At 37.9% G+C, this 576,716-nt stretch overlaps 2 protein-coding genes, 1 long non-coding RNA gene and 1 other non-coding gene across 4 annotated transcripts; 3 read left to right on the forward strand and 1 right to left on the reverse strand.

Annotated features, from left to right (window-relative positions):
- Positions 1-3,239: 3,239 nt before the first annotated feature.
- LOC125237067 (irregular chiasm C-roughest protein-like) lies at positions 3,240-248,685 on the forward strand. Its single transcript, XM_048144010.1, has 22 exons — positions 3,240-3,337; positions 113,241-113,528; positions 119,237-119,387; positions 120,364-120,444; positions 175,773-175,924; positions 176,353-176,444; positions 176,969-177,077; positions 201,058-201,142; positions 201,706-201,794; positions 213,227-213,329; positions 227,520-227,653; positions 230,255-230,378; positions 233,109-233,254; positions 233,825-233,978; positions 234,373-234,596; positions 235,138-235,314; positions 235,966-236,137; positions 237,189-237,287; positions 237,946-238,035; positions 241,383-241,483; positions 244,472-244,559; positions 247,833-248,685. Exons 2-22 carry the CDS (start codon positions 113,277-113,279, stop codon positions 247,862-247,864), a joined length of 2,655 nt encoding a protein of 884 aa, XP_047999967.1. The 5' UTR covers positions 3,240-3,337; positions 113,241-113,276; the 3' UTR covers positions 247,865-248,685.
- Trnan-auu lies at positions 200,512-200,584 on the reverse strand. Its single transcript has one exon. It is a non-coding gene; the product is annotated as a tRNA-Asn (tRNA).
- Positions 248,686-316,797: 68,112 nt separating the features above from the next.
- LOC125237251 lies at positions 316,798-319,250 on the forward strand. The gene is made up of 4 exons (XR_007178314.1): positions 316,798-317,092; positions 317,293-317,411; positions 317,914-318,250; positions 319,073-319,250. It is a non-coding gene; the product is annotated as an uncharacterized LOC125237251 (long non-coding RNA).
- A 205,650-nt stretch (positions 319,251-524,900) lies between these two features.
- Positions 524,901-526,605, forward strand: LOC125237214. Its single transcript, XM_048144210.1, has one exon. The coding sequence runs from the start codon at positions 524,935-524,937 to the stop codon at positions 526,102-526,104; it is 1,170 nt and encodes a 389-aa protein (XP_048000167.1). The 5' UTR covers positions 524,901-524,934; the 3' UTR covers positions 526,105-526,605.
- The last annotated feature ends 50,111 nt before the right edge of the window (positions 526,606-576,716 follow it).

The raw sequence follows: 576,716 nt of genomic DNA on the forward strand, positions 1-576,716 counted from the left end.
AAACTTTCGAAAAGTTACCAAAAAGTGTGAAATCTCATTAGGAATGATTTATTAAAGCGGCTCCATTTATCCAGGTCTTATCAAAAGTCTATTTCCAAATTGGACGGTGTTATGGAATAGCGAACTAAGCGCCAAAATCCGAAAAAAAAGTTATGAATGCAGTTCGGATATAAATGTGATAATCTATAGTATTGATTATTTCTTTGTTGAAAAATCATGCTTACAGCCTTATTTTAAGGGGTAGAATCAAGCGACACGTTAAAATTTGTATGGCCCTGTGTACTAAGTCGTTACGTAAAAACGAATTGAACGCCAAATTTACTTTTACAAATTATAATAAGCGTATATTCTAAATCGCAAAATCGAGTTAAACGCCGTAAAGATGTTATTAATTCGTTTTCGTTTAAAGTTTTGATGATTTATAAACGCAATATCGATTTAACCGCCCTATTGGTGTCGTTTAATTCGTTGTTACATATTTGAAATTGCAGGATATTTCGCTTAATGAGAACTAAGTATCAAGAGGTTTTGTTATATCATCAATATCTTATGTGTGTAATCCTGGCTAGTACTAATGAATTATTATTAGTTACAATGCCAATTTTGCCATATATGCTGATTTTTTTGACATTTATTAAAAAAAGTTGATTGCAGAACAAAACTAAATTGTTAGACGGATTAGTCCTAATCATTGTGGAGGAAAACATTGTTGTTAATTTATTTACAATAGCACTATTTACTCAAATACATATATGGAATTTTATTTTATTCCAGTATTCACTTTACCTCTAACAATTTGCATTAAAGAATCAAGCGACAAAATATGTCTCATAGTACGCTACGGCGAAATAAATTAACGTCATCGCAGTATTAGTTCAATAAAGAATCAAGCGGAAAAACGTTAATAACTTCGAAACTTGAATAGGTATGGTGTTATTTTTTTTATCAATTTAAATTATGAACACTTTTATAGGTTCAATGTCAAAATTAACTTTTTTGCTTTATAAATGAACTTACAACAACTGATTCAAATTTCAAATCTTTCTAGCTCATTTTCTCGATTTCAACTAACTGTCGCTTGATCGCTTATTCCATAACACTGTCCAATTGTTCAGCGGCCATTTTGTGAAAGGGAATTATTTAGACAATGGATGTCGGACTTATCGTGTCATTTACGAAGACTCGTAAATCATCATCATCCTCCTTGCGTTTGCCACATGACGGCTCATGGGAGCCTGGGGTTCGCTTTAATAACTAGCCCCAAGATTTGGCGTAGACACTAGTTTTACGCGGCTGCCATCCGACCTTCCAACTCGAGGGGTAACTAGGTCTTATTTCGATTAGTCCGGTTTCCTTACGATGCATATTTATTTATTTTCATTAGAAAAAACATGTTTACATGACATTACAGTAAAACCAATGCGTCACGAAAGTTAGATAACATAAAAGAGAGAAAATAAAGAGAACAAATTATAATAGGGAAAACAATAAAAATAGAATTAAACAATTGATTTGGGCGATGACGTCACAGCGTGGCTCCGTTGTATCGTTTGCCCCGGTGTTGGATTCGACAGGTTGCCCCGGAACCGCCGAAAAACCACACTTTTCGGCCAGAAGTCTGCGCTTGATCCTACACTGAGAGAAAAAACAAACAGTTTTCATGTTCGTTCAACAAGTTTTTTGGTTAAAATACTTGTCATTTGAATCGGAAATATATTTGAATCAACAAGTCGATTTTATAAAAACAACCAGACACAATGTCATATTGTTTTAAACATACGTTTGGCTGATTCAAACGGATAAACCGCAACAAGTCGAACTTGTTAAATTCACAATGCAAATTTCTCTCAGTGTAGATATTTGATCATATTTGATCGCCATTGACCGAGGTGTGATTGCACGAACTTTACATATATAAAAAGCGCCATCTTTGATTTCTGCTTTTAACATCCTTCCTACATCCGATATCGGATCGGATAATGTGAAAACGCCCTAATAGTTCATGACTGTGTGCCAGGTCGAACTAAGTTATAAACCTTGCACAGAATGTAAATTATTTCGCTAAGATCAAAGAGTTAATTTAACGGCGAAGATTAAAATTTGCTCAAAGTAATTACTCGTAAATATGTATAGTATGAGCTTATTTATTTATTTAAACTTTATTGCACAGTAAAAATATACAGTTACAAAAGGCGAACTTAATGCTACATGGCATTCTCTACCAGTCAACCTTTTGGCCAAACAGAGAAGACCAAAAAAGGTGCGGGATATGTAAAGAACACTAAAGACTTGATTTTATTGGACTACGTTATAGAAAAAAAAAATAGGGACTTATATAAGCTTCAATAATATCTCACACGGATGAGCGCCAAAATATCTGATAGAAAAGGCTCACTATAAGAAAATATCTTATTTTTTATTTGCAATAAATAACTAAGTATTCTGTTATCCATACTAATATTATAAATGGGAAATGCGTGTGTGTCTGTTTGTTTGTCCGTCTTTCATGTCAAAATGGACACACGGATTGACGTGATTTTTTAAGTGGAGATAGTTGAAGGGATGGAGAGTGACACAGGCTACTGTCTCTTTATAACGCGAGCGAAGCCGCTGGAAAAAGCTAGTAAGTTGTTTTGGCTCTATAGGACGTGGAACATGAAAGCAAAATAATATATTTTATTTAATAAAAAAATAATATATTTACAAAATACATAATATATAATTAGGTTCTGAAAGAAGATATTCATCATGTTATTTATTTGTTTTAAAAGTTAGTATTTTTTTTTATTTACCTCTAGTAATTTTGTTCCAAGATGTTCTAAATCTCAAGAAAAGAACCGACTTCTTAAAGAGGTTGGACTTTTTAATGTCTTTAACCAAACTTTATTTCGTTGCAAAATTCAGACTTTTGACTAAGTTCCAAATAAAATGTATTACTTATGTACCCGATGTTACTAGAAAATCCTCTGATATTAAATCACCTATAGCTCAACTCACAATTTACTCATAAACAATTCACATATCACCCATGTACCAACATGTAACTCAAAAAACCTTTTAAAACCTTTGGCACTAAGCGCCACAGTCAAAGCCCAATTTCACGCACCACCGAAATTAAAATTAAAAATAATTTATTCATAGACCGTCTGTAATACTCTATGACAAAGGGCGGGAAATCTCCCGGCTGCCAGTACCTAGCTACGCTTCGAGCGCGGAGTACGTGCGTGTGAATTCAAATTTGGAACGCCGATTCGAATCGCGATCTGTGTTTGACGTTTATTTTTTTTATTTGGAACTGTTGGCCAGTGTTGTGATTTGGATTGTATTTCGTTTTACGGTAAGTTTTTTTTAAATTTAATATGGTATATGAATTGTGCCAGTGATGTTTATCTTTGAGTAGAGTTAATTTATGGTGTTATAAATATAACACTTGACAGGTCTTTAGTGCAACATTGTAATAAAAGTGCATTACTTTTATTAGTTTTACTCGTATAATAAGTACACGGTTTTCAGTAAGGTTAAAGATTTCGAGTAACTTTGTATATTAAATAAAAACAATATATAATTATTATCTAAGTAATTGAATCGGATAGGTATAATTTTGTTTTTGGACTTAAGTTTAAATAAAATGAATGCGATATTGTTATCGCTGGAAGGTAATTAAGAAAGCTTTGATATACTGCCATGTAGTACGTAAGTCAAAATTTAATGTTTTTATTGAGGTTTCAGTTTAATTTTAACATAATTATGGCCAGTTAGTCTTAGGCGCGTTATTATTTATCGCGATAAATGCATGCCATAGCGAAATGTATGAAATATATTTTCATCAAGTATTTTTTCTTACATTTTAATGATATTATGCATTCAATGCTGCGTTGATAGCAAAAAACAATGTTTTAACCCTTAAATGCATAATGTATATAGATATGCATCATATGCATCAACATTTTTATTCTCCAAAAATTACAAAAGTCATATACTATTTTCTTTTGTTTTTACATCAAAAATGCGTGGTTGAAATCGTATTCTTCAGGAAAAAGTAGGTTATTCTTTGTAAGATTCGACCGACGCTTGTATATTTTTTTGCGAAAAAAAATTTTTCTCTACATCCTGATAAGAATACGATACTGTCTTAAAATTCAAATTTGAGTAGAGGCAAAAAATCATTGAATAACCCGAAAGATTTCATGCATTTAAGGGTTAAGAATAAAAATGTTGTATGTAGGCGTTTTATAATTATGCATTTAAGGGTTAAAACATTGTTTTTTGCTGTCAACGCAGTACCATGTTGTCACATGTCAAAATTCAAATTTGAGTAAATCATTGCAAAGGTCATGCATTTAAGGGTTAAGTTAGTATGTAGGCGTTTTATAACTTAACCGTCCCTTTGCTCCAATGAAAAAGGGTTTCCATTTTCGTTTACCGCATTTTGTTGTTTCACATATTTTTTATATTTTCATGATTTCCGGAGCTTTTTCCCGGTTTTTTGCCACTGATCATGACACCCTTGGGTTCAGTAGGTCCACGAATTGGCGTTAGCTAGAGTTTTTAAGCGTCTTCTTCAAATCCTATGGATAAACTAGACCTTAATAGGAAAATCTGTTTCCTTCACCGAAAAGCGATTAGCAAATATGAAATGACATTGCACATAAGTTCCGAAAAACTTCGTGCGAGCCGGGGTTCGAACCCGCGACCTCCGGATTGAAAGTACCTACCTTTATCGTAAATCGACTGGTCAATGTATGTATACAGTCACTTTCTTATATTATCGAAAAGGCCAAAGTGCTCGCAAATAACTAAACACGCCTATATTGTCAAAGCGTTAGATGTGTCATTGTCAGTGACATTGACACTTGACACACAATTCTGTGACTATTTCTAGGTTGATAAGTAACATTGTTACTCAGCGTCAATATTTCGTCACTACTTTTAAAACAACTTGTATCTTCGTCTGTCAATGAAAAGAAAATTGTAGTAAGTATGTATGGAATGCATATAGACTTACTGCGTTTTAACTTTGAGGAGCAGCGTGAGATACGAGATTTTTTCAAAATAGTGAGGATTTCCTTGTGGAACAGGCAATGAACGGAAGCGCTGGTGGCCTAGCGGTAAGAGCGTGCGACTTACGATCCGGAGGTCGCGGGTTCGAACCCGGGCTCGTACCAATGAGTTTTTCGAAACTTATGTGTGAAATGTCATTTGATATTTGCCAGTCGCTTTTCGGCGAAGGAAAAACATCGTGAGTAAACCGGACTAATTCCAATAAGGCCTAGTTACCCTTCGGGTTGGAAGGTCAGATGGCAGTCGTTTTTGCAAAACTAGTGCCTACGCCTAATCTTGGGATTAGTTGTCAAAGCGGACCCCAGGCTCTCATGAACCGTGGTAAATGCCGGGATAATGCAAGGAGGATGATGAACAGGCAATCAACGGAAAAATTTGCAGTAACTATTGGGCGACAATTGTTGTGAAATAGGCCACAGATATCTTTAAAAAAATTCATATAATAGCTATAGCGCACGTACAAAAATTCCGAAAAACTTTTTTTACTTGCTCACACATACCTATGATTTTTTCAACAGGAATATTAAATTAAACATAGGGTAGATAATTTTTGTCGCGTGACAAGAACTGTTTAGACCTAGCTTAGCCTGTTAGACTAGATCTGGCTAGAACCTGAGTGATTGGCATAACCGGTCAGTAAGTTACGCAAAAGAGACGATAGTTTTCGATATTTTTGCATTCTTTACTCCGCACTGAGAGAAATTTGCATTGTGAATTTAACAAGTTCGACTTGTTTTTTCTTTTGTTTATCTGTTTGAATCAGCCAAACGTATGTTTAAAACAATATGTGTCAGGTTGTTTTATAAAATCGACTTGTTGATTCAAATATATTGCCGATTCAAATGACAAGTAGCTTGTTGTTTGAACCTGTTAACACGTTTCAGGCGCTATTTCAACCAAAAAACTTGTTGAACGAACATGAAAACTGGTTGTATTTTCTCTCAGTGCGGTTACCCCCTCTTGTAATACTGGAAACAAATAAGTAATAATAACTTTTGCAAAAATTTCATTTTTGGCACAAGCTTTTATCACCGACTGTACCTTTCTTTCAACAGTCATCTACTGCTCTCCGAGACGTTTCTAAAACCCCTTACTCGATGGGGATACGACATTCCATAACAGAGTTCCTATGCCACCTTTCTGCTCCATCATCAGATCAGCTCCATGATACCATAATATTGCATTGTCACGTGATTTACATTTGTGTCCAAAATTTCAGCTCAATCGGAAATCAGGAAGTGGGTCAAATTTAGCTTCTACGTTTTGATCCAAACTACCATACTAACAAGGAAAGTTAAATAAAAGCTTGTAAAAACATACATACATACAATCACACCTGTATTCCATAAAGGGGTAGGCAGAGCACATGAAACTACTCAAGTTTCAGTGCCACTCTTGGTAATTAAGGGGGTTGAAAGAAAACAAAGTTCTGATAGTGACAGATTGCCAGCCCATCGCCACGCCAACATCACAAGGGAACCAATATACCACAGTCGACTTCTACGCGCCCACGGGAAGAAAGGGGGTGGTGAAATTCTCAACCCGTCACCACACGGGACTATTTTATTATTGATAATTTGATTTACAACATTCTTAACCCTTTGCACACCAAAGACACAGTATAATAAAGAGTACTATCGTACAGTATGGCCACTCCCGCTCCCCGCTGAAAGTGCCACTCACCCCCTCTCGGTTACCTCACAGTGACCGCCTGACAAATACGCGAACAGTCGACCTGTCATATCTAACTCATACAAGCATGGTACGCGTTCACCTACACGAACTTAGACTGTGTGCTAGGAACGCGCCTCTTTCATATATTATATTATATTTCATCGCCAGTGTCCGAGATGTGCCAAAGATGTCAACTGACTCGCGTGGCTTTGTCTACAGCCTAATATCCACTTAAGCGTGTTTTGAAAAGGTCTACATTGGAGCACCGCATAGATAGGCATCAGATTTTGGACACAAAACTCCGTGCCAAAAGTTTCTTTTAACCCAGTTTCTGCTACAATAACACTAACAGGCCACGCATCCTGTGCCCTAAACAAACACTAAAAAACTTAACCCTTCACAACGAATAATAAAACTAATACCGTATTTAACCCGGGATTCACCACGGCGAGAAGCCAATTCCGCAAGAGCGGTAGAGATAGATATCTACGAGCGTTTTGTGAGCGTTTGTGCCATTCGGCTATGTACCCAGTGCATCTCTCGATTACTATTTTTAACCACTGACGGAAAAACGACGGGTGTTGTATGTTTGACGTGTCTGTCTGTATGTGTGATTGTCTATCTGTGGCATCGTAGTAGCTCCCGAAATGAGGAACCGATTTAGATTTAGTTTTTTTTTGTTTGAAAGCTGAATTAGTCTGGACAGTTCTTAGCCATGTTTGGTGGAAATCGGTCCACTATGTAAGGAGTTTTTTCAAAATTAAAATTTTGTGGTTATTTAACAGACGTGAATGGTAAACAAGCACACGGTCCTTGATTATAAACACAGTAGCTTTAGTCTATATATATAACCCAAGAAAAGTTGCGCATATTTTTTAAACGCATTTTTTAGCAAAAAGGTTTTTTTTTTCATTTTATTTAACTTTTAAATTACCTAATGCATCTAATATAACACATCATTTGTACATTTAGCATGAATCAATCATTGTGAGCGACCATCAGAAAAGTTATAAAATAAAATTCGGCTAATTTTGATTATACAGTTTTATAAGAATCCTTTACAAATTGTAAACTCAAAATCGGCTCCGATCCCGGATCCCGTCGCTAACCAATTTCGTAATTTTAGTCACAGTCCTGGACCCAAAAACAAAACCGATGTTGTTACGATCACAATGACTTTCGACTCGAGTAAAGCGCTGGATAATGATAACCAGTGAAATGTGGCCTTCACATTTTTCAGAAACGAACGATAATAACTGATAATAAAATAAAATAGAAATATGCTTGTCATTATTGTGATGTTGCCATTTTCACTCCACTAATTAAAACTAAAGCTAAAGTTAAGGACCTGACCTATGCAATAAACATATTTTTTTATAACGTACCTACCGAATATATGACAATAAATGAGAGATATTTTAATTTTTAATTAAAATTAAGCTGACAGTTTCTCCTCTCAAAAACAATCTCAAGGTCAAGTGACTCACAATCTCTTAGCAATGGCAATATAGCCAGTAGCCAACACCTGTCGTAGGCCCGTTCCCATGGTTCCACGAAACCCGTTCTTGGCGTAAAAAAAAAAACAAAAAACTAACCAGCGGCCGGGATTCTTATTTCAAAAACAGGTGTTTTCTCAAAGCGCTGGCGTTTTTTTCTTAAATTTATGGATGCGAGGTTAAAAGTGGCCAGTGTTAAAGATTTTGGGTTATTTATGGTTCAATAGTGTTAATAATGTTAATAGAGTGATAGAGTAAGTATGCTCTGGCATATCCAGTTTGTCAGTAAAATCAGATGACAATTTTTATAAGCATTTTATTAGTAATATTTTCTGGTGACTAAGTCAGAGCGTATTATTTATGTTTTTTTCGGTGGCAAGTAGTACTAAGTCAGTCATATGGTGAGCGGCTAACATAGCCTATAGACGCTTGCAGTTTATGAGTTCACATACGTATTTCATAAAATGAAATAAATAAATAAATCATTTATTCAGAAAAAATAACCTAAGTGTTTACGCGATTAAGTCCCGTTTTGTTCTAAAATTATAAAAATACGTATTTCAGTTTGTTGGCGGAAATGCTCTCATATAACTAAGCCTATTTATAAGCTATAATGGGACTTCCGGGAGATAATATTTCATTTGCGATAAGTGTTTAATAATAAAGTAATAACTTCACAAATACATACATATGTTAAAAATATCAACCATTCAATATAAATACACTCTCATGTGAGGTACAAAAGCAAACGGATACCAGGAAATGACAATGTCGCAAAAATACAGATAACACAAATCATGTTTCAATCGGTTCGGATTCCGCTTAGTAGTCATACAAAAGATATATCGTGCATCGTGTGAACAATAAAAGTTACATAAAATTAAATGGAAGCGATTGAAACGTAAGATGTTTTAATAAAGTGAAAATAAATAAATAGTACTTGTAAATAAATAAATATAATATGTAGGACATTATTTCTTACACACATTGACTGAGTCCCACGGTAAGCTCAAGAAGGCTTGTGTTGTGGACATACAGAATACAGATCTTTATTGGTAAAATATACATTTTACATATCATAATTATTTTTTAACTAACTGTTTCTGTTTAGCCCGATGGTTGACTAGTAGAGAATGCCTCAAGGCATTAAGTCCGCCATTTGTACTCTTTTTTGTACATTTGTGAAATGCAGTTTAAATAAATAAATATTTATACACAATGTTTAGAAAATAAACAATTAACATAACAAAAATAGTTATCACACAAATAAATGCTCTTACTAGGATTCGAACCCAGGACCGCGGCTTAGCAGGCAGGGTCACTATGCGATAGGCCAGACCGGTCGTCAAACAATACAATTCAGTGCAAATAATAATTATTGCACAACTTGATAAAAAGAAACAATACAAAATATAGAAACAACACGAATAAAGGTAAACAACAGGCGATCTTATCGCTTAAAGAACGATTTCTTCCAGATAGAGATGGGCCGAATATTCGGTAAATATTCGGTATTCGGCATATTCTCAATGTTCGGATTCGGCCGAATAATTCGGTTGCATTGCTGAATATTTACCGAATAAACAAAGTAAATAACTAATGAAGATATTACGTATTCCATAGGATAATAAGCTCCTATTTTAGTAGCATTCTAAGGAACTACTAAAAAGACACAATTTTATTATACTATTATATATTCTGTGATATTCGTCAAAACATAAATAGGTACAGGTACAATTGTATTGTTTTCTAAAAAAGTAAAAAAAACCGTAACTGAGAAGATTTCAGTGTTGTTTTAGCTAAGTTTTATAGCCATCCGCTAAATCATAAAAACTTAGTTTTAGTTATGTAATCAATAATCATTAAGTCAATCTTTTCACAGTTTTAATCTTAACATCCGCCTTAAGAATATGGCGTAACCGAATATTCGGCCGAATGTTCGGTTCGGTAAGAAATTATCGTATTCGGCAAAGTCCATATTCGGCCCATCTCTACTTCCAGACAACCTTAAGGTCAAACCATAGCCAAGTAATCTTTTTGTATCCTATACAATTTGACCAACATCACACAGCGTACAAACTTAATTTGTAGTTTATCATAATATTATTATAAACTCATCTTCAAAAAGGTAGCGTACCTTTAGGCGACGCTTACCAAAAATATATTATCAATTTAACTTTCAAAATGTCTTAAATTTACTGAAATATTCAACACAATTTAATCTTTATTTCATTCGTAATAGGTTACTAAGTAGTTTGAAAAATTAAATAGAATTAAGACATTTATTTTTAATAACTTACTTTGCTACTATTATATTATTATTCGAATAGATTTATGATTTGAAAATGTTATTAAATTATTGTTTCCTGCTTTTGTAATAAAGATAAATGATTTGTACAATTTTATTCCACTTCAATAAGTATTAGAAAAGCGAACGATTTCCAATCGAAATAGTACATCCATACTAATATTATAATTAAGAAAGTGTGTGTGTCTATTTGTTTATCCGTCTTTCACGGCAAAACGGAGCATGAATATATCAATATATCAATATATTTTTCATCACACTCGCTCGTAAACGGTGTTATTACATGCCTGCATACTGATACTTAATATTCAGCTATTTTACCGCCCTAGGGCAGTAAAGTGAATACCTGAGTGGGGCCTTCCACGACCTGTCAAAAATTACAAGATGGCGGACGAATGTTCGAAATGTCAGCGTAGGTATTTCAATGCATTTTGTTAAAAATTTGCCCATTAGCATTACTTCGAGAGTGTGATGCTTATGAAAAATATTGAGTATATCACGGGCGCTGGAGGATTACAAACTCGTGTTATTAAAGCCCTCCGCCTTCGGCGTCGAGCTTATAACAGCCTCTCGTTCGTAATCCATCACTTTCCGCCCTTTACACACAACTAGCTTTAAATTCGAAAATTACGGAACGCTCCATACAAACGCCCCCCCCCCCTCTGTTTTAGGGAAGTGGGGGGTTAGAAAGAGACAAAAAGTAGCCTATGTCACTCTCCATCCCTTCAATTATCTCCACTTAAATAATCACGTCAATTCGTCGCTCCGTTTTGCCGCGAAAGACGGACAAACAAACAGACACACACTTTCCCATTTATTAGTAATATGGAAGTATGGATTTTTAACTTGAGATCATTACCTTGCTAAATCATTATCAAATGTCAAAGTAGGTGGTCCGTAAGTTGTCAATATCGTATTCTTAGAACAGTACAGTCAGCAGCTAAGCATAAGCAGGCCAGATGTCTTGCAATCGCCTTTCTTTTTAAAAAAAAACATGAAAAAAAACCGAGCACCATGGTTTCTTTTCTAAATATGTGTTTTTTTCAGATGAACAAATAATACGACAATGACGGTTTTTCGTGAGTTGTAACGTGTTTCGATAACAATAACGTACATTTTAATACAATTAACATTCAGTATACAAACGTTTATTGGGGAATCCCCGATGCTGCGTGCAGCGTGGAGAGGCGGCGGTGTTGCCAACAGTAAATAGTGATAACTACCAACTACAGATTTCGTAAATGATACTTTTATAAGACCAGAAATTAAAGTTATTTGACTAAATTCGTTTAATAGTTAACATTAAGTCTAAAAAACCGTATAAAAGTATTAACTACTTTGCAAATTTTGAGATTTCATACTTTAAGAAAAAAAAATACTCCAGAAAAAAAACTGTTTTTTTCATTTTTTTTTTTCAAGCCAGAAATAAAACCGTTTTTTTGCAACCCTAACCACAGCCCCCCCTTTTGGTTCTTGTCAGTAACCATTTGAGGCGCTGTGCACGTTCTCCATACAATGCCAGTTTTTGAAATAAGGGATACAGTCAACCAATTGGAACCCTAGGCCACTCTACAACCATGACAAGCAGTAAGAGATTTCTTACAATCTGATTTATAACGTCACTATGACATAGTTCTACAGTGGCCTAGGGTTCCAATTTATTGACTGTACATTACCACAGTATAATAAAGAGTACTATCGCACAGTACGACCATTCCCGCTCCCCGCTAAAAGTGTTGCCCACCCCCTCTCGGTTACCTCACAGTTACCGCCTGTCAAAAATGCTAACAGTCGACCTGCCATATCTCACTCATACAAGCACGGTACGCGTTCACCTACACGAGCTTAGACTGTGTGCTAGGAACGCGCCTCTTTCATATATTTGATCGCCAGAGTCCGAGATGTGACCTTACCCTTATGGTTTGGAGGTCAGATGGCAGTCGCTTTTGTAAAACTAGTGTCTACACCGAATCTTGGGATTAGGTGTCAAAATCTAGGCTCCCATGCGAATGCCGGGATAACGCAAGGAGGATGATGGTGTCAAAAATGGACCTTCTATTTTCCTTTTTTCAAAGACATATCGTCACTACTTGTAAAAAATCTCGTATCTCACTAATTGTCTGTAAATCTTTATGTTAAATAAATATTTCATTTCATTTCATTTCATTTCACGCTGCTCCTCAAAGTTAAAACGCAGTAAGTCTATATGCATTCCATACATACTTGCTACAGTTTTCTTTTCATTGACAGACGAAGATACATGTTTTTTTTAAAGTAGTGACGATATAATATATAACTCCCTATAGACAGATAAAGTCTAAGAAAAAAACTTACCTCAGTACCATACAGAAAAAGGTACGGTGGCCTAGATGGCATTACACCTTTGGGTACGCTCAGATGTAGCGATCAAAATTATTTTAACAACAGTATAACTTTGAAATTTTAGTATAAATTGTTAGCTATCCAAATAAAACTTATGCGTAGGTAATTAACAGCCTAATACCTTATCAAAACAAGCAAAAAGTTTTATCTTGCTAAGCCTTAATCAAACTGGCCACAAAAAAAAGCAATTCAACAAGCTCAAAATTATTTTGACAATACTTTTCGTTCCATTGTAATTACAAACGGGCCAACGTAGGATCACTATTTTATTTATAAATAAATTAGCAGAGGTGCTCTAATAATATGCCAAAACGAAAAGAATATTCGAAGGATTTAAAGGAAGCTGTTGCAGCAGCACTCAAGAAGGGTACATCGCAAGCTGAAGTTGCAAGAAGGTTTGGACTATCACGGCAGCTTATTAGTATATGGAATAAATTATTCAAGGCTCGAAACAGTGTCGAAAATAAGCCTAGAAGCGGTCGTCCTCGAAAAACAACTTTAACAACTGATCGCGTGATTAAAAAGTTGTCCGCTGAAGACCCACGGAAATCCGCGATAACGATCAACGATGAATTAAAAGAACACTACAATGTAAATGTTCATGTTTCCACTGTTAAACGACGTCTGATAGAGCAAGGATTACACGGTAGACGTCCATCTAAAAAGCCGCATATCTCGGCGAAGAACAAAGCTTCGAGATTGGCGTTCGCAGTTCGTCACAAATCGTGGACAAGTGCCGAATGGTCAAAAATTTTATGGAGTGACGAAAGCAAATTCAATCTGATGTCTTCGGATGGTATTAAGTATGTACGTCGTCCACACAATAAACGTCACGATGTGCGATACCAGGTACCCACAGTAAAACACGGTGGTGGTAGTGTGATGGTTTGGGGATGTTTCTCACGCCACGGTGTCGGCCCTCTCGTAAGGATTGACGGGGTAATGGATCGTTTCGTGTATGAAAACATACTTAATACACACATGATACCATATGCCAGAGAGAATATGCCACCTCGTTGGATTTTTCAGCACGATAACGACCCTAAGCACAAATCCAAGCACATCCAGGCTTTCCTGAAAAGGAAAAAAGTGAAGGTTTTTGAGTGGCCTAGCCAAAGTGCTGATCTAAATCCTATAGAGCATTTATGGGAAGAACTGGACCGCAGAGTAAGGTGCAGAAACTACTCTAACAAAGAGGCTTTTTCGAAGCACTTAAGATGGAGTGGGCAAAGATCCCTTACGAACGTATCACGAAGTTAGTAGATTCCATGCCGGCTCGATGCGTTGCTGTTCGTAAGGCTAAAGGATTTGCAACCAAATATTGAAGAAGTTTTTCATATAACTATCTTTCCACTTTGACTAGGACATTTTATACTAGTGTCAAAGTACTTTTGAGCGACTCGAAGTGTGAATTTATTTTTTTTCTTTTATGTTTGTGGATACTTTCTGGAATAAAATATAAAATAACTAAGTCTAGCCTTATTTAATAAATATATAAATAAGTAATTAGTGAATTCAAAGCTTTCATAAAGTTACAAAAAGATTTATATTTGTCAAAATACTTATGATCGCTACTGGATGGCGCTAATATTAATATTTGACATTTTAACGCATATCAAGCTAAGAATATGGGCCAAATTGTCAAAACTGAGGTTCAAAAGTTCTAAGCCTGTATCAAGAGATGGCAGTCTATGCACTGTGATTACACATTTTACTTCGACAGTACCTCTCTATAATACTCGATCCTCTTTGCTTTCTTGTAATCGGGTAAAAGCTAAATATTTGTGTACCGTGAACAAAAGTCAATAAAAACCTTTCTTTGTTAACATATAAATACATTTTAAACCGTAGCCATACTATTTTCGAACGCCAGATCATTTCAAGTAAACAGTTAACTTATTCTCGAAGCATCTGTTTGTGCTTAGCACAGACATACATGTGAGTAGAAGTCGCATGTGCATCATTTTATTTTAAATGTCAAAGATTATATTTTAGTATTGAAATGTCTTGTGCTTAGCAGACATATACAGCGTGTGGATTCCATACGGGCGAATAATGTATCCAGTTATAGTATCTGATGATACGAATCGTATAGGACAATCATTTTGTTAAAAAGTGTTATTAATTAAGAGTAATTATTTTTTGATTTTTTTTTTATTTTTTTTAAGAGTAATTATTTTTTACACCGTGTGGTGACGTGTTAAGAATTTCACCACCCCCTTTCTTCCCGTGGGTGTCGTAGACGTCGACTGTGGGGTATGGGTTAAATTGTGGCGTGTAGGCGAGATTCTGGCAACCTGTCACTGCAATGTCACAATTTTGGATTTCTTTCAACCCCTTTTTGCCAAGAGTGACACTGAAACTTAGTTCATGTGTTCTGCCTACCCCTTTATGGGATACAGGCGTGATTATATGTATGTATGTATTTTTTGAAATATGGCCAAACAGCAACGTACCTACATTATCCAATTAATTTGACATGACATAAACGTCATGTCATAATGACGTTTAGGTCGGTACGCTAATTGATGTCGACATAATACATTGCGTGCTGAATTATTATGTATGAAAAAAAAATATCTCATCTATTTAAAAAAAAACATGTAGTTAGGCTCCTTAGGTCCGATACTAATCGAAATTAAGACATTCGACCGTATGGAACACACACGCTGAATGTGTGTAAGAGTCGCGTGTGCTTTTTTTAAATGCTTGTCAAAAAGTCAAATATAATATCAAACAGATCATTAAAAGTTAAAGTTAATTTGTTTTCTGGTAAATTATGATAAATACACGGTGTAACACAATGAAACCGAATTTTAAAAACGTATTCCTAAAATGTCATGTACACTTTTCTGAATTCTCCTTCTCTATTCTCCTATTTCCTTTAATAATTTTAGTTTTCCTTATTTTAGCCTCAGGAACGCGTTGTAAAAATTTTTCGGTTCCTCATGTTAAATATTAATATATACACCGTGTATCGATTCATCTCAGGAATGCCAATCTCTTCTTAAAGCGTCTTAACGCCTAAGCGATAATGTGGTACCTTTTGCTTGAGAATTACACATTTACTCAGCTACAATGATGCATGTTTATCTATTTCTCCGCTCGCAGCTCGTAAAGTAAGAATCGAAGTTTCTTTGTATTAAAACGGAAGTTCGATTGTTGTATATATACAGAAAGACGTATTTCACTTTAAGAGGAAGAGACGATAAGATCATTTCAAGTTTGTGGAATAGAGATACAGACTGGTAAGAAAATAGACTGGTAACGGTGGTTGGTCGAGAAAGTAATATACTCTGTCAAACAAGTTTTTTTTTTTATTCAGAACAACATGTACACTTTTACAAATTTTATATATCTCGCCAAACTATGACGTTTGATGGCGAGTTAGCGCTCATTTTTATGCTTATAACTTAACCTATTTACTTAATTCTAACAACTTGTTAATAGTTTTACTTAATCTGTCTTAAGTCTGTCAGTAAATAAGAACGAAGAAAACTATAGGTATCCGTTTCTATAGCACCCTAAAGAATAGGATGCATATAGTTTTCTTTGTTCTTATTTACTGACAGACTTGTCTGACAAAGTCTATTTATAATTTGTTAAGACATAATAAATAATAAAGGAAACCTAACTTAAATTATAAATATTTCAAAAGTACTTACACACTGAAAAAAAAAACTACAGCAACTCAATCATAAAATAAAACATCAGTATATTTGTTAAGAATCATCAAGCCAAAATCTTAACAAATACTTATTGCACTGGGTTGCAAAAAACTGATTTTTTATGGCTTAAAAAACAAAAAAACATGAAAAAAAAACAGTTTTTTTTCCTGGGCTGTGTTTTCTTCTAAAGTACATAATCTCAATATTGCAAAGCGGTTAATACTTATATACGATTTTTTGGACTTTATGTCAACTATTAAACGAATTTCATTTAATTTATCACGAAAAACCGTTATTGTCGTATTATATGCTCATCTAAAAAAAAACAGACATATTCAGAAAAAACACAATGATGCTCGGTTGTTTTCATGTTTTTTTTTTTATAATATTTTTTTAAGAACTCGATAACTGTAAGAGTTAAGACGCTAGTTTCTTAGAGAAATTAATTGTATTTGATCTAAAAAACCTTCCCTTAAAGTTAACGGAATTCAATGAAAACAGGGTGTATTGTCAGTCTCTACTTTGAACTAGTCTCTACTCTAGATAGTAAGGCTAACGTCTCTCCTTTATATTCTGTCTGGATAGAAAACAAAGTTTATCTCTACAGTTTATTCATTGCTGGTATATATCTAAATCTAAACAAGTATTCGATATTCGCAGAACAAAGAGATGTGATTTTCTTTGATACTAAAGATAGTCTTGAAACATTGTATATGTAAGTAAATTATTAGTCCTTCCTTATATAAAATCTTCGTTCTTGCTTCAAATATTTGAAATGCTTCCGTACTTAATAAATGCAAAAATAATTATACTTACTTGGTATTTTATACATATTTCATTGCATTGTTAAAAGCGCTGGTTCGGACCCCGGCTCGTACCAATGAGTTTTTCGGAATTTATGTGTGAAATGTCATTTGATATTTTCCAGTCGCTTTTCGGTGAAGGAAAACTTAAAAACTAGTGCCTACGCCAAATCTTGGGGTTAGTTGTCAAATCGGACCCCAGGCTCCCATGAGCCGTGGCAAATGCCGGAATAACGCAAGGAGGATGATGACTTGGTATTTTATTTCATTATAGAGGTAGTATTTTGTAAAATAGTCAAATCAAATGTAACAAACAATTTTAAATATTTTACATAATTTTCAAAATAATCTTTTTTTTTTTTTTTATACTACGTCGGTGGCAAACAAGTATACGGCCCGCCTGATGTAAAGTGGTCACCGTAACCTATGGACGCCTGCAACTCAAACAGTGTCACATGCGCGTTGCCACCCCATTAGAAACTTGTACATTCCCTTTTGCTGTGTTAAGTACACAGCAAAAAGGAGTGTACAAGTTCCAAGGAGGGTTCGGGTTGCCGACGACTCAAATAGACGGAGAGCTGGCAGGATTTTGGAGTAGGTCCTTGAGGCAACCTGGAAAGGTGCTCAGATGCTTCTCTGATCATAGCCAACATCAGGTCTGCAAGTCTGGCAGCTGGGGAGCGGGGCTTTATCGAGCTATGAATTTTTAAAGATTTAATTTTTTGAGGCCCAAAAAAGGTGTTTGAGGCAACCTGGAATTATTAAAAAGTGAAAATAGAGTTCCTCAGAAGTCGCATAGTATTTATGCCAGATCATTTGGCCGGGTCCTTCACCGTGCCAGAACGGTACAAAGTGGTAAAAAAAAAAATTCCAAAAAAGGTTCTTGAGGCAGTCTGTCATTTTTACCAGTGAAAGATGAGGGTCTAAATAGCCATGGAAAAATAATGCCATGACATGAGGTGGGGTCCGTACCCTGCCATTCGATCTTGAAAGTCAATTTTTTAGTTTTTCGTAAATAACTCGTAAACGGTGGCCCACAGCAAAAAAATATGTTAAACAGAAAATATCTACATAAAATTTCCTACAAGAAAGGTTATGTACGTTTTTTCGATAGGATCAATATATAAATGGATAATTTAGTAAGAAAGTTTTTTTTAATCGATTACATGCTCCGTTTTTCGTCAATACCTCGTAAACGGTGGCCCACAGCAAAAAATTATGTTAAACAGAAAATATCTACATAAAATTTCCTATAAGAAAGGTTATATAACTTTTTTCGCTAGGATCAATTTTTTAGTTGGAAAGTATTTTTAAATAGATATTTGGGCCGTTTTTTGTTGATAACTCAAAAACGGTGGCTCACAGCCAAAAATAATGTTAGACAGAATTAATCTACATAATATTTCCTACAAGAAAGGTTCTATACGTTTTTTCGCTAGAATCAATATTTTAGTTGGAAAGTATTTTTAAATACATTTCATGGGCAATTTTTTGTTAATAACTCGAATTCGGTGGCTCACAGCCAAAAATAATGTTAAACAGAATTAATCTACATAATATTTCCCACAAGAAAGGTTCTATAACATTTTTCGCTAGAATCAATATTTTAGTTGGAAAGTATTTTTAAATAGATTACATGGGCCGTTTTTGTTAATAACTCGAAATCGGTGGCTCACAGCCAAAACTAATGTTACACAAAATTAATCTACATAATATTTCCTACAAGAAGGGTTCTATAACATTTTTCGCTAGAATCAATATTTTAGTTGGATATTATTTTTAAATAGATTTCATGGGCCGTTTTTTGTTAATAACTCGAAATCGGTGGCTCACAGCCAAAACTAATGTTACACAGAATTAATCTTCATAATATTTCCTACAAGAAAGGTTCTATAATATTTTTCGCTAGGATCAATTTTTTAGTTGGAAAGTATTTTTAAATAGATATTTGAGCCGTTTCTTGTTGATAACTCAAAAACGGTGGCTCACAGCCAAAAATAATGTTAGACAGAATTAATCTACATAATATTTTCTACAAGAAAGGTTCTATAAGATTTTTCGCTAGGATCAATATTTTAGTTATACAATACTTTTAGCCCCAAAGCGTTAAAAAGGGAATGTACAAGTTTCTAATGGGGTGGCAACGCGCATGTGACACTGTTTGAGTTGCAGGCGTCCATAGGTTACGGTGACCGCTTTACATCAGGCGGGCCGTATGCTTGTTTGCCACCGACGTAGTATATAAAAAAAAATCGTGAATATTTATACTGTTTATCGTCCCATACAACATTTTAATTTCGCGCCATTTTCTATAAATTTATCCTTAGTTTCAAAATCATTGAACATAGTATGACGTTGGTAAGAGAGACCGGCCCCCTATTAAATCAAGGTCGCGGTATAAAAACAAGGTTTTCCTAGCCGATTAGACATTACACGCGATTTATAAACTAACTAGATTTTCCTGACAGTGCAATAATTAAAAACAAGCAATAGTTATTTGTTATACAAGGGAGCAAAGTTGTATTTTAACCGAGTGTGGAATTGCAACACGAACTAGCGAATGGATTCTAGGGTTAAAATAAAAGAGTCGATATTTCCTACAAGAAAGGTTCTATAAGATTTTTCGCTAGGATCAATATTTTAGTTGGAAAGTATTTTTAAATAGATTTCATGGGCAGTTTTTTGTTAATAACTCGAAATCGGTGGCTCACAGCCAAAAATAATGTTATACAGAATTAATCTAAATAATATTTCCTACAAGAAAGGTTCTATAACATTTTTCGCTAGAATCAATATTTTAGTTGGAAAGTATTTTTGAATAGATTTCATGGGCCGTTTTTTGTTAATAACTCGAAATCGGTGGCTCACAGCCAAAACTAATGTTTCACAGAATTAATCTTCATAATATTTCCTACAAGAAAGGTTCTTTAATATTTTTCGCTGGGATCAATATTTTAGTTGGAAAGTATTTTTCCAACTTCCCGGACCGCCGGCGAGTCCATCAGGGACGCTCCGGGCCTTAGGCCCTACGCGGAGCTCGGCCTTCGGCCTTCGCTCGGCTCCGAAGCTCTACCGTTGGGCCTTCGGCCCGCCGGTTACGCTTGTTTAAGACACTTTTGTAAGGAAATTGTATGGGAGCACTTTATGCCCGCAGTGAAATTACTTTGATTTGGCCCGGGTGGGAGCCTAAAGGTGAGCCCCGTTCCTGCGGCCCTCCGCGGGGTCGGCCTTCGGCCTCCCACCCTGAAGCTCGCTCTTTGGGCTCGCGAAAATACTTGAAAAAATTATTTTGCCATAACGGCGGCCATCTTGGATTTTCGAAAAAATTTTTTTGACATTTGTATTCTAAGGGCCCATACCTCTCCGCATGCAAAATTTCAGCGCGCTCGGACCAACTTGAAAAAAAAAGTCGGCCATTTTGAATTTTTTTGATGCAACTTTTTTCTACTCGGGCTCCTGTATGACATTTGATCGAGCACCCCCCGGCTATCTCTTACGGTTTAAAAGTTGCCATACAAAAAAAGTGGAATTTTTTTTCCCATTTGTAGCATTTTTCAATTTTTTTTTATATCATTCTAATCTAGACCCTAGAGAGATTCTATGACCAAAATTTGAGCACTCTAGGATAAACTTGAAAAATCGACAAAAAACAAGTCGGCCATTTTGAAAAAAAAAATGGCGGCCTCAAAAACTGCCCAGGGTCCTCTATGACATTTGGTCGAGCACCCCCCCAATATCTCCCCCCGTTTAGCCAGGCCGTCCAACATTTTTTGACCCAAGAGTCGCAGACCAGATTCCATATTTTTCCCACACGTCTCTCCGCTCCCTCTATACAAAGACACTTCGACCGTCGAAATCGGTTTAGCCGTTCTCCAGATATAGGGAGAGGTTAGAAATCAGTGGGGTTGCAGCTATAGACCGTCAACCAAATCTTGTCACTAGAAAAAGGCGGCAAATTTGAAAATTCGCGGGCTAGCAACACTACGCGAACTTCCACCGTTTTGAAAAACGGTGGAAGTTCGCGTGTCATTTGTATCTTATCTGTGGAAATCTCCGACCTACCAAAAAGAGAAATAACTAGCACATATCCGTCCCTTTTCAATACATTATCTAATTCGTAAGGAAGGAGCGAGCCCCCTGAAAAAAAAAATCTGTTGCTGTTCGACGTACATTGCTGGTTTTTGTTCGTTTCATAGGGATACCATACTTTAGTTTGATGTACATTGCTACTGCCAAAATTTGGTTGACAGGCTATATATATAAGACCGTATGCCTGTTTGCCACCCACGGGATCAAGATTTGTTAAGTCGCAGTATACAGCATTTCTCGGAACTATCTAGCTACTTACGAAAGCAAGGAGCGCCGGACGATCGAACGCAAGTCCGTTGTCTACGACCTACGAGCGCTCGGCGCAGACTGAGCGGGCCCGTATCAACACAGTGTATTTTATTCGAATTTTAGGTGCTTTAAAAAAATGTCTGTCGACAGAAAGGTATGTCCTATATGTATAATTTTTTTCTTATATGTCAACAAGAAGTTCTAGTTTAGGATAATATTATTTAAGAGTTACAATAAATGCAGGAATCCCAGGAAAAATACATAATGTAAACCTCTTTTTATCGAAAAAATGGGGAAGATACGGAAGGTTATTTATTAAATCCACCATTTCAAATAAATCTTAAAATGTCAAACTATGATTACCTCGTACAGCACGGGGAGCATGGTCGCGCGATAGACGATAAAATAGCAGGCCGTCCCTATCGCACTATTTGTAAGTGCGATATCCGGACGGCCTGATATTTTATCGTCTATCGCGCGACCATGCTTCCCGTGCTGGATATAACAAATAGGATTGTGATCATTTATTACCCCAAATAACATATTTAACAGCACAATCACGATTCTAAACGAGTGATCCCACTACGAAATTTGAAAACGTCTACCGAAAAAACTGATTTGTTTTAAGTATAAAAAGACATATTTTAAAATATTATATTATGATTAACTAGCTTAAGATATGTTCTTTTAGGAACATTATCAGTTTTTTAATAATCACTTAAGTATAGTTTCTTTATAGTTTTGAATGAAAAATGTTACATTTTGCAAAAAACGCTCTTCTTTAGGAATAAGGCCTCTTAACCTTGGTTGATTCCGTTTCGCGCTACTTAGATAGAGGGATGCAGGTGGACGTGCTGTACTTTGATTTAAAAAAAGCCTTTGATCGCGTAGATAACGACGTACTCTTAAGCAAATTATGCAGCATTGGTTTCTCGCCTAAACTGTTTTGCCTTTTTGCTAGTTATCTACGTGATAGACGGCAATATGTGCAGCACGGATGCTATGTGTCGAGTGCCTACCCCACCCGTTCCGGGGTCAGTCAGGGCTCTATTCTGGGTCCTCTGCTCTTTGGTGTTATGGTCAATGATCTGGCCAATTGTAAGTGTCCTATAATATTTATTTATTATTTATTTATTTATTTAAGCATGCGCAATGCCTACTCTATGCTGACGACCTGAAACTAATTTACAGGGTCCAGGAAGATTCTGACTTACAATCTTTACAAAGTGATATTGATCGGGTTTATGAATTGAGTCTTGTAAACAAACTTCTGAAACTTCAGTTCAATGTTGACAACTGTGCGGTTATTACTTTTTGTAAAGCGCGTAGTCCCCTGTGTAGGCAGTATCTCCTGGGGTGGAAACCCATCGCCCGTGTCACATTGATACGGGACTTGGGGGTTGTTTTAGATTCCCACCTTAACTTTCATGAGCACATGACAATGCTTGCTGCAGACTGTTACCGCAGGCTTGGGTTTGTTGTCCGCAACGCCAAAGAATTTGACAATCCCAGGGACATAAAGCTTATTTATACTGCCCTCATGAGAAGTAAGCTTGAGACAGCCTCAGCCGTTTGGAATCCACATGAAGCGCCCTACATCCTGCTGCTCGAAAAGGTCCAAAAAAACATTTTTGCGTTTCTTTTATAAAAAAATGTACGGGTATTACCGATTCTTGTACCCAACAAAATTCCTTTTGGGGACGTTGGGTTTCTTCTCGTTAGAAGTTAGGCGTAATGTCGTGCTGATGTCTGTTGCATGTGGTATTTTGAAGGGGAGTCAGATTGCCCGGTTTTAGTATCCCAGCTGGTCCGTCTATTTGTTCCCTCTGTGACGAAATATGCTTTTCGTGATGCCTACATTCACGAAAAGCATATAACCCCTACTGGCGGTGCCGGCCGCTCGAACCGTGTTTTGCCGCAAGTAACCGCTAGTTCGTGCACTGCAAATAGTGAATGAGTTTTTAGACGTGGCACCTAATGTTGATATTCTTGCGAGCAGATGGGCGTTTATACGTGACGAATGCATGAGGTTTTGTGTGGGATTGGATGCTAGGCCTTCATCTGTTATTTATTAGTTATGTTATGGTATGTAATGTTTTGATTTTGCTGTTTATTTAATATTTAATTTTGTGTTACTTGTTGTAATGTTTATTTAAAATTCACGGTGCTTTAGTTTTGTATACTGTCATACTGTGTAATTTTCTTTGTGTTAATAAATAAATAAATCTATTTAAATATAATAATATTTTTTAACGTTATTATTATTATAATTATTATTTATGTTATCATTATCAATTTTAGGATCAATAGATCCTAGCGAAAAAACGTACAAAACTTTTATTGTAGCAAATTTTATGTTTGTTATTCCCGTTGAAGATTGATTTAGCTGTGGACCACCGTTTTCGAGTTATTTGCAAAAAACGGCTCGTGTAATCTATTTAAAATACTGTCCTACTAAAATATTGATCCTAACGAAAAATCATACATAACGTTTCTTGTAGCAAATATTATATAGATTATTTCTGTTTAATATTATTTCTGGTAATGGGGCACCGTTTTTGATGTTATTAACAAAAAGCGGCCCATGTAATCTATTTCAAAATACTTTCCAACTAAAATATTGATCCTAGCGAAAAAACGTATAGAACCTTTCTTATAGGAAATTTTATGTAGATTTTATTCTCGTGAACATTTTATTTAGCTGTGGGCCACCGTTTACGAGGTATTTACAAAAAACGGCCCATGAAATCTATTTAAAAATATTTTCCAACTAAAATATTGATCCTAGCGAAAAATCTTATAGAACCTTTCTTGTAGGAAATATTATGACGATTAATTCTGTATACCATTATTTTTGCTGTGAGCCACCGTTTTTGAGTTATCAACAAAAAGCGGCCCATTTAAAAATACTTTCCAACTAAAATATTGATTCTAGCGAAAAAACGTATAGAACCTTTCTTGTAGGAAATCTTATGTAGATTTTTTTCTCGTAAACATTTTATTTAGCTGTAGGCCACCGTTTACGAGGTATTTACAAAAAACGGCCCATGAAATCTATTTAAAAATACTTCCCAACTAAAATATTGATCCTAGCGAAAAATATTATAGAACCTTTCTTGTAGGAAATATTATGAAGATTAATTCTGTGTAACATTAGTTTTGGCTGTGAGCCACCGATTTCGAGTTATTAACAAAAAACGGCCCATGAAATCTATTTAAAAATAATTTCCAACTAAAATATTGATTCTAGCGAAAAATGTTATAGAACCCTTCTTGTAGGAAATATTATGTAGATTAATTTTGTGTAACATTAGTTTTGGCTGTGAGCCACCGATTTCGAGTTATTAACAAAAAACGGCCCATGTAATCTATTTAAAAATACTTTCCAACTAAAATATTGATTCTAGCGAAAAATGTTATAGAACCTTTCTTGTGGGAAATATTATGTAGATTAATTATGCTTAACATTATTTTTGGCTGTGAGCCACCGAATTCGAGTTATTAACAAAAAACTGCCCATGAAATGTATTTAAAAATACTTTCCAACTAAAATATTGATTCTAGCGAAAAAACGTATAGAACCTTTCTTGTAGGAAATATTATGTAGATTAATTCTGTCTAACATTATTTTTGGCTGTGAGCCACCGTTTTTGAGTTATCAACAAAAAACGGCCCAAATATCTATTTAAAAATACTTTCCAACTAAAAAATTGATCCTAGCGAAAAAAGTTATATAACCTTTCTTATAGGAAATTTTATGTAGATATTTTCTGTTTAACATAATTTTTTGCTGTGGGCCACCGTTTACGAGGTATTGACGAAAAACGGAGCATGTAATCGATTAAAAAAAACTTTCTTACTAAATTATCCATTTATATATTGATCCTATCGAAAAAACGTACATAACCTTTCTTGTAGGAAATTTTATGTAGATATTTTCTGTTTAACATATTTTTTTGCTGTGGGCCACCGTTTACGAGTTATTTACGAAAAACTAAAAAATTGACTTTCAAGATCGAATGGCAGGGTACGGACCCCACCTCATGTCATGGCATTATTTTTCCATGGCTATTTAGACCCTCATCTTTCACTGGTAAAAATGACAGACTGCCTCAAGAACCTTTTTTGGAATTTTTTTTTTTACCACTTTGTACCGTTCTGGCACGGTGAAGGACCCGGCCAAATGATCTGGCATAAATACTATGCGACTTCTGAGGAACTCTATTTTCACTTTTTAATAATTCCAGGTTGCCTCAAACACCTTTTTTGGGCCTCAAAAAATTAAATCTTTAAAAATTCATAGCTCGATAAAGCCCCGCTCCCCAGCTGCCAGACTTGCAGACCTGATGTTGGCTATGATCAGAGAAGCATCTGAGCACCTTTCCAGGTTGCCTCAAGGACCTACTCCAAAATCCTGCCAGCTCTTGGACCAGTAGGGTCTAGTGCTATTTGGCTGCGGTCTTCTATTCGGAAGTTTTAAAATAATATCGTTAAAAACAACATAAATTTATTCAATAAATAAAAAGTGACTAGTATGTACAATCTTAAACAATTAAAATATAAAAATTAAAACTAAAGTACTTTAAAAATTTAAATAAAACTAAATTAAAATATAATTATAAACTAATAAAAAAGACCTCCGCGAGCTGTACCGGGTGCAAAGGTGCCCATTAAACTTGCCGCATTGCCGCGTTGGATGGCAATGGACAACCTTTGCACCAGGCACGAGCCCGCACGAGCATCGGAGGTCCTTTCCCTCAGCTCAAGACCCAACTCCCGTATGAATGCTATGGCCTCTGACAATATATTAAAATATATTACCTACACTTCATATATTATTCGAGTTTAAGTAATAATTGTAGTTTTACATATGTTGCCTAAAAAGATTATGATGGTGTTCCGAAAAACGCTAAAGTTTTGTGCCCATAACCATTTAACTTCCACGTCAAACAAAGGCATTCAATCACTGAACTGTCGCGGCACTAGTTTATCCAAATGGTATCCTATCAGATTTGGAACTGTGCGTTTTTACGATATGATTTTAGTGTAGTAAAGCGGATAAAATGAATGAATGTAATCATAGAAATATAATATTAAAGCGAATAAAATATGGAAATATTGGGAATATGGAATTATCTATAGAATTTTTGTTAATCTATTAAAATAGGTACTTAAACGGTTGGCACGATTTAACTATATTATTTGGTTAGAAATATAATATCACGCTCAGCAGGGTGAGCGGCAGCCGCCACAGTCTCCTAGCCGTCGTTGCAGGTAGGTGGGACAGTGGTTTAATTAAACACTGCTCTCAGCTACATTTATGTCTAGGTTCTAAGTTAGTAATTTAAGATATTAACATTAGTTTATAAGGTTTATCTCTGTAAAATTTATTAACAAACTTATGGACTCAAATAGTCTGAAATAAATGCATTTCATTTCATTTCATTTCATTTCAAATATGGTTCTGATTGGTGCTGATTATTTTATCGAATTTAAAATGTTAAGTGGCAACCCCCTAAAAATGTTCTCAGCCACTACAAAAACGTTTTAATTTGTTTTTTCAGAATTTTCCGTTACATTTTAGGGGTTAGTATCACACATTAAATATTTTGATTCCTCATAAAAACTGTTTTTTTTTCGATATGACGAATCAAAAATGATGATGTTTTTTTTAGGAATTATCATTTTTAACTCTGATAGATCGGAATTATATTGGAAACATTTATAATACATACCTTCCAACCGAAGTTCAAATAACTGCGACGGAATGTGGTCAAAAATACTTATAGGTAGTTTCATAAAATATTTTCTTTAATGCATTCTGTTAAAAAGTAACCAATGAGCTATCCTAATGTCCTTAAAAATCTATTAAGATCAATTTATGATAAGTATCTAATAATTTTAGAGCCTTTCTAAGAAGGACCAAACGTTAAAGATACTTCAAAGCTAAGAATAGACAAACAAAATAATTCCAAATTTCGGATGATCTTGTTTTGATTGTGTTGAAGTACATTCCTTCCAATATCAGAATGATCTCCATTAGGGACTGAGGTAAAAAGTAACCAGTAGCAAGTGATGCGGGACTGAGAAAAGGAAAAATGGCTTGTTTATTGTTGGAGGGTTCCGTAGTAATGGCAGGAACGATTTAATACCGGCGACCGGCGACCGGTCTGGCGCAGTCGGTAGTGACCCTGCCTGCTGCGCCGCGGTCCCGGGTTCGAATCCCGGTAAGGGCATTTATTAGTGTGATGATATTTGTTCCTTAGTCATGGATGTTTTCTATGTATATAAGTATTTATATATTATATATATCGTTGTCTGAGTACCCACAACACAAGCCTTCTTGAGCTTACCGTAGACCTCAGTCAATCTGTGTAAGAATGTCCTATAATATTTATATTTATTTATTTAATACGGGACTGATAAAGCCCATACAAAAAGTGTAAAATGTATGGACCTTTTAGGCTTAAAACTAGATGGCGCTGTTTCGCATCCTGGAAATGGCCAAAATCATATTTTCCCCAAATATTTTTGCGTGTTTTTATTTTTTATAAGAACAAATGACATATTTCTTTATTTTAATATAATAATTTGTAGGCATCATCAGTGTACGAGTAGTTATGATAGAATTTAATAGGTGGCGCTAAAAAAATCGAGCCACGATTCTTAGTGTGAAGAACAAATTCTTAGTGTGTACAAATGAACATGATTTACAATGGAATAAATGAATATGAATATGAATAAGATTGTAAGTCCTTTATAAATTATCTTTTCTAAATTTAGGTATACATATTATTGTAGGTATGATGCAGTATATGAATATTAAAAACCGTCACCGAGTTTAACGCCGTGTCTTGTAATATGGGCGACGGTCGCATTAGACTCTTCGTTCGCCGTCGCGTCTCATACTTCCATATCGATAAGATTTGATTTCGTATGCGTCGCATCGCCGTCGCGCGACCATCACGCGACTGTCGCCAACGCAAGCCACGGCGTAACTGTGAAAGTCTACACAATTTCCCATATATTTGTACTAGAATACCCATAATACCCAGTCAACAAAAAGTCCCGAGTAATCCCACCAATAACATACCTGTATGACGCACTTATGAATATCAAAAACTGTCGCCGATTTTAACTCTAAAAGTCAACACAACTTCTCCGAAAAGATAGAAATGAAAACAAGCCAAAAAACATTTGCTGAACGATTATCGCAGATATAACTTAAATCATTTAAGAATAAGTAGGTAAATGTAATAGAAAAACAATATGTTGTATTATTATTGAAACAAAATAACTTGAGACTAAAAAGATATACTCGTAGTCTTAATAATTATGAGATAAATAGCACACTCATGTACGTTTTTATTCGACCATAGTATAAACATATCATGTTAATGTTGTACATACAATTTTTTAAAACCCCAATAGCATAGCGACATACCATCATACGGGCTTGGTTGTTTGTCACCATTTTTTTTTTTTTTAATTATGGATAGGTAGACGTTTGACCACGATCACACCTGATGGTAAGTGATGAAAGTCTACGGTGGAGTAAGGGTTGCATATGCCATCACGTGAGTGTACCTATTTACTCTTGCTTTAAAGAGACCTGGATTGTACTCGTATCATATATACTCGTATATATACTGTATCTTTGTACTAGAATACCCAGAATACCCAGTGGGAAGTAAGGGTTGCATATGCCATCACGTGAGTGACATATGCATCTACCCTTTCTAATATTTGTTGTTTTGTACTTAAACAGTAATGGAGTGATTTGGTGATGTTTTTGTCAGCTAGGGAATGTTTTGAGGGTAATTTTTTTTTTATTTTAATGCACGTGGTCTATTGAAAATTGTTTTATTTAGATAAGTTTTACGAATTCAAACTCAAACTAAAAAAAAAATATATTTATTCATGTAGGCCTAATTACAAGCTCTTGTGAATAGTTCATTACATGCATTATAATCTTAATCTAATTATCAAAGCAATTTTATTTATTGTTGTAATTATTGTTCATAATAATATTGAGTCGATATAAATTTCAAATACAAATAATCGTTAAACTTAGGAGTGCAAAGAAGGTAGGTTTATTTTAGAAAACAATGAGCAAATCTCTTTTTGTCGCGTTTTTATCGCGTCCGACTCGCGTGCGACGTGCGACTGTAAAATCCTTTTCCCCTCACTAGCTCGGAAACACGTGTTTTATCCTTTGATACCAGCGAGTAAAAACACATTTTATCCACTAGTGGGTAAAGTAATTTGACCTTGAATAAAGTCAAATTAACTGCTTTAAAATTGATAAAAGTAGGTGAATCTCATAGGTAAAAGCGTGCTCCACCGTAGACCGCATCATCACTTACCATCAGGTGTGATCGTGGTCAAACGTCTACCTATCCATACTAAAAAAAAGTAATATAGATGATTTAACTGTGGAACTACTGGAAGCAGTGATAAACGCATTTTTAAATTGCGTTGTAGTTTCCTGGCTATAGTGAGGGGAAAAGTTTTGTGTTACACTCGGGTGCAAATGTATTTTACTTCTCGTGTGTCAAAAAACTCGCAAGTTCAGGATTCTATTCTCGAACCACTCGCTTCGCTCGTGAATAGAATCCTTTCACTTGCTCGTTTTTCAATTCCACACTCGGCGTTAAAATACAACTTTACCCCCTTGTTAACAAATAACTATTGTTTACTTTTTAATCAAACCAGACATTGGTCATTTTTGAATGGTTTCAATTTTACCTTCAATTGACCTTACGGAACCCTATTCGGCTCGCGGTAAAAACCCAATCCCATGATTATTGCGGTGGCTTCCTATCATAAACTCATCTGTGGATACTTTTGTTCTTAGAAACTGGAAAAAAATGAGATTAATGTAAGTATTACAGGCTTGGAAAATAATCTAATTCTTCAAATTCAATATTAGAGATTTTATCATCTGTATTGAAAATGAAATATTTACTTTTTAAGTAGGCATATTACAATACGCACATGAACGTCAAATAAAGCTACGCCGGCTCTAACCCTACGCTTCAGCCTCGAGAAGATTTCAGTCCCCCCTCAGTGTTGGAGGGGGTATTCACTATGGGACCACCGGCAAGAAACTATGTGGACTAATTTTTTTCAAAACATTACATCTTATAATTAGTATGCATTAAATAACAAGATACAATTTAACGTGCAAAAGTATTTATCATAAAATATTAACAGACTAGGTACTCTATGGAAATTAATCTCAATAAATTATTTATTATAGCTTAATAATACGTCGTTATTCTTCAGAGAAAACATATCAGATTGCCACGGAAGAAAAAGATAATATAAATCTCAATGTCATTAAATATGTACTTCAAACAACATAAAATATTTTTCCCCTAACTATAGCGAGGAAAGTACAACGCAAAAAACGCGTTTATCACTGCTTCCAGTAGTTCCACAGGTGGTAAAATATCGTCATCACTAGATTCACTCACTTTTATATATTTTAAAGCAGAAAAAAATACTATATTCAAGGTCTAATTAGGTGTATTCTGGTAATGCCGTTAATCGGATAATTCCGAAATTCAAATGATAATCACCCGTGATTCCATAGTAATAAGGGTCCCTTTTCGGAATTTACCGACGGTTTTGACGTTCGGAATTACCCGAGTACACCTTACTTTATCCACTAGTGGATAAAATGCGTTTTTACCCGCTGGTATTAAAGGACAAAACACGTGTTTCCGAGCTAGTGAGGGAAAAAATATTTGATGTGCTTTTTTATTTGAACTGTGAAATATGTTTCCGCTTTAGTTCTTCATGTCTGATATGAAAATTAATTAATTATGTACCTAAATCAATTGTGACGTGTAATATGTAACAATATTATAAATAAATGAGTATGAGTATGAGTATGAAAGTAGTCTCTCATATACAACAACAATCATCAACTATAACTAAGCTTCATTTGCGCATTTATTTTAAAGAAAATTATGTTTTACACCAGTTTGTAAAGCTTCCCTTTAGACTTCAAAAACTGGTGCCGAATGTTTTATTTTAACCACAAGACTGGCAATAGTTATTTATTTCGTGCTCATGTCACCACAGCTGCGATAAATATTTACCGAAGATAAGTAAACGTTATTTTAAATGATCACGTATCTAATAAAATAATAATAGCGAAGAATCTCGATCAACATCTTAAGAGACTCTCGCTAGGTGGCTGGATCAGGGGTCAGACGCAGAAGGCGGTGATTTTGGACACGGCGCGGATAGTCCGACGGTTCCTCTCTCTGCTGCCCTAACCACCGGCAGCTTGGGCCCTGCTCCGCTGCTGGCAGCACCCTAGGATAGCTTTTTTATAATGTGTTGATATGTTTTATATTGTTTTGTAAATATTGTTTTTTTTTTTTTACTTTTATACTCATATTGTAAAAAACCTAGTCTAAGAGAAAAGAGAAAATAAATGTTCTTACTAATAACACTATATATTATTGTATCACATCAACGCATAGAAACCTAATACTAATGCCAGGTGCTTATCTCCCTTGCTAAACTGCCTTCTATGCAAAGTAATTCTATCCCATCTGAAAAGTTATAACTATAATTAATAATCATGATTTATCCTACTGGTAATGCAAAACTGGCCTTTACCCGACGAGGGGTCCATAAATAAAGAAAAATATAAAGTGTTCTAAAAAATAAAATAAAAGTTAGAGTTATAACTTAGTCTTACACCAATAATTATAATTTATCTTATTTTAATGTAATTCGAATATTTCTCTATGAAAAAATGTAATGTAATTAATTAATATATAATTTAAAACAATAATAAACAATAATACACATACTTAATATAAATAAGAACACAACAATGTATATATGCATGCAAATAATAATAAAGCACGAAGAACAAAACATGTCACAAAACATGTCACTAAACTAAATGAATAATAGCATGTAGTTCATAGATGGAATAATAAAGGCTTTTTTATTTTTATTTTATTTTTATAATGCAAAACTGTGTAAGAGTGATTACCTACTGTTCGGTGTACTCCTCAATGTAAGATCTTCTTATGAAGAATGAAGAACTCCAGGATAGTACTATTTTTCTTTTAATTAACTTAATAACGAGGTACAAGTAGTTTAGGTATTTTAATGAATCTATACAGATATATGGGTAGCCGCTTCGGCTGTAAGGTGCAGTCTAATGTAGGTACGCGGCGCGGGGAGCCGTGACGTATGTGTGTGACGTCATGTGTCGTCAACCGGTCTTCATACGAGTACTTGGGTAAACGTATATATATTGTGTTGTGTGAACACCTACAAGTTTAACTTACTTGTTATTATTTGTGAGTGTGCACGGGAAAACGATCCACTTCCTCGATTGCTATAAATAAAAATAAATAAATAAATATTGGGTGACACCTTACACAGAATCAACCTAGCTGTCATAACCTTTGAGTGTGCCTTCTCACTGTCATTAATTATTAACGAAGGGGTGTTATATGCTGTCTGTCTGTCGGTAAGTCTGTGTCTGTCTGTCTGTCTGTCTATTTGTCTATCTGTCTGTCTGGCTCCCGACCGGATTAACCGAGTTAGATTTAGTTTCTTTTGTTTGAAAGCTGAGTTAGTCGGGAGTGTTCTTAGCCATGTTTTATGACAATCGGTCCACTATGTCGCGGTCGAGGGTTTTTTCAAAATTTTAATTTTGTAGTTAGATCAGTTAGATTGTGAAATAGCCCACTAAGCGTGCACTCTACTATAATAGCATTGCATCTCATTAAAGAAACCAATCATCCCCCAGGATCCATTGTTCTTCAATTGGAGTTGGTAACTAATTCCATCGATTTTGAGTCGAGTTGAGCGTCGTCTCAATCGGATCTGTTATTATAGGGGTCGCTGATGAAGTGGTTAGTACAATAGCTCAAGTTAGTAAGATTATAAAGAGAAATTACTGTTCTATAGGCTTATTATATTATAGTATTTTATACAATCGTGATATAATAAAAAGCATTTCAGTCGAGTACCGTGTTTAGGCCACGATGCTTGCTGAGTGGCCTAATAGTACGGTACGAGAGTGAAAAGCTTAATTATATCACTATTGTATACAATACTTTTTCTATGAGTCATCATTTTCATCATCAATGGACGAAAAATATCACCATTCAAGTAAAAATTAATGTTAATAGCGTCGTTTATTCGCTATTTTAGGCAATAGTAAGAGTTCCTCCATTAAAGTCAAAAAGTCCGTAAAAACTGGCTCTAATAAACTCTAGTAATTATAGCCTAATTTTCATCCCGTAATCTCCTTGCAAAACTATCCCAAATAGTCCCAAAGATCTATTTTATAAGTACCTTGATTTACTTAATACTTACATACATACATACAATCACGCCTGTGTCCCATGAAGGGGTAGGCAGAGCACATGAAACTACTCAGGTTTCAGTGCCACTCTTGGCAAATAAGGGGTTGAAAGAAAACGAAACTGTGACATTGCAGTGACAGGTTGCCAGCCTCTCGCCTACGCCACAATTTAACCCATATCCCACAGTCGCCTTCTACGACACCCACGGGAAGAAAGGGGGTGGTGAAATTCTTAACCCGTCACCACACGTAATACTTCTTTGGTCATTTTTGAACATGGCGATATACGCTACAGTTGTAGTGCGAAAAGGGTTTCCTTAGTATTTTCCGGAAACGTTCGTATTTTTGTCATGCTAGTTCAGTCAATGTCAGTACATCTTGTACTGAAACTGACTGAAATATCATGACACGTTCGCACGTTTCTGTAACAATAGGAAGGCAAATCTTTTCGTACCACATCAGTACTCTATGTACCTATGCAGCTTATCAATGTATTGAAACGAATACATGCAAAAACTTACTCGAATGTATAAAATACTTTTAAACGAACAATTCTTGTATATTTATTTATTTATTTATTTATTTATACATATATATCGACGATCTCGGAAACAGCTCTGACGATTTCGCTGAAATTTGTTATGTGGGGGTTTCCGGGGGGGAAAAATCGATCTAGCGTAGCCTTAGATCCCGGAAAACGCGAATTTTCATGAGTTTTTCATTCGCATTAGTAAACGTAAAATATGGTCGTTAATTTCGCCGCGCGCGCATCGATTCCGCTTAGCTCAGTCGTATCGTACGAGGTCGGTCTAATGTACGCAGATAGATCGTAGGTGTCAGGGTTTCGAATCCCGGCCAAAAATTAAGTTTTTGTTTTTTGTATTTATACGAGTTTTTTTATCTAAAGTTGTGATATATTAAAATAGAACCGAGCGAAGCTCGGTAGCCCAGATACCCCAGATATTGTATAACTATGTTTGGTAACATAAGATCCGTCTTCGACTGTTGACAGTTGAAAGCATTTTCTAAGCAAAAAGACACCTGCAATAGTTATCTAGAAGTATCGAGTGACAGTAGGATCAGGTTTACTTTGTTCAAGTTGCCTACGCTCTCAGAATGCGCTGTGGCCGAGCTTTTAAGACGATACGATACAGGTCAATTCTCCATACAAAGGCAATCGACGATTTCCTCCCTGGTTTTTGAAGATAGAGCAATGATTTTTTCAACACCGATTATTATTATTTTTATCTGTGTCGGACCGTTTTGATTTTTTTGCTATTTTTATTTCAAAAGACGCTAGAGCCAATCAAAAATTTCTAAAAACGGCCTTTCTCAATATGGCTCAAAATGTGATACTCAAGATCGGTAACAATTGGCCAAAAAATCTAAACGGTCCGATACAGATTATTTCATTGTTATTCAGATTCTCAAATTTCGTTCCGGTTAAATAACTTTTGAAGGAGAAAACAGTCGAGAGCGGAAACTCGATTTTAAAGATTTTTTCGCAATATCTTTTAACTGAGTTGTTCTTAATGGACATTTTTTTTTTCGATAAATCTAGTTAATAACAATAGTATTCCTTTCCATTTTAGCATCATTTTAGCATTTTGACGACCGGTCTGGCGCAGTCGGTAGTGACCCTGCCTGCTACGCCGCGGTCCCGGGTTCGAATCCCGGTAAGGGCATTTATTAGTGTGATGAGCACAGATATTTGTTCCTGAGTCATGGATGTATGTATATAAGTATTTATATATTATATATATCGTTGTCTGAGTACACAACACAAGCCTTCTTGAGCTTACCGTGGGCCTCAGTCAATTTGTGTAAGAATGTCCTATAATATTTAATATTTATTTATTTATTTTATTTATTTATTTATTTTCGCTCCCGTAGCGTCTTAACCTTCTTCGTAACACAAAACAAAGTTACCAAGATTGCACCTACACTTAAAGTTTACTTAAACCGTTCTACCATAAAGCACCCTGTAAACACATTAACTCAGCCGTTCGTATCCATTAGTACTAAACCAGGTCTTACGTCAGTAGACCTAGATGCAATGTGCACGTGTATTCTTTGTAAAGCGTTGTTTACGACCTTGCACACACGCTCGCGATAATATCTCTTTCGTAGCTATCTAATCTATCTATCTCTATCGCTCTTGCGTATTGGCGAGACAGAGCTAATTCTATTGCCCCGCTACAAGGATTGCGGTTCGTTACAACCAAATTGTATGTTCTTAGAATGTCGCAATGTTAAAACGGATTAGTGGTAAAACGTCTAAAATCACGAAAACACCAATTTTCAGTACATCAAAATGCCAAAATGACATTGGCCTATTACATCCAATACCCGAAATGACTTGGTGGAGGAAATTGGACACAGAAAGTGGAGATGGGCTGGGCACATTGCCAGGATGGTCCATAGTCGCTGGGTGAGACGAACTATGGTGTGGAAGCCCGCTAACACCCGCGGTCGCGGCAAGCCCCCCCTTAGATGGAGAGACGACATCTGCCAACTAGCTGGCGATAACTGGATGCGGATACTGGGGACGCTATTGCTATGTCTTGTATGGGAACCCTGCATTTTATGATTAAGCACTGAGACTTGGCACAGTTGTTCATTGGGTGGCCCTGAGTAGATAAAGATCGGGAGGCATCGAGAGCCCCCCTTAATTTAGAAGGGAGGAGGGGGGGAAGGCTGGCGCCTCCGCGCTTCCTTTGAAACCATATTTCTCTAAAACTATACAAAATAGGGCATGCGATATATCATTTTCGGATAAATGAAGGACGAGGAATTCATTTTTGGAACAAAAAAAATGTATTTTAGAATAAAAATACGAAATAAAATGGGAAAATCTGAAAACGATTTTTTTTTTATACATATTATTGCACATTTTATGAAAACTGTAATGGTTTTTTCTAAATAAAAAATATGATTTAATAGCTACATTTATCTAGTTTTAGAAAATGTATAATTTGTTATAGAAATATATTATACGACGAGTGATAAAAAATAATTTACATCGCCCGATAGGGTGATTTGAATGCTCATTTCAATAAGTTTTGTCAATGATTTCAGGTATAATCACTATTTTTAACACACGAAAGCCGTTATCATTGTATTTTATGGCTATTTTAGTGATTAATGTACTTAAAATAAAAAAAATACAAAAAAAAATGTGATAACTTTTTTATAACATTATCCTATTTTGTTCTTTCTATACAATATATATTTAAAAGCAATAAATATGAATGAAAAGCCACATTTATGTAATTTATAAAAATATATAGTTTGTTACATAAATATATTACGAAACGCGAGATAAAAAATAATGAAAGTGAAGTGGCAGGGCGATCTTGATGTACGGTACGGGTCAGCTTGTATGATTCGATGAGGTGAGGTAAAGGTACTCAAAGCTTTCAAAAAGTGTAGTTATTTATACTTCAAATTATACAACATACTCCTATATAGTCTGAATTTAACTATTTATATTACATGAAATGATCAATTAATATGATAGGTCAGATATATACATCTGATCTTAATACATCTTGTGAAATAGTAGTTATCTATATGATTTGCCTAATTTATGGATAATTCTTACTTGACATATTTATTATTCCAGATCTGCGTCCTGTACTTTGGTTAACGAGTGCCGAAAATAGTTATTAACCAAAAAAGACCGCCAAATTAACAGCATTTCACCGACAAAAGCTGCCTTGCACCATTTTTGTAAGGGTTATAGGTATATCAAGTATTTATGGGGTCAACTAAACCCAATTCAAAATTTGCCATTATTTGCGACTTGTGGCTGGACGAAAGTCTGTAACAATTGGTATTTGGGAGCCTACTTGCCCGCAACGTTGCCTGTTGCTGCAGAAACATGCCTCGAAATTGTCGGATGCAGGTGTAAAAAACAGTGCCGCGTAAGGTGCAATCGTAAAAAAAGACTTTTTAAATTAAATGTTCGGAGCTGATGTGCTTATGCAGTGGATGTTGTGATATATACATAATTAAATTCAGACTATTCATGTTGTTTTATTTGAATAACTCAAAATAGCTACACTTTTTGAGAGCCTTGAGTACTAGCCCCGATACACATGTTTTCGTCTAGTCAGACCATTTTTTGAGGTTCTCCTTCGTACAAAAGCAATGTCTTAGTTCAAAAATCATTAATATTTAATGCTAATACGAATCTAGTTTATTTTTTATGGCACTATTGCGCAATAACTAACTATCATTGATACTGAAAGGAAGAATATGACGATTTTTATTTTAACTTTTATGGATGGGTAAAACCGATTTAATTTAAGGAGGCCCAAAGGAAGTAACTAAATTCTGCTAGTAAACTAAAAAATCTTCAAGCCTATGCATGCAGAACTGCTTCAGGAGAGGAGAACGTGATTAAGACATTTTTTTTGCAATATAAGTCACATGCAATTTTATTTTACAATCAAAATAAACTATATTATAGGACTTTTACAATTTTCTGTACTGGGTCGTGATATACCTACATGTGTAAACGTTATTAGAATAAGTATATTTCTGTATTACTAGACGAACTCCACTGCATACTTAGCGGGTACCTTTACCTCACCTCATCGAATAATGCAAGCTGACCCGTACATTAAAATTTTCATTTTCATTATTTTTTATCTCGCGTTTCGTAATATATTTATATAACAAACTATATATTTTTATAAACTGCATAAATGTGGCTTTTTATTGATATTTATTGCTTTTAGATATATATTGTGTGGAAAGAACAAAATAGGATAATGTTAAAAAAAATTATCACATTTTTAATATTTTTTAAAATTTTTGTATTTTTTTTTATTTTAAGTACATTAATCACTAAAATAGCCATAAACTACAATGATTACGGCTTTCGTGTGTTAAAAATAGTGATTATACCTGAAATCATTGACAAAACTTATTGAAATGAGCATTCAAATCACCCTATCGGGCGATGTAAATTATTTTTTATCATTCGTCGTATAATATATTTCTATAATAAATTATACATTTTCTAAAACTAGTTAAATGTAGCTATTAAATAATATTTTTTATTAAGAAAAAACCATTACAGTTTTCATAAAATGTGCAATAATACGTATAAAAAAAAATCTCGTTTTCAGATTTTCCCATTTTATTTTGTATTTTTATTCTAAAATACATTTTTTTTGTTCCAAAAATGAATTCCTCGTCCTTCATTTATCCGAAAATGATATATCGCATGCCCTATTTTGTATAGTTTTAGAGAAATATGGTTTCAAAGGAAGCGCGGCGGCGCCAGCCTTCCCCCCCTCTTCCCTCCTAAATTAAGGGGGGCTCTCAATGCCTCCCGATCTTTATCTACTCAGGGTCACCCAAGGAACAACCTGTGCCAAGTCTCAGTGCTTAATCATAAAATGCAGGGTGTTGTGCAATAGCGTCCCCAGTAGGATGGCAATGGACCGACAAGCGTGGAGGAATGGAGAGGAAGCCTATGTCCGAAGACGGGCGCTTTAGAGGTTGCTATAGATAGATCCGAAATGTATTCGTTTCATAATAACCAAGATTCAAAATCACAATTTTTGAGAATACCTAAAATTGAGTTTACAGTGAGCATTATAATGTGTTTTATTATTAACTTTAAGTAGTATTAATTTAATTGCTAACTATTTATGAAAAACTGTAAAAATACAATTTTTATGGATACTGCATTTTAGGCATTTTGAGAAAGTGAAGTTTTGATTTTAAGTTAATTTGACTTTTAGACATTTTGGGAATACGGCAAGTTGAGAAGTAGGTTTAAGTCATTTCAAGTTTAACGCTCCGTCTTGCGTGAGCGACGGGCGACGCGACGCGTCGCGACGCGATGCGACGCGATGCGACGGCGATGGCTCAAGGTCATCGCGTATCCATCGCGCAAAACTTCGGCACTAGCATTTTGGTGATTAGAATCACAAGATTCGCCGTCTTTCACAATGTGCATATGGTCTAGCGGGTTTGACTTCTAGGTGGAATCGTTTGCGCCATGGGTGTCGTGAGTTCGAATCTCGGCTCACGCAATCTTTTTGCATTTTTATTTACTTTTTTCTTTTATGTTTTACTAGCTTTTGCCCGCGGCTTCTCTTGAAAGACGGACAAACAAACAGACACACACACACTTTCCAGTTTAATCAGTATGGATTATTTGATTTTGTTTACCTGCTTATTTTTTTCTCTAAGATTCTACTTTCTTATTTTTTTTTTAAGAACTCCGGGTTTTATACTAACAAGGAAAGTTTTAAGTAGCACACAATAATACTGCGTTTTGTTTTTATTAACTTAATGTTTATTTTAATCCATACTAATATCAAGGACGATTATAAAGGACCAGCAGAGTCCATACTAAATACCGTACCCCGTTGGCAGCCGTAAATCTATGTCGCTAGATGTCACTAAGAGTGTCATTTGAATAAAAATGTCGTTTTTTTTTTAAATACGCACGCGGTAGTTCAACGGCATTACAAGTGATACAGTGAAAAGTATATAGATGACGCTAGGGGCTCGTGTCATGTTTCAGTCCCTGTTTACAACGCAAGCCATTGTTCTTATTTTGAATTATGACAATCATGCAAAAGAGTACCACACTGTCAAATTTTCTATCTCTTTCATTTTGAGCGTGACGTCAATGATTAGTAATATTACTTTCAATATATTTAAAATTTAGATTTTAATGAGGCCATTTCGAACGGTGTTTATGATAGATATCATGTTGACAATCAATCTCCTGACCGTCTCGCTCACACTAATCCTATCCTATATTTAAACGAGTGCGACCGAAACAGTTGAGTATTATTGAAGATTTTTGAATGTCTGAAATCTTATTGGTAGTTGTCGAAAACCCGCTTTTTCCATAAAGTGTTGGCGCGACGTCAAGTGGGTGATAGGCGTACGAGCAAGTACGCGTTGGATGGTCGACTACTATACGCGGCGGTTTTTACGCGTACTTAGACCGTTTTCACATTATCCGATCCGATATCGGATGTCGGAAGGATTTCAATAGAAACAATTCAAGATGGCGCCTGTAATGTATGGATTATCGGTCCGATATCCAATATCGGATCGGATAATGTGAAAACGCACTTACGGTGGCACAGTCGAAAAAGGTCGTCGAGCCATAAGTACGCATACTTGCTCGTATCGTACTCGGCTTCATGGCTTTACGAACCTTAGCTCGGACCATCGAATATGAAACTTATAAATTTCTTTATACGCATGCAAGGGTATAAAGAAGTTTATAACCAGGTGCTCCATGACACCATTGCACCAATCTGTCGCCAGCACCGCTACACTTCAACGGCCAAGTCACACAACATCCATACTAATATTATAAATGGGAAAGTGTGTGTGTCTGTTTGTTTGTCCATCTTTCACGGCAAAACGGAGCGACGTATTGACGTGATTTTTTAAGTGGAGATAGTTGAAGGGATGGTAAGTGACATAGGCTACTTTTTGTCTCTTTTTATATCCCCCCACTTCCTTAGAATGGAGGATGGAAGTTTGTGGAGAGATTTTCGAATTTAACGCGAGCGAAGCCGCGGGCAAAGGCTAGTTAACTATAATAATAAAGAAATCGCAGTAAGGAACTTTATGTAGATTTCATTACTTTTTAGAGATAAACAAGCAGCTCCATCGAGACGGCTATTTTTTACAGAATGTTTTTGGCGGGATATACATAGGCATAGGTATATAACACTAACAAGGTATCTATTGTCTTAGTCCGTTTTCACATTATCCGATCCGATTTCGGATGTCGGAAGGATTTAAATGGAAAAAATCCAAGATAGCGTCTGTAATGTATGGGGTATCAGTCCTACATCCGATATCGGATCGGATAATGTGAAAACGCATTTAGTCTCATTAATTATTACTTATGTCAGAGTTTCACTAATTATTTCTTTTTATTAATTTATTATCTCAGTTTAGGTTTATACGAGTACCAAACGAGTAGTATACGAGTAGAAAATATATTACCAAAACAATACAAACTATCATTAATTTATTATAAATACGTAATCCAAAGTGCCACACCTAGTCGGCCAGTGCATGGCCTACGCTGCCGATGGTTAAGGGTGCTCGGAGTGACATACAAGAAACGCTGAACTATCCGCGTTGTGTCCAAGACGAAGCCTGACCGATGAAGCTAGCAAGTCTCTCTACTTGTTAGCTGAAATACTGTCAAACCGTTCACTGTGATTACTCAGATTATTATAAGCAAAATGATCTTCGAATGAACTTTCTGGACAATTGAGATGCATGGGCGCAGTCGAAACCAGCTCGCCCCTTCAGCCGTGTCCCGTTGAAAATCGGAAAGATTATTTTCCTTAGCACATTTAATGTTTACAAATTGGATTCGCCTTCTGTCACCTAAACTGGTAAATTTATGTATGAGGTTATTGGTCATACAATTATTAATTTATACCGTTATTAATTCTGTATCTCTACTCGCATTGCTGCTGCGATTCTAAAATATTTAATATCCATATTATGAATATTCAATAAATCATACAATGACATTTGTGATGTGACATGGATGTCAGGATGTCACATCTGTTGGCAAAATGATTGCGTTTTGTTGAACGTATTTGAGTTCAACATATCGTCGCCGTAGAGCGAAAAGTCACCAAATCGTTCATTGGTCATTTTGAGTTATGAGAGTTTAAAGAAAAAAATAATTAAAATAATTTTTACTGAAATTATCTTCAGATGAAATTGTGGTTTTATATCTGCTTATTAATTGGAAACTGCTATTCTTTGGGCTCAAAATGGATTTATATTATTCACACTTACGATTTAGGAGCTATAGGCGATAATTAATTTTTGCCCTTAAATATTACACCTTAATTATGACTTAGTGATTTTTTGAACGAAGTTAATGATTATTTGCACACATTTTAGTGTGTTTAGACTTAACTAAGTAGAGTTAGTTGAATTATGACTGCTGTGATAGAGTGAAAATACGTGTTAGTTAAAAACTAGGGCAAACCTTGGCTTATTGGTGATACGTAGTTATTCGGTGATATCTGGTTATTATCTCGATTTGTGGGCACAGTGAGGAGATAAAACCTATAAAATCATTACGAATTAAATCGGAACATCCGACAGCAGTTGATGGTGGTGATTTTATAGGTTTTATCTCCTCACTGTGCTCACAAATCGAGATAATAACCAGATATCACCGAATAACTATGTATCACCAATAAGCCAAGGTTTGCCCTACTTACTATATATATTTTTTTGGATTCTGCTTAATATTTTAGGAACAAATTAAATCACGTCATTTCAAATTTTGCAAACACTTTATTAAAATAAAATAAACATCATCACAAAATCATCATTATAAAATCCATAAAAATTAACATGGTCTTCCTAAAATAGCTTTCTTTACGCATCACAGTCACTCTTCGTCCTCGTCATCTGTTTCTGTGACATCAGGCTCACACAATCTGTCAATAACTGTCTTATTGGTCGGCAGACTTTGGTACCATGAATGAAGCTCTCGAGGAATAACTCCCTTAGTGCATAAATTTAAGAGATCTTTTTTTTTTCGCCTCAGATATAGGCAATGCCTGTGGATATGCCTTTGGAATGGGATAGTCTTTTATCTTATTGATCCAGTCCTCGGCGTCGTCATGGTTGTCTGGTTCATCAGGTACACGCCCCTTGAGCCTCTTTGTGCGTCTCAGCGGCTTTGGCGGGCCACCGTAAATCTGTTGGACATTAAATTCAGAGTAGGGGCCCTCATGGCTGTAGCGAAATTTGACTACACGAGGACGCTGCTTCTCAAATCTGAGACACTTAAAATTTAAGCCACGCCAATTTGTTGCCATCAGTGTCGTGTGTCGTATTTCTAACGAAAGCTTCATTCAACGCCCTGACATCGAGCATTTCGTCGTGAAGTAACTCTTTTACGACGTATGGTGGAGCATTCGTACCTTTATCAAAATGACAACACTGACAACCAATAATGAAAGCCGCTAGAAATTTCATGTCGTTCTCACTATGACTAGGTACCTACAGTCACCGGCAGTAGTATCTTCCGACAATAAGGCCGCAAAAATATGTGACGCGCTCTTATTTGTAGGGTTAGAAGAGCGAGTCACATATTTTTGCCGCCTTCATGTAGGAAGATACTATTGCCGGTGACTGTACGAAGTGTAGAAGGAATTGAATTTCGTAACCGTATATTACTTGAATGCACAATTAACTTAGCACGTTTCATACTTAATCTCGGTACACGCAATTGTTATGAAGCAAATTATTATGCTTTTTTACATACTATAAGTACAACAACCATTACATGTTTATTCAATTATTTACTCAAATATATGTAATAGTCCGCATTCAAGTAACATACGGTTACGAAATTCAATTCCTTCCACACTTCATACAGTCACCGGCAATAGTATCTTCCTACATGAAGGCGGCAAAAATATGTGACTCGCTCTTCTAACCCTACAAATAAGAGCGCCGGTGACTGTAGGTACCTAGTCATAGTGAGAACGACATGAAATTTCTAGCGGCTTTCATTATTGGTTGTCAGTGTTGTCATTTTGATAAAGGTACGAATGTAAAAGAGTTACTTCACGACGAAATGCTCGATGTCAGGGCGTTGAATGAAGCTTTCGTTGAATGAAGGTGGCAAAAATATGTGACTCGCTCTTCTAACCCTACAAATAAGAGCGCGTCACATATTTATGCGGCCTTATTGTCGGAAGATACTAACTGCCGGTGACTGTAGGTACCTGGTCATAGTGAGAACGACATGAAATTTCTAGCGGCTTTCATTATTGGTTGTCAGTGTTGTCATTTTGATAAAGGTACGAATGTAAAAGAGTTACTTCACGACGAAATGCTCGATGTCAGGGCGTTGAATGAAGCTTTCGTTAGAAATACGACACACGACACTGATGGCAAGAAATTGGCGTGGCTTAAATTTAAGTGTCTCAGATTTGAGAAGCAGCGTCCTCGTGTAGTCAAATTTCGCTACAGCCATGAGGGTCCCTACTCTGAATTTAATGTCCAACAGATTTACGGTGGCCCGCGAAAGCCGCTGAGACGCACAAAGAGGCACAAGGGGCGTGTACCTGATGAACCAGACAACCATGACGACGCCGAGGACTGGATCAATAAGATAAAAGACTATCCCATTCGAAAGGCATATCCACAGGCATTGCCTATATCTGAGGCGAAAAAAAAAGATCTCTTAAATTTATGCACTAAGGGAGTTATTCCTCGAGAGCTTCATTCATGGTACCAAAGTCTGCTGACCAACAAGACAGTTATTGACAGATTGTGTGAGCCTGATGTCACAGAAACAGATGACGAGGACGAAGAGTGACTGTGATGCGTAAAGAAAGCTATTTTAGGAAAACCATGTTAATTTTTATGGATTTTCTAATGATGATTTTAATATAATTAGAGGCCATTTTAATTTGATTTGATGTTTATTTTATTTTAATAAAGTGTTTGCAAAATTTGAAATGACGTGATTTAATTTGTTCCTAAAATATTAAGCAGAATCCAAAAAAATATATATAGTAAGTAGGGCAAACCTTGGCTTATTGGTGATACGTAGTTATTCGGTGATATCTGGTTATTATCTCGATTTGTGAGCACAGTGAGGAGATAAAACCTATAAAATCACCACCATCAACTGCTGTCGGATGTTCCGAATTAATTCGTAATGATTTTATAGGTTTTATCTCCTCACTGTGCCCACAAATCGAGATAATAACCAGATATCACCGAATAACTACGTATCACCAATAAGCTAAGGTTTGCCCTAGTTTGCTCATGCGCAACGACTGGCCGGAGGACGCGGCGGGGGGAGTCGCGTCGGTGCGGTATCGGTGCGGGGGCCCGCGGCACTGGCCGAAAAGTCACTAATTTGCGAGCGAAATTCAATCAAATCACGTCGGAGTACAGTACAGTCTTTATTGTAAAATTAATTAAATATGATTAGTTATTGTATTCTACATTTTTTTGTAGGGTTAAACTCATTAAAACTGTTTAATTAATTATCGTTTTGGTTAAATGATGTACATTGCCTTAAAACTATAAATAAAAAATAACTAAACAGAGTTAGTTAATTTTCGCTTTCACACTTTTGACATACCAGGTATTCTAAAAGTAACTAAGTATATTAAGTGACTTTTTGAATGAGGTTCTTCGTGGTTAAATCGTTTAGTAATAGTTTGGGAAAAATAACTAAAATGACTTAGGTACGCTCATAAATAAGTTCAAAGAAGTATAAATAAATTAATAGTTTAAAAAACACTATAAAACACGCTTTTATAAATGCACGTAAAAGCCAAAAATAAATTATGGATCGTTCAAGTTGTCTCTATTTGTGAGCTGAAGTTTAAAAACTATGTGCTTTTAATTATAATATTTGATTGTAAAAGCGTGGGGCGCTGGAACAGGAAAGACTTTTTGTATAACCACAGAATATATAACTATAACTTGCTGATAAATCAAATTATGCTATGTTACGGGAAGGAGGTTACACAGATTGACGCGCTAACTGGAGTTGCAGCATGACTAGTAGGTTCTACATTAAACAGTCAAATCAATTAAAAGTCAGTGTTCAAAGTAGGTACCAGTTTGTCGAACTCAGACAAAATATGCGCTAGTAGCGAGGAGAGTCGACAGTCACCGACACTTAGAACGCCGCTTTTTTCCGGTAATCAAAGTACAAAAGGGGAAAGTGTCTACAGTGACAGGATGCAGAGTTCTTGTTCGTGGACGAGATATCTTTGGTTCTCTTTGGTAACCCTTAGGCGGCATATGTAAACGTTATGTTCTTATGCAACTTCATTCGCCAGGAAGTTCGAATTAGTATTTGTTTACAAGAAAGTCTTTCCTGTTCCAGCGCCCCACGCTTTTACAATCAAATATTATAATTAAAAGCACATAGTTTTTAAACTTCAGCTCACAAATAGAGACAACTTGAACGATCCATAATTTATTTTTGGCTTTTACGTGCATTTATAAAAGCGTGTTTTATAGTGTTTTTTAAACTATTAATTTATTTTATACTTTTTAGTCATTAATAATGAAATAAATACCTTTTAACATTTATACATAAAATTATTTCAAGTAGGTAAATATTCTTCTTCTTCAACCTAGCGTTTTCCCGGCCTAGCGCCAGGGTCCGCTTTCCTGCTCAGCCTTCTCCACTTTGCCCGGTCTTCGGCATCCTGAGGTGAAAGATTGTTCTCTTCCATGTCCGCTGTCACGACGTCCAGCCAGCGCTTCTTAGGCCTACCGCGGCCGCGTGACCTAGGGCCTTGGACGATGAGGTTGAGGCATCTGTTTCCGACGTAGTCTACCGGTCTGCGGCGTATGTGGCCATACCATCGGAGGCGACTTTCCTGCAGCTTATCCGCCACGTCACGGATTCCGAGGCTGCCACGGATGTGTTCGTTACGTATGCGATCTAGTCGCGTAACGCCACACATCCACCGCAACATCTTCATCTCTGTGACGTGAAGCTGCTGGACATGCCTTCCGAGAGCAGGCCAGGTCTCGCTACCATACAGTAAGACTGGTCGGATGATGCTCTTGTACACAAGACCCTTAAGCTTCACCGGTATCCTGGGGTCGCAGAGGACACCGGTTACTTCTCGCCATTTTGCCCAAGCAGCGCTAATTCGGGCCTGGACGTCGTGATCGATTTCGCCTGATTCGTGCAGCACAGACCCAAGGTATTTGAATTTATCTGTTTTCAGAACAGATTCGCCTCCTACCGTTATGGGGTCGGGGTCTGTGCCGCCACATGCCATGTACTCGGTCTTCGCAACATTTAGTTTCAGACCGCCGTCCTCTAGCGCACCCTTCCATTGGTTCACTTTGTGCTCCAGTTTCTGTTTGTCCTCATCTGTCAGTGCAATGTCGTCAGCGTACATCATAAGCCATGGAGATGGTTCATGGACTTTTGCTGAAACTACGTCTAGCACTACACTGAACAGAAAAGGACTCAGGGCTGAGCCTTGGTGAACACCAACTGTGATCGGGAATGGGTGAGTGTCGCCAACGGCGGTCCTCACTATGGATTCCGAGTTGTGGTACATGTCTCGGATAATGTCAATATAGGTTTGTGGCACATTCTTCTCCTTCAAAGCCCACCAGATTACCTGTCGAGGTACGCAGTCAAAAGCCTTCTGTAGGTCCAGAAAAGCCATATGCAATGGCGTTTTCTTTTCCCTGTAGGCCTCGACTAGCATTCTTAGGGCAAAGATGGGATCTATAGTACCACAGCCAGGACGAAACCCATACTGACACTCCGAGACTGTGCACTCTTGCCGGAGCCTAGAATCGATGACGCGTTCGAAGAGTTTCATGGTGTGACTCATGACCTTAATACCTCGGTAGCTTCCACAGTCCTGTACACTACCTTTGCCTTTATAAATTGGTGTTATAATGCTCAATCTCCATGAGTTGGGCATTTTGCGGCTGGTGAGGATGCGGTTAAAAAGGTCAGTAAGTATGATCACACCATGAGGACCCATCGATTTCCACGCTTCAATCGGTATGTCGTCAGGACCCACGGCTTTTCTGTTCTTCATGTTGCGAAGGCAATTTCGCACCTCGTCTGGTGTAATAGGGGCAACAAGTCCAAGATTGGGGGCAGTTCTGGAGGAGACACATTTGCGTGTTGCGTATTCAGCAACTCGTTAAAGTAGCTACGCCACCTCTCCTTAACCCGGAATGCGTCGCAAACCAAAGTACCGTGGGTGTCAGTGATACACAAACATTTGGTTATGTCTTGTGTAGACTTCTCCCGAGCCTTTGCCAGGCGAAAGATGGACTTTTGGCCCTCTTTGGTCTCCAATGTGTCATACAATGGTGACAATTGGTCTTGCCGGGCTTTGGCAACGGCTCGCTTTGCGGCAGATTTAGCTGCTTTATATGATTCGAGGTCTTCAGGAGACTCAGTCTCTTGCCACTTTTTAAAAAGTGTCTTCTTATCCCGAACCGCCTTCTGCACTGAGTCATTCCACCACCACGTCTCCTTGTCGATGACGCGGCCTCCCTTGGACGTGCCGAGCACCCGTTTACCCAGGGCGCCGACTGCTGACTGAATCTCAGAGTACTGACTATCAGCGGACTTTTCCTCACTTGAGCGTAAGTCTAAACTTAAAGAAGCTTCGTGGAAGTCATCCCCTTTTGGTCCAGTCAGCATCCACCACCTAGTTCTGGGTCTACGTCGCTCGGGTACTTTCTTCTTTGGCATTACCAGCATGTCCATGACAAGGATGCGGTGTTGCGATGTGAGGCTTTCGCCTGGAATAACCTTGCAGTTAGACACTTTGCCGATTTGGCTCCTTCTTATGAGCAGGTAGTCTATCTGGGTGGAATGTGACCCACTCTTGTAGGTTACGAGATGCTCAGGTTTCTTTTGGAAGAAAGTGTTCACGACAGCCAGATCTGATACGAGGCAGGTGCTGAGAATTGAATCTCCCTCTGCGTTCGTACGACCGTAGCCGTAGCCTCCGTGGACACGTTCAAACCCCCTTGAGTCCTCACCTACATGCCCGTTCAAGTCTCCACCCACGATTATGCTCTCTGAGTTCGGAATGCAACGCAGAACGTCCTCTAACTTATCCCAGAAGGCCTCTTTCTCTGATTGCTGGCAACCGACCTGGGGGGTATAGGCACTGATAAGATGTGTAACAACACCTTCTATCAGTAGCTTCACCCGAATGAGTCGATCACTCAACCTATCGACTTCAAGGAGACCTTTCTGAAACTCTTCAGACAGTACTACCGCTACGCCATTCCTCCCTGAAGGAGACCCGGTGTAAATCAGCTTATAACCTTGGCCGATTTCACGTGACTTGTTCCCCTTCCAACGAGTCTCTTGCAGAAATGCTGCATGCACCCTGCGTTTCATCAGGACATCTGCTAGTTCTCGACAGCGGCCTGTTAGAGAACCTATGTTCCACGTGGCAAAGCGGAGTTTCACTTTAGGTACTAGCGTCTTTAACCGTGCCCGTACTTGACACGGTAGCCCTAGTCCACTTGTCGCAGGTATAGGGCGATGTGCCTGCGCGTCGTTATGCGGCGACGCCCTAGCCATAGTACCCAAAACTTTATCCGACCTTTCCATAATAATTGACAGGTTTGTAGTATTACATGAATCGACTGCCGTCTGACCTCCAAAAACCCCGAAAGGAACTACTTTTGCCAGAGCCTCGTTTGTTGTCCAGCAGGGTGCACCACGAGCAGGAGAGGTTGGCTTGGATTCACAAGATGTTATTCGAACCCCTTACACCCCAACTTATCTTAAATACTACGTTGATCTTTCTTTCATGCGGGGGCTTCGCCCCCGAGCCCCCTTTGTTTGCTCTTAAAGGTCACAAGAAAACCCTAACCCAACTTATTTTAAATACTACGTTGATCTTTCTTTTATGCGGGGGCTTCGCCCCCGAGCCCCCTTTTCGTTACTCTTAAGGGTCACAAGAAAACCCTAAACCAACTTATTTAAAATACAACGTTGATCTTTCTTTCATGCGGGGGCTTCGCCTCCCGAGCCCCCTTTGTTTGCTCTTAAAGGTCACAAGAAAACGCTAACCCAACTTATTTTAAAAACAACGTTGATCTTTCTTTTATGCGGGGGGCTTCGCCCCCCGAGCCCCCCTTTGTTTGCTCTTAAAGGTCACAAGAAAACGCTAACCCAACTTATTTTAAATACTACGTTAATCTTTCTTTTATGCTGGGGCTTCGCCCCCGAGCCCCCTTTTCGTTACTCTTAAGAATCACAAGAAAACCCTAACCCAACTTATTTTAAATACTACGTTGATCTTTCTTTCATGCGGGGGCTTCGCCCCCGAGCCCCCTTTGTTTGCTCTTAAAGGTCACAAGAAAACGCTAACCCAACTTATTTTAAAAACAACGTTGGTCTTTCTTTTATGCGGGGGCTTCGCCCCCGAGCCCCCTTTGTTTGCTCTTAAAGGTCACAAGAAAACGCAAACCCAACTTATCTTAAATACTACGTTGATCTTTCTTTCCTGCGGGGGCTTCGCCCCGAGCCCCCTTTGTTTGCTCTTAAAGGTCACAAGAAAACGCTAACCCAACTTATTCTAAATACAACGTTGATCTTTCTTTCATGCGGGGGCTTCGCCCCCGAGCCCCCTTTGTTTGCTCTTAAAGGTCACAAGAAAATGCTAACCCAACTTATCTTAAATACTACGTTGATCTTTCTTTCATGCGGGGGGCTTCGCCCCCCGAGCCCCCCCTTTGTTTGCTCTTAAAGGTCACAAGAAAACGCTAACCCAACTTATTCTAAATACTACGTTGATCTTTCTTTCATGCGGGGGCTTCGCCCCCGAGCCCCCCTTTGTTTGCTCTTAAAGGTCACAAGAAAACGCTAACCCAACTTATTCTAAATACTACGTTGATCTTTCTTTCATGCGGGGGCCTTTTCTTTACTCTTAAGGATCACAAGAAAACCTTAACCCAACTTATTCTAAATACAACGTTGATCTTTCTTTCATGGGGGGGCTTCGCCCCCCGAGCCCCCCTTTGTTTGCTCTTAAAGGTCACAAGAAAATGCTAACCCAACTTATCTTAAATACTACGTTGATCTTTCTTTCATGCGGGGGCTTCGCCCCCCGAGCCCCCCTTTGTTTGCTCTTAAAGGTCACAAGAAAACGCTAACCCAACTTATTCTAAATACTACGTTGATCTTTCTTTCATGCGGGGGGCTTCGCCCCCCGAGCCCCCCTTTGTTTGCTCTTAAAGGTCACAAGAAAACGCTAACCCAACTTATTCTAAATACTACGTTGATCTTTCTTTCATGCGGGGGCCTTTTCTTTACTCTTAAGGATCACAAGAAAACCTTAACCCAACTTATTTTAAATACAACGTTGATCTTTCTTTTATGCGGGGGCTTCGCCCCCGAGCCCCCCTTTGTTTGCTCTGAAAGGTCACAAGAAAACGCTAACCCAACTTATTTTAAATACTACGTTAATCTTTCTTTTATGCGGGGGCGAAGCCCCGAGCCCCCTTTGTTTACTCTTAAAGGTCACAAGAAAACGCTAACCCAACTTATCTTAAATACTACGTTGATCTTTCTTTCATGCGGGGGCTTCGCCCCCGAGCCCCCTTTTCTTTACTCTTAAGGATCACAAGAAAACCCTAAACCAACTTATTTTAAATACAACGTTGATCTTTCTTTCATGCGGGGGCTTCGCCCCCGAGCCCCCCTTTGTTTGCTCTTAAATGTCACAAGAAAACGCTAACCAAACTTATCTTAAATACTACGTTGATCTTTCTTTCATGCGGGGGCTTCGCCCCGAGCCCCCATTTGTTTGCTCTGAAATGTCACAAGAAAACGCTAACCCAACTTATCTTAAATACTACGTTGATCTTTCTTTCATGCGGGGGCTTCGCCCCCGAGCCCCCCTTTGTTTGCTCTTAAGGATCACAAGAAAACCCTAAACCAACTTATTTTAAATACAACGTTGATCTTTCTTTTCATGGGGGGCTTCGCCCCCGAGCCCCCCCTTTGTTTGCTCTTAAATGTCACAAGAAAACGCTAACCCAACTTATCTTAAATACTACGTTGATCTTTCTTTCATGCGGGGGGCTTCGCCCACGAGCCCCCCTTTGTTTGCTCTTAAAGGTCACAAGAAAACGCTAACCCAACTTATTTTAAAAACAACGTTGGTCTTTCTTTCATGCGGGGGCTTCGCCCCCCGAGCCCCCCTTTGTTTGCTCTTAAAGGTCACAAGAAAACGCTAACCCAACTTATTATAAATACTACGTTGATCTTTCTTTCATGCGGGGGGCTTCGCCCCCCGAGCCCCCCTTTGTTTGCTCTTAAAGGTCACAAGAAAACGCTAACCCAACTTATTCTAAATACTACGTTGATCTTTCTTTCATGCGGGGGCCTTTTCTTTACTCTTAAGGATCACAAGAAAACCTTAACCCAACTTATTTTAAATACAACGTTGATCTTTCTTTTATGAGGGGCTTCGCCCCCGAGCCCCCCTTTGTTTGCTCTGAAAGGTCACAAGAAAACGCTAACCCAACTTATTTTAAATACTACGTTAATCTTTCTTTTATGCGGGGGCTTCGCCCCCGAGCCCCCTTTGTTTGCTCTTAAAGGTCACAAGAAAACGCTAACCCAACTTATCTTAAATACTACGTTGATCTTTCTTTCATGCGGGGGGGGCTTCGCCCCCCGAGCCCCCCTTTTTTTTGCTCTTAAGGATCACAAGAAAACCCTAAACCAACTTATTTTAAATACAACGTTGATCTTTCTTTCATGCGGGGGCTTCGCCCCCCGAGCCCCCTTTGTTTGCTCTTAAATGTCACAAGAAAACGCTAACCCAACTTATCTTAAATACTACGTTGATCTTTCTTTCATGCGGGGGGCTTCGCCCCCCGAGCCCCCCTTTGTTTGCTCTTAAAGGTCACAAGAAAACGCTAACCCAACTTATTCTAAATACTACGTTGATCTTTCTTTCATGCGGGGGCTTCGCCCCCTAGCCCCCTTTTCTTTACTCTTGAGGATCACAAGAAAACCTTAACCAAACTTATTTTAAATACAACGTTGATCTTTCTTTTATGCGGGGGCTTCGCCCCCGAGCCCCCTTTGTTTGCTCTGAAAGGTCACAAGAAAACGCTAACCCAACTTATTTTAAATACTACGTTGATCTTTCTTTCATGCTTCCCCCCTCGAGCCCCCCCCCCCCCTTTTTTCTGTTCTTATCTTCCGGCACCTTCATCATCAGGCCTTGAAACCTAATCGTAGTCATAGTTCATTACAAGACTTTTCTAAGAAGCCCAAAAACAGCTATGTTACGATGTTCCATCATGTAGTTCCAGTTCATATCTTCCGGCTCCATCATCAGACCTTGAAACCTAATCGTAGTCAAAGTTCATTACAAGACTTTTCTAAGAAGCCCAAAAACAGCTATGATACGATGTTCCATCATGTAGTTCCAGCTCATATCTTCCGGCTCCATCATCAGACCTTGAAACCTAATTGTAGTCAAAGTTCATTACAAGACTTTCCTAAGAAGCCCAAAAACAGCTATGATACGATGTTCCATGATGTAGTTCCAGTTCATATCTTCCGGCTCCATCATCAGACCTTGAAACCTAATCGTAGTCAAAGTTCATTACAAGACTTTTCTAAGAAACCCAAAAACAGCTATGATACGATGTTCCATCATGTAGTTCCAGTTCATATCTTTCGGCTTCATCATCAGACCTTGAAACCTAATTGTAGTCAAAGTTCATTACAAGACTTTTCTAAGAAACCCAAAAACGGCTATGATACGAGGTTCCATCATGTAGTTCCAGTTCATATCTTCCGACTCCATCATCAGATCAGCTCAACAGTACCATATTATTGTATTGTCATCGGAACTACATATAGCTGCCAATTTTCATTACGCTAAGACTCCTGGAAGATGGTTAAATTAGCCTCCGCAGATTCCATTACATACATAGTTACATACACGACGACCTAATAAAAGCGTGTTAAAAAGTATAAAAGAATTAGGTATTTTTCGACTAAAATATTGAATCCGAGGTGGGTTTTTAGTTAGTTCTTTAACTTTGTAAAATTAGAACTATGATCTCTATTGCTACCGCAATAAGACTCAAATTTGGAGAAAAAAAATGCGATTTTGATGACATATACAAGTAAATTTTGGCCATTTTGTGATTTGGTGACTTTTCGCTCTACGGCGACGATATAGGTTTATTATCACTAAGTATATTATATTAATGAACAACGAAACGGATGTGACATTTTCCTAGTCCACCAACGTCATCTAGTCATTTTATTTGGCAATAATTAGACAACTTGCGAACAAACTTAGCCAGCGAAGCGATCACAACTACGTCGAGGACGACCAAAAAATATAATTTGTAAAAATTGTGTTTTGAACCAATATTTTGATATTAAAATAAAGTTTTTTGATAGTTATTCATAATATAATATAAAAACAAGTAAAAATATGGGTGAAAATATGTTTTTTTCCACTCCCGGGTTACGAAACAACGCCATCTAGTTTTAAAGCAAAAACTAAGCTTTTTTCAGGGGTACGCTTTTTTGTATGGGCTATATCAGTCTAGTATTAAATGGTCCTTGCTAATATTATAAACGGGAAAGTGTGTGTGTGTCTATTTATTTGTCCGTCCTTCACGGCAAAACTGAGCGACGAATTAACGTATACTATTTACTTATAACGAATGCTATTTACTTAATGTTGAAATGAAAAAATGTCATACAGTGTAACCCAGTGTTTTTTAATGCTGCCATCTAGTGTCGACTGGCATAACCACTACACTAAGAGCCCTTATTCCTTAGAGCGTTCATCAATTTCGTGAAATAGCCATTGATAGATGGCGCTGGCGCTCGGTACGCGAGCCACCGGTAACGCAACACACAGGCAAGAATGATCTTGATAGTTTTGAATTTAATTGCTAGTAATAATTCTTTTGGTTTCATGTGTTAACTTTTTTGTAAAGTTTACAAGAGATAAGAATATATTATTATTATATGGTACCTACTAATTGTAAGTAACTTAAAATAAACAGTTTCAAAGAGCTGAGCTGTGTGCAAAAAATTACATGTGTTATTGGCCCGGCTAATGAGATCAAACATGGTCGAGTTACGATAAGTAGAATAGCAGTTCTGTTATTCATTTCCTGACTCGATCATGTGACCTTGGACATCATCGAGATCGACGCTGCTCATCAGCCCAAATGTAATAAGCCCAAACATAGTGGAGTTATTATGAGTAAAATAGCAGTTTTGTTGACCATATCCTGACTCCACCATGAAAACCAGAACCTCATCCTGGGGGCCGGTTTTTGAATCTCACATATGGGATTTGTCACTAAAATACCGGTTGAAAACAGTGAATTGATTAGTATTTTCAGTGACAATTTTCTGAATTCGAACGCGTGAGACTCAAAAATCGGTCCCCTGGTCCCGAAATATAATAATAATTCAAACTCTCATCAGATTTCAAGTAAAGTTTCTTGGATAAAATTGCATGTGTAAAAATCAGGCGGACCGTATGCCTGTTTTCCACCAACAGGATCAAGATTTGTTTAGTCGCAGTACCTATACAGCACTTCTCAGAACTATCTAGCTGCTTACGCTTACGAGAGCACGGTGCGCCGGACTATCGAACGTAGGTCCACTGTCTATGAGCGCTGGGCGCAGACTGAACTGAGCAGTGAGCGGGCCCGTGTCAGCAGTGTATTTTATTCGAATTTTATGTGCTTTAAAATAGTACATTACGATACAAGTGCGTAAAAAAGGAAGTTCGAAACGAGTGGCGATAAATTAAAACACGACCGAAGGGAGTGTTTTAAATCGACACGAGTTACGAATTTCCTTTTCGCACGTGTATCGTACGACGTTTTTCAGTACAGATGAGCCTCCGAAGTTTCGACCTGTTATATAATGAACCACTTCTCGAACTAGTGCGTAAAAAAACGACCATCTGTACTGAAAAATATCTATCGACACAAAGGTATGTCTTATATGTATTTTTTTTTTATATGGCAACAAGAAGTTCTGGTTTAGGATAATATTATTATTTAAGAGTTACAATAAATGCAGGAATCGCAGGAATTACAATGAACGCCCCTTAAAGAGTAGTCTAATTATATTTTTTTTGTATGGGTACCTTTCCTTGTTAGTATAAAAGCCGGAATTATTAAAAATAAAATAAAAATAAGAATGAAGATTCTTACAGAAAGAAAAAAGTAAACAATCAAATAATAGAAAATAAAAGAAACAAAAATAAAACTGCAAAAGCACGCCTCAGCCGAGGTTCGAACTCTCATCGCTGGCGCGGCGTCCAGACGTCGAAACCGCTAGGCTACGAGCCCGTTGTAATAACTAGTTAATTTTGTGATCCTATTCACCAAAGTCAAGTGCTAGTACATATATCGTAAGGTCATCGCACTAGTGTTTCATATTTTTAGTTCACACTTAAATTTTAATATTTTACGCAGACAATCTCGTATCACCGTGCACATAATCAAAGGCTGTCAATACAAGTTACAAAAGTTGTCATTTCCTTACTTTTTAGACACATTACTCCTTTGGTCAAGTTATGTTAAGAGCGCTTTCAAAAAATCTGCTTGCTCGCATTTCGACGCCGGCGGCGCTGGCGTGCGCCTGTGTGCAGACGCACACTATAACCAGAAGCATAACGATTGTAGCCTGCGGTACAGACATAGCGTGCGATCCTCTTCGAACAAACCTTACGTGCGGCTAGAGCGAAAGGGATAGCATTCATGGTCGGTACCGCCACGCCGTCAGTGGCGTTGCGGACTAACCATTATTGATACTTGCGTAAAAACACCACCATATATATTACATATTTGCATACATGATTTCGTGCATAAATACTTGACCTTTTAGTTTAATTATTAAACTTATCACAGTTTTTTTTATTAAAACGTGTGTAGCCTTGGAAGAAATAAATTAAAAAACTTTTATAATATAATAAATTGTGTATATAATATTGTCTTCTGTCACCGCGATAGTTACTCATGAAATAAATTTATGGAATCAGATTATATCGCGTATAATGAATATAATCCGTTTTCTTAGTTTTATTTCATTTTGTATATGATATGTTTTCTAGGTTCTTTTCGGTGAAGGAAAACATCGTGAGGAAACCGGACTTATTCCAATAAGGTCTAGTTTACCCTTTGGGTTGAAAGGTCAGATGGCAGTCGCTTTCGTAAAAACGAGTGCCTACGCCAAATCTTGGGATTATCTAGTTGTCAAAGTGGACCGCAGGCTCCCATGAGCCGTGGCAAATGCCGGGATAACGCAAGGAAGATGATGATGTTTTCTAGGTACATATATGTATATAATGGAACTAAGATCGGTTTTCTTTAATTTTAAGTAGTTTTTTTTAATATTTAAAATGTGTTTTTAGGGTTTCGTAGTCAACTAGGAACCCTTATAGTTTCGCCATGTCTGTCTGTCTGTCCCTCCGTCCGTCCGTCCGTCCGCGGATAATCTCAGTGACCGTTAGAACTAGAGAGCTGAAATTTGGTACCAATATGTATATCAGTCACGCCGACAAAGTGCAAAAATAAAAAGTGGAAAAAATGTTTTATTAGGGTACCCCCCTACACGTACCTAAAGTAGGGAGTGATTTTTTTTTCATTTCAACCCTAACGTATGATTTATTGTTGGATAGGTATTTAAAAATGAATTACTGAAATCGTTTTTTGATAATATTAATATTTTCGGGAATAATCGCTCCTAAAGAAAAAAAAGTGTGTCCCCCCCCCACTCTAACTTTTTAACCATATATTTAAAAAATATTTAAAAATCACAAAAGTAGAACTTTATAAACTTTCTAGGAAAACTGTTTTGAACTTGATAGGTTCTGTAGTTTTTGAAAAATATGGAAAACTACGGAAGAGCCGAGCGGCTATTTACCAACGTGGCTTTAAAAACCGGCCGAGAGCGTGTCGGGCCACGCTCAGTGTAGGCACTGAGCGTGACCCGACACGCTCTCGGCCGGTTTTTAAATATTATGTTGTTTTAATTGCATGGAGCACAGGAAGGTCCACATCTATGTATTGGTTTTTTGTAAGGAAATACAACTCTACGCTACGCCTACCTGCTTTAGTTGACTGTTGACACACTGAGACAGTGGATGCGCCAGAGTATAAAAGAGTGATTACCATCTCTTGGCAAAGATCTTGTTGAGACGAATCAAACGAACCCAAACACGAAGTGGTTTCAAGACCTGGTCGTGGAATACTCTTGACTACCTTCCAGCTTCATCATCAGATCCTGGGTACCATCTCTTGTCAAAGATCTTGTTGAGACGAATCAAACGAGCCCAAACACAGAAGAGTTTCAAGACCTGGTTGTTGAATACTCTTGACTACCTTCCGGCTTCACCATCAGATCCTGGGTACCATCTCTTGTCAAAGATCTTGTTGAGACGAACCAAACGAGCCCAAACACGGAGTGGTTTCAAGACCTGGTTGATGAATTCTCTTGACTACCTTCCAGCTTCATCATCAGATCCTGGGTACCATCTCTTGTCAAAGATCTTGTTGAGACGAACCAAACGAGCCCAAACACGAAATGGTTTCAAGACCTGGTTGATGAGAACTCATGACTACCTTCCGGCTTCATCATCAGATCCTGGGTACCATCACCTCTTGTCAAAGATCTTGTTGAGGCAAATCAAACGAGCCCAAACACGAAATGGTTTCAAGACCTGGTTGATGAGAACTCATGACTACCTTCCGGCTTCATCATCAGATCCTGGGTACCATCACCTCTTGTCAAAGATCTTGTTGAGGCGAATCAAACGAGCCCAAACACGAAATGGTTTCAAGACCTGGTTGATGAGAACTCATGACTACCATCTGACTTCATCATCAGATCCTGAGTACCATCTATTGTCAAAGATTTTGTTGAGACGAGTCAGTAACCTCAAATGATATTCAATAATAAATAATACTTACTAAAAATATTAGTCAAGTTAATTAGTTAGTTACCAAAGTCGTCAACCCAAGGATCAAAGTTTTCGGTCGCAGTATACATGCAACAGTACAGCCAAACACGCACACAAGTGCGGTTTTGGACACGGCGGTGCCGCACACAATGACAAAATAACTTCGCGATCGTCGAGCCGCGTGCGGAGCGGACTAACATACGTCCTGCCTCTACAAGCTCTGCCGCGGTACTGACATCGCAAGCGCGCGTAACCGGTAATAAGGAGGCATTTTTAAAAAATCGTCAAAAATATTAAATTACAATTAATAGAATACTTTTGCATAAAATCTGTTTGAGTAAGCGTTGCAGATTATTTTTATATTAAAACTACTTCAAAAACACGTACGTTTTCGAAGAAATTGACACTTATTCTGAGGTGATTTCTGAAACAAATTGGATTCATCATATCCTCATTTACTCTATTCTAAAGCCTTATAACAAAGAAGTAGTCTCAGATGATTGTAGTACAGGATATACATAATACAAATTTACCACTTGAAGCATTCAAAACTATCCAAATTTTACAAATTAGACGGACTAAGTCAGCACTTTTCGCGGGTTTTCCTAAACATGCACCAGAAAAAAAATCATAATTAATTAAGTGAGTTAGTTTTTAAAAATCCAGTCTCACATCATGTAAGTTAAGAAGATGTCCTAATCGAATCCTGAACTTAATAAGTCTTTTAGATGACGGAAAGTGTAGTATTTTGCCGACTAAAACTATCAATTTTACATTATTACGACGTTTTCGTTGAATGCCCTCTTAATTTGAATATTTTGAATTTTTATTATAAGAAAATATAAAGAATGAAATGTGAGACTAGTAATCAATCGTTATTTCTCTAGTCCGACCTCTCTACGTATTGAATTTGCTTCTAAAAATCAAATAGCTTGATCGCGCGCCCATCGCCATCGCATCGCGTCGCATCGCCGTCGCGGGCCGTCGCGGGCCGTCGCTTACGCAAGACACTCCCATATGAACACAGCGGTTTGATCGCATCGCGTCGCATCGCGTCGCTTAACATTCGCATGTTCATCGCTAGTTCGTCGCGTCGCATCGCCGTCGCGTTCCGTCGCCCACCTAAGACAAGTCCATAGAGATAGAAGGTTTGATTTCGTCGCATCGCATCGCATCGCGTCGCCGTCGCGGGTTCGTCGCTCACGCAAGACGCGGCGTTAGACATTATGAAACTAATCTGTTTTGGAATTGCGACGTTTTAGGAATATGGTATTATAAAATTTGGTTGTAACGAACCGTAATCGCTAAAAGTACATGCCGGCGGCCGCGAGTTCGCGGCCCATTCAGTGGTGACGACCTTCGCGCGGCGCAATAGAATTCAATGTCGGCTGCTCGCGTGCGGTCCGTTTGTTAATGTAGGTAAGAAGAATGGCGGCATTTTGTGAACATCAAAGGAGTGAGCCTTCTGTATTTGTTCAAAACTATTATATATTCTGTGACTAAACTGTATTAAATTTCTGTCGGCGTCTGGCGTCGAAGAAGTTCCATTCGGGTATTCAGTTTTTAACTTTGGATTATCAAAAACGTCCAATCGATGCCACTAGGCTTGTAATAAATTTAAAGTGGAAATTGTGTTAGATTTGAACTCCAGAAGCAGTGAGTTCAAGTCTCGCCCAAGGCAGATATTTGCCACTTTTAAATTGTTACTAAAACCAAGTACCATACGAATTGTCCTTTTTTTCCCACGAACATATTAAACCTTTAATAAAGTATGATATTAATGCTCGCGCTTCATAAAAAGATATTTTCTGCTCAATTCAAAATTCAATTCAATATTGTTTTATTTTAAATTGTGTACTTTTTTGCAACTTTTTATCCTGTTTGTGATGTGTGTGTGCTTTCCGTGTTTTCACTCGCAATGGCCCCGACGGAAGATCAGCGTTGGCCCTCCCAGGCTAACACCATGCTGAGTCGGGACCATTTCGTGGCAATTATTATGTATGTACCTATATTTTTGTGTTGTGTAAATAATTCCTGTTTTCACTTGTCACGAATAAATGATTTCTATTTCTATTTCTATTTTAATTCCGAGAATGCCTGCCAAAGATACCTCCTTATGTTACATCCTCAATATACATGACTTGCGAAATATGCTTATAAGGGGGAGTGGGGTTATTTTGATCATTTATTTTGGCAAAATAAATGCACTCATTTTAACCCCCGACGCAAAAACGACGGGGTGTTATAAGTTTGACGTACCTGTAGCATCGTAGCTCCTGAACGGATGAATCGATTTGGATTTAGTTTTTTTGTCTGAAAGCTGAGTTAGTCGGGAGTGTTCTTAGCCATGTTTCATGAAAATCGGTCTACTATGTCGCGGTCGGGGTTTTTTTCAAAAATTTAATTTTTATTGTTTGTAATTATAGATTTTCGTTGACTTTATTCATATTCATTCATTTATTGCGTTCATGTTCGCTCTCTTGTTAGCTCAGTAATGTCAGTTTTCTGCCCTAGTGCGTAAATATACAGTTAGCCTGGGGCTAGTCACCTAATTGGGTATCGATAAACCTGTTGTCATTTGTATGTATGTATGTAATGTTAGGGTCTGACTATAGTTTCAAGTCGCTTCCGCTTATGAGGGAATATCGATTGGCGCGGTTTTCCCTTAAAAAAAATGTCATAAATAAGCCACTTATTACTACTATCAGACGAAACAAATAATAATGAGTAAGCCAACTATTACAACCTCATCATCATCATCATCGTTCCCTTGCCATTTTCCCATTATTTGGGGTCGGCGCAGTAGATCATCTTCCTCCATTCCTCTCTATCAGCCTTCATTTCCATACTAATACCTTCCTTACAACGTACCGTCACATAATTATATCAAGTAATAACTAATAGTTTTTCAAAGATTCAAAGATTTTATTTGTTCAAGTTTGTAATTTATAATATGTTCAATAATCATTTTTAATACGATGGATTGGATTTGTCAATGTAAGAAATGATGTCTTGTTTAAATAAATATTTAACATAATATATCTTAAGATTATCTTACAACAAACAAGAGTGAATAATCAAGATCCAGTGCGATTATTCGCGTTGTTTTGATTGGCCTACCCGCCAGTCTGCCTGTGATTTCGTACGTACTTAATGTCATATCCGAAACGTCGAGCAAATATAAACCCTTGTTTTACGCGATTATGCTCCGTTTAAATTTAACAATACAATTGAAATCGAGTTAGTTTAAATCAATAATTATAAATAGTGTCCCTTAGGTACGTATCCCGCACCTTTTTTGGTCTTCTCTATTTGGCCTAAATGTTGACTGGTAGACATCGCCATGTAGCATTAAGTCCGCCTTTTATAACTGTATATGTTTACTGTGCAATAAAGTTGAAATAAATAAGTTTTTTTTTTAAGAATTAATTAATTACCTACATTGATTTGTATAAATAGATAGTCCTACTATAAACTTATAAATAAAACTATAGCTAAACTAAAACTACCTATAAAATAAAACCCTACAAATAAAAAAATGTTTCTAAATCTGAATAAGTAAATTATTCATAAGCGACAGCGGGCAACAATGTGGTCAGACCATCTATTTGCGGTCAGTTCAAGTTTTTAATTATTTATAGCTCAACCATCTCTATCGAAACTAGTTCTGTAAGATAAGTCCATAATTATCTACTTACTTACACAAAGAGGATATAGTATTATAGAGAGTTACTGTCGAAGTAAAATGTGTAATCACAGTGCATAGACTGCCATCTCTCGACACAAGCTTAAAACTTTTGAACCTCATTTTTCACAATTTGGCCCAAATTCTTAGCTTGATATGTTTTAAAATGTCAAATATTAATATTAGCGCCATCTAGCCGAGCGTTCCCCAAAGGAGTAACGCCATCTTGGCCACCGTACCTTTTTCTCTATGGCTTTGAGGTACGTTTTTTTGAGGTACGTCTATGGCTTTGAGGTACGTCTATACGGAGTTACATATTTATTTATTTAAACTTTATTGCACAAATTATCAATAAAAAGTACAAATGGCGGACTTAACGCCTTAAGGCATTCTCTACCAGTCAACCATTGGGCAAAACAGAGATAGTTAGTTTGGTGCACAATATTATAAAGCCAGTATGAGATTGTAACGATTAAATACAAGTCGATACCTACTATTATAAAATACACATACACAAATACAATGAGTAAACCTACATATATATTAGAATAATACATATATATATGAATAAAATACACATATACATAAATAAATAAATGTACCTAGTGCGAGACATCAAGTAGACTTTAATCTCGAATGTTTGCAAATAAGTGCATACGCAACTTACTTTTTTTTTACTCTGAGCTTGCCTGATAGGCAGAGGGAGGGCATTCCATAGACGAATTGCTTACATATGTCTTTGCTTACAGTAGAAGTCGGATATATTGGAGCGGGCAAGGTGACCACAAATATGTATACGCCTGTTTTAACCCCCGACGCACGCAAAAACGACCGGGTGTTATAAGTTTGACATGTCTATCTGTTTGTGTGTGTCTGTCTATGGCATCGTAGCTTTAGAGTGAACCGATTTAGATTTTTTTTTCGTTTGAAAGCTGAATTAATTAGTCGGGAGTATTCTTAGTCTTGTTTGATGAAAATCGGTCCTCTATCGGGGGTGTTATCCATTTTTTTATGGTACAAGAAAACATGGTACAACAAAAGAGAAGATGCATCAGTTACAGATCAACAAAAAGAGGAGTATTTAAGTTAAAAACATTGGTACTGGCGCTGGTGTAGTCGCTACAAAGGGACGCCACTCAGCATATGCTCTGGTATAAGTACCACAGCGCTGGTCTTCCGTCGCGCTTTATGGCGTAAGAGTGCTTGCTTAGACATTTTAGGGCAACTCGAGTGCATCTATATTTATACATTATATAAAGATTGTACAAAGAGTGCACTACACGGTGAAATAAAAAGGCCGTTCCGTTCAAACTTTGCATAGTGACTTTTGAGGTCATGATGAACAACATGTAGGGGGTAGGGCATAGCGAATGATATTCCGCTTTGTGTGGTAGGGCACAGCACAGCGGATATCGTCTCGCTCAAATCTAGAGCAGACCCAACTGGGGTAGTACCTCCGCCTTACAGAAGACCGCAGCCAAATAGCACTAGACCCTACTCATAGTGTTGTGTTCCTGCCGGTGAGTAAGGCTGCCAGAGCTCAACGAGGGTGCGGTGTGCTGATGACGGGAGGACTTACGGAACTAACTTGTTCTGTCTATTGTCCTTTGAGTCGTCGGCAACCCGAACCCTCCTTAGAACTTGTGCACTCCTTTTTGCTGCGTACTTAACACAGCAAAAGGGAATGTACAAGTTTCTAATGGGGTGGCAACGCACATGTGACACTGTTGAGTTGCAGGCGTCCATATGTTACGGTGACCGCTTTACATCAGGCGGGCCGTATGCTTGTTTGCCACCGACGTAGTATTTAAAAAAAAGTTTTATTATAAGACCAATGCTGAAATCGCAAAAAAAAAATTTGGCCGTTTCATACATTTCGATTGTCATGATGTCGCGCATTTCTATGGAACAGCCCATTTTTCATTCGAGATTTCAGAATTGAAAAGCAGTGTACCTACAGTCAATCAATCTGAATCCTAGGCCACTGAAGAACCCTTTCACAGTAAAAGCACAAACCACATAAATGTGGCGAAATATTAACTAACTTTCAATCTGATACATGCATGGCGTTACGAGTCCTAAAATTCATTATATTCTTTTAAAGATTTATGTCTCGAAAGTGACACTTAACGCCATCTAACAGTGATCTCAAGGCAACAAGAAATTTGTAGTAAGATATATCTACTAAATCTATAATCTCTGGTAAAAGTCAGTGACTGCTATAGCAAATAAAGCACGGTGTCAATACGGCAGGGTTCTAGAGTGGCCTAGATTCTAATCGGTTGACTGTACTTTGTAACGAACATTGGACCTTATGACCAAAACAATGTTCCTATTCAAGGTCTTTCTCTATCTATGGGTACACTAACACACATGAACATTTATTGTATTCTCAAAAGGTTTGCATATGACAGATATCATTAGTTATAACATCGTATTCGTAGAAATGACATCATTATGAGAAAAGGGAAAAGTTAATATCTTCTCATCAAATACGTAAAGTATGTCATGCTCCGTAAGGAATATAAGTAAAAAGCAATTTATAGGGATTTGTAAGAAATACTTCTAGATTGCAACTATGAAATATATAGAGAAGCTTCAATACGATTATTTTTAAAAACGACGGGATGTTATAAGTTTGACGTGTCTGTCTGTTTGTCTGTAGCATCGTAGCTCCCGAACGGATGAACCGATTTAGATCTAGTTTTCATTGTTTGAAAGCTGAAGTAGTCAGGAGTGTTTTTTAGTTTGTTTAGCCATGTTTTATGAAAATCGGTCCATTATCACGGGACTTTTTTTTTCAAATTTTAATTTTGTGGTTATTATAGGTATTTACTCGTATAGCCAGCGGGTAGTGACTGCCTGATAAGCCGCGGTCCTGGTTTCCAATCCCAGCAAGCCCATGTGTGATGAGCACAGATATTTATTTGTTTTAAGTCATGGACATTTTCAGGGTTCCGTAGTCAACTAGGAAGTTTCGCCATGTCTGTCTGTCTGTCTGTCCGTCCGTCCGTCCGTCCGTCCGTCCGCGGATAATCTCAGTAACCGTTAGCACTAGACAGCTGAAATTTGGTACCAATATGTATATCAATCACGCCAACAAAGTGCAAAAATAAAAAGGGGAAAAAAATGTTTTTATAGGGTACCCCCCCTACATGTAAAGTGAGGGCTGATATTTTTTTTCATTCCAACCCCAACGTGTGATATATTGTTGGATAGGTATTTAAAAGTGAATAAGGGTTTACTAAAATCGTTTTTTGATAATATTAATATTTTCGGAAATAATCGCTCCTAAAGGAAAAAAATGTGCCCCCCCCCTCTAACTTTTGAACCATATGTTTAAAAAATATGAAAAAAATCACAAGAGTAGAACTTTATAAAGACTTTCTAGGAATATTGTTTTGAACACGATAGGTTCAGTAGTTTTTGACAAAAATACGGAAAACTACGGAACCCTACACTGAGCGTGACCCGACACGCTCTTGGCCGGTTTTTTATGTATATTATTTATATAATATTGTTGTTTACCCACGACACAAGCATTATTGAGCTGACCAGTAGGATTCAGTCAATCTGTGTGAAATCTACTCATCATATTATCAATATCTTATAAATAAATATTACCATTAAATTTTAAAACTAACTTCTTACATTCGTAACGATTTGAAACTTTGCAACAACTAAGAACTTAACAATACAATAATATTCTTGCATTGTAGTGCTAACGCCAAGTTGTTCCACATGTCTTATTAACTATAATTTTAGCTTATTACCAATATTTTTCTCCTCAACTGAACCAGTAATTTGCGCATAACTGTCATTATTGTACTTAAGGCTGGTTGGGCACTTTTCTACATTTTTACTTGACATATTGTGTTTTTGCAGGTTTTTGCAAACGGGGAAGGGCCTAGTAATTGTCTGTTGCGTAAGTCTCACGCACTGTAAAAATACATATGGCATTTGAAAGAAACTTTTATCCATACTAATATTATAAATGGGAAACTGTGTGCCTGTTTGTATGTCCGTCTTTCACGGCAAAACAACAGGGCGACGAATTGACGTGATTTTTGAAGTGCAGATAGTTGAAGGGATTGAGAGTCAAATAGGCTACTTTTTGTCTCTTTCTAACGCGAGCGAAAAAGCTACTAACTAATAAATAAATAAATAAATAAATATTACAGGACATTCTTACACAGATTGACTGAGTCCCACGGTAAGCTCAAGAAGGCTTGTTGCAGGTACTCAGACAACGATATATATAATATACAAATACTTATATACATTGCAACATCCATGTCCGAACAAATATCTGTGCTCATCACACAAGCTTCATCGCGGGACCGCGGCGTAGAAGTATTTAAAATACTACGTTCTAGGCCAGAAGTTCGTTAAAACATATTATAAAAATATTGCTGAAAGAAGCCCAAGTACAGTGTTCTGCCTATAATGCCTACCGGATTTTTCGTTTGTAGATTATGCTCCATGTCAACATATATATTTACATTAATAAAAAAAAATATCGACAAAACAGACGTGTGATTTTTAGCTTCATCGCAATAGGAGAAGTATTTAACACGATCCTGACAAATCACTTTCGCTTACATCAAAGTTTAACGTTTATAAACATATTATATATTGACCTGGCCTTTTTGCAATATTTCATTTGAACAAAAAACAAATTATCGACAAAACCAAGACAAATACTTACATGGGAATTAATATAACAATTATTTTAAAGCAAAACACCATTCGTTTTGGTTTTTTATCGTCTAAAATAAACTTTAAATGGTAACGGTTTTTGACTTGAATCAATTGTTACAGCAATAAGTTCCGCATATTATTTCGGAATAACAAATTTATAATGCAAGTAAGCTAAAACCAGTTTTTTCGCAATTTCTTTAATATTATGTACGTGTATGTAATACTTTAACATTTTACGACGTTTTTTAAAAAAAAGTTTCAAAGTAACATTATTCATTAATATATCTGAACGAACTTGGATTATTATATTTGTAATAAATACATACTTCTATGTACATGCGATTATTTTTCTCTTTCTTAACATAATCTTAAATCTTATAATACCATACAATTTACATGGTACCATACAAATTACTCTTTTTTAACATAATCTTAAATCTTATAATACCATACAATTTACATGGTTTTACTAAACATTAAAAGTTAAATTGACCGTTACTATTAAATTTTTAGTTTAATTGCCGAAAAATTGATTCAGATTGGAAGTTTACCATTTTGATACGGTATTTTTAAAAATAACTTATCGTTTTAAGTTTTAATAGTAAAATTGATGTTTCAACATGTTTTGAGCGAGTTTACTGTATGCATTCCGGCTGTTATAGGCACGGGTAATTCGTAAATAAAAAAAAACTAAAGATAATCACTCCCGCGTAAATAAAGATGACACGGCGATGTTTATAGTTACTCGCCCAGCGGTGAGCTATCAAAATCGGCGTGTCTCTTTTATTTGCACGGTGAGTGCTTATCTTTTGTTCGTTTTTATAGCCGATAGCTCATAGTTTACTAGCTCGCGGTGGGACCAGTGCCTAAAACCGTGACGTTTAACGCTGGTAGAGGTTCTGATTCGCTTTTAAAAGTAACCTAAACTAGTTACTAAAATAACAAGTTATTTCAAAAGACAGGACTGAAACAGGGGACTATTATTAGGTAAGTACCATCAAAGACATAATTATGTAACTCCGTATAGACAGCTACAGTGTAAGAAAAAAACGTACCTCAGAACCATATAGAAAAAGGTACGGTAGCCTAGATGGCGTTAAACCTTTGGGGAACGCTCGGCTAGATGGCGCTAATATTAATATTTGACATTTTAATACATATCAAGCTAAGAATATGTGCCAAATTGTCAAAACTGAGGTTTAAAAGTTTTAAGCCTGTGTCGAGAGATGGCAGTCTATGCAGTGTGATTACATATTTTACTTTGACAGTAACTCTCTATAATACTTGATCCTCTTTGTTACCATCAAATTTACCAAGTTTAAATTTACCAGTTAATCACATGTTTCACATTTTGGCAACGTCACGATTTTAGAACAAAAGCCTGAACTAGAAGCGCAACTTTTGAACTTAAACTAGAACTAAACTAATCTAACTACATCCTTACCGTTTAATTTAGAGATTGTTTGGTTAGTTTAAAAGTTTTTTTAGTAAATTGTGGCTTAGCCTGGTTACTGGTACTAAGTTGTATTTAAGGGGTACTTATTTAAATACAACTACTTTTTTCAGTTGAAAAAAAGTTAATTTGTGTCTGTAAATGGACAGTATTATACAATTAATGAACCTAATTAGAATTATCATGGTTGTATACCATTTTTAGTTCCAATATCGACGACCGGTCTGGCGCAGTCGGTAGTGACCCTGCCTGCTGCGCCGCGGTCCCGGGTTCGAATCCCGGTAAGGGCATTTATTTATGTGATGAGCACAGATATTTGTTCCTGAGTCATGGATGTTTTCTATGTATATAAGTATTTATATATTATATATATCGTTGTCTGAGTACCCACAACACAAGCCTTCTTGAGCTTACCGTGGGTCTCAGCCAATCTGTGTAAGAATGTCCTACAATATTTATTTATTTATTTATAATATACTTTATTGATTACTTTTAAGGTCCCATTAAAGTATCCTACTACAAATCGCCATCACCACTACCAAATAGGATCGAGTATTATAGAGAGTTACTGTCGATGTAAAATGTGTAATCACAGTGCATAGACTGCCATCTCTTGACACAGGCTTAAAACTTTTGAACCTCAGTTTTGACAATTTGGCCCATATTCTTAGCTTGATATGTGTTAAAATGTCAAATATTAATATTAGCGCTATCTAGCTGAGCGTACCCAAAAGGTGTAACGCCATCTAGGCCAACGTATTTTCTGTATGGTACTGAGGTACGTTTTTTTCTTAGACTTTATCTTAAAATAAAAAATTAAATTTCTAACTTTCGTACCTGACTGTACACAGACATAGAAAAACCGCCAACAAATTAAAATTACGCATAATAAAGTAACTCTAGAAAAAATATTCTATTACCTACACAAAACATTTATAAAAATATATCAAACACCTAACTCTAACACTAATCCGCCCTCTTAATAGGATAATTTGACAGGGATAAATCCTTCAAAAAAACCTTTTAACTTAGGGCCAGAAACACTCTTAGTTAAGATGTCCGCTATCATTTTATCCGTTGGCATGTACCTAATTTCAACTTTATTAGCCAGTACACACTCACGGACAAAATGAAATTTGATATCGATATGCTTTGTCCTATTATGCATCATCTTGTTAGCTGCAATTTTATGCGCCGACTGATTGTCATTATAAATGACTACAGGTTTACCCTCTACAGTCGTCAAACTGTTCAGTAAGCTACGCAAATACAATGCTTCCTTGGAAGCCTGGCTAAGCCCTAAGTATTCAGCTTCTGTCGAGCTCAAGCTTACTGTCGGTTGTTTTTTACTCTCCCAACAGACAATATTTTGGCCTAGCTTAAAAATTAGCCCAGTGAAAGATCTACGATCTAGCGCGCCACCCCAATCTGCATCTACATAGCCACGTAAGTCTAAATCACCCGTTTTTCGAAAGGCGAGGCACATATTAGACGTACCCTTTAAATACCGTAAGACCCGTTTAGCGCACTTAAAGTGTATTTCACCAAAACACGAATTAAATTGAGAAAGTACACTTACCGCGTGTGCAATGTCTGGACGCGTATTGCAGGCTAAATAATTTAGACAACCTATCAAATTTTGATACGGTAGGTGGCAGTGGGAATCGTTCGATCTCTCTAATTTCATTCCAACTTCCAAAGGAGTCGTTACTGGCTTAGCATCTGTCATGTTGAAGTCACTCAAGCAGTCCAAAATAAACTGTTCCTGATCAAGATGAATAAGTCCCTTCTCTCGTCTCAGTCTCATACCTAAAACATGTCTAGCCGCGCCTAAATCTTTCACTTTAAACTTGTCAAGCAAACCTGATTTTAATTTTTGCTTTTCCTGTTCACAATTACCGAATATAAATAAATCATCAACATAAATCACGACAATTAACTTCTTGTTACCTTTAAGCTGTTTTTGATACAAACACGGTTCTATTTTGGATTGTACAAAGCCTAAATTTAACATTTCATTATCTAACTCTTTGAACCAAGCATTCGAGGCTTGTTTCAAACCATACAGTGATCGCTGCAGCTTACATACCTTGGTTTCTTGACCTTTGGTGACTGCTCCTTTCGGTTGAAGCATGTAAATATCCTCTTTGATCTTCCCGTATAAAAACGCAGTCGTGACATCCCATTGGTCAATAAACCAATCGTATTCAACAGCTAGCGAGAACAATAATCGTAGAGTAGAGCTTCTAACTACCGGAGAGTAGGTCTCCGTATAATCTACACCACATACCTGTGTAAACCCTTTCGCTACGAGTCTAGCCTTGTACTTCGTTACCTTGCCGTCGCTATCTTTCTTGATCTTGAACACCCATTTGCACTGGATTGGTTTCTTGTCAGCTGGTAGATCCACTAACGTCCACGTCTGGTTCTCCTTCAACGACGTAAGTTCATCATCTATAGCTTTCTGCCATAACTCGCTGTCTGGTCTCGCCAATGCATCCTCTATGGTTACAGGATCTCCATCAAGATTGCTCTCTTTGGCATACATAACGTTGCAACCGTACCGATCAACTTGTCTGCGTTCTCTCTGAGGATACCTCCTTTCTGTCAGGTCAGGTATTATCACTTCGTCATTAGTGACCACCTCATAGGGTACGTGCTCATGTTCATGTACATCGGGTTCAGGTACTATGTTTTCATCTACAGTATCAAGAAATCCATTCTCGTTTACTTCTGATACTTCAGGTACACTCGTGGATCCATTTGGTAAACAGTACTGATCATCAGAGTCCGTACTCAGGCTGATAATAACTTCCGACGACTTCTCGACATCATCCTTTTTAAGAAACACATTCTCTAAAAATTTGACATCTCTAGCAGTTGTCACTTCACCCGTCTTTGGATTCATCAAACGATAACCTTTCTGATTATCTGGATAACCTATGAAAATCATTGGTTCCGTCTTCATGTCCAATTTACGTCTCTTTTGTTTTGGTATCAGTCTATAAGCCACACAACCAAATATTCTCAGATGACTGACATCCATTTCCTTTCCAGTCCAAAGCTTTTCAGGCACTGTATCGTTCAAAGCTTTCGTGGGACTTCTATTCTTCAAATATACAACAGTATTAACGGCCTCCGCCCAATACTTTTTGCTCAAATTCGATTCTGACAGTAGTGTTCTTGCCTTGTCCATAATCGTGCGATTCGCCCTCTCAACAACTGAATTCTGCTCGGGCGTGTAGGGTACAGTAGTCTGGTGCTTTATTCCTGCGGACTTCAAAAAAGCATTAAATTTCGCATTACAGTACTCTCCACCTCCATCCGATCTTAAGACTTTAATAGATTTACTCGTTTCCTTCTCTACTTCCGCCTTATATTCACGGAACTTATCAAAAGTTTGACTTTTATTTTTCAAAAAATAAACATGAGTCTTCCGAGTATAATCGTCAATGAAAAGCAAGAAATACCTTGAACCTCCAACTGACGGCTCTTCCATGGGTCCACATAAATCACTATGAACGATTTGTAGAACTTCCGTGGCTCTCGTACCTTTGTTTTTAAAGGGACTCTTGCACATCTTTCCTTCAATACAGGGAATACACGGTTCGCACAAATCAGTGCTCTTAAAATTCAATCCGGTGACGAAGTTTTTCATTTTCAACATATAATTTCGGGATAAATGGGCCAAACGTTTATGTAAAAGATTCGAAATGTTTTTATTTTCTGTTGACAGTGTCAAATTGACGACATTGTTTTTCTTTTCTGTCAACTCATAAATGCCATCGACTTCTTGACAGCTAGCAATAATTCGGTTCTTCTTTTGAATTACGCAACCTTTTTCGTCGAAAATAATAGTACATTTCTTCTTAGTTAAATCGCTTACCGAAATTAAATTCATGGACAAATCGGGAACATGCATGACGTTTTCTAAACTCAATTTTTCATTCTCGCTGACTTGTGGCTCAGCATTCCCTCGTCCTGTTACTGACAACTTCTCACCATTTGCTACAGATATCTTCATGCTGCCTCTTTCAGGTTTATAGGACAACAACTTACTTTTGTCGTGCGTAAGGTGGTTCGAGCATCCGCTGTCAAGATACCACTTATCTTTGTCGATCGCCTCTTTGGTATTCAGGCAGACATTCGCGGTTTTGCTTCGCACCTTGCACTCGGACGCCTTATGTCCTTGTTCATGGCACTTGTAACACTTATAGACAAACTTTTGCTTACGATCGTTAGCTTTAGGAGTAGATCTGGCATCGTTTCGTGTTCTTCGTGTCACTAACGCTTGCTCGTAGTCTGTGTTGAACTTGCTCTGCCGACCTCCTTCTTGAAGCAATTTTGTCTTGATTTGCTCTAACGTGATCTTTTGGCCACTATTATCTACAGCCATAATGAGAGGGCTGTACTCAGGCGTCAGACCACCGAGCAAAATCGATATCAGCCAATCGTCCTGTATTTTGGCGTCGATATCATCCAATTGCTGTGCAAGGAATGTGACTTTGGCAATGTAGCTCTCCATAGAATTAAATTGTTCTAACTTACAGTTAAAGAGCTCTCGCTGTATGTGGATACGTCTGCCCCAACCTTTATCTTCATAGGCGCTCTTCAGGTTGTTCCAGGCTTCTTTAGCAGTCTTGGCGTTGTAGACATGGGTAAAGCACTCTGGCTCCAACAACAAACAAATAGTTGTTCGTGCTTTCCTGTCTGAATCGGCATTAACTGTGTCTTTTGAAATTACCTCCCACCAGTTTTTATTTTCAAGGTAATTACGTACCAGGAACTTCCAATTGGGGTAGTCTATCTCAAACTGCTGTCTATACGGAGTTATGTGTCTTTGACCACTACGGACCCTTTACTAAGCATAACCATTATAATATACTTTTGCTTAGAAAATAATTACAAGAGATTCTTTGGCTAACTAAAGATTTTTAATATTTTTCTACACGTTGTAACATGTGAAAACTGGATAATTTTAACAGCGTATTCCCCATCATATTATAAGAGTATAATGTCATATAAACTTTTCTGGATTTCGACTACTTTCAGAGTTATAACTGTTATAAGCATTTAAAAAAATACTACTACTACTACTTATTGGCGCAGCGACCCAAAATGAGTCTTGACCTCCGACACGAGTGCACGCCAATCATCCCGATCCTTAGCGAAGTCCCTCCAATTGTATGCTTGGAGATCGTGCAGATCCGCTACAACGGCATCACCCCAACGATATCTAGGTCGTCCACTTGGCCTCCGTCCTACTGAGAGACCTAGGTATGCCCTTTTCGCGCCACGATCATCCCCCATTCTTAAAACGTGGCCGAGCTAACGGAGACGATGGGCCTTAGTCTTGCCGATGATGTAACGGCCCAGCCACGACATTGGTCTAAGCGCGACAGCGGTGAGCGGCAGCCATACGTGCGAATGAAAAGTCCCATAGCTGTGTCTCGCTCCAATGTACGGCCGCCGCTCACCGCTGCCGCGCTTAGACCAATGTCGTGGCTGAGCCGTAAGGTGCAGCCACAAGGTCTTCAATTTCGTCATTTTTGAGGAGCCTAAAACTACCATCCGCTCTCCTCACAGGACCCAAGATCTTCTTTGCACTTTCCTTTCTGCCACCAGTAACTTATTTTCTTCTTTAAGGGTCAGTGTCCAAGTCTCGCAATAGCAATTACTTATTATTTCTGAGAACAAAACGCTATTTTGATGGCGATGATGGCTGTTATCGGACATAATCTAACTATCCTCGTTGATAGATGTCAAAAAATAACTAGTATCTTAACAGGCATCTTCTGGGCGAGCTCACTCCATCGTAGGCCACGTCTTTGCCTTTGGCTAGTCTGTGGTCAAGAGTAAGCCCATTTATAAAAAAAAAAGTAACTCATTGCAAAAAAGCATTTGTCAGTACTGTGCGCAAAGTGCATACCTAGGTACCCACTTTCTAATTCCATTTAATTATTTACACAAAGTCATATTTAAATTAACTTCCTGCGCTAAAGATTTAAAAAGAAGATAACTCCGCCATTTTTGACCCACTGGATATGGGTATGTAACTCTTTTGTTTTAATATAAAAGGTTTACTGGGTCAAAGATATTATCTTAATTGTTTGATTAGGCATGGTGTAGGTTTTTAAAGTAATATAGTATTTTAATTATAGCTCTTTTAGGAGTTTGGGTGTGAAAATAACGTATGATCTGCGATAAAATAAATTTAAACTAAAAAATTAGCACAGTCGATCAATTTGGTAACTTCATTTCATTAATAATTTCCTACTAAAAACGTATTGAAGCAAAAGTTGTTACCAATTCAGCAGTTCTCGAAAAGTTTGTACAAAAATTAAGGAAAAAATTAAATTTGTTTTTATTATTCCTATTTTGTTACCAAGATTTTTTTGATGAATTGAGATTTTAGTAAGTTTTATTTCGTTATTGTTACCTATATTTTCTTAATTATAACAATTATCCTGTATATATCTTACGAAAGTCGACTTATATTACTAAATATTGGTAACAAAATAGGATCAATTAAAATTTGCTGATGTGGCTTTGTACAAAGTATTCGGGAACTGCTCAATTTAGGTATTAGTAAGTATGGATAAATCATTTTACATGTTTTGAAACTAAGACTAATTATACAACTTTATTTGGATGTTGTATTAAAATTATAAATTAGAATACCTACTGGCGACATTTCCATGCTATATCGCTATGCTCGTACGTTGTACGAAGAAGTTGCCAGCTCTTCGGTTCGCCATATGGTCTTCATTAATTTGCTTCGTACAGAACAAATAAAAACTCAGTCCATATAAACATCGTTGTTGTAGGATGATTCTATCACGGGTTTGACATTTCTATTGATATAAGGAAAAAATTATTGAATACCCTACATTTCAATTTCAATTTATTTCTTCATAACGAAAGTTACATGTTAATACATATTTACAAAAATTACAATTACGTCCATCTTAGTAGCTATAGGTATAACAATTTTATAACAACCATATACAATTATTCTTATTCAAATTTTTTTCTATTGAATAGAAGGCTTCATTTAATAAATATTCCTTGAGATTATTGATAAAAATATTATATGCAAGTTCAGTAGATTTAAGATTATTGGGCAAACAATTATATAGTCTCGGACCAATTTACCACACACATTGTTCGGACTTTTTAAGTCTGTGTCTGCTAGGGAGGAGATTACTTCCATTTCGGTATTATATCATGACCTATACAAATACACTACAATATAAATTAACAATTTCAATATACGCTAAAAAATACCATGTTATAATAAAACTAACTTAAAAACTATAACTAGAAAAAAATATAGAATGATTGCAAAAAAAAATTAGTCTAAATCGAAAGCAACTTTTTTTGCAATGTTTATTTATTTAAAGTTAATGCACAATATAATAAATAAAGTACAAATGGCGGACTTAATGCCTAAAGACATTCTCTACCAGTCAACCAACAGGCTAAACAGAAAGAATAGTGGGTGCAGGCTTAAAAAAATAGGTAACTGAAAATGAAACATAATTGTAGCAAATAATACATATTGTGTTGTTGTTTATGTATTTGATATTTTATTATGTTATTGTTTTACGTTTACCTACATAGATCTAATTCAGAAAAGATGATTCAATCTACAAAAATAAAAAAATATCAATACAATTTGAACTTCTCAGGGGGCACGGTAGTGCGGGCCAAGTCGTGTATACTTAATTAAAATAACTTCATTGAATTACATATTTTCAAACATGACCAACGCCTTTTAGTGTCATAAACTAGAACATTCCTTTGCTAATCCGCGAATTGACAACGTGCAAGTCCTTTAGTGTCCACTGCTGGGCAAAGGCGTTTTCCCACCATCTTGGGTAGAATGCGTCCAGGTCATCCCGCCATTTTCTTTTTGGTCTGCCCGAATTCCGGCCTGCCCCGTCGTCTCTACGGTATTTCGCGGGTTTATTAATTAAAGAAATAAAACTAACTTCTATCGTGGAATAGCCCTGAATATCCCAAGTTACTAAACCCAAAGGAAATCAACTACTAATCAACGTTCAACATACCAGTCCTGTAAAAAAGTTGTCTCTCCTTCCTATCCAATCGTGCCATTCACTATGTCGCCCCGATTCCTCCAATCTAACCTTAAACAGTATGAAAATAAGAGCTATCGCAGGCGACTTAATGAATGAAACTATCAATTTGAAAGATTTCTAAGACCTTAACATAACTATGTTATCTATTAAATCAAGGATCTATCTATTTTGGTCTGGTTTTCAACAAATCTAATATAACTTGAGCTATACTCTCTAACAAAATATTTGAAATAAAGGGTCAACGGAACATAGTCATTGTGTTTAGAATGTAAGGTCTATCAAAACTGGTCTACTGATGTCCAGACTAACATGAGCTGTAGTGAGAAGGAAAATGGTAGGAGGGAGAGGTCAGGGGAAAATGGGATTTTTTGTAGGGGTCAATAAACTAGTGGGAGCGAGACGACCTTATCAATTATCGATGGGGTATGGCGCTACTTGAGGTACAGGGTGTTCTAAGGTTGATTAAAGTTATGTGACAATGTGTAAGTACTGTGACACAGTGGGTCTAGTGAAGAGGGTCTCAAATTGACTCGGTGAAAAGGTCACGTGGCCTGTGTGGTGACGGGTTAAGAATTTCACCACCCCCTTTCTTCCCGTGGGTGTCGTAGAAGGCGACTATGGGATATGGGTTAAATTGTGGCGTAGGCGAGAGGCTGGCAACCTGTCACTGCAATGTCACAGTTTCGTTTTCTTTCAACCCCTTATTTGCCAAGAGTGGCACAGTAGCTTTAGTAGTTTCATATGTTCTGCCTACCCCTTTATGGTATACAGGCGTGATTGTATGTATGTATGTAAAAAGGTCACAAGTACGAGGTGGGACTTGTGCCCTCTTTCACCGAGTCAATTTGAGTTATACCCTTTTTCACTAGACCTACAGATATTTTGTAGACTGAACTTGTAAAGGGATATAGTTACTTTTATTTTATTTATGGGCCATTTTTTTCAAAGTTGTCCACCCCACTTTTTTTATAACATGGGTATTTTTTACGCGATTCATACTCAGAATCGAGAGCTCTTTCGATCCTGATAGGAGAAAAAAATTTTTCGAACCTTCCATTCCGTTACCGCCATACAAAATGTATGAAAAAGTGGTAACGGAATGGGAAAAAAACCTTGGGACACTTTTTTTCTCCTATTAGGATTGAAAGAGCTCGCGATTCTGAGTGGAAAACGAAACCCCACCCACCTTATTCTCCAGACCTCGCATCATCAGACTTTCATTTGTTTAGAGCCCTGAAACGACATTTGCGGGGTAAACAATTCAATGATTTCCATGATGTACAGGTGGAGTTGAACAACTTTTTCGAGGCACAGCCATCAGAGTTCTGGGCGAAAGGCATCCAAACTTTGCCGGATCGTTGGCAAGAAGTCATATATTATGCTAATGGTGATTACATCATCGACCAAGCTTTTTGTATTGTAATATTATTACAAAATATAAAACGTAAAACAAGTGTCTCATTACTTTTGTGCCAACCCAATATAAATATGAAAAGGTGAACACCTTTTAAAAATAGAATGAATGTAAAAAAAAATTGTTTTCTCTTATAATTACGAAGAAAGTTATAATTAACCTAACCACAAAATTTAAATTTTGAAAAAAACCCCGACATAGGGGACCGATTTTCATGAAACATGGCTAAGGAACTCCTGACTAACTCAGCTTTCAAACAAAAAAAAACTAAATCTAAATCGGTTTATCCATTCGGGAGCTATGTTGCCACAGACAGACACACACACAGACAGACTGACACGTCAAACTTATAACACTCCGTCACAAATATAAGTACGTAACAAAATATAAGTCAATTCGAATCATCCTGTATGCGCAGCGGTCCATATCCGCACACGCACCTGCCGCAGCCACCAATCAGATGCTCCTATTTATTTATACCTTTTTCATTCCTTTAATTTTTGTTGCGGCTACTCTTTGAGAACATTATTACGATGCGAGTAAGAATAGGTAGCTCGCAGCGAAATGACAAAAAAAAATCCATTTTGTAACTACTATAATTTCAACGAATTTATAAGCCAAGATATTATGGTCATCCAAAATCCACCACCAAACCAAATGTCTTCGATTTGCAGTTCTAATCTCTAAGTCAAAAGGTCGTAAGTACATTAAGATTTGATATGACTTATAACGTTTTGTAATGGAAGAGAAATGTACTAACTCTATGAATAGTTTGGGCAATTGAAATTAATATAGGATAAGATGGTCTGATGCACTTTGGGGATGTTGAAATCAATAATTTAGAGGTTTAGTGTTGCCAGCATCGGAATATAATAATAGGCAAAACCTTGTTAGTATCTACTAGTAGAGTAGAGTAAAAAAGAGTAACAAAGTTTGAAAACCATCAAAGTTTTAATAACAACCACAAAATTTAAATTTTGAAAAATGTAGCCTTATGACATTAAAGTGAAATAAAATCTACATCACAAACTTTAAGTATATTACTTCGGAAAGTATACATTTAAGACATAAATTCTTGTTGTAAACCATTTAAAGCTTTCGACAGAAGTTTACAAGACAATTAGTGCTTAAAATAATGTTTTACTCGACTAAGCGTCTGTCGACTTTTCACCCGCGTACAAATAAATGTTTAAATTTAGATTTTAGCGACTTGCTTACAATAAGTAACTAGAATACGAGTATGTAATATCTTACAGAATGAGCTTGCTATAATGACATTCAACACTTCGTTTTCTATACCAAACATGTAAAATAAATAGCTGTCTGGCTGTCAGATAAAATGAAGGACTGGTCATACAGAGTGGGGCCTGTAACAAAGGCGAAGAATTGAACTCTAGGCTATTTAATTCTCCTCATACTGATCAACATTTGTTCGGCGACTTTTAAAAATAACTTGTATTTTGATTTTTATCACCCTTGAAAGTTTTTTCTAAGAGGTAATGTATTGCGAATTCTGTTAAGTCTAAAGTGTGACAGACAACGTCAATGACAACAATAATGGCGTACATTGAAGCTAATATTTATTTTGTATGAAAAATAAAAAATTTAAAGACTTCATAATTTTTAAAAGTCACTGAACAAATGTTGATCAGTATAAGGAGAATAGCCTACAGTTCAATTCTTCGCCTTTGTTACAGGCCCCACTCTGTATAATCAGCAACTTTCTTGGGCTGACTAGACATAGAATAGCCTAGGCGAAGACGTAGCCTACGATGATGCTCGCTCAGAAGGTGCCTGTTCACCCTTACGCCGTGGCTTGCGTGGGCGACGGTCGCGCGATGGTCGCGCGACGGCGATGCGACGCATACGAAATCAAACCTTATCGATATGGAAGTAGACGATGCGATGAGACGCGACGGCGACCGTCGCCCACGCAAGACACGGCGTTAATTTGAAGGCTTATCGGGTATCGATCTGAACTACGTAGGTAGGGTAGTTTGGATCGATGTTGCCAGGTTATACTTATTATCTTGGAAATATAGACGCCGGCAAGGAATTCTACTCCTTGGCACTGTGCGTCGCGTGCGAGACAGCTCCAACAGCCTTGTGCGCCTAGTGTTGGAATCGCCTGCTTGTGCTATCTGGAGACACTGGGATGGTGTACATATGGGATCCAGAGGGCAAGTGTATAATTTATTATAGTTTTTTTTTTTTTTTTTTAGATGTAATAAATAATATGTAAATGGAACTATGCTATGGATTTTTTCCGAAATAAAAATTATTGAATTGAATAAGAGGCCTGAGTAGTGGACGCTCGGATAGGAGCGTTCGGCGGGGCATGCAGCGGGGTGGGCGAGCGAGCGTCCACCCAACGCAGCGTCGACTCAGGACACTTGTATGAGCTTCAATTGTTTACCCCCCCCCCCCCCCCCGCTGTACGCCCAATATGAGCGTTCACTCAGGCCTCACTCTTAAGAAAAGCAAAGTGCTTCGAGAATATCTAACTTTAATAATAGAACTGTACTTACTCTTTATTTTACTATACTTTTTGCTTTTTCTCTAATTAGTTCCCCTGCAATATAAACTTTAACATCCTGCCAAAAAAGTTTATTTTCTTTTGTTTAACAACCCAGTTTCCTATATAGCTAAGTTTTAACTTTATCCTCTTGCGTTTAAAGTTCTTTTTTTGGCTGCAGGTTTAGTTTGAGCGTTTGGCAGAGATCCAGGATTCATTCACTTGCAATAATTCCATCAAAGGCTGAATTAGGAGATTATCTTTTCAATTTGCTCCGTGCATTTAGTTTCACACTGTTTTTGTACTCATTTGAAACTCACCACCGATTTTTTTTACAGTACACGGAGCTATATAACCGCACTTGCTAGGTACCTAATAAGGTCATTACGCGTAATACGTTGAACGATACATGTGCGAATAAGTCATTCGTAACTCTTGTCGATTTATAACATAACCACAAAATTAAAATTTTGACGAAACTCCCCACCGCGACATAGTGGTCCGATTTTCATGAAACATGGCTAAAAACACTCCCGACTAACTCAGCTTTCAAACAAGAAAATCTCAATCTAAATCGGTTCATCCGTTCGGGAGCTACGATGGATGCCATAGACAGACACACACACAGACAGACAGATAGACAGACAGACAGACAGACAGACAAACAGACAAACAGACAGACAGACAGACACGTCAAACTTATAACACCCCGTCGTCTTTGCGTCGAGGGTTAAAAACACTCTATAACGTTAATCATTTCGATATCTCCACGTTCGCTTTCAAACTATAAAGCTTCTAAATAATGTCCATAGATGGCGCTATACCATATAAAGCGACGTCTTTGTCGCGCTTTCAATATTTTTATAGCGTTTGTATAAAAAGGGTTGGAAAATTTAATATTTAATGAGACTGAATTTATCTTTACGTAACGATAATAAAATAAAGCGCCTTTTTTGGGACGTATGCACCTATGTTTGTAACGAGAAAACCTGTCAATGTATGTAAATACAGATATAAAACTGCTATTCTTGAATTATGGTATTCTAAAGAGTATTACTTATTCAAATCTAGAATGAACAGGCATCTTCTGGGCGAGCTCACACCATCGTAGGCCACGTTTTTGCCTTTGGCTAATCTTTTTTTTTTTTTAAGTTTTTGCATTTATAATAAAAAGAAAGAAATGATTGCAGTTTATATGAATGCTACAAAGGTAATAGTAAATTACGATACAAGTACGATAAATAATAAATTCAAAACAAGTGTAAATCGATAGGACGCTCATGTATCGTACAATGTTTTAACTAAAAGTATCATCTACAGGGCCCGTAACTTTCATGCCGATGACATCAATTTGACGTCCCGCTACATATAGAATGATTCAAATAGTTATATTGTAATAATTAGTCATTATTGATTAATCAATTTAATCCTTTACAAATTACTTCAAAAGTAAGCTATTCATACGGAGAATAATTAATATGACAAAACTGTTTAATAAAATGTATGTATAAAAAATAAAGAAATAACTTTATTTTTATTTATTTTTATTTTTTATTACATACATGGAAAACCAACAGCTGAAGTTATCAATACAATCCAAAATAAAATTAAAAAGCCAATTACAGGTTCTCACTTATAAAAAACAGATTAAACTTAATTTACTTTTCAAGTATCAAGTAGGTATTAAGTATTTCACATATGAATAGATTAGTTTTGAAGTCATGGTTAAAATGATTTATGAATAATGATTAGTTATTAAATAAAACTCTTGAAACACCTACACAGTGGCGTGACTTCAAATTTATGTCATCGGCATGAAAGTTACCGGCCCTGGTTATAACTTATATTATGATGTTCACAAAACTATTAGTGTATTCGTCGTAAAAATAACCATAAAAGTTTCATTTAAAGCAAAGCGGAGTGATATAATATCTATATTATAGGTTATAGTGTCTGTAAATGTTTTACGGGCGTTAAAAGTTATTTAGTCGGTAATCAATTTTGTAAAATGTTTGCGTTATCCGGTTATTATCTTTTTTTGGGCGTTGATGTAAATTTAGCAATATCAGGATATGGGATTGTCGATATTTTTAAATACTGATGTAATAACACTAATAACCTAACCAAACCACAAAATTAAAATTTTGGAAAAATCCCCGACCGCGACATAGTAGACTGATTTTCATGAAACATGGCTAAGAACACTCCCTACTAACTCAGCTTTCAGACAAAAAAAACTAAATCTAAATCGTTTCATCCTTTCGGGAGCTACGATGCCACAGACAGACACACACACAGACGGACAGACAGACAGACATACCGTCGTTTTTGCGCCGGGGGTTATAAAGGGGTATTATAATAACATTGACTATCTTTGTCTGTGTGGTCGTAGCTCTCAAACGGATGGACACATTGTGATGCTATTTTGTAACTTGAAAGTGAATTATACACGTTAAACTTCCGTGAGACATATTCAAATAACATAATAACATGTCGCAGCAATAGCGATATAATAACGTGAGTACAACCACAAACTACATATATACAGACTATGCCACCCCGTACCACAAAATGCGACTGTCAAAACGAAACTATTGTTTGCAGCGGAAATGGATAGATGTCGCTCATAGTCCCATTTGGCACATATCTATATTTAATAAATTTGCAAGCCTTGTCATCCGATACATCCGTCTCAGGTTTTTCTCTTCAATAATTTGACAGGTGGAACTGACTAACTATTTATTTTTATGCAGGAACATCGAAATGCCTGACACGTAGCGAAAGCTAGATGATACCGAATTTCGGGCAAATTGTCATGGCACGTTATGGTCTCATCAGAAGTTCGTTCGCTTTTCAATCCAGAGGTCACTGGTTCAAGCCTCGGTGGAGACACACGTAAAGATATCCAGTTTTTTGGGTTTTATTATTAATTTATGGTTTTTTATTTGTTTAGATTTTTTTTGCGTAAGTTTTCACGATAATTCTTAATTATTTTGAACGTATATTCCAGAATAGGCAAAATATTACAACCTTAAGTGCGTTTTCACATTATACCCGATCCGCGATATCGGATGTAGGAAGGATTTCAAAGGCGAAAATCAAAGATGGCGACTTAAACATAATATATGCGATATCGGTCAATGAATAAAGGCAAGAAATTGGTTCTAGCTGGGAATTTTCTAGAGATTGAAGACATTATTCCACCATTTGAACTTATGTGCAATAAAGTATAAATAAATCATTGGTTTTTGAAATTGTTGATATGTCATTTTCATAGGCTAACTGTAGGTACTATTGTATATCATTCAGGGACAGGGTAGGGTTTATAGTAAAATAAAAAGAAACTAGCTATAATAACTTTTAATTATAATATACATTATAAAAACTTGTTTCATTTACTTGAAAATATTAGAGGTTTACCATATCACAACAAATATATAGTCATCAATGCGATGAAATAAGTTCTCAGGAAATTTATTTAAAATGTAATAAGCCTTTAGTGGATGGCCTGCTTCTGCTTTTCCTGTTTTCGTGCTCCTTCATCCCATTGAAACTTCGATGTTTACGCATTTTTGTCAATCCGTTTCGATGTGTACACAGGAGCAGACATGAGGGAACAACTCAAATGATTTTGGAACATACTCGTAACTGGGATTGGCTTCCACATCGGCTTTTCTACCTCCAATAAAGTTTGCATTATAAATTCACCGTAAATTCAATACTTGTATCAAATGATTATGCACTTTAAATAATCAGAGGTTAGATGACACTTTTCTTCTTACGGCAATTATCCACTTAAACGGTGGTTTCGTTTCCACCACAGTCTTGGAAATAGCTAGAATTTAGTCGCTATTTTTCTTGGTGTTATTACAATTCACTATAACAAATTTTACTAGGCCCATATTAAATTTATCTCGAAAATGTTTACTGCAATATGGATTTGACAGCGTAAGTCAGTGACAGGAATGTCAATTTTGGCCATAGTGAGCGCTGGTGAGCGCTGTCATCCTTTTAGTTACCCCCTCCAGGCCTCCACCCGCTTTGCACCCTGCACCTTGCCAATACAGTACAGACTTGTCATCCCATACATCCGTCTCACGTTTTTCTCTTCAATCATTTGACAGGTGCAACTTAATAACTTAAGTATTTACTTTTCAGCAGGAACATCGAAACGCTTGACACATTAGTGAAAGCTAGATGATGGCGAATTTCGGGCCAATTGTCAAGACACGTTATGGTCACGGTTGAAGTTGGTTTGGTTTTCAATCCAGAGATCACGGGTTCGAATCCCAGCGGCGAGACACAAAGTGAAGATAACAGTTTTTTTGTGTTTTATTTTAATTTTATGGTTTTTGATTTTTTTTTGCATAAGTTTTAACGATAATTCTGAATTATCTTGAACGTACATTCCAGTAAAACCAAAATATGCTAGGTAAAATATTACAACTCTAAGTGCGTTTTCACATTATCCTATCCGCGATATCGGATGAAGGAAGAATTTTAAAGGCAAAAATCAAAGATCCTACATCTGATACCGGATCGGATAATGTGATAACGCACTAAGACGGAAGTATTACTTTCTGATTATTTCATTTTAGTAGTATAAAAATATTTTTCTCAAACATGCAATGAAATATTGTCTTTACGTTCCTTAAAATGGGCTGGGAAGTATCGCTTTTTGGGCGCAACAACTCGAGAGGACTGTAAAGGGATTTCATATTATTTTTTAGGCCTAGGCCTGCAAAGTAACTTTTTTTTATAAAATATTGTCCTTTAGAGCATTTTTTTTTTATTTCATTGTATGTTTGAGAAAAGCACTATACATGCCTCGGCGTGAAAACGGATTCCCGGCCTCGTATCCCTATCCGGCCTCGCTCGCACGCTCGCTCGGCCGTATATACCCACTTGGCCGGAAATCCTCATTTTCCCGGCCTCTGATGTAATGTACTATTACCACAAACAACTACATAATTTCAGCACGACAGAGTCAGACGGCACTATGATCAGAATGAGACTAAAGTTGTCAAAATGATAGATATTGTATATTATTGGGGAATAAAACAATAATTATATTAATAGGCCAATTTTATTCACCAAATTCTTTGAAAAGTTTTTTCATTACCATACTAAGTGTTGGTCCAGATTGATAAAACATGGAATATTGGTAGTTCGGGGTGTAAAAACATGTCAAACCTGAGATATGAGATATTAGTACTTATTTTCCCATCAAATATAATGAATAAAAATAAATCAAACACAAAGTATTAAATAAAAAAATAAAAAAAGATTCACAAAAAAGCAAGGTCTCCCGGTGAGATTCGAACCTCGTCTGCTGCTCAAGTTATCGCAGCTAAAAAGCAGTATCTTTGACCGCCACACCAAACTTCTATTTAATCAGAGTGACGAAATTAGGTAACTTATAGGTATAATATGAGTAGTAAGTCATGAAGACTTTTCACGACAAATTGAATGAATATTAAATGTTTTGTTACTTCAAAATGCAACGTTGCCAGACTGCTGACTGCAACGTCGCATAACTCTAGTTTGGTCGTAAACTGATTTAGACCTTAGTAAATTATTATTAAAAATCAATTCAGAAATAGAAGATGATGGCTATACGGCGCTTGACTGATGGATGCGTTTTGTTATATAAAAAGAGTAGGTACATATTTCTGAAAATATTTTTATCTTCTTGCTTTAAACTAAAAATCATCTTGATATTCATCAATTATCATCATTTTGATATTTTGATATTCGTATATAATTAATAACCTAGATACAAAAAGAACATAATGAATGATACTTCGATATTTTACCAGTATCGAAACGCAGTAGGTTGGCCATGACAGCCAGTGACAGTACTAGTACTGAGGGCTTACTGCTGTCACCTGGGTTAACACATTGCGGACATCTTTCTCTTTTACTCCTATCCAGGCATATAGAGTGATAGCCACATAGCGCAAACTCTGGTGTTCGTGGAAAACCTCCTAGCTAGACTTGTCATTCATTCATTGTAAAAATAGTAAAAAGATTTTGACTCTAAAGACTAATGTTTAAGTGATTTTCAGTCTTATGTTAAAGCTGAGTAAGACGTGGATGGCGGCAAAGCTTTTGTAAATACATACATTATATTGAATCACGGAATTAAGCAACACAAGGCAATTTTTTAACACGCTTTTATTAGGTCGTCGTGTATGTAACTATGTATGTAATGGAATCTGCGGAGGCTAATTTAATCATCTTCCAGGAGTCGTAGCGTAATGAAAATTGGCAGCTATATGTAGTTCCGATGACAATACAATAATATGGTACTGTTGAGCTGACCTGATGATGGAGTCGGAAGATATGAACTGGAACTACATGATGGAACATCGTATCATAGCCGTTTTTGGGTTTCTTAGAAAAGTCTTGTAATGAACTTTGACTACAATTAGGTTTCAAGGTCTGATGATGAAGCCGAAAGATATGAACTGGAACTACATGATGGAACATCGTATCATAGCTGTTTTTGGGTTTCTTAGAAAAGTCTTGTAATGAACTTTGACTACGATTAGGTTTCAAGGTCTGATGATGGAGCCGGAAGATATGAACTGGAACTACATGATGGAACATCGTATCATAGCTGTTTTTGGGCTTCTTAGGAAAGTCTTGTAATGAACTTTGACTACAATTAGGTTTCAAGGTCTGATGATGGAGCCGGAAGATATGAGCTGGAACTACATGATGGAACATCGTATCATAGCTGTTTTTGGGCTTCTTAGAAAAGTCTTGTTGTAATGAACTTTGACTACGATTAGGTTTCAAGGTCTGATGATGGAGCCGGAAGATATGAACTGGAACTACATGATGGAACATCGTATCGTAGCTGTTTTTGGGCTTCTTAGAAAAGTCTTGTAATGAACTTTGACTACGATTAGAATTCAAGGTCTGATGATGGAGCCGGAAGATATGAACTGGAACTACATGATGGAATATCGTATCATAGCTGTTTTTGGGCTTCTTAGAAAAGTCTTGTAATGAACTATGACTACGATTAGGTTTCAAGGCCTGATGATGGTGCCGGAAGATAAGAACAGAAAAAAGGGGGGGGGGGGGGCTCGAGGGGGAAGCATGAAAGAAAGATCAACGTAGTATTTAAAATAAGTTGGGTTAGCGTTTTCTTGTGACCTTTCAGAGCAAACAAAGGGGGGCTCGCGGGGCGAAGCCCCCCGCATAAAAGAAAGATCAACGTTGTATTTAAAATAAGTTGGGTTAAGGTTTTCTTGTGATCCTTAAGAGCAAAGAAAAGGGGGCTCGGGGGGCGAAGCCCCCCGCATGAAAGAAAGATCAACGTAGTATTTAGAATAAGTTGGGTTAGCGTTTTCTTGTGACATTTAAGAGCAAACAAAGGGGGCTCAGGGGGCGAAGCCCCCCGCATGAAGGAAAGATCAACGTAGTATTTAAGATAAGTTGGGTTAGCGTTTTCTTGTGACATTTAAGAGCAAACAAAGGGGGGCGAAGCCCCCCGCATGAAAGAAAGATCAACGTTGTATTTAAAATAAGTTGGTTTAGGGTTTTCTTGTGATCCTTAAGAGTAAAGAAAAGGGGGCTCGCATGAAAGAAAGATCAACGTAGTATTTAAGATAAGTTGGGTTAGCGTTTTCTTGTGACCTTTAAGAGCAAACAAAGGGGGCTCGGGGGCGAAGCCCCCGCATAAAAGAAAGATCAACGTTGTATTTAAAATAAGTTGGGTTAGCGTTTTCTTGTGACCTTTAAGAGCAAACAAAGGGGGGCTCGGGGGGCGAAGCCCCCCGCATGAAAGAAAGATCAACGTTGTATTTAAAATAAGTTGGGTTAGCGTTTTCTTGTGACCTTTAAGAGCAAACAAAGAGGGGCTCGGGGGGCGAAGCCCCCCGCATGAAAGAAAGATCAACGTTGTATTTAAAATAAGTTGGGTTAAGGTTTTCTTGTGACCTTTAAGAGGAAACAAAGGGGGGCTCGGGGGGCGAAGCCGGCATAAAAGAAAGATCAACGTAGTATTTAAGATAAGTTGGGTTAGCGATTTGTGACCTTTAAGAGCAAACAAAGGGGGCTCGGGGGGCGAAGCCCTCCGCATAAAAGAAAGATAAACGTTGTATTTAAAATAAGTTGGGTTAGGGTTTTATTGTTACCCTTAAGAGTAACCAAAAGGGGGCTCGGGGGCGAAGCCCCCCGCATAAAAGAAAGATTAACGTAGTATTTAAGATAAGTTGGGTTAGCGTTTTCTTGTGACCTTTAAGAGCAAACAAAGGGGGGCTCGGGGGCGAAGCCCCCGCATAAAAGAAAGATCAACGTAGTATTTAGAACAAGTTGGGTTAGCGTTTCCTTGTGACTTTTAAGAGCAAACAAAGGGGGGGCTCGGGGGCGAAGCCCCCGCATGAAAGAAAGATCAACGTAGTATTTAGAATAAGTTGGGTTAGCGTTTCCTTGTGACCTTTAAGAGCAAACAATGGGGGCTCGGGGCGAAGCCCCCGCATGAAAGAAAGATCAACGTAGTATTTAGAATAAGTTGGGTTAGCGTTTCCTTGTGACCTTTAAGAGCAAACAATGGGGGCTCGGGGCGAAGCCCCCGCATGAAAGAAAGATCAACGTAGTATTTAGAATAAGTTGGGTTAGCGTTTCCTTGTGACCTTTAAGAGCAAACAATGGGGGCTCGGGGGCGAAGCCCCCGCATAAAAGAAAGATCAACGTAGTATTTAGAACAAGTTGGGTTAGCGTTTCCTTGTGACTTTTAAGAGCAAACAAAGGGGGCTCGGGGGCGAAGCCCCCCGCATGAAAGAAAGATCAACGTAGTATTTAGAATAAGTTGGGTTAGCGTTTCCTTGTGACCTTTAAGAGCAAACAATGGGGGGCTCGGGGGGCGAAGCCCCCCGCATAAAAGAAAGATCAACGTTGTATTTAAAATAAGTTGGGTTAGCGTTTTCTTGTGACCTTTAAGAGCAAACAAAGGGGGGCTCGGGGGGCGAAGCCCCCCGCATGAAAGAAAGATCAACGTAGTATTTAGATCAAGTTGGGTTAGCGTTTCCTTGTGACTTTTAAGAGCAAACAAAGGGGGGCTCGGGGGGCGAAGCCCCCGCATGAAAGAAAGATCAACGTAGTATTTAGAATAAGTTGGGTTAGCGTTTCCTTGTGACCTTTAAGAGCAAACAATGGGGGCTCGGGGGCGAAGCCCCCGCATAAAAGAAAGATCAACGTTGTATTTAAAATAAGTTGGGTTAGCGTTTTCTTGTGACCTTTAAGAGCAAACAAAGGGGGCTCGGGGGCGAAGCCCCCGCATGAAAGAAAGATCAACGTAGTATTTAAAATAAGTTGGGTTAGCGTTTTCTTGTGACCTTTAAGAGCAAACAAAGGGGGCTCGGGGGCGAAGCCCCCGCATAAAAGAAAGATCAAAGTTGTATTTAAAATAAGTTGGGTTAGAGTTTTCTTGTTACCCTTAAGAGTAACGAAAAGGGGGGCTCGGGGGGCGAAGTCCCCGCTTAAAAGAAAGATTAACGTAGTATTTAAAATAAGTTGGGTTAGCGTTTTCTTGTGACCTTTAAGAGCAAACAAAGGGGGGCTCGGGGGGCGAAGCCCCCGCATAAAAGAAAGATCAACGTTGTATTTAAAATAAGTTGGGTTAGCGTTTTCTTGTGACCTTTAAGAGCAAACAAAGGGGGCTCGGGGGCGAAGCCCCCGCATCAAAGAAAGATCAACGTTGTATTTAAAATAAGTTGGGTTAGCGTTTTCTTGTGACCTTTAAGAGCAAACAAAGAGGGGCTCGGGGGGCGAAGCCCCCCGCATGAAAGAAAGATCAACGTTGTATTTAAAATAAGTTGGGTTAAGGTTTTCTTGTGACCTTTAAGAGGAAACAAAGGGGGGCTCGGGGGGCGAAGCCGGCATAAAAGAAAGATCAACGTAGTATTTAAGATAAGTTGGGTTAGCGATTTGTGACCTTTAAGAGCAAACAAAGGGGGCTCGGGGGGCGAAGCCCTCCGCATAAAAGAAAGATAAACGTTGTATTTAAAATAAGTTGGGTTAGGGTTTTATTGTTACCCTTAAGAGTAACCAAAAGGGGGCTCGGGGGCGAAGCCCCGCATAAAAGAAAGATTAACGTAGTATTTAAGATAAGTTGGGTTAGCGTTTTCTTGTGACCTTTAAGAGCAAACAAAGGGGGGCTCGGGGGGCGAAGCCCCCCGCATAAAAGAAAGATTAACGTAGTATTTAAAATAAGTTGGGTTAGAGTTTTCTTGTTACCCTTAAGAGTAACGAAAAGGGGGGCTCGGGGGGCGAAGCCCCCCGCATAAAAGAAAGATTAACGTAGTATTTCAAATAAGTTGGGTTAGCGTTTTCTTGTGACCTTTAAGAGTAAACAAAGGGGGGCTCGGGGGGCGAAGCCCCCCGCATAAAAGAAAGATTAACGTAGTATTTCAAATAAGTTGGGTTAGCGTTTTTTTGTGATCTTTAAGAGCAAACAAAGGGGGGCTCGGGGGGCGAAGCCCCCGCATAAAAGAAAGATCAACGTTGTATTTAAAATAAGTTGGGTTAGCGTTTTCTTGTGACCTTTAAGAGCAAACAAAGGGGGGCTCGGGGGGCGAAGCCCCCGCATAAAAGAAAGATCAACGTTGTATTTAAAATAAGTTGGGTTAGCGTTTTCTTGTGAACTTCAAGAGCAAACAAAGGGGGGCTCGGGGGGCGAAGCCCCCCGCATGAAAGAAAGATCAACGTTGTATTTAAAATAAGTTGGGTTAGCGTTTTCTTGTGACCTTTAAGAGCAAACAAAGGGGGGCTCGGGGGGCGAAGCCCCCGCATAAAAGAAAGATCAACGTTGTATTTAAAATAAGTTGGGTTACCGTTTTCTTGTGACCTTTAAGAGCAAACAAAGGGGGGCTCGGGGGGCGAAGCCCCCGCATAAAAGAAAGATCAACGTTGTATTTAAAATAAGTTGGGTAATGGTTTTCCTGTGACCCTTAAGAGCAAATAAAGGGGGGCTCGGCAAAAAAGAAATACTTAAATTTTGTTTGAATTAGTTGAAATGTGACAATATTTTCTAATCGAGTCAAACAAAATCCCACTAGCTGAGAGCTTCAAAATAATGTATGGCGAAAGTATGTCTCTCTAATGTCTTCAAAAAGTCCGCGATGGCACATGTCTAAGTATATTGTCTATCTTTTACGGATAACTTACTAGGTATAAACATTTTTATGATAATACCGTAATAAGAAGGTAGCCGCTAGTTATTATTAAGTAGCAATTAGCAATAAGTACACGTTAAGCCACAAATGGCATGTAAAATTCGCCTACTTGAAATAAATTTATGTATAAATGTTAAAAGTATTTCATTATTAATGACTAAAAAGTATAAAATAAATTAATAGTTTAAAAAACACTATAAAACACGCTTTTATAAATGCACGTAAAAGCCAAAAATAAATTATGGATCGTTCAAGTTGTCTCTATTTGTGAGCTGAAGTTTAAAAACTATGTGCTTTTAATTATAATATTTGATTGTAAAAGCGTGGGGCGCTGGAACAGGAAAGACTTTCTTGTAAACAAATACTAATCCGAACTTCCTGGCGAATGAAGTTGCATAAGAACATAACGTTTACATATGCCGCCTAAGGGTTACCAAAGAGAACCAAAGATATCTCGTCCACGAACAAGAACTCTGCATCCTGTCACTGTAGACACTTTCCCCTTTTGTACTTTGATTACCGGAAAAAAGCGGCGTTCTAAGTGTCGGTGACTGTCGACTCTCCTCGCTACGAGTTCGACAAACTGGTACCTACTTTGAACACTGACTTTTAATTGATTTGACTGTTTAATGTAGAACCTACTAGTCATGCTGCAACTCCAGTTAGCGCGTCAATCTGTGTAACCTCCTTCCCGTAACATAGCATAATTTGATTTATCAGCAAGTTATACAAAAAGTCTTTCCTGTTCCAGCGCCCCACGCTTTTACAATCAAATAATATTATAATTAAAAGCACATAGTTTTTAAACTTCAGCTCACAAATAGAGACAACTTGAACGATCCATAATTTATTTTTGGCTTTTACGTGCATTTATAAAAGCGTGTTTTATAGTGTTTTTTAAACTATTAATTTATTGTTATGTATTTATATTCCGCGTTTTGTTTAAGCCGTATATTGTATCGTTTTTCATAACAAAATGCGTAGATAATTTACACCTTAGTCTGTAACGTATACGCAAAGGTTCTTGAGCGAAACCAAAATCGACAATATCCACCTACACTCAAAAAAAATCTTTATTTATTAATTATATTATAAAGCAACATCTGCTGACGGTTTGTAATTGTCGATATTAATATATCTAGACTAACTTTCAATGTGGTACATGCAACTGGACAACTGTCACTGTACATTTGTAATCCTTATTACAAGAGCATAACGTCTATGGTTAGTTAAGACAGAGTATTGCTGTTAGTAGGTACGATGGGTACGATGTTGAACCTTAGGTTACCTTCCATCAATACTAATACTGAAAGACAATTTTTAAACTTATTGCATTACATGTGTCTAACAAAATTTCAATGAAATGGGTTGTGAATCTAATATTTAAAAAAATCACTATTTAAAAGGAGATGGTTGAAAAGGGTATAAAATATTTTAAAAAAAGAAAAAAAAAATTTTCACTACCGAGGATCGAACCCACGACGTCAGGGCTGCGTCCATCGTCTTACGCTAATATAACTGAGCTATTTAAGCGATAGAAAGGGTGGCGAAATATTAACTAACTTTCAATCTAGTACATGCATGGCGTTACGAGTCCTAAAATTCATTATATTCTTTTAAAGATTTATGTCTCAAAAGTGACACTTAACGCCATCTAACAGTGATCTCAAGGCAACAAGAAATTTGTAGTAACGCCATCTACATTTGCCGTGCTTGTAGGCGGTCGCATTTTTTTGTATGGGGTGGACATATCTACTAAATCCATAATCTCTGGTACAACCGTATTTCAATTAATTATTTGAAAGTGAATTGCTTTGTTGTTTGTTGTGTCTTACTTATGTTTGACAAACATGTATTTGAAAGTTTGAAAAGTGGGAGTACTTGTTATATATTATAAAATTCACTTATATGTTAATACTGTCTTTTGTGTTTTAACCCTACGTGTTACCCTAGCACACCTCGGACACTGGCGATCAAATATATGAAAGAGGCGCGTTCCTAGCACACAGTCTAAGCTCGTGTAGGTGAACGCGTACTATGCTTGTATGAGTGAAATATGACAGGTCGACTGTTCGCGTTTTTGACAGGCGGTAACTGTGAGGTTAACCGAGAGGGGGTGTGCGACACTTTCAGCGGACATACTGTACGATAGTACTCTTTATTATACTGTACCAATAGCGCAAAGGCTAGCGCCACAGAAAATGTATGTAATTTTTGGTTGACATGTATATTCGCTAGCATGTGCGTAACTTAGTTGCTGTGCATCTCATTCATCACTAATATTATAAATGGGAAAGTGTGTGTGTCTGTTTTTTTGTCCGTCTTTTACGGCAAAACGGAGCCATACGATAGTGCTCTTTATTATACTGTGACTCAGGACAGTAATGTTGTATGGTCTTCAATTGTTTGACTTTTTTTTTTAATACTACGTCGGTGGCAAGCAAGCATACGGTCCGCCTGATGGAAAGCGGTCACCGTAACCTATGAACGCATGCAACTCAAACAGTGTCACATGCGCGTTGCCACCCCATTAGAAACTTGTACATTCCCTTTTGCTGTGTTAAGTACACAGCAAAAAAGAGTGTACAAGTTCCAAGGAGGGTTCGGGTTGCCGACGACTTTAAAGGACAATAGACGGAACAAGTTATTTCCGTAAGTCCTCCCGTCATCAGCACCGCACCCTCGTTGAGCTCTGGCAGCCTTACTCACCGGCAGGAACACAACACACACGTTTAACGCCCAATATGAGCGTGCAACAGGTCTTACACCTATAGGAGCGGTTTGTAAGAAAGTACTTATTATATCGGGCACGCATTTCCTCTCTAGGTAAATAAACCCATAAGCTTGTAACTGGTCTAGTAAATCGTGGACGTAATCAAGAGCAGGCAGGAAGTGGTACAAGTTATGGGAGATTATAACTTTTAACAACTGTCATTCGATTAATAATCGTATTTCTAGTATTCAATTGTAAGGCGGTTAGTAATTAAAACAACGTCGGTAGCCGGCTTTATTTCTGTCCTTTTTATGTCATACCACCCTTTTTCCTCTAACAGGTGACGTATTTTTGTGTTTTTGTTATTTTTTTTTAATCTTGTCTTTGTATTATTCATTTTATTAATCTTTTTTTATTATAATATATGGGCTTACTCTTGGCCACAGACTAGCCAAAGGTAAAGACGTGGCCTACTATGGAGTGAGCTCGCCCAGAAGATGCCTGTTCACTCTACTATTTATTAGTCTTGTCTTTAAATATAGTATACTTAATTTGCATTATGAATATGAACTATTCTGATCATGATTAAAAGTATGTATGTATATATGTATAAGCTTTATTGTACATGAAGGAAATAAAAGAGAGTCAGTAATATACAATGTAGGCGGACTTATCCTTAAGGTCAAATTTACAGTCAAATTGGCCGTTTTGATTGCTCAATTTGCCAAATCTTAAGAACATTGATACACTATAATAGTACCTACTGAAAAATGTTAAATAACAAAAAGTGCGAGAGTTTATCGTATAACCTAACATTTAAATAATAACAAAAATTAATGATAACAGTATTTTATTTATTGTTAATTCATTTAAAAAAAAAACTAATCCGCTACCAACTCATACTCTTACACCACAACATAATCACAGCGTACATTCCAAAACAGCAGGTGCTATCGGTACCCCACAAACTTAATTTACAACCTTATTCCCTACACATACGCCTCATTTTTCAATGCTATTTCTGTTAACTTTGTACAGCCGTCAATTATATTAGAGCGGCTGAAGTGCTCAAAAAATGTATACACTTGATAATAGAGAAGTGCTATATTTGGTTGCTCTTATTTATAAATGGCGATTGTACTGAAGTAGTTCCATGCGGGGTTCACTAGTTCGATAAACAGTTCATCAGTGCGTCCCTGTTGCACTCACAATTAGTGCGAAAAGGACGGCCTGACGTGTTAGACTTTAAACCCTTGTTGAGTGAAATAAATAAGTTTCCGGGATCGCAAATTTCATGTAGGTACCTATTTTTAATATTTTGAAATACCTAATCGCTTTTAAAATAATTTCTTTGGTGCAAAAACCACTATTTTGATCTAAAAACTTACATTTCTGAACCAATGGCATCTTGAGTTATTGAAAATACCCTGTCGCTTACATCTTTCTAACATTATCAAGGCTTATCGTGGGACTTGGATTTTGTCCCTTTTTCTACTCATTTGTAATGTATTTTATGTTTTGATGCGTATCGCGTATCTCTGGTATTTTATGTTTTCCTGCCGGCCTAGCCAAGGTGACAATCGTTGACGCTACGTGCCGAAACGCAGTCTGGCTCTGTCGCGCCACTACATAAGAAAGGGAGAGATAGCGATGAAGCGTAATCGATTGTGACGTTGGTTTGGTTAGGATAGCTTTCTTGGGTTAAAAAAAAATAACTTTTTTGAGCTGTGATTCTGAGTACTCGTTAGCATTCTAAATACGTATGTAGAAAATGGGCTCCCTGTATTTAGCATAACTTTAATTGTCCGAAACGATTTTCGCATAACAGACTTCGCATAATCGATTTTTGACGAATGTTAATTTGGTAGAAAACTTATTTGTCATAATCTAACATATTACGAATATTACTTTGTCTGTATAGTTTTTAAGAATAAAATTGATTCGCATAATTGTATTTGGCATTTTTCTTAATATCAGAATATTCACCCATACTAAACGTTGTCAAGAGAGTCGGTTTGGTTAGGTTTAGAACTGCGACCTCAAATACAACATTTTGTCAAGAATTTAGGTTAGGGTAGGTTATAACTGCAACAATAATGTAACAGTATTACCTATAATAAAAATTCTGCATGGTAAATTTCGACTAAACCATGTTATACAGAAATAATTTATGCATAAAAACCATTCAGCGAATAACCATTATGCATGAAATATATTCGGACAAACAAAAATATGCTTAGACAAATTATGCGCAACTATAATATGCCATAACAGATTATGCGAAAGTGAATTATGCCAATATAGGTTATGCCAAAAATAATTTTTGATTGTAAAATTATGCCAAAACAAGGGGAACCGTAGAAAACATACATGTGGCAAGGAATATACAGTACAAAGGCTAACTTATTCCTTTACAAACAAAACAAACAAAGGTTAACAAAAAAAATAAAAGTGCAAAGGTTAACTTAATTCTTTTGTGTAGGTGAAATGCTAATATTTTAGAAAGATCTTGCGTTCTTGTCACCTACTAACTACATACTATGTGTGAGCGCTTGGGCTCGTTGGGTGGACGACATCCGGAAAATTGCGGGCCACAACTGGTGACCGGGACAAGTGGCGTACTAGAAGAGAGGCCTATGCTCAGCAGTGGGCGATGAAGGGCTGATATGATGATGATGATGATGTGTGAGAGAAAACTACACACAGTTACCATCCATATTAATAATATTGTTGGGGAAAGTGTGTGTCTGTTTGTTGGTCCGTCCTTCACGGCAAAGCGGAGCAACGAATTGTCGTGACTCGTGATTTTATAAGCGGAGATAGTTGAAGGGATGGAGAGTCACGTAGGTTACTTTTTGTCCCTTTCTAATGCGAGCGAAGCCGCGGACAAAAGCTAGTTTATTATAAATTCGATAACTAAGCTAGTGAGTATAAGTTCTAAGAACACCTAATAAATATCAGAATTTGTAAGAACTATCTTATCAAACTCTTTTTTAGGGTTCCGTAGTCAACTAGGAACCCTTATAGTTTCGCCATGTCTGTCTGTCCGTCCGTCCGTCCGTCCGTCCGTCCGCGGATAATCTCAATCAATCACGCCAACAAAGTGCAAAAATAAAAAATGGAAAAAAATGTTTTATTAGGGTAGGTACCCTACATGTAAAGTGGGGGCTGATATTTTTTTTCATTTCAACCCCAACGTGTGATATATTGTTGGATAGGTATTTAAAAATGAATAAGGGTTTACTAAAATCGTTTTTTGATAATATTAATATTTTCGGAAATAATCGCTCCTAAAGGAAAAAAAAGTGCGTCCCCCCCTCTAACTTTTGAACCATATGTTTAAAAAATATGAAAAAAATCACAAAAGTAGAACGTTATAAATACTTTCTAGGAAAATTGTTTTGAACTTGATAGGTTCAGTAGTTTTTGAGAAAAATACGAAAAACTACGGAACCCTACACTGAGCGTGGCCCGACACGCTCTTGGCCGGTTTTTTTAATTAGGCTAAATGGTGTCCCACTGCTGGGCAAAGGCCTTCCCTTCCTTTCTCCACTCCTCACAATTTCATGCCCGCTCTCGTCAGTCACTGCAAAATACATCGTGGTTGTCCCGCCATCTCTTCTTTGGTCGTCAAACTCTGTATTTTTTTTTTGCTTTGTTACTTTTTGATTTTGACCTCTAGAGGTCATATAACCTATAACCAGTGGACGATTAAGACGATTCGAATGACATATCGTTTGTCAAATTCTAAATAGTACTTTAGAAGTTATGAGGGAAGGGAACAGATGTTGTTTGCCCTGTGTCAATCGATATTAACATATTGCATTTCATCTTGGGGTGGCACAGCTAAAACCACTCTATTAAACTTAGAAAGAGCCCAGCGAGCGGTGCTAAAAGTAGCTACTTCCCGACCTTTTTTATACCCTACAGATCTTCTTTATCAATCATGTCAAGTACTAACTGTTCGTCAATTGTTTATTTTAAGCGCAACATTAAAGCAGCATGGCCGAATATCCTTCAACACAGATTATAATAACAAAAGGCGGAAAGATATCGTTTGTATTCAAACCGTACATAGAAAACACGTTTTCTCATCTAGATTTTTCGTCTTTCTGGGGCCATTTCTGTACAACAGGTTAAATGCAAAATTAGACTTATATCCACTTAGCTATGTTTGTTGTAAAAGTGCTCTACGACGAGGCCTGCAAAATATGACGTACGATGATACAGAAAAGTTACTTATGGTTGTAAAATAATTACCTATTGAATATACAATGAATATATATGTAATGTAATAGTTCGGAATCTACGAAAATAAGTCTTGTGTTTATTTTCTTATAAGTTTTATTTTAGTGAATAATTAAAAAATAAATCACTAATTTAGTCCTTCCTCTGCCTGAAACACAGGAACTATCCTAGCTCAGGCATTTGTATAAAACATCTCTTATATGTATAACAATTCTTAGCCTTTAAGAACAATCACTGTACAATTATGTTTTTATTAATAAATTATTTGTATTTATTTGTATTTGTATTTGTTGTAAATCATAACCCTCCTTTTGCGTTGCCGTAGTCGGATAAAAAAAAACCCCTTCCACACTGTATTTGTATAGTGCGTGCAGAATTAGCTTGGGTCGATTAAACCTAGGCTTTTGTAGCAGTTACTCGACCACTATAGTCCAACAGCGCTATTTACTCACTAATTACATGCGACCACTAGTCTCGGAGGAAATTATCCGATAAACGTCTAACTGTTAGACAAGCCGGCCTATACTCGCCGCAATATTAACTGGCCACTGAAGACATATTGCTATCTCTTTCATGCTAATGGAGACGCAGTCAGATGGAAAGGGATAGTACTATAACATCAGTCGCCACTTGGTAAGTTTAGCCGAAGTGACAATCGCTGACGCTACGCGATCAAAACGCAGTCTGGATTCGCGCAACTACATAAGAGGGTATTTCTGATTTTTGCGAGAAGAATCACCAAAAATATTTTTTCTACTAGTCGATTGTAATCTGTCAATTAGGATACCACAGACTAAACTATAAGTGCTAACTTTTCAGTGTTGGATACTCTATGGCAGTTCCGACTCAATTATAATAAGCTCATTATAGTTGACTTTAGTTAACTGTAATAATTTCAAAAATAGAACTTCATACAATTTATATACTAACTTGCGATACCTGGCAAATTTTCCTGCATCTGAAACACATTTTTTTTATCTGTCGCGTTATCGGCCAATCAGAGACGGTTATTACAAACAATTGGTTGCTAGGTAATTCGATGTTGATAAAACGGTGAACGACTCTATTAACATTAATTTTAACTTGCATGAATGATGATATTTCCGTCCATTGATGATGAAGATGATGACTCGTAGAAAAAGTATTGTATACAATAGTGATATAATTAAGCTTTTCACTCTCATACCGTACTATTAGACCACTCAGCAAGCTTCGTGGCCTACACCTGGTACTCGACTGAAAAGCTTTGTATTATATCACGATTGTATAAAATACTATTTTCTATATTATGAAGATTATGATTTTCCTACTTAAAATCACGAGCCCTTTCGATCTAGGACAAAAAACAAGAGACAAAATAATGGTCCCAAAATTTAATATTATTTTGCATACTTTCTACTTTGTAACCACTGTACAAAGTGTTTGAAGAAATTAAAATTTTGAAAAAAAAACCCAGACCGCGACATAGGAGACCGATTTTCATGAAACACTCCCGACTAACTCAGCTTTCAGACAAAAAAAACTAACTCTAAATCGGTTCATCCGTTCGGTAGCTACGACGCCACAGACAGACACACACAGACAGACAGACAGACAGACATACAGACAGACAGACAGACAGACAGACAGACAGATAGACAGACATACAGACATACAGACATACAGACATACAGACAGACAGACAGACAGACAGACAGACAGACAGACAGACAGACACGTCAAACTTATAACACCCCGTCGTTTTTGCGTCGGGGGTTAAAAATGGTAACGAAGTGAAAAAAATCAATTTGTGACGCTTTTCTTCACTAAAAAAGGATCGAAAGGGTTCGTGATTCTGAGTAAGAAAAACATCTATAAAAAAAAAGCTTTTGTATCTTTTCTCGCGAAAATGCCGAAGAGGGATAGAGAGAGCTAGTGATACGTTTACGAAGCGTTAGCGATTGACGTTGGCTAGGTACTTAGGACCAGTTAGGTTAGCTGGATAAACAGGGTTCCATTGATGCTAGGTCATTTATCGATGTAATCATAGATCTAGAATGACGCTATACATAAACGCTATTTGAAAGTATCCATACTGATATTTTAAATGGGAAGTAAAAAAAAAAAGGGAAAGTGTGTGTGTGTTTTAGTTTGTGCGCCTTCCACGGCAAAACGGAGCGACGAATTGACGTGATTTTTGAAGTGGAGATAGTTGAAGGTATGGAGAGTGACATAAGCCACTTTTTATCTCTTTCTGACCCCCCACTTTCCTAAAAGGGGGGGGTCGAAATGTGTGAGTCATTCCGAAATTTTGGAATTTAACGCGAGTGAAGCTGCGGGCAAAAGCTGGTAAAATGATATTTTTAAGTTTCTAATGAGACGGCAACGCGCTTGTGACACCCCTTGAGTTGCAGGCGTCCATAGGTTACGGTGTCCGCTTTTCAGCAGGCGAACCGTATACCTATTTGCCACCGATGTGGTATAAAAAAATACGGAAATTCTTCGAGATGTGAATTATTATTTCACTTCCACCCTTAATATGATTTTATTTAGGCAGCGCCTGTTGAATTAATGTTAGCAATTTGCTCAAATTGAATTATTATTGCTTTTTATCTTCATCAGGCGTCATCCAAATTCCCAGTTCTAGTAAAGCTGGTATTAATATAAATAGAAAACGATATTCAGGTTCTAGTTAATTTTAACTGCTCTATACGAAGAATCCCGGATTACGGCTACTCGAGAAAAGCTGCTCATAATTATACACTACACACCGACAGTTAGGACGACTAATAAAAAAATATACTGAGAGTGAAAATGTTATGAAGCTTTTAAGTTTTATCATGATATTGTTTAAAATAATAATGTGCGAAATGTCATTTGATATTTGCCAGTCGCTTTTCGGTGAAGGAAAACATCGTGACTCGTGAGGAAACCGGACTAATTCCAATAAGGTCTAGTTTGTTACCCTTCGGGTTGGAAGGTCAGATGGCAGTCGCTTTTGTAAAAACTATTGCCTACGCCATATCTTGGGATTAGTTGTCAAAGCGGACCCCAGGCTCCATGAGCCGTGGCAAATGCCGGGATAACGCAAGGAGGATGATGATGATTGTTTAAAATAATCATAGGTACGCGTACATCAATAAATTTAAAAGTGGAAAAACTCTTGTTCTTACGGTAGATGTCGCTACAAGTACCTACCATTGACCAATATGTTGGTAATTTTAGCTGGCTTGGTTGAAGCCTTGGTGGATCAGTTGGCAGAGCGCAGGAGTTTGGATTTGCAGTTGTTTGTTTACTCTGTCAGGTCAACTCGAAGTCACACAAGAAAAAAAAAATCTAATACCTACAAACGAGAATCATCCTCCTGCCGGCATTTGCCACGGCTCATGGGAGCCTGGGGTCCGCTTTGACAACTAATCCCAAGATTTGGCATAGGCACTAGCTTTTACGAAAGCGACTGCCATCTGACCTTCAAACCCGAAGGGTAAACTAGACCTTATTGGAATTAGTCCGGTTTCTTCACGATGTTTTCCTTCACCGAAAAGCGACTGGCAAAATTATCAAATGACATTTCGCACATAAATTCCGAAAAACTCTTTCTGTGCGAGCCGGGGTTCGAACCCGCGACCTTCGGAACGAAAGTCGCACGTACATACTGCTAGGCTACCAGCGCTTCACAATACCTTCAAACGAGCAATCGAGTCAATATAACGCCGTTGCTTGCGTGGGCGACGGTCGCGCGATGGTCGCGCGGTCGCGCGATGCGACGCATACGAAATCAAACCTTATCGATATGGAAGTATGAGACGCGACGGCGACGATCGCGCGACGGTCGCGCGACCGTCGCCCACGCAAGACACGGCGTAAGGAATAAATAAATGAAATGAAATCCTTGTATATTGATTTATTTATATATCTCGACGATCTTGAAAACAGCACTAACGATTTCGCTGAAATTTGTTATGTGGGGGTTTTGGGGGGTAAAAAATTGATCTAGTATAGTCTTAAGTCACGGGAAACGCGAATTTTCGAGTTTTCATGTCAGTCATCTAAAAACACGATAAAATAAAATAGAATTCCGAACGAAACTCGGTAGCTCAGGCCCCGTAGCCGAATGGCATTTCTGCAACGCGAAACGAAAACGAAACGCCGCGAAAAGTAGTCTGGCTCTGTCGCGCCAATACGTAAGAGCGATGAGCAGTGCGTCCCCCCTCTAACTTTTGAACCATATGTTTAAAAAATATGAAAAAAATCACAAAAGTAGAACTTTATAAACACTTTCTAGGAAAATTGTTTTGAACTTGATAGGTTCAGTAGTTTTTTTTTTGCCATTTTTTTATTTTATCTTTTTTAGGGAATTTTAGATCGATTGTACTCAGAATCACGAGGACTTTCAATCTCACTGGGAGACAAAAAGTGTCCCAGAATTTCCATACATTTTTGTTCCTTTCATCTTTTGTCACCCCACACAACATGTACGGAAAATGGTAACAAAATAAGAAAAAATCGTATGGGACAATTTTTTTAAACTACTAGGATTGAAAAAGCTAGTGATTCTGAATAGAAACAGCATATATTTTTTCAAAAATATCACATTTCATAAAAGTGGCAAAAAAAAAGAAATGCTCTGATAGAGATAGATATATACGTTTCGTTTCGTGAGCGTTACGTGAGCTTTTGTGCCATTCGGCTACGCACGCAGGTACAGTCAACCAATTTGAATTCGAACCTTTGCTATGTGACTTCTTATGGCAAATAGAACATGGTTTAAATGAGACAGGGTTCTAGAGTGGCCTAGGATTCAAATTGGTTGACCGTACTTGGTAGGTACTTATCTGCTTATTTGTCATCTTCATCAGCAGTATGTCCCCCCTCTCCTATTCCTCGTGTGTTATCTGAAACTAATCCGGGACGCGGAAAACTTGCTCGCAATTCCGTACTTTCACTATAATATTTTAAACCTTTGTCCTGTTCACTTTAGTAACAGTATAATAAAGAGCAGTATCGTACAGTATGGCCACTCCCGTTCCCCGCTGAAAGAGCCGCCTACTCTCGGTTACCTCACAGTTACCGCCTGTCAAAAAAGCGACCAGTTGACCTGTCATATCGCACTCATGCAAGCATCGTACGCGTTCACCTACACGAGCTTAAACTGTGTGCGTAGGAACGCGTCTCTTTCGTGTGCTTTAAGTGCTTTCCTCTCTTAATCTGGATATTTTTACAAAAACGCTTTCCTAGTCAAAGGATAGAGACCTGGGTGGCTAGCCGAATGGCACAATCGCTCACGAAACGCTCACGAAACGAAGCGCTAGTAGATATCTATCTCTATCGCGCTTGCGTATTGGCGCGACAGAGCCAGCGGCGTATCGCTTTCGTTTGGCGTCGGAGAAATGCCATTCGGCTACGGGGCCTGTGTTAGCTGTGACAGGGGTGAGTTGTGACATAGTCGATTTTTGAGAACTTATTAAGTGACAGCAAGTTCGCAATAGCGCGCTTGCTAGATCGAGACTTGGACCATAGATTTAATATAAGAATATCATACCATTTCTTCGGTTACCGCGATAGTTACTCATGAAATACAACTATGGAAACTGATTAAATCGCGTATAATGAATTTACGTTCGACGTTTCGAACTCTTTACAGCGTTCGTGGTCAACGGGTGACTGAGGAAAAAAAAGAACCTGCCTTAGAACCTGCCTTATTTGTGGTAATGGTTCGTTAATATTTCTTGTATGTGGGTAGCTTTTGCACATTGTAATTTTTTTTCCTCAGTCACCCGTTGACCACGAACGCTGTAAAGAGTTCGAAACATCGAACGTAAATTCATTATACGCGATTTAATCCGTTTCCATTGTTTTATTTCATGAATATCATACCATCCCATACATTAAAATACCTTCAAACGAGCAATCCTTGTATATTGATTTATTTATATATCTCAACGATCTTGAAAACAGCACTAACGATTTCGCTGAAATTTGTTATGTGGGGGTGTAAAAAATTGATCTAGTATAGTCTTAGGTCATGGGAAACGCGAAATTTCGAGTTTTCATATCAGTCATCTAAAAACACGATAAAATAAAATAGAATTCCGAACGAAACTCGGTAGCTCAGGCCCCGTAGCCGAATGGCATTTCTGCAACGCGAAACGAAAACGAAACGCCGCGAAAAGTAGTCTGGCTCTGTCGCGCCAATACGTAAGTGCGATGAGAATTTTTTTTTTTTAGGTCGATTGTACTCAGAATCACGAGGACTTTCAATCTCACTGGGAGACAAAAACAACCTGTATAAGCATGAAATGGTATCTTCAGATCTGTTTTATCTAACTCAAAATAAAACCTCCAAATATAAAGAAGAATTAGGTACGTAAGTCTACATTGTACGGAAATAGCTACTTAAATGTAAACGGAAGGAAAACTACACATTTATCTTTTCCCCTTTCTTACTGCAGAGGAATCTGGGAAGAGGAAACGAAACGGCATTAAGGAATTTCAAATCAGACTCCTTGGAAGTGATACTATGAGTTTTCGATCTAGTTTTTTTCGAGTTGGCATTTTTTTATAAAATATTTGACAAATTGCAACAAAAGAAGATCGAGTATAGGTATAGAGAGTTACTGTCAGAGTACTGTTACGTTTAGTCATCTCTCCATAAAGGATTACAATTATTGAATCTCAGTTTTAATTATTAGGCACATGTTATACTTGATAAGTGTAAATTGACAAATATCAAAGAGGTTCGAGTATTATACAAGGTGCTCGCGAGGAACCCATATAACTTTAACGGCATATTCTTGGTCACATTTTAAGACTAAAATGTCATATAAACTGTTCTAGATTTCGTCTAGTTTCAGACTTATTGCCAATTTAAAAAAAACATTTCCGTATTGTTACTCAGTAGAAAAGGTTTCTTAACGGCGCTGATGCGCAATTGTGGAGCATTCTCACAGTAGTCATTGATAGATGTCAAAATGTGACAAGAAAAACTTCCAAATAATTTGGTTTTTAGAAAAATAAATGAAGTAACTCATTTTAATTGCCAACTTTATGGATAAAAAAGTTTTTATGTGAAAATACGTCCAAAAAAGTAAAAAAAAAAATTTTTTTTTGGCGAAATATTTTAAAATTCATATAACATTTTTTCTTTCTTTTTGCCTCCGAAACGCGTGGTTCAAGTTATGCGGGTTCCTCGCGAGCACCTTGTACAGAGAATTACTGTCGAAGGAAAATTTGTTATTACAGTGCATTAGACTGCCGTCTCGTGACACAGGCTTAAAACTTTTCAACCTCAGTTTTGACAAATTGGCCCATATTCTTAGCTTGATATGTGTTAAAATGTCAAATATTAATATTAGCGCCATCTATCTGAGCGTACCCCAAAGGTTTAATGTCATCTAGGTACGTTTTTTTCTTAGACTTTATCTGTCTATACGGAGTTATATAATGTCTTTTCAAATATCGATATTGGCGCCATCTAGTTGACCCAATTTTCAAACTAAATTGCATATTCTTATAGACCACTAGTAGCCCTTCAGTCATACTTCCTTCCTAAGACCATAAAATGCTGCAGAGAATTCCCGTCTTCTGCAATAGCTTCATATGATTTATTTTTACTCCACCGCACATAATACGGGTTAAGACTAGGTTTGCCAAATAGTCGGGATCCAGCGAGATTCTACTGATTTTTCGCATATCATATCATATCTTTCTTTACTGCAACCATGTTCGTATTACATAGGATGGTATTCAAATATTATAAGGTAGGTACATGATACCCTGTTCGGGCATGGCAATAATCTTAATAACCACAAAAATAAATTTTGAAAAAACCCCCGACCGCGACATAGTAGACCGATTTTCATGAAACATGGCTAAGAACACTCCCGACTAACTCAGCTTTCAAACAAAAAAAAACTAAATCGATTCATCCGTTCGGGAGCTACGATGCCACAGACAGACACAGACAGACAGAGAGACAGACACGTCAAACTTATAACTCCCCGTCGTTTTTGCGTTGGGGGTTACAAATATGTCTCACGTATGCGATAGATGACATGCATGCTACTGGGCCTCTCGACAACTGGGCAAACTTTGCATAGTAACTTTTGAGGTCATAACAGGGGCGGCTCACTCCGCGTTTCTATCGCCGCGCTGCAAGTACATGTTTGCGGCCGCGAGTTCGCGGCCTAATCAGGGGTGGCGCGCGTTCTCACGGAACGCACGTTCGCACGTTCTATTGTTACTTTACGTTGCGAGTTTTTTTAAGGTTCTTATGCGATGTCCCCTTGTGAAATGGCTAATAATGCTTAGTTAAATAGATATCATGAATAAAACAAATACCATAGGATATTTTTTACACAGATCTACTATTAATAAGCACCCCGGAAAGGTTCAATAAGGCTTGTGATGTTGGAATTTAAACAAAAATATATAAATACTATAGATATAACTAGAAAGTACCCAAGATTTGAATATAATAGTATAATATTTTATCTGAGTAGCAATTCGTTTTAATCCATAGGCAACCCTATCGCCGGGCCCTGCGCACGTGCGGCTCGTTTCTTTGTAAGAATTTTGTAGGCATTTAAAAAGGCGGCATGTCGTGAACATCAAAGCAGTGGGCCTTCTGTACTTGTACTATTATATATTCTGTGGTCATAATGAACAACTTTTATTACGGGACTAACGCCGAAATCGCGAAAAAAAATAGTCTGTTCCATAGAAATGAGCAGCGTCATGACAGTCGAAATGTAAGAAACACCCATCTTTTTCAGCATTGGTCCCATAATAAAAGTCGTTCATTATGACCTCAAAAGTCTCTATGCAAATTTGAACGGTTGTTTTAAAAAATCATCGTGTGTATGTTGAACAATTAAGGGGAACTTAACCCCCCGTGTCTTACACTACATTCAAGGCCATACCCATCAGACACTACATCACCCCATTTAACAAATATTAGTTTGACTAGTATACCAATGCCTAGAATCATGTTACTTTTATTATTTAGAAATATATGATGAACTTATGTCGACACACCGTTTATAAAAGATACCGGTTTGATCTCAAAATATACGTTGAAATACCTCCATAATCGTAGCATAATTATTTAGTACACATCTCAGTTCGCTAAGGATTCTCCTTAAAACCTAAAGCAATTTATCAGAATAAAAATAGAATCGTAAATTAGCATTTATTTTCAATGTACTAAAAGAAAGATCCATCCATCCTTATTAAAAATTAACCTACCTAATGTAATTGTTGAAAATAGAAGCAAGTAAATTGCTCAACAAATCCTTTAGTTTCATTACTTTGGAAAAAACCTGTTTTCATTGAGTTATGGTAAGCTTTATCCGTTCCTTGTTGTCTTTCTACATTGAAACTGGTTTGCTATAGATAGAGCTTGTCTCAGACGCATGCACTTGAATTTGCGTAGTTATTACCATTTGACATGTACGTCATTTAGTTTCTGTATTTGATAGTACAATTATTGACCTACTCGTACTCATCAGTATATTATAAGGGAATAAAATGAAGTAGGTTTTTACAGCAAGCAAGGTTTTGTACCTACTTTTAGGGTTCCGTAGTCAACTAGGAACCCTTATAGTTTCGCCATGTCTGTCTGTCTGTCCGTCCGTCCGTCCGTCCGTCCGTCCGTCCGTCCGTCCGTCCGTCCGTCCGTCCGTCCGTCCGTCCGTCCGTCCGTCCGCGGATAATCTCAGTAACCGTTAGCACTAGACAGCTGAAATTTGGTACCAATATGTATATTAATCACGCCAACAAAGTTCAAAAATAAAAAATGGAAAAAAATGTTTTATTGGGGTACCCCCCCTACATGTAAAGTGGGGGATGATTTTTTTTTTATTCCAACCCCAACGTATGATATATTTTTAGATAGGTATTTAAAAATGAATAAGGGTTTACTAAGATCGTTTTTTGATAATATTAATATTTTTGGAAATAATCGCTCCTAAAGGAAAAAAAATGCTTCCCCCCCTCTAACTTTTGAACCATATGTTTAAAAAATATGAAAAAAATCACAAATGTAGAACTTTATAAAAACTTTCTAGGAAACTTGTTTTGAACTTGATAGGTTCAGTAGTTTTTGAGAAAAATACGGAAAACTACGGAACCCTACACTGAGCGTGGCCCGACACGTTCTTGGCCGGTTTTTTACTTTTAATTTTTATTTATTTTGAACTTCACTATCAGTCTCATAAAAATAACTATAACAATGCATGTGCTCAAAAAGTGCGTTTACAATGCATGTGCTCGAAAAGTACGTTTTTTACGAAGCAAAATCGTGCAGCAAGTAGTAGGTACTTTTAAAGTAGTACTTTTCCATACTAGTTCTTTTTACTTTAAATTTTGAACTTCACTATCACTCCCATAAAAATAGCTATAACAATGTATGTGCTCGAAAAGTGCGTTTTCTATAAAACAAAATCATGCGGAAAAGTACTACTTTCCGATTTTAAACTCGTGCGGAAAGTAGCACTTTTCCGTACTAGTGCTTTTTACTTTTTTTTAAATTTGTTACTTCTCTATCAGTCCCATAAAAATAGCACTGTATGTGCTCGAAAAGTGCGTTTTCTATGAAGCAAAATCGTGCGGAAAGTACTTTTCCGCACTAGTGCTTTTTACTTTTAATTTTTCTTTAAATTTTGAACTTCACTATTAGTCCCATAAAAATAGTTATTAGAATGTATGTGCTCGAAAAGTGCGTTTTCTATGAAGCAAAATTGTGCGGAAAGAAGTAGGTACTTTTCCACAATATTCACTGGTGCTTTTAATATTTTTTTTTATTTTGCTTTTAACTTTAACTTAACTGATGACTGGGACTGATAGTGAAGTTAAACTTAACTTTAACTTCACTATCAGTCCCATAAAAATCGTGTGGAAAGTAATACTTTTCCGCACTAGTGCTTTTTAATTTTCAATTATTTTATTTTATTTTGAACTTTACTATTATAAGTCCCATAAAACCAATGTCTTTCAAATTCGAAAATTGTACTAACATTCCAATTTTATTTAAATTTTGAAGGCCACCATCCGTCCCAGAAAAATCGTTCGGAAAGTTGTACATTTTCGCACTAGGGTTTTGTACTTTTTTTTTTAAATTATGAACTTCGCTATCAGTCCCGTAAAAATAGCTATTATAATGTATGTGCTCGGAAAGTGCGATTTATATGTAGCAACATTGTGCGGAAAGTAGTACTTTTCCGCACTAGCGCTTTTTACTTTTCAAATGTTTTTAAATTTTGAACTTCACTATACGTCCCAGAAAAATCGTGTGGAAAGTAGTACTTTTTCAAACTAGTGCTTTTTACTTTAATTTTTTTTTTATTATGAACTTCGCTATGAGTCTCATAAAAATAGCTATTATAATGTATGTGTGCTCGAGAAGTGCGTTTCCTATGAAACAAAATCGTGCGGAAAGTAATACTTTTCCACACTAGTGCTTTTTACTTTTCTTTTTTTTTACATTTTGAACTTCACTATCCGTCCCCGGAAAATCGTGCGGAAAGTAGTACTTTTCCGCACTAGTGTTTTTTACTTTTAATTTTGAACTTCACTATCAGTCCCATAAAAATAGCTATTACAAAAGTGCGTTTTCTATAAAGTAAGATCGTGCGGAAAGTAGAGTACTTTTTGGCACTGGTACTTTTTACTTTTAATTTTTTATTTTATTTAGGACTTCACTATCAGTCCCATAAAAATAGCTATTACAATGTATGTGCTCGAAAAGTGCGTATTCTATGAAGCAAAATTGTGCGGATAGTAGTACCTACTTTTCCGCACTAGTCACTAGTGCTTTTTACTTTTAATTTTTTTTAAATTTTGAACTTCACTATCTATCCCAGAAAAATCGTGCGGAAAGTAGTACTTTTCCGTACTAGTGCTTTTTACTTTTTTTTAAATTTGTTACTTCTCTATCAGTCCCATAAAAATAGCACTGTATGTGCTCGAAAAGTGCGTTTTCTATGAAGCAAAATCGTGCGGAAAGTACTTTTCCGCACTAGTGCTTTTTACTTTTCATTTTTCTTTAAATTTTGAACTTCACTATTAGTCCCATAAAAATAGTTATTAGAATGTATGTGCTCGAAAAGTGCGTTTTCTATGAAGCAAAATTGTGCGGAAAGAAGTAGGTACTTTTCCACAATATTCACTGGTGCTTTTAACATTTTTTTTTATTTTGCTTTTAACTTTAACTTAACTGATGACTGGGACTGATAGTGAAGTTAAACTTAACTTTAACTTCACTATCAGTCCCATAAAAATCGTGTGGAAAGTAATACTTTTCCGCATTAGTGCTTTTTAATTTTCAATTATTTTATTTTATTTTGAACTTTACTATTATAAGTCCCATAAAACCAATGTCTTTCAAATTCGAAAATTGTACTAACATAACTTTTAATTTTAATAATTACTAAAGTATTTTGTCTTATTATGTTTTTTTATTTACTCGCACAATGCAAAGTAAAGCATTGTTTGAAAACTTTGAAACATGTGCGCAAAGATGATTTCCGAAATTCCGACTCGTATCGGCTTATATGACACTCATCAGAAATCACCTACTTTCCGCACTTGTTGCATAAATAGCTATTTTGACATTTTTAACAAAGCCCAATTGAGAAGATGTTTTCAATTATCTAATCGTAAGATATCGATATAATTATTTGCTTTGTTCTTTCACAATATTTTTTTTAGTTAGTTCTTTACTAAAATTTGCTCTCGAGTATGAGCGTCTTTGCTGAGATGGTCCGACGGCCAAACAAAAGGTTGATCTTTAAAAAGCTAAAACTAGAATTGTTCGGAAACGCACAGGTAAGATAGATAAACAATAGAACGACCCGGCGCGCGCTACGAATGCATTCAATGCCAAAACACACTATGATAATTCAGGTCAGTTATGTTTTAAATTTTAGTGTAAGGTTTTAAAGTCCAATATTGTTTGAATCGACATAAAACTACGTTATTTGAATCGACATAAACTTGTTTAGAGACGATACGTATGAGCTTGTACTCGCTATGGTTATTCAATAATAAGTTGAATTTCAATGTGCGCAGAGATTAAAGTTGCTTAAACGGTTTAATAATTAAAATGATAGGGTAACCTTTAAGACTGGGTTTGGTTTTCGTTAGAGGTTATTTAAGTTAACTGTATCAGATAGGCTTACCCTATCAAACAGTCACCCTTACAAAAGGTTACCATTATGGTTGGGGTTTTTAAAACAACTTCTAAAATAAGCCTATGAAAAACCCCGGTTATGGTAAGCGGTTCCGGTCCCTGCTTTGGAAGTCACAAAGGATTTTCTACAAACCAGACGTGCAATTCGCAAAAGTAGCCCCTTCTGAGTTATTAATGGACCGATTTATCTTAAGCTTCTGATAAGGTATATCACTTAATACGGAAAGGTCAAAGTATATTGGTAATAAGTATTTAAGCGTTAAGGTTCTCTTTAAAGAATTAAGGGGCGGTTCTGTGCCCGTGAGCGTATATAATTTAATCTACCCGTTATTAATTAAATTATACCTACAAAATACTCGCTGAAAATACTGAATCCCCCAAGGCGCTACACTCGGCCCTGCTTTTAAATAAAATCTTGAACAATATTGTTCTAATATTAGCATTTCTTTGTTACAGAGATACTCCATGGCAACATATGGATACATTTGAAGTATGTCACGAAAACCATACGCCTGCGATAGAAGTAATGGACATAGAAATGGTTACAAAGAGGTAGCGAAAGTTATGATGAAAAGTGTTAGTGTGAAGTCACAGTGTAGAGTGACGAGCAGATGTGCCAATGTGTTGTTTCTACTGTTGAGGATACAGACGGTGACTGCGTTGCAGCAATGGACAGTGTTCTGTTTGTTGTTTAGTTGTGTTTGTGCGAGAGAACAGAAGTTTGCTATTGAGCCTCAGGATCAGGTTAGTATTTTGATTTTGTCACCTTTTTTTTTTAAATAATTATCTTAAGTAAATTGCTTTTATGATCTATTCCTACTATTTAGAAAAGGATATTTTTAGATTTTGGGATTATAAAGATGTTTGTGAATTACCGACCGAATCTTGTGAATTGTATTATAATTTATAAATACGTTAAAATCATATTGCCGGTGCCATTGAAAATCTGTTATAATTAAAATATCTTACCAGTACCTCTAATTGCGAATTCCATAAATATTTACGCTTTTACAAAATTCAATGACATTTCAATTAAAACATATTTGAGTCAAAATTAATATATGGAAATTATCAAAATTGTAAACATCATTATAATACCGGGAAGTAAAACAAAATACTGAATAGTCTGTTTCAGTTGAAATTATATTATTAATAAAAACATCTAGAAAATTAAAATGTTATTTCGAGTAGGTATGTAAATATTTTAGCATAAATATTTGTACAAAATCCAATAGTTTGTGGCGTTCTTAAGAAAAAGGTACCGAATTATCGCATGAGAACGTTCTAACAGTATCTTATTTCAACCGACAGTGACACTTTGTTGCTTTGCTTGTTCAATAAGGAAAGATTGACGTTGAGTAACAATCTTACTTATCAGCCCAGAAATAGGCACAGAATTGTCAATGTCAAGTGTCAATGTCATTGTGGTGATTAAGGCCACAGGTTATTCGTTCGAGCAAACTTCGTCCTTATGGTAAGCGACAATGTGGTACCTTTTACATAAGACCGTCACATTAAGTAGAATATTCAGCGTAAAAGATAATAAGAGGATGATGGACAGGTTTTTTCGGCGAACTTTAATTTTCTCTGGTTTTTCGTAGAAAATAATATTCTTAGACAGTTCCCTTAGCTCGATTTCGACGAAATCTTAATGTGTTGGTCAACGAATTAATCCCTGATGGGTTTTGGAGAAGCACAATGTTTTTTTTTTATACTACGTCGGTGGCAAACAAGTATACGGTCCGCCTGATGTAAAGCGGTCACCGTAACCTATGGACGCCTGCAACTCAAACAGTGTCACATTCGCGTTGCCACCCCATTAGAAACTTGTACACTCCCTTTTGCTGTGTTAAGTACACAGCAAAAAGGAGTGTACAAGTTCCAAGGAGGGTTCGGGTTGCCGACGACTCAAAGGACAATAGACGGAACAAGTTAGTTCCGTAAGTCCTCCCGTCATCAGCACACCGCACCCTCGTTGAGCTCTGGCAGCCTTACTCACCGGCAGGAACACAACACTATGTTTATTGTGAAGAGAAAATAAGAATAAAGTTTTGTTGTACAGTGGATTACTAATTTAGGCTGAAAATTCTTCAAGATCATACCGGGTTGGCCCTGGAACTAAAGCAAAAAATGATTGACTCCTGTTCTTAAACTGACTGCTACTTTTTAGAATAACTTGTTTTTTGATTTTCGTCACGTTTTTCCTAACAGGTAATATGTTGCGAATTTTGCTGTCTAAAGCGTGACAGATAACGTCAATGACAACAATAATGGTGTAAATTGAAATTAATATTTATATTGTATGAAAAATTAAAAATTTTAAGACTTTATAATTTTTAACCCTAAATGCAAAAAATCTTACCCCTGGATTTTTCGGGATATTTTGGTATATTGTCACTTACCCACTAGAAAAATCCAAAAAAAAGAATCGGTGTTATAACACCTGGTAGGGTTAAGTGGGTTGGAGTACCTAACCCATAGCCTAACGCCTAGCCCTTAATTTTTGCTTTGTTGTTAGAGCCTATATTTTAAAAATAGCCTTCGTGAATTGTAAACTGTAAACCTCACGAATCATGCCTCTATCAATCCTAAAATTATCGACAGTCAGAATGTACTTATTGAATCTGAACTGACCCGGAAATTTAGTTTAGTTAATTCTGCAATAAAATAAAAAATAAATAAATAAAATAAAAATAAAAATAAAATTCATTTATTTCAGATAAAAAAATCCATATTATCATTATTATCACACATTTTACATATAAACAAACATTTAAACATAAAAATTATAAATTTTAAATAATAGTTATTTGTTTTACAAGGGGGCAAAGTTGTTGTTTAACCTCACGTGCCAATATTGACACCCGAGCAAGCGAAAGATTCCAATATTGAACCGCGAGCGTAGCGAGTGGTTCAAAAAATGGAATCTTGAGCGTTGCGAGGGTTTCAAGGCACGAAGGTTAAACAAACTTTGTCACCGAGTGAAACACAAAATTTTTCACCACACCAACACAAACAAAATAGTGACTATATAATAAAACATGAAACTAAATCATATCTATCAATATATTCAATATTTTTGATTCAAAATCATCATTTGTAGGTAAATTCTACCATCCAGCTTACGACGTACATCAAGTTTTCAAACAAATTTTATTTGTATGAAATTACTTTGCACTCTTGTGGATAAAATGCAATTTTGCTATCTGTTTTCGAATAGCAAAGTAAGCCTTTACCAGTTGGTGTGGTGAAAATAAATAAATAACTTCTCTAGTATCTTGGAACACTTTTCAAGAAGTCAAATCCAACCAGAGTATGTAATATTGTTAGGAATTTGCAAACATCCATTATACGGCCCGAGTTAGGGATGCCCCGAATGGTTATCCGAATACCAAGTATGTATTCGGTCTCATTGCCGAAGTGCCGGATACTCAGCATAAAGTGTACATCTAATGGTTCGGGTGGGAGCCCGATAAGGAATGGGTGTGAGCTCAAATAGGTTCAGGTGGGATCCCGATTAGGTTTGGGTGGGAGCCTAAATAAGATATAAGAGAGTGTGAGCCTTGGGTGTGAGCCCTTGAGTGATGTGAATATGTTTTTTTTTTAATTATAAATGGGCTTACTCTTGACCACAGACTAGCCAAAGGCAAAGACGTGGCCTACGATGGAGTGAGCTCGCCCAGAAGATGCCTGTTCACTCTTGATTTGAAGGTTAATAATACGTTATTGTTATAACTCGTTAGCAGTGAGCCCACGAATGTACATCTTGAGAAAATTGCAATTTCTAACTAATTATTGTTCCTCAAACCTCATTTAAATAAGTTTGACGTGTCTGTATGTCTGTGTGTTTGTCCATAGCATCGTAGGCTACGATTCGTATGAACTGTATGGCTGAACCGGTTTAGATTTCGTTTTTTTTTTGTTTGAAAGCGGAATTAGTCGGCAGTGGTTTTAGCCATGTCTGATGAAAATCGGTCCACTAATGTCGTAGGTTTTTTTAAATTTTTGCTGCTTAAAATAAGTAGTTTGGACAAATGAAAATGAAAATGAAAAATCTATTGATAACAATAGTTGGGCCATTTTTTTCAAAGTTGTCCACCCCACTTTTTTTTAGATTTGGAAATTTTTATGTGTTTTCCACTCAGAATCGCGAGCTCTTTCAATCCTAATAGGAGAAAAAAAGTGTCCCAAGGTTTTTTTCCCATTCCGTTATCACTTTTTCATACATTTTGTGTGGCGGTAACGGAATGGAAGGTTCGAAAAAATTTATGGAAATCTTGGGACATTTTTTTTCTCCTATCAGGATCGAAAGAGCTCTCGATTCTGAGTATAAGTCGCGTAAAAAATAACCATGTTACAAAAAAAGTGGGGCGGATAACTTTAAAAAAAATGGCCCAGTTACATGTCTTATTCAATCAGTTTAGTCGAACTAAACTTTTACATAATATTACTTTAAATAAACAATTGATATCCAGTGGATCCAGTAGTGTAAACATTACAAGACAGGACTTAGCTAATTAGGTTTAGATGCGATAGATCCAACTTTTTGAAGGGTCTTAGGGGTTTTTAAGTTCAAATTTGGGTATGAGTATTCGGCAGATATGGCCGAATACCGATTATTCTGTACATCCCTAGCCCGAAACGTTACCAATATCAACTAAACATGTAGTTGACAGCGTATCGATATAGCGGCCATATTAAAAATTCTTTCCTTGGGATGGAAAAGGATTTTTGTGAATAAAAATGTAATGTAAAGTATTTTACTTGTTTTTTTAGTAAAATCGGAGCAATTCGATTTTTTTTTTTGTAAAAAAAGGATGAGGCGTTTTATCATTTCTGGTCTTCTTCAATTCGTAGTAATTTAGTTATCATTATTTGCAATTTTTGATGAAAATGACCATATTGCTCTAAAGACTGTTTATCTTTTGAAGAACTAGTTTATTTTTGTTAACGTTTATAAATGTTTTATTATCATTTTATTATTGATTTTTTGGTTGACATAAAATAGCTTTTGACAATTCTGGAATAACACATTTTTATTACTTTTCATTCATTGACTATCCTAAAAAATATACTATATCATGAGAGAATTATACTGACATTTTAATCTGTAAGTACTGGAATATACTAATTAGTTTCGATTAAAAAAATACGTTTAAAAATAATGCAGAAACACAGAACACGGATCGCACATTAAACAGCAATAGAAAATGAGAAATTAAACGAATGTGTTTTAAATAAATGCAATTCGTATTCGAGTTCCATTTCAAAACGATCACGGTGAATGTTCGTGGATAACGGTTTTTCGTTGAATAAAAACTAATGAGTCGAAAAATAAACAATGCATTCTGAATTCAGAGGACAGACGGTTTCAGGCAATCTACTCGTAGTCCGATACACAAGGAGATTCAATAAAAAAAGAATTTAAAACTGGTCATTAAGAATTTTGACAAAAATGTGCTTAAACGTCGTGGCTTGCGTGGGCGACGGTCGCGCGACGGCGATGCGACGCATACGAAGTCAAACCTTATCGATATGGAAGTATGAGACGCGACGGCGATGGTCGCGCGACCGTCGCCCACGCAAGACACGGCGTTAGTGTAAGTGACACCTGTGAGTGGACGATCGGAGCGGAAATTTCGGCAGGGCATGCGTCCACCTGCAGCGTCGACTCAGAACACCCTGTATGGGCTTCAATTGTTTGTCATGCACGCCTCAGGCCTTACTCGTAGTGTAAACGCTCCGCTCCGATCGTCCACTAAGGCCATACACTAAGGGGTATGAATAGTTGAAAGTTGGAAATAAATAAAAAAAAAAACACAGTATTAGATGGGACTTAAACCCACGGCCACTGGAGCGTCAGCCCAGTGATCTTACAGCTCAGCTACCAATGGCCTATTTCGCAATAATTACAATTCGCCGTTCATTGCCTGTTCAACAAGGCAATATTGACGCTGATTAACAATAACAATATTAATTATTAACCCAGAAATAGGCACAGAATTAGTCAGTGTTCAGTGTCAATGTCACTGTGGTGCAGCAGCGGCTGGTCCATACAAGCCGGTTCCCACCGGCTTGCCTAAAATTGATTACTAGTAAAGTACTTTAATGTTAAGGTAGGCTTCTTTTTGCTGTGTTGCCTAGCAGAAATTTTCCACCAGCCGCCACTGCTGTGGTGACATAGCTTACAGGCGCCATTATTAATATAAATTGTATATTTAAAAATATTTTAAGCAGGTTGCTCACGTATAAAGTCGATATAGCGTTCGACATATTTCGGTTCAATTTCGAGAACCTTTCTCAAGAGTAGCGACCCCGCCTTTACATGTCGAGAGCGCGACGCATACTATATATATCGACTTAATACGTGAGTAACCCGCTTAAAATATTTTTAAATATGTATGAGTCTCACGGGAGTTTTATAGTTAAAATATAAATTGTGTTTATTTCAGAGTGCAGTGGTAGGATCAAGGGTGACGCTACCCTGTCGAGTGGTGAACAAAGTTGGTCAACTACAGTGGACCAAAGATGACTTTGGTCTCGGCACACATAGACATCTCACTGGCTATGAGAGATACAAGATGGTTGGCAGTGATGAAGAAGGTACGTATTTCAAATTTTTGTTTAGTTATTCCAGTAAAAAATCTTGGAAAGAGAGATAGAGAAAGAATGACTCAAGGAAAGAGATGGAAAAGTAAAATGTCACGGTTTCATAAGACAAGCCAAGACACAGCTAGCACTGTTATGTTTGTCTGAAGAGAACTAGACGAGCGGTGAACAATAGTGGTCAACAGTGGTGGACCAAAGACAACTTTGGTCTCGGCACACATAGACATCTCACTGGCTATGAGAGATACAAGATGGTTGGCAGTGATGAAGACGGTACGTATTTCAAATCTTTGTTATTCCTGACGTTGTCGCATTGAAATAACAAAATATAAAAAATCAGGATAGTAACAACGGTGAAAATCAACAGTAGAATTTTTGAAGAGCTTAAAGAAGGAATATTTTAAGAAAGAGAGAAATAGAAAGGAATGAGGAGGAAAAGTAAACATTCTTGGAAAGAGAGATAGAGGAAGAATTCAATGAGGAAACTAAGAAAGGGAAGAGTAAAAGGCCACGGTTTCATAAGTCAGAGCACTGCTAGCACTGTCTAATAGTTATAAGAGATTGAAGAAGATGGACTTAAAAGAGATAGGGTTAAGGAGAGAGAAAGAGACAGGGAACAAATTAGGGGAAAATAATCCACGTTGATAAGACATCTATCACTCTCACACTGAGACACATGCCAAAGCGTGAGGGATACTTTATCCACATAGATAACTGATAAAATTGGAATCATAATACGCCGGCAGGACAGTATCTTTTTTTTTAATAGATTTATTACAGAAAACACATAACACAAATTACGATTGAAATCTTCACCAAACTGCACAGCAGTTTATTGGCGAAAAGTGACACTCTTTTTACATATTTTAAGTAACTTAGGTAGGTATTGTTCTATCTATATCTAAAATGTGATCAATAAATTTTGGTAGCTGTTACTTAATGTTTTTGTTAATTGTAATTTTTGTTGCAGGCGACTATTCTTTGGACATCAGAGAAGTCACGTTAGACGATGATGCCCTGTACCAGTGCCAAGTCAGCTCCGGACCTAGAGGTTAGTGAGTTCTAGAATAATAGAAAACGATAGTTTTACCACTTGGGCCATTTTTTTCAAAGTTGTCCACTTTTTCGTAACAAGGGTAGTATCGCGAGGTCTTTCCATCCTGATAGAAGAAGTAAAATGTCCCAAGATTTACATACATTTTTTCGAACCTTCCATTCCGTTACCGCTATACAAAATGTATGAAAAATGATAACAGAATGGGAAAAAACCTTGGTAGATTTTTTTTCTCCTATTAGAATTGGAAGAGTTCGCAATTCTGAGTGGAAACCACATAAAAAGAATTCAAATCCAAAAAAAACTTTACTACTTGGCTGGCGCGATAACCTAAAATGAGTTTTGGCCTCCAACACAAGAGCACGCCATTTTGCTCGGTCTTGAGCGGTATCGCGCCAGCTTTCACCGACGCCGAGCTCACGGAGGTCTACCTCCACATCCGCCCAACGATATTTTGGGTGACCAGCAGAACGGCGCCCATTCGGTCTCCCCAAAAATAGTTTTGATGATCATCAATCAGGATCGGAGAGTAAATGAGTACCTTCTGAGTTCAAAAAACGCGTATTAAATACTTATAATATTGTTTTTCAGAATGGTAACCCTTACAAAATATTGTCTATAATTAAATAATAAAAAAAATCAAAATATACTTTTAGTATTAAAATAAGTAAATAGATCTTACGTTCATTTAATCATCAGTCATAGTGAAGAAATTTTGTCTTCATAATGGTGACCCACTGCAATTTTTTAGTGGAATTAATATTTCCCAATAAGAAAACAAAGTTCTTTTGTTCCATTAAAGTTTTCCTGAAAATTCCAAAATCCATTCCCAACTTGCACAAATGCATATCCGCTTTGAAGTCAGACATATCAGATATCCGCACAAAACTTGTCATTTCGATCCCGTTTGTAGTCATTTGGCTATGAACTGCGATACACGATATTCGCTTCGGATCAGAACACAAAGGAGTTAATACTAGTCTTTGTTTCGGACCGCGTCTGGCAAAATGAGAATTTATCAGAAGCTCCGAAAATGAATTTTCGTTCCTGTGGCCTATTTCACAAATGACACTTTGCCGTTCATTGCCTGTTCAACAAGGAAAGACTGACGCTGAGTAACAATGTTATTTCATCATCATCATCCTCCTTGCGTTATCCCGGCATTTGCCACGGCTCATGGGAGCCTGGGGTCCGCTTTGACAACTTATCCCAAGATTTGGCGTAGGCACTAGTTTTTACGAAAGCGACTGCTATCTGACCTTCCCGAAGGGTAAACTAGATCTTATTGGAATTAGTCCGGTTTCCTCGCGATGTCTTCCTTCACCTAAAAGCGACTGGCAAATATCCAATGACATTTCGCACATAAATTCCGAAAACTCATTGGTGCGAGCCAGGGTTCGAACCCGCGACCTCCGGAACGAAAGTCGCACGTACCTACCGCTAGGCTACCAGCGCTTTTTAACCACCGACGCAAAAACGCAGGGGTGTTATAAGTTTGTCTGTCTGTCTGTCTGTGTGTGTGTCTGTCTGTGGCATCGTAGCTCCCGAACGAATGAACCGCTTTACGTTTAGTTTTTTTGGCTGAAAGCTGAGTTAGTCGGGAGTGTTCTTAGCCACGTTTCATGAAAATCGGTCTACTATGTCGCGGTCGCGGGTTTTTTCAAAATTTTAATTTTGTGGATAGGTTAGTTAGTGACAATGTTACTTATCAAATCAGAAATAGGCACAAAATTGTCAGTGTCCAGTGTCAAATGTAATTGTGGTGAAATGGTCAAAGTGACAATCGTTGAAGCTACCGACAGAAACGCAGTCTGGCTCTGTCGCGCAACTCTTCTTCTTCGTCGAAACCTCATGACTGAGGGTCGTGACCACCATAAGTCGCTGTACGTTGCAGTGCTCTCCACTCAGGCCGATCTTTTGCCTTCCTAAAGGATCCCTGGAGCCCAACGCGTGTGACCTTTATTATTGTGCTGAACCAGCGCGTGGGTAATCCGGCTTTTTTACGATGGCCCTCCACTGGTCCGCCGATCAACGCCTTCTCAAGGCTGTCAGGATCTCGTCTGGCCAAATGGCCAAAGAAGCCTATAATTCTCTCCCGGCAGATAGCAGAGAGGCGAGTCTTGACATTGAGCTCTTGTAGAATAGATACGTTAGTGCGACGTGCTGTCCAAGAAATTCCCAACATTTTACGCCAACACCACATTTCGAACACATCTATCCTGGCCACCGTTTGCTCTTTTAATGTCCAAGTTTCCGCTGCATAGAGAAAGATGGAGAAAACTAGTGTGCGCATGAGGCGTACTTTTGTACTGCGTTTGATATTGCGGTTCCTCCATATTTTCTCCAGACGCTTAATAGCTGATTTGGCCATTTGTCCTTGCCTTACAACTATAGAAGAGCGATAGAGAGAACTAGCTAGCCATGGTGCGCTTAGGAAGCGTAAGCTTGCCCAAATACCTTGGTAACCTACCGCAAAAACTAGATTTTGGATGCGGGGATTTTTTGACCCCCGACCCAAAAACGACGGGGTGTTATAAGTTTGACGTGTCTGTCTATCTGTGTGTGTGTCTGTCTGTGGCATGGTAGCTCCCGAACGTATGAACCGATTTAGATTTAGTTTTTTTTGTCTGAAAGCTGAGTTAGTCGGGTGTTCTTAGCCATGTTTCATGAAAATCGGTCCACTGTGTCGCGGTCGGGGGTTTTTAAATTTTTTTTTTAATTAGGTACTCTAAAACTTTATCGACCGGGATGTAGACCTTTTTGATTTTTGTCGAGTTCCCGAATCTCGATATTTGACGGCCGGTCTGGGCTAGCCGGTAGTGACCCGGCCTGCTTGCTACGCTGCGGTCCTGGGTTCGAATTCTGGTAAGGGCATTTATTTGTGTGATGAGTACAGATATTTGTTCCTGAGTCATGGATGTTTTCTATGTATATATATTTGTATATTTTATTCGTTGTCTGGGTTCCCACAGCGCAAGCCTTTTTAGCTTACCGTGGGACTCAGTCAATCTGTGTAAGAATGTCCTATAATATTTATTTATTTATTTATTTCGACGCAGCGTGATGGTACGTAAGTAGATCCAATTTTGCTCGAAAATCGAAGGCCTTTCAAAATATCAAAAGACATTTCGCACACAAGATTAAAAAAGTTTAGTCACGAGACGGTTTGTATCACAAATTTGAGTTCAAAGGTAAATCAGAATTCACGAAAAACTTCAATGCAAATTCTTACAGTAATTTGGTTATAAACTACGATACACGATATAAAGGCTGTTACGGATCAGTGCACAAAGGAGTTACCGTGACTTTGTTTCGCCTCGCTTCTGGTGCGTTTGACATTTTGGCATGTTTGGCAGTATTGACGGGACTTTACGTATCAAATATGGGGACAAAAGTGAAATTCTGAATACTGTGGAGATAAATTTTCTCATATCTGGTTTGATTTTGACCAAAATCTATGGTATAATCATCATCCTCCTTGCTATATCCTGGCTTCGCCATGACTCATAAGTCATGGAGGCCTAGGGTCCGCTTTTACCACTCCAAGATTAGGCGTCGTCACTAGTTTTTGGCATGTAACTCACTAGCCACTAAACCAGGATGGATTTGTAATAACGTTAGTAGAATAACAAATTTATTTTCATTTAATTTTGGCTACCACGTGACAGGCTTAGTCTAGTGTGGGGCAACAGGACAAAATAAACCTTATTGTAATTATTTCTTATTACTAATAAACTATTCTTATTCTTCTTATATGAAATGAAATGAAATGAAATGAAATATTTATTTTTCAAGTAGGCATATTACAATGCGCATATGAACGTCAAATAAAGCTACGCCGGCTCTAACCCTACGCCTCAGCCTCGAGAAGATTTCAGTCCCCCCTCAGTTGGGAGGGGGGTATCCACTATGGGACCGGCAAGAAACTCGGCGGGCAACTTCTTTTCAAAACATTACATCTTATAACTAACATGCATTAAATAACAAGATACAATTTAACATGCAAAAGTATTCATCAAAGAATATGAACAGACTAGGTACTCTATGGAAATTAATTTCAATAAATTATATTATTGCTTAATAATACGTCGTTCTTCTTCAGAGAAAACATATCAAATTGTCACAGAAGAAAAAGATAATATGAATCTCAATATCATTAAATATGTAATTTACCTACACAACATAAAATATAAAATATTTGATGTGCTTTCTTATCTGAACTGTGTCCTCTATACATAATACAATTATTTTAATTGCTATTCGTTTTTTGTAGTTTCTGGTTCGGGCCATGCATGTTTGTCTGTCAAATAGTCCTCGACTCTGTAATAAGCCTTTAACATCAATGATTTTTTTAAGTAGTTCTTAAGAGCTGGGAGGGGTAATCTCAAAGCAGTGTCAGGTAACTTATTATAAAAATGAATGCATTGCCCAACAAATGACTTCTGTACTTTACGGACACGAAACTTCTTTATGGCAAGCTTATTTTTGTTTCTAGTGTTATAATTATGGATATCAGATATATTGATCGGCAACCCATTTGTTCTGCAAGAAGACAACGATCCCAAACACTCAGCAAAGATCTGTAGAAGCTACACAGTCAATAAAAAACGCCAAGGTGTGTTAAAAAATATGATTTGGCCACCGCAATTCCCAGACCTTAACCCGATCGAACTTTTATGGGATGGACTCGACCGTAGAGTCCGAAGACAATGTCCGACATCTGCAACAGCTCTATGGGAGATACTGCAATACGAGTGGAAATCCATTAGCCAAGAAACGCTACACAAACTTATAGCAAGAATGCCAAGAATCTGCTCGGAAGTGAAAAAGCGTCGAGGAGGATTTTTCGATGAGAAAAGCGTTTAGCTTTCATTTCTTATTATGATCCCTTTTTAAAAATTGTTATACGCTTTATTTTGTCGGTTGTAGGTACTGAAAAGTAATATTCTCATAGGAACTTCATGAAATGTTGATTATTTGCATATATCGTGTTTGGTCTTAAACTTTTTGACGGTAGTGTATCTTCAATCCACACAGACAAAGCCAAGAGCAGAAACTACTGGAACTAGTACGGTTATCACAAGTCATGTGATAATAATCTTCTAGGTAAGCTTAGTTTAGTACTCGACAAATAACATCTTTTTACTCTATCATTAAATACGTTAAAGTCTCAATACGCTCCCATATAGGATAAATGTTTCATAATCATAACTGTTTCATATATCATAGTTCCACTTCAACCTTTCCATATTAAAACCAACCTTACTATGCTACACTAAGTATTAAAATCCTTTACTCATTTACTAGCTTTTTACCAAGAAAGTTTGCAATATTCTAACAGTATATTTTACTACGCCTTCTTCATATAAAATGCGGTCTTAGTAAGCGGTAATAAGAGTTTTATTAGTGTTAAATGGAATAATGATATCTTAACCATATTTAGATGATCCGGTAGCATTCCATGCCTATTTAAAACACTGTAATATTCCCTACAGAGATATGGGAATACCAGTATGAGCGCTGGAAGTCGCCAGCAATTATGATGAGATTAGACCATTTCGTAGCACTTCTAGTTTATGTTTTTTTCATTTTTATACTACGTCGGTGGCAAAAATCATGATGGAAAGCGGTCACCGTTTGGACGCCTGCAACTAGCATGCGCGTTGCCAACCCATTAGAAACTTGGTTTATGTGTTAAGTACACAGCATAAAGGAGTGTATAAGTTCTAAGGAGGATTGTTGCCGACGACTCAAAGGACAATTTAGTTCCATAGGTCCTTCCGTCACCAACACACCGCACCCTCGTTGAGCTCTGGCTGCCTTACTCACCGGCAGGAACACAACACTTAATGAGTCTTCTTATTTTGTAACGTTTATTATGTGTGTCTGACGTCTGTGTTAACGAATAAATGCATTCTATTCTATCCTATTCTATTCTTGATATCCTCTTTTAAAGTAAGATGGCCCTACATGGTGCCTGTGATCATTTAAACACTGACAAATGTCCTGTTTTTTTACAATACATAATTTCTCATTCTAAAAATATATAAATACGTATATTTTTTTCGCACATTTCTTACTACTTTTCTGCACAGTAAGCTAATAATTATCACTTATTTGCTCTCGAATTGCAATAAATATGTATAAAAAGTTGTATGATATAATTTTTGGTTATAACTGTAAGACTAACATTTTAACTTTTAATAAAATTGTAACTGTTAAAATGAGCTTCTTTTTCACTTCGTTTGTGTTTAAAAATCACCGACAGAAGATCACGAGTGTTCGTTTGAATAAAATCTACTTTCCACACTTGTATCATAAAATAATAACTAACAAGTAACTTGGGTGGTACATGTTGCCAGGCAGAGTGATGGCACGTAGACCCAAAATATTGACAGAATGGTTGCCGCATTCGGATATAAGAAGCGCCTGGCATCCGTTGGCTCGTCGGGTGGACGACATTCGAAAAACTGCAGGGCACTTTTGCATGAGATTCGCCCAGGACCGGGATAAGTGGCGTAATTAACGGCTGAAATGATGAAAAAAATTAAATCATTATATGCTTAGATTTATATTGAACAGGATAAAGACCGTGATTACCTTTTTAATTTGAAAGTGAAAGCAGCCGACGGGCGTGAAAAAGCCGCCTTCTTCTGTTTTTCCGTTATCATGATGCATGTACCTGCGTCGAAATGTCGGGAGCTCGACAAATATCAAAAAGGTAATCACGGTCTATATCCCGGTCAATATAAATCTAATGTAAATAGACTTCTATTGATATAGACGATGGATATAGACCGTGATTACCTTTTCGATTTTTATTGAGGTCTCGATATTTCGACGCAGTTGCATGCATCATGATCACGGGAAACTGAAGACGGCGGGCGGGTGTCAAAGTTGCGTAGACAGCGCGCGATCTACCGTCATTCGCGCGCGTCGGCTGCGTTCACTCTCAGCGTTACCACTGGTCGCGTTCACACTCGTTGATCTAATGAACCTAACCGTGAATAATTCTAACTTTCATTATAATGCTTATTTGAGTATGAAGCAAGTTTTCTGTAAGCATAGCGAACATCTGAAGTAAACAGCGTGCGCCGTCGATCATAATGTTTCAGAGTACTCGAGATACTGTCAACATTATGAAATGAAGTTTTTAATTAAACTGTAAGCTGCATTCATTGCTTTTTTACACTAGACGATGAAAGAGTAGAATAGATTGTGAGTAGTTTATTGTTCTTATTATATCTTTTATTTTTATCTTCTGAGACTGGCTTCGAATTTGATTTTTTCTATTAAAAGTTCGCCTACACAAACTTTCTTAGTGCTCATTAATCAAGGATTCTTTATTTGGGATTTACATATTTCATACTAAGAATGATACCTCAATTATTTAGCGCCACCTATTAAATACTATAATAACTGTACTGATGATGCCTACAAAATGTGATTGACGTGATATCATGATTTTAAAATAAAGATTATATGTCATTTATAGCGCCTACGTTAAACTTCCGTGAGACATATTCAAATAATTCAATTGAATCGGCAATATATTTGAATCGCTACAAGTCGATTTTATAAAAACAACCTCACATATTGTTTTAAACATACGCGACGGCTGACTCCGCAGCTAGCTATGCGGAGTCTAGCCGTCGCGAACTGTTAAATTCCTGAAATGCAAATTTCTCTCAGTGTACAAAATGTGATTGACGAGATATCATGATTTTAAAATAAAGATTATATGTCATTTGTTCTGATATAAAACATAAAAACACGCCAAAATATTTGATGAAAATATGATTTTGGCCACTTCCAGGTTTCGAACAGCGCCATCTAGGCCCGTAAATTTCAGGGGTACGCTTTTTAGGGTTCCGTTTGAACCCTTATATGCCATGCTGTCTGTCCGTCCAGTCCGTCGGAAATCGTTCGTTAGCACTAGAAAGCTGAAATTTGGTACCAATATGTATATCAATCACGCCAACAAAGTGCAAAAATAAAAAATGGAAAAAAATGATTTATTTAAAGTGGGGGCTGATATTTTTTTCATTCCAAACCCAACATGTATATATTGTTATAGTATTTAAATGAATAAGGGTTTACAAAGATCGTTTTTGATAATAAAAATATTTTCGGAAATAATCGCTCCACAACAAAAGCCTCTCTTGAACCATTAGTTTATATGAAAAAAATCACAAAAGTAGAACTATATAAAGACTTTCTAGGAAAATTGTTTTGAACTTGATAGGTTCAGTAGTTTTTGTACGGAAAAAGAATGTCCTATAATATTTATTTATTTATTTATTTAATTTTATAATGCTATAATAGTACAATTACGATTCAAGCAACGACAACGCGCGTACAAGCTTAGCTTGTTTGGCGTATAAGTTCGAAACGAGTGGCGATAAATAAAAATAAGGCCTAAGCTGTTTTAAATCGACACGAGTTACGAATTTCCTTTTCGCACGTGTATCGTTCGACGTTTTTCAGTACAGGATGGACCTCCGAAGTTTCGACCTGACATAGAATGAACCACTTCTCGCACTAGTGCGTAAAAAACACCATCTGTACTGAAAAAAGAAAATTTAAAATACAAAGATGATGTAGAGTCGACAAAGTTTAGTAAAAACAAACATTTAATAAGCTTTTTCTTTAACGTAACAAACCTCTCCACATATTTGTTTTTACTAAATAAAACACAAATAAAAACACTTTAGTGCCATTTCCCAATACCCCTAATTTTCACATTTCACATTGTATTGTTTAACCACGAAATCGTGCACTTCCATTTTACCCAAAAAAATGCGTCTCTCTTATTTACTTCCAAAAAGTCCTATGTCCATACAAAGTCTTAGCCACTTACAACCATATCCAAATACTTGTTCCATTTGCATTGTGTAACTTTTTACGCCACTATTAGTGTCCTAAAGTTCTAATAGCTATACGATGTCACAATCTTTTGGAACCTTGTCAAAATGAATTCTAAATTGGGAACCGAATACTAGTTCTGTTTTTGAACAAAACTGAGAGACGCCTCCGTTTACTATCAAAAAGTCCTACGTCCATACAATGTCATAAACATTTGGAACTTTGTCGAAATAAATTCTGAATTAGGAACCATACCAGTGAGAAAAATTCCTCCATTTACTATTACACAGTTCTACCGTCAATACAATCTCATACAAATTTGGAACCTTGTCAAGTTAATGAATTGGGAAACCTTTTAACGTCTTAGATCGTGAGTCATCGTTTGTCCCTTCTATAGTAATTTTTGTATATTTTGTTAACACTTTCTTATGCACATGGTTTTTGTGTGTATTTGACATCTCTATTAAGCCTTGATTGCAGACAAAATAATTGTATTTTTCTACTCGTCGACTTTAATCTGTTAGTTAGGACACCACAGACTAAACTATAAGTACTGACTTTTCAGTGTTGGATAGTCCTCGACACTTAGTCAACTATAATATTTCATTACACTTCACTTTAGTTAACTGAAAAAAATTCAAAAAATTTTCTGCATCTGAAACACATTTTTTTTTATCTATCGCGTTATCGACCAATCATAGACGGTTATTACAAACAATTGGTTGCCAGATAATTCGATGTTGATACAATTAATTTTAACTTGAATGATGATATTTTTCGTTCATTGATGATGAAGATGATGACTCATAGAAAAAGTATTGTATACAATAGTGATATAATTAAGCTTTTCACTCTCGTACCGTACTATTAGGCCACTCAGCAAGCTTCGTGGCCTAAACATGGTAATGGTACTCGACTGAAAAGCTTTGTATTATATCACGATTGTATAAAATACTAAATATATTGTATTGAAGAATATTAACGAGTTTTTCGGAACTTATGAACGAAATGTCATTTGATATTTACCAGTCGCTTTTCGGTGAAGAAAAATATCGTGAGGAATGTTACCGATTTCACATTATCCGATCCGGTATCGGATGTCGGAAGGATCTCAAGAGAAAAAATCCAAGATGGCGCCTGTAATGTATAGATATCGGATCGGATAATGTGAAAACTCACTAAGGCATTCTGGCAGTCGCTTTCGTAAAACTAGTGCGTACGCCAAATCTTGGGATTAGTTGTCAAAGTGGACCCCAGGCTCCCATGAGCTGTGGCAAATGCCGGGATAACGCAAGGAGGATGATGAGTGAAGAAAAAATAGTTGTTAATTTGAATCAAACCCTCAAGAAAAGAGCGTACCTACACCCATCTTAAAGGCCGGCAACGCACCTCCAACACTTCTGGTGTTTCGGCTGTCCATGGACAGTAGTGGTCGCTTACCTCGTTTGCATCCTATCCCATAAAACAAGAATGTTTCTTGTGAATTTCACCAACCCACTTCCTCCTGTTGGGTGTCGTAGAAGTCGACTGTGGGATATGGGTTCAATTGTGGTGCGAACAATGGTCTAGCTAACTGTTACTGTAATATCATAATTTCATTTTATGATATTATATGATATCAAAGCGGAAATGCTGCGAGCGTCATGGGCACTTTTGCACCGGGTACGAAAGCGAACAGTTTATTGGGATAGTTTTATGTTGTTTGTATAAAATTTCAAATGTAAATTATATTAAACTATACTAAATTTCATTTATTATGAATAACATATAAACAAATACCGTATCGTGTGTCAATCAGATATATATTGATTGCACAAAAAAAATAACAACAACAGATAGTCATAATATTGTCTTCGGTTACCGCGATAGTTACTCATGAAATAAAATTATGGAAACGGATTAAATCGCGTATATTGTCGGTTTTTGCCGCGAATCAAAGGGCGCTCGCAGTGCGCTCGTGGACGTCGAGAAGAGAGGTTGTAACAATCCGCTGCGAACGTCAAACTTTTCATCATGAGTGAATTATCAGAGGAGAAATTTAATAGCTTCTATTGATAGACTCCTACAGGGAAAAATGGAGAATAGTGTCCTGTAGACTCCTAAATTTATTAAATATTCGAAATCGGTTGCACTCATTCGAGTGATTTTTTATAATGGTTACAATTTTTTTTATTTTTCATTATTTACAGTAGATCACTTCTTTTCCGGTACATTCTCTGAATCCACCTTCTTCGTGGCCGATAGGTATCATAAAGTAATGCATCTATAAATATAAATATACATATATGCTGCACAAGCGAGAGACACCTTCGTCCGACATTGTGGAGTTACAATCCAAAAATGCAGATACATCCGGCTCGTCATTAATTTTACAGTGATGTGGCCTTCTCGTACACACTAGAACCTGGTTACTGTATCTTTTTGGTTACAGTTACTGCTCACAAATGAGTACGCTCCAGGAAATGGATCCGGCGACGTCACGAGCCTGAACTGTAACACGCGTACACACTAGACCTCGTTACTGCATCTGTTCGGTTACAGTTACGGCTCGCTAAATGAGTACGCTCGGGGTACTGGATCCGGCGACGTCGCGAGCCCGAACTGTAACATGCGTACACACTAGAACCTCGTTACAGTATCTGTTCGGTAACAGTTACAGCTCGCTAGTGAGTACCCGGCTTAATGAATTTAAAATACATCCCGACGTTTCGAACTCTTTACAGCGTTCGTGGTCAACGGGTGACGAGTCAGCGACGAGTCACCCGTTGACCACGAACGCTGTAAAGAGTTCGAAACGTCGGGATTTATTTTATAGTATTTTATGCAACAGGCGTTTAAAGGAGGTCAAAAAAGAAGAGTGGCGTGGGTAACAATTTGAGGCGAAGCCGAAAATTGTTATTAAGACGCCACGAGTATTTTTTGACTCAGTTAAACACCGTTGCATACAATACTTTTTCTACGACCATGCACTTACTTTTGAATAGTTTTCTAGAATAACTTTCATGAAATTCGCACTGTTTCCTATAAGTATTTTGACTTATCCTCTGCAATGTTTCTGCACTCACCCTGTCGCTCGCACTCCTCCGCGCTGCCGCCCGCCCCCGGCCGGCGCCCCGCGGCCCGCTATATCCCTTAACGGCTACCTAACAATGCTGTAAGAGCTATATCGTATGCGTGGGTGCGCGGGGCGCCGGCCGGGGGCGGGCATCTTTTATGTAGGGTTTTAACGATCTATGCACGACACGGTAAATGACGAATAACAACACGGGAGTAGAAAAAATTCATTATACGCGATTTAATCCGTTTCCATAGTTTTATTTCATGAACAGATAGTCAATTTGTTAAACACAAGTGTACACAAAATGAATCAGCCTAACGATCTTGTTGAAAAATATATTGAAAACCCTATTCAATCAACAGACATAGTCCCAATTAATAGAATACCACAAAAAACTACATACATGTTTGTTATATTTTCTACTAGCTTTTGCCCGCAGCTTCGCTCGCGTTAGAAAGAGACAAAAAGTAGCCTATGTCACTCTCCATCCCTTCAACTATCTCCAATTAAAACATCACGTCAATCCGTCGCTCCGTTTTGCCGTCAAAGATGGACAAACAAACAGACACACACACTTTCCCATTTATAATATTAGTATGGATTAACAGTCACTGGCATACAAATGTGATGATTTCTATACCTTGTCACATTAACGTCTTGTTTGAAATGTCATACGAAATTGTCAAACGACTAAAAGCGACAAGGTACAGAAATCATCACTTATACAGAGTGGGGCCTGTAACAAAGGCGAAGAATTGAACTGTAGGCTATTCTCCTTATACTGATCAACATTTGTTAAGTGACTTTTAAAAATTATGAAGTCTTTAAATTTTTAATTTTTCATAGAAAATAAATATTAGCTTCAATGTACGCCATTATTGTTGTCATTGACGTTGTCTGTCACACTTTAGACTTAACAGAATTCGCAATACATTACCACTTAGAAAAAACTTTCAAGGGTGATAAAAATCAAAATACAAGTTATTTTTAAAAGTCGCCGAACAAATGTTGATCAGTATAAGGAGAATAGCCTAGAGTTCAATTCTTCGCCTTTGTTACAGGCCCCACTCTGTATATGCCGGTGACTGAACAAGTAGAGTGTTTTAATGAACCGTGGCGATGAATGAGTTGTTCATCATCATCATCATCATCATCATCATATCAGCAGAAAGACGTCCATTGCTGGACATAGGCCTCCCCCAAAGATTTCCACAATGGTGTCCTGCGCCACCTACATCCAGCGGACTTCTGCGACCTTCACCAGGTCATCAATCACTTGCGCGTTGCCAACCCATTAGAAACTTGTACACTCCTTTTTGCCGTGTTAAGTATACAGCAAAAAGGAGTGTACAAGTTCTAAATAGGGTTACAATTATAAACTGAAATAAACAATTATAAATAGAGGTAGCTGGAGACCCGGGCACAGTATAATACAGTATGGCCACTCCCGCTCCTCGCTGAAAGTGCCCACCCCCTCTCGGTTACCTCACAGTTACCGCCTGTCAAAATCGCGAACAGTCGACCTGTCATATTTCACTCATACAAGCATAGTACGCGTTCAGCTACACGAGCTTTGACTGTGTGCTAGGAACGCGCCTCTTTCATAATATTTGATCGCCAGTGTCCGAGGTGTGTGTGGGTTCAATTCCCGGCTTCGCCACCAATGGGTTTGATCGCTTTTTCTCTAGTGTATGGTATGTATTTCAGTTTATAATTTATATTTAGTAGTGTTACTAATTAAAAAAAAAAAAAACAAATCAAAAAATATTTCATAAAATGATTTGATTTGTTCCATACATCGAGGGTTACAATTAGATTATACAATTTGTTAGGTTACAGAATATCTCTATCTGCTCTAACTAGAGTTTTAAAAGCCACGCACAGTTAAAAGGGCGAGTCACTTTATAATAAACATATGTAACTATGTATCTAATAAATGCATTTAAGTAGGTATACAGACCATTTTCCTTTACGTAAACTCAAATTAACTCCAACTGCCCCAGGACAAACAAAACTGAACTAAATAATCCATTATCTTCCTGGATAAGGCGAATCGAAACACCTGAGGGGCCTATTCTGTTTTCAGTATTTTATATCGTTTTGATACGACCTTGTACAAGGCTTAAATCAAATGTGTACGCTTCCAATGAAGCTCAAAATATAACAAAATTCACTAGAAAACATGTACGGAAAGAAATACGAGTAGAGCAGATTTTTTTTTTGGCGTGAAATGGACGTTAACAAATTATTATGCTTATGATTCAAGGTTACAAAATGAGACAAAAATACCTAGTAGTCTAATCCACAATCAGGATATTATAGACATACTTAGATCTCATCATTATCGCCACAATAGGCTAGTTTCCTAATAGTCAAATCAGCTTCTTTTTAAGAACTCAAAACGATTTACTAATATTTTACTAAGATTTACGATTTCTTCTGCAGAAACGGTGTGTCCGAATTTTAGTAAATATTCGAAGGAGAGACACAGCTAGGCCACATTTTATAAAAAACAACCTTCTAACGCTGCCTTCTCTCTACATTTTAGAAGCCATAATGTTCGTTAGGAAACATATCATGTTATTTCGGCAAAAGAACGAAACATGTAACAATTATAATTTGAGGACAGGGTATCAGTTAGCGTTGCCAAAAGCGAATCTTGTAATTTTCAAAAAGAGTCCATATTACCGATGTGTACAAATTTATAATAAAATACCGCAAAATATTTTAAATTTAAATAATAGCACCCGTTTTAAAAATACAATAATGAAAATATTAATACAGAAATGTTATTACTCAGTTGACGAATTTTATAGTGACAATGAATTTGAAATCACATTTAATAATTAATTTACAGTATTTTATTGTTAGTATTATTTGCTTGTTTTGTATTATATAATTTTTGTAATAATTATTATCAAATTGAATTTTATATTAGGATTTTATTTTGGGATTTTTGACATATCAGTTTTATATACCTTATTACTTTTCAAATTACTACAAATGTTTAAATTATGATAATGTTTTTTAAGAATTACTATTGTGTACATACAACCTTGCTTTGCCCTAACAGGGCCCATGTGAAACAAGCTATTGACTGTAACACCTATAATTATTACCATGGTTGCAATAAAGGATTATGATTATGATTATGATTATGATTATATGGAATTACTATGAAATACTGAGGAGTGACGTCACGGCCAATTCATTAACTTTATACCTTTCTCTTTGACTTATTAAATAGAAATTATGTTTAAACTACTACTGTCCATACATTTCTTCTTATTATGTGGTGCTTTATTTCGTGCACTGTATAAAATATTTTATTTTAAGTATAGGAAACTAGCCTAATATGACAGAATCAATACACGAAAGAATCAACACATGAGAGAACAATGTAGGTATTACTTTAAATTTAAATTTAAAAAAAAAACCCTGAAATAGTGGACCGATTTTCATGAAAGATGGCTAAGAACACTTCCGACTAACTCAGCTTTCAAACAAAAAAAAATCTAAATCGGTTAATCCGTTCGGGAGCTACGATGCCACAGACAGACACACATACAGACAGACAGGCAGACAGACAGACAGACAGAGAAATAGACAGACAGACAAATTATGTCGCATAAACATTCTCATAAAGCATCTCGTTCGCATACCTGGTTACACAACTTTAAGTGTAACGACTCAGCCACGACATTGGTCTAAGCGCGACAGCGGTGAGCGGCGGCCATACATTGGAGCGAGACACAACGATAGGACTTTTCATTCGCACGTATGGCTGCCGCTCACCGCTGTCGCGCTTAGACCAATGTCGTGGCCGGGCTGTTAGGCCTGATTGCACGCTCATATTGGGCGTCTTGCGGCGTCTATGTCAAACAATTGAAGCTCATACAAGTGTCCTGACTCGACGCGGCATAGGGTGGACGCACGCCCGCCCCGCTGTACGCCGCACCGAACGCTCTGCTCAGGCGTAACAAGTTTACACTTAAGCCACATCTCGGACATTGGCGATCAAATATAATGAAAGAGGCGCGTTCTTAGCACACATTCTAAGCTCATGTAGGTGAACGCGTACCATGCCTGTTTTATGTGTGATATGTGACAGGTCGACTGTTCGCGTTTTTGACAGGCGGTAACTGTGAGGTAACCGAGAGGGTGGACGGTACTTTCAGCGGGGAGCGGGAGTGGTCATACTGTACGATAGTACTCTTTATTATATAGGTGAAAAACTTAAGAAAGTCACCTGTTGTATGTGTTAGTGACGTGTTAGAATAGAGAACACATATTTAAAATTAGTAACACAAACAAAACAAACGCCTATTCGAACACGTCACTCACACATACAACAGGTGACTTTATTAAGTTTTTCACCTATACTGCGCTTAAGTCGTATCAAAATATCAATAATATATCACATTGACATGACACAATCGGCCCCCAACTTTCTTACCTCGTTTGAAACTGCATTCATAATTCGGAAGTTTTCCAAGATTAAATACTGTAATAAAGTTCCGTTCTTATCGCGGCAATTTGCGGGGGAAACAAGCGAGGGGTAACAAAGATGAAAGAGAGGGGAAGTGGCAAGGTACTTGAAGTTTTATCTTGGTTCATGTGACGTTTTTGATGTCCCGATTTCACAGATTTATTATTTAAACCGGAACAGCGCACGGGCAATCTAGTCTCACATATTAAATAGGGATGAAAATGACAGGGATGAAAATAGAGGGAAATGTCACGATGCTTGAAGTCAAATCGAGAGCTCGTTCATGCCATGGGTCGCAAGGTTTATAATCATCTTCCGAGCGAAGTTGTCGCGGCTCCTAGTGCGTCATTGTTTAAAATTAAATTGAAAAAAACTAAATTGAATTGACGACCGGTCTGGCGCAGTCGGTAGTGACCCTCATGCCTGCTAAGCCGCGGTCCCGGGTTCAAATCCCGGTAAGGGTATTTATTTGTGTGATGAGCACATATATTTGTTCCTGAGTCATGGATGTTTTCTATGTATATATGTATTTGTATATATTATATATATCGTTGTCTGAGTACCCACAATACAAGCCTTCTCAAGCTTACCGTGGGGCTCAGTCAATCTGTGTAAAAAAAATGTCCTATAATATTTATTTATTTTATATTTAAATTGAAAAACTGGCTTGTCGAGCAGGCTTTCTATAACTACAATGAGTTATTTATAGCAAGATAATTTTATTATACTTACTACTATCTTTATACTGTTGTATTTTATGTTATTGTACAGTATAAAGGTTATTTGACATGTAATACGATTTTACCAATTAATATGATTATGATTATGTTTTATCTAAGTTTTTATGATATATTTCAATCTTATCGGCAATAAAATTGACCAGTAAAATATTTTTTTTCTCTCGAATGGTAAAACAACCACAGGCGCATTATACCTCTATATGAAGTTCTCCTTTCCGCTCGTTTCATAAAAAACACTCATGTTTTAATGTCTCATTATGTACCAGTCACATAAATAACTATCGTCACATCCAGTATCGCTAGATCAGTCATATTTTTTGCATAATTCACAACGGTACTGTCGTGATTTCCCCCCTGAGTTCCAAGGCTTCTCATTATGTCCTGTGGCTTCACTATCTCAACTTTACATCGAAATTTGAAACCTCACTCCATCTCTTTCTAACATCAGGTTAAACAATAAGAGTGAAAGGGGTGGAAGAGGTTTCATATTTCATTTTTAACTTGGGGTCGTTTGAGGGGTGAAGAATTTGCTCGTCTAGTTAACCTTTTGACAGCTGCCTGTAATTTTAAATTTGTACCTCTATTGTTTGAAAATAAGGTTTCTTATAAAGGGAAAGGGATGGTCAAGTGGACATGGACAATATTACGAGTTGATTACTAGGGGTGGCTTTTACTTTTAGAAATTTTGCTCTTTTTAAGGGAAATGAGTTAGAACGAAGGTTTTTTCCAGGTGACACTTTTAAGAGTTTTGGTTTAAGTTAAAAGCGAGGCAGAAAATCTGCCTAGAACGAACTTACGGAGATAAAATTTTTGTAAATTATTTTTTATTTTATTTTATTAATGCCGAATGGCACAAACGCTCACGAAACGAAACTCTCGTAGATATCTCTCTGTCGCTCTTGCGTATTGGCGCGACAGAGCCAGACTACCTTTCCCGGCGTTTCGTTTTCGTTTCGCGTGGCAGAAATGCCATTCGGCTATGGCACCTGATGGTAAGTGATGATGTGGTCTACGGTAGCACGCTTACCTACGAGATATCTGGGACTAAATTCATCTTAAGTATATCTCAGTAATTCACAAGGCAACACACATATACTCTGTCAAACAAGTCTGTCAGTAAATAAGAAAAAAGAAAACTATATGCATCCTTTTCTTTAGGGCGCTAGAGAAAAGGATACCTATAGTTGTCTTTGTTCTTATTTTCTGACAGACTTGTTTGACAGAGTATAGTTTGTGTGATTTTTGTACTGAGTATAAAAAAAATTGACGATAGTAACACAAAACTGGATCTGGATTTACCATTTATTTTATTTAATATAAATATCTTGAATAAAATAACTAGAATAATCATGAAACCATCGTAAATGGCAGACATAATAAAAAAAAAAATCGGTCAATTTCAAGTACTCCTAATAGAAAATTTATTAAAGAATAAGAAAACCGAATCGCCAAAAGTTCTTAGGTCAAGTTTCTTTTAAAACATACTCTAATAATTTCTTATAAAAACTCTTCGTGTATTTTTAAAGTGCTCAATATTGAGCCGCTTATTTCTACACAATCTTACTAAATCCAGCTTGATCTTAAGTCTGAAGGATTCTCAAGTAAAACCTTATTTTTAACGAAACGAAGCTAAAAAGATCTAAAGTAAGTCCTATCTTAATTTAGGTCTTATGAAGCTACTCCTAAAAATGACCTTTTGTTTAAAAGCAGACATGAGTAAGGAAATCGTTTATAACGCACAAAACGTCTACTATAAGTTTCTGAAGCGTCCAATCATATCGACGCAGACATCGGCTTTCGCGAATCGAAAACCTCTCGTTATTAATATCCGATCGCATGCGTTCAGCGACGATGCTTCATTATATATTGTTGTTGATCTGTATTTGTGTGTGTCTTTTATGTATTATTTTGCCATGAATAAAAATATTTCTATTTATATTTCTATTTCTATATCAAGCGATTTTTGGTCGACTAGAGCCGATTGGAGAAACCCTAGTCTCATTTTGTAAGCTTGAATCATAAGCATAATTATTTGTAACAGTCCATTTCAAGCCAAAGTAATTTCTGCTCTACTCACTCTTATACCGTTCCTTACATGTTTTCTAGTGAATTTTGTTATCTTTTGAGCTTCATTGGGAGCATAAACATTTAATTTTAGCCTTTTAAAATGTCGTATCTAAACGATATAATATATTGAAAACAGAATAGACCCCTCAGGTGTTTCGATACGCCTTATCCAGGAAGATAATGGATTATTTAGTTCAGTTTTGTTTGTCCTGGGGCAGTTAGAGTTAATTTGAGTTAACGTAAAGAAAAGTTATCAGTCTGAATGCATTTGTTGTGTCTATTTTAAACTTTCTCGCTTTTTAACCCCTGACGCAAAAACGACAGGGCAACGTGTCTGTCTGTCTGTGGCATTATAGCCGAACGGATGAACCGATTTAGATTTGTCCTTTGTTTGAAAGCTGGTAGTTGGGAGTGTTCTTAGCCATGATTGATGGATCGGTTCAATATACGTCGGGGTTTTTTCAAAATTTAAATTTTGTGGTTAGGTTATTAACTCGCCGTGACTTTAAAACTCAAGTTAGAGCTGATATAAATATTCTGAAACAAAAACAAAACTGTACATGCAAATCCGGTGGCGCGCAGTTGGCATGCAGTTTTTTTTTTAAATTAAAAATGGGCTTACTCTTGACCACAGACTAGCTAAAGGCAAAGACGTGGCCTACGATGGAGTGAGCTCGCCCAGAAAATGCCTCTTCAGCCTTAGCTAGAAGGTTGCCATAAACGGCCCGTTATTACAATCAAAATTTCCAGATTATAAAATTTTGTAGGAGGTAGGGCATAGCGGATGATATTCCGCTTTGTGTGGTAGAGCACAGCACAGCGGATATCGTCTCGCTCGAATCTAGAGCAGAGCCCAACTGGGGTAGTACCTCCGCCTAACAGAAGACCGCAGCCAAATAGCACTAGACCCTACTCATAGTGTTGTGTTCCTGTCGGTGAGTAAGGCTGCCAGAGCTCAACGAGGGTGCGGTATTCTGATGACAGGAGGACTTACGGAACTTGTTCCGTCTATTGTCCTTTGAGTCGTCGGCAACCCGAACCCTCCTTAGAACTTGTACACTCCTTTTTGCTGTGTACTTTACACAGCAAAAGGGAATGTACTAGTTTCTAATGGGGTGGCAACGCGCATGTGACACTGTTTGAGTTGCAGGCGTCCATAGGTTACGGTGACCGCTTTACATCAGGCGGGCCGTATACTTGTTTGCCACCGACGTAGTATAAAAAAAACGGCCTATTACAATCAAAATTTCCAGATTAGAAAAAAGTATTCCAAAATATTTAATTTCTCAATTCAGGCTGAGCCAACACAGCAACCCTCATTGTCACGAACCCCACAACTTTTGTCTGGTCTCACTACACTAGTTATAATTCTACTTTATGTGTGGGCCGAGTTTCGAGCGGTAGCGTTTTTAGTTTTATTATTATTTATTATTTATTTATTCATAATAAACAATTACACTTATGCAATACAATTAATGCGCCAAACGGGAATAACTAGTTTGGCGCTGCGCTCAGTTCTAACTTTAATCCTTACTGGTTGATAGGTAACTGTTTACATGTTGTGTCTTATGTGAATACTATTGTTAGTAGAGATAAAGTTATTACAGTGGGTGTAAAATTTGATGTACTTTTTTTGGTTGCATTGTCCATTAGATGGGTCAGGTAAAAATTAGTAAGTAAGGGTATTTTCGCGAGAACAATGACCAAAAATATTTTTTCTAAGTTAGGTAAATTTTATGTTTTCCTACTTAGAATCACAAGCCCTTTCGATTTAGGACAAAAAATAAGGGACAATAAATGGTCTCAATTTTTTTTTTCATACTTTCCACTTTGTAACCGTTGTACAAAGTGTTTGAAAAATTGTAACGAAGTGGAAACATTCAATTTGGGAAGCTTTTTTTAATTAATCGGATCGAAATTTTTTAATTAATAGGAAAAACATTAAATTACCTATTTTAGAAAAAAAAAGTTCTTGAATCTTTTTTCGCGAAAATACCCGTAAGCGTTATAAAGTTTGAATTTAAAGTCATACCAGTCTGGAATATAGATGGTTGACTGGTAGAGAATGCCCGCTAGCATTAAGTCCGCCATTTGTACTTTTTTTGGATTTGTAATATTATTATCATTTAATAATTGTGTTTGTATTGGTAGTTCTCTTTGAAATGGGTCTACTCATATTAGTAACCGACATCGACATACAAAAATTGTGTGTTGCAATCTTTTTTTTACAATAACTTACAAAGACACACTTTAATTTTCAAAATTCATCATCAACCTAGCCCCAAACTAAGCAAAGCTTGTACTATGGGTGCTTTAATTTTCGAAGAATTGAAAATTCTCCTTATACTGATCATTTGTTCAACCTATTTTGATTTTTATCACCTTGAAAGTTTTTTCAAAGGTAAAGCGAATTCTGTTAAGCTGTGACAAACAACAATAGCGTACATTGAAGCTAATATTTATTTTGTATGAAAAATTACAAATTTAGAGTCTTCATAATTTTTAAAAGCTGAACAAAGGCGACGATATACATACTTATATAGATAAATACATACTTATATACATAGAAAACAACCATGACTCAGGAACAAATATGTTATGTTCTAATTGTCATCGCTTATGCCTTGGACCACACAAACACGAACAGACAGCAGTGGCGAACAATTTGTGGGTCTGTTTGCTTCGACCGCGGCCCGCGCTTTATTACTTTGACTTCATTTGGAGAAGCCTAAACTAATGGCTGTGTTAGTTGACTGAGAAATGGCTTTTTGTATGTTTAGGTGCTGTTTATTGAGATAATGATAAATAAGTGCAACATATAAAAATATTGTGGAATTGTTTTAGTTGCTCTGGTAAGATTTTTTTTTATGGGATAGGAGGCAAACGAGCAAACAGGTCGCCTGATGGTAAGCGATCACTGTCGCCCATGGACACCTGAAACACCAGAAGTGTTGGAGTACTAAATTGAACATTACTTGAAATAAATGCGGACAGGCGGGCAAGCATGGTCGCGTGATAAATCCATCAAGACAGACCGTCCTTTTCGGACTATTTGTATGTGGGCTAGGGATGCACCGACGCAATAAGGTTTATCAAACTGGTATGCTAATACGTCCGCTTGATATAAAAGTCGATTAACCCTCCAATTATCAAAAATGTTGCTTCAAAATCCTAAAATAAATTAGTGCCCGTGCCAATTCGTTTTTGTAGTGCATCGGGGATGTTCGCGGAGGCCAGGGTAGATTGTTTCTATGGGGTGGAATGAGGAAACGCTGTACATCCCTGGTGCGCAGAGTGCGGGCTAGTTCCAGCAGCATCTTAAGGGCGTTGGCGGAGAGATTTGACTGCCAGTATCTGAACCATTGTCACATGATTCACATGCTGGTAGCAAAGTCCACCGGACTGTTGTAAATTTAATTAAGATAATTAAGTTAATTATTAAGTATGATAATTATAATTTAGCTCTTAGTGTATTTTAATTTAATTAATTTAATGTATTCTAATTTTAATTTTAATAATATAATTATGATCCTATGTTGGTCGCAAAATAAATAAATGAAATGAAATTCAATTCTTGGCATTATCCTCTCACTGAGCACACAATTGTCTTCGCGTGCGTGCGTGATACAAAGTGCATTGCGAATTTATCAATGAATTCATAATTTCTCCATGCACTTTTGCAGCTGATAGTACACAGACATGGAGATGATGTGCGTGAATTGCGCATTCAGAGCGTCTATTTAAAAGTATGTGGGTTCAAGAACTTGCGACGCTCGTAATCAATACAAACAAAGAGGATCGAGTATTCACATTCACAGTGCATAGACTGCCATCTCTCGACACGAGCTTAAAACTTTTGAACCTCAGTTTTGACAATTTGGCCCATATTGTTAGCTAGATATGTGTTTAAATGTCAAATATTAATAGCGCCATCTAGGTCACTGTACCTTTTCTCTTAGGGCTTTGAGGTACGTTTTGTTTTCTTAGACTGTATCCGTCTATACGGAGTTACATAATTATGTCTTTGATACAAATCAACCGATTTTTCCGACAATTTTTGACACGTCCTATCCCGTTCTAGTTTAGGTCAACTCTAAAGCACTATCAAAGTTCATTCATTCATATTCCTATATTCCGACTTTATTGTTTTTGAAGTAAAAATACGGAACCCTATAAAATAACGCTTGTTTCAGTGACTTGGACCAAACAAACAGTTGAATTTAAAGTGCAGAACAAAAGTTGCGCTTTGTAACAGCGTCAATTGTTTTCTTGAGGTGGCGGTTGAAAAGCAGCGACTTTGTAAAACAACTATTTTCACAAGCTTTCTGCTGTTGTCTTTAAAATCAGATAAAGTATTATCTATTGATGGAAGTTTCTAGAGGTAGAGTGGAGGTAGACAACCAGGGGAAGCCTTAGGGAATCTTTTTTCGTCGTTTACTACTTGTACATTACATACATAAGGGTGTCTCGTACTAGTTTACGTAAATTTAATCTTTTTGTATATACATAAGAAGAGTGGTCTTGTGTTGAAGGCCAAGATATTTTATATTGCTGAGAAAAATAATAAATAGACAAACGGACGGATAACAAAGTGACCATAATTATACGTTTTTTCTTTTCGCAAGAAACCCTAAAAATCTACGTATAAGCACAGAATATAAAATTATAATAGTACAAGTAAAGAAGACTCAGTCCTTTGATGTGCGCAAAATGCCGCCATTTTAAATTCTTACTTAACAAACGCGAGCAGCCGACATTGAAATTTATTGCACTGTGCGAAGGTCGTCACCAATGAAGGGGCCGCGAACTCGTGGCCGCTGACATGTACTTGTAGCGCGGCGATAGAATTGGCCGGATTGAGCCGCCCCTGGTAGACACAGACATTTTATTAATGATATTATAAACACTACACGTATAACAAATAAATAAATATTTTTTTATTAGACTTATATTGACCGGGATATAGACCGTGATTACCTTTTTGATTTTTGTCGAGCTGCCGATATTTCGACGCAGTTGCATGCATCATGATCACGGAAAACTGACGAAGGCGGGTGGATGTTAAAGTTGTATAGACAGCGCGCGATCTACCCTCCTTCGTGCGCGTCGACGTCGGGGTATATCCCGGTCAATATAAGTCTAATGAAAATAACCGTGAATCATTCAAAACTCTTAAATATTCTTTTATAAATAGATACTTATATACAGAGAAAACATCCATGACTCGGGAACAAATACCCTTACATCACACAAATAAATGCCCTTACCGGGATTCGAACCCAGGACCGCGGCTTAGCAGGCAGGGTCACTACCGACTGAGCCAGACCGGTCGTCAAAATGAGCTTAAAACGTTCTCGAATAAAGTTTACTAGGTCTTATACACATTTAGATTTCCGAGAAGTTTTGTTTGAAACTGAAAGTTGAAATAAACAAAACATTACGTACAAACGTCGAAAAAGTGTCCTAATTGCTACTTTTTGTAACTTGGACCATCCGAAAAGTCGAACTGCGAACCAAAAGTTGGGCCCGCGATAATGTAAATTGTTCTGTTGTCACTAAAAGGCACGGCATTTGTGCATTATATTTAGTACAAATCTTTGTTGTGATTTTGTGATAGTAAATAAATGGGAAAGTGTGTGTCTGTTTGTTTGTCCGTCTTTCACGGCAAAATGGAGCGACGAATTGATGTGTTTGTTTTCACGGCAAAACGGAGCGACGAATTGAGTAGAGATAGTTGAGGAGATGGAGAGTGACATAGGCTACTTTTTGTCTCTTTCTAACGCGAACGAAACCGCGGGCAAAACCTGGTTACAAATAATTAATTATTTTATCCTACAATATCCAGTCACTTTTTAATGAAGGAAAACATCGTGAGGAAACCAGAATAATTCCAAATAAAGCCTAGTTAAGTAGGTATCCTTCCGGTTGGAACGTCAGATGGCAGTCGCTCTCGTAAATACTAGTGCATACGTCAAATCTTGGGATTACTTGTCAAAGCGGAAAATGAGCTTGACGCCGGGATAGTATTTCAATAAACATGGTTAAGAACACTCCCGATTACTTCAGCTTTCAAACAAAAAAAAAACATAATCTAAATCGCTCTAAGACCAAATTAAATTATTTCATAGGCATATAGGGTCATATAAGGGGCGCCATAAGCCTTCGGTAATTGTGTCATATACTTGAAAATTTCGAGGACCAGTTGGCCAAGTGGTTCAGGCATCCGTGACTATAACGGAGTACGCTGGTTCAAATCCAGCATTGGACACTTGGAGGCCTTGGTAATTTTTTCTTTGTATATGACATTTATTTCAGTTTATAATCTAAATCGGTCTTCAGACAGACACGTCAAACTTATAACACCCTTCCTTATAAAATCGCTTGTGCTGGTAACTTGGATCATACAAAAAGTAGAATTTAAACTGCAGGAAACTTTGGACAGTGTCGACTATTGTAGCGGTCCCGCCACAGAGAACCTCCTATAGAGTAGCAATCTTGTATATTTTGTTCGATACGAGTCACCAAAGCGGCAGTAGAACAGATGAACCGATTTAGATTTAGTTTTTTTTGTCTGAAAGCTGAGTTAGTCGGAAATGTTCTTAGCCATGTTTCATGAAAATCGGTCTACTATGTCACGTGTTAGATGCGACAGAGCCAGACTGCGTTTTGATCGGTGTCTAACGTCAATGACTGTCATTTCGGCTCGGCCGGCAGATTTGCCGAATCTTACGATTGGTCGCTGCGTTCAAAAACGCTTGCGCTTGTGACTTGGACCAAACTAAATGTACAAAACTTTTGGACAGTGTCAACTGTTACAGTGGTCCCGCTAAAAGGCTGGGATTTGTGAAAAGACTATTTTTAGTGTTTGTTGGTAAAAGTTGTCGGCTTTAGCTAGAGTCGTTTGAGCTCTTTGTAGTGCCTGTACAAGTGTACATGAAATAAAATAGAATATGTTTATCTATACTTATATTATAAATATATCTAGTAATAATAATCATTGTGAGAATCTCGTGAAAGCCGAGAAGGACAAGTCCAGTAAGTACCTAGACTTGGCTTACGAGATAACCGCCATGTGGGATGTTGATTCGACGATCATTGTCCCGATAGTCGTTTCAGCGAACGGTCTCGTAGCGAAGAGTCTCGACCAACATCTCGAGAGACTCTCGCTAGGTGGTTGGATCAAGGGTCAGATGCAGAAGGCGGTGATCTTGGACACGGCGCGGATAGTCCGACGGTTCCTACCTACGGTTCCTACTACGGGGTATTATAAGTTTGACGTGTCTGTCTGTGGTATCGTAGCTCCCGAACGGATGAACCGATTTAGATTTAGTTTTTTTTGTTTGAAAGCTGAGTTAGTCGGGAGTGTTCTTAGCCATGTTTTATGAAAATCAGTCCACTATATCGGGGGTTTTTCAAAATTTAATTTGTGGTTAGGTTATTGTACGTATTGTAATACGACATTTTTCAGTGGGTACCTCTGGTCGCATATAAACAAAATTCAAATCGATCGCATAAGTAGTTCTTGAGATACTTAGTAATGTGAAAGACGGACGGACGGACAGACGGACGGAGCGATGCCATCGGGTTCCTTTTGTACCTTTTTGGTACGGAACCCTAAAAAAGTGAAAGTTGCATCATTAAATGAAACGTTTAAAAATAATATTAAAAAAAAAATATACGAAACATAAGTTAAAACACTTGCCTTTAGCAAAACACACTTTTCACACTCCACAGCAACTATTTACCGTATTTACTCAAACAATAACCTAAACTCGGAACAGCCAATCAGCCGGGTAAACACTTGGCAAAAAACAAGGGTAACTCATAAGTCGACTCACGTGCGAGAAACGACTGAGATCACCTCCCGTAGTTCCCGCACTGGATTACAATACAATACAATTGTTACAGTTCGGGCCGCGGTTGACGAAAATTATACACGAAAGTAGTATAATATTCTTTATTGCGTACCTCATATAGTTTACAAGTAAAGTACAAAAAAAAAACACAAAATCAATTAAACAGAGGTGACAATTCTCCAATGCAGTTAGTCCATCAAATGACATTAAAATGCAGATTGTACAGAAAATAATCAATCAATCAATTATTTATTCGTAATAACTACAAAAATACACATGTAAATAAACAGAAACAGCAAATAAAAGTTTCATGATGTAGTAATTCGTGGATAATGTCGTTGACTCAGCATAAATGTTGATTTTGAGGGTTGCGCTGGTCTTCCGTGGACCATTTATATTGGTATAGTTGTTTGTTATCCCCAAAATAAATAAAATAAAATAAAATACAGAATTGTACAGAAAATAATTACTGTCATGTTTCGGTAGCTAATTTTAGGTACCTACAGTGCGTGAACTCTAAATTAAAAGCTATAATACAAGTCCCTTTTGAAATCTATAGGCTGTTTAAAGAAAGTCGCAAAAATGTAAGAATCAGTCAAGCTCAAGATTGTACTTAATTACATGACTTCTCTGTATTGCATTAGCAACGTTTATAAACTAGTAGTGCTAATTTCAAAGCAGGCTAAAAATTCGATACATAACGTGACGTTTTTAGTCCATACGGGATGGAAGGACAGAAAGTTTTAAAGTAAAACAGCTTATTAACATTTATGAACGCAAATAAATCATCTGCTTAAGACAGTGTTACGTCATATATTATGTTATAGTGCTCTATTTAGTGCAAGTGATCTGCAGAAATAATCTGGTCCAAGTTTATCTTATTATGAAGCGTCAGATTTTATAGGTTTCCAGGGTGACTCGTTTCTGACCTGGATCGAGGTTTTTTGTAACTTTTGATTGGAGGAAAAATCTAGAAAATAGACGGAGAAATAATCTAAAACAGGACTGTACTCCTGGCTGCTAACCAAAGACATATATAACTCCGTATAGACAGATAAAGTCTAAGAAAAAAACGTACCTTAGTACCATACAGAAAAAGGTACGGTGGCTTAGATGGCATTACACTTTTGGGGTACGCTCAGCTAGACGGCGCAAGCAAACTTCAACAGTAAGGCCTGATTTAGACGGCGTGCGAACCTGCATACGATTTTAGTTACATTGCGGGCTGTTGAGGTAACCTACAATTTTGCACAGCCATCAAATACCGCAATGTAGTAAAACTCGTATGCGAGTTCTCACTAACCGTCTAAATGGGCACTAACTCTCTATATTACTCGATCCTCTTTTGCTTCTGACTTAGTTTGCTAAGATTAAGATAATAGAGACATTTTCTTTATTTTGTAACGACTTAAGAATTTCACCACACCCTTTCTTCTCGTGGGTGTCGTAGAAGGCGACTATGGGATATGGGTTAAATTGTGGCGTAGGCGAGAGGCTGGCAACCTGTCACTGCAATGTCACAGTTTCGTTTTCTTTCAACCCCTTTGGCAAATAGCCAAGAGTGGCACTGAAGCTTTAGTAGTATCATGTGTTCTGCCTACCTCTTTATGGGATACAGGCGTGATTGTATGTAAGTGTATGTATGTAAGGACAATGCTTTTGTACCTACTTTTAAAATGTAACATATCATAAACACACTTATTTTACCATTACATTACATTATAACATTTATAACTTTAGTCATTCTAAAAAAAAATATTTATATCCTCGCGACCAGCACAAAATATTACTAGCTTTATCCCGCGGCTTTGCTCGCCTTAATGTTTCATAAAAACTTCCCCCCCCCCCCATTTATTGTAGTTGCGGGTTATAAAGAGACAAAAAGTAGCCTACGTCACTCTCCATCACTTCAACTATCTCCACTTAAAAAATCGTCACGTCGAATACGTCGCTGACAGACGGAAAGACGGACAGATAAACAGACACACACACTTTCCCATTTATAATATTAGTACTTATAGATGACCGTACCTTATTTGAGCATTTTTTTTTTTGCCATTTTTTTTATTTTGAGTACTTTCAATCTCACTGGGAGACAAAAAGTGTCCCAGAATTTCCATACATTTTTAGGGTTCCGTAGTCAACTAGGAACCCTTATAGTTTCGCCATGTCTGTCTGTCCGTCCGTCCGTCCGTCCGTCCGTCCGTCCGTCCGTCCGCGGATAATCTCAGTAACCGTTAGCACCAGAAAGCTGAAATTTGGTACCAATATGTATATCAATTACGCCAACAAAGTGAAAAAATAAAAAATGGAATAAAATGTTTTATTAGGGTACCCCCCCTACATGTAAAGTGGGGGCGGATTTTTTTTTTCATTCCAACCCCAACGTGTGATATATTGTTGGATAGGTATTTAAAAATGAATAAGGGTTTAGTAAGATCGTTTTTTGATAATATTAATATTTTCGGAAATAATCGCTCCTAAAGGAAAAAAAAGTGCGTCCCCCCCCTCTAACTTTTGAACCATATGTTTAAAAAATATGAAAAAAATCACAAAAGTAGAACTTTATAAAGACTTTCTAGGAAAATTATTTTGAACTTGATAGGTTTAGTAGTTTTTGAGAAAAATACGGAAAACTACGGAACCCTACACTGAGCGTGGCCCGACACGCTCTTGGCCGGTTTTTGTTGCTTTCCTCTTTTGTTACCCCACACAACATGTATGGAAAATGGTAACAAAATAAGAAAAAATCGGATGGGAATTTTTTTTAACTACTAGGATTGAAAAAGCTTGTGATTCTGAGTAGAAATAGCATTATTTTTTTTTAATATCACATTTCATAAAAGTGGCAAAACAAAGAAATGCTCATTTTAGGTTTAATTATTCAATTTGTAGAAACTTTTAAATCATAATTTCGCATAATGAACTCGACAAGCGCAAAACCTCCATTGTGTAACTCAAATAAGCTTTTGATTGCGGGCCATTATTGTTTAAATAAGGCTTTCATCCCTCTATTCAAAACTAATAACATCGAAAATGGAAGCTCTAAAATGTCAAAGTTTTCGTGAATTTTCCATAATATTGACCTAAAGGGCAAACACATAGATGTAGGAAGGAAGGAGATCAGACGTGCCGCGCGATTTGTATTGATTACGCCCACAGATGTCATATATACCATAGATCAAGCAAACGTATCTACTTAGCGTGTCAAATGAACTCAGTGAAATCCACTGAGTTGTCCGTCTTTAATCGCAGCTTGCAGCTTTCGGGCGTCAATTTTTGTAAGTTGAAGTCAATCAAAACATAAAAAATGCCTCGTTACGTGATATTCAATTGCAACAACACAAAAATTATGAACAATCAAGAGCCTGAGACATATTTAAAATTACAGGCAAGAAACAACTTCAGTACAAAACAACGGAGCGATTCGGAAGGATTGGGTTTGGCAATATGGCGGTATCGTATATCACGATTCGCCATCTTACTACAAATAGTCTGACAGATTCACTGAGCGAAATGAGCGGAATAAGCGAAATGAGTGATATATATCACCGCGAGCGAAAGATACGAATCAATCTTTTCATCTCATTGAAGCGTTTTGCGCACCTCTATATATAAATAAAGTTCTGTGATTACGCCTATCGCAAGTTCTTGAACGCACACACACTTGTAGCTACAGACGCTTCTATCACAGTATAATAAAGAGTACTATCGTACAGTATAGCCACACCAGCTCCCTGCTGAAAGCGCTGCCCACCTCTCGGTTATACCTCACAGTTACTGCCTGTCAAAAACGCGAACAGTCGACCTGTCATATTTCACTCATACAAGCATAGTACGCGTTCACCTACACGAGCTGAGACTGTGTGCGAGGAACGCGCCTCTTTCATATATTTGATTTGATCGCCAGTGTTCGAGGTGTGCTTCTATTGACATGCGAACGACCAGTGAGTAGTGTCATCACGCACGCACACAACGACAACTGTATGCTCACAGACATAGGAAGAAAGGAAATCGGACATGACAGGCGATTTGTATTGAATACGCATGTCACAAGTTCTTAAACACACATACACTTGTAGAAGGACGCTTCTATTGGGCTATTGCGCAATACACGCGTATCATTTCAATCAATCAATCAATCAATCAATCAAAATATTTATTCGTAATAAACTTAAAACTACACAATATGCAAAAAAACAGTATTACTAAAACTACAAACGTACAAGGGATTAATAAGTTTATTGCGAAAAGGTCCCGTCTCAGCATAATGCTGACCCGGAGGTCAGCGCTGATCTTCCGACGAGACCATTTGTGAGACCACGAACGCAGCCGCACGACACAGCCCCATCGCAATTCGAACGCATCCTTATTGAAGCGATCAACGCCATCTTGTCTTATATCTATGGCAGGGTATCATTGCGTCATTTTTGACAATGGTGACATCTCACATAATATCAATGGAGCCATGCCGCACAGCAAAGTAATTTAATTACGCTGATATGGCATAGAAGTTATACTATAACTAAATAAACATTGGTGGTAAAATATCATAATAAAGTGGCTATAATAGCAAAGATAAATGTTGGTACAACACAACGTAACATGGAGACTTAAATAGTAATATCTTTTCCTATTTCCATGTGTTTGTACATGCAAACGATCAGTGAGTCGTGTCACCACGCACGCACACATCGTTACTTTATGTACTTTATGCTCAACTGCGACACGTCAGCCGACGGCTGGTCCGGTCTCTAATATTATCTGCTCTGAGGGCAAACCACAAACATCACCCTTTCAAACCAAACTAACTTTGCACTTAATTTCGTTTCTATGTTAAAGCCGAGTTGAAAGCGTGTCCAGTGAAATATCATAACCTGGTATCTTAAGTAGATTAGGACATAGTGGATGTGGCAGTAGGTCGGGTCTGAAAATTTTAAATCCTTGAAGTTCTTAAGGGCAGCTGCAGGCGTATCGTATCCATACATACATACAATCACGCCTGTATCCTATAAATGGGTAGGCAGAGCACATGAAACTACTAAAGTTTCAGGACCACTCTTGGCAAATAAGGGGTTAAAAGAAAACGAAACTGTGGCATATACTACATATAATATTATAAATGGGAAAGTGTGTGTGTTTGTTTGTTTGTCCGTCTTTCACGGCAAAACTGAGCGACGAATAGACGTGATTTTTTAAGTGGAGATAGATGAAGGGATGGAGAGTGACATAGGCTACTTTTTGTCTCTTTCTAACGCGAAATAAGCCGCGGGCAATAGATAGTATATTTACGGTGACCGCTTTGCATTAGGCGGACCGTATGCTTATTTGCCACCGACGTGATATTAAAAAAATGTTCGGTCTGGCCTAGAGGGTAGTGCCTCTTCCTGCCAAGCCGGCGGTTCTGGATTCAAATCTTTCTGGGTTTGTTTGTATGATTAGCACATATATATTTGTTCCTGAGTCATTAATGTTTTCTCCTTTTGAGGTGTTTTCCTTGCGCTATGATATTGGGTTCTTCAAGAAGCAGGTATTTAGAGTTCTCAAAGGTCGGCAACGCATGTCATTAGACTTATATAGACCGGGATATAGACCGTGATTACCTTTTTGATTTTTATCGAGCTCCCGATATTTCGACGCAGTTGCATGCATTATGATCACGGAAAACTGACGAAGGTGGGGGGATCGCGCGCTGTCTATGCAACTTTAACATCCAATCTTTAGCGTCGCAATATCGGGAGCTCGACAAAAATCAAAAAGGTAATTACGGTCTATATCCCGGTCAATATACTTAAGTTTAATGAAAATAACCGTGAATCATTCAAAACTCTTAAATGGCAACGCATGCCATCATATCAGCCATTTATCGCCCACTGCTGAGCATAGCCATCTCGTCTAGTCAACGCATAAGTGGCTCCTATGATGTTCCATAGGCGGCGATGACTGCTTCCCATCAGGCGGCTAAAAAATCATTTTTTTTCTGTCAAATCATACAATTTCGAAGTGAAACTTCGAATGCGATTTCCAACTCATCATCCTCCCTGCGTTATCCCGGCATTTGCCGCGACTCATGGGAACCTGAGGTCCGCTTTGACAACTAATCCCAAGATTTGGCGTAGGCACTACTTTTTACGAAAGCGACTGCCATCTGACCTTCCAACCCGGAGGGTAAACTAGACCTTATTGGAATTAGTCCGGTTTCCTTACGATGTTTTCCTTCACCGAAAAGCGACTGGCAAATATCAAATGACATTTTGCACATAAATTCCGAAAAACTCATTGGTGCGAGCCGGGGTTCGAACCCGCGACCTTCAGAACGAAAGTCGCAGGTACTTACCGCTAGGCTACCAGGCCCCGTAGCCGAATGGCATTTCTCCGACGCCAAACGAAAGCGATACGCCGCTAGCTTTGTCGCGCCAATACGCAAGCGCGATAGAGATAGATATCTACTAGCGCTTCGTTTCGTGAGCGTTTCGTGAGCGATTGTGCCATTCGGCTAGCTACCCAGCGCTTCCTTATGAGATTTCCAACTGACAGCGTTAAACGTTTACCGCTCACTGACAGTGTACACGTTTAACGCTCGGTGTGGCCAACTCAAATTTTGAAATACCCCTTCCTGTTTCCATTCACACATTACGAAGTTTCACTTCTTTCGGGCGGAAGAACTCCACGCATTATTTTTTTATTACTTTTAACCTACTGTACTTGTATCCTTTATATTAAGGGTGCGAAACCCCAATATTTGGCCCAACTGTTACGGGTTTAAGGCAATTTCCAAACTACACTTTAGTGGCATATGCTCCAGGATTTACTGTCCTTTAGAGGGTTTAGATCGGTTCGCAACTGCCAGGACCATTCGAAACTGCATCTGTTATTAGAACGATATTAGGACAACTTTGTAATAATACCTACTATTTATGTAATCTGACGACCGGTCTGGCGCAGTCGGTTGTGACCCTGCCTGCTGCGCCGCGGTCCCGGGTTCGAATCCCGGTAAGGGCATTTATTAGTGTGATGAGCACAGATATTTGTTCCTGAGTCATGGATGTTTTCTATGTATATAAGTATTTATATATTATATATATCGTTGTCTGAGTACCCACAACACAAGCCTTCTTGAGCTTACCGTGGGACTCAGTCAATCTGTGTAAAAATGTCCTATAATATTTATTTATTTATATATGAAATAATGCCTTTAGTGGCATATGCTCAAATCAAGTGTGAATAGGCATCATCTGGGCAATCTCACTCCATTGTATGCCATAGAGTAAGCCCATTAATTTATAATAATAAAAAAATATATGCTCTATATATATAATAACTAGCTTGTTCCCGCGGCTTCGCCCGCGTATTAAAAGTAATCTTATTAAAACCTTGAACTGGACCCCCATTTCACCCCCTCTTCTACACCTTATAAGGAAGCTACGTGCCTGGAGTATCTGATCAGCGGTTTCGGCTGTCCGTTTATATGTCCGGACGGTATGACCCTAGTTCCTTGGAAGATGGGACGGGTGCTAGTCTGGGACGCCACATGCGTCGATATACTGGCACCTTCCCATCTTCCGGCCCCTGTTTCAAAAAGGCTACAATTGTCAGTGACATATGTCGAGCGACAATTGTCGATGACAGGTGACAAATTACAATTTTATAAAATATTTTCTATAGAATTGCTTACAAACATGACAGGCATTTTGCTACAATTGTATGTATTACAATTATGTTGTGAAACAATAATTATTATTTCTAGGCGACATATTTGTAGAATTGTCGGTGAATCTCGACAGGAGGATTAAGATGTGTCGAATTGTATGACAATTGTAGTAATTTGTGGTTGACATACGCGTTGTTCAAAATGGCTGCCCATGCGAGTAGTATAGTGACACTATTAGTGATAGTAACAGTAATTCCTACCTACTTAGGTTTTCGTACTTAGTTAGGAGTTTCTGTTACTTCGCCGTCGATATAAGTTTCAATAATGCTACGTAAATATGAAATTAAATTTGTAGCAAACTACGGATATCTCAATTTATTTTTATCATTGTGCCATCGGCAGCAATGTTAGTATCTTATTACAAGGGCATAAAGCCTACCGATGATTAGTTAAGAGTGTTGTTGTTAGTAAACGCTATTGGCCCCTTCGTAACATTATCAGTACTTAGGTATATTTTTGAGATTTCTCTGTGTTATATGTATTATTATACTAAATTGTGTTTTTAAACTTATGTATCATAAAAAATACTACATACCTAATATACCTATGTACCTAAATAGCTATCATTAATATTATTTTGTACAAATACCCTCAAATTAATTTGAGCGTTTTTAAATTAACGAGTTACCTTCGTATTTAGGTACACCGAATTCCAAATTCAAATATTTTTAGTTTAGTTAAGCATTTTAACTATTAGTTTAGAATAGTTTTAATTTGTTTTACTTGTTATTTGTATATTTTTATTGTAGTAATGGTCAATGTTTTTACTTTTTCTTCTTTTATTCACATTTATAAGAAATAAATTTTATATATCTTAATAATTAATAATTCAGACTTATTAAATAAATACTTAGTATAGTGCCAAGTTAGGTATATGTCTTAGATATTTCTATTTCTTTGCCATACACCCGTTTCAATCAAACGCTGAGCTATTCCTTTATATTTAAGTATTAACTTTCATTGCGGATGTTAATTTGTTATCAAATTTATCAAATAACACGAATTTGCGGTCGGAAATCAATTTTAAGATAGTCGTCTTTCTTATTATATCCATACTGCAATATTGTTTTTGAAACAAAATACTAACACATAACCAATGCCTATTTGATACACATAAATAATGTTACCGAAGAAAATTATATAATGGTGGGAGAGGATTTAGGTAATGAATAGTTTTAAATAAGTTTTATCGAAGTTAACAAAGGCATTTATATTTATAGTCAGCCAATAAACATAAAAATGTCCATTAAATAAATTTACTTATTGCCATTTGAGTCAACTACTATTAAAAATTTGATACATTTATCCCTACGGTTAGTCGTGACAATTATTGTATTCTACAATTGTCGCACCTGTCAGCGTGGTGAAACCAATAATTCTACATATGTAATATTTTGTGACAATTGTCGCACCTGTCACCTATATGAAATTGGGGCCAGGAACCTCAAACAGGGCTGGGGCAGCTGCGAAGGCGGCTGAAAGCAAAAAGGTGGCAAAATATCGGGGTCTCGGACCCCAATACCACTTTATGGCAGTTGGCGTCGAGACCCTAGGGCCATGGGGTCCAAGCGCCCATGTAATTTTTAAAGAGCTGAGCGCAAAGCTCATAGAAACTACTGGTGACCCTAGCTGGCAGCTTTCTCTCGCAACGCTTAAGCATTTGGATGTGTTTTTATGTGTTTTAGTTTACATTAGTTTTTAATTTAATTTTAAGTTGGTTTATTTTTCTTTTTTGAGTTAACTCATTATTTATTTGTTATTTAAGAATTAGAATAAGAATAAGTAGAATACTTATAACTAAGTTTTATTACCTTAATAAAAAAATTAAACCAGAAAAAAATATTAGAATGATATTAAAATAATATCTTTAGTAACATTAACATATGACAGCTAACTGATATGATTCCAATATCATTCTCATATCAATTTCATATTAGGTGAAGATTCAAACTGCCCAGTAAGTTTAAATCGATTAGTAACTACCTACCATAATTATTTGTTGTAATATTGAGTTATCCACACGGCTTATAAAATAATCCTATACTCGTGTACGGGATTTTAACTCCAATTATTGTTAGCTATATAATTTTATTTAGCGTAAGGCACTGGTCCCATCGCGAGCCAGTAAGCTATGAGCTATCGGCTATAAAAACGAACAAAAGATATGCACTCCCGTGCAAATAAAAGAGACACGGCGATTTTGATAGCTCACCGCTGGGCGAGTAACTATTGGGACCGTGCGCGACGACACGCCACGTGACAGGTGACCATTATGGACAATATTGTCGCCGCTTTCAAGCGAGAAGTAAGTAAACATTGTGAAAAAAATTATGAAATCTTGTGTTATTTTACTATATTAGACAATTTTGGACGATGGTGGTTACAACATTATCGCCAATAACATTAAAATTGTTGTTTTCAGTGAGAAATTAACAAACTGGTGACTAAAACGGGGTTTCGTGCCATCGCTCACGAAATCATTTTCCAACCTAAGACGATGAATAAAAACAAGAAATTGGTGCTAGCTGGGCATTTTCTAGAGATTGAAGACTTTTTTCCACCATTTGTACCTATGTGCAATAAAGTATTAATAAATCATTGGCTTTTGAAATTGTTGATCAGTTCATTGCTATGCTATGTCACTTTCATAGGCTAACTATAGGTATAGGTATTATAAATATAATTTACAGGGTACAGGGTTTATTGTAAAATAAAAACAAACTAGCTATGATAACTTTTAATTATAGTATACATTACAAAAACTTGTTTCATTTACTTGAAAATATTGGAGGTTTAGCAGATATCACATCAAATATGTAATCATCAATGCGATGAAATAAGTTCTCAGGAATTTTATTTAAAATGTGATAAGCCTTCAGTGGATGGACTGCTTCTGCTTCTATTGTTCTCGTGCTCCTTCTTCCCATTGAAACCTCGATGTTTACGCATTTTAGTCAATCCGTTTCGATTTGTAAACAGGAGCACATGCAGATGAGGAAACAAATAAAATGATTTTCGAACATAACTGGGATTGTCTACCACGTCGGTTTTTCTACCTCCAATAAAATTTGCACTATAAATTCAACGTAAATTCAATTCAATACTTGTATCAAATGATTACGCACTTTATGTAAAACTTCAGAGATTGGAAGACACTTTTCTTCTTACGGCAACTATTCACTTAAACGGTGGTTTCGTTTCCACCACGGTCTTGGAAATAGCTAGAATTTAGTCGCTACTTTTCTTGGAGTTATTACAATTCGCCATAACAAATTTTACTGGGCCCGTATTAAATTTATCTCAAAAACGACATGAAAATGTTTACTGCAATATGGATTTGACAGCGCAAGTCAGCGACTAAGATGTCAATTTTGGCCGTAGTGAGCGCTGTGATCGTTTTAGCTACCCCCTCCACCCGCTTTGCACCCTGCCAATAAACATCGCCGTGTCTCTTTTATTTACACGGGAGTGAATATCTTTTGTTCGTTTTTATAGCCGATAGCTCATAGCTTACTAGCTCGCGGTGGGACCAGTGCCTAAGGTAGGAAAATCAGTCTTGAGTTAATTAATTCTATTATAATATAGAAATCAATAAGGTATTATGTTTAATTGTACCTATTGTATTACACCACAAACTACATATATACAGACTATGCCACCCCGTACCACAAAATGCGACTGTCAAAACGAAACTATTGTTTGCAGCGGAAATGGATAGATGTCGCTCATAGTCCCATTTGGCACATATCTATATTTAATAAATTTGCAAGCCTTGTCATCCGATACATCCGTCTCAGGTTTTTCTCTTCAATAATTTGACAGGTGGAACTGACTAACTATTTATTTTTATGCAGGAACATCGAAATGCCTGACACGTAGCGAAAGCTAGATGATACCGAATTTCGGGCAAATTGTCATGGCACGTTATGGTCTCATCAGAAGTTCGTTCGCTTTTCAATCCAGAGGTCACTGGTTCAAGCCTCGGTGGAGACACACGTAAAGATATCCAGTTTTTTGGGTTTTATTATTAATTTATGGTTTTTTATTTGTTTAGATTTTTTTTGCGTAAGTTTTCACGATAATTCTTAATTATTTTGAACGTATATTCCAGAATAGGCAAAATATTACAACCTTAAGTGCGTTTTCACATTATACCCGATCCGCGATATCGGATGTAGGAAGGATTTCAAAGGCGAAAATCAAAGATGGCGACTTAAACATAATATATGCGATATCGGTCAATGAATAAAGGCAAGAAATTGGTTCTAGCTGGGAATTTTCTAGAGATTGAAGACATTATTCCACCATTTGAACTTATGTGCAATAAAGTATAAATAAATCATTGGTTTTTGAAATTGTTGATATGTCATTTTCATAGGCTAACTGTAGGTACTATTGTATATCATTCAGGGACAGGGTAGGGTTTATAGTAAAATAAAAAGAAACTAGCTATAATAACTTTTAATTATAATATACATTATAAAAACTTGTTTCATTTACTTGAAAATATTAGAGGTTTACCATATCACAACAAATATATAGTCATCAATGCGATGAAATAAGTTCTCAGGAAATTTATTTAAAATGTAATAAGCCTTTAGTGGATGGCCTGCTTCTGCTTTTCCTGTTTTCGTGCTCCTTCATCCCATTGAAACTTCGATGTTTACGCATTTTTGTCAATCCGTTTCGATGTGTACACAGGAGCAGACATGAGGGAACAACTCAAATGATTTTGGAACATACTCGTAACTGGGATTGGCTTCCACATCGGCTTTTCTACCTCCAATAAAGTTTGCATTATAAATTCACCGTAAATTCAATACTTGTATCAAATGATTATGCACTTTAAATAATCAGAGGTTAGATGACACTTTTCTTCTTACGGCAATTATCCACTTAAACGGTGGTTTCGTTTCCACCACAGTCTTGGAAATAGCTAGAATTTAGTCGCTATTTTTCTTGGTGTTATTACAATTCACTATAACAAATTTTACTAGGCCCATATTAAATTTATCTCGAAAATGTTTACTGCAATATGGATTTGACAGCGTAAGTCAGTGACAGGAATGTCAATTTTGGCCATAGTGAGCGCTGGTGAGCGCTGTCATCCTTTTAGTTACCCCCTCCAGGCCTCCACCCGCTTTGCACCCTGCACCTTGCCAATACAGTACAGACTTGTCATCCCATACATCCGTCTCACGTTTTTCTCTTCAATCATTTGACAGGTGCAACTTAATAACTTAAGTATTTACTTTTCAGCAGGAACATCGAAACGCTTGACACATTAGTGAAAGCTAGATGATGGCGAATTTCGGGCCAATTGTCAAGACACGTTATGGTCACGGTTGAAGTTGGTTTGGTTTTCAATCCAGAGATCACGGGTTCGAATCCCAGCGGCGAGACACAAAGTGAAGATAACAGTTTTTTTGTGTTTTATTTTAATTTTATGGTTTTTGATTTTTTTTGCATAAGTTTTAACGATAATTCTGAATTATCTTGAACGTACATTCCAGTAAAACCAAAATATGCTAGGTAAAATATTACAACTCTAAGTGCGTTTTCACATTATCCTATCCGCGATATCGGATGAAGGAAGAATTTTAAAGGCAAAAATCAAAGATCCTACATCTGATACCGGATCGGATAATGTGATAACGCACTAAGACGGAAGTATTACTTTCTGATTATTTCATTTTAGTAGTATAAAAATATTTTTCTCAAACATGCAATGAAATATTGTCTTTACGTTCCTTAAAATGGGCTGGGAAGTATCGCTTTTTGGGCGCAACAACTCGAGAGGACTGTAAAGGGATTTCATATTATTTTTTAGGCCTAGGCCTGCAAAGTAACTTTTTTTTATAAAATATTGTCCTTTAGAGCATTTTTTTTTTATTTCATTGTATGTTTGAGAAAAGCACTATACATGCCTCGGCGTGAAAACGGATTCCCGGCCTCGTATCCCTATCCGGCCTCGCTCGCACGCTCGCTCGGCCGTATATACCCACTTGGCCGGAAATCCTCATTTTCCCGGCCTCTGATGTAATGTACTATTACCACAAACAACTACATAATTTCAGCACGACAGAGTCAGACGGCACTATGATCAGAATGAGACTAAAGTTGTCAAAATGATAGATATTGTATATTATTGGGGAATAAAACAATAATTATATTAATAGGCCAATTTTATTCACCAAATTCTTTGAAAAGTTTTTTCATTACCATACTAAGTGTTGGTCCAGATTGATAAAACATGGAATATTGGTAGTTCGGGGTGTAAAAACATGTCAAACCTGAGATATGAGATATTAGTACTTATTTTCCCATCAAATATAATGAATAAAAATAAATCAAACACAAAGTATTAAATAAAAAAATAAAAAAAGATTCACAAAAAAGCAAGGTCTCCCGGTGAGATTCGAACCTCGTCTGCTGCTCAAGTTATCGCAGCTAAAAAGCAGTATCTTTGACCGCCACACCAAACTTCTATTTAATCAGAGTGACGAAATTAGGTAACTTATAGGTATAATATGAGTAGTAAGTCATGAAGACTTTTCACGACAAATTGAATGAATATTAAATGTTTTGTTACTTCAAAATGCAACGTTGCCAGACTGCTGACTGCAACGTCGCATAACTCTAGTTTGGTCGTAAACTGATTTAGACCTTAGTAAATTATTATTAAAAATCAATTCAGAAATAGAAGATGATGGCTATACGGCGCTTGACTGATGGATGCGTTTTGTTATATAAAAAGAGTAGGTACATATTTCTGAAAATATTTTTATCTTCTTGCTTTAAACTAAAAATCATCTTGATATTCATCAATTATCATCATTTTGATATTTTGATATTCGTATATAATTAATAACCTAGATACAAAAAGAACATAATGAATGATACTTCGATATTTTACCAGTATCGAAACGCAGTAGGTTGGCCATGACAGCCAGTGACAGTACTAGTACTGAGGGCTTACTGCTGTCACCTGGGTTAACACATTGCGGACATCTTTCTCTTTTACTCCTATCCAGGCATATAGAGTGATAGCCACATAGCGCAAACTCTGGTGTTCGTGGAAAACCTCCTAGCTAGACTTGTCATTCATTCATTGTAAAAATAGTAAAAAGATTTTGACTCTAAAGACTAATGTTTAAGTGATTTTCAGTCTTATGTTAAAGCTGAGTAAGACGTGGATGGCGGCAAAGCTTTTGTAAATACATACATTATATTGAATCACGGAATTAAGCAACACAAGGCAATTTTTTAACACGCTTTTATTAGGTCGTCGTGTATGTAACTATGTATGTAATGGAATCTGCGGAGGCTAATTTAATCATCTTCCAGGAGTCGTAGCGTAATGAAAATTGGCAGCTATATGTAGTTCCGATGACAATACAATAATATGGTACTGTTGAGCTGACCTGATGATGGAGTCGGAAGATATGAACTGGAACTACATGATGGAACATCGTATCATAGCCGTTTTTGGGTTTCTTAGAAAAGTCTTGTAATGAACTTTGACTACAATTAGGTTTCAAGGTCTGATGATGAAGCCGAAAGATATGAACTGGAACTACATGATGGAACATCGTATCATAGCTGTTTTTGGGTTTCTTAGAAAAGTCTTGTAATGAACTTTGACTACGATTAGGTTTCAAGGTCTGATGATGGAGCCGGAAGATATGAACTGGAACTACATGATGGAACATCGTATCATAGCTGTTTTTGGGCTTCTTAGGAAAGTCTTGTAATGAACTTTGACTACAATTAGGTTTCAAGGTCTGATGATGGAGCCGGAAGATATGAGCTGGAACTACATGATGGAACATCGTATCATAGCTGTTTTTGGGCTTCTTAGAAAAGTCTTGTTGTAATGAACTTTGACTACGATTAGGTTTCAAGGTCTGATGATGGAGCCGGAAGATATGAACTGGAACTACATGATGGAACATCGTATCGTAGCTGTTTTTGGGCTTCTTAGAAAAGTCTTGTAATGAACTTTGACTACGATTAGAATTCAAGGTCTGATGATGGAGCCGGAAGATATGAACTGGAACTACATGATGGAATATCGTATCATAGCTGTTTTTGGGCTTCTTAGAAAAGTCTTGTAATGAACTATGACTACGATTAGGTTTCAAGGCCTGATGATGGTGCCGGAAGATAAGAACAGAAAAAATGGTGCCGGAAGGGGGGGGGGGCTCGAGGGGGAAGCATGAAAGAAAGATCAACGTAGTATTTAAAATAAGTTGGGTTAGCGTTTTCTTGTGACCTTTCAGAGCAAACAAAGGGGGGCTCGCGGGGCGAAGCCCCCCGCATAAAAGAAAGATCAACGTTGTATTTAAAATAAGTTGGGTTAAGGTTTTCTTGTGATCCTTAAGAGCAAAGAAAAGGGGGGCTCGGGGGGCGAAGCCCCCGCATGAAAGAAAGATCAACGTAGTATTTAGAATAAGTTGGGTTAGCGTTTTCTTGTGACATTTAAGAGCAAACAAAGGGGGGCTCAGGGGGCGAAGCCCCCCGCATGAAGGAAAGATCAACGTAGTATTTAAGATAAGTTGGGTTAGCGTTTTCTTGTGACATTTAAGAGCAAACAAAGGGGGGCGGGGGCGAAGCCCCCCGCATGAAAGAAAGATCAACGTTGTATTTAAAATAAGTTGGTTTAGGGTTTTCTTGTGATCCTTAAGAGTAAAGAAAAGGGGGGCTCGCATGAAAGAAAGATCAACGTAGTATTTAAGATAAGTTGGGTTAGCGTTTTCTTGTGACCTTTAAGAGCAAACAAAGGGGGGCTCGGGGGCGAAGCCCCCCGCATAAAAGAAAGATCAACGTTGTATTTAAAATAAGTTGGGTTAGCGTTTTCTTGTGACCTTTAAGAGCAAACAAAGGGGGCTCGGGGGCGAAGCCCCCGCATGAAAGAAAGATCAACGTTGTATTTAAAATAAGTTGGGTTAGCGTTTTCTTGTGACCTTTAAGAGCAAACAAAGGGGGGCTCGGGGGGCGAAGCCCCCCGCATAAAAGAAAGATCAACGTTGTATTTAAAATAAGTTGGGTTAGCGTTTTCTTGTGAACTTCAAGAGCAAACAAAGGGGGCTCGGGGGCGAAGCCCCCGCATGAAAGAAAGATCAACGTTGTATTTAAAATAAGTTGGGTTAGCGTTTTCTTGTGACCTTTAAGAGCAAACAAAAGGGGGGCTCGGGGGCGAAGCCCCCGCATAAAAGAAAGATCAACGTTGTATTTAAAATAAGTTGGGTTACCGTTTTCTTGTGACCTTTAAGAGCAAACAAAGGGGGCTCGGGGGCGAAGCCCCCGCATAAAAGAAAGATCAACGTTGTATTTAAAATAAGTTGGGTAATGGTTTTCCTGTGACCCTTAAGAGCAAATAAAGGGGGGCTCGGCAAAAAAGAAATACTTAAATTTTGTTTGAATTAGTTGAAATGTGACAATATTTTCTAATCGAGTCAAACAAAATCCCACTAGCTGAGAGCTTCAAAATAATGTATGGCGAAAGTATGTCTCTCTAATGTCTTCAAAAAGTCCGCGATGGCACATGTCTAAGTATATTGTCTATCTTTTACGGATAACTTACTAGGTATAAACATTTTTATGATAATACCGTAATAAGAAGGTAGCCGCTAGTTATTATTAAGTAGCAATTAGCAATAAGTACACGTTAAGCCACAAATGGCATGTAAAATTCGCCTACTTGAAATAAATTTATGTATAAATGTTAAAAGTATTTCATTATTAATGACTAAAAAGTATAAAATAAATTAATAGTTTAAAAAACACTATAAAACACGCTTTTATAAATGCACGTAAAAGCCAAAAATAAATTATGGATCGTTCAAGTTGTCTCTATTTGTGAGCTGAAGTTTAAAAACTATGTGCTTTTAATTATAATATTTGATTGTAAAAGCGTGGGGCGCTGGAACAGGAAAGACTTTCTTGTAAACAAATACTAATCCGAACTTCCTGGCGAATGAAGTTGCATAAGAACATAACGTTTACATATGCCGCCTAAGGGTTACCAAAGAGAACCAAAGATATCTCGTCCACGAACAAGAACTCTGCATCCTGTCACTGTAGACACTTTCCCCTTTTGTACTTTGATTACCGGAAAAAAGCGGCGTTCTAAGTGTCGGTGACTGTCGACTCTCCTCGCTACGAGTTCGACAAACTGGTACCTACTTTGAACACTGACTTTTAATTGATTTGACTGTTTAATGTAGAACCTACTAGTCATGCTGCAACTCCAGTTAGCGCGTCAATCTGTGTAACCTCCTTCCCGTAACATAGCATAATTTGATTTATCAGCAAGTTATACAAAAAGTCTTTCCTGTTCCAGCGCCCCACGCTTTTACAATCAAATAATATTATAATTAAAAGCACATAGTTTTTAAACTTCAGCTCACAAATAGAGACAACTTGAACGATCCATAATTTATTTTTGGCTTTTACGTGCATTTATAAAAGCGTGTTTTATAGTGTTTTTTAAACTATTAATTTATTGTTATGTATTTATATTCCGCGTTTTGTTTAAGCCGTATATTGTATCGTTTTTCATAACAAAATGCGTAGATAATTTACACCTTAGTCTGTAACGTATACGCAAAGGTTCTTGAGCGAAACCAAAATCGACAATATCCACCTACACTCAAAAAAATCTTTATTTATTAATTATATTATAAAGCAACATCTGCTGACGGTTTGTAATTGTCGATATTAATATATCTAGACTAACTTTCAATGTGGTACATGCAACTGGACAACTGTCACTGTACATTTGTAATCCTTATTACAAGAGCATAACGTCTATGGTTAGTTAAGACAGAGTATTGCTGTTAGTAGGTACGATGGGTACGATGTTGAACCTTAGGTTACCTTCCATCAATACTAATACTGAAAGACAATTTTTAAACTTATTGCATTACATGTGTCTAACAAAATTTCAATGAAATGGGTTGTGTTAAGCGATAGAAAGGGTGGCGAAATATTAACTAACTTTCAATCTAGTACATGCATGGCGTTACGAGTCCTAAAATTCATTATATTCTTTTAAAGATTTATGTCTCAAAAGTGACACTTAACGCCATCTAACAGTGATCTCAAGGCAACAAGAAATTTGTAGTAACGCCATCTACATTTGCCGTGCTTGTAGGCGGTCGCATTTTTTTGTATGGGGTGGACATATCTACTAAATCCATAATCTCTGATTACACCAAGCCGAATAGGAATTGAAAATTGAAATCAATTACTTTGGAACGACAATCACGATTATATTTTTATCATTTTTCATTACATTATAAATATATACTCGTATACATAAAAATACCCTTGACAGGAACAATTTAAATATCATCACACAAAAAAAATACCTTACCGGGATTCGAACCCGTACCCTGGACCGTCGGCTTAGCAGGAGAGTCACTACCGACTACGCCAGACTGGTCGTCATTTTCATTATTAGTAAATTGCTCATCATCATCATCATATTAGCCATTTATCGCTCACTGCTGAGCATATTAGGCCTCACTTTTAGTAAACTATTTTGACTTCAATTTGACAGTACAATATATTTTGTACATTCACCCGTCTAAACTTTGACTTAGGCTGGTAAATCCATAAAAAACCCTTTAAAATCCTATAAAGCACTTCGCAAACATAATATTCCCACGCAAAGGCCAAACATGTCCGACAAACACAACTAAAACTGACTTCAAAGGAAAAATCAGAGCCGGTTAAAACCAGATTCATTCCTAATACTAGGCGAGCTTTGGGCTATTAAATATTGAAGCAACCGGCGTATCATCGCAGTCTAAGGACGATTCAGTGGTTAATGTCTGGCGCGATCGGTATTAGGCTCTCTCGCTCATACTGACGTGAACGGCATCCTCCGGTTCCGTACTCGCTGAACCTCGCTGCGTGCGAGCGCTACTCAAGGACAAAACCGCGCGGCACAAAATTTGTTAGAAGAATTATTACTGGTTTTATACTGTGGTAGTATCATATTTCCAATTTTATCGCTTATCTATGTGGATAAAGTATCCGTCACGCTTTGGCAAGTATGTCAGTGTGAGAGTGGAGTGTCAGATGTCTTATCCATGTAGATAAGTGATAGAATTGAAAGCATATTACGCCGGCAGGTTAGTACTTAAAATTGACTAACTCAATTCTATAACAACTCCTTTACATTTCAAGCTGTGCGGCTTTGGAATTCCCTACCCCTAAATATTAGACGCGCTCAATCTCCTACTTCTTTTAAGATACTTCTCAAGCTTCACTTTTTATCTGATCATTGATCAATGATACCTTGATAGACTTATGTCCCCTATAGCTGGCATGTAATTTGTTATATATATGTATTTGTATGTTTATGTATTGTATTTTATTTTTATGTGTGTAGTATATTGTTTTGCGTAGTATAGTTTGTGCTAGATTTCCTCTAAGTCTACATTTAGTACACCTACTTACAAGGTTAAATTTATTATTCTCCACTACCTAGGTTGTCTGGAAGAGATCGCTCTTTAGCGATAAGACCGCCTCTTGTTTTACCTCTTAAGTTGTTGTTTATACTTGCTATGTTGTTTCGTGTATTCAGGTGTGCAATAAAGAGTATTTGTATTGTATTGTATTGTATTGACAAATAAAAAATGAACAGGACTAACGATGATTGTCGATAGATCTTTCAAAGATTTGAATTTCCAATCACGACGAACGAAAACTTATTAATTCATTTATTTATTAAAATAATAATTATTACTAACAATTTAACCTTAAAACCTCGAAAAATTGTCAGAGTAGGCGAAGTTTTCCTTCACCGAAAAGCGGATGAAAACATCAAATAAATAAATACTGGGAGACACCTTACACAGATCAACCTAGCCCCAAACTAAGCAAAGCTTATACTACGGGTGCTAGGTGACGATATACTTACTTACTTATATAGATAAATACATACTTATATACATAGAAAATATCTATGACTCAGGAACAAATATCTATCTATGCTTATCATACAAATAAATGCCCTTACCGGGATTCGAACCCAGCAAAGGCAAAAGATATTTTTACACAACCTTCAAAAACCTTATTTGTTCGAACCAGGATTTGAAATTGAAAATTTTCGAACGAATGATGAACTTGCTACCTTCGGATTGAGATTTCGCGCTATTCCTACTAGGCCGGAGGCACAGTATAATAAAGAGTACTATCGTACAGTATGGCCACTCCCGCTCCCCGCTAAAAATGCCGCCCTCTCGGTTACCTCACAGTTACCGCCTGTCAAAAACGCAAACAGTCGACCTGTCATATTTCACTCATAATACAAGCATAGTACGCGTTCACCTACACGAGCTTAGACTGTGGCTAGGAACGCGCCTCTTTCATATATTTGATCGCCAGTGTCCGAGGTGTGCCTGAGGCTGTCACTCGTACATTGACAGATCACTTTACACTGGTGCTAAAAATCTCTAGTCACTCATATCCACATAATACGAGCGGTAGGTACTCGCGTGAAATACGTTTAACTCGGACGGGTTAACTTTTACAGGCCGTAGGGAGTTATGAGTCATTTAGTTTTGCTTTTATGCAAAACTACGGAAATTCATGGACACAGATCACTTGCGAGATCGATGGCGTGAAATATTGGGTCGTATAATACTTATCAAAAACTTTATTTATAAAAACTAGTAATAACAGAATAAACAAGTAATAAAAAATTAAAGACAAAACAAATAATTCACATCTTCGCAATCGCAAGTTTAGCTGGAGTTGGGAATGGCTGCTTCGTCATCAAAACCCAACAGTTTCGCTGCAGGTTTAAATTTGTGATGTATGTGTTTAAATTTGGATCGTATTATATGGTATAATCACAGAATATATAATAGTACAAGTACAGAAGGCTCACTCCTTTGATGTTCACAAAATGCCGCCATTCTAAATTCGACATTGAATTATATTGCGCCACGCGAAGGTCGTCTCCACTGAATGGGCCACCGGCATGTACTTGTAGCTCGGCGATAGGATCGCGGAGTGAGCCGCCCCTGGTATAATACAATCATATCGTACGCTGATCGCCTGGATTGATGGCAAAACTAAGCAAAGCTGGTAATCCATATCCATCCATACTATCCATCCATACTAATATTATAAATGCGAAAGTAACTCTGTCTGTCTGTCTGTCTGTCTGTCTGTCTGTCTGTTACGCTTTCCCGCTTAAACCACGCAACCGATTTTGATGAAATTTGGAACAGACAATCTTTAGATCCTGAGACAGAACATAGGCTACTTTTTATTTCGAAAAAAAGGGATGAAGGGGTTGAAAAAGAGGTTGAAAGTTTGATGTATGGGATTTCTTAATTATAAAATATAAAACCATGAAACTTTATATTTTAGCACTTGATAAGAAATCATTAAACATATATTTAAAGTCACATACAGGTCGAACGCGATTAATTAACATTATTTTTACCTTTAAAATAAACATGGTGTGAAATAAACATTAACTAAAAGCGGGTAGATTACATTTATTTGTCTACCCCGAACATTTATATAAATTAGTATCGGGTAGTTTTGTGTTGTTTACATCTCCGGTGACATTTTGCTGGGACGTCAGTCTTCCGCGACCACGGCCAGTGCAACCTGGCCTAAACGTTGGGAAAAAAGGTAAAAATAATGTTAATTAATCGCGTTCGACCTGTATGTGACTTTAAATATGTGTACAAAGCGCGAGAACTTAAAGTGTTATATCATTAAACATCTTGATAAGGGATAGGGATAGGGATAGGGATAGGGATAGCGATAGGGATAGCGATAGGGATAGCGATAGGGATAGCGATAGGGATAGCGATAGGGATAGCGATAGCGATAGCGTTAGCGATAGCGATAGCGATAGCGATAGCGATAGCGATAGCGATAGCGATACGGATACGGATACGGATACGGATACGGATACGGATAATATGGGTATCATTAGAGGGATACGGATAATCGGTCGGCGGTCTCTTACAATCAATGTGCTCTAAGACGATCGTTGTTTGCTTGCTTGAAGATTACGTTTGCGATAAGTATAAGCAAAATGTAAAAAATTGTAAGGGATAATAGAAAAAAGTACTTTTTACCCACCGATCATAGTGTCGAAATACGGGCTATGTGGGATGTTTATAAAGGTTTCCCCAGCGTATATAGAATTACCTACGCTGTGGTCTATCTGTAATATTTCTACAATCATTGCAAGCAAAAGTATTATGTGCAATCGAAATAATCGCAGATAAATATACCTACAGAGAAACCTAAGGATCCAAATGAAAATCTTAATGAATACTTTTATTACGCGGGCGAAGCCGCGGGTAAAAGCTAGTTGTTAATAAATTGATTTAAAACATGTATAACTGAATTAAATATCACAAATCTGGTACCTCAAATCGGATAGGATAACACTAAAATGATTTCAAAGGCTTATTTGTAAACTGGTGTCGAATCTGCCCGTTTTTCAATAGAATCATGTGCTACACTTTACAGTGCTTGCTGTTTATGATACAAGATTCTTGAATACGGAGTCCATTGGAGGTGGTGAATGGGTCTAAAAATATCATAACTTTGCCTCCGTTAATGACGTACAGAAATATAATAATTATACGCTCATATTCTAAATTCAAAATGCATAGTTTTCACTGCATTTGCAATTTTTATGAGTAAAAGCACCATAACATAATAAACAAATAGTAATTATTTGTATTATATTATAATAACGTTAAAATAAAATCTTTATTTACATGAACATAATTATATAAGAAACTAAGACTTAAGTTTACTCTAAAGGTAGCTAATGTCTAAAATAGGCCCTTGAGGCATTGTAATAAGGATGGGGATTGTATGCAGTTTTTGCACATTGTAATTTCTACTCAGTCACCCGTTGACCAAGAATGCTGTAAACTGTAAATTGTAAATTAATTATACGCGATATAGTCCGTTTCCATAGTTTTATTTCAAAAACATTTTTGTTAGAAAGTGTATAAAAATGAAACAATAAATGTAATTTTATTATTGTTAAGTAAATTAAGGGCATGATTAAGTCAAATAACTATGTAAGATTACGTTACTGTAAAAAAAGCCCACTTAATTAATGAATCTACGGTTGTACTCACGTTATTATATCGCTATTGTTGCGACATGTTTCGGGCCAATTCGGAGGCCCCTCTTCAGGATTCACGCGACGGCTAAACTCCGTGAACTGGCCGCGCCGCCCGCCGCTCCGCCCGCTGCGCGCGCGCTGATAGGACGGGGGCGGGGGGCGCATAGCAGTCCGCAGCTATAGTTGTTGTCATGTAGAGTTCTGGTATCGTGGCTGTGTCGACCAACGAAGGTAAGCACACTGCACTCACTGTGTCCACGCGATTGTCACGCCGTGTCTTGCGAGGGCGACGGTCGCACGACCAACCGTACCAATAACCTTGCTGTATTGAAACGTATAAAATGGGACGCGCCGGTATCGTATCGTATTAATTATGTGAATATGTCTCACGAAAGTTTAACGTGTATAAAAGCCCACTTGTTGGTGATACACTGTATTGTATATTAGATTTTCTACGACCATACCTATACACCTATACATTTTTTTCACCTGAATCTTCGATAACTCATGGTGTAGTTCCGATTAATGGCCAGTAAATTTTAGGGAGGATTACAGATTATAAATTATTATGAAGGTTTACTGCAAAACTATAAGTTTTGGGGACTTTGGGGGTAAGTGCTTTTGGCCCACAATGTAAATAATTTATTGACATAAGGCTGAGTTAATGATAAAACTTCAGATTTCGACTTTGCTTAAATATTTTAGTCAAAATATTGAACTCCATTATCAACCATTAGGTACTTTAGTTTTGTAGGTCATTTGGTTATTTGTTTGAAAAAAGAAAAGATAACTATTTTTATATTATAAATACTAGCTTTTGCCCGCGGCATCACTCGCGTTAAATTCGAAAATTTCGGAATGCTCCATACAAACTTCTACCCCCCATTTTAGGGAAGTGGGGGGTTTGAAAGAGACAAAAAGTAGCCTATGTCGCTCTCCATCCCCTCAACTATCTCTACTTACTAAAATCACGTTAATTCGTTCCTCCGTTTTGCCGTGAAAGACTGACAAAAAAACAGACACACACACTTTCCCATTTATAATATCAGTATGGATTAGTATGGATAAAACGTGTGCGAAATGTCATTTGATATTTTGCCAGTCGCTTTTCGGTGAAGGAAAACATCGTGAGGAAACCGGACTAATTCCAATAAAGCCCAGTTACCATTTGGGTTGGAAGGTCAGATGGCAGTTGCTTTCGTAAAACTAGTGCCTACGACAAATCTTGGGATTAGTTGTCACAGGGGACCCCATGAGGCAAACGCGGATAACGCAAGGAGGATGATGATAAAAACAAGAAGTTTTTTTTGAGAGATTTTAAAAGTCTATTGTTTTATTTTTTTTGGCTTTAATGACGCAAACGGGTGGCCAACGTATTTCAATATGTAAAAGGGTTGCGAAATGGATTAAAAAACACTGAAGTAGACTTCTTTAAATTCTTACTATTTCAAATCATGACTGAGGGAGGGAAAATCAGGTTGTCTAGTTTTCACTGACATGTTCGATTCGGACGCAGGTAAATTGATATTCAGATAGATATTTAATTCAATTTAATTTATTGATTATTTAAGGCAATAAATGGCCCGTAATGGTTAGTACTTATATATTATTTAAGACTTAAAAGCTGTAGTATAACATACAATAAAAAGTAGACACCACAACAATACAGCAATAGGTACAGATGTAGTTAAGTGCGAAAAGGGTTTCCTTCGGAAACGTTCGTATTTGTCATGCTAGTTCAGTCAATGTCAGTACATCTTGTACTAACACTGACTGAAGTAGCATGACACGTTCGCACGTTTCCGTAACAATTCGAAGGCAAATCTTTTCGCACTACCACAGAATATATAATAGTACAAGTACAGAAGGCTCACTCCTTTGATGTTCACAAAATGCCGCCATTCTAAATTCGTACCTACAATAACAAACGGACCGCACGCGAGCCAGTCGACATTGAATTCTATTGCGCCACGCGAAGGTCGTCTCCACTGAATGGGCCGCGAACTCGCGGCCACCGGCATGTACTTGTAGCTCGGCTATAGGATCGCGGAGTGAGCCGCCCCTGGCACTACATCTGTACAGGACATTACAGTAATAAAAACACTCACCTAGCGGCGGCCATGACACACTCAAAATGCCGCTCTATAGGTGAGTCATATCGGCTGGGTACAGTAGCCAGGATGGGGATGGTACAGGGCCGCACACTCTACAAAGCAACGAGGCAGAGGATTTGAATCATGTGATTTGAATAGTTATCACCCAATCATGTTTTTTTAAATTATGAATGGGCTTACTCTTGACCACAGACTACCCAAAGGCAAAGACGTGGCCTACGATGGAGTGAGCTCGCCCAGAAGATGCCTGTTCACCCCTGATTTGAAAGTTGCCGGGTTATATGAGCTCGGAAATATGGCAATAGTCATAATTTTCTTGCACAGTTCTTGGCGCACAAGACGTCCAGACGATGTAATTTTGATGCCAAAATACTTCAATTAATCTCCTTCTTTAATAAAAATATAGCCCCATGTTTTTGTTCGCACACACCTGCAGTCATTATTACTCATTATTCATACTTATTAAAGCTTATTCCGTTCTCCTTTACGACACGCCGTAAAAACCTTTATTATTTCACAGTCCGGTAATAAATTAATTAAATGCCCATTATGCCAATACAGCTTTAAAATTTCCAATTTTCACGGTAAATAAGGGTAAACAAGACCGGTTAGTACCGGTGAAAACCGAATTCGGATAAAGTGATTGGGTTGAACTGATTTTCAAATTTGTTATTTTTTCTCGAGAGTGAAGTATATTCGTATCAGATGGTAGAAGTACCATGTATGTTACTGATGTTTTAGTATACTTTAGTCGATCGGATAACGTAAACGCATAAAATTAGGGTTGCAAATAGAAAAAAAAACTTTTTTTCTTCAGAATTATTAAAAAAACATGAAAAAAATCCGGGCATCATTGTTTTTTTTTCTAAATATGTTTTTTTTTGTCAGATGAATAAACAATCCGACAATAATGGTTTTTCGTGATTTGTGACGTTTCAATAACAATAACGTACATTTTAATTCGATAAACATACAGTATACAAACGTTTATTGGGGAATCCCCGATGCGGCGTGGAGCGTAATAGAGAGGCGGTGGTGTTGACAAAAGTAAATAGCGATAACTACTAATTACAGAGTTCGTAAATGTTAGTTTTATAAAACCAGAAATTAAAGTCGTTTAATATTTAACATAAAGACCAAAAAACCGTATAGACGTAATAACTGCTTTGCAAATTTTGAGATTTCGTACTTCAAAAAAAAAACATACTACAGAAAAAGAAACTGTTTTTTTTTCACGGTTTTTTTTTTCAAGCCAGAAAAAAAACCGTTTTTTTTTGCAATCTCTATCGCTCTTCCGTTTCTTCCGCGTTTCGAATCTAGTGACAACGATTGTCATTTCGGCTACTGTTTTTATACATTATACTTACAATTTTTTCAATCAAAAAAATCCGTATGAAGACCCCTAGTATAGAGGATGTTGCGTATAGGTACAATTTACCTCTATTTTGAATGCACCATAAAAATGATTAAGTTCAAATAGACTAATTATTCATGTGAATTATTCATACCTAACCCTAAGCTAGATCTTTTAAGAAGTATCACGTGTAAACTTATGTGTGTCAATTCATTACATTTTGCGTACACCAATCAAAGCGGGCGATTAGAACAAACATCAAATCGTTAAACGGTTTTAAAAACCGGAATTGCCCTTGGGCATTTCATATTAACGTCACCCACAAAACTGTACGATATGGACGATATTCAGTTTTATTGTTATTCTGGTCTTAAAATAATATGGAGAGTAATGGTTACCACCAAATAAGTATAGGCCATGCCATTTGCAGTATGTGGACGAACGATTTCATTTTCCTGTTGGTGAAATAGTGTAATGGAAGCGAGGTCAAGCAAGATAATTACGACTACTAAAATATAAAGTACAAGTTTGACTGCCTAAAACTACTATCTACGGCAATTTTACTGACAATTGATTGCCTTCACACTGTAGATTATTTATCTAAGTTTTATTTTTTCTGACTCTCATCCAAAAATATAGATTCCGTATAGTTTAAAATGCGATTTTTATATGAGATGGCAGAAATACGGAAGTAATTTGTTCCGTCTATTGTCCTTTGAGTCGTCGGCAACCCGAACCTTCCTTGGAACTTGTAACTCCCTTTTGTGTACAAGTTTCTAATGGGTCGGCAACGCGCATGTGACACTGCTTGAGTTGCTGGCGTCCAGCTTACGGTGACCGCTTTCCATCTGGCGGGCCGTATACCAGTTTGCCACCGACATGGTATAAAAAAAATAAAAATTAAAGATAATAAATAATAATAAACATTTTTGTCCACAGGCGAACCACCAATAAGATCCCGTTACGCGCGACTAGTTGTGCTGGTGCCTCCTGAACCACCGAAGATACTACAAGGCTCTACATTACTGGCAGTTGAAGATAGAGAAGTGAATCTAGAATGTGTTTCTACTGGAGGAAAACCTCCTGCTGAGGTATGTAGTCCTAGTAATTTACGCTCATAAAATAAAAAAATAAATACATATCGAGGGACACCAGATCAACCTAGCCCCAAACTAATAAGCAAAGCTTGTACTATGGGTGCTAGGCAACGATATACATACTTATATAGATAAATACATACTTATATACATAGAAAACAACCATGACTCAGGAACAAATATCTGTGCTCATCACACAAATAAATGCCCTTACCGGGATTCGAACCCGTGGTTTAGAGGAGCACTAAGAAAGGATTTTTCAAAATTAACCTCGGGGGTGAAAGGGGGGTCCAAAGTTTATGGGAAAAAAGATTATTAGAAACTTCACAGGGGTATTTCTGTATACGCGGGCGAAGCCACGGGCAATAGCTAGTTTATAATATTAGTATATGATAATATTACTATATTTTCTACTTTCGTAGATAACGTGGGTGGACCACGATGGAGGCGTGATGACACAAGGTGTCACGTATACTACTGAGCAGATGGCAGATGGAAGCAGGCATGTTGCCAGGTTAGTCATACTAATTATTATTTAGATAAAGATAATACATTTATTCATGACGCTCACAAACACGTGCGTACATGTACACACAAGAATAGAACAAAAAACATAGAACAGAACAATAAGTGCGCATCACGAAATGGACCCAACTCAGCATCTTTGACATTATTTACCTCCTATAGTTATATTTACTGGGGAAGTTTGAAAGTTGCGCCTGTAACGGAAAAGATGAAGAGTTGCAGGTTGGCGTGGTACGGTCATGTAATGAAGAGGGATGAGTGTCATATAGGCAAAATAATGTTGGAGATGAAGGTTGGATGGAGAGGGAGGGGTAAACCCAAACGACGATGAATGGATTGTGTGAAAGAGGATATGAGAAAGAAAGATGTGAGTGTTGAGATGACGAAAGATAGGGGAGAATGGAAGAGGAGGACATGTTGCACCGACTCCACATAACATGGGATAAGGGTAGGAGGAAGAAGAGGAAGACTTATATTTACTACACATCGGCCTAATGAATGTTTTTACCCCAGGTCGGTGCTTCGACTACGGCCGAGGAGGTTTCACCACAACCAGACTTTCACGTGCCAAGCTCAGAACACAGCTGACAGAGCATACAGAGCTGCTTCTATTAGACTACAGGTTAGTAAATTCTGTATTTATAATTTTAAAAAGTTACTGTGAGGTAACCGAGAGCGGCGGTACTGTCAGCGAGAAGCGGGAGTGACTTACTGTACGATAGTACTCTTTATTATACTGTGCACAGATGTCATATAAACCATAGATCAAGCAAACGTATCTACTTAGCGTGTCAAATGAACTCAGTGAAATCCACTGAGTTGTCCGTCTTTAATCGCAGGTTGCAGCTTTCGGGCGTCAATTTTTGTAAGTTGAAGTCAACAAAAACATTAAAAATGCCTCGTTACATGATATTTAATTGCAACAACATAAAACTTATCAATACTCAAGGGCCTGAGACATATTTAAAATCACAGGCAAGTAACAACTTCAGTACAAAATCTGACACGCTCGGCCGCCATACAAATAAATGAACTCATTTCTTCTATCTAAATCTAATTTTGTGATACTGTGGCTTTACTAACTTAGAAGCCTGTAAAATATAAATATTCACATACACAAATGCTATTCAAATATTCATAAGATTCAACTTCTCAGAACGACCAAAGTAAATGACTGCGAAAGAATAAGCTTACTTAAAAATAAAACATTATCATACTAACAAAACATAATTAAAGCGAGGCTAATTTTTCGCAGCGATAAAGCCATTTTTAACGGAAGAAGTCATTTAGCCAGCGGGATATGGCGCGAATTTCAGTTTGCCCCACTCGGGTTTTATACAAAAATTATGCAAGCGATTCTAATGTTGGGAAAAATCGAGTCTTCAACAACAGACTTATACCGACCGGGATATAGACCGTGATTGTCTTTTTAATTTTTGCTGAGCTCCTGATATTTCGACGCAATCACAAGCAATCACAAGCATCATGATCACGGAAATTCATCCGGTCGAATTAAAATAACCGTAAATCATTTGAAACTCAAAATAACATAATGCGATGAGTTTTCGAAAAAAGTGTTGCATGATTGAAAATACCAAAACCTTGGTAATTTACTAGTAGAAAATTCTGCAAAATTCGACATATGCACTTAATAAATATTATTAAGTAGTATATTAACCTATTCGATATTGATAATTACATTTATGAACCTCCAGGTCTTTTTTAGAGAAAGTCTGCATGCGTATATTTATATGCACCCTTGTCATAATTATGTATGAATGACTGTATGTGTTCTAAAAAAAATATTTTTTTATTTTTTTATTTCTTGCTTTTGTGGGTTTACAATAGATCTTACAACTAGACATCAGTGCTTTTACCACAAACCCTGTTAGGGCGCTGCATTATTATATACTTATAAACTAAAATATACAATATTTACAACATACCTATATACGTAACATACGTATATACGTTGTTTGAGCACGTTAACGTGTCATACTCGTACGGAGACGTGTATCTGGGCTTCACATTTGCCCTCTCAATCAATCAATTGTAAGTGTTTATTGAAAGTTAATACGATAAAAAAAAAAGTAAAAAGCATTTAATTGTCCAACATAGGTAATATATAGGTACATAAGTACCGGTCTCATGATACATTTTTACCACTAGTTTTTTTTTTACCACTAGTGTTTAGGCAAGCGCTGGCGGCCTAGAGGTAAGAGGCGTGCGACTTTCAATCCGGAGGTCGCGGGTTCGAACCCCGGCTCGTACCAATGAGTTTTTCGGAACTTATGTGCGAAATGTCATTTGATATTTGCCAGTCGCTTTTCGGTGAAGGAAAACATCGTGAGGAAACCGGACTAATTCCAATAAGGCCTAGTTACCCTTTGGGTTGGAAGGTCAGATGGCAGTCGCTTTCGTAAAACTAGTGCCTATGCCAAATCTTGGGATTAGTTGTCACAGCGGACACCAGGCTCCCATGAGCCACGGCAAATGCCGGGATAACGCAAGGAGAATGATGAATACGATTACTTGTAGTCATGATTAAGTAAAGTAAGTAGCTTAAGTATGAACTCGCAAAAACACGTGTGATAATGAGTAAAAAGGCCAGATACGCTTAAACCCGTATGGCATATTTACCCGTATTGACCTTAAAAAACCATAACCCAAAATACAAAGGTGACTAGAGTCTAAAAAGTCTCGAGGTTTCAAAGACTCGATCGTTCCCAACACTAGCGGGATACGAAAACGAGAAGTTCGGTCATAAAATCTAAAATAAACGTTGGGTTAATCCCCTTATCAAATTATCTCATTTTCTAGGGCCGTTATGGAAAGAAAGCGCCCGTGACGGTGTAAGGGGGCCAGGTTATTAGTCGGCTTTAAAGATTCCTAGAACTTATGGAAGCGCCCAAACTCGTTCAATATTGACGTAGGTAACAGTATCTTTAAGACGCTACAGGAGTGAAAATGCTAAAATGGAAAGGAGCCCCCTTTTCAATTTGGGAATTCTAGTTTAATATACTAATGTTACTAACTAGATTTTTCGAAGAAAAAATGTCCATTAAGAACAACTCAGTTAAAAGATATTGCGAAAAAATCTTTAAAATCAAGGTTCCGCTCTCGACTGTTTACTCCTTCAAAACTTAATCAATCGGAACGAAATTTGAGAATCTGAATAAAAATGAAAAAATCTGTGTCAGACCGTTTAGTTTTTTTTGGCAAATTGTTGCCAATCTTGTGTATCACACCTTTTTTGGGCCATAATGAAAAAGGCCGTTATTGGAAAATTTTGATTGGCTCTAAGCGTCTTTAAAAATAAAAATATCAAAAAAATCAAATCGGTCCGACACAGATAAAATTAATCATAATCTGTGTTGACAAAATCATTAATTGCTCTATCTTCAAAAAGCAGGGAGGAAATAGTCGAGAGCGTTTGTATGGAGAATCATTGACCCCTCCTGTATCGTCTTAAGTGTCGGGATATATTGTGTGGATATGCGTACTTAGCTTTAAAATTCCAAAAGTTATGGGAATACCCAAAAACGGTCAATATGGACGTAATTACAGAGCATAATTAATAATTACTTGTACCTGACCAACGTCACTCGCTCGCCGCGCGTTAAGTACCTACCCGCTAGCTGTTGCCTCGAGGTAACGAGTAGCCGAGGGACGCCCACCTGTGTAGTCGCGTGGCACGTACCTACTATTCTTAGGAGTTTTACGTAGTAACTTATTAGTATTTAGTTAAATAAAGCGTAGGTATTTGTCGTTTTGCGGACAAGTGAAGGATCGGTTACGTTAGTAACTTATTAATAATCTGTGCTTGTACTATTATTATTATACATACATACATACAATCACGCCTGTATCCCATAAATGGGTAGGCAAAACACATGAAACTACTAAAGCTTCAGTGCGACTCCTGACAAATAAGGGGTTGAAAGAAAACGAAACTGTGACATTGCAGTGACAGGTTGCCAGCCTCTCGCCTATACGCCACAATTTAACCCATATCCCATAGTCGCCTTCTACGACACCCACGGGAAGAAAGGGGCTGGTTAAATTCTTAACCCGTCACCACACAGGCTATATATTATTACTATCTGTGATAATGATGGTACGAGCAAAGAGTCACCGTTCTAAGTCATTCATGCGTTCATTCATTCATTCATTCATTCATTCATTCATTCATTCATTCATTCATTCATTCATTCATTCATTCATTCATTCATTAGCTCATTAGTGTGGTTGAGTGCGTGCGCGATGACACGACTCACTGGTCGTTCACATGTACTATCAGCTGCAAAAGTGCACGGAGAAATTATGAATGAATTCATTGATAAATTCGCCATGCAGTTTTCAACTGATAGTACATAGACATAGACATTATGAGAATTATAACGTAGAAAATACGTAACAAGCTTCAATAATCATTACTTTTTATCACATGATTAAAGTTATCTCAAATACAGCTCTTTATCTATAATTTACTATAACATGTTTGTATCGGATCTTAATCTATGTTAACTACACACAAAAAGAACTAAAAATGGTGGGAATCTGGTCCGAACGGACTATCTTAGAATTTCCGTATCGTAGCTGACATCAGAATAGAATTTGGAGAATTTTGTATGTTAAACTAATAAAAAGTTTTATGTAAAGGGACCGAACGATTTTAGATGACATTTATGTATAAGTAATATTTTAAATTTCAAGTACCTTATAAGTGCAATCGCCTGAGCGGCTGGGGCGCGCGAAAATTTCTAATAAATAGCTATAAATACCTTAGTAACAAATTTTAACACAAAAATACGTTTCTTTCACTTCCATTTTAATGAAAATCATATATCTACTAAAACATATGAAACTGAACTCCCACACAATGGAAAATTCACCGTGATCTGCTGATATACAGAATTTCTGCAACTTCGGCGTCACAGAATTAAACCTTTTTATACTTCTCTTATTTTCACTTTCCCCCCAGTGTCCATTTAACTCTGACCTCCCCTGCCGTGATATCAACTGATTCAACCTTTAGATCAGGGGTAGTTTGATACAGATAGGGGGATCTAGGTAAAGTTGGGACCCCGAATCGCCAAGTTTCAACAGATGAGGAAAATTGTGGGTAGTTTTTTGGTTTTGCCTCGTTTTCTTCCATTTATTGGGGCTTAAGGCTTTTAAGGATAAGTTATGGGCGCGTGTGAATTAAATGTGCAATTATTGTGCGTGAATTGTTTCTGAGAAATAGTACGATTTTAGGTAGTAAAAGCCCAGAAAAAAGGCACAAGGCACAGTAAAAGGTTATTTTATTAGCTTGGTAACAGCATTTTATGGCTAAAGGTATTTATTTGATTTCATTGTAACAGACGAAATAATGGTTAAGTTATCAAAAAAAATCAAAATTGTTTATTTCAAAAAAAATACACATAGAATATGATACAGAGGATGGTGCTACCCTGTAAGCAACAAATGCCCGTGTTGGGTAACGCCGCTCTTCCCTATTTAACTATTAACATATTACATATTGTTGAAAATTCTATTCTATTCTATTTAATTTTAACTAACTTAAACTAAGTTATATACAATTTTACAATACCAAAAATAATAACAATCTAATGTACATATACCAAAAAGGAAAACAGAAATAAAAACAACTCTCTCTGTGTGTGTGTCTCTCTCTGTGTGTGTGTGTGTGTGTGTGTGTGTGTGTGTGTGTGTGTGTGTGTGTGTGTGTGTGTGTGTGTGTGTGTGTGTGTGTGTGTGTGTCTGTGTGTGTGTGTGTGTGTGTGTGTGTGTGTGTGTGTGTGTGTGTGTGTGTGTGTGTGTGTGTGTGTGTGTGTGTGTGTGTGTGTGTGTGTGTGTGTGTGTGTGTGTGTGTGTGTGTGTGTGTGTGTGTGCGTGCTTGCGTAGAATTTATCTCAGCATATTCTCTGTTTCATCATACGTCTTGCTTTTCAACCATTCAATTATAACATGTTTGCAATCTGTATATGATTTGGAGTGAATGTCTAGTAAATTGTTTATTTTATTGTAAAGGTGTGCAGATGCGGTGACGAACTGTGCTCTAGCAAATTTAGTTTTTGTCGCAGTGACCATAGCGATATTAACTTTATGTCTTTTATTTTTGTAGTTTGGGTTATATGGGAGAGATTTATGTTTTTTTAGAGTACTTTGCAGGATATACAATTTCCGTACTGATAAAATTTCACTGATTTCGTATAACAGCTCTGTAGAAAAAGTGATCTTCTTAAAATACATAACCTTAATAAGTGCTCTCTGTGCCCTTTCGATGTCTATAAAACGAGTTTTTGCTGCGCCTCCCCAAGTAGTTATGCAATATGCCAGGACTGATTGTGCCAAAGAAGTATAAATTTCATTTAGTAAATTACGCGACTTTGATTGGTTTACTATTTTTCCTGGCACAATATGACGTAGAGTTTTGAAAATCCAGAGCAACTTTCTAAGTCTACAAATGACCTGGTCGATGTGACAGTACCAGTTGAGATGCTCGTCCAATATAATGCCCAAATATTTGGTATTGGCCACTTTTTCGATAAATGGGCAGTCGCAACCGGTACCGCAGGGCTGACAAGAGTGTACTTTGAGATTTACATCCCAGTTTGGCTGTGTACTATTATTGATACTGAAACACATGTAATTAGTTTTTTTGGTGTTAAGAGTAAGTAAGTTCACTCTCAACCACCCAGCGATATGAGACATGGCTAGTTCTGCACTGTTTTTTACCTCATTCCATGTGTTTCCTGTAACGACCACAGCGGTGTCGTCAGCGTATGAAAAAAGTTTTGCATTAGGTAATGTAGTGTTACACAAGTCATTAATGTACACCAGAAATAGCGTAGGACCCAATACACTGCCCTGGGGTACGCCGTAAGATATATTGACATCGTCACTGGTATATCGTGATAGTTTCACCCGTTGCATTCTATCAGTGAGATAATTTTTTAGAAGAGCAAGGGGTGATCCTCTAACTCCCATTTTTTCCAGTTTTTGTAAAAGAATAGGAACAGAGACGGTGTCAAAAGCCTTTTTAAGTCCAGAAAGACAGCCAAACACCTGTTACCTTTATCAAGGTTATCCGCTACTAGTGATGTGAGAGAAAGTATTGCGTCTTCAGTGGACATTCCGCGCCTGAATCCAAACTGTGCTCTAAGACCAAATTAAATGATTTCATAGGAAATATTTTAATTTGTGTTTTTAGTAGACACACTACTATTATTTAACTATAAACTGAGTCATATTAAATTTGTTTAGATAGTTAAGTAATCAAGTATATGACACAATTATTGAGGTAGAATGTGATTTTCCAAGATCTTTGAGATTGCGATAGGGTAAAAGATAGTTAAGTAATCTATTATTAAGAAGTTTTTCCAAGATCTTTGAGATTGCGGGTAAAACTGAGATGGGCCTGTAGTTACTGACGTCGTCTCTGTCCCCGCTCTTATACACTGGAGTAAGTAGTGCTTTTTTCAAAGCTTTGGGAAATATTCCTTGATCGAAGCAGAGGTTTACCAAGTGGGTTATAACAGGGACTATCTCTTGGGCAATATATTTGAGAAAGCTGGTTGTGATGTTATCCCAGCCAGGTGCGCTAGTGGACTTGAGGTTTATTAAGGTAGTGTGAACTTCGTCAGGGTTAGTAGGTAGCAAAACAAATGATGTTGATTGTACAGGAAGACGACCGAGAAAACTCCTTGAATCCTGCGAGTTTATGTCAATTTGCTCAGCCAGCTCTTTCCCGATATTAGCGAAGTAGTTGTTTATGTAATTCGCTGATTCAACTGGGGTGCTTTTAATATTAATAAGCTCCGAGGGAGCTTTATGTGATTTATTTGTATAAGTCAAATTTTTAATGTTTTTCCACAGCAATTTATTATTGTTAACTGAGTTGGCCAGGAGATCTTTATCGTATTGTCTTTTTACATTTATTATAAGTTTTTTACAAAAATTTCTGTAACGAGTGTAAGTTATTTTAAGTATTTTGTCATCAGGGTTATTACGTGCTTGTCTTTGTAACTTATTGCGGTTACGTATACAACGTAATATCCCTGGAGACATCCAAGGTTTTATAATTCGCTTCGCACTGGGTATTTGACTGGTTTTAGTATTTTCTTTTATTGCGTCGCTAAGCATATTTATTAAACACTCTGTCAAAATTTCGGGATCGTTACAGAACATAAGCTCAGATAGATGTTTTTCTTGGAGGTGTTTTAAAGCTTTTTCATAATTAATTGAGGTCTTAGTTTTGGTGATTGTAGTTTTTTTATTCATTTTAGTCAAAGACAAAAAGGTAGTAAAATGGTCTGTTATTGTAGTTTTAATAATGGCAATAGTAGCAGAGTGTTTGGTTTTATTTATCCTTAAAATAAAATGGTCCAAACAATTTTTTTCTCTTGTTGGCTGAGTGTGGCCGGCAAGAAGTCCGAAGGCCGAAAGAGCATTTAAATAATTAGTTCTGTTTTTAAATTCATGTAAAGGTTCACATAATTTCACTTTTATATTTATGTTAATATCACCCGCAATGATTAAATTATTTCCTGTGTTTAAGGTCTCTATGTGAGTTTTTAGTGAAAATATAAAGTTGTCTGCATTTGTAGTTGCTGGGGATCTATAAATACATAATAGAGTATTTTTTAAGACATCTACTTGAAGACATGATGCTTGAGTGAGTGCGATTTCTTTTACTTTGTGTTTGAGGGAGTTTTTAATATAAACCACCACTCCATCGTTCTGGTTCAACTGGCAGGTAGTATGGTAGGTATCATAACCACTGAGTAGAGGTAGAGGTTTATTCGAATTTAGTCGACACTCTGTTAGAATGATAACGTCAATATTAAAAGTAAAGGTAGATAACAAAAGCGTGAGTTCGTCAAAATTACAGTAAATACTCCTTATATTTTGCGAAATTATTGTGAGATCATTTTTATGAAATTGAACTTGTTGTAATAAGTCGTCAGTACTGTCACATTCGAATACATTCGCTATTTCCATGTCGTCTATCTCCGTCACTTCTTGTAACGTATCACTCATAATTATGGCTGTGAAGGAGAAACCGCGTTGTTTTTAGTACAGGATAAAGTAATTTATCATTAAGCTCAAATTCATTAAGCCGATACAGAAAAGGAGAGAGCAAAAGCCAACCGGTATATCTTACTACATAAGGGGTAAATAGAGTTTCATGAAGGGCACAGAGTTTCACGTTTTTGAGTTATGATCCTATTTTGAATGTGTGAGTATGTGTATAGTGTGTAAGTGTGTGTGTGTGGTGAGAGTAATATACACAAAAAGTCATAAGGAGAAACAATAACAGGTGGCGTGATAGTTATAAGGCACGGAAATAAATTACACGTTAGGTAAAGAAAACTAAGACTACATACGGCTAGTCACTCTTGTAGTAGGCGGTGCACTTGGTCCTCGGAGTTTATTTGTATGATTGGCGAATCGTCCGTCCTCCTTACATAAACCTTGCCATATGATGTCCAACAGTATTTATAGTTTTTAGATTTTCTGAGGTCACGTGCAAGGAAGTGCAAGCGCGAGCCCTTAGATGTTAGATGCTCTGAGATGTAGACTCTGACTTCCTGGTTTGTGGTCAAGCCCAAGTGTCTGGCACACAATTTAGTGGAGTTCCGGCTATTAAATGTTTTAGCTGCCTTAATCACTTCGAGCTTCAGTAGAGCAGAATTTGTCTCTATAATTATGGGTGTATTTTGCTGGTCCTTTTTACCTCGCACCCTGTAGATGTCTTTTACGTCACACTTGTTAATATTACAATCTAAGCTATCTGAGAGAGACATAACCATGCCCAGGAGGTCCTGTTTTGTTTCGTTTTTTAACTTCGGCACGTTCTTTAACTCTATGTTGCTCTTGCGGGACCCTATTTGCATTTCTTCCAACTTGTTTTCAAGGAACACGATGTAATCTTCGTCATCCTTTACCCGCCGTTCTATTTGGTTTAAGCGAGTTGTGATTTCTTCATTATTCCGGTTCATTTCCGTGATAGAGGCCTCGATACTCACATTGGTCTGCTTTATCTCGTCCAAGGAGCTTTTAATTTCTCGAAGCTCGGCTGCATGCTGGTTCGTGTAAAAAGTGATCAACTGCCGTATCTCTAGCCTAAAATCATCTAGCGGGCCACTAGTGATATAACTAAGGTCATTTGCATTTCGTCCCTGCTGGCGTTGAGTGACGTAATCAGGGGAATAGGTCCCCACCTCGTTCGCTGTCGTCACAGATTGACATGTTTTCGCGGCTCATGTTACCAGGGTAGCAGACAGCAGCAGCAAGTAAAGCGTAAGCGTATGAATGGCGGCGGGGCGTGGACTTCGCTGATGACGTCTTAGCAGCGCGCGCTAATTGGCTGATGCGGCGCACGCTTAGTGGATGGAGATAAGCGAGGGCGTGTAAGCTTGATGCGTAAGCGCTGTGTTAGGGAAGATGACTCACGCGACACACGACGCAGTACCAGGAGCAGCGGTTGTATGAGATCTCCTCGATGATTATGTACTCCTATTTTTTGTGGTGAATTTATTTGCACGAATTTATATTAAATTAAAAGAAAAAAAGTGTCGCAGGTTGTAGAGACGTCTACACCTCGCGGTGGTCCGGGGGGAAGAGGAGTTATATATTTTAGACGATAGACGAGGGGTCAATTCTCCATACAAACGCTCTCGACTATTTCCTCCCTGGTTTTTGAACATAGAGCAATGATTTTTTCAACACAGAATATTATCATTTTTATCTGTGTCGGAACGTTTTGATTTTTTTGATATTCTTATTTATAAAGACGCCAGAGCCCATAAAATTTTCAAAAAGGGCATTATTGATTATGGCGCAAAAAAGTTGTGATATTCAAAATTGGTAACAATTAGCCAAAAAAACAAACGGTCTTATGGCGCAAAAATAGGTGTGGTATTCAAAATTGGTAACAATTAGCCAAAAAAACTAAACGGTCCGACACAGATTATTTCATTGTTATTCAGATTCTCAAATTTCGTTACGATTGATTAAGTTTTGAACGAGGAAACAGTCGAGAGCGGAACCTCGAAATTAAAGATTTTTTCGCAATATCTTTTATCTGGTCTGAGTTGTTCTGTAAGGATATTTTTTTTCGATAAATCTAGTTAATAACACTAGTATATTTAACTAAAATTCCCAAATTGAAAGGGGGGCTTCTTTCCATTTTATGATTTTCGCTCCTGTAGCCTCTTAAGAGTATGTGGAATCGCTCGCAGACGTTTCTGCATGATAAAAAATAAGAATAATAGTTGCTCAACCAGGTAGGGCATTCGTTTGAGTGCAATTCATTCCACACAACTGCTAGCAACATTAATCTTGAAATGAACTGTTCGCTAATCTTTCTTTGGGCATCGTATTGTTCATACAAGAAAGTTGAGATGGCGATAAGTTATGTCTATTGTGGACAGCTACGACGACCTCGGTCTCTTTAAACGTACACTGAGAGAAAATACAACCAGTTTTCATGTTCGTTCAACAAGTTTTTTGGTTAAAATAGCGCCTACGTGCTCTTTGGTTCAAACAACAAGCTACTTGTCATTTGAATCGGCATTATTTTTGAATCAACAAGTCGATTTTATAAAAACAACCTGACACATATTGTTTTAAACATACGTTTGGCTGATTCAAACGGATAAACCGCAACAAGTCGAACTTGTTAAATTCACAATGCAAATTTCTCTCAGTGTAGAGTGAATAGGCTATTACTGAATCGGTGAGCTCCATCTTAGACTCTGTCTTCACTTCCCATCAGGTGTGACTAGGGTCAATCGCCGATTAGTCCATAAAAAAAAAGCTGTTTCAAATGTGTTTGTTACAGACAAGTGGGTTTGAAGTAGACGTTTAAATCATTATTAGATGACACAAGATTATTTGAAAATTAAATGTTTTTTACTTTGCATTGGACCTAGTTTCTAATATTAGTAACAAAAGATTTAGATATTGAACAACGAAAGTAAAAAGTTTTTGTCGAATGAAAAAACGTTTCCCACAAGGATTATTGTACATTTATCGATTAAAATATTGTAAAAATATCTTTAAAAATCGAGGTTCTACTCTCGACTGTTTCCTTTTCCAAAACTTAAGTAATCAGAACGGAAAGTGAGAATCTAAATAACAATTAAATAATCTGTGTCAGATTGTTGTCTTGGCTTTGTTATCAAGTTTGAATATAGTTTTTTTGCGGCATTATCGCATTTAATACCGCGACATAGTAGACCGATTTTCATAAAACATGGCTAAGAACACTCCCGACTAACTCAGCTTTCAGATAAAAAAACTAAATCTAAATCGGTTCATTCTTTCGGGAGCTACGATGCCACAGACAGACACACACACACACAGACAGACAGAAAGACAGACAAAGAGACAAACAGACAGATAGACACGTCAAACTTAAAACACCCCGTCAAAATAAAGATATAAAAAAACTGAACAGATAAAAAAATAATAATCTGTGAAATAAAATTATGGAAACGGATTAAATCGCGTATAATGAATTTAAAATACATCCCGACGTTTCGAACTCTTTACAGCGTTCGTGGTCAACGGGTGACTGAGGAAAAATTAAAATGTGCAAAAGCTACCCACTTACAAGAAATATTAACGAACCATGACCACAAATAATATAGATTTCTAAGGCAGGTTCACACACTATTAACACTTTCGCTACCAAGAACCCGACTGTCGGGTACACCGCTCGTAGAAGCGTAGCCGATTACATGGGTTTCCCCGTATGTAGCGAAAATGTCGTAGCGCCGCGTAGAGCCCGGTTTCGAAAGTGTTAATAAAGCCAGTTATACAATATTCAAAAAATTTTACCATTACTCTGTTAAAAAATAATTAACCAATTAATCTACACAAAATTGACAAAGAAACAAACTGCAAATGTCCAACACCATACAACACAAATGCCTCACAGCCTTCGTCGTGCTTGTTCCATTATCAGATGTACTACTGGATCCCAAGCCGGTGGTAAAGTAAAGCCATCCTCTCTATTAAAGTTTGGATATTTCTTGATCTCAATGGCCTCTCGCAACATTCTGGGTATATATCGCTTCTCCTTAGCGAGAAACAGAGGCTTGTCAAACTTTATAGCATGATTGACATTATCCATGACATGTTCAGAGACTGCAGACCTTTGCCGACGGTGCTTGATATCCGCTATGTGTTCCTTCACCCGTGTGGAAATGCTTCGTTTTGTCTGTCCCACATATGACAGCCCGCACTCACAGTCTAGCCTGTACACTCCCGCGCTTTGTAGAGGAGTTTGACATTTCACAGGCCTCAGGAATTGGGACATCTTCTTCATAATCTAATAATCTGTGTTGATTAAATCGTTACTCTATGTTCAAAGCCCAGGGAGGAAATAGTAGCGTAGGTAGAATTCCTTCTGTCGTGTCTTAAAATCGACTTAGGTATGTTATCGGTCACCATGTATTTTAAACTGAAATAAATGTCATATACAAAAATCACAATCACATCACATGGTTTGATTCAGTTAGGAGGTCGAACTAGTTCCGGTTCTACCTCAGAGATGGCAGGGGGCGCCTTAGCCTTCGGTAATTGTGTCATATACTTGAAAATTTCGACCCTTGCCGCCGTGACCGGTTGGCCGAGTGGTTTGAGGCATCCGTGGCTATAACGGAGTACGCTGGTTCGAATCCAGCATCGGACACTTGGAGGCCTTGGTCATTTTTTCTTTGTATATGACATTTATTTCAGTTTATAGTTAAATAATAGTAGTGTGTCTACTAAAAACACAAATTAAAATATTTCCTATGAAATAATTTAATTTGGTCTTAGAGTGACCATGTATTTTCTTGTAGCTCTTGAATTTTATTCGCATTCTCATTTAATCCCTAACCAATGGAGCTTGCCGTCTAGACGAAGCCCCACTCGTGAACTGATCCGGGCCCCTGTTGACTAAACACCACGGTTTCTATATTGTAACGCATTTTTAACCCCCGACGCAAAAACGACGGGGTGGTATAAGTTTGACGTGTCTGTCTGTCTGTTTGTCTGTCTGTCTGTGTGTGTATGTATGTGGCATCGTAGCTCCCGAACGGATGAACCGATTTAGATTTAGTTTTTTTGTCTGAAAGCTGAGTTAGTCGGGAGTGTTCTTAGCCATGTTTCATGAAAATCGGTACAATATGTCGGGGATTTTTTCAAAATTTTAATTTTGTGATTATTTTGTATGTCTGTCTGTGGTATCGTAGCTCCCAAACGGAACAACCTATTTTGATTTAGAGTTTTATGTTTGAAAGCTGAATTAGTCTTATAAATATAGATTAGGCTAAGATCTAAGCATGTACTGATTAATGTATTTGAAAGAAATAAACAGTTCAAATTTTTTTTTTTTTTTTAGTCCGGAGTGTTCCTTAGCGATGTTTTATAGAAATACCTCCACTATGCCGGGGGTATTTCAAAATTGAAAATTTGTGGTTAGTTTATGTACTACAAACTTATAAAGGCAACTTGCCCTGTTATTTTAGGCTTAATAACCACAAAATTAAAATTTTGAAAAAACCCCCGACCGCGACATAGTAGACCGATTTTCATGAAACATGGCTAAGAACACTCCCGACTTACTCAGCTTTCAGACTAAAAAAAAACTAAAACTAATTCGGTTCATCCCTTCGGGACCTACGATGCCACAGACAGATACACACACAGACAGACAGACACAGTCAGGATAGACACACACACAGACAGACACGTCAAGCTTATAACACCCCGTCGTTTTTGCGTCGGGGGTTAAAAACAGCAGCTTTCTCAAATTTATCTGCTATTGCATAATTTTTACTTTACGATATCGGCAACCAATACTCTAATTACATTTAAAAGACCATTCTATTATAAAGAAATAATCATATTTGCGATGAAGGAATTAATTGAAATAATCAAATGACTGGTTTGTTTATTTCTGCATTAAAACACGAGTGCCTCTCGTCGTGTACCAGTCACATAAATAACTATTTTGTGTACCTACCATTTTTCCCTGGGTACCTTATATCACAAACCTACTCTAACTTCACTACATTCAAAGACATATATGTAACTCCGTATAGGTAAAGTCTAAGAAAAAAACGTACCTCAAAACCATACAGAAAAAGGTACGGTGACCTATAATATATGGCGATACACCTTTGGGGGACGCTCGGCTAGATGGCGATAGTATTAACATTTGACATTTTAACACATATTAAGCTAACAATATGGGCCAAATTGTCAAAACTGAGGTTCAAAAGTTTTAAGCTTGTGTCGAGAGATGGCAGTCTGTGCACTGTGATTTTACTTTGAGGGTAACTCTCTATAATACTCGATCCTCTTTGCTACATTGCTCCTTTTTAGGGTTCCGTAGTCAACTAGGAACCCTTATAGTTTCGCCATGTCTGTCTGTCCGTCCGTCCGTCCGTCCGTCCGTCCGTCCGCGGTTAATCTCAGCAACCGTTAGCACTAGAAAGCTGAAATTTGGTACCAATATGTATATCAATCACGCCAACAAAGTGCAAAAATAAAAAATGGAAAAAAATGTTTTATTAGGGTACCCCCCCTACATGTAAAGTGGGGGCTGATATTATTTTTCATTGAAACCCCAACGTGTGATATATTGTTGGATAGGTATTTAAAAATAAATAAGGGTTTACTAAGATCGTTTTTTGATAATATTAATATTCTGGGAAATAATCGCTCCTAAAGGGAAAAAAAGTGCGTCCCCCCCTCTAACTTTTGAACCATATGTTTAAAAAATATGAAAAAAATCACAAAAGTAGAACTTTATAAAGACTTTCTAGGAAAATTGTTTTCAACTTGATAGGTTCAGTAGTTTTTGAGAAAAATACGGAAAACTACGGAACCCTACACTAAGCGTGGCCCGACACGCTCTTGGCCGGTTTTTGTGTAAATCACGTAAATACATTTAACCCGAAATCTCTTTTTTAAATGGATTGAAAAAGAAATACTAACGAAACTTTACGAGTAAGTAAAATGCATGTAGAAGTTTTCAATTAGGTTTTATGTCGATTGTAACTGCAACTGTTTTGCAGTTGCTGCGTCGCGGCAGTAGCGAGTTATTTAAATTCAGCTAAGAGAATCAAGTATTATAGAGAACTAGCTTTTGCCCGCGGCTTCGCTCGCATTAGAAAGAGACAAATAGTAGCTTATGTCACTCTCCATCCCTTCAACTATCTCAACTTAAAAATCACGTAAATCGCTCCGTATTGTCATGAAAGACGGACAAACAAACAGAAACACACTTTCCCATTTATAATATTAGTATGGATTACTGTCGAAGTAAAATGTGTAATCACAGTGGGACTACCAACTCTCGACACATGCTTACAAACTTTTGAACCTCCGTTTTGATAATTTGGCCCATATTCTTTGATAGCAAACTATTCAGAAAAAGGAGCCCCGCTATGAGGCGGTTCGTCAGCTTAGGCAAAAGACAATGATGGATTTAACGACATCATTTCAAGATCTGCGGGAGTAGCACACTAAACTTGTGTTGTGTGATAAACCTTAACGCGTCTGTGCGTCCCTGTCGCTTTTAAAAATGGTGGAAAAAGGACGGCCTCACGTGATAAGCTGGTACTTACATATTAGAATCGGCGTCTGGCAGAATGCTGTTGCTGTCCAAATTGGAATACAACCTTTATTGTTAGGACACAGATGTTAGTTCCACTCGTGTTTATTATTTTAAAAGACTGTCCGTATTGGTGGAATGTAGTGTAGTTTGGTTGGACGATTTAAAAGAAATTTAGATTTATGTAGTTTGCAGTTTCATTATGTTAGGAACTTATATTGAAAATTTGGATTACGGAAGTGAAACAATTACTGATAATACCACTGATATAGTTACTTGGGCGAAAATGTTTTCCTAATTTCGGTTGTTCTCCTTCCACAATAGTAGGGGAGACCGGGGCTAGTTGACTATAGGGGTAGGTTGACTTAACTATTAAAAAATTGAGCCAAAAATCAAATTTGAGCCAACCCCACTATTCGTAAACGGTAGCAACATTGCCATTTCCACAAGAGCGCAAAGTAATTTCATACAAATTTTAACTTGATGTTTTAAGCTAGCTGGGGTAGACTTTACCTATAAATGATGATTTTGAATCATGAATATTGAATATACTGATGAATATTGGTGTGGTGAAAAATTTTGTGTTTCACTCCGTGGCCAAATTTGTTTAACCTTCGTGCCGTGAAACCCTCGCAACGCTCAAGATTCCACTTTTTTAAACCACTCGCTACGCTCGCAGTACAATATTGGAATCTTTCGCTTGCTCGGGTATCAATATTGGCACGTGCGGTTGAACAACAACAGAACTTTGCCCCCTTGTGAAACAAATAACTATTGTCAACCATATTATCATGGGCTTAAACTGAAGCCAAACACATTTCTATAAATATACAAATAAAACGATTTAAAGCCCGTTAAATATAGTTGGATTAGTTAGAATGTTAAGTGGAGGCTTAGGCAAGTTTAGGGTTAGTTTTAAGCCTTTAATTTCATACGTCTGCAGACGGGGGGTTAAGTGATTTGTTTTGGATTTTGGGTTTATTTGAGTTTCGTTTGGATTTTGGAAAAGTATTTTTCATCACACCCGCACTTCAAATGTGCTATTGAACGCAGGCGGAGCGTGAGTTGTAGAAAAATCGTTCTCCCAAGGGAATAATGAAATTTCTTGTACCGTACTTAACTTTTCTACATCTATTTACATATTTTTTACATTGCGAGTGTGATGAAAAACATTGTGTGTAACTCGGGGAGTATGAATATTACTAACTCGAGTCTTTAAATCGCTCCGGCAAGCTGTCGCGATTTAACTTACTCTCGTTAGTAATATTCAACTTCCTCCCCTTGTTGCACAATGTACTATAATACCTTGTTTACTAAAGTTATAAATAAAGTGTGTGCAACAATCAAATAAAGGTTTTATCTATCTATCTATCTATCTATATTCTATATACTATATTATATACTATATTATATACTATATACCATATATCCATACTGGCATAAAGTAAACCATTACTTATGTGACAGCAGTTTGAATATTTATCTTCTGTACGTTGTGTTTGTAAATATGTCACTCTAAATATATTGCTCGTCATGTCAACAACTAGTTTCCATCAGTATCCACACTCTGCCTAACTCTGTATAATCACGTGATAACAATAAATAATACCTACATAAACTACTATTACCTATCTCGTCTTTAATTGTTAAAAATAAACGAAACCCACAACATTTTATTTTTGGCTTAGCTTGTAGGCGACCATTTTATACAGGGTGGGGCCTGTAACAAAAGCAAAAAATTAAACTGTTGGCTGTACTCCTTAAACTAACCAATATTTCTTCAGCGACTTTTAAAAATTATGAAGTTTTTAATTTTCTAATTTTTCATATAAAATAAATATTAGCTTCAATGGACGCCATTATTGTTGTCATTGACGTTGTCAGTCACACTTTAGACTTAACAGAATTCGCAGTACATTACCTCTTAGGAAAAACTTTCAAGGGTGATAAATAACAAAATACAAGTTATTTTTAAAAGTCGTTGAAGAAATGTTGGTCAGTGTAAGGAGTCCAGCCTACAGTTTAATTTTTTGCTTTTGTTACAGACCCCACCCGGTATATAGTATCTCTATTAGTATTAAATTCTCAACGAACGCCAGATACCTGAAACCCTAATTCTGATAATTTTCTGTAGAAATAAATAAGGTATTATTTGAAATACCCCTGGCTTTCTTAGAAATTGTAAGCTTTTCATGATTGCTAGGAAATTCGATTATTATTAGCTTTTACTTTTCTCTAACATTTCTGACTTTTCTAAACGAAGAAAAAAGAAAGTCTATCACCGTATTCATAACTTCCCTGGATATATATCCAAAACCATAAACCCAAAAGTATTTATAGCAAAATAACGATATCGATAAAAATGTTTAAAAATATTTTATTTTGCGACAAAGGCACCTTAAGTTTACATAGATAGGTAGAATACTCTTTATTGGCACACCTCAGCAAAAGATACAGAAAAAAACCGGCCAAGAGCGTGTCGGGCCACGCTCAGTGTAGGGTTCCGTAGTTTTCTGTATTTTTCTCAAAAACTACTGAACCTATCAAGTTCAAAACAATTTTCCTAGAAAGTATTTATAAAGTTCTACTTTTGTGATTTTTTTCATATTTTTTAAACATATGGTTCAAAAGTTAGAGGGGGGGGGGACGCACGTTTTTTTCCTTTAGGAGCAATTATTTCCGAAAATATTAATATTATCAAAAAACGATTTTAGTAAACCCTTATTCATTTTTAAATACCTATCAGCCCCCACTTTACATGTAGGGGGGGTACCCTAATAAAACATTTTTTTCCATTTTTTATTTTTGCACTTTGTTGGCGTGATTGATGTACATATTGGTACCAAATTTCAGCTTTCTAGTGCTAACAGTTACTGAGATTATCCGCGGACGGACGGACGGACGGACAGACAGACATGGCGAAACTATAAGGGTTCCTAGTTGACTACGGAACCCTAATGATACAGTGGAGCCAAAACAAATGATTATAAATAGAGGCAGACAACAGGCGGTCTTATCGCTAAAGAGCGATCTCTACCAGACAACAATTATACATAAAGTCACAACTGAATTCCCAAACGGGGTCAAAAGAAATTGATTTTAGTGCCAGGGGTTGCAAGAAAATGAAATTATGATGAGAGTCTGGCAGCCCATCGCCCACACCACAATGGCACCCACATCCCACAGTCGACTTCTACGAATGAGTTCCCTCTATTTAGCATACCTTTAATTGTCCGAAACGATTTTCGCAGAACAGACTTCGCATAATCGATTTTCGACGAATATTAATTTGACAGTAAAGTTATTTGTCATAATCTAAAATAATACAAATCAATAATACTTTGTCCGAAAATAAGTTCGCATAATACTGTTTACGCCGATTGTTTTTATGAATAAAATTGATTCGCATAATTGTATTTGGCATATTTCTTTAAATCGGAATAATCACCCAGACTAAATGCCACCACCAACAGGTTAGGTTATAACTGCGACCTCAACAAATACAACATTTTGTCAAGAATGTCGGTTAGATTAGGTTAGAACTACAACATCAATATAGTAGTATTACCTATAATAAAAATTCTGCGTTGTAAATTTGGACTAAACAATGTTGTGCACAAATAATTTATGCATAAAAACCATTCGGCAAATAACCGTTATGCACGAAATAAATTCGGACAAACAAAAATATGCCTAGACAAATTATGCGTAATTATACTATGCCATAACAGATTATGCGAAAGGTTAATTATGCCAATATATATTATGCTAAAAAAATTGTGACTGTAAAAATATGCCAAAACAAGGGGAACCTCTACGAAACTACTAGCGTGTTTTTCAATTCTTGTCTCGCCAATTTACTGATATTTATAGATCAAATTGACGCCAATATTATTAATTTACAAATACCCCCGTACCGGTTATAAGGCAGCATTCATTCGAACGGCTCTTAATATTCATAACGTTCCCTTCAAGGGGGAAAAGTGCCTGTAAGCGTGGCTGTAGCGTTGGCAAATTACCTCCACTATGCAGGGGTTTGCAAGCTTTTATTTAACTCGCAATATATTTATTTTCACCACACCAACCGGTAAAGGTTCTCTTGATACTTCAAAATCGTATAGCAAGGTTGCATTTTATTCACAAGAGTGGAAAGTAATTTCATACTTTTAAATTGATGCTCAACGCCGGGTTGTACAATTGACTATTGGAAAATTTCAAATCATAATTCTTTAAGAAATTGGTGAATGTGGTTTATTATTATTATTATTTCCAAATAATAACAAACCAAACCCGTCGTGTCCACTTCTGGGCAAAGGCCTCCCCTCAATTTCTCAACTGATCTCTATCCAGTGCTGTCTGGCCATTCCTCCAAGAAGGAGTCCAGTTCATCCCTCCATCGCCTGGCTGTCGGGCCAATACGCAAGCCAGATCCCGTTTCGAACAGAGATTTTCGGCTAGGCTCCCTCCACGCTGTAGTGAGCTCGGCCCACAACTCATTAGGCATTCGGCAGACGTGACCAGCTCAGTCCCATTTTAACTTGGCTGCCTTCCGAGTTACATCGACGATTTGAGTTTTGGAGCGTAGCGTGGTGTTCCAGCCAGTTTGTTCCGGTCGTGGTGTGTTGTGTTGGGTTTAGTTTGGTATTATATACTTAATATTTTTCTCATATTGGTGTAGTGACAAATTTTGTGTATCACTCGGTGGCAATTTTTTTTTACCCAAAGTGCCTTGAAAACTGCAACGCTCATGATTCCTCTCGGTTCAATATTTTTTTGTATACCTACCGCGTCGGTGGAAAATATTGGAATCTTTCGCTTGCTCGGGTATCAATATCGATACATTCGACACCTGTAGTTAAAAAACAACTTTGCCTCCTTGTAAAACAAACAGCTATTTCAGGTTCAATCTTACAAGTTCAAAAGGAGTAACTTTCAATTATTTGGTTGATTTTTTAGTTCATACCAGGGAGAAAATTCCTTTGAAACCGCACGTTGCGCGACCATTTAGGTTGCAAAGTGTGTGGATGAGCGCCCTCTCGTTGGCGAGCGGTGCGATGATGAAAAGTGGACGTTGGCATTATGTCCAACAGCCTCGGAACAACCCATTGTATGGGAAATAGAACTCACGTGAGGAGGCGAAGTTTCTCCTTAGACTTAAGGGTTCAATACCGCCTGGGTTTTTGAGATCTTATTTATTGAGTTTTCATGCAAACCATACTTAATGTGGAACCAATGACTTGTATTTCTGATTCAACCAAACAATTAGAACGTGATCCACATTTTTAAATTTGGAATAATCCCCGTTGCGATTATTGGGGGACTAATATTTGAAAAATGTACGTTCTCAAAAAAGGTTTTTATTGTGAATTCTTTTACATCTTTTGGTTGATTTTTTAAAACACCTATGTTGTATCAAATTTGTATCCATACATACATACATACAATACGTATACAATCACGCCTCTATCCCATAAAGGGGTAGGCAGAACACATGAAACTACTAAAGCTTCAGTGCCACTCTTGGCAAATAAGGGGTTGAAAGAAAACGAAACTGTGACATTGCAGTGACAGGTTGCCAGGCTCTCGCCTACGCCGCAATTTAACCCATATCCCATAGTCGCTTTCTACGACACCCACGGGAAGAAAGGGGGTGGTGAAATTCTTAACCCGTCACCACACAGGCAATTTGTATCCAATCCTGTAAAAAAAGTTTAAAAATAATTTTACAAAAAAGTGCAATCGGTAAAATTAGAACACGTGCGAAACTTGGGTTTAATTCGTTTAATAGTTTTTGTAAGAATTTAATGACATGAATTGAAACATTTATATGTCACACTAAAATTCTCCTAAATCACTTACAATTAGGCTATTGAAAAATAATTGACAAAAAAATCTTTAATCTTTCCGGTTAATAACTATATTTCCAGTATTTCCACTATTAAAAAAAAATCCAAACTTAGTCAATAACTACGTTAATAATATTGAATTTGATATTATCTTTTTTTTTTAAATAGCAGATATAATGTCGATAATATACTGCTCATTTACTCATTTTTGCAACATGAAACAGAGAAACTTATCCAGGTCATACAAAACTAGTAAATTTTAATAATATCCCAAAACTCATTGAGCCCGTGGTAACTCAATTCGCAAGTTTCCCACAACAAAATCGGTTTAGATTTAACTGCGAGGGTCCGCCGGGGAACTATGTAACTGGATTAACAGCGGTACTGTTGGTACTCGAATAGTTTTAACACTAAATTATTCCCGTGAGACTCAAACATAATTTAAAAAACCCGCTTAAAATATTTTTACTAAATTATTATTGAAATCATCAAAGCCACTGAAATGATTGACAACAACTTTGCCATAGCAAAAAGACACCAGGGGAATCCCTTTCTTCTTTCTCATTATTTCTCCTTGAAACTTGTACACTCTTTTTTGCTGTGTACTTAACACAAAAAGGAGTGTACAAGCTTCTAATGGGTTAGCAACGCGCATGTGACACTCCTTGAGTTACAGGCGTTCATAGGTTACGGTGACCGCTTTCCATCAGGTGGACCGTATGCTTGTTTGCCACCGACGTAGTATTAAAAAAATCTCTATTTCGCCTAGCAAAAAGACACCATTCTCAATTTAGCCATAGCAAAAAGACACCATTCTCAATTTTTCCGTAGCAAAAAGACACCATTCTCAATTTTGCCCTAGCAAAAAGACACCATTCTCAATTTTGCCCTAGCAAAAAGACACCATTCGCAATTTTGCCATAGTAAAAAGACACCATTATCAATTTTGCCACATCAAAAAGACACCGTTCTCAAGTTTGCCCTACCAAAAAGACACCACTCTTGATTTTGCCATAGCAAAAATACACCATTCTCAATTTTGCCATATCAAAAAGACACCATTCTCAATTTTGCTATATCAAAAAGACACCATTCTCAATTTTGCCACAGCAAAAATACACCATTCTCAATTTTGCCATATCAAAAAGACACCATTCTCAATTTTGCTATATCAAAAGACACCATTCTCAATTTTGTTACAGCAAAAAGACACCATTCTCAACTTTGACAAAGTAAAAACTATTTTATACTGATTTGAATTATTACACTCGCTCAGATATAAAATAAATTTTATATTCCTCAAGTTGAGGCAAACATTTTCCTCAGTGTAGCTTAACATGAAATATAATTCAGAGTTTTAACTAACTAAAGTTGTAGGGTAAAGTGAACTATAAGAGGCTTGTATGAGCCTTTGTGGCAGTTTCGACGGGAATGTAGTATAATGAAAGGGTTACTACGAAAACTAGAATGGTTTTCACTTAGGAGTTTTTTTTTATAAAGCTTTCAATCAATTAGCAATGTATGAATTTTGAATTTCAGGTGGCTAGTAAGGAATTGTATTAATAAATTTAAAAGTGGAAAATGTCTGCCTTGGGTGAGACTTGAACTCACGGCCTCTGGATCAATATTCCAGCGCTCTGCCAACTGAGCCACCAAGACTTCAACCAAGCCAGCGAAATTTAGTGACCTTAGTAGTGGAAAATTTCGCTGGCTTGGTTGAAGTCTTGGTGGCTCAGTTGGCAGAGCGCTGGAATATTGATCCAGAGGCCGTGAGTTCAAGTCTCACCCAAGGCAGACATTTTCCACTTTTAAATTTATTCTAAGCCTAGTGGCATCGATTGCAGACGTTTCTGCTAATCAGAGGTTAAAATTGTATTAATGTTCGATAAAATAAAAGAACAGCAAAAAAGTAAAACCAAAATATTTTGTTTTTTATTGTTAAAAAGTATTAATAATTTTGTTAAATTTGTTTAATTTTGATGACAAAATACCTACCATGTCGATACTATTATATCATTAAACATAAGTTGTAAATATGAATAAAACATATTTTTATATAAATAACATTTTATTAACAATGATATATGATTTATTTTCATAAAAAATAAGTATAAATACCTATTTTGTTGCAGGTCCAATATGCTCCAAAAGTGCGAGTTTTCATCAAATCCGGCGCAGCCAGTGGCAGGATACAGGAAGGAGATATCTTAGCAGTTGGTAAGAAAAAAAAGCACTTAGGTATTTACGTAACGCTTTACTTTTGGGCTAAACATTACAGTTTAATATTTTACACCTAATAACATTTTTTATTTTTTTTTCGGAGAGATACCGGAGAGATACAATACCGTTCTTTTCTGTTTATCTTATCAATTTTATTTTATTTTATTTTTTAAGTCTCTCTAGTTTTACATTTATGACAATATTTGACGACCGGTCTGGCGCAGTCGGTAGTGACCCTGCCTGCTACGCCGCGGTCCCGGGTTCGAATCCCGGTAAGGGCATTTATTTGTGTGATGAACACAGATATTTGTTCCTGAGTCATGGATGTTTTCTATGTATATAAGTATTTTATATATTATATATATCGTTGTCTGAGTGCCCACAACACAAGCCTTCTTGAGCTTACCGTGGGCCTCAGTCAATCTGTGGTAACAATGTCCTATAATATTTATTTATGTCCTATAATATTTATTTGTAAGTATAAGCCTGTGAATGTCTTTATACATGTTTTGATTCTTAGTTATTGAATAAGTACTTACAAACTCAATTTCTTGTTCCAGGTTGCCAAGCAAGTGCCAACCCTAACAACTTGACGTACAGGTGGTTTCTGAATAACGAACAAATCGCCGGCGCGGTCAGAAATGAACTGGTAAGTTATAAGTAGGTAACTACTTATGTAAGTAAGTAAGTAAATATTCTTTATTGCACCATTTTACATGTTATAAGTATACAGAATGTTTAGTGAGAGTATAACTATGTAACAACAGGCAGTCTTATCGCTAAAAAGCGATCTCTTCCAGACAACCTTAGGGTAGCTGAAAAAACGGAACAGAAACAAAAGTTAATAGGCAGTGCAAGAACAAAAAATATAGAGAAAACCAACACAAACACACATACATATATACCGAATACATAAATAAATATACCTTACATACACATAATACATACATACATACATACATACATAAATACAATAAATAAAAATGGCAATAAGATAGAGATATATAGTATAATTTAAGCTGATTTTTGAAAATTGGAAGAGATTTTGCTAGTCTTAATTCTTGTAAGTTACATATATTGTAAATTTTACTTACGCAAGTAGGTTAAAAGCATTTTGAGAACACGAGATAACCATATTTACAACGATAGTTCGTAGTAGTTGTGTAGCAGTGTCCCTAATAACATAAAATACCTTAAAACCGAAATAAATTACACATATGAAAGAAAAAGTGACCAAGTCCTCTGGTTTACACGGGGTTTTGGTTTACACGGGGGGCAAGAACCATACCGTTCTGCCCTAGGGATGGACAGAGGGCGCTACGGGTCCTTGTATAGATTACTCATATGAGAGATAATTTCGACCTCGACAGCTGTGACCTGGGTGGCCGAGCGGATTAAGAGGCATTTCCCGCGATTGGAAAGTACGCTGGTTCGATTCCAGCCTCAGGCACCAGAGGACTTGGTCACTTTTTCTTTCATATGTGTAATTTATTTCGGTTTTAATTTATATACATAGTAGTGTGACTACTTTAAGACAGCACAAGTTGAAATATTTTCAATAGATTATAATTTAACTTGTGTTCATTAGAAATAAAATAACTTATTGTACCTATAAGGTGTCCCTGTCCCCAATATTTATTTTTATTTATTAAGTATTACAAATTAAGCATTAAAGTGCATTGGGGTAACTTAGAAAGAGGGGTAACTTTGCCAAAAGGCAAAATATCTATTAAGCTACCTACTTTTTTAATGATCTTATCTACACATATATGTACAATCACGCCTGTATCCTATACAGGGGTAGGCAGAGCACATGACCTACTAAGTTTCAGTGCCACTCTTGGCAAAAAGGGGTTGAAAGAAATCCAAATTGTGACATTGCAGTGACAGGTTGCCAGCCTCTCGCCTACGCCACAATTTAACCCGTATCCCACAGTCGACTTCTACACACCCACGAGAAGAAAGAGGGGGTGGTGAAATTCTTAACACACGGGGCCTTAACTGCCGTATATATTATTATTTTGAGGTACCTAATCTTCCATGATACACACTTAATAGTGCAAACTTTATTACCATAACCTAAAATAAACCTCTATTATACTTTTTAACCCCTTCTTACCGGCACTAGGATGTAAATTTCCATTAAGAAACTACGCGTGTTGTAAGACTCGAGAGTCCAGAGCACCTCTTGTGCTAAACTAAAGTACGTGCTTGTTAAGGGGTAGACTATACCTAAATCGCGCACAGTGGGTATTTGTATGCGAGTGAAGAATATAACTATTCCAATTAACCCCAGTAGGGCTTGAGAAAGAGACTAATTGGATAGCTATGGTAAAAATTATGTTCAATGTAAAAAAAAAAATTGATAAAAACCCCCGACCGCGACATAGTGGACCGATTTTCATGAAACATGGCTAAGAACACTCCCGACTTACTCAGCTTTGAGACAAAAAAAGCAGATCCAAATCGGTCCATCCGTTCGGGAGCTACGATGCCACAGACAGACACACACACAGACAGACAAACAGACAGAAAATCGGTCTACTATGTCGCGGTCGGGAGTTTTTTCAAAATTTTAATTTAGTGGTTAGGTTGTTGACTACAACTACTAGACCTATAAATCAAAAACATAGTCTTTACCGTTTAAAATCATAATTAACCCCCGACGCAAAAACAACGGGGTGTTAATATAATTTTGACGTGTCTGTCTGTCTGTCTGTTTGGTTGTCTGTCTGTGTGTGTCTGTCTGTGGCATCGTAGCTACAAACGAATGAACCGATTTAGATTTTTTTTGTTTAAAAGCTGAGTTAATCGGGAGTGTTCTTAGCCATGTTTCATGAAAATCAGTCCACTATGTCGAGGATTTTTTATCAAAATTTTAATTTTGTGGTTAGGTTATTTTGTAATTAACAAAGACCTATGCATACATACATACATACATACATACAATCACGCCTGTATCCCATAAAGGGGTAGGCAGAACACATGAAACTACTAAAGCTTCAGTGCCACTCTTGGCAAATAAGGGGTTGAAAGAAAACGAAACTGTGACATTGCAGTGACAGGTTGCCAGCCTCTCGCCTACGCCACAATTTAACCCATATCCCATAGTCGCCTTCTACGACAGCCACGGGAAGAAAGGGGGTGGTGAAATTCTTAACCCGTCACCACACAGACCACCAGACCAGACCTATCCTTACGCATAATCATTTAATCAGTCAATTACCCATATTTTTTATCTTAAAAAATAAAACTTAAAAATTCACACGACCACATACACTTAAATGCAAATACGCCAGAATAAAGTAATGAACCCCGTGAAAAACGTACCCCGCTTAAATAAAAATGCACGTATCACACTAAAGGCGAGCTACAACTTTTAAAATTTTCCTTGGCGCACCGAAAACCTGCAATATGCATATATGCAATATGCAAAAGTCACGACTCGTGTGGTATTGCTGTATTGCTAGGATCAGAGTCGAGCGCACCAAGGGTAGTCCACGCCAGTGGCGGCTGGTGAAAATTTCTGCTAGGCAACTAGGCTTGCCAGATCGAATTACCCGATTATCGGGGAAAACAATTTTTTTTTTCGGGATTTTGATGACACCCACAATGAGCAACCAAAATATTTTTAAAAACGTACCGCACCCTGCACTGCGCACTGCAACAACTCGCTACGCACACTAGGCGCGGGTTACGGTACTTGCTTCACGGTCGTTCCAGAAAAATAATTAAGCTTGATTCTAGTTTGGAATTTGAAATTTTAGAATATTTCGAGAAATCGGGACATTTTCTAATTTGTCAGGATTCGGGAACACATGTTAAAAATCGGGAGAATCCCGCCAAATCCCGACCGTCTGGCAACCCTAGGCAACACTGAGGCGGCTATATTTCCGAGCTCATATAACCCGGCAACCTTCAAATCAAGAGTGAACAGGCATCTTCTGGGCGAGCTCACTCCATCGTAGGCCATTTCTTTGCCTTCGGCTAGTCTGTGGGCAAGAGTAAGCCCATTTATAATTTAAAAAAAAGAGCAAAAAGAAACCCCTTCTTACCGGCACTAGGATGTAAATTTCCATTAAGAAACTACGCGTGTTGTAAGACTCGAGAGCTCAGAGCACCTCTTGTGCTAAACTAAAGTACGTGCTTGTTAAGGGGTAGACTATACCTAAATCGCGCACAGTGGGTATTTGTATGCGAGTAAAGAATATAACTATTCCAATTAACCCCAGTAGGGCTTGAGTAAGAGACTAATTGGATAGCTATGGTAAAAATTATGTTCAATGTAAAAAAAAAAATGATAAAAACCCCCGACCGCGACATAGTGGACCGATTTTCATGAAACATGGCTAAGAACACTGCCAACTTACTCAGCTTTGAGACAAAAAAAGTAGATCCAAATCGGTCCATCCGTTCGGGAGCTACGATGCCACAGACAGACACATACACAGATAGACAAACAGACAGAAAATCGGTCTACTATGTCGCGGTCGGGAGTTTTTTCAAAATTTTAATTTTGTGGTTAGGTTGTTGACTACAACTACTAGACCTTTAAAGACTATGTTTTTGATATAAATCAAAAACATAGTCTTTACCGTTTAAAATCATAATTAACCCCCGACGCAAAAACGACGGGGTGTTAATATAATTTTGACGTGTCTGTCTGTCTGTGTGTGTCTGTCTGTGGCATCGTAGCTACAAACGAATGAACCGATTTAGATTTTTTTTTGTTTAAAAGCTGAGTTAGTCGGGAGTGTTCTTAGCCATGTTTCATGAAAATCAGTCCACTATGTCGGGGTTTTTTTATCAAAATTTTAATTTTGTGGTTAGGTTATTTTGTAATTAACAAAGACCCATCCTTACGCATAATCATTTTTTAATGAGTCAATTACCCATATTTTTTATTTTTAAAAAATAAAACTTAAAAATTCACACGACCACATACACTTAAATGCAAATACGCCAGAATAAAGTAATGAACCCCGTGAAAAACGTACCCCGCTTAAATAAAAATGCACGTATCACACTAAAGGCGAGCTACAACTTTTAAAATTTTCCTTGGCGCACCGAAAACCTGCAATATGCATATATGCAATATGCAAAAGTCACGACTCGTGTGGTATTGCTGTATTGCTAGGATCAGAGTCGAGCGCACCAAGGGTAGTCCACGCCAGTGGCGGCTGGTGAAAATTTCTGCTAGGCAACTAGGCTTGCCAGATCGAATTACCCGATTATCGGGGAAAACAATTTTTTTTTTCGGGATTTTGATGACACCCACAATGAGCAACCAAAATATTTTTAAAAACGTACCGCACCCTGCACTGCGCACTGCAACAACTCGCTACGCACACTAGGCGCGGGTTACGGTACTTGCTTCACGGTCGTTCCAGAAAAATAATTTAGCTTGATTCCAGTTTGGAATTTGAAATTTTAGAATATTTCGAGAAATCGGGACATTTTCTAATTTGTCAGGATTCGGGAACACATGTTAAAAATCGGGAGAATCCCGCCAAATCCCGACCGTCTGGCAACCCTAGGCAACACTGAGGCGGCTATATTTCCGAGCTCATATAACCCGGCAACCTTCAAATCAAGAGTGAACAGGCATCTTCTGGGCGAGCTCACTCCATCGTAGGCCATTTCTTTGCCTTCGGCTAGTCTGTGGGCAAGAGTAAGCCCATTTATAATTTAAAAAAAAGAGCAAAAAGAAACCTACCTTAAAATTACTTGTACTTTACTAGTAATCAATTTTTTAGGCAAGCCGGTCGGATTCGGCTTGTATAGACCAGCCACTGCTGTCCAGTATCCACACTTACTTACTTGTAAATCTATATCTTATGTATCTTTTGCTGAGGTGTGCCATTAAAGAGTATAATTATATCTATCTATCTATCTACCTATATCCTCGACCTGCACCTGACCTGACCTGCTGTTAATATGAACAGTAAGAACATGAAGGGTACTGGCTATAATTTTGTATGTTATGATGTATGTAGACAAATTATATAGACTTACTAGCTTTTGCCTGCGGCTTCGCAGGCGTTAGAAAGAGACGAAAGAAGCCTATGTCATTCTCCATCCCTTCAACTGTCTCCACTTAAAAAATCACGTCAATTCATCGCTCCGTTTTGCCGTGAAAGACGGACAAACAGACACACACACTTTCCCATTTATAATATTAGTATGGGTTAGTGTGGTGACGGGTTAAGAATTTCACCACTCCCTTTCTTCCCGTGGGTGTCGTAGAAGTCGTAGAAGGCGGTGGGATATGGGTTAAATTGTGGCGTAGGCGAGAGGCTGGCAACCTGTCACTGCAATGTCACAGTTTCGTTTTCTTTCAACCCCTTATTTGCCAAGAGTGGCACTGAAACTTGCGTAGTTTCATGTGCTCTGCCTACACCTTCGTGGAATGCAGTGGTGATTGTATGTATGTATGTATGGAGTATATGGATTATTGGTAAAGTTACTGGCTACCTTAACCGTTCGTCTCTTTCAATCCTTAGCCTTTTAGAACAACATGAACTGCAATGTCACGATATAAATATTTTTTGATATTAAAATTCTTGCCGTGTCGTGTCAGAGAAATTGTTTAAACTATGCAAGGTTAGATTAAAATAGCTATTGTAGGAAATTTATAGCAGCCTGTTCAGTTTTAACCCATTTAGATTAGAATTTCTTTTTTGAAATAAAAAAAAAATTAAAAGAAACAGGCCGCGGTTTTTCAATAGGTACCTACCCTATCATGAAAAATTCTTGTGTAAATTAGCTGCATAAAATCGTTTATTTCTCAATTTCTATTGATATCGAGATTTTCAAACTATTTACTTTAACGGTACCGTGCGGTAAACTTAAAGCGATTTTGAGATAGGAAGTAATTTTATATTCAAATACAGCGGGGCAATTCTCGACTGGACGGCAAAATATCAAATATCAAATATGTTTCCCCTCACTAGCTCGGAAACACGTGTTTTGTCCTTCAATACCAGCGGGTAAAAACGCATTTTATCCACTAGTGGGTAAAGTAATTTGACCTTGAATAAAGTCAAATTAACTGCTTTAAAATTGATAAAAGCAGGTGAATCTAGTAATAAAGATGATTTACCACCTGTGGAACTACTGGAAGCAGTGATAAACGCATTTTTTGCGTTGTAGTTTCCTAGCTACAGTGAGGGGAAAAGTTTTGTGTTACACTCGGGTGCAAATGTATTTTACTTCTCGTATGTTAAAAAACTCGCAAGTTCAGGATTCTATTCTCGAACCACTCGCTTCGCTCGTGGTTCAACTATAGAATCCTTTCACTTGCTCGTTTTTCAATTCCACACTCGGCGTTAAAATACAACTTTGCCCCCTTGTATAACAAATAACTATATTTCGCTTTAAAATGTGGCACAGGAGATGTTCAAATAATTATATTGTAGTCACACATTCGACCAGAAACTGGCATGCAAAATTATTATACAACCTAAATAAGAAAAAACATGCAATGGTACTCTAAGTACTTAAATCTAAAATAAGGTCAGTCATATTTAATGTAACAAACACAATTAACGCAAAACGCAATTGTAACTAATCCATTTTTTCCATTATTACACTATGAAATAATCGCCAAATGGGACATAATTCAATCTCATTATAATCAAACTAGCTTTTACCCGCGGCTTCGCCCGCGTAATAAAAGTATTCTTATTGAAACGTTTACAAAAAATAAGATTTTCATTTGGATCCGTAGGTTTCTTTGTAGGTAGGTACGTCTGTCCGCGATTATTTCGATTAAGGTAAAGCGGGGCAATTCTCGACTGGGGGGCCATTGTAACTGATCTATTTGCTGTACGGTCCGGTTTTGGCTGACTGTACCTTACACATATTACTATTGTTTTTAAAGAAATTTTCGCAATGATTATAGAATTGTTACACAGCGACCACAACGTAGGTAGTAGGTACGAATATGTATGTATTTTACCTATATAAATATTTATACTGGGGAAACTTCATACAACCCACATAGCCAGTATCTCGACGCTATGGTCGGTAGGGTAAAAAGTACTTCCTTGCATTATCCCTTACATTTTTTTCCATTATACTTATTACAAACGTAAACATATAATAGGCAAGCAAAACAACGATCTTCTTACAGCACATTGTAATAGTTATTACGGATGCAGGATACTCGCCGATGCCTACATACTAATCCCTTCCCACTGAGCCACCTGCATTTTACACTGCCTAGATATCGATTGCCGACCGATTATTCCGACCCCAATCCCTATCTCTATCCCTATCCCTATCCCTATCCCTATCCCTATCCCTATCCCTATCCCTATCCCTATCCCTATCCCTATCCCTATCCCTATCCCTATCCCTATCCCTATCCCTATCCCTATCCCTATCCCTATCCCTATCCCTATCCCTATCCCTATCCCTATCCCTATCCCTATCCCTATCCCTATCCCTATCCCTATCCCTATCCCTATCCCTATCCCTATCCCTATCCCTATCCCTATCCCTATCCCTATCCCTATCCCTATCCCTATCCCTATCCCTATCCCTATCCCTATCCCTATCCCTATCCCTATCCCTATCCCTATCCCTATCCCTATCCCTATCCCTATCCCTATCCCTATCCCTATCCCTATCCCTATCCCTATCCCTATCCCTATCCCTATCCCTATCCCTATCCCTATCCCTATCCCTATCCCTATCCCTATCCCTATCCCTATCCCTATCCCTATCCCTATCCCTATCCCTATCCCTATCCCTATCCCTATCCCTATCCCTATCCCTATCCCTATCCCTATCCCTATCCCTATCCCTATCCCTATCCCTATCCCTATCCCTATCCCTATCCCTATCCCTATCCCTATCCCTATCCCTATCCCTATCCCTATCCCTATCCCTATCCCTATCCCTATCCCTATCCCTATCCCTATCCCATTCCCTGTCCCTGTCCCTGTCCCTGTCCCTGTCCCTGTCCCTGTCCCTGTCCCTGTCCCTGTCCCTGTCCCTGTCCCTGTCCCTGTCCCTGTCCCTGTCCCTGTCCCTGTCCCTGTCCCTGTCCCTGTCCCTGTCCCTGTCCCTGTCCCTGTCCCTGTCCCTGTCCCTGTCCCTGTCCCTGTCCCTGTCCCTGTCCCTGTCCCTGTCCCTGTCCCTGTCCCTGTCCCTGTCCCTGTCCCTGTCCCTGTCCCTGTCCCTGTCCCTGTCCCTGTCCCTGTCCCTGTCCCTGTCCCTGTCCCTGTCCCTGTCCCTGTCCCTGTCCCTGTCCCTGTCCCTGTCCCTGTCCCTGTCCCTGTCCCTGTCCCTGTCCCTGTCCCTGTCCCTGTCCCTGTCCCTGTCCCTGTCCCTGTCCCTGTCCCTGTCCCTGTCCCTGTCCCTGTCCCTGTCCCTGTCCCTGTCCCTGTCCCTGTCCCTGTCCCTGTCCCTGTCCCTGTCCCTGTCCCTGTCCCTGTCCCTGTCCCTGTCCCTGTCCCTATCCCTATCCCTATCCCTATCCCTATCCCTATCCCTATCCCTATCCCTATCCCTATCCCTATCCCTATCCCTATCCCTATCCCTATCCCTATCCCTATCCCTATCCCTATCCCTATCCCTATCCCTATCCCTATCCCTATCCCTATCCCTATCCCTATCCCTATCCCTATCCCTATCCCTATCCCTATCCCTATCCCTATCCCGATCCCGATCCCTATCCCGATCCCTATCCCTATCCCCTATCCCTATCCCTATCCCTATCCCTATCCCGATCCCGATCCCTATCCCTATCCCTATCCCTATCCCTATCCCTAACCCTAACCCTAACCCTATCCCGTTCCTGTCCCTGTCCCTGTCCCTGTCCCTATCCCTGGCCCTGTCCCTGTCCTTGCCCCTGTCAAATTATCATGCTAGGAGGTGAACTTTGAAAAATCCTTTCTTAGTGCTCCTCTAAGGAACTTCCGTGTCAATTTGAAATCTCTTGAACCAGAAGTAAAGATAAAAACTAAAGCTATACTTATGGCTATTTTGGATATTTTAACCCCATTGCAGAACAACAGGGGGAACGTTTCTTTTCCACCTCATTAGATTATAAAATCGTTGTATTTATCGTGATCAGCGACCCGATAAACCATAAAAACGATACCCATATTGTGTTTTTGACTTTACCCCTTTGCACCCCTTTAGGGGTCAAATTTTCAAAAAACCTAAAACATGTATTAGTTATATGCCTTTTAGGAATCCTCCTGTGAAGTTTCGAATAAAATAGACAAACTAATATTGTTTCCCCATACCAACTTTGAACCCCCATTTCACCCTTTTAAGAGGAGAATTTTGAAAAATCCTTTCTTAGTGCTCCTCTGCGCCATATAAGGAACCTATGTGCCAAATTTGAAATCTCTAGGACCAGCGGTTTCGGCTGTGTGTTGATATGTCAATCAGTCAGTCAATATCTTCTTTTATATATTTAAACCCCATTGCACCACAACAGGGGAGAAGGTATTTCACTTCCGCCTCGTTAGATTTTAAAAACGTTGTATTTATCGTGATCAGCGACCCGATTAACCATAAAAACGATACCCATATTGATTTTTTTACTTTATCGCCCCCTTTTCACCCTTTTAGGGGTTAAATTTTCAAAAAACCTGAAACACGTAGTCAGTCATATGTCTTAAGGAATCTTCCTGTGAAGTTTCGAATAAAATAGTCAAACTAATTTTGTTTCCACATACAAACTTTGAACCCCCATTTGACCCCCTTAGGAGGTGAATTTTGGAAAATCCTTTCTTAGTGCTCCTCTACACTATATAAGGAATCTACGTGCCAAATTTGAAATCTCTAGGACCAGCGGTTTGGGCTGTGCGTTGATTTAAGTCAGTCAGTCAGTCAGTCACTCAGGACTTTGCCGTTTATATATATAGAAGATTTTATATCTTTATCGTAAATTGTAAATTCTATGTTTTCCTTCAGGTTTGTTTTAATGTATAATGATTGTAAATTGATTCCATGTTAGTGTTAAGTAATTTAGCAATTAAGCTATAAGTCATTTCAAATACAATTGTTTCTTGAATAAATAAATATCAATATCAATATGATGTTGAGTTCTAAATGTATCCACTGAACACGCCTACCATATATAACCGGTGGACACTATATTTAATAATGCGAACATTGTAAAACATGGAAAAAAAACCGGCCAAGAGCGTGTCGGGCCACGCTCAATGTAGGGTTCCGTAGTTTTCCGTATTTTTCTCAAAAACGACTGAACCTAGCAAGTTCAAAACAATTTTCCTAGAAAGTCTTTATAAAGTTCTACTTTTGTGATTTTTTTCATTTTGTTTTACACATATGGTTCAAAAGTTAGAGGGGGGGGACGCACTTTTTTTCCTTTAGGAGCGATTATTTCCGAAAATATTAATATTATCAAAAAACAATCTTAGTAAACCCTTATTCATTTTTAAATACCTATCCAACAATATATCACACGTTGGGGTTGGAATGAAAAAAAATATCAGCCCCCACTTTACATGTAGGGGAGGTACCCTAATAAAACATTTTTTTCCATTTTTTATTTTTGCACTTTGTTGGCGTGATTGATATACATATTGGTACCAAATTTCAGCTTTCTAGTGCTTACGGTTACTGAGATTATCCGCGGACGGACGGACGGACGGACGGACGGACAGACAGACATGGCGAAACTATAAGGGTTCCTAGTTGACTACGGAACCCTAAAAATGGACCAGTTACATTTGCCCCCCAGTCGCGATTTGCCCCGCTGTACCTAAAGGTTTGTTGTTTAACCGCTCGGCTAATATTGATGTCCGAGCAAGTTGAAAGATTATAATATTGAATTGTGAGCGTAGCGAGTATTTATGTTATCTTACAGTACATATGGCGCTATAGTTACCGCACTAGTGGGATAATTAGCACATTTCACGACATTTAAAAATACTCATAACATTTATGTGCGAAACTGCGAATAGGTAATTTGCAACTCTTGTTGATTTAAAACAGTCTTTTCGTTCATCCTTTAATTTTTATCAACGCTCGTTTTGAAATTCCTTTATTTCACACTTGTATCTTAATATTATGACATGTTATAATTTGTTACAGATACTACCGAATATTTCTCGGAAGCTCAACGAAGCGACGGTGAAATGCGAAGTACACAACCCGGTCGGAAAGAGCGCGGACACGAAATCCTTGGAAGTTGCTTGTAAGTATTTAGTTACGTATGAATTTTAAGGTTCGGTCACAGAATAAATATTAGAATTATATCGACCGGGATATCAAAAAGGATCGATTATTATAGAGAGTTACTGTCGAAGTAAAATGTGTAATCACAGTTCAAAGAATGCCATCTCTCGACAAAACCTTAAAACTTTTGAACGTCAGTTTTGACAATTTGCACATATTCTTAGCTTAATATATATGTGTTAAAATGTCAAATATTAATATTAGTGCCATCTAGCTGAGCGTACCCCAAAGGTGTAATGCCATCTAGGCCTCCGTACCTTTTTATGTATGTCTTTTACTGAGGTACGTTTTTTCCTTAGACTTTATCTGTCTATACAGACTATATATGTCTTTGGGGATATAGACCGTGATGATCTTTTTGATTTTTATTGAAATCCCGATATTTCGACCCAGCTACATGCATTCTAATTACGGAAAACTGAAGAAGGCGGGTGGATGTCAAAGTTACGAGTACGTAGACAGCGCGCGATCTACTGTGTACACTTTCAACGTTACCACTGGTCGCTTTTTTTTAAATAATAAATGGGCTTATCTACTCTTGGCCACAGACTAGCCAAAGGCAAAGACGTGGCCTATGATATGATGGAGTGAGCTCTCGCCCAGAAGATGTCTGTTCACTCTTGATTTGAAGGTTGCCGGGTTATATGAGCTCAAACACAGTGTCGCAGTGTCAATATAAGTCTAATGAGACTAACCGTGAATAATATAAAACTCTTAGACTAAGTATTATCAAAGACATTATGTAACTCCGTATAGACGGATAAAGTCTAAGAAAAAAACGTACCTCAAAGCCCTAGAGAAAAAGGGTACAGTGGCCTAGATGGCGTTACACCTGTGGGGAACGCTCGGCTGGATGGCGCTAATATTAATATTTGATATTTTAACACATATAAATCTAACAATATGGGCCAAATTGTCAAAACTTAGGTTCAAAAGTTTTAAGCTTGTGTCTAGAGATGGCAGTATAATGTACTGTGATTACACATTTTACTTTAACAGTAACTCTCTATAATACTCGATCGATCCTCTTTTGTATTGTTATAATTCCGGAAAGGAAGGAAAAATGGAACCCTCATTGGTAACGACCGTGGTGGGGAACTGATTGTCACACAACACATCTTATGGACATGTCAAACTAGCGGCGGCCGATGAAACAATTTTTCTAAATTCGACATAAAATCGGCCACAAAATGAAGGTAGCGCCAGTCATTTTAGCGTTCCCCAAACTTATCGACGCGGATCGGCTCTAGACGATCAAAAATCGCTCGTTAGTCGTCGCTAAACGCAGCAAAACTAACAAGCGATTATTGGTCGGCGAAATTGCACATTGAATTAATAGGTTTCGGGAGACCCTTATTTTGCCAGTCTGCTCGTCAATATGTCAGTAAATGCCTTTACATTTAGGAATTTTTGAACTAGTTAACAAGCAATAGATAAATAAATACGTTTTGAATTAATATACAGTTCACTCCTTGAAAAATGACCTTTCTTTCAAGTTCAAGATTCATTACGAATGTAATAGTTTCAGTGTTATTTCAGTCCAAGGTAATTCTGTTAAAAAAAACATTGTAGAATTACTGAGACAAAGAACTTTTCTTTAGGTTGTTAAATGAAACGACTGTCCTTGGAAACAGTATTCGACTTTTTATGGTTATTCGTGACATACATTGTGTATTTGTAGAGTGATAGCTCAAATGGATAAGAGTTATGAGCTAATTGCAGCAGTTCTGATCACCTCAAGCTCTTTTATTTGAAAACTTCTGTATCGTTAGAGATAGGACGTTTCTACTTGTAAAACGCTGATTATTCGTGACATAGCCACTATGTTGCCGCTATCGGGAGATACTGCACCGTATGTCCAGTGGCGCCCTCAATAGGAGTATCTTTTCTGTTTACTAATAACTCAACCATAACCACCTGTCTTCCCGTGGGTGTCGTAGAAGGCGACTATGGGATTTGGGTTAAATTGTGGTGTAGGCGAGAGGCTGGCAACCTGTCACTGCAATGCCACAGTTTCGTTTTCTTTTAACCCCTTATTTGCCAAGAGTGGCCCTGAAGCTTTTAGTAGTTTCATGTGCTCTGCCTACCCCTTTATGGGATACAGGCGTGATTGCATGTATGTATGTATTCAATTTTACCTAAACGAATATATCAAGATAAACTTTTCTGTACTTAGTAATGTCACAAAAAATCAATCAATATACCAATTTCGTAATTTCACGGTTCTTTAAACTTACTTGAAAAACTGCTACGAAAGCCTATCGCGTCTTCAAATAAAGCGAATTTACTTTTCGAAATGGTTTAAAAAATTACAGTCTATTTAGTTTCAGGCCTTTCATTAGGCTAGTTTAGTTTTTCTTAAATTAGGTTCTTGGAAAATTCAATGTTATTTTGCTGTTAATGAGAAAACTAAATTGGTTAGGATTTTCTTTATTTTTTGACCTTTGTTTAGGAGTTTTTAGGGTTCCGTAGTCAACTAGGAACCCTTATATGAAATGAAAATGAAAATGAATGAAAATGAAAATGAAATATTTATTTTTCAAGTAGGCATATTACAATGCGCATATGAACGTCAAATAAAGCTACGCCGGCTCTAACCCTACGCCTCAGCCTCGAGAAGATTTCAGTCCCCCCTCAGTTGGGAGGGGGGTATCCACTATGGGACCGGCAAGAAACTCGGCGGGCAACTTCTTTTCAAAACATTACATCTTATAATTAACATGCATTAAATAACAACATACAATTTAACATGCAAAAGTATTCATCAAAGAATATGAACAGACTAGGTACTCTATGGAAATCAATTTCAATAAATTATATTATTGCTTAATAATACGTCGTTCTTCTTCAGAGAAAACATATCAAATTGTCATAGAAGAAAAAGATAATATGAATCTCAATATCATTAAATATGTAATTTACCTACACAACATAAAATATAAAATATTTGATGTGCTTTCTTATCTGAACTGTGTCCTCTATACATAATACAATTATTTTAATTGCTATTCGTTTTTTGTAGTTTCTGGTTCGGGCCATGCATGTTTGTCTGTCAAATAGTCCTCGACTCTGTAATAAGCCTTTAACATCAATGATTTTTTTAAGTAGTTCTTAAGAGCTGGGAGGGGTAATCTCAAAGCAGTGTCAGGTAACTTATTATAAAAATGAATGCATTGCCCAACAAATGACTTCTGTACTTTACGGACACGAAACTTCTTTATGGCAAGCTTATTTTTGTTTCTAGTGTTATAATTATGGATATCAGAATTCTTAGTGAAACAGTCTAAATTCTTAACAACATAAATTATACTATCATAAATGTATTGGGAAGCTACAGTTAAGATATTAATTTCTTTGAAGAGTTCTCTTACTGATTCACGTGTTCCTAAGTTGTAAATAGAACGAATGGCTCTCTTTTGTAATACAAAGATAGTCTGTATGTCAGCTGCTTTGCCCCAAACCAGAATACCGTATGACATTACACTGTGAAAATAACTATGATACACTAGGCGAGCTGTCTCAACATTAGTCAGTTGCCTGATTCTCCTAACGGCGTATGCGGCTGAACTTAATTTGCTTGCTAGTTTCTTTATATGAGGACTCCATTGTAGATTTTTGTCCAATGTTAAACCAAGAAACAGTGTTGTATCTACCATCTCTAAGCATTCATCATTCAAAAGTATTTTTGTATCGATTGGTTTAACATTCGGCAGAGAAAATCGAATACATTTGGTTTTCTTAGAATTAAGAAGTAAATTGTTGACAGTAAACCACTGCAGTACATCAGCTAACGTGCTATTAATTACATTGTAATCCGTAGATTTTCGGTCAACATTAAAAAGCAGTGATGTATCATCAGCAAAAAGTACTATTTCACAAAAGTTTTTCACTATACATGGCAAATCATTTATATAAACCAAAAACAGGAATGGACCTAAAATTGAGCCTTGTGGCACTCCTAATTGGACTACAGTCCCGCTAGAGCGAGTTTTGTTAACAACTACTGTTTGTGTTCTATTGCTAAGGTAAGAAGACATAAAGTTTAGGGCATTTATAGACAAACCATAGTGTTCTAATTTCAAAATGAGCGTTCCATGATCCACACAATCAAAGGCTTTTGAAAGATTACAAAATATGCCAATTGCATCACAAGAATTTTCCCAAAAATTATATATATGTTTAATGAGTACCGAAGCAGCATCGGTCGTGGAACGGCCCCTTGTGAAACCGAACTGTTTGCTTGTAAGTAATCTATGTCTGTTGAAGTGTCCCAGTAGATCATTTAACATTAGCTTCTCAAAGACTTTACTTAGTACAGGAAGTATTGATATGGGACGGAAATTGGTTATATCACTCGAATCACCCGATTTAAAAAGCGGTATGACTTTGCTACATTTCATAAGATCTGGAAAGGTGCCTTGTGAAATTGAAATATTATATATTACGGCCAAGTAAGGTGCTATTATATCTATGACATGACTAATTACTTTAACTGATGTTCCCCATAAGTCTTCCGTTTTCTTTAAATTGAGTGACTTGAATGTTTTAACAATATTTACAGAGTCTACTTGACTAAATTCAAATGAATTATTACATTTCTTAACATTAGCACAAAGTAATGAATGGGCTTGAGCCGCAGAAGAATGTAAACATTTTGTGGTGTTAACGGCTATATTTGAGAAATAATCTTCGAATGCCGAGGCAACATCGCTGTTCGACACTATTTGTTGATTATCTGATACAATGTTGACTTGACAATCGCGTGATTTACATTTACCAGCTTCTTTATTTATAATACTCCAAGTTGTTTTCACTTTGTTGTCCGACACTTTCAATTTATTTATTTATTTAATCTTTATTGTACACAAAGAAAGAAAAACTTATAGTACAAAAGGCGGACTTAATGCCAGACAGCATTCTCTACCAGTCAACCTTTAGGCAAAGCAGAGATATTGTGGGCGGTGATATTACTAAAACTTTACATAAGAAGTTACATAATAAATATACATAAACCTAAATATATATTTCCAAAAATACATACATACATACATACATACATACATATATAAAAACAACTAGGAATCCTTCATTCTACCAGCAAAGAAAGAACGTACAGATTTCTTAAAAGCGAACTTATTAGAACTAATAAAGTTTTTCTTGGCAGTTAAACACACTTTCTTGAAGATTCTTGAGTAGTTTCTTACATAGTCCAGGAATTCTGAATTCTTGTTCAGCTCTCTCTCACCATAAAGTTCATAAAGTCTTTTTCTACTTTTGTGAATACCTACAGTAGCCCATTCACTAAACTTTGTTTTAACTTTTGACCCACTAATAGATTTCACTTTGAAATTGTTATTAAATTGATTAAGAATTACATTGAAAACATCTTGATACAAATGATTACAGTCATAATGCGAAAATGGTATTATAGACAAACTATGTAGAATTTCATTTTTGAATGATTCCAAGCGAGATCCAGTAATGGGTCTATATGTTATTGTTTGTGGAGTATCATGAATAACGTTTAAGAAAGCTGCCCTTTGGCCGCTGTGATCGGAATGAAAACAGTTAAATAATTTCTTATCTATACATTCACAGTTACAAAAAATATTATCTAGGCATGTTGCACTAGTCACACCTACCCGGGTAGGTTCAAGAAATAAATTAAATAAATTAAATGATTTAAACAAACAGAACATTTTAACAGTATTACTAGATGACTCGAGCAAGTTAACATTAAAATCTCCACATACAATAACATGTTTTTGGCCCTTGCATACTAAATTCAGAACATTTTCCATTGTAGATTCAAATATGCTGAAGTCAGCTGATGGTGGTCTATAAACACATACAATAATATATCTGTCTAATTCAACACATGAAATTTCTATAGTTCTTTCTATGGAATATTTTACAACATCTTTGCGCTCTTTACACTTCATACAATTTTTAACAATAATAAGGGAGCCACCATGAGCAGCAGATTTTCTGGCAAAAAAACTAGCTAATTTAAAATTAACATAATCAAATATCAACTGTTCTTGTTTCAACCAATGTTCAGTAATACACATAACTTCAACATTATTACTATCTAAAAATAATCCTACTTCTAATTTTTTGCTGGAAAAACCCTGAATATTCTGGTGAACAACGTTCATATTCAGGTGTTTTTCCGCTGTCTTACAATCTAGTTTAAATGAGGCATGGGGTCCTTGGCTTTGTCAGCTGACTGAGACTTATATATAACACTATTACATCTATTTGGCTCAATATTGAAGGCCAATAACTCCACTAAATATACAAATAATTTCTTTGGCAAAAATACCTTCCGTGGAGCTAGCATGAAGCGCTCAATGAATTTATTGAAGTCAAAGAAATGGTACTTTTTATTAACAGCTATGGCATGGTACATTAAAGAATTATAGTAAGCTATCTTACAATTATAGTCATATGATACATTTTCTGCATAAGGTAGTGCACATAATATAATTTTCCCCACACCAGATTTTTCAATAACATTTAGTGTGGACATCAATTTATCTATGCTAAGCTTATCTACATTAAGACTATTTCCTAATAAAATTACTAATGTAGTACTGCTATCATAACATCCCTTTGAAATAAGGTCACATAAATGAGACAAAGTAATGTTTTGATAACAGTAATTTGTCACTTGTTGCTCTAACTGGTAGCTTAATAATAGGCCCATTCCTAACCCAATCTGATCTGAAAAAACAACAGTCTTACTGACTGCTCTAGGGGGCTGTTTAACTACTGCCGCATGCCTAGTTGTGTCGTGGGCCACATCGGCTTGAATAATCTTTGCTGGTGGCATTTGGCCACAATTACAATGTTTTCCATTTAATAATGCCTTACACCGCTCCTCCAAATCTCTATTTTCTAGCAGCAATTTATTAAAAGCCTGTATGTGCTCCTCAACTTGTTTTTTAGTAGTCTCATACATGGTGGATACTGCCAAAAGCTCATCTTTCAGCCTGTTAATGTCGGCATTTAATTTCAGAAAATTTGATTCCTTGACTTCCAGCTCTGAATGACAGTCTTGAACCCTATTTTTCATAACTGTTAATGTATGTTTTAATTTACTATATTTTTTAATACATGCCTGGCCTTTGATCAGCTTTTGGGTTCTCCTAATATACCTATTAATCTTAATGTACTTTTTTAACTTATTACTACTATTAAAGAATACTATGTGTTTGGAGTCCCTACTCAATTGTGTTTCACCGCTTACCAACTCTTGGTACACATTCTGTAACTGCGAAGCATCATAGTGCTCCCGCTCTTTCCTAAACAAATTAAGTTCCTCATTAGCCGCACCCAGTTCTTCTTCTAACTGTGTGATGCGGGCCAAGGCCACTTCATGTGTCGAAGCGCACTGGTTGAAGGTGTCTATTGTGCCTTGCAAACGGTCCACTTCTCCGCGGGCATCAGTCAGCTGCACATCATTGTCCGCCAGCTCCCTTTTCAATTCTGAGTTTTTGTTGATTACTTTCTGGAGCTCCACTTCGCTTTCCTCCCTTTCCTCCAACAACTGCTTCGACAAGGCCCTCGACTCGTGTAGGTCCTGTGCTGTTGTTTTTAGCTGCATCTCTAGTTGTCGTGCCGTTGCCTTGCGAGTTTCGGTCGCAATTTCGGTGTTCATTGTCACTCGTCTGGCTTTCTGAAAGATGTAATAAAAAAGGATGAGTACTTATCTCAACAGAGATTGAAAGATTTGCCAAGATGACGACAGAGATGTGAGCTGTAGGAATGAATAGTGTGCAGTGTGTCAGTAGTCGGCAGTGTCTGTGGCGAATGTGTCTTGTCTCGTCTTGTGCTTCCACTAGTTCGTCAAGCAAAGGGAAACTGCACGGTGCCAATGTTGTTTGTTTGACGTTGCTCACGGCCGCAGCAATGAGCTTTGTTTGAGTGTAGAAATAAATGATAAATAAAACGGAATACTCTCCCCGTTTCAAACGCAGATTCCAACGGCTGCGATCACTCGTTGACAGTTGGGTAGTCCTGCCTCAAAGTCCAATAAATACTCGGTGTAACGTTGTCAATTTCACCAAAACTGTATCACTGATAATACTTTACTACTTAAATTAACTAACAATGAGTAGAAGTCCTCTTTAAAGCTAAAAATATAATTAAATTTCAATATTTGAAATCAGCTGGTCACAGAGTCAACTTGACAGCTCGGCGACCGTTCGGAAACCCCTTAGGAAATAGTTTCGCCATGTCTGTCTGTCCGTCCGTCCGTCCGTCCGTCCGTCCGTCCGTCCGTCCGTCCGTCCGTCCGTCCGTCCGTCCGTCCGTCCGTCCGTCCGTCCGTCCGTCCGTCCGTCCGTCCGTCCGTCCGTCCGTCCGCGGATAATCTCAGTAACCGTTAGCACTAGAAAGCTGAAATTTGGTACCAATATGTATATCAATCACGCCGACAAAGTGCAAAAATAAAAAATGGAAAAAAATGTTTTATTAGGGTACCCCCCCCCCCTACACGTAAGCTGGGGGCTGATATTTTTTTTCATTCTAACCCCAACGTGTGATATATTGTTGGATAGGTATTTAAAAATAAATAAGGGTTTACTAAGATCATTTTTTGATAATATTAATATTTTCGGAAATAATCGCTCCTAAAGGAAAAAAAAGTGCGTCCCCCCCCTCTAACTTTTGAACCATATGGTTAAAAAATATGAAAAAAATCACAAAAGTAGAACTTTATAAAGACTTTCTAGGAAAATTGTTTTGAACTTGATAGGTTCAGTAGTTTTTGAGAAAAATACGGAAAACTACGGAACCCTACACTGAGCGTGGCCCGACACGCTCTTGGCCGGTTTTTTAAGTTTGTTATTATCGTATTATGTTCTTAAAGGTCGAAGCTGTGGAAATAATTGTTTGTTTTACAAAGAGATTTTATTTTATTTAGTCCTTATACAGGAAATCGCATTGGTCCGTCGTAAGAGCGTTAGCCTCACAATCACAGGTATCGGGGTTCGAATCCCGGTCAGAAATAATTATATTAAGATCTGAGCAAGATCGATTTCAAAATATATATAAATAAAAGCAGATTCTTATTAATACAAGTCAAATTATGTTCTATTGAAAATATTTTAACTTGTGCTATCTTAAAGTAGTCACACCACTATATATATATTATAAATTAAAACCGAAATAAATTACACATAATGAAAGAAAACAATAATAATAAACAATACATAATAACACACACATAACACACATAACATAACACATAACATAATGAATGGTGCGACGACCTGGAAAATTTTTATCCCAACTGGTGGGGAAATGCAAGTGATAGGGTCGAGTGGAGGAAGAGAGGGGAGGCCTTTGCCCAGCAGTGGGACACTAACGCAGGCTAGAAAAAAGAAAAAAAAAATGAAAGAAAAAAGCACATATGAAAGGCACTGGAGGCCTTGGTCACTTTTTCTTTCATATGTGTAATTTATTTCGGTTTTAAAAGCAGATTGTCCAAAAATAGGCCGTGAGTTCTAGTCTCACTCAAGACAGTACTTCTCCACTTAAACTTATCCTAAGCCTAGTGGCATCAATTGCAGACGTTTCTGTTGGTCAAAGGTTAAAAGGAAAAACTAGTCTTTATTTCTTAAAAATAAAAGATAAAAATTATTTTTCAATCAGGCTTATTACAATGCGCTTTAAATAAAGCTACGCCGGCTCTAACCCTACACCTCAACCTCGAGAAGATTTCAGTCCCCCCTCAGTTGGAGGGGGATATCCACTATGAGACCGGGAAGAATCTCGGCGGACCTCTTCTTTCTTCGGACTAATTCCAATAAGGCCTAGTTACCTTTCGGGTTGGAAGGTTAGATGGTAGTCGCTTTCGTAAAACTTAGTGCCTATGGCAGATCTTGGGATCATTTGTCAAGCGGACCCCAGGCTCCCATGAGCCGTGGCAAATGCCGGGATAACGAAAATGGGATGATACCTATTACAGGTTTATAAAGTTTGTCGACCGAAGTGGGGTTAGTAGGGGACTAACCCGTTACCCCACAGAATCGATAGTGGCTTACAGTACCCCATGCAAAGGTCAATCCGATAATAATGCCTTGTAAAGTTCACGTGTTACGTTACTTGTTAATTATATGCTGTGGTGAGTGCCACAGTATATGTATTATGTCAGTATCTTAACCATTTTTTCCCTATTAGAGTACCTACCTAACGAACTAGCTCGGGTATCGGTAAGAGCTGATGTATGGAGTTCAATATCTTTTATTTTTCTGTGCTATCGCTTTCGTAAAACTAGTGCCTACGCCAAATCTTGGGATTCGTTGTCAAAGCGGACCCCAGGCTCACATGAGCCGTGGCAAATGGCGGGATAACGCAAGGAGGATGATGATGCAAAGATTTAGGAAATAGCATAGTATTTTGAAATGATAGGCAAAATATATAACCCATTTATGAGTCTGAACCTGAACTATTTGTACCTAGCTGTTAGGGGCATATTTAAAAAAAAAGTCATAAAGATTAGATTGCTAATAAATTTACTTGTGGAAAGTTACTCATTTTTTTAAGCTGGAATTTTTGTTGTACACTCACTGAATTTAATTATTGAGCCATTTAGTTGTCACAATAATTTTGTTATATAATAGTTAAGCTACGATGTGTCCTGGATAAAATGACCTAAACTTGGATTAACAATTATGTCGCTCAACTTCAAACCTGGGTAAATCCATTCATCATAGGTTGAATATATAAAAAATATAATATGATTTGAAAGATAAACAACCTTATAGCACAATGGATTTACCCAGTTTTGAAGTTAAGCGACACAATTAAAGTCCGTGACCGTACGTACAGAGCAAGGTAAATTTTTCTGTAAGACGTCGGGTTGAAATATTTATTACTTTTTTTTATGTAGACTGATCAGCGATTGACCGTAGTCCATAGGTTACGGTGACCGCTTTATATCAGGCGGGCCATATACTTGTTTGCCACCGACGTAGTATAAAAAAAAAAAAGTCACACCTGATGGACAGTGAGGACAGAGTCTAAGATGGAGCTCGCCGATTCAGTAATAGCCTATTTATTCACTCTTGCTTTAAAGAGACCGAGGTCGTATTTATTTACAGTTAAATAACTGTTTTAACTATACTGTGTACTTAAACATTCTCAAAACAAAAGGTCGTATTATATTAGCAAACTCATTTGAACATACGACTTTTCTTCTCAAAAAGTGAGCACAACTGCTTACTACAAAAACGGCGTATGTGTCCATATATGTACTAATAATTTAAGTCATTTTGAAAATTAAACTTGTTATAAAGCGGCTTACTACGTACAAAATGGTGCATCACCTTGCAATAGGTATATTATGTCTCGAACGTTATTACGTACAGGTTCTAGTTGGGTAGTGTGTTAAATGAGTTTATTAATAGGTTTAATATTTAGGCACTGGTTCCACCGGGAGCTAATAAGCTATGGGCTATCGGCTATAAAAACGAACACAAGATAATTACTTCCGTGTAAATAAAAGAGACACGGCGATGTTTATAGCTACTCGCCCAGCGGTGAGCTATCAATATCGCCGTATCTCTTTTATTTGCACGGGAGTGCTTATCGTTTGTTCGTTTTTATAGCCGCTTATAGCTCATAGCTCGCGGTGGGACCAGTGTCTTAAAGACAAATTATAAATTACTAGCTTTTGCCCGCGGCTTCGCTCGCGTTAGAAAGAGACAAAAATTAGCCTATGTCACTCTCCATCCCTTCAACTATCTCCACTTAAAAAATCACGACAATACGTCGCTCCGTTTTGCCGTGAAAGGCGGACAAACCAACAGACACACACACTTTCCCATTTATAATATTAGTACGGATAAGGTTACCACAGTACCCACCTATGTAGCTATACACGTAATAAACATATACATGAAAAGAAGCGCTGGTGGCCTAGCGGTAAGAGCGTGCGACTTTCAATTCGGAGGTAGTGAGTTCGAACTCCGAATTGTAACAATGAGTTTTTCAGAACTCATGTGCGAAATGTCATTTCATATTTGAAAGTCGCTTTTCGGTGAAGGAAAACATCGTGAGGAAACCGGATTAATTCCAATATGGCCTAGTTACCCTTGGGTTGGAAGCTCAGATTGCAGTCGCTTTCGTAAAACTAGTGCCTACGCAAAATCTTGCGATTAGTCATCAGAGGCTTAGTTTACTGCTTTCCAAAATTGATTCCTAAATTCTTTTAAAATCGCAATTGCGCACAATAATTTTCAAGTGAATTTTAAATAAAATGGGCCTTAAAATTTATAATAATATAACTCTAATAACCCAAACAACGATATGTAAATCTAAAGTATCTAATCAGAAATAATCCTATTAAGTCTTAATAAGCAATAACTCAATATTATAAAGTCTAGACACCTAAACTTATTGCCTAGGCCATTAAATAGGCATTTATACAATCCATACCTACTAATATTATAAATGGGAAAGTGTGTGTGTCTGTTTGTTTGTCCATCTTTCACGGCAAAACGGAGCGACGAATTGACGTGATTTTTTAGGTGGAGATATTTAAAGGGATGGAGAGTGCCATAGGCTACTTTTTATCTCTTTCTAAGAGCGAGTTGAGCCATGGGCAAACGCTAGTCAAAAATAAGTTTTAATTTACCGTAGATTATAATGTTTTCATTAGTTACCAGTATCATATGTACACACGCGCACACACACATGTATACACACACACACACCCACAACTTATACTTAATTATGTTACTAAAATATGTTCATTTAATTTTGGTTGCCACGTGACAGGCTTAGCCTAAGTGTGACCACAGGACAAATGTACCTTATTGTAATTATTTCTTATTACTAATAAACTATTCTTATTCTTCTTATTCTTGTCGAGTATAATTATTTCTAGCTTTAAAAACTAAAACAACGGTAAAGGTATAAATATAACCATTGCAGCAAGGAAGTGAGTATAATGAGAATAACAACAGTTAGTCACGGAACATTCGTGTTGAACTAAATTGCAACAACTAGTGTTGAATGTACTGTTCTTTTAGTCTTGTAACTATATTAAAACAATTAATACTGACATTAAAACACAAAAAAGTACACATTAACTATTCAACAAATTACCAAAGACAATTCGAGGTAAAGAGGGTCTGAATGAATTTAAACAAGCTTTGAAAATGTACCTGATAGAAAAAGCCTACTATTCGATCAATGAATTTATTAATGAATGTAATGAATGATTGCACAATCTTATGTCTCTATTGTTGTTATTATTTTATTTTCAATTTAAATACTGTTATTGCTTGACATGATTATATAAAGTTACTTTTGATATTTCCAATTTGTTTATTAGTCAGTTTAGTTTAATTTTATGCATGTAAATGTGTTTAGCATAAGTATTTTTTATATCGTACGCCGAAAGGCACACCATGGTCGGACTTATAATGTAAACTGACACCTATTGTAATGTATGTAACCCATGCTGACGAAATAAATGAATTGAATTGAATTGAATTGAATTAAAAATAAACTAAACCTAAGATATATTATGATACAATTCACAATTTATATATAACACCTAAAATTCATTCTAAATATTATACAATAATTAATACCTAAGAGCTAAGAAACACAATTTACACAATATCCAAAAACTAAACCATATAAATCTCATCTCCCTATCATTCAGTCCTCGAACAGCCCCCCCCCCCACGAGTCATTCCCGGCGCAAAAGTACCCAACACACTCGCAGCGTTCCCCCGTTGAACCTAGATATTGATTTCTTTTTCCTCCTTGCGTTATCCCGGCATTTGCCGCGGCTCATGGGAGCCTGGGGTCCGCTTTGACAACTAATCCCAAGATTTGGCGTAGGCACTAGTTTTACGAAAGCGACTGCCATCTGACCTTCCAACCCGGAGGGTAACCAGGCCTTATTGGGATTAGTTCGATTTCCTCACGATGTTTTCCTTCACCGGAGCCGGGGTTCGAACCCGCGACCTCCGGATCGAAAGTCGCACGCTCTTACCGCTAGGCCACCAGCTGCGTTAAATCAAATATCTTTTCTTAGATGTAGCTTGAAGCAGATGAAGAACGGAGTCATAAAGACCTCTTAGGATATATAAATTAAAATTAATAAAAAAAATGTTGTCCACAGACGGCCCCACATTCCGTCAAAGACCAAGAGACGTGGAAGCAGAAACGGGCTCGTCAGCAACCTTGACGTGCCTCGTCGATGGTTATCCAACTCCGAACATCGAGTGGGTTGTGTACAGAGGAGAACATGTTGTGGTAAGTGCCTTCCTTCTTCAATGTAGTGTTATACCGGCCTGTATATACACCGTGTTTTTATTGATTTCCGTTTATTTTAAGGGAAGGTTCTTTAGATCAAATACAATCAATTTTTCTAAGAATCTAGCGTCCTAACTCTTGCGGTTATCGAGTTATTAAAAACATAAAGATATTTACTTGGCAGCTAATAGTACAGGCCCCGTTCGTAGCCGAATGGCACAAACGCTTACGAAACGAAAAGCTCGTAGATCTATCTCTATCGCTCTTGCGTATTGGCGCGGCAGAACCAGACCACCTTTCGCGGAGTTTCGTTTTCATTTCGCGTCGCAGAAATGCCATTCGGCTACGGCACCAGAGAAGAATATGATTATTATGTTTCATAAAAATATAATTTTATAATGCAATGTATCCACTGGATTTGTCAACAAAATTGTATTTGACTTTTGGCGCCCAACGTGGGACCCGATGCCAGTAGACATTTAAAAGTCTCAGTCACACAGGAGCTTTCTATTGAACATGCAATCCATTCATAAGATGAGCAAATCTTTTTGATCACCAGTATTAAAAACCTCTTCCTTTACTCAAAATGTCTTTGGAGTTGACAAATAAAGAGCTTCTAAGATAACTCTTTGACAAGTTGCCATTGTAAAACACAAACACAATTGATCAAACTATACTCATCAAAGTGTTCGTAATTCAATGTGTAGTCAGACTTTAATAGACATCCTTTACTATCATCAGTATCAGGGTAAAAGGCTGCTGTTACGTATTGTAAGAAACTTCTTAAATTACGATTAAACCAAATCCTATTACATAAAAGTTAATATCTATTATATATTTCCTTAAGAACGTAACAAAAGGGCTCTAATCTCCAGTATTCTTACAGCGGGTAAATCTTATAATCTCAATGTCACAGTGAAAGGGGCTACAGCGGAGCCTATAATACCACGAGTTTAAAAAACGTTAATCGATAGCTTCGAGGTCACGGACAAATAATGTAATTAAAATTTTGGTTCTATCAAAGAGTGTTACTGTCAAAGTAAAATGTGTAATCACAGTGCATAGACTGCCGTCTCTCGACACAAGCTCAAAACTTTTAAACATCAATTTTGACAATTTGGACCATATTCTTAGCTTGATATGTGTTAAAATGTCATATATTAATATTAGCGCCATCTAGCCGACCGTCCTCCAAAGGTGTAACGCCATCTAGGCCACCGTACCTTTTTCTATAGTTCTGAGATACGTTTTTTTCTTAAACTGTAGCTGTCTATACGGAGTTACATAATTTATAAATCATAGTGGAACAAAGAAACTCGCATACGGCTTGATCGAAATTACACTAAATTTTAATATCCAGTTTTTGAAGCCAATATAAGAATCCGCAAATACCTTTTATTTTTGTAGTAATTTCAAAAGAAAACATCCTTATTCTACTTGAAGCATAAAAGCCCATTTTCCGGAAAACCCACATATTATATGATTAAGTCCCGTTGACATAAACAATGCTACATCTACAGTAGACTAGTATTTCACCACAGTGACATTGATACTTGACAGTGACAATTCTGTGCCTATTTTTGGGTTGATAAGTAAGTCTTTTTTTTATTATAAATGGGCTTACTCTTCGCCATAGACTAGCCAAAGGCAAAGACGTGGGCTACGATGGAGTGAGCTCGCCCAGAAGATGCCTGTTCACTCTTGATTTGAAGGTTGCCGGGTTATATGAGCTCGGAAATATAGCCGCCGGCAAGGAATTCCACTCCTTGGCAGTGCGCATAAGAAAAGAAGAAGCAAAGCGCTTCATGCGGATTCGTGGAATATCTACCAAGCAAGGATGGAGACCGGCCGTGCGTCTAAGAGTCCGATGATAGAATGGGGACGATGGAATAAGCTCGTGTAGCTCTTGAGCACACTCCCCGAAGTGCAACCTGTAAAACACCGACAGACTGGCGACTTTCCATCGATGGGCCAAAGACTGTAGCTTGGCCGTTAGCTTCTTGTCGCCAATCATCCTCCTGGCTCTGCGCTCCACTGAGTCCAAAGCAGCGAGTTGGCCAGTGGTCTATTTCACAAAAGTTTCAATTATCACCTGACAGTGACACTTGGCCGTTCATTGGCTGTTCAACAAGGCAATATTGACACTGAGTAACTGAACAATGTTACTTATCAAACCAGAAATAAACACAGATTATTGTCAATGTTAATAATTATGTGACGACCGGTCTGGCGCAGTCGGTAGTGACTCTGCCTGCTACGCCGCGGTCCCGGGTTCGAATCCCGGTAAGGGCATTTATTTGTGTGATGATCACAGATATTATTATTTGTTCCTGAGTCATGGATGTTTTCTATGTATATAAGTATTTATATATTATATATATCGTTGTCAGAGTACCCACGACACAAGCTTTCTTGAGCTTACCGTGGGCCTCAGTCAATCTGTGTAAGAAATTCTATAATATTTATTATTTATTTATTTATTTATTTATTTATATGGTGAAATAGCCCACAGGCAATTATCGACGAATTGTCACTGTCGGGTGACAATTGTCACTATTGTGTAATATGCCAAGGTTTTCCTAATTTCCAGTATTGTTACAGGTCGCGGGAAAATCTCCTAATCTCACGGTCACAGTGAACGCGGCGACAGCAGGCCAGTATTGGTGTAAGGCTAGTACGGAAGGTTATCAGCCTATTGAAGCTCCGGCTATGGTTTATGTTAGAGGTGAGAATTTATTTTTTAAATATGAATGGCTGGGCGAAATGATCTTATAGCTGTTAAATGTATTTAAGTGATATACAGTGTGTATGTTTGATATTAGCGTAAACTATTACCAGACAATCAAGTAATCATAAGTTTGGTCCTAACTACCGTAGGTGTAATTAACTAAAAAAATATATTGAGCAGCACAATGTATTGCGTGCACCTATTTGACACCTGGAAGACGCGAAAGTAATTGACAGTTCTTACGTCAAGTCAGCTAGGTATGACGTTTTGAACTAAAATGAAGTAGCAGTACATTGCGCGCTGAATTATTTTGTAGGAAAAAATAGAAGTAGTATGTATTAATTAAATTATATGAAAATATGTTCTGTAAGTACCACTAATACTAATAACCCAGAAATATGCAGTAATATCAGAAATACACACTGTATAAAATAAAATATTTTATTATTTAAAAATTGGATGAACTATAATTTTGGCGCCCAACGTGGGTCCTTTTCTTTTCTCACTTAATACTAACTGGATTTCATCATCTCTTTCGTAGATTACCAATATTTATTATAGAAGATATTTAGGTTCATTAATTACCTTTATGAAATATTTTTTGTATTTGTATAAAATGTAACTATATTACATAAAGGGAGAGCGTGGGCTTCTCAGGGAGTTGAGGAAACGGTTAAGGGAGCCAACAGATGATCCTCGCGCCGGCAGCTTTCTCGCGCAAAGAATTGCTATTGCAATACAGCGCAGGAATGCTGCCTGCGTGATGGGCACCCTGCTGAGGAGTCAGGGCCTAGAGGGTGGTTTTTAGGTTTCATATTTAAGATTTCTTTAGTTTAAGTTTTTCTCTTCTTACTACTGTAACACGTTTTTAATTATGATTTGTTATATTATTAATTTAACTGTATTTAATTTTAACGATTACATTTCTTTCTCTAAAAATACTGTTATTTGGTTGTCGAAAGGGGAAAGTATTGGGGGTGAAATAAAATATCCAACATTTACAATATAGATGCTAGAAATAGGTGTCTACACCAAATGTTTCTATGCTAATGATATCCTATTAAAGCAGTTTAAATGCTGAAAGCTTCACATGTAGAATGTTTCACACAATTTAACAACTAGTTAAGAAAACTGCAGTCTATCGGAAATTGATGATGTGAGCTTAGTTTTAGTGGAATCTATTCAAGATTCAATGTAAGCAGATATAACAAGGAATTAAGAACACAATTGCCTCTTTAGGTAGTATCTAAATTTAAAATAGTATTTCGTACTAAACTAAAATTTTGTCTGTTATGAATGTTCATAAGTTCTAGGTTTTTAAGATTAAATGTGCCATTTCTAACAAAAAAGCATTAAGACGCTTTAACAGATTATTCATATAAAAAACAAAACAAAACTGTTTTGTATGTGACAAAATGTTACCTTTGACTTTACTCAAATATCTCACAAATGTTTATACTTATTTTTAGTTTAAGACACAGCTGCTAAAATACTCCATTTGCTTCATACTTAAACCTATATAGTATATATACTTACAATACAATACAATTCATTTATTCGTGATAAACATTACAAATAATACAATACAAAAACATTGAATTATTACAGCACAATTTAAAATTGTCGTTTGTCACGAAATGGTCCTGGGCCTCAGCATAATGCTAAACATACGGTCAGCGCTGATCTTCCGGCGAGACGATTTGTGGACCACGGACGCAAAACGGACTCAAACGTGCAACAACCTTATTATAACCTGAACTTCTTGAAAATCATATTCAGAGCATCTTTGCCTACAAAGGCGTCTTCAAATGCAACATGCAAACCCTAATAGCGAAAGCTATCCCACTTCTGAACTTTCATATATCGAGCGATCAATTCGCTATAATTTAGTATTCCGTGCGAGGCATGCGTTAGTATGCATGAAGTTTTAGTTGCCAACAGTTGGAAAACTTGAGAAAAGTTCGTCATGCTAGTTTTAATATTAAAGTGGTTAGTGTTTTTGAAATTTTTGAAAGCGTCTTTTTAAGAAACTTTTATGAAAAACACTCACAGTATTTGTGATAAAAGTATTTCAGCATATTCAGCATAAAATAGTTTGTGACAAACACTATATTATAATGGATCCGTAATAGGTATTCATTTATAACACTTTTTATACCTATTAAAAAGAAATAACCTAAAAATAACATAATTTATTTTGGCACCCAACGTGAGGCTTTCTTTTATCTGTGGGTTTCTTTTTTTAATCGCTGTTTCTTTGTTTAACGTATAATATTGCAAAAGTCTTATCTTTAAATAAATAAATATTATAGGACATTCTTACACAGATTGACTTTCAAAACTCAAGAAGGCTTGTGTTGTTTAACGATATATATATAATATATAAATATATATAAGATGACTCAGGAACAACTATTACATCAGTTTATAACTGCCTTGTTAAATTTTGATAATATCAAAACTCGTGGAATAATAGGTGATTACTTTACAATTTTAAGTTAATGAAGATCAAGTTCTCATTTTTGTAGATATAGAAAAATATTTGTAATTTCAAATGCTTTTAAATACTAGCGTATTAGGTAACCAATAAAGTCATTATAGTTCTCAAAAATGTCGCTAGGTAGATAGACTGTACTGTAGATCATATGTACACTCATTTCTACATTCTTTTGTAATTTATACATAAGGCCAATCCTATTGTAATTTTAACCACTACTTTTCCCAAAGGTCCGCCGAAAATAATGTCAAACCAAACACAATATGGCGTAGAGGGAGACAGCGTGAGGATAGAATGTATATCTTTCTCTGTCCCGAAGCCTGACTATGTGCTTTGGTCATTTGGAGGGAACGAGATCAACTCATTCTATAACCAGGTAAGTTGTGTTAAGTTTTAGGTAAGGTTTAAATCGGAACGAGCTTGAACAAGGTCGGATGGAATACCTTTATAAATCAACAATACTCTTACGGGATTCTGAAGCAGTTAGTATACTAAATTATCTGAACGTAAGGTTTCATTCATTTAACGTTATTTATGAAACTTAAGGGCATGGGTTCGAATCCTGGCTCATGCGAATGTAAAGAGCACGAATATTCGTATTTTGATCTTTCTTGGATTTTTCGTATACCAACCTACAATCCTTGTGGATGTGGAATCGTCCTTATATGTTAATATTTTCCTTTTATTATTGTTTGTCTTTAAATATCAACTATTGATATATTTATGGCCTCCCTACATAAATACAGTATTAAGTTATAATATTGTCTTCGGTTACCGCGATAGTTACTCAAGAAATAAAACTATGTGGTCAACGGGTTGACCACGAACGCTGTAAAGTTTTTGAAACGTGGGGATGAATTGTAATTTCATTATATGCGGTATAATCTGCTTCCATAGTTTTATTTCATTAAGTTATAATTTTCACTAATGATTTTCCACGTTTTAGGAATACGCGTTTTTAGAAGAAACTTTGACAGACGGGAAGACGAAGTCAACTCTTATAATAAGAGAGAGCGACGCAAGGCATTTTGGCAATTACAATTGTAGTGTCTCCAATTTGTATGGCTCAGATAGCATAGAAATACGACTCATACCTGACAGTAAGTACACCTAACTTAAGAAAATTATATTTTGTAAATGCAGCTGAAATACTGCTCAGATAGATGGCATTAAGCATCACTTTCATTTTGGCTTACAATATGAGGTAAACAACTAAACTAGGGACCTTTAAGAAAAGAGGCATGTCAAAAGGAACAATTGCACAGTCTCCGATTTTTTCTATTTGAATAAGGATAAATTCAGTTTGCGAAGTGGTATTTAGCACAAATTTTCTGGATGGTATCGCTTTTAGCTAGTTTACCTATTGTCTGTCTCTCTTCTTAGTAAATTTTTACCTTTGATTTATATGTGTCTCATCGATAGTATTATATCTATCGATTTGATCTCCAAACAGACTTTGCATCATAGTAGTCTAAATTCAATATTTTCTTTCAGAATCTCTCCCACTAATCCTCATAATCAGCAGTGTTTCTTCAGCCATCATAGTCATCCTAATAATCATGCTGATTGTCATGCTGTGCCATCGCAAAAGGGACGTTGATAAGAAGCCAGACATCACTGATATCAAAGCTAACGATCCGTTTAAAGATAGCGATAGAAGTTCTAATATCAGTGATTTAAAAATGGAATTGAGACAAGTTGAAGGAAGTTGTGAAATGGTGAGTAAAATAGACACATAAGGTGTAATGCTAAGTAATAAGACAGAAGTTGATAAGAAAGACATCACTGACATCAATATCAGTGATTTGTAAATGGAATTGAGATAAGTTGAGATGTTAAGTGAAATATAAAGTTACAAGGAAAGATAGAGCACAATGGCGATATATCTGCTATCAAAGCTATTGTCAACCCTTAGAAGAATAGTGATAATAAATATGAAAGATATGGCTGACATTGTTTTACTTATTATTTTAAAAGGGGTTGACAAGAAAATGAATCACAAAGTTAGGAAACTATTTTTTGGTTCAATGCTGTCTGTAGCATTTTCGAACGGATGAACCGATTTTGATTTAGTTTTTTTTTGTCCTCGTCATGTTATTAATAATTAATAACAAATGACAAATTATTTGGCTGCTAAAAATAAGTTGTTATAGAAAATAAAAATAAAGTAATCCCGAAAAGTGTATTTGAATTGTCTGACTAAAGAAAGTAATAAAACTTAGTCAAATGTTGATTACTTATATTCTTAAATCTTTGCAGGACCCCTCAAACGGATCAGACACAGAGTTCCACTCCAACCTGCAGCTGACTACGAACCTGGGTCTACCACTAGCGGGCCCAGTGTCCATACCTGACCCTGGCATTGATAACGAGCTGATGAAGTATCAGCGGTATAGTGGAGACTTCAATCAGGCTATCAGCCATTTGAATTTTAAGGTAAAACTAAACCTTTGCAGGGTCCGTTGAAGCTAACTTTACATTGACTTCAGTAGATCATAGTGACAAATTGTCATAATTATTTACTTCATTTACCTACAACTTTATGACATGCTCATAATTTGTGATTGTGTCGTGTAAAGCTCGGTGGTTGGTGGTTTGACGACCGGTCTGGCTCAGTCGGTAGTGACCCTGCCTGCTAAGCCGCGGTCTTGGGTTTGAATCCTGGTAAGGGCATTTCTTTGTCTGATGAGCACAGATATTTGTTCCTGAGTCATGGATGTTTTCTATGTATATAAGTATGTATTTATCTATTTATGTATCTATCATTAGGTCTTTATGTGATTGAAAACATAGTTTCAAATTCTTTTGGTTTTCAAGTATTATGAAAGCTGTCATGATTATATTTTAACACCTTGGTGGACACTAAACAATGCAGTTCAAGAATTTGAAACTATGTTAGTAAACATCTAATCTCATTGTTCTTTCTTTGTGTCTGGAATAGTGTCCGCCAGGTTAAAGAAATCAGGAATTATCGAATTGACTTTTTTTCATTGAAGTGGTGATGCACAGTCCTTGCAAGTTCCATTAAGTTTAGACTTTTCCCTTAATCTCTTCTGCATTTGCAATCCTTCATCACTTTTTCGCCAGGGTGGACAGAGCAACGGCTACGTCCCTTACGTAGATTACTCCAGAGACTACGTGCCACAACCCGACAGTTTAACAGGATCGTTCACAAGAAGTACAGAATACCCACCACAGTGCGGCTCGCTAAACAGACAGGCTAGCTGCGGAAGACTGGGAGGATTGGTTGGACCTGATGGTAAGTATTGCTATACTTCGAACAGTCGCGATACTCGCGATTAAATGAAAGAAGCTCGTTCCTGGGCCATTTTTTTTTTCAAAGTAAAGTTGTCCACCCCACTCTTTTTGCAACATGGGTATTTTTTACGCGATTAATACTCAGAATCGCGAGGTCTTTCCATCCTGATAGGAGAAAAAAATGTCCTAAGATTTCAATACATTTTTTCGAACCTTCCATTCCGTAACCACCATACAAAATGTATGAAGAAATGGTAACGGAATGGGAAAAAACCTTGGTACACTTTTTTTCTCCTCTTAGAATGGAAAGAGCTCGCGATTCTAAGTGGAAACCACATAAAAAAATCCAAATCAAAAAGTGGGTTGGACAACTTTGAAAAAAATGGCCCTCCTACGCACACAGTCTAAGCTCGTGTAGGCAAACGCGCATGCTTGTATGAGTGAGATAAGACAGGTCAACTGGTCGCGTGGTACAGACGGTAACTGTGATGTAACCGAGAGCGGGTGGGCGGAACTTTCAGCAGGGAGCGGGAGTGGCCATACTGTGGCATGAAACTGTTCCGACAGTCTGATCTCATCATTTTCAGTGGAAACTTTTTATCATCATCCTCCTTGCGTTATCCTTGCATTTACCACGGCTCATGGAAACCAGGTCCTGCTTTGACAACTAACAGCGTAGGCACGTTTTACTAAAGCGAGTGCCCTGACCTTCCAACCCGAAGGGTAACTAGACCTTATCGGGATTAGTCCGGTTTCCTCACGATGTTTTCCTTCGCCGAAAAGCGACTGGCAAATATCAAATAACATTTGCCACCGAGTGAAACACAATATTTTTCACCACTCCAACACATTACGTCGGCAGAACTCATTGGTAGGAACCGGAGCCTTTATCAGTTGGTGTGGTGAAAAAATGTTCGAATAATTTTAATACTGTACGTGTTCAAATGTGACGTAAATTTTTCCATTTTTTCCTTTAATATAAAAATGTTTAGAATCGTTAGCAGACGTTTCTGCTTGTTAAAAATAAAGTTAGAAAGCATTATTGTTGACAGTTATCCCGATGGCTAATCAAGCAGCTTTGAGCGGTGGCGTGGACGTCAGATACGCCGCTACGTACGGAAACCCGTATTTAAGAGGAAGCGGATCTATCTGTAAGTATTTTTTTTTTGTAATTCAAAGATTTTTGTAATATCCAAATATTAACAACATTTTCCGCGAAAATTATGACGTTGGTTGACCCTGCTATGATTTATTTATCTTGTCTTTACTCATTTTTAACACCCGATGTAGTGATGTGCAAGTTGCGGAAACTTTCCAAAAAAATCTTTAATTTTTTGAAAAATTCATATTCATATTCATATTCATTTATTTGTATTAATTATACATCGTCAGTCTTACAATTAGGTATTCACGAAAGTTTCTCGAAAAATAAAGGGAATTTAAATTTATGAAATGGAAAGTTTCCATCCATACAATTGTCCATACAAAGTGTGGAAGATTTCAGAAGTTTTCCTATGTGAAAATTTCAGAATTTTGGAAACTTTCCGTCGGCACATCAGTACCCCGACGCAAAAACGACGGTGTGTTATACCTAAGTTTCAAGTGTCTCCTGTCTGTCTGTGGCATCTTAGCTCCTGAACGGATGGACCGATTTAGAGTTAGTTTTTTTGTTTGAAAGCTGAATTAGTCAGGAGTGTTCTTAGCCATGTTTCATGAAAATTGGTCCACTGTGTAAGGGTTTCTTTCAAGATTTAAATTTTGTGGTTAGATTATTCTGACTATACTAAATATTTTTCAATTGTCCAACAGCATACGTCCCGCAAGTGAACACGGCCAACCCGGCAGCAACTCCAGCACCGCCACCATATTACTCCGTTAGAAATAATCTACCCTTACCTGGTAAGTGCAAAAGTAAAGGAATAATTACTTTTCATTTTTTTTTAAATTGTAAATGGGCTTACTCTTGGCCACAGACTAGCCAAAGGCAAAGACGTGGCCTACGATGGAGTGAGCTCGCCCAGAAGATGCCCGTTCACCCTTGATTTGAAGGTTACCAGGTTACATAAGCTCGGAAATATAGCCGCCGGCAAGGAATGAATTACATATAGAATAGAATAGAATAGAATAATGATTTATTCGTAAGCACACAGACAATAAACAATTTTCTAGACATACAGATTGAATATGAAGAGCCACGAAATGGCCTCACCTCAGCATAATTATTGCTGATGGTGACTTCCAGCGCTGGTCATGATTATGATATGGTGTTATGATTGTTTCCCCACTGATCTTGAAATGGGTGGCTAAGTTGGATTCTTTGATTACTTAAAACATTTTTCACCACACCCGCACTTTAAATGTGCTATTGCACGCAGGCGGAGCGTGAGTTATAGAAAAATCGTTCTCCCAAGGGAGTTATGAAATTTCTACTACCGTACTTAACTTTTTCACATCTATTTACATATTTTCTACATTGCGAGTGTGATGAAAAACATTCTGCGTAACTCAAGGCGAAATAATAATTATTGCAAACTCGAGTCTTTAAATTTAAATTACTCTCGTGAAGAATATTCAACTTTCCCTCCTCGTTACACAATGTACTATTTTTTCACATCTATTTGGAAAAGAGTATTTTTAGGGTTCCGTACCAAAAAGGTACAACAGGAACCCTTATGGTGCGACTCAGTCCGTCTGTCTGTCCGTCTGTCACATTCCTAAATATCTCGAGAACTACTAATGCTATCAACTTGAAATTTGGACTAGTTGTAAACATTGTGAACCTCTACAAATAGAAGGTATAATGAAAATTTTAGGAAACAAGGAATAAGGAAGGAGGGATTTTAGGATTTTAGGAAATTTTAGGTAGGCGAGAGGCTGGCAACCTGTCACTGCAATGTCACAATTTTCGTTTTCTTTCAACCCCTTTTTGCCTAGAGTGGCACTGAAACTTGAGTAGTTCATGTGCTCTGCCTACCCCTTTATGGGATACAGGCGTGATTGTATGTGTGTGTGTTGTATGTGTGTTTAGGAAACATTGGTTTTATGCTAAATATTACAGGAAAAATATAATCGTGTTTGTATCTTGAAAGCTTTTTTTTTAATTCACAAAAAACTTTTCAGATTTTTACTTTTAATTTACCCACCTTTGCGGATGTATAAAGGCTTCAAATTAATACGAGATGTTACGTAAATCATCTTCTTTCCAATAAAGTAAAAATTGTTTAAATCGGTTAACATTATAAAGAATAATCCCTGAAAAACCAACATACTATGGTCGCGCAAATTAGCTAGCGAATTCACCTGATATTTTTTCATTACAACCCCAACGTGTGATAGGTATTGTTGGATAGGTATATAAAAATGAATAAGGGTTTACTAAGATCGTTTTTTGATAATATTGATATTTTCGGAAATAATCGCTCCTAAAGGAAAAAAAGTGCGTCCCCCCCCCCTTTACTTTTGAACCATATGGTTTTTTCTTGTCTACTAGAAGTGATAAAATTGACACTTTTTATTTTTTATGACCCATTATTTTGTTCATTTGCATACTTATTTCTAGGTTGATTAATGTCTTCATAGTAGCAAAATATTTTATTTTAGAATCCCTCGCTACGCTCATAGTTCAATTTAGAATTCTTTTGCGATTCAACCTATGGCCTCACAAAATTCCAAATTCAAAAAATGTATTCAGCAAATAGGTCACAGGGGCCACTTTTACACGTCACCGTAAATATTTCATTTTGCTCCCATTTGACACAAGTTACTATTTCGAACTACCCGCACCTGATATAAACAAAAACCAACATAGTTTGTTCAATATCTACAGAGTGTAACAAAAATGGTGGTGATCAGTTTAAGGGCGTACTCAGTATCGTATTCTTATCAGGAAAAAGTAGAAGAAAATTTTTTTTTTGCTAAAAAAATTTTCTCTTTTGTATGAGCCGGGCCTACCGGTACAAAGATAAAAAATTTTTTTGCGAAAAAAAATTTTTATCCTACTTTTTCCTGATGAGAATACGATACTGAATACGCCCTTAAACGGATAATTTTTGTTACACCCTGTATATACTTTGTTCTCTATTGTTGATATACATAATTTACTTATACTATTATGCCATAAGTTTTCCGAAATGGGCACCTATAACTAGTTTTAAGTTAATCGAGCCATTCCCAGTAACTTATAGTACCCGCCACCGCTAGGCCTAATTCGCCCCAGGTAACTTCCCAACTGTTTTATTGGGGTCAATTGGGACGGGTAAAATGGTGTCCTGAACTCAAATGATGTATGTTATTAGTATAGGTCATCTTAGAGCAATTTAGAGTAGATTTAGATTAAAAGTACTTAACGATTTAGATAATTATTTAGTCCTTCGATAAATATTGGGGACACCTTAAACAAATAAACCTAGCCTAAAGCTATGCTTAATACTGTGAGTGCCAGGCGACGATATACATACTTATATAGTTAAACACAATATACGTAGAAAATAGCCATGAATCAGGAACAAATAAATTGGTTCATCACACAAATAAATGCCCTTACCGGGAATCGAACCCAGGACCGCAGCTTAGCACGCAGGGTCACTACGCATTACGCCAGACCGGTCGTTAAACGCTTCGAATTTAACTGTTATTGAAACTCATTCACTTTTTTAAACTGGTAAAAACCTTTACTTTAATTATTGTCCCGTGTGGTGACGGGTTAAGAATTTCACCACCCCCTTTCTTCCCGTGGGTGTCGTAGAAGTCGACTGTGGGATATGGGTTAAATTTTGGCGTAGGCGAGAGGCTGGCAACCTGTCACTGCAATGTCACAATTTGGATTTCTTTCAAAACCCCTTTTTGCCAATAGTGGCACTGAAACTCAGTAGTTCATGTGCTCTGCCCAATGGCTCTGCCTACCTCTTTATGGGATACAGGCGTTATTATATGTATGTATCAAAGAGGATCGAGTATTATAGAGAGTTACTGTCAAAGTACAATGTGTAATCATAGTGCATAGACTGCCATCTCTGGACACAAGCTTAAAACTTTTGAACCTGAGTTTTGACAATTTGGCCCATATTGTTAGCTTGATATGTGTTAAAATGTCAAATATTAATATAAGTGCCATCTAGTCAAGCGTTTCCCAAAGGTGTAACGCCATCTAGGCCATCGTACCTTTTTCTCTAGGGCTTTGAGGTACGTTTTTTTCTTAGACTTTATCTTTGGTATGTATGTATGTCAATATTTTTATTTGTTTACAGCAACATCAGGGATATCTCCATCATCATCATCATCATCGTCCAAACCAATGACAAGTCCAATGGCGTCATCATCGTCCGTCAACAGCTCCGCTCAGCCACAGGTAACTTTATTTATAACTTATAATATTTTACCTCTACATGTCTTAATTATTTCATTCAGGAAACGGTGGTAGTCAAGTGGATATGACGCCCGACTTTCAATCCGGAGTTCACGGGTTCAAATCCTGGCTCGTACCAATGAGTTTTTTGGAAGATACGTACGTCATTATACAAGTATTCATGAGTTCATTAATTTTTAATTTCTTTCCAGGAAAATACATATAAGATACCAAAATGACAAGTTATCGTCGCGATTTGAACAGATATGAACAGGCAAAAAAATACGTTTCTTCAAACAAGAAACTCATTTTCACATTTGAAAGGTATTTTTTGACTTTGTCATAGAGTTGTTTTGATAAGGTTTAAAGTCACTGGCAAAAAAGGGTGCAAGTGGTTTCAGTAAAATACCATTGGTATGGTCTCCCTTATTGCAAAATAAAATTAAAATCAAAGGTCCATCAAAGTGTGCCTTATTCTTTTCACAAATTAAGAAAGATAATAGCATAAAGGTTGCCTTACCACATTAATTATAAAAGGGCATTGTTAAAATCTACCACCAGATCACTTCCTACTAGATAGAGTATTATATAATTATAACGTGAGTGATGGAGCGCTGATGCTTGTCTCAAATACACGTAATATTTCTGCCAGAGCTCAACGAAGGTGCGGTGTGCTGGTGACGGAAGGACCTAAAGAACTAATTTGTTCCGTCTACTGTCCTTTGAGTCATCAGCAACCCAAACCCTCCTTAGAACTTGTACACAATTTTTTGCTGTGTTAAGTACACAGGAGTGTACAAGTTTCTAATGGGTTGGCAACGCGCACGTGACACTCATTGAGTTGCAGGCGTCTATAGGTGATAGTGACCTCTTTCCATCAGGAGGGCCGTATGTTTGTTTGCCACCGACGTAGTATTAAAAATCTTATTGGATAATAAATAAAACAGTCTAGCCAGCTAACGATAGCCATAAGATTGAACTTAGAAAACTTGCTATAAAAATTACGACAGCACCAGTTTTGCACGTAATCAATAGCAAGCGCAAATTTATTACTAGGCCTTTTCATCTATGACAAATGATATAAGCAGCATTCGAACTACATTTAAACGAAAAACGCAATAAGGTTTGGTTAGTTATTGTTCTATTTATCTCAGTAAACCATAGGAGCGTGTAATAGATTTTTGAAACAGAACGCGGGTATCATACTTATTGGAATAAAAATAAAATAACGCCGTGTCTTGCGTGGGCGACGGTCGCGCGACCGTCGCCGTCGCGTGTCATACTTTCATATCGATAAGGTTTGATTTCGTATGAGTCGCATCGCCGTCGTGCGACCATCGCGCGACCGTCGCCCACGCAAACCACGATAATATTTTGCCAATTTGAATAAGCTATGTTGTAACAAATGTTGAAAGTGATTGAAAACTCTTACGAATTCAATGCACGGTCTTATTAGTAAATATGCAAATGTGGGTTGTGCAAATGTGTGAAGCGCTGGTGGCACAGCAGTAAGAGCGTGCGACTTTCAATCCGGAGGTCGCGGGTTCGAACCCCGGCTCGTACCAATGAGTTTTTGGGAATCTTTGTGCGAAATGTCATTTGATATTTGCCAGTCTCTTTTCGGTGAATGAAGAAAACGTGAGGAAACCGGACTAATTCCAATAACGCCTAGTTACCCTTCGGGTTGGAAAGTCAGATGTCAGTAGCTTTCGTAAAACTAGTGCCTATGCCAAATCCTGGGATTAGTTGTCAAAGCGACCCCAGGCTCCCATGAGCCGCGGCGAATGCCAGGATAACGCAAGGAGGATGATGAGTTTCACTATGCGACATCTAAGAAAGGTGATCTCCGTTAAAATCACAAGGAAAAAGGAAAAAAGAGGAAACATCCTCGGTATCCTTTGATGTCGCCTTTGAAGTTAATTTCTTTATAAAAGTATTTTTAATAGCGTTAATTCTTATTTTCCCCCACTGGCGTGTCAACCATTTTTAAGCAAATTAGCGAGGGCTACAGTTTTTCCTTGAATTAAAATTGTTTTAAGTCTAAATAGTAACAGAGCCGGGTAACAAGGATGGTTGGTTCATATGCATTAGTGGTGCCCTCTGGAGTTGCATTATTTTGTTTTTGCTAATGCTTATCATAAATTACTAGTACGCCTATTGATTTATTGATTTAATATCAACTCTTGCCTATGAAAAAAACTTATGTAAAGCGTAATAAGCACTGTTTTTTTTTTCAAATTATTTTCTTTTCAAATCCTTTTAACAATGAATAAAGCGTAAAAAAATATGATGTCATTCTTATACTATTTTTGGGTTAAAAAGATTTAAGGTACAGCGGGGCAAATCTCGGCTTGGGCAAAGACAACTGGTCCGTTTTTTCCATGTTTCATTATTAAATAGAGTTTCCTCCGGTTATAGATGGTAGGCGTGATCAGTGTCAAATCAACATCATAGTGTAATAATGAAAAAAAAAAATGGATCAGTTACAATTGCCCCCAGTCGAGATTTACCCCGCTGTACTAAGGTCTTAGAATTAGCAGTAGATTTCCTTAACTTTTGTAGTGTCTACTACAGGAGAGATACCATACTACATTTTTTATACCACGTCGGTGGCAAACAGGTATACGGTCCGCCTGATGGAAAGCGGTCACCGCAACCTATGGACGCCTGCAACTCAACTACTTATAAATTATGTGTGTTTCTTTTCTCAAAAATTGTCCACTCCCGACATCAACCAAACTGCTAAAATAAATAAATAAGTAAATATTGGGGACACCTTACACAGATCGACTTAGCCCCAAACTAAGCAAAGCTTGTACTATGGGTGCTAAGCGACGATATACATACTTAAATAGATAAATACATACTCATCACACAAATAAATGCCCTTACCGGGATTCGAACCCAGGACCGCGGCTTAGCAGGCAGGGTCACTACCGACTGAGCCAGACCGGTCGTCAATAATTTTAAGAAACTGTTTTTTTCCCACAGGTCCCGAGGGTGTCGCCTCAGACAGGCTTGTACATTTTGCCGCCGACGAGCCAGGGGAATTTCCAAAATAACCAAATTACTGCCAAAGGTAATAGGCGAATTTTCTAAAAATCCTTTATAATAACAAATACATAATTATATAACTCCGTATAGACAGATAAATTCTAAGAGAAAATAAAACGTACCTCAGTACCATACAGTAAAAGGTACGGTGGCCTAGATGGCATTACACCTTTGGGGTAGGCTCAGCTAGATGGCGCTAATATTAATATTTGACATTTTAAAACATAATAGCTAAGAATATAGGCCAAATTGTCAAAACTGAGGTTCAAAAGTTTTAAGCCTGTGTCAATAGATGGCAGTATATGCATTGTGATTACACATTTTACTTCGACGGTAACTCTCTATAATACTCGATCCTCTTTGCCATCTCTCGACACAGGCTTGAAACTTTTGAACCTCAGTTTTGACAATTTGACCCATATTGTTAGCCTGATATGTGTTAAAATGTCAAATATTAATATTAGCGCCATCTAGCCGAGCGTTCCCCAAAAGTGTTACGCCATCTAGGCCATCGTACCTTTTTCTCTAGGGCTTTGAGGTACGTTTTTTTCTTAGACTTTATCCGTCTATACGGAGTTACATAATATGTTTTTGATAATAATAACCGTTAAGCATGAAAGAAGACCAATTAAATAGGCCTAGTTACCCTTTGGGTTGGAAGATCAGATGGCAGTCGCTTTCGTAAAACTAGTGCCTACGCCAAATATTGGGATTAGTTGTCACAGCGGACCCCACGCTTCCATGAGCTGCGGCAAATGCCGGGATAACGCAAGGAGGATGATGATGATGAAAGAAGGATAATGTCCAGCAATGGGACGTATACAGTCGTAATTACAAATTTATTTTAATTTTTATCCTATTCTTAAACTCTCCCAGTAAAAATCTCGTGTAGTGGTTAATAAAAAGTATGTATAATGAACTCCGTGGATATCAGCTGTTGTACTATTGGTGGGGGACTGGCAGCCATCGAAACACGTAAAAAAATCAGTTTAGATGGTATTATGATAAAAAAATCGAGAATTCATAAAAATTGCTATTTCGATTAGCATTCCACGAGAATGTCGCTTATGACATGCAATTCTTCTAATACTTCTGAAGACGCTAAGAAAGCGAAGTTGTGTCTGACAACCTTTGACTTGGTTAACCAATTGGCAGTATTTTCTTGAGCATTACGGATTTGTTTGATATAGCTGCCATACAAGGCAAAAGCATGTCGTAAGCGACTTTCTCGTAGAATGCCCCTTGGTCGTTTTTACCCGGGAGGCGATTAATATTGGAATTGGAAGCTCGTTGCTAGCTCGCGGTATGTAAGAAATACGATTAGCAGTAACGTTTGCCGCTAGAAACGACTTATCCTAGAAACGTTAAAAATTGAGATTTATTGTTATTCCCTTACTTTAGCATCCCTGGGAGTTCTTCGTTACGATTTCTAGTGTGATTTATTTGAATAATAGTTATTTGTTTTACAAGGGGGCAAAGTTGTTGTTTAAACACACGTGCTAATATTGTTACCCGAGCAAGCGAGAGATTCCAATATTGAACCGCGAGCGTAGCGAGTGTTTCAAAAAGTGTAATATCGAGCATTGCGGGGTTCAAAAGGCACGTAGGTTAAACAAACTTTTCCACCGAGTGAAACACAACATTTCCTGTACTGTTTTTTTGTAAACTGCTGTTATGTTTTATAATTTTATTATAAATAAATGAGTGCACACAATTTTCTTGATTTAAAACTAAAAATGAAATATTCAGAGAGTCATTGAGTGAATGCATTTTTTAATGATTTCCAATTTTTCAAGTGCAAAGTGGTCTGGTAACAAATATTAATTATAAAAATTATAATTGTAATAAGTTTATTTTTAGAAACGATATTTATTTATCGTAATTATAATAATTCCATAAATATTATGTCTATTCAGTTTATATTATTTTTTCGTTTCAAAATAATATTATTCGTGTTGTATTGTCTTCGGTTACCGCGATAGTTACTCATGAAATTAAACCATGGAAACGGATTAAATTGCGTATAATAAATTTACAATTATTCATCCTGACGTTTCGAACACTTTACAGCATTCAACGGTCAACGGGTGACTGAGGAAATGTGCAAAAACTTACAATGTGCAAAAACTACCTACATACAAGAAATATTAACGAGCCATGACCATAAATAATATAGATTTTCATCACACCCGCACTTTAAATGTGCTATTGCACGCAGGCGGACCGTGAGTTATAGAAAAATCGTTCTCCCAAGGGAATAATGAAATTTCTTGTACCGTACTTAACTTTTTTACATCTATTTACATATTTTTTACATTGCGAGTGTGATGAAAACCATTGTGTGTAACTCGGGGAGTATGAATATTACTAACTCGAGTCTTTAAATCGCTCCGGCAAGCCGTCGCGATTTAACTTACTCTCGTTAGTAATATTCAACTTCCTCCCCTTGTTGCACAATGTACTATTTTAAGGCAGGTTCACACACTATTAAAAAACTAGTTATACAATATTAAATAAAGAAAAAAAAACATTACTATGTTAAAAAAATAGTTTCCATAGTTTTATTTCATTATTCGTGTCGGTTTAAAAGATTTTTGCTCACAATTGCACTTTTATACGTCAATCGTTAACTTTCTGTCGTCGGTCACGACTTTTATTTCACCTTCTTTAACAATTTTATCATCAGTAATAAAAAGATCCGTAAAGCATTTTACTAAAATTACAGTTTCGACGAGACAGCAGTAAATCGTTTTGTGGATATTTTAATATCATTAAAATTTAATGCTTAATAGGATTAAAATGTTATTACAAGGCTTATTTTATTTATCTGGGATTAGAAAAGGGTTATTAAGTTTATGAAAATATATTTTTTTTTGATAATTCATGGTATTCATATTTTTATTTTAATCTTTCTTTTATAAAATTTTCTTTAGACTTCAATTTAATAGCCTCGGCGTGGGATTATATTTTCTCTCAATAGTAAATCAATTAATACCCATGAATAAAAGGCACGTATCGTATAAACAATATTTATTTAAGGAATTTTTAATTAATTACACAGGTAAGATTATCATTTAAGTAAAAATTATAAAAGACACCTACATACAAACAATATTTCTTTGAGAAATTTCTAAAAATTAAGTAGCAGAAAAATAACTGCATTTTTTTGTATAAAATATTGTTAAAAATATAATTTATATGCAGAGCTTATAGTTTGAAAACTTCAATTTTTTTTTTTCAAATAAGTGTCGATGTTATTATATCGATTTATGTATTTTAATATTTTTTTTTATTACAGGTAATGGCCAAGGAACAGGAACACACGTTTAGAAAACTGTAGAAGGGTTAGGTGATTTAAATATAAATAAATTGTGCATAGAACACTCACTTCATACATTTTGTTGAAATAAAATGTTGTATGTGTTGCTCTCAAGGAAAAGGTACCACATTGTAGCTCAGGCAAAAGGACGTCCGGTAGTACGTATAAAGATGCGAGACAATTCCGTCATTATGGTAAGAGAAAATGTAAACCTTTTATATGAGAATGCCACAAATCTTCTTTGTATCATTTTAAGCCGCTAAAGGGATAAATTGTCAGGGTTGTCACTTAAGCGGCTTTTTAAGACTTGACTAGTTTTAAGTAAAAATTAATGTTTGAGTCAATTTAAGATTATGACTGCTTACTAAATTTACTTATAAAATTAAATAAATATCATCAAAATTTTCTGTAAAAAAAAAATAGTAAATTTAAGAAAATTGTTAAATTTCTGGCCTTTTAATTTGTAAAAATCTTATTATGGCAAAGCCAAAAAGGCTTAATATTTTATACAATAAAAAAATGATTGTGAAGTTTTGAAAGAATTAGAGATAAAAAACTGTTAAATAGGAATTTTAGCATGTAGGGTAGACAGTTTTATTCTAGAGAATAAAAAAAACTATGACTTTTTATACTATTGATAATTTTAACGGCTTTATTATATCAAATGGAAACCTTTTAAGCCTAAAATAAAAAGCTTTAAGTGTCAATGTCAAAGAAAATTAGTTAAGTAAGTAAATTAGTTTATGTACTTTTAATGTTTTCATACAATGACTATTTTATTACTTTAGTAGATGATAAAAATACTATTATTCAAGTTGTAATTTTAAGTAAAGGCCAGCGATACTTACTTTATGTAAAACATATTAAAATTTATTATAAATATTTAATAAAAAATAAGTTTTTATGTTAAAAGGCATTTCTGTATCAACGGGCCTTCTTTGAAAAATAGTCTTATAAGTATCATGATCATTTTTTATTTCAAAAGAAGAGAAAATATAATCCAGTCGCTCTAGATTTTCGATAAAAATAAGGTTAAAAAAACTATACAAAAATGTATGAATGTTTTATTAAAAGTTCCTTGATATGGTTTGTAAATTTTTGTCACACACTTTTTAAAAGTCATGTCAAAAAATTTAATATGTCAAAATGCTGTACTGTAATCTCCTCTTACACTATTTTCTCATTGAGACTGAATATTGTAAAACTTAATATCTTTAACTGTAAAATAATGTAAGCCTACTTTATTCGTAAAGCAGTACTTTCCGCCCGCTTGTGATTTTCTGGAATTAAGTATTATAATCAATAATATTAGATAAAAATAAAAATTCACTGTTATCATTATTATGATTCCAATTAAAAAAAACATCTCATACAAAAACTACCAATATCTAAAAATTCTGATTACTGTAATTATTATTTTGCATGTAAGATTGTAAGTTTGATTTAAGAAGGTACAATATTTCATTGTAATATATTTCCATTCCTATTAACCAAACTGTTGATTTCTAACTATATGCTATTTTTAGTTCATAATTTGAGATGATACAAAATGGGCACTGGCGCTTACAAAATTGAATTTTATACATTTTTTTATTATTTTAAACTATTTTTTTTAATGTGAAAGCAACAGGCAAAGGCCTCAAAGATTTTGTTGCCTTATTAAAATTTAAAGGAAACTTTGGGTTAAATACTATTTCACCACGGTGATATTGACCGCCATAAGGTACCTTTTCTTGTATAATGACACATGTTTTTAATATTGCGTAAGCGCTAAAAAGTCCCTTTATCAGTGGATCTCTTTTAAGTTGTAGTATTGAAGAGTGTGCTAGGTAAAAGTTTTTACAAATATGTTGATTGTGCTATAAAAATAAAATTAAAGACAATTTTATATAAATGCTTGTTTTGTTATAACGTCCGACCAAAATTAGATATTCTACCAAAATTGTATAATTAAGTAATGTACAGTAAAATAAACACACAAAACCATAGTTTTACAGCGGTTCAGTGTCGTATCGTGTTGTCTCTTTCTAATGCATGACACTATCTCGTCCGTTCGGCCTCCTCCACAAGTTCACATCAAGCGTCTCGCGATCGTAGCGTTGGGCCAACTGTATGGAAAAGGCGGCGTCAGGCTTCAGGCGTCAGACTTTACTATACAGTTGGCCCGACGCTACGCTCGCGAGACGCTAGATGTGGGGGGGGGAATAATAATAATAATATAATTTCTTTATTCAGACACAAGTCCATGATTATTGTTAGTTAAGTTCTTAAAAACTATGTTATTTTAACTAATTACAATTAATAATTCTTACCTAATTAATTTAAGTAATAAATATCCCCACTATGGGGGTTTATTAGTGCCGACATCCAATGTCTTTGCAAAAGACTATCTGGCCTGTCCGCAAGCATGCTTAGAATGCTGTTGGGACTACCCTGTATTCTGCTCCTGATGGACAAGGCTTTTTTACGCATTACGGCATGGAAGTCGTCTACGTGAGCGTCGGCGAACATTCCAGATGCGCTGCAGAATCTAGGGAGTCCCATCAGAACCCTAAACATGTTATTATAGAGAACACGTAAGGCGTTGAGTGCTCTCTGGGTATAACTAAACCACAGGCCACTGGTGTAAAACGATTGACAGAAGGATTTGAACAAGGTTCGCTTTACTTCTCCCGAACAATGAGCGAACCTGCGAGCCAGCATATTCCCCCGAACAGCCAAAGCCCTACGTTCCCTCTCAATATCACTATCGTCCTTTAAATCACTCCTGATAATGTGACCCAGATACTTGAACTTGTCAACCCTCTCCAGCTCCTTATCGTACAGTTTGATGGGCGGCATATATCCTAGAGACCTGCCTCGCACCGCGAAAGCCATGACCTGGGTTTTAAGACAATTGTACTTCAAACCATGTGAGTCGGCATAGGATTCGCACTTGCGCAGCAGATTAGATTAAGTCCCGATTTTAAAAATCATTATGGCAATAATCGTGAAAGTTTAAATCATTATATTTACACTGGTTCAGTATACCGCCGCTCCATATAACACAGAATACCAGTCAAGTGTACTCCACAATTACAAACTGAAACGGAACGCAACACGAGACTACGACAGCCTTTGTTGGTTGTGACGTTTCGGCGCCGTCGCCGCGGGAACAGAAAAGGTGTAGTTGTAAATAGGCGGTTTGAAAATGATTGGAAAGGAGTTCCATGAAATTAGGGTTTAAGAGGATTTTACTTAATTTTCGATGTTGGTATTGTCACAATCGTCATCAGATGAATAATATTCCTCCCGGACCACCAGGTTGAATTCCTAAAATGTTGAAATCCCGAAACGTTGACTTTCCCAGAATGTTGATTTTTTTCAGTTTCGCAAAATGTTGAATTCTTATAACGTTGAAATATCAAAAAGTTGAATTCTCAAAATGTATACTTTCAACATTTCGGGATTTTAACATTTTAGGAACTCAAGTTTATATTCCTGGAATCTTTTTTTAACATGGGTATTTTTTAATATGATTTCTACTCAGAATCGCTAGCTTTTTGGCCCTAATAGGAGAAAAAAATGTACCTTTGATGGTCATGAATTTTAGTCTTCAGACTATATTTAACCCATTGCTATAACGGGGAACAAAATTTTAAGGCATTATGCTTCGAAAAGGCTCATCAGTGGAGTCTTGGAACTTAAATATGCCCTGAAACTACACTTAAGGTATTAGTTTCAGCTGAACTGTCAAGATTATTTGCTGCTTTTTTTACTGTAAAATAATCAGTGTCAATTTTATATTAAAAAAACATCGTTTTTGATCACGTATTCGTATTAGATAAATATCCTGCATAGAGCTAATATTTGACGTGTTTTGAAGTTCGAATTGAGCAGGTAGGATGCTTAATTTTTCATAACCAAAATTAATGTTTCTTTTTAACTGTCAAACTCTAATGGTCAAAAATTTTATGAAACATTCTATGGAGAAATAGTTCTTTAAAAGTAATACCATTTTTTTTTTTACAATAACTATCATAGTATCTAAAAATATTTTAAGCGGGTTACTCACGTATTAAGTCGATATAGCGTTCGACATGTTTCGGTTCAATTTCGAGAACCTTTCTCAAGAGTAGTGACACCCCGCCTTTACATGTCGAGAGCGCGATGTATGCGTCGCGCTCTCGAAAATATTTTTAGATATGTATGAGTCTCACGGGAGTTTTATAGTTAAAACTATCATAGTATTTTGAAATTTTCAGTAAAATTGATTTTCAAAATTATTTCTAAATCTGTTAGGTGCTTTAAACATTAATAAAATCGATTTCGTCAAATGTACAGCACCATATGCGTATTATGGCCCTGTAAAAAAAAGAGATATCACAGCGCGTGCTCGTTTTAAAAAATGTTTCAATTTGATTAATAGCTGGAGCCATTTTTTAGAATAGGGTTGCCAGGCTAAATTACTTTTTTGATTAGGATTTTTATCATTAAAGCGACCAGCCTTATTAAGCGACCAGCCTTATTTGTCTTAATTTAGCTTACTGAAAACTCTAGCTATGTATTCTGACTCAAAACCAGGATACACACATACTTGCGCTATGAAATGGGGTTCTTCAAGAAGCAAGGTTCTTAAAGGTCAACAATGCATATTAATAAGTGTGTTCCTTTGAAGGTGCTTGTGTCTATGGGCGGTGATGACCGACCGTGATGATTTCCGGACCGATATGACATTCAAACCAATACAATCTGGGGCACCGTGTCCCCGCCAAGTCAAGCAATACTATTTTACAAGTAGCGTACGCGTATCTTTAAGGTCAGCACTCAGCAACTATAATTGCTTACCATCGCTAATTAATTGCTTACCATCGAATGAATCATTTAATTAGTTATCTAGTGTGCGTGTGGATTGAGTGAGCACCTTCCGAAAAAAAAAATGCTGATCATTTAGTAATAGTTCTAACAAAAATGTGAAAACGACTAATTCTCTGAATTTGTAAAAAGATAAATCAAAGATACAGTCATTAACATGTGCTCAGGCCTCCCAGTTCTCACAAACTACCAACGAAAACAGTGAATGTATTCATTTTTAAACATATAATATTTATATACTAACATTTAGTAAAAAATATGCCATCTTACCTCTATAAATTTTAGATCACCTAGTGACGTATTTAATTTTTTATAAATAGTTTCAATTGCTCACTCAATCCTCACACTTTTGAAAAGCCGAATTTTGATGAAAAACATAAGATTTAGACCGCTATTATATGTGTATAGTTTAGAAAAAGTGAAATGGGAATTTGTAAAATACAAAACGAACCACTAACGTGTCAGGTTTTTTTATAATACATTTTTGTAAGTGCTCACTCAGTCCACACGTTTTGAGGAAGTCCACACGGACAAGAGACTAACGGCCCAGCCACGACATTGGTCTAAGCGCGACAGCGGTGAGTGGCAGCCATACGTGCGAATGAAAAGTCCCATCGCTGTGTCTCGCTTCAATGTATGGCCGCCGCTCACCGCTGTCGCGCTTAGACCAATGTCGTGGCTGAGCCGTAAGGGGCAACTGTATGGGCAAAGCCTGACGACGTCGACGCGGCGTCTTTTTCCATACAGTTGGCCCGACGCGACGCTCTCGAAACGCTAGATGTGGGGGGACCCTAAGGGATGGTGGAATTATTAGTATAAGGCCTGAGTGGAAGTGAACAGTCAACCAATTTGGAACCCTATGCCACTGTAGAACTATGTCACAGTGACGTTATAAATCAGATTGTAAGAAATCTCTTATTGCTTGTCATTTTGACATGGTCGTAGAATGGCCTAGGGTTCCAATTGGTTGACTGTATGTCCACCCTATGCGGCGTCGACTCAGGACACCTGTATGAGCTTCAATTGTTTACATGCACGCCGCACGCTCCCCGCTCGCCCAATATAAGCGTGCACTCTGGCTTTACACTATTTATCCACATGAGTAAATGCCCATCCTCCTCTTGACTCGCGTTTCACCTGTGACAGATGTGGCAAAAGGCTGCCATCGGACTACTAAGCCACACTGAGAGAAAATATAACCAGTTTTCATGTTTGTTCAACAAGTTTTTTGGTTAAAATAGCGCCTACGTGCTCTTTGGTTCAAACAACAAGCTACTTGTCATTTGAATCGGCAATAATATTTGAATCAACAAGTCGATTTTATAAAAACAACCTGACACATATTGTTTTAAACATACGTTTGGCTGATTCAAACGGATAAACCGCAACAAGTCGAACTTGTTAAATTCACAATGCAAATTTCTCTCAGTGCACCAAGGACTATGTACCGGCACCACACAATAAAAGCACTGCAACAATCATCTGCTAAGATGTCGTGGCCAAATGCCCGTGTGGCGACGGGTTAAGCATTTCACCACCCCCTTTCTTCCCGTGGGTGTCGTAGAAGGCGACTGTGGGATATGGGCTAAATTGTGGCGTAGGCGAGAGGCTGGCAACCTCTCACTGCAATGTCACAGTTTCGTTTTCCTTCAACCCCTTATTTGCCAAGATTGGCACTGAAACTTGAGTAGTCTCATGTGCTCTGCCTACCCCTTCATGGGATACAGGCGTTATTGTATGTATTATACATTGATAAATTTGGTAACCCTAAAAACCTAGTTGTGCCATGTGAAATATTTGCGTTTTTTTGCATGTAGGTAAATTTAGATGAGTCCGGTTTGTCATATTTGGTAACGTAATTTATTAGTCCTGCCAGCGTATTCTGCTTCCAATTTTATCACTTATCCACGTGGATAAGACATCTGTCACTCTCACACTGACATACTTGCCAAAGCGTGACAGATGTCTTATCCACGTGGATAAGTGATAAAATTGGAAGCATGATACGCCGGCTGAATAAACTAGATGAACAAAACCTTTATGCTGAAACTATAAAATGGACTGAAAGTAAAGGAATGTAATTTTATTAATTTAACTAGAATATATTATTTATTTATTAGAAAAAATAAATTTGATTCTGTTTGCTAGCGTTCGTGAAATAAATTGATATCGAGCTTGGTTTTAGTGGAATTGCATGTCATGTGAATATGTTTCAAAAACCTTCACATTTTGGTTTTTTCATTGTAAATAGATTTTTTATCAACCAGTTAAATCTGTAAGCAATGCGATATTCTGGAACACCGGTTATACCTGGCAAAATGTACCTTTAAACCCCCACCCTTCAGCACATCCCCTTTCTTCAAGGACCTTTACCTAGTTTTTTCATCTGGACTGATAAAGTAGGTAGGTATACCTGTATCAATTTACAAAACTACACAAATTATTTTCACTGATTCTTAGGTTAGGTTATTCAAGATAGAGGCATTTCCTCGCCGCTCCGCAATTTTGACACGGTGTTAAATTTCTTTTGCGTTTTTGAATTCTTTTCTATGATAAATATTTCAAACGTATTGGTTCCAAATGTATTGGGTTAAATTGTGGCGTAGGCGAGAGACTAGCAACCTGTTACTGCAATGTCACAGTTTCGTTTTCTTTCAACCCCTTATTTGTGTCGCTTAACTTCAAACCTCGGTAAATCCATTCTGCTTTAAGTTTGAATATATAAAACATATAATTAATATGTTCTAAAAGATAATCAACCGTATAACAGAATGGATTTACCCAGTTTTGAAGTTAAGCGACACATTTGCCAAGAGTGGCACTGAAGCTTTAGTAGTTTCATGTGTTCTGCCTACCCCTTTATGGGATACAGGCGTGATTGTATGTATGTACGTATTGTTCCATTGTTGATCGCAGTATATGAAAATGAAAATGAAATGAAAATGAAATGAAAATGAAAATGAAAATGAAAACGGGCAACTTCTTTTCAAAACATTACATCTTATAATTAACATGCATTAAATAACAACATACAATTTAACATGCAAAAGTATTCATCAAAGAATATGAACAGACTAGGTACTCTATGGAAATCAATTTCAATAAATTATATTATTGCTTAATAATACGTCGTTCTTCTTCAGAGAAAACATATCAAATTGACATAGAAGAAAAAGATAATATGAATCTCAATATCATTAAATATGTAATTTACCTACACAACATAAAATATAAAATATTTGATGTGCTTTCTTATCTGAACTGTGTCCTCTATACATAATACAATTATTTTAATTGCTATTCGTTTTTTGTAGTTTCTGGTTCGGGCCATGCATGTTTGTCTGTCAAATAGTCCTCGACTCTGTAATAAGCCTTTAACATCAATGATTTTTTTAAGTAGTTCTTAAGAGCTGGGAGGGGTAATCTCAAAGCAGTGTCAGGTAACTTATTATAAAAATGAATGCATTGCCCAACAAATGACTTCTGTACTTTACGGACACGAAACTTCTTTATGGCAAGCTTATTTTTGTTTCTAGTGTTATAATTATGGATATCAGAATTCTTAGTGAAACAGTCTAAATTCTTAACAACATAAATTATACTATCATAAATGTATTGGGAAGCTACAGTTAAGATATTAATTTCTTTGAAGAGTTCTCTTACTGATTCACGTGTTCCTAAGTTGTAAATAGAACGAATGGCTCTCTTTTGTAATACAAAGATAGTCTGTATGTCAGCTGCTTTGCCCCAAACCAGAATACCGTATGACATTACACTGTGAAAATAACTATGATACACTAGGCGAGCTGTTTCAACATTAGTCAGTTGCCTGATTCTACTAACGGCGTATGCGGCTGAACTTAATTTGCTTGCTAGTTTCTTTATATGAGGACTCCATTGTAGATTTTTGTCCAATGTTAAACCAAGAAACAGTGTTGTATCAACCATCTCTAAGCATTCATCATTCAAAAGTATTTTTGTATCGATTGGTTTAACATTCGGCAGAGAAAAGCGAATACATTTGGTTTTCTTAGAATTAAGAAGTAAATTGTTGACAGTAAACCACTGCAGTACATCAGCTAACGTGCTATTAATTACATTGTAATCCGTAGATTTTCGGTCAACATTAAAAAGTAGTGATGTATCATCAGCAAAAAGTACTATTTCACAAAAGTTTTTCACTATACATGGCAAATCATTTATATAAACCAAAAACAGGAATGGACCTAAAATTGAGCCTTGTGGCACTCCTAATTGGACTACAGTCCCGCTAGAGCGAGTTTTGTTAACAACTACTGTTTGTGTTCTATTGCTAAGGTAAGAAGACATAAAGTTTAGGGCATTTATAGACAAACCATAGTGTTCTAATTTCAAAATGAGCGTTCCATGATCCACACAATCAAAGGCTTTTGAAAGATCACAAAATATGCCAATTGCATCACAAGAATTTTCCCAAAAATTATATATATGTTTAATGAGTACCGAAGCAGCATCGGTCGTGGAACGGCCCCTTGTGAAACCGAACTGTTTGCTTGTAAGTAATCTATGTCTGTTGAAGTGTCCCAGTAGATCATTTAACATTAGCTTCTCAAAGACTTTACTTAGTACAGGAAGTATTGATATGGGACGGAAATTGGTTATATCACTCGAATCACCCGATTTAAAAAGCGGTATGACTTTGCTACATTTCATAAGATCTGGAAAGGTGCCTTGTGAAATTGAAATATTATATATTACGGCCAAGTAAGGTGCTATTATATCTATGACATGACTAATTACTTTAACTGATGTTCCCCATAAGTCTTCCGTTTTCTTTAAATTGAGTGACTTGAATGTTTTAACAATATTTACAGAGTCTACTTGACTAAATTCAAATGAATTATTACATTTCTTAACATTAGCACAAAGTAATGAATGGGCTTGAGCCGCAGAAGAATGTAAACATTTTGTGGTGTTAACGGCTATATTTGAGAAATAATCTTCGAATGCCGAGGCAACATCGCTGTTCGACACTATTTGTTGATTATCTGATACAATGTTGACTTGACAATCGCGTGATTTACATTTACCAGCTTCTTTATTTATAATACTCCAAGTTGTTTTCACTTTGTTGTCCGACACTTTCAATTTAGAACTAATAAAGTTTTTCTTGGCAGTTAAACACACTTTCTTGAAGATTCTTGAGTAGTTTCTTACATAGTCCAGGAATTCTGAATTCTTGTTCAGCTCTCTCTCACCATAAAGTTCATAAAGTCTTTTTCTACTTTTGTGAATACCTACAGTAGCCCATTCACTAAACTTTGTTTTAACTTTTGACCCACTAATAGATTTCACTTTGAAATTGTTATTAAATTGATTAAGAATTACATTGAAAACATCTTGATACAAATGATTACAGTCATAATGCGAAAATGGTATTATAGACAAACTATGTAGAATTTCATTTTTGAATGATTCCAAGCGAGATCCAGTAATGGGTCTATATGTTATTGTTTGTGGAGTATCATGAATAACGTTTAAGAAAGCTGCCCTTTGGCCGCTGTGATCGGAATGAAAACAGTTAAATAATTTCTTATCTATACATTCACAGTTACAAAAAATATTATCTAGGCATGTTGCACTAGTCACACCTACCCGGGTAGGTTCAAGAAATAAATTAAATAAATTAAATGATTTAAACAAACAGAACATTTTAACAGTATTACTAGATGACTCGAGCAAGTTAACATTAAAATCTCCACATACAATAACATGTTTTTGGCCCTTGCATACTAAATTCAGAACATTTTCCATTGTAGATTCAAATATGCTGAAGTCAGCTGATGGTGGTCTATAAACACATACAATAATATATCTGTCTAATTCAACACATGAAATTTCTATAGTTCTTTCTATGGAATATTTTACAACATCTTTGCGCTCTTTACACTTCATACAATTTTTAACAATAATAAGGGAGCCACCATGAGCAGCAGATTTTCTGGCAAAAAAACTAGCTAATTTAAAATTAACATAATCAAATATCAACTGTTCTTGTTTCAACCAATGTTCAGTAATACACATAACTTCAACATTATTACTATCTAAAAATAATCCTACTTCTAATTCTTTGCTGGAAAAACCCTGAATATTCTGGTGAACAACGTTCATATTCAGGTGTTTTTCCGCTGTCTTACAATCTAGTTTAAATGAGGCATGGGGTCCTTGGCTTTGTCAGCTGACTGAGACTTATATATAACACTATTACATCTATTTGGCTCAATATTGAAGGCCAATAACTCCACTAAATATACAAATAATTTCTTTGGCAAAAATACCTTCCGTGGAGCTAGCATGAAGCGCTCAATGAATTTATTTAAGTCAAAGAAATGGTACTTTTTATTAACAGCTATGGCATGGTACATTAAAGAATTATAGTAAGCTATCTTACAATTATAGTCATATGATACATTTTCTGCATAAGGTAGTGCACTAATATAATTTTCCCCACACCAGATTTTTCAATAACATTTAGTGTGGACATCAATTTATCTATGCTAAGCTTATCTACATTAAGACTATTTCCTAATAAAATTACTAATGTAGTACTGCTATCATAACATCCCTTTGAAATAAGGTCACATAAATGAGACAAAGTAATGTTTTGATAACAGTAATTTGTCACTTGTTGCTCTAACTGGTAGCTTAATAATGGGCCCATTCCTAACCCAATCTGATCTGAAAAAACAACAGTCTTACTGACTGCTCTAGGGGGCTGTTTAACTACTGCCGCATGCCTAGTTGTGTCGTGGGCCACATCGCTTGAATAATCTTTGCTGGTGGCATGGCCACAAAAATCATTTAATAATGATAACGCTCCTCCAAATCTCTATTTTCTAGCAGCATAAAATCGATAACGTCATTTCAAGGCTTAAATGTAAGGTCCGACTGAGATTCTCGGCCACGAATAAATTAAGTATGGAGTCTCGGCCGATAGTCTCCGCCGGCCGAGATTTTCGGCCGAAACTTCATACAAATTATTCGCGGCCGAGAATCTCGGTCGGACCTTACTTAAATGCAAATGAATGAATAATATAACTGACGTCAGAATCCGCCATCTTGGAAGCAATCTATCCATATTGTTTACTTTCTATCACCGGCAGAGGCCTTTGTGGGGCTAACGAGAATGGCACAGTCCATGTATACAGTATTTAACCAATGAATAAGTTTGCACATCTGATGAGGAAAACCGATTCGCCCAACTGCGAAGTTTGTGGAACTGTTGAGGATGTGCATCACTTCCTTATGGAGTGTGTCCGGACTCGAGCGAAGAGAATGCAGATCTTTGAGGTCCACGGATACACGATGACCGACATAGGGGTGTTCCAATCAAATCTCGCGGGACCCCTGTCAAAAACTGGTGAATTTGTATATAGTTTCTCTTATATATAAATATACAAATTCGGTTGTTTTTTTTTACCTACTTTTGTTTTGACTTATTTTTTATAATGAGTTTGTATATTTATTGTTGATAATATGAAGTGGCCTAACGGAGCCGGTATAGTCCCATGGACCAATGCTCAAAATAAATTAAAAAAAAAAACAGATAAAAAAAGTATTTTAACCGGTCGATCTCGGACGGTCTAAATCAATGACGGTCTAACGCAAAATAGGTATGACGACACCATAAATATAATGGCATTCTGTTTAGTCCGCCAGTTAGATCGTCCAAAAATACTTAACACATATTTTTCGTTTAATCAAATTAATGAAAAAATCAAAAGATACAGAGCATCAAAGTTCCGGAGTGGGGGCTTGTGAAGTCACTTTTAAGTAAAAATTGTACCTAGGCGTGACGTCACGCGAAACTTCAACGCACTATACCGTCGTCATTTTACGTTTACGAGAAAAAAGAAAAAAATATTATTATTTTTTATTATTTATTTTTATTATTAAAAAATAATAATAATAATATGTCGCCAAAATTTTTTGATAATCTAACTGACGAACTAAATAGTTTTTTTAGCCGTCTCGCCTATTATCAGTGTAATATTTAGTTTAAATCGCAAACGGCCTAGAATGATAAAATAACCATAATTTTATCTTACCTACTACGTTACATAGGGAAGTTAGGTTAATTGGGTATCTTCAAAATGGTCAAAGGCTTATTTGAATCCGCGGAAGCGGGGCTGCATCGATATCGCTTTAAAATTGAGATAAACGTAAAATAATTGTAGAGATTTTGACTTCTAGACAGTTTGCAAAGTAGACTAATATCGACATACTTAGGTCATATAAGTAGGTAAAATATTACAGAAATATATTTAACGTCACATACAGGTCGGACGCGATTAATTAACTTTATTTTACCTTTTTTCCCAACGTTTCGGCCAGGTTGCACTGGCCGTGGTCGCATAAGGTAAAATAACACTCAACACTCACGATGTTTTCCTTCACCGAAAAGCGACTGGCAAATATCAAATGACATGTCGCACATAAATTCCGAAAAACTCATTGGCGCAAGCCGGGGTTCGAACCCGCGACCTCCGGAAGGAAAGTCACACGTTCTTACCGCTAGGCTACCAGCGCTTAATTATTACCATAGTAAAATAAGAACAGAAATAAAGTATGAACTAGCAGAATACCTACTCGTAGTATGATTACAATTTATAAGAGCTCAAACTCAAGCTACTGCTAATAAGATATACCGGCTGCTACAAATCGTCACTACTTTGAAAAAATCTCGTATCTCACGCTGCTCCTCAAATTTAAAACGCAGTAAGTCTATATGCATTCCATACGTACTTACTACAATTTTCTTTTCATTGACAGACGACGATACAAGTTTTTTAAAAGTAGTGACGAAATACTACGATATTGGTCGTGTAGTATACTGTATAATTATACTGTGGGGCGGACTTAGTGCCAGCTCAGAGCTATCGGCGCGAGCGTGAATGGCCGCCTTATCCCACGGGTAGGCACCGGGTTTAGGGCTTACGGTTTTGAGCACTATACCTAATATAGGGCTTATTGAACATTTCTATTGTTGTACCCTTAACTTGAATTTTAAATTTTAGAATTTTGTTGCAATCTTTTTGATTTACCTATTTTTACTATTTTTTTAACCCCCGACGCAAAAACGACGGGGTGTTTTAAGTTTGACGTGTCTGTCCGTCTGTCTGTTTGTCTGTCTGTGTGTGTATATCTGTCTGTGACATCGTAGCTCCTGAACGGATTAACCGATTTGGATTTAGTTTTGTTTTGCCTGAAAGCTGAGTTAGTCGGGAGTATTCTTAGTCATGTTTCATGAAAATCGGTATACTATATCACGGTCGGGGGTTTTTTCAAAATTTTAAATTCCATTCTGATACAAAAAATAATAATTTCATAGATTGGTACTTAGCTACATTTTAGGCCGGATTTCCTATGGTCAAATGTTATATGTATTAACTAAAACATAATTAGTTATAATACATCTAGACCGTTAACCAGAAAAACATTTCGTCAGTCATTACCTCCCGTGCGTGATGTAGAAGTCGACTTTGTGATATATTCCTTCCTTCATCCCCTTAATTGCTAAGAGTACTACAACTCATTTGTTCCGTGTGCTATGCCTACCCGTTTTGGGAATACAGACGTGAGTTCATGTATGTAATAAATAAATAAATATTGGAAACACCTTACACAGATTAACTTAGCCCCAAAATAAGTAAAGCTTTTATATGAGTGCTAAGCGACGATATACAAACTTAAATAGATATTTAAATACATAATTGTATATGTACATAGAAAACATCCATGACTCAGGAACATATATCTGTGCTCATCACACAAATAAATGCCCTTACCGGGATTCTAACCCAGGACCGCGGCTTAGCAGGCAGGGTCACTACCGACTGAGCCAGACCGATCGTCAAAAGTACAATAAATAATATCTCAATTATCAAACTACACCCAATCAGTTTAATTATGAAACCATTGGAAGCCCATTAAGTAATTCAACATTAACGCACCGGAAGCGCTGACGCCGCCATTTGCAAACGGAAGCGGCGGGCACTTCCGGTTGCCGGATATGCAGCGTTTGCACTTTGTCGATTATTAAATGGATCGGTTTAAAGTTTTAATTTATATTTCAGCTTATTACTGGGCTACCACGAGTTGGGAATAAGTATCTCGATAGTGAGAACGTCGGTGGACAAAATAATGCTATAAATAAGCCCTTTCATATGTGTCAATGTGCTAGTTTCCTGCTAGTCAAATCAGCTTCTTTTTAAGAACTGTCAAAACGATTTTATAATAATGGAATTACTATGAAATATTGAGGAGTGACGTCAAGGTCAATTCATTTACTTTATATCTTTCTCTTTGACTTATTAAATAGAAATTATGTTTGATCATAACTACTGTCCATATTTATCTTATAAGTGGTGCTTTATTTCGTGCAGTGCATAAGATATTTTATTTTAAGTATAGGAAACTAGCCTATTGTCTCATCAGTATAGTACATACAATGGGACAAAGTGGCCATTCTCCTTTTGCATTGGAATTTTAACAGTAAAGTTTTTGAGCGTTTTGAAGATCGTTTCACTTACATATTTTTGGTGACACGCTTGACATTTTTTGGACAGCGCGCAGCATAACTATTTCGTGTTTTATCTGGTACACGTCAATATTTGACTCTTAGGGCCACTTGCAACGAAAATGGAGGGTTAACCCACCATTTTAAATGAAATTTGACAAATGACAGCCCACTAACCCTGAGTTAAGTGGTTGGTGCAAGTGGACCTAAATGCGATATAGATGGAGAACTTATTTAATAAAAATGTCATATTTTGCTTATGATACTGACGTAGCAATTTTTTTGCAAATTAAAGTTTTAGATTTAACTCTGAAGTAAGTAAGACAACCTACTTTCAAAGGTAACATTTTGTTATTTTGCCCTTTTCCATTCTGTGCTAAACTACAGTCTAGAATTTTGGGGGGTCGCCGCTGACTGGCGTCGTGTCTTCGTGTTGCAGAAGCGAGCGGTAAGAAAGCCAACGTGCCTTCTGGCTCGCCAGCTCGACAACTATTTATATCATTACGAATTATGACATTACCATCGCAATATATTTTTAACATTGTAAAGTTCGCAAGAACTCACATTTACACATTCCCACACAGAGCTGGTAACTTGAGATGCTTAAGGAACAGGAACAGAGGTGTGCTCGAAACATCTAACTTCAGACTGACCAAATCTACCAAAACGACATATTGGCCCTAAAATTTATAATTGTATCCCCGAACAAATAACTGCTATATCCAATGATAATGTATTTTACAATAAATTTAAAAAATGGCTTAATGATAATGCCTTCTATGACATTAATGAACTCCTTGAAATGTAATATTTAGTGCGATAATGTATTTAAATTATATAGAACACATTTATAAATTTTATAAGTTAATTCTTAGAGTAATAGGAATTAGGTACTTAGTTCAATGAATGTTTATGTTTCTGACGTGTAATTAATGTATATGTACAATATCAATAAATATGAATATGAATAACATAAATTAATGAATTCGTCTTTGGTTATTCGTTTCGTTGGTATTATACAATACAAGTACAAGTTTCTAATGGGTTGGCAACGCGCATGTGACACACATTACATTGCAGGCATCCATAGGCTACGGTGATTGATTTTGATCAGGCGGACCGTATGCTTGTTTGCCAACGACGTAGTATTAATTAAAAAAATATTACGAATTAAAAAAAAATCAAAGCACAGGTGTGTACAGTCAACCAATTGGAATCCTAGGCCACTGTAGAACTATGTCATAGTGAGGTTATTAATCAGATTGTAAGAAATCACTTACTGCTTGTCATTTTGACATGGTTGTGGAGTGGTCTATGGTTCCAATTGGTTCACTGTACAACAATAAAGCAGAGCTTCTAAATAATAGAGCGACGCATCCAAATGGCGCAGTGTTCGGGCTATCGTAAACAATGTCATGCTTCTCACGGGAATAGATGGGACAAGACACGAGAGTGAGCGAGACAAAAAATCCTTATGTTACTTTTTTGGTGAAACCTACCGACTGCGCCAACGTTTAACACAGAAAAATCTCTAAGTTTTTGAATTGGTTTGCTCTAAGTACTTCTTTTCAAAAGGTTTCTAAAACTTTTCAAAAGGTTTCTAAACTTAGCACTTGAATCCCTAACCACGCTCAATATTCTATTTTATATTCTCTCGCTACGCTCAGGATTTGTCTAAATCAGTGTTTTTCAAAGTGTGGGTCGCGACCCCCAGGGGGGTCGCGGCATTTATCCAGGGGGGTCGCGAAGTTCAGCTTTAAGATAAACTTATGACAGACTGGTTAATTTTTTTTTTAACTTAAAAAAGTCAAATTATTGAAAATTAAAAGGTTAACCTTAAAACAACTCATTTTATGATAAATAAATAAATTGTGTTTATTTGTTGAAAACGTCAGCTCGCATAAATAATTAAATATGAAGTAGCAAATAGGATCAAAATTTTAAGGGCTTCTTTTACTAAATGTGGATATTCAGCCATTGAAATGGTGCTTCTTTCACCGTGTCCGTCAGGATGGCGTGAGAGATGTCTGAATAGTCACAAAATTTGCATAAAATAACTGAACCTAAACTGTACTAAACTGTACCGATAGCAAAGAAAACTGTACCTCAAGAAATTAAGAATTAAATAGATATTACATAGACACGCCGTTCTGACTTCTGCTTGGCGCGCATCGACCAGCTCAACGGACTTAATATTAAAAAAATATTCAAAATCCAACTTTCCATCACCAATCAATGTTTCAGTTGAGAAATAACTTTGGAGTTGGTTTTTTTAACTTTGCAAGCGCTCCACCATATCTGATGATATTTCTTGAATGATTTTAGCCATGCAAGGGAAATAATCAAACTGCATACGCATACGCAAACTTCATGCTGTGTAAAAATGTTGTCCACAACTCAATTTTTGCTAGAAATCCGTTAACTTTATCTTTTTCTGTAATTATGTTTTCGCCCCTTTCTTTGCAGACTTGCGATCATAACATTTAAGTGGTCAAAAGATACCGGCAAGACATGCTACTTTCGATATCGTAACATAATCAGCAACAATATTGTAAAAACATTAATAATCTTATACTTTTAAACGAGCAATTCTTGTATATTTATTTATTTATTTATTTATATATTTATTTACACTGACGATCTCGGAAACCGCTCTAACGATTTCGCAGAAATTTGTTATGTGGGGGTTTTTGGGGTGAAAAATCGGTCTAACTTATCCTTAGGTCCCGGAAAACGCGAATTTTCGAGTTTTCATGCGTTTTTCTTCGCGCGCCATCTCGTGTGCAGTAGTTGTACTGTTAAGACAGAATTCTTTCGGTCGATGTAAGTACTATTTATTGCAAACACTAGATGGCGACACAGGTCAAGGCTAAAACGAATAGAAAAATACACTATTTGAGTTTTTGTGGCGAAATGCGCGCCATCTCGTGTAGAGTAGTTGTGTTGTTAAGGCTGAGAATTCTTTCGCTCGATGTAGTCTAAATAATAGAGCGACGCATCCAAATGGTGCAGTGGTTCTGGCCATCGTAAACAATGTCATGCTGCTCACGGGAACAGATGGGATAAAACATAAGAGAGAGCGAGATAGAAATAAATATTTTGCGTCTTCAACTTCGTGTACAGTCATCACAAATGTACGTCAGGTACTTCAGGGTCATTGACCTTTTTGACCGGAGCACAGAAATCGTTGACAAAGGGAGTTATAATTTACATTGCAATTGTGATCATGTATGTAAATAGGGGCGTAAGAATATTGCAAACTCAAGCCAGCCAAAGCGTTTCGCGATTTAAATAACCCTCGTTAGAAATACTCAAGTTCCACCCCAATTTGATTTAGTTTTGCCAATATCTTAAAAGTTATGAATACCATTTTTCCACTAAGTACCCAAAGGTTGCCTGGAAGAGATCGCTCTTTAGCGATAATGCCGCCTGTTGTTTACCTCTGTAATAAAATTTATTGTAATGTGTGTGTTCCTATGTACATTTCTGAGGTTGTGCAATAAAGTGGATTTGTATTGTATTGTATTGTATCTTTATTAAAGATAAAGATAAATTTATTTCATAGAAAAATGTCTAAAATTAAAACCATAACAATTCTCTTAAATAATGCTTATTATCGCAGATAGTAGGTTTATCCGCTAACTCTTGTCTGTTATTACAAGTTTCGCATTAAATAATCACGATGATTTTGATAAAAATCAATTAGTAGCCTGTAAGGTATTACAAAGTATTTGTGGCCTCTACTATTTTTTTTATTTTAATGTGCTCTACCTACATTGGAACAATCGGTAGATTTTACCGCTACCTCTTATGCCTTATAACAGCAGGAAACAAGACGTCAGGTTCCAATTACGCCCTCGCCTTTGTTTGACATCATAAACTATGCTTTCAATACCTACTCCAATGCTTTTTGTTCGTTAAGGTTGCATTCTAATTATGACTTCAGCGCATCACTATCACTTACGCTTCATAAGCGTGTCGTAGCTTGCTCTCCCTCTATTCTGTACTGGCACGACAGAGCCAGACTGTTACAATCGCCACGTAGCGTCAACTATGTCACTTGGTCTGGCAAGCAGCGCTGTAATGAGTGAGTGAGCTTCGAAACCCAGTAAAGGCTGAGCTCCGCGTAGGACAGAAGGCCCGGAGCGTTACACGAGAGGCGCGATGGCGAATGGGGAAGTTGGGTCTTAATTACCACTACGAGATAATTTAGCAGGAATTAATGATGATAATGAAAGAGTCATTTTTTGAAAGATATGTGTCTCTTTATAAAATTATGGCCTGTCCAGAACCCTCTCGTATATAGAGCTAACAAGTAATGTAGATATATGATAAAAGCTAACACAAGGCCGTACGTCTTCGTTCACTTCGTTGATTAGATGGAAATTTGAGATAGTCTCTCAAAAATTAGAACTTTCATATATTATTTTGCTCATCAATGAAAAAACAACAGAGAAAGATATCCACTTGAAAGTCCAACAATAGCATAGTATCCAAAACAAATATGCTGCAGACCGTCCACGGATACCTGACTATCCAAAGGAGCGGAAGGAGAAATAGTTGACTATAGTGGCATCTAGTGGAATACTGTGGCATTACTTATTAATTCTCTTGATTAGACTTATATTGACAGATTTAGATTAATATTGAGGTCCCGATATTTTACGATAGATCACGGGGTTTCTCGTAATCACGTTCTATAAGTCAATATAAGTCTAATAAAACTAACCGTGAATCATTTAAAATTCTCCTAATGCAACTACGTGCCCTTATCTAAATAGTAAAGTTAACTATCAAACATATATGAAAATATTAAAAACTTGACATTATCTACAACTTTACTAAACTTTATTATCCTCCTATGTCCAGATTTGATTACTTAATGACACTATTCTCCATTCCATATAAACAGATGCATATCTGATTGAAATATACACCATGCGTATCGATATTAATCATACTACACTTAATCGCAATAAAAACTGGTTAATTACTATCAAAATGTGTGTAAAGATGACCCGTGCTGATTGCTCTTGGTTGGAGATTGGCCGTCATCATCCAATATTGCGAGGTTTCATAATTAATACAGTATATCAAGCGCTTTCCTGAATAGGGGATGGTACAGATTAGAATATAGAGAAGTCAGTCGAGAAAAAACGCTTAGATTCCTTGATATAAAAGAATTGATATGTTTTATAACTTAATTTCAAAATGATGCAGAAAATTGCAATCGAAAGGTACAGTAAGGTATTTTTTTTTGTTTTATGCTTAGTCATTTATTATTTGTTTCATAAGAATTTTGCATATCCGAACCTACCCTAAACATGGCTATACCGAAATTCATAAGTTTAAGTTGTAGGTTTAATCATCAAGCAATAGAGCCACCAATTTACATATCATAAAGATATATCACTCCTAAAACACTACACTACGCTTCCAAATACGCATAGCTGACGTAGAAAAAAAGACCAGCTAGCTGATGTCGGAATGAGCGGTCACTGCATGCATCCAAATGTACAGCCAAGCTGACAGATAGGGGTAGCGCGACTTCTGATACACATTCGATACCTTCCATGACATCCTATGAAATTTTGGGTAAATGATGCGAATGATGCGATGGATGACAATAGAGAGTACTCTCTGGGATCGAAGTATATAGAGAGATTGGCAGAAGTTCTATATACTGACTGACTTTCGGAACTTCGTTAGTGTGTTGTAGGATTGATACAGTTTCCGCACTTGCCTACTAGCAGACGTTAAGCGCCATCTCTTAGATTACTGTGTCACGATTTTGGCATTGAAAGGAAACGCCACAATAGTTATTTGCTATACAAGGGGGCAAAGTTGTATTTTAACGCCGAGTGTGGAATTGAGAAACGAGCAAGTGAAAGGAATCTTGAACTTGCGAGTTTTTTAACACACGAGAAGTAAAATACATTTGCACCCGAGTGTAACACAAAACTTTTCCCCTCGCTATAACGAGGAAACTACAACGCAAAAAAATGCGTTTATCACTGCTTCCAGTAGTTCCACAGGTGGTAAATCATCTTAATTACTAGATTCACCTACTTTTATCAATTTTAAAGCAGTTAATTTGACTTTATTGAAGGTCAAATTACTTTACCCACTAGTGGATAAAATGCGTTTTTACCCGCTGGTATTAAAGGACAAAACACGTGTTTCCGAGCTAGTGAGGGGAAAAGATATTAACTAGGCTCATAGCATTTGGTGAAAAGAGAGGAAGCTTGATACTCCACAGGCAGTTTGTGATGAAAGCGGACGCGCTGCAGTAAGCTGTGTTCTACTGGCAGACAGGCATTGTTATCCTGACAATGCCTTTGTAAGCGGAATCCTAACACAACGCAGCACTAAGACTTAATAAGACGCTCTGTATTTCATCTGTGGTCTACTGAGACTGAGTAGATATGAAGATATTCTCCATCGTACTATTTCATAAAAGCTTAATTAACAATAACAATGGTTAAAAGCTGATATGATAGTCGCAGCATGCGTAGTTAGTATGTTTTTAGCTTGCCTATGCCGGCAGAATTTATAATTAACCACTTATAAATCACTAGCTCGCGTTAGAAAGAGACAACAAGTAGCCTGCCTTCAACTATCTCCACTTAAAAAATCACGACAATTCGTCGCTCCGTTTTGCCGTGAAGGACGGACAAACATACAGACACATTTTTTCCCATTTATTAGTATGGATTATTTGACTATTATTCCCTGGAAAGAACGTTAGCCGAGTATGCTAAAGTGGCTTGGGCATTGGGCACCGGTTTAAATGGTCACTTTTTATTAAGTGTCTATCCGCCCGTCTTCGGACATAGCCTCCTCTCCATTCCTCCACGCTTGTCGGTCCATTGCCATCCGCATCCAGTTATCGCCAGCTAGTTCGCAGATGTCATCTCTCCATCTAAGGGGCGGCTTGCCGCGACCGCGGGTGTTAGCGGGCTTCCACACCATAGTTCGTCTCGCCCAGCGACTATGGTCCATCCTGGCAATGTGCCCAGCCCATCTCCACTTTCTGTGTCCAATTTCCTCCAGCACGTCTTTAAATTTTGTGACCTGCCTTATCCACTCGTTTCTTTTTTGGTGCATGAGCGTAATTCCAAGCATTGACCACTCCATATCTCTCGTTATGCATATTTCTATTAAATTTATTTTAGTGTATAGTTAGGTACCTATTTATTATCATAATCATAACAAACATTGACTATTCGTAGACAACGCTTTGGCAACTAGCATATTTGTTGGTAGGTTGCTATGAAACCGTTGTTATTGTAATGTCTGTACAATCAACCGTCATTCATCTGGTTTTGTGAATCAAATATATTCCTTGATAATCCACTGCGCCTTATTACTCTTCAATAGGTTATGGGCCCAGTTTACAAAATTTTCTGTTACCAAATTGAACGGACTAGAAGATTTTACGTCATGGAAATTCGCAATAAAAATGCTACTAGTTCGCGAGAAATGTTTCAAGTATACGTCAACGCTACCGAAGAAAGATGATACTGATGAAATAGAGAAGGATCAGGAGGCTTTTACGTTGATATGTCTTCACCTGGAGCCGCATCTGTATCCGTATGTGCAAAATCTTTCTAACGCTAAGGAGGTATGGGATGCGTTGACAGCTTTATTCGAAGACAAAGGTATTAACCGGCGGATATCTTTAATGAATAATCTCTTGGATGAAAAGCTAGAAAATCACAAGTCTATGCATGAGTATGTTGCATCCGTGATGAGCCACGCTCAGAAGCTGAAAGAGATTAATCAGAGCTTTGACGACGATTTGATAGCCGTAGTACTATTGAGAGGTCTACCTGATGAATATAGACCATTGCGAATGGCATTAGAACACTCAGGTATGAAGCTTACCTCTGAAAATGTTCGTCAGAAGCTGTTACAAGAGGATTCCGGCCAGAGTTCTTCGAAAGTTTCCTCGGGTGCGAATTCGGTATTAGTAGCAAAGAAACAGGGTCAGCATTCAGTATCAAAGCTCAGGTGCTTCAGGTGTGGCCAGAAAGGTCACAAGAAGTCAGATTGCCCGAAGCTGGTAAAGGAAATGGATGGCGAAGGCGTATCAACGGTTTCTTCAAAGTCGAAGAAAGTTGCATTACACTGTTCACTGTCGGTACACGATTCCTTCAGCCCCGCGGCGTTTTATCTGGACAGCGGAGCATCGAACCACATGAGTTTTCAGAAGCATTGGTTTAGAGACTTTATGATAACTGATAAGAATGTTGTGACATGTGCGAATGATGACAAAATGTCAAGTGAGGGTAAGGGTGACATTATGGTAATTTTAAAAGGAGTTTTGTTACCTATAAAAGAGTGTTACTATGTACCCGACTTGAAAGTAAATCTTTTATCGATATCGAAGTTGGTAAAGAATGGGTGGAAGGTGTTATTTGATTCTGATGGTTGTAAGATGTTTCACCAGTCGATTGGCAAAGTTACGAGTAAACTTGTGTTGACTGCTAGTGAAGTCTCAGGTATCTATAGGTTGGATGATTGTTTTCCTGTTGTAGAAGGGGCTTTGGCTACAGTTCAAGTTGAGGACTCGTTGGCGCTTTGGCATCGGAGGCTTGGGCACGTGAATCTGAGCGATTTACGGAAGCTTCCACAAATCGAGCTTGGAGGTAAAAGCGTAATGGAACCTTGTGTCGCTTGTATAAGAGGTAAGGCACATAGATTACCTTTTCCAAAGGGTGAAGCAGGACGAGCAGATGACAAACTCGGCTTAGTACATGCTGATTTGTGCGGACCAATGTCGGAACGTTCTTATGGGGGTGCTCATTACATGTTTATCATTGTGGATGATTTTACTAGGAAAATGTTTGCATATTTTCTTAAGGAAAAGTCACAGGCTTTAAGTTGCTTCAAGGATTTTGTGACACATGTGGAGAATGAGACCGGGTTGACAGTCAAGCGACTGAGAACGGACAATGGCACGGAGTTTGTAAATAAAGAATTTAATGCATTTCTTTCCAGTAAGGGAATACGGCACCAGTTAACAGTTCCCTACACAGCTGAACAGAACGGAGTTGCGGAAAGGTCCCAGCGTTCGGTTACGGAGATGGCACGGACTATGCTCATGGATAAAGGTTTGAATCAGAAGTTTTGGGCGGAAGCTTGCAACACAGCGGTATACGTCAAGAACAGACTGCCTCATAGTGCCAATAATTGGAAGATTCCGGAAGAACTGTGGACAGGGAAGGTACAGAAGTTGGATCATTTGAGAGTATTCGGTTCAACGGCTTATGTGCACATTCCAAAGGAGAAGAGAAAGAAATGGGACGCTAAGGCAAAGCAATATATTTTCGTCGGTTATTGCGAAGATACTAAGGGGTATCGCTTTGCGGATCCTAGCAATCCTAGACAGATAGTAACAGGTCGAGACGTGACATTTATTGAAGGTTGATCTGATTTAAAGGTGTCAGATACTGGTTCAAATAAAGAGTTGACGTCGTCTCAGAGGACTGTTCAATACGAAGACAATGTCGTTGTATGGGAAATCGGACAGATGGTTCCGAATACGTCAATGACTGAGGATTCTTATGAAGATGCGGTAGAGAGCACGGACACAGGAGATGTACCCGTAGAAGCTTGCGCGGAAACAACTCGTACAACTGAGCCCGAGACACTCAATGAAGCTTCTAGACAAGAATCGGTCATTGAAGATCGTAACGAAGAGCCAGGTGCAGCTGTGCAGATTGAGGCAGAACCTAGGTATCCTTTACGGAATAGGTTACATAAAGCACAGAGCGGGCTATATTGCTATAATAGTACCTGCAATGTAGAGGAAGAGCCCCGATCATACAAGGAAGCATTACAAAGACCTGACAGTCATGAGTGGCAAGCGGCAATGGAACGTGACTTGGAGTCCATGAAGGAACACGACGTTTGGAAGGTTGTTGAGAAACCGCCAGGAGCCAAGGTAGTGGGAAACAAGTGGGTCTACAAGTACAAGTACGACGCCGATGGAAACCTGACATATAAAGCCAGACTTGTCGCTAAAGGTTTTACGCAGTCATACGGTGTGGATTATTTTGAAACGTTTTCTCCCGTCGTAAGAAGATCAACTCTAAGGTTATTGCTGGCGTTGGCTGCTGAAAATAATTTACAGGTGCATCATTTCGATGTAAATACTGCATTTCTGAATGGTGATTTACATCAGAAAGTTTTTATGCGATTACCGGAAGGTTTTGACAGCGAAGGTCAGAAACATAGAGTTTGTTTATTGCAGAAGGCAATATATGGCCTTAAACAAGCAAGTCGGTCGTGGAACGAAAAAGTCAATGATGTTTTGCTGTCAATGTCATTTAAACGTTCTGAGTACGATTGTTGCTTATATTTTAAAGACGATATTTATATTTGTCTTTATGTGGACGATTTTATAATATTCTTTAAGAATATTAATAGTAAAATTGAATTGTTGAGCGGGTTGCGGAATCACTTCAAAGTGAAGGATTTAGAGGAAGCTCGGCAGTGTTTGGGCATGAGTTTAGAACGAGGAAAAGAAGGTACGTTTTTTTTTATACTACGTCGGTGGCAAACAAGTATACGGCCCGCCTGATGTAAAGCGGTCACCGTAACCTATGGACGTTGTTCCTACATCAGAGGAAGTTTGTCGAGACCGTTCTAAAGGATCATGGTATGGATCAATGCAAACCAGTGAAGACTCCGATGGAACTGGATCTGCATAAGGTTTTGGCAGATGGGGGTGGTGAGGAGTTGGATCGCCAAGAACAATTACGATACCAGTCGTTGGTTGGTGCATTGAATTACCTGGCATGCAACACAAGGCCCGATATCTCGGCGGCCGTGAGCTTTTTAGCTCAATACAATTCATGTTGCCGATCAATACATATGAAGGCGGCTAAGCGGGTTCTACGTTACCTAAAGGGAACGTGTCACTTAGGCCTTATATTTAGGAAGTCAAAAGGTGAACGTAACGATAATTTTATTACAGGTTACGTTGATGCTGACTGGGGAGGCGACATCAGGGACAGAAAGTCTTATTCGGGATACGTGTTTCAAGTTGGCCCGAATCTGATAGCTTGGGAATGCAGGAAGCAGACTTGCGTCTCGGTTTCCTCAACGGAATCGGAATTTGTCGCATTATCTGAAGCATCCAAGGAAGCTGTATACCTCCAGAGGTTAGTGAGTCACGTAATCAATAGAGGGAGCTCTGAGAAAGTCAAGTTGTTTGTAGACAACCAGAGCGCTATGGCGTTGGCGAACAATCCCGTTTTTCATCGACGCACTAAACATGTGGATATTAGGTTTCACTACGTACGTCACTGCGTCAATGAGGGGTTGATTCAGTTGGAGTACATTCCTACTGAAGATAACTTGGCTGATGTCTTAACCAAGCCATTGCCCCGTGTTAAGTTTGAAAGGTGTGTGACTGGTTTAGGTTTAGACTTGAGTTCTTGATGATGCTGTGGATGTTCACATGATGATGGATGGTTGCTTGAGAGGAAGTGTTGGTAGGTTGCTATGAAACCGTTGTTATTGTAATGTCTGTACAATCAACCGTCATTCATCTGGTTTTGTGAATCAAATATATTCCTTGATAATCCACTGCGCCTTATTACTCTTCAATAATATTACTCGTCCTCCTTCAGAAATAAATAAATGTTTATTGTATTTTCACATCCGAAACTCGGTCCAAAATATTTATCGCCGAACATTTTAACCCAAGCATTAGCGGTTTCATTAACAAGCCCATGTTTTATCCGCCGTTTTTATGGCCCATTCGCAAAATTACTAATTTGGCTGTTGGCAAAAATTACTAACTGTTGCTTGTTGTAATTTCAGATATTTTAATTGTTGGTGGATATTTTATTTATCAATTAATAATTCAATACATAAATACTTTGTTTTTTAACCCCCGACGAAAAAACGACGGGGTGTTATAAGTTTGACGTATCTGTCTGACCGTCTGTCTGTCTGTCCGTCTGTCTGTCTGTCTGTCTGTCTGTCTGTCTGTTTGTCTGTCTGTGTGTGTGTCTGTCTGTGGCATCGTAGCTCCTGAATGGATGAACCGATTTCGATTTAGTTTTTTTTTTATTTGAAAGCTGTGTTAGTCGGGAGTGTTCTTAGCCATGTTTCATGAAAATCGGTCCACAAGGTCGCGGTCGGGGGTTTTTTCAAAATTTTAATTTTAGGTTAGGTTATAGCTTGAAGAGATGCTCGTTACTTATTATATTTTTTATTTGAGAGATGATATGAAGCCAAAGCAAATGAATGATGAAATGACGGATGATAGGGAGGTATGGAAGCGGAAGACATGCTGCGGCGACCCCAAATGAATGGGATAAGGGCAGGCCAATGATGATGATTTAAAAGGTTGATTTTCTTTCGATCTAAGAAGGATGAAAATTACATTTCTTTTATGGTGACAGCTGGTGATCAGTGGAAATCAATAGAGACTTCCAACGGTTACATACAAGGTGCTCGCGAGGAACCCGCATAACTTGAACCACGCGTTTCTGAGGCCAAAAGAAAGAAAAAATGTTATATGAATTTTAAAATTTTTCGCGAAAAAAAATTTTTTTTTTGTTTTTTTTTTTACTTTTTTGGACGTATTTTCACATAAAAAATAATTTTTATCCATAAAGTTGGCAATAAAAATGAGTTCCTTAATTTATTTTTTAAAAACCAAATTTTTTGGAAGTTTTTCTTGTCACATTTTGACATCTATCAATGACTACTGTGAGACTATGCTCCACAATTGCGCATCAGCGCCGTTAAGAAGACCTTTTTGTGAGTAACAATACGGAAATGTTTTTTTTTTAATTGGCAATAACTCTGAAACTAGACGAAATCTAGAAAAGTTTATATGACATTTTAGTCTTAAAATGTGACCAAGAATATGCCGTTAAAGTTATATGGGTTCCTCGCAAGCACCTTGTATATTACAACCAAATATTACCGTATCTAAATAATATAAAAGAAGAAACTGAATGACTGACTGACTGACATATCAACGCACAGCCGAAACCGCTGGTCCTAGATCCCAAATTTAGCACGTAAGCACAGTATAATAAGGAGTATTATCGTACAGTATGGCCACTCCCTCTCCCCGCTGAAAGCGCAGCCCACCCCCTCTCGGTTATTTTTACCGCCTGTCAAAAACGCGAACAGTCGACCCGTCATATGTCACTCATACAAGCATAGTACGCGTTCACCTACACGAGCTTAGACTGTGCGCTAGGAACGCGCCTCTTATATATATTTGATCGCTAGTGTCCGAGGTGTGACGTAGGTTCCTTATAAGGTGTAGAGGAGCACTAAGAAAGGATTTTTCAAAAGGGGGTGAAATGGGGGTCCAAAGTTTGTATGGAAAAAGAAGATTATACATAAATAAATAAATATTATAAGACATTCTTACTCAGATGGTCTGAGTCCCACGGTAAGCTCAAGATAGCTGGTGTTGCAGTTACTCAGACAACGATATATTATAGGTATTGAATAAAGCTTTTTAATAGATCTCTGATAGGCCCAAAGGTTAGCTGGTAAAGAATGCCTTCTGGCATTAAGTTCGACTTTAGCGCAATTTTTTACTGTATTATAAAGTTTAAATAATTAAATAATATACAGGTGCAGGTAACATACAGTGACTCAGGAGCAAAATATCAGTTACCGGGATTCGAACCCAGGGCCGCGGGTACCTATTAGGCCAGACTGGGCGTCGAATAAAACAAGATAGAAGCTCAGTATCACTAAATTACCTCCAGTACCAATCCGATTCAAACGCAATAAAATCGACACAATTCGGCCCCCATTAATCCAATGCAAATCGTAATAAACTAGTAAAGTTTAATCGTAAATTAAGCGATGTCCGAATCGTAAATTTAGTCGTAAAATCGATTAGGCTAGGAGGCTGATTCGAAATGGAGGACAGATTTTAGATGAGACTTGTTGCATTAGAATTAGGAGGTAAGGTACAGCGGGGCAAATCTCGACTCGGGCTAATTGTAACTAGTCCATTTTTTCCTCTATTACGTACACTATGATGTTGAGTTCTACATGTATCTACTGAACACGCCTACCATATATGTATAACCGATGGATACTCTATTTAATAATGCAAACATAGTAAAACATGGAAAATGGCCCCGCTGTACCTTATGGAATAATCACAGACTTTTGTAGGCTTCCTCGTGTTCAGGAATAGTAACTTGACAGAAAAAATCAATAATGTTCAGAGAACGTAATCAGTACAGTACCAGTAGGCCTAGCACATGATGGCCGCGAGAGTACGTCGCCGCGAGATAGATGACAAGTCTTCTTCTAACTGTATTAATGACATAAGGACGGGTAGTCTACCTCGCGGCGACATACTTTCGAGGCCATCATGTGCTAGGCCCACAGAAAACTATTAGGAATTTAAATAATACTATAAGAGTTTTAAATGATTCACGGGTAGTTTTATAAGATACTGAGATTGGTAAGAAAAGCCATCGAGATTAAGAAATATAAAAATTTCAATCGTGAAGATGGCTTTAAATTATCAAATGTGCTGAATCCAGTGATACATTTTGTAAAAAACCGGTGTGATCAGAGTTAAGCAAAGGTAGTGACACGGTGAGTAATTGAGTATAGTGTGTTTGGACTGGTAACGCTGAGAGTGAACGCAGCCGACGCGCGCGAATGAGGGTAGATCGCGCGCTGTCTACGCAACATTGACATTCACCCGCCGTCTTCAGTTTTCCGTGATCATGATGCATTAAACTGCATCAAAATATCGGGACCGCAACAAAAATCAATCAAAAAGGTAATCACGGTTTATTAAATCATACTATTTACATGATGTTATTGTTGCTGACTTAATATTAGGAAAATTTTGTGATTAGTCATGAAATTATGAGAAAACGTTTTTCTACTCAAAGTCAAACAGTCTTTTAAAAAGTATTAAAATTCTCTCTAAAATTTGATAATTTTCATAGGTACTAATAAAAAAAACGGAAAAAAAGTAATGGCAAATCAAACGATCGGCTGTATCTAAAATCAGGTTTTAAAACAAAGCTAGCTCTAGGTCTACGATCAAATGGAACACGGTTCTAAGCGATAGGCTTTAATTTTACGGGCTTCGTTTTAAATTTCGGTAAAAACAGTCCGATTTATTGATAAGAGATACGATTTGGCCTGATTCGAAGTTTAAATTCGACGTACATTAGCTCTAGATGCGATTGGATCGGATATAATTATTAAGTATGTTAAGTATAAAAAGTGTCATTTTTGTTTTAAGGAACGTATCACAAAAATATATTTTCATCACACCCGCACTTTAAATGTGCTATTGCACGTAGGCGGAGCGTGAGTTATAGAAAAAAAAATTGCGAGTGTAATGAAAAATATTGTGTGTAACTCGGGGAGTATGAATATTACTAACTCGAGTCTTTAAATCGCTCCGGCAAGCCGTCGCGATTTAACTTACTCTCGTTAGTAATATTCAACTTCCTCCCCTTGTTGCACAATGTAGTATTTCACTACACCAACTGGTAAAGCCTTTGCTATTATTATTATTATTCTGTCTTTTCCATATCTCGGGACCATGGGGTTCCGGACCTTTGATAGGCATGCGCGGGCCGAAGCCAACAGCACAGAGGCCCTTTAAGACATTTTAATATAGAGGCAAGGGATACACGTTTATTTAATGTTGATTTTGAATCATAAATATTGAATAGATTGATGGATTTCATTTAGTTTGATGTTTTATTGTCAGTATTTTGTTCAAGTTGGTGTGGTGAAAAATTTTGTATTTTCGGGCCTTGAAACAATCTCAACTCTCAAGATCTCGCTACGCTCGTGGTTCAAAATTGGAATATTTCACTTGCTCGGGTGTCAATATTGGCAGATGAGCATTTTTTTTTTGCCACTTTTATGAAATGTGATATTTTTGAAAAAAAATATGATATTTCTACTCAGAATTACTAGCTTTCTCAACCCTAGTAGTTAAAAAAATTGTCCCATACGATTTTTTCTTATTTTGTTACCATTTTCCGTACATGTTGTATGGGGTAACAAAAGAGAAAAGTAACAAGAATGTATGGAAATTCTGGGACACTTTGCCTCCACGTGAGACTGAAAGTACTCGTGATTCTGAGTACAATTGACCCAAAATTTCCTAAAACAATCAAAATAAAAAAATGGCAAAAAAGAAAGAAATGCTCAGAATATACGGTTAAACAACAACTTTGCCCCCAAAAAAAAATAACTATTTTTTTCCATACCATATTATGCGTTAGTTATATGGTTGTCTGGATGAGACTGCTCTATATAGTCCGCGGTGTGGTTCAGGTAAATCTTTCTTGAATAAGGTAAGAAAGAGACAGCTTTAGTTCCATTATTGGAGCGTGAGCGCGCTACATTAGCTAGATATTGCAAACGGGCGCAGTCGGTGAACAAACACAAACAAAGTTGATTACACCAGCCATTGGGCGGTGTTATGCAATAACACAATATTCATAATAAAATAACAACAACATACAATCACGCCTGTATCCCATAAAGGGTTAGGCAGAGCACATGAAACTACTAATGCTTCAGTGCCTCTCTTGGCAAATAAGGGGTTGAAAGAAAACGAAACTGTGACATTGCAGTGACAGGTTGCCAGCCTCTCGCCTACGCCACAATTTAACCCGTATCCCATAGTCGCCTTCTACGACACCCACGGGAAGAAAAGGGGTGGTGAAATTCTTAACCCGTCACCACACAGAAATAAAATAATTAATTTAAAAGCATTTTGTGTTTTCTAACGCCGTGGCTTGCGTGGGCGACGGCGATGCGACGCATACGAAATCAAACCTTATCGATATGGAAGTATGAGACGCGACGGCGACGGTCGCGCGACGGTCGCGCGACCGTCGCTCACGCAAAACACGGCGTAACACTGATTTAGTACCTATACAGTGTGTTACCACCACGTAGACTTTTTTAAAAGGAGCGTAATCTAACATAGCTATTTAATTTAACCACTCAAAAATTAAATAAAGAAATGACTTTATAAACTCTCTTATAAAAATTTCAATGTCATTAATGTACAGAAAAGATAATTGTCAAGTAAGGGCAATGAGTTACTCGCCTAATAATAGACAGACCGACGCCGGGCGACCAGAGGGCTGGCTAGTATTTCACGCAAAGAATAATATGACTATACAGCGTGGAAATTATGTCAGCCTTCTGGGTACCTTGCCCACTGACGGCGATTTAGACAAATTTTCAATTTTATTGTAGGTTAAATATTTAATTTTGAGTTGTTGTTGTATGATTCAATAATTATATCAAATGATTATTATTACAAATATAAATATATCAAAAAAGTTATATAGATCGTTACGCACCCGATCACACCTGATGGTAAGTGATGATGCGGGCTAAGGTAGAGCACGCTTACCTATGAGATACCTATTTAGTCTTGCTTTAAAGAGACCTGGATTGTACTCATGCGTAAACACAGACTCAGGCAGGGCATTCCGCTCTTTGGCGGTTCGCAAAAAAAATGTGGAAGTGAAACGCTTAGTGCGTATTTTCGGAATATTAACCGTGAAGCGATGCCGCATTGCCGATTGTGATGGACCTATAGTGAAATGGGGACGGATGAACAAGGTTGTACAGTTCCTCAGCGCACTCTCCGAAATACGCTTTTTCCTGCATAACACCATCCACCGTGCGATTTATCCGTCCCCCGGACCACAGACGCATCGGAACAATAAATATTAATTGCATTAAACCAACACGTGTGAGCTCCGTGCAAACAGTACACGGAGCTACAAAAAAGCATACATAGCTCTTAGTTTAGATAGATACAGAACTACATATTCAAACTTTCTAGTAAATAGTACATTACGATACAAGTGCGTAAAAAAGGAAGTTCGAAACGAGTGGCGATAAATTAAAACACGACCGGAGTGTTTTAAATCGACACGAGTTACGAATTTCCTTTTCGCACGTGTATCGTATGACGTTTTTCAGTACAGATGGTGTTTTTTTTACGCACTAGTGCGAGAAGTGGTTCATTATATATTAGGTCGAAACTTCAGAGGCTCATCTGTACTGAAAAACGTCGTACGATACACGTGCGAAAAGGAAATTCGCAACGCGTGTCGATTTAAAACACTCCGGTCGTGTTTTAATTTATCGCCACTCGTTTCGAACTTCCTTTTTTACGCACTTGTATCGTAATGTACTATTTCAGTACAGATGAGCCTCCGAAGTTTCGACCTGGCATATTATAATGAACCACTTCTCGCACTAGGGCTTAAAAAAAACACCATCTGTACTGAAAATATACATTCATATTCATATTCACACACACATATAATAAAGCCTGTATCCCACAAAGGGGTGGGCAGAGCACATGAACTACTAAGTTTCAGTGCCACTCTTGGCAAAAAGGGGTTTAAAGAATTACAAATTGTGACATTGCAGTGACAGGTTGCCAGCCTCTCGCGTACGCCACAATTTAACCCATATGCAACAGTCGACTTCTACGACACCCACGGGAAGAAAAGGGGTGGTGAAATTCTTAAATCGTCACCACACGAGTAAAATATACAGTTTAAAAAATACATATCGTCACTACTTTTAAAAAATCTCGTATCTCACGCTGCTTCTCAAAGTTAAAACGCAGTAAGTCTATATGCATTCCATACACACTTACTACAATTTTCTTTTCATTGACAGACGAAGATACAAGTTTTTTTAAAAGTACACTGAGAGAAAATACAACCAGTTTTCATGTTCGTTCAACAAGTTTTTTGGTTAAAATAGCGCCTACGTGCTCTTTGGTTCAAACACTTGCTTGCTTGCGTGCTACTTGTCATTTGAATCGGCAATATATTTGAATCAACAAGTCGATTTTATAAAAACAACCTGACACATATTGTTTTAAACATACGTTTGGCCGATTCAAACGGATAAACCGCAACAAGTCGAACTTGTTAAATTCACAATGCAAATTTCTCTCAGTGTAGTGACGATATGTCCTTTATAAATCACATTGGGCAGGACGAGGATAGAGTGAGCAAGCTACGATACGCTTACGGAGTGTCATTGATTGTGACATGTTACAAAATTTTCAGTACAGATGGTGTCTTTTTTACGCACTAGTGCGAGAAGTGGTTCATTATATGCCAGGTCGAAAGTGTCGAAACTTCGGAGGCTCATCTGTACTGAAAAACGTCGTACGATACACATGCGAAAAGGAAATTCGTAACTCCTGTCGATTTAAAACATTCCCTTCGGTCGTGTTTTAATTTATCACCACTCGTTTCGAACTTCCTTTTTTACGAACTTGTATCGTAATGTACTATTATTTATTCATTTATTTAAAAGACTCCCTTTGGTAGTGTTTTAAGACTCGTTTCGAACTTCCTCTCATTCGCACTAGTATCTTAATGTACTTTAAGCAACACGTTGGTAGATACATTTTTACCTACCATACCGAAGCTAACCAAAACTAAAAGTAAACCAACCAAGGTCAAAGTATTTATCGAAAAATAATTCCAACATTTTTCCGAACTAAAGTCTATGAACTATAATAACTGTTTTATCGAGGCATTTCGTGATTTTCGGCCGAATTTGAGACAAACTTGTATAGATTGATAACAGTTAGTTGTGTGGTGCAAGTTAAAGGCGGATAGTTAAAAGTGTATTCTGTTTAACCAGTTTAATTGTGACAATAAGAAAACTAAAGATTTAGCCAGGATATTTTGCAACAGCACAATTATAATTTTGCTTGCTGAATCTTCAATTACTTTATCCTATAGAAAGATTACAGACATTCGCTCTTAGTATCCGCTACCGTTAATCACAACGCTTATTGCATACGCCAAAACCACACGCAGTACCTTAGTGCTTTCACTCAAAGCGTCACATCCACGGCCATTAGCCACTTTTCTCTCTCTTGATACCCGTTATCGCTTATCGCCCCGGTACCCTCCTATCCCTTATCCCTACCATCAAAGAGGATCGAGTATTATAGAGAGTTACTGTCGAAGTAAAATGTGTAATCACAGTGCATAGACTGCCATCTCTTGACACAGGCTTAAAACTTTTGAACCTCAGTTTTGACAATTTGGCCCATATTCTTAGCTTGATATGTGTTAAATTGTCAAATATTAATATTAGCGCCAACTAGCTGAGCGCCCCCCAAAGGTGTAACGCCATCTAGGCCACCGTAACTTTTTCTGTATGGTACTGGGGTACGTTTTTTTCTTAGACTTTATCTGTCTAGATTGAGTTATATATGTCTTTGCTGCCATTAAAACCACACATATAAGTGTGTTCACCCATCACCAATTTATATCCTCTTTATATCCGCTATCGCTCGTCGCCCCGCTACCCTCCCATCACTTATCCCACGCACTAAAACCACACGCAATAGTGCGTTCACTCAAACCGCCACAATTACATGGAAAGTCACTCAGTTGGATTTCGTCGGCGACGTTTCACACCAATTAGTCGGTTATGGCGTCTTTATGGAGGGTAGGGGGGAGATTTGTTGGTTTTGGGCTGGATTATGGCGTCAACTTCTTAGTTAATAGATTCGTAAAACGATTTTTTTGTAGGCGCAGTGGGGCAATTTTCGACTAGTTAAATAGTATAAAGTACAACTGTGACCGCCAGAAACTTGTATCCAGGGTAATTTTACTGACAATTTATTGCCTTCACACTGTAGATTAGGTGAGTAATTCCCAAAAAAGTTTGTACATTTGGATCACGTCTCCGATTTTGATAGAAATTGGTAGGCTGTTGGTAGAGTCCATGATGCTGAGCAAGATCCACTAGGTTTGCCAAGATTGTTTGTATGAAACCTTCGTTTTTGTTACCAGATTTCTGTAAATTTTCGGTAACAAAAAGGAAAGATTCATACAACTTAGGACATTTTGGGAAACCTAGTGGATCTTGCTCAGCATCATGGACTCTACCAGCCTACCAACTTTTATCAAAATCGGAGACGTGATCCAAATATACAAACTTTTCGGGAACGCTGAGGTAATTTAGTAATCAAGATTTTATTTTTTCTAATTAATCTACAGTATGAAGACTAGAACTATGTGGCTTCAGAAATAGTTATAATTGCCCCTCCAAGAGGCAAGAAGGGCAAGGAATAATTTCTAAAATTTCGATTGTATAGGAGGAGTCCAACTTGAGTTATTCGTTATTTTCTAATATTCAAATTTATAATCACATTTATCATAATTTACCTCTCATAATTTTACAAATTCTACCTCTACTACAAATCTTGAGAGAATTTTCCCACCATCATCAAAAAGCTGTCTAATAATAATCCGTCACCAAATCGGAACATTGCAGGCCTTTTCTTATAATCAGACATTACCAGTTTATGTCTGACCTTGGGACTTATATAAATAACTTGCTACGAGAGGTATCTTTATATTAGATAAAGAGATGTCTGAAGAATATCGGCACTACTTTTAAAAAAACTTGTATCTTCTTCTGTAAATGAAGAGAAAAATGTATTAAGTATGTATGGAATGCATATATACTTACTACGTTTTGTCTTTGAGGAGCAGTGTGGGATACGAGATTTTTTTAAAAGTAGTGACGATATAGGGATTCTTATTACCAACGGAGCACAGAGGCTGTGTTTTTGTCACTTGTCATAATTATGATGCGTCACTTTTGCACATACTATACATATACCTATGTTAGAACGAGACAGACACGGTGACAAATGACGAACGTTTGGATTTCCATCAGTATTGATTGTTTGCGAAAAATGAATGTTCTCTCTTTTCTTCTTCCAAATCGCTTCAACTCCAAGGTAGCGTATTTTACAAAATGTATAACTAATTTTCAAATGGTACTCCGCTAGAGTAAGGCGTAAAACACACACGGGCGGTTACGCCGTGGCTTGCGTGGGCGACGGTCGCGCGATGGTCGCGCGACGGCGATGCGACGCATACGAAATCAAACCTTATCGATATGGAAGCATGAGACGCGACGGCGACGGTCACGCGACAGTCGCGACACGGCGTTAGTACGTACGGACGTAAGACGCGTCTAGAGGCGCGGAAGCGCGGTGGCGGCGGCGCGGTGGCGGTGGCGTGGCGCCGCGTCGCTTGAGGCGCGTCTTACGTCTTTCCTATACAAAATGTACTGAAAATTATTATTTTAAATGATATTCGGGCGGCGCGGCGCTGGCGTCCGTTCCGCGTCTTACGACGTGCGTCGCCTGTGTGTAGATCGCTAACCAAGTTAAGTAACAGACAGTAGCAGACAGCCTCACCCGAAAAATCTTATTTAAGTTCCGAAAAACTTAACTCAGCCTCCTTCGAGTATCATTCATCCATGGTACACGAAGGAGTCGGTCACAAGCCCGACTAAAATGAGGAGTGCAATGGCCGTTTTGTCGTCTCGGGGTAACCCGTCATGGCAACTCGCCCCAAAACCCCCAGGGTCAAGGTGGGAGGACGTGCCGAGGACCCTCACAGCCGGCTGTGGGCAGCGGGGGGTGGTGCTGATTGGGCTCGCAAGCGGGAGAGGGGAGGGGGACAGGACCTGTGTTGTGTCTGGTTTGGCGGGGAGGGGTGGTTGTCGCGGAACCCCGGGGTGTCGGGGAGAGATACCCTAGGGGTGAAACACTTCTACTCTGACCTGTCGACTGGAGTGGTGGGGTATAGTGTGCAAGTGCTAGCCCCGGGAGCCCATGAGCGGGTTCCTAGGGGTGAGCCGACGCGCACATTCCCGCCACAACAGGCAACACAGGAGCTGTCTTACCATGCTTGCGAGCCTACTCAGCACAATCGCTGTCGTTAACGACTATGCGCAGGGGGGTGGCGCCACTGTCGTAGGAGTAAATTTAGCTGGGGTCTGTATGGGAGCTCTGCAGCTACCCCTAGTTTTTATCTCACCACGCTGAAATAGCACCTTTTACAGTTACTAATATGGAGAATTCTTTTAATACAAATATCAAAACTAAAACCAACACCGCGTCAGCGGCGAAGAGACCCGAAAGGGTAGAAGTGCGTGAGGGCGGGAAGTCTGCTGACGGACCCCCGATCGCTGTAGAGAGTGGGCTTCCGAGTTCCGGTGAGGAGCAGAGCAGTCCACAGAGAAGAACTGGGCAGGGTACTCCGGATGTCCTACAACTGGAAGGCCTGTCGCTAAGTGAAGAAGCGGAGCTGCTGCGTTCACCGAAGAGGGAGGTAACCGAAAGGGAGGCCACACCTGCGGAGAACGGGCCGTTCTATAAGTATCAGTCTAAGGCCCAGAAAAAGAAGGCTAAGGTTCTGAGGAGAAAAGCTGCGATTGCTGGGGAAAGGGGTGGTGTTCCGGTGGTGGAATTTAAGGGGGACGCCAAACCTGGCCCGAGCAAACGCGGCCTCAAGATGAAGAGGCAGAGTACTGATGAGGGTCGTTCGGAGCGTCCTCCGGCGAAGCGCCAGAATCAGGGCAGGGCGGCTGCAGACGGACCACGGAACGTCGCTAGGGCGAACCGAGGTCTGGCTGTGGCTGTCGGTCGTGAGGATGGGGCTCCGGTGGACGAGGCTCTGGCGAAGCTCATCAGGAAGAAGCTTACGCAGTTGATAGAGGTGGTCGTCCTGCAGGTAGTATGGGGGGAGCCAGGCGTAGTAGCACCAAGGTTCGCTGCGTCGGGTTTGGTGTCGGAAGGATTTTTCCTTGTGACACCAAAGTCGACGGAGTCTAGGGACTGGCTGCTAGGTCAGGACTTCGGGGTGCTGGACGGACACCGAATCATCGTGCGTAAGCTGGAGCAGACTAGGGTGCAAGTTTGGGTTCCGGGTGATGCGGATACGGAGTATGTAAAGGAATTCCTTTACGCTCAGAATCCGGATCGCCGGGATCTCAAATTCCTGGAGTGGAAGGCTGCGGGCAGGGATGCTCTAGAGTTAGGTACCCGGTTGACCTTTTTGGTCCCGGATGGAGTAGAGGAGATCTGGGGCGAAGAGAAGACGAAGGTCATGGACTTCTCCGCCACCAGTGTGAGAGTTAGGATTTTGAGGGCCAACATCACTCAACAACCCTCAGAACCTAACAATGAAGAACCCGAACTGAGAAAGGAGGGCACGGCACCGAGCGTCGTCAATACCGAGGAGAAGGAGGGTATGGACGTCGTCGACGGGGGCGAGCTCTCCGAGTAACAGTCCGGGGACAACAACACTACACACAACTATCACTATGAACACACAAAGAACACTACACAAGCACCTACACACAAACACACACACAAACATATGCCAAGTAAACCTCCAACACTGCAAGGACGCAATGTCTGAGCTAGGACAATATGTTAGGAGGGCCAAAGTTGAAATAGCACTGCTGCAAGAACCTTATGCATGGAGGAACCGGGTGGCAGGCCTGGGACATCTGGGGGGAGCTCTGTACTATGAGGGAAATGGTGAGCTACCTCCTAGAGCATGCATATATGTGAGTAATAATGTGAGAAATATGGGATGTTTCATGACCATGTGTTGCAGAGACCTTGTCGTGGTGGAGACCTACTTCATCAATGACGAAGGGAAGAGATGCAAGGTGGCGCTGGCGTCCTGCTATCAGCCGGGCGACGCAGAGACACCTACAAAGGAATTGGAAGAGACGGTTCTGAGGTATAGAGGTAGGAATATACCCCTGATAGTTGGTTGCGATGCTAACTCACATCATGAGGTGTGGGGTAGCACCGACACCAACGAAAGGGGGAATCTCTATTAGAATTCATAATAAGCAATGACCTGGAAATTATAAACACAGGTGATACACCGACGTTTATAACAAGGGCGAGGAGAGAAGTGCTGGACATCACTGTAGCATCGAGAGAGATATCAGGCAAGGTAAAATGTTGGAGGGTGGACGAGGAGGACAGCATGTCTGACCACCGAAGGATACTCTACAGCATTGATTGTCGGGTAGAAAAGATGAAGGTAAGAAATCCACGCAAAACAGACTGGACGAAGTTCGGAGAGGAGCTAAAGAGGACTTCCGTCTCGGGTGGTAGGTACGAAAGTATTGACGACCTGGACAAAGGAGCACTCAGGCTGAAGGAGGTAGTAACAGCAGCATACCACAAGGCATGTCCAGAGAAACTCGTGCAGGCAGGTAAAGGACAGCCATGGTGGAGCAGAGAATTACAGAAGGTAAGGAAGAAGGTTCGCAAGGCTATGAGGGTGGCGGTAAAGAAAGGCGACACTCATAGCTGGGACGAGTATAGAGAGGTCAGAAATAAGTATACCAGACTAAGAGAGAGAGCTAGACAGGAGGGCTGGAGAAGATTTACAGAAGACATTGACAGTTACTCAGAAGGTGCGAGGGTGGTAAAGCTATTAGCTGGAGACCGGGCGTGCCAACTGGGGAGCCTAAGAGTAGACGGTGACTTAATCACAGAGACGGAGAGGGTACTGAGTACAATGCTGAGCACACATTTTCCGGGCTGTGAGGAGGTGACAGAGATAGATGAGCAGGTAAGCCGGGGGGAGGCCGACTGGGGAGGTGCGGCGGAAGTGGTGGAGGAGAGCAGGATGGAGTGGGCGCTCTTCTCCTTTGCACCCTTCAAGTCTGCGGGCCCGGACGGGGTCCTACCGGTACTACTGCAGAAAGGGTATGAGCATATAAAAGATGACCTACTGGAACTGTACAGGGCAAGTATCGCTCTCAGACACATTCCAAAGGTGTGGAGAGAGGTAAGGGCGGTTTTCCTACCTAAACCAGGCAAGAAATCATACCAAGAGGTAAAATCATTTAGAAGCATAAGTCTATCGTCTTTTGTCCTAAAAACCCTAGAGAAGGTGATAGACAAGCATATAAGAGAGAAGGTCAACGGTAGTGGAGACCCGCTTCACGGGAATCAGCGTGCATATATGGCTGGGAAGTCAACGGAGACGGCTCTTCACAACCTAGCTGTGAGGGTGGAAAGGGCCCTAGAATCAAAACAGTATGCTCTAGGCTGCTTCTTCGACGTGGAGGGGGCCTTTGACAGGGCTACCTTCCAAGCCGTTGAGGAGAGTCTGGTGAGAGAAGGCATCCGACCAACATTAGCGCAGTGGATAGGCAGTATGCTAAGGTGCAGGTCTATAACGGCGGAGTTGGGAGGTATAACAAAGACGATTAGTCCCAGGAGGGGGTTCCCGCAGGGAGGCTGCTTGTCACCCTTGATGTGGTGTCTACTTCTGGACTCTATGGTAAGAGAACTCAACAGGGGAGGCCTGTACATGCAGGCCTACTCTGATGACGGAGTACTACTGGTGAGAGGTATGGTCCTCAGTGTCATGAGGAACATAATGGTAAGAGGTCTCAGACAGGTACTGGGATGGTGCAGAGGGAGAGGACTGGATCTCAATCCGTCAAAAACTAAGCTGGTGTTATTCACTAACAAGAGGAAAAAAGAGCTGGAACCCATAAAAATAGAGGGTGTAGAACTAGAAATGGTAGACGAGTTCAAATATCTGGGCATTACTCTTGACAGTTCGCTCAGATACAGGACTCATATCAGAGAGCAGACGGCTAAGGCCATAAGAACGCTGTACCAATGCAAAAGGGCAGTAGGGAAGAACTGGGGACTGAAGCCGAGTATGATCCACTGGATTTACAAAGCCATTATCCTACCCAGGGTGCTATATGGGGCGGTGATCTGGTGGCACAGGACCCATATTGGAGAATATCGGAAGAATCTGACAAAAGTACAAAGATTAGCTTGCCTCATGATGACGGGGGCTATGAGAACCACCCCGACACATGCTATGGAGGTGCTGATAGGCTTAAAGCCCCTCTGGATTGAGGCAGAGAAGAGAGCCATGGAACAGTGGTACAGAATGAAAGCATGCAAGGAATGGAGAGGAAGTTGTGTGGACAAGAGACACGCACTGATACAAAGAGAGGCACTATCAAAACTAGAAATGCTGATGGTCAATAATGACCTCATAAAGAGGGAGGAGATTTTCGATAAGAAGTATAGGGTACATATAGGAGAAAGAGACAACTGGAAGGTAGAGGTCGTGCATCCAACGACTATATGTTTCACAGATGGCTCTAGGAGAAGCTCTACAAAGCTAGCAGGGGCGGGAATAGTAATCCCGAAACTAGGAGAAAAGGTGTCGATACCACTAGGGAGATACACTAGCGTGTTCCAAGCAGAGGTATGTGCCATAGCGAGCTGTGCACGTATATTAAAAGAAAGCGACAAACAAGATGGAGCCGTGGTCATATACACCGACAGTCAAGCGGCGCTAAAGGCTCTGAAGAGAATATCGGTGACCTCGTCCCTGGTGAGAGAATGCAGGGAAGAGCTAAACTCGATAGGCAAGCATAGAAGTGTAACGGTTGCGTGGGTACCGGGACACCAGGGAGTCACAGGTAATGAGAAAGCGGACGAGTTGGCAAGGGCGGGGGCGGAGACGGAATTCTTGGGTCCGGAACCGGCTCTGCCTATGTCAGCTGACGTCACGAAAGGAGTCATTGAGAGGATAAAAGAGATGGAAGCACAAAGAGCCTGGGAAAGAGAGACCAGTTGTAGACAAACGAAGATGATGATAGAAGGTAGAGACCAAAGGAGAACTAGGTATCTTCTGAAACTAGGTAAGAACAGTCTAAGAATGTTGACCGGTATCATAACGGGACACAACACTCTTAACAGACATATGAAGATAATAGGTATCAGTAGTGACGAATCCTGTCCACATTGTGGTAAGGAGGAGACTAGCTTGCACCTACTAGCAGAATGTATCATGTATGCGGCACCGCGACATGACACATTCGGTAGAGACAATCTGGGAGAAGATGAACTCAAGGATGTCAAACTTAAAGATGTCCTTCTGTTCTGCAGGAAAACAAGAAGAGTTGAGGAGAGAAGTGTGGGAGGGCAGCCGGGACAGTAACCTGCAGCTCCAACTCCAGGGAATTGGGCTGAATGAACGCACCAGCGATCGACAGCCCGCCTGTATCCAGCCAGGCGTCCCTACACTACATCTACATCTACATCTACAAGTTCCGAAAAACTCATTGGTACGAGCCGGGGTTCGAACCCGTGACCTCCGGATCGAAAGTCGCATGCTCTTACCGCTAGACCACCAGCGCTTCATATATTATTTTATTTTCAATATGTACCAAAATACACTGGTTTACCTTAAACCCCTGAAATCAGAATAGCACACGGCAAAGGTCCGCGTCTGATAGCCCACCTGCTCGTAAAAAATAATTGAATCGTCGGCGCTATTGGTGGCTATACAATTAAATTGACGGATGTCTTGTTGGGTGTATTTTTAGATTTATCTCAAGAAGGATTTTGAGCATCCGACGCATAAACGACGAAGTTTGACGTGTCTGTCTGTCTGTCTGTTTATCGGTCTGTCTGTCTGTCTGTCTGTGTGTGTGTCTATCTGTGGCATCGTAGCTCCCGAACGGATGAACCGATTTAGATTTAGTTTTTTTGTCTGAAAGCTGAGTTAGTCGGAAAGTGTTCCGAGCCATGTTTCATGAAAATCGGTCTACTATGTCGCGGTCGGGGGTTTTTCCAAAATTTTAATTTTACGGTTAGGTGGTTAGGTTATTTAGTTCTTTTCTTAAAATACTTGTGTTCTCTTAATATAAAATTTGGCTTTCGGCTCGTTTTATAAAACAATACTCGTGTTTTAATGCCTCTCATTTTGCACTAGTTATATAATAGTACATTACGATACAAGTGCGTAAAAAAGGAAGCTCGAAACGAGTGGCGATAAATTAAAACACGACCGAAGGGAGTGTTTTAAATCGACACGAGTTACGAATTTCCTTTTTGCACATGAATCGTACGACGTTTTTCAGTACAGATGGCCCTCCGAAGTTTCGACCTGACAAGAAATGAATCACTTCTCGCACTAGTGCGTAAAAAAGCACCACCTGTAGTGAAAATAACTAACATCACCTAAACACCGAAGATCCAAAGAGATTCTGCGGAAATGGCGCTGGATAGGACATGTCTTACGAAGGCCAAACAATCACCGGTCCAAGTGTTTGAGCCGAAACCCAAACATTAAAGGTCTCTTTAAAGCAAGAGTAAATAGGTATCTCATAGGTAAGCGTGCTCCACCGTAGACCGCATCATCACTTACCATCAGGTGTGATCGTGGTCAAACATCTACCTATGCATACTAAAAAAAAAAAAAAAAAAAAACAGGCTAAATATTTACTATTTTTAATGGATTTTAAATACAATAGGTGGTTCTTTTCTAGGACACGTAGCGGGAGAGATAAGTTCGTTATTAAAAAAAGGGGGCGCTGGTGCCGTGTTTGCTTTTATAGTGACGCGAAGGGGAAACTGTCGCGCTTCAGTCTTCATTCTTATTGGTCAGGCAGGTCGAGGCGCCTGGCCGCCGCTCATTGGAACAGCGGGGTAGCCGGAGATTGGCTGTCCTTGACAGTGTTGCCAGTCATGGCGTTAACACCAAGCAAGGGTTGACTTGGAATATTCCCGGATTAAGGGGGAGAGGTCACCCGCGGACTACCTGGAGGCGCACGGTGGAAAAGGAGGCCGGCTCAGAGTCGGCTGGGCGCGTCTGGAGGAGGCCGCATCGGACCGGGAACATTAGAAATCTTTGCCCCTGATTTGTGTATGGAATACTTCCTTGGTGATCCTGCCTGCTACGCCGCGGTCCCGGGTTCGAATCCCGGCAAGGTCATTTATTTGTGTGATGAGCACAGATATTTTGTTCCTGAGTCATGGATGTTTTCTATGTATATAAGTATTTGTATATTATATATATCGTTGTTTAAGTACCCGCAACACAGGCCTTCTTGAGCTTACCGTAGGACTCAGGCGATCTGTGTAAAAATGTCCTATAATATTTATTTATTTATTTTAACATTTCCTCGCTGTATCGCAATGCTGATGTATCAGAAAGTTCTGTTTTGTGCAAGTGAAGTCGCCAGCTCTTTGGTCACCAGTTACGTCAAGCAGACTCTTCGCGATTTCTGATTATTAAAATGCGTTTTCACTGGGTTCTGTAATACAGACAATTTCCTAGCTAATAAATAACGGTTTCATAAAATAACAATCAGTTTATTTCCCAGAAAACCATTTCTTGGATTCAATCGTGGAGCATAAACAAGAATCCTTCATCTTTACCTGGCGGGCTTATTCTGTGACGGAAAAGACAAATGTAAAAAAAGATTGGAAAGATTTGCGCGGCTTCCGTAGCTCAATTGGTTAAGGGCTATGCACGGATTGCAGAAGATGCGCGTTCAACTACCACCGGAAACGTATTTTTTTCCGTTTTTCCTTTGATATAAAAATGAGGAAAGAGTGAATCTGGATAAAGGGCAGGCAACGCGCAATTATAACACCTCAGGGTACGCAGCCGAATGGCACAAACGCTCACGAAACGAAACGCTCGTAGATATCTATTTCTATCACTCTTGCGTGTTGGCGCGACAGAGCCAGACTACCTTTCGCGGCGTTTCGCATTCGTTTCGCGTCGCAGAAATGCCATTCGGCTTCGGCACCTGGGATCGATTAGGTACTTTGAATCCCGGTAACGGCATCTTTTTGTGTGTCAGATATTATTTTATGAATCATGGATGTTGTCTGAGTACTTACAACACAGGCATTCTTGAGCTAACCCAGAGACTTAGTAGTCAAAATAGTCAATCTGTGTTAAGAATGTCCTACAATATTTATTTATTTTTGAAAAGGTAAGTATGATATTTATTTTCTTCATACTTCGGTCCTGAATCATAGAAAATTATAATGTATTATAGGTATTCGTAACACCAGAATAGGGCGTTACACAACTCTGTACGCACGCCCCCGTTTTTAATTTCGCCAGACAAACATTAATTTCCCCCAAGAAACGAGCTTTGCACCCTAGGCGACGGCAGTTTTTTAAACTTTCAAATTGGAAGTGTACCTTAAGGTTGTAATTAAAGCGTCACTGTATATTGCGTCTATGCAACGGAGGCAATTAAAATATAATTCCTTATTTTCGATTGTCACACTCTATTTTCAAACCATAATCAATAGGGTATTGTTTTCCAAAAAGGCTCTTTTTTGTCAGAAATGCGTTAATTTTTAGGATTGCCATAAGATAAACCTAACCTTCCAAGACGCGAAATGTTAATACCACCCAGGCGTAGGTACGGGCCTGACTCCGTACGCATCGCATTTCAGAAATGCAATTTATCTCTATCGCTCTTGCGTATTGGCGCGAAAGAGCCAGCCTGTATTTCTGCGGCGTGTGGCGTCGCAGAAATGCCATTCGGCTTCGGAGCCTGCGATGGTGATGTGGCCGAGATCCGCAAAGAAAGGCTCTAAAGAAATGACGGAAACCGCCGACTAACATTATGTTTGCGCCAGGTTTCCTTCGTCAAGAAGACCGAATTAAGTTTGCTATCTATCGCCACCACTTCATTCAACAAGGAATTATTTCTTAATACCTGGAATGTGTATACCTCTTCTTCTTCTTCTTCTTGTTAGGGGCTATGTAAGGCTTCTTAGCGCTCTATGTATCACTGCGACTATTTCTGATCTATTGTGATAGCCACTTATCTTATCTTTACAGATACTCTTTGACCCATCGGGATCTTTTGTCCAATTATCTCCTACGATCCTAAGATCCTCCAGCTATTCAGGAGCTTCTCGACCATCTCCACGTATCGGATGATGAGGCTCATGAGGTAGCTCTCTGAAGTCCTTTGGCACCAGGTAATCTGCTCCAAAGTTCATTCTTTGTCTGGCGAGGGCGTGACATTCACACATTAAATGTCTGACGGTTTCTTCCTCTTCGCCACTTACTACAACTCTCGATCAGGGGCCCGTTTCTCAAAAGGTACAACCCTTGTATTACAAGTGCGCGAACTGTCAAATCGTATGGGTTGTCATGGAAACACACTTGTAATACAAGGCTTGTACCTTTCGAGAAACGGGCCACAGGTCTTACAAATTCAACGACTTGTGTACCTTTGTAAAATCGAGATACCTCACATCATCAGGGTTTTAAACTGCCCAGAATCATGTTACGTGTACGCTTTAGAGAGGATTACACATCTCGCTAAGGTGTGGACGTAACGAGCGTAAGTGATGTTGCTACAAGGATAGAAATTTTGCAGTCGCAATCGGCATGCAACCTTAACCTTTACATTTCCTAGCTCACTTGGTAATTAATAAATTAATAGTTTAAAAAACACTATAAAACACGCTTTTATAAATGCACGTAAAAGCCAAAAATAAATTATGGATCGTTCAAGTTGTCTCTATTTGTGAGCTGAAGTTTAAAAACTATGTGCTTTTAATTATAATATTTGATTGTAAAAGCGTGGGGCGCTGGAACAGGAAAGACATTTTGTATAACCACAGAATATATAAGTATAACTTGCTGATAAATCAAATTATGCTATGTTACGGGAAGGAGGTTACACAGATTGACGCGCTAACTGGAGTTGCAGCATGACTAGTAGGTTCTACATTAAACAGTCAAATCAATTAAAAGTCAGTGTTCAAAGTAGGTACCAGTTTGTCGAACTCAGACAAAATATGCGCTAGTAGCGAGGAGAGTCGACAGTCACCGATACTTAGAACGCCGCTTTTTTCCGGTAATCAAAGTACAAAAGGGGAAAGTGTCTACAGTGACAGGATGCAGAGTTCTTGTTCATGGACGAGATATCTTTGGTTCTCTTTGGTAACCCTTAGGCGGCATATGTAAACGTTATGTTCTTATGCAACTTCATTCGCCAGGAAGTTCGAATTAGTATTTGTTTACAAGAAAGTCTTTCCTGTTCCAGCGCCCCACGCTTTTACAATCAAATATTATAATTAAAAGCACATAGTTTTTAAACTTCAGCTCACAAATAGAGACAACTTGAACGATCCATAATTTATTTTTGGCTTTTACGTGCATTTATAAAAGCGTGTTTTATAGTGTTTTTTAAACTATTAATTTATTTTATACTTTTTAGTCATTAATAATGAAATAAATACCTTTTAACATTTATACATAAAATTATTTCAAGTAGGCAGATTTTACATGCCATTTGTGGCTTAACGTGTACTTATTGCTAATTGCTACTTAATAATAACTAGCGGCTACCTTCTTATTACGGTATTATCATAAAAATGTTTATACCTAGTAAGTTATCCGTAAAAGATAGACAATATAGACATGTGCCATCGCGGACTTTTTGAAGACATTAGAGAGACATACTTTCGCCATACATTGTTTTGAAGCTCTCAGCTAGTGGGATTTTGTTTGACTCGATTAGAAAATATTGTCACATTTCAACTAATTCAAACAAAATTTAAGTATTTCTTTTTTGCCGAGCCCCCTTTATTTGCACTTAAGGGTCACAGGAAAACCATTACCCAACTTATTTTAAATACAACGTTGATCTTTCTTTTATGAGGGGGCTTTGCCCCCGAGCCCCCCTTTGTTTGCTCTGAAAGGTCACAAGAAAACGCTAACCCAACTTATTTTAAATACTACGTTAATCTTTCTTTTATGCGGGGGCGAAGCCCCCGAGCCCCCTTTGTTTACTCTGAAAGGTCACAAGAAAACGCTAACCCAACTTATCTTAAATACTACGTTGATCTTTCTTTCATGCGGGGGCTTCGCCCCCGAGCCCCCTTTTCTTTACTCTTAAGGATCACAAGAAAACCCTAAACCAACTTATTTTAAATACAACGTTGATCTTTCTTTCATGCGGGGGCTTCCCCCGAGCCCCCTTTGTTTGCTCTTAAATGTCACAAGAAAACGCTAACCCAACTTATCTTAAATACTACGTTGATCTTTCTTTCATGCGGGGGCTTCGCCCCCCGAGCCCCCATTTGTTTGCTCTTAAATGTCACAAGATAACGCTAACCCAACTTATCTTAAATACTACGTTGATCTTTCTTTCATGCGGGGGGCTTCGCCCCCCGAGCCCCCCTTTGTTTGCTCTTAAAGGTCACAAGAAAACGCTAACCCAACTTATTCTAAATACAACGTGATCTTTCTTTCATGCGGGGGCTTCGCCCCCGAGCCCCCTTTGTTTGCTCTTAAAGGTCACAAGAAAACGCTAACCCAACTTATTATAAATACTACGTTGATCTTTCTTTCATGCGGGGGCTTCGCCCCCGAGCCCCCTTTGTTTGCTCTTAAAGGTCACAAGAAAACGCTAACCCAACTTATTCTAAATACTACGTTGATCTTTCTTTCATGCGGGGGGCCTTTTCTTTACTCTTAAGGATCACAAGAAATTTAACCTTAACCCAACTTATTTTAAATACAACGTTGATCTTTCTTTTATGCGGGGGGCTTCGCCCCCCGAGCCCCCCTTTGTTTGCTCTGAAAGGTCACAAGAAAACGCTAACCCAACTTATCTTAAATACTACGTTGATCTTTCTTTCATGCGGGGGTTTCGCCCCCGAGCCCCCTTTGTTTGCTCTTAAAGGTCACAAGAAAACGCTAACCCAACTTATTATAAATACTACGTTGATCTTTCTTTCATGCGGGGGGCTTCGCCCCCCGAGCCCCCCTTTGTTTGCTCTTAAAGGTCACAAGAAAACGCTAACCCAACTTATTCTAAATACTACGTTGATCTTTCTTTCATGCGGGGGGCCTTTTCTTTACTCTTAAGGATCACAAGAAATTTAACCTTAACCCAACTTATTTTAAATACAACGTTAATCTTTCTTTTATGCGGGGGGCTTCGCCCCCCGAGCCCCCCTTTGTTTGCTCTGAAAGGTCACAAGAAAACGCTAACCCAACTTATCTTAAATACTACGTTGATCTTTCTTTCATGCGGGGGGCTTCGCTCCCCGAGCCCCCTTTGTTTGCTCTTAAAGGTCACAAGAAAACGCTAACCCAACTTATTTTAAATACTACGTTGATCTTTCTTTCATGCGGGGGCTTCGCCCCCGAGCCCCCCCCTTTTCTTTACTCTTAAGGATCACAAGAAAACCCTAAACCAACTTATTTTAAATACAACGTTGATCTTTCTTTCATGCGGGGGCTTCGCCCCCGAGCCCCCTTTGTTTGCTCTTAAATGTCACAAGAAAACGCTAACCCAACTTATCTTAAATACTACGTTGATCTTTCTTTCATGCGGGGGCTTCGCCCCCGAGCCCCCCTTTGTTTGCTCTTAAAGGTCACAAGAAAACGCTAACCCAACTTATTCTAAATACTACGTTGATCTTTCTTTCTTGCGGGGGCTTCGCCCCCTAGCCCCCTTTTCTTTACTCTTAAGGATCACAAGAAAACCTTAACCAAACTTATTTTAGATACAACGTTGATCTTTCTTTTATGCGGGGGCTTCGCCCCCGAGCCCCCTTTGTTTGCTCTGAAAGGTCACAAGAAAACGCTGACCCAACTTATTTTAAATACTACGTTGATCTTTCTTTCATGCTTCCCCCTCGAGCCCCCCCCTTTTTTTTCTGTTCTTATCTTCCGGCACCATCATCAGGCCTTGAAACCTAATCGTAGTCATAGTTCATTACAAGACTTTTCTAAGAAGCCCAAAAACAGCTATGATACGATGTTCCATCATGTAGTTCCAGTTCATATCTTCCGGCTCCATCATCAGACCTTGAATTCTAATCGTAGTCAATGTTCATTACAAGACTTTTCTAAGAAGCCCAAAAACAGCTATGATACGATGTTCTATCATGTAGTTCCAGTTCATATCTTCCGGCTCCATCATCAGACCTTGAAACCTAATCGTAGTCAAAGTTCATTACAAGACTTTTCTAAGAAGCCCAAAAACAGCTATGATACGATGTTCCATCATGTAGTTCCAGCTCATATCTTCCGGCTCCATCATCAGACCTTGAAACCTAATTGTAGTCAAAGTTCATTACAAGACTTTCCTAAGAAGCCCAAAAACAGCTATGATACGATGTTCCATGATGTAGTTCCAGTTCATATCTTCCGGCTCCATCATCAGACCTTGAAACCTAATCGTAGTCAAAGTTCATTACAAGACTTTTCTAAGAAACCCAAAAACAGCTATGATACGATGTTCCATCATGTAGTTCCAGTTCATATCTTTCGGCTTCATCATCAGACCTTGAAACCTAATTGTAGTCAAAGTTTATTACAAGACTTTTCTAAGAAACCCAAAAACGGCTATGATACGAGGTTCCATCATGTAGTTCCAGTTCATATCTTCCGACTCCATCATCAGATCAGCTCAACAGTACCATATTATTGTATTGTCATCGGAACTACATATAGCTGCCAATTTTCATTACGCTACGACTCCTGGAAGATGGTTAAATTAGCCTCCGCAGATTCCATTACATACATAGTTACATACACGACGACCTAATAAAAGCGTGTTAAGCCCCCCTTTGTTTGCTCTTAAAGGTCACAAGAAAACGCTAACCCAACTTATTCTAAATACTACGTTGATCTTTCTTTCATGCGGGGGGCCTTTTCTTTACTCTTAAGGATCACAAGAAATTTAACCTTAACCCAACTTATTTTAAATACAACGTTGATCTTTCTTTTATGCGGGGGGCTTCGCCCCCCGAGCCCCCCTTTGTTTGCTCTGAAAGGTCACAAGAAAACGCTAACCCAACTTATCTTAAATACTACGTTGATCTTTCTTTCATGCGGGGGGTTTCGCCCCCCGAGCCCCCCTTTGTTTGCTCTTAAAGGTCACAAGAAAACGCTAACCCAACTTATTATAAATACTACGTTGATCTTTCTTTCATGCGGGGGCTTCGCCCCCGAGCCCCCTTTGTTTGCTCTTAAAGGTCACAAGAAAACGCTAACCCAACTTATTCTAAATACTACGTTGATCTTTCTTTCATGCGGGGGGCCTTTTCTTTACTCTTAAGGATCACAAGAAATTTAACCTTAACCCAACTTATTTTAAATACAACGTTAATCTTTCTTTTATGCGGGGGGCTTCGCTCCCCGAGCCCCCCTTTGTTTGCTCTTAAAGGTCACAAGAAAACGCTAACCCAACTTATCTTAAATACTACGTTGATCTTTCTTTCATGCGGGGGGCTTCGCTCCCCGAGCCCCCCTTTGTTTGCTCTTAAAGGTCACAAGAAAACGCTAACCCAACTTATTTTAAATACTACGTTGATCTTTCTTTCATGCGGGGGCTTCGCCCCCGAGCCCCCTTTTCTTTACTCTTAAGGATCACAAGAAAACCCTAAACCAACTTATTTTAAATACAACGTTGATCTTTCTTTCATGCGGGGGCTTCGCCCCCGAGCCCCCCTTTGTTTGCTCTTAAATGTCACAAGAAAACGCTAACCCAACTTATCTTAAATACTACGTTGATCTTTCTTTCATGCGGGGGCTTCGCCCCCGAGCCCCCCCTTTGTTTGCTCTTAAAGGTCACAAGAAAACGCTAACCCAACTTATTCTAAATACTACGTTGATCTTTCTTTCTTGCGGGGGCTTCGCCCCCTAGCCCCCTTTTCTTTACTCTTAAGGATCACAAGAAAACCTTAACCAAACTTATTTTAGATACAACGTTGATCTTTCTTTTATGCGGGGGCTTCGCCCCCGAGCCCCCTTTGTTTGCTCTGAAAGGTCACAAGAAAACGCTAACCCAACTTATTTTAAATACTACGTTGATCTTTCTTTCATGCTTCCCCCCTCGAGCCCCCCCCCCCCTTTTTTTTCTGTTCTTATCTTCCGGCACCATCATCAGGCCTTGAAACCTAATCGTAGTCATAGTTCATTACAAGACTTTTCTAAGAAGCCCAAAAACAGCTATGATACGATGTTCCATCATGTAGTTCCAGTTCATATCTTCCGGCTCCATCATCAGACCTTGAATTCTAATCGTAGTCAATGTTCATTACAAGACTTTTCTAAGAAGCCCAAAAACAGCTATGATACGATGTTCTATCATGTAGTTCCAGTTCATATCTTCCGGCTCCATCATCAGACCTTGAAACCTAATCGTAGTCAAAGTTCATTACAAGACTTTTCTAAGAAGCCCAAAAACAGCTATGATACGATGTTCCATCATGTAGTTCCAGCTCATATCTTCCGGCTCCATCATCAGACCTTGAAACCTAATTGTAGTCAAAGTTCATTACAAGACTTTCCTAAGAAGCCCAAAAACAGCTATGATACGATGTTCCATGATGTAGTTCCAGTTCATATCTTCCGGCTCCATCATCAGACCTTGAAACCTAATCGTAGTCAAAGTTCATTACAAGACTTTTCTAAGAAACCCAAAAACAGCTATGATACGATGTTCCATCATGTAGTTCCAGTTCATATCTTTCGGCTTCATCATCAGACCTTGAAACCTAATTGTAGTCAAAGTTTATTACAAGACTTTTCTAAGAAACCCAAAAACGGCTATGATACGAGGTTCCATCATGTAGTTCCAGTTCATATCTTCCGACTCCATCATCAGATCAGCTCAACAGTACCATATTATTGTATTGTCATCGGAACTACATATAGCTGCCAATTTTCATTACGCTACGACTCCTGGAAGATGGTTAAATTAGCCTCCGCAGATTCCATTACATACATAGTTACATACACGACGACCTAATAAAAGCGTGTTAAAAACAGTTCGCGACTCTATTTTACGAGGAATTATTTAACGGCAAAAGAAGAGTACTTTGTGAAGTACATTAAGGTGAGCGTAGAGTTGACAGTATATAAACTTGGAAGCTTTTTTCCTGTCTGTCATTATTTTTAACCCCCGACGCAAAAACGAAGGGGTGTTATAAGTTTGACGTGTCTGTCTGTCTGTCTGTCTGTCTGTGTGTGTGTCTGTCTGTGGCATCGTAGCTCCCGAACGGATGAACCGATTTTGATTTAGTTTTTTTTTGTCTGAAAGCTGAGTTAGTCGGGAGTGTTCTTAGCCATGTTTCATGAAAATCGGTCTACTATGTCGCGGTCGGAGGTTTTTTCAAAATTTTAATTTATATAATATATATAGTGGTGTGACTACTTTAAGATAGCACAAGTTGAAATATTTTCAACAGATTATAATTTAACTTGTGTTAATTAGAACAGGTACTTTTGATTTTTTTTTTTACTTATCAATATTAAAGAGATAAGTTACAAACTCTTACGTCGTGGCTTGCGTGGATGATTACCACCTATATTATCCATAGTTCATCGATATTCCCTAGAGATCAAAAATTTGATTTCGTCACGCCGTGTCGCATCGCATCGCCGTCGCGTGCCCGTCGTCACATCGGTGTCATACAGGCATACGGTCCGCCTGATGAAAAGCATTCACCGTAACCTATGGACGCCTGCAACTCAAGGGGTCACAAGTGCGTTGCCGACCCATTAGGAACTTGTACACTCTTTTTTTGAAGAACCCCAAACTGTAGTTCATTCCACAGCCTGAGCGTCCGCGGGAGGAAATTCCTCTGAAACCGCACGGTACGCGACCATTTAGGTTGGAAGCCCATATAACCATAATCGGTCGCCGTTCCTACGCAAATCCTCCTATTTTGTGTACACACAGGTCTTCGGGTCTCAATGCTTAGTCACAGTACGGTCGACGTTTAGTCGCGGCGACCCTAATGGGGACGATTGGTAACAGGCACAAATGGTCACAGAAGTGACAGAAGTGTGCACTACGCGTGCACACATTGTTACCGTTTGGCGACTACTTTCCCAAAATCATTCGTTCATTTCATTTTTTTCAAATGGCGACTGTCAGAGACGTCAAAGTAAAAAAGAAATAAAATCATTTGACATTAAAATGTAATGGCGTAAGAATTTGTTAAAGATAAAATATTGTTTGCATTTGTTATTATAATGTGGGCTAATTACCATGGCCAATTAAATTGCTCGAGTGATTTCATAAAATAAGTCTAAATTTATCAACGCGCCATCAATTTACCTCAGTTTAACCAGTAATAATATTATTGACTACTCGGTGTTTGCGTGTTATGTATATTGATTGGTGAAGTTTTAGTGCTCCGGTGCATATACTATAATGAAATAATAAAAATAATGCCTAGAAAACCAATAAAGTTGTTAAAATATGGATTAAGACGGTAATATTCCATGTAAAAAACAGTCGCCAAACGGTCACCAAACGGTCGACAAACGGTCGCAAAATGGTCGCAGCGTACACGCGTGACCGAAAGCAGTGAATATTTATTATATTTTCAAAATGGCTTCATGTATTAATTTTTTCCAGGTATCCTCAAACTTTATAAACAATTAAATATGCCGTCGTACTCAGTTGCCCTCACTAAAGAAGATTAAAAAAAAATTGTAACGTGCGTACCGAGCTGCTGGGTTGTAAAGGATCGGGGATCATAATATATTATTATGGTCTTCTATAGAGCAACTAGTATTTTGCGGCATTTCACAATTGACACTTGTTGAAGTAGTCGTCATTAATATTACTATCAACATTAATTTCAGCGATCTGTACTTCTTTTGTCAAGATTTTTGTATAGATAAGTGTCTACAAATTTGTAATGTTAAAGAGACATAAATAAAACGTAGTAGAGTAAATAATGTGTTTTTTTTGTAACCCAAACAAAATACTTGTAGATACGAGTGCGGAAAAGAGGAAAATCGATACGAGTAGCGATAAATTAATACACGAACGAAGGGAGTGTTTTACTTCGACACGAGTTGTGAATGTCCTTTTCGCACGTGTATCGTACGACGATTTTCAGTACCTAAATCTAAGCTAAGAGTTTCGACCAGACAAGAAATGAATCATAGCTTGATTTGCTCGCACTACTGCGTTAAAAAAAGCAGCATCTGTACTGAAAAAAAAACTATCATTGCGCAACAGAAGTTTTATTAATATCACAGTAAATACTCTATTTCATTTGATTCCTACTTTTATTGTGTAAAGCAACACTACACTTCATTTTTATCAATAAGAATTAAAAATTATATATTTAATACATTAAGTAACTATAAAGTGCTTATCTATTTGTATTATCATTCTGCACTTTTCTTAACTTTCCCACATTTCTATAAAATGTCGAAGAGTGCTTAAATGGTCGTCGTCGTTTATTATTATTTAATTCGCTCATATTTAAATGATTCAAAGCAACCAGTCCACAACTTCACAAGACAGTTTGAGAAACCTTCGTATTTCAGATTGTCATTTGCGGATACAGTGGTTTAGGAGCAGTTCGGTAATCAGACCTACACAATCATGTGTGTACAAATTCTGTCAATGTCACTGTCAGAAACCGTTCTGACAGTGACAATGACAGCCACAAATTCGTCCACATGTTGTTACCGTTATGTATGCAAACGGCGACTAATAAAGTGTCGTTAAAAGTCATTCTGACAGTGACATTGACAGCCACAAATTCGTACACATTTTGTTACCGTAACGAGTGCACACGACGACTACATTTTGTTATTGTATCAATACGGTCGCATTGTTTGCACGACGTTACCACGCGTTATGTCACATTTGACAGTTAGTTACTGATTTGAAGATTTTGCGACTGAAATGGTTGTATGGGAGGTATGTGGATGAGCGCCATGTTGATGGCGAGTTGCCTAGGATTCTAATTGATTGACTGTAAATTTGAAAAACATAACCTACCTTCAGTTCAACTAGGGAACAAATCAAATTATTTCTATTGAATATTTTTTGATTTGTTCTTTTTAGGGTTCTGTAGTCAACTACGAACCCTTATAGTTTCGCCATGTCTGTCCGTCGGTCCGTCCGCGGATAATCTCAGTGACCGTTAGCACTAGAAAGCTGAAATTTGGTACCAATATGTGTATCAATCACGCCGACAAAGTGGTATAATAAAAAGTGAAAAAAAAAAATGTTTTGTTATGGTAAAGTGGGGACTGATTTTTATTTTCATTCCAACCCCAACGTGTGATATATTGTTGGATAGGTATATAAAAATGAATAAGAGTTTACTTAAAATCGTTTTTTGATAATATTAATATTTTCGGAAATAATCGCTCGTAAAGGAAAAAAAGTGTGTCCCCCCCTCTAACTTTTGAACCATATGTTTAAAAAAATATGAACAAAATCAGAAAAGTAGAACTTTATAAAGACTTTCTAGGAAAATTGTTTTCAACTTGATAGGTTTAGCAGTTTTTGCGAAAAATACGGAAAACTATGGAACCCTACACTGAGCGTGGCCCAACACGCTCTTGGCCGGTTTTTTTTAGTAGTCACACTATATATAAATTTTAAATAGAAGTAAATAACAAGCACGAAAGAATAAACGACAAAGCCCACTGGTGGCCGAGCCGGGAATCGAACCCGGGTCTTCAGCTTACCGGCTAATGTCATTACCACTAGACGTGCGGGCGGGAGGTCTACCGTCAGTTGTCAGGTAAAAAACATCCGTTTAATAATTCACAACCGTGCCATTGTCCTACCATTTCCAAGGAGACCCGCGAAGCCTTTTTGATGTAAAACTTCTCAAAGACTCGATAAATTACCTTTGAGAAGTTTGTTTTCTTATTCGACAGAGGCCGCTTCTGTGTTTGCATCTTGATATGAAATAAAGAATTATTTACGGATTATATTATACTAGCCTGTGTGGTGACGGGTTAAGAATTTCACCACCCCCTTTCTTCCCGTGGGTGTCGTAGAAGGCGACTATGGGATATGGGTTAAATTGTAGCGTAGGCGAGAGGCTGGCAACCTGTCACTGCAATGTCACAGTTTCGTTTTCTTACAACCCCTTATTTGCCAAGAGTGGCACTGAAGCTTTAGTAGTTTCATGTGTTCTGCCTACCCCTCTATGGGATACAGGCGTGATTGTATGTATGTATGTATTATACTAGCTTTTGCTTGTGGCTTCGCTCGCATTATGTTGAAACGAACCCCCCCACCCTATCAATTCCCAAAAGAAACCTAGATGATCACGGCCTAATACTTACTCAAGCACCTATAATAACACTACCTAATACTTACTTAATTAATTGCTGCAAACTTACTGTAGTCAGAAGACGATGTAATTACCTAAGACCTAGATTAGTTCAGAGCTCTGTATATAAGCGGTTCTTACTTAAAACTAATGGCCAAGCTGTAATCTGCTAGTGGTAGGATCCTATGTTGTGGTAGTAACCCAAATTCGTTTAGAAGGAAGATGGAATGTCAGAACAAAAACACAGAGTTAGTTTAAAAAGAATTTATTTAACGGCTAAGATTATTTTAAGTTGATTTTGAGTTTACTATTGTATTTTATCCCTAACTGTACCTACCTAGACTTTAACCTAGAGAATGAAGCTACCGAGACATTGTAACCTATTCCACCGGGAGAAAATGTCCCAAAAAACTCAGCCAGTGGCCTAACGGATAATATAAAATGCGATTGCTAGCCTAGCATTAGCTCAGACACAAAAGTCAGCAAAAGCAAACTAAATTGAACAGGAAAGGCAATCGATAATGAAGATAATAAATAAATTATTCAAAGAGATGATTAAGGTCTCTGAAACTCTCTAATAGTATAGTGCACAAAATATGAACAAGGTTTCGTTATGTCCATAGATCTTCAGCATTTCTCCAGATTAGCTGACGCACACTATTAACAGAAACCATAATCAATCTGGTAACCTTCTGTACCTTCCAAGAAATATTATTCAATCTACTTATCAATGCCTATTTCAAAGTAACTTATATATTCAAAAGCAAGAGTATTTAATAAGATATTATAACTTCAGATCAAATTCCTTATAGAACTGTACCTTTCAGTCATTCAAATATATCCCAAATATCTCAATATCCATTTCTCAAGTCAAATAAAATTCAAATGGCTAAAGCATTCTGCTCAAAAAATATTAACAAGCAAAACATTCATATAATTAGGATCCATATTAATATATCATTCGCTATAGCTGTCTTTCAATCTTTCAAAATAACATACAAAACCATACACAGACATAGTAAGAATTCAAAGTAAATTCAATAAATAATATTCTAAGTAAACTATTTAAACCTTCGCTAAATTATTAAAATTATTCAATTATTTGAAACACACAAGAGAATGCATCTAACAAAAATAATAACAAGCAAAGCATTCATATAATTAGGCTTCATATTAATATATCATTCGCTATAGCTGTCTTTAAAACACACAAGAGAATGCATCTGCAGTAGGAAAATATCAATACAAAGCTCACCGTCTATCGAGTTTTGTTCGATAGTACTTCCCTGGTAGTCTGCCGGAGGTCCTGCTATGGCTCCGCAGCTGCCGAAGGCTTCTGACTTCTCCGCTGGATTTCTCGAAGCTCCGCAGAAGGCTCGGGCTCCTTCGACGTCTTCCACGGTGCTCCACTGGGTTCCGGCTGCTCCGCTGAGTTCAGGCTGCTCCGCTGAGGGTCTTCTCCGCTTCTTCTGGCTTCTTCTTCTTGAGGTCTTCGCTGTTCTGAGGTCGATGACTGAATGCCTTGCTTTGACAGTGTACCTGCCTTTTATACCCTGGTCTCGTGTTCTAGTGGCCGCTGTACACACATGGCCAACAGTTCCACCAACCCCCTTGGCCATGTGTGTAGAGGGCTACTTGGCCGTAAGTTGGCAGTTGGCGCTTGCGCTTGCCGGCCAACCGATTCGTGTCGGTTTTTTGTCCACACATCAAAGGATCTTGGCGCCAATGGCCAACTGCGTTTACACGTTGGCGCTTCATTCAGTTGGTCGTCAGCCGTCAGAGAGGACAGTAGTGATATATTTACGAAAATAATAAGTTTATCTATGCCAATAATAGTGTAGATTTTAGGAAATAAAATAACCTTGCAAATGTTTAATGTATTTCCTAAAAAAGATAAATTTTCTTATCAGAATATTCAAAAAATTGTTAATATTGCAAATAATTAAATTTTACTACGGGGTTATTATTTTTTAATATTTTTTTTCTGACAACGTCTATGACCAAGAATTTCCTAGATTTTTTCATTCCACGTCCATCTTTCATGAAGAGCCAATGCCAAGTGATTGGTTCGCCAATGTGTAAACAGCGGCTCTTATCTTGGCCAAGGGGTTTCACAAAGGGCTGGTGGAACCGTTGGCCATGTGTGTACAGGGGCCATAGAACGTATTCTAGAATCCGACATTTGGCTGTAGGTGATTTTGAACCTTATTGAACGTACTTTCCTTATAGCACTAAGGACCATTTTACTATGAAATCAACTATTTTAGGTTTTCCATAAAAAGTTTGTATACTTATTTATGGAAAGAAATACATTGTTATGAGTTTTAACGATTTCGAACGTTATTGTCTACGACTTAAGGTCTATTTTCGTATGAATCACGTTCTTATTACAATTTGTATGAAAACTAATTTCTCACAATTTTACATGTTTTTAAGTATTTTTATATGGAATTTCTTCTAAAATCTGATACAAATAATTTTTATCTACATAATGATATAGGTCTCAACTGCTAAATTTCCGTATTTACAAAGTTATAAACGAATATAATCTTGCCATACATATTACAAGTTTCACATTAATTACAATACTTTCTACCTTTGTTTTTCGTTAGATTGTTTCTAAATAACATATTTGACTTGATTATCACATGATTCCTCCTCTAGAACCTCGATTTCTTATGAACTTTATGATTAATTTTCATCCAATAACTTAACCTAAAATAACGTAATTTAAGCCTTTTCTATCCCTTAAATATATACTTATTCTCATTATTTCCTGATAAAATTGATTATAATATGTATTTCAGCTTATTTACATTCATTAGCTGTTCCTTTTTCTGTATTCCTAAAATTACAAACGAATAAAACCTAACCTTACAATTTACAAGTTTTTCATTCATTTACGCTATTTCCTTTCTTTGTTTTTCGTATAATTAAATCTATATATCATATTTTTATTAAATATCACATGATTTCACCTCTAAAATCTTGCTTTCTTATAATTTTTACTTTTACAAGTCGCCCAAAAGATAACCTCAAATTACCTGAAAATACTTTTCAGTACTCAAATAACTATTTATTCTTACTACTTATTGATTAAGTTTACTGAAATATGTTCTATTAACTATTTACATTATTTTTTATACAGTCTTACGGTATAGAATAATCTTAACTTGTTAATGTTTGTTCCTACATTGTAGCAATTATCATAAGATAACATTTTGCGTCTTATTTCCTACTTTTATTCCTCTTACGCAAAACTACGTCTGTTATAAGCTTATTTCTATAATAATATAACAAAATATTACTCTATTTTTAAGTAACTTGTGCTATTCTTTTCTATTTAAACATAGATTGGCAAAATATGTTGTCCTTTGAAGATTCATTTTACAAAGATGTTTCTTACACCTTTAATTTGTAGAAATACAGTTTTCTACTCTTAATTTCTATTATTTATATACTAACAATGTTCATTATCATGGCTTTACATCTGTTTGAAGGCATATTTCCTTGTTTCATTGAAATATTCTTACATCACTCGTTGCCGCTTTGTGTAAATTTTTCATAGAAATATTACTTGTTATTTACTCAATATAAATGTAATAATCTGACAATGGGTAATTTTCTGTTCATTTATAGCTATCATTATTTAATATTTCTTATCTGCTATGAATAAAATAATCCTAACTTTTCAGTAATCTACAAAATTAAGTTTTCATTTTCTCATAGAAATCTGTATAGAAATCCTTTGTCAGTATTTAATCAATGCTCAAACTAAATATCCATATTCATTGCTCTTTTAATTACAATGTTTTGTTTTAATATTCTTCCTAGATTAACATTAAAGTTAAAGCTTTGACATAAATATTCTTGTTTCTATTAAATTGTTTCATATTTAATCTAATCAAAGTTCAATTAAGTACTCATTTCTTCCATGAACGAAACAGAGGGATCTCTGGCTCGTTTCAGTCTGCCCTTCGTAATGTCTTGACTTACAAATAACATGTGTTATTTTAATAAAGGACATTACGCTCCCAAATGCTAAAGTTATCAATATTTCCTCCCACCAGATGTACTTTCCTTCTGTCTGACTTACTATCAATCAAAAAGTTGACAGCATCATCAAACGGAGAAAAATTTAAAGTGTGGTGTGTATAAATGACCGTTACTTATTAATACAGTTAGACACAGAAAAGAAAACAGACCTTAGTGTTCAAACAGTTTCATGAGGCAAATTATCAAGAGGCCAGAATACCATTCTTGGATTAAGTACAAGGAGTGTGAATCCTCATATTCTCTAATAGAACCTTCCGTCATCCACTCCACCGGTATCCTTATCACTAACCTTTCTTAGCTTACGGATCCCGCCCCCAACATTGCCCTGGAGTGGCGAGGAGACAACAGAAGTCTTTCCAAAAATAATGATTCCTTTCATTTCCTGTAACCCCTCACAATTAATCTTCCCATGGACCATCAAACAGTCCGAAATCCATTCTAATGTCAACTGATATTACCTTTCACGGCGTGATGTCCACATTGTAACAAAGATAAATCAACTAGTAAATATCTGAAAGTTCAGAATATCGTTTATTGATTTTCCTATTGTTCAATTATGGGTGTGTATTTTAAACATGGTCGTGTTTAGTGTCTCACTGTCTGGGAAATACCTAAAACTGGTATTTTGTATACTAACCTAGCACCAAAATTTCCCAAGACAATGATCTTGTAACCCTTTGCGACCCCCGTCCCGACCAGTCCCTAAGCTTTCAATTGAACTACTGATAACTTTTCCATATTACCAATTTTGTGTTATTGCACAAAGCAGCCTACTCTCATTCTCTTTCTCTCAGCGCTTTGGTAAGTTTCCTCACCGCTCGTCCTCAGGATACACTGTCAATCTGTCATTTGTTTCTCTCATACTCCCTAATTACTGTCAACTGTCTTTGCTTTGTTCAAAAACCCAAAATCTAGTTAACAAGAACATAATAGTAAAAATTTTCCCTAAGCACAGTAATTGGTTTTAAATTAATAAGAATCCAAAACATCAAACCAATATTCCATTTAGACCCCCAAATTTCAATTAATTCTCAGATACCTAAACATTATACTATTTAAAATCTAAATGCATTATAATATCTATGAGTAGCTATCATGATAGAAACTCCTTTTTTTTTAATTTTAATTTTACGAAATAAAATTGCAACAGCCTAAAAGTTTCTAAACACAATGACCACTCCTACCATTATACTAAATTTTCCCAAAAGAATTAAAAATCATTTCTCTAAAACATAGCTTGTATCCAAATCGAATTATGCTAAATAAAATTACACAGTTGTCCCCAAAATTGAGTTATACCGTAGTAATTCCTCAATATTGTTTAGTAATTAGTGAAAATCAAGGATAAATCGAACCCCCAATTATCTGCACATTATCATTGACTCCAATATAAACGAGTTTATATCAGAAAATGAATATACACAGACTCTCGATCTAAGGGCACCTCCTAAACGTCTTACAAGAATCCAAAAGATTTAGAGTCATTACTGATATAAATTCAGTTAGATTCTTAAAAGCAATAAATTTGATGCTCCATAGCGTATGTTGCTCAAAAAGAGGGTAGGAGGGTTTACGTTTTGTATGGATATTGAATCAGTACAAACAATATTCCCATCGCTACACACAACACACTACTACACAGATTATAAACCTGCATAGAGATCCAAAGGGAAAATTCATTTTCACCTGTTACTGAGACTTTCCCATCAAAAAACTCCTTAATGTATCCCATTAACCTCAAATAAAAGCACTGTTTTGAGAAATAAACCTTTCCTCCTTTGGGCATTATCAAAAAAAACTTTCATCGTTACTGAAATTAGCCAAATTTAAATCAATTTCAGTTAAGATTAAAATACCTCATTTTCGAAACAACCACATTTATTAATAATCACTGTGATTGTCTTCAACTACTTTTATTTAGTAAAGAAATAAGAACTACAACTTTATTGAGACAATATAAAATTACTGTGTGTACCTTTATAACGTTACGTTACCTTAATTCACGAGATTTTCTGCTTTATCTAACATTAAACATAGGAAACTCTGAAATTTAAAATTAAGTAACTACTATTTACTCTACAGATAGTCTCAATAAATAGTAAACCAAACAAATCCCAATTTGTTGTTGGATTCGCGCCATGTAAATAGAGAAGACTATCTACTTTAATAAATATTTGTCATATGACTCGCTTAATACGATGACCACTATGACTCTATTGTCCCAAGAACATAATTCAATTCTTGTGTTCTTTAAAACTATGATACAATTTAATTGATACCTCATCACGTAGTTCCGTAGAGATTACCGCGTTCAGTTTCAATATTGTTGTAAAACAATTTTTAGGGTTTATCATTACCCAGTTTGTAATTGCTACAGCGTCATCTAGTTAGTTTGTTGGAACTAAAGTAATGTGAACCTCAAAATCTATAGATGTAATCTTCGCTGAAAAACCGTTAACCAGTTTGTATTAATTACAACGACATCTAGTTCCAATTATAAGAATCACTGTAAAGCAAACATTAAAATCATCTAGAATAATACAATTTTAGTTGACATTGATAGCTAGTTTGTGTTTAATACAGTGACATCTAGCTTTAATTGTAAGAACTAAAATAAATCAAATATTGAAATCGTCTAGTATAACAAAATTGTAGACGTCACTCCGATAGCTAGTTCATGTTTAATTCAGTGACATCTAGCATTATTTACAGCAACTAAAGTATTAAAAATTCAAAAACATCAAATATAATTTTAGTTGACAATCCGTTAGCCAGTTTGAGGTAAGTACAACGACATCTAGTTCCAGATGTAAAAACTAAATTTAAGCAATCATTAAAACGTTAAGTATAATTTTAGTTATCACTCCGTTAGTCAGTTTAAGCTCAGTACAGCGACATCTAGCGGACAATTTTGTCTCGCTCTTAATAAAATCCTATAACTTTATATTAAAATCTTTAAGAATACCTAAAGTATTTGTCATATTAATTTACAAAATGATTAGTCTCATGTCTTTAGGGTTCCGTGCTTCCTGTGAAATGTATAATTATTCTTTTAATGAATAACCTATCCAACTAACCTAACCACAAAATTAAAATTATGAACCCCGACCGCAACCTAGTGATCCGATTTTCATGAAACATGGCTAAGAACACTCCCGACTAACACAGCTTTCAAATAAAAAACTAAATCGAAATCGGTCCTTCCGTTCGGGAGCTACGATGCCACAGACAGACACACACACAGACAGACAAACAGACAAAAACGTCAAACTTATAACACCCTTTCGTTTTTGCGTCGGGGTTAAAAAATAAACTTAAATAACTACACTTAACAACCGTAACATACATACATACTTGTTTTCTTTATGTTCTATGGCAGTCCATTATGAAATTCACTAATTTTGAAAACACTGCCCTTATTCTTTGGCCCAAATTTTATTTCTAAGCAAATTTAATGAACAGACAGTTTGTCTGATAGTAACCGATCATTGCCTCTCCCGTAGATTCCCAATACACTAGAAGGTTGTAAATGCGTTGTTGATATTTAAGATGAATGCACTTTCTTTAAGATTTGATGGTTACAATGATTTAAAATTATAGCGAGAATACACTTAAAAGTAATCCATTTCATTTACAGTACTAGCCTAATATAATACACATACTTACTTGTAGGAATAATTAGTTATATTCCTTGTTATCCATTAAATCCTTCGATTTTGAAGATACATCATCACAACTATGAATGTAGTACTGGAACTCGAATCCAAGAACATCATCATCAATTGAATAAGCAAATACCCTCTAGTCCAATCCTATAAATTATGTTGAAGCACAACATCACAACTATCAATGTTTTACTGAAACTCGAATCCTAATAGGTCTTCATCATCAATTAAATAGGCAATACCATCTAGTCCATTCCCATAAATTATGTTGAAACTTCCCTCTAACTTAGGCTTACTTATTATTCTAAATTTACATACTAAATAAATTATGGCTAAGTGAAATACCTATAACTATGATTTCTTAATCTTACATACTACTTACAACTATGAGAAATTTGTACTTATGACTATTATGATTCCCTAAACTTATGTTCTAAATAAAACAGCTTACAACTAAAATTAGTACTTATTAACTAAGATGGAAGATAGGATAAATAAAGCTATATATTTTTTTTGAAATCAAAAGAAAAATGGAAAATTTCGATTTTAAAGCCTTTATTTGCCAGTATCCTGCATTATGGGACAATACCCATTGCAATTACCGTAATAGAGTAATTCAGCTAGAGTTGCGACATCAATTACTCAATCTTATAAATTCCCAACTTGAATATCCCATCTCACTCGTGGAATTTAACCAGCAAATTATTTTATTCCGACTGCAAAAACGAAGAGTAAGCATGTTCTTTTACTTTGTCTATAATGTTGTTCTCTATATTATATACCCTTTGCTTACCTTTTTATTATTTTTTTTTTGTTATTAGGAAGTAAGAAGAATTGCTAATGAAACAAATAACAGCATTCAGTCCTCCCTGCCAATAGTCCTGCTAGAAGGCTTAATTTTCAACGAAACAATTCTACTCCTTCACCTTCCAGATCTCTTCCTTCACACCTTATGTCGAAACAGACCCACGACGGCCACGACCAACTAGCTTATTTATAGAATAACTTATTTTTAATTAATGAAACATTCCGCACCTGTGACAGGAATCGAACCTGCGACCGTCTAGCTTACTTATAGAATAACTTATTTTTAATTAAAGAAAAATGAAACAATTCGTACCTATGACAGGAGTCGAACCTGTGACCGACTAACTTAAGTAGGTACTTAACTTGTGTAAGTCACCTAATGTTAGAGAAGACGTCATGAAACACGTCAAAGATAATATAAAAATATTAGACTCAATTCTTGTCACAACTAGATTCCAATTGTTCGATACACTATGCTCTCGATGTAAACCCGGTTCCGTAATAAATTCAGTAATTAATGGTAATCCTATGACCCAATCAAAACTGCTGACCACTGAAGTATTTATTCTGTGTGACAATTTCTGATGCCACACTTGGTACATTCGAGCAGTATAAGTCTACTGCCCTTCTTGATCTATGGTGACTTATTTTACAATCACATATCTTACTGTTAACTTGCCTAAGTCCTGATGTTATCAATTTCTCTTCTTATTGTCAGATAATGGAACCTCTCATTGAAATTCGCTTCTTTATAAATAGCTCAGATATTTTATTTTAATATGTCTTACATTACAGAATATATAATAGTAGAAATACAAACGTTTAGTTTTTTTCAAAGAGGATCGAGTATTATAGAGAGTTACTGTCGAAGTAAAATGTGTAACCACAGAGCATAGACTGCAATCTTTTGACACAGGCTTAAATCTTTTGACACAGGTTTTTACTAATCGATCCATTTTCTTAGCTCGATATACGTTAAATGTCAAATATTAGCGTACCCCAAAGGTGTAATGCCATCTAGTCCACCGTACCTTTTTCTGTATGGTACTGAGGCACGCTTTTTTTTCTTACACTTTATCTGTCTATACGGAGTTATGTATGTCTTTGGTTCCGCTTATCAATATTTATCAAAATTTGAATTTCGTGACAAATACGTGCAGGCTTCCCATTGGTCCAACCTACTTTGCATTTTTTCTGACTTAATTTGGGCTCTACAACCTTTCTTCTTAGGCCTCTACAGACTTTAAAACAGACAGACAGACAGGTCCCTAAAACTGAAATTTGTGTTTTTTTTTCTTTCCCGAAATTGACTATTATAAAACTACAAACTTCATTGCTAATTACACAGTTTCACACTTTCACTACTTAGGTAATACGTTTTTTTTTTTTTTATGATGTATTACGACTCCTCGTCCTGCTCGTAACATTCATTCGTCTCTTTCATTCATCTTCACTTACAATGTAAACTACAGGCTATATAACTTACACTATTGTTCTAACATTAAAAGTATTGTATATTCTCCTCTCCTTACTCCATCAATGTGCTTCAAACTTTCATCCCTCTCCTTTCATTCTTATCTCTTTCTAAACATTTATCTTTCTTTCTTTTATTTTCTTAACATAACCACAGATTGAATATAACTTATGAAAAGTACATACAGGAAGAATAGTTCCTACACAATTTAAATTTGACAGCAATTAAAGGTCGAATAATGTTGTCCCTTTCCAAAGCTACAGCTTTTTCTAATCACTATCCCTTTCAGCTTAATACAAACGTTGAAAATCACGTAATATCAGATCCGTGTTCGCATACAAGACACCATTAAATTGTACCAACGAACAGAATATTATAATAGTATGACTGTAATTGTTACAATTTATCCTACATACCTACATACTCTTTGTTCTCCATACATATAATTACTTCAACAAAATAATAAATTATTACTTGATCAACAATATTAAATTGTATGCAATTTGTTGATCGCAAAATCTGTAAAAACCTTAACTATCCTATCCGCAAAGACATTATCACAATTTTGTCAAACTATTAAATTGAATCACTCCATTGCTCTTTACTGACAGAGTTGGCGCGTTCTAGTATACCATCAATCACAGAAGGGAATGATAGTCTGGAACGATCGTCTGTTATGCCTACTCTATTTTGTCTGTGACTTTTTCACTTCGACTGTCAAATGAAATATGGCGGTTTATAGTCGAACTTGAGGACATTTGCGAATTATATTTGGATTCAAAGTAAAATAAACTTATATACGTGTTAGTTCCTTAAAGCAACAAATGAACTACGTAACTTTGTGACCCATGGTGTTATTTTGTTCCCGCAAAACGTATAAATAGTGGTGTCAAATTAGTCAACGCGGTCAAAGGCGGAACAAGAAGTTTCTAGTTCGGCTACAATCTGCATATTCGGACAAATCGACAAGTAAATACTAAGAATTTGTAGCAACAGGCAACTAGATGAAATACCACAATGACTACAAGGAAGTGAGGAAGATAACAGGTTTGTATTGTTTTTGTTTTTAAACTTTACGTTATCTACCAGAAGTCAATATATTCTCTAAACTACTTTGTTCTGCAAATTTCTCTTATAAGGAAGAAGTTTCTCCTATTTTATTTTGTAAACTGCCAACTTTTCTTATGGTGGTTTCTGTGATAAATAGTATGAATTGACATTTTATAACCTTTAATTTTTGTTTACAGAATCGCAATGCAAATACGACAATCAAAGTGGATTTGAATAACTAGAAAGTTGAAAAGAAGTTGAAAGCTGGTGTTGGTTTGTTAAACCTGTGACTCTTAACTGGACAAACTCATTTCAAGTAATCCTTTCCTCTGAAAACTATATCAATTAAGTTTGAAATATTTAAACTACTTATTTAAAAGTATTATGCTCAAATTATGAGTTCATGTAACTATAAAAGAAGAAGTGTAAACGTGATAGTAATTGAACTTGTACATGTCACACTGCTGATGTGTTGAGTGCAAGCCCTCACAAGAGTGGAAATCTGTGGAAATAGTTCCCATACTAGGTCAATGCGAATTGAAACTTCACATATTTCTTTGTATTTATTGACTGTCATATGCAAGTCTCTTCATGATGTTTAAATGAATACAAAATACTAATATCTCTGCCCTTAGCCCCTTATTACAGTGAACCCCTAGACCAGGTCACTGTTTATAATGTCCTAAGCTAGATTAGATAATATTGTTTCTCAAAATTTCATACAACAAAAGCACTAATCCCCTTTCAAAATGAAAGCTAACTCTCCTAACTTGCTATTTGTTTGCATTCTTAAACAAAATTTGCTTTGATAATTTCAGTGTACCAGAATGAACCCCAAACTGAACCCGTACCTGGTCAGACAAGAAGGAACTCCCCGGCACCTGTCAATTATTATCTCTGCAGTCCTAACTTCTTTGAAGAGAGAAATGAAATAATGCAAGCAATGTTTTTGACTGGAAGCTGCAGAATGCAAGCCGTGGCCCCGGGCACCCTGTCCACTCATAGAAGCAGTCCATCAAAAATGAGCTACAAGCGGCTGATTTGAGCTTGAGCGAAGCCTCAAGAGTCACTCAAGATAGGAAGGCGTGGCGCGAGCTTATGAAAGCCCTTTGCACCTCTAGTGCCTTAGGACTACAACAACAGTCCTGACTTCAGGTAAATTTTTATTGTTTTATTAGTATTTATGATATGAATACCTACTGTTTAGTGATGTCTACATGCCAAAGCAGGTTGTGTAACTTGACTTCTCAGTGTAAATAAATAGTATGAAGATAATAAAGAATACATCTTAAAAAAGAATTATTAGATACAAGCATCTATCAGTTGTTATAATTGCCTACTTGATTAATAAATAATAATAAATAAATAAAAGAACGCTGACAGATTTTAAGACTAATAAATATATGTCAGATGTCTGTTTAAAAGCTAGTATATGTCATAGTCATCCTCCTTGCGTTATTCCGACACCTACCACGGCTCCTGGAAGCTTGGGGTCCGCTCAGACAACCAATCCCAAGATTTGGCATAGGCACAAAGCTAGAATACCTACTCAGAAAATCATTTACAATATAAAATCCCCATTCACTGTAAGATCCTGGAGCCTACCATGGAACTCAGTTAATCTGTGTGAGAATGACAACAATGTCCCTCAATATTTATTCATTTATTTATTGCAAATGACAATATGTTAAATGTCACACTTCATGGCAATAAGTATTGTATCAGTTAACATTATATCACATACATACATACAAACAAACAGTTTCACCTGTTTCCGATACGCGTAGGCAGAAATCATGAATTTGTTATGTTCCTAACAAACTACTACAGTTACTTTAATAAAATTCCTCAGGCATACTTTATTGGATTTAAATACTTTTGAGCTTGCCTTTCTTTTAAAATATTACCTCAAGCAAGTTGTAAAAGTTTTACCTATTATGTAACAATATAAATAATTATTTAATTCTCTAATTTCAGAATGTTGGTGTCTACAAGTGTTTGCCTGTCTACCCCAGTCTACCAGAAAAACCCTGTCATGAGTATGGGTTGTGAGTCTATCACTTCCAGTCTACAAACTGTGTATGCTGCGAAAATAACTTCATGACTAATTTATTTATGTGATGTGTATAGCTAAATGTATTATTTGTTGAATAAAAGAAAATATTTGTATTTTATTTCTACCCATGCTATGTCAATTGTGTGCTTGTCTTATGAAATGAATACCATGCTACAATTCACTTACAAATGTACATTCTATCAAGAATCTATTATTTGTGAATATTACTATCTTGGAACTAACTATTGCATTTTTAAGCCTTATGGATTGAATACTGAATATGAATAAAATCTTGAACACAAAATCAAAGGAAGCACTCAATTTGCATAAATAACAAAATATTATGTGTCTATGTACTAATGTAGCCATAGCACATTATATATCAATCGATTTACTGCCCTTAATATAAAAGACTGAAGACCAGCTAGTAAATTTCATTTGTCTTTATAACATAATATACGTCCTATATCTATTTCCTGACTGTCTAACAGTACAGTCACAGTATAATAAAGAGTACTATCGTACAGTATGGCCACTCCCGCTCCCCGCAGAAAGTTCCGCCCACCCCCTCTCGGTTACCTCACAGTTACCGCCTGTCAAAAACGCGAACAGTCGACCTGTCATATTTCACTCATACAAGCATAGTACGCGTTCACCTACACGAGTTTAGACTGTGTGCTAGGAACACTCCTCTTTCATATATTTGATCGCCAGTGTCCGAGGTGTGGTACAGTTTTAACTGTAAGTAAGTAAATGTGTACTGAAATAAATTCAAAGTCAACTAAACCCCACACAGTGTCCAAAATAATTCTAAATGTTTGTAAACATACAAGGTGAATATTATGTGTTGACAACTCTTGCTTTGATAATCAAGAAGACACATTTTGTTCACAAAAATCCCCCTGATAGAAACCATATTTAAATAATGTTAGTATTTAATAGTATATTCTTAAACAAATGAAAAACGTTTAAATTAATATTAATATGACTACTTCAACAAGACACTGTCCTAATAAAAGATGGTTGTGTGAAACGGAATTCATTGACCTTGAGACTGTGCACTAACAAAACTTCAGCTTTGAACTAATGTCAAACATACCGGTTCACCATGACTCCAAAATACAGAAATTATTATGTTTATAATTCAAAAAGAGTCTATAAAGTTCATTTCGCGTGTGTAAAATGGTTCTAAACAGGAATGCAGTGTGTGGAAATGTGAAACAGGAAAAAGTGTTGTGTAAAATCGAAAGGAAAAGTGTTAAAATTGAACTGTCAAAAGTTGAACTGTAAGTAGATAAAAATATTTACATACAATTAATATCACCCCTCCCCGTAATTGTTCCGACATTCCTTCTAAATTCTCTCCATCTACACGTCAACAATGAAACCGCAAATATACAGAACTCTGACTGAGCAAAACATGAAACTAACCTAACATTAGAAACCTTACCTTTAATACACCGTTGTTTTATCTTATCTTATCTTATCCTGGTCCATACGGCTCCAATGAAACGAACCCCCCCACCCTATCAATTCCCAAAAGAAACCTAGATGATCACGGCCTAATACTTACTCAAGCACCTATAATAACACTACCTAATACTTACTTAATTAATTGCTGCAAACTTACTGTAGTCAGAAGACGATGTAATTACCTAAGACCTAGATTAGTTCAGAGCTCTGTATATAAGCGGTTCTTACTTAAAACTAATGGCCAAGCTGTAATCTGCTAGTGGTAGGATCCTATGTTGTGGTAGTAACCCAAATTCGTTTAGAAGGAAGATGGAATGTCAGAACAAAAACACAGAGTTAGTTTAAAAAGAATTTATTTAACGGCTAAGATTATTTTAAGTTGATTTTGAGTTTACTATTGTATTTTATCCCTAACTGTACCTACCTAGACTTTAACCTAGAGAATGAAGCTACCGAGACATTGTAACCTATTCCACCGGGAGAAAATGTCCCAAAAAACTCAGCCAGTGGCCTAACGGATAATATAAAATGCGATTGCTAGCCTAGCATTAGCTCAGACACAAAAGTCAGCAAAAGCAAACTAAATTGAACAGGAAAGGCAATCGATAATGAAGATAATAAATAAATTATTCAAAGAGATGATTAAGGTCTCTGAAACTCTCTAATAGTATAGTGCACAAAATATGAACAAGGTTTCGTTATGTCCATAGATCTTCAGCATTTCTCCAGATTAGCTGACGCACACTATTAACAGAAACCATAATCAATCTGGTAACCTTCTGTACCTTCCAAGAAATATTATTCAATCTACTTATCAATGCCTATTTCAAAGTAACTTATATATTCAAAAGCAAGAGTATTTAATAAGATATTATAACTTCAGATCAAATTCCTTATAGAACTGTACCTTTCAGTCATTCAAATATATCCCAAATATCTCAATATCCATTTCTCAAGTCAAATAAAATTCAAATGGCTAAAGCATTCTGCTCAAAAAATATTAACAAGCAAAACATTCATATAATTAGGATCCATATTAATATATCATTCGCTATAGCTGTCTTTCAATCTTTCAAAATAACATACAAAACCATACACAGACATAGTAAGAATTCAAAGTAAATTCAATAAATAATATTCTAAGTAAACTATTTAAACCTTCGCTAAATTATTAAAATTATTCAATTATTTGAAACACACAAGAGAATGCATCTAACAAAAATAATAACAAGCAAAGCATTCATATAATTAGGCTTCATATTAATATATCATTCGCTATAGCTGTCTTTAAAACACACAAGAGAATGCATCTGCAGTAGGAAAATATCAATACAAAGCTCACCGTCTATCGAGTTTTGTTCGATAGTACTTCCCTGGTAGTCTGCCGGAGGTCCTGCTATGGCTCCGCAGCTGCCGAAGGCTTCTGACTTCTCCGCTGGATTTCTCGAAGCTCCGCAGAAGGCTCGGGCTCCTTCGACGTCTTCCACGGTGCTCCACTGGGTTCCGGCTGCTCCGCTGAGTTCAGGCTGCTCCGCTGAGGGTCTTCTCCGCTTCTTCTGGCTTCTTCTTCTTGAGGTCTTCGCTGTTCTGAGGTCGATGACTGAATGCCTTGCTTTGACAGTGTACCTGCCTTTTATACCCTGGTCTCGTGTTCTAGAACGTATTCTAGAATCCGACATTTGGCTGTAGGTGATTTTGAACCTTATTGAACGTACTTTCCTTATAGCACTAAGGACCATTTTACTATGAAATCAACTATTTTAGGTTTTCCATAAAAAGTTTGTATACTTATTTATGGAAAGAAATACATTGTTATGAGTTTTAACGATTTCGAACGTTATTGTCTACGACTTAAGGTCTATTTTCGTATGAATCACGTTCTTATTACAATTTGTATGAAAACTAATTTCTCACAATTTTACATGTTTTTAAGTATTTTTATATGGAATTTCTTCTAAAATCTGATACAAATAATTTTTATCTACATAATGATATAGGTCTCAACTGCTAAATTTCCGTATTTACAAAGTTATAAACGAATATAATCTTGCCATACATATTACAAGTTTCACATTAATTACAATACTTTCTACCTTTGTTTTTCGTTAGATTGTTTCTAAATAACATATTTGACTTGATTATCACATGATTCCTCCTCTAGAACCTCGATTTCTTATGAACTTTATGATTAATTTTCATCCAATAACTTAACCTAAAATAACGTAATTTAAGCCTTTTCTATCCCTTAAATATATACTTATTCTCATTATTGTTAGCTTTCGACATTGAGTTCATAATTTTCATTGATTTTATATGTATACTGGCCTTTATCAAATTATCGGTAGATATAAACGTGCCTGAATAAGATTGGCCCTTTTAAAAAAATAAAACATTAGGCGGGAACCGCATAAATCTTGACAGATGTCACCGTGAAAAAAAGATATAATCGGCATTATGGAAAAACTAGAAAAAGCAACCGTATAACCAAGCTGTGATAATTTTAGGAATTTGTGTATTGTATTGTTAATATCGACTGTGATTGTAACCCAAAACTGTTCAGTATGAGATTGGCATTGTAATAAAACAACGAGCAAGGAGAAGTTCTTTCATTTAAGACCAGAACATAGCCTTCAGTTCAGCAAGAGGGATCAAAGGCTTACTGTCGCCTAAACCACGTCCACAACTTTATGAACGGCAGGTAAACAAGTTAATCTGTATTTTTGAGTATTGGAGACCGAGTTATATGATAAAATGATATTAGTGGTCATATAACTGGTAATATCAACAAGTATGGGAAGTGATCGGGTCATACCGATTGTTTGGAATGGACTTGCTAAGTTATGGATTGAGATACAGAGTGGAAAATGTTGTTTTCGTGTTTATGCAGAATACTTATTCTAATTACTTGTGATAGCAAAGGATTGCATCAAATAGTATTACTCTCTGAATGACCTGTTTTAATTCAGGAATGAATGAGCATCAGTAATCAGTATATTTTATTGCTTTCATAGACTTCAGGTCAAAGAAACAAACATCCATACTTAATATTATAAATGGGAAAGTGTGTGTGTCTGTTTGTTTGTCTGTCTTTCATGGCAAAACGGAGCGACAAATTGACATGTTTTTTTAAGTGAAGATGGTTGGAGGGATGGAGGGTGACATAGGCTACTTTTTGTCTCTTTCTAACGCGAGCGAAGCCACAGGAAATAGCTAGTGAAATATAAACTGAACAATGTTTTAATAAACACATGGGATAATTTCTTTTTGGAATAAATACTAATGATGTCTAACTTATTCAGTAATGATAATTATTTCAGAACTAGTTTCACTGTCATATTTCAGTTTAGTGTAAATATTTCATTTTGTGCTTTGAAGTCAAGTGACATCATAATCATTTTATTGGCTTTCAATTCTTTTACCGTTTACTTTTGTCTAGTGTGCTCAAATGCCAGTTGCTTGAAAGTCACATGCCTTTTTGGAGCTCATCTATTCAGGATGAAGTTGATGGGGATGAACTTTAATTAACATTAAGTTCAACATTGTTGTTTTTGTGTATCAGACTAGGAATGTATTAATCTTTTGACATTGACAGTTTATTTAGTCATTGGTGTTGGATTTCTGTCTAAGCTACTACATTTAAAGTATGACTACAAGGTATAGCAAGAAATCAATGATGGTAAATTATGAGGATGTTAAGCTAAGGATCAGGGTGTTGTATATAAGAAAAACAAACCATAATAAAGAAAAACAAACCATAATAGTGACAGCTCTGGACTAAGGAGGTGGCTGGTGACATGTGTTGTTTGTCTCAACACTAGTGATCCATTTTTTTTTGTTACATGTACAAAAACATATTGAAAAAGTTTTCCTGTATATTACACATCTAATATACTTGTAATTCTACATAAAATTGTTTTACATAGGTAATGTGGTTAAAGGAGGAAGTGAATATTTAGGTACTATAAATAAGAAGGAGGAAGAGGTAATAAAAGGGGAATTTAAAATAAAGCTTATCTAACATATAATTATAATTTGCAGATTGGATGGTGGTACTGATTGAGGAGGAGGATCAGTACAGCTAGCAATTAATGCTGATGAACTTAGCTGCTGCACTAGGATAAAACAGCAGAGAGGTCCAGGATATGGTCATGAATCAAGGATGAAGAACCCGGCACAAATTAATGCTGATGATGGTCTTAGCTGAGGCTTTAGGCTAAGACATCAGGGAGGTCAAGGATACGGTCATGATTTAAGGAGTGCATTGGGTTCAAGGATGGAGAACCCGGCACAAATTAATGCTGATTGTCTTAGCTGTGGTGTTAGGCTATGGCATCAGGGAGGTCAAGGATACAGTCATGATTTAAGGAGTGTGTTGGGTTCAGGGATGGAGAACCCGGCACAGATTAATGCTGTAGGTCTTAGCTGTGGTGTTAGGCTGAGACATCAGGCAGGTTGAGGACACGGCCATGATTTAAGGACTGCTTTGGGTTCAAGGACGGAGAACACAAATGGTTTCAAGATTTTAGGACGAGTGGTTTCTTGGTTTTGTTTGGAGCAACTCTTATAAGGAAGGTTGGAGAAGTGAGCACTGGAGGTTGAGGGACTATTTTTCAACATCATCTGGGTCTGGTGGCAGTTCATCACCTCAACTTAGGAAATGATGTCGCGGATCAAGTATAGTGTTATATTAAATCAATTCCTTAGTATTCTTGACAAGGTCAAGAGTTCAGACAAACATAAGTTATCCTATAGGGTAGCTAAGACTTGTTATCAAGGATTATCCACCTTTTTATTTACATGGGATGGAGAGAGAAATTTATAGAATCCTTTCCTTGTCGAGAAGACTATGATAAACTTCTTTCATATATGTAATTTTAGTAAGGAAAGTAAAACATCATGTGAAAAGATAGGATATCTTGAAATTTATTGCCATAGAAATAAAAACACTGATTAAAGGAATGAAACTCAAACAACTACTAGTGATAGGACGTATTTGTGAAATTTGTAAGGTGTCAGAATCGGTGCTCGCGGTGATTTCAGTCAAAGGAAATAGTAAGTCCAATGTACTTAGGATATGTTTAGGAAAGTGAACGATAGAGGGCGTGAAGGGCAATTGAACGCAAAACTGACGCGTACAAATATATACCGTGGTGCAAGTTGTTACTAGACGTCACTATTACCATTTACCACTGCAAACTGGTTGGCTGGGTGTAAGTATTTCGCTAGATGTCGCTGTACCATCTGCAAACTAGCGAAAGGCGTTCTACGTATGGTTAGTTGTATTTAATTGGCTGTGATTTCTTGGAGAGATGGGTGTTGATAAATAATAATAAATAAATAAATAAATATTATAGGACATTTTTTTCACAGATCACACAGTGGTTGAAAAATTGCATTTGATCTTTTAATGTGCTAATGTTCTGGATAGTGTTCGCGCCTGGAGGCTTTTACACATGATGATTGTAATTTGGTTGTATTAGGCTCGGATTCTGTGTGAAAAATAAACCTAATTAAAAGTCCCGTCATAAATATGTGACATTCCATGTCAAAAGGGTGCACATGCTTTGTGTGTTATAAGGAACCTTAATAATAGATGGCGATGCATTCGAATATCTTGATAAGTTGATAACTCTATCATACTATTCAATTTTCATATTTAGATTGTCGCGCTGACAATGTTGTGTTACATTTCAAACAATTCATTAATATCATGGCATGATCATTTAGTCATTTGTAGGGTTCCGTATTTCAATTTATTGTGTGATGCATTTTCATTGGATAAAGCAGTTATTTGTTCGGGGATCCAATTCTAAATTTTTGGGCCAACGGTATAATATGTCCTTTTGGTAGATTTGGTCAGTCTGAAGTTGGATGTTTTTGCCACGCCCCTATTCCTGTTCCTTAAGCGTCTCAAGTTGACGACTCTGTGTGGAAATATGTCAATGTGGGTTCTTACGAGCTTTAAAATGTTAAAATATATTGCGATGGTAATGTCATGGTTCATAATGATATATAAATAGTTGTCGAGCTGGCAAACCGGAGGGCGAGTTGGCTATTATTCTTATAGCTCGCTTCTGCAACACGAGGACACCATGCCGGTCAGCGACGACGCTTCTGAAATTCTAGACTAGTTTGGCACAGAATGGAAAAGGACAAAATAACTACTTCGTACTGCTGCTGCAGAATTATGCTGGACTCCTAGACACCCCTAGAGTATGTAGAGGACCATAGAGGACTACATCTACCTGAGGACACTTTAATTTCATTTAAACAAGACTTAGAAAAAGAAATTGAAAGAAGAGTAAATCGAACATGGAACAAGTATTGGTCATTAAAGGAAATTTCAAAGGTAAAAATGTCTACAAAACAAAAATGAAGACTAAAGCAATGGAAATTTGCCTATTTATTACCCTGCCTTATATATGCATGCCAAACCTGGCCCACTAGGAGAGAAACATTTAGGAGAATAAAAGCATGTCAGGGAGGAGTTCAAGGAGGCTACCTAGGACTGAGACTGGAAGATGGAGTAAAAAAATAAACGTTCGAAAGAGGACCGGGGCAAATGAGCAGTTAAGCAGGTATTACGCTTTAAATGGAGATAGGCCGGACACGCAAGGAACCGAGGACGGACACTGGCCAAATGTGGTAAGCGAGTGGCTAACCCAGGGAAAGAGAAGAAGTGGAAAACCACTCATAAGATGGAGCGACGGCAAAAAAAAAAATAGTAGGCTACAGCTGGCCAGAAGTAGCAAAAGGAAGAGAATGCTGGAAAGCATTGGAGGAGGCTTTACCGTTCAGGGTGGTCCTTATGAAGATGATGAAGAAGATAAAAAAAAACATAACTGTAAATATTTATCAAGAAAATAAAAGCTTATATTATATTATTATATGTTTGTGCTTGAGGAAGAACAAGAACAGTATTTTGGGTGCGAAACAGATTCCTGCTAACTTAGTGCGTGCATACTAATTCAATTTGGGTGTCCCATTTTAGCAATTGGTCGAGGGTAACGCTCAAAATTTGGCAGAGGTGACGTGCGGAAGGATTGTGTTGTTCATGGTAACTACTGGCGGTCTCCTTCCTAGGTTAAAGTGGAGAACCTGAGTTATTGATACATTTAAGGACGAGCCCATTAACGAAACCAATGTACTAGGAGTTTATGTACGTCACGGGTGATTTACGTCTTGAAGCTATCGTTGTTCGGAGCAGTTAGTATGTCGTCAGCAAAAACATACATTTGTATTAGAAAGCATAGATTGGGCCATGGACGAGCCCTAGGGGATCCCAATATCTACAGAACCACAGTCAGATTTTACCGAACCACTATTTATTACAACGGATTGCTGTCTTTCCTATAAGAAATCGGCCATGAACTTTAAAACAGAGGCACCTGGACCGTGGTGCTCAAACTTTTTGATTAGGACGTTGTGATCGCAAAGGTCAAAAGCATTCGTCATGTCGCAAACGACAATGGTTACATGTAAATGGTTCTCTTTAATAATTGAGACACATGAGCGATTTCGTCGATAGGCAAATTGTTTTGTGTGTATTAATTTAAACTTTTCTAAAAAGTTATGCGGCCGATTACTCACTCCCGCTTTTAAAACTTTGGACATAGTGGGAATTATACTTATTGGCCTAGGTATAGTTCCTCAACTCATCTTTCTGACTTTTGCCTTTATAAACGGGAACGACTGTTACATTTTTAAGTATGGTGGGTAAATACCTACTTTAATAATAAAAAAATGTTAGTTAACTGAACTATGCCTAGGTAGTCCAACTTTGAGCATTAGCAACATAGTTGAGGTATCATATACATATATACCACAGGTGTTTTTCTTGTAACAATATTTGTCGCTATATGATTTTATACAACTCATCAAAGGTAAACCGAGACCGATAACTTAACGGAAACGGGACTTGAGGTGCACGAATGTGTAAGAGGTACTTCATTAGTCAGTTCCGGGCGAGCGATAGGTGCATTTGCAGCAGTTAAAAAAAAAAATTGATATCTTAGCTAACCGGTTCCGCGATGTGTATTGTTCGTCCCGGCTATCTTTTAACGAGTCCAGATTGCATTGTCGCTTGCTGGAGACGCGTGTCGTGACGGTGTTTACGATTTGCCAGAGAGTGTTTAGTTGATAACCACTACTTTGTAACGTTTTAGCGTAGTATTCGCGTTGTGCGATGTGCGTGTGATAGAGATTGTTTAAATTATTAATATTTTGATTGTGATATAATTAGTTTCAATATCTCATTACTATGCGGGTGTTTTTGAGCGATTTCAATTAACTGGACGAGAAGTTTTTTTTTATTTTATTATTAAGTCGTTTGTGACCCACGGATAGTTATATTTCTTGTGTGTTTGTACAAGACTGTATGGAAAACAGATACTGGCAACGTTATTTGAAATATAATGGATGTTAAATGTGTGATTTGAGCATTTTGTTAGATTTTTGGCCAATCAACTGAATAAAGATGTTTTTTTTATATACTCTATGACAGTAGTCACGCTATACATGTTAAGTTTATTGGATTAAATTTCTTGTTGTGTTTCGGATTAAATTATTATTCCATACGACTATCGGTTTTGTTATATCTTATGATCTATTTTTGTTTGTTAATGTAAAATTGAATGACAATGTTGGTATGCCTATAGGTGCAAAATTTAATAACTAGGTACAAATTCATTGTTTTTTTTTATCGCTGATCTCTAAGCATATTATCTAATTGATAGTTGATACTCGTAGTTCCAGTCGTGACACTGAGAAATGCTCAAGGCGAAGGGACTCGCTTAACAACGAGGATGGCCGATGTACTTATTGCACTCTTCCTGTTACTGTTGTATAGTCGTATTATTATTGTCTGAAAAATGGAGCCTTTGATTTTTTTTTATTGTTATTATTGATGTTATTGATAAGTTTGCTATTGTCAAAACTCGTAAATTTTATTGTATAGTTGTGTTATCATTAACAAGCATGTCAACACCTGGAGGATTAGGTATGTTACCATTACTGTTGTATCAGACGAATGATTATTGTCTGAAACATGCAGCTTTTGATTTATTTGTTGTTAATTTATGTTTTTGAATAGTTTTCTATTGTTGAAACTCGTAACTTTTATTGAAGTTATGTTATCATTACAAGCAATGTTCAATGATATGTTATCATTACCACTGTTGATCTCTAAACTAGTAGGCATAGGAAGTAGGTTTGTGTTATGTCAACTACCTAGGGATCGGTTGCACCAATCCGTCTGTTAACGAATTAAACGTTTGTAATATTTTTGTATGGTAATGTCCGTAGACTTCTGCTGCGAGACGTTGATGTGCCTGCTAGCTGTTGTCTGCGGGTGATGCAACTGGTCCTAAGCGAAGGGCCTCGCTTACACAGGAAGGCCGAGCTGTTAGCTTTCGACATTGAGTTCATAATTTTCATTGATTTTATATGTATACTGGCCTTTATCAAATTATCGGTAGATATAAACGTGCCTGAATAAGATTGGCCCTTTTAAAAAAATAAAACATTAGGCGGGAACCGCATAAATCTTGACAGATGTCACCGTGAAAAAAAGATATAATCGGCATTATGGAAAAACTAGAAAAAGCAACCGTATAACCAAGCTGTGATAATTTTAGGAATTTGTGTATTGTATTGTTAATATCGACTGTGATTGTAACCCAAAACTGTTCAGTATGAGATTGGCATTGTAATAAAACAACGAGCAAGGAGAAGTTCTTTCATTTAAGACCAGAACATAGCCTTCATTATTTCCTGATAAAATTGATTATAATATGTATTTCAGCTTATTTACATTCATTAGCTGTTCCTTTTTCTGTATTCCTAAAATTACAAACGAATAAAACCTAACCTTACAATTTACAAGTTTTTCATTCATTTACGCTATTTCCTTTCTTTGTTTTTCGTATAATTAAATCTATATATCATATTTTTATTAAATATCACATGATTTCACCTCTAAAATCTTGCTTTCTTATAATTTTTACTTTTACAAGTCGCCCAAAAGATAACCTCAAATTACCTGAAAATACTTTTCAGTACTCAAATAACTATTTATTCTTACTACTTATTGATTAAGTTTACTGAAATATGTTCTATTAACTATTTACATTATTTTTTATACAGTCTTACGGTATAGAATAATCTTAACTTGTTAATGTTTGTTCCTACATTGTAGCAATTATCATAAGATAACATTTTGCGTCTTATTTCCTACTTTTATTCCTCTTACGCAAAACTACGTCTGTTATAAGCTTATTTCTATAATAATATAACAAAATATTACTCTATTTTTAAGTAACTTGTGCTATTCTTTTCTATTTAAACATAGATTGGCAAAATATGTTGTCCTTTGAAGATTCATTTTACAAAGATGTTTCTTACACCTTTAATTTGTAGAAATACAGTTTTCTACTCTTAATTTCTATTATTTATATACTAACAATGTTCATTATCATGGCTTTACATCTGTTTGAAGGCATATTTCCTTGTTTCATTGAAATATTCTTACATCACTCGTTGCCGCTTTGTGTAAATTTTTCATAGAAATATTACTTGTTATTTACTCAATATAAATGTAATAATCTGACAATGGGTAATTTTCTGTTCATTTATAGCTATCATTATTTAATATTTCTTATCTGCTATGAATAAAATAATCCTAACTTTTCAGTAATCTACAAAATTAAGTTTTCATTTTCTCATAGAAATCTGTATAGAAATCCTTTGTCAGTATTTAATCAATGCTCAAACTAAATATCCATATTCATTGCTCTTTTAATTACAATGTTTTGTTTTAATATTCTTCCTAGATTAACATTAAAGTTAAAGCTTTGACATAAATATTCTTGTTTCTATTAAATTGTTTCATATTTAATCTAATCAAAGTTCAATTAAGTACTCATTTCTTCCATGAACGAAACAGAGGGATCTCTGGCTCGTTTCAATGTTCGCAAATTGCGAAATGCTCTATACAAACTTCCAACCCCCCCCCCCCCCCCATTCCCCCTCCACTCTCTTGGAGAGAAAAAGAACAACGACTAGAAAGGGTTTTTCGGCCAGTTCCAACCTTTTAGTGTCAAATATTAGAATTTAAGATACGTTGTAAATCCGGTATTTTGGTGTCAAAAACTGCGATTTCTTCGAAGAAAGGGCCAAGGAGTTGGCTCGTTGGGTGGACGACATCCGGAAAATTGTGCGTCACAACTGGATGAGACTAGCTCAGGTGCCGTATCCGAATGGTATTTCTGCGACGCGAAACGAAAACGAAACGCCGCGAAAGGTAGTCTCGCCAATACGCGAGAGCGATAGAGATAGATATCTACGAGTGTTTCTTGAGCGTTTCTGCCATTCGGCTACGTACTCAGACAAGTGGCGTACTAGAAGAGAGGCCTATGTTCAGCAGGGGGCGATAAAGGGCTGTTGATGATGATACGTGTATTATTGGAGGTACGTCATCAGTATTTTTGACGTGACGTCTAATAACTCGTTACTACGGGCTGCATGCACGAAAAAGTTGACGTCATTGTCCCGTTCCGCAAGCGAATTGTGTGATACTATACAGCACGACCACGGATGATTTTATTAATTCTGATGCGGTACAAATTCACGAAAAAAAATGTACTTTTTTGTACTGACGTTTAAAAAAAATGTACCCTTATGATTTTGGAGTTTCGACATAGGGCCCGTGGTCGTGCTAGGTAGGTACTCCCTGGCACGACCACACTATATTTAATGAGATTTTAAATTTCTGTTGCAGTACAAATTCACGAAAAAAAATGTACTTTTTTGTACTTACCTTTTAAAAAAAATACCCTCATGGTTTCGGAGTTTTGACATGGGGTGTGGTTGTGCTAGATAGGTGGTACTTCCTGGCACGACCACACTATATTTAATGATTTTTTTAATTTCTGTAGTGGTACAAATTCACGAAAAAAAATGTACTTTTCTGTACTTACCTTTTTATAAAAAGTACCCTCATGGTTTCGGAGTTTCGACATGGGTTGTGGTCGTGCTAGATAGGTACTCCCTGGCACGACCGCACTAAGTTTTTGAAGTAATTTACATAGTACAATTTCAAAACACTTGTTTAGTATTCATTTCACCATCAAATTAAACATAAATATAGTGTGGTCGTGCCATGAAGTACCACCTATCTAGCACGACCACACCCCATGTCAAAACTCCGAAACCATGAGGGTATTTTTTTTTAAAAGGTAAGTACAAAAAAGTACATTTTTTTTCGTGAATTTGTACTGCAACAGAAATTTAAAATCTCATTAAATATAGTGTGGTCGTGCCAGGGAGTACCTATCTAGCACGACCACGGGCCCTATGTCGAAACTCCAAAATCATAAGGGTACATTTTTTTTAAACGTCAGTACAAAAAAGTACATTTTTTTTCGTGAATTTGTACCGCATCAGAATTAATAAAATCATCCGTGGTCGTGCTGTATAGTATCACACAGCGAATTGCCCCTTCCGTTGTAACGTCAAACTACCATCCGTAAACCGACTTTAATTACAGACTTTAATTTTTTGATCGTAAGTGCGAGAGATTGTTGAATTGAAGCGCTGGTGGCCTAGCGGTAAGAGCGTGCGACTTTTCGCGGGTTTGAACCCCGGCTCGTACCAATGAGTTTTTCGGAACTTATGTAATGTCAACTACGTTACACTGATATACTAACACGAAATGCCTAAGATACAAGTATTAATTTACTTAGTTTAGGTATTGGCGTAAAATAATATTATGTTGACCTGCTTACAATTTTTGCGTACAAGATTTATTTCTTATTTATCTCTTTTCTAAACTATGTTTGTACCTATATTTATAGTTTTTAAGCATTATTTAAGAGAATTGTGATTGTTTTAATTTTAGACATTTTTCTATGAAATAAATTTTATCTTTATCTTATCTTATAAATAAATAAATAAATTAATTAATATTATAGGACATTCTTACACAGATTGACTGAGGCCCACGGTAAGCTCAAGAAGGCTTGTGTTATGGGTACTCAGACAACGATATATATAATATATAAATACTTATATACACAGAGAACATCCATGACTCAGGAACAAATATCTGTGCTCATCACACAAATAAATGCCCTTACCGGGATTCGAACCCAGGACCGCGGCGCAGCAGGCAGGGTCACTACCGACTGAGCCAGACCGGTCGTCTTATCTTTGTTTAATATTTGCCAGTCGCTTTTTGGTGAAGGAAAACATTGTTAGGAAACCGGACTAATTCCAATAAGGCATCTTCGGGTTGGGAGGTCAGATGGCAGTCGCTTTTTTAAAACTAGTGCCCACGCCAAATCTTGGCATTAGTTATCAGAGCGGACCCCAAGCTCCCATGAGCCGTGGCAAACGCCGGGATAACGCAAGAAGGATGATGTATCTTAAAGAGGTCGTAATAATCAAAACCATATCGAATTGCAATATCAGTGTAGGCCTCTACCTAACTTACGTAATTGCAAGTCCAAATTTCCTTTTTGACAACTTAATGTAACTTTTGACGACCGGTCTGGCGCAGTCGGTAGTGACCCTGCCTGCTACGCCGAGGTCCCGGTTTCGAATCCCGGTAAGGGCATTTATTAGTGTGATGAGCACAGATATTTGTTCCTGAGTCATGGATGTTTTCTATGTATATAAGTATTTATATATTATATATATCGTTGTCTGAGTACCCTCAACACAAGCCTTCTTGAGATTACCGTGGGCCTCAGTCAATCTGTGTAAGAATGTCCTATAATATTTATTTAAAAAAAAAGTACTTAGCTTAAATCTGGCTTTTAAAAATGTAGAGTCCTCAGGAGAGTTCAGATAATTTTGTGGGTTAATTTTTTTAGTGTCTGTCCTGAAATTTCGTGGTTCAAATTGTTTTAGGTACTGTCTAAAATAGAGCTTATTAACAATGTCATATTCGACATTTTGAAACAAGGTTAAAAAAACATATCGTCACTACTTTGAAAAAATCTCGTATCTCACGCTGCTCCTCAAAGTAAAAACGCAGTAAGTCTATATGCATTCCATACATACTTACTACAATTTTCTTTTCATTGACAGACGAAGATACAAGTTTTTTTATCTTTTAGTGACGATATATGACACTTATTTAATGTTCAAATGTTCTAGATTTTCATTAAGAGGGCTTTCGTGTTAAAAATAGTGAAATCGCAACCGAGCGCTCGATCATACCGTGTGTGGTATCAAATTAAAGGGCTTTGCGAGTAGTTTATAAATATATATCACATTATAGGAATTTTTCTACTTCGTCTAACAAAATATGAGAAAATGTCCAAAAGTGGTAATAATTGTACCGGTGAAGGCTCGTTTTCAAAAAATTGGCAAAAATCAATAATAGCAATTTATAATCACTAAGGCATAACAGCAATTTAAGTAAACGTTGCAGATTAATTTAGTACAAAACTTACTTCGATGTGATGTAGATTTTCAAAGAAATTGTCACTTAATTTTAGGTAATTTCTGAAAAAAATTGAATTCGCCTTAGGCTAGTTTACTCTTTTTCCTTAAAATAAAAATCTAGTCTGAAATGATTGTGGTACAGGATATACGAATTATAAATTTACCCGTTTTAATATTCAAAATTGTCCAAATTTTACAAATAAGATCAACTGATTCAGCTCTATACGTGCGTTTTTCTAAACGTGCATTAGAGAAAAATTCATAATTAATTTAATGAGCTAGTTTTCAAAAATCCAGTCTTATAAAAATCAAGATAATAAGATGCTCTAACTGGAACTTTAATTAAATAAATCTATTGGATAACGGAAAGTGTAGTATTTCACCGACTAAAACTATCAATTTTACATTCTTTTGACGTTTTTTTTGAAAGCAGCCTTAACAGGAATTTCCGCAAAGTAGGTTACTCCTGATTCTATCGCCATAAAAAAATGTCTTGTAGCTTTCGATTATACTCGTAGATGACGTTAAGTGTCACTTTTGACATAGATATATGGCTCGAAAGTGACACAATGGCAACAAGGCATTTTTGTGGCGCCATCTATGACTGTGTGGTGTGTATGCACGTTCTTAGGCGGTCGCATTTTAATCTATGGGATGGTAATATCAGAATTAGCATCAGAATCAGAATCAGGCATTTATTTGCTAAAACATGGTACAAAAGGTCATGCATATTCAATTTATATAGCTACATGTTTTGTCACAAAGACATGCAAATATTTATAAATGATGTGTGCATCGCATGCATACTTATATTACTTATATCAGCTACTTTATTAAATTATTATTATACATCATTAAGATACTCTTTAATACTATAGTATGCCTTAGCCGCTAAAAAGTTATACAGTAGGGACTGTGAGTATTTTTAGTTCTATAAAATAGGGTTTAATATGATTTTCTTATATTTAATCAGATGCTGAAACTCAGAGATAAAACCTAACCACCATACTTTTCAAACACCCAATTTAATTGAAAAATACAACAAAAGACTTAATCGCCAAGCAGATTCTCAATTGTCACCAAAGAATTCAAATCCCCTTATATTTCACACCAAAATACTTTACATTTTCCTTATACCTTTAAAATTAAGGTATAAAATTGTGCATATATTTTTGGGAAATTTTCAAGGCAATTATCATAGAGATTTATTAAACGGCCGTTAAAGATGGTGGATCAGATTTGGGGTTATCTTTTGTGGGCAAAATGGATATAAAGTGATGCAATTATCGCTTTTTGTGACCTATATTCATGCTTTCGTGGGAATTTTTAGGTAATTTTAAGGATTTGTTACTTTGTACTACAGAACCTTTTTGGCTATACTTTAGTAAATTACAAAAGTGAGGCTTTCCTTCTTCATTAGAAGGAATCGGTGAAACTTCATAGCCTTTATATCTTACTAACAGGAAAAAGCTTGCAATGCTTAGGTACTTATATGAAGCAAAAAATGAATCACAATAAGGAACACTCATCTAATAGAACTCAAAATTTAATTAAATACGAAACTGGTAAAAGGGACTTTTTTACTGGTATTTTTTTTATACTACGTCGGTGGCAAACAAGCGTACGGCCCGTCTGATGGAAAACTCAAAGAGTGTCACATGCGCGTTGTCACCCCATTAGAAACTTGTACATTCATTTTGCTGTGTTAAATACACACTAAAAAGGAGTGTACAAATTCCAAGGAGGGTTTGGGTTGCCGACGACTCAAAGGACAATATACGGAATAAGTCAGTTCCGTAAGTCCTCCCGTCATCAGTACACCGCACCCTCATTGAGCTCTGGCAGCCTTACTCACCGGCAGGAACACAACACTACGAGTAGGGTCTAGTGCTTTTTGGCTGCGGTCTTCTGTAAGGCGGAGGTACTACCCCAGTTGGGCTCTGCTCTAGCTTCGAGCGAGATGATATCCGCTATGCTGTGCCCTACCACACAAAGCGGAATATCATACGCTATGCCCTACCCCCTACGAATAATAATATTTGCCCATTTTTACCTTTTTTCTTTTTCATTTTGTTTTATAACCGCTTCCCTACGTTTTCTTTATTAGTCTCTTTCATCCATTCCTTCCAGTTTTTATTAACACGCTTTTATTAGGTCGTCGTGTATGTAACTATGTATGTAATGGAATCTGCGGAGGCTAATTTAACCATCTTCCAGGAGTCGTAGCGTAATGAAAATTGGCAGCTATATGTAGTTCCGATGACAATACAATAATATGGTACTGTTGAGCTGATCTGATGATGGAGTCGGAAGATATGAACTGGAACTACATGATGGAACCTCGTATCATAGCCGTTTTTGGGTTTCTTAGAAAAGTCTTGTAATGAACTTTGACTACAATTAGGTTTCAAGGTCTGATGATGAAGCCGAAAGATATGAACTGGAACTACATGATGGAACATCGTATCATAGCTGATTTTGGGTTTCTTAGAAAAGTCTTGTAATGAACTTTAACTACGATTAGGTTTCAAGGTCTGATGATGGAGCCGGAAGATATGAACTGGAACTACATCATGGAACATCGTATCATAGCTGTTTTTGGGCTTCTTAGGAAAGTCTTGTAATGAACTTTGACTACAATTAGGTTTCAAGGTCTGATGATGGAGCCGGAAGATATGAGCTGGAACTACATGATGGAACATCGTATCATAGCTGTTTTTGGGCTTCTTAGAAAAGTCTTGTAATGAACTTTGACTACGATTAGGTTTCAAGGTCTGATGATGGAGCCGGAAGATATGAACTGGAACTACATGATAGAACATCGTATCATAGCTGTTTTTGGGCTTCTTAGAAAAGTCTTGTAATGAACTTTGACTACGATTAGAATTCAAGGTCTGATGATGGAGCCGGAAGATATGAACTGGAACTACATGATGGAACATCGTATCATAGCTGTTTTTGGGCTTCTTAGAAAAGTCTTGTAATGAACTATGACTACGATTAGGTTTCAAGGCCTGATGATGGTGCCGGAAGATAAGAACAGAAAAAAAGGGGGGGGCTCAAGGGGGAAGCATGAAAGAAAGATCAACGTAGTATTTAAAATAAGTTGGGTTAGCGTTTTCTTGTGACCTTTCAGAGCAAACAAAGGGGGGCTCGGGGGCGAAGCCCCCGCATAAAAGAAAGATCAACGTTGTATTTAAAATAAGTTTGGTTAAGGTTTTCTTGTGATCCTTAAGAGTAAAGGAAAGGGGGCTAGGGGGCGAAGCCCCCGCATGAAAGAAAGATCAACGTAGTATTTAGAATAAGTTGGGTTAGCGTTTTCTTGTGACCTTTAAGAGCAAACAAAGGGGGGCTCGGGGGCGAAGCCCCCGCATGAAAGAAAGATCAACGTAGTATTTAAGATAAGTTGGGTTAGCGTTTTCTTGTGACATTTAAGAGCAAACAAAGGGGGTTCGGGGGCGAAGCCCCCGCATGAAAGAAAGATCAACGTTGTATTTAGAATAAGTTGGGTTAGCGTTTTCTTGTGACCTTTAAGAGCAAACAAAGGGGGCTCGGGGGCGAAGCCCCCGCATGAAAAAAAGATCAACGTAGTATTTAAGATAAGTTGGGTTAGCGTTTTCTTGTGACATTTAAGAGCAAACAAAGGGGGCTCGGGGGCGAAGCCCCGCATGAAAGAAAGATCAACGTTGTATTTAAATAAGTTGGTTTAGGGTTTTCTTGTGTTCCTTAAGAGTAAAGAAAAGGGGGGCTCGGAGGGCGAAGCCCCCCGCATGAAAGAAAGATCAACGTAGTATTTAGAATAAGTTGGGTTAGCGTTTTCTTGTGACCTTTAAGAGCAAACAAAGGGGGGCTCGGGGGGCGAAGCCCCCGCAATAAAGAAAGATCAACGTAGTATTTAAGATAAGTTGGGTTAGCGTTTTCTTGTGACCTTTAAAAGCAAAGAAAGGGGCTCGGGGGGCGAAGCCCCCCGCATGAAAGAAAGATCAACGTTGTATTTAGAATAAGTTAGGTTAGCGTTTTCTTGTGACCTTTAAGAGCAAACAAAGGGGGGCTCGGGGGCGAAGCCCCCCGCATGAAAGAAAGATCAACGTTGTATTTAAAATAAGTTGGTTTAGGGTTTTCTTGTGATCCTTAAGAGCAAACAAAGGGGGGTTCGGGGGGCGAAGCCCCCCGCATGTAAGAAAGATCAACGTAGTATTTAAGATAAGTTGGGTTAGCGTTTTCTTGTGACATTTAAGAGCAAACAAAGGGGGCTCGGGGGGCGAAGCCCCCCGCATGAAAGAAAGATCAACGTTGTATTTAAAATAAGTTGGTTTAGGGTTTTCTTGTGATCCTTAAGAGAAAAGAAAAGGGGGCTCGGGGGGCGAAGCCCCCCGCATGAAAGAAAGATCAACGTAGTATTTAAGATAAGTTGGGTTAGCGTATTCTTGTGACCTTTAAGAGTAAACAAAGGGGGGCTCGGGGGGCTTCGCCCCCCGCAATAAAGAAAGATTAACGTAGTATTTAAAATAAGTTGGGTTAGCGTTTTCTTGTGACCTTTCAGAGCAAACAAAGGGGGGCTCGGGGGGCGAAGCCCCCCGCATAAAAGAAAGATCAACGTAGTATTTAAGATAAGTTGGGTTAGCGTTTTCTTGTGACCTTTAAAAGCAAAGAAAGGGGGGCTCGGGGGGCGAAGCCCCCGCATGAAAGAAAGATCAACGTTGTATTTAGAATAAGTTGGGTTAGCGTTTTCTTGTGACCTTTAAGAGCAAACAAAGGGGGGCTCGGGGGCGAAGCCCCCGCATGAAAGAAAGATCAACGTTGTATTTAAAATAAGTTGGTTTAGGGTTTTCTTGTGATCCTTAAGAGCAAATAAAGGGGGGTTCGGGGGGCGAAGCCCCCCGCATGAAAGAAAGATCAACGTAGTATTTAAGATAAGTTGGGTTAGCGTTTTCTTGTGACATTTAAGAGCAAACAAAGGGGGCTCGGGGGCGAAGCCCCCGCATGAAAGAAAGATCAACGTTGTATTTAAAATAAGTTGGTTTAGGGTTTTCTTGTGATCCTTAAGAGAAAAGAAAAGGGGGCTCGGGGGGCGAAGCCCCCCGCATGAAAGAAAGATCAACGTAGTATTTAAGATAAGTTGGGTTAGCGTATTCTTGTGACCTTTAAGAGTAAACAAAGGGGGCTCGGGGGCTTCGCCCCGCAATAAAGAAAGATTAACGTAGTATTTAAAATAAGTTGGGTTAGCGTTTTCTTGTGACCTTTCAGAGCAAACAAAGGGGGCTCGGGGGCGAAGCCCCCGCATAAAAGAAAGATCAACGTTGTATTTAAAATAAGTTGGGTTAAGGTTTTCTTGTGATCCTTAAGAGTAAAGAAAAGGCCCCCGCATGAAAGAAAGATCAACGTAGTATTTAGAATAAGTTGGGTTAGCGTTTTCTTGTGACCTTTAAGAGCAAACAAAGGCGTGCTCGGGGGGCGAAGCCCCCCGCATGAAAGAAAGATCAACGTAGTATTTAAGATAAGTTGGGTTAGCGTTTTCTTGTGACCTTTAAGAGGAAACAAAGGGGGGCTCGGGGGGCGAAGCCCCCGCATGAAAGAAAGATCAACATTGTATTTAGAATAAGTTGGGTTAGCGTTTTCTTGTGACCTTTAAGAGCAAACAAAGGGGGGCTCGGGGGCGAAGCCCCCGCATGAAAGAAAGATCAACGTAGTATTTAAGATAATTTGGGTTAGCGTTTTCTTGTGACATTTAAGAGCAAACAAAGGGGCTCGGGGGCGAAGCCCCCGCATGAAAGAAAGATCAACGTTGTATTTAAAATAAGTTGGTTTAGGGTTTTCTTGTGATCCTTAAGAGCAAACAAAGGGGGCTCGGGGGCGAAGCCCCCGCATGAAAGAAAGATCAACGTAGTATTTAAGATAAGTTGGGTTAGCGTTTTCTTGTGACCTTTAAGAGCAAACAAAGGGGGGCTCGGGGGGCGAAGCCCCCCGCATGAAAGAAAGATCAACATTGTATTTAGAATAAGTTGGGTTAGCGTTTTCTTGTGACCTTTAAGAGTAAACAAAGGGGGGCTCGGGGGCTTCGCCCCCCGCATAAAAGAAAGATTAACGTAGTATTTAAAATAAGTTGGGTTAGCGTTTTCTTGTGACCTTTCAGAGCAAACAAAGGGGGGCTCGGGGGCGAAGCCCCCCGCATAAAAGAAAGATCAACGTTGTATTTAAAATAAGTTGGGTTAAGGTTTTCTTGTGATCCTTAAGAGTAAAGAAAAGGCCCCCGCATGAAAGAAAGATCAACGTAGTATTTAGAATAAGTTGGGTTAGCGTTTTCTTGTGACCTTTAAGAGCAAACAAAGGGGGGCTCGGGGGGCGAAGCCCCCCGCATAAAAGAAAGATCAACGTTGTTTTTAAAATAAGTTGGGTTAGCGTTTTCTTGTGACCTTTAAGAGCAAACAAAGGGGGGCTCGGGGGGCGAAGCCCCCCGCATGAAAGAAAGATCAACGTTGTATTTTAAATAAGTTGGGTTAGCGTTTTCTTGTGACCTTTAAGAGCAAACAAAGGGGGGCTCGGGGGGCGAAGCCCCCGCATGAAAGAAAGATCAACGTAGTATTTAAGATAAGTTGGGTTAGCGTTTTCTTGTGACCTTTAAGAGCAAACAAAGGGGGGCTCGGGGGGCAAAGCCTCCCGCATGAAAGAAAGATCAACGTTGTATTTAAAATAAGTTGGTTTAGGGTTTTCTTGTGTTCCTTAAGGGTAAAGAAAAGGGGGGCTCGGAGGGCGAAGCCCCCCGCTTGAAAGAAAGATCAACGTAGTATTTAAGATAAGTTGGGTTAGCGTTTTCTTGTGACCTTTAAGAGCAAACAAAGGGGGCTCGGGGGCGAAGCCCCCGCATGAAAGAAAGATCAACGTAGTATTTAAGATAAGTTGGGTTAGCGTTTTCTTGTGACCTTTAAGAGCAAACAAAGGGGGGCTCGGGGGGCGAAGCCCCCCGCATAAAAGAAAGATCAACGTTGTATTTTAAATAAGTTGGTTTAGGGTTTTCTTGTGACCCTTAAGAGTAACGAAAAGGGGGGCTCGGGGGGCGAAGCCCCCCGCATAAAAGAAAGATCAACGTAGTATTTAAAATAAGTTGGGTTAGCGTTTTCTTGTGACCTTTCAGAGCAAACAAAGGGGGGCTCGGGGGGCAAAGCCCCCCGCATAAAAGAAAGGTCAACGTTGTATTTAAAACAAGTTGGGTAATGGTTTTCCTGTGACCCTTAAGTGCAAATAACGGGGGGCTCGGCAAAAAAGAAATACTTAAATTTTGTTTGAATTAGTTGAAATGTGACAATATTTTCTAATCGAGTCAAACAAAATCCCACTAGCTGAGAGCTTCAAAACAATGTATGGCGAAAGTATGTCTCTCTAATGTCTTCAAAAAGTCCGCGAAGTGTCTATATTGTCTATCTTTTACGGATAACTTACTAGGTATAAACATTTTTATGATAATACCGTAATAAAAAGGTAGCCGCTAGTTATTATTAAGTAGCAATTAGCAATAAGTACACGTTAAGCCACAAATGGCATGTAAAATCCGCCTACTTGAAATAATTTTATGTATATGTTAAAAGGTATTTATTTCATTATTAATGACTAAAAAGTATAAAATAAATTAATAGTTTAAAAAACACTATAAAACACGCTTTTATAAATGCACGTAAAAGCCAAAAATAAATTATGGATCGTTCAAGTTGTCTCTATTTGTGAGCTGAAGTTTAAAAACTATGTGCTTTTAATTATAATATTTGATTGTAAAAGCGTGGGGCGCTGGAACAGGAAAGACTTTCTTGTAAACAAATACTAATTCGAACTTCCTGGCGAATGAAGTTGCATAAGAACATAACGTTTACATATGCCGCCTAAGGGTTACCAAAGAGAACCAAAGATATCTCGTCCACGAACAAGAACTCTGCATCCTGTCACTGTAGACACTTTCCCCTTTTGTACTTTGATTACCGGAAAAAAGCGGCGTTCTAAGTGTCGGTGACTGTCGACTCTCCTCGCTCCTAGCGCATATTTTGTCGGAGTTCGACAAACTGGTACCTACTTTGAACACTGACTTTTAATTGATTTGACTGTTTAATGTATAACCTACTAGTCATGCTGCAACTCCAATTAGCGCGTCAATCTGTGTAACCTCCTTCCCGTAACATAGCATAATTTGATTTATCAGCAAGTTATACTTATATATTCTGTGGTTATACAAAAAGTCTTTCCTGTTCCAGCGCCCCAGTACTAAGAATCCTAACTAGTATTCAAAACTTAGGTATAGATATAGTTAAGTAATATACTGAACTCCCCATCGGCACACAAACCTCTTCAAGGTTTTGCCAACGATGGGTCTTGTGTAAGAATGTGTAATTTTTCGTTTATTATTCAATAAATAAAAATAAAAAAATATATACATTTTCCTGCCAAAATACGTTTTTATAGGAACAGAAATTAATTAAATATGAGCTGCTACCATGTATTTGACGTTTTATAGTTTACTAGCTTTTGCTCACGGCTCCGATCGCATTAGAAAGAGACAAAAAGTAAACTATGTCACTCTCCATCCCTTCAACTATCTCCACTTAAAAAATCACGTCAATTCGTCGCTCCGTTTTGCCGCGAAAGACGGACAAACAAACAGACACACATACTTCCCATTTATAATTAGTATGGATGTTTATTTTTATTTTTAACTCTCGACGCAAAAACGACGGGGTTTTATAAGTTTGACGTGTCTGTCAGTCTGTCTGTGTGTGTGGTAGCTCCCGAACGGATGAACCGATTTAGATTTCGATTTTTCGTCTGAAAGCTGAGTAAGTCGGGAGTGTTCTTAGCCATGTTTCATGAAAATCGGTCTACTATGTCGCAGTCGGCGGTTTTTGCAAAATTTTAATTTTGTGGTTATATAATATTGTATATTTTCTTATAATATTACTCAAAAGTAAATGAAAATAACATTCATTGTATGAGGAAAGTGAAATGATCAATGATCCCAAACTTAACAGTGTGGTATGTATAGAAATAAAAAAAAAAATACATACATTTTCTGTGACTGTGACGCTGTCGTTTAACTTATCCTACTGACACTTACGACTGTATTTCCAAAAAGGGTGGGCAGAAGACATGAAACTGTTCCAGATTCAGTGCTACTTTTAACAATAGGCCCACTTGCACCAACCACTTAACTCAGGGTTAGTGGGCTGTCACCTGTCAAATTCCATATAAAATGGTGGGTTAACCCACGAGTTAACCCTCAGTTTTCGTTGGTGCAAGTGGCCCTTAGAAGGTTAAAAGAAAACAAAATCGTATTACTACAGTGACCATAATAGAACTCCCACAGTCGACTTCTGCGACACCCACGGGTTATTCAAAAGCGCCAATAACTCATTGTATAGGCTCTTAGCAAAAGTAAATATTTGTTTGTAACATTTAGTGGTAATTATGAATAATGTATTTAGACAAATATTTATCGTTTATTACTGACTTAATTAGAGATTGTTTGTTTATTTTTGTATTAAAATTGTTTATGGCTAAGTGTTTACAAGAATCAAGGGCTTATTTTTAGAGCTTTGAAAATGAGTTACAATAAAATATTATTTTTAAAATAATGCCTTCAATATTTTAACATTTTAGGATAGATGTCATTACTAAAACTGCTGTAGGTTTGTGGAATATAACAAGAGTTGAAAATACAGGTAGACATCACAACACATACAACATACATATATACAATCACGCCTGTATCCCATGATGGGGTAGGCAGAACACATGAAACAACTCAAGTCTCAGTGCCACTCTTGGCAAATAAGGGGTTGAAAGAAAACGAAACTGTGACATTGCAGTGACAGGTTGCCAGCCTCTCGCCTACGCCACAATTTAACCCATATCCCACAGTCGCCTTCTACGACACCCACGGGAAGAAAGGCGGTGGTGAAATTCTTAACCCGTCACATCACAACACGTTCAATGTAAACCTTATAAAAATGGGTGTAATTTGACGGTTTCTTAAAAAATAGATAAATAAATAAATAAATAAATAAATAAATAAATAAATAAATAAATAAATAAATAAATAAATAAATAAATAAATAAATAAATAAATAAATATTGGGGACACCTTACACAGATCAACTTAGCCCCAAACTAAGCAAAGCTTGTACTATGGGTGCTAAGCGACGATATACATACTTAAATAGATAAATACATACTTATATACATAGAAAACATCCATGACTCAGGAAGTTCCTGAGTCATGTGATGAGCACAGATATTTGTTCCTGACAGGAACAAATATCTGTGCTCATCACACAAATAAATGCCCTTACCGGGATTCGAACCTGGGACCGCGGCTCAGCAGGCAGGGTCACTACCGATTGAGCCAGACCGGAGATTGAGATGATTGAGATGTTAAATTCTATTGGAATATAACCTAACCTCAAAATTAAAATTTTGAAAACCCCCCTGACATAGTGGACTGATTTTCACGAAACATGGCTAAGAACACTCCCGACTAACTCCGCTTTCAAACAAAAGAAACTAAATCTAATTCGGTTCATTCGATCCGGAGCTACGATGCCATAGACAGAGACACATACAGACAGACAGATAAACAGACAGACAGACACGTCAAACTTAACTTATTCCCCGTCGTTTTTGCTTTGGGGGTTAAGAAATATTTCTATGAAATATAATTTCGACCGATACCGGGGTAACCGAGAAGTTTACAGAGATCGGACGCGATTGCAGAGAACGCTGCAGGGCAATTATGGTCGCAATTTTATCATTTATCGACGTGGATATTATTATTATTATTTTATCTAAAACCCGCTATCAAAATTTGCAAAACAATAACCTTGAAAATAATTTTACGAATAGACTAAACAGTAAAACTAATAGAGCATAATAATTCACAAGTTAACCGTTTTATATTCGGGAGGGGCGATATTTCAATAATGAACCGGGTTGTGGTTAGACATCGGTTGCCGAGTGGTGGTGAGGAAGAAATTAGGTGAACCAGTGTAGAACATGAAGTAAAATAAATAAATAAATATTGGGGACACCTTACACAGATCAACTTAGCCCCAAACTAAGCAGAGCTTGTACTATGGGTGCTAAGCGACGATATACATACTTAAATAGATAAATACATACATATATATTCATAGAAAACATCCATGACTCAGGAACAAATATCTGTGCTCATCACACAAATAAATGCCCTTACCGGGATTCGAACCCAGGACCGCGGCTTAGCAGGCAGGGTCACTACCGACTGAGCCAGACCGGTCGTCGGAAGTAAGGAAAGAAATACAACACAACTTTTGTTTTTTTTTTTGGATATAAGTGTTACTAACTTTTTGGTAGCCAAGTACTACTAAAAGTGTTAAGACGGATTTTGAAAAGTGGGTTTTCTACAGTTGTGTTAAATATTTTTTCTACTCCCGAACTCGATTCGTAATTTACAGGGTCGTGCATAGATCTTTAAAACCCTATATAAAAGTCTATTCCCCAAAACCAGCGTCCGCCGGCTTCCCGCGCATGCGCGCAGTAAAGACAAAATTGAAAACGTATTGTTTGGCTCTGTAACCATGGTAACGCATTATAACGATACCGAGCGCGTGCGCGTAATGGCTTTGAGCAGCTACGCTGGCAGCGCAAACCTTTGCGTCAAAATACAGGAAATAGTGAATTTCACGAAAGTTATTCTAGAAACTATTAAAAACCAAGTGCATGGTCGTAGAAAAAGTATTGTATGCAACGATGTTTAGCTCATTCAAAAAATACTCGTAGTGTCTTTATTAACAATTTTCGGCTTCGCCTCAAATTGTTACCCACGCCACTCGTCTTTTTTGACGTCCTTTAAACACCTGTTGCATAAAATACTATATATATCTAGATATACGCTCTTTACCAGTAGATTATTTAGGTGTCTATGCCATATTTCGACATGGGAGGAAAAGCATTAGAAAGGAACTGGCCACTAATGTTTTTTACAAGCTTTTATTCAACTAGCCTTGTTAGTATGTATTTTAAAGAAATTAAATAATAGGCACTGGTATTGATGTGAAAACAAAATGTAATGAATTAAAACAATAAAAATAGACAGAAGGAATATAAAAAAATCATAGACAATAAACTACAAAAAGGTAAAATAATATAAAAATTTTGTGCAGTCTTGCACAATGTTAGTTTGGGACAAAACGTAGAAGCTAAATTTGACCACATATGTAAATCACGTGACAATGCAATATTATGGTATCATGGAGCTAATCTGATGATGGAGCAGAAATGTGGTCATAGGAACTCTGTCATGAAACATCGTATCCCCATCGAGTAAGGGGTTTTTAGAAACGTCTCGGAGAGCAGTAGATGACTGTAAAAAAAAGGTACAGTCGGCGATAAAAGCTTGTGCCAAAAATGATTTTTTTGCACCGAAACTTATTTTTATTGGAGACTGCAATAGTTTACAACCAGGCAATACGTTTGCTTTCTTGCCATTTACTCGTATAATAAATTTATCATGAATCTTATGCTTGCGAAAGTAAGGATTGCAGTAATTGCGGATTCAAATCCTGCGACAAGCATACATTTGTCTTGTGATCGTGGTCAGACGTCTACCTATTCATAAAAAAAAAAAAAAAAAAAACATTGACCCGTTCTCTGCACGCGATCGCAATAGCACTCTAAGAAGGGATTCCTGAATACCTACCGGGAAATTTTTCTTGTTATTAAAATAGGGATATTTTTTCAATTTTTTATTTCACCCCTGAAAAGTAGGCTTTGTAATAAGATTTGGGGTATCTTATCTATATTAGGGGGAGTAATGGAAAATGTAATTTGCCGAGATTTTACGGTTTCAGCACTTTATGCTGTAATTGTGGGGTTTAAAAATATCGATTTAGAAGAATCGACGACCGGTCTGGCTCAGTCGGTAGTGTCCCTGCCTGCTAAGCCGCGGTCCTGGATTCGAATCCCGGTAAGGGTATTTATTTGTGTGATGAGCACAGATATTTGTTCCTGTCCTGAGTCATGGATGTTTTCTAAGTATATAAGTACGTATTTATCTATTTAAGTATGTATATCGTCGCTTAGCACCCATAGTACAAGCTTTGCGTAGTTTGGGGCTAAGTTGATATCTGTAAGGTGTCACCAATATTTATTTTAAAATTATACAGGGTCAGGTCAGGGTTTATAGAAGGTCAGAGAGTGAGAGAGAGAGAGCTACGTGAAAAAAAAGGTATTTAAATACAGATTTTGGCAAAAATATACTAATGTACAGCGGGACAATTTTGACTGATCGGAATAGTCCCTCTGTACCTTATATGCAAGACAATTTATGTAGTACATTTACTTGACAAACTTCACTTTTATGCCAGTCGATCCCATTTCCATTCAGGATTAAGTATCTATTTTTTTTTTTTTTTTTATTATATCTTGCTCTTCTTGGCCACAGACTAGCCAAAGGCAAAGACGTGGCCTACGATGGAGTGAGCTCGCCCAGAAAATGCCTGTTCACTCTTGATTTGAAGGTTGCCGGGTTATATGAGCTCGGTTATTTGTATAGGACTAAAAAATATCTTGTTACACTTCGCATATATACCAGACTGATTCTTCAGAAAATAACAGAAAGCTTAAAGCATACCTACACAATTCACATCTAATTTCACAGACTAGACTAAATAAGATATCCAGGTCTCAAAAACTACTTAAACATTTTCTAAATTGTCTACTTAATATGCCTCCCCAACCCCAAAGGCAACTTCTTTAGATATCAACACAGATTAATTATAAAAAGATTTTACCATCCCATACAAATTAAAATGCGACTGCCTAAGAACGCGCATACACTACACCACACATAGATGGCGCTACAAAAAATGCCTTGTTGCAACTTGTAGATTGGCCTTAAATGTCACTTTCGAGACTTAAATCTATGTCAAAAGTGACACTTAACGCTATCTACAAAATATAATCGAAAGCTACAAGATATTTTTTTGTCGCGCCATCTACGTGTGGTGTAGTGTATGCACGTTCTTAGGCGGTCGAATTTTAATGTATGGGATTGTATGATCTTCTTATATTTAATCTAGGATGTTACAAAGAGAAGCATTCTCGGTAATGGCTGAACCTTGTATCACGAGCACGATCGCCAAACTAGCTCATAAAAACCGTATTACGGTGAAAAAACACGTTTCATAAGTGCGCAGTAAATCAGTTGCAACAGTAATGTTAACAGCAGGGCTGCACTAGTAGTGGAGATGCTATTGCAAAGTCTTGTATGGGATCCCTGTATTTTCTGAAGAAGGGCTGAGACTTGGCACAGTTGTTCCTTGGCCCTGAGTAGATAAAGACCGAGGGGATCGAAAGCCCCCCCCCCGGAAGGCTGGCGCCGTCGCGCTTTCTTTGAAACCATAATCCTCTAAAACTATACAGAATCTTAATCAGAAAATGCAGTGCAATAACATCGCTATTATAATATTCGACTTGGGCACTTTATGTCAAAACAAAAATGACTTATTCAAATGCTATCTTTATAACTTTGACATAAAGTGCAAACGTCCAATAATAGTGCAGCGTCGAGCACTAGGCCTTTTTAACCCCCAACGCAAAAACGACGGGTGTTATAAGTTTGACGTGTCTGTCTGCCTGTGTGTGTGTGTGTCTCTGGCATCCCAGCTCCTGAACGGATGGACCGATTTAGAATTAGTTTTTTTTTTTTGAAAACTGAATACACTTTATTGCAACAATACAAAAATTATGAACACTCAAGGGCCTGAGATATATTTGAAATCACAAGCAACAACTTCAGTACAAAATCTGACACGCTCGGCCGCCATACAAATAGATGAACTTGTTTCTACTATCTAAATCTAATTCTGTGATTATTACACAATAATATTGTCCCGAGACATAGAAGAGATTTTGTACTATAAGTTTTTCTTTCTTTGTGTACAGTAAAGATTAAATAAATAAACAAATAAGAGATCTGATATTGTCGCAAGATCCAAATCATGCGTTGCTTATTCTAGGTTTGACCATGTTTTCATTATGTCTACCTGGTTATTAATATTAAAGGGACTCTAACTTTACTGAATATTGTCTTCGGTGACCGCGACAGTTAGGTACTCATGAAATAAAACTATGGAAACGGATTAACGGAAAATGGTTCGTGGTCGCGGGGAGGCCTCTTCCAGTAGGTTTTCTTTTTTTTTATACTCGATGTACGTTTTTTAGTTTTAGAGTTATTTAGGTTTTTAGATTTAATTTTGACCCACGCATTGACCACGAACGCTGTAAATTGTTTGAAACTTCGAGATGAATCGTAAATTCATTATACGCGATATAATCCGTTTCCATAGTTTTATTTCATGTCTAACCTTATTACTTCTAATACTGTCTACTGCGCGCTCCGCTACAAAATGGCGTCTTCCTATTATGGGTGGAACAATGAACCACTTGAAAGTGCTTGACGAAGATGCCGCGAGCACCCTCGTAGAACCTATGGCCACTTCATTCTACCAGTAAATTCGCTGGTGTTTTATGAACAGGGAAATATTTGGGTCAGAGTTTTACAGGAAAAATATGAGGAAAGTGAGTACGTTGAGTTTAAAAATATATTTGATATTTAAAACTAGATGAGCTGTTTGGCAGAAAAAATAATAATGAGAAGCTGGTCAAACTCGGAAGTCTTAAGAAATATAATATATAAAAGCTGGTCAAACTAGCCTATGAATCTCTTAAAAACGTCAATAACTTTCCCATTTATAATATTAGTATGGATGGACCAAGTGATTAATAAGGGCATTATGAATAATGCCTGGCTATATTGGGCCACGTAACTACATATTTTGCCGCCAGTGCGTAACGATTTCGCCGCGAGTGCGTAACGATTTCGCCGCGAGTGCGTAACGTTTTTGCCGCGATTGTGCACCGAGTTCGCCGCGTCTAAAGTTGAGACGTGCTGTATATTCGTCAGCAAAATTCATTTCAACCCGATTTCGTTTAAGTCTATGTATATTGTTAGTTGTTTAAAGATGGTGAGATGACCTCGACGTATTTTGCAGTGACTGGCCGGAGCAGGCGGCAAATCGTGATGGGTGGCGGAAGAAAGAGGAGGCCTTTGCCCAGCAGTGGGACACCATTATACTTCCTATCCAAATCCGAGACAACAAATATTATTTACTATGCAGCACACGGAATCGTACCGTCCAAAGTCACACATTTCAGAGATATAAAATTTAAAAAACAAGTTCTCGCCATGCATACCTACTACCTTCAACATAGCCCAGCGCCCTGCGGCGTAAACCCATCATTACATGTTTTTGTGTCGTCCGAGTCACACGTAATTTCGTCAAAATAAGTGTTCCTCTAAAAGTGTAAATGTTGTGAATTTATGAAGTTCGGTAAGTGATTTAATACCTACTTATGTACCTATAGTGCGCTAAATGGTGATTATAGAATTCAAACCATATTTGAACAACTGCCGACCGCCGTATAGTACCGGCGAGTTTAGTCTAGTTATCGGCGAGTGTATAATAGTTTTTTTCATTCGATCGTAGCTACGAGCTAATGTGATTTTACACATTAACACACAATTGTACTATCATTTAAGTAGCTTGCCTCACTTGCCTATTGATAACTAGAACTAAGAAGTTAACGAAATACTAAATTTATTTGCGGTCATATTTGGTCATACGATAGGATTTTCTACGACTACCTTCTTTTTCAAACAAAAGGCTTTCGGTATGAATACTTAAGTTGCAGTAGGAAAGTAATACGATGTAGTGTTACCTTATTACTAGTATATGTGTTTAAGTAATACGTAAATCACAGATTACTTACAGTAATATGTAACTATTAAACTACCTACTGACAATCGATGTGATCTCTGACTTCAATATTTACGAATATGATTTTACTCGTATATATCGTAGGCGTATAGAACAGTATATTATACGTTAACAACATGTCTGATCTATAAACATATTTTTTCTGGTTGGTGATAAAGCGCCTTTTATAAAAAGTTTAAAAGAAAAACGCATCGTTATGTAAATTGTAACAACATTCAACAATATTTATAAGTCAAACGAGCAATAGTTGTAGCAATATTTACAAATACTGGAACCAATAATTAAACTAGGTATATTTTTTCTGTTGATTCATTCAATAATCCATACTAATATTATAAATGCGAAAGTAACTCTGTCTGTCTGTCTGTTACGCTTTCCCGCTTAAACCACGCAACCGATTTTGATGAAATTTGGAACAGACAATCTTTAGACCCTGAGACAGAACATAGGCTACTTTTTATTACGAAAAAAAGGTATGAAGGGGTTGAAAAAGAGGTTGAAAGTTTGTATGGGATTTCTTAATTTTAAATGATAAAACCATGAAACTTTATATTTTAGCACTTGATAAGAAATCATTAAACATATATTTAAAGTCACATACAGGTCGAACGCGATTAATTAACATTATTTTTACCTTTAAAATAAACATGGTGGGAAATAAACATTAACTAAAAGCGGGTAGATTATATTTATTTGTCTACCCCGAACATTTATATAAATTAATATCGGGTAGTTTTGTGTTGTTTACATCTCCGGTGACATTTTGCTGGGACGTCAGTCTTCCGCGACCACGGCCAGTGCAACCTGGCCGAAACGTTGGAAAAAAAGGTAAAAATAATGTTAATTAATCGCGTTCGACCTGTATGTGACTTTAAATATGTGTACAAAGCGTGAGAACTTAAAGTGTTATATCATTAAACATCTTGATAAGGGATAGGGATAGGGATAGGGATAGCGATAGCGATAGGGAAAGCGATAGGGATAGCGATAGGGATAGCGATAGGGATAGCGATAGCGATAGCGATAGCGATAGCGATAGCGATAGCGATAGCGTTAGCGATAGCGATACGGATACGGATAATATGGGTATCGTTAGAGGGATACGGATAATCGGTCGGCGGTCTCTTCCAATCAATGTGCTCTAAGACGATCGTTGTTTGCTTGCTTGAAGATTGCGTTTGCGATAAGTATAAGCAAAATGTAAAAAATTGTAAGGGATAATAGAAAAAAGTACTTTTTACCCACCGATCATAGTGTCGAAATACGGGCTATGTGTGATGTTTATAAAGGTTTCCCCAGCGTATATAGAATTACCTACGCTGTGGTCGATGTGTAATATTTCTACAATCATTGCAAGCAAAAGTATTATGTGCAATCGAAATGATCGCAGATAAATATACCTACAGAGAAACCTACGGTCCCTACGGATCCAAATGAAAATCTTAATGAATACTTTTATTACGCGGGCGAAGCCGCGGGTAAAAGCTAGTGTATTAATAAATATAATGACCGACTGCACATTGCCAGTAACTGATGCATTTAAACAGGATGCGCTTGCACGATCTTACCTAAGGCGCCTACTAATACCGAATCCATGGCACAAACAGCAACACCTTTAACTGACTATCGTTAGACTTTATGCCGTGGTAATAGGGATCACAAATGTGTTGACAGTGTTGCCTGTTGCTTGCTGTTGTATATAGTACGGGCCGTACTTCGATGCCGACGAAAGGATTTATGCGAACATTACGGGTTTCTAGCTCGGCATCATGGTCACATCAAAATTTTTTCTATCAGTTTTGTGTGAAGACAAGTACCCTATGTGAGCAAGTCTCTTTTTGTAAGTAATTACCTACTATTTGGATGACATGTGTCTATGTCCAGCAATTAAATCATAAAGAAATAAAAATAAAGACATTAGAACATTAGATATTGTTTGACATTGTTAAGACATTAGAGATTATAATTATAAGAGCTTATTGTAAATAAAGATTTACTTGTGTCAATAATAAATATTGTAAGCATGTCTTGAAATAGTATTCCGATAGTATAATAGCGTCAAGGATGATTGGTTGAGTATCGGGTAGAAAAGAAATAAAACCCTGATGAGTGATGAAAATTGAGATTACAATGTTGGGTACCCCAATAAAAAAAAAAAAAAAAAAAAAAAAATCGAGAGAGCTCCGCTAAATGCGTTGTAACTATATGTACCAAATTTTAATAGTGGCGTGGCTATTTTTCTCCACAAATAGTGTCGCGGGCTCCGCTAAATGCGTTGTAGCCATTTGTGAATGAATTGAATGAATTACTTTATTGCGATAAACATGGTATACATTAGTTGGTACATTACTATTTTTGACTAGCAATACATGTTTAGCCAAAAATGGCATGCAAAATTATATCTGAACCTACAGTAAAATGCCCTTCTTTATTAGTAGCGTGGCTATTTTTTCTCCACGAATTGTGTCGAGGGCTCCGCTAAATGCGTTGTAGCCATATGTGCCCCACTTTAATAGTGGCGTGGCTATTTTTTCTCCACAAATTGTGTCGAGTGCTCCGCTAAATGCGTTGTAGCTATATGTGCCCCACTTTAACAGTGTCGTGGCTATTTTCCTCCACAAATTGTGTCGAGGGCTCCGCTAAATGCGTTGTAGCTATATGTGCCCCACTTTAACAGTGTCGTGGCTATTTTTTTTTCATGAATTGTGTCGAGGGCTCCGCTAAATGCGTTGTAGCTATATGTGCCCTACTTTAACAGTAACGTTGCTATCTTTGTTCACAAGTTGTATCGAAGGCTCCGCTTAAGGCGTAGTAGCTGTTTGTGGCACATTTTAACAGTGATAGGCTATCCATTCAACTCAATTCAAAACCTTTAATGGCATAAACAAAACATGTCAAAAATACAAAAATAATAATACAATAAATAAGGAATTAAAATAATCTTAAACAACTTAGTCAAAAAATAATGATAAATTTAAATACTAACCATAATTATATATATAAAACACAAGAAATTAAAACAAAATGTTATCATTTTAAATTAAACTTACTATGTAATTCTCCACGAATGAAGTCAAGATCTCCGCTCTCTGACTGTTGAAACTTTGTGGGCTCCACTTTATTAGGAAATAAATAAAATAAACATTAATAGTGTGATCTTTGCTTCAAAACTGTATCGATGGCTCCACTTTTATAGATACATTTTATAGAGAACATTGTATTTATAGCGTTCTAGCTATATGCACATCAAGTCAACCTTAAAATGACTATATTTTCTCCACAAATTGTCTCAGGAGCTCTTCTTTCGTTCAAACTACATTGAGAATTCCGGTCTCACAGTGCATTGTCCACTGTGTTTTTTCAATCGGTTTACGCTTCGGTGGATTCACGCTTCTGTCGCTACGTTCATCGGTCACTTCGCTCTTCGCTCGCAACTCCAACGTTCTTAGATTGCTTCTCTCCTCGCTGTATTCAATCTGTTTATTCTTCGGCCGCTCCGCTCCTTGGTCTCTCACAAATTAAAGATAGTAACATTACTCCGCTTTAAAAGTGTTAATGTTAATGAGATTGTGAAGGTTCACCATTATCCTACTCTAAATATTATCTACACAACAAGAGCTACTCGCAGGTACACTTATCTGATTGATCTTTCACGATGTGCTCTCTTCGACCACCTCGACCCAAGTGAATGAGCCGGTCGTGTCTCTCTCCCGTCTTGCCATCGTCCCCACCACTTATTGAACCTACCGCCGTGTTGCCAGTAGTATAATATTATTTTACCAATAACCCGTGTATTTTTAGGGTAACGTAATAATGTTGCCACACTTCAAATGTATTTTACTGCTATCATAAGTGTAATTTTAAATAAATCATGACATTCGGCCATCCAGCTTCGTGCATGACTCCGGCGCACGAACCTAAACAAGAAAAGCTAGATCCGTTTTATATATTTTGACAGTCTTGTTTTTCGTAAGGCCGTTTTGTGGAAGTTGTAACAGAAAATATACAACTGGTACATAAACATTTCCGGAAAACGTCTTAAATAAAATGATGATAATATAATCTACCTCAAAAGACTATCATGACATTCGGTCTGTTGCATGTATATTTCTGTTCATAATAATGACTTGGTATTTATTCTATCTTGTGTCCGATTTCATCATTCTCATCTAGTTATGAATTCAGGTCAGATATTTCACCTACTTGTCAGCATTCTTTTATTTTGTTGCATGCTTACGTAAAACCTATAAGCATTAGTCAGTAAAAAAAATCTTATTCTGTTTAAAATCAAGCGGAAATAATATTCTTATATAATTTATAATTGTAAATTTTTGTTTGTTTTCCTAAAACTCGTTTTAGCATCACTTAAATGTACGTTACATATACCTAATGTCATTGCTAATGTCACAGAGAAAAATCGCTTGCCCTCGACCATTACGTGTCTTTCTCACATTACACCTTTATTAAACATTTAATTATTTTCTGTTTAACCAATTATATTATGTTGAGTAGAATGATTCTAATCCAATCATTTATACTCAACATTCCCGGAACGATAAGTTCTAAAACCTATGACGTTAAACTACGTATGATTCCCTTTCAAGCTTCAACCTAAGTACTGTTTAAATTTTTCACATCTACAATAATTTGCTGTGTATCCATATCGTAAGGTAATTTTTGATATTATACTTATGATTTATATCAGAAAGAAAAAAACGAAACACTTTTTTTTTTTTTACTTGAAGGTACATTTGGCTACTTGTGCTTGTACTCATCTGCTCGTACTACAATATCTCAAGACAATTATAAATAATAAATCATAATAGATTATAAATAATAAATCAATATCAGACCATTTATTACGAAAATTTCGATCTTGAATAATAGTGATTTCTCTGATTTTCACTCAATATTAATACATTTACCAAATATGCATAGCTATACTAACATAATCCACATTAAGAATAATCGAAAAGTCGCTTGTTAAAGACTTTTAATTAAACATGATGATACTTAAGTCAGGTCTACTACTGGGACTTAACTATTAGGAAATTGATTTTAACTTTTATTAATCAATTTTGTTGCAACTTTTTCAAAATGTCAACTAGATATTTTCATTAGAAAATTCTCGTGTAGGTTGTTAATGAAACATTCCCTTTAAGATTTAGGATGTTTTACGCGCATTCTCAATGGTTGACGATCGCTTCATTTGATGTCAAAGTTACACCTCAGTTCTTATTACCAACTCATCAAATGTCATAGAAATTGATCCCATAACTTGGCAAAACATGTACTAAGGACAACATTCACTATTTTGGAAACTTTTTTTTTTCGGTGTATGTTTAACAATGGATCATTACGTTCATCATTACGGTTTGTTTTCTTCATATTTTGCATTGATCCATTTTACTAATTACAAAACAACTACTATTATTCGATTCGACCAATATTCATGAATCTTTACAGAAAAAAAAATGAGACTCATCTCTGGCTTCACACCATGTTCTGTCAAATCTATATCTAATAGGTTTACAAACGCAACTTAAGTCGATCCTCATGTAAGTTGTAAATTAATTAACATTCTTGTCTCAACCAGCTGTTAATTATACTCATACTATCTATATAGTATAACTATCAAATAAAAATAAAGTATTCTGGAAGCTTGTTGCTATAGACAAGATTATGCATTTAATGCCATCTCTTGACACAGGGTTCAAACTTTTAGGACCGCGATTGACAAATTAGCCCTTACCTCTTATTTAACTGTTAGGTGCATATGCAATGTGTTCATCGCCATTAACTCATTAGACTGAATCGCCGTCTACACGAGCTAAATTAGGTAATTTGATTTTCAGAGGTAAGCTGGTTTTATTTATTTTTGACACTATTCATCATCAATTATCAAAAGATTCGCACCATTAGAAGTTACGTTTTGCAATGTATTTTTATTTTTCTGCATTTCAATTAGTTTAGAAATAACGCATTGATATTTCAAAACTATACAAACTTGAACACTTTTACAATACGAGTAATTATTTACATCCAACAGTTATTTTACGCTTAAATTAATTATCGTATTGTTTCTATTATTATCTCTATATCTATCTTCAACAGCGCGACTCGGCCAATAAAATAATTTCTGATTTCTCTAAAATTGAACATCACGTTGAATATACATCAGTTAATTACGGACATACATAACTTCTAACTTATTCTAAATAAATATCGTACGATTTTTAATAAAGTTCTATTAACAATCATTATTAATCTGTTTCCTTTTTTATACGCTAATATAGATTACTACTATATATTATTGCGAGCAGTGTCATAATTATCGTTTAAACTTAGGTGATCACTTTTTGTGTTATATTTTTATGCGTTCATTTTCCATCATTAATTAAGCAAACACCAAGTACTTCAATATATCTTTTACCATTGTATAACTCTAGTTACTTGTTTCATTCGCAGGTATAGGAAATAATATTTCTAGAAATGTCATCTGGCTTAGTAATTTTTTTTTTTTAAACCAGAAACGTTCACTAACGACTCTTCAAGTTTTTATTTTGAAGGGAGAAAAAAAAACGGAAAAATTACGCTTCCGGCGGGACTCGTATCCGCATCAACTAGTTATGCTTCATACAATCGATCATTATGCTTCATGGTTTCTACACAAACGAATATATGTACCAATTTACCTATGTACTGAATGTACTTATCGTTTCGCACTCCGTGTCTTCTTTTTTTGGCTCAACAATATACCTTTTCAAAATGAAAACTATGTCTGTAATTTTATTTATATTTAACACGAATCATGACATTATATGGAAATCGTTTTCACAGAATATGTGCCTAATTATCTTGCTTTTTCAATAATGCCAAACTAATTTATTTATGCTCCAATGAAAAAAAAAACCATAGCTAACAATTGGATGGGTATTTTTTTTTTTTTACAGAGGGCTTCATCAGCTACACAAAAGATCTGCGTTAAATATCTAGTTAAAATATGACGTCATATCAACTGTTATCATTTTCATTAGTGTATTTAAATTACTTCAGGATTTACACTTTGTGTACCAGAGCCACATATTAATGTGATGCTACGTTTCTTGATCATGTATCTTCAAGACTTACTCAGTCTTAACTATATTGTACGAAGACAAATATTATAGTTATTCAACTTTCAGTAACTAAGATTTGTGTAGAATATGCATCCAAAATAGCAATTACTCATTTTTTTTAAATCTAGATTCTGATATATAAGGGCTTTACGTTCAGTCTCAATTCAATCACATTTTTGATGCCTATTGAACTATACTATTATTTTTCAAAAAAAAAGTATTCAGTCAAAATAATTTTGATTTTATTTTGACTCCCAGGAAATTACGTAATTTCTTTGAAATCTAACCGGAAAACATACATAATTGGTCCTAACAAATTACATCAAAACGTTAAAAAGTACTTCGTACCGTTAACAATTATTATTCTTTCCATATCTCGGGTCCATGGAATATAATTTTGACTTGCATGACAATAATAATACTTTGTATTTAATTGCATATACATACTGCCCATACTGGGTAACTTCTGATACCTTACTACGTAATATTGTCACTTGGCATATTAAATCAATATTTCTATCATATGTTTCCATTTTAATTAAAATTAAAACTTGTTACTTATGTCAACTTTAAGCTGCTCTGATGTAGGTACTAATTATCCTTTTTATTTTTTTCAATTAATAACAATAAATCATTAAAATTCCGTTATACGACCGTTCCGATCCCCGTTCCGATCCGATCCGTTCCGTTACGATCTCATATTAAAAGACTTAACAATCTTTCTCTCTTAACATTTGACTTCATTCAGAACTAATACCCAATTTAACTTATCTGCGTAAACATAGCTAACTAACTCAAAAAAAAATATAGAAGTAGAATCATACCATGCAGCTTTAAAATTTGGTCACATTGCGTACCTACTACTATAGATACAATTTATCATGTGCTTGTCGCTAATGTATTTGCTTTTGGACAAGTGCAAGTGCCTATTAAAGGATCATTAGGTAACGTTTCAGGATGATTATATCAAACTTAATCCATGTTTCACTATGAAACGCATTTATATATTAGTTACATTATCGCTATTCGGTCCAATAAAAATCTAAGTAGTTCGTTATGCTTCTCCAAAGTAGTTCAAAATTTAGGTTTCGAATTGCAACAAGGCATTGCTTAAAAAAAAAAACATCATTTTAACTCCTCTGTCAATCGCAAATTCCTACGGATTAGGAAATATTGGATGTAGGCGTACTCTGCTCCATTCGATTAATATTCTATATCCCTTTGTGCGAATTGCCACACATCTTACATCTACAAAGGTAAAATACAATACAATACACTTTATTGCACACCTCACATAGTTAATCACTTCACTATACTTTCAGTGAGATATTTGATTTGAACATTCATTAGAATTTTACATTCATTAAAGGCAACAAGGCACCTACGAGTCCTACGACCCAGAATCGTTGTCCAACTTTGCTTTCATAGAATTCGGAAGTGATCAAGATTGATTTCTATTTAACTTGTAACTTGAATGTATTCTTACATTTCTTACGTGTTGCGTACTAGTACATTTTTTGAACAACACAGCTACAGGATACATAAATACCAACGAAGTATTATAAAAAGAATAATACTATCTAACTATCTAACAGTGACACACAACAAATACACATCATTTTACTACGATCGTGAACTCCAGCGTCATCAAAAATCTGAGTAACAAAACTTACTTCTCGTTAACTCATAACTGCATCGAAAAAATCGAAAGCTAGGTGGACTAAGTAGTTTCATTGTCTATTAACACATTGACATCTATGTATACGATACGTGACAGTATCATCGCTATACTGGTAAACCCGTATGCTTCTCAACCTTAGTTTGGTACATATGTACGTTCAAATTCAACTTTTGACCGTAAAATTAATTGTCGTTTTCAAATAATTTTGAGCAAAACACCTTTTCAAGAGAACAAATGTTCGCTACAAAGTTACTTTATTCTCATTCTTTACATAGTTACATACGAAGCTCATACTTTGTGATTTCGGTTAATCCTCATCGTTGGAATCTAAAATAAATCCAATTTTGATAGCAAAACTACACAATATCACACACACAGAAAACCAAACACTTTTGGCCATCGTGCTAATTGTTGTGAACTATTACTTTCAATATCAACTAACTTGACTCGTGTATATATATATATATAAATACTTCCGGTGTCTGTTATCACCTGACAGTTCTGGCAACTACTAAATTCTTCACTTTATTTATCACTCGCATATTCGTACTGAATATCTCTGTTAATCAATGGCGTATAACTTCACTTTGCGTGCACTTTGGCGTAAAACGTCCTTATGCATGTGCAAGTCAATAAAAATATCACTAGAGACGTTTTACTCCCTCGTAATTTCGGTATTTAATTATATATACTTTTACGTTCGATTAAATCATCAAATAAAAAATGTAAGCACTCGTCACTTAATTTTCGTAACATTCTAAACGTTCTCACAGGATCAAATGAGACGTACGCTCATGTCAACAAAATCAGAAAATCAGACGTACACTCACGTCATTTAGTTTTCAATTTTCTTGACGTTTGCTTACGTCACTTAATTCTTAACGTCCATGACGTACGTTTACGTCACTTGCTTTTTAACATCCATGACGTACGCTCACGTCAACAACAAGTTTAGGACGTACGCTCACGTCACTTGATTCTCAACATCCATGACGTACGCTCACGTCAACAATAATCAAGTTTAAGACGTCCGCTCACGTCACTTGATATTCAACATCCACAACGTACGCTCACGTCAACAAAAGTCAAGTTTAAGACGTACGCTCACGTCAACAAAAATCAAGTTTAAGACGTACGCTCACGTCACTTGATTCTCAACATCCACGACGTACGCTCACGTCAACAAAAATCAAGTTTAAGACATACGCTCACGTCACTTGATATTCAAAATCCACGACGTACGCTCACGTCAACAATAATCAAGTTTGAAACGTACGCTCACGTCACTTGATATTCAACATCCACGACGTACGCTCGCGTCAACAAAAGTCAAGTTTAAGACGTACGCTCACGTCACTTGATATTCAAAATCCACGACGTACGCTCACGTCAACAATAATCAAGTTTAAGACGTACGCTCACGTCAACAATAATCAAGTATAAGACGTACGCTCACGTCACTTGATATTCAACATCCACGACGTACGCTCACGTCGACAATAATCAAGTTTAAGACGTACGCTCACGTCAACAATAATCAAGTATAAGACGTACGCTGACGTCACTTGATATTCAACATCCACGACGTACGCTCACGTCAACAATAATCAAGTTTAAGACGCACGTCCATGTCACTTGATTCTCAACTTCCTTAACATAACTACTCATATCACACAATTAAATTCAGTGAATAGACAATCAATCAATCAATCAATCGTTTATTGCTAACCATGGTACATTTGCAGATGTTACAATACTAAAGAGGTCACATGGCACCCCGGTAGGGTATGACAAATTGAGATACGTACAAAAATGTAACTACAAAAACATCGTCATCCCCGAAACCAGTCGATGCTAGTTTCCACATTTTCTATTATTTCATGAATCACACTTTAATTTCTACCTTTTTCAATGTAATCAAATCATTTCATTACCAAGATAAAAAAAAACATATTATATTCCCTTGTATTCAATCCAAGAATATGCATATATACATACATACATACAATACATACAATCACGCCTGTATCCCATGAAGGGGTAGGCAGAGCACATGAAACTACTCAAGTTTCAGTGCCACTCTTGGCAAATAAGGGGTCGATAGAAAACGAAAGTGTGACATTGCAGTGACAGGTTGTCAGCCTCTCGCCTACGCCACACTTTAGCCCATATCCCACAGTCGCCTTCTACGACACTCACGGGAAGAAAGGGGGTGGTGAAATTCTTAACCCGTCACCACACGGAATTATGCATATATAAAGTTAAATAAACCTCAGTTTAACGAACAACGCTTTTTTTTTCATCGCATCATTCACAGCACTCACATTTCTCAACAATATCTAAATACATAAATATGTGGTAGCTACCAAAAATGTGTAATAATAAAATTGTGCAATTTTCTAATACGAGAATGTCAACGAAAACTCACATCTCTGTTCCATGACTAATACACAGAATAAACCCTTTTTTTTACTTAACATGTACACTTATAGTCTGTCAACCGGATTATGACTAAAGTATGGTATCCCTATGAAACGACCAAAAAGCAACAATTACGTCAAACAGCCGCAGACGCAATAATTATAACCTCAAATTTACACATTGCTGCAACTTTGTTATGCATGCCACGGTATTCATTTTAGTCAAACTTGACTAACAAAGAAACACAACCGTTTGTCTATTTTTCAATAACCAACCAAGATTTTCTATCAAAATCGCAATTACTATTAATTCTTCTAAAAAATATTAATGTCACAAATTTATAAACTATTTATTATAGTTCCTTGGTAAATTTAAACAAATATGTTCACGGATAAGGTACAATTCAAATTCGAACAATTTTAAACCCAGTGTTGCTAGCCCGCCATTTTTATTTTTTTTTTATTTACCTTTTCTGTGACAGGATTGGGTTGACCGTCTATATAAAAATATTTTAAATTTCTTATGTATCTCATCAAAATAGCCATTATCTTTAGCTCATGGTAATAATAAGCCATGATATACAACCGTAATTAAATATTACACAAAATTTTCTATTAACGCAGGCGAATTTACCACAAGAAGTTTGTCGCGCGTCGTCAGTCACATGTTAGGCAACCAATGCAACCTGTGTGCGCTCGCGACTTTTAATGAAATCACAACATGAATACTGCAAAAACCCTTTAAGTTTGCAAAATTCACTGAGAAATTATTTAAATTCTCACTAGAACGTTAACTGGAATAATCATTTAAAACTTTATCTTCATGCTACACTCATCCGAGTTTAAATTTTTCATAATCCAAAATGTGTTAATCTACAATTAACCAAACAAAAAAAAATTGTAATGACTTTTACAACCGTTAATCAATTATTCGCTTACTAAAACCAACAGGGACTGCACATTACAATAAAATTAAATCTTAAACACAAAATAATACGACGTACTAGTAAATAACTACATTATTCACTTTGGAGTTTAAAACTACCTGCAAGTTTATCACGCACTTAATTTTTTAAATAGGTACTTATAAATATGGCTTGTAAGTACAATCTCCAGAAAACTTACATCTTGTTATTCACCATAAACTCATTGAATGAAGTACGTTATTGTTAATGTCAAAATAAATCTCAATTTTCTATTGTGGGTAAGTGGTACGTTAACACTTCTGAAATGTGAAGGTTCACCATTATCCTACTCTAAATATTATCTACACAACAAGAGCTACTCGCAGGTACACTTATCTGATTGATCTTTCACGATGTGCTCTCTTCGACCACCTCGACCCAAGTGAATGAGCCGGTCGTGTCTCTCTCCCGTCTTGCCATCGTCCCCACCACTTATTGAACCTACCGCCGTGTTGCCAGTAGTATAATATTATTTTACCAATAACCCGTGTATTTTTAGGGTAACGTAATAATGTTGCCACACTTCAAATGTATTTTACTGCTATCATAAGTGTAATTTTAAATAAATCATGACAAGATTTACATTATCTCGAGACTTGTTAATCAGATTTAATGTAATGTAATGTTGTTATATAACTTATGTAGGTACCTACCTACTTAACGCACATTATACAGAATGAATATAAGAACACTTTCGTCTAAGGATTGAACCAATGAACCAATGATTGAACAGTAAACAAAAATGTAAATCTTATTTTCCTTAAAATTGCTAATACTATTGCTCTGACAAGACATACAATATAATGTTGCTACACCATATGAGCATCATGCATACACTAAAATAATAAAATATACGCCGTATTAACCCTTCAGTCATAGCTCTATGACCTATACCACAGCCTATACCTACACAAATCACTTTACAATGCTTAGTACGTGTCATCATTAATTACTCGCTGTTATAATAGTTATAATAATGAAAATAAATAATCAAGGCGCAATAAATCCCTTTCAGGGCGGCTAGCCGAATGGCACAAACGCTCATGAAACGCTCACGAAACGAAGCGCTAGTAGATATCTATCTCTATCGCGCTTGCGTATTGGCGCGACAGAGCCAGCGGCGTATCGCTTTCGTTTGGCGTCGGAGAAATGCCATTCGGCTACGGGGCCAGGCGAGCAACGACTATACCTGTACGTTGCCACATACGCATTAACTACCTACATCCTACACTTTAATTAACATACCTCGATTGAAAGAGAAATCTAATACAATATTTAGAGCTCTAAACTATAGGGGAATTGTGGTACGGAAAACAGGGGCTGACTCGTGGGTGGTGCACATTATCTAGGCCTATATACCCGGGGCGTAAAATCGCCGATGGAAACTAATACACACAATATAGTTGTGCAGTTATGCAGAGTTATTGCAGCCGTGAACAGCTAGATTAATAAATCCAATTAGAAAATAAAGTTTCCAATGAAATTAATATTTAAATTTGAAATCCCTGATTGACATACAGTCTCGTTTAGTAACTAGAAAGTTTAAATAGTTATGATAGTTGATTGTATAACCCAACTACATATTTTCTTTCTTGTTAATTGTAGTTTTGTATCACAATACATAGTACAGCTTTACTGTAACGTTATTTTATTTTATTAGTATGTATGTTTGTTGTTTGTTACTCCCTCAATTAATTAATAAAGGAAACTGTGGCAAGTGTGGAATAAGCAGAACTGTCTTCTGAAGGATTACCGGACAAACACACCTTTAAAAAAGTTCTAATGCTTCAGGTTTTTGGTGTTCATGGGTGACAGCGATCTGTCTGCTCATTTGCCTTCTTTACAACTTTACAATCAGATGTTAAAATTGAATGTTGTATATTTTGTCCTCAAAACATCGGCAATAATTACATAATAATTAAACTAGTAACTAGCTAAGTTTACTTCTTCCTTTTTAAGTATAGGAGCCTTTTTTGTTGGCATCTATATAAATTAATATAATACTTACCAGGTTACTTATGTTATATGAACAAAGTGATATGACGTTTTAAAACAATATTTAGAAAGTAGTATACTAAGGCATTGTATGGACTTACTTTTTAATTGCATAGTAACTGAATTTGACTTTTAATTCACCTTAGAATATAAATAAAACATTGTAACTGCGTATGCTTATTGCTTGCATTGCCAATGCACAAAAGGGAATTTGTTGCTACGCATAATTTTACATGAGATTTCTTGTACATCAGAAAAACCTTAAATGAAAACTGATGAAACTATAATGACCTTGACTTTAAAACGTAATTAATACTAATTTAAAAACATTTCATTAAAAGCCAAAAAGCGCCGTTCTAAGACCTTAGAAGTTGCAAACTAATCAGTGTTACCATAACCAGGGAATATCAAAAACATTCATAAAGCTTAATATAATTATAACATTTTCAATAGGTTATATATAAAATAATAGGAATAACTTTTAATTTGCTTAATGACGTCATCATGACGTCACATCATCAGATACTTAATACCATTAAGTAGGTACTCATACGAAACTTAACACTATATCATATTTTGATGTTCTTACTTTATTTTATTTTCGCATGCAGTATTTGTATTGACATGCAAGGCTCTGAACATCTGCATAGTAAATAATATTTGTTGTCTCGGATTTGGATAGGAAGTATAATTAATAATCAAACGAACTTACCTGTGAAGTTTGATTACAATTATACGAGTATCCAAATCCGAGACAACAAAGTCCCGCCCCCCAACCCCGAAAATAACAATAAAATGGTTTCACGACACAAAAAGATCTACTCTAAAATAATGATGGGTTTACGCCGCAGGGCGCTGGGCTATGTTGAAGGTAGTAGGTATGCATGGCGAGAACTTGTTTTTTAAATTTTATATCTCTGAAATGTGTGACTTTGGACGGTACGATTCCGTGTGCTGCATAGTAAATAATATTTGTTGTCTCGGATTTGGATACTCGTATAATTGTAATCAAACTTCACAGGTAAGTTCGTTTGATTATTAATTATAGGCTGGAAAAAAAAGTAGTTTATTATCTCAGATTGTAAGCGGATGGATTCGCAACAATAATGGCATCGTTGGAAAATTAAAACATTGTTGCAATGGACATCGTGATGCACTCGCGGCGAATTCGTTACGGGTTTGCGATGAACTCGTTGCGTGCTCGCTTCGCTTTTAACTCGACCACAAATCGCAAGCATGCTAACGCCGTGGCTTGCGTGGGCGACGGTCGCGCGATGGTCGCGCGACGGCGATGCGACGCATACGAAATCAAACCTTATCGATATGGAAGTATGAGACGGGACGGCGACGGTCGCGCGACGGTCGCGCGACCGTCGCCCACGCAAGACACGGCGTAAGGCCCTAAATGAAATTGTGATGTTGCAGTGACAGGGTTACTACGCCATCGATTTAATAAAGTACAATACATTTGTAACTTTTACTAGCGCTGGTGGCCTAGCGGTAAACGCGTGCGACTTTCGATCCGGAGGTCGCGGGTTCTAACCCCGGCTCGTACCAATGAGTTTTTCGGAACTGCTTGAAAAGTTTTTGGAAATGTGCGAAATGTAATTCGCAAATATCAAATTGATTTAGTGACTGGCAAATATCAAGTCACTTTTCGGTGAAGTAAAACGTGAGGAAACCGGACTAATTAAAATATGGCCTAGTTACCCTTCGGGTTGGAAGGTCAGATGGCAGTCGCAGCTTAAACACTAGTGCCTACGCCAAACCTTGGGATTAGTTGTCAAAGCGGACCCCAGGCTCCCATGAGGCTCAAATGCCGAGATAACGCAAGGAGGATGATGACATTAAGTTTTACTCGTATAACTAGATGTATAAATGTTCACCATTGAAGTACATTTTATTTGCGTCAGTATAGATTTAATTTCGCTCGCGTCACCCATCCGTCCCGGTTGTCGGAGCAGTGATTTATACTCGCGGTCACAAGTAATACGGTACCTGTTATTTGCATACCTTTGTTTCCTTTCTATATCATACATACACTATATCGTCACTACTTTTAAAAAATCTCGTATAATAGGAAGAACGCAGTAAGTCTATATGCATTCCATACATACTTACTACAATTTTCTTTTCCCCTCACTACCTCGGAAACACGTGTTTTGTCCTTTAATACCAGCGGGTAAAAACGTATTTTATCCACTAGTGGGTAAAGTAATTTGACCTTGAATAAAGTCAAATTAACTGCTTTAAAATGGATAAAAGTAGGTGAATCTAGTAATTAAGATGATTTACCACCTGTGGAAGTACCGGAAGCAGTGATAAACGCATTTTTTTACGTTGTAGTTTCCTCGCTAGAGTGAGGGGAAAAGTTTTGTGTTACACTCGGGTGCAAATGTATTTTACTTCTCGTGTGTTAAAAAACTCGCAAGTTCAGGATTCTATTCTCGAACCACTCGCTTCGCTCGTGGTTCAACTATAGAATGCTTTCACTTGCTCGTTTTTCAATTCCACACTCGGCATTAAAATACAACTTTGCCCCCTTGTATAACAAATAACTATTTCATTGACAGACGAAGATACAAGTTTTTTTGAAAGTAGTGACGATATACCTGTAGAGTACAGTACATACAGGTGTACTGTGACGACCGGCCTGTCTCAGTCGGTAGTGACCCTGCCTGCTAAGCCGCGGTCCTGGGTTCGAATCCCGGTAAGGGCATTTATTAGTGTGATGAGCACAGATATTTATTTGGGTTCTTTTTTTTAATGGGATAGGAGGCAAACGAGCAGACAGGTCGCCTGATGGTAAGCGATCACCGCCGCCCATGGACACCCGAAACACCAGAGGTGTTGGAGGTGCGTTGCCGGCCTTTAAGATGGGTGTACGCTCTTTTCTTGAAGATTTGAAGGTCGGTCTGAAGTCATAGATGTCTTCTATGTGTTTATTTATGTATATTGTTACCTTTTTCGTAATCTTTGCTTAGTTTGGAGCTGGATTGATCTTTGTAAGCTTTGTAAACCAAATAAATAAAGAGTATTGTATTGTATTGTAAATAAAAAAACATTTCACTAAAAAAATCCCTAGTTCGATAGGTGACGATTATAGTAGTTAAACAATAGGAAACTTGACTGTACTTAAAATAAAATATTTTATACCATGTACGAAATAAAGCATTTAATAAATATAAGGAAACCGTGGACGGAAGTTATAGAAATATTATATTTTTTTATTGCCTGTGTGGTGACGGGTTAAGAATTTCACCACCCCCTTTCTTCCCGTGGGTGTCGTAGAAGGCGACTATGGGATTTGGGTTAAATTGTGGCGTAGGCGAGAGGCTGGCAACCTGTCACTGCAATGTCACAGTTTCGTTTTCTTTCAGCCCTTATTTGCCAAGAGTGGCACTGAAGCTTTAGTAGTTTCATGTGTTATGCCTACCCCTTTATGGGATACAGGCGTGATTGTATGTATGTATGTATATAATTTATTGGAAGTTTTCCTTTAAAACATTCTCATGATCGGAATATTGTTAAATCCAATTATAAAGGGTTTCAATGTAAGTATTTACGGAAAGATTCTTTTATTATTCTCGTCCACCGCGTGGGTGAAATTTCGGCGTTTGATAATAATTCAATGTAGAATTATTTTTGGAATTTGCTTCGTTTCTTTAAAAATAACAAGAGCAAAATAATTATGTTAATTTGGGTTGCCTGAGCCTGTATTAATAGTTGTAGATGTTTTAGAATATTTTACTCGATAGCTTAAATGACATATTTCGTCACTACTTTGAAAAAATCTCGTATCTCACGCTACTCCTCAAAGTTAAAACGCAGTAAGTCTATATGCATTCCATACATACATACTACAATTTTCTTGTCATTGACAGATACAAGTTTTTTTAAAAGTAGTGACGATTTAACGGAAAAGACATTGGGTAATTCAAATGAAAATATGGTAATTATAAATAAATTAAGCGTGCTTTTTTATTCAAATGAAATCTTACTAATTTAAAACCACATTACTCAATTATGACACCTGAAACTTTTAAAATAAATTAAATTAATCTTAAAATAAAAAGCACACAATATGTTTTATCCTTTAATTATTTCACTTGTTAAGTTATTATAATTATTATAAAACCCTGTGAGTGCGAGTGTAAGTTTAGATACACGTGTAAGTCACGACGGTTGTAATCTATTTAATTATCTGTCAGATGTCACACCGCCTGCGTTCCGAGACTGTGACGTAAGACATTTAAGGTATGATTTTACGTGTAATCCATTCCGGATTGCGATTGAATTTAATGTTTAATTCGCTTTAATATGAGACTGATCATATATAGGACATTCTTACACAGATTGACTGAGGCCCACGGTAAGCTCAAGACGGCTTGTGTTTTGGGTACTCAGACAACGATATATATAAGTATATACGTATTGTAGTCTTAATTGCCATACGATAAATAAAATAATTAATTCCTAAGAGACCTAATCAGTCCCTTTTTAAACACAATTTATATCATTTTAATACCACATACTCATCTGTCATACCTAACTTAAAATCCTGCTCAATTTGGGGAAAGCGCTAATTTGTGAAATACCTTTACCTTATTATCTGAGTTAGATATCAGGTATCCCCAGACACAAGACCGCCACTTACTACCACAGCGGAACAAAAACAGCAGGTAGGCAAGCATGGTCGCGTGATAAACGATAAAACGTCAGGCCGTCCTTTTTTAGGCTTGTGTAGTACATGTACTGTACAAAATACACGATTCCCTGCACTGTACTAGACCGAACAAGTGATTCTGCTCTTTAGTACATTTAGTACCTAATACACTTACACACGCCCAACAGAAAGCGATGGCCGAAGGCCGAGCTCCGCGTAGGGCCGAAGGCCCGCAGCGTCTCTGAGAGGCTCCCAAGCATGCGAGGCCGCAGGCCGAGCTCCGGACAGACAGTGCTCCCATGCAGAACAATAATAAAGATGTTTAAAAAGAGAAGCGGCGGGCCGGAGGCTCAACGCTGAGCTTCGAATCCTAGATAAGGCCGAGTTCCGCGTAGGGCCGAAGGCCCGGAGCGGCCCAGAGGCTCCCAAGCACGCGAGGCCGCAGGCCGAGCTCCGGACAGACAGTGCTCCCATGCAGGCCTATAATAAAAGTGTCTAAAAAGCGAAGCGGCGGGCCGGAGGCCCAACGCTGAGCTTCGAATCCCAGCTAAGGCCGAAGGCCGAGCTCCGCATAGGACCGAAACCCTGGAGATCCCCTGAGAGGCTCCCAAGCTCGCGAGGCCGCAGGCCGAGCTCCGAACAGACAGTGCTCCCATGCAGAACAATAACAAAAGGGTCTAAAAAGCGAAGCGGCGGACCGGACGTCCAACGCTGAGCTTTGAAACCCAGCGAAATCCGAAGGCCGAGCATCCAGATGAGTGGTTGAGGCATCCGTCCGGTAAACGGAGTACGCTGGTTCGATTCCAGCTCGGAACACTTGGAGGCCTTGGTCACTTTTTCTTTGTATATGACATTTATTTAACGTTTATAACATTTATACGGTGCAAAACGGCTATAGACAGTTAGACTACTGGGAAAATTAATGTCCTACTGCAAATGTGTTTCCTGGCCTTAGCCAGCAAGGGTTAACTTGCGGCGCCCCGGGACACAACGTTACTGAGTAAAGCCAGTTGTTTGATTCCCTTAGGTTGAGAAAAAGAGACGGATCTATAGCAGTTATATATCTCTGTCTCATTCTGTCAACCTAAACTGAACGGTTTTAGTGCTTCATGGTTCACAGTTGTTTGATTCCCGTATTTTTACTACTTTTACTTTACCGTACAAGTTTCTTAGGTAAGTTCAGTTCGATTCAGGCCACGCTTTGGACTTTGAATAATATATTACTGTGTCCAGACGGTACACAGTGTATAAATCTAATGGTAGGAGGTATAGAAGAAAAAGAAATTTAAAATCGTATCCATACAAAATAATTCGTCCCGCAGTGTAATGCACACACACTCGCGTTAAACGCTCGTTGATAGTTACTTTAAAAGCTTTGTATCACTTAGTCTTAGCTTTGATTGAAAAACATTATAAAACCTTTGACTATACCTACCACCTATACAATAAAATTATGTAAACTGCAATGTACATATAAGGCAATAAAAATAATACCGATCCCACAAAATACACCTGGACGGCCATATCGCTCAGAATCTGACCAATCATCTTTTATGTATACCATCAACGCCATCTATTATTGAGCGTTGTAAACTGTTAAGTTTCCTTACCATAAAACTTATTTTCTAAGGCGTAAGACTCACCTATGGCCAAGCGTCATTCCATTTTCAAAGACTATTATCTGACGTAAAATAAACTTTATTGATATAGGTATACCTAAGGAACATCTTAGACAAGCATGTCTAGCCAAAGTTGCAATAATTGACGCCAGATGGCGATAAAAACACAGTCTGGCTCTGTCGCGACACTACTGAAAAGCTAGGAAAATATAGGATAGTGAGGAACACGCATAACGCATATTCTTGATCTCATTATACCTCTAATACTAAAATTACATGTAAACTCTTCTGGATTTTGCCTAGTTTCAGGTTTATTGTCAATTAAAAAAAAACCGGCCAAGTGCGAGTCGGACTCGCCCACCGAGGGTTCCGTACAAACTTTCTTTCAAACTACCTTGTAAAAATAATCTCATATTTTCATATAACTCTAATGACTTGACTAGAAGACAAAAGTATAGGCACTAATGAGTATTATTGTGTATAGCGCCATCTCCCGGTCAATTTGCTAACTAATTTGCGCGACCTAGTTTTTCAGGGATAATTCTTTATAATGTTAACCGATTTAAACAGTTTTTACTTTCTTGAACAGAAGATGGTTTACGTAACATCTCGTATTAATTTGAAGTACGATATACATCCGCAAGGGTGGGTAAATTGAAAGTAAAAATCTGAAAAGTTTTTTGTGAATTAAAAAAAAAGTATTCAAAATACAAACACGATTATATTTTTCCTGTAATATTTAGCATAAAACCAATGGTTACTAAAATTTTCATAATTTTTCGTTGGTAAACTTCGGAGATAAGGGGGGGGGGGGAACGGTATTTTTTTTTACTTTTTCCTTCAAAATTCTTTTTTTTTCCACATCAAAAAAATTATAAAAAATAGCTTATTTACGTTCAATTTGAGCTCTTTCCAACGATACCCCACTTGACCTAGTAACTTAAAATTTACAGTTTGCCCCCCTTTCATTTTGGCCATTTTCTACAATTAAAATTAATATATTTAAAAAAATTACACTTTCTATTTGTAGAGATTTATAATGTTCACAACTATTCCAAATTTCAAGTTGATAGCATTAGTAGTTCTCGAGATATTTAGGAATGTGACAGACGGACAGACAGACGGACAGAGTCGCACCATAAGGGTTCCTGTTGTACCTTTTTGGTACGGAACCCTAAAAACATCTTCTCGTTACTCAGTACAAATTAAGGCAATTTTAATGGCGTAGATGCTCCATTATGGAAATGAAATTAAATGAAATATTTTTATTTCGCTAGAGACATGGTTACAATCAGATGTTGCAGTCATTACATAAAAAAAGGTACAGCATATCTCGCCAACACCATCGGCATGCAAAAAATAAAGCTAAAACTAAGTCTATTTACATTTATACCTATACAATATCATAGGTATATTCATTATTAAATTATAAAAATATAAATTTATCATTCAGTCCATTAAATATCATAGATTTTTTTTTGTGCATTGCATATTGAGAATTTATTTGCATAAAGATTTACGAGTTAAGATACTCGTTTAATGAGTAGAAGCAATTTCGAACTAACCAGTCTTGGAGTTTCCTAAGAAAAAATTGGTACTGGCAGCTCTTTTAAGTTGCTAGGTAGATTATTGTATAATTTTATAGGGTAAGAATTTTGGTTACATAATTTCGTATTGTATTTCACTGGTGTTAAACCTACATGTATTCTTTAATTTGAAAAATAATGTAATTTAATTGTTTAATTTTGTTTTGGGACGCAGTCTAAACACAATCCTCATAGGTAGATGTCAAAAAGTGACGGAAAACTTATAAAAATCAGGTTTTAAAAAAATAATTAAAAAACTCATTTTCAGTGCCAACTTTATGGATAACATCTACTTTAATTATTTTTTTAATCGGGACTTAATCGCGTATGTGTGTTGTGTGTCGACAGAGTAACATCCCTAGTGTGCAAACAGTTCAAGTTGATAATCAAAACCAAGTGCGAGTAGTTCGAAAAACTCGCGCGGCTGTCAGAAGGTGTTGATGTGATTTCAAGCCAGTCTTCTCCGAGACCACGGGGACAACGCCGTCCCTGAAACGTTGGAGGTCAGTTTAATATGTAGTCATACGCGATTAAGTCCCGATTTAATAAATAATTATGTGTCTTAGCTTTGATTGAAAAACATTATAAAACCTTTGACTATACCTACCACCTATACAATAAAATTATGTAAACTGCAATGTACATATAAGGCAATAAAAATAATACCGATCCCACAAAATACACCTGGACGGCCATATCGCTCAGAATCTGACCAATCATCTTTTATGTATACCATCAACGCCATCTATTATTGAGCGTTGTAAACTGTTAAGTTTCCTTACCATAAAACTTATTTTCTAAGGCGTAAGACTCACCTATGGCCAAGTGTCATTCCATTTTCAAAGACTATTATCTGACGTAAAATAAACTTTATTGATATAGGTATACCTAAGGAACATCTTAGACCAGCATATCTAGCCAAAGTTGCAATAATTGACGCCAGATGGCGATAAAAACACAGTCTGGCTCTGTCGCGACACTATTGAAGAGCTAGAAAAATATAGGATAGTGAGGAACACGCATAACGCATATTCTTGATCTCATTATACCTCTAATACTAAAATTACATGTAAACTTTTCTGGATTTTGCCTAGTTTCAGGTTTATTGTCAATTAAAAAAAAAAACATCTTCTGGTTACTCAGTACAAAAGGCCATTTTAATGGCGTAGATGCTCCATTATGGGACTTAGTCTAAACACAATCCTCATAGGTAGATGTCAAAAAGTGGCGGAAAACTTATAAAAATCAGGTTTTAAAAAAATAATTAAAAAACTCATTTTGAGTGCCAACTTTATGGATAACATCTACTTTAATTATTTCTTTAATCGGGACTTAATCGCGTATCTGTGTTGTGTGTCGACAGAGTAACATCCCTAGTGCGCAAACAGTTCAAGTTGATAATCAAAACCAAGTGCGGGTAGTTCGAAAAACTCGCGCGGCTGTCAGAAGGTGTTGATATGATTTCAAGCCAGTCTTCTCCGAGACCACGGGGACAACGCCGTCCCTGAAACGTTGGAGGTCAGTTTAATATGTAGTCATACGCGATTAAGATTTAATAAATAATTATGTGTAATAATCGTGAAAGTTTAAATGAGTGTTTTACTTTTTATGTGAAAATATGTAGTTGTAAGTTGCATTGTGGTTTGTGGTAAACAACTTAATTAAGGTAAAATATATTTGAGAGCGCACTATTCGCCAACAAACTGGTTCCAGTTTGGCGAAAAGAAAAAATGTAATATAGTCATAAGTTTTTTTGAAATAAATTAAAAAAAAAATGTCCAATAAAGTAAAAAAAAATGCAAAAATTGCTCACATTCAGTTATCTATTTTTTTTTCTTTTGGTCTCAGGAACGCGTGGTCAAAGTTCCTCGCAAGCACTCTGTATAGAAAAGTTAGCTAGCATACAGTCTGACTGAAAAGAGTAGAAATTAAAAAAATGGGAACATCGTAGTGTCGTCTCGTTTTCTCACACATATTGATTTGAAATGGATGACACTACAATGTTGCCACTTTTTAATTTCTAATCTTTTTGGTCAGACTGTAAGCGATTGTAACGTTGGCTAGGCACTTCAGATTATTCCAGTTAGCACAATGCCGCCAACGTGAGGAAAATAAAAATGGCGGTTACCATAGATAATGCACGTTGGCTGAATTTAAGTGTATGTATTATCTGTGCAATTTTATTGTGAAAGATGACACATTGTAGAGAATTGTGGAGGAGTTTTATGGGTTTTATGTATTTCAAAATGATAGTAAGGTCTGGAAAAATATAGTTTATTCTTTGTTTGGGTAACATAAGGCACTACTTCCACCAAGCGATCCCGAAATAGTGGACCGATTTGCATCAAACATGGCTTAGAATACTCCCAACTAATTCAGCTTTCAGACATAAAAAAAAAATCTAAATCGGTTCATCTGTTCGGGAGCTACGGTGCCACAGACAAAGACATATAAATATCCACGTCACACCGTCACACGCGTTTGACAGACACGTCAAACGTATAACACCGCGTCGTTTTGGCGTCGGGGGTTCAAAATCCAACATTTAAAAAAGTAAACGTCACTTTTGTGACAGTCATCAATGTACAGGATGGCCCAAAAATACGTTGACAAACGTTTATAAAGTTATTTTTCTGTCCTTACAGGAATGATTGTCCTACGAATTAAAATGTGAAACCTTAATAATTTTTGAACAAATAAATCGAATCGTCTTCAAAATATCCTCCTTTGGCTTTGAAGTACAAACGCAAATATTAGAACAAAAAATTAACGATATGCCGCTGCACATCTAGAATGACTTTCGTCCAACTTATTGCACGTATAGCTTGTAAAATATCATAGTTTTTGTAACCAAAAAACGGGCTAGGGATGTAAGATTGATTACAAACTACAATTTATAGTTTAAGTTAGGTGAATTTACGTAAGTAGGCTGAAACGTATCGAGCTTATGGATCTGGAAAAAATGTCTTTACACAATCGGTCTACCTCTATGTCACAGCTTTGTTTTCTGTCAACCCCTTATTTGCCAAGAGTGGCATTGAAACTTGAGTAGTTTCATATGCTCTGCCTACCCCTTCATGGGATACAGGCGTGATTGTATGTATGTATGTATGTATTATTTCAACATTTCCCTATTATTTGTCAACGTAATTTTGGGTCTCCCTGTATGTCCGGTCTGGAGCACCGAAATACCAACTTCTTCCACTTGACTAGCTTAGCCTTCGGAGAGATGTTGGCTCTCTGTGCTTGTTCTACCGTCTGTACAACGGGGAATGTTCTGATGAACTCTTTGACTTGGTGCCACCGTCGCGCTTTTATCACCGCACCTCCCGCCAAAGAAACAAAGTTCATCCTCACTTTCTCGACACGTGGCAAACCAAGAATAAACGGGCCTCCCGCTCGTTTTTGCCCAGAACGTGCAAGTTGTGGAATGAGCTACTTTCTGAAGTGTTTCCCTTGCGCTATGACATGGGGTTTTTCAAGAAGCAGGTATTTAGGGTTCTCAAAGGTCGGCAACGCATAAGTGGCTCCTCTGATGTTGCTTATGTCCATGGGCGGCGATGACTGCTTACCATCAGGCGGCTCGTCTGCTCGTTTGCTGCCTATTTATAAAAAAAAAATGTAATAGTAATGTCCTTTACATAGCCGGGACAGGCTTAGTAAGTATCTGCCTAAAAAGTGATTACAAATATTTGTCTCAAAAAACTTACAGCTAAAAACAATGTACCAAAAACACAAAACACCTCTCAAATTACTCCATCGCCAATTGTTTCCAAATCTTTTCACTCTAAACGGTTTCATTTTCGATAAAACGCCCCATTGTCTATTCCTGAAAAATATTTTTCAGAGCCCATTATTGTGTTTGAAAAATTACATCTTTTTACAAGCATTGAGGGAGTAATGAATTAAAGGAAGGTTCTTTAACGTGATGGATTGTGTGTCGTTATGATTAAATGAGTTCTTACAAATAGTGACCTGGCTGGCTGTTATGAGGAAAGTTCGGATTATGAAGGTTTTGTGAAGTGATTTAGTTTAAAAAAAGTTTGCTGTGTGTTTTATTAGTCTTAACTTCTTTTCTGTGAGATTTTCATTTGAGTGTCATATGACTGGTAGCTAATTAATAAATATTTTTGTGAAAACCTATAATTTCTTCAATCTGTGGAAAATACTGTGTTTTCTTGTTAAATAAATATAGTTCATGGTTTTATTTTTCACGATTTTTCCACGTATATCTTCTTCTTCCTCCTACCCTAGTCATTAAGTATTTTGTAAAATTTTGCATGCTAGTATTTTTAAATACATATAGCAGAATAAGCAACAAATTGTCAAAATAACATCTGTAGACATAAATCATGTAATACTTATTCTATGCAAATAAAGCTATTCTATTCTATTCTATTCTACCCTTATCCCACGTTATGTGGGGTCGGTACAACATGTCTTCCTCTTCCATTCTCCCCTATCTTTCGCCATTTCAACACTCACATCATAACACATAATATCATATGACTTATAACATAGAATTATATCAACATTTTTAATATTCTCATATTGTAAACGGGACTTAACACTTTCGCTACCAAGAACCCGACTGTCGGGCACACCGCTCGTAGAAGCGTAGCCGATTACATGGGTTTCCCCGTATGTAGCGAAAATGTCGTAGCGCCGCGTAGAGCCCGGTTTCGAAAGTGTTAATCGCGTATAACCAACATTGGTTGGTTGATTGGTTGTATCATTTTTAACCCCCGACGCAAAAACGACGGGGTGTTACAAGTTTGACGTGTCTGTCTGTGTGTATGTCTGTCTGTTTGTCTGTCTGTATGTCTGTGTGTGTGTGTGTGTGTCTGTCTGTGGCATCGTAGCTCTCGAACGGATGAACCAATTTTGATTTAGTTTATTTTTCTGAAAGCTGAGTTAGTCGGGAGTGTTCTTAGCCATTTTTAATGAAAATCGGTCCACTCCACTACGTCGGAGGTTTTTTCAAAATTAAAATTTTTCACAATGCCTAATCGATAACCTAACCACAAAATACAGAAAGAGAAAACCCCCACATAATGTACCGATTTTCATGAAACATGGCTAAGAACACTCCCGACTAACTCAGCTTTCAGAAAAAAAAAACTAAATCCAAATCGGTTCATCCGTTCGGGAGCTACGATGCCTCAAACAGACACACACACAGACAAACAGACAGACAGACACGTCAAACTTATAACACCCCGTCGTTTTTGTGTCGGGGGTTAAAAAGCTACTGACAAATATAAAATGGCATGTCGCACTTCTATTAGCAGCACCTGTAAAATATTTCTACCAGCTAGTCTTTAACCCCCGACGCAAAAACGGAGGGGTGTTATAAGTTTGACGTGTCTGTCTGTCCGTCTGTCTGTCTTTTTGTCTGTCTGTGTGTGTGTCTGTCTGTGGCATCGTAGCTCCCGAACGGAAGAACCGATTTAGATTTAGTTTTTTTGTCTGAAAGCTGAGTCAGTCGGGAGTGTTCTTAGCATGTTTCATGAAAATCGGTCAACTATGTCGCAGTCGGGGTTTTTTTCAAAATTTTAATTTTGTGGTTATACTCCCAGTTTTTAATCTAAATCGCAAGGAGAATCGTGAAAATATAACAGGAGCTAAGCCGATTCGTCTCTATCGTGATAAACATTGTAAACCCTTATAATTAATGAACCGGCAATCCTTTCTACATCGGACCTTAATGAAGTCGCTGAGGGAAACACACGGGAGGATATTTCAACGAGCAAAATGAGAATATCCTTAGGAACAGTGGATATCGAAGACCTAGTAAATCGAAAAATATTCAAAAAAATAATTTGATTTGTTCCCTAGTTAATATAATAAATTGTCTTTCCCATCACGGAACAATGGTGTTCCGGACCTTTGGGAGGCGTGCGCGGGGCCGAAGCCAACACGTAGAGGCCCTTTCGACACTTTAATGAAATGTAAGGGGTACACTGAGCGAATGTTGCCCTTGCCCGTATCATGGGACACACGCAGAGGCAACACCCGCCAGGGTGTAAGGACTATTTGAGAGTTAATGGAATCTAAAATGAACTGGTCTATTTTGATGAAAGTGACCGAACCGGACGCCTGCCTAATAAAACGGTATCCAATTTTATTTCCGGCAGACGGTGACTCGTCCCCACAAGATGGGCCCCCACAAAAAGCGACATCCAAGATGGCTCAAGGGCAACACCGGTGTGAGAACTCAAGGGTGTCGAGAGGTGTACACCGCTTTCTGCCCAGTGGCTGTTAAGCCACTGCACCAACTCGCGTCTTATGCAAATTTTCACTTCCACCCCTGGGGCATGTAGCCCTAATGACTCCACTCTGGACGGCCAGCCAAGGCAAGCCAGAGGTAGAGAGTACTGTCCCACCCACCCGCCTTACGGGTAACAGAACTCCCCAGGAGCACTCGGGTACGTGGGGTCGCTGTTCCCCAACAGCTCGCCACAAGCTGCCCTGCGTTGACTGATTGCACTGGTAAAACCAATGGGCAATGGGGTCGTCACATCCCTACGCCAATATTATTATTATTATGAACAGAATTTTGTGGTTTGGATCCTTTTCCAGTTCGTCCAATTATTTTTTGCATTTAGTTCGTGGTTGTTCGTGCGTGCGAGACATGTGAGAACGAAACATGCGATAACAAAACAATATTATTAAAATATACCCATTATTTAATTGTCAAATGAATGCTAAACAAATGATGTTTTGAAATTGTACCTCTACAATCTACATTTACTTCAAAAACTTAGCATGGCCCATGTCGAAACTCCGAAACTATGAGGGTACTTTTTTAGCCCCCATTTAAAACATCGTGAGGAAACCGGACTAATTCCAATAAGGTCTAGTTACCCTTCGGGTTGGAAGGTCAGATGGCAGTCGCTTTCGTAAAACTAGTGCCTACGCCAAATCTTGGGATTAGTTGTCAAAGCGGACCCCAGGCTCCCATGAGCCGTGGCAAATGCCGGGATAACGCAAGGAGGATGATGACTTTTTTAACCCCCGACGCAAAAACGACGGGGTGTTATAAGTTTGACGTGTCTGTCTGTCTGTCTGTGGTGGCGTCGTAGCTCAACACGATAATTCTAATATTTCCTTTGCTGTACAGCAAGTTCCCCAGAATACTGTCCCTTGTGTCGCTGCATCGGATCCCGCCACTCTCGGGATTGATTTACAGAGTCTAATTATCGCGAGAGATTGAAAGTAATTTAGTGAGATGTCGAACGTCCAACTTACACGAGCATTTTTGAGTCGATTATTGAATATTTCTGGAACAGAGTAAAATAAGTTTTATAAACATTAATCCAATTAATATTGTCTTCGGTTACCGCGATAGTTCGACTCAATTTGAACCACTTCCGACTAGTGCAAAAACGACGGGGTGTACTGGAAAATAAGTTTTATAAACATTAATCTGTCTGTCTGTCTGTTTGCGATGTCTGTCTGTTTTTCGCTCTGTCTGTGTGTGTGTCTGTCTGTGGCATCGTAGCTCTCGAACGGATGAACCGATTTAGATTTAGTTTTTTTTTGTCTGAATGGAAGTATGAGACGCGACGGCGACGGTCGCGCAACGGTCGCACGACCGTCGCCCACGCAAGACACGGCGTTAGTCGGGACTGTCCTTAGCCATGTTTCATGAAAATCGGTCTACTATGTCGCGGTCGGGGGTTTTTCAAAATTTTAATTTTGTGATTAGGTTATTTCGATTATTACACTATGATGTTGAGTAGGGTACTACACGTATCCACTGAACACGCCTATATAACCGGTGGACACTCTATTTAATAATGCAAACATTGTACAACATGAAAAAAATGGACCAGTTACATTTGCCCCCCAGTCGAGATTTGTCCCGCTGTACCTTATAGAATTAATCCAACGATAAAAACCTCAAATGTGAAATCAAAATTCAGTAGCGAACGTACCTATGCGTTTTGATCTTTTGTATGGGATTTTGAACCAGGAGGGTGATTTTTGAATCTCGCATACGGGATTTTGTTACTAAAATACCGGTTGAAAACGGTGACTTGCTTATTAAAATGCTTATCCTATTATTTTAAATTCTGGAAACTGTTTCATACATACATACATACACGCTGAAGCCCCAGACTGAGGTGATTTCCCTATACTACACTTTGTAGTTTTGCTAGTCGAATTAGCAAGTCGCAAAGTTGTGAGCACTTTAAGTATATCAGCAAGTTACTTAAGGGGACACATCTAAATTTAGATGTTTTGTCAAGTATGACTAAACCGAACATAGAGGTATATACATACGTATATAGTCTTAAGCCTGTATTCCAATACGGGGTAGACAGAGCACATGAAACCGCACAATCGACTTTGATCAGAGATGATATTTCCTGCATAAGTTTCGAAAAACTCATTGGTACGAGCCGGGATTTGAACTTGCGACCTCCGAATTGAATATAACACGCTCTTACTAACAACTGGACCACGGGCTTCATCAGACTTTTCATTTAACCATTCATGCTTCAAAAATTAGTTATCCTTAGTCCTCGTGTACAATTTTTATTTTTTATTTTTATTGAGTAACAAATGGTTCTAAATTTAAGACCAAAGAAGAGCATTTCTTTTTTTTTGCCACTTTTATGAAATGTGATATTTTTGAAAAAAATATAATTGCTATTTCTAATCAGAATCACTAGCTTTTTCAATCCTAGCAGTTAAAAACATTGTCCCATAAGTTTTTTTCTTATTTTGTTAACATTTTCCATACATGAGTGGAGTAACAAAAGAGGAAGGTAACAATAGTGTATGGAAATTCTGGGACACTTTTTGTCTCCCAGTGAGATTGACAATACTCGTGATTTTGAGTACAATTGACCTAAAATTGTCTAAAAAAAATCAATTTAAAAAAAATGGCAAAAAAAAGAAATGCTCAGAAAAGCAGGCAAGTATGGCCGCGTGATAAATAATAAAACATTTGGCCGTCCCTATCAAATAGTGCGATAGGGACGGCCAGATGTTTTATCACTTATCGCGCGACCATACTTGCCTGCCAGGTTGAAAAGCAAGAATCTTAGTAAGTGGAAATGTACTGTAACGTACCCCCTTAATAAAAGCAACCATATTAGAAACTTAGATGCTGATAAAACTCAATTACTGCACTACAGGTATTAGAGAAAGTTGTGCAGTAAGGAAACTTTGGCTTTTTAGGGATAATAGTATTAAAGTGGATGTAGCCAAGAATCATCCTGTACCTATGCAAATTTAATTTTGGACGTCTGAAAAGTTTTTATTATAGTTATTATTTTTGTTGTATGTTTATATTCATTCAAAGTACCTATTAGGATCCATACTTTCTTTGGCGTAGGCGAGAGGCTTATTGCAATGTCACAGTTTTGTTTTCTGTCAACCACTTATTTGCCAAGAGTGGCATTGAAACTTGAGTAGTTTTATATGCTCTGCCTACCCCTTCATGGGATACAAGCGTGATTGTATGTTGTATGTTGTTGTTTATTTTATTAACACGCTTTTATTAGGTCGTCGTGTATGTAACTATGTATGTAATGGAATCTGCGGAGGCTAATTTAACCATCTTCCAGGAGTCGTAGCGTAATGAAAATTGGCAGCTATATGTAGTTCCGATGACAATACAATAATATGGTACTGTTGAGCTGATCTGATGATGGAGTCGGAAGATATGAACTGGAACTACATGATGGAACCTCGTATCATAGCCGTTTTTGGGTTTCTTAGAAAAGTCTTGTAATGAACTTTGACTACGATTAGGTTTCAAGGTCTGATGATGGAGCCGGAAGATATGAACTGGAACTACATCATGGAACATCGTATCATAGCTGTTTTTGGGCTTCTTAGGAAAGTCTTGTAATGAACTTTGACTACAATTAGGTTTCAAGGTCTGATGATGGAGCCGGAAGATATGAGCTGGAACTACATGATGGAACATCGTATCATAGCTGTTTTTGGGCTTCTTAGGAAAGTCTTGTAATGAACTTTGACTACAATTAGGTTTCAAGGTCTGATGATGGAGCCGGAAGATATGAGCTGGAACTACATGATGGAACATCGTATCATAGCTGTTTTTGGGCTTCTTAGAAAAGTCTTGTAATGAACTTTGACTACAATTAGGTTTCAAGGTCTGATGATGGAGCTGGAAGATATGAACTGGAACTACATGATAGAACATCGTATCATAGCTGTTTTTAGGCTTCTTAGAAAAGTCTTGTAATGAACTTTGACTACGATTAGAATTCAAGGTCTGATGATGGAGCCGGAAGATATGAACTGGAACTACATGATGGAACATCGTATCATAGCTGTTTTTGGGCTTCTTAGAAAAGTCTTGTAATGAACTATGACTACGATTATTGTTTCAAGGCCTGATGATGGTGCCGGAAGATAAGAACAGAAAAAAAAAGGGGGGGGGCTCGAGGGGGAAGCATGAAAGAAAGATCAACGTAGTATTTAAAATAAGTTGGGTTAGCGTTTTCTTGTGACCTTTCAGAGCAAACAAAGGGGGCTCGGGGCGAAGCCCCCGCATAAAAGAAAGATCAACGTTGTATTTAAAATAAGTTTGGTTAAGGTTTTCTTGTGACCCTTAAGAGTAAAGAAAAGGGGGCTAGGGGCGAAGCCCCCGCATGAAAGAAAGATCAACGTAGTATTTAGAATAAGTTGGGTTAGCGTTTTCTTGTGACCTTTAAGAGCAAACAAAGGGGGCTCGGGGGCGAAGCCCCGCATGAAAGAAAGATCAACGTAGTATTTAAGATAAGTTGGGTTAGCGTTTTCTTGTGACATTTAAGAGCAAACAAAGGGGGCTCGGGGGCGAAGCCCCGCATGAAAGAAAGATCAACGTTGTATTTAAAATAAGTTGGTTTAGGGTTTTCTTGTGATCCTTAAGAGTAAAGAAAAGGGGGGCTCGGGGGGCGAAGCCCCCCGCATGAAAGAAAGATCTACGTAGTATTTAAGATAAGTTGGGTTAGCGTTTTCTTGTGACCTTTAAGAGTAAACAAAGGGGGGCTCGGGGGGCGAAGCCCCCGCATAAAAGAAAGATTAACGTAGTATTTAAAATGAGTTGGGTTAGCGTTTTCTTGTGACCTTTCAGAGCAAACAAAGGGGGCTCGGGGGCGAAGCCCCCGCATAAAAGAAAGATCAACGTTGTATTTAAAATAAGTTGGGTTAAGGTTTTCTTGAGATCAAGAAAAGGCCCCCGCATGAAAGAAAGGTCAACGTAGTATTTAGAATAAGTTGGGTTAGCGTTTTCTTGTGACCTTTAAGAGCAAACAAAGGGGGGCTCGGGGGGCGAGGCCCCCCGCATGAAAGGAAGATCAACGTAGTAGTTAAGATAAGTTGGGTTAGCGTTTTCTTGTGACCTTTAAGAGCAAACAAAGGGGGCTCGGGGGCGAAGCCCCGCATGAAAGAAAGATCAACGTTGTATTTAAAATTGGGTTAGCGTTTTCTTGTGAATTTTAAGAGCAAACAAAGGGGGGCTCGGGGGGCGAAGCCCCCCGCATGAAAGAAAGATCAACGTAGTATTTAAGATAATTTGGGTTAGCGTTTTCTTGTGACATTTAAGAGCAAACAAATGGGGGCTCGGGGCGAAGCCCCCGCATGAAAGAAAGATCAACGTAGTATTTAAGATAAGTTGGGTTAGCGTTTTCTTGTGACATTTAAGAGCAAACAAAGGGGGTCCGGGGGCGAAGCCCCCGCATGAAAGAAAGATCAACGTTGTATTTAAAATAAGTTGGTTTAGGGTTTTCTTGTGATCCTTAAGAGTAAAGAAAAGGGGGCTCGGGGGCGAAGCCCCCGCATGAAAGAAAGATCAACGTAGTATTTAAGATAAGTTGGGTTAGCGTTTTCTTGTGACCTTTAAGAGTAAACAAAGGGGGGCTCGGGGGCTTCGCCCCCGCATAAAAGAAAGATTAACGTAGTATTTAAAATAAGTTGGGTTAGCGTTTTCTTGTGACCTTTCAGAGCAAACAAAGGGGGCTCGGGGGCGAAGCCCCCGCATAAAAGAAAGATCAACGTTGTATTTAAAATAAGTTGGGTTAAGGTTTTCTTGTGATCCTTAAGAGTAAAGAAAAGGCCCCCGCATGAAAGAAAGATCAACGTAGTATTTAGAATAAGTTGGGTTAGCGTTTTCTTGTGACCTTTAAGAGCAAACAAAGGGGGGGCTCGGGGGCGAAGCCCCCGCATGAAAGAAAGATCAACGTAGTATTTATAATAAGTTGGGTTAGCGTTTTCTTGTGACCTTTAAGAGCAAACAAAGGGGGGCTCGGGGGGCGAAGCCCCCCGCATGAAAGAAAGATCAACGTTGTATTTAAAATAAGTTGGGTTAGCGTTTTCTTGTGACCTTTAAGAGCAAACAAAGGGGGCTCGGGGGCGAAGCCCCCGCATGAAAGAAAGATCAACGTAGTATTTAAGATAAGTTGGGTTAGCGTTTTCTTGTGACATTTAAGAGCAAACAAAGGGGGGCTCGGGGGCGAAGCCCCCGCATGAAAGAAAGATCAACGTTGTATTTAAAATAAGTTGGTTTAGGGTTTTCTTGTGATCCTTAAGAGCAAACAAAGGGGGCTCGGGGGCGAAGCCCCGCATGAAAGAAATATCAACGTAGTATTTAAGATAAGTTGGGTTAGCGTTTTCTTGTGACCTTTAAGAGCAAACAAAGTGGGGCTCGGGGGCGAAGCCCCGCATGAAAGAAAGATCAACGTAGTATTTAAGATAAGTTGGGTTAGCGTTTTCTTGTGACCTTTAAGAGTAAACAAAGGGGGGCTCGGGGGGCGAAGCCCCCCGCATAAAAGAAAGATTAACGTAGTATTTAAAATGAGTTGGGTTAGCGTTTTCTTGTGACCTTTCAGAGCAAACAAAGGGGGGCTCGGGGGGCGAAGCCCCCCGCATAAAAGAAAGATCAACGTTGTATTTAAAATAAGTTGGGTTAAGGTTTTCTTGAGATCAAGAAAAGGCCCCCGCATGAAAGAAAGGTCAACGTAGTATTTAGAATAAGTTGGGTTAGCGTTTTCTTGTGACCTTTAAGAGCAAACAAAGGGGGGCTCGGGGGGCGAGGCCCCCCGCATGAAAGGAAGATCAACGTAGTAGTTAAGATAAGTTGGGTTAGCGTTTTCTTGTGACCTTTAAGAGCAAACAAAGGGGGGCTCGGGGGGCGAAGCCCCCCGCATGAAAGAAAGATCAACGTTGTATTTAAAATTGGGTTAGCGTTTTCTTGTGAATTTTAAGAGCAAACAAAGGGGGCTCGGGGGCGAAGCCCCCGCATGAAAGAAAGATCAACGTAGTATTTAAGATAATTTGGGTTAGCGTTTTCTTGTGACATTTAAGAGCAAACAAATGGGGGCTCGGGGGGCGAAGCCCCCCGCATGAAAGAAAGATCAACGTAGTATTTAAGATAAGTTGGGTTAGCGTTTTCTTGTGACATTTAAGAGCAAACAAAGGGGGTCCGGGGGCGAAGCCCCCGCATGAAAGAAAGATCAACGTTGTATTTAAAATAAGTTGGTTTAGGGTTTTCTTGTGATCCTTAAGAGTAAAGAAAAGGGGGGCTCGGGGCGAAGCCCCCGCATGAAAGAAAGATCAACGTAGTATTTAAGATAAGTTGGGTTAGCGTTTTCTTGTGACCTTTAAGAGTAAACAAAGGGGGCTCGGGGGCTTCGCCCCCGCATAAAAGAAAGATTAACGTAGTATTTAAAATAAGTTGGGTTAGCGTTTTCTTGTGATCCTTAAGAGCAAACAAAGGGGGGCTCGGGGGGCGAAGCCCCCCGCATGAAAGAAATATCAACGTAGTATTTAAGATAAGTTGGGTTAGCGTTTTCTTGTGACCTTTAAGAGCAAACAAAGTGGGGCTCGGGGGGCGAAGCCCCCCGCATGAAAGAAAGATCAACGTAGTATTTAAGATAAGTTGGGTTAGCGTTTTCTTGTGACCTTTAAGAGTAAACAAAGGGGGCTCGGGGGCGAAGCCCCCGCATAAAAGAAAGATTAACGTAGTATTTAAAATGAGTTGGGTTAGCGTTTTCTTGTGACCTTTCAGAGCAAACAAAGGGGGCTCGGGGGCGAAGCCCCCGCATAAAAGAAAGATCAACGTTGTATTTAAAATAAGTTGGGTTAAGGTTTTCTTGAGATCAAGAAAAGGCCCCCGCATGAAAGAAAGGTCAACGTAGTATTTAGAATAAGTTGGGTTAGCGTTTTCTTGTGACCTTTAAGAGCAAACAAAGGGGGGCTCGGGGGGCGAGGCCCCCCGCATGAAAGGAAGATCAACGTAGTAGTTAAGATAAGTTGGGTTAGCGTTTTCTTGTGACCTTTAAGAGCAAACAAAGGGGGGCTCGGGGGGCGAAGCCCCCCGCATGAAAGAAAGATCAACGTTGTATTTAAAATTGGGTTAGCGTTTTCTTGTGAATTTTAAGAGCAAACAAAGGGGGGCTCGGGGGGCGAAGCCCCCCGCATGAAAGAAAGATCAACGTAGTATTTAAGATAATTTGGGTTAGCGTTTTCTTGTGACATTTAAGAGCAAACAAATGGGGGCTCGGGGGGCGAAGCCCCCCGCATGAAAGAAAGATCAACGTAGTATTTAAGATAAGTTGGGTTAGCGTTTTCTTGTGACATTTAAGAGCAAACAAAGGGGGGTCCGGGGGCGAAGCCCCCGCATGAAAGAAAGATCAACGTTGTATTTAAAATAAGTTGGTTTAGGGTTTTCTTGTGATCCTTAAGAGTAAAGAAAAGGGGGCTCGGGGGCGAAGCCCCCGCATGAAAGAAAGATCAACGTAGTATTTAAGATAAGTTGGGTTAGCGTTTTCTTGTGACCTTTAAGAGTAAACAAAGGGGGCTCGGGGGCTTCGCCCCCGCATAAAAGAAAGATTAACGTAGTATTTAAAATAAGTTGGGTTAGCGTTTTCTTGTGACCTTTCAGAGCAAACAAAGGGGGCTCGGGGGCGAAGCCCCCGCATAAAAGAAAGATCAACGTTGTATTTAAAATAAGTTGGGTTAAGGTTTTCTTGTGATCCTTAAGAGTAAAGAAAAGGCCCCCGCATGAAAGAAAGATCAACGTAGTATTTAGAATAAGTTGGGTTAGCGTTTTCTTGTGACCTTTAAGAGCAAACAAAGGGGGGCTCGGGGGGCGAAGCCCCCGCATGAAAGAAAGATCAACGTAGTATTTATAATAAGTTGGGTTAGCGTTTTCTTGTGACCTTTAAGAGCAAACAAAGGGGGGCTCGGGGGCGAAGCCCCGCATGAAAGAAAGATCAACGTAGTAGTTAAGATAAGTTGGGTTAGCGTTTTCTTGTGACCTTTAAGAGCAAACAAAGGGGGGCTCGGGGGGCGAAGCCCCCCGCATGAAAGAAAGATCAACGTTGTATTTAAAATAAGTTGGGTTAGCGTTTTCTTGTGACCTTTAAGAGCAAACAAGGGGGCTCGGGGGCGAAGCCCCCGCATGAAAGAAAGATCAACGTAGTATTTAAGATAAGTTGGGTTAGCGTTTTCTTGTGACATTTAAGAGCAAACAAAGGGGGGCTCGGGGGCGAAGCCCCCGCATGAAAGAAAGATCAACGTTGTATTTAAAATAAGTTGGTTTAGGGTTTTCTTGTGATCCTTAAGAGCAAACAAAGGGGGCTCGGGGGCGAAGCCCCCGCATGAAAGAAATATCAACGTAGTATTTAAGATAAGTTGGGTTAGCGTTTTCTTGTGACCTTTAAGAGCAAACAAAGTGGGGCTCGGGGGGCGAAGCCCCCCGCATGAAAGAAAGATCAACGTAGTATTTAAGATAAGTTGGGTTAGCGTTTTCTTGTGACATTTAAGAGCAAACAAAGGAGGGCTCGGGGGGCGAAGCCCCCCGCATGAAAGAAAGATCAACGTTGTATTTAAAATAAGTTGGTTTAGGGTTTTCTTGTGATCCTTAAGAGCAAACAAAGGGGGGCTTGGGGGGCGAAGCCCCCCGCATGAACGAAAGATCAACGTAGTATTTAAAATAAGTTGGTTTAGGGTTTTCTTGTGTTCCTTAAGAGTAAAGAAAAGGGGGGCTCGGAGGGCGAAGCCCCCCGCATGAAAGAAAGATCAACGTAGTATTTAAGAGCAAACAAATGGGGGCTCGGGGGGCGAAGCCCCCCGCATGAAAGAAAGATCAACGTAGTATTTAAGATAAGTTGGGTTAGCGTTTTCTTGTGACATTTAAGAGCAAACAAAGGGGGGCTCGGGGGGCTTCGCCCCCCGCATAAAAGAAAGATTAACGTAGTATTTAAAATAAGTTGGGTTAGCGTTTTCTTGTGACCTTTCAGAGCAAACAAAGGGGGGCTCGGGGGCGAAGCCCCCCGCATAAAAGAAAGATCAACGTTGTATTTAAAATAAGTTGGGTTAAGGTTTTCTTGTGATCCTTAAGAGTAAAGAAAAGGCCCCCGCATGAAAGAAAGATCAACGTAGTATTTAGAATAAGTTGGGTTAGCGTTTTCTTGTGACCTTTAAGAGCAAACAAAGGGGGGCTCGGGGGGCGAAGCCCCCCGCATGAAAGAAAGATCAACGTAGTATTTATAATAAGTTGGGTTAGCGTTTTCTTGTGACCTTTAAGAAAAAACAAAGGGGGGCTCGGGGGGCGAAGCCCCCCGCATGAAAGAAAGATCAACGTAGTAGTTAAGATAAGTTGGGTTAGCGTTTTCTTGTGACATTTAAGAGCAAACAAAGGGGGGCTCGGGGGGCGAAGCCCCCCGCATGAAAGAAAGATCAACGTTGTATTTAAAATAAGTTGGGTTAGCGTTTTCTTGTGACCTTTAAGAGCAAACAAAGGGGGGCTCGGGGGGCGAAGCCCCCGCATGAAAGAAAGATCAACGTAGTATTTAAGATAAGTTGGGTTAGCGTTTTCTTGTGACATTTAAGAGCAAACAAAGGGGGGCTCGGGGGGGGAAGCCCCCCGCATGAAAGAAAGATCAACGTTGTATTTAAAATAAGTTGGTTTAGGGTTTTCTTGTGATCCTTAAGAGCAAACAAAGGGGGGCTCGGGGGCGAAGCCCCCGCATGAAAGAAATATCAACGTAGTATTTAAGATAAGTTGGGTTAGCGTTTTCTTGTGACCTTTAAGAGCAAACAAAGTGGGGCTCGGGGGGCGAAGCCCCCCGCATGAAAGAAAGATCAACGTAGTATTTAAGATAAGTTGGGTTAGCGTTTTCTTGTGACATTTAAGAGCAAACAAAGGAGGGCTCGGGGGCGAAGCCCCCCGCATGAAAGAAAGATCAACGTTGTATTTAAAATAAGTTGGTTTAGGGTTTTCTTGTGATCCTTAAGAGCAAACAAAGGGGGGCTTGGGGGGCGAAGCCCCCCGCATGAACGAAAGATCAACGTAGTATTTAAAATAAGTTGGTTTAGGGTTTTCTTGTGTTCCTTAAGAGTAAAGAAAAGGGGGGCTCGGAGGGCGAAGCCCCCCGCATGAAAGAAAGATCAACGTAGTATTTAAGATAAGTTGGGTTAGCGTTTTCTTGTGACCTTTAAGAGTAAACAAAGGGGGGGCTCGGGGGGCCCCGCATAAAAGAAAGATTAACGTAGTATTTAAAATAAGTTGGGTTAGCGTTTTCTTGTGACCTTTAAGAGCAAACAAGGGGGGCTCGGGGGCGAAGCCCCCGCATGAATGAAAGATCAACGTAGTATTTAAGATAAGTTGGGTTAGCGTTTTCTTGTGACCTTTAAGAGCAAACAAAGGGGGGCTCGGGGGCGAAGCCCCCCGCATAAAAGAAAGATCAACGTTGTTTTTAAAATAAGTTGGGTTAGCGTTTTCTTGTGACCTTCAAGAGCAAACAAAGGGGGGCTCGGGGGGCGAAGCCCCCCGCATGAAAGAAAGATCAACGTTGTATTTAAAATAAGTTGGTTTAGGGTTTTCTTGTGATCCTTAAGAGCAAACAAAGGGGGGCTCGGGGGGCGAAGCCCCCCGCATGAAAGAAAGATCAACGTAGTAGTTAAGATAAGTTGGGTTAGCGTTTTCTTGTGACCTTTAAGAGCAAACAAAGGGGGGCTCGAGGGGCGAAGCCCCCCGTATGAAAGAAAGATCAACGTAGTATTTAAGATAAGTTGGGTTAGCGTTTTCTTGTGTCCTTTAAGAGCAAACAAAGGGGGGCTCGGGGGGCGAAGCCCCCGCATAAAAGAAAGATAAACGTTGTATTTAAAATAAGTTGGGTTAGGGTTTTCTTGTTACCCTTAAGAGTAACGAAAAGGGGGCTCGGGGGCGAAGCCCCCGCATAAAAGAAAGATTAACGTAGTATTTAAAATAAGTTGGGTTAGCGTTTTCTTGTGACCTTTCAGAGCAAGCAAAGGGGGGCTCGGGGGGCGAAGCCCCCCGCATAAAAGAAAGATCAACGTTGTATTTAAAATAAGTTTGGTTAAGGTTTTCTTGTGATCCTTAAGAGTAAAGAAAAGGGGGGCTCGGGAGGCGAAGCCCCCCGCATGAAAGAAAGATCAACGTAGTATTTAAGATAAGTTGGGTTAGCGTTTTCTTGTGACCTTTAAGAGCAAACAAAGGGGGGCTCGAGGGGCGAAGCCCCCCGCATGATAGAAAGATCAACGTAGTATTTAAGATAAGTTGGGTTAGCGTTTTCTTGTGACCTTTAAGAGCAAACAAAGGGGGGCTCGGGGGGCGAAGCCCCCCGCATAAAAGAAAGATAAACGTTGTATTTAAAATAAGTTGGGTTAGTGTTTTCTTGTGACCTTTCAGAGCAAACAAAGGGGGCTCGGGGGGCGAAGCCCCCCTCATAAAAGAAAGATCAACGTTGTATTTAAAATAAGTTGGGTTAAGGTTTTCTTGTGATACTTAAGAGTAAAGAAAAGGCCCCCGTATGAAAGAAAGATCAACGTAGTATTTAGAATAAGTTGGGTTAGCGTTTTCTTGTGACCTTTAAGAGCAAACAAAGGGGGGCTCGGGGGGCGAAGCCCCCGCATGAAAGAAAGATCAACGTAGTATTTATAATAAGTTGGGTTAGCGTTTTCTTGTGACCTTTAAGAGCAAACAAAGGGGGGCTCGGGAGGCGAAGCCCCCCGCATGAAAGAAAGATCAACGTAGTAGTTAAGATAAGTTGGGTTAGCGTTTTCTTGTGACCTTTAAGAGCAAACAAAGGGGGCTCGGGGGCGAAGCCCCCGCATGAAAGAAAGATCAACGTTGTATTTAGAATAAGTTGGGTTAGCGTTTTCTTGCGACCTTTAAGAGCAAACAAAGGGGGCTCGAGGGGCGAAGCCCCCGCATGAAAGAAAGATCAACGTAGTATTTAAGATAAGTTGGGTTAGCGTTTTCTTGTGACATTTAAGAGCAAACAAAGGGGGCTCGGGGGCGAAGCCCCCGCATGAAAGAAAGATCAACGTTGTATTTAAAATAAGTTGGTTTAGGGTTTTCTTGTGATCCTTAAGAGCAAACAAAGGGGGCTCGGGGGCGAAGCCCCCGCATGAAAGAAAGATCAACGTAGTATTTAAGATAAGTTGGGTTAGCGTTTTCTTGTGACATTTAAGAGCAAACAAAGGGGGCTCGGGGGCGAAGCCCCCGCATGCAAGAAAGATCAACGTTGTATTTAAAATAAGTTGGTTTAGGGTTTTCTTGTGATCCTTAAGAGTAAAGAAAAGGGGGCTCGGGGGCGAAGCCCCCGCATGAAAGAAAGATCAACGTAGTATTTAAGATAAGTTGGGTTAGCGTTTTCTTGTGACCTTTAAGAGTAAACAAAGGGGCTCGGGGGCTTCGCCCCGCATAAAAGAAAGATTAACGTAGTATTTAAAATAAGTTGGGTTAGCGTTTTCTTGTGACCTTTCAGAGCAAACAAAGGGGGCTCGGGGCGAAGCCCCCGCATAAAAGAAGGATCAACGTTGAATTTAAAATAAAATGGGTTAAGGTATTCTTGTGATCCTTAAGAGTAAAGAAAAGGCCCCGCATGAAAGAAAGATCAACGTAGTATTTAGAATAAGTTGGGTTTGCGTTTTCTTGTGACCTTTAAGAGCAAACAAAGGGGGCTCGGGGGCGAAGCCCCCGCGTGAAAGAAAGATCAACGTAGTATTTAGAATAAGTTGGGTTAGCGTTTTCTTGTGACCTTTAAGAGCAAACAAAGGGGGGGGCTCGGGGGCGAAGCCCCCGCATGAAAGAAAGATCAACGTAGTATTTAAGATAAGTTGGGTTAGCGTTTTCTTGTGACCTTTAAGAGCAAACAAAGGGGGGCTCGGGGGCGAAGCCCCCGCATGAAAGAAAGATCATCGTTGTATTTAGAATAAGTTGGGTTAGCGTTTTCTTGTGACCTTTAAGAGCAAACAAAGGGGGCTCGGGGGCTAAGCCCCCGCATGAAAGAAAGATCAACGTAGTATTTAAGATAAGTTGGGTTAGCGTTTTCTTGTGACATTTAAGAGCAAACAAAGGGGGCTCGGGGGCGAAGCCCCCGCATGAAAGAAAGATCAACGTTGTATTTAAAATAAGTTGGTTTAGGGTTTTCTTGTGTTCCTTAAGAGTAAAGAAAAGGGGCTCGGAGGGCGAAGCCCTCCGCATGAAAGAAAGATCAACGTAGTATTTAAGATAAGTTGGTTTAGCGTTTTCTTGTGACCTTTAAGAGTAAACAAAGGGGGGCTCGGGGGCGAAGCCCCCGCATAAAAGAAAGATTAACGTAGTATTTAAAATAAGTTGGGTTAGCGTTTTCTTGTGACCTTTAAGAGCAAACAAAGGGGGGCTCGGGGGGCGAAGCCCCCCGCACGAAAGAAAGATCAACGTAGTATTTAAGATAAGTTGGGTTAGCGTTTTCTTGTGACATTTAAGAACAAACAAAGGGGGGCTCGGGGGGCGAAGCCCCCGCATGAAAGAAAGATCAACGTTGTATTTAAAATAAGTTGGTTTAGGGTTTTCTTGTGATCCTTAAGAGCAAACAAAGGGGGGCTCGGGGGGCGAAGCCCCCCGCATGAAAAAAAGAGCAACGTAGTATTTAAGATAAGTTGGGTTAGCGTTTTCTTGTGACCTTTAAGAGTAAACAAAGGGGGGCTCGGGGGCTTCGCCCCCGCATAAAAGAAAGATTAACGTAGTATTTAAAATAAGTTGGGTTAGCGTTTTCTTGTGACCTTTCAGAGCAAACAAAGGGGGGCTCGGGGGGCGAAGCCCCCCGCATAAAAGAAGGATCAACGTTGAATTTAAAATAAAATGGGTTAAGGTATTCTTGTGATCCTTAAGAGTAAAGAAAAGGACCCCGCATGAAAGAAAGATCAACGTAGTATTTAGAATAAGTTGGGTTTGCGTTTTCTTGTGACCTTTAAGAGCAAACAAAGGGGGGCTCGGGGGGCGAAGCCCCCCGCGTGAAAGAAAGATCAACGTAGTATTTAGAATAAGTTGGGTTAGCGTTTTCTTGTGACCTTTAAGAGCAAACAAAGGGGGGCTCGGGGGCGAAGCCCCGCATGAAAGAAAGATCAACGTAGTATTTAAGATAAGTTGGGTTAGCGTTTTCTTGTGACCTTTAAGAGCAAACAAAGGGGGGCTCGGGGGGCGAAGCCCCCCGCATGAAAGAAAGATCATCGTTGTATTTAGAATAAGTTGGGTTAGCGTTTTCTTGTGACCTTTAAGAGCAAACAAAGGGGGGCTCGGGGGGCTAAGCCCCCCGCATGAAAGAAAGATCAACGTAGTATTTAAGATAAGTTGGTTTAGCGTTTTCTTGTGATATTTAAGAGCAAACAAAGGGGGGCTCGGGGGGCGAAGCCCCCCGCATGAAAGAAAGATCAACGTTGTATTTAAAATAAGTTGGTTTAGGGTTTTCTTGTGTTCCTTAAGAGTAAAGAAAAAGGGGGCTCGGAGGGCGAAGCCCTCCGCATGAAAGAAAGATCAACGTAGTATTTAAGATAAGTTGGTTTAGCGTTTTCTTGTGACCTTTAAGAGTAAACAAAGGGGGGGCTCGGGGGGCGAAGCCCCCCGCATAAAAGAAAGATTAACGTAGTATTTAAAATAAGTTGGGTTAGCGTTTTCTTGTGACCTTTAAGAGCAAACAAAGGGGGCTCGGGGGCGAAGCCCCCGCATGAAAGAAAGATCAACGTAGTATTTAAGATAAGTTGGGTTAGCGTTTTCTTGTGACATTTAAGAACAAACAAAGGGGGGCTCGGGGGCGAAGCCCCCCGCATGAAAGTAAGATCAACGTTGTATTTAAAATAAGTTGGTTTAGGGTTTTCTTGTGATCCTTAAGAGCAAACAAGGGGGGCTCGGGGGCGAAGCCCCCCGCATGAAAAAAAGAGCAACGTAGTATTTAAGATAATTTGGGTTAGCGTTTTCTTGTGACATTTAAGAGCAAACAAAGGGGGGCTCGGGGGGCGAAGCCCCCCGCATGAAAGAAAGATCAACGTTGTATTTAAAATAAGTTGGTTTAGGGTTTTCTTGTGTTCCTTAAGAGTAAAGAAAAAGGGGGCTCGGAGGGCGAAGCCCTCCGCATGAAAGAAAGATCAACGTAGTATTTAAGATAAGTTGGTTTAGCGTTTTCTTGTGACCTTTAAGAGTAAACAAAGGGGGGGCTGGGGGGGCGAAGCCCCGCCGTATAAAATAAAGATTAACGTAGTATTTAAAATAAGTTGGGTTAGCGTTTTCTTGTGACCTTTAAGAGCAAACAAAGGGGGGCTCGGGGGGCAAAGCCCCCCGCATAAAAGAAAGATCAACGTTGTATTTAAAATAAGTTGGGTAATGGTTTTCCTGTGACCCTTAAGAGCAAATAAAGGGGGGCTCGGCAAAAAAGAAATACTTAAATTTTGTTTGAATTAGTTGAAATATGACAATATTTTCTAATCGAGTCAAACAAAATCCCACTAGCTGAGAGCTTCAAAACAATGTATGGCGAAAGTATGTCTCTCTAATGTCTTCAAAAAGTCCGCGATGGCACATGTCTATCTTTTACGGATAACTTACTAGGTATAAACATTTTTATGATAATACCGTAATAAGAAGGTAGCCGCTAGTTATTATTAAGTAGCAATTAGCAATAAGTACACGTTAAGCCACAAATGGCATGTAAAATCCGCCTACTTGAAATAATTTTATGTATAAATGTTAAAAGGTATTTATTTCATTATTAATGACTAAAAAGTATAAAATAAATTAATAGTTTAAAAAACACTATAAAACACGCTTTTATAAATGCACGTAAAAGCCAAAAATAAATTATGGATCGTTCAAGTTGTCTCTATTTGTGAGCTGAAGTTTAAAAACTATGTGCTTTTAATTATAATATTTGATTGTAAAAGCGTGGGGCGCTGGAACAGGAAAGACTTTCTTGTAAACAAATACTAATTCGAACTTCCTGGCGAATGAAGTTGCATAAGAACATAACGTTTACATATGCCGCCTAAGGGTTACCAAAGAGAACCAAAGATATCTCGTCCACGAACAAGAACTCTGCATCCTGTCACTGTAGACACTTTCCCCTTTTGTACTTTGATTACCGGAAAAAAGCGGCGTTCTAAGTGTCGGTGACTGTCGACTCTCCTCGCTACTAGCGCATATTTTGTCTGAGTTCGACAAACTGGTACCTATATTTTAAATGGGAAATTGTGCGTGTCTGTTAGTTTGTCCGTCTTTCACGGCAAAATGGAGCGACAAATTGACGTGATTTTATAAGTGGAGATAGTTGAAGAGATTGGAGAGTAACGACGCAAAAACGGAGGGGTGTTATAAGTTTGACGTGTCTGTCTGTGTATTTGTCTCTCTGTCTGTCTGTTTGTCTGTCTGTCTGTGTATGTGTCTGTCTGTGGCATCATAGCTCCCGAACGGATGAAGCGATTTAGATTTAGTTTTTTTTGTCTGAAAGCTGAGTTAGTCCGGAAAGTTCTTAGCCATGTTTCATGAAAATCTACTATGTCGCGGTCGGAGGATTTTTCAAAATTTTAATCTTGTGGTTAGGTTATGTTGTATGTGTATGTATATTCATTCAAAGTAGGTACCTAAATATTCATCCATACTTTGTTTTTTTTTATTATTTTATTTATTGTTCAGAACACATACAGTCATATATCAAATAAGATAGGTAGCAAACTTGTATAAGGGATAAAAGACCTGGAGGTTCATAAATGTTTTAAAAAGTAGGGTATACATCATCATATTATTTTAATATTATAAATGGGAAATTGTGCGTGTCTGTTAGATTGTCCGTCTTTCACGGCAAAATGGAGCGACGAATTGACGTGATTTTATAAGTGAAAGTTGAAGAGATGGAGAGAATGGAGAGTGGCATAGGCTACTGATTGTCTCTTTCTAACTCCCACTGTAATTATCGAATTTAACGAGAGCGAAGCCATGGGAAAAAATTAGTTATATTTATATATCCATACTAATATTATAAATGTGAAAGTGTGTGTCTGTTTGTTTGTCCGTCCTTATTTTTTAAGTGGAGATAGTTGAAGGGATGGAGAGTGACATAGGCTAGTTTTTGCCTCTTTCTAAACTTCCCTGGAATATGGGGTGGGGGGGGGGGTTTAGTAATTTACATGGAGCATTCCGCAATTTTAGAATTTAATGCGATCAAAGCCGCGGGCAAAAACTAGTAAATTATATGACGAAATGAGTAGGAAGTATACCTAAAACCTTCTTTACAGCCTACTACTAATACAGAAACATGTAAAGCCACATTTACTTCCTGAGTTATTACAAAAATCTTGTAAGTCGAAAATCATGTCTTCCCGTTATATATTTCTTGATGTAACCTCAATAGCAGTAATAAAAGCAGGGCGCATCGCGAGAAATGGATTAAGCGTGTTGCGCCCTTACCACAGAATTATAATTAAACCAGAATGAGTAGTTAGGCCAAAAAGAATGGAGGTTAAAGTTGGGGCGTGTCCCTTGCACTTATTACCACTATCAAAATCATTTGAATGACGTCCCTTACATTTGGGGATACAGTCAATATTCAAAGTTACATCCAAATCTACTAATACCCAATTAAATTTTACAATTTTTTGGTTTTATGGTCTACCAATTTAATGTAATACCCTTGCCCGATATAATACGAAAAAAGACTTTAAAATACTAGAAATGACATTTGTCGTGCGAGAGGGAGATAATATGCTAGTGCAAGAAGCCTTTATTTAGAATGGCAAAAAAAGTGTGAGCTCAGTCCCAGTTCTTACAGCTGACTCTAAATTTTACTTAGTCTATTTAATGGCTTACAAAGACTTTAAAATACTAGAAATGACATTTGTCTGAGATAATATGGTGCAGTTTTAGAATAAGCCTCAGTTCAAGGCACTTTTTGTTTCAAGCAAAGCATAGATTCAAAGAAGATCATACAATACATATATGAGTACCTATGTATTATATAACCTATCGTTATTTATGTAAAAATAGTATGTAATTGTATGTACGTTAATAAATTATATGTCTAAGCTTTTGATTGATATTTCAAAATTGGTCTCTTAATGCACCGCCTACAATCTTCTCTGCTTTGCCCAAAGGTTGACTGGTAGAGAATGCCTCATGGCATTAAGTTCGCCTTTTGTGCATTAAGTTGTTCTTTTGTGCAATAAAGTTTAAATAAATAAATACCATCCCATACATTAAAATGCGACCGCCTAAGAACGCGCATACACTACACCACACATAGATGGCGCCACAAAAAATGTCTTCGTGTCTAGTCGCGTCATAGTCATGCGTGATGTAGTGTTGTAACCCGGTTATGTTACTAGACAAAGGTTTTTATTTTTCCTTAAATGCGGTGGTAAACAAGCGCATGGCCCTCCTTATGGTAAGCAGTTAATGTAGTTTAAAGACGATACAATTTTCACAGCTGTAACACTTTTTAATTAATGATGCGAGAACACTTTATCATACACTAGTTTTTTTCCACTGCTTCGACCGCGCACTAAAAGTAATCTTATTAAATTGTTGAACTTTGGATCCCCAATTCACCCACATAGGATGTGAATTTTGAAAAATCCTTTTTTCTACTTGTCGACTGTAATCTTTCAATTAGGAAACCACAGACTAAACTAGTGCTAACTTTTCAGTGTTGGATACTCTATGGCAGTTCCGACTCAATTATAATAAGCTCATTATAGTTGACTTTAGTTAACTGTAATAATTTCAAAAATAGAACTTCATACAATTTCTACACTAACTTGCGATATCTGGCAAATCTTCCTGCAACTGAAACACATTTTTTTTTATCTGTCGCGTTATCGGCCAATCAGAGACGGTTATTACAAACAATTGGTTGCTAGGTAATTCGATGTTGATACAACGGTGAACGACTCTATTAACATTGATTTTACCTTGCATGAATGATGATATTTCCATCCATTGATGATGAAGATGATGACTCGTAGAAAAAAAAAATGTATACAATAGTGATATAATTAAGTTTTTTACTCTCGTACCGTACTATTAGGCCACTAATCATGCTTTGTGGCCTAAACATGCTACTCGACTGAAAAGCTTTGTATTATACCACGATTGTATAATGTATCCAATAGTATGACTCCACACGCGTAAAGTAGGGCCTACTACCTATGATGATTTGATTTGAAGACAAAAATATTAAAAAGAATCTTCTAGAAAACTCAAATGTACATCCATGAACATGTCTAATGACACGACTCTGTTTGTTCCATGTTGAAAATATCACGAATCAGAGGACTGTGTTAGGGCGGGTTTACTCTTTACATCAATCCTTGTTTGTTGTGTAGAAAAGTTAGCTAGAAACAGGCTAATAGCCACCATCATAAGAAACTGTTTAATGTTTTGGACAGAGATTTATCCAAATATGTTGTGCACTTAGAACTGAATATTCACCGGCATAATTGTTTCTAAGTGATGATTTTTTCTTTCTATGATTTTTTTTTCTCGTTTTAGTATGTACATTACTTATTATTCGACTGTTATTATTTTTATTTATCATAAGTTTTTCCCTTCACGGAACAATGGTATTCCGGACCTTTGGGAGGCGTGCGCGGGGCCGAAGCCAACACGTAGAGGCCCTTTCGACACTTTAATGAAATGTAAGGGGTACACCGAGCGGATGTTGCCCTTGCCCGTATCATGGGACACACGCAGAGGCAACACCCGCCAGGGTGTAAGGACTATTTGAGAGTTAATGGAATCTAAAATGAACTGGTCTATTTTGATGAAAGTTATGGACTAAATACTGGGCTATGGATAAAAAACCGGACGCCTGCCTAATAAAACGGTATCCAATTTTATTTCCGGCAGACGGTAACTCGTCCCCACAAGATGGGCCCCCACAAAAAGCGACATCCAAGATGGCTCAAGGGCAACACCGGTGTGAGAACTCAAGGGTGTCGAGAGGTGTACACCGCTTTCTGCCCAGTGGCTGTGAAGCCACTGCACCAACTCGCGTCTTATTCTCTCGGTTTTTTTATACTACGTTTGTGGCAAACAAGCGTACGGCTCGCCTGATGGAAAGCGGTCACCGTAACCTATGGACGCCTGCAACTCAAAAAGTGTCACATGCGCGTTGCCACCCCATTAGAAACTTGTACATTACCTTTTGCTGTGTTAAATACACAGTAAAAAGGAGTGCACAAATTCCAAGGAGGGTTCGGGTTGCCGACGACTCAAAGGACAATAGACGGAATAAGTCAGTTCCGTAAGTCCTCCCGTCATCAGCACACCGCACCCTCGTTGAGCTCTGGCAGCCTTACTCACCGGCAGGAACACAACACTATGAGTAGGGTCTAGTGCTATTTGGTTGCAGTCTTCTGTAAGGCGGAGGTACTACCCCAGTTGGGCTCTGCTCTTGATTCGAGCGAGATGATATCCGCTGTGCTGTGCCCTACTCCTACCACACAAAGCGGAATATCATTCGCTATGCCCTACCTCCTACAAAACGCTGACTGACTGCCTGCTTATTAACCTTTTTCGCCCAATTTTTTTGAATTACGAAACATTTTTAGGTGACCTAGTAGGCAAGTATGGTCGCGACATAAATGATAAGACATCACGGTTATCTCACTTTTTGTGAGTGCGATAGGGACGGCCAGATGTTTTTATCATTTATCACGCATACTTGCCTGCCTAGAGTCTGCCTTTGAGTCCTAGGTTATCCTTTATTAGGCAATCAGACAACGGCTGAGCCGTTCCCGTGTGTAGTATAATTGGACTGGCGCTTACCTAGGGTTGTTACTAGACCGTTTTCTTTCTAACCCCCGACGCAAAAACGATGGGGTGAAATTTGACGTGTCTGTTTGTGGTATCATAGCTTTTGAACTAATAGTGATTTAGATTTTGAAAAGCGCTGGTGGCCTAGCGGTAAGTAAAGAGCGTGCGATTTTCGATAAGGAGGTCGCGGGTTCGAACCCCGGCTCGTACCGATGAGTTTTTCGTGCGAAATGTCATTTGATATTTGCCAGTCGCTTTTCGGTGAAGGAAAACATCGTGAGGAAACCGAACTAATTCCTATAAGGCCTAGTTAGGTACCCTTCGGGTTGGAAGATCAGATGGCAGTCGCTTTCGTGAAATTAGTGCCTACGCCAAATCTTGGAATTAATTGTCACAGCAGACCCCAGGCTCCCATGAGCCGTGGCAAATGCCGGGATAACGCAAGGAGAATGTTGAGTGATTTAGGTTTTGTTTTTGTTTGAAAACATGTTTGATGAAAATCGGTCTCTTATGTCGGAGATATTCAAAATACAAGATTTTGTATCGTACCTATAAGTATACAGGTTTTTACAAAATAAAGGAACAGTGCCTTTATTTTGTCAAAATCCAATCTCTGTGGTTTCGAACTTTACCACCATTACCTCCTTACCCCATGTTCGTTAGTCGGGTAAGTGCTTATTTAACATAATTGTAACAGATTTAAGGCGGAATGATACAACGTGGGGGTAAGGCGATATGTGCTAGGGTTGACACTGCTATACACCCTGTTTTTATTGAATTTCGTTAACTTTAACGTATTCTTTAGAACAAAAATAATTAATATCTCTAAGAAACTACCGTCTTAACTCTTACGGTTATCGAGTTATTAAAAAAATAAAAATAATTACTGAACACGTGTGTGACGGCCTTTACCACTTCCCAATATTATTTGTTTTGACATGTGCCGTCAATCACTTGACTCCAACTTGAATATTACTCTTAAGGGTCTCTCACACTAATTAATTAATTTATGATAATTATTATGTATGAAAACGATGAATTTTTTTTTTTGCGAATTTAAGTAAAAGTTTCATTATTGATTCCTGATAACGAACCTAACTACATGTGGAATTTAAATTATCTTCAAATTATTTAGGGTGAACTTGTGAAAAAAAATCTAATGTCAAAAAAATTGGAAGATCCTTCTTGCTGACGTAAGCTATCAATTAAGATTTATATTGTCTAGTCTATTATTTCTTAGGACCGAGGCAATAAGGACTTTACATGCATTTATAACTATACGAATTTATAAATAAAACCTACCGAAAGTGACCGCAAGAAAAATTGGAAGATGAAGAAATGATTAAAATTGATGAAGAAAGTCGTCCTAGGGCAAATAAAAACAGGGGTTAAGATTAGACCCACGTGTGACCCAGGATTATGAGTAAGCCCGTTAAATTTAAAATAAAATAAAAATTTTGAAAAAAGCTCCGACCGCGACATAGTAGACTGATTTTCATGAAACATGGCTAAGAACACTCCCGACTAACTCAGCTTTCAAACAAAAGAAATTAAACCGAAATCGGTTCATTCGACAGACACACACACAGACAGACAGACAGACAGTCGTTTTTGCGTCGGGGGTTAAAAATTTATCCCGACGTTTCGAACACTTTACAGCACTCGTGGTCGTGGTAACTATCGCGTTAACCGAATACAATATTAAATCTAAGCTAGATTATTGCAAGTGGGTTTTTTTTCTGTACCTACTTGAAACTCAAATAAGAAAAACTAAGTAACTTTTATAATACCGCCCACAGAAGTGACGTATTTAACGAGAGTGGGTAACGGAGAAATAAGTCCCTTTTTCAGGCTACTTAGTAACTGCTTTATTCAGAAACTCACAGACTACTTATAGCTAAATCTTATCAATATTACAACTGCCTAATCTAGTTACACTATCTCCATCTACCCTTATCCGAATCCGTGCTTGCGATACCTCACACTGAGAGAAATTTGCATTGTGAATTTAACAAGTTCGACTTGTTGCGGTTTATCCGTTTGAATCAGCCAAACGTATGTTTAAAACAATATGTGTCAGGTTGTTTTTATAAAATCGACTTGTTGATTCAAATATATTACCGATTCAAATGACAAGTAGCTTGTTGTTTGAACCAAAGAGCACGTAGGCGCTATTTTAACCAAAAAACTTGTTGAACGAACATGAAAACTGGTTGTATTTTCTCTAGGTGCACGCTGAACCCCTATCGGCATGACTCAGATAAGGGCCACCACAACGTATTTACTAAATCTGTTTGAACAAAAAAAAAATATTTACCTGGATTTCACCTGAAGTGACAACCCTACCGCTGAAACTGAGCGTCTCACACGAGGCATTAATTTGCATTATACTCCAGTGCATAACCCTATAAAACGTATAATAGACCTTGTGCAATAAAGCCCAATTTCCCGCGAACCGTTGCGCTCTCTTCAAGTTAATTTTAATGAAACAATTAACACGGCGCGGGGGACTTTGAACCTTATTGGGATGGTGTTTGACAGTTATCTCGAATTGTATGAGGACAGGAAGATTTTGGAGTGATTTTAATAAGTATTAGAATGCCCGTGTGGTTACGGGTTTAATTTCACCACCCCCTTTCTTCCCGTGGGTGTTGTAGAAGTCAACTGAGGGATATGGGTTAAATTATAGCGTAGATGAGAGGCTGTCACTGCAATGCAATTTCGGCAGGCAAACCTGTCACTGCAATGCAATTTCGTTTTCTTTTAACCCCCTAATTGCCAAGAGTGGCACTAAACTTGAGCAGTTTCTTATGTTTGACGACCGGTTTGGCTCAGTCGGTAGTGACCCTGCCTGCTAAGCTGCTGTCCTGGGTTCTAATCCCGGTAAGGGCATTTATTTGTGTGATGAGTACAGATATGTTCCTGAGTCATGGATGTTTTCTATGTAAGTATATAAGTATGTATTTATCTAATTTAAGTATGTATAATTGTATATCGTCGCTTAGCACTCATAGTACAAGCTTTGATTAGTTTGAAGCTAAGTTGATCTGTGTAAGTTGTCCCCAATATTTATTTATTTTATTTGTTTATTTTACGTATGGGATGTATGATGCATATTTATTAATTACTAGCTTTTCCCGCGACTTTACTCGCGTTAAATTCGAAAATAAGGGTGTGCTCAATACAAGATTTCATCCCCTATTTTAGGGAAGTGGGGAGTTATAAAGAGGCAGAAAATAGTCTGATGCCACTCTCCATCGCTTCACTATCTCCGCTTAAAAAATCACGTCAATTCATCGCTCCGTTTTGCCGTGAAAGATGGACAAACAAACAGACACACACACTTTCCCATTTATAATATTATTTGGTAAGTATAGTAAGTATAGTAAGGATACTAGTACTAGTATGGATACATATATGTATGTAATGTTAATTCATCTATTTTTCTGAACCACACAAAAATCTGAACTAAAACACATGTGTCGAACCCACCGCTTTTTTTAAATATAGGTTAAACAAACCTTGAACTCTCGCGTTTAAATCATTCCGTTTTCCGATTAGAAAATTGTTTTGGACGGGAAAATTGGCCGGTTTCAGGTCAAACTTGTTATTTCTAATGTTTTTTTCGGTGCCGAGGCAAAGTAGCATGAAATAGTTCACGTTGAAGCTTAATTCGACGTTTTTAGGATTACATAATGTAGGGTAAAGAAGATCAAGTATTATAGAGTTACTGTCAAAGTAAAATGTGTAATCACAGTGCATAGACTGCCATCTCTCGACACAAGCTTAAAACTTTTGAACCTCAGTTTTGACAATTTGGTTAAAATATCAAATATTAATATTAGCGCTATCTAGCCGAGCGTTCCCCAAAGGTGTAACGCCATCTTGGTCATCGTACCTTTTTCATTATGGTTTTGAGGTAGGTTTTTTTGCCCACGTAAAGCAAAAATATAGTGCCAATATTTCCGAGTTCATATAACCCGGCAACCTTCAAATCTAGAGTGAACAGGCATCTTCTGGGTAAGCTCACTCGGCTCACTCCATCTTAGGCCACGTCTTTGCCTTTGGCTAGTCTGTGGCCAATAATAAGCCCATTTATAATAAAATTGAAATAGATTTATCATAGACGAAAGAAACGAACCCAACCACAAAATTAAAATTTTGAAAAAACCCCCGACCGCGACATAGTAGTTTTCATGAAACATGTCTAAGATAACACTCCCGACTAGCTCAGTTTTCAGACAAAAAAAAACTAAATCTAAATCGGTTTATCCGTTCGGGAGCTACGATGCCACAGAGACACATAGAGACAGACAGACAAACAGACAGACAGACAGACACGTCAAACTTATAACACCCCTTCGTTTTTGCGTCGGGGGTTAAAAAAGTGGTTATTTGTTATCAGTTCGTAATTTCAGAGGGCCATCAGTGTGCGTAGCCTAATGCACAAACGCACAAACGCTCACGATAATATCTCTTTCGTGGCTATCTATCTCTATCGCTCTTGCGTATTGGCGCGACAGAGGCGGCGGCGTTTCGATTTCGTTTCGCGTCGCAGAAATACCATTACCATGTACTGAAAAACGTCGTACGATACACGCGTGAAAGGGAAATTCGTAACTCGCGTAGATAACACTCCCTTCGGTCGTGTTTTGATTTATCGCCACTCGTTTCGAACTTCCTTTTTCCCCTATTAATAATTACATACATAACAATCAAATCAATGGGTTAAATTGTGGCGTAGGCGAGAGGCTGGCAACCTGTCACTGCAATGTCACAGTTTCGTTTTCTTTCAACCCCTTATTTGCCAAGAGTGGCACTGAAGCTTTAGTAGTTTCATGTGTTCTGCCTACCCCTTTATGGGATACAGGCGTGATTGTATGTATGTATGTATGTATACATAACAATCACGCCTGTATCCCAAAAAGCAGTAGGCAGAGTACATGAAACTACTCAAGTTTCAGTGTCACTCCTGGCAAATAAGGGGTTGAACAAACCGAAATTGTGATATTGTAGCGACAGGTTGCCATCCTCGCCTACGCCACAACTTAACCCATATCCCACAGTCGACTTCTACGACACCCACGGGAAGAAAGGGGGTGGTGAAATTCTTAACCCGTCACACAGGGTATTTTGACTAAAGCCCTATTATAAGTGCGGTATTATGACTAAAAAGCCTTATTAAGGGCGTTTTCACATTATCCGATTTGGATTCGATATTGGATGTTGGAAGGATTTCAAAGGCAAAAATCAAAGATGGCGGCTTCAATCGGGTCGGATAATGTAAAAACGCACTGACCCTCAATTACACAAGTCAGACGAAATTTATCTAAGTAAACATCATAAAAACAATTATTTTAACTAAAACAAACATACACACAAACATACACACAAACATACATCACTCTGTTATCGACATAATGATCCAATACACGCGTGCCCATACAATGCAAAGACATTCATGTGGTCCTGTTACTTTATACACAGTGACAAGTTAGTTTTTAAAGACTGCCAATTTCCGACAATCTCGAAAATTGGATAACCATTTATATACGTGAAATTTACAAAATAAATGTTAAACACACTGAAATAATTGTAAAACATAAATAAAATGCATTTTTCATACCTTATAATATTTTTTTATAGCTTAATAGTCAAATTTTATTTGTGCAAAAAAAAAATTCTTGGCTGATTGAAACATCCTTTTGCCTGAAGTATTGTACGGATTGTATTTGATATGTTCGAGCAATGAAACACCGATTTGGACTGCAGTCGAGTGTTTTTCGGGGAGGTGGGAAGACGCTTGAGGGAGAGGGGTCTGGATCCTCGCTCTGGGACCTTCCTGATGCAAAGGTTATCCATCGCGGTTCAACGCGGTAATGCGGCAAGCGTTATGGGTACCTTTGCATCGGGAGGCTCACGGGGGGGCTTGCTAGGTTAGGTTTAATTATGTGTCTGTGTATGTTTTTGTGTGTGTGTAATTAGGTTAGATCTAGTTTTTAAGTGCTTGCATGTATTTGCTGATTTTGAATTGTTTTGGCTTTTGGTTTTTTGGTAAATAAAATATTTGGACTGTCATTGGGTTTATTAATAAATACGTCGGTACTTGTAGCTTTCCGAGCTACCCACTAATGTCATATACATAACACTGTTCTCCTCTAAATTAAACAAAACTACCTAATTCTTAAACTACAGTACTTGATACCAGGAAGATATTACAATTTTAGACCTTTTCTGTGAGACAATGAGGTCGATGTTCACTACGATGAAACAGTTTTAAGTATCCTATGAAATTACATAAGAATACAAACTAATATGCCTAAATTAAAAACGAAACAATATTATGAATAACATACATGATTGGTATAAACATAAGGTGTAATGGGGAAAAGGACGAATTATTTCGATTGGTTACATTTGCTTTAATCTTTCTAAACAACGGACAGCAGCTTTCCGGCGCGGACGTTCGTCATGTTTAGCCGGGGTCCCGGGGGGAGTTCTATACTCGTCCTCGCTTCCACCAGTTCCACCTTCCCTGTCATTTTGATCCTTATCGCCAGCGGGTAACCCCGTGAAATCAGATATGTCTACCTGGGTTTTGTCCGCTGGTTGGTCGGAGCCGGGTGATATATTAGGTGCCTTAGCGTCTATGTCACTAAGGGTAAATCTCGATTTTCTGAAGTGTAGTTGATCGACGTGTCGCTTATGTGTCCGGCCGTCACTGGTTCGCACAACATAAGAAACGGGCCCTTCTCGCGCGAGCACCTGGCCTTCGGCCCACTTGTGTGCGCCACGCGCGTAGTCCCGCACCAGCACCTCCGCCCCCGGTTCGGCTTGACGCAGCGTGCGGCCCTCGCTGCGCTGCTCGCTGGCCCTCTGCGCGCTGTGCACCACGTCCGCGGTGTCGGGCCGCAGCAGGTCGAGGCGACCGCGGAGCCTCCGCCCTAGAAGTGCCACTGCCGGTTCTTTTTTTGTAGTGCTGTGTTCAGTATTTCTGTACATGAACAAAAATCTACTGAGAGCCGTGACGTCCTTCTCGTTCTCGATAACGGCTTTCTTCAACACTCGCTTAATCGTGCGTACTGCGTTCTCAGCCGCTCCATTACTAGAAGGATGATAAGGGGCTACTATGGTGTGTCGGATTCCGTTACGCTTCAGATAAGACCCGAATTCGGCAGACGAAAACGGTGGCCCGTTGTCTGTGACTACTTGTCTCGGTAAGCCAAAACGTGCGAACAATGTTCGTAAACAATCTATTACTATAGCAGCAGACCCAGTTTTAATTTTTTCGACTTCTATCCACTTAGAATGAGCGTCGATTATTACTAAATAATACACATTATTAAAAGGACCTAGAAAATCTAAGTTTAATCTCGTCCAGGGTGTGGCTGGCCACGGCCACGAGTGCAGCGGCGCGGGCGCCGGCGCAATCCCTCATCTTTCATACCTTGCTTATTCTGAATAATCAAAGGAAGACGAGAAAGAGCGTCAGCGTAACAGTTCCGCTCTGATCGGATAAATTCTATATTAAAATCATACGCAGCCAGCTTTACCGCGTAACGCTGCAAGCGGCTAGCCGCAGTCACCGGTAACCCTTTGTTCTTGCCGAATATGTAGCTGAGTGCCCTGTGGTCCGTCCGCAATGTGAACTTGCGTCCGTACACATACTGGTGGTGCTTAGTGACCCCAAATACGATCGCTAGCGCCTCCTTGTCTAGCTGCGAGTAGTTGCACTCGGCGGCGTTCAGTGTGCGCGAGGCGCAACACAGCGGTCGCTCCACGCCGTCCGCGCCCTTTTGAGTCAGGACCGTAAGGGCTGCTGTCCACCGAAAGGATTAGCGGCAGCGATGGATTATAGTGCGCTAACACTGGGGCGCTGCTTAAAACCCTTTTAATTTTTTTAAAAGCGTTCTCACATAATTCGTCCCAATTCCATTTAACATTTTTTTTTTAAAAGACTATACATGGGTTTCAAAATGTCGCTCATATTAGCACAGAATTTTGCATAAAAATTAACAAGTCCCATAAAACTTTTAAGTTGAGTTACATTGGAGGGTGCCGGGGCATTAACAATGGCAGCAATTTTTCGTTCATCAGTGTGTAAACCATACTTATCAATTCTATAGCCTAGGTAGTTCACACTTTCTTTAAAAAATTGACATTTGGCAAAATTTATTCGTAAACCGTTCTCTTTTAATCTTTGTAAAACCGCTCTTAAGTTAGACATATGCGTCGCCCTGTCTTTCCCCGTTACACAGATATCGTCGGCGAACACGGCCGTCGACGGCAAACCACTCAACGTCTCCTCCGTGATTTTTTGAAAGTTTTCTGGAATACATTTTATTCCGAACGGGACACGTTTGTATATAAATGTTCCGACGTGAGTGGTTATGGCCGTCATCGGCTGTGACTCCTCCTCCAGAACACACTGCTGAAAGGCATTAGACAGGTCCAGTTTTGTATATTGTTCGCCCCCATCTAACAAGGCGAACAGGTCCTCGATCCGCGGCAGCGGGTAATGGAAATCTTTTAATCGAGGATTTATTGTTATTTTATAGTCACCACAGATACGTATGGCACCACTAGCTTTTACAACAGGTACAATGGGGGTGTCATATTCAGATCTTTCAACTTTATAAATAATTCCCTCCCGCTGCAGACGATCGAGCTCCTGTTCTACGCGCTCGCGGAGCGCCAGCGGTAGCGGCCGCGCCTTAACGAACACCGGCGTGTCGTTCTTAAGGCGGAGCTGCAGACGCGACTTGAACGTGCCTAAACCCCCAGCGAACACTTCTGGAAACTCTTGCTTAAGAGTTTCTGCCATCGAGTCCTCACCTTTATAATTCATACAATCGCTAGCCCTTAACTTTAATCGTCTAATCCAGGTACGGCCCATTAGGGGAGGACCACCCTTTTCGATAACATATAACTTAAGAGTATCTCCATTGTCGCCATATCTAACTTCCACCTCCACATATCCTAAAGTCTCAATAGGGCCCCCGTTGTATGAATTAAAACGTAACATTTTATTTTGGAATGGCAAATGGGAAAAATATCTATCATAGTAATCTTTAGATATAGCCGAAATTTTGCTGCCCGTGTCAACTTCAAATTTGCACCGTATTTTCTGCACAGTTAGTGTTACATAATAAGGACCGTCACGAATGTCTACCTCGCTGTCCATCTTATAAAAATTGCAATCACTATCATTCGCATCGGAATCACTTTCGATTTTATAAAAACTTTTTAACAAAAAATAAAACCGCCTTCAAAAATAAGCGCGTTACAAAACACGGAGAAACTAAAAATCCAAAAATAATAAACCTTTCAATTCAGATTTCTTATCGTATTGCAATAAGCTAAACATCCAAATTATAAACAAATCAATTATTTTTGTAGTCGGTACCAGACCTATTCGTCGCCTTGCTATTGCCTGTTTGCCCCACCCAACCATACACAGGCTGGTACCGACTCCAAAAATAATTGATTTGTTTATAATTTGGATGTTTAGCTTATTGCAATACTTACGATAAGAAATCTGAATTGAAAGGTTTATTATTTTTGGCTTTTTAGTTTCTCCGTGTTTTGTAACGCGCTTATTTTTGAAGGCGGTTTTATTTTTTGTTAAAAAGTTTATTTATTTGTTGATTTTTAGTGGTTCCTAGTGATATTATATGTATCAGTCCGAATACATGTACAGTAGTGAAAGAATTATCCTTTAACTCCTAACTATTGAGGAGTTGACCTTCCATCATCAGCTCAGCCACATAAAATTATTACCATCAGACGTAAATACTGGTGCACCTTTGAAAAATAGACTAAAAACATTACATGTGCCTATAACATTTGAAGAGTTCCCTCGATTTCTCCAGGATCCCATCATCAGACCCTGACTTGGTGCCAATGGGACCATCTCGGGGTTATACCGGTTCGATCAAAAAAAAAATTTTTGAAAATCGGTCCACGATTCTCGGAGATATCGAGTAACATACATACAAAAAAAAAAACATTCAGTCGAATTGAGAACCTCCTCCTTTTTTGAAGTCGGTTAAAAATGGCAATCACTATCGTTCGAATCTGAATCATGTAAAAAGTACTGACCTTTTGCTGACTTTTTAGATACCTCCTTTCTGCACATCACTTTTAAATGACCTTTTCTCAAACATGCAATGAAATATTGTCTTTACGTTCCTTAAAATGGGCTGGGAAGTATCGCTTTTTGGGCGCAACAACTCGAGAGGACTGTAAAGGGATTTCATATTATTTTTTAGGCCTAGGCCTGCAAAGTAACTTTTTTTATAAAATATTGTCCTTTAGAGCATTTTTTTTTATTTCATTGTATGTTTGAGAAAAGCACTATACATGCCTCGGCGTGAAAACGGATTCCCGGCCTCGTATCCCTATCCGTATATACCCACTTGGCCGGAAATCCTCATTTTCCCGGCCTCTGATGTAATGTACTATTTTCACCGCACGCGTCGCATGAAAAATGTTTGTAGCGACACCTGCCCTCCGCGTGACCGGTCTTGCCGCAGCGCGCACACGGCGCCGCGCGGCGCGGCCGTCGCCGCCGCCGCCGGGCCCGCGCTGCGCCGCCGCGCCGCGCCCACGCGATGCAGGCCGTCGTCCGGCGGCGCCGACGCCGATGTCGACGCGCCCGCCGAAGTGCTCACCGAAGCGTGCTTCTCTGCCGCCTCCAACGCTAAGGCGAGCTCTACTGCACGCTTGTAGTCGATAGCCCGCACGGCAAATAGCCTCGACCTCATCTCCTCGCTCAGCAGCCCCGACACGAATTGATCGCGAATGTTGACCTCGAGACCTGTCCCGAAGTTACACGTTTTAGCCAGGTGTTTTAAATTCTGTAGGTATTCACGTATGCTTTCCCCGTGTAGCTGCTTTCTCTGACGGAAAATATGTCGTTCCGCTATTTCCGATCTCTCGGGTTCCAAATGCTCCCGTACCAACTTAACTAATTCGTCAAATGTTTTGTCCTCAGGTTTAGAAGGTGCACACAAATCACACATAAGCTCATAGCACTCCGCACCGACTAACGTTACTAGTGACGCCACGTGTAACTTGTCTTCGATCGCGTTTAACGCTATAAATTGCTTAACCCGTCGCACGTAAGCATCCCAGTCTGACCCGACACGAAAACACTCCACACTTCCGATAGGCATTGTAATCACGCAAAAAAAACGCAAAAATAAATGGGTTTTTAACACAAAAATACCGATCCCGTCGCCAATGATATGTTCAAGCAATGAAACACCGATTTGGACTGTCATTGGGTTTATTAATAAATACGTCGGTACTTGTAGCTTTCCGAGCTACCCACTAATGTCATATACATAACAGTATTAATTTTTAAAACTAAATCCATTACTCCCTTGAGAATAAAATAGTACATTATTCTTCAGTACACATAGACGCAATGAGACCTTTAAACAGCAAATGTGATGAAAAAGACTATTAGGGCGTTATTTATTTATTTATTTAAACTTTATTGCACAATTGCCTGTGTGGTGACGGGTTAAGAATTTCACCACCCCCTTTCTTCCCGTGGGTGTCGTAGAAGGCGACTGTGGGATATGGGTTAAATAATTGTGGCATAGGCGAGAGGCTGGCAACCTGTCACTCCAATGTCACAGTTTCATTTTCTTTCAACCCCTTACTTGCCAAGAGTGGCACTGAAGCTTTAGTAGTTTCATGTGCTCTGCCTACCCCTTTACGGGATACAGGCATGATTGTATGTATGTATGTATTGCACAATTTAAAAAAGTAAAAATGGCGGACTTAATGCTGGCAGACATTCTCTACCAGTCAACCATGGGCTAAACCGAGAAATTCATAAAATATTCTATGGAATTCATAAATGCTTTATAAATTTGAATTAGCAAATAATCTTTTGTCATTATCTGTCATTGTTGACTTTTGTATTTGAGAAAAAGGCATAAAACACCTTTGAACTACCTTGGTTTTTACATGAATAAGGGTCAAAAAGATTTAGTAAAAACGTCACTTCTGTGGACAATATTATAAAAGTTAACGACTCTGGTACATTCGTATCCCGTTTTTCCTATTTGAGTGTCAAAAACTAAAAAAAATGTCGTCTAAAAATTAGCACTAGATTTTCTTAACTTTTATGTCCACAGGAGAGATATAACCAATTACCCATACATTATAATCTGTTTAACCCATAAAGGGTTGTCTTTACTTTTTACACGTCTATGCGTTACGTTAGGTATTTAGTACATCATTATTCAGTCAACAAAGAGCAAGTAAGTCTGAATAGGCCTTTATTTGACTAACAATATGGTTTGAACGGGGAATTGATTTGATTGTTATACTGCCGTTTGAAATGTTAAATAATAATGTCGTGTGTATCTTCAGTTATGTATTTAGGTATACATGTAAGCCCAGATGGCAATTAGTATTTTTCCTTCTATTTGATCTTAGGAAAGAGGAATTTTATTATTTTTTTATTTTTTATTTAATTCAAGAGGATGAAAAGCAAAATAGAATTGAGATAACTGTTAAGAAAAAAAAACCGCCGCTTTTAGGGTTCTGGTGAAAGAAACTTGCGAATGTTGGATTATGTATAAATGTGTATATTTTTAAACTATTTTGAATGTAAAACTTTGATTATTAGATGGAAATTCAAATTAATATACGTCCTTGATTTTCTCATAAAAATAAAAAACTGCTTACGTGTGCTTCCTCATGGATTCCATCACTAGAACTTGAGCTGGTCCAAAATGTGTTATGAAAACCCAACATACATAACGAAGAGAACAAACATGAGCTACGCGTCGTTGAGGCGTTCCGTTCTGCTCATCATCAGCAGTTCTACTGCACAAAATATCACTGTTCTGAACAAAAATACATACTGTTCTTATAAAAATACCAAAGTCACTATAAATGTGCTGTTCAGATTTGAGGAGTTCCTTCCTGATCATCATCAGAATCATTTGGGGCGGCGGTTAAAAACATCAACAGTTTAATCGAATTCTTAGTTGAAGTTTGGTCGTCCCTTAAATAAGCTACTAAGCGTTGTCCAGAAATAATTTATGGGTCAATAAGTATGAACCTTGTATGATGTAGCTATTGTACACCATTAGGTAGTAATAATAAGACATTCTCAGGGGCCCATCTTGTGGGGACGAGTCACCGTCTGCCGGAAATAAAATTGGATACCGTTTTATTAGGCAGGCATCCGGTTTTTTATCCCATAGCCCAGTATTTAGTCCATCACTTTCATCCAATAGCCCAGTTCATTTTAGATTCCATTAACTCTCAAATAGTCCTTACACCCTGGCGGGTGTTGCCTCTGCGTGTGTCCCATGACAACATCCGCTCGGTGTACCCCTTACATTTCATTAAAGTGTCAAAAGGGCCTCTACGCGTTGGTTTCGGCCCCGCGCACGCCTCCAAAAGGTCCGGAACACCATTGTTCCGTGATGGGAAAGACATTCTTACACAGATTGACTGATTCGCACTGCAAATAAGTACTTATACGTAGAAAATATCTATCTCAGGACTAAATATTTGTGCTAATCTTGGAAATAAATGCTCTTACCGGGTTTAGAACCATGGACAGGTAGGCTCGCCACCCATTAGACTGATCGTTAATGGAAGTGTAGGTAGCTACTTTTCCTAGTTTAGGTGCTACGTGGTGCTACTGCTATAGTAGGAAATACATCTAGATATTCGGCAGTTTCACGAACTCTCCTGGCTACGATCGCTCTTTGAATTATTGAGCTGAGCGTCGCGCCACCGTAAATAACATGCTGTTAACAATGGGTACGGTAACTTCTCAACTCGACCCGATTTTATACTTTTAGTGAACGAAATGAGTGACGAATGAATGACCGAACGAATGGTCGTGCGAGTTGCCGTTTATATGACTTTAAAGTATTTGCAAGGCTATGTTCACACGGTGACTATTCGATTCGATATTTTGCGATCGGCACTCCGTCCTCCATCATGACCTTCGCACGACGTTATAAACACAACGTATACGAGAAACCAGAGTGTTGGTGTGAACGAATCAACGTAAAGATAAGCACCACTGAGCATCGCATTCGATAAAGTTGTTGCGAGAATCTCGCATCTCCGGTGGCAAGACACTACGGTAAAAACATATGTCTCGAATATGACTTCTGTCATAACCTTTTTGCAATATTTCATTGATTCGGCCGAGAAAATTATTTTTTCTAAACATCTGTGTAGCAATTGAAATACGGGACGAAACAGGAAACACCCGAAATCGGTTCAGACTCGAGTCGAGCAAAGTCGATAGTCCGAATTTCGATTATTGCCGCAATGTACCGATTCCAGCCATTATTGCTCTATTGCTATTGGGTAAATGATTGCACGGAAACATCGCCAACTTTATACAGAGCCGAAATTAGGCATTATTAGATCATTTTGTAGGTTTAAAGTAGATTTCCAGGTTGGCTGGTGGATATTTATTTTAATTTGGATATAAATGCATTTTTGTGTTTTTGATTATTTTCATATAGCATTAAAAAAAGTTTTTATTGCCGAGGATAAAAACATAACCTAAACATGGAAAAGATCTGTTTTGTTTTAATCGAAAGTAATATAATAATTTAAATTTGCTATTTGTAATCTGGTTATCCTTTTGGTGCAATAAAGAATATTTACTTAAAATAGAAAAGGATGAGGGCTTACAAAAAAACAGACTAATTTTCAAAAACCTGATGTAGGCATGCAGTCACGGTACCGTTTCCATATATTGTAGTCCATATCATCCATACTATTCCATACTAATATTAGAAATGGGAAATTGTGTGTCTGTTTGTTTGTTCGTCTTTCAAGGCAAAACGGAGCGACGAATTGACGTGATCTTTTAAGTGAAGATAGTTTCTACCCCCCACTTTCCAGAAATGGGGGGTGGAAGCTTGTATGGAGCATTCCGTGATTTTCGAATTTAACGCGAGCGAAGCCGCGGGCAAAAGCTAGTTATAAAATAAATAAAAATGTTTCTCAGCAAAGTAAATAGAAAATTAAACATAACATCAAAATTTAAGAAGAAACCGGAAACACCCAAATAAATCGAGCAAAGTCGATTGTCCAAATTTCGATTATTGCTGCAATGTACCGATTCCAACCATTGCTCTATTGCTGTTGGATAAATTATTGCCAGGAAATATGGCCGAATATGGCTGTTGTTTCTGTGATTTGTTGAAATAGTGTTGAAGGTTAATGCAATTTCTGATGATTATTGCAGTTTAATATGATTTAATTAATTACATCGTTAGGAAACCGGAGTAATTCCCAGTAAGGCCTAGTTACCCTTCGGGAAGGTCAGAGATGGCAGTCGCTTTCGTAAAACTAGTGTCTACACCAAATCTTGGGATTAGTTTTACCGCACCCCAGGCTCCCATGAGCCGTGGCAAATGCCGGGTTGACGCAAGGAGGATGATGATGATAAATCTCAATAATGTGCGATGAAAATTGATATTATACACATTGATATTGAGGTCTTTAAAAAGAAGTATATACTTTTCACACATACATACACTCAGGCATGTATCTACTACGATCCTCACAAACCACTTTTGCTTCACACACTTTCATTTTCACATTGAGATAAATCGTGCAGAAATAGTTATGTTTGTATCATCGTAGAAAACCCAAAAGTTTCCGCACTGAAATGACTCGTATTCAAATAAACTGCATGACAGACAAAAGGTACTAAATAGAAACTTATCTGCAATCAAAACATTCAACCTAAATAGCCACTATTGAAAACGTTTGTAACATTCAGTTCAGATCAAAATTGTCATTCAACCATTCACTCATTCATTCACTTAGAAAGTTACATGCAGTTCGTTCTTCATATTGTGCCGATGGATATTGTGTTGTCCAGTTGAAACTTCTCGAAAAATAAAGTCACAACTCCTGTACAATTCAAGTAGAATTACAACCTCATAGCTATATGTTAAGGTCTATTTTTGTGGATTAAAGAATGGGAGATAATGTCGTTTTTGTGGTGGAGAATTGGTATTCAATACTCGGGTTATTGTCATCATTGGCATAGTAAAGTTAAAGCAGTATTAGTTGTATATTTTGATGAGGTTTTGGTAGTGGCAAGCGGGCTAGTACAGTCAGAATTAGATAATACTATAAGTACTATAACAGTCTAAGTGGCGAATATACAGTAGCGGAAAATAATCTATCATATTTTTTCGGACACATTTGCATACTTATTACGGCTATTGCGATGTCGATGAAATTTACAACGAGGTGCATTTATGAAAAAGATTATTTGGGCAACTTAAGGTTCATTTTTAAAACAATTCGTATGCCCGAGTTATGCAGGGTAGCCCTGTGGGCCTCAAAAGTGGAATAATGATATAGTGTAATTTTAATGTAGGGAACAAATCAAATTATTTTATTATATATTTTTTGATTTGTTTTTTTTTTTGTAGTAACACTAAAGAAAAAGCGATCAAACCCACTGGTGGCGAAGCAGGGAATCGAACTCGGGTCTCCAGCTATCGCGGCTGACGTGCTCAAACCACTACACCACCCCGACCGCCGAGGTACCCGTCGAAATTTCTCTAGTGTATGTTATCTCTGAAGGCTAGGCGCCTTTGTCCAAATCTAAGTGCGAGCAATGTGTGTTTGCACCCTCTATATGTGAATCCTCTTGCAGGATTACGATAGGTATAGCGAGAGAGATGGTGCTGCCATCTATCGATGTAGGGAACAAATCAAATTATTTTATTATATATTTTTCCTCTGAAGCATCACTACACTTTATAAGGAACCTAAATGCCAAATTTGGAATTTCTAGAATCAGTGGTTTCGGCTGTGCGTTGATATGTCAGTCAGTCAGTCTGTTTCTTCTTTTATAAAATATAAGTAAAATTTAAATGATAAAAACACACTGTTACCTTTTTCCTGTGGCATTTATTCCACCGAACACAATGCAACTGGAGTATTCTAGTCAAAACAATGTTGTTGCTCGAAATTACTAGTTTATTCTACAGTTAGGTACCTACCTACCTGGGTTAAATTGTGGCGTAGGCGAGAGGCTGGCAACCTGTCACTGCAATGTCACAGTTTCGTTTTCTTTCAACCCCTTATTTGCCAAGAGTGGCACTGAAGCTTTAGTAGTTTCATGTGTTCTGCCTACCCCTTCATGGGATACAGGCGTGACCCCCCCCCGATACCCCTTTATGGGCAGGGTTGTATGTTGTATGTATGTATGTTAGGTACCTATAACTGAGATTTATTTCATACTAGCGTTGCCCGCAGCTTTACTCGCATTAAATTCAAATATTCCGGAATGATCCATTCAAATTGCCATCCCCAATTTTAACGGAGGTCGCAGGTTCGAACCCCGGCTCGTACCAATGAGTTTTTCGGAACTTATGTGCGAAATGTCATTATGATATTTGCCAGTCGCTTTTCGGTGAAGGAAAACGTCGTGATGAGGAAACCGGACTAATTCCAATAAGGCCTAGTTACCCTTCGGGTTGGAAGGTCAGATGGCAATCACTTCCGTAAAACTAGTGCCTACGCCAAATCATTGGATTAGTTGTCAAAGCGGACCCCAAGCTGCTATTTATTATTTATCGTATGGCAAATGGTTTTTCTTCTTTTAAATCCTTAAAATGTCAGACTTCAGATGATGAGCCGTGGCAAATGCCGGGATAACGCAAGGAAGGATGATGTAGGTTAACATTTTTACCGTATTGAATTGCCATATCAATACAAACTCTTAAGACATTGATACAATATTCTCAAGCTTGATATTATAATCATAGAATACTTAATGTGCTTTTGGCACGCATTTGGCATCCCGGTCCACACATGGGAAAAGCTTGCCGAGGACAGGGACAAATGGCGCAAACTGGTATTCGACGGACGCAAAATCCACGACAACTCTTGGTTTGCGACACTCGCAAGTAAGCGCGCCAAGCGTCATCAGCGCGATTCGTGTTCGCCGAGTGCACACTTCACCTGCCCGAGTTGTGGTCGTGTTTGTCGCTCCCGTATTGGCTTACATAGTCATGAAAAACGATGTCGCCCCTCTTGACACTGGTTCTATAGTCTGTTATAGACTTTGAGGCCGATGATGATATATGTTATAGCCGATATATCTCCATTGTCCGTCTGCCATTGCAGGCTGGTTATATACTGAATTATTAAATTATAGACCCCGATTAGATATCTAGAGAGGGGACATAATATTATAGAGCAAAGGCCTTTTTTACAAAAATGTAAACTATAATATTATCTTCGGTTACCGCGATAGTTACTGAATTAAAACTATGGTCCGGTTGACCACGAATGCTGTAAAGTGTTCGAAATGTCGGGATAAATTGTAAATTCATTAATAGCGATATAATTCGTTTCCATAGTTTTATGTCATAAGTAAACTGTTTTGCCTCAATGATCCAAACTGAATCTTGGCCGAAAAGAGAGATCGCCACCTGTCCCGATCCTGCGCAGCCTCCTACTAGTCACTGACGTGAAGCCGACGCAGATCCGCCACCACACTGTCGTCCCAGCGATACCGGGTTATTTCTCAAAGCTGAAAGTTACAAGTTACAAGCGGAAGTCTCTTTTCAACTTGTCATATACTACTTGTAAATTGTAACTTGTAGCTTCGAGAAATGGCCCACTGAAGTGACCAGCGATACTGGGGATTTTACACAACTACAAGTTACAAATTACAAACGGATGACATGAGGCCTATTGGATTGTGTATTTTATATACAATCTTATAGTATAAGTGAATTTGTATGTAAAATCACTAACGCCGTGTCTTGCGTGGGCGACGGTCGCGCGACCGTCGCCGTCGCGTCTCATACTTCCATATCGACAAGGTTTGATTTCGTATACGTCGCATCGCCGTAGCGCGACCATCGCGCGACCGTAGCCCACGCAAGCCAAGGCGTAATAGTTTTACCTTGTGTTTTATTTTGCAATTCAGCACATCATTTTCAACTTGTCATTATATAAGACAGTGACTGCCTTTTGTAATTTGTAACTTCTAACTTTGTGATATCGGTCACAGGTCTAAGTATGTTCGTTCGTGAATTCCTTCATTAGAACACAATCGAAACGCAGTCTGTCTCTGTCGCACCACTACAGAAAAGCGATATTGGAGAGATAGCGACGATACGACGACGACTATGTAACGCCGTGGCTTGCGTGGGCGACGGTCGCGCGAGTCGCGCGACGGCGATGTGACGCATACGAAATCAAACCTTATCGATATGGAAGTATGAGACGCGACGGCAACGGTCGCGCGACCGTCGCCCACGCAAGACACGGCGTAAGTACCCTGTGTGCGTAGCAAAAACGCTCACGATAATATCTCTTTCGTAGCTATCTATCTTTGCTCTTGCGTATTGGCGCGACAGAGCAAGACTACATTTCTGCGGCGTTTCGGTGGCGTTTCGCGTCGCAGAAATGCCATTCGGCTACGTCCCCTGAGCATCAAAGCTTTGTCGTATCTGTTTTACAATATTCTTCAATATTATTGAGTTGAACGCATGTTGAGTGAGGTGTGAATAATATATCAGATTGGCCTTCTCGAACCATTTAATATTTTATTACCAAGAAAGTTATAGCTTTTTGACGTGCGTTAGTAAATTATGTAGTTAGGAGTTTACATATGTTTTACAGCCACGCGAAGTATACAATGATAATATTCTTTTTTTTTTAATACTACGTCGGTGGCAAACAAGCGTACGGTCCGCCTGATGGAAAGCGGTCACCGTAACCTATGGACGCCCGCAACTTAAAGAGTGTCACATGCGCGTTGCCACCCCATTAGAAACTTGTACATTCCCTTTTGCTGTGTTAAATACACAGCAAAAAGGAATGTACACGTTCCAAGGAGGGCTCGGGTTGCCGACGACTCAAAGGACAATAAACGGAATAAGTCAGTTCCGTAAGTCCTCCCGTCATCAGCACACCGCACCCTCGTTGAGCTCTGGCAGCCTTACTCACCGTCAGGAACACAACACTATGAGTAGGGTCTAGTGCTATTTGGCTGCGGTCTTCTGCAAGGCGGAGGTACTACCCCAGTTGGGCTCTGCTCTTCTTATAGAAAATATGAAATTAATCGTCTAAATTTTGTTTCTCCAGCAGGGCTAGCGTATGTTTGGCCCGACAGTATCTCGCCGCGATATAGATCATACTTTTTTTTAACCCCCGATGCAAAAAAGGTGTTATAAGTTTGACGTATCTGTCTGTCTGTTTGTCTGTTTGTCTGTCTGTCTGTCGGTCTGTCTATATGTCTGTGTGTGTGTCTGTCTGTGGTATCGTAGCTCCCGAACGAATGAACCGATTTAGATTTAGTTTTTTTTTGTCTGAAAGCTGTGTTAGTCGGGAGTGTTCTTAGCCAGGTTTCATGAAAAGCGGTCTACTATGTCGCGGTCGGGGGTTCTTTCAAAATTTTAATTTTGTGGTCGGTTATTCTAATGTTTGTATGAGTTAGATAAGACAGGTCGACTGGTCGCGTTCTTGACAGACGGTAACTGTGAGGGTTACTGAGAGCGGGTGGTCGGCACTTTCAGCGGGAGGGAGTGGCCATACTGTACGATAGTACTCATTATACTGTGGTTCTACTAACCACTTAGGAGCGCAATTGACTTCCTCCTTAGACTGATTGCTATTTTCCCGTGATTTTTTCGATATCGAGTAACGAGTTTTTTTTTATCTGTATATATTATATTTTGGAGCCTTGGTCCATGGGACTACGCCGGCTCCATTAGGCCACTTCACAACATTAACAATAAATATACAAACTCATTATAAATAACCTAACCACAAAATTAAAATTTTGAAAAAACCCCCGACCGCGACATAGTAGACCGATTTTCATGAAACATTGCTAAGAACACTCCCAACTTACTCAGCTTTCAGACAGAAAAAAAACTAAATCCAAATCGGTTCATCCGTTCGGGAGCTACGATGCCACAGACAGACACACACAAACAGACAGACAAACAGACAGACAGACAGACACGTCAAACTTATAACACCCCGTCGTTTTTGCGTCGGGGGTTAAAAATAATTTAAAACAAAAGTAGAAAATAAAACAACCGAATTTGTATACAGTGTGTTTGGTTAGCGGTGTCGGAGCTTTTAAGGACGTAAACTACAATCAATTTTATCGATAAAATACCATGCGAAATTTTTTTTGTGTCAACGGTAATTAAATGGCGGCAATTTCAAAATTACAAAGAGCTGAACACGGGTGCATGTGGTATTTCTGGAATTATCTGTCAGTTATCGGTCCTATTGTTGCAAAAAAAATCTCATTAGAGAGCTCATTAAATAAATAAACTAATTAAGCTAATTGTTTGACTCAATTATTTCAATAACAAGGCCAAAAAAAATTATTAAACATAAATAATAGTAAGAAATTCACCTAAATTTTTAATTAATTAAAATTTTCATGAAAACTAGGTCGTTAAGATAGATTTTTGTTATTGTCATTTGTTAGTACAGGATGTAAGCTAGAAAATAACACCATAACTAGTTATACCTTAAGTACTTTAGGAATTAGAGGTCCTCAAACATGAACCAAAAAATGTAGATTTGTCGCAGGAAGGGAAAAAATTAAACAAGGTGTTGCTAATAATAACGACTAAAGAAGAATTGATAAGGAGAATCGTCGAAGAAAGCAACGTGTTAAGAGAAGACAATGAAATGATTCGACGGTCTACGCAGCAAGTTGCGATAAGAGCAACTGCTTGTCTTCAATATCGAGGGGGGCACTTTGAACAGTTACTTTAATTTGTTTTATTTTTTTTGTTAAGTTAACTTATTCGAATCGTTACGTTATTACATTTTTAGTATTAGCAACACTTTGTTTATTTTTTTCCCTTCCTACAAAAAATCCGAATTTTATGGGGCATCTTTGATCTCCTGTAATTCCTAAAGTACTTAAGGTATTACTGTGATTATGGTGTTGTTTTTTAGCTTACATCCTTTTCTAACAAATAACAATAAAAAAAACATATCTTAATGACCTAGTTTTCATGCAAAATGAAATTAATTGAAAAATTTAGGTAAATTTATTACTGTTATTTATTTTTCATATTTTTTTGACCTCGTTGTTCAAATACTTGAGTCAAACAATTAGCTTAATTAGTTTGCTTATTCAATGACCTCTCTAATGAGATTTTTTTTGGGAAGATAGGACCGATAACAGACTGATAATTTCAGAAATACCACGAGCACCCGGTTTCAGCTCTTTGAAATTTTAAAATTGCCGCCATTTAATTACCGTTGACACAAAAAAAATATCGCATGGTAATTTATCGATAAAATTTATTGTAGTTTACGTCCTTAAAAGCTCCGACACCGCTAACCAAACACACTGTATTTATCTATAAAAGAAACTACATATATACAAATTCAGCAGTCTTTGACAAGGGTTCCGCAAGAATTGATTGGAACACCCGCCCTATGTCGGTCATCGTGTATCCGTGGATCTCAAAGAGCTGCATACTCTTCGCTCGAGTCCGGACACACTCCATAACGAGTTCTAAAACTTCAAAAACTGTTAGTACCGGCTCTGCTCGCCAAATTTCTAATTTATGGTACCTAACTTTATAAATCACTAAAATAACCTTCCAATCAACTCAAACTTCGTTAGATTTGCCTAACACGGCCAAAGTTTCCCAAACTTTCTGATCAATTCGGTACCGGTATGAAAAGTGGCAAGAATGAGGAATCGCGCACGTCCCGCCTTCGTATCGGCTCATTATCCGGTATAATTAATTGGAGTTCAAAGTTGCGGTACCGCAATTTTGGGTACCGGGATTTTGGTAACTGGATGTGTTAATAATAAATTAGAATTTTATTCGTCTTATATTTAAATACGATTCTTTGGTTAGTTCTAGAACTATACGGCCTGATTCTAAATGTAATCCATACTAATATTATAAATGGGAAAGTGTGTGTGTCTGTTTGTTTGTCCGTCTAACGGTGTGTGTGTCTGTGAAAATGAAAATGAAATATTTATTTATCGTCTATCACGGCATATGAACGTCAAACGAAGCTACGACAATTTGCCTCAGCCTGATTTCAGTGATTTTTTAAATGGGATTTTTAAACTTGAAGGGATGGAGAGTGACATAGGCTATTTTTTGCTTCTTTCTAACGCGAGCGAAGCCGCAGGCAAAAGCTACTATAGTATACATCAAATATTGTTAGCATGTGTCGTATCGCTCATTGCGGTATAATTCATTGGAGTTCAAAGTTGCCGCAATTTTGGGTTACCGAGATTTTTTGTAACTAGATGTGTTAATCATAGTAGATTTTTTGTATAGTTTTATATTTGATTATACAGTGATGGCCGGTTTTATGAGAGGTTTAAAATTGCTCTAAATATAAATTTAAGTAATTGACAATATTATAATAAGTTTTGCTTAGTTTGGGGTGGTTTGGGGCTAAGTTGATCTGTGTAAGTTGTCCCCAATACTTATTTATTTATTATTTAATGTATCGTTTATTCATTTTTACTATTTTTAAATAGTTACAACTTAAACTAAACAAGTAATAATTACTACAAAAAATAAATAGCATTATATGTATAGTTTGATTCACTGCCATAATAAAGTGACAGGCGTTATTTTTACAAGATACAGATTTTTTTGAATATAATTGTTATTACTAAAAAAACAATAAAGATTATCTACAGTACTTACGGTGATTTTTTTAAATATCGGTTTTTAGTAGGTCAAGCGCTGGTGGCCCAGCGGTAACGCCGTGTCTTGCGTGGGCGACGGTCGCGCGACCGTCGCCGTCGCGTCTCATACTTCCATATCGATAAAGTTTGATTTCGTATGCGTCGCATCGCCGTCTCGCGACCATCGCGCGACCGTCGCCCACGCAAGCCACGGCGTAAGAGCGTGCGACTTTCAATCCGGAGGTCGCGGGTTCGAACCCCAGCTCGTACCAATGAGTTTTTCGGAACTTATGTGGGAAATGTCATTTGATATTTGCCAGTCGCTTTTCGGTGAAGGAAAACATCGTGAGGAAACCGGACTAATTCCAATAAGGCCTAGTTACCCTTTGGGTTGGAAAGTCAGATGGCAGTCGCTTTCGTAAAACTAGTGCCTACGCCAAATCTTGGGATTAATTGTCAAAGCGGACCCCAGGCTCCCATGAGCCGTGTCAAAATGCCGGGATAACGCAAGGAGGATGATGATGGTTTTTAGTAGGTTTGAAAAATTTGACCTTTATTTCTGACCTTGACCCAGCGGTGGGACACAATTATAGACTGGGAAAAAAATCTGACCTTTATTGGCTGAAGAATATCCCAACATTTATTTCTATTTCTTCGTGTCCCGTCTGAATCGATAAAGAAACTTCCCGAAACTTTTTGTTGAATCGGAAAGGTTAAAGATAAAACATACTCCTTTGACAAACACAAAAAACGCCCATTTCTAAAGGTTTTCGGGCGAAAATCGTTTGGCAAAAGTAACCCTTTGTAGATTGGTTTGCTGGTTATCTAGTTTCTAGGGACTTTGTTATAGAATAGGCTTTTAGACTGAATAACAAAGTTAGTGAAAAGAAAAAGGTAAAGAAACTGTAGTCAAGTGAAAATCCACCACGCAAAAAGAAAGTACCTGTTGAGTATAATGAACTAAACTGGCTAAATGAGCATTTCTTTTTTTTTGTGTGATATTTTTGAAAATAAATATGCTATTTCTACTCAGAATTACTAGTTTTTTCAATCCTAGTAGTTAAAAAAATTGTCCCATACAATTTTTTCTTATTTTGTTACCATTTTCCATACATATGTTGTGTGGGGTAACAAAAATGTATGGGAATTCTGGGACACTTGTCTCCCAGTGAGATTGAAAGTACTCGTGATTCTGAGTACAATTGACCTATAAAATTCCCTAAAAAGATCAAAATAAAAAAAATGGCAAAAAAAAAGAAATGCTCAAATGTGTTTTGTACTAGGTTTATTGGCGAGACTAGGACATTATAGAGCTCAACGTGGGTGCGGTGTGCTGGTGATGGAAGGACCTACGGAACTAATTTGTTCCGTCTATTGTCCTTTGAGTCGTCAGCAACCCAAACCCTCCTTAGAACTTGTAAACTCTTTTTGCTGTGTACTTAACACAGCAAAAAAGAATGTAACACAAGTTTCTAATGGGTTGGCAACGTGCACGTGACACTCCTTGAGTTGCAGGCATCCATAGGTTATAGTGACGGCTTTCCATCAGGCGGACCGTATGCTTGTTTGCCGGGGAAGGGTTTATTATTTTTCGTCATAAATCTCAATTTTCGTACTAGTTAGTATATTTATTGAAATAAAAGTAAAGTTATTTTTCTCTGAAAAAGATATGTGAGTGTGTTTAGTCAAACATCCCACTTAGTCGGTTACCATTAAGGCGAGATTTCCTTGTATCTTTATATGAATAAACTGACAAAGCGGCTTATAGCAAACGACAAAGTAGGATGTTATCCCGTGCACACTCACATTTTGGTGTTTCTAATGGGTTGGAAACGCGCATGTGACACTCCTTGAGTTGCAGGCATCCATAGGTTACGGTGACCGCTCTCCATCAGGCGGGCCGTATACCTGTTTGCCACCGACGTGGTATAAAAAAAAACACTCACATAATTATGATTTGTACATAAAAGTGACCAAGTCAACTAGTGGCCAAAAAACTAAATGTAATGCCTATACATTTTCTGTGATATTCTCGCTATTAATAACTTATTCTGAACTCGTGGTATTATGGCAACCTGTCACTGCCAGTTTCGGAGTCATAAATCATGTATAATAACTCTGAACTCGTGGTATTGTCCCGGAATCATAAATCATAACTCCCTCAATTATTCCTACACGTGATCAAAATTACGTATTAAATCTAAGAATAACAAAATTAACAAATTTTCTACATCCGGAATTAACTTTCAAAACATCAAAATTTAGAGTGACAGAAACGTGATATACTTAATCCTGTTCTTACATGACTTAAATTACAAACATTTGCGAAAGACATTGATTAACCAAAGTTATCACAATTAACATTTCCTGGCATAATTTTAAAAGGCAAATTAGACAAATGAAACATTGCCAAAGTAAGGAATAAATTAGAAAAGTTGGTGAGAACGCGTAAACATCAAAAAGTTGACGGCTGACGATACAATTTTTGACAGTATTTTGACAATTTTGAGCGGGTGTATTTTAGAGCGTTTTTTAATATTTAACCCCCGACGTAAAAACGACGGGGTCTTCGTTTGACGTGTCTGTCTCTCTGTTTGTCTATCTGTCTGTCTGTCTGTCTGTCTGTCTGTCTGTGTGTGTGTGTCTGTCCGTGGAATTGTAGCTCCCGAACGGATGAACCGATTTAGATTTTGTTTTTTTTTGCCTGAAATCTGAGTCGGGGGTGTTTTTAGCCATGTTTCACCAAAATCGGTCTACTTTGTCGCGGACGGGGGTTTTTTCAAAAATTTAATTTTGTGGTTAGGTTATACAAAATAGTTGCCCAGTAAGTTACTATAACTACTAATTAACAAACTTTATAACCTAACCACAAAATTAAAGTTTTGAAAAAACCCCCGACCGCGATATAGTGGACCGACTTTCATGAAACATGGCTAAGAACAATCCCGACTAACTCAAATTTTAAGCAAAAAAAAAACAAATCGAAATCGGTTCATCCGTTCTGGAGCTACGATGCCACAGACCGACACACACACACACAGACAGACCGACAAACAGACAGACAGACAGACCTCTCGTGATCAAGATCGATCTCACTTGTACAGTTCGAATCGAATCAATTGTTAAGAATTATTAGCGTTTTTTCTCTTAGCCAATGTACTGTGTTTATTAATTTAACTGTGTTAAAAGCGTGTTCAAGCTAGGGCTCTGGATACACGTGATTCACGCCGAACCGTAGCTACGTGATCTTAACACCGGCGGTACTAAGATCACGAATTTCACGAACACGGCAAGGTACGTACCTCGTACGCACGTACGTACGTACTTGCCTTAGCGCCCGGATTCACGTGACACGCCGCGGGCCGTGACACGCCGCCGCCCGAACTAAGTTCGTGTGCAGAGTACTTATCGTACGTTTTGTAGATTTAACTCGCCCGGGAGAAAACCAAATCATGACTATTATTGAATTATCACTTAATACCTATACTTAATACTGGACGAATTTTTTTTTTACATATGAATTAAACTTATATTTATGTTTTGCTTCGATTTTTATACAATACATATAACTAGCGGCCCTCCCCGGCTACGCACGGGGATTATGATAAAAATTTTTATAATAAGTTATCCGTAAAAGATAGACATATGCCATCGCGGACTTTTTTGTAGACCTATTAGAGAGACACAATTTTCCAATACATTATTTTGATATAGCTCAAACGGTTTCGGCAGCGTTTTCGATTAAAGCTCTCAGCCAGCGGGATTTTGTCCAACTCGATTAGAAAATATCGTCATATTTCAACCAATTCAAACAAAACTTTAACAAATTATATACCTGAACTTTCCTCAAGAATTACTCTATTCATAAGTGAAAACCATATGAAAACCCGTTCAGTTTTTGAGTTTATCACGAACACACAGACAGACGCGGCTCCCCGGGAGTTTATTTTATAAGAGAAGATTAAGTGATTTACGGCGTTATTCTGTTTCCGATTTTATTGAAATTAAAACTAGCAAACTGTCCGATGCCTTACACTATCTATATACCTGTATGGTAAATGTCAACCTGTGTTACGTTACGTCTTAATATTGTTTATTTTTTGACATGTGCCGTCAGAATCCTCAAATACTTGACACTAACTTAAAACTGTATGTGGTGACAGTTTAGTATAGTATGGAGTAACTATTGTCCCAGAGCTGTAAGAAGTGTAAGAACCTCTTTTTCACACATGACAGCGTCCACAAAACGTAAAATCCTGTAATAATGGTTAAAAAAATCAAGTACTTAAAATAGTATTTTATACAATCGCGATATAATACAAAGCTTTTCAGTCGAGTACCATGTTTAGGCCACGAAGCTTTGCTGAGTGGCCTAACAGTACGGTACGAGAGTGAAAAACTTAATTATATCACTATTGTATACAATACTTTTTCTACGAGTCATCATCTTCATCATCAATGGACGGAAATATCATCATTCATGCAAGTTTAAATTAATGTTAATAGCGTCGTTCACCGTTGTATCAACATCGAATTACCTAGTAACCAATTATTTGTAACAACCGTCTCTGATTGGCCGATAACGCCACAAATAAAAAAAATGTATTTCAGATGCAGAAAAATTTGCCAGGTATCGCAAATTAGTATGTAAGTTGTATGATGTTCTATTTTTGAAATTATTACAGTTAACTTAAAGTCAACTATAATGATATTAAGTACATATATTATTATAGTTGAGTCGGAACTGCCATAGAGTATCCAACACTGAAAAGTTAGCACTTATAGTTTAGTCTGTGGTGTCCTAATTGACAGATTACAATCGACGAGTAGAAAAATAATATTTCCCTTACTTTAAACATAATCTAAAACATGTTACATTTTTGCGGATCTTCGTTAGTAAGTATTTTACGATATTAATTTATAACGCAAGATTTACTTATTAAACCATTTATCATTAATTTTTATTTTTAAACTAGTGCTGTGGCAGAGTGTAATTTCGATTCAAATGACATTTCAGTAAGTTGATAGAAATCGTATATTTGTTTAAGCGCCTCCTTGTCCATAGGGCCTAATCGATTCAACCAATTCGAAATTAATCGTTAGATTTGGCAAACGATACGCCTTAGCCACATCGCAACATATGTGTACTTCAAAACAAATGTGTCAAAAATGTGAACTTACGGATCCGGGACAATAGTTCTGATGAAATTCAGCAACACGACGCTTAGCCATATATTTCTGGTCAAGCATTATTATGTTATTCTTAAGGTTTTCACATTTATTCTTTCATTTATTATGTATGAAAATGAAAACCTACCAAGTGGCTTTAATTAATTAATATTTAAGCTTGCTCTTATGTAAGCATATAACGTAATCTTAAATGTAAACAAGACAAACAGGAGTGTAGGTGAACAAAAGAGCAAGTTTATGATGACTATTATACTCCAGGCAAAAAATATGCACACATGTGCGCGGGGCCACGGCTAAGACAAAAAAAATGACAGCTGCAGTTCTTATCAGTTTCGGTACATTAAATAATACTTTTAGATAGTATATTCCTTTATAGCACTGTATTGTTTGACGAACGAGCTCAGCTATCTTACTGTGGTGGTATTTTGCAAATAATAAGCGCAGTTCCACCACGTGGTAATAAAGACAGTAAAATTTACGAGCAGCCTTTTGTACGTGAAGCTGAGTGAAGTGAGCGATGTGTTATTTTTACATTTTAGGATTTTTTATTTAATCTGGATGAGGCAGTTTAGAATTTTAGTTTATTTCAATTAGTCACTTGTAAGATCCCAGTTGATCAACACTTGAAGGCCTTGACATTTTACTTTAGCGGTGAATTTAAAAGTTATTGTCTTGTCGTTTTGTTAATTTTTTGTATTGTTACTGTTAATGTTTGAAACTCTTAACAACGAAGAAAAGTTTGATGTGGAGATATGCCACCAGAGTCGGAGATTCAACTTTATGTAGTCTCTGCAAGGATCGGACAAACAATGAGTTTCCGTGTCGTCATGGTACTACAGGATCTATCGCGAGGCAGTTGACGTCAGTTCATTTGAAATCTGCTGTTACTGTTACGACATCAAACGAGTAAGTCAATTTTTTAAATAGGTGTAATCCATAATAAGTAAATGAAAGCAGCAAAGGTCTAAGTTTAAATACCATGAAAAAAATATTTTAAAGTTATTGCATGTAAATAGTATAACGAAGCTCACTTTATTAAGCAGTGCCTATTTATTATTTTTGAAACAATATATCAGTCATAAAACAGTGTTTACATCTTAATAAAATGATAATCCTGCGCCTTGAACCCTCTTAAAGTAGACTTTTTTTTACTACCATCAATCTTATTACTATATAACGTAATTACACTAATTATACCTAATTAAATAGTGGCTATAACAGTTAAGTAAGTTCGCGTAAAATGTATAACATAATTATTAACTAGGTATGTGTTAAAATTACGTTTCCGTGGATGTCATCCTATCGTCACATTCTTAATTTTTATACTAAATTGACAAATGTCTTACTCCTTGCATCAATAATTGAATGGTACCGTGAATACTTATCTTCCTATTAAATCTTATTAATCAGAGGGTAACTAGAGAGTTTTTGTCAACGAACATTGCAGACACATAATAAGCCGATTCAAGGGTATCACGGTGCACGGTTAAGCCCATATTACCACGTTAACGCATGGTATTTTTCAACCACAACCACTCAACAGATAAGCTTAACAAAGGATAAGGTATAGTCATGGTATAGTGCCATTTTAATAAACATAAAAGTAATATTTTAGTGAAAGTATAAGCATTTTTTGAATTTGTACTCGAAGCGTCGGTTGTAGCGTAGAGACAATGCTAACAGTGGTTATTTAATAATAAGTCGAATTTAGAATTATAACTGTTGAAAACCTTTGGATAGAGTAAAAAACTCAAATGACTGGAAGGAAACTTTATCTGAAACGGTTACCAAATCTAGCAGTTACCCTTACAAAAGGTTACCTACCCATATCGTTGGTATTTTTATAACCACTTCTAAATTAAGCCTATCGGAAACCCCGGATCGTTTATTTGGTTATATTTATTTATTACTTACATATTAATATTTGAAAAACCGCAGTATTGAATATAAATTTTAATTCAAAAGTAATTAAGATGTTCAAGCCCGCTGCGTCTCAGTTACAGGGTTCAGAATTACGTTTATTTGATGTCGAGTAGCCGTTTGCAATTTATAATAACTTCTGTTAAAAATTGAGCTTCATTTCCACTTTTGAGTAAGTCATTTCGAGTTTAAGGTGTTACGAGAAGGAATGGTTGTGATTTAAACAGGTGAGTGAGATCGTTAAGCAAAAAGTAATTTCATTTTTTTTTTTTTTTATTATAAATGGGCTTACTCTCTAACACCGATATATTCAATCCATATCGTATACAGATAAAATATTTGGCGTATTTTAAAGTTGAATCGATCGTAGCTCCCAAGTGGAACGATTTAGATATAAGCTTGTACTATTATACAGAGTGGGGCCTGTAACAAAGGCGAAGAATTGAACTGAATTGAATTGGATTGAATTGAATTGAATTGTAGGCTATTCTCCTTATACTGATCAACATTTGTTCAGTGACTTTTAAAAATTATGAAGTCTTTAAATTTTTAATTTTTCATACAAAATAAATATTAGCTTCAATGTACGCCATTATTGTTGTCATTGACGTTGTCTGTCACACTTTAGACTTAACAGAATTCGCAATACATTACCTCTTAGAAAAAAACTTTCAAGGGTGATAAAAATCAAAATACAAGTTATTTTTAAAAGTCGTTGAACAAATGTTGATCAGTATAAGGAGAATAGCCTACAGTCCAATTCTTTGCCTTTGTTACAGGCCCTACTCTGTATATTCTGTGATATAAGTAAGTATCCTTAAGTAGTTTTTAAACATACATACATACATACAATCACGCCTGTATCCTATAAAGGGGTAGGCAGAGCACATGAACTACTCAAATTTCAGTGCCACTCTTGGCAAAAAGGGGTTGAAAGTAGAAAGAAAACGAAAATTGTGACATTGCAGTGACAGGTTGCCAGCCTCTCGCCTACGCCACAATTTAACCCGTATCCCACAGTCGCCTTCTACGACACCCACGGGAAGAAAGGGGGTGGTGAAATTCTTAACCCGTCACCACACGGGCTTTTTAAACATGTTTGATAAAAATGGATGAGACGTAGTTCGAAGATACTTTTGTTAGAAAATTTAGGTCCAACCGATAATCTTTTGGAGTAAATATTAAATACGATTGTTACACTGAGAGAAAATACAACCAGTTTTCATGTTCGTTCAACAAGTTTTTTGATTAAAATAGCGCCTACGTGCTCCTTGGTTCAAACAACAAGCTACTTGTCATTTGAATCGGCAATATATTTGAATCAACAAGTCGATTTTATAAAAACAACCTGACACATATTGTTTTAAACTATACGTTTGGCTGATTCAAACGGATAAACCGCAACAAGTCGAACTTGTTAAATTCACAATGCAAATTTCTCTCAGTGTAGAGGTATCTTCCATACGGAACATGATTGTCAGAACCATTACAAAAGTATACTTTAATTTTGGGTGAACATACATCGAGTACAGAGAGCTGCTAAAACAAGTCCATACTTGGTTTGTGATACTAGTTTAATATTATAAACGGGAAAGTGTGTGTGTCTGTTTGTTTGTCCGTCTTTCGCGGCAAAACGAAGCGACGAATTGACGAAGTAAAGATAGTTGACGGGATGGAGAGTGACATAGGCTACTTTTTGTCTCTTTCTAACGCGAGGGAAGCCAAGGGCAACAGCTAGTACATATATAAATAGAAAACATCCATGATACAGGAACAGGTGCCGTAGCCGAATGCCATTTTTGCGACGCGTGACGAAAACGAAACGCCGCGAAAGGTAGTGTGGCTCTGTCGCGCTAATACGCAAGAGCGATAGAGATAGATAATCTACGAGCGTTTGTGCCATTCGGCTACGTACCCAGATATCATTATTCTGTGCTCATTACACGAATAAGTGCCCTTACCGGAATTCGAACCCAGGACCTGCGCGGCTTAGCAGTCAGGGCGCTAAGCGAAACCGGAAGCATTCATTAATTTTGGGTGACATACCTACAACGAAGATAGACAGTTGCAATAGTTCTAAAAAGTTTTATTTAGAAGATAATCTTCAAATGACGCAACAATTTCGGTTGACCTTAAATTATTTTTGAGCTACTAAATACTAATACTAATACTAATACTTAAATATTTCTTTATTCAAATAGGCTTATAATAAGCACTTTTAAATTGTCAACAGTGTACAATATTCATCTTATTCTAAATATCAGAGCAATTTATTGGTGCAATAAACAATATTGTTTTAAAAATTTATTGATTTAATAAAATTATATCAATCTAAATTGTATAAAAAAATACTAGTCTGAAAACTTCTAGAATAAATTCTAAATGTCAAAAAAGCATAGATAGTTTTTCAATTTTGTTGTTAGATCATTTGTTATAGGTTGGAAAACATTAATAACTGAAGCGTTATTGTTTGAATGTTAAACAAATATTTCCTCCGTCAAACAAAACAATAAATCTGGAATATTTACGTCACGTTATATAATTATATTACTGTCATGAATAGTGATGTGTTAGTACATATTAGAAATATTACTAAATAATTATCCGGTAATACACCCAGAAAAATATTGTCACTAAATAAAATGGTTTATGAAACAGGTATAAATTCGCTCGCTCGCTACCTATATCATAATAACCACAAAATTAAAATTTTGAAAAAACCCCCGACCGCAACATAGTAGACCGATTTTCATGAAACATGGCTAAGAACACTCCCGACTAACTTAGCTTTCAGCAGATAAATAAACTAAATCTAAATCGATTCATTCGTTCGGGAGCTACGATGCCACAGACAGACACACACACACACAGACAGACAGACAGACAGACACACACACAGACAGACACGTCAAACTTATAACACCCCGTCGTTTTTGCGTCGGGGGTTAAAAAGGGCACATACCTCATTGTACGCTATTCGTACGCATATAGTTCAAGCATTTTAAATAAATTTTTTTTATTAAAAAAACTGTTTACTATTACAAAATACAATACTTGTCTTTCAACACTACTAGATTTATTGTCTATAATTTTCCCCTATATCATCCTACTTGCGTTATCCCGGCATTTGCCGCGGCTCATGGGAGCCTGGGGTCCGCTTTGACAACTAATCCCAAGATTTGGCGCAGGCACTAGTTTTACGAAAGCGATTGTCATCTGACCTTTCAACCCAAAGGGTAACTAGGCCTTACTGGAATTAGTCCGGTTTCCTCAGGATGTTTTCCTTCACCGAAAAGCGACTGGCAAATATCAAATGACATTTCGCACATAAGTTCCGAAAAACTCATTGGTACGAGCCGGGGTTCGAACTCGCGACCTCCGGATTGAAAGTCGCACGCTCTTACCGCTAGGCTACCAGCGCTTCTAATAATGTTTATTTATTATTAAATGTAATTTAACCGAATCTTCAAGATGGTGTACAGTTATCTGGCAGGCAATTATGGTCGCGCGATAAATGATAAAACATATGGCCGTTCCTATCGCGCTTACTAATAGTGCGATAGGGACGGCCTGATATTTTATCGTCTATCGCGCGACCATGCTACCCGTGCTGGTCACAATATATTTCGATTTTTTTATCATGTATCGTCTGCTCTTAGCTTTGCTTTGAGAATTGTATAAGGAAAATAATATTCCCTGTATAAATTGATATAAATAAATAAATAAAAATAAATAAATATTATAGGACATTAAAATAAAACTATGTAAACGGATTAAATTGCGTATAATGAATTAATCCGTTTACATAGTTTTATTTCATGAGTAACTATCGCGGTAACCGAAGACAATATTATTATAGGACATTCTTACACAAATTGATTGAGCCCCACGGTAAGCTCAAGAAGGCTTGTGTTGCAAGTACTCAGACAATATAAATAGATACATATCATACGTGAAAGAAACAACGACCGAGTCCACTGGTGGCCGAGCCAGGGATCGAACCCGGGTGTTCATCTTACGTCTTAACCACTGGACCAATCACCCGCCGAGGTACTCGTCGAAATTTCTCTAGTGTATCTGTGTCGCTGAAAAGCACGCACTTTTATAATTTATATAATATAATATGGATGGCTGCCTGTAAAACCACTCGGCCATAGGATCACGAAATTTCTTCACGGATTTTCTTTGTATATGACATTTATTTAATGTTTATAGTAGGTATAATAGTAAATGTTACTACTTAACACAACAAATAAAAATATTTTCAAATGAGAATAATTTGAATTGTTCTAAGATAGTGTGACTACTTCAAAAACAAATCAAATTTTTTTTTCATAAAATAATTTGATTTTGGTCCCTGGTATAATATTCCCGGTAATTAATGATTAGGAATAGCACATCACTATTGCAATCCGACTATCCCCTATCCCTTTACAATGAAGTCCCGATTGACCGTTAATGACAAAATGTCACGCGAGAGAATCTGACAAAACAGTTATCATGATTATGAATAGAATACTAATATTACAAATGGGAAAGTGTGTGTCTGTTTGTTTTTCCGTCTTTGACGCTAAAACGGAGCGACGACTTGACGTGATCGTTGACGGGATGGAGAGTGACATGACATCGGTAACTAAAATTGTATTTTTCTAACTCCCCACTTCCTTAAAAGGGGGGGTGGAAGCTAGTGTGGAGCGTTCCGCAATTTTAGAATTTAGCGCGAGCGCAAAGATAGTATATTATAATGGGAAAGTGTGTGTCTGTTTGTTTATCCATCTTCCACGGCAAAACGGAGCGACGACTTGACGTCATTTTTTAAGTAAATAATAGATAGTAGAAGGGATGGAGACTGGACATCGGCAACTTTTTGTCTTTTTATAACTGTCTACTTCCCTAAAAGGGGGGGGGGATCGAATTTAACGCGAGCGAAGCCGCGGGCAAAAGCTAGCATAATATAATTAAAATTTGGGTTAGTAGGCTTTTGTGTCTGGTTAATCAAGGGTATAACTATTATTTTTGATTGTAGCTGCTTCTTAAATGAAATTTTGTAAACAATAACTTTTAATTAATGATTTTACAGACTAGTATTAATAGTATCTATAAAGATAGGGGAATTTCATAAAAGGGTGACGTCAGTGCTTGACTGACTAGAAATGTAATTATTTATAAAGAGAGCGCTGTTATTCTAATGTAAATAAATATTGGGGACACCTTACACAGATCAACTTAGTCCCGAACTAAGCAAAGCTTGTACTATGGATGCTAACGCCGTGTCTTGCGTGGACGACGATCGCGCGACCGTCGCCGTCGCGTCTCATACTTCCATATCGATAAGGTTTGATTTCGTATGCGTTGCATCGCCGTCGCGCGACCATCGCGCGACCGTCGCCCACGCAAGCCACGGCGTAAGCGATGATAACTATATTTGCATACTTAAATAGATAAATACATACCTATAACCATAGAAAACATCCATGACTCAGGAACAAAATAAATATCTGTGCTCATCACACAAATGAATGCCCTTACCGGGATGTATGCGGTGACAGTTTAGTTTAATATGAAGGTAACTTAACCACAAAATCAAAATTTTGAAAAAAACTCCGACCGCGACATAGTAGACCGATTTTTATTAAACACGTCTAAAAACAATCCCAACTAACTCAGCTTTCATACAAAAAGAAACTAAATCTAAATCGGTTCATCCGTTCGGGAGCTACGATGCCACAGACAAACACTCACACAGACAGACAGACAAACAGACAGACAGACACATCAAACTTACAACACCCCGTCGTTTTTGCGTCGGCGGTTAAAAATAGTTCTAATGAAATAACTCATATTTCTAATATCTAGTCGCCAAACATTTCGGAGTACAAAAGTACCTACGTTGAAATTTCATCATCATTTCAGCCATTAATCGCCCACAGACCTCCCTTCGTGTACGCCACTTATCCCGGTCCTGGGCTATCTCATCCAGAAGTGCCCCCTTTTCGAATGTCGTCCACCCAACGAGCCAACGGATGCCAGGCGCTTCTTACATCCGATAGCGGCCACCATTCGGTCAACATTTTGGTCCACCTGCCATCACTCTGCCTGGCAACAACATGCCCCGCCCAATTCCATTTGAGTTTGGAAATGACGTTGAAATGTACCTTTTTATTAGTATTTTACCGAAAGCTCAAGTGATTCAATTTAGGCCTTTCTTTATGCTATTTGGTCTAATGTAGGGTACAATATTACCTAAATAAAATATTTTTCTGTTACAAACACAATCGTCTACCATTACATCAGTAAAAATGCGCCAAACCACTTTAACAACATATAAATCTTCACACAAAAAATACTAATTAGTACCCTGTTAACGCATTAACATAGAAATAAAGCTATACATCGTTAAACGGGCCCTTAAGGACCGTATACTCCCAATATTTGTCAAAACCTCTTATCTTACTTACAATTTGTATGGAAGATACGCTGCTGCGAAGGTAACTTTTATCCTAAAGTTTACTTTCAGAAGAGCGTATGTGGAGCATGTTTTATATGGGAGATAAGATGTTTCGTAAGTTATACGTTAGTAAGGACCTATAAAGGGATGAAATGCGTTGTTAAGAGTGTTTTCGAAGTAATTAGGGTGATGAAAAAATATGGGTGTAGCTTGATTTGTGGGTCAGTTATTGGGGTTTTATTTTACGAGGAAAGTAATGGTTTTTGTTACAATACTAGGTAATTTACAGGTCGAGTTTCTAACTCAAAATATCTCATGTAAAGCACCAAATAATAATAGTTAATTAGTTATTTTTCATGCATTACGCTTTTCACACAAAAACATCATTTTCAAATATTTTTACTCTTTATCAATAATTCTCTATCAAAGTATGATTGTATGTAAGTTACTAAATTACAATATTATTCAAATGTACTTTTATTTACTTATTTAGACAGGTATTTGAAATAATATTTACTGTATTGTCCGTATTCCGTATTCGGCCTTAATTATTTACTTCATCATACATGAGCTGCAGGCGTCCATAAGCTACGGTGACCGCCTCCCATCGGGCGGACCGCATGCCTGTTTGCCACCGACTTGGTATAAATAAACATCATTAAGTAATTACGTACTTCACTTTCAAACGACTAACATTACGCCACTCTTTGACAAACACATTTAAACCGTTTTTAACTACTCATTTAAAGTACCTACGTAAGTACATACTTACCTTTCATTTTTATAAATACCCATTTACGTAAAAATGCTAAACAATGTTTGTAAGCCATAACTCTAGGTTACATAAACTAGTATGTCGAGTAGAGCGACCCAAATCTCGACTCCTACGCAGATTTACAAGGCTTATGGCGTAAGATTTGCGTGGACACGCGTGAACTTTATGACCTTAATGGAAATAATATAAAATAGTGTTACGTCCGTGTGGTGACGGGTTAAGAATTTCACCACCCCCTTTCTTCTCGTGGGTGTCGTAGAGGTCAACTGTGGGATTTGGGTTAAATTTCGGCGTAGGCGAGAGGCTGGCAAACTGTCACTGCAATGTTACAATTTTGTCACAGTTTTCGTTCTCTTTCAACACCTTTCAATGGGTTATAGGCGTGATTGTATGTAGGTATGTATTGTTATATTAAACTCTCTAGAATGCCAAACAGGCAGGCAAGCACGGTCGCGTAATATACTGTATAACGTCAGGCCGTCCTTTTCTCACTTTTTGTAAGTACGATAGGGACGCGCCTATGCGATCCAGTTTATCTAACTAGTGTGCTGCACCCGCGCTTGAGAAATCTTTCATAATGACGATTAACCGACATCTCATAAGATATAATACAAATTTCATATTTCTTTAACCTTATGTTTGACTGGCATATAATACCTTAATAAAATATATTTTTTTTTTAATTTATTTAAAAATCAAACAGCCTTTTACAAGTACGCATTACAAAAATATATAATATAAAACTAGACCTAGAGTTTCCTACATTACTGGATGGTCAAATTTAAGTAAAATAAAAATATAAAAAATATTTAAGTACTTATAATAAAATAAAAATGCCAAAGCATACATATACCTACACACACAGAGTTGTGTATTTAAACAAATCTACGTCAGCAAAGTGCCTAAAGATATCTATATTACAAAACACATTAAGTATGCAAAATTACATAATTCTAAATTATTTCAATTATATCTCTCGTCAACTGAATATGCTGATAATTGTTGTTTTGACAGTTACATTTATAAATATCACGAAATTGCTCCGAACATGGCAGGTAAATCATCAATAAATGTAAACTTAAAAGCATTGTCAACTTAGTTCATAAATTTCATAATTAATCCAGCCAGAATAAAACTCAAAACCAGCTATATGTACAATCTAAACTAAAAATCGATTCACGCAACAAAAACAGTCTTATCCACAACCACCTTTCACCCGAGGCAAACAGCTATGGCGCCAGTTGCGCAAGCGTTTCCAAATTTGAATTATTGAATTCGCGCCTCTATTAGGCCAGTACTCTATTGTTCTTTGTCTGTGGTCTCCTTAAACTGAAGGATTAATGTGTTTGAAAATGGAACGTTTTCGATTTTAGCGTGTTTCGTAAATGTTGATGGGTGTTTGTTTTTAAGTGACTTAGATAACAAATAGTTTATTACGACACGAGCGAAGAAGAGGAATTTAGAAATGAGTGGCGATAAAAATATAGGAGTGTTTTTAAGTCGATACCATATTTTTAATTCGCTCTCCGCACGATTTTTTAAAGTACATTATAATGGCCTGGCCCTTTAAAGCTTCGTGATAGTCACATAAAGAGTTACTTTGCACACTAGTGAGTAAAGCGAGTGGAACGTTGAGTAGGCTCGACGACCGGTCTGGCCTAGCGCGTTCATCATGCCTGCTAAGCCGCAGTCCTGGGTTCATTCTCGATACGGATATTTATTTTTTCTACTCCCGAACTGTTATTCGTCATTTACAGGGTCGAGCACAGATCTTTAAAACCCTACATAAAGGCCTATTCCCCAAAGCCAGCGTCCGCCGGATTTCCGCGCATGCGCGCAGTTGCGAAAAAACTGAAAACGCATTGTTTGGCTCTGTAACCATGGCAACGCCTTATAACGACACTGCGGGCGTGCGCGGGAAGGCTTTGGGCAGCCGAGCTGACAGTGCAAACCTTTGAGTCAAAATACAGGAAGTAGTGTGAATTTCACGAAAGTTATTCAAGAAAACACAGTCACAGTTTCGTTTTCTTTCAACCCCTTATTTGCCAAAAGTGGCACTGAAGCTTTAGTAGTTTCATGTGTTCTGCTTACCCTTTATGGGATACAGGCGTGATTGTATGTATGTATGTTATTCAAGAAAACTATTAAAAACTAAGTGCATGGTCGTAGAAAAAGTATTGTATGCAACAGTGTTTAACTGTGTCAAAAAATACTCGTGGCGTCTCAATAACAATTTTCGGCTTCGCCTCAAATTGTTACCCACGCCACTCGTCTTTTTTGACCTCCTTTAAACGCCTGTTGCATAAAATACTATATGTGATGAGCACATTTGACCCTGGGTAATGGATATTTTCCATGTATATTTTAAGTTTTTATATATTATATACCTACAGTCACTGTGTGTGAAAATGTCCTATAATATTTATATATTTCTTTACATAGTACTGCAGGTATCCAGTGGTACCTAGCCAACATCACAATGCTTACCCTTTGCCTTAACAACGAATTTTGACGTTTTTGAATACTTTACTCAATTATGAGAACGGAAAATTAACTTATTCTATGAAAATGATAATTATCTGATCGAAAAATAAATATCTGAGCCAGGCTCCACTGACGCTTTGAGTATTTTTAACCACAAGTTTTGCAATATAATCAGCCGGCGTATCATGCTTCCAATTTTATCACTTAGTGTGAGAGTGACAGATGTCTTAGCCACGTGGATAAGTGATAAAATTGGATATTTGCCAAAGCGTGACGAATACTCTATCCACATAGATAAGTGATAAAATTGGAAGCATGGTACACCGGCAGAGCTAGTTAGTTACACAGAGCAATTTGCAAATAGTTTGATACAATGTTGCGTAGTAATATTAATTCAAGTAAATGTTAATTGGATTTAGTAGTTTCGTTAAAATACTCGTGTAATAAGTAAATATCTGGGCAACCGAGCTTCGCTCGGTTCTGTTTCGTATCCTTGACATGTGTCGCCATCTAGTTCAAAAATGAATAGTACCTACATCGAGCGAAAGAATTCTCAGCCTTAACAACACAACTACTGCACACGAGATGGCGCGCATTTCGCCACAAAAACTCAAATAGTGTATTTTCTATTCGTTTTAGCCTTGACCTGTGTCGCCATCTAGTGTTTGCAATAAATAGTACTTACATCGACCGAAAGAATTCTGTCTTAACAGTACAACTACTGCACACGAGATGGCGTGCGAAGAAAAACGCATGAAAACTCGAAAATTCGCGTTTTCCGGGACCTAAGGATAAGTTAGACCGATTTTTCACCCCCAAAAACCCCCACATAACAAATTTCTGCGAAATCGTTAGAGCGGTTTCCGAGATCGTCAGTGTAAATAAATATATATATAAATAAATAAATAAATATACAAGAATTGCTCGTTTAAAAGTATAAGATAATTGAGATGTTTAAATTGATCCTTATTATAAAAGTACATACCTGACGACCGGTCTGGCGTAGTTGGTAGTGACTTTGCCTGCTAAGCCGCGGTCCCGGGTTCGAATACCGGTAAGGGCATTTATTTGTGTGATGAGCATATTTGTTCCTGAGTCATGAATGTTTTCTATGTATATAAGTATTTATATATTTTATAATAAGTAAATCGTTTTCTGAGTCAAACACAAGCCTTCTTGAGCTCACCGTGGGACTCAGTCAATCTGTGTAAGAATTTCCTATAATATTTAAAAATACATACATACATACATACATACAATCACGCCTGTATTCCATAAAGAGGTAGGCAGAACACATGAAACTACTAAAGCTGCAGTGCCACTCTTGGCAAATAAGGGGTTGAAAGAAATCGAAACTGTGACATTGCAGTGACAGGTTGCCAGTCTCTCGCCTACGCCACAATTTAACCCGTATCCCATAGTCGCCTTCTACGACACCCACGGGAAGAAAGGGGGTAGTGAAATTCTTAACCCGTCACCACACAGGCTAAAAAAAAAGCAAAAGGCAGGGTATTTAAAATAAATAAATAAAAATGTCTTGTAGCTGTCGATTATGTTCAAATAATCGATGGCAACAAGGCATTTTTTTGTGGCGCCATCTATGTGTGGTGTAGTGTATGCGCGTTCTTAGGCGGTCGCATTTTAATGTATGGGATGGTATGATCTTCTTATATTTAATCTATGCTATAGGTGACTTTCTGTCTCTAAATAATGATTGTATAAAATAAATTATTTATCACTATGCATGAATTATATTATAAGTATCAAAATTAAATGACTAGAATAATTTGTGAGTTGGAAGTTTTATTAGAGTTCCGTGTCTCTAAATAAATATCGGAGGACATCTTAGGTACCGGCCACATCAGAGCGTCGCGTGTCTCGGGGCGCGCAACGGACGTCCGCGCCACGCCACCCGAGTGTAATTCAAAAAGCGTCTCCTCAGTACATTTTGTATAGGAACACAAACTACGTATATACAGACTATGCCACCCCGTACCACAAAATGCGACTGTCAAAACGAAACTATTGTTTGCAGCGGAAATGGATAGATGTCGCTCATAGTCCCATTTGGCACATATCTATATTTAATAAATTTGCAAGCCTTGTCATCCGATACATCCGTCTCAGGTTTTTCTCTTCAATAATTTGACAGGTGGAACTGACTAACTATTTATTTTTATGCAGGAACATCGAAATGCCTGACACGTAGCGAAAGCTAGATGATACCGAATTTCGGGCAAATTGTCATGGCACGTTATGGTCTCATCAGAAGTTCGTTCGCTTTTCAATCCAGAGGTCACTGGTTCAAGCCTCGGTGGAGACACACGTAAAGATATCCAGTTTTTTGGGTTTTTATTATTATTTTATGGTTTTTTATTTGTTTAGATTTTTTTTGCGTAAGTTTTCACGATAATTCTTAATTATTTTGAACGTACATTCCAGAATAGGCAAAATATTACAACCTTAAGTGCGTTTTCACATTATACCCGATCCGCGATATCGGATGTAGGAAGGATTTTAAAGGCGAAAATCAAAGATGGCGACTTAAACATAATATATGCGATATCGGTCAATGAATAAAGCCAAGAAATTGGTTCTAGCTGGGAATTTTCTAGAGATTGAAGACATTATTCCACCATTTGAACTTATGTGCAATAAAGTATAAATAAATCATTAGTTTTTGAAATTGTTGATATGTCATTTTCATAGGCTAACTGTAGGTACTATTGTATATCATTCAGGGACAGGGTACAGGGTTTATAGTAAAATAAAAAGAAACTAGCTGTAATAACTCTTAATTATAATATACGTTACAAAAACTTGTTTCATTTACTTGAAAATATTAGAGGTTTACCATATCACAACAAATATATAGTCATCAATGCGATGAAATAAGTTCTCAGGAAATTTATTTAAAATGTGATAAGCCTTTAGTGGATGGCCTGCTTCTGCTTTTCTTGTTTTCGTGCTCCTTCATCCCATTGAAACTTCGATGTTTACGCATTTTTGTCAATCTGTTTCGATTTGTACACAGGAGCAGACATGAGGGAACAACTCAAATGATTTTGGAACATACTCGTAACTGGGATTGGCTTCCACATCGGCTTTTCTACCTCCAATAAAGTTAGCATTATAAATTCACCGTAAATTCAATACTTGTAACAAATGATTATGCACTTTAAATAATCAGAGGTTAGATGACACTTTTCTTCTTACGGCAATTATCCACTTAAACGGTGGTTTCGTTTCCACCACAGTCTTGGAAATAGCTAGAATTTAGTCGCTATTTTTGTGTTATTACAATTCACCATAACAAATTTTACTAGGCCCATATTAAATTTATCTCGAAAATGTTTACTGCAATATGGATTTGACAGCGTAAGTCAGTGACAGGAATGTCAATTTGGGCCATAGTGAGCGCTGGCTGCAAGAATATTATATACCATGGATATTGCGTGCCGAACATTACGTTGAAGCCAGAAAATTTGACCTTGAATTACGTCACGCCGGTCTTGCATCTCTTTCTTTAGGGTGTCCATGATTAAGCATACATTAGGGATATCCCGCGGAATTTGACGTATTACGTTTATACGACTGATTAATTTTGTAACTTATTAAATTCAAATCCGATCAATCGTTTTATCACGAAAGTGAACATCCATCCTCACAAACTCAAAAAGTAAGGTACATTAGGGCAATTCCGAAAGTCGTCTAATTAGGAAAGTCGCATAGAAATCACCATTATTTCCGTCATATCAAGATTCCCCTTTCGGAATTATCTGAACATTTCTGTCATTCGGAATTACTCTAATGCACCTTACTAATTTGTCAACCGCCAATAAGGTCCATTTCTATACCACTCTGCAGTTACTTTGCCTTACGCCACAAAATACGGTACAGTTTTTACCAGTGGTAAACTACTGGGATTTTTTTTTCAGAACCGTTCCAGAATAAGAGCGTGGTGAGTGTTGCAACACGAGGCTTAAAATATAACTTTTCTTTTACTGACACCTGTATTTATTAAAAAATGTTTCAGTCACTTTAAACTATCACAATAATATTTTGGTAGTAACTACTGGGAAAACTAATCCCAGTAGCTATCAACCCCCGGTGTGGTAATTAACAATGTGGGGAAAATCCCAGTAGTTAGGACAGGTAAAAACTTGGTGGTAACTAGTGGGAATAGCCACAAAAATATAAGGGAAGTATTTGTCAATGGGGAAATAATGAAATACTAGGACGTTTTAAAACAGTATCTTTATTTTTAAGCGCCGCCCCAAATCTCAAGGAAGGTGGTTCTCAATTCGTACGTATTTCAATTCTCTTCGCATGTATATATATATATATGTATCTCAATTTAATGTTTATGCCACGATATCTCCGTCGTTACTGGACCGATTTTTAAAATTTCTTTCTGTGTCATAATCTTCAGGCTTAAAGTGCAAATCTGCAAATTGTCGAACGCTCTGAAACATTTCCTTTTATCGGTACAATCGACAGCCAACGCTGCCTCCTTCCTTCATCTTTTGGAACACTGAAAAGTTTAATATTATTCATGTTAATTGTAAAGACATAAACAATAAAGTTGGTATTATTATACTGTGATATGAACTATGAACATAGAAACCGTACCAAGTTGATAGATTTAGCTCCATTCAATAAGAGTAAATACCATGCAAGAAAAAAGATTGGTCACCCTAGTCGTAAAACCACACATAGCATTATTTTTCTTTAAAGGTCATATTTATCGTTCTAAACCTATTCGTGGGAATTTTGATATAATTTGAGACAATGAAAACAATATAATGATAAGAACTAACCAAGATTACAAGCAAAATAGCAGAAAATTTATTGCCAGCGAGGTTTATGAACATTTTGGTAAAATAAGTACTTACTTGTGAAATTTTACGTCGGATTTCGGTTTCCATTTACTTCCACAATGGTTCACTATGCAATACATAGCGCAGAACTTAAGTAAATCGTCGAAAAACGTTTATTTCGCAAAATAAATATCTGAATCGGTGAATGACTTTTGACAATTCTGACATATCGGGCATATTTTTTTATTATTAGTGTTCCCATAGTACGCAGGAGGTAAATACCGGAGAAATAAGGTTTTTGATTGAGTTTGTTTTCGTATAATACAAAGAAAAGTAAGTCAATTTGATTGAAGAATGTTTTATACGTTTTTTTTAGTAACTAATCTGGCAATACATCACAGTGTCGGAAAGAGATAGAACATAGGAGTAAAGGTGAATGAACCTGGCTTCAACTCATTGGTCGGCACGCAAAATCCATGGTATATAATATTCTTGGCTGGCTGTGATCCTTTTAGTTACCCCCTCCACCCGCTTTGCACCCTGCACCTTTCCAATACAGTACAGACTTGTCATCCCATACACCCGTCTCACGTTTTTCTCTTCAATCATTTGACAGGTGCAACTTACTAACTTAAGTATTTACTTTTCAGCAGGAACATCGAAACGCCTGACACATTAGTGAAAGCTAGATGATGGCGAATTACGGGCCAATTGGCAAGACACGTTATGGTCACGGTTGAAGTTGGTTTGGTTTTCAATCCAGAGATCACGGGTTCGAATCCCGGCGGAGAGACACAAAGTGAAGATAACAGTTTTTTTGTGTTTTATTTTAATTTTATAGTTTTTGATTTTTTTTTGCATAAGTTTTAACGATAATTCTGAATTATCTTGAACGTACATTCCAGTAAAACCAAAATATGCTAGGTAAAATATTACAACTCTAAGTGCGTTTTCACATTATCCTATCCGCGATATCGGATGAAGGAAGAATTTTAAAGGCAAAAATCAAAGATAGCGGCTTAAATATATTGGATATCGATATCGGTCCTACATCTGATACCGGATCGGATAATGTGATAACGCACTAAGACGGAAGTATTACTTTCTGATTATTTCATTTTTAGTAGTATAAAAATGTTTTACCACAAACAACTACATAATTTCAGCACGACAGAGTCAGACGGCACTATGATCAGAATGAGACTAAAGTTGTCAAAATGATAGATATTGTATATTATTGGGGAATAAAACAATAATTATATTAATAGGCCAATTTTATTCACCAAATTCTTTGAAAAGTTTTTTCATTACCATACTAAGTGTTGGTCCAGATTGATAAAACATGGAATATTGGTAGTTCGGGGTGTTAAAACATGTCAAACCTGAGATATGAAATATTAGTACTTATTTTCCCATCAAATTTAATGAATAAAAATAAATCAAACACAAAGTATTAAATAAAAAAATAAAAAAAGATTCACAAAAAAGCAAGGTCTCCCCGGTGAGATTCGAACCTCGTCTGCTGCTCAAGTTATCGCAGCTAAAAAGCAGTATCTTTGACCGCCACACCAAACTTCTACTTAATCAGAGTGACGAAATTAGGTAACTTATAGGTATAATAAATATGAGTAGTAAGTCATGAAGACTTTTCACGACAAATTGAATGAATATTAAATGTTTTGTTACTTCAAAATGCAACGTTGCCAGACTGCTGACTGCAACGTCGCATAACTCTAGTTTGGTCGTAAACTGATTTAGACCTTAATAAATTATTATTAAAAATCAATTCAGAAATAGAAGATGATGGCTATACGGCGCTTGACTGATGGATGCGTTTTGTTATATAAAAAGAGTAGGTACATATTTCTGAAAATATTTTTATCTTCTTGCTTTAAACTAAAAATCATCTTGATATTCATCAATTATCATCATTTTGATATTTTGATATTCGTATATAATTAATAACCTAGATACAAAAAGAACATAATGAATGATACTTCGATATTTTACCAGTATCGAAACGCAGTAGGTTGGCCATGACAGCCAGTGACAGTACTAGTACTGAGGGCTTACTGCTGTCACCTGGGTTAACACATTGCGGACATCTTTCTCTTTTACTCCTATCCAGGCATATAGAGTGACATATATAGCCACATAGCGCAAACTCTGGTGTTCGTGGAAAACCTCCTAGCTAGACTTGTCATTCATTCATTGTAAAAATAGTAAAAAGATTTTGACTCTAAAGACTAATGTTTAAGTGATTTTCAGTCTTATGTTAAAGCTGAGTAAGACGTGGATGGCGGCAAAGCTTTTGTAAATACATACATATATTGAATCACGGAATTAAGCAACACAAGGCAATTTTTGTTATGTATTTATATTCCGCGTTTTGTTTAAGCCGTATATTGTATCGTTTTTCATAACAAAATGCGTAGATAATTTACACCTTAGTCTGTAACGTATTCGCAAAGGTTCTTGAGCGAAACCAAAATCGACAATATCCACCTACACTCAAAAAAAATCTTTATTTATTAATTATATTATAAAGCAACATCTGCTGACGGTTTGTAATTGTCGATATTAATATATCTAGACTAACTTTCAATGTGGTACATGCAACTGGACAACTGTCACTGTACATTTGTAATCCTTATTACAAGAGCATAACGTCTATGGTTAGTTAAGACAGAGTATTGCTGTTAGTAGGTACGATGGGTACGATGTTGAACCTTAGGTTACCTTCCATCAATACTAATACTGAAAGACAATTTTTAAACTTATTGCATTACATGTGTCTAACAAAATTTCAATGAAATGGGTTGTGAATCTAATATTTAAAAAAATCACTATTTAAAAGGAGATGGTTGAAAAGGGTATAAAATTTAAAAAAAAAAGAAAAAAAAAAGATTTTCACTACCGAGGATCGAACCCACGACGTCAGGGCCGCGTCCATCGTCTTACGCTACTATAACTGAGCTATTTAAGCGATAGAAATGGTGGCGAAATATTAACTAACTTTCAATCTAGTACATGCATGGCGTTACGAGTCCTAAAATTCATTATATTCTTTTAAAGATTTATGTCTCAAAAGTGACACTTAACGCCATCTAACAGTGATCTCAAGGCAACAAGTAATTTGTAGTAACGCCATCTAGATTTGCCGTGCTTTTAGGCGGTCGCATTTTTTTGTATGGGGTGGACATATCTACTAAATCCATAATCTCTGATAGGAAGGACGTAAGGCGCGCCCCGAGACACGCGACGCTCTGGTGTGGTCGGTCACTTACACATATCAAACTAGCCCCAAACTAAGCAAAGCTTGTACGAACAAATATCAACGCAAATATATGCCCTTACCGAGATTCGAACCTAGCAACATAGGTTTAGCAGGTAGAGTCACTAACGATAGGTCAAATTGGTCGTCAAAAAGGAAGAAACGTGACGTGATTAGAGTCACTTATCCGTCCGTCTTTTCGACCGTCTTTTGACATCTAATCAGAAGTACCTGCAGAATTGCTTCAGTTGACATAAAAACACCCCGTATGCTTTATGATGCTCTAGTCCGTTGCGGTACAATCCATAAATAGACAAACCTTTTACGTAAAATAAAAATATCACCAATCCATACCTTCCTAAAAAAGGATACCTTCTTTCAAAAACAATGTTCCAAAACCGTGTCAAAGCACAAGTATGAATAAATCACAACGCCTTTCCCTTCCCATAACAAAATAGAAAAGCTACCGATGTCACCAAAAACACTCTTAAGTAACACCAAACTGTATCAAACTATATTAAAAACATCAAATCATCCTTCACAAAAAGTACTTACTTAAGCCCTTTTTAAAATTAGCTACTTCTAAAACAAGACTGTACTAGCTACTAAAGAACGTATCTTACTATGAAAATATCGCAACTTACTTAAAAAGTAGCGTCACTTAAACCCTTTTCAAAATTAGCTAGTTCAAAAACAAGACCAGATTACTAACTACTAAAAGACGTATCCTACTATGAGAATAGTATGGAGATACGACGTTCCGAAAGCGAGCTGGTCTAAAACAAGGCGGGCCTCTAACTGATTTATGGGGCCCCGAAATCATCGTAAGGACCACCGCTATTTGTCAAGCGCCATCTGGCGGCTAGAGGTGTTACTAGGCGAAATCACAGTTGGCACAGATGGGGTAAAGCAGTGGTTTAACTCTAAAATGCAGTGACTTTTGCAGTTTTTAGATTTTTATTTGGATTATTTGGAATCTTGTATATCATATTAATTGGTAATTTAATGTAACACTTAGTGACATTAGTTTGCAGTTATTCAATGTCGTTTGGAACCTTCTTGTATATCATTCTAAGTAATTTAAAATTTGATTGAATTTGTCTATTTGACCCTGGGCGCGAGAAATCTTAATTATGAACTTAACATATAAATAAATAAATAATAAATAAATATTGGGGACTCCTTACACAGATCAACTTAGCTCCAAACTAAGCAAAGCTTGTACTTTGGGTGCTAAGCGACGATTATACATACTTAAATAGATAAATACATAATTATATACATAGAGAACATCCATGACTCAGGAACAAAATCTGTGTTCATCACACAAATAAATGTCCTTACCGGGATTCGACCCCAGGACCGCGGCTCAGCAGGCAGGGTCACTACCGACTGAGCCAGACCGGTCGTCAAATGTCATATAGGAAACTATATTAACACTTAAAACTATAACATAACTGTTTTCCACGACGTCGGTCATAATATTATTTACAGTACATTTAGGGCTAAATTACCGCACTTGGTTGGTAATGAAGGTACGTAACAAAGTATGTTAAAAATTTAAATGGACCTTGAATGTACTTACTGTATAACGTTGCCGATGAGCGAATAAGTAATTTACGACTCGTATCGATTTAAAATACTCTCTACGTTCGTATTTTAATTTATCGCCACTCTTTTCGAATGTAATATAATGTCGTGTCATTGATCAACAAACATGATCTGTAACAGATCACTATGTGGGTTGAGACGGTTTAGACGAGCCCCGCGTTGGGCGCCATTTTTAGCGATGAACACATCGTTAAACGCATGCGACTACGGAATACATGAAAAATAATATTACGTGTATCGCAATGTTATTAACGACCTTTTTCGCCCACATAAGGGCCATTTTTTTCTAAGTTGTCCACCACACTTTTTTTTGGATTTGGAAATTTTTATGTGGTTTCCACTCAGAATCGCGAGCTCTTTCAATTCTACAAGTGCCCCAAGATTTTTTTTCTCATTTCGTTACCATTTTTTCATACTATTATTATACTTTTGTAAAGCGGTAACGGAATGGAAGGTTCAAAAAAATGTATGGAAATCTTGGGACATTTTTTTTCTCCTATTAGGATCGAAAGACCTCGCGATAAAAAATACCCATGTTACAAAAAAGTGGGGTGGACAACTTTGAAAAAAAAATGGCCCATAAATGCTTTGTATTTTTCCTCATTCGGATGCATTGATCGCATAGTTCAAACAACTACGGACATGATTCTTAAATAGATTATTTGAATTTATCGAATAAACACTACCACGAGTTGTACTACTGCTCAAAACGTTATATGTCCGTGTCGACTTTTCGCGAGGTGTTACCCACATTTACTAACTCTAGTTTTTATCCAAATCCTTACTACTTAGGCAATAGAGTTCCATGTGAAACTAGAAACTTTTAGTTATGAGTGTGAATGGCGTCGTAGGTTTTTATTGTATGGCGTGAGGAAAAAATGTGTGAAAAAGTTTTGAGATTTCAGAAGTTCGGTTCCGAATTTCACGAAATGTGTTTTATTTTATGGATTCAATTTAGGTATTTTTCAATGTGTGTGGATTTGAAAGCACAGTCTGATAAAAAGTTTAATATACCTTACTTAAAATATTAGATATAAACAATAAATAGATAAAATATTATAGGACACTTTTACACAGATTGATTGAATCCCACGATTCCCACGGTAAGCTCAAGAAAGATTAATAAAAATAAATAAACAATAATAAATATTAAGGGACACCTTACACAGATCAACCTAGCCCCAAACTAAGCAAAGCTTGTACTGTGGGTGCTAGGCGATGATATATACACTTGTATAGATAAATACATACTTATATACATAGAAAACATCCATGACTCAGGAACAAATATCTATAGTCATCACACAAATCTTAACGGGATTCGAACCTGGGACCGCGGCTTAGCAGGCAGAGTTAGAGCTGGGTAGGCGAGGGGCTAGCAACCTGTCACGGCAATATCGCAATTTCGTTTTTGTCGACCCCTTAAGTGGAACTGAAACTTAGGGCTTTGATATGCTCTGCCTACCCCTTTTGAGAATGCACACGTGTTTGTGTATGTTTTACAAAGCACAACTTTACTAAAACATCTTGAACCGTCTAAATCTTAAAGCATAACAAAAAGCTTGAACTAAACTTAAAGCATGACACCACTGAACTTGCTTCACCTAATTTATGTTCCAAAATTATTCCAAAGACCAATTTGTTAGGCGCCATCTGGCGGTGCTGCGAAGAAATTGTGTTGCAAGGATTCTAGGGAAGGGGGTTTACTTTTATTAAGTAATTGCTAAAATAATTAAAATTAAATAATCAGGGATATACAACGTGTTTCCGGTATCACTCAAAACCTCAGACACCCCAACTGATTTTTATTTTTTTAAACTCATCTAGAGTATTCATCTTTTAATCTGATGGTTACTTTTTTTTAAATTGAATTTTCAATTTTCTGTACAGCTCTACTTGACTTTTAGCTCTACACTCAATAAAATAATTGCTAACTACCATCATAAATCATAAAACTATTTATTTGTGTACGTTACTGCAACGACATAAGGTTTACCAATGGACAGCTAAGATGTCACTGTAAAACACTTTAAAGCTTTGTCACAGTAGACTTCAAATTGGACAGGTAGGTAATCGCAGTAAGCAAATTTAAACCCAATATTCAAAATGACAAGGTTGTAATAAGGTACGAGTTCAATTTGTTATGACTTATGGTAAACATTAAGATTAAACTGACAAAAAACGTCAAACTCGTAGCGGAAAAAATAATCGTCCAAGTAACCAGCCAGTATTAATACCCCCAAATACTGAAAAAGGTAACCAACCTCTAGCAATGAGATATACACAATGTTGTATTACGAATACAATAGAATAGGCATATAAAAAATAACTAATAATACTAATTTAAATAAAAATATTACCCCCATCAAGATATAGCTCAATCGATTCTACTCTCGATTCTGGACAAACGGTTTTCAGGTTTTTAGTGTTAAGTGAAACACGGTGTAGAAGGATAATACTAAAATACTGCTATTGATCTTATAATAGTTTTGAATAAGATGAAAAAGGCATGTACTTATAGTGTTTTTATGTTATGCAGATATTAGCCTGACATTCTTACAAGAGCATTTATTAGGACCATTATAAAATCAAATAAACTTAGAGAAGGGGACTATACGAGTAAGAACATTTACTCTCAAGAACACTGAATCTACGTAAATGTTATTGTAGGAGTAAGAGGCTTATAATAGTATTATAAAATACGCTTATATACACATATGAGACTAAGTAATGAGACAGAGAGTTCTAGAGTGCGTACTAACTTGTCTAAGGCTAATATAAGAGCATAACATTTTCTAAAACAAATATTAGAGTGCTATAAGCCCACTACTCTTATAAAGTGCGCAATCCAAGACTATTTTGCTAGTTGGGATACATAGTAATTTGTATTACACGGGGGCATTGTTGTTTAACACCTTCGCTGCGGCAGTTAACCTAACTCGTAATTAGCCACTTCGTCTTCGTAAGAGGTCTAAAGAACCCCTACCGCAGTAAACGTGTTAACTGCACGTGCCTAATGCCGAGCGAGCGAAAGATTCCAATTTTGAACCGCGAGCGATATCGGATCGGATAATGTGTAAACGGCCTAAGACATCAAGTTAAAATTTGTATGAAATTTAAAAGTGGAGTCTGCCTTGGGGTAGAGGCTGTGAGTAGGTATAAGTCTCACTCAAGCCTCTCATTTTCCACTTTTAAATATATTTTAAGCCTTAACGGCATCGATTTCAGACGTTTCAGCTAATCAGAAGTTAAAAAAAAAATGTAAAGGTTACTTTGCACTCTTGTAGATAAAATGCAATTTTGCTATCTGAGCATTTTTTTTTTGGCATTTTTTTTATTTTGATTTTTTTTGGGAATTTTAGGTCAATTGTACTCAGAATCACCAGTACTTTCAGTCTCACTGGGAGACAAAAAGTGTCCCAGAATTTCCATACAATTTTGTTACTTTCCTCTTTTGTTACCCCATACAACATGTATGGAAAATGGTAACAAAATAAGAAAAAAACGTATGGGACATTTTTTTAAACTACTAGGATTGAAAAAGCTAGTGATTCTGAGTAGAAATTGCATTATTTTTTTCAAAAATATCACATTTCATAAAAGTGGCAAAAAAAAGAAATGCTCATCTGTTAAAATATGCCTGATACCTTTGTTTAAAGGAAATCAATTCCTTCCTACCAAAACATTTTTCGATGTAACTAAAATTATGATTGTATTTCACAAATAAAATATCTCACTAATTAAATCGCGGTCAGATTCAACCTAAATTTAATTTGTAATGTCCAATATCGTTTAATTAAAACCCTTTAATGGCTTCCCAGCAAATAATTCAACTTTTACAAACCAAATTGGGTTTTGAAATGTAAAATTGCAGTTTTGTAGTGTGCAGATTAACCTGTAGGCCTAGCATATGATGGCCGTGGGACTATGTCGCCGCGAGATAGATCACACGTCTTTGTCTAATCGTATTAATGACATAAGGACAGGTAGTCTATCTCGCGGCGACATACTCTCGCGGCCATCATGTGCTAGGCCTGCTGATTACCCTTACTACGGGCACAGTATAAGACCTGCAGGCCTAGCACATGATGGCCGCGGGAGTCGCCGCGAGATAGACTACCTGTCCTTATGTCATTAATACAATTAGACAAAGACGTGTTATCTATCTCGCGGCGACATACTCCCGCGGCCATATAAGTGGGGCCCATTTCTCGAAGTTACAAGTTACAATTTACAAACGGTTGTCAATGTCTAATATGACAAGTTGGAAAGAGACTTCCGCTTGTAACTTGTAACTTTCAGGTTTTAAAATGGCCACAGGGGCCCATTTCTCGAAGCTACAAGTTACAATTGAAAAGCGGTAGCTTCGAGAAATAGGGCCCAGGGACCCATTTCTCGAAATTGAAAGTTACAAGTTACAAGAGGAAGTTTCTTTCCTACCTGTCATATTAGATATTGGGCCCCAGTGGCCCATTTCTCGAAGCTACAAGTTACAATTTACGAGTGGTAGTCGAGTGGTTACAAGCGGAAGTCTCTTTTTAATCTGTCATATTAGATAGTTCTAATATGACAGATTAAAAAGAGACTTCCGCTTGTAGCTTGTAACTTTCAGCCTTGAGAAATGGGCCACAGGGGCCCATTTCTCGAAGCTACAAGTTACAATTTAAAAGCGGTAGCTTCGAGAAATAGGGCCCAGGGACCCATTTCTCGAAATTGAAAGTTACAAGTTACAAGAGGAAGTTTCTTTCCTACCTGTCATATTAGACATTGGGCCCCAGTGGCCCATTTCTCGAAGCTACAAGTTACAATTTACGAGTGGTAGTCACTGTCTAATATGACAGGTTAAAAAGAGACTTCCGCTTCTAACTTGTAACTTTCAGCCTTGAGAAATGGGCCACAGGGGCCCATTTCTCGAAGCTACAAGTTACAATTTACATGCGGTAGCTTCGATAAATAGGCCCCAGGGGCCGATTCCTCAAAACTGAAAGTTACAAGTTACAAGCGGAAGTCTCTTTTCAACTTGTCATATTAGACATTGACTACTACTTGTAAATTGTAACTTGTGTTCGAGAAATGGGCCCTAGTAGTAACTCTTCTAACAAACGTACTTCAAGCGGTTTGTATGTGTGTGTGCCGTGTTCGTACGCAACACATGTAAACATTGGGACCTCCGAATCCTCTGATACAAATGAATAATGATTAGTTGGTAACAAATAAAAAAGTAGTGAAATATACCAAAAAAGTTTCTCACGAAAAACGAATTACAAAGCCCAAATAACATTGACCCAAATCTGAAAAAAACATTTAATTTTAATGATTGCATTCGGAACTTCGGCATAAATTTCTCTTTCAACCTTAAACAAGATAAATTACTGAATGATAAACGTGTCGACAGACTATAAAGAAACCACCCTAATGATATCCGACGTGACAAAGAAAGTGTCGTTTCACGCGCCATTTAAAAGAAAAATGCAATGGATTTGTATACATTGACGTATTAAAAAGAACATAATAAGTATGAAAGTAACTTTAGCAGCGATGTATTTGATTATCAAAAGAAAATCATGGAGCAGGAAAAAGTAAGACAAAAGCAAAGAACGGAGTTCTATTAATGGGACATGGTCACGCAATGCCTACGTTTTTTACCAACTTCATTTTACCAGCCAGTTCTACAAGTTTCATTACACATCCACCTTATTTCAACGGTCTGCGTTCGAATTTCGAATGTAACTCTTTTGTTTTATTTTTTCAACCGCAACAGTCATTTGTTTTTCAACGTGCTGCATAGGAATGAAACAAATGAAAATCGACCTGAACATTTTCGTCATAGATTTAAAATTGGAATGTTCTTTAAGGATAGGACTCCATTTTGTAAGCCTATCTGCTAGACGTAAATAAATAGATTTAATTACAGGGTTCAGGACAGGTAGAGCGAAGTGTCAGTCTGACTGAATTAAGCGGGAATATAATTCAGTTTCTACTTTTTTCAGGAAAAACTTTAATTTTAAAAGTCGCTTTGCCGTAGTTAATTTGGTTTCCTATTAAAAACTGCAAACTGGAACTGTTTTTATATTAAAGTTTTCAAAACTTCGAATATTTTTAATGAAATGACGATTTTAACTATTTTTTTAGACTACTGACCTAATTCGACGTTAGGGTCATTAAGGCCCACTTGCAGCATTCACTTAACTCAGGGTTAGTGGGCTGTCATCTGTCAAATTCCATACAAATTGGTGGGTTAACCCTCCGTTTTCGTTGGGGCAAGTGGCCCTTAGAGAAACCACACGGTATATAGCTTTTTGTTAAATAAAAAAAATGCTGACTCAACAAGACGTTTGATCACCTTAAAAATAAGTCAAATAACATAACAATAATGTTATAATGTAAGGTCATTAAAGTGTCAAAAGGGCCTTTAAGTTTTGCTTACGCTCCGTGCACGCCTCCTAAAGGTCCGAATACGCAATGGTGTCCATCATAGATAAGACATAATTATTATAAACTAGATCACATTTTCTCGCTCCTAACTCGCGTTAGAAAAAGACAGACAAGACTATGTAAAACATTCCACCCTTTTCAACTATCTTTCTTAAAAATTTACGTCTAATCGTCGCTCCGTTTTGCCGTGATATACGGACAAACAAACAAGACACACAACCATTTATAATATGAGTATGCAAGATATCGATTGAAAATTCAAATTAAAAGAATACAAACTATAACTGCCGTTTACTGAAACTATTACGAATCTAAAGTCTAAACAAGACTTTTAAAAGATAATATACCTTTTTACCCATTTCCAAAATTCAACTAACACTTGTTCCTTACATTCATTTTCATTTAAATTTCATACCTATTGCATTCTTAATCCCACTTCTGATGTCGACCTTGGGACGTAGTGAAAAAGTTTATTTTCATTTGCAGAGCAGTAAAGGCTAGACAGTAAGATTACTGACTATAGACTACATAGATTAGATACCGCTTTATGAAGCATTTACAAAGAGCGCATGGTCACCAGATAATATTATGTACCTACTATTTTACACATGCAAACATACATAATAAATTCACGCCTCTAAATTAAAGGGCTACGCAGATTATCCCCCTTATTCATAAACGTTCACTAAAGTTATCAAGCCTATAAAGTTTATTTGTTTCTTTCCGACGTATTGGTGTGATAGAAAGTTTCAGTGCCACTTTTAGCAATTCAAATGTTGGAAGTTACAGTGACAGGACTAGCCCATCGTTCGTACTACAATTGAACCCACATCTCACTGTCGGCTTCTACGACAGCCACGGGAGGAAAGGGGTGGTGAAATTCTTAACCCGTCACAGCACAGGTAATGCACAATTTTACTGTTAAAATACAGGTTTGAGCAGCTCAATTGTGTAGCAACTTACACGATTGCATAACAGGCCAGGGTTAACCAACTATTTTATAAATATTCATTCCAAAAGTACACGAGTTGTGGTTGTAATTGTTGACACAACTCGATCAAACGGTTAAGTTCCCATACTAAATACGTGTGGGTTTACATATGTGTGGTGATTTTCAGTAGGCTTGAATGCGCCGTCTAAATTAGGTGGTCAGTGGTACGGACAGACTTCAAAGCTAGCTCCATTAGCATATTAAAATGGTAAGAAACCTAGGACAGGGGCGGACTAGCATGGCGATAGGTTTTATAGGGAGCAGAATTTCAATGCTAATGAATCTACGGTTGTACTCACGTTATTATATCGCTATTGCTACGACACATGTTTCGACAGATGTGTTTTCAATTTAAGAAGTGTAAAAATTCATGCTGCATAGCAAAATACAGCTACTCTGCTTGAATATAAGTTTTGTGTGCATATCTAAGCAAAAAGTGCACCTTGTTGACATTATAGAATCGATTATCCCGCCATTTTGCCACGGGTCATAGGTGTCTGCTTTGGCAACTACTGAGCATTTCTTTTTTTGCCACTTTTATGAAATGTGACATTTTTGAAAAAAATATGCTATTTCTACTCAGAATCACTAGCTTTTTCAATCCTAGTAGTTATAAAAATTGTCCCATACAATTTTTTCTTATTGTGTTACCATTTTCCGTACATGTTGTGTGGGGTAACAAAAGAGGAAAGTAACAAAAATGTACTTATGGAAATTCTGGGACACTTTTTGTCTCCCAGTGAGATTGAAAGTACTCGTGATTCTGAGTACAATTGACCTAAAATTCTCTAAAAAAATCAAAATAAAAAAATGGGAAAAAAAAAGAAATGCTCAACTAATCAAGCCACAGCAGGTATCAGAGCAAACTTGGGAGGTGAAAACTAGGCTCTATTGGGATTACCTTTGTCTCCCCACAATATTTACCTTCATCGAAAAGTGACTGATAAAATATCAAATGACATTTCGTATAACTATAATGTTCCAAAAAACTCATTAATACGAGTAAGGATCTGAACCTGTGACCAGATTGACGGTTGCTTGCTCTTACCGCGAAGCCACGAGCGTTGATAAAAGGGCATAAGTATTATGTCTCATGCACTTGTTCTCTCACAGTTTGATTACTGTGATACAGTGTATGGGCCACGCCTCCTGTCGCGTACTCAGAGATTGATACAGAAAGTGCAAAACGCCTGTGCACGTTTTTGTTTTCATATCCCTCCACGCGCGCACATAACGCCATATCTAAACAAGAACTGCATTATGAAGATGTCGACGCGTCAGAAGAACCATCTAGCAACGCTTATGTTTGGCATTGTCCACCACCAGGTACCTTCGTACCTTTACAATAAGATAATATGGGCTCAGAACTCCAGATCCTCAAAAGTTAGACCATCTAGATACCTGCAACTTGTTTGCCCTCGTCACCACTCAGCCGCCTTTCGTGGTTGCTTCCGGTACGCTGGTATGAAGATCTGGAACGACCTCCCTCCACCAATCCGTTCGCTGAAGTCGTTAAGTGGCTTCAAATCAAAATGTCGTTCGCACTTTTTCAAAATTCAAACGCAATCCAAATAGTAATGTCATCATCACTCACTTCGTTCGTTTTCCGTTTTATTGTCTACTTCACATGATATATCTTTTTTTTTACTGGCAATGTCCTCATTGTTTATGTGTTTTACTTGATTCGTAAATAATAATGTCTGTTGTCTGTTTTTTTCTTATCATATATGTATAATAATAATTTTGATTATTAAATAACCTAACCACAAAATTAAAATTTTGAAAAAACCCCCGACCGCGACATAGTGGACCGATTTTCATGAAACATGGCTAAGAACACTCCCGACTAACTCAGCTTTCAAACAAAAAAAACTAAATCGAAATCGGTTCACTCGTTCGGGAGCTACGGTGCCACAGACAGACACACACACAGACAAACAGACGTTTTTGCGTCGGGGGTTAAAAAAAAAACAATATTTGTATCCATTGTGTGTTGTTGCATTGTTTTGTCACTGTTTCTCCTTGAATTTTCACACTACCTCATCAAACACCACTGAAACCATACATTACTGAAACGATCCTATTATCGTAACATGCAAAACCTTATATTAATAAGTTAATCTAGAGATTTCAATAAAAACTTGAAATGGTTTAAAAGTTAGGTTATTATGACGAATCAAAATGACGTTTTTGTTTCTTTTAAGTTCTACAATTGTCTATGATTGATAGGGCTGGGACTAAAGTTGCCGATATTGTAAAGCCAGCTACACAGTACCCAACTAACGCTCTATACCAACCACGTAGAGATTCAATACTCTTTGTACCAACCATCATTGTTTAGGTAGGTAAAAGAATAAAAAAATGTCGGTACTGACGGTTTCAATATTATTTTACTCGTTAACTGCTTTTATTGGCATGTACGCATGCCGATGCCGCGAACACGAGTGTGGACACTTTCTGCGTATCGAATATCGCGCGAGTGTGGAGAGCGCTTACTTGACATTTGGACATTATTTGACAGAGTATTTTCGCATCACTAAGAAATTCATCATTCAGAGACAATTTCAAAATGGCGGTTTCTTTACATTGTTTGGAAGTTCCATTGACGGCGACTTTAGTGTGTCAGGTCCCCGCAGAAAACCAGCGCTGCGGATGTCCGCGGCATTATGCTGAGTGGGGGTCCTATTTTAGCGTCTAATGTTTTTTGTTTGCATGACTTCTGTTTTATTTGTAATTTGTTGTGGCGTTAAATAAAAGTTTTCTATTCTATTCTATGTCAAACATTTTTCAGGTTTTATTCCTAGTTCATGAATTTGTAGGAACTTATTTTTAACCCCCGACGCAAAAACAACGGGGTGTTATAAGTTTGGCGAGTCTGTCTGTCTGTCTGTCTGTCTGTGTGTGTGTCTGTATGTGGCATCGTAGCTTCCGAACGGATGAACCGATTTAGATTTAGTTTTTATTGTTTGAAAGCTGAGTTAGTCGGGAGTGTTCTTAGCCATGTTTCCATGAAAATCGGTCCACTATGTCGAGGGTTTTTTCAGAATTTTAATTTTGCGTTTAGGTGATTAACGCTAATGCAAGTAAATGTAAGTGTGCACGGGAAAACGTCCCACTTTGTCGAAAATTGCTATAAAGCCGCTTTGTCCATTTATTCATACGAGTATAAAGATACAAGTAAACCTCGCCTTAATGGTAACCTAAGACTGGTGACTAAGTGGGGCGTTTTACTAAACACACTCACAAATAAAGCCTTTAAAAAATATTTCATTGTTAAGTAGGTATATTAACATTAAATCATCTTGCTTATCATGCTAGCCCCGTCGCGAAGTTAACACGCCCCTTAGTAGCGAGACTAGTGAGTTAGGCACAAGCACGGTACAAGTCTACTCGACTTTTCTCGCTATACTTGGTGCACGGTGTATAACGACATTAGTGCTCCGGTCAATGACCTTACACATTACTGACATAGGCTTATTGTCTAAAGCAACGTTCGTGTCAAAGTAGTATCGGACTCGGACAATGGCGATCAATGATCATATTCCCTTTTCCCTTTTGCCCTTTTGCATATTGGTTGCCCTGAAAACCAGCGCCATGGCTTTGGTTGCCCTGAAAACCAGCGCCATGGCTAACTTAGTTAGTCATCGGCAAATGCTGAGTGGCAACCATTTTGGTGTATAAATTGTTATTAAATTAAGATGTAATAGGTTAAGTTTTCATTTATTTTTATTTTTATACACCAAATAAACGTTTCTTTCTTTCTTTCTTTCTATCTTCATATTCAAATAATTAATGAATCTACGGTTCTACTCACGTTATTATATCGCTATTGCTGCGACATGTTTCGGGCCAATTTGGAGGCCCCTCTTCAGGCATACCTATAAGGGTTCACGCGGTGGCTAAACTCCGTGGACTGTCCGTGGGTGTGTTTAGCCACCGCGTGAACTCCTATATGCCTGAAGAGGGGCCTCCGAATTGGCCCGAAACATGTCGCAGCAATAGCGATATAATAATTAACGTGCAGGGTACAACCTTAGAGTCATTAATTATTTGAATATGTCTCACGAAAGTTTAACGTGTATTATGATCATATTATACAATATGGCGCAATTTCATTAGTCGATAGGGCCTGAGATACGAGAGATTTCTGGAACGCGTGACACAGGGCCCGCATTCGGGGTGTGAGAGATTTCTGGAACGCGTGCGTGTATAGTAACTTTCGTTGGTTGTTATCTTGCCTGCGGAGACTCCTCGTATGCTGTATACCGAACGAGGTTCTCGACTAATGAAATTATGCCATTGGGCTAAGGGGCCAGGTCGACTGGTCGCGTTTTTGACAAGAGGAGTGGAGGTAACCGAGAGAGGGTGGCATTTTCAGCGCGGAGCACATGCACATACGTTTTTTACGCTTCTACTCTCTATCGAGTAACGTATTTTAAACTAATGTTAGCCACATTATTAGTAGAAACAAATACTTCTAATTTTGAAGGTTGCTGTAGCTGGTAGCCCAGCTGCGGTAAGTCCGTGCAACTTTCATACCGGAGGTCGCAGGTTCGAACCCCGGCTCGCACCAATGAGTTTTTTGAAATTAATTTGCCAAATGTCATTTGATATTAATTGTCAGTCACTTTTCAGTGAAGGAAAACATCGTGAGGAAACCGGACTAATTCCAATAGGTCGAATTGGAAGGTCAGATGACAGCCGCTTTCGTAAAAACTAGTGCTTACGCCAAATCATGGGATCAGTTGTCAAAGCGGACCCCAGGCTCCCATGAGCCGTGGCAAACGCACGGACGATGATGATGAGTACTTACTTCTAATTTTCAGTCCCAAAATGAAAGCTATAACAAATTACATTTATTACGCTCATTTATATACCTAATCTACTATATTAAGCCAAATAGTCTAGTAGTTCATTGAATATGTTTCTTAATGGCGAAACGTCTTTACTCACCTTTACCGTAAAACTTATTAATGGAATAGGTCACATGAAAATTAACGAGGTAAAATTAGAAAGATTTAGTACCAAAGGTTGCCCATGCCCACCCCTCAATTCTGTAGGAGGTAGGGCATAGCGAATGATATAGGCTTGTGTCGTTCACGAACTATGAACTGTTAGGAATAAAATCCCATCAATGACCGAAATCAACTGAATCTTTCCGTGCTCTGTGAATCGGTCTTTGCTCATTTAGTTCAGTATAGGATCGATGAGCGCGAGCGGTTCGGAACGAGAACGAGTGTGTGTATCTGTGTGACTGCGCCGACCAAGAGCGAGTTATTTAGCAGAGCAACACAAAAACGTCAAGTTTTCATATTAATCTTCGATTACTTACAACCTTTCGGCCCGGAATTGTTATTATCTGTGAACTATTCGTATCATTTTGACAATATTTGGTCCAATTCGTTCTGATCTTTCCGACCGTAGTGGTAGCTGGTCTGGCTGAACTAAATGAGCAAAAGACCTAAAAGAGCGAACTAGTTCGTGGGAGCGATTGAACGAGATCGGAGCGCTCCGATCAACGAACGAAACGGCACAAGCCTAGAATGATATTCCGCTTTGTGTGGTAGGTTCAGCACAGCGGATATCATTGCACTAGATTGCAGCAGCCAAATTGCACTAGATCCTACTCAAGTGGCCACCATTTTGGTGTATAAAGTGTTATTAGACTAAAATGTAATAGGTTAAGTTTTCATTTTTTTTATACACCAAATAAACGTTCCTTTCTTTTCTTAGGTACTCATAGTGTAGTTGTCTACCATTGATTATTCGCACTGAATATTGACAGTATTGGGAATATATTGATATAATTTTAAATCATTTTAACTATGCCCTTTTCGATGTTTTGTTACAAGCACTAAAAATGTACATATAAAAGCGATTTTTATATGTATGTAATAAAAAAACGGTAGCAGTCAATCATGGGGTGTATTCCGTAAAGGGATAGAATATAATAGAATAGAATAGAATAGAATAGAATAGAATAGAATAGAATAGAATAGAAACACTTTATTGACAAACTGTGTACAAAAGATAACATGTATGTATAATGTATACAATATAGTCCCAACAGTTACCCGACATGGGCGTACAATGTATAATAACTTATATCAATCAATCAATCAATCAATTATTTATTCGTGATAACTACAAAATACACAAGTAAGAAAACAGAAACAGCAAATAAAATAAATTAATTTCAGTGCCACTTAAGCAACTAAAGTGATTAAAAAAACGAAATCGTGATACTACAGTGACAGATTGCTAGGCCATCGCCCATACTGCGGTTGAATCCAGTTTTTAATACTACGTCGGTGGCAAACAAGCATACGGTCCGCCTGATGGGAAGCGGTCACTGTAACCTATGCACACCTGCAACTCAAGGAGTGTCACGTGCGCGTTGCCACCCCATTAGAAACTTATACACCCCCTTTTGCTGTTTTAGGTACACGCAAAAAGGAGTGTACAAGTTCTAAGGAGGGTTTGACTTGCTGACGACTCAAATGACAATAGACGGAACAAATTCAGTTCCGTAAGTCCTTCTGTCACCAGCACACCGCACCCTCGTTGAGCTCTGGCAGCCTTACTCACCGGCAGGTACACAACACCCATGTCGTACAGTTGACATCTACGACACCCAGGGGAGGAAATGAGGTATTGCAATTCCACATACGAAGACGTTAAATATTTTCAAAACAATACTTATCATGTTTTGTTTCAAACCGCGACAAAATATGCAATATTCTAGATTGTCAATTCCCTGCGAGAGAAATTGAATTTTATACTTACGCGCCTTTGGTATGCGGAGGTATTGGGTTTGATATAAAGAGACGGGGAAGTTTTAGATTTCGAAGGAAACAAGATATTAAGTTGGTTTAAAGCAAATATTTTGATAACTTTGTCTTTAAAAAGAAATATATGAACTAAACTACAATTTTAAACCGACTTTTATAACCCCCGACGCAAAAACGACGGGGACGAATGTCTGTTTGTTTGTCTGTCTGTCTGTTTATCTGTTTATGTGTGTCTGTCTGTGGCATCGTAGCTCCCGAACGGATGAACCGATTAGATTTAGTTTTTTTTGTCTGAAAGCTAAGTTAGTCGGGAGTGTTCTTAGCCATGTTTCAGGAAAATCGGTCTACTATTACGCGGTCGGGGTTTTTTTCAAAATTTTAATTTTGTGGTTTGGTTATTGAACTAGTTAATAAATTCGTCTATCAATTTTGTAAACAACTATTGCTAGAGTCTAGCATTTGGCGTTAAATGCTAAGCTGACATTTTAGAAAGTAAATGTTACGTCCTTATACGGTATGGTGTTAACTGCATCAAAACCGTATTTTGAAATGGCTCACGGTACGGTACAGTCAACAACACTTTGATGAATGAATTAATATTTTTTCCCCTCACTAGCTCGGAAACACGTGTTTTGTCCTTTAATACCAGTGAGTAAAAACGCATTTTATTCACTAGTGAGTAAAGTAATTTGACCTTGAATAAAGTCAAATTAACTGCTTTAAAATTGATAAAAGTAGTTGAATCTAGTAATAAAGATGATTTACCACCTGTGAAACTACTGGAAGCAGTGATAAACGCAGTTTTTGCGTTGTAGTTTCCTCGCTATAGTGAGGGGAAAAGTTTTGTGTTACACTCGGGTACAAATGTATTTTACTTCTCGTGTGTTAAAAAACTCGCAAGTTCAGGATTCTATTCTCGAACAACTCGCTTCGCTCGTGGTTCACCTATAGAATCCTTTCACTTGCTCGTTTTTAAAGTGCAAAAATAAAAAATGGAAAAAGATGTTTTATTAGGGTACCCCCCTACATGTAAAGTGGGGGCTGATATTTTTTTTCATTTCAACCCCAACGTGTGATATATTGTTGGATAGGTATTTAAAAATGAACAAGGGTTTACTAAGATCGTTTTTAGGGTTCCGTACCAAAAAGGTACAACAGGAACCCTTATGGTGCGACTCTGTCCGTCTGTCTGTCCGTCTGTCACATTCCTAAATATCTCGAGAACTACTAATGCTATCAACTTGAAATTTGGAATAGTTGTGAACATTGTAAACCTCTACAAATAGAAAGTATAATTTTTTTTAATATATTAATTTTAATTGTAGAAAATGGCCAAAATGAAAGGGGGGCAAACTGTAAATTTCAAGTTACTAAATCAAGTGGGGTATCGTTGGAAAGAGCTCAAATTGAACGTAAATAAGCTATTTTTTATAATTTTTTTGTTGTGGAAAAAAAATGAATTTTGAAGGAAAATGTAAAAAAAAATACCGTTCCCCCCCCCTTATCTCCGAAGTTTACCAACGAAAAATTATGAAAATTTTAGTAAACATTGGTTTTATGCTAAATATTACAGGAAAAATATAATCGTGTTTGTATTTTGAATACTTTTTTTATTCACAAAAAACTTTTCAGATTTTTACTTTCAATTTACCCACCCTTGCGGATGTATATCGTAGTTCAAATTAATACGAGATGTTACGAAAACCATCTTCTGTCCAATAAAGTAAAAACTGTTTAAATCGGTTAACATTATAAAGAATTATCCCTGAAAAACCAGGTCGCGCAAATTAGTTAGCAAATTGACCGGGACATGGCGCTATACACAATAATACTCATTAGTGCCTATACTTTTGTCTTCTAGTCAAGTCATTAGAGTTATATGACAATATGAGATAATTTTTACTAGGTAGTTTGAAAGAAAGTTTGTACGGAACCCTCGGTGGGCGAGTCCGACTCGCACTTGGCCGGTTTTTTTTGATAATATTAATATTTTCGGAAATAATCGCTCCTAAAGGAAAAAAAAATGTGTGTCCCCCCCTCTAACTTTTGAACCATATGTTTAAAAAATATGAAAAAAATCGCAAAAGTAGAACTTTATAAAGACTTTCTAGGAAAATTGTTTTGAACTTGATAGGTTCAGTAGTTTTTGAGAAAAATACGGAAAACTACGGAACCCTACACTGAGCGTGGCCCGACACGCTCTTGGCCGGTTTTTTTTCAAATTCCACACTCGGCGTTAAAATACAAGTTTGCCCCCTTGTATAACAAATAACTATTATTTCCTGTGTAACCAGATGTAAGTAGACTTACAAATTAAGGGGTCAGTGCATAAAATCTTAAATTTTTAATTTTATATCATGCGTTACCCCGGCATTTGCCACGGCTCATGGGAGCCTGGGGTCCGCTTTGACAACTTATCCCAAGATTTGGCGTAGGCACTAGTTTTACGAAAGCGACTACCATCTGACCTTCCAACCCGAAGACTAGGCCGTATTGGAAATAGTCCGGTTTCCTCACGATGTTTTCCTTCACCGAAAAGCGACTGGCAAATATCAAAATGACATTTCGCGCACATAGGTTCCGAAAAATCGGTACGAGGGGGGGGGGTCGAACCAGTCTCGAATCTCCTTTCAAAGCCAAACCATATTAGCCTAATATAATGATAGACTTTAATCCTAGTCCTAGTCTAATTAACCCTAAAAAGCTGCATGGAGTGTGCGCGTTCAGCGGAAAATTAACACTTTAGCGCCGGACCGAATGTTCTGTTGATTACCTCCCAGTAGACTTCGCTTTTAAGAAAGATGTATTGGTAAATAGGTATCTCATAGGTGAGCGTGCTCCACGGTAAACTGCATCATCAGTATCATCACTTACCATCAGGTGTTATCGTGGTCAAATGTCTACCTATTAATTCTAAAAAAAAGATAGAAAAATTAACATATGCCGTTTGAGCGAGCGATTATAAGTTGTTGTAGTAGTAATAGTAGTAGTAATAATCACTTAATTGTGTACAACAGTTTATATACAATTTGTAGGAATAGAGATACAAAGGATAAGATAAGACAATACATCACATAATTTATGACTGCCCAAAGAGGAAATACACTGGCCACTCCCTGGGGCCCGTTTCTCGAAAGGTACAAGCCTTGTATTACAAGTGCGCGAACTGTCAAATCGTATGGGTTGTCATGGAAACACACTTGTAATACAAGGCTTGTACCTTTCGAGAAACGGGCCCCTGGACTTGCTCAGCTCTGATGTGAACGCAGCCCGTTGGGTGAAGAAGCTAGATATAAAATTGTAGTCCTTAAATTGATAATAGTTTGTTAGTAAGCGACCAGCTAATAGCCATACAATTAAATAAATAAGTAAGAGGATGGGAGGAGGAGGTAGTTGTTTGTAAAAAGCTGAAGGAGTTTTTAATTGACAAGGCATTGTTTTTATTTCTTGTGTTATTTTTAATACGTTTATGGTTAGTATTTAAATGTTATTTTTATTCGTTATTTCTTTTTTTGTATTTTTGACATGTGTTGTTTTCGACATTAAAGTTTTTGAATTGAATTGAATTGAATTCTAGTCGTGCCGAAAATAAATATCTACTAAGCGGTATTTAAACTTTGACGATATTGACGTTTCGTTAGGTACCTATCACGCTACTTGTTACTCTTGGCACATCGTATTAGGCTAATGACTATCTGTTGTTGATATTTTAAGTAAAAAAGTGTTTTTGATTTGAAAATGTAAAGTACCTACTTAATACACACTCTATCTAGTGTGAAGTAGTCTGTGAAATGACCAAGTGCAATTACGAGCTCTGATAAATACGACGGCAGTCGCGGGGTTATTCCAAGTCTAATTAAATTTTGCTATTCAATAACATTTCATTCCGACCAGGTATTATATAACAGGCTATTTAAATGAGACATTTTAGAATTTCTGTGAATTTCTGTGTTTTTTTTTAATAGCCCGTTTGTTTTCCACTTCTGGGCAAAGACCTCTCCCAATTAATCATGAAGGTATCAAGGTCGTCCCGCCATCTCCACTTTCTGCCACGTCCGCGCTTAATTTGAGGCATCCACTTGGTGGCTATACTGGCCCACCTATCCGGGTGCTTGCGGCAAAAGTGGCCTGCCCAGTCCCACCAACACATAAAAGACCAACATACCGACAAAATATTATTATTCTCGTCTATTCAAAGTAAGCACAACACATATTGAAATGGAAATACTTGCGCAACACCTGGGAACATCAATCAGTCAAAATATGACATATTTGGAACGCCTTGGTGACGTTCAGGGGGTTACTATGAACTACTAAAGATGTTCAGTTTAGGTCGAGAGAAAGGAAAGGAATACCAGTTATATAGCCCCGTCCCTCTCTCTCAACATAAGCTCAACGGCTTTAGCACTTCATAGCAACCCCCTAGGTATCAACAGAGGTAAAGATATTGACATATGAGAGAGTACAGTAGATTATATAGTAGATTACATACCTAAGCCTGTGAAGCGCCTAGCGGCAATAGCGTGCGAGTTGCGACTCACGATCCGAAGATCTTAGGTTTGAACTCCGGCTTCGAGTTTTTCGAGATTTATGTGCGAAATGTCATTTGATATTTGCCAGTCTCTTTTCGGTGAAGGAAACCATCTTGAGGAAACCGGAATAATTCCAATGAGATCTAGTTACCCTTCGGGTTAGAAGGTCAGATGGCAGTGGCTTTCGTTAAACTAGTGCCTACGCAAAATCTTTTGATTAGTTGTCAAAGCGGACCCCAGGCTCCCATGAGCCGTGGAATGCAGGGATAGCCAAGGATGATGATGACATATCTAAGCCTGTGAAGTAAGAAATGTCTGTTGTCACATGCAATAAGCTGGTCAAGAAAATTTACTACGGTGTTACACTCATATAAGAACCTAACCACAAAATTAAAATTTTGAAAAAACCTCCGACCGCGACATAGTAGACCGATTTTCATGAAGCATGGCTAAGAACACTTCCGACTAACTCAGCTTTCAAAGAAAAAAAAAAATCTAAATTGGTTCATCCGTTCGGGAGCTACGATGCCACAGACAGACAGACATACACACAGACAGACAGACAGACAGACAGACAGACAGGCAAACAGACAGACAGACAGACTCGTCAAACTTATAACACCCCGTCGTTTTTGCGTCGGGGGTTAAAAAATACGGGAAGCTACGGAACCCTACAATGAGCGTTAAACCCTAAGAATTACCCATACAAAGACTTTAAAACTCCTTTGTCACACACGCCCCCGCTTTAAGTTAAAGGTGAACTCGGTACCTAATTATGCTAGAACAAAAACTCCCACACACAAAGTATCAATTTCTTTGTATCGAAACTTCCTCGATGTAATGAGTGTGAGTTTTAAAACAATGGTTCCACGAAGAGACCAGTTAATGGTAAACATTGTCAATCGGGTACAACAAGAAAGCAATAGGGGCCTAATCGAAGCGCTGGTGGCTTTAAAAAAAGCGCTGATGGCTTAAAAAAAGCTTATGTGCGAAATTTTATCTGATATATAAACATCGTGAGGAAAACCGTCGTCGCACCAAGGTGCTAGACGTGGGTTTCGTCATTACTAAACTAAAATGGAGTTGGGCGGGACATGTTGCTAGGCAGAGTGATGGCAGATGGACAAAAATATTAACAGAATGGAGGTCGCGCATAGTGACCCTGCCTGCTAAGCCACGGTCCAGGGTTCGAATCACGGTAAGGGCATTTATTTGTGTGATGAACACAGATATTTGTTCTTGAGTTATGGATGTTTTCTATGTATTTATGTATGTATTTAAGTAAGTTTATCGTCGCTTAGCAGCCATAGTACAAGCTTTGCTTAGTTTGGGGCTAGGTTGATCTGTGTAAGGTGTCGTCCAATATTTATTTTATTTGTTTGATTTACAGTCTGTGTTATTTACCGATCTTTGTTCTTAATGAATAAAACTTAAACATAAAAGGGCTTATGTTCCTAAGATTAGACATGCTCTTATGCTTTTGTTTCTTTAATAGATAATTACAAAGTTGTTAATGACAGATAATGTGACAATTATGTGGTGTGAGAAAGTACTAACGTTATTTCAAAGCTTTTACTTACTTTTTGAGCAGTTTTTATTCCATTCAATACTTTTTATACTCCCGAACTGTTATTTGTCATTTACAGGGTCGTACATAGATCTTAAAACCCTACATAAAAGTCTATTCCCCAAAGCCTAACAGTAGACATTTTAATATTTTTCTAGAATAACTTTCGTGAAATTCACACTGATTCCTGTATTTTGACGCAAAGGTTTGCACTTCCAGCGCTCGACCCAGCTGCTCAAAGCTATCCCCCGCTGGCTTCCCTTCTTACCCCCTTATTCATAAACGTCCACTAAAGTTATCAGGTCGATAAAGTTCCTTTGTCCCTTTCTATCACACCAACACGTCGGACAGGGACAAACGAAACTGTGGCTTTATCGGCTCACTAAAGTTATCAGGTCTTAAAGTTCCTTACGTCCCTTTATGAACACGTCGGGGGACAAACGAACTTTATCTGTCTATACGGAGTTATATTATATATATCTTTGGTATAAGCAATTGTATAATTATATAATGAGACAATTTACTTACTTCAACAGTGTTTTTAACCCCCGACGCAAAAACGACGTGTCTGTCTGTCTGTTTGTGTTTGTGTCTGTCTGTGGCATCGTAGCTCCCGAACGGATGAACCGATTTCGATTTAGTTTTTTTGTTTGAAAGCTGAGTTAGTCGGGAGTGTTCTTAGCCATGTTTCATAAAAATCGATCTGTCGCGGTCGGGGGTTTTTTCAAAATTTTAATTTTGTGGTTAGGTTATTGCTTGTTATAGTAAATAAAATTATTTTACATATTGATTGCCTGCGAGGCCTCTTATCTTAAGACATTAACTCTGCTATTTTGTTCTATTGTTATTTATTATAATTATCAGTACCTAAGTATTAAATATCTTAAAATTATCTTCATATTTACGTACATAATTATATCTATTTTCAATTTGCCATCCATGCCAACATGAAATAAATTAAAAGATCATGAAAAAATTATCTTAAACTTAGACTTAGAATATATTTACGCTTTTTAAACTAAATGTGTTTATAAATATATATTTCATTGTATACCACATTTAATGGCAAATAAATCATTTCATTTTCATTTCATTTCCAGGCTCCGTAGCCGAATGGCACAAACGCTCACGAAAAGCTCACAAAACTAGATATCTATCTCTATCGCTCTTGCGTACTGGCGCGACAGAGCCTGACTACCTTTCGCAGCGTTTCGTTTTCGTTTCGCGTCGCAGAAATGCCATTCGGCTGCGGGGCCAGGATACCGAGCCCACGCCACGTCACAATCTCTTACGCCGTGTCTTGCGTGGGCGACGGTCGCGCGACCGTCGCGTAGGCTTGTGCCGTTTCGTTCGTTGATCGGAGCGCTCCGATCTCGTTCAATCGCTCCCATGAACTAGTTCGCTCTTTTAGGTCTCTTGCTTAGTTCAGCCAGGCCAGCGATCGGAAAGATCAGAACGAATGGGACCGAATAGTGTCAAAAATATACGAATAGTCCACAGATTGCTCTGCTAAGTAGCTCTCGCTCTCGGTCGGCGCAGTCACACATTCGTTCTCGATCCAAACCGCTCGCGCTCGCCGATCCTATACTGAACTAAATGAGCAAAGACCGATTCTCAGACCACGGAAAGATTAAGTTCATTTCGGTCATTGATGGGATTTTATTCCTAACAGTTCATAGTTCGTGAACGACACAAGCCTACCGTCGCGCGACCGTCGCCGTCGCGTCTCATACTTCCATATCGATAAGGTTTGATTTCGTATGCGTCGCATCGCCGTCGCGCGACCATCGCGCGACCGTCGCCCACGCAAGCCACGGCGTTAAGATAATAAAATTATCGTTAGCTGTCGTTCTTCCGTATATGCGCGAAAGGGAGAGGCAGCTACGACAATGATATTATCGTAAGCGATTGTGAAGTTGGCTAGATACCTTTGGCTCAGAACTCAAATGGGAAATTTACAATTTTAAACTCGTAGTAAGTTATGAAATAAAACTATGGAAACGGATTAAATCGCGTATAATGAATTTAAAATACATCCCGACGTTTCGAACTCTTTACAGCGTTCGTGGTCAACGGGTGATTGAGGAAAAATTAAAATGTGCAAAAGCTACCCACATACAAGAAATATTAACGAACCATGACCACAAATAATATAGATTTCTAAGGCAGGTTCACACACTATTAATAAAGCTAGTTATACAATATTAAAAAAATTTACCATTATTATGTTAAAAAATAATTAACCAATTAATCTACACAAAATTGACAAAGAACAAACTGCAAATGTCCAACACCATACAACACAAATGCCTCACAGCCTTCGTCGTGCTTGTTCCATTATCAGATGTACTACTGGATCCCAAGCCGGTGGTAAAGTAAAGCCATCCTCTCTATTAAAGTTTGGATATTTTTTGATCTCAATGGCCTCTCGCAACATTCTGGGTATATATCGCTTCTCCTTAGCAAGAACCAGAGGCTTGTCAAACTTTATAGCATGATTGACTTTATCCATGACATGTTCCGAGACTGCAGATCTTTGCCGACGGTGCTTGACATCCGCTATGTGTTCCTTCACCCGTGTGGAAATGCTTCGCTTCGTCTGTCCCACATATGACAGGCCGCACTCACAGTCTAGCCTGTACACTCCCGCATTTTGTAGAGGAGTTTGACATTTCACAGGCCTCAGGAATTGGGACATCTTCTTCATAGGCTTGAAATAAGTTTTAATAGAAGCCCGTTTCAAGATGTGGCTGATCCTATCCGTGACCCCTCTGACAAAAGGGAGAATAGCAGGCCGGCGCTCGACTGTAGGGATCTTCAAGCGGGCCTTCTGCTTGACACGCGGTATCTTGAGCTCGTTCGCCAACAGCGCCTGCCTGGCATGTCGAAGCTACGCGGCCAAATGCTGGTCGTCACATATCTTTTGGGCTCTCTGAAACAAAGATTTGCCTACAGTAGCTAGTTGACTGGGATGGTGGTGGGATTTGCCATTTAAGTACCTATCAGTATGAGTAGGTTTTCTATACACAGTGCGACCTAAGCTATTATCAGGATTCCTCAAAATGAGAACATCCAAGAAGGGAAGAGAACAGTCTTTTTCCAACTCCATAGTAAATTGTATTTTACTATGGATTGAATTTAAATGGTCTAAGAAGGTTGAAACATTACTTTTAGGAAGTATAGTAAAAGTGTCATCTACGTATCTTTTAAATATCTTCGGCTGGACGGCAGCCAATGACAGCGCTCTCTCCTCAAAGTCCTCCATGAAGATGTCGGCGACTACTGGAGACACCGGAGACCCCATTGCCACGCCGTCCACTTGAAGGTAGAATTCACCGTTCCATAGCAAGTAGCCCGATGTTAGGCAATGTTCCAACAACTTGGCGTAGTTCTCAGACATGTTCTGCTCTCTCAACCTCTTCTTGACAATTTCAATGCAGTCTTTTACCGGTAGATTCAAGTAGTAAAATACAATTTACTATGGAGTTGGAAAAAGACTGTTCTCTTCCCTTCTTGGATGTTCTCATTTTGAGGAATCCTGATAATAGCTTAGGTCGCACTGTGTATAGAAAACCTACTCATACTGATAGGTACTTAAATGGCAAATCCCACCACCATCCCAGTCAACTAGCTACTGTAGGCAAATCTTTGTTTCAGAGAGCCCAAAAGATATGTGACGACCAGCATTTGGCCGCGGAGCTTCGACATGCCAGGCAGGCGCTGTTGGCGAACGAGCTCAAGATACCGCGTGTCAAGCAGAAGGCCCGCTTGAAGATCCCTACAGTCGAGCGCCGGCCTGCTATTCTCCCTTTTGTCAGAGGGGTCACGGATAGGATCAGCCACATCTTGAAACGGGCTTCTATTAAAACTTATTTCAAGCCTATGAAGAAGATGTCCCAATTCCTGAGGCCTGTGAAATGTCAAACTCCTCTACAAAATGCGGGAGTGTACAGGCTAGACTGTGAGTGCGGCCTGTCATATGTGGGACAGACGAAGCGAAGCATTTCCACACGGGTGAAGGAACACATAGCGGATGTCAAGCACCGTCGGCAAAGATCTGCAGTCTCTGAACATGTCATGGATAAAGTCAATCATGCTATAAAGTTTGACAAGCCTCTGGTTCTTGCTAAGGAGAAGCGATATATACCCAGAATGTTGCGAGAGGCCATTGAGATCAAAAAATATCCAAACTTTAATAGAGAGGATGGCTTTACTTTACCACCGGCTTGTGATCCAGTGGTACATCTGATAATGGAACAAGCACGACGAAGGCTGTGAGGCATTTGTGTTGTATGGTGTTGGACATTTGCAGTTTGTTCTTTGTCAATTTTGTGTAGATTAATTGGTTAATTATTAAACTTCTGTGATTCGCCCTTCGTGATTACACTGTACTTTACATGTAGTAGCACGCGAATGTGCTGCCATCGTACACAATTTTAGAGTAACATTTTTAACAAAAAAATATCTCGCCTAAATTGGGGGTATTTCATACACGTTTTGTGTGGCGGCCATCGTGCACGTACTTTTCCTTTGTTAGTGAAATAATTGTGTTTTTACTAAGTTTAGTGTAGTGTTTTGTGTTTGCGGATAAAATGGGAAAACGCAAACATCGTGAGGAAGATAAGGAAGATTACTTGGAAAGAAAAATCCGAAGTCTCGAGAGGAAAAGATTGAAGATTCGTCGCAGGCGCCGTCATCGTAGTTATAGCCCTAGTACGTCCTCATATACAGATAATGAATATGAGTATGCGGACCAAGATATCGGTGAGCCCGATCCCTTGCTAGAGGATTCGCAATATGAAGGTAAGATTTTCAGTTATCTTCGTCTAATCATTTGATAGAATGTGTCTTATGTACATGCCAGCTTTGTTTTATTAAATAGATACATTGTGCAATGAGTATAGTCTGTAAGGCTATTACCGACCCTAATTTATACCTTCAGTTCAATCCGAGAGGTTGATCGCTGTGTAAAAGGGAAGCACATATATTCCTAGAGCATCAGTCCGTGAGGCTATGCCGGAATACTATAGGTAAAATACCTGGTTGCGGCAAATTGTCAATGCTATCAGTCTAGACTACAGTCCGCGAGACTGTAGCACGACTGCCTATGTTTAAGAACATTAATTACGTTAATTACAACGGCTTATATGTACTATTTTATACGTAGGTATATAGATATGTAGATACGTATGTAGATACGTACGTAGTTATAGTATAACATCCAACATCGAGGAAGTAGGCGGTAGAAACACTACCTATTACCCTACCAAATGGGCAATTCACAAAGATCACCGAGCCGCTTATGATGTCTGACCAGTATAAGCGTTGGTCTCTGATTGAAAACATTATGTCTAGAGATAAGGGTCAAAGATAATGGACACTTATTTTTTGTTGCTGAAATTAGAGCAGCATTGTGAAGGGTATTTGACCGTATTGTTACGGAATCCCCATTGACCAACAATACTGTATACGACTTAACCGATGATGAGGCCGGTGCTTCAACGTCGGGTGCGCTGCCTGCTGCTGGCGGGCTGCGATCGGTGGTCATACAGAATGGAAGCGCCGCCGGGCCCCGCGCGGTGGACGCGCCGGCCCCCGCGCCCCCTCCCGCACCCGCCGCCGCCGCCGCACCGGCGTGCGCGCCCGCGGCCGCGACCACCACGCCGGCTGCGCCCGCTCCCGCGCCTACATCCGCAGCTACCACCACACAGGTGACCGGTGAACAAATTGGTTTACAAGAATCTACGCCGATTGTGACCGCGCTTGATCCCGGTTTATTAATGTTTGTTGGGCGATGAGCCCGTAAAAGAAGAAACATTTGGTCCTTGCATTCACGACGATATCTCGACGAGATGGTCCGACATTCTAGTTAATGGTATGAAGGACGATATTAAGAATGATATTTTAAAACGTTACGAAATACCAGAAAATTTAAAATTAGCGCAAGCTCCTATACTCAATCCCGAGATTAAGGTGGCGTGTAATGATAATGTTTTAGAACGGGATAATATTCTAAGTGACAAACAAAAGTTGATCTCGACTATTATAACAGGAGTTGCCAATACATTGTCGAATATCTTGACAACAGATTCAACTTTAGATTAGACAACAATAAACAGGGGATCATAAAGTCACTGAGCGATACAGGTAGACTATTATGTCACTTACATTTTTCAGAGACTCAGAGCAGGCGTAATTTCTTGGTGCCTAGTTTAAATAAGGAGATCAAGGATAATATTAAGGACTTAAAGCGCGATAGTTTGCTTTTTGGTAAAGGCTTACAAGAAAGTCTGAAGTCAATAAAAGCAATGACTAAAACCGGAACAGAATTGAGACCGACTGTCACAAAGCCTAAATGGACGCCCAAGCACCAACAGGCAGGAGCAGGACCGTCGACATCGAGGGCTTTAAACTGGAGGGGGCAGCCGTCGTCGGCGTCGCGGCCGCCGCCTCGCCAGAGTCGCCAGACGCCAGCGAGGACGAGCTACACGCGTGGCAGGCGCAGACCGCCGCCGCCGTCCCGCCGCGCGAGCGACCGCCGAGCGCCGCCGCCGCGGCCGCACGCCCGGACCTCGCGCCGCTATTAGCATCGGATGCTGATACACAACCTCAGGCTGGTAGACTTCAATTTTTTTATAAAGTATGGTTAGGCATTACCAAAAATCCCACCGTATTGTCTTGGGTCCGTGGTGTGCGTATTCCAATATCGGATTGTATATCTCAATCGAATATTCCTGTTAACAAACCCGAGTCGGTTGCACACGAGACGAGTATGAACGAGGAAGTCAAAAAACTTATTAGTGCTGGTGCCATACAAGAATGTGATCCGTGTCAGGATCAATTCTTGTCCAGTATTTTTCTTATTAAAAAGAGTAATGGAAAAAATAGATTCATTCTAAATTTAAAATCATTGAATAAGTTTATATGTACCCCGCACTTCAAACTCGATGATTATAGGACAGCAATGAGACTTTTATCAAAAAACGCTTACATGTGTTCAATAGATTTGAAAGACGCCTATTTTGCGATAAATATTGATCCTGATTACAGAAAATATTTACGATTTCTTTGGAAAAACAAAACATACGAATTCTTGGTATGTCCATTCGGCCTAAATATTGCTCCGTACATATTCACGAAGTTAATGCGTCCTGTTGTGCAGTTTTTGCGCAATCAAGGTTTTTTATCAGTCGTTTACTTAGACGACTTGTTACTCTTCGGTGACACGTATTCTAACTGCTTACATAACTTTAATGTAACGAAAGACTTGTTAGAATCATTAGGATTTACAATAAATGTTGATAAATCAATAGGTACACCAAGTCGAACGGCAAATTTTCTTGGGTTTAGTTTCAATTCTGCAAATTTGACAATTAATATTCCATGCGAAAAACGAGAGAGGATTAAAGACGAACTTTTATACTTACTTCAAATCCATTCGAAGATGTAAACTTCGTAATTTCGCACATTCTGTTTGTCCGGCAGTACCATACGGCTGGTTGTATACTAAGAGATTGGAAAGAATCATATTTCTTTATTTAAGTAAAAATGATGACTATGATCAATACATTAGCATTCCGGGTAGCTTAAGTAGATGATGATCTAGATTGGTGGATATATAATATAGAAACATGTAGTAATCCGATCAAGACAGGAAATTATCAATTAGAGATATTTTCTGATGCGTCGCTAACAGGCTGGGGAGCAAGTTGCTCAGATATGACAGCCAGTGGTCAGTGGTCCAGTCATGAGCTTGGGCAACACATTAATTGTCTAGAGTTAACTGCCGCGTTTTTTGGATTAAAAATATTTGCTAAAGATTACAAAAATTGTGAGATTTTGCTAAGGATAGACAATACCACTGCGATTTCATATATCAATCACATGGGTGGTGTTCGATTCCCACATCTGAGTGAATTAAGCCGACAGATATGGCAATGGTGCGAGGAACGCGACATACATATATTTGCTTCGTATGTTCGTTCAGAAAACAACGATATAGCAGATGCAGAATCACGCCGGAAACATGCAGACATTGAGTGGGAGCTAGCCGACAGTGCCTTTCGGAAAATTTGTAATTTTTTTTTTATTCAAAAGTTCAGAGATTGACCTCTTTGCGAGTCGAATAAACAAAAAATGTACTAGATTTGTTTCGTGGCATCGTGATCCTGACGCGTACAATATCGACGCGTTTACCATATCTTGGTCGTCGTATTTCTTTTATGCCTTTCCACCATTTTGTCTAATACTTAGGATGTTGCAAAAGATAATAACAGATAAAGCGGAGGGCATTGTTGTTGTGCCACTATGGCCTACACAACCCTGGTTTCCTCTTTTTGAGAGATTATTGATTTCTGAACGAATAGAACTCCCACCTAAACCAAATTTATTGTCCTCCCCTTACAGTGTCGAACACAAGCTGCACAGGAGCCTTACCCTGGTTGCCGGAGTATTGTCCGGACGTCGTTCATGAGGCAAGGCACTCCTGCAGAAGCGGCAGACGTCATGCTAGCGTCACTTACAGAAACCACACTTAAGCAATATAATTGTTATTTAAAGAAATGGTATATATTTTGTAAGGAAAATTGTTATGATATTTTTGATGTCGGTGTAGCAGAAGTATTAGATTATTTCACATTACTTTTTAATCAAGGTTGTCAATTTGGATCAATTAATACTGCGAAAGCAGAACGTTTTGTCATTAATATTGAATAATAATGTTATAAATAATCCAACCGTGAAACGTTTTATGACGGGAGTATACAAACTGCGGTCTCCAAATCCACGATATGATTTTACTTGGGACCCTTCAATCGTTCTTAATCATTTAAGTTGTTGGTATCCAAATGAAAGCCTTTCTTACGAGCATCTTTCTAGGTAGTTAATAACTATTTTGGCATTAGTTACGGCACACCGTGTGCGAACCTTATCGTTAATCAAGCTAAGTAATATTCATAAATGTAATAAGAAATATATTATTAACATTACAGATAAGATTAAGACATCCGCAGTTAATCGCATGCAGCCAAAACTGATTCTGCCTTATTTCGATGAAAATCAGTCAATTTGTCCTGCAAGGACTTTAGAATGTTATTTGGTTGTCTCATCTACCAATCGCCCAAGCGATTGTGATTTTCTTTTTACAAGTTTTAAAAAACCATTTAGAAAGGTGTGTTCACAGACCAAGGTCTCAAGAGTCGATGGATCAAAACCACTTTGCTCGAGAGTGGTATTGATACATCGATCTTCAAATCGCATAGTACGAGACACGCAAGTACGTCAGCAGCCAACCGGCTCGGGGTTAATATAGAACTGATTAAGAAGACCGCCGGTTGGTCAGATAATTCCTTGACGTTCGCTAGGTTCTATAATAGAGATGTTCTGGCGGACTCGTCCGAAGTATTTGCTCGTACAATATTACATGGTAATAATAATTGAAGTGTCTGTTGATTACAGTTAAACTGACGTAAACGTTTTTTTTTATTTACATTTTTCAAACATACATGTTTCATTTAATCTGCTATTTCGTGTAACTCTAAACATCTACATGTAAAGTACAGTGTAATCACGAAGGGCGAATCACAGAAGTTTAATAGATAATCAAACGAACTTACCTGTAAGTGATGTTCGATGACTATTAAACGATGTGATTCGCCCGAGTGATTACAACCCTCCCTGACCCGAACTGGTCAAGCTCCAGATTCTACCCAATTGGTCACGAAATAGCACACGTATTTGATGGCCTTTTTTATAAGAAACGTGTATGAAATACCCCCAATTTAGGCGAGATATTTTTTTGTTAAAAATGTTACTCTAAAATTGTGTACGATGGCAGCACATTCGCGTGCTACTACATGTAAAGTACAGTGTAATCACTCGGGCGAATCACATCGTTTAATAGTCATCGAACATCACTTACAGGTAAGTTCGTTTGATTATCTATTTTTTAACATAATAATGGTAAATTTTTTGAATATTGTATAACTAGCTTTATTAATAGTGTGTGAACCTGCCTTAGAAATCTATATTATTTGTGGTCATGGTTCGTTAATATTTCTTGTAAGTGGGTAGCTTTTGCACATTTTAATTTTTCCTCAGTCACCCGTTGACCACGAACGCTGTAAAGAGTTCGAAACGTCGGGATGTATTTTAAATTCATTATACGCGATTTAATCCGTTTCCATAGTTTTATTTCATGAGTAACTATCGCGGTAATCGTAGTAAGTTGGTAACGCTACTGGTTCTGACAGTGCGTGCACAAAATGATTAAATTTTCATAAAACGTTCCAATTCATGTCGTTTCTGTCACAGTTTCAGGTTTTAACGTGTAATTTACGCGAAACTAATTATGAGAACATTTTGAAATATTCATCATTTCATACGAACTGTGACGTCACATTACATTACATTGCATGATGTTCATTTTATTTAACGTTGGCATCCAAAACCGGCGTAATTCGTGTCGGAATAACTAGAGTTGTCGGTCGTTCACTGAAAAGATCGCTCCCAACTAGTACGATCTCCGAAGTGTACTAGTTCGTTCTTTCAGGACATTTAGTACAGTAGTACGTAGTACATCGAGAGAGCGAGAGACAAATTGAGCGTATAAGGTACCGCTCGTTTTTCATTTTTAGATTTTTTCCGACTTGTGTGTTAGAAAATAATCTATTAATTTTGAAGTATCAAGTACCTTACTAATTTTGATTTTTGTTTTACTTAGCCTCACTTCCACGCTTTCTTTTTTTTAGGTTTCGAGGTCTTGACAGACATGCAAAAAGACAGCCGGGCGAACAAACCGACAGACATAAAATTTATCCAATGGGTTTCGATTATTTCTCGTGAGGGACAGAACCCTAAAAGCATTGCAAGTTAAATAAATGCATGTAGATTAAAATATTCTACTATAAAACTCCCGTGACACTCAAATATATTTAAAAATATTTTAAGGGGGCTACTCACGTGTTAAGTCGATATAACGTTCGACATGTTTCGATCCATTTCCGAGGATCCTTCTCAAGAGTAGCGACCCCGCATTTACGTGTCGAGAGCGCGCGCTATATCGACTTTACACTTGAGTAACTATCTATTTTGCCTCAGTGATCCAAAGTGAATCTTGGCCTCCAAAACGAGAGATCGCCACCTGTCCCGATCCTGCGCAGCCTCTTGCCAGTCACTGACTTGAAGCCGACGCAGATCTGCTACCACACTGTCCTCCCAGCGATACCTGGGTCGACCCGCCGGACGGCCACCAGCCGGTCGACCCAAGAACGCTCTCTTGACAGCCCGATCGTTTCCCAATGTTCTAAGTAAGTGACCGAACCAGCGAAGTCTGTGGGCTTTCGTTTCGCCGATGATATTTGGTTCGGCCACTAACTCCTCGATCTCGGCATTTTTCCGGATCCTCCAGGTGCCATCGTCTCTCTCAATAGGTCCCAGGATCTTGCGAAAGTAAAATTAAAATATGACAAAAGCAAAAATCCAAAAGATTAACGAAAGGAATCTTATAATCCATTAAATTTCGCCATTTTCCATTTAATAAAGCGGCTTACAGAAAGCTTAGAAACATCAATTTTTCACGTTATTATACAGCGTGATTTCTTTAAGCGATCGGATCTGGGCCAATTATGGAAATGGGGGAATTGTTCGCGCGTTTTTTTGGTAATCTTGTTCCGCTTTTATTAGATTTTTTTGCCTTTTGGGAAAGATTTTGTGGATAGTTAATCGTAATGTTGTGGCAATAAATATTTATATTTAAAGAAATCTCAATATAATATTTTAGAGAAATAATCCTTAAATACTGGTTCAAAATGGTTCAATGTTCGAGAATCGTAACTAGTCTTATTTCGCCTTTCGGCTCGTTGCTTAAAACAACATTCGTGATTTAATGCCTAATTATGCACAGTTGCGTACAATATTTAATTTTAAAAGGTAATATCAAATTGTCAGTTCGCTCCATCACCGCAATTAGGTATGATTTTTACTTAATATCAGAATGTTCTAAACGAGGTAGGGAAAAAATCTTTTTTTTTTAAGTAGTATTAGTATTTCGACGGGTACCTCGGCGGTCGGGGTGGTGTAGCGGTTTATCACGTCAGCCGCATTAGCTGAAGACCCGGGTTCGATTCTCGGCTTCGCCACCAGTGGGCTTAATCGCTTTTTCTTTAGTGTATGGTATCTATTTTCAGTTTATAGAATGTTCTAAATTTAAATATAATTAAATATATTGCAAATAACGTACCTACCTAACGTATAAATTAAGATACACAAGCAGTTAAGATTTCTTATCGCTCCAAAGAATATTATAGAAAACTTATGACATGGATGCAGACAAAATAATTATTATAAATGTGTGTGTGTGTTAACAAAGATTTGTTTACATAAATGTGTAAATGTCAATAAACTCAACTATTTACACTATTTACAAAGCAGGCTAGTTTACTATACTTAAAATATAACCTAACCACAAAATTAAAATTTTGAAAAAACCCCCGACCGCGACCTAGTGGACCGATTTTCATGAAACATGGCTAAGAACACTCCCGACTAACTCAGCTTTCAGATAAAAAAAACTAAATCAAAATCGGTTCATCCGTTCGAGCGCTACGATGCCACAGACAGACACACACACAAACAGACAGACAAACAGACAGACAGACAGACATACACACAGACAACTTATAACACCCCTTCGTTTTTGCGTCGGGGGTTAAAAATATTTTATGGAATAAAGCACCACATACTTAAAAGAAAAATATGAACAGTAGTTATTTTGAAACATAATTTCTATTTCATAAGTCAAAGAGAAAGATATAAAGTAAATTAATTGACCGTGACGTCACTCCTAAGTATTTCATAGTAATTCCATATTAGCAAATGGTTTTGACAGTTCTTAAAAAGAAGCTGATTTGACTAATAGGAAACTAGCCTATTATTTTTATAGCAAAAGTAAATTAGATTTAGGGTCCATATACACTAGCGTCTTCTGACTTCGCGCCTAAAGCTACCTCTAAAAATCAAAATCTCACCCTAACCCTTCCCCGGAAATAGTGTTACTTCTATAAATCACTATAAAATATACTCCCCAGCGTGTTATTACATCAAATACCTTCCATGAATAGCAAACAGGGAAAATGTACCCTTAGCCCGGATTGGGTCTCCTCAGTGTCAAATGTCGCTATGAGACATGAAGGCAAATGAGATATAAGTATAAATTATATATGTATTTTGTTAGTTTGAAAGAGTTTAATTATGTGAATAATTGTATTGTGACTTATATTGACCGGGATATAGACCGTGATTAAAATGACTAAAAATCTGCTTAGAATCGGTTTGTTCAATGCGGGCTCATTAGGCACTAATCAAGACAATTTTTTAGCGACCTGCGTTCGATTGGACGTGGATGTCTTAGCAATAAATGAAACTTGGCTGAGAGGGGGCGATGAGGGCCGGGCCCCTGTGATACCGGGGTGTAGGCTTCGCCACACTCCGAGACCACAGGGCTTGCGCTCACGCGGCGGGGGGGTTGGTTTTTATATCAAACGAAACGTCACTGCTCGTAACTTGCCACACCCCGTAGACCCCAAACATAAGTCAGTTGAACAAATGTGGGCACTCATGACGCTACAGGGAAAAAAAATAGTAATAGGCACAGCTTACCGTCCACCTTGGCAGGATGTTGACCTATTTTTGGACGCCATATCGGATACAATTAGCTCACTTAATTGTTATGATCATTTAATACTGCTGGGTGATTTTAACATTAATTTATTTGATAGTAATGATTCCAAAATAACAAAATTTAACAATTTTTTATATAGTTTTAATTTAGCACAAGTAGTAACTGAACCAACACACTTCACAAATACCAGCCAGACACTGATCGACGTTGTTTGCACTGATTTACATGCCAGAAAAATTAATGTTGAGCATGTCGGGACTCTCTTTGGGCACTGTATTGTTATGTGTGAGTTCAGTATAAGGCGAAATAAACCACAGCCGTACACTGTACTGTACAGGCCCCTTGACAACATTAATCTTGCACTTTTTGATACTGCCTTGCGTAGTGTAAGGTGGGATATTATGTCTGAGTTACCTAACGTTAATGATAAATTGGAAGCATTATGCAAGTACATAGTCTATTTATTTGACTTATATGCACCCCTAAAAAAACCATAATAAAGGGCCCTTCATATCCTTGGATAACTGACACGGTGAAGTTAATGATGCGTTTGCGTGATCAGGCTGCCGCAGACTATCATAAAACTCGTTCTGAGAGTAAAAAACTGTATTACAAAGACCTAAAATCCACAGTAAACAAAGCCATATATAATGAAAAGACTGCGTTTTTTAACCAGAATATAAATAATAAAATAAAGGAGCCAAAATCCCTCTGGAAAAATTTAAAAACGACCATTCTGCCTAAAAATAACACTGAACTACCATCTACTTTCAATGACCCGGATGTAATTAATAATCATTTTTTGGATCTACCGCTGGCATCACAAGTTACAATTTCACAGCTATCCTACTTTGAATTCCACAGGTTCAACAAGTCTGTGTTTCATATTGAACCAGTTAACACCGAGCAGATACTTAAAAATGTTTCTAAACTGAAATCAAATGCAGAAGGTCATGACTTGATTAACTTGAAAATGCTCCTGATGACGTTCCCATACACTCTAGACTTGTTGACTAATGTAATAAATACTTCTATTTTAACATCTACTTATCCTGACATCTGGAAAGTAGCCATCATACGCCCATTGCCCAAAAACACTAATCCATCAGAGCTAAGGGACTTGAGACCTATTAGTATATTGCCGTGTATATCTAAAATAATAGAAAAAATTGTGTGCACACAACTTAATGAGTACATTGTAAGCAACTGTATCTTACCGGATGTGCAGTCAGGCTTTAGGAGGGGGCGTAGTACAGCCACAGCCCTGCTACATGTCACGGATGATATACTTAGCGCGCAAGATAAAGGCTTGTGTACACTGCTCGTACTGCTCGATTTTTCTCGGGCATTCGACTGCATACATGTAGATTTGTTGCTATCAAAGTTGAGTTATTACGGATTTGATAGTAGTGCACTGCGATGGTTCCATAGTTATCTCACTGGAAGGTTTCAATATGTTAAGTTAAGCTCAAGTGATGGATCAGTCAAGATGTCAGAAAAAATGGCCGTCTCCAGAGGCGTCCCACAGGGATCAATACTCGGCCCGATCCTGTTTATCTTGTACACTGCAGATATGGGAACACGCATTACACACTGCAAGTATCATATGTATGCAGACGACACGCAGATATATATATCTTGTAGGCCTTCTGACATTGACAGCGCTATACAAAAAATAAATATGGATCTTGCAAGCATTGCATCGTGGGCTTTAGAGAATGGCTTAATGCTCAATGCCGCTAAAACAAAATATTTAATATTTGGCACCAAAAAACAGCTCAACAGCATCAGGCCTACCAGAGATGTAATGTTGTCAGGGGAGCCCATTGAGAGAGTCTATGAGGCTCGAAATCTAGGTTTAATTATGGACAGCTCACTAAGGTATGAAAAGCATGTTACTGAGTCTGTTAGAAACTGTTTCTACCGGTTAAAATTATTATATAACATAAGACCATTTATCAATGAATCTCTGCGCACTCAGTTAGTCGAAGTACTTGTTCTGTCGAAACTAAATTACATGGACTTAGTGTATGGTTCTTGTCTCCTAGCAAAAACGAAACGACTCATTCAGCGGGTACAAAATGCGTGTGCTCGTTACTGCTTCAATATCCCACCAAGAGCCCATGTAACTCCGTTTTTGAATGATCATAACATTCTTAAAATGTTGCACCGTCGCAAACTTCATCTGGCTTGTCTTCTTTTTGGTACGATTAAATACAAATCTCCGTCATATCTTTTTGAGAAGCTATCATGGATGTCCACTCGTAGATCGTTAGGGGCTCGTAACTGCAGTGTTCAACTGGTGACGCCTCGACACACCTCAGCAGCATTTCGTGGTAGTTTTAAGTACTTGGCCAGTCGCTGCTGGAACAACATTCCTCCTCCCCTCAGGAACCTGCAAATTAGTATCAAATCTTTTAAAACCAAACTTCAGTTATGTATACTTCAGCACCAGCGGCAGCAGGAAGCTTTCCGAAATGACACAAGTTTTTTGTAGTGTTCTTAATCAATACTTTCAAGTAACTGTGTTAAGTGCTTGCTACAATTTGTACAAATGAGCAAGCCAATTAATTAGTTAATTAGGTAGTAAAAGGCATACCTGTTTTATGTCCTTTCTTTACAGACACAGCCAAAGCGCACTTGTTGATCTCGTGTCCGCGTTTTCGCAATTTATTGCCGCATCGTAACTTGTGGGTATAATTGTTGTAACCCAATCGTCACTTATATAGGTGATAACTGTATGCATATTGTTTCTTGGCACTTCGGAGCACACACGCTTCGGCAACGTAAACGCTTTTGTAACAAAGAACTTAATCAATGTATTATTGCACTTATTTTTCCGTGTAACGAGTTAACGTTATGCTTGTTCCATGTAGTTATTACTTTTTTAGCAGATTGAACTGTTTGAAATGTAGAATTGTAATTTTATATCAATCGTGAAACGTGCAACATGGTTTTCGTTTTCTCAGTTCTCAAATGTCATATGAATGTCATCATGACACCTAACCCATCGTGCAGCGCGCAGGCGCAACAAGATGGCGTCGACCCAAGAATGACAAATGGGCGCGTTCAAGTTATATTAAGGCCGTGTTGCACGTTTGCGTCCGTGGCCCACAAATGGTGTCGCCGGAAGACCAGCGCTGACTGTATGGTTAGCATTATGCTGAGGCGGGACCATTTCGTGGTAAACGATAATTTTTATATTATGTTTTAATAATTAAATGTTTGTATTTTTAATACCTATTGTAATTTACCACGAATAAACGATTTCTATTCTATTCTATTCTATTCTATGATTACCTTTTTGATTTTTGGCTTTCGTCTGTTTTCCGTGATCATAATGCATGCAACTGCGTCGAAATATCGGGAGCTCGACAAAAATCAAAAAGGTAATCACGGTCTATATCCCGGTCAATATAAGTCTAATGAAAATAACCGTGAATCATTCAAAACTCTTAATTGTATTGTGATCAAAGAAGATTTTTATAACAAATGAAATTGTAATGACAGTGCATTGACTGCCATCTTCCGACGCAGAACGGTAAAAATGTTTAGAACATCAGTTTTGACACATTTTTTACTCTTTTTAACCCCCGACGCAAAAACGACGGAGTGTTATAAGTTTGACGTGTCTGTCTATCTGTTTGTCTGTCTGTCGTAGCTCCCGAACGGATGAAGTGGATGAACCGATTTTGATTCAGTTTTTTTTTCATCAAACTTCAAAAACTCATTGGTACGTACAACCTGTGATCGCAATAAAATAAAAATAAACAATCCATCGTAAATAAACACCCCCGAATCCCCATTTAGTTAACACAACAAATCCAAACGGTTTAATCAAAACAGAACATTTCAATCTTTAAAACAATACGTATCGAGATACCAATTCTCGAAATAAATACATTCATTATCAAATATACGCAACAAAGTGCCAAAAACATGTATCCACATCCTAAACGTGTTGCAATAACGTCGTGTATACATGTTTTTGGCGCTTTATCTGCATCTATATTTATACCTTGATTACACCAGAATCTTTCACCATCCACCATCCATGGACACTTAAATAGTCCAAATTATCAAGGGAATCTTACCTTTGTTCCTATAAATTTAAGGTTGAAAATGGGGTAGGTGGGTAATGATTTTGAAATCATTGCCCGCGTTTTCAACCGGCAATTTAACTGAAAGCCGATTTAAATTTCAAATGCAGGGTTATCCGGATCGGGGTTAGCGATGAATGGGGGTATTAAGGACTTCTCCGTGGGGTAACTTAGGACAGAGGGACCACTACTTCCACTGCAAAAATTGTACTTAGCCAACACGCAAAGTCAAAATCGCTTACGATATATCGCTTTTAAAGGCTGTGCATAAGATACGGGTAGCACAGAGAGCGATGGAGCGCACCATGCTCGGCATTAAACTCCAAGATCGAGTGAGGAATGTCGAAATCCGACGCCGCACCAAGGTGCGGGACGTGGGTGACGTCATTTCCAAACTCAAATGGAATTTTGCGGAACATGGTGCCAGGCAAAGTGATGGCAGGTGGACCAAAATGTTGACCGAATGGTGGCCGCTATCGGATGTAAGAAGCGCCTGGCATCCGTTGGCTCGTTGGGTGGACGACATTCGAAAAACTGCGGGGCACTTCTGGATGAGATTAGCCCAGGACCGGGATAAGTGGCGTACACGAAGGGAGGCCTATGCTGACAGTGGGCGATTAATGGCTGAAATGATGATATCGCTTTTTTTGTAATGTGGCGGCAGAACCAGACTGCGTTTTGAGTTAATCGCCACGTATTGTCTCTTTCGCTAGGCAGATGATAATAATAGATGTAATGGGGTGGAAGTGAAAATTTGCATAAGACGCGAGTTGGTACAGTGGCTTGACAGCCACTGGGCAGAAAGCGGTGTACACCTCTCGACACCCTTGAGTTCTCACACCGGTGTTGCCCTTGAGCCATCTTGGATGTCGCTTTTTGTGGAGGCCCATCTTGTGGGGACGAGTCACCGCCTGCCGGAAATAAAATTGGATACCGTTTTATTAGGCAGGCGTCCGGTTTTTTATCCATAGCCCAGTATTTAGTCCATCACTTTCATCAAAATAGACCAGTTCATTTTAGATTCCATTAACTCTCAAATCCCAGATACGCCCTCTTGGCAGCCCGATCCTCTCCCATTCTGAGTAGGTGGCCGAACCAGCGAAGTCTGTGGGATTTGGTTATGCCGATGATGTTCGCTTCGCCCACCAACTCCTCTATTTCGGTATTCCTCCTTATCCTCCACGTGCCGTCATCTCTCTTGACACCGCCCAGATACCGCTGGGGAGACAGCGTGATGGCGGATCTGTGTCAGCTACAAGCCGATAATTGGCAGGAAGCTGCGCAGGATCGGGATAAGTGGCGTGCTCTCGTTTTGGAGGCCAAGATCCTCTTTGGATCACAGTGCCATACTAGTTAGTTAGTTAGTTAACTCTCAAATAATCCTTACACCCTGGCGGGTGTTGCCTCTGCGTGTGTCCCATGATATGGGCAAGGGCAACATCCGTTTGGTGTACCCCTAACATTTCATTAAAGTGTCGAAAGGGCCTCTACGAACGCGTACAACAAGCCAACGGGCTTCGGCCCCGCGCACGCCTCCCAAAGGTCCGGAATACCATTGTTCCGTGATGGGAAAGATGTAATAATGATGATATTGGACACGGCTCGGATAGTCCGACGGTTCCTCTCTCTGCAGCCCTAACCACCGGCAGCTTGGGCCCTTCCTCGCTGCTGGCGGCACCCTAGGTTAGGTTTTTTATAATGTGTTTATATTGTTTTGTAAGTAGTTTTGTATTTTAATTTTAAATTCATATTATAAAAACCTAATCTAAGACTTAAAATAAATAGATGTACTTAATAAATTCTATGATAAATAAAAATTGGAATGATGACAATTTGACAAAGGCTGGTGAAATTCTTAACCCGTCACCACATGGTTATAATAATAGGGTAATAATTTAACATTGTTGAAATTCGTTACTTTAAAAAATATATCTTAAGAGTATTTTTGCGATATTTAACATGTCTTACTGACGAAGAAAGATCTTGAAATTTTTTTATGATAATATACCTCAAAAACCGTATTAAATTTTGAACTCTGAATCATACTCAAGAAGTGAACTTTCTTCCCACCACTACTTTGTGCCAAGACGTCCTCATTTTAATTGTAGATTCATATTATTTGAGATGAACAACTTTAAGACTGTGTACGTTTGTCGTTACGGCTCAGCCACGACATTGGTCTAAGCGCGGCAGCGGTGAGCGGCGACCATACATTGGAGCGAGACACAGCGATGGGACTTTTCATTCGCACGTATGGCTGCCGCTCACCGCTGTCGCGTTTAGACCAATGTCGTGGCTGGGCCGTTATTGCTGTTTTTAGGTTTCTAGGTCAATAGATGTTGCACGTGCTCAGTTAGCATCCGATATAATAAAAAAGATAAATATATAAAATAAACAAATATAAAATAAAATAAAAATATATTGGGGACACCTTCGTCCGTCAGTACACAGATCGACTTAGCCCCAAACTAAGCAAAGCTTGTACTATGGGTCCTAAGCGACGATATACATACTTAAATAGATAAATACATACTTATATACATAGAAAACATTCATGACTCAGGAAAAATATCTGTGCTCATCACACAAATAAATGCCTTTACCGGGATTCGAACCCAGGACCGCGGGTCAGCAGGCAGGGTCACTACCGACTGAGCCAGACCGGTCGTCAAATATAGGACATTGTTACACATATTGAATGAGTCTCACGGTAAGCTCAAGAAGGCTTGTGTTGCAGGTACTCAGACAACGATATACATAATTATACAAATACTTATATAAATAGAAAACATCCATGACTCAGGAACAAACATCTGTGCTCATCACACAAATCAATCCTCTACCTGGGAAGTGGGATTTCAACCCCGGACGGCCGCTTAGCAGGTTGGGCATCAACGCGCTAAGCCAGACTGTCATATTATTATCCACATACATGAAAGAAAAAGTGACCAAGGCCTCCAATGCTCCAAAAACACAAGTTAAAAATATTTTCATGCAAAGGTAACTTGACATTTATGTTCTTAAGTATCATGTGGTATCATCATGTAGCTTTGAATGTTTAGTAAAATCGGAATTATAATCTTCACATTGTTAAGTTATTTTAGTACATCTCGTATGTTATAATACTCACTACGATCAGTATTTTATTTTAAAACAATACAAAATTTAAATTTTGAATCAACCCCAAGCATATTGGACCGATTTCCATTAAACATGGCTACGAACACTCCCGACTAATTCAGAATTAAAATAAATAAATCTAAATCTTTAGGTTCATCCGTTCCGGAACAGATATCAGCTACGATGCCACAGACAGACAGACCCTGTCGTTTGTGCATCGGGATTTAAAAAGAAGAAATAAAGTACCAGGTGATTTGTCTACTTATTTGGTTCCTGTATGACAAGCCACGTGTAAAAAACATTATTTCTTCCCAGCTCTTACTTTTGTTACTCCCACGGGAGACGGGGTGAGCATTAAAAACTTTTTAATATGACAGAGGCTGTGAAACGACATTTACGCCCCCCGGGGACGCGGTTGAAAGTTGAAGTTGAAACTTACGCCTTTCGGCCTGTTCTGAGTATTTTCATAATAAGAGGCGTGAGACCAGTGCGGCTACCTAGAGAGCATCTATTTTTTGACGTTTTTGGGACTTACTCAACAAAACGTCACAGAAAATGACATTAATTGTATAGACACAGCGCGCATAAATGGTTACTTAGGCCTGTGATACACATGCCCGTGGCTTGCACGACCGACATGCCATCCGCGTAAAAAAATACTGTCAAATGAACTGGCATGCAAGTATTTTGTACGTGGCTGGCATGCCAGTTGTGCAGCTACTGTGTATCGCATGCCTAAGCAAATTGTAATTGATACGTAGTCTATGGTGAAGTGTGAAGTAAAGAATATTGCATTGTATTCTAAAACGCCGTAAAAGCGCTGGTAGACCAGCGGTAAGAGCGTGTGACTTTTAATCCGGAGGTCCCAATGAGTTTTGGTACTGTTACGACATATCAAGGTAAAGATAATATTTCAAACGACAAATATCAAATTAAATGTTTATTTAACAAAATATTCAAGATTACATAAATATTCAAAATGTCACCAACCTTACTAGAAGACGTCTCGTTCCGAAGTGTCAACTGTCAACCGTGACTGACTGGTTGTGACGTAGCCATTCGTTCACTATGACATTAGCTAGCAAAGTATTGCCAGTGCAAATAATAAACGTCACGTTACAGTCGGCCATCCTTCAGGAACAAGTCTCTTCGTTCCAAATCATAATCAATCTTTGTTTTAAAATACACTACAATCAAATATCAGTCTTTTCTTTTTAAACCGGAAATAACAGTTTGGTACATCTAAGAATCATAATACTCAATATATATTCATCCATTATTAGGTATAGTTTCATACAAGTTCACACAATTCTAATGAATTAAAATCTTAATTCAATTATAGTCATGAAGTAAGGAGGTTATTCCTCACAACTACCTCACTGTCAAGACTGCGATGTTTGGAACCACTCCTGGGCGGTGAGTTCGTACACCAATCATGCCCGATTCCAAACACCCTCCCTAAGTGTGGAAGTTACTTCCTTCACAACCACACAATCACTAATGGATATGGTTGAGCCACTCCTGGGCGACGAGTTCATACGCCAATCCTGCCCGACTCAACCAATCCTCTCTATTCATCATTATCAATCAATAATCAGTTTGAGCCACTCCTGGGCGGCGAGTTCATACGCCAATCATGCCCGGCTCAACATCACTCACTATCCTTTGCTTTATATATAATCATAATATAATTATTGTCTACAAATATAATAAAACTCACTTAATCAATACACTCGTGATATTTGAACCAATCCTGGGCGACAAGTTCATATGCCAATCATGCCCGATTCAAGTATCACTCATTCCAAAATACACTTATATATTTAATTATAGAGATATATATATTTTTAATTATTAAATCACATCATTTTAATCACAGTATCTTTTTAGCCATCTGTAAATCGCATCATTTTCATCAAAGTTCTACAATTAGTTGATTCTGTATGCTTTGTGATAGTGAAGATGATTAGAGTTAATGCAGTTTATTGATCGATTCTAGATTCCCTCTTCGCTTTCAAAATCTAATTTTATAAAAACATCATGTATTTAATCATTCATTATGGTTAATCATTCTTCATTGCTCCCTTCATCCTCACTATCATCACTTGAAGAGCAAGCAGTGGCGTTAAAGCTAAGCCAAGGAAATATTTTATCGATTGCGACAACTGTCTCATATCTAGCTCCCTTTTTGGTTAGAGGAGTATCCTCCACAAGAAAACGATCATTTGGTAAAACTTTCTTAATTCGATAAGGGCCCTTGCATTTGGGCTCAAGTTTTTTTGATTGGCCTGGTCCCGTCACTACCGCCCTCACAATCCTAACCAAATCGCCCTCTCTATAAACCGAACTTTGTTTTTTGTTTCGATCATAGCGCTCTTTAGTTTTTTCTTGATTCGCTTTTATTTTATCTGAAGCCTCAGACCTAATGTCCTCTATTGTTTTATTCCCTACGTTCTGATTAACAATGTCATCCGCAATTTCATTTAATATGCCCTGTGATGGGTTTGTAAGTGTTCTACCAAACAAGAGTTCCGTTGGCGTTTTCTTTGTGACGTCATGAACTGTCGTATTTAACCCTAATTGTACATCAGGCAGCAAATCTTCCCAAGTATTCTTATTCTTACCATGCACCATGGAACCAAGGGCAGACAGGATCGTCCTATTGTAACGTTCGACCTGCCCATTGGCCCGTGGTGTGGCAACGGCGTTTAGCACGTGTTTCGTGCCAATCGATTGTAAGAAGTTTTTAAATTTCTTGCTTGTGAAGCTTGTACCCCTGTCCGTAATTAATCGCGTAGGGGACCCAAAATAACTAAATAGCGTTTTAAATGCCCTAACGCTCTCCTTAGTTTTAGTACTTCGAACTGGGAATAGGCTTACATATTTTGTGAAAGCATCCACTATCACTAATATGTAAGTGAAACCACGTCTACTCTTTGGGAAGGGCCCAAGGTGGTCGGCGTGGAGTGTGTGAAACGGAACATCCACCTTTGGGATTGGGTGCAGTAGTCCCTCTCGAGAGCCCGCTGGCAATTTATGATGCGCGCATTCAAGGCAAGCGGATACGTATTTTTTTATAAATTTACGCATTTTAGCGAACCAAAATAAGGCACGAATCCGGTCCAGTGTCTTCTCAAAGCCAAAATGGCCTACGCTGTCATGATTAGCTTTTAAGAGTTGCCAACGAACTCCCCTTGGGACTACCCATCTCGTTTCTCCATTCTTAAGAACGCGAAAGACCCGCCCATTTTTAAGTATGTACTCCTTGGAGACGCTAACGATCTTAGGTGTCATTGGATCTTCAAGAATACCCTTTATGCGTTTTATTTCATCATCAGAGGACTGCACAGTGGTTATCCAATCTTCTGTACTAACGGATAATACATCCAGTGTATGTGTTGGCTCTGGACCCACTGATACAGGTCCCCTGCTGAGGGCATCAACGTGTGACATTCTTTCACCCGGACGGTATTCAATGGTGCAGTCGAATTCTAAGAACTGAATCCACCAACGTGCTATACGTGGGACAAGGTCCCTTTTAGTGAAAGTCGATCGTAAGGCGTTACAGTCACTAACTATGGTGAACTTTATACCGATGAGGTATGTGCGAAACTTGCTCAAAGAACTCACTACAGCAAGCGTTTCGAGTTCGAATGAATGAAGTTTCATCTCATCCGGCTGAGTTTGACGGCTATAATATGCGACTGGCCGCCAAGCATCGGATTTGTGTTTCCTTTGCATCAGTATACCTGCAACGCCGAACTTGCTGGCATCTGTATGCAATTGCGTTTCAGCGGTATGGTCGTACAATGCGAGAACAGGCCTATCCATTAGTTTACTTTTTATTGTCTGAAAGGCTTCGTTTTCTAGTTCGCCCCACTGCCAAGGAGTATCCTTCTTCAAAAGGTTCGTCAGAGGTCTCGCTATTACGGCGAATCCCTTAACAAACCTCCTGAAGAAGCTCGCCAATCCAAGGAACCTCCGTATTTCGTGTTGATTCGTTGGCTTTGGGAATTTGGCTACGGCCTCAGTCTTTGAGAGCCCCGGCCTTATACCATCTTTATCTATCTCGAATCCAAGAAAATCAATTCGTTCTTGAAAGAAGTGACACTTTTCCATTTTTAAAGTGAACCCTGCTTCTCTCAACAAGCCTAACACCTCCTTGAGACGTTCAAGTCCTTCCTCGAAGGACTTGGACGGTATCAAAATATCATCCATGTAAATTACGATGTAGCCTACCTTAGATTTACTGAGAACCCTGTGAATTGCCCTCTGAAAAACTGCTGGAGCGTTTGCCAAACCAAATGGGACCCGGTTATACTCATATAAGCCATCAGGTGTGACAAACGCTGTTTTCTCACGTGAACTCTCGGATATAGGTATCTGGTGATAGCCTGAGGCTAAGTCCAGAGAAGTAAATAAAGACTGACCAGAGAGCTGATCCAGCAGATCCTCGATATGTGGCAAGGGGTAATGATCTCGTTTGGTGCGACTATTGAGAGCGCGATAGTCTACGCAAAGGCGTTTTTCACCCGACTTCTTTTTAACCAAAACGATCGGGCTCGCGTAAGGAGACTGGGACTCACGCACTATTCCGTGGTCCAGCATATCACTAACCATGTCTTGGACAAGCTTTCGCTCCGAATGAGCTAAGCGATACGGTCTATATACTACCGGAGTAGTGTCCTTCAGGTGAATCTCCATCTCAGTCACAGTAGTAAACCCCAAGTCGTGCATTCCAGTCGAGAAACAATCTTTAAATTCACTGAGTACTTCTTTGCATTGGCGTTTTTGACTATCCGTTAATTGCTCCCCACACTTAGGTGCCACAGAGTCTTGAGGGAGGAACTCATTCGAAATTTGCAAAACAGTCTTACTAAAACCTACAAATTTAGCGCGAGTAATAAGAGTGTTTTCTTTAAAGATCAGCGGTGTTGAGCTAACGTTCTGAATAAGAAGATTGCAGTCACCACCTTTTACTTGGTATTCGCCTGGCAAAAGGTAGTATTCTTGACCAACAGGACCCCTTACTGACCCGTTCACATAAAAATTTCCATGGCAAGAAATGTTAGATTTTACTGGAACAGATGCCATTTCATTTAGATCTATGGAAATATCACAGGTCGTATTTAATTCTACTTTCAAATCATCTACATGTTCCGTCCGTTCAAATTTCAATTCTTCCGGTGTCTTAGTGATTTTCAGAGTCGGTCTCTCCGTGTAACTATGGCCAAGTAGTACGTTAGATTTCACTAAATGATCGTCTACAATAAATATTTCTACATTTCTTTCTAAAATACCCTGAACCTCTATGTCCACTAATGCAAAACCCAATGGCAAGTATGGGACGTTACCTAAGCCTGTCAAGTAAGGACCTGTAACTTCCTTCCAAACAATGCCCAACTGCAAAGCAGCACTCTTTTGGACAAGAGTAGTCTCACAACCTAAGTCTACTAGGCACAAAATTAGTTTAGTTTTACCAACATTCTATATTTATCGCTTGTACTTTCAGAAACTGAAACTCTAAGGACATTTTTCTCTTTGGGTGGATTTTCTTTTGTTTTTGTACAATTTAGAGAATCGTGTCCAACAAAGTTGCAAGTTGTACACTTTACCAAGGGTTTGGGACATTTAAAACTAGGATGTCCCATACCCTGACAATTGAAACACTTAATAGTTCCTTTCTGGCTATTATTTTTAGATGCATTACCGTTAACGTCACTAGGCTTTGATAAATAACTATTCGTGTTACCAGGACGTCTATCGCGGTTCGTATTAATTGCGCTATCTAACTGATTTCTGTTATTAGATTTTACGGTTTTCAGGAATTCAAGTACATCTTCAGGTTTGTCAAATTTAGCTGCTTGAGCGCCTACGCGCACACCTCTGTCATCAATCGCGTAAAGCAAACAGTCCACAGCTTGCTTTCCAAATATTTTACATCTATTCAGGAGATTAATTTTTGCAAAGTAATACATCTCAAATGATTCCCCAGGGCGTACCCGTCTATTAAGCATCTCAGTTAGTAACTCAGCGTAATTTTCAGTGGCTGGAAACGATTCTCTTAGTAAGTCTTTCCACTCATTCCAAGTATGCTTAATTGAGGGTAGACCCTGATACCAGGTCTTCGCAAGTCCAGTTAGTTTTGGCAGGGCGTAGTGAATCGTTTGCTTGTCGCTCCAGTTATAGATCTCTGAGCATTCCTCGACTTTATCTAGCCATACATTTATTGTCTGCTCTTTCGATATAGGGTCAAACTCAGGTATGACATTATTTAAGCTTGAACCAGAAAACGTTTCACTATGCCCAGTCTTTGATTTCAACAATTTTACAAACTCGTCAAAAATACTTGATGATGTCGGTTTATCCTTTTCGTTTTTACTTTCGTCGAAGCCAGGACTACGCTCTTTAGCAGGTGTTCTTAGGCAACGATCACGAATATGACGACGGTTGCGTGTAGTATTTTTGCTTCGGACTTGGCCATGAGAGGCACGCAAAGATGGTAAAGAATGCACTACGCGCTCGTCGTTTATTCGTGAACGTTTACAGCGTACCTCACTTTCGAGAATCCTGAGCTGCTCCCTCTTCCGTATGAGCTCCCGCTCTCGCTCTCGCAATGACTCGCTGGTATCGACGCTCGAGCTCCGGCGGCGACTCCGGCTAGGCCTCGTCCGCGAAGCACGATCAGCATGACGACTGCGACTGCGACTTGGGCGCGTCAAGGAGTTGCGGGGTCTGCGTAGGCTGCGGCTGCGGGTGTGTCGCGCACGAGTGCTCCGATCATCACATCGACTGCGCTCGCGGCTGCGTCGCGAGCCTCCAGGCCGCTTTCTCTCAGTATCTTCGTCACTCATTTTCTGAAACTCAGTCCTATTATGTTAGCTTACAGTTAGATTTCTTCAAAGTTAATTAGTTCACAGAATATTTAATCATGTATTTTTTTCTGCCAGGAATAGGGTAGAACACAAAATTCATCTAGTTATAAAATTTTCTGTTTACTTTGTAATGTCATAACTTTATTTTTGTTTTCAAAATCCATGTTCATCCAAGCCATGTTTCGTTATTTTTAAGATTAAATATATAAAATGCGTACAATTATATTTCTTATTTTCATTAAAAGCCATATTTTTAGGATTCCTTACGATATTTCAACAAAATAAAATAATATAGACAAACTTAATAACCAACGGTTTTCTTTAATCCAAGTTCATCTGCTATAAAATACGTTATTTTTATTGTAAAAGACACTTATTCCCATTAAACTTGTCAGTTCTTTAATATTTTGCTTATGTACTTTTTGTACAAAGGTCATTTAATAATAACCAGTCGCTTTTCGGTAAAGGAAGTCATCGTGAGGAAACCGGACTAATCCCAATAAAACCTAGTTTACCCTTGGAGTTGAAAGGTCAGATCAGAAGGTCAGAGCAGGTCGCTTTCGTAAAACTAGTGCCTGCGCCAAATCTTGGGATTAATTGTTAAAAACCCGAGGCTCCTATGAGACGTGGCAAATGCCAAAATTAATGCTTCTAAAACACGTGTAAATGCATTGTCAAAACTGCATTGGTTGCACGTCAGAAGCCGCGTAAGTAACAATTAACTAAACGTATGTAAACGAGTGCTGCGGGGTGGGATTTGAGCGAGTGAGCGCTTCTAGTGGGGTGGAGTCGAAGAGTTTATTTTTTATTTTATTTTCTCTTTTCAAATTTTTTGTGTTGTAACAGATGTAGTGCGAAAAGGGTTTCGTTTGTATTTTTTCGGAAACGTTCGTATTTGTCATGCGAGTTCAGTCAATGTCGGTACATCTTGTACTGAGACTGACTGAAATAGCATGAGACGTTCGTACGTTTCCGTAACAATACGAAGGCAAATCTTATCGCACTACATCTAAACGTTGCTTGAAAGCAGTTAAATATTGGGTAAGTATATAGTGTACCAGAATAACCTGCAAAATTATAAGAAAACTATGCAAGAATTGACTTCTTATTTGAATTTTCTAACGACTTTGTCTTTAACAATTTGGTTTGTTTCAGTTAACGAGTTTTTGTAATAATTATAACAATGAATTTAAGATATAAGTTTGGGACTAAGTCGATCTGCGTAGGTGTGTCACTTAATTTGTGGACTTATTTATTATTTTATTCATTTCGGCAGACTGACTGAACGGTAATATACTTCCACGTTCCGATACCACAGAATATACCTCTATAATAGTACAAGTACAGAAAGCTTACTCTTTTAATCTTCACAAAATGCCGCCATTCTAAATTCTTACCTAAATTAACAAACGGACCGCACGCGAGCTGCTGACATTGAATTCTATTGCACCACGCGATCGTCACCACTGAATGGGCCGCGAACTCGCGGCCCCCGGTATGTACTTGTAGCGCGGATAGAATCGCGGAGTGAGCGGCCCTGCCGATACTATGTCAACTACTAAGTCTTCAACAAGAAATCACTATCGATATTCACTACAGATTAACGCGATTTTTTACCAAACAAAAAATTAACAAACAGACTAGAACAACAACTACTAGTGTACTATTAGTGGGGCAATGAAACAGACTTTCATTGCCCCACTAATAGTAGTAAACAAAATAGAATTTAAAAATATTAATTATGTTTTATAATAATAACTCATAATTTTTTTAATATTATGTAGATTTATAACTATTTGACATATAAAAATGTATTACTTTTTACCAATAAATATCTGAGTCTGAGTCTGAGTCTGACTACTCCATGTACCACGATACGATATTACAAAGTAAGGACTACTCTACTTCTCTGTTCCCACACTACGTCAACTACAAACTCCCCGCAACGAGTAATCACGAAGCGAGCCGACTTCTACCGATGCTGTCTAAAGACCCTCTACCATGAATCTTGAGTTTATTGTCCCGGATGTAAGTTCACATTTTTATTGACACATTTGTTTTGAAGTATGTTGCGATGTGGCTAAGACGTCATCATCCTCTTTGCGTTATCCCGGCATTTGCCACGGCTCATGGGAGCCTGGGGTCCGCTTTGACAACTAATCCCAAGATTTGGCGTAGGCACTAGTTTTTACGAAAGCGATTGCCATCTGACCTTCCAACCCGAAGGGTAACTAGACCTTATGGGAATTAGTCCGGTTTCCTCACGATGTTTTCCTTCACCGAAAAGCGACTGGCAAATATCAAATGACATTTCGCACATAAGTTCCGAAAAACTCATTGGTGCGAGCCGGGGTTCGAACCCGCGACCTCCGGAACGAAAGTCGCACGCACTTACCGCTAGGCTACCAGCGCGTCGATGTGGCTCGTATCGTTATGTGAGACGTATCGTTTGCCAAATCTAACGATTAATTTCGAATTGGTTGAATCTAGGCCCTATGTACAAGGAGGCGCTTAAACAAATATACGATTTCTATCAACTTACTGAAATGTCATTTGAATCGAAAAGACAGACTCTGCCACAGCACTAGTTTAAAAATAAATTAATAGTTTAAAAAACACTATAAAACACGCTTTTATAAATGCACGTAAAAGCCAAAAATAAATTATGGATCGTTCAAGTTGTCTCTATTTGTGAGCTGAAGTTTAAAAACTATGTGCTTTTAATTATAATATTTGATTGTAAAAGCGTGGGGCGCTGGAACAGGAAATACTTTTTGTATAACTTGCTGATAAATCAAATTATGCTATGTTACGGGAAGGAGGTTACACAGATTGACGCGCTAACTGGAGTTGCAGCATGACTAGTAGGTTCTACATTAAACAGTCAAATCAATTAAAAGTCAGTGTTCAAAGTAGGTACCAGTTTGTCGAACTCAGACAAAATATGCGCTAGTAGCGAGGAGAGTCGACAGTCACCGACACTTAGAACGCCGCTTTTTTCCGGTAATCAAAGTACAAAAGGGGAAAGTGTCTACAGTGACAGGATGCAGAGTTCTTGTTCGTGGACGAGATATCTTTGGTTCTCTTTGGTAACCCTTAGGCGGCATATGTAAACGTTATGTTCTTATGCAACTTCATTCGCCAGGAAGTTCGGATTAGTATTTGTTTACAAGAAAGTCTTTCCTGTTCCAGCGCCCCACGCTTTTACAATCAAATATTATAATTAAAAGCACATAGTTTTTAAACTTCAGCTCACAAATAGAGACAACTTGAACGATCCATAATTTATTTTTGGCTTTTACGTGCATTTATAAAAGCGTGTTTTATAGTGTTTTTTAAACTATTAATTTATTTTATACTTTTTAGTTATTAATAATGAAATAAATACCTTTTAACATTTATACATAAAATTATTTCAAGTAGGCGGATTTTACATGCCATTTGTGGCTTAACGTGTACTTATTGCTAATTGCTACTTAATAATAACTAGCGGCTACCTTCTTATTACGGTATTATCATAAAAATGTTTATACCTAGTAAGTTATCCGTAAAAGATAGACAATATAGGCATTATTAGACAAAAAGAACTTTGCCAAAGCCAGATACAAATCCAACCCCACGGAAGCAAACAAATCTCGCTACCACACCTTACGCAACCGCTGCAGCACCATCTGTCGCGATGCTCAACGACGCCATATCCACCAATCCGTCGAAAATGGTGACCCGGCGAAAGTGTGGAAGTTTCTTCGGTCACTAGGTGTCGGAAAGTCTGACCAGAACTGTCCCAAAAATATTGATTTTGACCAGCTTAATGGGCATTTCTCTACTTCTGCCGATTTTCGTGGCCCTGACAAATCTAAGACTCTCCAATATCTTTCTTCTCTTCCAACTCCTGAATCGTCTCCTTTTCATCTTGTTCCATTTACTGACAGCGATATTAAGAAGAACGTTTTATCCATAGCGTCTGATGCCGTTGGCGTCGATTGTATTAGCCGTAAAATGATCCTACCCCTTCTTGACCTGCTTATTCCCGTCATTTCCACTATTCTAAATTCTTCTATTTCCACTAGTTCTTTTCCTTCACTTTGGAAAGATGCTTGTATCGTTCCCATACCTAAAAAATCTAATCCATCTTCCTTTTCAGATTACCGCCCTATCTCGATTCTTCCTTTCCTATCCAAAGTTCTTGAACGCCTTGTACACCAACAGCTCACATCGTACCTGAACAAATACAATCTTCTCAACCCCCTCCAGTCTGGTTTCCGTCCTGGTCATAGTACGGCTACTGCTCTCGTAAAGATCACTGACGACATTCGGGCAGGTATGAACGACCAAAAGTTGACGGTATTAACGCTGTTGGACTTTAGTAACGCATTTAATGACGTTGATTTTGACGTTCTACTTGGAATACTGCGTTCCCTTAATATTTCTCCTGCGGTAATTGGATGGTTTCGTAGTTACTTATTTGGTCGTCGGCAGCGTATTAAGGTGGATGATGTTCTCTCATCATGGTGCAGCACGTCGTCTGGCGTTCCGCAGGGTGGCGTGTTGTCTCCATTGTTATTTTCCATTTTTATTAACTCCATAACTTCAAAGCTTTCTTCGCAATATCACCTCTATGCCGACGATCTTCAGATTTACTCACAGGGCGTTATAGGAGATCTTCCATCTATGATCTGTACGATAAATGGCGACTTAGAGACCATCTCGAGTTGGAGTCGTAGTTTTGGCCTTAAAGTCAACCCTGCAAAGACCCAAGCTATTGTTATTGGGAGCCCTAAACTACTTCCCCGATTAGACTTTGCCAATGTTCCCCCTATTTATTTTGATGCCGTTTTGATTCCGTATTCGCAACAAGTAAAGAACCTTGGCATCATCATTGACAGTACGTTATCCTGGGGACCTCAGGTGAGCGAAGTCAGCAGGAAGGTATTTGCGGCAGCTGGTTCTCTTAGGAGACTACGTAACTTCCTCCCCATTCCTACCAAAATTGCCCTCGCACAATCACTTCTCCTTCCCATTTTGGATTACGCTGATGTGGCCTATCTCGATCTCACTGAGGAGCAACTTAGTAAGCTTGAGCGTATCCAAAACGTCTGCATTCGGTTTATATTTGGGTTACGCAAATATGACCATGTATCTCACTTCCGTTTGCAGCTCAAGTGGCTCCCTATCCGTCTTCGCCGTAACTTTCACATTTTGTCTCTTCTTTATTCTATCCTATTTAACCCTGCTACTCCCCGCTATCTTAAAAATCGCTTTAGTTATCTCTGTTCTACAAGGTGCGCCCAGAATTTAATTCTTTCTGTCCCCTCCTCTACTTCAAAATTCTATAATCATTCTTTTACTTTTCAAGCTGTGCGACTTTGGAATTCCCTACCTCATGACATAAGACGTGCTCAGTCTCCTAACTCTTTCAAGAGACTACTTAAACTCCATTTTTTATCTCTTCCGTAATATTTTTGTCTGACTACTCCTTCTAAATAACCTGGTACTGTTATATGTGTATTTATTTATATATATTTTATTTATATATTTATGCATTTAGTTATTTATCTTTATATATGTATGTTTATGTATAATATTTTATTTTTTTTGCCTATATTGTGCGATAAGTTTATTTCTTCGAATTTGCTGACACCTACTGACATTATATAAATTTATCAATTTCCGCTACCTTAAGGTTGTCTGGAAGAAATCGCTCTTTAGCGATAAGACCGCCTGTTGTTTACCTTTGTTCGTGTTTCTTCCTTGTTTTGTATTGTTGTATTTTATCAAGGTGTGCAATAAAGAGTATTGTATTGTATTGTATTGTAATATAGACATGTGCCATCGCGGACTTTTTGAAGACATTAGAGAGACATACTTTCGCCATACATTATTTTGAAGCTCTCAGCTAGTGGGATTTTGTTTGACTCGATTAGAAAATATTGTCACATTTCAACTAATTCAAACAAAATTTAAGTATTTCTTTTTTGCCGAGCCCCCCTTTATTTGCACTTAAGGGTCACAGGAAAACCATTACCCAACTTATTTTAAATACAACGTTGATCTTTCTTTTATGCGGGGGGTTTTGCCCCCCGAGCCCCCCTTTGTTTGCTCTGAAAGGTCACAAGAAAACGCTAACCCAACTAATTTTAAATACTACGTTAATCTTTCTTTTATGCGGGGGGCTTCGCCCCCCCCCCGAGAAAACCCTAAACCCCCTTTTCGTTACTCTTAAGGGTCACAAGAAAACCCTAAACCAACTTATTTAAAATACAACGTTGATCTTTCTTTCATGCGGGGGCTTCGCCCCCCGAGCCCCCCTTTGTTTGCTCTTAAAGGTCACAAGAAAACGCTAACCCAACTTATTTTAAATACTACGTTAATCTTTCTTTTATGCTGGGGGCTTCGCCCCCTGAGCCCCCTTTTCGTTACTCTTAAGGATCACAAGAAAACCCTAACCCAACTTATTTTAAATACTACGTTGATCTTTCTTTCATGCGGGGGCTTCGCCCCCCGAGCCCCCCTTTGTTTGCTCTTAAAGGTCACAAGAAAACGCTAACCCAACTTATTTAAAATACAACGTTGATCTTTCTTTCATGCGGGGGGCTTCGCCCCCCGAGCCCCCCTTTGTTTGCTCTTAAAGGTCACAAGAAAACGCTAACCCAACTTATTTTAAAAACAACGTTGATCTTTCTTTTATGCGGGGGCTTCGCCCCCGAGCCCCCCCTTTGTTTGCTCTTAAAGGTCACAAGAAAACGCTTACCCAACTTATCTTAAATACTACGTTGATCTTTCTTTCATGCGGGGGCTTCGCCCCCGAGCCCCCCTTTGTTTGCTCTTAAAGGTCACAAGAAAACGCTAACCCAACTTATTTTAAATACAACGTTGATCTTTCTTTTATGCGGGGGCCTTCGCCCCCCGAGCCCCCCTTTGTTTGCTCTTAAAGGTCACAAGAAAACGCTAACCCAACTTATCTTAAATACTACGTTGATCTTTCTTTCATGCGGGGGCTTCGCCCCCGAGCCCCCCTTTGTTTGCTCTTAAGGTCACAAGAAAACCTAAACCAACTTATTTAAATACAACGTTGATCTTTCTTTCATGCGGGGGCTTCGCCCCCGAGCCCCCCTTTGTTTGCTCTTAAATGTCACAAGAAAACGCTAACCCAACTTATCTTAAATACTACGTTGATCTTTCTTTCATGGGGGCTTCGCCCCCGAGCCCCCCTTTGTTTGCTCTTAAAGGTCACAAGAAAACGCTAACCCAACTTATTCTAAATACTACGTTGATCTTTCTTTCATGCGGGGGCCTTTTCTTTACTCTTAAGGATCACAAGAAAACCTTAACCCAACTTATTTTAAATACAACGTTGATCTTTCTTTTATGCGGGGGCTTCGCCCCCGAGCCCCCTTTGTTTGCTCTGAAAGGTCACAAGAAAACGCTAACCCAACTTATTTTAAATACTACGTTAATCTTTTTTTATGCGGGGGCTTCGCCCCCGAGCCCCCTTTGTTTACTCTTAAAGGTCACAAGAAAACGCTAACCCAACTTATCTTAAATACTACGTTGATCTTTCTTTCATGCGGGGGCTTCGCCCCCGAGCCCCCCTTTTCTTTACTCTTAAGGATCACAAGAAAACCCTAAACCAACTTATTTTAAATACAACGTTGATCTTTCTTTCATGCGGGGGCTTCGCCCCCGAGCCCCCTTTGTTTGCTCTTAAATGTCACAAGAAAACGCTAACCCAACTTATCTTAAATACTACGTTGATCTTTCTTTCATGCGGGGGCTTCGCCCCCGAGCCCCCCTTTGTTTGCTCTTAAAGGTCACAAGAAAACGCTAACCCAACTTATTCTAAATACTACGTTGATCTTTCTTTCATGCGGGGGCTTCGCCCCCGAGCCCCCTTTGTTTGCTCTTAAAGGTCACAAGAAAACGCTAACCCAACTTATTATAAATACTACGTTGATCTTTCTTTCATGCGGGGGCTTCGCCCCCGAGCCCCCCTTTGTTTGCTCTTAAAGGTCACAAGAAAACGCTAACCCAACTTATTCTAAATACTACGTTGATCTTTCTTTCATGCGGGGGCCTTTTCTTTACTCTTAAGGATCACAAGAAAACCTTAACCCAACTTATTTTAAATACAACGTTGATCTTTCTTTTATGCGGGGGCTTCGCCCCCGAGCCCCCCTTTGTTTGCTCTGAAAGGTCACAAGAAAACGCTAACCCAACTTATTTTAAATACTACGTTAATCTTTTTTTTATGCGGGGGGCTTCGCCCCCCGAGCCCCCCTTTGTTTACTCTTAAAGGTCACAAGAAAACGCTAACCCAACTTATCTTAAATACTACGTTGATCTTTCTTTCATGCGGGGGCTTCGCCCCCGAGCCCCCTTTTCTTTACTCTTAAGGATCACAAGAAAACCCTAAACCAACTTATTTTAAATACAACGTTGATCTTTCTTTCATGCGGGGGGCTTCGCCCCCGAGCCCCCCTTTGTTTGCTCTTAAAGGTCACAAGAAAACGCTAACCCAACTTATTCTAAATACTACGTTGATCTTTCTTTCATGGGGGGGCCCCCTTCCTTTTCTTTGCTCTTAAAGGTCACAAGAAAACCTTAACCCAACTTATTTTAAATACTACGTTGATCTTTCTTTCATGCGGAGGGCTTCGCCACCCGACCCCCCCTTTGTTTGCTCTGAAAGGTCACAAGAAAACGCTAACCCAACTTATTTTAAATACTACGTTAATCATTTTTTTATGCGGGGGGCTTCGCCCCCCGAGCCCCTCTTTGTTTGCTCTTAAAGGTCACAAGGAAACGCTAACCCAACTTATCTTAAATACTACGTTGATCTTTCTTTCATGCGGGGGCTTCGCCCCCTAAGCCCCCCTTTTCTTTACTCTTAAGGATCACAAGAAAACCTAAACCAACTTATTTTAAATACAACGTTGATCTTTCTTTCATGCGGGGGCTTCGCCCCCGAGCCCCCTTTGTTTGCTCTTAAAGGTCACAAGAAAACGCTAACCCAACTTATCTTAAATACTACGTTGATCTTTCTTTCATGCGGGGGCTTCGCCCCCGAGCCCCCCTTTGTTTACTCTTAAAGGTCACAAGAAAACGCTAACCCAACTTATCTTAAATACTACGTTGATCATTCTTTCATGCGGGGGCTTCGCCCCCGAGCCCCCTTTTCTTTACTCTTAAGGATCACAAGAAAACCCTAAACCAACTTATTTTAAATACAACGTTGATCTTTCTTTCATGCGGGGGGCTTCGCCCCCGAGCCCCCCTTTGTTTGCTCTTAAATGTCACAAGAAAACGCTAACCCAACTTATCTTAAATACTACGTTGATCTTTCTTTCATGCGGGGGCTTCGCCCCCGAGCCCCCCTTTGTTTGCTCTTAAAGGTCACAAGAAAACGCTAACCCAACTTATTCTAAATACTACGTTGATCTTTCTTTCATGCGGGGGGCTTCGCCCCCCGAGCCCCCCTTTGTTTGCTCTTAAAGGTCTCAAGAAAACGCTAACCCAACTTATTATAAATACTACGTTGATCTTTCTTTCATGCGGGGGCTTCGCCCCGAGCCCCCTTGTTTGCTCTTAAAGGTCACAAGAAAACGCTAACCCAACTTATTCTAAATACTACGTTGATCTTTCTTTCATGCGGGGGCCTTTTCTTTACTCTTAAGGATCACAAGAAAACCTTAACCCAACTTATTTTAAATACAACGTTGATCTTTCTTTTATGCGGGGGCTTCGCCCCGAGCCCCCTTTGTTTGCTCTGAAAGGTCACAAGAAAACGCTAACCCAACTTATTTTAAATACTACGTTAATCTTTTTTTTATGCGGGGGCTTCGCCCCCGAGCCCCCTTTGTTTACTCTTAAAGGTCACAAGAAAACGCTAACCCAACTTATCTTAAATACTACGTTGATCTTTCTTTCATGCGGGGGCTTCGCCCCCGAGCCCCCCCTTTTCTTTACTCTTAAGGATCACAAGAAAACCCTAAACCAACTTATTTTAAATACAACGTTGATCTTTCTTTCATGCGGGGGCTTCGCCCCCGAGCCCCCTTTGTTTGCTCTTAAATGTCACAAGAAAACGCTAACCCAACTTATCTTAAATACTACGTTGATCTTTCTTTCATGCGGGGGCTTCGCCCCCGAGCCCCCTTTGTTTGCTCTTAAAGGTCACAAGAAAACGCTAACCCAACTTATTCTAAATACTACGTTGATCTTTCTTTCATGCGGGGGGCTTCGCCCCCCGAGCCCCCCTTTGTTTGCTCTTAAAGGTCTCAAGAAAACGCTAACCCAACTTATTATAAATACTACGTTGATCTTTCTTTCATGCGGGGGCTTCGCCCCCCGAGCCCCCCTTTGTTTGCTCTTAAAGGTCACAAGAAAACGCTAACCCAACTTATTCTAAATACTACGTTGATCTTTCTTTCATGCGGGGGCCTTTTCTTTACTCTTAAGGATCACAAGAAAACCTTAACCCAACTTATTTTAAATACAACGTTGATCTTTCTTTTATGCGGGGGGCTTCGCCCCCGAGCCCCCCTTTGTTTGCTCTGAAAGGTCACAAGAAAACGCTAACCCAACTTATTTTAAATACTACGTTAATCTTTTTTATGCGGGGGCTTCGCCCCCGAGCCCCCCTTTGTTTACTCTTAAAGGTCACAAGAAAACGCTAACCCAACTTATCTTAAATACTACGTTGATCATTCTTTCATGCGGGGGCTTCGCCCCGAGCCCCTTTTCTTTACTCTTAAGGATCACAAGAAAACCCTAAACCAACTTATTTTAAATACAACGTTGATCTTTCTTTCATGCGGGGGCTTCGCCCCGAGCCCCCCTTTGTTTGCTCTTAAATGTCACAAGAAAACGCTAACCCAACTTATCTTAAATACTACGTTGATCTTTCTTTCATGCGGGGGCTTCGCCCCCGAGCCCCCCTTTGTTTGCTCTTAAAGGTCACAAGAAAACGCTAACCCAACTTATTCTAAATACTACGTTGATCTTTCTTTCATGCGGGGGGCTTCGCCCCCCGAGCCCCCCTTTGTTTGCTCTTAAAGGTCTCAAGAAAACGCTAACCCAACTTATTATAAATACTACGTTGATCTTTCTTTCATGCGGGGGGCTTCGCCCCCCGAGCCCCCCTTTGTTTGCTCTTAAAGGTCACAAGAAAACGCTAACCCAACTTATTCTAAATACTACGTTGATCTTTCTTTCATGCGGGGGCCTTTTCTTTACTCTTAAGGATCACAAGAAAACCTTAACCCAACTTATTTTAAATACAACGTTGATCTTTCTTTTATGCGGGGGCTTCGCCCCGAGCCCCTTTGTTTGCTCTGAAAGGTCACAAGAAAACGCTAACCCAACTTATTTTAAATACTACGTTAATCTTTTTTTTTTTTTTATGCGGGGGCTTCGCCCCGAGCCCCCCTTTGTTTACTCTTAAAGGTCACAAGAAAACGCTAACCCAACTTATCTTAAATACTACGTTGATCTTTCTTTCATGCGGGGGCTTCGCCCCCGAGCCCCCTTTTCTTTACTCTTAAGGATCACAAGAAAACCCTAAACCAACTTATTTTAAATATAACGTTGATCTTTCTTTCATGCGGGGGCTTCGCCCCCGAGCCCCCTTTGTTTGCTCTTAAATGTCACAAGAAAACGCTAACCCAACTTATCTTAAATACTACGTTGATCTTTCTTTCATGCGGGGGCTTCGCCCCCGAGCCCCTTTGTTTGCTCTTAAAGGTCACAAGAAAACGCTAACCCAACTTATTCTAAATACTACGTTGATCTTTCTTTCATGCGGGGGCTTCGCCCCGAGCCCCTTTGTTTGCTCTTAAAGGTCTCAAGAAAACGCTAACCCAACTTATTATAAATACTACGTTGATCTTTCTTTCATGCGGGGGCTTCGCCCCCGAGCCCCCCTTTGTTTGCTCTTAAAGGTCACAAGAAAACGCTAACCCAACTTATTCTAAATACTACGTTGATCTTTCTTTCATGCGGGGGCCTTTTCTTTACTCTTAAGGATCACAAGAAAACCTTAACCCAACTTATTTTAAATACAACGTTGATCTTTCTTTTATGCGGGGGCTTCGCCCCCGAGCCCCCTTTGTTTGCTCTGAAAGTTCACAAGAAAACGCTAACCCAACTTATTTTAAATACTACGTTAATCTTTTTTTTTTATGGGGGCTTCGCCCCCGAGCCCCCCCTTTGTTTACTCTTAAAGGTCACAAGAAAACGCTAACCCAACTTATCTTAAATACTACGTTGATCTTTCTTTCATGCGGGGGCTTCGCCCCCGAGCCCCCTTTTCTTTACTCTTAAGGATCACAAGAAAACCCTAAACCAACTTATTTTAAATACAACGTTGATCTTTCTTTCATGCGGGGGCTTCGCCCCCGAGCCCCCCCCTTTGTTTGCTCTTAAATGTCACAAGAAAACGCTAACCCAACTTATCTTAAATACTACGTTGATCTTTCTTTCATGCGGGGGGCTTCGCCCCCCGAGCCCCCCTTTGTTTGCTCTTAAAGGTCACAAGAAAACGCTAACCCAACTTATTCTAAATACTACGTTGACCTTTCTTTTATGCGGGGGGCTTCGCCCCCCGAGCCCCCCTTTGTTTACTCTTAAAGGTCACAAGAAAACGCTAACCCAACTTATCTTAAATACTACGTTGATCTTTCTTTCATGCGGGGGGCTTCGCCCCCCGAGCCCCCCTTTTCTTTACTCTTAAGGATCACAAGAAAACCCTAAACCAACTTATTTTAAATACAACGTTGATCTTTCTTTCATGCGGGGGCTTCGCCCCCGAGCCCCCTTTGTTTGCTCTTAAATGTCACAAGAAAACGCTAACCCAACTTATCTTAAATACTACGTTGATCTTTCTTTCATGCGGGGGCTTCGCCCCCGAGCCCCCCTTTGTTTGCTCTTAAAGGTCACAAGAAAACGCTAACCCAACTTATTCTAAATACTACGTTGATCTTTCTTTCATGCGGGGGCTTCGCCCCCCTAGCCCCCCTTTTCTTTACTCTTAAGGATCACAAGAAAACCTTAACCAAACTTATTTTAAATACAACGTTGATCTTTCTTTTATGCGGGGGGCTTCGCCCCCCGAGCCCCCCTTTGTTTGCTCTGAAAGGTCACAAGAAAACGCTAACCCAACTTATTTTAAATACTACGTTGATCTTTCTTTCATTCTTCCCCCTCGAGCCCCCCCCCCTTTTTCTGTTCTTATCTTCCGGCACCATCATCAGGCCTTGAAACCTAATCGTAGTCATAGTTCATTACAAGACTTTTCTAAGAAGCCCAAAAACAGCTATGATACGATGTTCCATCATGTAGTTCCAGTTCATATCTTCCGGCTCCATCATCAGACCTTGAATTCTAATCGTAGTCAAAGTTCATTACAAGACTTTTCTAAGAAGCCCAAAAACAGCTATGATACGATGTTCTATCATGTAGTTCCAATTCATATCTTCCGGCTCCATCATCAGACCTTGAAACCTAATCGTAGTCAAAGTTCATTACAAGACTTTTCTAAGAAGCCCAAAAACAGCTATGATACGATGTTCCATCATGTAGTTCCAGCTCATATCTTCCGGCTCCATCATCAGACCTTGAAACCTAATTGTAGTCAAAGTTCATTACAAGACTTTCCTAAGAAGCCCAAAAACAGCTATGATACGATGTTCCATGATGTAGTTCTAGTTCATATCTTCCGGCTCCATCATCAGACCTTGAAACCTAATCGTAGTCAAAGTTTATTACAAGACTTTTCTAAGAAACCCAAAAACAGCTATGATACGATGTTCCATCATATAGTTCCAGTTCATATCTTTCGGCTTCATCATCAGACCTTGAAACCTAATCGTAGTCAAAGTTCATTACAAGACTTTTCTAAGAAGCCCAAAAACAGCTATGATACGATGTTCCATCATGTAGTTCCAGCTCATATCTTCCGGCTCCATCATCAGACCTTGAAACCTAATTGTAGTCAAAGTTCATTACAAGACTTTCCTAAGAAGCCCAAAAACAGCTATGATACGATGTTCCATGATGTAGTTCTAGTTCATATCTTCCGGCTCCATCATCAGACCTTGAAACCTAATCGTAGTCAAAGTTCATTACAAGACTTTTCTAAGAAACCCATAAACAGCTATGATACGATGTTCCATCATATAGTTCCAGTTCATATCTTTCGGCTTCATCATCAGACCTTGAAACCTAATTGTAGTCAAAGTTCATTACAAGACTTTTCTAAGAAACCCAAAAACGGCTATGATACGAGGTTCCATCATGTAGTTCCAGTTCATATCTTCCGACTCCATCATCAGATCAGCTCAACAGTACCATATTATTGTATTGTCATCGGAACTACATATAGCTGCCAATTTTCATTACGCTACGACTCCTGGAAGATGGTTAAATTAGCCTCCGCAGATTCCATTACATACATAGTTACATACACGACGACCTAATAAAAGCGTGTTAATAAAAATGAATGATAAATGACATAACAAATAAATCCTGCGTGATAAATTAATATCGTAAAATACTCACTAACGGAGATTCGCAAAAATGTAATATGTGTTAGATTATGACTGTTTAAAGTAAGCGAAATATTGTTTTTAAGTACTTGATTTTTTTAATATTATTACAGAATTTTCTTTAAAATTCATTAGGTTGCGCGAGTTCACGTTTTGTGAACGCTGTCATGTGTCAAAAAGAGGTTCTTACAGCTCTGGGACAATAGAGTACGGGAAAAAATACAGGAAAAATCATTTTTTTTTCACCATTTTCCGAAATAATCAAACATCACAAACAATTCCAATGATAATGATGGCACTGATTTAAACTTTCACGATTATTACACATACTTATTTTCAAATCGGGTCTTAATCGCGTATCCATACTAATAGTATAAATGGGAAAGTGTGTGTCTGTTTATTTGTCCGTCTTTCATAGCAAAACGGAGCGACGAATTGACGTGATGTTTTAAGTGGAGATAGTTGAAGGGATGGAGAGTGACATAGGCTACTTTTTGTCTCTTTCTAATTCCCCGCTTCCCTTAAATGGGGGGTGGAAGTTTGTATGGAAAATTTCGCAATTTTCGAACTTAACGCGACCGAAGCCGCGGGCAAACGCTAGTGACTACATATTAAACTGACCTCCAACGTTTCAGAGACGGCGTTGTCCCCGTGGTCTCGGAGAAGACAACGCCATCTCTGTTGGAGGATAGTTAACTTACCTGTGTTAATTTGTTAATCCATACTAATATTACAAATGGGAAAGTGTGTGTGTCTGTTTGTTTGTCCGTCTTTCACGGCAAAACGTAGCGACGAATTGACGTGATTTTTTAAGTGGAGATAGTTGAAGGGATGGAGAGTGACATAGGCTACTTTTTGTCTCTTTCTAACGCGAGTGAAGCTAGTTTAGAATAAAGAATACATAAATTTACAAAAGGTAGTTACAAATTGTTTCTGTTATACTTATTATTAACCCGGAGGTGGTTGCGGGTTCGAACCCCGGCTCGTACCAATTAGTTTTTACTTTTAGAACTTATGTGCGAAATATCAAATGAAAGTTTCTAGTCGCTTGTCGGTAAAGAAAAACATTTTTAAGGTAACCAGACTAATCCAAGTAACCCTTGGGGTTGGGGTTAGAAGGTTAAATGGCAGTTGTTGTTGTTGTGTTGTGTTGTGTTGTGTTGTAACCTAACCACAAAATGAAAATTTTGAAAATACCTGATGATTTTCATGAAACATGGCTAAGAACACTCCCGACTAACTCAAACAAAAAAAAACTAAATCTAAATCGGTTCATCCGTTCGGGAGCTACGATACCACGGACAGACACACACACAGACAGACAAACTGACAGACACGTCAAACTTATAACACCCCGTCGTTTTTGCGTCGGGGGTTAATAAAACTAGTGCCCACACCAAAACTTGAGATTAGTTGTCTAAGCAGCCTCCAGGCTCACATGAGCCGTGGCGAAATAACGCAAGGAGGATGACTAAAAGCAAACTATAATATTATTTTCAGTACAGATGGTGTTTTTTTTACGCACTAGTGCGAGAAGTGGTTCATTATATGCCAGGTCGAAACTTCGGAGGCTCATCTGTACTGAAAAACGTCGTACGATACTCGTGCAAAAAGGAAATTCGAAACTCGTGTCGATTTAAAACACTCCCTTCGGTCGTGTTTTAATTTATCACCACTCGTTTCGAACTTCCTTTTTTACGCACTTGTATCGTAATGTACTATTTGATGGAACTGTTTAACTTGACGAGTAGGTATGACAAAAAAAATATTTTTTTTATCAATACTTCAACTCTTAAGTGCCTATAAACATACTATGCTCAATTGAGTACGAAATCATAAATAAAGCGTATGGAAAACCACTCGAAATTCATAGCATGGAGAAATAAGTAAAAAGCTCGCGAATGCGAATATTGCTCGATTTAAATAAACAGCCCTTGAAAGTAGGGTGTCCGTGCCCTGTGATATTGAGGAGACATTTCCATATATAATTATTCTTCAAATTGTTGTCAATCAATTGAAAGAATAACTCTTTTGTTTCAAGAAAGAATCACCAGTGGAACATGATACAGAACTATTCCATAACACCAACCGTAAGTATCTAAAATCTAAAACTCGCTTAGAAGCATTATGTCAAGGACAATGATGGGGTTCCCTCGCTATATCGTAAACATCTTTCGTAAAAAAATCACTTTCAGAAGATTGTTTATGTGATACAAATGATACAATGCATTTCAATATGTAGCTTATTTCATGAGTAGGTGGTGACCATGGCGCTTTATTGAAGACAATATTATGGCTTTTTAAATTAGATTCAACCTAGTTACTAAGTTTTGGTAATACTTATGTAGGGAACAAATCAAATTATTTTATTTGATTATTTTTTGATTTGTTTATTTTTTTTAATAAAAAAAAATTAAGTAGTTACACTGCTATATATAAATTATAAACTGAAATAGATACCATACACTAAAAAAAAGCGATCAAGCCCACTGGTGCGAAGCCTAGCCTTCAGAGATAACATACACTAGAGAAATTTCGACGGGTACCTCGGCGGTCGGGGTGGTGTAGCGGTTTATCACGTCAGCCGCGTTAGCTGGAGACCCGGGTTCGATTACCGGCTTCGCCACCAGTGGGCTTGATCGCTTTTTCTTTAGTGTATGTATTTATAATTTTAGTAATACTCTTATTTTGAATAAGCGTATTCTTTTTACCAAAGTATATTCTAATGTTTTTAGTTTTTAGGTAGGTTTAGCAAAAAGTGTATTTTGATATCCATCTTTAGTACTAAATAATTGTAGATACTGTTAACCTAGGGAAGAGCGGGGCCTCCCAACACAGACAACTCCTTAGCTTACCGGGCGGCTCCATCCCTTAAATTATGACCATGTGTTTAAAGACATAAAAAATTATTGTATTTGTATTTTTTTTGTATTGGTATCAAAGACTTGAGACTTATGGTCGCCCTACAGTAACCCGTAGGCTTGACGAATAAAGAGAAAATATGAATTATTGCATAAATATTTACGTTTATACAGTCACGGGTCTTTAATTGTAAATCCATTTAGGGGTTTCATTTCATACTAACCAATAAAATTGCAAATATTTTCGTACAAAAGAAATTACGTGAAAATTATTATTTTGGGTCAAAACATTATACACAAAAACTTCAAGGCTGAATCTCCCTCCAAATTTAAATAACATACCACTTTAAATCTGTATTAAGAATGTATATCAAAATATACAAAAATGCTACAGAGAAGGATATTGCTACATCTCGGCACATAACTACACATAACTTCACATACACACACATACACACATAGTGAGCATATATTGAAGTTCAGGAATTAAGGCTTAAGTGTTGAAGTCTTCTTTTTCTTTGTAAGGTCCTGGCAGAATATCAGCGATGTGGCTTGCCGCATCATAATGCTGAGCCAGCGCCTGTTCTCTGCCACGACACATGGTTTTGAAAATTTGTATTCTTTTAAAAATGTAACTAAGTAATTTGCTTTTAATTTCTATTTTAAGATGCATGCCTTTTATCTTTTGTTTTATCTACCATGTATGTTAAGGGAATGAATAAAGTTCTTATCTATCTATCTACTTTGATAACTGTAATACGTGACTTGATACCGTAAATAATATATTAATTTACGATAAAAGTGAGGAAAAGAAGAAATTTGAACAAGTGAATTAAATTGACACTAGTTGGTTCTTTATGGCCCTTTAAAGTTACGACCTGGTAAGAAATGTGTTACTTTTGCGAACTAGTGTGGGAAAAAGAGTCAGTAAGTACTAAAAAATAACATTTTAAACTAAGCTCCGACACTGATTCGACATAGTGTTTAAAACATAGTAAATACGCGATTAAGTCCCGTTTGCAATTTTAAATAAGCTCCGACGTTTCGAGGACGGCATTGAGCCCGTGATCTCAAAAATACTTTCGGTAAAAAACCGCATGAAAATCTGTTTAGTAGGTAGTTTATCACGAACGTACAGACAGACGTGGGACGTCTTTTATAAGGTATATCAATTCAGGAAAAACTATCACAACAAAGTAAGTCTTTGCATAATCAGTCAGTTGTTCCATTATGGAACCTACAGACCATCAAATTCCAACTCGACAACCTGTCTACTATTACGTAGCATTCATTCTTAGAGACACTTTTTCTAACAGTTTTTGTTTGAGAATAGTTAAGTCTTGCTATGATTAAATAAAAGTTCCAATTCTATCTACTCTTTTTTGCTAACTTGTCATCATCTTCCTTGCGTTATACCGGCATTTGCCACGGCTCATGGGACCCTGGGGTCCGCTTTGACAACTAATTCCAAGATTTGGCGTAGGCACTAGTTTTACGAAAGCGACTGCCATCTGACCTTCCAACCCGAAGACTAGGCCGTATTGGAATTAGTCCGGTTTCCTCACGATGTTTTCCTTCACCTAAAAGCGACTGGCAAATATCAAATGACATTTCGCACATAAGTTCCGAAAAACTCATTGGTACGAGTCGGGGTTCGAACCCGCGAGCTCCAGATCGAAAGTCGCACGCTGTTACCGCTAGGCTACCACTACCAGCGCTTTTGCTAACCTATAACATAATAAAATATAAAGTCTTGGCAAAGGATACCTTTTTGTACCTTTTGGCGTAGAAATTCTAGGTCCATGGGGTCCCAGCGCGAACAAGTTGTTCACAGAAATCGCGAAGCGTCTGGTTGAGGTAACTGGTGACCGAAGAGCTGGCGACTTCCTCGCACAACGTATCAGCATTGCGATACATCGAGGAAATGTGGCCAGTATCCTTAGTACAATGCCTCAAGGGCCTATTTTAGACATTAGCTAGCTTTTAAGTTTAGCCTCAGTTTCTTATATAATTATGTAAATATGTTCATGGAAATAAAGAGTATGTCAGATAAAATATTCTAAAAGAACTGAGAGGTCGTCCGGCAGACAGTTGTTTGTCAATAAGCGCCTTTATGATCTATCTAGAACATTGAATAATTGCATATGTAACGATGAAATAAATTTTAAAATATAATTCCTTTGAATGAAGAAAGAAGTCGTTTCCTTTTGCGGGTTTCTAAAAAGGTGTTTACATTAATAATGTATTAAACCCTTTTGCTTCGCCGCCATTTAAAATATTGTTTTAAACTGTTCAGTAATAGTTCCGTTCTCACAGTTTGTTATTTAGACTTTTTGACCGAGCAAAAGCGTAGGTATCTGTTGCAGTTTTGTATGCTCGAATGTTTGTTTGTTTTTTAAAGTCTAAGGGCCACTTGCACCAACGAAAATGCAGGGTTAACCCGAGAGTTAACCCACCATTTTATATGGAATTTGACGGATGACAGCCCACTAACCCTGAGTTAAGTGGTTGGTTCAAATGGGCCTGAATGGGTGACTGAAGAACTGGCGACTTCTTCGCACAACGTATCAGCATTGCGATACAGCGAGGAAATGTCGCCAGTATCCTTGGTACAATGCGTCAAGGGCCTATTTTAGACATTAGCTAGCTTTTAAGTTTAGTCATAGTTTCTTATATAATTATATAATAATATATTCATTATATATATATTATTAGCCCACACTGTCCCACTGCTGGGCAAAGGCCTCCCTCTTACTCTTCCACGTATCCCTATCCTCGGAAGTCTCCCACCAGTGTGTCTCAAAGGCCTCGAGTTCGTCCCGCCATCTTTGACGTGGTCTACCCCTTGGCCTTGTAATTTGTGGCAACCAGCGGGTGGCTGTTTTTGCCCACAGGTCATTCGGCATCCGGCAAACGTGTCCTGCCCAATTCCATTTGAGCTTGGCGGCAGTGTTAGCTACGTCTGTAATCCCAGTTTTGGAGCGTAGTATTGTATTTTTAATGCGATCGATTAACTTCACGTTCAGAATACTACGCTCCATGGCTCGCTGACAAACCTTGAGTTTGGATTTTTGAATTTTTGTCAAAGACCAAGTCTGTGCTCCGTAGGTAAGGATGGGGAGGATACACATGTCCATGAGTTTTCTTTTAAGTGATATGGGTAGGTTTCCTTTCATATGTTCCTTCATGGACCAAAAGCTCCTCCAGGCATTCTCGGTCCGTCTTGCGACTTCTTTGTCTTGCCGTTCCTGGAAGGAGACTATTTGGCCCAGGTAAATATACTCATAATATATTCATTAAAAGTCTGAAAATTCTGAAACTGTTTCTTGTTAAATTTTATGAGCATTAGGTTTGATGACTATTTTGGATTTTATGGCGAAATTTAGGTTTGATGACTATTTTGGATTTTATGGCGAAATTATATTTGTTTTTTAATGACAAATTTAAATGTACTTAGACATCTTTATTTATTTAATTCTAAGTAGGACAAAATACATTTTAACTCATACAATAACTTCGCCAAACTGCGAAACAGTTTGTTGGTGAATGAAAAACACCCGGATTTAACCGTATTATTACTTAGAAATTACAGAACTTTATATAGTTTTGACTAAAATAGAACATCATATTCATGATACGTTGTTGATTAGTACTTGAAGACAAATGACATGACACAATAGATTTTATCGCAACAAAATCGCTATCGCTAAGTGACTTATTGATTAACAAATAATTTATGGATACAAGATAAAACGTCCAGGCCCCGTAGCCGAATGGCATTTCTCCGACGCCAAACGAAAGCGATACGCCGCTGGCTCTGTCGCGCCAATACGCAAGCGCGATAGAGATAGATATCTACTAGCGCTTCGTTTCGTGAGCGATTGTGCCATTCGGCTAGCCACCCAGTTTTCAAATAAAATGGGCAGCCAACCAATCTGAATTCTAGGCCACTGTAGAACCCTTTCACAGTAAAAGTCAAACTGACCTATATAGCAAATAAAGCACGGTGTCAAAATACGATAGGGTTTTAGAGGGTTTACTGACGATTCGCCAAAAAACGTTTCCCAAAGTTTCACATCCCAAACTATTATTCCCAAATTATCATTTCCCAAATAAACGTTTGGCAAAACAACTTATCGCAAATTGACATTTAGCAAAACTTTTTTTGGCAAGTATTTGTTTCCCAAAATATTTACTTGGTCAAATTTCATTTTACCAAATATTATTTAGTCAAAGGTATTGTTAGGCAAAATTTCCATTTCCCAATATATTGTAATTAAATGGCGCACTAGAAATTTGTTTGTTGATTTTATACTTTGTGTCCAAGACTTATGTGAAATAATGTGTATGTCGTACTTTTTTTTCCTCCTGCTGCAAATGTCAAGGATGACATTTTCACCTTCATGTCCGGATACATTTTATTAAAAAGAAACCTTATGTTTTCAAGACCATTATGTTCTATTAATTTTTAATTACTTTAAAAAGCCATTTCCAGTTTGCTCACTGTCAACCTAACACGCTCCTCCTCGCTTCGCTCGTCGTCGCACCTAAACTGACCCTGTCGCACACGAGTTTTCTGTTACAATACCAATAAAATTATTACATTACATTTATGCCTTGTAATATTTATTGTCAAACGTGGTTTTGCATGGTGTAATTTGTAGAAATATTTTTTGACAAAAAAATAGTTGACAAAATAATTTTGTCCAGTAATTAATTTGACAAAAATAAAGTTGAGCAAACTTTTCTTGTCCAACTGAAGCCTTGGGAATAAAATTGAAATTATCATTTGACAATTTTAAGTTAAATTTGGCAAAAAAATCTTCGGTAAATTAAATTAATCTAGTAGAAATGAAAATGCAAATGCCTAATATATTCGAAATTTGCGATGTGAAATTTTGACCAAACATGTTTTTGGGATATAAGTTTTGCCATTAAAAACGTTTGCGAAATAAAGTTTTGTCTAAATAAAATTTGACTAAGTAAAATTGTGCCAAATGATAATTTGACCAAACAAATTCATTGCGAAACATACCTTTGCCATACAATACTTTGGGAAATGAAACTATTGCGATATGATTATTGGGAAAAGAAATTTGACGAAACGTTTTTTGGCGAAACGGCAGGACACCGTTTTAGAGTGGCCTATTCTAATTGGTTGACTGTATTAGACATGCGTAGCTTGCGAATTAAGGATACAAATAAAGTACTTCACTTGATTTATCTCCTAGAAGCACTGATAGCCTAGCAGCAAGTACGTGCGACTTTCGTTCCGGAGGTCGCGGGTTCCAACCCCGGCTCGCACCAATGAGTTTTTCGGAATGTATGTACGAAATGTCATTTGATATTTGCCAGTCGCTTTTCGGTGAACGAAAACATCGTGAGAAACCGGACTAATTCCAATAAGGTCTAGTTTACCCTTCGGATTGGAAGGTCAGATGGCAGTCGCTTTCATAAAAACTAGTGCCTACGCCAAATCTTGGGATTAGTTGTCAAAGCGGAACCCAGGCTCCCATGAGCCGTGGCAACTGCCGGGATAACGCAAGGAGGATGATGATGATGATGACTTGATTTATCTCCTTCATTCACCGTCCTGAGTGCGTAGCTGAATGGCACAAACGCTCACGAAACGCTCACGAAACGAAACACTCGTATATATCTATCTCTATCGCTCTTGCGTATTAGCGCGACAGAGCCAGACTACCTTTCGCGGCGTTTCGTTTTCGTTTCGCGTCGCAGAAATGCCATTCGGCTACGCCACCTGGTCAGCTCGAATTCATTTACTCGTAGTTCCTTACAGTTCAATAAATCTATTTATTTCTTGCTCTTTCGCTCAAAGAGTGACAAGGACGGCACACTTTACACTTCTACTCATTGAATTTTATTTGAGTATTTCATAGTACAGTCAAATAACTCATTTCAATCATTAAATTCGTCTATTGAACTAAGCTGAACTAGTGAACTAAAAGAGTGAAGTACTTCACAGTATACTAAAGATCCATATCAGTCTGTTCTTTTTGGTGACAGACTTGTGCAGCTCTATTTTATTATTATTATTTATTTATTATTAATGCACAGTATAGGTCTTAAATCTAAGCAAGTTCCTGCAAAACTGTATATACAGTTTGACTGCAGGTATGAGTCTCTTTGTATCTCATGATTTTGACCTTAAGATTTGGCTACAAGACCATTGTTTTTACAGCATTAAAGAATTCCTAAACTACAAGAACATGATGACATCACTGTATTGAATATATATATCCTTTTTTTTTTTTACAAAATATATTAGCTTTATTATTATTTTTCTTCTCATAAAATTATTCTGTTGTGTACAAATTGTATATATTATAATGAACGTGTGTTAAATATACCGATACATGTATAGTTTTAGGAATAAGTTATACATTTGCATGCTGTCTTGAGATAGCGGATAAAGGTGGAACAATTATTAACTTAATTTTAAGACCTATACTAACCCTTTTTCTGCAAATAAATCATTGAAATTGAAATTGAAAAACATGTTTATACTTATATTTTATTTTAATCTAACTGTTCACTTAAGTGGCACTTGCATGTATGCAGTTGTCACTCAAGTGTTTGCAACAAGTACAGTTTCAAGGCGCTTTTAAATTTATTTTTATATGTCTATAGACATTAGACAGTGTAGACGTCTTGCGTGCCCAAGAATGCGGATGTACTAATACATAATAAAATATGTGTGAGTATATCAGAAAGCATATTTTTGGCCATTATGCCTGCCCGAAAAAAAAAAGAAGAAGCGTGGGCGGGAAGTTCAATGGCGGAACTATCTTAACGCCTTCCTGAAAGACTGGCTGGAGGAATCGGAGAAACGGGAGTCATGGAAAACCAGAGGACAGAGAGCCCTTTGTCGAGCAGTTGGACACTCAAATGGGTTAAGAAAAAAAAATAAGAATATTGTCAGTCTATGTAAAACAACTGCTTCATTTTGCTACAACAACACTATAAAAAGAAGATACAGATAAGCTAGAGTAGTAACTGTACTACTTATCTTCAAGGTGTAACCGTTATCAAGTGTTAATTGAATTATTTTTATCGAAACAATTAATACCGATCAACCTATCTATTAAAGATAACATAAATTATTGATCTAAAAATATAAGTATCACCAGTCACATCTAACAGTCATACAGGAAAGTCGTGTAAAGTTAAAACTATGGCAAAAGTGAAGGAACAGTTGAAGAAAATTCTTGAAGATATCGCAATAAAAGAAAATTATTTACTCCATAAAATTGACATTAAACCAATTTCATCTGGAGGAGCTAACTATACAACAGAGTTATATCTAGCCACGATTTCAGAAGGCCTAAAGCCAGATATAAACATTTTTGCCAAAGCTGCAATTTTGAATGAAGATGCTAGAAAAAACAATGACTTCCTAGGCCGGGTATATGAAATAGAAGCCAAATTTTACTCCGAAGTGGCTGTGAACTTCGAAAGACTTTACAAAAAGTGCAAAGTTCCTGAAGAAGACAGATTATTTATACCTAAATGTTACGGACACATATTAGTCCCGTATGAAGAGATTCTTCTTCTAGATAATCTTGAAGCTAAAGGATTTCAGAATTTCGATAGAATGAAGACTTTCAATTGGGATTATGCATCAACTGCTATAACTCAGTTGGCGAAATTCCATGCCCTTGGACTAGCATTGCGTGATGAAAATCCTCATGAATTCAAGAGAATAGTCGACAATTTCAAATTTGATTTCAACGAAAATAAAGAAATGATGGACTCATTTTTAAAAATAGCGCTAGAGAATGGATGTGAAAGCTTGGATGATGATCATAAGGTACGCCTGCATAAGTTTTTCGCTGATACGAAAAACATAGAAACACTTATGACTTCTTGGGCCGCAGACGACACGTTTTTGATTCACGGAGATTACAGACCAAGCAGTTTGATGCATAGACGTCGCAACGGAAAACTGGAGATAGTTCCTTTAGACTACCAAACCCTGAGAGGAGGGAATCCAGTGGGTGACTTGATGCATTTCGTTTTCTCTGGGTCTGATGAGGAGTTCCGTCGTCTGCATTACCAGAGACTGATGGACCATTACTTCACACAGTTGACCTTGGCTTTAAAACAACTGAACGTCGACGTAGAAAAGATGTATCCAAGAGCAACCTTTGAAGCAGACTTGGTTAAGTTGAGATCTCTTGGTCTGTTCCTGGGTTTGATGATAACAGGAATAGTGACGGTCGCTCCAGAAGAGGCACCTGTAATTGATGGAGATTTCTCCACAATGCAGGTTAAACCTAACCAGCTTGCTACGGAACGCATAAATGGAATAGTTAAGGACTACGTGCGGTGGGGAGTTTTGTAAAGAAGTTTATCGGGATCATATTATAATTATCAGTCCTTTATAGCCCACAGCTGAGCCTATCTGCTAGTACGCCACTTCTCCCAGTCCTGAGCTAATCTCATCCAGTTGTGACCTGATGGATGTCGTCCACCCAACGACCGAATGGATCCCAAGCTTCTTAAATCTGTAAGCGGCCACTGTTTAGTTAATATTTTAGTTTTGTGTACACAAAAGTGCAGGGACTGTAACGTAATTTCTTGAAGGTTGTGTTGCGTAAGCGGTTTTTTTTTGTAATTAACTGTCGTGGTAAAGATGAAAGGCTCTCGCTAGGAATACGGGCGACTATTCACCTTGATGCTGTGGTACATTACTCTTTAGGTGTTATTGAACTTTTTTAGACTATCGATAATTTTTTTGATATGTTTTGTGAACAATTCTGTTAATGATTCTTTTGTAATGACGCTTGATATTTCATATGGGTTAACTTTCAAGAAATCAAGCGGTTGTTATATTTCTTTTTAATATTGGGTTAAGTCACAGTATAAAACCAGTAATAACTCTTCTTACAAACTTCACGCCGCGCGGTGTGTCCCCCTCCCTCCCCTCGCATGCGGCGAAAACATGCGAAACTGGTGATTATTGGGCTGGACAGTCGGGGCCGCGTTTGCGCGCTGTGTTGACGTGTTGAGTTCGGGAGAAAATGACGTCAGCACCGAAGACATATTTTCGTTACTGTAGTGTTTATGGGTGTATGGAAAGTTCTCAAAATGCGGAAATGTCATTCTTTAGAATTCCTAGACACCCAGAAAAGTAAGTGGTTGTTATATATTTGCAGTGTTAGGTACATTATTGCTTACGTAAATGGCGTAAAAGTGAGATTTAAAGCTAGAATGACACATTAAAATCAATAAGGATTTATCTGTAACGACATTTAGGTAGATGCTGCGATCTATCTAGCTCGAAAGTTTGGTACCTACTTAAATATTGTGCAAACATCTATTCAAACATTTTATGTAAATATGATTTCGTCAGTATTTAAGAAAGAAATACGTACTTGAATCTTTATTAGATAAAAAGGTAGAAAGAGCGTTGGTACTAGCATAGCGCCATACACAGTTACTAATACGAGTAGGACAGTAGGTACCTACGTTTCTAGTTCAAACGAATCTTTTTTTTATTGTGATGGATTGGGTGTATTCTAGAGAAAACATATAAAATGAACACTTAAATTAACGCTTTTGCAATTATTGTTACACAATCTACTATTGCGCGTATGAGAGTAATATATTTATAATGATTTTTTGTGTCTTCAATACTGACTAATGTGGTGTCATGACGTGGTATTGTTATACTAAAACCTACTTACAGTTAATAGTACCTATTAGATTTACAACAACTTACATTGTACGAAGTCGATTATAGTAACGTTGTACAACCCTGCGTGACCTTGCGCAGTAGTAACGACCGCGCCGCCGCTGCCGGAGATTAACTACTGATATATCCTTATACTGTGGTTAAGTATAAGGTGTAAAAGAATAAATAAAGTCACTCTTCATGCAAGTCTTTCTAAGTTAGCCTATACCTAATTGAATTTCATTGGACCACATGAAACGAGTAAAGTTTCAGTGCCACTCTTGGCAAACAAACCGTAACTACAATTACAGTAGATAGCCTGGGGGCACGGCGGTGCCCCCGCCAAGTCGAGCAAAAAGAGGCACGGCCGTACCATCCTTTTCTCGAAGCATTTCAGACCATTTTCAACCCCCTGTTACTCCGTTCTGGATAAAACTAGAAGCCTCAATTTTCAGCACCCAAGTAGTCATTGTATAAACACGGTATATTCCAAATTTCATTAAATTTGAACTAATAGTTTAGGAATAATTACTAGCCAAAGTTTCTTAGTTTTGTCACTCACTGGCTGACTGACACACGATCATCAATGATAATAAGACACTTCTAGTGCACTTGGAAGCTTCAAATTTAGAATACAGTTAGTGTTTAGTGTATGAACCACACAAAAATTAAAAAATGCTGCAATTTCATTCCAGGTTTTCAGATACACCAACTGCATAAATAACTTTGTAATCTCATATCAATATATGGGATTACCGAGTTATATTTGCAGTTGATTTACAGTAAATAAATCCGTGTACCTGTCTATGTAAATTTATACAGATACCCGATGTCGTGATGGGTTGAAAATCTCACTACCCCATTTCCTTACATGGTGGGAGTCGTATAATTCAACTATGGGATATGGGTTCCATTGTGGTCTGGTCGAATAGGCTGACAACCCCTTCATAATTTTGCCAACAGTTGCACTGAAACGAGTTCGTGTGCTCTGCGTACCCTGTTGGGAAATACATGCGTGACTTTATGTATGTATATAGATATGAGGGCGGGCCCTCGCTAAGTACAGCAAAAATTTAAAACAAGTAAATTGCAATTCTACCTACATCACCAACTTCATCATATACCCATATAAACATATGAGTATAATCAATGTGTTGTAAAATGTAATTAAATATAAATACGTACTTAAATATTGTGTTCAAATGTAATAAAAAAAACTTGTGCCACAGTCGTTTTTCACCGTTGACAAAATTGTTTCATGCGATTGCCAAGTCAGTCAATTTTCTTTAAAACATGAAATATATTTAATATTGATACGGTCGTTATAAGATATTATTAGGTTAGCTATAGGTAAACTACGTAATAACTTACGGCAGAAGGTCTTTTAAGTAGGGACTGAATAAATTAACCGACTTGGTATTAAAGGGATCTCAACTCTTTTTACGCCAGAAGAACTCAGTTGCGAGACTTGGTGTTTTTACAAGTTTTGTTTTTGATGGGATTACAGTATTTAGGCACGACAGCCTGTTTCTTATATTATTTGCAGACTTTTTGTTGCAAAATAGAGTGATTGACAAAATTAAATATTGACATAGTACATTACATCAGAGGCCGGGAAAATGAGGATTTCCGGCCAAGTGGGTATATACGGCCGAGCGAGCGTGCGAGCGAGGCCGGATAGGGATACGAGGCCGGGAATCCGTTTTCACGCCGAGGCATGTATAGTGCTTTTCTCAAACATACAATGAAATAAAAAAAATGCTCTAAAGGACAATATTTTATTTATTAAGTGACAAAATACAAATACACTCAAACGTCAAGTGTGACAAGTATCCAGGTCACACAAAAATTAAAAAAAAGTGACATGACAGTACTGACAGCTTACTTAAAAAAGTTACTTTGCAGGCCTAGGCCTAAAAAATAATATGAAATCCCTTTACAGTCCTCTCGAGTTGTTGCGCCCAAAAAGCGATACTTCCCAGCCCATTTTAAGGAACGTAAAGACAATATTTCATTGCATGTTTGAGAAAAGTATATTATCGATATAAGAAAATTGTTACCGTGAAATACAAGACATATTCTATAATGTTTTTGCATAAATGTATATCTCTTTGGCAGAGTATGATTTAATATACGATGATAGTTAATACTCGTAAAATATAGTCCTTATCGTTACAATATATAAATATGTAAATGAATAAATGAATGAATAAATGAATGAATGAATTAATTAATTAATTAATTAATGAACGAATTACTTTATTGCGACAAACATGGTATACATCAGGTGGTACATTATTATTATTGTGTAGCAATACATGTTTAGCCAGAAACGACATGCAATGGTGCTATTTTTCCGCATTAGTTTGCAAAGTACATTTCCTGTCAGGTCGAAACTTCAAAGGGTCATAATTATGTACTGAATTACGTCGAACGATACACGTGCGAAGGGGGAATTCGTAACTCGTGTCGATTTAAAACATTCCTTTTAGTCGTGTTTTAATGTATCGAATTTCCTCTTTTCCTCACTTTTATTGTACTATTATTAACTTTTTGAAGTTTAACTCCTAATGCGACTTTCAACTGACAGCGCGTAACACTCAGTCATTGTTACGTTGCGTGAAATGCAGTTCACTCAGCGCGTAACATTCTGTCAGTGTCGTTGCGCTGAACGCGACTCACTCATTCCATTCATTCACTTATTCACTCAGTCGGTGACAGAACAGAATGCCCAGAATGGTAATGAATGGTGGAATGGTTGGTTGGAATGTGTGTGTTTTATATTTAGATCGAGTGCATAGTTATTTTATGTCTGTTTTTTCAATGATTTGAGCAAAATAGCAGTGTAAAATATTTAAAACAAACGGTAAAAAGACGAACTTAACTATACGCAAGAACGTGATGGTCACTTGATTTTGAGGTTGTGTGAATGAAGTTTCACTTTTTCCGCGCGGAGGGAGGGAGAGATTTTTACACACTGTTTTTTAAAACTATTAGAAACGACAGCCCTTTTTACGGGCTATACTCAGTAGCCTTCATATTAAAGGCACATAGCCAACAAAGGTTTTTTTTTAATGTAGCACGATACGAGGCTATTGTTCCATCAACGCCTCTCAATATGAAGTACCATTCTCTGCCTTTATACTGTTTTACACCGACGGAAAAAAAGGGACGGTAAAATGAGGTTGGACACTTTTTATGATGTACCTATTTAGATGAAGGTTTGCGTTAATATAAACGTCTTCAACTTGGTATGGATTTAATTAAGAAGTTGGTTGTTAAAAGAAAACATGGGAAATTCACATGCTTTTGGTAGACCTCCGTGGCTCAGTAGGCAGAAGCGATTGGGCCGGTATTCCAATTGAATGGTCAAATGTATGAGTTTGGCCGTAGATGTAATTTTTACATACATACATATATACAATCACGCCTGTATCCGATAAAGGGGTAGGTAGAGCACACGAAACTACCAAAGCTTCAATGCTACTTCTGTCAAATAAGGGGTTGAAAGAAAATGAAACTGTGACATTGCAGTGACAGGTTGCCAGCCTCTCGCCTACGCCACAATTTAACCCATATCCCATAGTCGCCTTCTACGATACCCACGGGAAGAAAGGGGGTGGTGAAATTCTTAACCCGTCACCACACAGGGTATGTAAATTTTTATTTTCTAGTAATATCAGAAAAATTTATTGCGGTTTAAAAAACGTTCTAAATATAAATACCTCCAAATATAATTATGCGGATTAAAATAGATTTCTCACATATTATTTACGTATATTGAAGATATTAAATAAAATATTTGGTAGATGGCAATTAGTACTATTTATTGCCCGATAAATAGTTATTTGTTTTACAAGGGGGCAAAGTTGTTGTTTAACCGCACGTGCCAATATTGATACCCGAGCAAGCGAAAGATTCCAATAAAGAACCGCGAGGGTAGCGAGTGGTTCAAAAAGTGGAATCTTGAGCGTTGCAAGTGTTTCAAGGCACGTAGGTTAAACAAACTTTGCTATCGAGTGACACACAAATTTCAAAAAACATTTTTCACCACACCAACACGAACAAAATACTGACTATAAACTTTATCTTTTTATCATCATCATCCTCTTTGCGTTATCCCGGCATTTGCTCATGGGCCTCATCGGACAACTAAATTCCAAGGGGTCACTAGTTTTACGAAAGCAACTGCCATCTGACCTTCCAACCCGAAGGGTAACTAGGCCTTATTGGAATTAGTCCGGTTTCCTCACGATGTTTTCCTTCACCGAAAAGTGACTGGCAAATATCAAATGACATTTCGCACATAAGTTCCGAAAAACTCATTGGTACGAGCCGGGGTTCGAACCCGCGACCTCCGGATCGAAAGTCGCACGCTCTTACCGATAGGCTACCGCATTGCTTTTTTAAACTTTATTTTTATCTTATACTTTTAAACGAGCTATTCTTGTATATTTATTTATTTATACCGACGATCTCGGAAACCGCTCTAACGATTTCGCTGAAATTTGTTATGTGGGGGTTTTCGGGGATGAAAAATCGATCTAGCGTTGCCTTAGATCCCAGAAAACGCGAATTTTCGAGTTTTCATGAGTTTTTCTTTCGCGTTAGTAAACGTAAAATATGGTCGTTGATTTCGCAGCGCGCGCATCGATTCCGCTTAGCTCAGTCGTACGAGGTCGGTCTAATGTACGCAGATAGATCGTAGGTGTCAGGGTTTCGAATCCCGGCCATAAATTAAGTTTTTGTTTTTTGTCTTTTTTTTTGTTTTTGTATTTATAAGATTTTTTTTTTATTTAAAGGCGTGTTAATATTAAAATAGAACCGAGCGAAGCTCGGTCGCCCAGATATTGATAGCTGTAATATGCGGTCCGGCAACGATCGTCCACATCTGGTGTTTCTGCTGTCCATGGGCGGCAGTGATCGCTTACTATTAGGTGAGATTTCTGTTCATTTGCCTCTTATTTTCTTATTTTGTCCACAGAAAAGACTTTCTAGTATGTACCCAAATACCTTTTCAGCGACATAAAACGTATATGGGCCATTTTTTCAAAGTTGTCCACCCCACTTTTTTTGTAACTTGGGTATTTTTTACGCGATTAATACTCAGTTTTATTACTACTAATACTTTTTTTTCTCCTATCAGGATCGAAAGAGCTCGCGATTCTGAGTGGAAACCACAAAAATAATTCCAAATCCAAAAAAAAGTGGGGTGGACAACTTTGACAACTTGGACAAAAATGGCCCACTTAGGCCGTTGCTGTCCAGGGAACTATACTCTGTCAAACAAATCTGTCAGTAAATAAGAACAAAGAAAACTATAGATATCCTTTTCTCTAGCACCCTAAAGAAAAGGATGCATATACTTTTCTTTGTTCTTATTTACTGACAGACTTGTTTGACAGAGTATAATAATCAGTGGGTTTTTTTAGTGTTTGAAAATGTACAATTTTAGATCATGCAATTCCGGCGAGTATTTAAGCAAAATTACGTTTTTAAATCATACAATTAGCTTAATGTTTGATTACAGGTTAGAAAAAAAAAAAGGTGGGGTGGACAACTTTGAAAAAAATGGCCCATATTATAATTATAGCCACATGTAAGTTACAAATATACCAGCCACATAATAGCACAAATGGATGGTGATAAGCAATAATGTGTCAACCCACAAAAACTAAAAAAATGAGATTTTAAAATGATTATTTTATTTTCAAAAATGACCTTTTCATTTTGAAAATTTTTACTATCCCAAAAGTAAAAAAATAGGTTAACACAAATCCTTTATTGCGTGTTGCCTGTTTTGCATTAATGTGTCAAGAACCTTAACTTATTATAGTAATTGGCAGAAGACATATTTAAATTACAATAATGTGTTATGAGGGTTGACTCAACGATTTTTTTACACTTGACTCATTCTTGCAAAACGTAAAAAATGACATAGTTACCCACTATGAGACTTGAATGATTATTGCAAAATGATATTTTATTCGTTGTTTTATGCTACGACCCGTGTTATAAAACATAAGTCATTATTGTTAAATTATATTCGGGTCATAAATTGTTCGTTTTTGGTGTATAAGTACCATGACACTATATTGTAAAATATAACTTTTAATATTAATTTATGTTTGAATAAGTTATGACTTAGTCCATTAGTATATTTTTGCACATGAATGGTAAATTCAGTACGAAATTGAACATTTTAAGTTATGAATATACATGTTCGTTATTATAATTTGCAAACATTCTTTACAAGTACGTGTTTATATAAAAATGTAATATAAGCTACTATTTTTTTATAATTACTAATTACATTAAGACGTGTTAATGTATGCATAAAAATATTGTTTGATTTTTGAATAGTTACTGAATGGTAGTTTATTATTTTGTTAAATATATTTTATGTTTTGTTCTTGTACAAGTCATAAGTTATTCATAATTTAAATGACTTAGTCTATTTCTTAGCGTCAAAAGATATTTTGTTGTATATTTTAGATAAGTAGTTTATTTTTTTTAAAGATGATTATTTGGTTTTTGTAACGATTTTTTGTTGAAAAAGCACAGATAATTTAAATATGTGTCTAGAAATGATCATTACTCTAATAGTTAATTTATAGTATTTTATTCAACAGGCGTTTAAAGGAGGTCAAGAAATATGAGTGGCGTACTTTCCACGAGTATTTTGGAGTCAGTTAAACACCATTGCATACAATACTTTTACAAAGACCATGCACTTGGTTTTTAATAGTTTTTTTTAATAATTCTCGCGAAATTCACACTGTTTCCTGTATTGCAAAGGTTTGCACTGTCAGCTCAGCTGCCCAAAGCCTTTCCGCGCACGCACGCAGTATCGTTAATGCAATGCGTTGCCATGATTACAGAACCAAACAATGCGTTTTCAGTTTTTTCGATACGCACAATCCTGTGAATGACGAATAACAGTTCGGGAGTAGAAAAATCATTAAAAGGTTTGATTAATAAATAATGTATTGATTCCTACATACCTAATAACATAAGTGACCATGACTGATATGTTACTTAACACTTATAAAGTTAAAAATATGCATAGGTAGAGTATTTTACAATAACAATTTATGTGCTTTAACATGTTTATTTAAGACACATAGATATTTTTAAACAATTAGCAAAAGTGGGTTAAGTATCATAACACAGTCTTGAAAAAGTTTGACGTCGTCGAACAATTCGCAATAAAAGAAAAGGGCATTATTTCGTCAAATTGAAGTTTGTTTTGAAATTAAGCTACAATAATCACTAATACTGAACGTATTATAGCTGAAAAACACAACAATCTATATAAAAACAATTTTTTTTAAGAGAAACACAAAAAAATGAGAAAAAATCTTTAGACGCCATTTTCTCAAAATGGTTGGCGTGTGGGTTGACACATTGTTGCTTATCAGCATCCAAATGTACCCCTGAGCAAGGTCCTTTTGTGACCCTAAGATAAAGCCACTAAGAAAGGACAGGGGAGGTAAACCCTTGGCTTACATTATATTAAAACTGGAAAGTTAACGTGTTAATCTCGTTATGCTGGGCAGTTTAGGGTTAAGACTGTAATGGAGGTCCATTTGGTGAGATTGCGTCAAGTTGGGAATAAAAAACCTTTTTGTAGATTTTTTTCAGGTAAGTCCGTATTATTTATATCTTAACCCCTAACTAAGAATCATGAGTTGAAGCCAAAATTACCATTAGACCCAAAAATTACGTAAAATTGAAAAATTCAAAATGATAATGACGTTAGGTATAAGATCGTTTTTAAAACCAGTGCTCTAAAAACGGTTAACGCGAAAAATAACTTAATAAAATTTGTTTAGCTTTTTTTTAGCTATCACATATTCTAAGGTTATTTAATCGTAACGTCGGGATCTATTTCTAAAGCTTTTTTTTTCCTTTTTTATATCGTACTATTTTGACCGTAAATTTAAAACACGCAACAAACTATTCAGTATATAAGCAATTCATAATTATGTAAAAAAATAAAATTTAAAAAATATTCATTAGAGAATTTGCCAAAATAACATTACCAAAACGGGAATCACCCGGTTTCACGTAAACCTTAGAAATCCAAGTAGATGCAGTGTTAAGCTTTCAAACTGGCACGTTTAGGAGATTCGGAACTATAGACAAACTTAGAGACGATTATGACGACCATACACTCTAAAAAATGAAGACCAACAAAGAGCAGTTTTCTCTTAGTTGACGTTAAGTTAATTACTACAATTACGATCTTATAATTCAAATAAAGCTGATTAATAAAAACAACAAATGTATGATTGAACTAATAACTTAGGTGTTTTGTTATTCCTAACCATTGTACACCTTGAATCAATTATGAACTTGTTAGGCATAACTATGTAACATAGGTTGATTCAATCCTTAGTTGAACTTACTAAGGTAATTTAGTTAACATAATTATTTTTCATGGAATTATTGAACAAGATCTTAATCGATTCAGTTACGTTGCAAAAGTAAGAGCAATCAAAATTACCTTATTCGATTTGTCTAAGATCTTATCAGGCTCGTATGGAATCAAGATGCTTGACTATGACTATCAAAATATTGATAGGAGCAACCAACATTTTTTTAGAGTGTAGGTACCTATATAAATAACACAAAATTATACAACTTACATAGAACAGTGTAATGTTTTAGGATAATAATCATTATGTTACTTAGTATGTTGGTCTGTGTGTTCAGATTGAGTTTTTAACCCCCGACGCAAAAACGACGGGCTGTTATAAGTTTCACGTGTCTGTCTGTCTGTCTGTCTATCCGTCTGTCTGTCTGTCTGTCTGTCTGTCTGTCTGTCGGTTTGTCTGTCTGTCTGTGTGTGTCTGTCTATGGCATCGTAGCTCCCGAACGGTAGAACTAATTGATTTAATTTTTTTTTGTCTGAAAGTTGAGTTAGTCGGGAGTGTTCTTAGACATGTTTCATGAAAATCGGTCCTCTATGTCGCGGTCGGGGTTTTTTTCAAAATTTTAATTTTGTGGTTAGGTTATTCTTGTAAAATGTTGCCAAGTTACCAGGGTGTTGTGTTGTTTACCATAAAGCCGGCCTTTCAAAAAGTTTTATCTAGGACAGGTACTTTTTATCAGTTCCACATTTAACTACTTATATCTTAATATATAAATATAGAAAAATAAATCTGCCAACCATATTGCTCATTTCAACCTACCCTCTAGTTCACTAAACCTTAAAGTTAAACGGGCGGTTATCAGTGAATTTTTGCTCATTGCGATGCGGCAGGTAAAGTCAGGAGTTCCGAATCGAACCGTGGGTATTTCAAGCACGTAGGGGATCGCTGTATGCTGGAGGTAGCCAAGCTTGAATTAAAATGTATTTCTTGACATACATACATACATTTAGGTACGCCTATTTCCCAAAGGGGTAGACAAAAATCACATATTTCCATTTTCTACGACCCTGATAAACCACTTTCGCTTCACGCACTTTCGAAAACATTTTTAAATAATGCGTCATTGTATATACACACTACACCCAAAAACGATGTAAAAGTCTAATTACAAAATGTACAATTATCATAATTTAGATATTTTACTTTCAATTTCTATTAGATATACTTGTTGGAGTATAAACTATAAGAACGCAACCTCGTTTGATAGGTTTTATTTTTCTGTATTACTGACATGTGTTGTCACGTCACTTCTTGACTTTTCTTCAATATATAAAATATGTTCGTGAATTTGTTCCCGTTTTATTTAACTCTAAATAGATTTGTTAGATGGGCTTCCCAAACGCAGTTATTCCCTGCAGCTAATTTTCTTTTCGCCATTATTCACAGTCGCAAAATTTCCCACTTTTTTAATTCCCCTGTGTTACTATTTCTTGGTAGCGACTTCTATGATCGCATTTGTTCCCAAACGGATTTTTTGACATTCGTTTTATTATTTTTTAGTATATTTTTTTTCTCACATCATTTCCCTAAAACTATTTTTAACATGCTTAATTGTATACGTATTTGTTTACAAACGTGGTTTTTCCCATTCAGTTTATTACTGTATACCTAGCATATTTTCCTGTAACAATTTTTTAACTATATTATGTTAGATATCAAATGAAAGAGCTTTTTATACATTTTCAAACATATTTTTTTATAGAAATAAATATTTTTTATTTTCAATTTTTTTGCATAAAATCATTCATATTAGCCATATCACGAGCTCCTCTAAACCAAGTTGAATTGAACCGAAACTTTCGTCCATCAGCTGTGGTTAATGTTTTCGGCTTTAATTGTCGGTTTGTAAGTTTGTTTGTTGTCATGTTTGTGATTCGAGTTTGATGAGGGATTGTAATTTTAATTACAACTTTAGTTACTGTTGTTATTCGTTTAGCTTTGGCAATTAGAATGGGACGTGTTTTATATAATTTCTGTGAACACAGACATTCATAAACGTTCACTAAAGTTATCAAGTTAGTTTGTCCCTTTCTATCACACCAAGACGTCGGAGGGACAAACGAACTTTATCGGCTTGATGACTTTAGTGTACAAATATAAGGAGGATAATATTTAGGTTTATTTATTTAAACTAATACGATTATCACTCGTAGTTGACACTTACGTAGCCTGACGTTTCGGATGTGATAGTACTTCTGCGGTCACAGGCAAACTCATTAAGTACAGTCAGCTACAGAGAAAATTTACCCCGTCTGCATAAAAAATGGTATGCAATATTGCGAAGCTAGTCGTGAAATTTATTTTTAAATACCCTGCATCACCATCCTCCGTGCGTTATTCCGGCATTTGTTACGGCTTTTGGGAGCCTGCCGGCGTATCATGATTCCAATTTTATCACTTATCCACGTGGATAAAGCATCCGTCACGCTTTGGCAAGTATGTCAGTGTGAGAGTGACAGTTGTCTTATCCACGTGGACAAGTGATAAAATTGGAAGCATGATACGCCGGCTGGGGTCTGATTTGACAAATTAGTCCCAAGATTTGACGTACTCTTAAATATATTGCATATTGGGAGCCTCCTCTGCCAACAAACCACAATATAGTTTGGCAGAAGATAATTATGTAATAGTGTTTACGTGTTAGCTTTACGTTCCGAATGAAGGTTTTTTTTTTACTTTTTTTAATAGCCCAAATTGCTATGAAGAAGGTGACTTCCCTTTTCAAACTAGTTTCTGCTTGCAATTGATGCATTGATTAGAGAAAACAACCTATGGGTGTTTTGGGCTCAAAAACTTAACAATTAAGGATTTAATAATTAAACTTGAAAAGGTATGTATCTATACACGTTAAACTTTCGTGAGACATATTCAAATAACGCCGCCGCGTGAACTCCTATATGCCTGAAGAGGGGCCTCCGAATTGGCCCGAAACATGTCGCAGCAATAGCGATATAATAACGTGAGTACAACCGTAGATTAACATACATACCTATGTTCGCAAATTTTTACATATAATATTAGTAAGACTTCAAGAATCACGTTTTCCTTCAGAAAAAAGACGTCAATATATTCCTAAGCACACGTACTTAGGTGCGAAGAACATAATTATAATTTGTTGCTTCATATTTTGCGTTATAATTTCGCCTTTCTTCAAGAACAAAGGTTTTTTCATTCTGACTTTGATGTTATGAATTATTAGAATATATCAAAGAGCATACGTTGGGTGTAATATTTTTCGTTTTTACTTTTCAATCAACATAATTTTTGTGTTGAATATTTTATGATTAAGCTAAGTTAAAATTACGTGTTTATATTTTAACTACGACATACCTACGTCACTAATTATCATCTTCTCATACAACATAGGTACATCACGCCTTGAAGTGGTAGGCAGAGCACATGAAACGCAAAATCTAAATTAATGGGTTGAAAGAAATTCTGATGTTGCAGTGACAGGTTGCTACACCATCGCCCTCATCAAAATTGAACTCTTATGAGTTCGATTATGAACTCGGGATTATTCCCGAGTCGACTTCTACTACACCCCACCCACGGGAGGAATGGGAATAGTCACATATTATACAAGGTGAAATAAAAAGGACCAGCCATACTTTTCATAGCGACTTTTGAGTTAATATTTGATCAAGTTTTATTATAAAATCGTTAATAAAATTTGACAGTTCCATGGATATGGAGCTGCATCACATCAGTCGGAATGTATGGAACAGACTTTTTTTTTTTTGCATTTCAGTCATTGGTCCTATGATAAACCCTTCATTATGACCACAATAATAAAATCGTTAATAAAATTTGACAGTTCCATGGATATGGAGCTGCATCACATCAGTCGGAATGTATGGAACAGACTTTTTTTTTTTGCATTTCAGTCATTGGTCCTATGATAAACCCTTCATTATGACCACAATAGTACATTACGATACAAATGCGTAAAAAAGGAAGTTCGACACGAGTTATGAATTTCCTGTGATTTGGGATTATGTGGAAGGTCGTGGCCCGGGCAAGCTGATAGCCAGGCATTTCTAGCATCACCCAAGTCTGAGATCTCGTAGTTTATGGGTAAAACCCTTAAGATTTTTCCTACGAGATCAGCAGAGCTGTGGGCAGATGATAGAAATGCCGGCAGTGACACGCTACAGGTTTTGCGCAACCCCAGTCCACCGCACCGTACGGGTAAAGACGCTTGTACCCATGATTGATCAGAAAGCTTTAGGTTCAGAATCTGCTCTAGGTTAGTCCGGATCATGGTATCTATAGGTAGCAGTAAATTTTGATGTTTCCAAAGCGGGCTGCAACGAAGCACGTATACTAATTTTGGGATGAAAAGGCAGAATTTTAGAATAATTAAGGCTGAATGAGGGCTGATTTCTAGAAGGCGATCGGCGTGATTTTGAAATTTTGATACAGTCTTATTGATGAAAGATGGAAAATAATTTTCAAAAATTGGAGTGCCTAGGAGGCTAAGGGAATCTTTTGTGACAGTGGCAATGTTAGGTGTTATAGAATTGAATTTTGCAGTTACGTCCGAGTGTATTACAGATGGATCGTGAATATATAATTCACATTTATTACTTACACGTGTATCGACCTTTTTTCAAAGAAGACACGTACTTAAATATAAAACAAATAAACAATTATATTAATATAAATCTAAACTTAAAACTTACATAAATATAAAAGTATATGCAATAGAGTGTATATGCTATAAATATAAAAAATATGCTAACACGGCGTTCCTCTTCTGACCACGGGAAGGTTTTGAATTTATCACGTTTGTACAGATGGACCTCCAAAGTTTCGACCTGGCATATAATGAACCACTTCTCGCACTAGTGCGTAAAAAAACACCATCTGTATTGAAAAAGTCATCATGTAAAGTATGGCAGGTCCTTTTTATTTCACCCTATATAATAGATACTAGCTGTTTCCAGCTGCTTCGCCCGTGTACTAATCTAATCTTGTTTTCCCATACAAAGCTTGGACCCCCATTTCACCCCTTTAAGAGGTGAATTTTGAAAAATCCTTTTTTAGTGCTCCTCTACATTTTATAAAGGAATCTCTAGGATCAGAGGTTTTGGCTGTGCGTTGGTATGTCAGTCAGTCAGTCAGTTTCTTCTTATATATATATTCTTATAAAGAGGATTGTTTTGGCTGTGCGTTGGTATGTCAGTCAGTCAGTCAGTTTCTTCTTATATATATATTCAGATTGATATTATTATGTGTTTCAAAGACAAATGGCCCACAAGAATTTTTATTAGTTCAGGAAGAAACTTAGACGAAATTATTTATCAAAGTAGATTGTGACATCTCGCATAATCCCATCCAAGTGAATTTTTCCGTCGATTGGCAAATTAGAGCGGGTGGGCGATATCGTAACCGATTCGGGTTCATCCGGCTGCATCTCGGTCTTCTGTCTCTTTCTGTCCAAGTCACGAGAGCAGTGCGGATATCACTGCTGCTAATTGATAAGACTTTTCTAAACGACCGCGCGAAACGATCCGCACAGCCAATTGTATGAAGTTGATGTTGCTCTGGTATAGGTCTCTTTAGCTACCGAAGACGTTGCAATCAACCTCCACACAACACATGACTTACTAGACGCTGCAACAATCATCTGCAATAGATCACGTGGCCAATGATGATGATGTTGTCCGCGCGGACCCTAAAACGCTCCCTGCACGGGAAGCATGGTCGCGCGATAGACGATAAAATATCAGGCCGTCCCTATCGCACTTACAAATAGTGCGATAGTCTATCGCGCGACCATGCTTCCTGTGCTGAACTTACGGCTCAGCCACGACATTGGTCCAAACGCGACAGCGGTGAGCGGCGGCCATACATTGGAGCGAGACACAGCGATGGGACTTTTCATTCGCACGTATGGCTGCCGCTCACCGCTGTCGCGCTTAGACCAATATCGTGGCTGAGCCGTTAAGCTGGTTTTAGTGTCACGCAAGCCGTCCGCGTGGAGCGAGTTGAAGTTGTCGTCCGCGCGGACCCGTCGGCGCCACTCTAAAACGCTCCCTGAAATTAATACATATTAGTCCAGTTCGAATCGCTCCGCGCGGTCGGTCCACGTGACACTAACGGCTCAGCCACGACATTGGTCTAAACGCAACAGCGGTGAGCGGCGGCCATACATTGAAGCGAGACACAGCGATGGGACTTTTCATTCGCACGTATAGTTGCCGCTCACCGCTGTCGCGCTTAGACCAATGTCGTGGCCGGGCCGTAAAACCAGCCATGGTCTTGTGCTGATCGCTACCCGGTTGGTCCGCGTAACACAAAATAACTATGTAACTGTACCATCAATGAGAGTTTTTGAATGATTCACGGTTATTTTCATTAGACTTATATCGACGGAACGCCATTACATACCGAGATTGGTAAGAGAGAGAGTTGAGATTCCTAAATATAAAAATCCAATGTATGGAATTCTGAGTCTTGTTTGTGTAAAAAACCGGTGAAGTAAGAATTGAACAAACGTAGTGGCACTGTGAGTGTAGTGTGTTTGGACAGACCATCGAGTGTGAATGCGACCAGTGGTACCGCTGAAAGTGAACGAAAAGAGGGTAGATCGCGCGCTGTCTACGCGACTTTGACATCCATCCGCCATCTTTGCCGCCATCATGATGCATGCAACTGCGTCGAAATATCGGGAGCTCGACAAAAATTAAAAAGGTAATCACGGTCTATATCCCGGTCAATATAAGTACGCATTCCAGACTCCCAAGGTCTTCAGTTGAAAACATTTTTTTTTTATAATTTTTTTATTTATTATATTTTGCAGATACATTTATATCTCTCGTGACTTGGGCCGATATTCGTTCTAGCCGTTTCTTATGAACCCAATGAGTCGACCCGGGCTCGAGTAGATTATAAACTAGTCTATTAAATCTGTTCTGTTCATGGGACATTTAGTTTTTATCCTTCCTTTTCTTCCGACTCGAAGGGTAACTAGTCCTTATTATAATTAGTCCGGTATCCTCACGATGTTTTCCTTCACCGAAAAGCGACTGGTTATATACCAAATGACATTTCGCGCATAAGTCATCACAAGGGAAATAAAGCATAAAATTGGGTACCTATTTTTCGTTTTACAAAGCTATATATGATCCATCCCCTCTTTTGTAGACCTATGAAAAAATTACCTCCACCTTGGAGTTATGGGAGAATTTTCAATCCAGCCAGTGTGAAGTTTAACACATATCGTCATATTTCAAATTACTAGGAATTATAACAAATAATAGCGACTGTGGTTTATTCATTTCATATAAACTTTCCATAAAAAATGAAAATTTCTTCAAAATTTCTTCAGTACCTACTGTACCTACTTTTTGACAGACCGACACAGCGGTAAACTTCGATTTTTCATTTACATTCTTAATACGTTTATGCCTGTTCGAACGAGTTGTATTTAAGAACGCTTTCATGCTAGTAATGAAATCTATATCAACCTCATTGCATGGTAAGTATACTTTAACAATTGGTTGTCTATTGTTTGCCCGACAGTCATTTAACATAATATTCATATGCCCGAATCTAACTTGCCTGAATTTCATTTGCCCGAATGATTTGTTTACCATAAAAATTGTATGACATACTGGTTGTTTATCCGAACATTACCTTCCATAATCATACAATGCCATACTATTTGTTAGCCATATTATTAAGTGCAATAACATGGTTTAATATACTTAATATTCAAACGCCATAAGCAATTATTGCCATATTAATTGTTGCCCATATTATTACCTAACCTACTTTCTGATAACAGTTTCATTTTCCAGTGGGTCACAGTTCTAACCTAACCTAACCTACTTTTCAAGCAGTTTCATTTTCCAGGGGGTCACAGTTCTAACCTAACCTACTTTCTGATAGCAGTTTCATTTTCCAGGGGGTCACAGTTCTAACCTAACCTAACCTACTTTTCAAGCAGTTTCATTTTCCAGGGGGTCACAGTTCTAACCTAACCTAACCTACTTTCTGATAGCAGTTTCATTTTCCAGGGGTCACAGTTCTAACCTAACCTAACCTACTTTCTGATAGCAGTTTTATTTTCCAGGGGGTCACAGTTCTAACCTAACCTAACCTACTTTCTGATAGCAGTTTCATTTTCCAGGGGGTCACAGTTCTAACCTAACCTAACCTACTTTTCAAGCAGTTTCATTTTCCAGGGGTCACAGTTCTAACCTAACCTAACCTACTTTCTGATAGCAGTTTCATTCTCTAGTGCTTCTAGTAGTGTCGTCTCTGTGATAATTACGAATTTATGATTCATATTGATGATTCTGCCAAACCACATTATGGAATAGTACATTACATCAGAGGCCGGGAAAATGAGGATTTCCGGCCAAGTGGGTATATACGGCCGAGCGAGCGTGCGAGCGAGGCCGGATAGGGATACGAGGCCGGGAATCCGTTTTCACGCCGAGGCATGTATAGTGCTTTTCTCAAACATACAATGAAATAAAAAAAAAATGCTCTAAAGGACAATATTTTATAAAAAAAAGTTACTTTGCAGGCCTAGGCCTAAAAATAATATGAAATCCCTTTACAGTCCTCTCGAGTTGTTGCGCCCAAAAAGCGATACTTCCCAGCCCATTTTAAGGAACGTAAAGACAATATTTCATTGCATGTTTGAGAAAATTGACTTTTCTGGTCGCTAATTTGGATGACAAATGATGGTATGGAATGTGGTAATTACTGATTTCGATGATTCTGACAAATGACATTATGGAAACTGACTTTATGGGAAACAAAGTTTCTGGCACTTGATTAATATAGTAAACAATGATTATGGCATAAGATGTTATGAGAAACAATATTATGATTGTTGAATATGGTGGCAAATAAAATTATGGCAAATGAAATTCTGGCAAATGGGGGTATCCCCAATTTTAACATATCTTTAATTTTCAACCCCCGACGCAAAAACAACGGGGTGTTATAAGTTTGACGTGTCTGTCTGTCTGTATGTCTGTCCGTCTGTCTGTCTGTTTGTCTGTCTGTCTGTCTGTCTGTCCATCTGTTTGTCTGTCTGTGTGTGTGCCTGTCTGTGGCGTCGTAGCTCCCGAACGGATGAACCGATTTAGATTTAGTTTTTTTTTTCTGAAAGCTGAGTTAGTCGAGAGTGTTCTTAGCCGTGTTTCATGAAAATAGATTTACTATGTCGCAGTTGGGGTTTTTTTCAAAATTTTAATTTTGTAGTTAGGTTATATAATAAGTACTTAACCTTACCTTGTACCCTTATTACATGCTAATGCTAAGCATATTATAATCACTCGGAATTGCCCGCCTTACGCCCCGTGAGCGTAAAATGTAAATTAATAATTCCTGTGTAGCGTCTAAGTTTCAGGGCTGTCACTTTAAACCTAGTTTATTTATTTTAATGTTTATATTAAATAAATCACTAGAAAGTAATATTGGGTTTTTAATGTATGTTACGTTTGTTGGAAGTGTTTGCACGTCAGTTTTATCAAATGTTTTATGTACCTACATTTATAAATACTGAATTTATATTAATAATACACTTAAAATTATTTAATCGACCGATTTTTTAGGAAAAGATTTTATTTGCACTGTTTAAAAAATGTATACTTACCCATGGAAACAAATACAGATTAAAATATAAAGTTAAGTAGCTATCCGGTTTACAATATTTATATGTAATTCCAATTAAGGATAAAAAATATTAGTTTTTAGTTTCTTCTTTATCTTACTTACCTATTTATTTATCGTAGGGCGATATATACAGATAGGAAAATTAAAAAAAAATAAGGCAACATCCAAGTTTTGCAACCGTTTTGCACAGCACTGGGCGTCAAATCTGTCTTACTATGAATCTATGTAGGCACTAAAGTACTTAGAATTTGATTGATATCCGTTTGATAGGCACTTAAATATATTTTTTTTTCCAAATATGAAATAAAAAAATATATTAAATAAAATAATATTCTGTTGGCAACCCTATTAACCTAAAATAAGAACCTTTGTAGAACGGTTCAGAGTCTAATTAAACTGCACAGAATCAACAAGTAACCGAAAACTTCCGAAATGTTAATAACAACGAAATAAAAATACTTTACTGAGCGGAGGAAAAATTAAAATTCCACTCACCGTACGAAATTTGGATAAAATATACGAAAGCTGTTTGACCTAAGAACGTAGATTTAACCGTATAGACTCCTCATCAAAAAGCGTTTCATTTAGGGCCACTCGCTTAACTCAAGGTTAGTGGGCTGTCAACTGTCATAGGTGGGTTAGCCTCGGGTTATCCCACCATTTTCGGTGTTGCAAGTGACCCTTAGCGGTAACCCAACACATAAGTTCACTACAGGTAAATAAATAAATCAATATTATGGGACATTCTTACACAGATTGACTGTCCCACTGTAACGGCTCGTCATCTATGACTCAGGAAAGAATATCTCATCACAAAAATAAATGCCCTTACTGGGATTCGAACCAGCGACCACGGCTTAGCAGGATCACTACCGACTACGCCAGACCGGTAGTCGAACCTGTGATACGAGTACTTATACCTTGTACTTTTGGCTCTTGAAAAAAGTGTAAACAAACCGGAGCTGTCAAATTTGAGGGTTGTTTATTAGGTAACGTTTGGTTCCTGGTTTTTTTTTCTCTATTTAAAAATAAATTGAGTTCACTACTATTTTCCATTTCATTCCACTAACATGTAATTTCGTTTAATTTGACGAAACATAATACACCTTCATGAATACAAGCTTGTCGTCATTACACTTAATTAATATAATTATTTTCTTCAGGAAATCTTCAACCAAAAAGTACCCAATTTGGCAGAGGTTTAAAACTCATGGTTGCATTTTAATCTGGGTGTAACACTTACGCGATTTTTAATTTTATCTAACATTTTGACATTCTTGTTATCAATCATCATCATCATCTGTTCCAAATTTGATATTTGTGTTTTCGAGCTTCCGTTTCTCCGTATGAGATGATGATTGTTATATTTCTGTATTTTTTATACTAGATGGTAGTTTAGTTGATTCAGTAATATTTATAGGTAAGTACCACACCAAATTTTGATGAAAGACAGAGAAATATAAAAAAGCAATAGAAATATAATTAAGATTATCTGTGCATGAAATAATAATAAAAATATGAAAAAAAAATATGTCGTTCTATTCTATGTGTTTAATGGTGAAAACATATATATATATTTTTAAGTAAAACGCAATACTTTAAATATGCGTTTAAATTTAATTATTGTGGTGAGGACGATGACGATGATGAGGATTAAGACGAAGATGATTCTGTCACATTTATTATTATTCTGTCGGCCAAATCGTCAATCTTGTTGTCTAACTCTTTCATTTTCTTCTCTTCCTTGATGACATGTTCTTCGCACCTTCTCCAGTTTTCTGGTTTCACATTAGCAATGTGCGTTTGCCGACCCATTATAAACTTGTAATTACACTCGTCTTGTCTAATTGTACATGTGTATTTGGTAAAATTAAGCGAAAGTAGGTATATGTTTTTGGAATAGAACGGACTACAGTAGTGAGCTCAATTACTTATTTTTAAATACGAATATTTTAACAGGAACCAAACGTTACTGATAAACAACTATTTGACGGTTTGTTAACAGTTTTTTAAATACCTATAAATACAAGGAATCGCATTGTTACTCTCACCTTACTTACCATTTATGCGTTTATAATCATTAAAATTGGCTCACCATGAATAAAAAGTACCAAATAAGTAGCGACCTACAATTTTGTTCTTCGATCTGGCCTTAAAAGGTTCACTACCCCTGGAACTGTCAAATTTGACGGCTCCGGTTTGTTTACACTTTTTTCAACAGCTAAAAGTACAAGGTATAAGTAGTGTAATAATTTTTATTTAGTGCCACTGAGTCAGTTGACATAACGCAATTGGTTGATGTGATTTTTCTCGAAGCTACAAGTTACAATTTACAAGTGGTTGTCAATTTCTAATATGACAAGTTGGAAAGAGACTTCCGCTTGTAACTTGTAACTTTCAGTTTTGAGAATGGGCCCCTGGGGCCCGTTTCTCGAAAGGTACAAGCCTTGTATTACAAGTGCGCGAACTGTCAAATTGTATGGGTTGTCATGGAAACATCTGGTCGCACCCACAAGTTATTAGACTAAGGAAACCCTTCTTACTTGCCCTATTACTCTTTATTATACTGTGATTTAAGGCAGACTCAGGTGGGTTACTTTTTCGGATTTCAAGTTTTCCTACTGTCTACTTTGAAAGGTAGTCAATTTAAGTTATGCGTTGTCTAGTTTGGTAAGTGAAGAGCGCTTTGAAACAGCTTGTGAAAGATGGAATTTAGTGTACAGAGCTTTGAAAGGTAGTTAGTTGGTTTTCGAGCCTTTTAGAACGAACATGAAGTAAACTAGTACTTGAATATTGCAAGTCGATTTTATTCAGTGAATATTTTGAGTTGAAAATGGAAAATTATGGGTGTCTAGGTCTTAATCGCCACTTCTATGTAATCGAAACTATATGTAATATGTACAGTCAGCCAAAAAAGTGATTTACCACTTTTGGACCTTATGTGTTTCAAATACGGGGTGGTCCAAACCTTGACGTCCAAAATTTTTCTTTAGATTCCTCACTTTATGGGCTATCAGAATACCCCATGTATTTTGCCGGTTTTTTGTAGATTTTTTTTTCTTAAAAATTATAACTGATCCATTTTTTTTTTTCAATTATTACACTATGATGGTGAGTTCTACATGTATCCACTGACGCCTACCATATAATTATAACCGGCGGACACTATTTAATAATGCAAACATTGTAAAACATGGAAAAAATTTACCAGTTACTTACAGAGATTTGCCCCGCTGTACCTTACTAGCATATTAATAAAAACTTTGTTTAGATGACATACGCAAATACATATTCATTTTAGAATTATTGGTCGGAGAATGTTTCTGACAGCCCTTGATAAGGGTTGAACAAATATGTTATAATATTAATATACATTAATTTGAGTTGAAAACAATTCTGAACATAAACAATTTTAACTATTAAATATTGCAGACTGCATTGAAATAAAAAAGTGTTTCAAAATTGTAATGTGGAAGTAGTACATATTTCTAACATTTCAGTTTTATTTGTACTATTATATATTCTGTGGTTTTATCCCTAAAAGGCCGATACATTTTAGAGCTACATTTTTTTGTATGGGCTTTGTCAATCCCGGTACCTACCGGTATATAATATATGTTCTTGCTTAAAACTAAAAATTCAATACATTTTGCTGCGACGTTTACGCTTTACAGTAACGTATTCTAGAACAAAATTTAAAAGTGGAAAATTACTGCCTTGAGTGAGGCCGATACACTTTTGTTTAGTTGATATTTTAACAAAGGTATTTACTAATATTTTAACATAAACGAACGCCTGTATTCCCACACGGAGTAGGCAGGCAAGTTTCAGTGCCACGCTTGTCAATTAAAGGGTTGAATGAAACTGAAATTGCTATATTTTTTAAATATAAATAAAGTAAACAAAGAAAAATCAAAACACATTTACCCCATTGACATCCCATCAACGTTAACAGCATCATATCCTTGGCAAACCCATCCCAATCGTCAATGCAAAATCGCCTCAAATATAAGGTTTTAAAGGCGTTTATCCCGTAAAGGGTTACGGATTAATTCTAGGGGGTAAAACGCCCAATTTCCGGCCTGTCACGACGCCCTTCATTAACTGAACAATTTATTGTTCAGGTAACGTTAAAGGGTGAACAGTAGAAATGTTGTAGTACGGAAGTATAGATTTAGTAGAATAAGAAATATACGATATACGAGCGCTATAACCGCCAACAAACTGTCCTCAGTTTGGAGGAATTGTTTCTTGTAAAATAGTTGTAAGTTTCTTGTTATAAAAAAAAAATGTGCACAGGCCATTACACAGACGCGCGCGCGTGATACAGCTATCGCGTGTGAAAGAATGCGCGTATAACGTTCCGTCGCCCACCTAAGACACGTCCATAGAGAGCGAAGGTTTGATTTCGTCGCATCGCGTCGCGTCGCCGTCGCGGGTTACGCCGTGGCTTGCACGGTGGGCGATGGTCGCGCGACGGCGATGCGACGCATACAAAATCAAACCTTATCGATATGGAAGTAGACGATGCGATGAGACGCGACGGCGACGGTCGCGCGACTGTCGCCCACGCAAGACACGGCGGCGTTAGTCGCTCACGCAAGACACGGAGTAAAGCAGCAATGCGTGCGCGCAATCGCGTGGTTGAGGTTGTCTTTACACGTAACTAAGGTAGTGAAACTTGTTAAATTAACACATAATTCATGCCAAACTCGGTAGACAGAACACATAAAACTGCTCAAGTTTCTGTGCCACTCTTAGCGATTAAAGGGTTAAAAAAACCTAGTGAATTGCAATGGAAGGTTGTTGACTTCTACTACACCCACGGGAGGAAAAATGAAATATTAGTTACTGTTGTTATTTTACTGTGGAGAAGGTGAGAATTTCGTAGAATCCAGTGATTATGCTATTTACGTCAGAAATATAAGCAGAGTGGCTTATTGTTCCGTTATTTGAACGGGGCTGGATGAAACAAGCGGGTTCGACGAAACAATCGGCTTGGAAACCTTACAAAAGAGGGTAGACCTATTAAGTGTTCTAAAAATAGGTTTTATGTGAAATAATTATTTAATGTTATATCGCTTTTCTATTCTCCTATTTAATAATTAACTACCTCACTATAACCTTAGGTTAAATATAAGAAGATCATACTATCCCATAGTATTAAAATGCGACCGCCTAGAACGCGCATACACTACACCACACCACAGTTAGTGTATGATCTTATATTTAATCTATGCTACAACACAGAAAGAACTCGGGGCTGAAGAATATTGCAAACATACTTTTTTACTTACGCCTTGGAAAAATACTTCAACTCAAAATATGAAGAAAGTTTAGGTAATTTTAACTAACTGATGATTATACATAATACTTCAATTTATGGAACAAATGAAATTATTTTATTTTTTTATTTGTTTTTTTAGTAGTACCACTACTATATATAAATTATAAACTGAAATAGATACCATACACTAAAGAAAAGCAATCAAGCCCACTGGTGGCGAAGCCGGGAATCGAACCCGGGTCTCCAGCTAACGCGGCTGACGTGATAAACCGCTACACCACCTCGACCGCCATCAATTCATGCCGCCATGAAATATTATTATTTCAATTTATAATAATACTTTAATCTTAATTTGAGCATGTAAAAGAGCCAAAACTTGAATTTATGCGTGTTATATGTATACGTGGCAAAAAAAAAACATTTTTTTGCTAAAATATGGTAAATTTCGCACTCGACTTAGTTGAGTTGAGAATTCTCCATAAAAAGTCACTAAGGTACATATAAATTGTATGTTACCTCTTAACTTACAGTTGTTAGCAATATTCAACTTCCTTTTTAGGGTTCCGTAGTCAACTAGGAACCCTTATAGTTTCGCCATGTCTGTCTGTCCGTCCGTCCGTCCGTCCCTCCGCGGATAATCTCAGTAACCGTTAGTACTAGAAAACTGAAATTTGGTACCGATGTGTATATCAATCACACCGACGAAGCAAAGCTTCATTATTATGGTTTTGAACCCCGCACTATCAGATGGTTTGAGAGTTACTTCAAGAACAGGAAACAGCTGGTAAAACTAACTCGCAGTGACGGTAGCTCCACATCATCAGAGCCAATATCTGTGTCAAGAGGCGTTCCGCAAGGTTCTATTTTGGGACCCTTGCTCTTTATATTATATAGTACCGACATCGTCAAATGCATTCATCATTGTAAATACCAACTATATGCTGACGACCTGCAAATTTATTTTTCTTTCTCTCCCCAGGACACTGACTCAGCAGTCACTAAAATTAACTCTGATTTAAAACGCATTTCAGAATGGGCAACAGAAAACTGCCTGGTTCTAAACCCCTTAAGTCAAAATATATGATTCTAGGTTCAGCGCATCAGACAAATCTCATTACAGCCTTCAATCCTGTACTAGAAATGAATGGTATGAATGTGGTTCGAGTTGCCGAGGCGAGGAACCTCGGGCTTTTAATGGATAGCAACCTACGCTTCGAAAATCACATAACTGAAACATTTCAGTATTGTATGTACCGCTTAAAAGTTTTATACAACGTGCGGGAATTTCTGAGTGTCGATCTGCGAGTGAGATTATGCGAGGCTCTTATTCTGTCGAAATTAAATTACTGCATCACTGTATACGGACCTTGCCTCTTGTCCCGCTCGCAGCGCTGCATTCAGAGGGTCCAAAATGCATGTGCCAGGTTCTGCTACAATATTCCTCCGCGGACTCATGTCACTCCGTTCTTAAATAAGGGCAATTGTCTAAAAATGCTACCACGTCAGGAATTAATGTTGGCATGCTTACTGTTTGATGTAATAAACTCTCAGACCCCAAGGTACCTACACGAAAAACTAATTTGGTTAACAAATAGAAGCTGTCACTCGGTAAGGGCTCCGCGTATTATGATGCTACAGCCTCAAAAATACCGTACCGCTGCTTTTAGGGAAGTTTTAAGTACTCCGCTACAAAATGTTGGAATAACATACCTCCACCACTACGAATACTAAAGAATAAAGTTCATTTTAAAACAAAGTTACGACAACACTTATTAGAAACTCAGAAAAGAAGTTCTTAAAATGTAACCCCATCTCGCTCACCATTTGTCCTTTATATTTCCACATCATGATTATAATTCTGTTACCGATAACTAATCATTGTACATTGTAATATCATTCCTATTCTGTTCACATACCTACTTTACTCTTATTGCGTTTAATGAACATTATATACTTGTAATAATATTTTGCTTATTTATTATCTACTCGTACACTCTATAAATATAATATATATCGACTTGCGCTGCACTAGGTCGTTCCCTTAGTATTAAGTTTATAAGGTTCTGACGGAAGATCAGCGCTGCGGCTTCCGTAGCATGTATGCTGAGTCAGCGCCTATTCTATACCACAACTGACATTCCACGACCAATACTTCAGTTAAATTAATAAGTGTCCTAATTATTGTATAATGTTATGTTAAGTCTTTTTAGTATTTCGTCTTTCTTTATTTTGTTTTGTGTTGCAAAGCATGTAAGTTTGTGGTTGAATAAAGAATTTATCTATCTATCTATCTAACAAAGTACTAAAATAAAAAGTGAAAAAAAAAATAAAAAAAAATAAAAATAAAAAAAAAATAAAAAAAAATTAAAATTAAAATTATTTTGGGTTAAATTGTGGCGTAGGCGAGAGGCTGGCAACCTGTCACTGCAATGTCACAGTTTCGTTTTCTTTCAACTCCTTATTTGCCAAGAGTGGCACTGAAGCTTTAGTAGTTTCATGTGTTCTGCCTACCCCTTTATGGGATACAGGCGTGATTGTATGTGTGTATGTATGTGTGAAAAAAAAATGTTTTGTTAGGGTACCCCCCCTACATGTAAAGTGGGGACTGATTTTTTTTTTTCATTCCCATCCCAACGTGTGATATATTGTTGGATAGATATTTAAAAATAAATAAAGGTTTACTAAAATCGTTTTTAAGGAAATTAAATAATAGGCACTGGTATCGTTGAGAAAACAAAATGTAATGAAGTCAATCACTCAAAAATAGACAAAAGGAATATATAAAAAACATAGACAATAAACTATAAAAAGGTAAAATAATATAAAAAGTTTGTGCAGTCTTGCACATTCTCCCCTTTCTTAAAGAGCAACGTGTATTTTCGCGAGCTTCTTGAGGGGTCTGCGAAACACCCCAGCAGCAGTGGCGACATCTGCCACTCTGATTATCCCGTCTCTGCCGGGGTATACGGCGGTGACACGACCCTTGGGCCAAGAGCCTCGAGGCAGGTTTGAATCACAAATTATTACGATGTCCCCAATCGCGATATTAGGCGGAGATCCTCCTCCTGTCCGTGGTGATAAGGAGGGAAGGTATTCCCTGACCCAGCGCTGCCAGAAGTGGTCGGCTAGCCTTACCGCCCTGCGCCACTTATTTCTGCTCAAGAGGTCGGCTTCGGTCAAAGTAGCGGGAATAGGGGGCCCAGACGGAGATGTGAGTATAAAATGCGACGGGGTCAACGCTTCGTCAGCATCAGAATCAAGTGAAACGTGCGTGAGTGGTCGTGTATTAACAATGGCTTCAGCCTCCGCCAATAGTGTGCTCAGAACTTCATCTGAGGGAGCCTGTTCTCTTAGGGTTGTCTTCAGGGCTTCTTTAACGCTGCGAATTAAACGCTCCCATGCTCCGCCCATAAAAGGTGCTGCCGGAGGAATGAAACGCCAATTGATTGATTCATTAGCTGCATAATTTTCAACTGAGTTGCCGTAAAGAGCTTGTAACTCCCTGCTTGCCCCAACAAAGGCTGTTCCGTGGTCTGACCAGATCTCTTGCGGTGTGCCTCGACGAGCAATAAAACGGCGTAGACACATTATGGCCGCGTCTGTCGATAAACTATGTACCACTTCAAGATGTACAGCGCGGATGACGAGGCACGTAAATAGAGCAACGTAGCGTTTCTCTCTTCTTCGACCAACTGAAACGAGCACAGGCCCAAAGTAGTCAAGACCGACAAAGGAAAATGGTCTTTGATGATGAGCTAATCGGGACTCCGGTAGATCTCCCATTGGTGGCGTGAATGCTCTGGCGCGGTGAAGTTTGCAAAACTGACATGCGTGGGTTACTGATCGGACAGCATTTCTGAGGCCCAATATCCAAAATCTTTGGTGGAGTTCGTTCAGGACCTTTTCTTTGTTTGCGTGGCCAGCCTTTTGGTGGTATCTTGCTATAAGTAGGCGTACTGCTGGGTGCTTTCCGTCCAAGATCAGGGGTCGTTTAACTTCATCAGTGACGCCTGTTGCAGCTGCTATACGACTGAACATTCTGAGTTGGTCATTGTTATCTATGAATGGGGATAGTTTAAAAAGGCGGCTGCTTCGAGGCAACGGGTCTCCGTTCTTCACTCTCAAAATGTCCTCTTTGAAGGAATCAAGTTGACTCTGACGTAAAATATGGGTTTCGGCTAGACGGATATCGTTCGCAGTTATTCTCGGTTGGTTATTAGGGGGGTTCGCGGTACCAGGAGAGGATGTGCAAGGTGGATGGAAGGTACATAAGTGTCCTTCAAGACGAGGGAGGTTGAAGTTCGCGTCTCGTCTTCTCATACTACGCAATCGCAATAACGATATGAATTGATGCGCCTTTGCCGTTGCTCGCACCATTCTCAGCCATGAGCTGAAACGATATGGATCTGCAGAGATTGGTGCGGGCAGCTCAATTTCGGTGATCAGATGAATGACATTTTTAAACTCTTCACGTCCTAATCCACTAACATCAATTTGAGGTTCAGCGGGCCAGGACGAGGACAGGAGAAAGGTAGGCCCTGAGAATATTAAATATTTTTTTAAATACCTATGTACATGTGACGTGTAAAAGTGCCCCTGTGGCCTATTTGCTGAATAAATTATTTTGATTTTGATTTTGATTTAGATCCAGCGAGATTCTGGAGAGAGCACAAAACGTTTGACGCGTGTAGCGTCATCGGCTACGTTTAGGTCACTCGGTACCCAACGCCACTCACTGATATTTGTAAGCTCCAGTATCTCACCAACTCTGTGGGACACAAAGGGTTTAAGGGTACGCGCATCACTACGAAGCCAACCTAGCGCAGTCATTGAGTCGCACCAGAAAACACGTCTCATTGGCTTCAACCGATGGGCTTCGCATATTGTCGTAGCAAGGCGCGCAGCTATTAGTGCGCCTTGAAGTTCTAAACGAGGAATGGAGACAGGTTTAATTGGGGACACGCGCATTTTACTACAGATGAGGGAGAGTCTCACGTCACCATTTACATATAGAAAGCGCCAATAGGCCACAGCAGCATAGGCAGACTCACTCGCATCCGAAAACACATGTAACTCGCATCCCTCTACCTCGAGCTCGCTCAAGTTGTAGCGGCGTGGTATTCGCAAACTGGAAGTGGAGATCAGGTCTTGAAACCATAACTTCCACGCGGCGCTGTCACATTGAGAGAGCTCTTGATCCCAGTCTAAGCCCTTGCGCCAAGCGTCTTGAAACATAATACGGCCACGAACGACGATTGGAGCAAGGATCCCAAGCGGATCGTAAATTTTCATCACGTGTACTAGAACCTCTCGTTTCGTTAACTTTTCAGGTAACACCGTATCTTTTTTTACACCTGTATTAAAACCAATCAGGTCATTGAAGGGCTGCCATATAAGGCCCAGCGTGCGAACGGGCGTAGACAGGCGGCCCAATTCAACGTCTCCATTATTGGCGCGAGGTAATACCTCTAGCAAAGACTCTTTAGGCAACAACGAAAGCGCACTAGGATTATTCGACGTCCAGCCGCGCATCTCGAAGCCGGCATGCGCATGTACGGAGTAAATATCAGCTGCCAGCGTAGCAGCTTTGTTGACGTCGTCTAAGCTAGTAATGCAATCGTCCATATAATGGTCGTCGATGATTACTCGAGCCGCGTCGGGGTAAGTTTCCTGCCATTCTAAAGCGTTTTTATTTTTTATGTGTATGGCAGTGAATGGACTCGACGCGGCGCCAAAAATCATGGATGACATGCGGTATGTTCTAATCGGTTCACCGGGGTATCTCGCCACAAAAATCTTTGCGCGTCTCTATCAGTTTCAATAATTTTGACTTGCGGAAACATTTCACGGATATCAGCGTTTAAAGCGACGGCGCCCTCACGAAAACGCATTAGAATGCCTAGCAAAGGTTGCAAAAGATCAGGGCCAGTCAATAACAAAGAGTTTAATGACACGCCGTGAGATTTTGCAGCTGCATCGTGCACCGTTCGCAACTTATTAGGTTTATTGGGATTAATCACACCAAAATGAGGTAGATACCAAAGAGGACGTCCAGGGCCAGCACGTGATGAACATGGTTCAGCGTATTCTTTAGATAACATGTCATGAATATTGCGACGATAACGTTCCGCGTAGCAGGGGTCTTTAATCATTTTCTTTTCTAAGCTTACGAATCTGGACATTGCTAACTTATAGCTATCGGGAATATCCAGATTATCAGCCTTCCACAACAAGCCAACCTCATACCGGCCGCTCGGCAGACGGTGAGCAGTGTTCTCTAAAACTTGTATGGCACGCTCATCGTCAGCATTGCGGGCCTCCTTTTAGATATACCGATTGCGTCGATCTTAAATTGTTCCCTGATAAGTTGTTCTAACATAAAACGATCACTTTCGACGTCAGGTTCACTTAATGAGATATGGTTGACAACGTCAACCCGCTTAGTCTTACTGCAACCGAAACCAAACAAAACCCAGCCAAGGGCAGTCAAAATAGCTGCAGGTTGTGTTTTGGTTCCTTTGCGCACGTCTGTGGGAATAGAGAGATGCCAATTGTCAAGACCTATTATCAGCATTGGTTTTACGTCTCCGTAGCAAAACTCGTCGGCTATATCTACTAGATGAGGGTATTTGCGTACACTATCTTGATACGCAAACTCACGCGCGGCGCCTAAACCATTAACTGACCTAGCCTTCTTAATGGAGTGAACTTCAGTTGAATGACGACCCTGTATATTAAAATTGACATACTGCACTTTAACGTACTTGCCTAAACCGAGTACGCAATCTACGTGAATAAGCCTTTCAGACGTCTTGGCTCCAATTTGAGAAGATATTTCTGAGTCTATGTATGTTCCTGACGATCCGTCGTCTAATAAAGCAAATGTGTCAACGCTACCGGACGGTCCGGACACGGTGACAGAGACAATTTTCAACAACGGCCGCGCGGAAGGCTTCTTGGGCGATGAAGAGGTGGCATGCGTTAGAATGTCATGTTCCGAGTCGTCAGGCAGCGGAGTAGTCGCGGCTGCTCCGGTAGCGGCGCAGGCGGCGGGCGCGCTCACGCCGGACGTCGATGGCACTTGCTCGTCGTCGTCGTCCTCGGAGTCGTCGTCGGCGGCGTCGTCGTTGTCCTCGGCGTCGACGTGCGTGGTGACGACACGTTCAAATTTAGACCCGTGTAACAAATTATGATGACGCATTTCACAACCTACTACGCTACATACTTTTTTCATACATGAAGTTTTATTCTTATGGAAACCTTTTTTAAACACCTATGGCATATTTTATTTTTCTTAATGAATTGCCACCTATCATTTATTGACATTTTGACAAACTTGTCACAATCCGATAAATCATGTTTTTGTTGACATAATGAACAATTATTATCAGAAATATTATTCGAGTTTATAGAAGTTTCAATGCTATTAGAGGAATGATTATTTTCAGCAATATTGTTGACTTTATCCCTATTGCCTATCGGCCGGGGGATTAAGGCAGAGGCCTGGTCAATATTGCCTCCAAATCTGCACTGCAAGTCAACCTCGCGCGAGAGGAAATCCGCAAACATTTCTATTTTAGAAGCGCTGCCATTGCACGAATGAGCATAATCCAACCACCGTGGACGCAGCAGCACTGGCAGTTTGCTCCATAGTGCTTGAAACAGCTCAGGCGAGCGTAAATGGTCGGGCTTATTTAACATGCGGATAACTTCTACGCAATTACGCACACGGCTTGCAAAAATCACTAAATCCTTACCGTCGTAGCTTACCTTAGGCAGGTTACGCACCGCTGCCACTTCATGCATGACGACGAGCTCGGGGCGGCCGAAGCGCGCGTCGAGCGCCGGGGTCGCGCGCCGCCGCCAGCAGGCCCGCCACGGCCTCGCGCGCCGTCCCTTTCAGGGCGCGAGACAATCGAGCTAAATTTTCACTAGGAGAAAAACTATCGGCTTTATTTTCGTAGATACGTTTTAAAGCTAACCAATCCAGGTACGACTTGCCGTCAAAGTTAGGTAAATCCGTCTTCGTTTGGTTTACTTTATTTATCAGCTTGTCGAGCGAATTTACTAAGCGAGTCACTCCTCCGTCTTCAGGGTAATATTGCTCGTGAGAGTTTTTATTTGCCGCGGCACTCATGCCGTGCGGCTCTCTCGGTCCCAGTGGCTCGCGCTGGGACGCAACATCGACAGACCTGAAAGGTGGGTTGGCACTTAATAAATGTTGTTCAAAAGTATTAGGAATCGTATTTTTTACCCATTCCTGTACGCTTGCACGACTACGCGTGCCATGACTTCCACATCGGCTAGCGCCCGCCTCTATGGCGGCGAGACTGGCTTTCAGCTCGAGCTCGGCAACATGGCGCTCGCGCTCCGCGGCACGCTCTGCCACTTGGCGCTCGCGCTCCGCGGCACGTTCGGCCGCTTGGCGCTCGCGCTCCGCGGCCTGCCGCTCTCGTTCCTTTTCCATCTCAGCCAGACGGCGCGCATGTTGCGCCCTCGCCTCCATAATAGGCACTGGTATCGTTGAGAAAACAAAATGTAATGAAGTCAATCACTCAAAAATAGACAAAAGGAATATATAAAAAACATAGACAATAAACTATAAAAAGGTAAAATAATATAAAAAGTTTGTGCAGTCTTGCACAATCGTTTTTTGATAATATTAATATTTTCGGAAATAATCGCTCCTAAGGGAAAAAAAGTGTCCTCTCCCTAACTTTTGAACCATGTATTTCAAAAGTATAAAAAAAAACACAAAAGTAGAACTTTATAAAGACTTTCTAGGAAAATTATTTTGAACTTGATAGAGTCCGTAGTTTTTGAGTTTTTACCCTACACTGAGGGTGGCCCAACACGCTCTTGGCCGGTTTTTTTTTAATTATTATGAATGGGCTTACTCTTGACCCCAGACTAGCCAAAAGACAAAGACGTGGCCTACGATGGAGTGAGCTCGCCAAGAAGGTGCCTGTTCACCCTTGATTTGAAGGTTGCCGGGTTATATGAGGAATTCCACTCTTGCGATAAGAAAGAAGAAGCAAAGCGCTTCGTGCGACTTCGCGAAATATCTATCAAGTAAGGATGGAAACCGGCCGGAGGTCCTTTATTTATAATGTATTATTTAAATATCGACATTCTGTAAAAGTTAATTTTTTACCAAACCTAAAACTCACTTAACAGACGGGACTATAAAATCGTCGCAAACTTAGCTTAGTCTGACTACTTAAAATAACCTATGTCTTTCCCATCACGGAACAATGGTGTTCCGGACCTTTGGGAGGCGTGCGCGGGGCCGAAGCCAACACGTAGAGGCCCTTTCGACACTTTAATGAAATGTAAGGGGTACACCGAGCGGATTTTGCCCTTGCCCGTATCATGGGACACACGCAGAGGCAACACCCGCCAGGGTGTAAGGACTATTTGAGAGTTAATGGAATCTAAAATGAACTGGTCTAAACTGAAATAGATACCATACACTAAAGAAAAAGCGATCAAGCCCACTGGTGGCGAAGCCGGGAATCGAACCCGGGTCTCCAGCTAACGCGGCTGACGTGTTCGACCGCTACACCACCCCGACCGCCGAGGTACCCGTCGAAATTTCTCTAGTGTATGTTATCTCTGAAGGCTAGGCGCCTTTGACCAACTCTAAGGGCGAGCAATTAGTGCTTGCACCTCCTATATGAATCCTCCTGCAGGATTACGATATAGCGAGAGAGATGGTGCTGCCATCTATCGATGTAGGGAACAAATCAAATTATTTTATGAAATATTTTTTGATTTGTTTTTTTTTTTAAGTAGTAACACTACTATATATAAATTATAAACTTCGCCACCAGTGGGCTTGATCGCTTTTTCTTTAGTGTATGGTATCTATTTCAGTTTATTCAAAAGTCATCGGTACATGTAAAACTAACTTAAAAATACTAATTAATATAATACTACTCTATTAAAACTAACATGACTATAAAACTAAATTCTATTCACAAAACTCGTTCCGAGCCCTCTCAGATGCAAAGGTGCCCATCACACTCGATGCGTTCCCACGCTGAATTGCGATAGACAGCCTTTGCATCAGAAAAGACCCGGAACGAGGGTCATGGCCTCTCTCGGTTTATATTTCAGTTTATAATTTATATATAGTAGTGTTACTACTTAAAAAAAAAACAAATCAAAAAATATTTCATAAAATAATTTGATTTGTTCCCTACATCGATGAACTGGTCTATTTTGATGAAAGTGATGGACTAAATACTGGGCTATGGATAAAAAACCGGACGCCTGCCTAATAAAACGGTATCCAATTTAAAATAACCTATTATTATTATTACAATCAAAACACACCTCCCAAGTTTCGACATTACCTGTCACCGACCTATCTAAGAGATATGCCCGGCTGTTGACATAATACCTAGGGTTCGGGAAAGAATAAAGAAACACCAGTATTTTATACAAAATTCTTTATTATGTACACCCTAAATAAAACCTAACTCAGTAACTTGGTAGAGCAAGATTTGGTTCGTTAAACTGTTATTTACATCAAGTTCAGTTCGATCATAAAACCTAGGAAAAACACAGATCCTATGTGTAACACCATCCATAGATCAAACTAATTTTAAGATAAACCTAATATATAGATTAAACCACCACCAAACAAATTGTTGTAAACAAAAATTATTACTCAGTAAATGTGTGACTCTTAATGCTATACCTAGAACTGAAACTAAAACTGGATCTGGCAAATGTTGCAATCATGAGATAGGCTTTCAAGTATTCATTTTATGGTTATTAACTTTTGAATAGAAAGGATTTAAATTAAGATTTTAACTGTAAAAAGAAACAAACCAAAAGGTAAAACCAAACAAAAAACCAAAAACCAATAAACCAATAAACCAACACAATAGGTACCTGCTATCTCTGAAGTCCCCGAAGAAACACTCCGTTCCCGGCTCCGGATTCATTAGTGAAGTATGAACATTCTCCTCCCCTACAATAGAAATAGAATAATAAGAACCACGTTTATAAGCTAAAGAATTTCCCTACTCCTTTTAAGATTGAACTATGGTAACACTTACCGGAAAATACTTCAGCAGACAAGCATTAAAATTATTAGGTCTCAGCACAACCACCGAAACGCCAACGCATATCAGCAACAGCTGCAGTGCGTAGTCTGAGGACCTATTGCTCCTGTCCTCGATGATGGAACTATGCATTTCCAAAACACCAAATTAAAACTTTTCCTTATTATGCATCTATAAACTTCCTCGAGATGCTTTCCATGCCAATAAACATTATTATTATCTTATAAAATTAATTTCTGTACATATTTAATCAGAAAACGCCTTTTCTTCACGTCCAGAATTTTCCATCTCCCATTCATTTGTTCTTTCTCTATCCAAATTCAAATTCCCCACCATAGAGGTAACTAGCCAAAAAGTTCTGAATAAACTAGATGAACAAAACCTTTATGCTGAAACTATAAAATGGACTGAAAGTATAGGAATGTAATTTTATTAATTTAACTAGAACATATTATTTATTTATTAGAAAAAATAAAATCATAAAAGTAAAAAAAAATACATACCACGTTAGTAACACAGATACTCACTAGGTGTCGCTACGTGACAATCTGTCTGTGTGTGTGTCTGTCTGTCTGTTTGTCTATCTGTCTGTGTGTGTCTGTCTGTGGCATCGTAGCTCCCTAACGGGTGAACCGATTCGGATTTAGTTCTTTTTGTCTGAAAGCTGAGTATATGTATTAAATTGCAATATTTGGCAACCTATACTGCAATTTTTGGCAAAAGTGGCACTTAAAACTCAATAGTTTCATGTGGTTTGCCTAGTGCCTACCTATCCTCTTATGGGTAGGTATCCCCATGATTGTATGTATGTAGTATGTAGGTACCTATGTAATTATTTTAATCAATTGCCGGCTCTACGCAATATCGCTCCGTGTTACCTCCTTGTGGTTTCAATAGATTCAAACCCGCCTCAGCCTGATTTATGCCTTAACTATATTACCATCGGGTCTATTATACCTAAACCACACTTTACGAGACTTAAAGTCACAATTTATTGATAGGATATAGTTTCGGTAAGTTAGAATACATATGGCTATGTGTTTAGACTGTTTAGTAAATAGAAAGGCAAGTAGATTTGTTTGTATAGATTGCGTGTGTCATTTTTAATCCCGACGCAAAAACGCCGGGGTGTTATAAGTTTGACGTGTCTGTCTGTATATTTGTCTGTATGTCTGTGGCATCGTAGCTCCCGAACGGATGAACAGATTTTAGATTTAGTTTTTCTTGTTTGAAAGCTGAGTTAGTCGGGAGTATTCTTAGCCATGTTTCATGAAAATCGGTCCATTACGTCGGGGTTTTTTTTCCAAAAATTTAAATTTTTGTCGCTTAACTTGAAACTTGAGTTCCTAAATCAATTCTGATTTAAGGTTTATCTTTCAGATCATAATTATTTATTTTTTATATATTCATAAACTTTATAGAAGAATGGATTAACCCAATTATGAACTTAAGTGACACATTTGTTTAGTTAAAAGATACAAATTTTCGTGTAAATTCCGATATATCTGATAATTTAATGATCTGGCAGGTATTACAATCGGCCTTAAACAAATAACTTACACGCCATTAGAGTTTATCTCACGTGCCATAGAATCAACCTATTTAATAGGCTCTCATCACACTGATACATTTTCGGTGCTGCGATTTTTAACTTTGTACAGGCAACAATACTATTCTTTTTTGTATGTATTTACCATCACGGAACAATGGTGTTCCGGACCTTTGGGAGGCGTGCGCGGGGCTGAAGCTAACGCCGTGGCTTGCGTGGGCGACGGTCGCACAATGGTCGCGCGACGGCGATGCGACGCATACGAGATCAAACCTTATCGATATGGAAGTATGAGACGCGACGGCGACGGTCGCGCGACGGTCGCGCGACCGTCGCCCACGCAAGACACGGCGTAACGCGTAAAGGCCCTTTTTGACACTTTAATGAAAGGTAACAGAACTCCCCAGGAGCACTCGGGTACGTGGGGTCGCTGTTCCCCAAACAGCTCGCCACAAGCTGCCCTGCGTTGACTCATTGCACTAGTTAAACCAGTGGGCGATGCGGTCGTCACATTCTTACGCCATTATTTTTTATTATTACGTTTACATATTAACTTCTATGCACTATTCTCTTTAAATTAGCGTTAAATTCTAAATTTGCGAAACGCTCCATTTTAGGAAAGTGGCGGGTGAGAAAAAGTAGTCTGTCACTCTCCATCCCTTCAACTATCTCCATTTCAAAGAGAGATGGACAAACAAAGAAATACACACACTTTCTCATTTATAATATTACTATGGATGCCACTAAAGGGTCGAAACCAGTCTACACCGTAAGTGCGTTTTTGCATTATCCCATCCGATATCGCATGTAGGACCGATGTCCCAATACGTTACAGGCGCCATCTTGGATTTTTCCATTAAAATCCTTTCTATATCCGATATCAGATCGGATTATGTGAAAACGGACTAACACTACAAATACAACAATAAAAGGCATATTGCGACATCCATACTCCATACTAATATTATAAATGGGAAAGTGTGTGTGTCTGTTTGTTTGTCCGTTCTTCACGGCAAAACGGAGCGACGAATTGACGTGATTTTTAACACGCTTTTATTAGGTCGTCGTGTATGTAACTATGTATGTAATGGAATCTGCGGAGGCTAATTTAACCATCTTCCAGGAGTCGTAGCGTAATGAAAATTGGCAGCTATATGTAGTTCCGATGACAATACAATAATATGGTACTGTTGAGCTGATCTGATGATGGAGTCGGAAGATATGAACTGGAACTACATGATGGAACCTCGTATCATAGCCGTTTTTGGGTTTCTTAGAAAAGTCTTGTAATGAACTTTGACTACAATTAGGTTTCAAGGTCTGATGATGAAGCCGAAAGATATGAACTGGAACTACATGATGGAACATCGTATCATAGCAGTTTTTGGGTTTCTTAGAAAAGTCTTGTAATGAACTTTGACTACGATTAGGTTACAAGGTCTGATGATGGAGCCGGAAGATATGAACTGGAACTACATCATGGAACGTCGTATCATAGCTGTTTTTGGGCTTCTTAGGAAAGTCTTGTAATGAACTTTGACTACAATTAGGTTTCAAGGTCTGATGATAGAGCCGGAAGATATGAGCTGGAACTACATGATGGAACATCGTATCATAGCTGTTTTTGGGCTTCTTAGAAAAGTCTTGTAATGAACTTTGACTACGATTAGGTTCCAAGGTCTGATCATGGAGCCGGAAGATATGAACTGGAACTACATGATAGAACATCGTATCATAGCTGTTTTTGGGCTTCTTAGTTTTCTAACTACACTTCTAACGACTTTTGTCTTGTAATGAACTTTGACTACGATTAGAATTCAAGGTCTGATGATGGAGCCGGAAGATATGAACTGGAACTACATGATGGAACATCGTATCATAGCTGTTTTTGGGCTTCTTAGAAAAGTCTTGTAATGAACTATGACTACGATTAGGTTTCAAGGCCTGATGATGGTGCCGGAAGATAAGAACAGAAAAAGGGGGGGGGGGGCTCGAGGGGGAAGCATGAAAGAAATATCAACGTAGTATTTAAAATAAGTTGGGTTAGCGTTTTCTTGTGACCTTTCAGAGCAAACAAAGGGGGCTCGGGGGCGAAGCCCCCCGCATAAAAGAAAGATCAACGTTGTATTTAAAATAAGTTTGGTTAAGGTTTTCTTGTGATCCTTAAGAGTAAAGAAAACGGGGGCTCGGGGGGCGAAGCCCCCCGCATGAAAGAAAGATCAACGAAGTATTTAAGATAAGTTGGGTTAGCGTTTTCTTGTGACATTTAAGAGCAAACAAAGGGAGGCTCGGGGGGCGAAGCCCCCATCATGAAAGAAAGATCAACGTTGTATTTAAAATAAGTTGGTTTAGGGTTTTCTTGTGATCCTTAAGAGTAAAGAAAAGGGGGGCTCGGGGGGCGAAGCCCCCCGCATGAAAGAAAGATCAACGTAGTATTTAAGATAAGTTGGGTTAGCGTTTTCTTGTTACCTTTAAGAGTAAATAAAGGGGGGCTCGGGGGGCGAAGCCCCCGCATAAAAGAAAGATTAACGTAGTATTTAAAATAAGTTGGGTTAGCGTTTTCTTGTGACCTTTCAGAGCAAACAAAGGGGGCTCGGGGGCGAAGCCCCCGCATAAAAGAAAGATCAACGTTGTATTTAAAATAAGTTGGGTTAAGGTTTTCTTGTGATACTTAAGAGTAAAGAAAAGGCCCCCGCATGAAAGAAAGATCAACGTAGTATTTAGAATAAGTTGGGTTAGCGTTTTCTTGTGACCTTTAAGAGCAAACAAAGGGGGGCTCGGGGGCGAAGCCCCCGCATGAAAGAAAGATCAACGTAGTATTTATAATAATTTGGGTTAGCGTTCTCTTGTGACCTTTAAGAGCAAACAAAGGGGGGCTCGGGGGGCGAAGCCCCCCGCATAAAAGAAAGATCAACGTAGTAGTTAAGATAAGTTGGGTTAGCGTTTTCTTGTGACCTTTAAGAGCAAACAAAGGGGGGCTCGGGGGCGAAGCCCCCGCATGAAAGAAAGATCAACGTTGTATTAAGAATAAGTTGGGTTAGCGTTTTCTTGCGACCTTTAAGAGCAAACAAAGGGGGGCTCGAGGGGCGAAGCCCCCCGCATGAAAGAAAGATCAACGTAGTATTTAAGATAAGTTGGGTTAGCGTTTTCTTGTGACATTTAAGAGCAAACAAAGGGGGGCTCGGGGGGCGAAGCCCCCCGCATGAAAGAAAGATCAACGTAGTATTTAAGATAAGTTGGGTTAGCGTTTTCTTGTGACATTTAAGAGCAAACAAATGGGGGCTCGGGGGGCGAAGCCCCCCGCATGAAAGAAAGATCAACGTAGTATTTAAGATAAGTTGGGTTAGCGTTTTCTTGTGACATGTAAGAGCAAACAAAGGGGGCTCGGGGGCGAAGCCCCCCGCATAAAAGAAAGATCAACGTAGTATTTAAAATAAGTTGGTTTAGGGTTTTCTTGTGATCCTTAAGAGTAAAGAAAAGGGGGCTCGGGGGCGAAGCCCCCGCATGAAAGAAAGATCAACGTAGTATTTAAGATAACTTGGGTTAGCGTTTTCTTGTGACCTTTAAGAGTAAACAAAGGGGGGCTCGGGGGGCTTCGCCCCCCGCATAAAAGAAAGATTAACGTAGTATTTAAAATAAGTTGGGTTAGCGTTTTCTTGTGACCTTTCAGAGCAAACAAAGGGGGGCTCGGGGGCGAAGCCCCCGCATAAAAGAAGGATCAACGTTGTATTTAAAATAAGTTGGGTTAAGGTTTTCTTGTGATCCTTAAGAGCAAACAAAGGGGGGGCTCGGGGGCGAAGCCCCCGCATGAAAGAAAGATCAACGTAGTATTTAGAATAAGTTGGGTTAGCGTTTTCTTGTGACCTTTAAGAGCAAACAAAGGGGGGCTCGGGGGGCGAAGCCCCCCGCATGAAAGAAAGATCAACGTAGTATTTAAGATAATTTGGGTTAACGTTTTCTTGTGACATTTAAGAGCAAACAAAGGGGGGCTCGGGGGGCGAAGCCCCCCGCATGAAAGAAAGATCAACGTAGTATTTAAGATAATTTGGGTTAACGTTTTCTTGTGACATTTAAGAGCAAACAAAGGGGGGCTCGGGGGGCGAAGCCCCCGCATGAAAGAAAGATCAACGTTGTATTTAAAATAAGTTGGTTTAGGGTTTTCTTGTGTTCCTTAAGAGTAAAGAAAAAGGGGGCTCGGAGGGCGAAGCCCTCCGCATGAAAGAAAGATCAACGTAGTATTTAAGATAAGTTGGTTTAGCGTTTTCTTGTGACCTTTAAGAGTAAACAAAGGGGGGCTCGGGGGTGAAGCCCCCGCATAAAAGAAAGATTAACGTAGTATTTAAAATAAGTTGGGTTAGCGTTTTCTTGTGACCTTTAAGAGCAAACAAAGGGGGCTCGGGGGCGAAGCCCCCGCATGAAAGAAAGATCAACGTAGTATTTAAGATAAGTTGGGTTAGCGTTTTCTTGTGACCTTTAAGAGCAAACAAAGGGGGCTCAGGGGCGAAGCCCCCGCATAAAAGAAAGATCAACGTTGTTTTAAAAATAAGTTGGGTTAGCGTTTTCTTGTGACCTTTAAGAGCAAACAAAGGGGGGCTCGGGGGGCGAAGCCCCCGCATAAAAGAAAGATTAAAGTAGTATTTAAAATAAGTTGGGTTAGCGTTTTCTTGTGACCTTTAAGAGCAAACAAAGGGGGCTCGGGGGCGAAGCCCCCGCATGAAAGAAAGATCAACGTTGTATTTTAAATAAGTTGGGTTAGCGTTTTCTTGTGACCTTTAAGAGCAAACAAAGGGGGGCTCGGGGGGCGAAGTCCCCCGCATGAAAGAAAGATCAACGTAGTATTTAAAATAAGTTGGGTTAGGGTTTTCTTGTGATCCTTAAGAGTAACGAAAAGGGGGCTCGGGGGGCGAAGCCCCCAGCATAAAAGAAAGATTAACGTAGTATTTAAAATAAGTTGGGTTAGCGTTTTCTTGTGACCTTTAAGAGCAAACAAAGGGGGGCTCGGGGGGCGAAGCCCCCCGCATAAAAGAAAGATCAACGTTGTTTTAAAAATAAGTTGGGTTAGCGTTTTCTTGTGACCTTTAAGAGCAAACAAAGGGGGCTCGGGGGCGAAGCCCCCGCATGAAAGAAAGATCAACGTTGTATTTTAAATAAGTTGGTTTAGGGTTTTCTTGTGACCCTTAAGAGGAAGGAAAAGGGGGGCTCGGGGGGCGAAGCCCCCCGCATAAAAGAAAGATAAACGTTGTATTTAAAATAAGTTGGGTTAGGGTTTTCTTGTTACCCTTAAGAGTAACGAAAAGGGGGCTCGGGGGCGAAGCCCCCGCATAAAAGAAAGATTAACGTAGTATTTAAAATAAGTTGGGTTAGCGTTTTCTTGTGACCTTTAAGAGCAAACAAAGGGGGGCTCGGGGGGCGAATCCCCCCGCATAAAAGAAAGATCAACGTTGTATTTAAAATAAGTTGGGTAATGGTTTTCCTGTGACCCTTAAGAGCAAATAAAGGGGGGCTCGGCAAAAAAGAAATACTTAAATTTTGTTTGAATTAGTTGAAATATGACAATATTTTCTAATCGAGTCAAACAAAATCCCACTAGCTGAGAGCTTCAAAACAATGTATGGCGAAAGTATGTCTCTCTAATGTCTTCAAAAAGTCCGCGATGGCACATGTCTATATTGTCTATCTTTTACGGATAACTTACTAGGTATAAACATTTTTATGATAATACCGTAATAAGAAGGTAGCCGCTAGTTATTACTAAGTAGCAATTAGCAATAAGTACACGTTAAGCCACAAATGGCATGTAAAATCCGCATACTTGAAATAATTTTATGTATAAATGTTAAAAGGTATTTATTTCATTATTAATGACTAAAAAGTATAAAATAAATTAATAGTTTAAAAAACACTATAAAACACGCTTTTATAAATGCACGTAAAAGCCAAAAAAACACGCTTTTATTAGGTCGTCGTGTATGTAACTATGTATGTAATGGAATCTGCGGAGGCTAATTTAACCATCTTCCAGGAGTCGTAGCGTAATGAAAATTGGCAGCTATATGTAGTTCCGATGACAATACAATAATATGGTACTGTTGAGCTGATCTGATGATGGAGTCGGAAGATATGAACTGGAACTACATGATGGAACATCGTATCATAGCCGTTTTTGGGTTTCTTAGAAAAGTCTTGTAATGAACTTTGACTACAATTAGGTTTCAAGGTCTGATGATGAAGCCGAAAGATATGAACTGGAACTACATGATGGAACATCGTATCATAGCTGTTTTTGGGCTTCTTAGGAAAGTCTTGTAATGAACTTTGACTACAATTAGGTTTCAAGGTCTGATGATGGAGCCGGAAGATATGAGCTGGAACTACATGATGGAACATCGTATCATAGCTGTTTTTGGGCTTCTTAGAAAAGTCTTGTTGTAATGAACTTTGACTACGATTAGGTTTCAAGGTCTGATTATGGAGCCGGAAGATATGAACTGGAACTACATGATGGAACATCGTATCGTAGCTGTTTTTGGGCTTCTTAGAAAAGTCTTGTAATGAACTTTGACTACGATTAGAATTCAAGGTCTGATGATGGAGCCGGAAGATATGAACTGGAACTACATGATGGAACATCGTATCATAGCTGTTTTTGGGCTTCTTAGAAAAGTCTTGTAATGAACTATGACTACGATTAGGTTTCAAGGCCTGATGATGGTGCCGGAAGACAAGAACAGAAAAAGGGGGGGGGGGCTCGAGGGGGAAGCATGAAAGAAAGATCAACGTAGTATTTAAAATAAGTTGGGTTAGCGTTTTCTTGTGACCTTTCAGAGCAAACAAAGGGGGCTCGCGGGGCGAAGCCCCCGCATAAAAGAAAGATCAACGTTGTATTTAAAATAAGTTGGGTTAAGGTTTTCTTGTGATCCTTAAGAGCAAAGAAAAAGGGGGCTCGGGGGCGAAGCCCCCGCATGAAAGAAAGATCAACGTAGTATTTAGAATAAGTTGGGTTAGCGTTTTCTTGTGACATTTAAGAGCAAACAAAGGGGGGCTCGGGGGCGAAGCCCCCGCATAAAAGAAAGATTAACGTAGTATTTAAAATAAGTTGGGTTAGCGTTTTCTTGTGACCTTTCAGAGCAAACAAAGGGGGCTCGGGGGCGAAGCCCCCGCATAAAAGAAAGATCAACGTTGTATTTAAAATAAGTTGGGTTAAGGTTTTCTTGTGATCCTTAAGAGTAAAGAAAAGGGGGCTCGGGGGCGAAGCCCCGCATGAAAGAAAGATCAACGTTGTTTTTAAAATAAGTTGGGTTAGCGTTTTCTTGTGACCTTTAAGAGCAAACAAAGGGGGGGCTCGGGGGCGGAGCCCCCCGCATGAAAGAAATATCAACGTTGTATTTTAAATAAGTTGGTTTAGGGTTTTCTTGTGACCCTTAAGAGTAACGAAAAGGGGGGCTCGGGGGGCGAAGCCCCCCGCATAAAAGAAAGATCAACGTAGTATTTAAAATAAGTTGGGTTAGGGTTTTCTTGTGATCTTTAAGAGCAAACAAAGGGGGGCTCGGGGGGCGAAGCCCCCGCATGAAAGAAAATCAACGTAGTATTTAGAATAAGTTGGGTTAGCGTTTTCTTGTGACCTTTAAGAGCAAACAAAGGGGGGCTCGGGGGCGAAGCCCCCGCATGAAAGAAAGATCAACGTAGTATTTAAGATAAGTTGGGTTAGCGTTTTCTTCTGACATTTAAGAGCAAACAAAGGGGGCTCGGGGGCGAAGCCCCCGCATGAAAGAAAGATCAACGTTGTATTTAAAATAAGTTGGTTTAGGGTTTTCTTGTGATCCTTAAGAGTAAAGAAAAGGGGGTCTCGGGGGCGAAGCCCCGCATGAAAGAAAGATCAACGTAGTATTTAAGATAAGTTGGGTTAGCGTTTTCTTGTGACCTTTAAGAGCAAACAAAGGGGGCTCGGGGGCGAAGCCCCCGCATGAAAGAATGATCAACGTTGTATTTAAAATAAGTTGGTTTAGGGTTTTCTTGTGACCCTTAAGAGTAACGAAAAGGGGGCTCGGGGGCGAAGCCCCCGCATAAAAGAAAGATCAACGTAGTATTTAAAATAAGTTGGGTTAGGGTTTTCTTGTGACCTTTAAGAGCAAACAAAGGGGGCTCGGGGGCGAAGCCCCCGCATGAAAGAAAGATCAACGTAGTATTTAAAATAAGTTGGGTTAGGGTTTTCTTGTGATCCTTAAGAGTAACGAAAAGGGGGCTCAGGGGCGAAGCCCCAGCATGAAAGAAAGATCAACGTAGTACTTAAGATAAGTTGGGTTAGCGTTTTCTTGTGACATTTAAGAGCAAACAAAGGGGGGCTCGGGGGCGAAGCCCCCGCATGAAAGAAAGATCAACGTTGTATTTAAAATAAGTTGGTTTAGGGTTTTCTTGTGATACTTAAGAGTAAAGAAAAAAGGGGTCTCGGGGGCGAAGCCCCCGCATGAAAGAAAGATCAACGTAGTATTTAAGATAAGTTGGGTTAGCGTTTTCTTGTGACCTTTAAGAGCAAACAAAGGGGGGCTCGGGGGCGAAGCCCCCGCATAAAAGAAAGATCAACGTTGTATTTAAAATAAGTTGGGTTAGCGTTTTCTTGTGATTTTTAAGAGCAAACAAAGGGGGGCTCGGGGGCGAAGCCCCCGCATGAAAGAAAGATCAACGTTGTATTTAAAATAAGTTGGTTTAGGGTTTTCTTGTGACCCTTAAGAGTAACGAAAAGGGGGCTCGGGGGCGAAGCCCCCGCATAAAAGAAAGATCAACGTTGTATTTAAAATAAGTTGGGTTAGCGTTTTCTTGTGATTTTTAAGAGCAAACAAAGGGGCTCGGGGGCGAAGCCCCGCATGAAAGAAAGATCAACGTTGTATTTTAAATAAGTTGGTTTAGGGTTTTCTTGTGACCCTTAACAGTAACGAAAAGGGGGGGCTCGGGGGCGAAGCCCCCGCATAAAAGAAAGATCAACGTAGTATTTAAAATAAGTTGGGTTAGGGTTTTCTTGTGACCTTTAAGAGCAAACAAAGGGGGGCTCGGGGGGCGAAGCCCCCCGCATGAAAGAAAGATCAACGTAGTATTTAAAATAAGTTGGGTTAGGGTTTTCTTGTGATCCTTAAGAGTAACGAAAAGGGGGGCTCGGGGGGCGAAGCCCCCAGCATGAAAGAAAGATCAACGTAGTATTTAAGATAAGTTGGGTTAGCGTTTTCTTGTGACATTTAAGAGCAAACAAAGGGGGGCTCGGGGGGCGAAGCCCCCGCATGAAAGAAAGATCATCGTTGTATTTAAAATAAGTTGATTTAGGGTTTTCTTGTGATCCTTAAGAGTAAAGAAAAGGGGGTCTCGGGGGGCGAAGCCCCCCGCATGAATGAAAGATCAACGTAGTATTTAAGATAAGTTGGGTTAGCGTTTTCTTGTGACCTTTAAGAGCAAACAAAGGGGGGCTCGGGGGGCGAAGCCCCCCGCATGAAAGAAAGATCAACGTAGTATTTAAGATAAGTTGGGTTAGCGTTTTCTTGTGACCTTTAAGAGCAAACAAAGGGGGGCTCGGGGGGCGAAGCCCCCGCATGAAAGAAAGATCAACGTTGTATTTTAAATAAGTTGGTTTAGGGTTTTCTTGTGACCCTTAAGAGTAACGAAAAGGGGGGCTCGGGGGGCGAAGCCCCCGCATAAAAGAAAGATCAACGTAGTATTTTAAATAAGTTGGGTTAGGGTTTTCTTGTGACCTTTAAGAGCAAACAAAAGGGGGCTCGGGGGGCGAAGCCCCCCGCATAAAAGAAAGATTAACGTAGTATTTAAAATAAGTTGGGTTAGCGTTTTCTTGTGACCTTTCAGAGCAAACAAAGGGGGGCTCGGGGGGCGAAGCCCCCCGCATAAAAGAAAGATCAATGTTGTATTTAAAATAAGTTGGGTAATGGTTTTCCTGTGACCCTTAAGTGCAAATAAAGGGGGGCTCGGCAAAAAGAAATACTTAAATTTTGTTTGAATTAGTTGAAATGTGACAATATTTTCTAATCGAGTCAAACAAAATCCCACTAGCTGAGAGCTTCAAAACAATGTATGGCGAAAGTATGTCTCTCTAATGTCTTCAAAAAGTCCGCGATGGCACATGTCTATATTGTCTATCTTTTACGGATAACTTACTAGGTATAAACATTTTTATGATAATACCGTAATAAGAAGGTAGCCGCTAGTTATTATTAAGTTACAATTAGCAATAAGTACACGTTAAGCCACAAATGGCATGTAAAATCCACCTACTTGAAATAATTTTATGTATAAATGTTAAAAGGTATTTATTTCATTATTAATGACTAAAAAGTATAAAATAAATTAATAGTTTAAAAAACACTATAAAACACGCTTTTATAAATGCACGTAAAAGCCAAAAATAAATTATGGATCGTTCAAGTTGTCTCTATTTGTGAGCTGAAGTTTAAAAACTATGTGCTTTTAATTATAATATTTGATTGTAAAAGCGTGGGGCGCTGGAACAGGAAAGACTTTCTTGTAAACAAATACTAATTCGAACTTCCTGGCGAATGAAGTTGCATAAGAACATAACGTTTAAATATGCCGCCTAAGGTTTACCAAAGAGAACCAAAGATATCTCGTCCACGAACAAGAACTCTGCATCCTGTCACTGTAGACACTTTCCCCTTTTGTACTTAGATTACCGGAAAAAAGCGGCGTTCTAAGTGTCGGTGACTGTCGACTCTCCTCGCTACTAGCGCATATTTTGTCTGAGTTCGACAAACTGGTACCTACTTTGAACACTGACTTTTAATTGATTTGACTGTTTAATGTAGAACCTACTAGTCATGCTGCAACTCCAGTTAGCGCGTCAATCTGTGTAACCTCCTTCCCGTAACATAGCATAATTTGATTTAGCAGCAAGTTATACTTATATATTCTGTGGTTATACAAAAAGTCTTTCCTGTTCCAGCGCCCCACGCTTTTACAATCAAATATTATAATTAAAAGCACATAGTTTTTAAACTTCAGCTCACAAATAGAGACAACTTGAACGATCCATAATTTATTTTTGGCTTTTACGTGCATTTATAAAAGCGTGTTTTATAGTGTTTTTTAAACTATTAATTTATTTTAGTGGAGATAGTTGAAGGGATGGAGAGTGACATAGGCTACTTTCTGTCTCTTTCTAAACTCCCACTGCTCAAAATTGGGGGTGGAAGTTTGTACAGAACATCCTGCAATTTTGAAATTGAACGCGAGCGAAGCCGCGGGCAAAAGCTAGTAAAATATAATCCATACTACAATTTAATGCCGCACTACATGTGGCGTCAGTGTGACACGCGCCTAAACTGTGATTTAATCAATCCAGCCGATTTCATTGGTTAACGCTAAGCCGTTTATGATATCAGTTGGCAGTTTAAATTAATTGGTATGTTAATGTTTTGTTGACAATAATATTACATGGAAACATTAGATAAACTGTTACATGACGATTGGATTGAACCACTGGTATAATTTATATTTAATTTTTATATGAAATCTTTTGGTATGTTTCAAATTGAATGGGATTTTGAACAGTGTTCTGAGCGGTAATTTCTATACAGTTCTGGCAGAGTCGCCATGTAATGTGGGATGTAAATATAATGTCTAAAATAATATAAGTAACATGCTTATATAGTCTAGGCCATGTCACTAGAGAGGTGGGGCGTAGCACACACTACAAAATGACGCTTGATCGAAACGCAAAAAATAGAATTAGTATTGTGTTCCTGCCGGTGAGTAAGGCTGCCAGAGCTCAACGAGGGTGCGGTGTGCTGATGACGGGAGGACTTACGGAACTTACTTATTCCGTCTATTGTCATTTGAGTCGTCGGCAACCCGAACCCTCCTTGGAACTTGTACACTCCTTTTTACTGTGTATTTAACACAGCAAAAGTGAATGCACAAGTTTCTAATGGGGTGGCAACATGGCATGTGACACTCTTTGAGTTGCAGGCGTCCATAGGTTACGGTGACCGCTTTCCACCAGGCGGGCCGTACGCTTGTTTGCCACCGACATAGTATTAAAAAAAATAGTAGTAACTGGTCTAAAAGGTAAAATGTCCACATTTTTTTTTCGTTTTTAATCTTAACTTTAAAACAATACTGACGGAGCCCCGCGTAGCGGGGCTTCTATTCTGTGCACTTTGAAGAAACGAAAATGAAACGTCCCGAAAGGTAGTCTGGCTCTGTCACGCCAATACGCTATAGCGATTGTAAAATCATGAAGTGATTTTACCAAGAAGTTAAGGGGAGAACTGTAGCCTATCCAACCTAAGTGCCCTAGCACCCTAAACAACCCTACACATCCCTACAGCCCTAGCCCTAACTATAAATTAATAATACATATATTTAATAAGTACAGGATATCTGCACCATGAGACCTAAGGTACAGACGGATAGGGAAGGAAATGGGTAATGGAAAGGATTTTCTCACTGCTACCAACAGTGAGAGGAAAACCTTATACTCAAATGATACAGCCACGATGTCCAGGATCAAAGAGATTTATTTACACTTTTTACAAGCTATTTATACTAAATTATTCTATGTTTGCGTAATACCACGCTGCAGTTTCTTCATATTTTAAGTGCAAACGTAGTTTGTGCAAGCACGTGAGCCGATGCAGTTTCTTGTCCCAGATTGATGCTGCTGATGTCAGTAGGTATGTTCACTGCACGTGAACATTCTGGCGCCTCTCAGAAGGGCTGGGTGTTGACGGAGTAGTCCTCAATTGGTAAAGTTGTACAGTGGGCTGCGCGACCGGTCTCGGCGCGCTCCTCTGCGCAACTGGCAGCGCGTAGACGTGCGGCTGCGTGGGAGGCCGGTGCCGGCGCCGAGGTGCAGGCGATCCGCTTGCTGGCGGTTGGTCTGGTGTGCCGCTGGCCCCTGGTGCTGGCTCCCATGTTCGTCTCCCTGTCATCTGTCGTAGTTTCCTTGCAATCTGTGGACCGAAACAGTATATTAGTACAGTTAATAATAAACATACTATTATTGTCGAACAGCTAGCTACATAGGTTTGGGTAGTGATACTTTTCCAAACCGTATTGTCTAGGGTTGTTTGTAGGGTATGTTCTTTTTTTATTAAACTAGTAAAAATGTCATTAGAGCTATCTACTACCTGTTCTTTAGATAAATCTTTATGAAAATCAACTAAGGACTGATTATCTAACTTAAACTCTATAGTCTTACTGTATGAAGCTAAAATATTAGTTACAACTGTTCTTTTTGCGGCTAAACTAGTCGTAATTGTCTTTATAATACAGTT

The sequence above is a fragment of the Leguminivora glycinivorella genome, chromosome 20 (genome assembly GCF_023078275.1).
Source record: "Leguminivora glycinivorella isolate SPB_JAAS2020 chromosome 20, LegGlyc_1.1, whole genome shotgun sequence".
Lineage (NCBI taxonomy): Eukaryota > Metazoa > Arthropoda > Insecta > Lepidoptera > Tortricidae > Leguminivora > Leguminivora glycinivorella.

Excerpts from the sequence above, each read along its gene's own strand:
- LOC125237067 (XM_048144010.1), top strand. The coding sequence starts at position 113,277 with ATGTCACGAAAACCATACGCCTGCGATAGAAGTAATGGACATAGAAAT. Across the intron at positions 236,138-237,188 it reads AGGATTGGTTGGACCTGATG|TTATCCCGATGGCTAATCAA; the intron begins GTAAGTATTGCT and ends TATTGTTGACAG. Across the intron at positions 237,288-237,945 it reads AAGAGGAAGCGGATCTATCT|CATACGTCCCGCAAGTGAAC; the intron begins GTAAGTATTTTT and ends ATTGTCCAACAG.
- LOC125237214 (XM_048144210.1), top strand. The coding sequence starts at position 524,935 with ATGGCAAAAGTGAAGGAACAGTTGAAGAAAATTCTTGAAGATATCGCA.